This window comes from Apteryx mantelli, chromosome 8 (assembly GCF_036417845.1).
Source record: "Apteryx mantelli isolate bAptMan1 chromosome 8, bAptMan1.hap1, whole genome shotgun sequence".
NCBI lineage: Eukaryota > Metazoa > Chordata > Aves > Apterygiformes > Apterygidae > Apteryx > Apteryx mantelli.
The window spans coordinates 24,656,696-25,233,411 of record NC_089985.1 but is presented as its reverse complement, the minus strand read 5'-3'; the positions used below and the strand labels follow the sequence as shown (position 1 = coordinate 25,233,411).

Below are 576,716 nucleotides of genomic sequence, written 5' to 3'. Positions count from 1 at the left end.
CACCTCCGCGCCCCTGAGCAGCGAGGAACCGCAGGACGAGGCGCCGCAGTCACTCACACCAAGTCACGGGGCCGTGCCAGACCAGCCCACGGGCACCGCCTGCCGCAGGCGTCCACGCAACCCCCCAGCTCCAAGGGCTGCTGGAACAGGTGAGGCTGGAAGCACGCTGTGAAAGTCAGCTTCCCCCAGCTCTGCGCCCAGGGCTATAAGCATTAATCCTGTATGCAAACAGTCAAGCAATAGGATTTCCTATTGCAGAACATTACATATATATATATAAAAAAGGTGGTTAAACTTTTCTGTTTATTGGATTGTACTAATTGCCTCAGGCTTGCTGAAGAGCAGGAGAACCCACCATCAACTGCCTCCAAGTTTTACCATTAATTTGGGGAAGCAGAGAAAACATAGCATCTCCGAGTGGCATAGGTGCAAAGGGGGACCCAAGAGATTTAGATCACCAAGAAAGCCAACAAGGTCTCGTAAGCGAAGGGACAGAAGGCATCAGCACTCAGATGTGCTTCATCAAGTCGGTGTACGCACAGTGACAAAACTGCAGTGCTTCGCTTCACTCTAGGTTTTGATTCAACTAACTGTGGTCAGATTAAGGAAGAACACGAAACAAAAATATGAAATCTGCCTGCCAAACAGTTTATATTCCACCAGGAAGTACTGTTAATTCAGTAATTTCCAAATACCAAATGGTCAATCCCCACAGCTCTCCCCTAGATATCCAGCATGGCACCTCTTTCAATGCAATTTAAATGAAACTAGTACATTGCTGGTAATGCACATGACTCAGAAGAGGTTTTTTTTCCCTCCACCCATTTCTGTAATGATAATCTGTCCTTGTCTTGACTCTTGTGCAGTTCAAGTCAAAATCATTCCTTTCTCCTTGCAGAAATCTATATTTTAGAAAATAATTTTGCCCCAAGCATGCTATCCAGGAGATTGTTCTGCTTATACAGACCAACTGCCAGGCTTCTGGGTTAACTGGACTGAATTCACAAGCTTGCAAGAAAAAGAAACAATACCTAGTACATGTACAAATCAACACTTGATGTTAATATTACAGTATCTTTTAAAATAGTTCAGCGATTGTTCCTCTAGTTAAAAAGTCAAGAACAAAATCATCTGAAAGACCAAGGAAATCTTTTTGGAAGAGCTTGTTTCTTAGATTCCCCTAAGTAAAAAAAATAAAACTCCCATACACAAGCAGAAACACAGTTAAGCTGTAGAGTTTCATCTTGAGTATGCAAATATCACAGCCCAGTCTCATGTCAGCTTGAAAAGATAATGTCATGCAGAAAATTAAGACCATCTGATGAAATAATGTTATGAAAAGTGGTTTGAGAAAGCAGCTTCTTGAATGTAACAGTTTGATATATTTCCACAACAAAACACAAGTGTCCAGGCAAAAGAGCTCAAGATCTTGAGTATTTCAATCAAATTTTCTTTTTCTTTCATAGAGCAACAATTAGGGAATGGGGGGAATAAAAGTATACTTTAATTGAATCTTTAGAGATTGGTATATAGAAAGGAAATAAATGTTTCAGCCTATTCATTTAGTGGTAAGGAATTAACTTGATGGTAATTTGGATAACTAATGCTGCCTTTAATGTTAATTTTCTTAAAGCTAATGTCTTATACACATACACAGAGTACATTTACAAGCTACCCAGCTTTCAAAGTGATATGCAAGGGCCTCTAATAAGTTTTAACCCATTTCTGGCAGCCTGAAAGCTTTGTCTGAGCTGGAAAAATCTTTAGCCCCTTTAAAGCTAGTATAACTCTGTTTCTTCTTTTGGCCTAACAGAAGAGAGAGTGTGAAGAGATTGTACTTAAATGAACAGTGTTGTGTATTTTAAGCCTATTGTTCATTCCTTTCCCTGCCCCCCCAAATTAAGAGACCTTATCAACCTTCCCTCCTGCCTCTAGTTTCCATTCTGGAAAACTCATTCTCAAAATTACAGTAGATTTAGGATAGTAGAATTACTGAGCTTCAGAAACCTCCCATGCGCAGTGTCTCTGATCTGAGAAGTGAAGCGTTTTCATGGTGAGCAAATATGACAAACAATCTATTTTATTTTATCCTTTTTCTTTCCTCTTCAGAATTCCAGACACAAGCTGTAAGCCAGGATGTGGGAAATGGAGAAGGGATGAGAAAGGGAGGGCCACAATTCAGCAAATCCTTGTTTATAGAGAATTGTTCCAAAGGGCTTCTTGTCCCTTGGAAAGCCAGAATTGCAACTGGATAAGGGAAGGCACCTCCTAACAAAGGGGCTGCGGAAGAGCAGGCTGAAGCTCCTAATCTCTTAAACAGCAAAGAGTCAATTCCCCCTGCCTTGCAGGAGGTGAGGGCAGTGAAGTCTCAGCAATGGTGCTGTGCCTGGCTAATGCGGTAGAGAGCTGACGGGGCCCTTTGCAAAGTGGATTACAATAGGACAGATGACCTGTGCTGGATGAATTATTGTCAGATAGTTCCTTGAAACATTACATAAAGTTACAGCCTTGTTAAACTGCATTCTTGGAGTCTTGTCTTTCTTCCGTCGGGGTCTGGGACAAAGCAAATGTGAAAGACAGGAGAAACTACAGGCAAATTCCCCTAGTTGCTACAACAGTTGTTTTCTAAGTGTTGCCTCTTCTCCAGCAAAGGAGAGAAAGCTTGACAAGCTTTTTTTGGAACAGAAGTTATTGTAGTGGATTTATATAATGAATTCATTTTAGGAACTTAGTTTTGGAGAAAAAAGCTAAACAACATACAATTAGTTTACAGAAACAAACCAGTTCTACTCTCTTACTACCTTTAGATGGCTTAACCTCTCCTTTCATTCTTCCTTCCCCCTGAAAGCCAGGAGCATTTGCAATAGACTAATAAATATACCAATAAATCATTGAATTAAAAATGTTATAACATAGATTTCCATGTTTCAGCATATTCTTCTCTTCCTAGTTTTTAGTATACTTTGGAATTACATTCTGACAAGGTCAGGTGACAGTGATAAAGGCTCACAGAATTAGCTTAACACTGAAAAAGGAAATCTAATTAATCAAGGAAACAAAATTATTTAGCTGAAATTACTTGATTCTCCTATTCTTCTTCACTCTCTACCTTTCCACCTTTTCCAGTTTGGCTTCAAACACTTTTAAAGATGCATCACTACTTTCAGCTCCTTTCTGCTTGTCCAAGGCAAGGGACAGAATAAAAGGATGAACCTGCCCTATGAGGTCACTCAGCAATTACTTTTTTGAAAACACAGCAGTTTCTCTGATATCACCAACATAAAACTGAAGGCTAAATGGGTTGGGTCAGAAAGTTTTAGTAATCTTGGCAAATAATGACTTGCATTGAGAGAGAGTCCACAGCTACTTCTAATGCATCATGGCACCTGCCCACCTGGTTCAATAGTCCTGCAGATACAGTCTCTGTCTGCACCTATGGATTTGTGAGAAAGGTGGTGGAGACAACACTTACCTCTACTGATTACACAGCCTTATTCAGTTGTATGCTCAACATTTGTGACTGCTGCTGACTGGGCAGCTAGTATTGAAACAGGAGAAATCCAGCTTGTAGGTACTAAGCATACTCCAAAATAATTTCTTAATTTTAACCCTGGAACTCACAGTTTCTTCCCTTATTTGAGGCAACAGCCTGGCCAGACTCAGGTGGGGAAAGCATACGAGACAGTGCCATCCCCCCCAGTAACTCTACTGGCCTGGAGAGCAGCATGCCAGTAGCAACAGTGTGCCAATGGCTACAAGCTGATACTAGCCAGCCAGAAGATTCAGTCCCACAAAGCCGTGTATCCTGGACCCAGAGCTCTGCACCATTTGCACAACAGAGACCCAGAGAGACCCTCACCTATTGCTTTACTGCAGCCAGTCACTACCAAGAGGAACCAGGCACCACAACGCTTCCATAAATGCAGACTTGGCCAGTTCACTAAAACCAACAAATTAAACCAAGAAGGCTTTTCACTGGGTGGTATGAAGCGTTTTGAAGAAAGCGTTAAAAGAAACAGACTCTTTCCTAAAGTCTTTTCCTTTCCTACCAGACAGCACAGTTTCTTTCTGAGAATCCATGTCATTATTCAGCTGTTTCTTCTGGCAAAGCCAGAATCCAGAACAGAATTTTCATGAAAAAGAAACCAATAAATTAGAGCTCTTTGTGAGCAATTTGCCGTTAGTTCTATTCTCCCTGCCTATTAAGATTCTTTATTTGCTTCACCAAGAGATTTCTGCTGACAAGTCTATTCATTTACTACTAGCCTAGATAAAATGCTAATAAACAAAATGTCAAAAAATGTATTCATATGACTTTCCCCTTTTCACTGGGCTTATTAAAGGGACCATGGAACCAAACATTAACATCTGGTGAAATCAGGATGCTTGTTTTCCCCCTCAAAACTAGGCCCTATTTTAGACTTGAAAATAACTTGGGAAAGAATTATTTGAAGCCTCCACATTTCTCTGTTCTGCCAGACATGCACTTAGAAAAGTGCCCTCTCTCCAGTTGCAGTGACTCTACCACTTCCCTGCCTCCAGATCAAACAGAAGTACTTTTATGGAAAGATACTGCACAACACTACACTTTATATAGGTTTTTTAAAGCATCCCACAAATGTTTTATACTGGGACTAAAATGCTTTGTTAAACCCTGCAGAAAGGTTGTCATTATCCTGACTTCTATTGAATCAAACAGAAAAATCCTGGGATGTTCTTTTGGTCCTTTATTGGTTTGTGCTCTATTAATTCTCTAACTTCCCCCCATTAGACTGGTGTGGAGGTATTGCAGAGAAGGGGGCTCTTTGCTCAGGTAGTCCCAAGGGAGTCCCCTTCCTAGCACTCTCTGTGAGTGGAGTTAAGGTGTACGGATGGGGCAGAGCCCAGAAGCAGCCACTCCTAAGGAAAGATACAGTCAAAAATGCCATCATGAATTAAGGAGTCAGAGAGCAAAGGCAGCAGACAGCTGGCCACTGGGAACTAAGTGAGACAAGCTCTTGTTAGCTGGACATAAAACATCTAGGTAGTGTGCCAAACAAAGGACTCCACATGACACGCTGGCATGTTTTTTCATAAATCTTGACCCTCCAGAAGTTCTGCAGACTGTCATTTTCTTTATGTAAGATGACCTGTCCAGCCTCTTTGAACAAACACGCAGTCAAGATGCAAGACAGGAAGCTGTGGCAAGGCGCAGGTAAGATACTCCTTCCTTCCTCACGCCCCATCTCCTCTTAACTTGGAACACATGATCCCCTAGTGATAGCAATGTGTTTCGTGAAGTTGGCAGGAAGACGTCTTTCCAGCCAAAGCTGTCAGTTGTCCTAATCTGTTTTGCTAGACATATCCCAAATGAGAGGGATGGGAAATGCAGCCTTGCATGCTGTCACATGTGGAGGTACAGTTCTGCAGTGCAAATGGCCAATTATTTTATTTTTTGAGTGCGTCTTGTGAACATTTCAGGTGAAAAGAAGAAGAAACAGACCTGAACATTTCCATCCTGCTTGAACTCTAAATGAGACACCTACAATACAAAACAAAAAGGTGCCCTCAGGGCACTTTTATACATTTATTACAAAACAAAGATTAAAACAATTATATGGAAATTAAGGATAATATGGAACATTTGTCTTCCTCTCAGTCAAACAGTAACACGGCCTAGTTCAACAAATAGCTTCACAGCTTGAGGCATGCTGCATGCAAAATGATAAAATGGCTTGGGCTGAGAGGCCAGTCTGAACGGCTCAGCGCTGCTAGGTGCGTCCCAGTCAGATCCGTGGAAGGGGTCATATTTCACTGCACTATTGTTCTTTGGCACAAAAAACAGTAAGTTTTCCTCACAAGTTTTCACAGCTACACAGAGGAAGAGAATGCAGACACTACCCTTATTCACTAGCTGAAAAAGCTGAAGAACCAGCATGGTGAAAATAACAGAGCTTTTTCTCACTGCTTTTCACTCTTTTCCTCCTCATTGTAGCCACAAAGTGCAATTCATAAGTTTGAGTTTTTGCTCTTTACAAAGCTTCAAAATCTGTTGCAATTTTCTCCTAGCTACCAGTGTCGTACCTAACCAAGTCACAGCTCTGAGAGCTTACTTTTAAAGGAATGTGTTTTTAAATATAAAACTAACAGATGCTACAATTGCAGTTTAGCTCCTTTGATTAAGGAGGAAGCTCCCTTTTCCAAGAGGTAAACCCTTTTACAGTAACAGGGTTGGAAACATCCTCTTTTGGAAAGATGGCTTCTCTGTCCTGGTGGCACCAAACTACACCACCTTCCTGTTGTTATAATCCAGAGCACTTCTCACTTTAAAAATTCTTAGACACTTCCAAGTTTAACTTTTGAAAATGGGTAGTGAGGTAAATCATGAAACTTTCAAAATGTATTCTTTTCTTGGGAGAGGTATCTTCAGCTAGATGAGGTTGCAGGGAAGACGGGAGAGAGCAGTAATGTAAAAATGAAGAATTAAGTGCAGCCCTGATGTTATATGCACAACAATATATAAGGAAAAAAAAAGTCAACAAGAGTAACTGGAAAAAAAGTCACCAAAACTCATGTCATCCTGGGATTAGAGCAATATTCACCTAACTCATTACTATCACTAGCCTTTCTTTTGGGAATTGGTTTTCCACAGCAGCTGAAGAGAAAAATATTCATATAATTTTCATAAAGTTTTAGGAACGTAAATAAAAACCCTTTCTGTTTTTAGTCACAAAAACTCAGAGAACCTGTGAATTACTGAGTAACACTACCCTTTGAGGTACATTAAAACACAAGGTTTTCATTATTGCTTAATACTGCTCATCGGAAAGAAACTTATTGCTTAATTACAATTTTTTAGTGTTGAAGCAATAATCATTGTTATGATTATAAACCACATTCTAAAGTTGATCCAAACAATACAGCAGTTTACCTTCACAAAGGCAACATACTGTTCTAACTTTCTTTCTTTTACATCGAATAATACTGTCACAAACAGTCTCCTTGGTGTTAATGGGTACAACTGGAGTAAGGCAATAATACCCAAGTAAAACTGTACCATAGTTTGTCCCATAATGAGTTTAAGTGAGACCTGCCCTATTAAAGCAACAAAAAGTCCTTTTCTCTCCTCTTTTACAAATGTTTTGAATATAAGAATTCATCAGGATTTAGGGAATTAAGAAACCACTGTCCACGAAAAAAAATCTGCAGAAATTTTCATTAGTTCTTTTATGAGTTGGCAGCAAATACTCTAGCTGTGAACTTTTATGAAGCTATAAATATAAAGGACCTTCTGATACTCGTATGATGATAATTCTAAATTTCCTCTTTGCAGCTGCAGTTGATCCCCTGTATTTGGTAAAAAATCTCTCTTTTTGTGATTTAACAGAGAAAGTTGGCTCAACTACCGTATTGCCTTTGAGCACTTTGTGTGGATTTCATGAATTAAACCCACATGGCAACACAACCCCCCTCCCCACCTTTCCCTTAAGGTGGCTATAAAATGTCAGTAGAAAGCAAAGCTGTTTATTTTACTTAACATTTGATTCTGTAAGTAAATGAGTTTCTAGTGGGGCTTATGTGGAAAGCACATCTTTGCAACCAGCTCTGTTACATCACTAAACTTTAATAAAAGTATGCCATAAATATTAAATCAATGCTTAGAAATTTAAACTTAATACTAATGGCAAAAGTAATTATGCAGGTAACTAACAGACTTGCTGACAACATATTCCCTGAAAGACTAAGATGTTTGATCTGGGGTGGGTTGCAGATAAATAAATAATAATATAAAAAAAAATCTTCACTACTGACAACTTTTTTTACCTTTTGGGAGCAAAATTTAAGATGGGATTTTGCCTACTTTTTGCTACATATTTCAGAATCTCTGTGGTGAACAGTATTCCTAAATTACTCTCATAGATCTGTGTCACTCTGGATTTGTCTGAACACTAACTGTCAATACGTTCCACTTAATTGTCTGATAAACACAAGGAAGACTCATTTTTCCTCAGGATGTCTTGGGAAAAGGGCACAGTCTGAGACACAGAAGGGATCTCATTCCTTTGGCTTCTCAGTCCTTAAACAAATACTGGAGCAGCAAAAAAGAAGCCCCGAATAAAAGCCATGCAGAAAATACGCAAGAGAAATGGCTATGCTGGGGCAGCAATTCGGTTTCTTGGGAGTTTAACCAGAAAGCACACAAAATACCCAGGCTGCCCAGATGCACGCCAAAACGCAGTGCGAGATCAGTTGCATTCGTTTGTATGTGTCCCAAGGCAAACCCAAGATCAGCTTAACCACTGGAAAGTTTTCAATCATGCAAGAGAAGAAAGTCACAATTAGACACCCACTCTCTGTATCTGTAAATCTAAGAAACTGGATGCAGCATCATTATTTACTGACTCTACCTGAGATTATGAAATAAGGTCAGGGAGCAAACTCCACAGGGTATATACTGGCCTAGGCTAGCAGTGGCCCCTGCTCTAAGTCTGAAGAGCCTGGCTGGAGTCCTGCACTTGACATAAAATGTCTTTCAGATTTGAAATAGTCATAGACAGCCTATGCTTTCAATGTCCACTGATGGGAGACTTTGGAGTGAGGGACATACAGGACTCTGTCTATATGGTGCGTTTTCCTATGATACCTATGATTTCCTACAGGTGGTGCAAAATAATTGATGAGGTAACTAAAGCAGTAAACAGCTATTAGCTCTATTTCTTCCAGCATTATTCTATAGTGATCCGAAAACTTCTGTCTTACAATTTACAACAGAAGATATTTTTTTAAACAAGCTAAAGGTAACTTAAGTGAAGAGTCCTTCTTTCCATGCATCTCTCTTACAAGCAGCCCACAAACTAAAATGCCAGACAAGTCTTATTTGCCACCATTTTAATAACTGAGAAATGCAGCTCAGCCCAATACACTGTTTTCCAATTTTTCCTTAGAAAAAATAGTTGCAGGATGCCTAAAAGCATATTAGTAGTGAACAGTGGTTTATTAGGTGCCCCCAGCAGGTCTACTGTAATTAAAAATAGAATCACACATATGGAAAGTAATCCAGGTGCACAGGTGCTTCTATTTGCCTCCTTTCCAGTGTTAGCCATGTAATGTTCAAGAAGTGCATGGATATAACTTATAAACCTAATTAGGCCATTAGAAGTAAAGTCCATTAAAAAAAACCCTTCAGCTTTAACAATAAACTGTAGCCATTTCAAATTTAATACTGCACTAGCAAGTAATACTACCATTGAATAATTCAACGTACTGTAACATAAGGTGAGATGAGAGGAATGAGAAAGTGCGATTGCTATTTTCATTATGATGTGCCTATTTGGGAGGTATAGTAAAAACCTCATATCACCGACGCTAATTATTTTTGGCATCATATTGGCAGTCACAACTGGACAAAAAGTAGAAATCTGTAAGAGCAAAACAACTTTCTGGCTAGATTTCTTCAGCCCTATGTACTTCAGAGTTTTATTTATGGCTAAACTGAAGCTGCATGTCAAATCTGAGTCCCTTAGAACAAAATCTTAATAATTAACTGGCAAAACTGAACATGATCGTTTCTGACACACCTACACTGGTAATTATTGCTTTGAGGCCATTTACTAATGAAATTAATGTATTCATTGCCCTAACAAATTAGCATAACTCATACATAATGCCCCACATTTCAAGACCTTCCTAGAAAAACAACACTTAATACTGCAGAATGAAATGGCAAGGGCATTACATGGAGACAATATTCACTGAATTACTACACGTTAAAAAGCACAATGGCTAAGTGTTAGTTATAAAGCAAAATGTAAACACAATGTGAGTACTGAAACCATTAATAGTGTAGTCAAGAGTGTACAATTGATGATTATCTTTGCACTTCAAATAAGCACATATTACAATAGCAGTAACTACGGAACGCAATTAACTGGCTACTTTTAATGATATCAAGTATGAAAAGGAGGCTTTGCAGAAGCAGTTTCTTCTTCCTTGTCAGATTCATAATAAATACAGTATGGCTAGTATGTACCCGCCCCCCTTACTGCCATCTAGATGAATTCAATGCCTAGAGATGGTTACAGCCAACTGGGTTAAGTAGCAGTAAGGGACTGGATTAAATGTATCACCTTTGGAAATGACAAAAACATCAGCAGGACTCTACTGCCATTTTTAATTTTAAGATTCAGTCTGTGAAAATGATTCCCAAAGTTTTATATCACTTCAGAAGAGAGGTCAGAGGTGCAGATCACCAGGTGGCTAGATGTCATCCCAAACTGAGGGGGGGCGGGGGGGAACTGCATGTGAAAGCCACATCCAACATGCTGTGTCACCTGCAGCCCGGGCTGCTGCATTTAGAGCCCCAGGCAGCAAACGTAACATGCACTGCCACTACAGACCACTTGTAACTTGTGACCTTGCAGAGCGCCAGCATGAGGCAGATTACCTATTAAGAACCTTTGGCTTTGAATAATGTATTTACGTACTTCAAATGATAAACTTACTTTGAGGGAGAACATGGGGGCAAAAATACAGTGGGATGGCAGAAAGTCACCTAGGTCTCTGAGATGCACAAAATTCACTGTTGGCTCAGTTGTGGGCATCTGGGAACTAAGGATGACTTTACCAGGCCTTTCTTCCACACATCTAAGGAGTCAAGCTCTGATGCTACAGCCAGGTTACTTTACTTTTGCTGTCTAGAATAGTCTAACTTTCCTCCTTTCCTCCTAAATTTCTTCCTGAGAAGCACTGAATAGCACCCTATTCTGTGGCATCTCCTTCTCTTCTCCTACACAAGGATAGATGCATGGAAACAGAGTTCCCCAACAGATCCTGAACTGCATCAGTAACTATTGCTCCAAAGGAAAGCACAAAGAAACTCCAAGGAGAAAAATTTTTGAGCAGTCAGCTCAGACAGAGTTTTCTTAGAACCCCATCCACAAGCATTTGGCTCCTGCCCACAGGCATAAAGTTTTACATCTTAATTTATTAATGTTTTTATTCTACCCAATGTAATTTGGATTCTCTCATTACTCATACAAATGTCTGATCTTTCTCAATCCTCTTAAGCTCTCAGTTCCCATGATAACTTGTGGCAATGAGTTCTATATGCTAATTATGAGATGCATAAAATTTCATTTGCCCAGTTTTATATTTCTTGGTTATCAAGTCACTTCACTTTCTTTCCCAAACATTCCTCTTCTCTTTAGAGTTCCTTATTTTTCACCTTTCTTCAATTTGAATTAAAAAAAAAAAATCAAAGTTTTTTCAATCTTTCTTACAGGTCTTTCTTTGATCATCTCTGGGCTTCTTTTGTTTCTATTTTTGCATTTATTAATTTCTTATTTTAAAATAGAAAATGACCAGAATGCAAGATAGTGTGAGAGATTTTCTAGCCCATTAAATATGCTTTAGACACTGCCAATGTCCCAAAGCAGAGTGGTTTAAACAGTCCAGTGGTGGATTCTTGAAGTGCTGAGCTGCATAGGTGATTGTGCTCTCTCTCCTGAAGACATGAAACCTAATTATATTGTGGCTGCTACTGCTAAGTATAGATACCTTGAGGCAATTCATGTATGACTGAGAATACTCTCCTCTCGTATCTTCTAGAACTAGCTGATCTTTGAAGCAATCATCTGAAGTGTCATGAAATTGCTTCTCTGAACCTTGCCCTGTTGTGACATATTTATAGATGGGTAGATGAAACCTATTACTATTTTATTAGACTCAGTTACCTCTTTAATGTTGCTCACAATTGCACACTCAGGGCCCAGCTTTCATTTACACTAATCCTCCTTTACACTCAGGCAGTAAGTTTCTATGTATTTCTATCTACATTCAGTAATGCCAGAGTAATGGCAGCGACCCTAGTGAGAACAAGAATAGGTCTTCAACAGCCTTTCCTCAAGCAGGCAATAAGTAGTATAAACCTGCTGCATAATTTTATGAATTTTCTTCGATTTATAAAACAATCCCACATCAAAGAAAATCCACACAAAGCTCAGGATGCCCCCCAAAACATTTAAGACCACAGTACTACAAGAACAACAGTTTACATTCCTGTCAAGCTACTGTATGTCTTTTCACTCAGAAATACTATTTCACTGGACTGCAGGAAAACTTTGGGGGTACTTCTACAGCTCATCCTTATGACTGGCCTGTTTCGCATAGTTCATAGCCAGGTACCGATCTGCTCCAGGGACTGATCTATGCTGTCCAACTATGTACTGCAATATCCCATTCATCCCACCATGTTTCAGGTGCACTTACTTCAAAGATCAGTCCTCTTCCATCCTCAAGCACCAAGTTCACCTATTTTGCCTTTAAGTCTCTCCATGGTAGAGAGATTGTATTTTTGGTGGCATGCCTACTTCTATTTAATTCCTTTGTCTGACACATTGTTACTTCCCTCAAATATGCCTCCGTGACCTTTCTTCCTCCAGGTCAGCTGTAATTTCTGTCCTATCATTTACTACTGGATACAGAGTTACTTTTGCATTGCTGACATTCCTAGCAGATGTCTTTGTCTGAATGCTCCTCACCACCTGTCACCTCACTTCCAGGTCCAGCTATAAATAATCCTCCTCCTTGCTGGTTTGACTATAAATAATCCCCTCCCCACCTTGCTGGCTTTCAGCATCAGCTGGTTCCAATTTGGGTAAGGTGGAGCTTCCCTCTCCTTGCAGAGTTACAGTTTCCCCTCCTAGTTGCGTTACCCATGCAGAAACTCTCCTAGTGCTTGGAAACAGAAGTATTTAATAGCAAGATATCAGTAGGTCTCTAAATCAAATCTTTGGCCTGTTTGCCCACGTTTCCATTCCAGCACTGCTCCCACTTGCCTCCCAGGACTGGTACGCGCGGAGGCACTGAGGCTGTGCTCGCTACCAAACGCACCTCTGCCCACCCTGCTTCCCATGGAGCGGCCACCACTGCTGCCTGCTGAGCAAGCCAGCTGGCCAGCCTGAGGGGTGACTTGGCTATCCTGCACCTCTCCGGGCTCACTTGGGATCAGCACAGGTTGAAGGGCTGTGGTTTGCACAGCCTTCGCCTGTTCTGGCCCCATGGCAACAGCCTGTGACCAACAGTCGCGGTGGCGGCTTTGGGCAACCAGGGCAGATGCAGTCTTTCTTACAGGGCTCTCTCCTCCCGAGAGCCAAGGACACTTACAGACTGCCTGAAGAGGGCTATGTTGAGGGTGTCTGCAGGATGATATGGATAAGAAGTCATGGCCTTGTGTGCTCTGTGGACCTCAGGCCTGTCCCAGGATCAGCCAGCACGGGTGCTCCATGGGTTTGTTCTGAGCTGCAGCTGGACGCTGACAAACAACCATCAAACAACCACCTGAGATGTCCATAAGTCATTCCCTGCACCTCGTGTACCCTTGTGTTCAGTGATCACTGGTTTCCTCTTCAGCACTCATCATGTAAGACCTGACACTTCTAACACACACTTTGCATGTTTCATAAGTAAACAAATATGCCAAACTCACCACCTTAGTTCCTACACAGAGGATACGAACTGCAGAGAGGGACAGGGTACACTGGTGAACATTATTTTTTTAAAGTGAAGACAGAAGAATACCTCAGGTCAGCCCAGGGTGGTGTAATATAATAGTAAGAGGTAAGCGTTGAGACAGCCCGCATAGCAGCAGCCAGTACTGAAAACCAATTTGAAAGAGTCACATCAGTGGAACTATTAGTGGACAGTTTTCCAAAGTTTAGGCACACTTTTTCTTCTTTGAGGTGTCTATTTCACATTCCTCTTTACAGAAGACAGCAGGTAGCTATACCAGGTAACTAATGGTGCTTTTCAAGTTGGTGGCCCAAGACTTTCCTACAGAGGATGCAGCAGAGAACAAATAGTACCAGAACTGGACTTAAAATATTCTGGATTTATGGCATCCTTCTCAGGAAAAGGAGTGATTGCAGCAGTAGCAATAGGCCATCTGCAGCAAGATAAGCAATAAGAAGTGAGAAACAAAAGGGAGAGGAAAGAAAGGGTGGCTTGATTTTCTCAAAGCCGTTAAAGATTTGACTTGAGTCAAAGAACTGATGGATTTGCTGGGTTGAGTGTTTTTCTCACATCCTCAGTAAAAATTTAGGGGAAAAAACAGTGATTAAGGAGTGACCAAGTCTGTAGAAAGGGGCTGGTGAGAGAAAGTACGGTAAAATCCTGAGAAGGCATGGATGGCTGTATTCATCCACTGGCATGATGCCCATTTACACCCACTGAAGACCTGTATTTCATGACATTCATTATCGGGCCTAAACAGAGGCATTTCTGCAAGAAGGGTTAACTCAGAGAGCCCAAGTAGGCAGTGATGTCCCTCCGTGCAACTGGAGGTGCTAACTCAGCGTAGCTGGAGGAACTCTGGGTGACCTTAAAGGCTGTACATACAAGTCTTGCCTGCAAAACCCGTGAGAACTTTTTCAGCTATGATTATAAACTTTACTAAGTTAGACTCTCACAGAATTATATAACCCTATGTGGTAGTTAATGAAGTGCTGGATGTAAGAAAAATAACTGCAATGTTATTTTGCCCCTGGTATGCTTTGCCTTATAAGGATTAAACCTAGAGCTAATTCACTTGTGTTTTGTGATCTCTATCATGCTGCAATAATAATACTTACCACTTTATAGCACTTTTCACTTATAAAAAGTGCTTTACAAACATTATCTAATTATTAATCTTCACAACAGTCCTGTGACATAGGTATACAGGTCAATTTAATGTTCTGCTTTAATATACTACTAGCACTTTAGTAAATTGAAAAGTATAAAACACATTAAATTCACTTAAGAGAAACAAAAGTTAGTGAACAAATTGCAGTTCTCTCTACAACATTCTAGGTGGGCAATACACATAGCAAACTGTCCCGATCACCCCCTCTGAGGTCCACACGGCACAATCTACATAACAAATATTTCAGCTAAGTAGTTGAGAAACTCATCTTTTAAGAAGATAGAGTTACTTTTTGGTTTGCATTATTCATACCATCAGAGCAGCTGAGGCTGCTTGATTAAGACTACACTATATTAAGCTCTGAACAAACAAAACATACAGTAGTCTCTACTCTACAATGGGTGAAATCTAGGTATAAAACAAGGGACAAGATATGGGGAACTGGGAGAAATTAGTATAGCAAGCAGTAATCATTACCATTCAAGTTATATCTGCCTACACACACACATGCAGAGCCATTTTATGCTAGTATGCTTGCCATCTTCTCATTAGTACTCTGCAGTTCTCTCCCTTGATATACCTCACAGGCTTCAGTTGTTTGTGATTAAAGTCAGTACAAGAGTTTGACATTTGGTAAATGCATCATCATACAGACTCAGTTACATAATCACAAACTATTTTTTCCAGAAGGTCACCGTTTCATTCGGTGCATCGCATGGACTTGTCTTCAGGATGAATCAATGCAGGGCAAGAGGCTGTTGCCTAACGAACAGAACTGCTGCTCCTTGAGTTGCAGAGGTTCAGAGTTATGTAGTGGCTGAGGAATGCAGGAAGAAAAAAAAAAAAGGAGAGGAAAAAAAAAAGAAAAAACAGAAGTCTCCTACTTAAGGTAGTTTAAAAGCTGCGCTGAAGAGTTCAGAGTCTCTACCTATGCCTGTCACGAGAGCGTATGTGATACTGGACAAGTTTCTTAAAACCAAGCTTTTTACACAAGGTCATCCATCAATTGTATGTTCCTCATGCGCTCATTGGCTGACCTGAAATGTGGGATCTACCTTGCTGAAAGTGCTGATCACACACAAATGCAGCTGAAGTTAAAGGGAGCTGTGCTTTGAGCATAAAACATATTGCTAAATATTCTGAAAAACAGAGTGGGGTGTCTCAGACTGGGTTCCCAAATCAGTAGGCACTTTCAGCCTTGAACTGCTGTGCACCAGTCTCTGTCTGTCAAATGAGGACACTAATTCCTCTTCATTTCACAGGGGTGTTGTGAAAATAACTTCATTAATGGTTTGTGAAGCACTGTAGTGTTGAGTGCTATATAGAAACCTATGAGAAAAATAATAATTCTGTCTCTGGAGCAAATTTTGAAATGCATGCAATAAAAAGGGCCTGAAGGCACACACTGAGCAGAGGACAAAAAAATATATATATTAAATTCAAAATATTTGAACAAAATATTTGAACTGCTCATTAAGTAAGTGCCACCCATTCTCTGTCTAACAGACTTCACCCTTACTTTTACTCTCAACTTTGCAATCCCGGCAAGGTTTATTTTTAATTTCTTGTGTTTCTAAAAATTCAAAGCTATCCAGCTCTCCACAAATGCCATGACATGAAATTATACTGACAAGCCCATGGCCCACTAGCACCACTGGCATCATTTAGATTCACTGTGCAGATCTTTACTACTTGAGCTCATGGAATAAAGCAGCAAGAGCATCTTTCTCAGCACGAACCAGCACTTGAAGGACAGAAGATCATACTTTGATAGTAGATTTTGAAGGTATTTCTGAACAGCAAAGGTTTGGCTTTTTCTGAAAAAAGGGAATATGTATTGCTCTGTATACAGTTTTGGGTACTTTATTTTTTTCCTCTGAATCTCAAAACTATATACAGAGCAATACATACTCCCTTCTTTCAGAAAAAGCCAAACCATTTTGATCAAAGTTTTTGCAAATGCTTTACCCCAGGAGACAGCCTGGCATGGGAAATATCAGTCCAAACAGTTGAAGTTTGTGAAGATTATAAACAACTGTAACAAGATTTTTTTTAAATGAGAATTGTCAAGTAACCTTAATGGCAGGCAACATTCTCTGCCCTACCTAGACTATTCATGCACACTGTTCTACACTGAATGTTTTTTTGAGTGTTTTGCTTGCTGTGCAGCTCATTTCGATTCTCTGCTAACAAATTTTCTTCAGTGCTGAGTTTACCAGGCTACCTTTTTTTTTTTTTTTTAATTTATTATTATACACCCCCTAGCTGTTTCTTATATGGAGAGAATAGTATTTCTCAGCTTCCCTTAAATAATATACAGATGACTAATCACTGTGGCACCCAGGAAAGATATGTCAGGTAAAGTAAACATTCAGAAAAGAATGAACCCTTGAGCTATCCCTGCCAAATACTCTTACCTGGAACTGTCATAACGATTGTGGTGCGACCAAAGAAGGAGCCTTTGATGACTGAGGAGTTATCTAAATTAGTAAACTGCCTGGTGAGTAGCAGAAAGCCTACTGCCAGTTAGTTTAAAGCAGTGGCATTTAATAGAGATGATAGAACCAGAGGGCTGCCTTTCATGACTGTGACATTGAGGCTATCAAATATGTTTTTAAAATGTGATCAAGAGAAAACTGCTGCTGGCTATTTTACTGCCATTTGTCCAAGGGGCTTAAATGGTACAAATGCAATGGCCGCTTTTTGGCTGAATAACATCATACTGTAAGGGCTTATAAGGGGTTGACACTAAAACTAGAACTGCATCCCCCCCCAAAACATACATAGAAAAGAGGACATCCAGTGCCCCCCATGTCTCTCCTAAATCTAGATTTTATAAAAACCAAGTTTGCAAAGCACTATTCTATATAAAGATTTTCTGCCTAAAAATAAATAAATAAAAATAAAAAAAACACAGAATATCATGGTATTACTCTCCACAGGAAAAAGGACACTATCTGTTTTAGGTGTGCTGACACAATCTGTTTTAGTTGTGCTATGGCAGAAATGACTTTGTTCTTTTAAGTTTTTAAGAACTGCTCTTGCGCACAGATCAAACACTGGTTGTGAACTTTTCAAATCTGCTTCTTAACATAATGTTGGCTGCCCAATCTGGAAGTCAATTTTATCCTCATTCTAAGGTATCTCTTGGGATGTCCTCTTCACGCTTCCACTTTTTGTTCTTAGCTGCCAGTGTTTCTATTTTATTTTACAAGCCTCATCTGTATTTTGATGCCATGTTCTGTCACATGAGTAGTGATTTGGACACCCTCAACTAATGGCAGCTGAAGCTGTAGATGAAGATGTAGGTGGCACGTGATCTGTAACGACGTTTGAGAGGCAAACACGCCATCCTCCCCAGGAGCCCGTGGACTGGGGAAGCTCATGCTACGTATGAGGCCAGAGGAAAAGCAGACAGCACACAGGCAGGCTGCGGGAGAGCAGAGTCATGCAAATCTTTTCTACCAGAGTGAGACAGACTGCTGTCCTGAACCCAAGTCTGCCAAAACTGAATTCAGTCCTATCACCAACAAATCACTGTAAAGGAACAAATGATCCCTAGGCCAAACATGTGGGAAGGCAGAGAGTCCATGCACATGGTTACAAAACTGAATCCACAGTGCTGAGCCCCTTCATTGCCTGTCTGCAACACCATACCAAGCACAGTTCCTCAGACAAGAAGTAATTAATGGCTCAAAGGCACCGGCCTGCTTAAAACTCCTAGTTTGTCAGGGCAAAGTAAGAAAACAATCTAAAATAGACAATTTACTTCTCCTCTTGCCACAATTCCTTATAATAGTTCTTCATCCAGAGCAGCCTCCTTGTTATCAGGCAGCTGATATTGCCCACTTCCAGATGTATTCCCATGTACTTTGTGCTACAGACAGTAATGCTTTGTTTGGTCCTCGCAGGCATCTGGAATATAGGCCTGGGGAACACAGCTGGGAGCTAAATATGCAGAGATGCATGTGCTGGAGCTGAAAAGAGTAAACCCACTTCAAAGGAACAGTGGAAAGAGTCAGAAATTGGTTGGACAAGAAGGATGATGTGAGGAAAGGGAAAAGATTATGGGAGCTGCGGTTTGCATGTGACACTCATGAGAGGATTAATATATGTAATTATAAGCAGCTAATAACAGTGTCCTCTCAGGTGGGTTGCATCTGACTGATGTTGGTGGAAGCCCCTTGGAGCACAAAGTCCAGTACAAACTTTCAGGAAGAGTTTATTCTGATGACAAAAATATTCTAATCTGATTATACACTGCTGGCAAACTTCACTGAGCGTTAGAGAAAAATCTTGAGTCATGTCTGTCTATCACCCCACTCATGTTGTTTCACATGAACTCAGACTTTTAATAGGATCAGATATTTATTTCTTCACAGACACACCTCTGAAGTATACAATTAAGTAATTTACTTCAGAAAATAGCATCTGTTATACAACAAAGAGAGAAATGCAAGCTACATCCTTTACTTTTCAAGTAATTCACCTCATTATTCCCAAATTAGAGGAACATTCCCTTTAAAATAACTTCTATGCTTGTTGCTGGCAAGAAATAGCTGACTGGGGAAGGCAAGAGCATACACATCTACTGAAGAGAGAAGGGAACTCATACACAAAACTAGCTGAGGAAACAACAGACTGAAATGTATCCAGTTTGTGAGGATGAGACTTACAGATCTGGAGGCTTGTGTTTTGATAAAGTGAGTCAAGAGAGAAGCGATAGAGAAAATTACTTATTTTTCTAATATAGTTCTGTGCATTCGAAGTGCCACCATTAGAATGACTTATAGATCCATGCTGTATTCTCCAGCTCTGTACCTGCCACTTTGCTGATACCTACAGAGGACTTGCATAGGTATCTACCCGGACTTTGTTTTCTTGAACTGCAAATTGTTAATTTCACATTAAATCCAATACTTTTTGTCAAAGTTTGTAAATATCATGAGTTGTATGACTTACCTGTGTTGTACATTCTCTGCATGCTGGATTATCTTCTAAATAAAAATCCTAGAAAAAGAACAGACATTTGGTACAAAAACTTATTTAAAGATTATCTCTACCAGCCAAATATACACAAAACCTTCTAGTATCACCCTCCTGGCAGAATTAAGGAATAACAAAGCCAAATCTGTAATGAAAAATAAATGTCCTACCACTCTGAAGATCTGGTTCACATTTGATAATTGGCACCTTTCTTCCATTTACAGTTTTTATATTATGCAAAAACATATATACCACAAGTCAATGAGGTACAATAAGATAAGTTTCAAATAGATTACTGACAATCAGCGTAAACTAGAGCTCAGGACCCTTGGGCCTATCCGAGCCTTTGGAAAGAATCAAGGTTTATGGTGTTCAGCCATCATCAAGGGAAACACGCAGCTTTGGTGAGATAATGCAAAAAGGGAAATCCAGTTAGATACTGTTGGGAGGAAAAAACAAAAACAAAAACAAAACCACACCACCAGGATAGTAAAACAGTGTAACAAGTTGCCCAGAGAGATCATGGAATCCCTTTTCTTGGGGATATGCAAAACCGGACAGGACACAGTCCTGAGCAAGCTGATCCAAGCCAGCCCCGCTTTGAGTGGAGAACTGGCACTCATGAGAGTACCTCAGCTCTCGAGCTGACTTGCATGAGAGCTCATAACCTTCTCACAACCCCGACCCGGGGTGCAGCAAGCCAATGCTGACTGTCGGAAGAGACTGAAATCTCCCTTCTCATTAAACAACTGCAAACTTTAACCTGGAAAGTATCAATATAACCCGGATCTTTTCTTTTGTGAATAAGAGTTAATGGCAGCTCAAAGTACATCAATGAATAAATGAAATAACTGAATAAGCTTTCTAGAAAGAAAGAAAGACTACACCTCGAACAGGTAAATGTTCCCATCACCACTGCACCTTTCACCTGAGAAAGGCTGTGAAATAAGGATGTCACGTGCCATCTCATGGATATATTAAACTACTTGCTGTGGTGGCCTCCTTAAAATCCTGTAAAAGATCAAAAGTGGCACAGAATAGGGACAAATATGCTCTGCTGTACTTATTAGATTGGTTTCCAAATGCAAGCCCACAGAGTACGAGGAGAAGGTAGGAACAGAGGGAGGGAGGTAAAACTGCAGCAACAGTGTGGCTGCATTGCAGAATGCTGGAAATATCATCTCAGATTTACTAAATGAATGGGTAATTCCTGAACATTCATGACTGATTGCCATACAGGTGTTTAACAGAAAATTGCTCACAATTAATCGAAGAAAGGGAAAAATTATCTAACATTTCTTCAGAAAATTTGAGGACAGCCTTTTTGAAACACTTGCTGCTACCCAGGAAGATGTCAGTAGAAAAATAACAGAACATTTTTCGAAAGACTGTGACACAGAAGCATGGGCTGTTCTCAGAAAGTGACTGACCTGTGGTCTCAAATGCTGAAATGCAAGAGCTAGTTAAGATTCACCTCTGATACCAGATGACTAAGTCTGAATAGTGAGAACCTAGTCAACGTAAGAACTCTGAAGAGAGCATATTCTCTTACACGGGTTTCATATTTGTTTCTAGAAGCAGCTCCAGAGAGTTTTAAACACAGAAATCAAACTAAGATGACCAGAATAGAGAGAACTTAATAACAGACTGAAATTTGCAAGAAAAAGTTTTGAATACAAGACTACATTAAATAAAATACTAGGATGGATGACACAAGAGAGAATGTAGGAGTGAACTGAAATCACTGCAGGTTTATGATGTAGCTCTCTCTCACTGTGCCTTTCTTCTGTTACTCGACCTTCATGTTGTGGAGTATTCAGACACCAGCATTTCAAACTACCCATATTTAAAAATAATACCTCCAGCATATCCTTAGTTTATATGAATATTTCACCTTTTTTTTTTTAGTCGATAAAATGATGCAAGAGTTGTGCCTTGTGATGTGCACCACCATTGTACTCCAGATGAACCGTGTCAGGCTGAACAATCCTCAGTACCTCTCCTTCCTTCCTCTCTCCTGAGCCTTATATAATCTTCCTAGTTGGAACTGTAGGTAGCCAGTGTCACGGGGAATATTTTTCCCTTACATTTTAGAATACTGTAATTTATAACATGAAATTAAAACCAACATAAATTAGTAATTCAATCCCTATATTCCAATTTAATGAACTAGAGGCTTCATTGCATTATTGTTTTGTGCCACTGGACCAATCATTTCGTTTACAGATGGAATGCACTTCTTTGTTAATAAATAAATGCATAAAAAATAAAAGGTATCCTCAATGCAATTATGTTGATGTCCCTCAGGAACCAGAATGCAATTATTTAAAATATTATTTTCTTAGATTACTCTCAAGAAAATAAGGAAAGAAATATGAAATTTGTGTCCTTTTAGCTTAAGCTCATTTTAAGAGCAGTAACAGTGATGCAGTTGGTCCCCAGTGGCAACTGAGAAGCACTTAGCCAGAAAATTGTTATTGGATTACAGTTCTGGCTTCATAAAGTGTGGCTAAAGATCATTTTAGACAACTATGGAATGACCCATTGCCAAAACTCATATGACAAACAAGTGACAAAGTTATTGTACTTGGCCACTTTGGAGGATTTTTCGTATCACAAAGGTAATTTGGGGCAGTATCAGCCTACATAGTTTTTTTGATTCAATTATAAAAATAACTCACAATAAGAAGAATTCTAGTGTAAATAATTAAATCTCTCTGGAGGGGAAAAAAAAAAACAACAATCCCACAAACATGCATATGCTTTCAAGGGTTCTCTATGTATAAAGAATTGTGAAGTGATATGGTGACCATCAGTCAATTCTCATATTGAGAACTACTTTTCAAAGTAACTGGTCTTCCTTATTAAAATAAACAAGATGAAAAGGGCACCAAAGGACACTGCATGATTTTTAACAATATGCAAACTGAATCTACTTGGATACCTCTAAAGTTCATATAGTCTTTTTCATTTCACTTTATAGACTTTTTTAAAAAGATGATTTCCTGGATGAGGCTCTTACCTCCTATATTTTAATCTGCTGGTTAAAAAAAAAAAAAAAAAAAAAAAGTCCTAATGTGAACATACATCAGATGCACATGTGCACACTCGGGTAAATGCAAAAAAGAAACAAAATCTGAATATATATATAAATTCTTTGGCATTTTTCTTCACTGTCCATTACATGGTAGCTCTTTGCTCTTGTAATTACATAATTAACATCCTCAGACCTATTTCACCCCTTGTTAATTTTGCTAAATATAAATACAGATATGCTCAAGGAAACAAACTCGGCAAGTGTAGAAGCGTAGCCGATTTTAGGGAGAAAAAAAAAGTCTATTCGATGCATCACTGAGCATTACTAGATGCCTGTAATCCACCCGCTGGTTCTGTGACTAGCAGCTTTCCATCAGCCCCTACAAGAGCAGCATCTACTAGGATGAGTCCATCTTTCCACAGGGATGGCACAAGCGTTGGGACAAGGAGGTCTTGGTTTTCTCGGTCAGTAACAACTCGTGTAGCGTGGAGCACCAAAGGGCAGTAGTGGCAGTTGGTAAAGCACAGTGGTCTCACAGCACTGTTGATTCCCGAATTTACTTTCTAAAAATCAAAAGGATTTGAAAGGGGGTAGCAGGGACTTGGCACCTAAAGGCTCAAAGGTCTGCTGAATCAAAAAGATTTTTGCAGTTCATCCAAGAGGCCAAAGCCACGTTGTTTAGCTGACAGCACTCTATGACCATGATCACCATTCAATTGAGATATGGGCTTGAGGATTACTGGAGTGGCAGAGGGTTCCTCCCTCACACCTCTGCAGTGAAAGAAAAGAGAAAAGTAGAAAAAAAAGTTTACTGTAAACAAACAAGACTCTAGTTCCAATGGGGGAAGTTTTAATCAATCCACCCTTGGCTAGAAAACTGGCAGCCTTATTTCCTCCACAGCAATGTCCAAAAAGTAATTCTGTTCAGCCTTGCGAGAAAGGAAAATATCAGATGGGTTCCATTTAGCAGGGTCACAAAGACCAGATCTGTACTCAGCTGAACATATGGATCCTCACACTTAGGGTCAGATTCGAAAACTCTTACTCACAACAAAAATTATTTAGCTCCTAGAGTGATACCAGTAGGTCATGGAGGCTGGTGTTATTATACCAAAAGAAGGGTATCACTGACGGCTGCTGGCATCACAAACATACTTTCAAACTTAGCGCTTCCATACAGAAGGATACTGTTTCTCTATACAGATGCATAATGTCATTTGACGCAGCAGCTAAGGAGAGGAGAACTATTTTGTTTTCAAGACTCTTTTCCTTAAGAATCACTGTCAAGCTTGTTTCATTGCACAGAAGTGTAATTCTGAGCTATACTGAAGTCCATATATACTGTGCTGACCTGCTTATTTCCAGAGTTCTGTTTAATTATCCAAAAACGTACAAGAAAGTAGAACAGCCCTATTTGAACGCCCTGATGCTGTCTCAGCAATTTCTGCTCCTGGCACATGCTATTTCAACAGCCAGTGATCACTGGAGTTAAAGTGCATGCAACCAGCTGAATAGGATGCAATTCTTATTCTTATGATGAATATCAGGGTCAGGGGTGAGTACCAGATAACACATAACAGATGTGGAGGGAGTAGAAGGAATTCTGTTTACTTTGGGTGACCACCTACATTTCAAGGAGGAAAAAAAAAAAGTCTAAAACTGCAAGATGAAGATTGCTTAAGGGACTGCATTGTACAATATTGTGCAGGACAGAGTTACATATTTGTATATTAGCATGAAATATTGTCCAGCCCAAATTAACCTCTCATGCAATGTAACTCTTCAGGAAACAAATAAGAGAAATCTTTTCAAAACATACCCTGTGGTCACTTCAGCTGGTATGGAAAGGCTGTATTTCTTTTTATGTTGCCTGTACTTCCTTCCATTTCAGGATTTTTTTCAGGGACCAGCAGCAAAGTAGCCTTGTCAAGATGAAATGGAGAAAAAACAACTTGAACCTGAGGGAAGCTCTGGACAGCCCCTGAGAAGGCTCTGCAAGATGCTCGTGACAGCGCATTTACAGGCATTCAGTGCAGGACCACAAAGAGTTGCAAGTACACACTAGCTGCTTGGGCTAGATCCTCAGCCCTGTAGCCCAGGTCATGCCAAAGGGACCTGAAACTGCTCCAAACAGGTAGTGGACAATCCTTCCAAAGAAGATAACGGGGTAGGGGATTCACAGGAACTCCCAAAGCCAGCAAAACTCTTAGCAGCCATTTAGCTGCTCGGCCCTTCACAGCAATGGTTAGGGAAGAGGAACCTTCCACTTCAACTCCACCAGCTCCTAACCACCAAGCAGCAAGGAGGGAGCCTTATAACTACATTTAGCTACTGTGAGGGGCAGGTGGGAAGACTGATGACTTCAAGTACAGCAGTGAACTCACTTCAAATATAGCAGTGAACTTACTGTACAGTCATGAACTAAAACACCTTTTTGTTTCCCTGTTCCCTTTTCCCCTCTCTCCCCTCCCCCAAGATATCATGAAAGTCATTAAATGTCTTGATGTTTTCCATACAGATGTTTCTAGAATTTGCAAGGTCAAAGTGGACCAGATAGGAGAACTTCAGAATATCAGAAAGGGTTTCAATAGAAAAGGGGAAAGGAGGGGAGGAAATAAAGCTCATTCATAAGAACAAATAAATGGAGCTATCCTAGGACAAGCTGCATTGCTCAATATGCTACAGACATTCACCTCCCAAACAGCTGAAAACAAATGCCATTGTGAAGACTGCCATAGCAAGGGTTTTCAACAAACGGATGGGTTTTGTTGAAAAGTTTTCTAAAACATTTCCATATATATATATATATATATATATATATATATATGGAAATGTAATGTTTTGGAAAAGTTTTCACCAAGACCCATCCATTTGTTGAAATATATATATTATATATATATATGAAATATATATTTTATATATAAAACTTTAAACCAGGTAACTAGTAATTACATCCACATAAAATGACCAAGCCAGAGCTCAAAACAGAATTAATGGGAGTATCATTACAACTTTTTTAAACTAAGCTTTCTAGAAAATCTAGCAGATGCTGTATGAAAGACCAGATATTAGAAAATAACTGTGAGCAGGCAAGCTTACTCTAACTAGGAATCAGCAGCAAAAAAATCACCATGTAGATGTCACCAGTTAGTCTGCTACCTTCATTAATGAGTTTTTCCGTTTATTCCTTTGGAAGCCTTGCTCTGGATGTTGAGGATTCAATCCAATTTTTATGGGTGAAGTACACAGTGGGCAAGTAAATATGGCAAATGATCTCAGAACTATTCTGGACTCTTTGAAGATACAGTTGTCTTACATTTTTAAAGATATACACTTCCTCATTTAGATGATGGATTGAAATGGAGAAAGGAAGACAATTTAAGTAGAAAACCCAATAGATTTCAGTTCTAAACCTTCTATGCAATGTAAATCTCATCTCAGGTAACATTAAAGATAATTAAAAATAAAATCCTGATTCTTTAAAACAGAAAATATATTTGCAGCATAAAGCAGTCATTCTTTTTCAAAATCAAAACAATCTGCAGGAACAACTCCTGGGCTATTCCTAGAGTTTGGCTGAAACAAACCAGCCAAAACATCCGATCATTTCTCAGAAAGTGGAAGGGAATGTATCCCCACTACATTAACTTTTGGGTTGCTGCCACACTTCCATTTTGGCAACCAAAGGAATGCTGTGGGCACCATATAAAGGCATCTGTGGCAGCCTCAGGGTTAAAGTAGACATTTCTCATCTTTGACAGATGGTTAATTCATGGTCATTATTACTAAATTCAATTGCTCAATAATTTATATATGACAAACGTGTGTAGGAATATATGCCAGGACACCCTTCTAGGAATCCCAATATTGCATATCCCCTCCATGCTTTCACCACGCATCCTCACGCTGAGTGCGACAGATTGAAACAAATGGGGGCTTTCTGAGCACTTCAGCTCCCTGGTGCCACTCCTGCTACATTAGAGAGTGGTTCTAGAGAGTTACTGTGTTCAGACCTAGGGGTGGATGAATTGGCTGGGCTAGAACAACCATTTTGTCAATAAAGGTAATGCAAGTCCAATTTCTCTTTTGTTGTTGGTTTTGAGGGTTTTTTTGAGGCCCAACTTTTTCAGTTCTGTTGCTGCAGATATTAGCACTTAAGCAATCTTAAAGAATGAATCTGCAGACAGAAAGTCACCATTTGAATGGCACTGAGTGCTAGTAAGTTCTACTGAAACGTTGTTCGGGTGGCTTTAAAGCAGATCCTAGCTGGGTAAACGCTTGTGCCAAAGATTAGCCGCAAGTCCACTTTTACTTTTTACAAATAAAAAGTCACAAAGTGAAGTCACTCAACAAACTGTCCTTTTCTCTCCATTACCATCCCATATCCCAAACCCATTCTTTTTTTTTTTTTCTTTTTTTTTTTTTTTTTTAAATGTGGGGACAGGCATAAAGCTCTTTTGGCAAAGATTTCCTTAAAATTCCCTTTTCCTTATTTCAGCTGATACAGGAAACTGAACTTTTCTTCCCTGTTCCCACTGATATTTCCAAATGAGCTGGCACAAGAGAGCACCTCAGAAGACCTCTGCATCTCACTTGATGAATTTGAAAGTCTTCCATTGACCTCAGAGACCTTTGGATCAGGCCCAAAGTCAGCATACAGATGGGCTAGCACAGACTACTCAGCCACAGCACTGCCTGGAGCCCAGCTTTTCCATACACGACTGCTAAAGCAGTGGATGGAGCTCACCTAAGTTCACATCTCTGAAAGTTTGTTTGCGCTTTTGTTTCCTTGCTAATCTGTGGAACATTTTGCAAAGTTTCACTAATTCTTGTGTTGACTTTGGCTAATTTATAGATTATAGAAAATATGTAGTGCAGGCATTTGAACCACAAAACCTAGGTATCTCACGCTGGCTTTTTGGGGGAGGGGGTGGGGAGCCTTTTTTTTTTTTTTTTAACTTTTGAGATCTTAAGTTTTTATGTTTTCTATGCTCTCCTCCTCCCCAGGAATTTCATTGCCTTCATGCATCTGTATAAAGCCCTGAGATGTCATATTTTTAGTTATAACATGAACCTTTTAGAGGAGAGATGTTGCTCTTACTTGTTAGTAACTCACCTGATACACTATTGGCACTAGATAACATGAAAGAATGCATCACAACAATAGTAAGTGGGAAAAGCCTCTGCACTGTTTTTCCACCATGGCCATTAATCCTCCTTAGAGTGCTGGCAAAACAAGAAACTCCAGGCAAACATGTGAAAGCTAAGCCCTACCTGTAAGCTTGCAAAGCATCTCAGCCACAGCAAGAACTGAACCTAACTTTCTGTATGCTCAAGGCAAGTGAATCCATTAACCAGTTCTGATGAAGCATCCACAATATCTGTTTCAGACTACTAAGAGCTGCATTAGCTTCCAAATCAACATCTTTCTGTTTGTGTACCTTTCACACCACCCCAAATCACAACTGCTTCGAACCATCACCACTGCAGACCCAGGACACGCTGCAGGGAGATGCAGCATTCCCGTGGCTCCTCAAGCTACCGAGAGTTAAAGAACGGGACATCCCACAGGCCCTTCTCAACATCTTGTACAACTGACTCTTTGGCCAGTAACTGCTCCGACATCTGGTGGTTTTAAACTGTCTCTCCTTTCCTTGCCCTCTGATTGAGGTTATAAACATGTGTTTGTAAGAAGCTTACAAAGCTAAAATAAAACTAACAGAAGAGCATCATAACCTTAGCAGTGCAGTGACATACAGGGCACCACACAGAGTTAAAGATAATCAAAGTTGGAAGAGGAAACTCTACAGAAGTTTCTCCCACCTCTTGTGGCCAGGTAAACACACACTTCTGGTGAGCAATCAAGTTTTGCAGTCACAGAAGTGCAGCAGAGCATCACAACCCATCTTGTCTCCTGCTCAACAGATAAAGCATTCTTTTGCTTCTAATTAAAAAGATTAATAAAGTAAGAGAACACATCAGGTTTGAATCAATCATTGCCCATGTGGTTCTTATTATTGTAATTAAAAGTTATCTCCTCAAAACTGTTGGATGAAAGTGCCATGATCTGCAATTGAAAACACATTGAAGGGAGTTATCCAACTTATTTGACTGTTTTAAGACAGTCAAATTTAAGAACGCTGTGGAGATAATGCATTCAAAAGAGTCCTTAAAGGCAATCTGTCAGTAAAAGCGCACTTCTGTCCTACAAAACCCCCCTTTATAAAGAATGTGAACCTTGCTAAGGGGTTTTTTTTGGAAAAAAAAAAAAGAATATTAATAGTAAGAATGGATGTCTTTTTTTAAAAAAAGAAGCTATTTCAATTCAGCCTCGAAAATTCAGGGCTTGATCTTGAGAGTTGTTTAGGTCCTGAATATATTAGGAATGTTCAGCTCCCTTGGGACTGAATCTTTTTATGTGTTTAGCTTTTCACATTGAATGGGCCAAATTTCAAATAAACCTAAACAAACCTGGTTCTTTTGCTGACATATGACTCCTTTATTGCACAGAATTTAATGCTGAGTTTTGACATGCAAGCTTTCACAATACACTGGATTTTGGAAACTGGTGGTCTAACTAAAGAATTTTTGCACGTGCAGGAATGCAGACTTACAAATCTGTGAAATGAGGATGCACAGCAAACTGAATTTATAATATAATTACTATTCCTTTCTTTCAAACATTAACGTACAATAGTTTTAACAACAAGCTAATTATATCAAATTTAGGAGCACACTAAAAACCCAACTCTTTTGAATGCTTTCTTTGTATAAGGCAACTTTTAAAGTTCTCTTCCTTACTCCCTTCCTCTCCTTTCTCTGCACTGCCATATATTTTGGCATAGGATGCAGCGAGTTCACAGAGTTCTGTTCAAAATTATCCAGGATGCAAAGCCACGCACTGGTGTTTGAGAAAGGCTAGCAGGGTGCTATTAAAAAATACACTTTTAATACGGAGGAAGGTATCTCTGGTAACATAAAGGAAAAACCTCTTATTTAACACGTCACAGGAAAACACCAAAGGGTGCTAAAGGAGGACTTGTTTGAATCTTTTTGTGAAAAAGAAAAGAACATTTTCCTGACATCTTTGTTTACATTTGAACTCTGCTACCAGTTTTACTTTTGCAGTTTCTGAAACCCAGTCGTCTCTTGTTTCTTCTTTACTGGTACCAACAGACAGCTTGATCCATGGGCAGTGGATTTACATGGCAGTTGATTTACATGACAAGAGATGAAAATAGTCAGTCTCCAAAGGGTTTTTAGAAAACTACAAGAGATTGTACAATTTGTTTTACAATCTTCGGCTGTAAGAAAGAGCTTTTTTATTTTTTATTTTTTGCTCAGACGGAAATACCCAAATCTCATAGGAGTTTTACAGATACATCTGAGGGAAACCTGTCTTTTAAAGGAAAAAAAAATTAATAGGAAAAACCAAGAAAGATGAAATAAGTGCAGAATTCTGAAACGAGACCATGGGAGGAACATGGCACAACATATTCGCTGTGGCCCCCTCTACAATTTCCTATAGAAAAGTTACCCTGTATCAAAGAAAGCATAGAGAAAAGAGAAGCAGTGATGCTGAATATGACAAAAAGCTTGTTTACGTTTAATACATAGGAGAAATTGCTCAAGAACAGTTAAATGTGACCCATTTAATATTCCAAGGTCTCCAATACCTATGGTACTCTGCTGAGTAAGTGCTGATCGTGCAAATTAAGGCTGCCTGGGGATACACAGTGCTTTTCCCTTGCAGTTTGAATTTTCCAAGTTCTCAAAAAACTTTTAGAGATGTGGATACATGTTACAGGGTCACTAGGGCTACTTTCATTTCTTGAATTGTTGGCTCATTTTTGAAAATGCATCTGTCTAACATTCTTGAGCCTTTTTTGACACATATGTCCATATTTAGGAAGGCAAAGATGTAATTATCACTTCTATCTGTGTAACTTAAAGCAGAGATGGCCAAGTCAATTTGAAAAAGTGTCCTAAGACTCATACTTGAGCTTCAACAGGAAAGAGGACTGAAAATGTAGTGGTCATTGTGACTCTAATTAACTCTAAGGTTTAGGAGGGACTAGGAGGAGTCAAAGCTAACATAGATTATATCTGTAGTACACACTGTATTCAAGATTCGATACCTTCTAGAACTGCTTACATTTACTGGCCTAGCTTCTTACCCAGTTTGCAGTAAGCTTATATATTCCACCAGCTATAATTTGGGCTCATTACATCTGAGTGAATGCAAGAAAATCCAGATTACATGCATCAAACACCCAAACAAAACTTTACAAATTAGGTGAAAATTGGGGTATGAGATGAGAGGGCTAAAAAAATGTACAAGAAGTTAGGAACAGCAATGCTGGTTTAATACAGGTATAATGTGCCCACTGTCTGAATACAAAAGCATGCAATGGCAGGCCATCCATTTTTATAATTTTACTATAATTATATAGATTCTAACCTATAGGGAAATTATGCTATAAAACAAGTTGCACTAACCCCCATTCCCTAAACATTTCTCTAAAAGATTAAACTGTGCCTTTTCCTATGGCTATTTTTAGTAATGGCATCAGTAATTAAACATACTACGGTCCAGGGCCCCAAAGAAAACATCACTCCGGGTTCTGGATGCGTTCCATGTTATCTTGAAACAATCCTGAGCAATGTCTGCAGCCAGCCTTGTGATCCAGGCGGATCTGCAGGAACCCATTACACTTGCCAGGGGAAATGCTGGGGTTTGACAGTGCAAGCAATTTAGCTTTATTCCCCGGAACTGAGGCATGACACAGTACGAAGCTGCTGTTGTTCTCCTTGGTTTCTCTAAAACAGTTCAGTTCAAATCTTCTCCCTGCCTAATTCATAGCTAAAATCTGAACCACAGCCTGCAGCCTCTCAAGGGAGCATCCCAAGCACTGATAACAGCATGCTCCCAGGAGAAGGTACTCTGAGTCCCTGTTCTTGCAGATTCTCCACCAAAAGAGAACTAGCTAAGGATACAGTTCCATGTACCTGTTCTTCAGTTCAAGAGATCTCTCTCCTGGCCACATCTTCATTTCCAACAAGCTACTGCCCTCCTCCATTTTTCAGGGTTGCAGCATCAATCAGGTCACAGCAATGTTTTGGGTTAAAAGCAGCAGCACCTTCCTGCTCCCCCACCCCAACCCCAGCAAAGTGTTCTCCTTTAACTCAGGTCATTTCAATGCCTGGAGGTCCATGGCAATGCTGTCTCCTGAAGAGTGGGACCTGCAGGGGCATAAACAGGCTGCAGCCAGGTCCCGCTGAACCTGCGCCACCGCTGCAGGACCCACAGTCTCAGAGAAATGGGAGATGTGTGGCAGGATGATGCAGATTGGGACCCATCACGTCTCAGCTGGGTACTCTCAGCACAGGGCCACTGTTCGCTCTTCGGCAGCCTGCTCCTTAATTCCTTTTCTTTCATTTATCGGCACCTGCCATCAAACAGTTAATTCTCTGTAGAACAAAATGAAATGCTTTCAGTACTTTCATTTAAGTGAGGTTTTTTTAAGTGAATCCAATCTGATCCAGATTTTCTTTCTTTTCGTCAGTTTGGCTGCCACGCTGCAAAATCAATTATCTGCAGAATCCTAGTTTATATCATGGAGTTAGTGGGGTAACAACTATGGTCACTCTTGTTATATAGCTCACATTGATAAGAAGTTCTTTTGATCTTTTCTTGACTTCTTTTCTTTCCTCTCATTCTTATTAAGGACAAGTTTGAAAATTTGACACTTAATGAAGAAAAATACACACTCCGTCCACTAGCTGCATACAGTAAGCAAACAGATGTAGATGGGTTGTTTAGCTCCCTATCCAGAAAGCCATTAGGTATTCCAAAGATATTGTTGACACTTACATAATATTTTTAGAGACATGCTGTCTCACATCCGGGACCATTAGTGTATTTTATTTGACATATGTCAAATAAAAGATTAACAGGGAGAAGAGTTTTTTTTTTTTTTTTCCCAGAGATGACCATGAAATATTAAAATAAAAATTGCTAGAAGCCATTTGATCACAAATCTGTTTTTTAATTTTTGTGCAGCTGTAAAAGTGGATTCTCCTATATTATCTTTGTGACTACCAAAAAACAAGCTGGCATACATGAATGGAAAAGTACATGGATGCTTGCTTCTACACCTCATTTAGTATTATTTTCTTCCCCCCACAGAAAAAAATCTACTTATAAGGTATTTGTTGCAAAACACTTTCCAATGACTGTCTGTCAGAAAAACAACCTCACCTGTTTATGCCAAATCACAGTCCCTGAGTGCAATGGAGTTCAGGCTAGACCCTGGAACAGGTGACACTATGAGACTGACATAATACTTTCTTCCCACAGTGTAATTTCATTAGTTACTAAGTGAAGAGGGAATGTGGGTGTTTACAGACACTTAATGTATACTCTGTGTGTGTGTGTGTGTGTGTGCGCACGCATGTAAATACCTACCTAGCATTTGTGTGTAAGTATATACACGCATCAACAGAGAGGGATATTGTACTAAACAGGGCACTGAGACAGTCCCTGCTAGTGATATTCCTTGTATATTTGTGTATTAGTAAAAACCATCTAAGACAGACGCAGTTCTCAGTGACAAACTGAAATATAAAAAAAAAGATCAAACACACTAAGAGAGAGTACACTTAAACCCCTAGTTATTAGTATTAACAGTTATGGAGTGAGAATGACAGAAAGTTGACCTTCGTTAGCTGGTGTTTTTAAGCCACAGAGACAAAGGGGGGTTCCTAGAGGTACCATAAAAAGCTGCACTGCAGAAGCATTTATGGGGTACAACTTTCAAAGCGCACAGTGAGGTTTTATAGCTATCTCAGACCTAGTGGGCTAAATCCCGAGCTAGTGAAATCAATAGAGTTCCACTTACTCTAGTAGCACTACACCAATTTACATCACCCAAGGGTCTAGCCCAGACCTGTAATGGGACTCATGTGACTTCAGCTTTCACAGGACAATCTGATACTATATAAGCTAATCTGACAAAACCAAGATATTTGAAAATAAGACTTCTGCTCTCTCCATATTTCACCCAGTTGTGTTTAAGTGCATTGCTGTAAAGGCCTCTATATTACACAGCGCACTGAAACAGAGCCACAAGAGTTTTCTCCTCACTCAGAAAAATACCCTATGGACTCCAAAGGGACTCGTACTAATTTCAGTAAGATCTTATTTAAGCAAAGAGTGTTTTGGGGCTAGGTCCAGCGACCGCTGTGACACTGGAATGTAATGTCAGATTCCAGATGGCAGCTTCCTGCGTGCTGGGGTCCTGGTGCGGGTGACAAGCTGTGTTTAGTTGGTGCCCCAAATGGCAACATTTAAATCTGGATACCAATTCCCCTCACAATGTAAAAAACCCTGCGCCTGAACTGCAGAACCAGAATATTATTCCTGGCCTTCTGAGAACAAATAGAGGGATACCCTACAAACAGAAGTGATTTTGAAAGAATCTAAACATACAAGGCCATTTTCTCAGCTGGCACAAAAACAACATAGCTGCATTTACTTCAGTGGGCCTAGAAAAACTCACATGAGTTTAAGGACTGACCCTTAAAAGTCTACAGTCTCCACTACGTGACTTGGTATCAGTGATGGGAGATACTATGCTCTAGCTGAAATTCATGAAAGACAGATTAAAGGCCATCACTGGACAGAGACCATAGGGCAAAAGCATATTTCAGAAAAGGAAATTTCATGTTTCAAATTAGAGTTGTCTTCACAATGAAAGGTGACCTTTGATACCATTCTTGCTTTGCTCTTTGTATTTAAACTCCTTTTGCTTTAAGCACAACTCAAACACAGATGTCTTCATCCTTTCTTTAGCATCCTTATTTCAATATTCCAAACTCAACCATCATTTACCCCAACATTTTGCATCTGTCCCTCAAACCTTAAGTACCTGTCCTCCCAAGCTATTCTGAGGCTGAGTCCAAATGAGTTTTGTGCATGTAAATTCTATTATCTACATGCATAAATGACAGAATCTACTGCCTGTGCATGCAAATGTTAGCTATCTAGACCAACCAATGTGTATGAAGAAACAAAGCTTTTCTGTGCACAGATAAAAGCCAATTAGGGTACCTTTGAAACCGTGGCCCTAAAATTATGTGCAAGAAAAAAGAAGCATCCCTGCCTTCAAACAGTACATACTTCCTACAAGTGTAATTCTCATGTAGCTTAAACCTCTGGATAATCTTCAGAGCATGAGTTACCCTTGCTTACAGCTCTTCAGGATTCACCTGGCCTTGGTAATGCAAGAGCATATGTGCAATCTGTCCATTTAAAGTGTTCAGAGAAAGAAACATCATCCCACCAATATAGATTACCCACAGCATCTGAAAGGCTTCAGGTCATAAAAACATACAAGGAAGTTTAACCAGAAAGGCACTGCAAGGGACAAGAGGTGACTTGAAAAGCCAAACGACATTTCTTTTTGGGGAGTTGTTTTTAGTTTTGGCTAAGGCATGTTTTTCTTTTAAAACACTGCAAATGTTAACACTTTTATTTATATTCATCGCCAAACAGGTAAAACTAGATAATAGACCTTTTTTTTCCTTTACAAAGCCAGGAACATTCATTCCAGGACAGAACTAACACACTAAGTTTCAGCCTGAGGTCAACTTATCAGCTATTAAAATCCCCTCCTGAAGAGGTTTCAAAATGGAAGCACTTATGTACCCTACATTAAAGAAGCACAGCAGTGTATCCTGTATATTTTCTATATCTGTATATAAACTCAGGGGAAAAAAATTGGTTCTGTTGCTTAGCTGTAACTAAGAACAGAATTCAGTTCAGTGTATGTGTACATTATCCACACATTTATATAGACTCCCATTTTACCCATTATATAGACTCCAGTTATCACTCTGTGTATGAATCAGTCCCTTTGCAGTTTATGATTTATGCAACTTGCTAGAAGAGAAGTAGGCCATGCCAGCCTTGAAAGCACTTTCGCTTGGTTGTTTCTACTCATGAAGGACGTGTTGTCCTGTAATTATTCTGTCATTTCTTAAAAGGTGAAATCCTGAACAGGTTCATGCTTTATGTGTTGCTATGTGTATGTGTGAGTTGATGTCTGAGCACGTCTCACCAAGTTGGAATCATCATTCCAAATTACTTTACAAGAGCAACATAGAACTGGACAGCTTAAAATGTGTTAAATATCCTTAGAGTTTACGTGGACTATTTCAGGGGGAGCAGGGGTGGAGCAGGATAAGGGGGAGTCAAGGAAATCATTAATATGTTCCAATTACTGCCCTGATTCACAAAATACACAACTGCATAAAAGTGTCACTTTCTGTTTTGATCCTGTCAGTAATGTAATGTAATGTTGTGTTGTGTTTTTCTGTACCATTTAATAGGGGCAGTATCAGCAAAATGTGCAACTTTAAACAATTATGCAAATTTTAAAGTAAAGCGTTCAGAGAAACTAAAAGGAGATTCTGACATTAATCAGAGACTGCAGGCTCAGCTTGCAACAGTTCTGTAAAATATGGGCTAACCTTAGTGCTAGTGGCTGAAAGGCAAAGTTTTTCTGCTGCCTCAAATTAACTGCAGTTTTAGCTTATTTGAGAAAAAACAGGAATATTAAATTCCCTTTTCTACACAAAAATCAGCCATTCAGCTTAAAGGACTAGCACTGAGACACAGAGAAACACCATTTCTTAGATATGTCAGAATATTTGGAGAATTTTAGCAAACTTCTAGAATGATCTACAAATCACATGAATTATGGGAGCATTACAATAGATTCTCTCTAACAAGTCCTGCTGCGCCTAAGTAACGCTTATCTGATATACTGGAAATACAAAGGTAATATAGTGTGTATATACAGAATACTGAAACGGTGTGAATGAAGGGAATACCAGCCCGGAGCCCAAATGAAAACAGGAGGGAATCTGGATCCTTTATATTAAAATAAAAGGCGATTCTGGATGGTTTGGCTTTTTTTTTAACTAGAGATGGAACAGAAGACAAGCACAGTATCAGGATCCTCTAAGCTTCAGATTCAAATTTTAGATCTCTGTTGGTTAACAGCTACTTGTGTGATACTCGGTCCTTACTGTTAACCAGGGAAGGAAGCATAAACTGGAGAAAGAAAAGTCATGTTCAGCATGACCGTGAAAAGGAAATGCCATATCTCTCATGAGAAAGAATGATCTTGAAAGATACCTATCCTGTTCTCCAAACTGCTGGGGTTCAAGTAATATCTAAACTCTTTAAGATTATTATCTGAACTGCCCTCTGAACCTCTCCTGGTTTCCCCACTGTGGCTGCAATACATAAGCACAATGAGGGCAGTTTACAAGGCAGTGTTAGTTATTCACTTTGAATTTCCCAGCTTTAGTTGGTTTAAGTAAGACCCTTAATGTCACTTAAACATAGTGTTTTTGTGTTATATTTTAATTTTGAAAGGATTATCAGGAAAATCTACCCTTTCCGTTAACTTTCTTTGAAAACTGATTAAGAGTTTTAGAAAGGATCTTCAAATATCCTCACTCTGCCTGATAAATTATCCAGAACGAAACATGTAATACAGATGAAATCTTGAAAAAATGCGGGGGCAAAATATAAAGTTCTCAATCTGAAACTACAAATACCAGCGTGTTACTTGGGAATGCAGTGCAACATGGTTAAATATTATAAATTAGCCTGAATTTTTCTTTGTGTTTGTATTCAGCTCTGTATATTTTATTGATAAAAACAGCAATTTATTTTTCTTTTTATAGGGCTAACAATTACATACCACTCAAAAGAATTTGACTGCTATTAGCTGACCAAAGCACTTGCAGAGAAAAATCCCATTGTCTTGCACAAACTTTACCAGTAAGTAATATTCCATCTAAGAAGGATTTTGGAGAACTATCAATAAAATGACTCTTCCTTAGCTACTCTTTCCTAAAACACCACATTAGTAATCTCAGGCTGCAACTCATTTTCCTGATACTACATGTGGAAGTCACTGTGAAAACTAGAGAGAGATGGGATGTAACAAACGCATCGCTTATAAATATGGTTCCTCAAACATAAAAATCTGGCAAAGCTCAAAGAGCAGAGCAGGAGGTAAGACAGCTTTCATATGTTGCTGCCTTTAATGCTCTTAATGTGCACTGGATAATTATGTACCTCATTTCTTCCAAACTGAGTAAGATGTTTTCTTTTAAATCTATTTGCGGAGTATGCTGCCATATATCTCTTTTAATTTACTGTAGTATTCTCTGGTCCAAAGCAAGGGGTTCTAAGTTAAATAAGCTAACATACCTATTCCACAAAGCAACCAACTGCATTCCAGCGAAGCCCCTTTGAAAGCTATGTCAAATCTCTGCTGTCTCAGGGAGGAAAGTACCTCATTCCCTTTGCATTAGTCACTCTGCTAGAGATTAATCCTAATGAGCTTTTTTTCTACAGGCTTGGCTGGCACACCCAGGATTTGCATTACATACCTGTGATTTCTCAATATTTAGCCCAAAATGTGTGTGTTCAAACGCAGATAGATATCAGCTTTCCAGAAACCATTAACTACAGCATTACTGCAATAGCTTAAGGAGTGAGTCTAAAGAATGAGGCCAGCCACAGGGTGCTTCCTCAGCTTTGGTAGGAAGCCATCACACAACTAAGTAGTGTAAAATCAACATGGGCCAACGAGCAAACCAACACTGGTATAAATGCCACGTCTCAAAAGGTCACTGAATTAGAGAATAACAGTGCTCTCTTTTTCTCCATTTCATTATCCTCCCCCTCATTATCTGCCTATTTCACTGATTTTTGGCAAAGGGTGGGCATCTATTTGATGTGACTAGATTGTCTGCAGACTCTGCAGCAGAGTTTTGAGCTTCCTCCCAGCTGTATCCTGCCCTATCATTAGGCAAACAACCACCTTTTGGCCTCCTCCACTCAACAACATGGGAAAAAACTAACAAAATTTCAGTTCACATAGAAACCAGGAGTCCTACATCTTTGATCACTCAAAAGGTTTTTCACTCCCCAAATACAATGTGTAAGCAATTTTTATTGAGGAGCAACACAAAACTATAATAGTAGTCAGTATCTACTATACCATCAAACCATCACGGAAAAGATCCCCCATTCAAAAAATTTCTATCCAAGTTGGCTCAGTCCTTTTGAAAATAAAATAGGTACTTTTAGATGCATTGGCTAAGTCAAGAAGCTTGGCCTCTTCTGGACCAAAGGGCTGGAAAACAATTTTCAGATCTTAAGATTTTTAAAAGTAGGCAGTAACAAGCTCTTTCCCAGTTAAATAAGGGTACTGCTAGCCTACTCACTACAGTCACTGGAAATCACTGCAGACCCTGTCTGGTGAAGCTGTGTCATTAAGGTAGCCAAGGACAAAACTGCTTACAGTTTCAGAGTTAAACAAACACCGCTCAAGCTTTCCTCAGAAGCAAAATAGAAGTGCAGCTCAAAGTCTAATATGCTCCATGGAGAAATCTGGGTTTGAAATCTTCCTGAAAGTGCCTAAAACCTGCGCAAGTGTCCTAACTATCAAGATATCAGGTAGTCAGCACGGGGGGCACTCACCACCTCTCCTGCCAGTCCAACTGCATCAGCAGCTCAGTAAGATTCCTCCTTGTCATGAGTAATGCACAGGGTCTGGTGACCTCAACCAGGGCAGAAATCTGCAGACAAATGAAACTGAAAGTCCTTCAATCTTTTCAGCCTCTGGGCACCTAAGACGGGACTAGAACTGTCTGGAAATTGAAATGCGCTGTCCTCCTGATGGATACCTACGACAATCCTCTCATGGAGGAGAGCTAAACTGATTCTGCCAGCTCCATGAAGCAGGAATCCCTTTTCTCCTGCTTCCCGCGGGCAGGCTCTGACAGAGACATTGCCAGCTGTCTCTGTTCGTGCAGGCCTTACTGTGAAAAAGCCAAACAACAACACAACTTTCATGCTGCACCGTTTAGCTTTGGCTGAGACTGTAATCGTGTGTCTGTGGTTTTCCTGTTTGGGTGCTTAATTTAACTGGCTGAGCCCACTCCTTCAAGTGTGGAAGGGACTCTGAGGGTATAAGGAATTAGCATGCTTCTGCCAGAGACATTCCACCAGGATCCCATGCTTGTTTAACATGTACAAACAGCTAAAGTAAAATATTTGTTGGCCTCAGTAATAAACAGAATATAAAATAGTGTGAAATTAAGCAGGACCAGCTGGGTTCAGGAGAACTGAAAGGAACAGTTAACTTATACTACGCAGCTATCTGGAATGCAGATGCACTAAGATGGACTGCTATTGATGTGTTTTTGATGCACTTTATATACAAAGTGCTGATTAGATCTAGCTACCAAAATTATGCCCTCTCATATCCATATGTCAGTAATAAACAAAATTTAGAGAAACAAATCTTTAGGATGCTTTCTACTGTTTTAAATCAACTGCCTTGCAAGCCAAGTTTGCAGTGTTGCATCATACGCTGTAGAAGTGTGAAGAAAACTTTACAGTGGTGATAACTGATTCCACTCTCCTAGGAAAAAAAAGAGAAGAAAAGTAAGAATTCATCTGCTTTAAGGCAGAATATGTCCAGCCCTCAAAGATCTGTGAGAATTTCAGAATGTGTATCTGCATATATTTTGTGTCAGAACATTTGGCCCTCCATATATATACATAGGTACATATATATATACTGAAACCACAAAGCAAGCAACTGCTTAAACAGAGTTCTTTGTGGAACTCAGAAAAGTTGCTGCCTGCTAACACAGGACAGGAGAGACGTTCTCCGTCTGCCAGGACTTTTTCTCCTTGAATTAGGAAGCAGAGTCAAGAGGAGTTCTGTATTCGCCCTGACCCTCTTCCCCACTGATAGCTTCTTTCAAGAGCACTTGTATTACAGAGCTACCACTAAATGCGAGGGGAAGGGAAGGAGGAAAAGAGTATGTATGTTTCCAGAAACATGTAAGCTGTGAGGGAACACAGCATCAAGAAGGGATCCTATGAAATAGAGGATAATATTTTATTTCATAGCATTAATGCAATTTTGAGCAGCGAATACGAATAGGAATGCTACTTAAGTTGTAATTCCTGTGACAGATGCTCTGTTACACCACGCAGACCACCCTTGCACCTTCCTCTGGCTGTACACTGTGCTCCACGCCTTTCCCATTTACCTGCCCAGAGGGTTACACGTGTGGCATTGCAGCTGGGCATTTGGGATCTTTACCAGCTTATTACAAAGAATGTATCTATATCAGATGCATTTATGCTTTTGATATCTCTTTTAAGGAAAAGAGGCTGAATGAGGAAATAAAGTCCAGCCCTTGGAAAAGCTGCATGGGAAATAAACATTAGTCAGGGCTAAATCGCTAACAAAATAAAAAGGTTTGGGAATCATGTTTAGAAGTCTCTCACATTAATTACTACTTTTACATCATTTCATTGGCAGCTGGGCTGTTTTGTTCCTTCACTTTCTATTAAAAAGAATATACTGGGACTAGTAAACACTCTGGATCTACTTCCTCCTCCCCAACCTGAATTTATTGTTGAATTGCCTAACTGACAGAATGAATTTTCTGTCTGGCACATGGTAGGTACACACCACATGCCACATAAGGTCAAGTTTCCTCAAACTATCCCATAATCAAACCTAAACCCCAAGATGCCATGGAAGATCATGTCGGTATAGTCCAATGTCGCTGTGCCTCTGAATGCACAGGAACATCAGGTAGGTCACAACAGCTTTAATCTTAATCTGGTGATCATTTAAAAGCACAACTTTTTCCCTTTGTCTAGTGCCCCACATCTCTTCTGGCATAAAACAAAAGATCAAAATGGCCCACTTGCCAGAAGGGCTGATTTGAGAGGGAACGCTACCAGTTCAGAACCAAAAGGAGAAATAATGAATTTCATAGCATCACCTGCCAACAATGGCAGAAAAACCCACCACAGCATCACCAGGGAAAAATATCTGAACCATTAATAAAAATCTGCACGAGAAAGGACTGTCACTTGAATCTCTCTCCCCACCCTCTCCCATTTTTATGTAGGAACAGTTTGAGGAAAAAAAAAAACAAAATAAACCCTGCTTTCAGGTCTCACATAAAAATTACAAACGTTGACTCCTATCCCAGGAGTACAACTCTGGGTCTATAATATGACTAGCCTGAATCCTGCTTCTTCAGTGCGTGTAGCCCTAGCATTTTGTCTCCAGACTTCTGCTTAGTGAACACAAGGAGGCATGCTCCAGTGGCCAGTAACGTACGCCCTATCAGGTCTTATTGCTTAAAGAGCAGGTAATGCTCCAGAATATGAAGCTGCATGTACTCCCATTGTAAAGGCTTGAATATGATCTGGTAATAGAGACTGGTCACACAGTCATGGCAGAGTGAATAAATCACTGCATAAATCACTAATTTATATGGTTACAGTAACAATACTGTACATACGGTGAGGGGCCCAAGTGGGGGAAAATATTCTTCAGCACCCAGCACAGTCATTCAAGAACTCTGTTTTAAATACTTCTATCAATTATTAAAGCTGCACAGTGCATAAGAACAGCAACTTGCCACCTTCAGGAACCTGTGTCCAACACTGTTTCTTTTCACCCTTCTGCCTGGAACTTACCACATTCAACATTAGCAGGAAGTGTCCAGAAGGTGCTTTTGAAAAGTCTGCTTTTAAAGAGGCTCCAGAAATAAGGCTAAGGATTCAAATCCTTGATATCCAGAGGCTGGAAAGATGACTAACGATATTAAGTTTTCAAGGTAGTGGAGGCAAGAGCTGACTGTGAAGAAATGCCAGAAGATTTTATGAGAGGAATGGCTGGGTGACAAAATGGTCAATGAAATGTAAGGTAAATAAATGTAAAGTGACACAAACTGGAATCAACAATTCTGATTTTACATATAAAATGATGGGGTCCAAGCTCATTACTACATCAAGAACAAGATCCAGATAGTAGAGTATAGATACTGTAATAATCAGACAAATAATACAGATAGTATAACAGATAATGAAAACCTCAGCTCAAAGAACAGTATTGTCAGAAAAAAAAAAGCGCAAATCAGATGTTAGGAATCACTGTGAAAGAAGTAGAGAGCATGATTATATCAGTGCATAAATACATGGTGCCCTTGTTATCTAGTTCTGATGCCACTTCTGCAATGGACGTAATGGAAATAGAAAGGCTTGGAGAAGAGTGGCAAGGATGATAAAATCTGCAGCATGACTGCTGTCCAAGAAACAACCAAGTGGACTGGGATCCTCCAGCATGGAAGACAGATGCTGCAGGGAGGATATGACAGCGGTCTACTAACTGATGAGTGAGATGGCAAGGGTAAATAGGGATCCATCTACTGTTTCTTCCAATATGAGAGTCTGGAAGTCTCAGATAACATAAGCATTTACCAGACTCAAAACAGACACAAGGAGGTGGTTCTGCATTCAATGTGCAGTTAAGCTGTGGAGCACCTTGAAGCAGGATCTCACTGTGGATGCAAAAGTTTGCATGGGTTCAACAGGTGATTGGAGAAGAAAATCTATAAGGGAAGGTCTGCCGAACAGAAAAGCCCCTCTTCTGATTCAGTGAGGCCAGAACAGCCTGTCGGTGTTTCAAAGAGTATTCCAGAGGAGTATTCTTGACCTTTTGGTCACAGGTGGGAAAGGATGTGGGGCTAGATGTGCTTTTGGGTCTGATCTGATCTGGCTGGTCTCATGCCTTTCCTTAAGCATTTCATAGTAGTCCAACTGTGTTCACAGGTCCTCCTTCAGTCACAACTCTGTTAGCTAAAAAGGCTACTGTCCTCAGCAACTTGTCATTGTCTTGTTAGTGAAATTTATCTCTAACCTGTCACCTAAGCCACTTGTGTATGGCCTCACCTGTTTTAGTGAAAATCAACCCTATTTACAATGATTGTATTATTTCAATCATTTAAGATAATCCAGTTCATTTCTGAAGAACACGGGTTAAGGGGTACTCATTTGACTAACTCAGTCGACTTACTGGAGCAGGGAAGCAACAAGCATCTGGAAAGGGGGCGCAGACTACAGGCCTGTCTTTTTTTCCAACTCTTCTCCTTGCAGACGTGAGGAGTATCCAACAGCTTAGGCTCAGGAATTCACCATTTGTGAATAAAAGGCTGATAACTTTTCAAACTGTTCTTTTTTGTTGCTCTTAGGTTTCATTTTCACTGTTTCTTTGTCAGACAAGCACCCTTTTTCTCCATAGGAGGTTCAGCTTTGGAAAAAAAAGAAACAAGCAAAAGCCCCATATGTTTAACATGAAACCATGATAATTGGTGGATCATTTAAATACCTTATTGAAAACATTAACCAAAGGGTTATTGAGAATGATTATGGCTTAAAACAAAAAAAACCCCTTACCTCTTTCCAATAATATTTTGAATATTATAGATTTATTTCAAAGTGTACACTGGTTTTCAGAGAGGCAATTCTATATGCTTCAAAATGAACAATTTAAAGTTAAGAATTTTCACCAAAATAGACATTTATTTTCAGTCAGCTCTATGCAAGTAAGGAGCTACCCTGATCTCATGACAGCAAAATTGTTCTCTGTATTTTTTCTCTTTTTAAGACGTAAATTCTACTATGAATAAAATATTAGTAGTAGATGATGATGCTTTCCATGTTTATTATGACATCATTGATTTTTACTCATAAAAACAGGAAAGATTTTTTATGAAACCTCTCTTGATAGTTCTGTGTTTAACTGTCTGCATTGAACTGCAACAGATCTAGCCCTGACTAACCAGAAAAGCATGTCCCTCATTCCGAGTTCACTAGGGGAACCAGCATCTTAAAGACTATGTGCTGCCTCTGTGGAAGGCAGCAGGATGGCATCCAGCAAGCATCCTTGCGGAAAACTTAAAAAAAACTATGTGATTTTCTTCACACCCTACCTAATCAATCCAGCTAGGATCAATATGAAACTAAGAATGGAGCACAAGGGCTCCAAAGATAAAATGTATCCCAGTTCATTACATGTTTTCATAGTTTGTGTCTTCAGAGTTCATAATATGTTTTATAATATGTTATAATATGTTTTCATAAACAGGTGGATAATTAAAACCCAGCTTCCTGGCCAGACCTGGGACAGTATCCCTGAATCTGTTTTTGAAGAGAACTGTCCACAGCCAGCAGGTGACACCCCACAGTCTGCCTACAGCTTATGACACAAGCTAAAAAGAGGTCCTCAAGCGATTGGACAACATTACATAAAACACTAATGTGTCCATTTTAATCTTGATGAAATCACTTCACAGATAAGTAAGAACAGCATAGTATTGTGCAAAGATAGCATACCACATACATCTTTGTTGGACTGAAAGACAATGAAAAGAGAACAAGTACTGTAAAGAAATAGGAAAAAATAATAATTTAATATTTTTCTCTGCATTTGTGAGAATGTTCTTTTCTCAGGGCCAGCAGCTGAAGAATCAGAAAAAACTTCCAGCCAGAAAAGAAAAGACTCTTTGACAGATGTACTGTTTAGAGTGATTTATTTAAAAATACTGAATTAATACTCAGAGTCTGAAATCTAGGAACTACCAGCTGGGCTGGGATTCAAAATTACAAGGATGGAGCGAGTTTTTGAGTTGTGATGCATTAAGCAGTGGAGGCAATTGCTTGTCTCACCTATCCCACTGGGGAAGGAGGAAGGGAAACATTTAAGAATTAAGAAAAGATGACTTAGGACTATTGGGTTACAGCATCTTGCACTGCTAGAGGCTGAATCACTGCTTGCATTTGAAGGGAACTTCAACAAAAATTTAAGTCTTTCTTTGACAGTGAGTCATTTCCAAATGGAGCTGGAGGAAAAACAAAATAAGTAAGACAAAGTTGTGCTTGTTAAATTAGTTCAAAAAGAATCTGTGTATGTACCTGAAGTTCATTCATAATAAAAGGGGCAAAAAAAGGTCCTTGTTGTTTTCAAGTGTCAGCATTACTGCCAAGGGAAGGAGGAGGGAGTTCATGTAACAAGTATACAAGGGAATATCTACAGGCTGTATGTAACACACATGGAGGGGAAAGCCTACAACAGAGGGAAGCCAATAGCCACAAACTCCTATACACTGTTTGAGGAATGGAGGGGGTCAGGGACCTCACCTACTTTAGCCCAGGAGTGATGAAGAAAATGCCATAAGCTATCCACATCCAGCCAGGGAGATGCCCAGTGGACCATATTCTCTCTAAACCACATAGAGTGACACAACTTTATGCAAAATAAATTGATTTAATCCACAGTGTCTAATGTGCTATTTAAAGCAAGCCCAACCAGAGCAAGGGTTGGTAAAACAGGCATACTGTTTCCTAGGCATCACAGTCGTAGCTTACATACATAAGCAATCACCCATACATAGGTTACAGTCAGCAGCTGTAACTGCAGAGATACCATGCAGGAGGGCGACTAACACAGTGGGTATTTGTGGGTGTAAGTGGCAAAAGGACGTGTGTGCAGGTTAGTATCCAGAGAACAGCACTGCGGTTTTGGATCAGTCAGATTTACCAGCAAAACAGCTAACAGGAGGGTGTAAAATAAAGCAGGCCTGATCTGCTTTCACTCACCCTTCACCTCCCTCAGCACACACAGGCACAAACGGGCACTCCTCCTCCCAAGGCCAATGACAGCGGTGGGCTGCACTCATTCCAGAATAAATTACTCACTTTCTCAGTGTGATCTTATAGTCACATACGAATTATAGCAACTTGCATCTTACAGGTATTTATAACTACAAGGCACTTCAGTCAGGTCAGAGAAATTTGATGAAAAGAGGAAGAGCTACAGAAAGCTCAAACAAAAGATCAGAAGGGCTCTGCCAATGTAGGAAAGGCAACAGTAAGCACTCTAATTTCTTTACTGCATTACTAAAAGTGGCACTGGTATTGTAAACAAATTCATATTTTTAATTCAGTTTACTTAGCACTATCTATGACCTCCATTTACTTTTGCCATATCTCTTAGTTTGAACAATGAAAAGCAATAAAGCAAGTTTCACTTTTACTTCTAAACAGTTTCACTTTCAGAAAAGACTATTCATTTGTTTAAAAAAAAGCTTGTTGCATTGAAATCAAAAGCTGCACATATTTCTGCTGACCTCTGATTTAACAAAAGCTTGGATAGTACACTTAGGTTTTAGGTTAAATTAAGATGACAAAGTTTTGATAACAAATATTCAGTTGATTTACAGAGAGATTAATTTTGTGCAGAATGTTAGCACACCCTTTGGACTAAATTGCAAGACAGAGAATTTCCCAGAACCACAGAACAGTTGAGGTTGGAAAGGACCTCTGGAGATCACCTTGCACAAGCTCCCTGCTCAAGGCAGGGTCAGCTAGAGCAGATTGCCAAGCACCATGTCCAGTCAGGTTTTGAATACCTCCAAGGATGAAGACTCCACAACCACTCTCGGCAACCTGTTCCAGTGTTCAACCACCCTTACAGTAAAAAAGTTTTGTCTTACATTTAAGTGGAATTTCCTGTATTCCAGTTTGTGCCCATTCCCTCTTGTCCTGTCACTAGGCGCCACTGAGAAGAGTCTGGCTCTGCCTCATCATCAGCAGGCCCACATTTTCCCTGCTCTTCCTCTTGCTGCTGATGTACTTGCCCTTCTTGCTGCTCTTCATGTCCCTCGCCAGATCCAAGTCCAGCTGGGCTTTGGCTTTCCTAACCCTATCCCTGCATGCTTGGCCTGTGTTGCTGTACTCCTCCTGGGTCACCTCACCCTGCTTTATTTAAGAAAAGTTTAATTTAATAGAAAGTTATGTCAGTGATCTATTTTTTTTATTTTGTGTGGATATTTTCCTTATGCAATTGCTTTTCTAATCCAGTGCAAACGGGATACCAGAGTCTTATTTATAAATTTCAAACAGTTATAAATAAAAAAAAAGTCTGAACGACAATCTCTGCAAAGGTGAAGTACTGTGGCTTGTTTTTACAGCCTACCCCCTAGTACCCTGCAGGAGACTGCTACCACCAAAACAAGGAGGCTGAACTGCAGTGTTGCGCTTCCCATCAGGTCATGGTTTGTAAACTCTGAACAGAGAGTGATCAGTAAAGAACTGCACTGTGCAACCTGTACAGTGCTCATAAAATAAATTAATGAACAAATAAATATTCCCTGATGGATGAGCCAGCCAGCAAATATCCCACAAGTTCCTCCCTAGCCCTATTCCCACAGGTAGGCTGACCAGCAGGTGTCTAACCACACTCCCACAAATAAGCCTGCCAGGACACCTTGGGCCCACTTCTCCTCTGCTTTCTTTAGCCTCTTATGGCTGGGAAGAGCAAGTGAAATGTGAAGGTAAAACCTGGTTCTGAGGTATTTTAGATCCAGGGTGGTGTCCCCGTGCCCTGGGCAGTAGCGCGGCCCCTGGCCCCCACTCATCACCGCGCAGCAGCAAGCGCTGTGTCGGCCCGGGAGCGCAGGGCGCGCTGCCCGCCCGAGAGCGGCGCGGCCCCCCCCGGCCCCCCCCGACACCCACAGCAGCCACTGCATGGCCTGGGCGCCCTGAGCTCCACGAAAATATCAGGAAGAGCTTTAAGTACACTTCCCAGAGAAAGCTAGCCCTTCTTTGCTACCGGTGGCTCATGTTTTCTCTCACAGGGGCCTTGGGTTTTTGGTGGGCGCGGGTCTCTGGCTGCCAGGCTGGCTATGGGCTGCCCCGGCCGCTCTCGGGGCTGCTGCCGGCTCCCTGCGGCAGCCCCAGAGGGCCCGGCCCTCCGCGCCGCCCCGGCGTCACCACTGGAGAACGGTTGCTTGTACCTCATGGACTCAAAAGGACCCATTTATGCTCGTTTCCCGCCTCTTCCCTGCCGCGAGGCAGCTCCGGCGCCAGCTCGGGCCCCCGTGCCCCTGCGACAGCCCACGCGCACGGTGCTCCTGCGTGCCGCTCTCCCGTGCTCGCTGCACCCCGGGAATCGCCCTCAGCAAAGCAGCAGGCCTGCCTTCGCAGAGGGTATCAAGCTTCAGGTTAAGACAAGAGAAGAAGAATGGAATAAAAAGGAAGCTGAGCAAAATTTTTTCTTTGAATCAGCGTTGCCACTTTCTGCTGGCCTGAACACACAAGAACTGCGTGCTGCTGCAGCAACTCTGAACTCCTCATCATAGGACAGGATACAGTAACCACAGGTTAATTTTACAGAAGGCTGGTTAGTACCAAATTTTACAAGGTTGGTTAAAATGTGTGTATCCTGTGCTTTGGCTATTTTTTCCTAGCTACATCCTCCTCGGGTCACCAGTGCTGGTAATAGTGAGAGCAGTTGTCAGCTTTTTGACTACCAAGGGCTTTCCGACTCGCAGACAAATTCTCTGCAAGTCCTTGGTCCTTCACTTTCTGTATGGTAACTATCTAGGAGTGAAGAGACCCCGCTGACATTGTCTCTCCAACAACTCTTCTCTCTCTAGCACTGCAGGTACTACTAGTGTCCAGCAAGGAATAAACAGCTGCAGTCAAACATTAAATAACATATTATTTTCCAAAGAGGTGGTTCATCTCACTTAACTACTGTCTGCAAAGACCCTCATAACCACTGCATCAGAATGGCATAAGGTTTTCCTGTCTTAACATATGAAAAAGAGATAAAGACAAATACCACAGAAACCTACTGCAGCACATTAGATGTTCTGCGGGTATGTGTTATTGTTCATTTCAAGGCTTAGTCCTGTCAGCCTAAATCAAACCTAAATTTCCACTGGTCTCAATGGCAGCTTTGCCTGAGTGAGGACAGCAGAACCGATGAAGCGCAGACAGCAGATACCTGCATGACCAATGAACATCAGCTGTACTGCAAAAGCTTCTGTCAACAAATAACTGGATCTATCTTTCTTAAAGTATTCTAAGAACAGGGACCAGTTGATTTTGGCATCTAAAAAGCTGGAGGGGTTGGTATCGGGGACATTGTTGGGAAGGTTTTGGCAGTAGTATTTCATGTCCCTTCCAAAATATGGGTCATAGTTTTCAGCAATGAGAATTGCCCACCAAGGTATCTAAATCCAGGAGCTGTTGGCAGTTTTCTTCTTCCTTCTCATGTCCTGTCACCATCCCACTCAGATCAGCTTTAGATCACTACATGTAATTCACTTTTACCAGTGACTGAAAAAATTCAGCATGTTTATCAGAGTATCATTTTTTATTTTGATGGCAAGACTACCCTCAGTTACTGTTTTTAAGAGGTATAAAAGGGGCAACTGTTTGTCTGCTTTTTTAGTAATTCTTGTATCTTTTACCTGCCTGATTATTCCTAGTGCTCTGTCTTCTGTTTGGTGATAGAAACATTAACATTAGGTCCAAATTCTATGCTGTCCTGGTTTTGCAATAAATGCAATAGATTCAACAACAGGGTAAAAGTTGCCTGCTTTTTTCATGCAAGAGAGGGTTGAATTTTCGCATGGTTGTTAACTGTTCTTTACAAATATATCCTATGAAATAATACTTAAGGCAAATTAGTGAAAACACACAAGAGTCTCTGGTGGCGCAAGCCAACAGAGCTCACTTTTGCTATTCAGACACCATTTATACCACCTGAGAATGTGGGATAGCAACGTAGCAGCAATTTGCTTTAATTGCAAGTCCTGCTGTGTTTAGTCTCTCTGAGAAAACAAAATCCTATACAGAGCTCTTTTTTGGTTTGATTTCTTCCCTTTACACGTCTTTGGAACAATACTGATTCTGACAAGCAAGGAGTGATCTAGTCCATTAGGGCCCTGTATACTCTCATGCTTTCACAGTTCCTAATATCATGCAGTTTGACCTAATGCCTCAAAATCTCCTCAGAGAAATCCTGTATCTGGCTAGCACCAAGCACAGGCACTTCCTTTCTGTACCTCCATCTTTCAGAATACGGGCTGCAGCAAATCTGGAGTCCGTATTTCCCAGACAGAGGTTTGAGTATTGCCACTTATGGTAGGACAAACCGAAAAATCCATAAAGATCACTAAACCCATGAGGCAATAACAAATTCTCGCTCAGTGCTGAGTAACTCACCAAAAAAGTTTTCATAGCCATACCTTTCTTTCAGATCTTCTTTTTTTAATAACAGATTTATGTGAAAAAAAGAGCTCCTCCCCTTGAAAAATCAGTCACAGAAGTGACAAAGTTGGTTTCTAATTCCTCTTGCCCTGCCCACCTTAATTCCTGATATAAATACAGGCCCACAGCAACTACCCTTCAGGTAGTTTATTAGTTCATTCAGTCAGGTACTTCATTAAAAACAGATAGTTGCATGAATTAATACAGCGGTAGATCAAGTAAAGATTTTTAAGGATTCATAGCTCTTGTCCATTGCTTAGTTCTCTGACCATGTGAAAATGTCTTTTATGATTAAAGCCTTTCTTCCCCCATATATATATCCCTGCAAACTGATCTAATGTTCTTTTCCTTATTGTGTTTTCTTCTGGATTTTACCATAGCAATCCAGGCACCCATCCAAAATTTGTAAATGAAAACCTCCTCATGCAGCACAGCATCAGCATCACAGACCAGCAGCTAAAATAGTCTCTCTCTCTCTCTCTCTCTCTCTCTCTCTCTCTCTGTCCTGAACCCAAACTTGGGAATATCCCAGGTCACAGGCTGCTCCTCTCAGGCTGATGTGGCAGAGGTTGTTATGTTTGTGTAGGAAGTCCGAGCTGCTCGCACCAATGAGCGCTTGGGCTGCGGGCTGGCCCCAGGAAGGGAACGCTCTCCCTTGGAAAAGGAACTGAAAGTATGCCTGGGGAAGCCTGCTTTGCCTCCGACCGAACTAGCTGTCTAAGGAAATGCCAGACCTCGCTGCACAGGGGTCAAATGTAGAATTATGTGGCAGTTTGATAAGCTACAGTACACTAATTTATTGGCTATTTTAAAAAATGTAGAGGAAATTTTATTACGGATTACTTTGCTTTCCTGAAAACTTTTTATAATTAAAAACATCTGGAAGACATTTCAATATATCATAAACAAGAGGAAATCCAAAGCACGTGACTTCTAAGAAAATGATGCAAATACCTTTCTGTGCCAAAATTTACAGTAATCTGTTTTTCTTATTTTGTTAAAGGAAGTAGGGAGAATTGATGGAGGAACAGTCAACAATGAGAAAACTACTAGTATGAAGAAATATGCTATATTAGGAACCATCATTTAATGAAAAATAATTATTTTTATTTAACACAGCAAAATCATTAAAATAGATTTTGTTTTTTTCTCCCTCAAAATTAATCAGTTTCCTGAGAAAATATCCTTCTGGAGTGGATAAATGATGACATCAATCCAGACAATAGTAGGAGGCTATCAGTAAGAAAGAAGAAAAGGAATAAGAAAATGCTTTGGATGATGTTAGTTAAAGGAAACTACTATTTTAATCTACTGAGTACTCTGCTTCTTAATTAATATCACTAAAAACTGCAGGCTAAGATGACAGTTCTTTAAAAAAATAAAAAACAAAACAAAACACCAACACAGTTCAACACATTACTAAATGTTTTAGTCTGAGTAATTCATTATCTTATAAAATAGAGTAAGATTTATGGTCTCTTAAAACAAACACAGACAAAGAGCTTTACACAAAATCCCCCAAACAATTAAAAAATAGCCCAACAATTAATAACTAAGTTCACAGTAAATTAAATAATACATGGGAAAAACTGTGAAAAAGTTTATAATGAAACCCAAAAGTCATAAGAAACTTAAAACTGGTGTTGGGTTCACTGGAAAGACATAGAAATACAACACTGAGCTGTTCCAGAGTTCAAGGTGTTTTGTATCTAGAAGTTTGGTTCAGTGCATGGGGAACAACCATAAAGGTTATGCTGGTCTGTAGGTACAATGTCACCCAAACTCTCTGCTATTTCCATCCAGAATTTCAATTCAAGCCCACAGTTGAGTTTGTTCAGATCTATTGCTCTTGAGAATGAAGTTATTCTGATATGGAAAAAAATATTTTCCTTTCACTTTCTAGAGCAGAATGGAAGAGAAATGCTGTAGATGCCTCCACATTGCAAAATGACAGGAGAGTGGTATGACAAATCTGGGCTAAGAGCCATGGTGTTTGCTCCTGTTCTGGACCAGTCCAAAGTCAGTCATGAACTCAGACTATGAGCTGCTAGGGCTGTGGCATATGTGATTCAGCAGCTCTCTTTCCCAGAAGAGGCTGCTAGGGCACTTTAGAGCAGAATCAGTTTACCTGTACTGACTGCTTTTTACTGGTCTTGCTTCACTCTGTGACAGTTCACTGCAATTCATTCAGAGGGACACCAAAATGTCATTTGTTGTGGGAGTCTTAAAATATGCTATAGAAAGCCAAGTAACCTATATGTATGTGGAGAGGAGTTATGGCTAGACCCTTGTAATCTGGGTGGGCCAACTGCAGCACTGTAAAATCAGCTGTGTGATACCACTGATATTTTATTGACCCTTTCTTAGCAGTCTTAGTGGTAGTAAAATAGTGACAAAGGCTGTCATTTATATTTTTCAGATTATTATCATGAGATATCTGAACAAAATCTTATATGTGCTACAATGAATTTTGCAAATCCCACATTTCAGTGCTATTGTTTCAGGCTCTTCACAAACACAAGTATTACTTATTGCATTGGCTACACTCATATCACATTTTAGAGGGCTTTTTCCCAATACTACTTACTTTACTTAAAAACAAAGTAAAAGTCCTTCTTAAGAAGACAATGGCAATTTCAAAAACAACAATTCATCCAGCTCAAATAAAGCCCTAACTAGGTAATTTTAATATGCAAATTTTAGTGTTTAGAGAGAATACAGTGCTTGCTGGTGAGCTGTACCATATAATTTAGGGAGGACCTGATGAACTATGTTCTCACAATCTGAGAGGCATTTAGTTTGCTGAAACAACTTTAGGTTATGCATTTGTGGCAATTAATGTCTTCTATAGCACTAGGTGCAAAGAAGGCCCAATTCTGACTGAGTGCTCTGATATAAGATTGTAATGCTGACAATGCATCAAAACAAAAGTAAGACTTAGTTCTTTGTGTTTTCCTTGTATTTTGAAAAGAAAACACTTAGGAATGAGGAAAAAAACAAATATTTTTGTTCTATTAAACAATACATGCTTGATGTTTAATTCATTGCTGTGAAGAAATTGTGATAACATTTTGACTTTTTTCCTTTAATAAATATTTTGTGGACCAGGCCTGAATTCTGGCAATATGTTTATTAATTGCATTTGACAATCAGGCATTGATCCTTCTTGTGTTTCTGCAGATGAATAATATTTAAACTAAATTTTGCATAAAATCAAGCACGCTTGCATTTAAATGAACAATTTTCATCTTACAGGTTGCTTGCATAGTAAGACAGTGATTATTTGCAATTGTGATTGTGGCTGGTCATTTAAATCACCTGATACTGTATCTGTTTTCTGGTTTCATAACTGAATCTGGAGAATTCTGAATGATGAGAATGAATATAGAAAAGTGAATGCTCTTCCTCAAACATTATGGCTGAAGTTTGAATGAACAGATACATATTAGGGAATAAACAAACCTCTACCCAAACAAAAACTGTTCATGCAGATGTTGGCAAACAGTGAGTTCAAGGGGATATGAATTTTCTTGAACCAAACAACAATTCTGACAAATGTTCAGAAACATTGTTTGGGCAATATTCAACCAGCTCTGTTACACAGTATCTTTCGTGTAATAGAAAACACTCATTAACATTTTCCTGTGAGAAATCTGAGCTTGTAAGGATATTATATTTTCATGGCATTATCACAAATTGAATCCCTTTATCCAAAATAAATTAAACATTTGTTTCCTGGAATACAACACTGCAATGAAAGAACAACTCAAATAGCTTAATCAATAACTTTTTAATTTTAGGACTTGTCAACTTTCCCTTTCTGTTTCAAATTTCTTCCTTCTAGCATCAATGATGACAGATTGAAGGGATATGTAAATGGGTGAAACTCCCTGAATTTGTAACCCAGTTGGAAAATACAGTGTCACTTGGGAAATCTCTCCTCTGCAGAAAAGTGTAAAAAAGTTCCAATGTGTTACTGCAACAGGTGAAACAATCTTCTGGCCCACTAATACCTGTCAGGGACAGAGTTGCACTGGCTTTTTCTACATACTGGCACAGAAACCACTGTCAGGGAAAGGAGGTGCTATAGTACCAGCAAGGCCTGCCAGCTCCTACTCCTCTACCCCAAATTCCTCTGACAAGCCCAGAATGGCTACCATGTTTTTTTTACTAAAATGATTAACTATTCACGTTGACAGTCACTGTCTTTGGGCAGCACTAACATGATTCTTGCAATAGAGAGTAATATTTGGTGGAGAGTAACAGGAGAGAGCTGCAACATTTTCTACTACTTCAGCCCATTTTGGAAGAGGTCATCTGTCTATGACATCGCATTGACATACTGCTTATATTGAGATGGCAGGCATGGTGTTTTTATAGATGCTGTTACTTGTAATGTGCATTTTCATTCTGGAATGAGGTCTCAGAACAAGAGAGAACTTGAGCATGTGCTTACCTGAACTGGATCCCAGGTGTCCAGACAACACAGTGAATCCGACTGAAGTTTTGATGAGCCTAAGTAAAATAAACAAACAAATGCATAAACGAAGAGACCCTGTATAATTACTAAAATATAGCATGGTAGTTTTTAACACTCCAATGACAGATGATCTGTAGGAAAAATACTTAAGGCTGAGTGCTAAAAATAACAGTGCAATATTGCTATTCTCCCTTAATCAGATAAGAGCAACATTCCTACCCAGCGAGGTGGGATTGGAATCAGATCCCCCCCTGTATGTATAGTTTCCCTGACAGATGATCAGTTCATTTTAACTCTTCAGGAGTGCAGTCAGGTTATGGTACTTTAACATCTTGTCTTCTGTTTATTTCTTTCACCAAGCTTTCCATACTCCCACTGTGCTGTGTCTCATCTGCCCTCACCATACTGCCTCCTCATTTAATCACGCATCAGAAGTCTCCTTCTACCCTCCCATCTCACTACACTGACTCTAATTTCCTCATTCACAGAGGAGGCTGTCTTCTCCTCCCTGCTTTAATTACGACTCTGCATTAAAAATAATAATAATAAAAGCTCATTTTCCTGAGACATAAGTTATTGATGCTCTGGCCCTGGAGAAATATACACACTTTTATTTGAAGTCATTTTCAACATTTTGTTTCTACCAAAAATACGCATTTAAGTAAATGAGAGCTGGGAACGTACCTTCTTTTTTTGGCTGGCTGGCTGGCCCCCTTGGAGCTTTGCCTTGGGTGCGTAACTGAGAGACGGTCACTCATGCATGAAGAATAGAGGCTTAATTAATTGGATTGGAATTGTAAAATGGTGTACTTGATGTGGGTAAGGCACATTCCACACTTTTCCCCCATAAAGAATGTGACATTTTTGTGGAAGTGTTGAAGAGTGGGTCCAGGAGCCATCAGATGGATGAGACTTCATTAAATAGGTACAGCAGGGAACCCCTAGTCCTGTGTCTCACACAGATTTTTCTCCACGCATTCATTTAATTAACTTTCAATCTGTATCTATGGTTCCAGAACAATTCTATTTAATTTTTATGTTACATGTTACATGTAATTTATAGTACATAATAAATAGTTTGCAAGAGGTGGAGCCATGAATAGTTTGAAACAGGTTTTCCATGTCCAAATCAAGCTGCCACAGGAATCATTTCTCATTTCTGCTAAACTTAAGGTTCCTTTTTTTTCTCTTTGGTCTTGAAAAATGTTGTTAAAAAATCCCAAATTATCCAGGAAAGTTGATCAGGTTTCAATAAAATAGTGACTTCATTGTTAGCAACTGCTTATTTCAACCTTTTCATGAAATGGCTACTTTTTACATTATAAGCATTACATACAAAATAAAAATATATGGCTTCAAAATTCTGTTTAATGATATTTATTATAAAAATAAATTAAAAGGCATTTTGGGCCCTCTCTTATTTCCTCATAAAGCGCACTTTGCCTCTATTTAAAATATACTGGTGCTGTGAAGAAATCAGTCTCAGAAATGCCTCTTGCACTTTGCTACATTTTAGTATAGGAAGGAAGGAACAAGCTCTTACAGGTAACTTCATCTATTAGTAACAATAAACCACACCGTTTTGTGGTCAGCAAGTATTTTAGAAAACAATTATATATGAAATAATATAAGGTTTTTCTTCAAAAAATGTGTCCTCTGTAAGCTCACTGGTTATTTTCTTTTAAGTTTCCAAGACCCATATCTTTTAAAGATTCCTTAAGCAACCCATCATATGTGACAGCCCTTGAGTTTGTTCCATCTTACACTATTTTAAGGCTAGAATACATGTTGTTACTCCTGGAGTATGCCATCCACAGTCAATGAGAGCTTTTTAATGAATTTTCATTCAAGATTAAAGTGCAAATAGCATGTTCACTCACCTATCTCCTTAGGGACAGTGGCCCAAGCAATAATATCTTTTTTTTTTCCCTGTCATCAAAGAGATTTCAGTGTGGAGATTTTTAGTGTGGGGACCTTTTTCCTTTGAAGCTACTGAGTTTTATGAAGCTGCTCCTCATATTCAGAATCGCAGCAGAACTTTTGGTAGGACCTGTTCAGCTCTCCTTCCTTTTCCCATTCAGTCACCTAATTTATAGCCCAGTGGAACCAGAACTTTGTCACTGCTTATGACGATGAGGATCGAGTCTTTATTCCTACCTCACACCGATAGATGTCATATTACAGTTACTCAAACACTCTGGTTTGAATACTTGAACACTAAAGTTAAGTATTGCTACCTGGTTCAAAGCCTTGAATGGCTACCACCTAGAAAAGTCAGATAAAGCAGCAATATGCAGTGACACTAATTGTCTAAAATAAAGAATTGTTAAAAACATGGAAAAAGGCAATAAATTGTATTTTGACCCTTTCTCCCAGTTGTTTTTGACCAACTATTTGTCACCATCTGTAAGGGTCTGAAGGCTCAAATGCTGCATCTGATGAGCAACCCTGAAAATTTGGCTGTTAGTATAGCTAACCATCCCATGTATATATAGCCCCACCTTATATAAATTATGTAAACATCTTGGTTCTACAAGTTTGAGCTGGAAATCTGCAAGCTGTCTCATGAGACTTTCAGTTACTGGTTGGGTGGAAAAAATTTGCAAATCTAGCCTTTCTTGTGGTAGTCTGGCATTTCATATTCAGGCCTGGGCAGAACTGGGATGAGTACACATTTGCAAAAATGGGAAAAAAAGAATGAAAAAGAATGTCTCTATAAATCTTTTAAGCACCAAGAAAATGTTTAGGTCTGAGGCACTGCAAGTGGTTCATTCTTTCGTTATCTGCCAGACCATAAAGAAAAAACAACCAAAGTTTCCTTGTCTACTTCTTCAATGCCTAGTATGAAAAAAAATCCATATTGCACGTTTTATATACATTCAGGAGTGAGTCGAACAGTAATTGGTGTTGCCAATGGATACTCATTGATAGCAGTAGTAATAATCTCATCTAATTAATGATAGCCTTAAGTTATTAGTGTATTGCTTTCCAATAGAAGGAACACCATGGATAAAAATGTACAATTATTCATTTTTATTCTAAAGCCATTTTAATTCTAAATTTCATGGTAAAAGTGGCCTATCTTCTTATGAATTGGGAACAGGTTCCATTCTCATTTCTTTTTAATAGATGAATGTGAGGGTAAGAAAAAGCAACTAAAGAAACAATGTGTATAACAAATTAGAGTAAAAGTAGATTGATATGCTTTCAAGATGGTGATATAGCAGTCCGTGCTGAGTTTACAGTGCCTGTGGTTTATAGCATGTGCCATAATTACTTCAGCTTAGAGCTGAATTGACTTTGAAAATCTAGAAACAGTTACTGTGACTATAAAAAGTGAGACTTTGACTTTTGTGAATCTGTTCCAAGAGGGAGAAGTTAAATTTAAAAATGAAATTTCAACTTGCATGCTGTTTTCTGAGGCAGATCCAAAAAAAAAAGATTCTTTGATTCAGCCAACTATTTTGCTGCATTGCTAGGCTTGATGTCAAAATCTTAGACCAGCAACCATGTAGAGAGAAATTTATGTTACACAGATAGGAAAAATGTAAGATGCTTCCATAGAAGAACATGAAGGAATTTTCTGTGGAAAAGGACTATGCAATTCGTAGTTGAGTTACTGAGACTTTATATTAGAATAGTGTTCTAAAGACATACAAGTGTGCTAAGTTCATTTGAAGTATAAATACAGAGCCAGTTATGGCAGCTGCATACAAATGACAGGTCAATGTTCACTCCTGGCAAACAGATTTGCACAAGGAGTGGGGCTGCACAAGGAGCACAGCAGCATGCGAGGAAGAGGGAAGTCCATGTCCCACAACTCTCTGCACTACAACTTCTGCCTAGCTTACCAAAGGAACATTGCCATAGCTTACGGGGGAACAAGTGAAAGAGAGTACGCAAACATTTCCAACTTCAACTGCTTTGGGTCAGAAGAACAAAATAAAAAAAAATCACTAGATTCACAAAAAAACTTTTTTCCTAGAGGGAGACAATACTATTTTAAATCTTGAATGGCAAAAATATGGCCATCTCCTGCCTTGATTTCCATAGCACACCACACAGTAGCCATTTGCAGATCACATACACAAATAACAGCCATTTAGAAAACTAGTAACCCTTATTGATACTAGTCCATTAAGAACCCATTTAGGGTGAGCAAATTTACTATTAATGGTGGTGTTCCTGAGGTATATAGCACTGTAAGAAAGGCACATAAACTCTCCACTCCACTAGATACTATCAGTGTCTTCAAATATAACAGTATTTACCCTACAGTATAGGGGTGGCAGATAGAAAACGCTCCCTTGTTCTTGGTCTCCTGTCCCCTCTCTCTTTACTCCTGGAGTTCATAAACAAGTAGGGCATTTTTTATTTCTGCTATGGGAAAGTGATTCACATTTTTTCATCAGCATACAAAAAAGTTCATGATGAAACAGAGCTTGTCAAAACTGCTTTCAGCACAAAAAAGTAGTAGGACCACTCCCCTCATCCTGCTTCTAACCCTTTGCTGATGCTTGGTGAACCTTCCTGCCACTGCTGTTGCTCACAAAGTTATATATTAGGTGCAGCCTCCAAAAAAAGTCTTGTACTGTTGAGGGGTAGCTGAAAGATGTCTAAACACTAGGTTGGGTGTGATTGAGCTCTGGCCGGAAGCCACTGAGCACTGCCCAACACATTTTTCTTTTCTTGTTCTGTCCTGTATGACATCTGCAAGTACAAATTTAAGGTCCTGAGAGAGAGTTGGGTAATTGGGGAAAGAGGGTTGCCAGCATATGCTTTGAGGAAAAAGAATGAATGCACTTCAATATTGCTGAAGCACCTCCAGCACAGCCCTGGGTGTGCACACAACAGCACACAAGACCACCTAATTTCTGAGACCAGGACACCTAGGACACTTCAGTGGTTGACATGCTCCGTACATTCCTTCATAGTTCTTTCAGAGGCACATTGTAAGCTTAGGCTACTACTGCCAATAGGCCCACTATTCCAAGAGGTTCTGCAGGGTATTATGGATGCCTCTGCCTTTTTTTTTTAAGATGTGATTTGCATTTAACTGATCTTCCCTAATCTCATGAAATTTTTGCCTGCTGTGCAGGTGAAAATTTATATCATCAGCATTGCAGTTGTGCTTGGTCTGCCTGTAAAGCTGATGGCTTGGCTGACGCATGGAGATCCTATTTACCAGTTGAGCTGTGTTTCCTGGATGAATAAATAACCTTCTTGATCTGCAAATGAACATAGAAAAATATAAGCGGTGCAAAATTTTGATGTAAATAAGCATAGAGGAGAATTAGCTATGTACTAGTGTACAAAAACGCAATGCTGACTTGGTGGGCTAAAGAGCCTTTCTGTTATGTATTGGGACAAGTTCAGGGACAAGGGTGAGAAGGCTATTTCTGTGCACTGTGACTTGGAGTCCTCAGTGCATTTGAGGGTTGGAAGGCTCAGAAAGGCTTGTCTCATATATAGGGAGTCAGCCATGAAATAGTTTGGCCACGGGCCCCATCATTTGTGTATTTCCATTGCTGAAAGGTTTTTGAGCAGTCATAGCACAAGTGTAGGATGAACTTCTGGCTTCAGATAGATGGTTGCACAAGGTGCTAGCACTGCAAGAGAAGACCAAGCTATTCAGGACCACATTGTATCTAATGTGCTAACCAGTGTTATCCTTTCTCATGTCCAGTTCAGGACTACACTCTCATTATAATTTTCTTGACTGGCTTTAGTTTCAGTGATTCTCCTCATATAGCAGCTCAACTTTATGGGATCTCTTGAGACATCTTCATCTCTTGCCTCCTCCTCGGAGAAGCTGCCCAACTCATTTACTCCCTCCTCCTTTGTCTTTTCCTTCCAGGTCCTCAAATTAACAAGATAAATGGCACATATCTCCACTTCACATTTTTCAAGGCTCACTAGAGACTAAATAATATTGACCTAGCTTGGTTTTCCTCAGAAGCATTAAAGGGTTGCTAGAGTCCATTATAGGCCTATAAGAGTCCTAAGAGAAAATTTTGAGGGAACTGAAATTGTGAATAAAATTTAATTCATAACTCTGCAATGCAGTTGAACAACTACACTGAACAACTTTTATCAAAGTAAACGGCAACAATATCAAATTTATTTTTTAAAACACTCAACTTTGTTGAGTAATGCTACTTTTCTTTTCCTGTTACAGGCTACATACACAAAAAGGAACTATACATTTCACCCTCAAAGCCTGTGGAATGAATGATGGGATCACAGCATTAGCGATAACATGCCTCAATTTTAAAACCAAAAATAATTTTGCTATAAAAATAACATTTTTTAGCTTGCAAAAAGTTCTATACTTTATTAATCTATTCATTTGTATCTGCATACTCTAACAAAAAAGCTTTCACAGTGCAATGCATGCAGATTTGTGCAAATTCAGATTTATTTACAAGAAATCAGAAATATATTATTCTTACTAACTTAAACTGAAAGAAAGTCTTCATTTAAGTGACTTAATCATACTCAGAAAGCATGTAATAAAATAATGACCTCTATTACAGATTATAAATAGCAATCAAATCTCTACAAAATAATGATCAAATCAGATAATAAGTCTGATTACATTCACAGCCCTGTGCTTCTACTGTGTTTTATTTCCGGAGTGTGAAACAGAAATTGACTTATGAGAAGATGCTGGGCCAACAACAGAGGGGAGTCTAAGTAAACTGAAGAATACCAATCAAGCCTGGAGGAAGTCTACACTGGGGTAGCTTACCTCTTCTTCCAGACCTCTCAAAGTGCACATCATACCAATTCAGACCCCCTTGAGACACGCTTAGATATATGCACTGAGACTTACTTATTTACTTAGGCAAACTACATAGTAATATGTGACTTACATATTGCCTCTGAATATGACACACAGGTTCTAAGTCCAAATAAGTATAACCCATATTCCAAGAGGTCAGAAGAGAAAAGTATGTAAAGAAAAGCAACTAACTGGCATGAGAAAGAAACTGTAAGCTGAAAGACGGCTACTTCTGCAGTCATCTTTTTCTGGTTCGGCAGCATGTGAAATACATCAGCACAGCAAATGGTGCAAGTAGGCCTGCAGAGTTTAACTGATTCCAATGGCTCAAAGCTGGTTCTAACTGGACTTCATAACCCAGTGTCTCCCAAAGCTTTGGAATGTGCTAACAACTATCTTTCAACTGCAAAGACACATCTTACAAATCTGTGTGTTTGGATTTTTTTTTTAATCATGGTTTTGGTCTTTTTGCTTTTCTTTCTGACAGAAGCATGAAGTATTGATATATCAACCTCTATCAGCCTTCCGTAAGAGAAACACAAGATGAATTTCTCCAGATGCCTGCAGTTCCCAATTAACAACTGTGATTTCATTTCATAATTTGCATGTCAGAGTCTTTAAATTTTCAGGATTATACTTTTTATCTCTAATACAAGGAGTTTAGAGTCCTTCCAGGTACTAAATTCTAGATACTAGAGGGCGTATCTATATGACAAGGTAGAGAGAGATGTAAGCCTTTGTGCTCCAAGCTGGCTGACACAAGCTAGTTCTGGGACAGAAATTATAGCCTTAAATGATTAACCCCTACTTAAGCATTATATTAGGATACAGGCAGACTCCTAATTCCAACCAGAATCATCAACCATGCAGCTTCCATGAGCCAAACACCAGACATTTCCCATTAATATAGGAAGCCAGTTCTCCCCTTTTTGTTCCATTTAGCACAACTGATAGAGCCCTCTCTTACAAGTAGAAGGCCCAGGTTCATTTCCAACACTACCTCAGGAAGTACTGAATACTACCTTGTACTCACGCTTCCTGTAACCACCATACCACATGTTATACTGGACTGGAGGAAACCCCCTTGTTCACCTTGTGCTGAAATTCCTTCTGTCGGGATCCACTCTGCAAAGACTGATCAGCAAGAGAGTCTACAAGCATGACTACAGCTTAGCTGTCAGAGCTCTCAGCTGGGAGATAAGAAACTTGATTCAACTTGAGGGATTCAGCCCCTCAGCTGATGAATACATAGCACATAAACATTAATTGGAACAGAGACTGCATATATGATTCTGAGAGATCTACTTCTATGTGTATAATCTGAGAGACCTACAATACCACCTAAAAATCGCATCTAGGATTCACAACTGGAATAGTCACCCACTGAAAGTATAGTTATTGATGGCTTTTCCAAACTTTCCCTTTCACTGTCTCCATTCCATATAGAAAGAAGCCTGGGCTTGTACAGATCCTACAGTAATAACAACCATAAATGTATCTTAAATATTGCACTGGTGATTCAGGATGATGTGAACAGGTTGTACTAAATTTCCAACCTGTTAAAGGAAAATTAGCAGCTTCTTGTGCTGACAAAACGTTCTCCTTTGCCCATTGGCTTCCTTCCAGGATAGTCTCATAGAATGGCCTGAAGCCATTCAAAGAGCCCTCAACAAGCCTGAATATCTGTTTTGATCCCCACATTTGAAAATGAGAAATCTAACTGAAAGCCAAATGTTGACTAATAGTGACATGAAAATCAAGGCTTTGAGAATATATTTCATTCGTAGAATGGTGTTTGTGGGGGCTAGGTACCTAATTAAAATCCACTGTCTATAATAAATACAGCTACAGAAATGACTAAGGCTTGCAGGTTACAGACCGCAAAAAGAACATATACAGAAAAGGTGAAACAGATAAGAACAGAAGGCAGAGAGGCAGTAGAGAAAGCCGTCACAAGCTGCATAAATAGAAGAAACTTTAAGACATATTAATAGCAATGCTGAAAACAAAATAGAGGAGAATTTTCTTTATATTTATCAAAGGCTACTGCTCCACCAACAGCCCACTGTCTAGGCAGAAGGGAACAAAACCTGATGAGACTCAAAGTCAGAGAGGAAAATAGAGGAAAATAGAGGGAAAAAATGTGCCTTTTCAACCCACTTACTATCAGCTTGAATGGCCTCTTGCTTGCTAAAGATATGTGCATGCATCATGTAATGCAGCACATGTTAGAAATAACTGGGTAAGTCCTCTATCACTCTCTGAGTAGGCCAAACTAGCTCAAATTCAGTACAAATTTCTCGGCCTACCGTGCCTACATTTACATGTACACATAAAAGTATATGGAAGTGGAAGATGAAAAGTGACTTTGGTTCTGGTTTCAGCAGGGATCAGTAGCTGCCCATCTGGAGGCTCCAGACAGCCTCCCTGGGTGCAGCTGATACAGTTGGTTGCATCTTGCTTCTACCTGAAGCAGTGACTCCCATTAAACTCAGTCAGAAAGCAATCTGATGTCCAAAAAGTGGGCACAGTATTATTGTTCAAAGTAAAAATGGTGCTGTTTTACACTCTCACTCCACTATGAGCACTGTCTGCAAAAGAGCACTGCACTGTCTGGCAAAGAAGATCAGTGGCATCCTGGGCTGCATTAGGAAGAGTATTGCCAGCAGGTTGAGGGAGGTAACCCTATTCCTCTCCTTAGCACTGGTGAGACACATTTGGAGCACTATGTCCAATTCTGGGCTTCCCAGTACAAGAGAGACATGGGCCAACTGGAGTGAGGCCAGTGAAGGACCACAAAGATGTTTAAGGGACTGGAGCATCGCTCACACGAGGAGAGGCTGAGAGCGCTGGGGCTGTTTAGCCTGGAGAAGAGAAGGCTCAGGGGGATCTTATCAATGTTTATAAATAATGGGAGAGTATAAATGGGACAGGGCCAGTGATGCCAAGTGACAGGATGACAGGACAACAAGACATGTACAAGAAAACACTTCAGTGTGAGGGTGGCCGAACACTGGAACAGGTTGCCCAGAGAGCTTGTAGAGTTTTCATCCTCAGAGACATTCAAAATCTGACTGGACAGTCCTGGGCAACCTGCTCTAGCTGACCTTGCTTGAGCAGGGGGGTTGTACAAGGCGATCTCCAGAGGTCCCTTCCAAACCCAGTTATTCTGTGATTCACAACAACCAGCCACTGCACTAGTATCTGAATCTTACACACCATTTCTTTCTGCTCACAGTGCCAGCAAACTGTAAGAGTGAACTTTACAATATCATTTCTTGGAACAGCTCAAGATACAAGTAGGTCTGGAACGTCATAAAGACTTGGAAGGATGTTATTAATGCCTAGGAAGGGGCCCTGGGCAATGAGAGGCTGTGTGATAGACTCAATGAATCCACAGATATTCAGAGAATCAGTTGCTGGTGGGGAGTAGACTGAGCTAATTCTCTGAAAAGAGCTTACAGACGACTATGCAGGAACCATAAGTGCAGATTTTTCCCATCCCATATAACATTTCAGCAGTAAAGTTCCAATAGTAAATGCTAATTGAGAGGTACTTAATAATTTAATAAATACTAAGTAATAATTTAATAGCTTACTTTGTTTATAAATATCTGTATGCAATACACTATTTTAATACCACAAACATTATCCATTTTCTTGTTAGTGCTGTTCTTTAGGAGAGAACTCAACGTAGCAGCTACGCTGTACTGTAGTATCTGCTATTGAAGTAACACTAGAAGTTGCAACCTTATGGGTTCACCTTAAAAAGAAACCACACATATTGATTCTGAGTATAAATATTGTCATGTAGCATAATTCTATTGATTTACCTTTTAAAACTCTTGCCAAAATAAATTTGGCAATTTAAGTTTTTCAAAAATTGAGCAAGATGCCTTATTAGCCACATTTGTTTTTATCTGAAAAAAACCTCCAGATTCCTCACATTCTACAGTAGCTGTTTCTGTATTAGACTGCCAGTACCTCAAGGCAGAGATTGCTTTATGTTACACACATGTAACACAGTACACATACTTAGCCCTCAGATAATATTAATAGTAAAATAATAACAGGAACAGAAAACCTTAACATGAGCTCAGCAAAACAGTCTGGAAGAAGAAAAAACAGCATATTAATCAGATACAAAACAAATTCAGTTCTGTAGGGGTCTAGATTTGGGCTTAGAGTTGAGTTAAATTTTCTCCTGGTCCTATACCAACCCTATAGAATGTGGTGTTGAAGGGCATTACCCTTCCCTCTGTGAATGAGACATTAATATTAGGTATTGTAGCAAAGATCCTGCAGAAATGGGTCACAGTCCTGAATGGCTTTTTCAAATGCTCTTTCACATACTGAGTAGATCTGTTTTTCCTCATACTTTGAGGCATGGGAAAGGACGGGATATGCTTATGCTCAGTGAGTTGGCCCTATCCCCAGCTATGCAGAGCTAGCATGAAGCACTTCCCTATAGAGCCGCGAGGGTGAAAGGCTTCTGTCTGCTTTCTCTCTAGCCCCTAGAAGTCGGCACAGTAAACTGAGGATACCCTTCCAGATGGGTTTTATGCATGTAGAAGCTAGGCAATTAGGGAATTGGCCAATAAGAGTGTATACTAGAAAGCACAGATGCTTTTGGTGGAATGAAGTGCTTGATACACCTCTTAGAAATGTACTTGTGGAAAGGCCTATGTTTGGCATGGTTAGGAAATACTACTGCTGGGTGTCAGAGAGTAGAGAAGGGCTAACGATAAATTGCCACACTGTGAAAAAAAGTTGAGTCCCACAGGGACTGTGGATAAAACCTCTTTATCTGCAAGTCTCTATCCAGACGGTAGAGGGCTGCAAAATTGCTCCAGCATGAGGAAGGTTAAGTGCAAGAGAAGGCAAGACTAAACCTGTGCATGAGCCGAAGGCAGAGATTTAGAGCTGCCTGTGTGGAGAAGCTAGGCATAGAGCCAGGCTAGGAAACAGCCCGTTTCTGATAAGCAGGGCAGCATTAGTCAAGGTAGGCAGATATTTGGTGGCAATCTGCAGACAAATGGGCAATGTGGACAGGCTCCGAAGCACATCAAGCAAGGGACTGAACCTTGGCTCCTTGCAGAGGAGGTGTGGCTTGGCCGCATGCCCTCAGCACTGGCCAAATACACGGAAAAAACAGGGCCATCTTCAAACCTAGGCTGATTCTCTCTTAGGGCCTCAGGTAGGTTTGGCTGTAGTTTGTGACAGAGAGCACTCCCCACTGAAGATGGCTGCAATGCTCGCACCCGGGTCCTTGTTGCATGCAGCATCCCTCGTGACCGCGCTGGGTGCAGCAGTTTGCTGTGCCCCCGCCACCTCTGGGGCGCTCGGCTTTTGGAGTGCCGGAAACATCACACCCAGCTCCAAAGCACATGCCCACCTGTGAGAAATTTATTAGAGAAATAAATTGCCCCCGGAAGCCTGTATGATTTCAGGCCTCATACACTGAAGCATCAAGTCACAGAATAGCCTTACTAATAGCTTATTGTGAGGGAGATTCGGGGCTTTTTGGTTTATTTTCCTTAGAGACACCAAGTGTCTTGAGAGAGGTAATATACTTTATCAGGCCACACGAGAAAGCTGGAAAAAGCAGCTACATTTTCCAGACCACAGGACCTACATGAGGTCATTTAATGTTTTGATCCTTTGAACACCACCACTCTTGGCTCCGTTCGGGTACTGCATCTTTCCAAGGGCTGCTAATTGATTTGGCTCTGCACAAGATGAATAAATAGTAAGACAACTAAAAATTTATTTTTGAATAGAATGCTGTATTTGTGAGAAATGAGTAATATACCTCTTTTTCCACAAATTTCTATAGCAGGTTCTAATTAAATAGGGCACACAAACGATAGGTAGGTTGCCTTATTCAGAAACAAGTAGTTCATCCAAGCAACAAATTTGTGGTACGGCAGTTTGGCATTTACCTCTAGCCTAGAAATTTGTACCAATTATCTTACCATTAGCGGAACATGGTACATCACAGATTGCATACTTCAGGCATATAATTTCAAGGGCAGGAAAGGCATATCAAAAACATCCTTTTCTAATTCTGTAGATGAGGGTTTGTTTACACAGTCTTATACCATTTCAGATGAACAGAGGCAAGATCAGTAGAAAAAAATCGCTTTCCTATAGATAAGGTGTGCCTCAGCAGGCCTATTTCTTAAGGCTTATATTAATGCCAATACAAGTTTTAAGGGATTACCCATAGGATACTCTTAAAAATAAGATGTCACATTTCAATGAATTTAACCCAAGGCACAAATTTTTAAGTGCAGACTGTAAATATTAAACAAATTTGTCTACTCCCTTGTAGCTGCTGCTTATTGTTTGAGAAATATTTCAACTTAAAAACTAAAAACTGTGAAAATTTTGGCATGTGCCAAAAGAATTTTAGAATTTTGACATAAACTGTGATCTAATTAAACAATAAGACCTGACAAAACAGTCACCACTGTCTGATAATGACCTCCTGGGGCAGTTAAACATACCAAAGCAAAGCAGAACAGACTGAGAAGGTTAGCAGCAGCACGAAGAAACCTTTTACAAAAAGTCTAATCATTGTTATAGCTCTCACTTTCTTTTTTTATTTTTCTTCTATTTAAAAAATAAAATGAAACACGCATATAGAATTATAGAAAAGACATTGTTCTGAATTATTTGCAAGGACAAAAACCCCTAAAATATAACTGTATGGTCTGATAAATAGTCCCAGTCTGGCTGGCACATTACATTGCAAATTTCATTAAAGCATAATCATTGTTCTCATCCAGGATAATGGATACCAACATACTGGGGATAAAAAGAATGTGATGGAAAGAGACTGTAAAAGGTATTTATATTACCCCAGCATATATATCCTCCTAATATGGAGACCATAATATCTGCATCCCTGCATCCTCTGTAAGATGTAAGCAAAGGTTCAAGCTCACAGTGTGGATTGAGTTTCGCTATATGGGTTGCTCTGAGAAGAGTTATTCACATGCAATTGAAAGCACCTAATTTTTGTGAGTTAAGCTATGCCAATATAGTAATTCAAAGTGATGGGTACTTTCATAGGTTAGTCCAGAGCTCTTAAGAGGTATACTTAAAATACTTTCATGGTATAAAAAAAATACTTTCATGGGCATCTTCCTTTTTATCCAAACAAAACTAGAGCAGTTTTTGAGGTACCAAATTAATCTGGGGGGATGTTTATATTACTTCTTGTTTATAATGCTGTTAAGCAACTGGAAACAAGGCACAGCCAGCTCCTCATGACTAAGTGTCTCTCGCTATGGAGCAGCAGTGGGGCCTTTGCTCTTTGTTGGTTCTTTGAAAGACCACAAGTTGAGAAAAAATTCTACATACAACATACTCAGAGGAACCTCAACAAATTAATCTACAAACCTAGCTTCTGAAGTCAATTAAAGGATTACACATAACACCAAAAAGTACGTCCCTGCAGAAAAGTAGGGACCATATTCTAGTATAAAGTCTCTTTCCAATTTGGAGAAAAAATCCGCATAAATAAATCTATGTGCATACATTGAAACTGCATGTAACTTGCTGCTCTGTAATATCCCAGCAGCATTGCAATTATTACAGTAATCTTATTACATTTAGTCCCTCTAAGGATTGGTGTCCATGGGTACCAGAAAATGAATCCCAATATGCTATTATTTTTTTTGCTAATTAAGAATATCAGAGTACATGATACGCAAAAAATGATCCTGTTTTCTTTGTCTTTGTAAAAAGGACTCATTCACCCTTCTTGTCCTCCAAAACATTTTGGTTTTTAGTTTTTAAGCAGTTAATGCTGTCTTTACCTGCCAACTTCCACTGGGATTTCTGCATGGTTTAGTCTAATTACTCTTGATGCTGGACCTCTCATGGTATGAACTACTTCGAAGGACAGAACTAGAAAAGGGATTGCTTTTTCTAAAAAGCGCAATATCAAGGAGACAAGATAGCAATATTGCTAAAGCCTCTAGTTGAAAAGTTCGCCAATGAACAGAATCAAAGTAATCAGATTTTTACATTACAAGAACTAGTAAAATCGTGGTTCACAGCTATGATTTCCTAATGAGGCACCAGTACCTGTAAATGAATATCATTTCCTGCCTCAAGGCTCCCCTGTGTCTTAAGTACAGTGCCCATTTATCCATCAGCATTGACCAGATACTGTTGGATTATGAACTGCTTTTTGGAAGCGACATAAAGCAGGTCCATTTTTAAGGTTTTATGCAGCATGTAGTTTATTATAATTTTTCTGGTCAAAGGAATTTTTCCATAAATATTCCAATATATCCCAATCAAAACATAGTTTTGGTTCCTGAAGCAAACTTTTTTTCCTGATCAACAATTGGTGCTTTATTATTAATCCAAACAAATATATATATTAAAGCAATATTATGATGTTTTGATTATAAGAAGCAGACTGGCAGTCAGTCAGTCAGCAGTACTGACCAGAGGGTACTGGTGAGTGCATTTGTGTGACTAAAAGCCACCTAAGTAAATGTAACTTTAAGCTAAAATTCCAGAACAAATTCAGACCAAATTTATCCAGCTTCTAAGAGCATATGCCAAGGCCCAGTGCCCTGTTAAGTGGTGGCAGCAGAGGAATGAAAGAGCACCACAACCGACCAAAATGTGTGCTAGACAGCAAAGGAGTGAGTGGCCACAGCAATAGAGGAATGCACTGATTCAGCAGCCGCTAACAGCAAGGCTCATATGAAATCCAAACCACAAATTAAATTAATCTCCTTCCATCATCAGAAAACACCAAAGGAAGGCAGAGTCAATCCCCTTAAGGTGCAATGAGCCATGCTGAAACAAGAAAGTGTTATTTATATCTTCCAGACCCAGCACTGGTGAATTTGGCCCTTCATCTATAAATTACCCATTTATGCCTTTAATAGGTATTTCAGGGCCAATGATTTGTAAGACAAAAAAGAGGTTTGAGACTCATGCAATAGCTCAGTGCAGTTATGTGTTAACCAATAGCTTCAGCCTTTGCCCTAAATTTTCTGGGCCAAATTATAGCATTAATCAGATTGTAGTTAATAGAGTTGCAGGGTTCTATTTGAAGGCAGAAGTTAGTTCTCTCTTTTGTGGGTTTCAGTGCCTCCAGTAGCACAATATGTTCCCAAGCAATATTTCAATGTACTTGTCAAAATCTGTGAGCTTCTGGAAAGAAAATATATTTGGGGCCGTCTTGTAGTTTATTATATCCCAGCATTTGAGGTGTTAACTTGTATCATTGGTCTGAGTGGAGTTCTTGCAAACAACAGCATTTTTAAATGATCAAATAAAGATAATAAAAAGCTTTCTTAGGTTTTAAACCATTCTTAAGCATTCATTTTTGGGCATTTTGTAAATGTAAAAATAACTGGATTAAAAAAAATCAAGGTCTTGCAATTATATGGGTAAATACATCTTAAAGCGCAGGTTCTCTGTCCAAGTAACAACTCCTAATAAACGTGGATTTACAATAAAACTAATGACAGACGTTAACCACAGAGGTGTCAGTAGGCGCCACTGTAATTATTACTGTGATCTGCTTATTGACAGCTGTAACAAATTCTAGCAGACGGAAGCTGGGATCTTAAAGGCAGCAACTGGACTATATTTAAGTACTATTAGCTACTAATATTAGTAAGAAGTGTCAGGCTGGCCTTACTTCAAAACATAAGGAAGATGTCCCCAAAAGGAACCCTTTTTTTAGCCCATTCTTTTTCCTTTTCTCTTGAAAGAGTTTAACAGGCTCCAACTACTTGCTGTGCAGCAGTCGCGGGGGTGCTAGCAGGGCGGCAGCCTGCCCTGCAGTAGGGCACGCGCAGCGACCAGCCTGCCCACAAGGCTCCACCGCGGAAAGCAGGGTGTGAACTTACAGCGCATCAGCTGCTCTCTGGTAATTGCCTGCGTGCCGGCTTTCATCCTGTGGTTCCTGCAAGGTTGCTTATCTTCCTTTCATAGAGGGGTAAGCTACCTTGAATTATCTGATTAGCTGAGGGGGAAGCGTGCAGATGGGCCATTACTCTGGAGCAGCTGACGCGCAGTGAGTTCGCACCTCCCTTGCCCGCGGTTCGGTGCTCGCGTGCCCCCAGCTCTTCCCACCTCCAGCCGCCAGACTCCAGTGGGGCGGAGGGACTTGGGATTTACATGGTTGGAGCGGCGTGCAAACTTGAGCCGTTACTCTTCATCACATAGGGCCACACTGTATCATCAATTTTTAAGTCTAAGTCCCAACTGAAATCAGTTAAGAGATCAGCCTAAAAAATCAATGACACAATATGGCCCAGAGATAGCAGCAATCCGTCCTGTAGACCTCAGATCTTTGCTTTTAAATCTCCTCTCTTGGACAGACCTGAGCTGTTTTGTTTTGCTCCTACTATATCTGTGTTAAAATCAGAGGTGGGCCCTGAGTAAAACATGGCCTCTGAATTCCAGTCACCTGGATATGTTTGAAATTTGAACTTGGCCCCCGACTATGATTTTGTACACGGCCCTAACATTACACACGGGGCCAGACCCTGCACTTGCTGATCTTGAGAGCTGGGCAATGCAAATTCTCCACTCCTAATGATGGCAGAAAGCAACTGAAGATCAGCAAATTTCAGGAGATTTTCACTACTTTGCAAGATCAAGTACTTATCACTATGGGATAAACAGGGTGGGATGAGATATTACACCTCTTAAAACAGAGGAGGTCTCACTCTCAGCTTCTACCTCGGGCCCTCCCAGATCTCCAGATCACACCTGAATGCCAAGGGTTCGGCTCTGCATCTGTCCCTCTAACTGGAAAGGAGAACGTCTCATCAATAGCAGGCTCTGTGAGTGTATTTTCATGAAAAAAAAGACACAGTTATCTTTCAGCAGTGCAAAGGGTTTATGGGTTAATCCTGTTCAGCTCCCCGTGCGCACAGAAGAAGCCGGTATGTGAATGTGTCTCTTTTCAACACGATCAAGCCAGCTGACAGGTGGAAGCTCACAAATGCAAGGAAAAGCACCAGGGCAGTTCAAGCTTTCTTAAACTAAGTGCATTTGGTGAGTTTTCAAAATAGCAATACATTCTGAAGACAGAAATGCCACTGTCAAGGCTGGCTATAACTTCTGTGAGGTGAGTAAGATTAAAAAGATTTTTGGCATTCCTGTCGCAGGGACCCCACCCCACCAGCATACCACAGCAACCTCCACCTGTCGGAGGGGGAGGCAGGCTGGCTGTGCCTGTGCATGTATGTGTGCATGTGCCCACGTGTGGTTTCTAAGCCAAAGTGGATTTACAATCCCATGGCTAAATTCTGCCCTGCTTTACATCCGCTTTAATCCCCGCGAAGTTGGTGGGAGAGCAGGCGTATAAAGCAGCGGAGGGCTGGCCTCCGGGCCCTGTGATTCCATTCAATAAACACACTGAGGCACTTGAGCTGAATGAATGCCTTTCCCCCCTCCCTTTAAACCTGATATTTTAGATATTAAGAGAAAATAATTACATCCTCCTCTTGGGAGGTTTATTTCAAATCTGTGCTAGGGCCCCACTGTGGCCAGTGCTTACATTTTTCAAAATTGATTTTAGGCAGTATAAATAGGCTGAAGCTGCAAGTGACATTTCCTCACACTAACGGTGACACCGTACTGCGGAAGCGTGTCCTAGTGCAACACATGCTTTTGTTTGCTGGCATTGCTTGTTAGTTAACCTGTTTGTCCTCTACCAGCAACTGATATCTTCACCACGTGAACAAACACCTGGCTGCTGACAATTAGAAGAGGGCCTCAGATTAACATTGTAGTATAGAGGCTCATGATTAAAAACGATTGCGCTCCTATGACTTATCAAGTTACTACTTGTCAGCTGAACAACAGAAGCAGATCATGTGTGTGCACTTGGCTAGTCCTAAAAGTAAGAGCAAAATACATTAACTTAAATCACCTTCCTCATATTGTTGGCTCCTCTGGACTTGTATGCGCACATGCTCTCCAATGAGCAGCAAATCAAATCAATTTGCCTCCTATTTCATTAAAAAACATGTTCTTTGTTATTCTTTATTAAGGTGAGGGAAGAGCATTTTAAATCTTAAGTTTACTTAATGATTCCTCCTCCTCCTGACTCTATATGTTCCTGGACAGCTAATTTGGGGAAAAGATAACATGTCTCTCAAAAAATAGGCCTTGGAATACTAGAGCTTATGCTAATTTAAAAGTAAGAATCAATGTAAGTCTTTATTTCTAGGTTGGTAGTCTAAGCCCATAAACATAGGGTAAAAGGCATATATATGTGACTAAAAACTTATTTAGTAACCTTTAATGACTGAGGTGTGTGGATCAAAGGTATTCAGCACGTTGTAACTTCTGGAGGTAAATACTCCAAGTTATAATATTTATGCTTAATATTTGCACAGACTCTTTTCTGCAGCTAGCCACAGGGACTGCATCATCCTTCCAACTTCCACCTTTCTTCCTGTTTCTGTATATGTATTTTTAAACCCAGGATATTAGGAGGAGGTGGCAAAATGCTTATTATGATTTATTGAAATTCTTGACTTCTGAAAGCAAATAGCTGCCATCCCAGCTGAGCACCACAACCAACTAATAGTTTACCTATCAACTTCTGAAGATGAGAGGCACTGATGAAACAGTAAAGAGTGTTTCATCATTCCACAGCTTGAAGGCTAAGACCAATAAAAATTTCTTAACTAACCTGGCAAAATCTGCAGAACTCTGCAAGGAATTCCAATGTTAGTGGACTTCTTACTTTCACCACATGCAGAACTGGCTCAGTACTTCAATTAAAATATAATCTTAAAAGAAAATCCCCAAAGGCCAATTTCAGTAGAAAAACACTTCCATAGATTTTTATTGGCTCTAGACACGGCCACTGATACTCCTAGCCATGTCTTGATATGATTTTGGTCTGAACAAGTCTGAATGCTTTAAATCCCTAAGCTTAAAACTCCTTCCTATGAGCTGAATTTAAAACACATTGGTGTGACTGTTATGCACACATACACACATCAGTGAAAACAGCAGCGACCGCCCTTTGCTAAAACATTTGTCTATTGATTTTGTTACAGTATTAGTTACAACCATATCTTGAGTCTATGCTGTAAATCTGTTGCTGTTTAAATGCTTAAATGATAGTATAAAACACAGATCATATTGATGTTGTGGGTAAATGACGTTTTAGCTCAGTGAGTTGCTGGAACAACGCTTAGCCAACTCTCCAAATTACTGTACTTCCTAGAAATCTTTGTACTTCTGGAATGTAGGCAGAGTTTCAGCCTCTGATTTTCTAATGTTACAGTAGCCACTTAGCAAGAACTCCTCACTTCCACAGTAAGCCCTTTCCCTGAGTATTTCAGTTTGTTCACTATATTGCATTAACACACGTGCACGCACACACAGGCACACACATGTTTCATTGTTTATTTATAAAGCAAGGGCAAGTATATGATAATATTCTATCAAAAAGAATCCAGGCCACAGCAGCAGTAAAGCATTTAGCCTGAAAATCTTCCATCTCCAAGTGACGTTGCTTTGTTCATTACACTGACCTACATGAGCCATTATTGCCATTTGGCTCTGAATTATTAAAAATCAGTAGAAAGATTTAGCACACCTCCAACTCCAGGCTTTTCTATCCTCCAAGATAAAAACAGTTTACTCTTTCTACTAGTTAGAAAACATCTGTGAGCACGCCAGCACTCAGCTTCTAGTGATAACCTTGTTAGTGCTCCATGTAACTGCATGTAACCACTCAGCATGATAACCTTTTGCATTTCTCTTTATGAATAATTTTGTTATACCTCATCCATTTTTGTGTGCTCTTTATTACAGCACGCGACTACATTTATTAGAGTCCCCGCCAGAGAATTCTTCTTCTTGTTATCCTTAATGGTGCCATGTTCTGCCCTCTCTGGACTGTAAGCCTGGCACTTTCCAAAGCATGTTCATTAGTTTAGAACCTTTATGTTTTAAAATTCCTGCAAAGAATTTTATGCGTAGCAAAATGCTTAACTAAATATTCGACACACATACAAGAAGCATGTTAAACACAAAATGAAGAATTTCAGAGGCGTGTGGGTTGGAAATGGAGTTGCCACAGGTGAAAGGTTAACTCTCTGTTTTTCGATATAACATTTTATGTGGGCGCTCTGTGATTTTTCAAACAAAACTTTCATTTTCTTTTGAATGACAAGGGAGAGCAAATCTGGGTCCTATCCACAAAATTTTTTTGGCCTTGTTACCCTTTTATTCACCACATAAACTGGATGATTGAGAAGAGATGAGGAAAAATACTGGACATATTGCTCTGCTTTCACTATGCTGACCAAACCGACCAATTATACAGCTTTAGGGAAAAAGTAATGCAATTTGTAGGGAATTTCCATATTTGAAAATTTGGTTTCATTACAAAATATCATGACCTTCAGGGCATGCTGCAAAGTTTAATGTTCCCAGGCCTTTATAGAGATTTATAGGTGGGAAACAGGATCCAAGCTCTCTCCTTTCTGGTAATAAAGATGATATGCTTTGGGAAATTGAGGTGTCAGGAGAAGTTGTTCTTGAGCAAACTGATAATTATAAAAACAATGAGTCATCAGGCACAGGTGATGACATTACACCAAGAGTTCAGCAGGCTTTACGTATAAATTGGCTAGGCTGCTGGCAAAAGTCAAACTCTTATTAAGAACAGCTACTGTTCCAAAGGAATGGGAATAAGTGAATGTTGTACCTCCACTACAAAAAAAGAGATCTCAGAATGATCTGGGAACAAGAGTCTTGTACCATCCATTATAGGCCTGAACATCTGACTTTGATAAACTGATTCAAGTAACAGGGAAAAGGATCCATGCAAAAAGAAAGTATGTCTCACTAATCTCTAATGATTCTTCATGTGTGTGTCAGTATCACAGTACGTAAGGAGAGCTGCTTGATGCAAGAGACTCAGGTTAGAAAGGGCCTGTGACAAGATTTTCATGAAACGCTACTAAGTTGTCATGAAGCAGGAGGACAAATATTGTTGGGGTCAAAAGCTGTGTAGCAGAAAGAAGGTAAATCATAGGATTCCAGTCAATTTTCTGTATAGCGAAATGTTAACAATGATATGCCTCTTGTTCTGTACTACATCTTGATTATTTCACTGTCTACTAACGCTTTGAAAGGTACAGGAGCAGTGATCTGCAGGGGACACAAAGTTATTTACCTTAGGGCAAAGGAGGACCATGATGATCTTCAGGGACACGAAAAGAAGCTATACGAATGGACAAGAAATTCATTGTTGACAAATGTAAAGTAATGTACCTCAGAAGAAAAAATATGCATCTTTGAAGTCAAGAGCAGGAGTTAAATAGTCCAATAAAATCTGCAACTGCCAGGAAAAAGAAAAGTGTTAGGTAAGGAATGAGATAGTGAATAATTAGATTTTCACAATGGTTTGAAAAGACTAAGATTATTCACCCTAGATGGGAGATGAATAAGAGAGGGACGTGATGGAAGCACATTAATAAATGGCACAAAGAAGGTAAATCATGTTTTTTCTGTCTCATGATCAAGAATAAAAAAAAGTTCAATGAAGTTAAAAGCTGAGGAATTCAAAAAATTTCATACCATTTATTGCTACCAGAAGTAACCGAGACAAAGAACTTTTCAAGATACAAAATGGACATAACTTTTATAGAGAGAAAAAAAATAGCCATATATCAGAACTAATTTTTGAAAATACTGTTGAAAGAATAGTAAATTTCCCCCTTCCAAATTTAAACAAGCCTCAGAATATTATGTATCATCAAGACATTGAATACTGCAGGGGAGAGAAGTCATCCCACATCTTCCTAACATAGGACAAATGTAGGCACTTGTTATCTCAAGCATCTGCCATGGGTCACTGTCAGAGACAGATCTAAGGTCCTTTTCATAGTGCAGACAGCTCCATTGCTGTGTTTTGAATGTGTTTATTTCAATTTGCCAAGCAGGCAGTTCAACACAGCAGAATCAGTAACCAGCTAATTGTGGTGAAAGTTAACTATCTGCTGTCACTAAATAATGATATATTCACAATGTTCACAATGAGGAAGGCGATTATTTTGCTAGTGAACTATAATTCAGACCCTCCTTCTTTGCACAGTTTTGGCAGTGAGAAACAGCCCATTCTTCTACATATTGGAAATGCTGATATCTAGACCAATCATGAAGACTCTGCTTCTCACACACTTGAAGGCTTACCTAGCTATATCATACTCATTGCACTACCGACTTGACTTGATCTGGTATCAAAGGTGATAGTCATTTTAGGACATCAACTACAAGAATATAAAACTGAGTTCCAAAATATTTTGAAACATACTTTTCACTGTAAATTCCAAAATAGTATTTTTTGATATTCCTAACAGAAAAATAGCTGCCAAAATACCAATCTTTTCTATAAAACTACTGTAAAAATTCCACATGTTATAATGTCAAGTTTTGCAAAGGAGAATGCAAAAATCTGCTGCAGTCAAGGTGGAGAGGGCATCCGGACCTTTCATGTGCTCTTGAGTCTTGCGCCTTATTAAAAAAGAATAAGTCTACAGCTTGTATCATTTCAAATGAAAAGAATTACAATATAAAATAAATCAAACAAATGCAAAAAGATCTACTTGGGTTTGCAAAGAGCCTGAAAAAATAACTCTAAAATACTAACTGCCCTCTTCATCTCAAAATTGGCTCAAAATGGGCTAGCAGCAATAATGATGTTTTAAGTGTTAGCATTGGCAACTAGCTCACTAGAGTATACAGCAAAGGTGAGGAGGATTACTAACAAAAATCTACTGAGAATTTCCCAGACTGCAACATGCCTCCATGGGAGGGTATGTGTGAAAGGCTGGCTGTACCAGATACAGGAGGTTAAGACAGATACATCTTAATCAGCACACTGGGGCTGGGTTGCAGGGACTCAATCTTTGAATAGCTCGTGAAATGCCATTGTAAGAGCAAGTCAAAGTACATTTCCACAGCAGCTTGCAATTAGACAAGGTATGCACTATTCAACACTACAAACAAGTTTCAATAATACAAGTACATTTCATGATCCAGTGCGATAGCAGTCACAAAGTATGCAAAGCTACCATTTTTATGAACATGTAAGAAAGGATTATAATGAATTTAGGCAAAATTAATAAAGAAGATACTTAAAACACTGCTGTCCTCATAGAGCAAAGCCTAGCTTTCAAGTAAAAGTTTAAACAAAGATTAGAGTGGGTCATCTAAGAAGGAAAAACTGGTGTATCCCTATCGGTAAAAAAACATGCAAACTGGAAGAGTCTTTCAAGAACATCACACTGCTAGTAAAAGATTATCTATGGAAGGTTTAGAGATTACTTACATATGTCCCTGCTACAATGAAAATCTGATGGCTCAGCTCCTGCTTTAGTCTTTATTCGGACTGATCAAACTAATTTTTAAACAATTTTGCTGCACAAACTTTCGGCTACACTAAATCTTCTATGAGAGGGACACAGGCACCTACCTATATGTCTTGGAGTGGGAAAGCTTACCAACTCATTGTGACGTATTTTTCTAAAGCACTGAGACGTCCTTGGGCAAAAGGCTCTTTCTGTGCACTTGGTATAACTATATATTAATGGCAATAAAACACCTGTTTGGGTATAAGGATTTTTCCTGTTTGTAGCTTTAAGCGTGAGAACTGCAGGGCTGAGCAACTGCTGCCTTCAAAATTCCAAGGGGGAGGGGGGTGCACTTTTTCTCTATGGTGTCAACAGCTGGTACACATTAATACACTATAAAAACATTCATTCATAACTTTTAAATACGTAAGTTGAGGTACAAATTGAAGGTTTTTTTAAAAGTACAGGAATCTATCCCATTCAGAAATGCCCTGTTCCAAGATTGCATTGGGACTCAGAAGGCACACCAGCCACCATCTTCGCAAGGCAATCAGCCTACCCGCTATCCCCAGTGCTCTGTGAGTGGCTCAGGTACTTCTGGCAAAATATGGGAAGCATCTGAGAACACAGGGGAATAATGAACAGTGACTGGCTGCTTATGAGATGTATTAATAGCTTGGCTTGGAGGAGCGGTAGCAGATGACTTCATTTAACAACATGGTTACAGTGACTCATTGCCAGGAATGGAAGGAGGCGACCAGGCTGCTTGGTCGACTTTCCGCTCTGCCGTCCCTTACCTTTCCATTGCCTTGTTGCCTCTGCCATCCCAGGGCACGTGCAACGGTTGCACCCAAACACTTGTTTTGCTGCCCTTTCCCCAGCATATCAAGAGGAAAAGTCAGTCTTTCCTCTTGGCCAGGATTCTTGACCTGAGCCATCACAGGACAGGGGAGATGAGACGGTGGTGTGGACCAATCCCTTTTAAAGTTTTGATTTGCTTTGTCCATGATACTTTGCTTTGCTGCCACAGGCAAGAGCTGACAGATGAGAGAGGGAAGAAACCATATCCCAAAGCAAATGGATCTATCCGTTGGCCTCTCAGGAGGAGTTGGCTGTATATCCTGGAATGCCTAATGTTCAGAAAATTTATCTTGGTAAAGGCTCAGGAAAATGTATGTTTTTATTTTACCCAAAGTAAAAATATTGGTCAATGTGAAATTAAAAAGTGAAAATAATACTCCCCCTTGTAAAAAATTCCAACCTCCTACACTCACTGTATCTCATAGACTTCTAAAACAAATAACATGCATTTTATGTGTTTTTTTCTACTAACATTTTATTGGCATTTATAATGTAGTACAGAAGAGACTTTTAAGAGGGAAAAAGGCAAGTTACAATAACATACCAAAGCGTTTAGAAAAGGCTGTGATTGCAGAGGATACAGATCATGCTACTTTCCTTTCTCTTTCATGGTAAGAAACAGAAAACACCAGGTGAGTAATGCAAATCTTTTCTGTTGCCCCTGGGGCTGTTTGGTGCTAACTCCTGAAGGCACATATTGCCACAGAAGGAACACATTTCAGAATATCACCTTTTCACATCTCCTATTCTGATTCCAGCAAAAGAATTAGGTCTACAGATCTGTAGAACATGTATCTACAGATCACTATTAAAACAATGGGTAGCAAACAATCCAAAAAAATCCCCAAACATAGGAGGCTAATAAGTGCATATGCAGGAGAGAGGAGAACAGCCCCGGTAGTAGCCTCGTAACTAAATGGAGTTCTCAGCACTTCATTCTCTTAATTGCTCATTGAGCCAGGTGCTTGCTGGTAACTACACTGTTTGGAAAGGTGAAGTTTCTACTCAAGTTTTTTATATTTCTGCTCAGGTATCCAAGACATATTTGAGACCTGCAAACACAATTGCTCATGGCACTTGTTGAATATGGCAGCTTTTATACCCAGAGTGCATGACTGATTTTAGCCAGGTAATCATTATAGAATTCCTGCAAGTTAGCTGTAAAGATTCCAGGAGAGGATTGGATAGTCTGTTCTTTGGATTTTACAATTACTGACTCCAGAAAACCTTTATAGCTGCCAGTGCCATCCACTGCCGTCCTGTTCTAGAGAATTTAAGCAAGATCTCCTCCCCCCAGCCTTTAGGACAGGGGACTTGAAACAAGAGGTGTGGTGTTTTATTTCAAATCTAGTAGTTGTCCCTATGGTCAACTCATCTTTAGAGGGATACCTGGTCATCTGGAGTCAGACTAAACATGGAACTGGGCACATTGCTGCCTTTGCAACACCAGGTACAGAAAATGCCTTCATCAAGCAAGCTGAAAGACTCCACTGTCCCTCTACCACCCAGGCTGGGGTGTGACAGGACCAGGCACTCCACCAGAGGTCTGGCTGAATCCTGTTTCTGCCATGTTGCCAATAACACATGTGAATCTGGTGGTTTTTTTCACAAGTTCCACAGGGTTTGGGGAGTTTTGAAAGACACAGCACAACTCTCATCAGAGCTTCTTTTCACCACTCTCTCTTAACAGTGCAGAAGTCCTCAGTTCACTATAAACACAACAGCTCAACGCTATTTCAAAGTGGCAGAATGAAACTGCACACGTCCAACAACCTAGCACTCATCTGACACTAAAGGAGATACACAATGAACAACTGTTTTCCTTCTGAGGGTTCCAGTGTAAGAGACTATAAACATTGCTTAGTTCAAGTTGTTTCAGTAAATACAGGGTACTGAAGTAAGTTTAGCTTCAATTAGTTATATTAACACCCGCAGCTCTCAATCAAGCATGTCTCCACCATATTGCCATTAAATATATTTTATGTTTGTATATTGTTTAGCCAGAAGTTCTTTCACAGACTTGCTTTTTTAAGAACCGTGGTCAAAGGTAAAGACTTCAATGTAATAAAGGCCTGCAATCCAATAATAATAATATGTTAATTCCAATACCACAGAACGGTAAAATTCCTTCACATTTCAGCAAACAATCTATCTTTCTCATGGGCTATAACTGCGCAGATGATTAAGGCAGTCTCTGAGGGGGTGGAAAGGCATGCAGCTATGTTCTGGACGGCAGCTTGTTAACCATTGCAATGGAAGCGGAATCCACTGCCTCTAATGAGTTCACTAACTATTTTAAAACAAAGATATTGCAACAACTGTAGAAATCACTAGTGCCACCAATTCATAGGCCTGGCTATTACTCCTTCTAAGGTAAAAGATACTGTATGATTAGAGAGCATCAAAACAATTCTCATTGAAGGACATTATGCAGATATAGTTGTTTGCTCTTTCTCTGCTATTTAGCCATCTTAGGCCTGAAAGGTTGTAAATGCATTTTTATATTGGACTGTCTGTCTGCAAGGCATGATGTTTTGGATTAGTGCATTAGTTTAACACTAGATATCAGGACCTTGAAAAAGATGGAAGACTGTGATATAACGTCAGACACATTTACCTACAATACCTTTCTCATATAACAGTGAAAGTTAGTTTGATGTTAAGAAAGAGGTTGTTACTGGAACCAGTAGGAACATGATGACCATCTGCATCGCTGCATAATTTGGTGAGATATAGAGGAAATGGGGAAGCCCTCAGGGAACCAAAGCAAGGGTTTAGCGCAAAAAAGCACCTGGAGAGAGAAACCTGGACAGGGGGGAGGAAACGGAGAAGAAGCTGAAATATTAACAGGTAGAAACAAGCCCTGAAAGCAGCCCTAGAAAAGCTGCCAGGGCGCAGATGAGTGGCAGGCTGCATCACAGGCATTTCTGTCCCAGAACTAAAGAGAATGAGATGGGCTAGAAATGTAGTAGATTCTGTCAACATGACTACCTGTAATTGCCCCAAGAGAAAGACACCTGGGCTACGAAGCTTGTTTAGTTCCTAAGGGTGCAACAGAAGCAGTCCTGTCTGAGAACCTATAACAGATCATGAAGCTGTTAGCTTCTGTCCTCTAAAAAGAAGTAGAAATGACAACATCAAACAGCACTGCGTCCTCTGAGGCTGCAGCTATTTGCTTTTTTTTCCCCTCTACTGACTGACCAACCATGCAGCTCCATCTAGAAGGTGGAGAGGAGGTGAGTTCCTACAACTCTTGGCCTGCTACTGAGAACATACATAGCACTTATTTAGGAACTAGCTTTCTGTTAGTAACCCATGACCCCAAACAGATAACTATTCCCACATCATATTTTTGTACTTGGTAATTGCTGTTTGCCTACATTTTTTAAAGAATAGTTGGTCTAAACCAGCAACATCTGAACCATCTCAAACTGCTGTAAACTAGAGCTAATTGGGAATTTTCCTGTAAAACTTACTCGTTGAAAATGCTTGTTCATCAAAATCTACATATTTTCCCTACTTCTCTATTTCAGCTAACATCTGATGAAACCCTGTCTGTCAGGCAGGTCTTGGCATGTCTGGCCTCCTGCCAACCTGTCTGCTGAGCTGTTGGGAAGTCCAGTTTCCCAGACTGCTGCAAGTCCTTGTACTGGAGTTCCCAGAACTGGATTCTTATCTTTCTAGGATAATGCATTTGTCCTTGCAAACCTCTGTCAAACCAGAGCTTTTGGGATCAAGGACCTTTGCCACACGCCTGAAATTGTCATTCAGGGGCTGTAGCTTGTGGATGTCTGCAGGATGACATCTGTCACCGTGTTGAATCCTGAGTCTTTCCGATTCCCAGTTCTGATGTCTCTGCCAGCTGCCTGGCTCCTATACTACTCTGCAAGCTGGGAGCCAACTGGGTCCCTGCTCCCAGGAGAGACCATACGATGGCTGGTGGCCTCTGCAAGCCCTGACATCGACAGAATTCCTTCCAGTTTGACTTTTCCCTACAACTGGTGGCAGTCAAACTGATCAAAATCACATCAGCCCCCATTAGTCAGCCCAGTGTTCCCTGCAGCACAGTTCATTTTGGATATACCATGTTTCCTGTGGGTTTGGCTTTTGTCAAAAATGGGAGTAATTCTCCCCTCTTCCTTCCTCCCACCTCAAAGAAAACACTAAAATCTATGGTTGAATAGAAATTTGGTTTCCTGGCCAGCTCCACCTGCACTGTGAGAAGGGACTTATTTGGCTATTTCATGACAGTATCTAGAGATGTCTGTAAGGCAGACATTGGTATTTCAACTTCTGTTTTCTACAGCTCTTCTCTATTAAGGAAAGATTTATTTTCCTTTCACCAGGCAGAGGAGAACCTTGCCCTGCAGAGGCATTTTTAAGTTTCAAAATAGGCCCTTCTATTTCCAGCATTTTCTTTGAGATTGCTTCAGTCAGTGCTTGATAAAGTAACCTGCACTGTATCAAAGTGTTGGTGCAGAAGCCCCAGGAAATCATAATTTTCCAAAACTTTTATGCTAAGTCTCTCCAACTCCTGCTACAGTAGCTAATATAGTATGAACAACACTGAGTCACTCACCTTTTTAAATCTTTGGATCCCTGTATATAAAAATTAATTCCTTTAGGGTTCATTTCTAGATATCATGGGCTTGGTCCAGGATACACTTTGCCAAGACTATGAAGAAAAAATCAAAAGCATCTTCAGGAAGTATAATTGAAAACCTGGCAGAGAGCTCACAGAAGGCCAAAACGGTGTGCAACATGCCCAAGCTTGTTTTTCCTTTCCAGTTAACTGAACGTTAGGCATAATTTAGAGCCTGGTTCAGCACAAAATACACCCACGGTTTCTCTACAGTAAAAGCTTGCACAAGGCTTCTGTAATGCAAAGCCTGAACGAGCTCTTTGCTAAATCAGGCCTTTAGGATTCTCAGTATGCACACGTAACCACGGCTGGAAGTGGGGAAAGAAAAGGGGCAGACTCCTTAATGTTGCAGCGCAGGCCTGATCTGTGTAGCAGACCAGAAGGTCACAGCAGAGGGTGGGAGGAAGTAGTGTTCTGCTCCATTCGAGCAGAAGAATTTTATGTTTGTTCAGAAGCATAAGAAACTTTGAAACACCATATAAGGGCTGAGACTCAGGCCCTGCTGGAAAAACCTGCTGGAGCTGTGCTCTGTGCATAACTCATATGAACATTAATGAGAGTTAAATGCATGCATTGAAAGAAGAATAGACCCCTTAGTGATTTGTCAAGATAAAATTCAAAATAACTTTGAATGCTCAGAGGTAAATATTAGGTTTAAGAATTAAAACCAGCAGAAGTAGTGGAACAATTGCCTATAATGAGATCCAGGAACAATCTACCCACTGTACGAGGTTTTCATTAGAGTTATGGCCTGCAGCCATACCACCTTGTGCTGTGATCTTAAAAGCTAAGACGGGTTGGGCTGGTTAGTATTCGGAAGGGAGACCTCCAAGCAAGCTTACCACTGCAGGAACAGCTTAGTGATGCCATAGAGAATGTTCTTCCTTCTGATTCAGTATTGGATCCAGGTGTTAGGAGATCTGAAGGTCTTTTGTGTGAGATCTAAATCTAAGGATCTGATGATCTATGGTTATTAAAGCCCTCCTGTCATTTCTTAAAAGCGTTACAATGCCACTTTGGAATGGCTACTGCATTTCACTGTAGAGGTGGCTGCATGACAGTGACAGATAAGCACTGCCAATATAATGTAATGATCAACTTCACAGGAAGGCTGGAAAACTAAATTTGCCAGTACAGGGAATGTGGTTTAAGTCCCCAAAGCTCCAGAGAGCTGCAAAGGACTGTTTTCTGTTTGTCTGGGTTTTTTTGAGGGTGAGTGTTCAAATCTATCCTTGAAATGTAGTTCCATCTTGGAGCTCTGCAAAGGGAGGATGCTTTTACTGTGGCATAACTGAAGAGGTTATCACATGCATATGTACATGCTCTGTCCCCTGCACACACAGCTGAACTGCCTCTGCAGCAGCCATCAGAGTCCAGAAAATGGGCTCCAAGCTGTTAATAGCAGTGGTGGAGGAGCAGCTCCAGAGGAAACTCAGCTGTTCTGCTGATGGAAGCAGGGCAATCAGCTTGTCAGTTGTCCCATCCCTGCTTTTAAATCTGCCAGGATTAAACCTCATGGGCATTAGCCCTGCAAGGAATTAGGTGCATATTCAATTGTAGACACAGAACAGTTCCCTAAATCGTCAGGACAACTCACAGCACACAGTTAAAGATGTATCTGTCTCCAAAGAATGAGGGCATAAATGAGCAGCACAGCTACACAGTTCCTAATTGATGTTCTTGATTTATTAACCTCCCTGGTTGTCATCCAGGGCACTGTACTAACATTGTTTTGTTTGTCCATGTAGGACATGATCCTGAATACTGCTGAGAGCCCTTGAGTCTGTAGTGCTGAGAGGGCTGACTTCATTGGGAATTCACTGAAATTCATCAATTGGAGTTCATTGAATTCAATGGGATTTAAGAGCATTTGGCATCCCTTAGGAGGCAATTAGCACCTTCCAGAAACAGGGCCTTAGACAATCAGATCTGGGAAGTTTAGACAGGCTTTCCTCTGGGTTTTGGGGCAGTTGCTATTTGTATACAGTAAGTAGCCATTTTAATTTTTTGCTTTCATTTTAAGATGTAATTTTGAACAGAGCTTGGGTTGTCTATTAACATTTGGTATCATGCTAGGACTGGACACAGCAACAAGCCTCGCTGATACTGGTGAATAACCTACTGGCCAGTTGCCAGAACCAGGTTACTTAGTTGTTTTACATATGGAAATACACTATAATGTGACTAAAATAAAACATCTCTCCTCTTTACCATGATGCTTTTATTTGCATCATGTGGCTAAATAAAAATGATTTGTTCAAGATCCTCACCCATACAACTTCCAATAGTTGCTCATTTCTGACTTCCTGCAGTGACAAGGAGGAAGCCATGAGTCTGCTGGCTTGAAGTAGCTCCCAGGCTGTGTCATAACTTGTGTTTGTACATAGGCCATATTTGCTTAATATCTCAGTTTTGCTATTGACTTCATGGGAACAAGCAGGGTCACATAAACCAGCTGGCGATACATATTTGTGAGGAGGAGGGAAAGCATCAGCCCACACTACCCGCTGTCTTATATCAAAAACTCTTCCAACTTACTGTAGATGAGATTGGAAACTGGAGCTGTAAGAAAAGCCCTTTCTTAATTTTGATATTTTTCTTTGCACTAAATAAACTTAGCCCTGGATCCCCTCTCCTATTGCCACAGGAATTCTTGAATGTGTGTGTTCAATGTCTGTGTATGTTACCATAACGCAGAGAAAAAATTCTGGGGCTGTTCAACACAGTGAGGACTTTACTATACAAAATGCTGGATAGGCTCCTTGAGCTGACAAACCGCATGTGAAATCACAGTTATTCAGGACATCCTGGTGATCTGTTTGAGTGAAAGGACCTTGAAGGATTTTCTATAGACAAAATAGTGGTCAGAGGAAGAGAAATTACCAGTTGAAAATATAAATAATAGCTACTGATAACGTTAATGCAAGCACCTTGATCCCATTCAGAGACAACTTTCAACAGTGCCCAGTGTTTGTTACAGCTCCAACTTTGTTTCATTTGTACTAGGAAAACAAGATATCTGTCCTTCCTTGATGCCTGATCCGAAGACCACTGGTGTCCATGTTTTTTTTAATCCAATTCAAAAGCTTTTGGATTGGTCCTTTAAACAAGGACAATTTTGCAGGAAAATTAAGTATTCTAGTTAGTAGATTTTGATAACTAAGTATTTCATATTCATAAATAACAGAGCACTCTTAAGTCTGCACATTTTTCCTTCTTTGCTTTGCTGCTTACGTGTTTATAACTACATTTCCTACTAATAGTAAAATATAACACATAAAGAATCATGTAAATGCTCGGTACTCAGTACAATCAGAAGAACTGATGGGAACATCTTCCCATTTAGTTTCTGAATGCTGCTCTAATCCTTCCTAAAATCCTAATAGCATCTACAGCACTGCATAGGAATCCTTATGCTCCAGAAATATGTCTTATTTATCCATGCAGCAGGCAGCTCAAGGCAAAAGAAAAAATCCACATTAGAAATAAGAAGAGTGTAATACTTTTATAGCATCCTACATCAGCCTTCACATCAGAAAGATGTAAAACACCAAATGTCGAAAGAGCATATTATCCAGGATAAACTGAGCACTGCTACCACTGTAAACTGTTTTAATATATATGCACTTGAAGCACTGACAGCAATAAGTGAAACTCCTGTTTACATTTTTTATAAGAAACACACATCCGTTTTTTTTATCCAGATAATGCTGTAAAGTTCTAGCAAGAGGTTGCACAAAGCAACTACAAATAAAGTGCATGTACATAAATAACTTTGTCTGACTTTTTGTTTAATGTCCAAGATGATTGGAACAGATTGTATCATGAACTACTTTCCCTTTGGCTAATTAAATAGCCGTCCCCACTTACCATAAAGCATATTCTTATTAAAACAAGTATCTATATTCACTCTGTTGGATAAATTACTTCCAAGTAAGTGCCATAAAGCCCATTACATTCCTGCTTTAGAAGTGGATTAGGTCCAAACAGACAATCAAAGGATTTGACTGGGATTATTTTAGATTAGAAAAACTAAGGGAGACATGAGGCACTGACAAGATCATAAAGACATAAAGGATAAATTAGCAGTTACATACCAAACAAAGTACTCCAGCAGTATCCTAGCATATCCAGAAGGGGGAAAAAAAAAAAGAAAAAAGAAAAAAATCCTATTGTATTAACCTAAGCCAAAATGGAAATCTGTTTACGCAGAAATAAAATGTCATGAGTAAATGTTATCTCCCATACAAATCAACAAATCAAATGGCTATTTCAAAGTTTAAAACCTGGTAATATACATATATAACCAAGTTCACCAACCAGCTGAGTAGGAACTTATTCTTTCTACAGGTTCCTTTTCAAATTGAACAGAAAAGACCATGTTATGATTTACCATATTAATGAGCCATTATTGCATAACTGTATTTTTACTGTAGATATATTACCTGCTAAATGATGCTGTTTTTCCAGGAAAAGTTCACAGTACAGATTCTATGGGAATGTTTCCTGCTGACAGTTCCTAAATCTTTCAGAAGCTGTCAGCAACCTCAGAAATCAAGTTTGCAGTACCCTAGCAAGCAGAAGCACATGCATAGGCCCTCTATTTTTAAACTGCAATCCAAGCTGTTAAAGAAACACCTTAAACATAACAGATTATTGAAAATAAGATCATCCTATCTCACTTGTCAATCTAAAGGACACTGTCAATTACATGTAATCTAATACACAATCTCTATAAATATAACTCGACATCTAAAATCTAATTTTTTGGCTAACTTCTGCCAAAACTGATTATCCTCAGAACCACGTTAACAAAGCCTTGATACTAGAATAAGTAAAATTAAGTAAAATAAACATTTCCACAGAGAACATTGATTCACAGGGAACATCCTGTTTTTTGTATTTACCTGTATCCAACCTGCCTACCACAGATTTTTCACCCTTCAAGCTCATAAAAAAGGATGGCAATTCAGCCAGAAGCTTACAAGAAATTAAGCAAAAAGGTTATAATTACAATTAATTATTGAAGATGACCCATCAGGCTTCTGAAATGTCCTCATACTTTGCTTCACTGTAATGCTTTTGTTCTGCTTGTAGCACTTCTTTGAATGAGGATACAGAGGATCAAGACTCAAGAAGTGGGTATAGCTCTTTGCTAGAACTGTGACTGTACCAATAACACAATGTCCTGATTATACGCTGAACGTGATACAAACATTCCTTACCAAAGCTCACTAGAAAAACTGATTACCAATGCTTCCATCAAATCTGATTACTCCCTTTTTATTATAGTGGCCATTTTCAAAGTGGTGCTCAAGAGTTTACAGGCACAAACTCTGTTATTGGTAAATGGGATTTTTATGGCTAATTTCCCCATTTGCTGTTTGTTATGAAGATTTGTGCACATTACCCTCGTACACAATTTCATGACTATATTTTACAATGCTCTTTTGTTTTGGATATTAGCTAGAAGATAACTTTCTCAAGAGCATAATGTACTCCTCTAATATACAATATTCCATGCTGCTTTTCAGCTGGTTTGGGCAACACAGAGAAGCTAGAAAATTGCCACAGTAGAAAAGATAGAAATTTTCTTGCCACAGCCAAGAGCCTGAAGGTTTTTTTTATCTCTAAAACAACCTCTCTTTTGGTTTTCAGAATTGTGAATCAGGGTAAGGGTGGGTATTCCAGAAATCACTGACTGACAGAGTATTTTGTGTGAAGCCTGTTTTACCTCCTTAGCAAGTAGTGATTCAAATCAGATGTGGATCAACTTCAAGACAGGTGAGAAAAGGTGACTTAAAACAAGGCTTAAAACAAGTCACTTCCACCTGTCTTGTGGGTGCTGCTTTGAGACCAGGTTTAGCAGCCTGGCCCATAATCTATACGTATCTGTGTGAAAGCTACTGGCTACTCACAAATATGACTAAACTAACTCATAAGTCCTGGGTGAGATGTCTCAAAAACAAACTGACTGTTCTGAAGGCCAAGCAAAATAGGCAGATTTTTAATCTTACCAACACAGAGGCTGCAGGTTCAGCAGCACCATACTCATTGCATAGAAACTATTCCTGCTTTCACTTTTTAGTATTTAAAAAAAGTAATGAGGAACTTTTTGCTAGTCTCAATTAAGCTTTTCAAATAAACATGGCTTAACTGCAGTTGGCACTATTAGTAAGGCTATAAAAGCAAAAGCCACGGCCAGGCGGGTTGCTTTAAAACTGAAGCCTAGGAAAGAGAGAAGAGAGGGAAAATGTGGATCACGATTTGCTACAAAGAGAGAAATGAAAGGATGGATCATAAAATGTAAAGTATGTACATGCATGCATGTGCATGTGTGTGTATTTATACATATATACACACTTGCATAAATATATATACTTCTGGTCTATACATTGTTGGACAACGTGTATTTGTTCAACAAATAAAGAAAATGCAATGTAACATTTTCATTTATGAGATTTACAAGAAGTCCAGAATGTAAGAATATTTGTATTTTTAATTATTTTATTATGGCCAGTAGCATCTCCTCAGCTATGGATTAATGCAAAGATCTTCACTTGAAAAACAGAAGTAAGCCTTCTATCCCTGACTTGGGTTAGAAAACTTCAGCTGAACCTCATCAAAGTAACACCAATCCAGCTAACACTTTACAGATCTGATCTTACACAGATAGGAGTTTGCCGGGGGAACAGAGCACTTTTAACAAAGGTTTGCAGAAACCTGGGCACAAATGATTAACAGATATGGCTTGTCAGATACTGTCTAAAGCTTTTCAGAAAACCACCCTCACAAAGTGTTGAGAACTACTTTTAGGTCTTCAGCAAATCTATGAAGCCCTTATTAGTTTCAGTTTCCCTGCCTGTAAAGTTGAGAAATGATGATATTTAACTTTTTTCATAAAAGCCTTTGATATCTATTGAATAAAAACACTTTGTAAGAAACTCACATGTATATAATTGATTTTATATATTTTTATATATGAATTAAATCTATGGCTACGGATGCATGTATACAAGGGAATAGCAAGTTAATGTTCCTACAAAATAGAACTATAAAACTATCACAACATTTATGGTCAAACTTTATTTGTTTTGTAAATCGCACGGAGCCTTAAGCCAAGCTTGAGCGTTATGCTACATGCTGTGTATTCTGAATGGACAGAATTTCTAAACAACTACCTAGCAGAAACTTAATGAATTTCTGAACACAAGCTTGTCTTCAGTTTCAAATTAGTACTCTAAACAAGCAGACCTTACAAAAAACTGATCAGCAATGTTACAGCTAAGTTTCTCATATAAATTACACATCATTTACGTAACAAACTGTGCATACTTGTAACTGGAATAAGTTAAAATTTTTTGAAAAATTTTAGATCTTCATAATTGTTTTCACTGGAATATATGGAAATGGAACTATTTTTCCTCCAAAATTTTGTCATATTTTTAAATGGAGATATTAAAATACTTCTCAAAACCACTGCTCAGATAGTTTTATAAACATGACAAGATACACCAAATTTCAAAGCAGGATGACGTTTTGTTGTAAATGCATCAAGTCTTTTGAAGAGGACTGACTGCATATGGTGTATATGAGCTAATTGAGTAGAACTGTTCATTTTTCTGAGATGAACGTTCAGATACATGCTTCATGGCACAATTATTGAGCTAAATCACTTCTTGAGGTAGTACATTTTTGGTGAATGTTTGCTGGTTACATATATGCAAACACAAATTGGGGAGAGAGGAGAAGGAGGAGAAGCAAGATGAACGCTGATATTTGTGAAATTAAAGGATCTAGCAAGCTTGGAAACAGAAGCATTTTGTTTATCCAGAATCCAGCTACAATCTACAGGGTGCCAACGCAAACTTCTTACTATCATGCAAAAAATGACAAGAAACAGTCAGAGCCATCTAAGTTTAAAGTCTATCTGTGGTTACACATCAGACATTAAACCATGCTGTCTGTTACATGGCAGATTTTTTAAATGCTTTGTATCTGATTTTCTCCATATTTTTAGCTCATCAGGAATCTACTATCAGCTATGCTGACTGACTGTGTCCTCTAGCCAGCCCCTGCAGGCATCAGAGGTACAGCATGTCCTTCAAGCTTTCATCCTCCCAGAGCACCTGGTTCAGTAGCTATCAGAAAATCTCTCTTTTGGTCTCTCCACGGTCCCTCCTGACTGAGACCTGGTATTTGTAAAACCCTTGAGATTCTCCTCTCCAAGGGGCTGTAATTCCCATCTTCCTCACAGATTTGTTTCTCTCAGCTGGCAACATGCTGTGCTAGAGGCTAACATTTTTCATGGAGTTTTAACAAGCCCTGTCAAATGTGTCATCTCAAATGTTCTGATTTTTATCATAAAGTGAATGCACTACTACTAAATGCTTGGGAATTGCTAAAATGGGAAGAAAAGGGTTCCCTTCCACTGTGGGCTCTAACTCATGTTCAGTGGAAAGGCTCTTCCAGCCTTTCCCAGCAGCAAGTCCTACTCCCTTTCTTCTAGTGCCCTCTTCCTACATTTTTACAGCCCAGATTGCAGCCATTTGCTAGTTCCTGTGAGCTTATCTCATTATATCTGTCTTTCCCTGGGCCAACAAACATGAGAGGGCTCTAGAGCTGAAGGTCATGGGAAGTATCTTCTGTCTTAAATAAATGAACAGAGACCAATCTCTCCTTTGGAGTGTTCCTGCTTATAGAGAAGTGCACCTACCTGACAGAATGCTCTTTTTGCCTTTTATCACCAGTGCTGCACAACTGCAGTTAGGACTCTCTCCATGCCGTAGTGAAACAACCTTTCTTTCTTCCTCTCCCATGGATTTCAAGGAGCGTCTCCTTAGAATTTCAGCCCAACATGATGTCTGAAAGGGAATGAGATGGAGTTAAACCAGCAGTTCCTTAGATGTGAACAAGTGACAGTGTCTTTGGATGACCACACTGACTACTTTTGCCTAATTTTAACAAAAAATGTTATCAATCATATAACAATAGAGACCTAATAGCTCTCTGGCTTCTAGTTGCTATTGAAATAAAGTATTAAATCTATCCATAGCTGCAACACCTTCTTTCTTAGTGCCTGAATACAATTCACCAACTCTGAGAATAAATCACAATTCCTTTACAACAATCATCTAGATTTTCCAAGAACCCTGTAGATAGACATAGCCTAGCAGATAGCAGAGTCTATTTTTCTGTCATTAAGGTGCTGAGGACAAGAATAAAGGAGTCATTAAATATCTTAGTAAAATAAAGGTATTTCCCCAGGCTTCTTTCTTTTTGCAGTATTTAAGATTGGCTGAACCATGTCAGATAAAAGATTGATCTAGCCAAGTATCCTGTCTGTGACAACGATGTCCAGCAGAGACTGAAGAACACAGGGATCGAAGTAAGTATGCAGTGATCTCTCTCCAGAACATTCTTCCAACAGAGACATCAGAAATAGCGTCTTTGTATACAATGGCCCTTGGTGGATTTTCCTTTGTGATTTTCTCCATCCTATTTCAACCCATGTAAAATTTTAGCATTTACAATATCACGTAGCAAGGACTTCCACAGTAACCGACTGTTGTGTTATAGTGGATCTTCTCTGATTGAGGAAGTTTTGCTCAGAATTAAAGGTTCTTTTCAAACCACGTATCTTTTAAAGAATCATTACCTGTTACAACAAATATTCTTTTCTTTAACAAATGCTTCCCTTTAAAACACTATAACATTTATGTTATTATATAAAAATCAGAAAATAAGGCTTAATAAAAAAAAAAAAAAACCCAAAGCAGCTAAGCTACATCTATTACATAAACCAAAAAAGAGCCAGAAAAGACAGAGCTAATTTTTAAAATATTTTCAGTTTATCTGATAGACTGTTAGGTGCCATTAGAGTTAGGATTTCCTAATTGTTATCATGGAGTGATTATCTAGAATGCCACATTTTTATCCCACAGTTTCACTGCTGCCGTTCTATAGGAGACTGAGAAACTGAGATGCACCACACAGCTCATGAAACGGAGCTGGCAACTCATTAAGCCAATCAACTACATGCAAGTTCTTTGTACTTTGCAGGCAGTATCATCCAAAAGCTCTCAGTCTTCTTGGACTCAGATGATCTCTAAGCACAGCAGGAGTTAGGAGGATTTGGGAACTGCATCTTTCCAATCTGTTAAGCAATGCAGGGGTTTAGGCAGAAGCTACAGTCAAGCAAGGTGAAGAGGAAAGAAAAAAAACAGTTTTATGGCAAATGCACCTATTTCTATCCTAACAGAGGTTCTACTGCAATGTTAGAAAGAAATGACCTCTCCTTTGGATCTTTACTATTGCCACACCCCAGTGAAGACTGGAGTTTTCTCCTGTTCTTGGATGGCCAAAGAAAAAAGCCTGGTAATGTAAGACTGAAGTCATTCCCGCTTGCTTGCAAGACTGCAATCAATTCCTTCAGACAAAAGTAGCTGAAAGAAGCACATAACCATCACACAAGTTGTAGATACACCATAGAACGCAACACAGTTTTCTGTAAAACATAAACCCTTCCTGGTTCCCCCCTGGCTGGGGGGAAGGAAAGGTCATGGTGGCAGAACATGGACTAGAGGGGTAAAAGCTGTTCCCCGTTGGTGCCCAAGACAACGAGCTGGAGAGCCGACCCACTCTGACCTGCCACACGCCAGCCCTCGGTGCTCACTGCTTGCTGAGCCAGGGGAGCAGGTTGCAGGCCAGGCTCAAAGCTTCTCTGCTTCCCCATGGGAAGCACAGGAGCCTGAACCCCAGCTTTTCTGGCTTTCTTCCATCCCCCTGCACTTTTTGGCCCTACTTGAGTATTTTGCTCTCCCACTCATACGGTGCCCCTCAGTGACTTGAGACCTGCCCCAGGCACGCTACCCCTCGCTTTCAGAAACTCTGCCTAAAACACCTCCCTCCCTGCCCTTACCTACTCGGGAAGCGCCATGACTCTGCCGAAACCTCAGCGAATACGTTTCACCTCACAACTGTGACTTCTCGTAAGGCTGTCTCCCCCGGAGAACCATGGCCCTGTGCATCCGCATGCAGGTGTTAAGAAACCAGCCCTCAGTCCTGAGCGCGAGGAGAGGCCCAGAGCCACCAGTCTGCTCTCTGACCTGGGGCCAGGGCGTACACAGGGCATACGCAGGGACACGGCGACTAGTGCCATCATTTCCAGCACCATTGTTTAGGCTCCTCTATCATTACAGGGAGAAGTTACCATGAACCATTTGTGCCTGCTTGCTTCAGAGAGATGCTGAGCAAAAGCTAGGGGGGCTGAGGATCTGGCCCTCTCCTTAGTGGATGATGAATGGGATGACAGAAAAAAGTTACATCCAAGATTATTAGCAGATATTAGAAATGCAAAAAATAATACTTTTTATGACTTGCAAAAGAAAGCATGCGCTTTAAAACAGATCTGATTGCCTCAGGTAAACTGTTTACTGCATTTCCATACATGGACTATGCAGAACAGAATGCACTTCCTACTGTCCCACAGTAATTTCTTAGGAAATCTTTACCACACAGGCAGTGTAGTAAGGAGAGTGTTGAAGAAGAGAGCTTTCAAGAGATGACAGAAGATGTAAAGTATAGGCAGGGACAAGTGCCTTGTAAAGGTAAGTACCCCCTCTACTGACCTTAAGATGATATCTTCCCAACAGACTAGAAGTATAGCTTGTACATTTGTGTAATTATACACATGTGTATTAATATATTCGCAGAAATGCAAAAGATGAAAGTCAACTATTAATATGGCAATATATTCTCTCTAGTGATGTATCAATATTGGTTTATTCCTAAGGTATACAGCTAATTTCAACTCTGGGTCACATAAACTTCATTTAATAGCACACCTATTTATCAAATGTGTCATCAAAATGTGCTGAACTACCTTCTAAATCAGTTCCTTTTGCCAAGAGTATTTTGGACAATGCCACCTGCTCAAACCGTGCCTTAAACCCCTGTCGGCTGTGGCACTGCTTCTACTCTTCAGTAAAATCAAGGAATACCCTTGACTTCAGTGACAATGGGGTAAGGTTTCATGCTATAAAAATATAATGCCCACAATATTTGTCAAAGCAACTTCATTCCGAAATCCCCTGTCACAGCAAGGAAAACCCAGTTACTGGCTCACTTTAAAACTGAACTTACTTGGTTTAAGACCAAGTGCTAAATCAAATTCAGTCATATACAACCTAAGATCTAAATATATTTTAGAAGCAGAGTTAAAGAGCAGTTTAGGCACCACCTCCACCAGCTATTCCATGTGTAAAATAAATCTGATGCAATCTCAAGTATATGGTATGTTACACTTCAGAATGCAGTGTTGGTTGGGACATCTGAGGCAATTCAGTGTCAGAAATATATAACCCATGATAGTCCAACACTCAGCAAGTCCAATATACTCAAGGTTCTTTAAAGTTAGCTCAAGTAACTTTACATAGCACAGACCTGGGTGAAATACCCATAAATTTAAGATCTGCTAGGTAAAATACATTTGCTCTTATCTGGTGGAGTGGAGCTGAAAGTCATCCTCTGTCCGAATTCAGGCAAGGCCTCAGAAATGATGTATGAAGGACAGTTAGACTAAAATGAGAGAAAGATGTATGTTCAAGAAAGCCCAGGATGGTGAAGAGATGAAACATGACAAAGGAGAAAAGATAAGGTCTCAAAAGTTACATGAGTTTGAACTCTTTAAATTCACTTAAAATGCTCCTGGATTTGTCCCATGCTAGTAAACTGTTTCCTTAAATGCCAACTGTCTAATTCCAAATTTTAGTATCTTAATTTTTAAAATTTCTAGAATTATTAAATAGTTAGAAAATAAAGTATCTGAAGAACATAAGACCATTGAAGGCATGGAAATTAGCGTAACAACAGCACAAATAGTTTTTTTTTAACAAATACATTATTTTATACAAATTTAAATAGCGGTAATAATGAGAATTATCACCTTCGTGACTGCTAGATTGCTACAGGATATTTGAATGACAGTATTTAAAGATGGAGATTTATATCTAATTCATTCTTGAGAGACTTAAGTGGCAGGCACAACCTGAAATACTTTTTCAATATCAGCAACAGCATAATGCATTGACAAAAACAGCTGATACCTACGAAGTCAATACCTCAGCCATTCCCCTTTATCACACTTTATTTTTGTGTTGATCCCCAGGCAGGCCACTGAAAGCTTTTCTGTTGACAAGAAATCCAGATACTGTGGTCAGCCCTTCAACAGTGAAATGTACAATTAACAGATAGGATTATTCTAAAACTATCCTGTAGTTCTCTTAACTCCTAAAACAACTGATTCATTCCCACTAGCAGCACCTTTGTACACAAGTACGGCAAGCGTTAAGCCTCTCAAACAATGAAAACTTGAGATAACAGTGGCTGTACATCAAGGTCCATCAGGTGGTGAATATCAAACTGCTGTTCTCAGTGCTGCGGGCTCCATATATTAGCACTCAGAATAGTTGAATCAGCACACAAGTCCATTTCTTGAAAGGTATTAATCTTTTTAAAGGTGAAGAATTAATAACACGGAGAGAGAGAAAGGGTGAGAGAAATGCAATCTGTTACAGGACTGGGAGAGTGCAAATGAAGATTAGAGCTGTAGTTAGCTGTCATAAGAGACTGCAACCTCTGGTGAACAAACCCTCTCAACTCACTGGCATTTGTCACTCTCCAGCATTCAAGCCTAAATTACATTTAAAATAATTTTGAGACACTGGAACTGTTCATAATCTAAATATAAGAGAATATGAATATGGCGGGAGGCTGGAAGTAAAGAACAGGTGTGGGGGGGGCATAGATTCTCTACTGATTAACAGGTACTCCTTGCAGAAGAAATAGGCAGACGGGAGTGAAACAATATATGTTTTCTAGTTTGTATTAAACAACAAGATGGAAATAACTGCAAGTACAGAACCATCTGAAAAAATCTGGAGACTCAGCAGGATTTTAAAATCATTCATGTTTCTCTAATCCCAGTCTACTACTTGATGTGTTTCAGAGAAGGCAAATGACGGTCTGGAATGTGACTACAGAAGAGATGCAGGCAGGTCAGACATGTCCTAATACAGTCAGCCACTATGCTAAACCCCTTTGGATAGTAGTTACCTCCTGGGACTGGAGCTGAAGGGACAGCAGTTGGAACCACTGGTTTGAAAGTCATTTCATACTATTTCTCTTTCTGCCAAAACTAATCTGTTAAACAGGATGGAGTCATTCTCATTTTGGAATTGTGCCAGACTGTCCAGACTGAGAACTTAAAGCCTGTGCAGGCACCATCATATCATGCACAGGCACCAGCAGAGGAATGGTGATGCTCCATCCAAGGGAAGGGTTCTCGACAGCCAGTGCCGCATGTTGCAGTAACAGATTGCTTAAGGTTGCTTCAGCCAGGGGGCTGGAGAAGAAAGATATACAGAATTTTCTTTTCACAGCAAATACCCAACCACGATGAAGTGATGGACGACTTAATAGAAACAGCCTGCAGGCAGACTAGTTAATGTCAAATCCCATAAGGATCACCTTTGGGAGTGACAGTGGTGTGTTTGTTTTCCCTATGGTATGAGGACTGAAAGCAATTATATACTTTTATCTTTACTAATACAACAGATATCAACATACATATGTATAGATATCAACTTTTTGTTTGTTTGTTTTACCTAACTGGGCTTGCATCTTCAGTGATAATCTTTGGCAAGAAGGCCTTAGGTTTATTCTGTGGGAGGAAAAACATCTCTAAAGTTGTGTCCTGTCTTCTAATGTAATTTCATATCCCTTTATTCTTGTAATACATAGGAAGCTTCAATGCTTCACCTGAGTGAACTGTTTTAAACTTCACTGTTTTTGCCATTTGCTGGAGTGTCCCATAAACAAGCTTCTGTCTTTTTAATCTCTTTCAAACTCAGTGGGAGAACTCGTGTGGAGGAGTTTGCAGGCTGAGAGTCTAAATATTTTATTTTAGTCTTGCAAATCAATTTATGAGCAATGACATCACATAATACAATTGAAGAATTTTTTATGTTTCAGAGAAAACCATGCAAAAATCTGGTTAGAATACAGCACAGTGGAACTATGTTGTATGGTAGCTTTCACACAAACTGTGGCCGAAAACACTGTATAGAATTATATAAAGCAACAGTTTACATTACTGAATGCAGTTACAAAGACATTGTGTGATGAATAAATTGAAGTACTTGGTCATAAATCCAATTAGAGAGAGAGAGAAATTAACAAGCATAAGCAAGGCTGAAAGATGCATTTTAAGATGGATTTGAGAAGACATAAGGAATCAGTGAAGCAGAGACACAAGAATGTTGGTCCATATTGCTAGCAAAGCACGGGAGAAGAGTCTTGTATTGTTAGGAGCTGGACTATGGTGATGAACAGAAAAGGTCTTGAGAAAGAGGGCAGGCACACTAACAAAGGAGCTCATGGTCCACTGCCTTGTCCCTTGTGTTGTCATTTGCCCTTAGGCAACAGGACAAAGTACAACCAAATTAGAATGGTAGTATTTACAGCAGTCCATATAAAAGGGTTTAAAGACTGGAAGACAATGGAGAAAGCAGCAGAGTGGTTTGATAGGATCTGGGGAGGCCACAGAAATCAAAACTACAGGAGAGGTGGCAAAGGGAAATGAAGATGGGAGAATTCAGCTAGAGGGTATAGAGGACATAGCTGGTTTTGCACCGCTTACTTTTAAATTCAGAAGGAAAGAAAGCAGAGTTAGTTGAGCATGTGTGCTATAGTGGTGACATTCATATGTGACGTGAAAGGTGATGCAAACCAGGTCACACACTGAAGTCAATGCACTGCAAATGAGATGCTTGTCGCAAACTCAGACTACGCATGCCCCAATAACCCAAGTATGAGTCCTTTAGAGGGAACTCTGAAATGGTGTTCCAAATAACAGGGATAAAAAATTAAAGCTAACTATGACAATAAGCTTAAGCCTGCTATGTCTGTGAACCCAAACACATTTCTCCACCACTTCCCAAGTTAACATACTTCTAAGAAGCAAACCAAGCAAGGCTCTATAGAAAGTCTGATGCGTAAGCAAAGTGATCCCTAAACAGTGTGCTTTGCAAAGTCTTTCACAAGTGACCTCAGGCCTCCTTAGGCTAGCGTAAGAGCTCAGGTGACCAAAGTCCAACCAAACAGGTCATTCAGCCCTCAGGCCTGCAATGAGCTCCACTCATAGAGATACCAGAACCTTTCTCAAAGTCTGGTGTAGTCTGGATAGTACTATATGGACACAGACTCTACTGGTGGGGAGGTCACGGCAATACTGGTGCCAAAATGATTTTAAAAACTCAGATTAATTTCTCCATAATTTTGTGATGCATATCTTTGCCTGGAGGCATTGATGGCTTGGATTACTCCATCTTCACATGCCTTTTGCAACTCCAAACAGAAATCACTGCTCCAGCAACAAGCATCCCTTTTACCTGTAGAGGTCTCCTTCCCTCCCCACTTGCCCATGAAAATCATAGCCTCTCACCCTCACTCAGCTCTCCTCCATTTGAAACAGACCATAACTTGTGCCAAACTCCACTAATCTATGTGTGCCTATTTTACAATGCCTATTTCCACAGGAAGGCAAGTGAAGATTCACCATGATTTAAAACAAAAGAATGTTTGAATATAAAATCATGTTAGTAGATGCAGACTAGAAGATGACAAACAGAGAATTTGTGACAAGATACCTTCAGTTAACCTTTCATCATAAGCTGCAGTGATCATCAGCTCAGTATAACAGTGGAAGCCTACCACTAAGATGAGTATCAGTCCACTCATTGCCCCACTTTTCCCCATTCAGTATCATACTGAGAATATTCTTTACTGTGTAGGCAGTGTACCTTGCCTTTGAAGTTAGGATAAAACTAGAAAGAGAAAATGTGAGAGGGAAGATAGGACTCCAACCCAGTTAGGTCTAATTTTTAATGGAATCAGTGTTTTTCACTCTAGATGCCTGCTTACTTATTCAACTCAAGTTCATTCTTAGGGGGATCTTGTCAATAAAGTCAAATCAGGCTCTCTGTGAGCAGTGAGGTTTTTGAGGGTCTTTTTTGAGGGCTTCATTAAAAGCAGACAGTTTCTCTAACCTTTTAGCAGAACCTGTTATCTGATGACATGAATTAAAGTCTCTCAAATGACTAATAATCATATCAAGGCTGCCATGTCAGCTTGTAGATTTGAATAAGAGGGTCTGAAAACATTTGCATGCCTCGATGTGCCAGTGCTAAGAAGCTAATGTGATAGTGCTGTCATAAAGCACTGGAAAGACATGACTTAATGTAATCTGTCATGTCATATGCTAATCTTCAGCCATTACTTGAGTGCTGTAAGTAAGTAGAAAGCATTTGGGAGAAATCCTTTTCAATTTCTCTGAGTACCACTTCTGCTGCTGGTCAGCTCAAATGGGTTTTGTGCATTTAATGCAGAGCTCAAGTCAAGTTGGTTTAGGTCACACTTAATTAACCAGCACATTGATGGGTTGGGCTGGTACAGCACTATGGAAAATGGGTATTTCTGATACTGCTTAACAAGTAAATATTTCATAGACTGAAAGAAAAGAGACTTTTTCAGTCCTTGATAAGAATATGTCCTTTCAGAAAAACACTGACTCTTTAGCAAGACATTGTTTTCTTTGCCTCACTTACCTTGCTTCCATGTGTGAGCAAAATTTAAACAAAGATGATTATAAATAGTTAAAGACATTTCCATTTGTAACTGCAAACTTTTAAATCACTTGATGTACACTTGTCATTTAAACAACAATAGACAGAGGCAGCTTTAAACTCAATGTACTTTTTAATAAGAACAGAAGAAATGATCAAAGGGAAAATTTCACTTTTCTTATTTGTTTTAGGAAAATGACACCAACCTTTTTTAATATACAGCAGGTAGAAGAGGGAGAAATTCTTGCAACGCTAAGTACAGCATGTGGGACAGAAAATGAAACATATTAGTGAGAATGACAGAAATTTCAGGACAATTTTAGCAAAGTGTGAAGGGATTTTGAGTCAACACTTGAAGGTTATTTTAATAATAGCTACAGCCTATTCAAATAAAAGCTTAAGAACCCTGTGTCTTTTGCAGCTATGAGGATGTTTAGCAGGGCTGAGCAGTTTGCAACCTGTCCCAGCTAAATCTGAGTGCTTTGCACTCAAGTATTTCAGATCATTTAGATTAGGCCTGCTATGAAGAAACGTGGGAACATTACATCCACACCAAGAATAAGAAAACTTTCCTCACTCTGTTTTCTTGGTGGTCACATTGGAATCAAATCCTGCAGAAGTCAGACATTTCATAGACCTACAGGAAACAGAGAGAGACGGTCTTTACAGTATTAGGTCATTTTGTTCATTCTCTTGCCAACATTGGATTGTTCCCCATAGTAAATTGTGAAGTGCTTCATTCAGTCTAAATTTAAAATGACTCGGTTTAATAGGGTTTCCACCATTCCCAAAGGGGAAAGCGTTCTTACCCTCCAGTGTCAAGCATGGCTGTCCCCCTTCCAGAGCTCAGCTATTTTTTTCCCTTTGCTATGGCATAGGGGAAACCTATGTAATAACTTACAGCCTCACTTTCCCTTGCTAGTAAAACATCTAAGAGTTTCTGATCAAGAAATAAAGTCTTCCCCTTCAGAAGGAATAAAAAGATCCAAAATATGTTGTTAGCTGTCTATGGAATCAGTAATTCTTCACTCCTTTAACCCTGGGCTGTTCAATTGTGCTCTCAAGCTAAAGAGATTCTTCCTTTGCATATAATGGGCTGTAGTTATATTTCAAACACTAGTCTTTTAGAGACTTTTTTTCTGAAGTTCTTTATCTGTAGACAACAAAATACAGTGAGCTAAAGTTCTCAACCTCTTCCTACATTACAGAGGGAAGACATCAGGTCTTCCTCCCACTCTCACTGAAGTACCAGCTGGATGTGACCACAGGACCTCAAACCTTACCAACTCATCAGTGTAGCAAAACAAAGTCTTGGCTCTTGGTGATCTGTCTGTCCTTAAGTCACCTGCATACCTTTGCTGTGGAGTAACCCAGGACCAGAGTTAGGCCAGCCTTATGGACAATAGTTTTAAAGGGACAGTCTCCCTCACTATTGAAAGTCCAGTCTATAGCCTAATATATGTCACTACTTCAAAGCTTTTTCTGATAGTTAGCCAAAATATGCCAGTTAGCCAAGCTATTTATATTTCTTTTACTCTTTCCTCATACAGAACATTCATCATTCCAACTTCTTAATCATTTTTGTTGCTGTTCTCTGAACTCCCTCCAAATTGTTGACGACCTTTGGATATAATGGTGCCCAGAACTATTTGTTAAGTAGAGGCTCCTCAGAACTGTGAGAAGGACTGCACATCCAGAAAGTGAGGTTCACGCATTTCATTGTCCTTTACTGTACTTGAGGAAGCATGCTATTTTACTCACCAACAGACAGAGGGAGCCACAGAGGAGGTTTCATTATGTGTTCATTATCTCCTTCCTCTTGGACTTCCTTTCATTTACCCAACTGTGTTCTCTGAATATTGTTTCATTCATCAATAACAGATCAAATCCTACTTACTGCTTTTTCTTCTATATCCACCCATTGTTGTAAGCTGACGAACCTTTTCAGGCACAGACTCCTTATTCAGTCAATCTATCCCACTGCTCTTTTCTGAACTAATTCCTGCTTTGTAATATTTAGGTGCAAAGTCCTGACTTCATCTTTTGCACTCTGTTATAATTTTTTGCTCTTGTCAGCCTATTTTCACAAATAAACAAGCTGGACTTTAGCTGCACTGACTTGGGAGTCTCATACTGATCACTGCCAGATAGCATATTTTTCAGAGTATTTGCCTTATACTAGAGACAAACATTTATTCAAACTCACATTGGGTTTCATCTTCACTGCATCATTACCTTGAGCTGTAACTCCAGTTTTGCATATAATTTGAGTCCCATCTACATGCAGGTAGGCTAGTTTTGGTGGAGGACTTAATATATACTAATTCAAACTAACTGTTGCAGTGAGGTGACTTAGCAGACATTTTAAAATACAGTGCATATCCTCAGTCTATTTCCAAAGCATCACTGTCTCCTGAAAAGACATTCCCAAAGACCATGACTGCAGCTCAATCTTTGGTTCCTCTGTTGAGGATACCATGAAGGGCCCCAGTTAGCACTGTCTTTGACAGTACTTGCCAACAGTGGGCTAAAACTACCTACTGATTTCACTTGTAGCAAGATGTAGCCATTCGTCAGGAGGAAACATTTTCATCTATTGTTGTCTGAGTTGGAAGGCTATGACTCAGAATGTGTGTACGCACATGATTACAAACACAAGGTATCCAAACAAAGCAAAAAAGCTCTAAGCTAGTTCAAAATTACTATTCATTGGTCTACAGAGTGATATTTATCAAGTATCACAGAAATACGGAGCATCGAAAAGAAGAATATAAAGTTATTCATTATTATAGGAACTACTTACAGTTGGTTTCCAAAGTTTGTAAACTTTTAAAAGAAGATGAAATGCATCCTAAATTTTTCATGGTTTATGATCAATAGACTAAAGGAAATCAGTTCAAAATGACAATATTAAACTATGAATGCTTTTGTGTGTACCACTGCAGATAACTACCTGAAAGAACTAAATCAATAATATAACAGATGAGGAAAAAGAGAGATTATTTTCGTATGCAAATGGGATGACTTAAACTAGTACAAATTATAAATCAAGACCGTTCAGCAAAAGGTTTTTTGAAGGTTATCATCAAATCTATATTTATTAGTGATTTCTCCTTGTCATTTTGGGGAGAACATTAAGATTGGAAAAATACAAAAGCAGGGTCCTCCATATTGCTTTCTCTCATACTAATATGATCTTATTCTACAGAAATATGATGCAGCAGTACCAAAAGGAGATAGAGTTCATGGACAGCCTGAGTAAACTAAGATACAGAATTAATAAAAAGAACACAAACAGATTATTAACACACTCACTGTACAGAGAACCAAGTAAAAGCAGAGGGAAGAATGCAGCTGTTTAAAACATCCTCAGCCCATCTTACGTTTTGATTTCCTCAGCCTGACTTTTTCAGAGTCATTTATGGCTTGATCTGTCTCTATGAGAGGGACCACAGTGGAAAGAAGCTTATGGGCTAGCTTCCCCATAGGATCCCGACAGCTGGATGAGAAGGGCAGATTTTTGAGGATCCCATTGTATCTCTCTGCCAGTTGTAAGGTAACTCCCTGATGAGGTTTCTTGCATTGTGTTAGTATGACTGGCTGGGTAGATGAGGGGAGAGCAGTGGATGTTGTCTACCTTGACTTCAGCAAGGCTTTTGACACTGTCTCCCATAACATCCTCATAGACAAGCTCAGGAAGTGTGGGTTAGATGAGTGGACAGTGAGGTGGATTGGGAACTGGCTGAATGGCAGAGCTCAGAGAGTTGTGATCAGTGGCACAGAGTCTAGTTGGAGGCCTGTAGCTAGCGGTGTCCCTCAGGGGTCAGTACTGGGTCCAGTCTTGTTCAACTTCTTCATCAATGACCTGGATGAAGGCACAGAGTGCACCCTCAGCAAGTTTGCTGATGATACAAAACTGGGAGGAGTGGCCGATACACCAGAGGGCTGTGCTGCCATTCAGAGAGACCTGGACAGACTGGAGAGGTGGGCGGAGAGGAACCTCATGAAGTTCAACAAAGGCAAGTGCAGGGTCCTGCACCTAGGGAGGAATAACCCCATGCACCAGGACAGGTTGGGGGTTGACCTGCTGGAAAGCAGCTCTGCGGAGAAGGACCTGGGAGTGCTGGTGGACACCAAGTTAAGCATGAGGCAGCAATGTGCCCTTGTGGCCAAGAAGGCCAATGGTATCCTGGGGTGCATCAAGAAGAGTGTTGCCAGCAGGTCCAGGGAGGTGATTCTCCCCCTCTACTCAGCCCTGCTGAGGCCACATCTGGAGTACTGCGTCCAGTTCTGGGCTCCCCAGTACAAGAGGGATGTGGCACTACTGGAGCAAGTCCAGCGAAGGGCTACAACGATGATTAGGGGATTGGAGCATCTCTCTTATGAGGAAAGGCTGAGAGAGCTGGGCCTGTTTAGCCTGGAGAAGAGAAGGCTGAGAGGAGATCTTATCAATGTGTACAAGTATCTGAAGGGAGGGTGTCGAGAGGATGGGACCAGACTCTTTTCAGTGGTGCCCAGCGACAGGGCACGAGGCAACGGGCACAAACTGAAACACAGACGCTTCCATCTGAACATGAGGAAAAACTTCTTCACTGTGAGGGTGACAGAGCACTGGAACAGGTTGCCCAGAGAGGTTGTGGAGTCTCCTTCTCTGGAGATATTCAAAACCCGCCTGGATGCGATCCTGTGCAATGTGCTCTAGGTGACCTGCTTGAGCAGGGGGGTTGGACTAGATGATCTCCAGAGGTCCCTTCCAACCTCAGCGATTCTGTGATTCTGTGATTCTGTGATCAAACACCAGTGAAAGAATAGTGTTGTTTCACTAAAATACTGTCAGACTTTTGGTTTAAAATTGTTTGAATATTACACAAGAAATCCATCCTCTGTATTCTCCAGGTCTCACAACAAAAAACTTTCAGCTCACAAAAGATTACTAGGAATGAAGATAGCTGTTTCCTCACTTGGGAAACCTTACATTTACCATGTCAAAAGACTCAGAAATACTTGCATGCAAAGATAATCTGCCCATCAATATCACCATTCTCCACAATAAACTAGCCAGGTTGGATACTTGGAGGACTACATAGATATAGTTTTCTGTTATCTAGACACATCTGCTAATGTCATTAGGCACAGACACCGGGGTGGGTCCCCCATTTTCTTTGGCCCAAGTTTTGACCTCCCCTAAAAAGATGCATTAAAAGCCCGTGAGCACTGATTTAGCTCCTTGCTTTTCCATAAACAACAGGGCCAATGGCAAGCAGTCAAAATATTCACTTAGAAGCTTGAAGTGGCATTCATATAAGCTTGGGACTTTACCAGGTCTTTGAATACAGAATTTGGACTTTTCTACCATAACACTGCACATAGGAATGTTCTGAAGCTTCTATTACCTGCAGGTTTTTTTAAAATACAGAAGAATGTTTAATTTGGATGGTTGCATTAGATTAGGGGATATTAATGGATTATAACCACAGTCTTGAAAGTAATTGCCAGTTGTCTACAAATGACTACTTCTATACGAAGGCCAAAATTATCAAAGCAAACCACAAACAGTAACTCACAAGCCCTGAACATGTGCGCCCTGTTTATCTTTCTAGGTCTGTGCCCTTGGTCTAGGCAGAGAGTTCATTACTTCTTGAATACAACAGACACCAGTTAGGATTCACAAACTCAGCTTTATTTACAAAGGAACAAAATGTCCTATTTTGGGGCAATTGTTGCAGCATAGACATTCTAGACACAAATACCCACTCATATCCAGACCTAAAATGAGTATTTTGGGAAGCTAGAAAGAAAAATGGTGAACTGGAATTTCCGTAGTAGTTCTGTTGTACAGACAAATAGAGGGCTTCAGATTTTTGGTAATATAGATTCCTTCACAAGCCCATCATCCTAAAAACCAAACAAAAAAAAGCATGCATATATACGTATATAACTACGTGTGTGTGCGCACATATGCATGTGTTGGTATATTATATATTCTTACAGATGTATTGTTTTTACTATGTAGTACTGCAAAAAGACTGTAAAAGGATATAATAGAAACAAAATGTTAAATTCAATTTTTTGTTTTTAAGAAAAACATTCAGCTGAACCTCTTGTGGTCTAGTCTGAAGAATCATAATGTGAATTGCTATTCGGCAGTGCCAGCCTAATAAACAATAACATGATCTGCACAATAAGGCTGAAAAATGCGTATCAGTTGAAAAGTCTGAAGAAAATACAACTAAATAATTATAGAGAGAGTGCTCTTGTTTATGCATAGAGCTTCAAATGAGATTAATGCACTTTAAACCTTTTGCAAACAGCTAACAGGGCAGTTCTGCCCTCATCGGAACGTTGTATCTGTCTGAGCGCTGTAACTAGTAATAGAGCCCGCCTGCCTGTTCATGAAAAAATGCTGTAACTCTTATAGCCTGCAACTGGACCCACACATGCTTGGATCTGATCCCTAATGTTAGACACTGAAGTTTGTACAAGCGTGCCAGCACAGCTATACCATGCATTAGTACATAGCCTCCTAACAGCTTCCAGGTAGCTGTAATCCTGAAGTTGCCTCAGCAGAAATACAGCACACCTACCAGCCATCACTGACTGGGAGGACATCTATCCACAGTATTCATACGACAAGCAAGGGCTTTTCAGACCTTTCTTACTTCTACTGAATCCAACAGAAAACAGCATATTTTTCTTTTCTCTTTTCTTCTGCTCCCCATTTCATGTCCTGTATTTTTGTATTTTGCAATAGTTATGCATAATATAGATGAGCAAATATCTGCACCTACACAGAAAGTCATTCTGGACATGAATACTTGGATGATAATGCACAGTATATTTATTTTCAGAGTAGTTATAGCTTGAGCAGTCCAAATGCTTTTTATTTCTTTATAAGGCTGCATATAAATGTCTCTTATACTCTGGACACTTTAAAATACAAATACAGTTAGATCTCTAGGATACACTCTCACATAATACAATAAACATTGTAGTTTAAGAAACAGAATAGAATAAGTATATGAGCAGCACTTATTATTATTTGTACCACTGTGGCTTCCATAATTTAGCAAAACCATCCAATTCATCCTTTGGGAAGCTGCACTGGGGAAATATGGCAGAAATGTGGGTGATGTTATTTCCTTCAGTGTTCTGAAAAACACTGACATTGATCGCTGACGAAGAATTGCATGAGGCAAAGAGCAGGTGGAACAGTGTAAGAATGACCTGATAGATCTGAATGTAAAAGCACACCTATTGAAAAGCAACCAATCCAACCATCAGAGCAGTTCTCAAAAGACAGTGATGCCTAAGAGAGATCTGGGTATCTGGAAAGAACTACCTGAAAAGTAAAAATTCAACTGAAAGACCTCCTTGAAGTAAAGAGGGGCATAACAGTCACTCCCAGGAAGCTGACGATTTCATAAGGACTTCTATTTCAGGATCCTGTTTTTAGATAGGATGATGGAACAGAAATCGAATTTCTAAGTATGCAATAGTATCAAATTGGAAGAAATAACAAATTATGAGGAACAACATAATCAGATACGGAAGCCTTTTGATCTTTTGAAGATCCAAGTTAATAGATATTAAATGTAATTCAGTGGAAGTATTCACCCATGAAGGAAACAAAATCTCCAAAATGATAAAATACTGCAGTCTGCTGATCAGGGAAGAACTACTTTGAAAATATATTATATTGAACTGATTGCTGATAGAAAGAGAGAGATGTTTGTTGAAAGGAAGGCAGACAGGCATTCTCATGTGAATTTAGCAGTCTCTAACCACATGGCTGTGGTTAGGGTATAACAATCTAAATTCTGTCTCATTTTAGATGTGGAACTGGATCTCTGTGTTTCTGAGATGTCAGGGTCTCTACTAGCTGAGCCACAGTCAACTTCTTGGTTGGAGAAATACAGTGTTTCCAAAGGAGTTTAGACTTTGAAGTAGCAGTCACCATAAGAATAGGGTTGTTCAGATTGATGAGCCTTAGGAGTTGAATTCTAGCCATATGGAAGACTTGGAAAGGGATTAGTCCACACAGACACCTACAGATATAATGTGAGGGACATACAACCAGAACCTCCTCCATCTCTAGAAATATCACTGGAATTCACAGGTATTATCATCATTATGGCAGCCTGCCACATTATATGTTTGTCTGTTTTGAATGCAAATGCATTTGATCATTTGCAGAGCAGGCAGGGTAGGTTTATTCTAGCCAGAAGTGTATAAAGAAAGTCTGATTTTATTAAAATGGACCCAAACCAGACTTTTTTGTAAGTACCAAGACAATTAGAACACAGTACTCAAACCTTAGAAAATTCATAGGGAAAAAGCGTGGAGGGGAGAAAAAGCAAATGTTGTATAAAAATGTTAGACAGATAAAGCAAGTAACCAAAACCAATCACCAGCAGTATCTTCAGATGGGCCAAAACAGCATTTAGTCACAAAGGCAGGGTATAAGTGGCTTTCTAAAATCTTCCTATCCTTTTTCCCCCAGCCTTGGGACCGCCAGGGACAGGACTTAAAACTCTGCTCGACTAGGAGAACAAACAACATCTTCCAATACACTACTGCACCACCATTATGGGAAGCAATGGTTCAAGCAGGCAACACTCTTTTCTAAACTACCCTGAAGCATTGTGGAGGCAAGCTGAAAAGGGAAAAGAAGTGCTATGATTAATGTTTAAAGTGGTTGGGAACTGGGCCAAAAGTGGCAAAAGAATCGCTGATGGAGACAGCATGGCAAGAGAAAGGAGAAAAAGGTGACAGAAAATAAATGGAATGGAATGGAATAAATGGAACAAAAAACCAAGCCAGGTGATATGAGTCTCAGATTCTTTCCAGGTCCTATACTTTGGGGTGCTCATGTGGCAGACTGAATAACAGTCTGAATAACAATTTTTTTTTTTCTGGAGCTGAGAGTCATTTTTTTCTCTTTCCCTCTCTTTCTATGCTGTTTTGCCTTCTTTGGCACAACAGAGAAAACAAAGTTAATAACAAAGAAAGGACTAGATTTCTTTAAAATGTTTTATTGTCAATTGTAATTCAGCTTTAAATGGACTCTTGTCAGTTGGGGAATTGGTCTCAATTATACTTTTTCCTGAATGTGAGAACAGAAAATGTGAACTACAAAATATGACTTTATTTATCAGCATTGTGTGAGCTGTCCTGTGGGATCTCCCCTTTCTTTTCCATTCCACCCTCTTTGGAGTGCTTTTGTTGTTACGGTACCATAACTCAGGACTGCTGTTTATCTGCAGCCTCTTCTAGAGGCAAGACCCAGGAATAAAAGACTTAGATAAATAAATAAATAAAAAGTCTCTGGTTCATGGCTTTGTCTGTGTGCTTGTGTCCATATGCTTTTCTCCTTCTGCTACCTTTCACTAACTAAATTTTTAAAAATATATTCAACTTCTACTATTGTATTGAAATGTCTCTGTCAGTTCATCAATCTATCACAGCTACTACTAATTTTAGTCTTTAAATAAAAGTGAATACTTTTGCTCTGGCTCTTACTATATATACATTATTCCTACAAAAACACCTCGAAAAATTGACTTGCAAGTACTTCGATTCACTTGCTCTTGAACATCATCTGGACCCCTCAGTTCCTGTATAATATGTGTACATATAGGTGCTACTAATCTCTTCCTGAGAAGGAAAGGCTGTTTATGTTGAGTGCCATCCAATCACTTTCATCTTCATCCCAAAAACAGAAACTGCCAGAATCTGGCTTTCAAAAGGATCAGACCTTTGACCAACCTGCCTTTGACCACAGACAGAGGGTGGTTTGAAAGAGCAAAAGAGGAAGTCTGATCTACCCTTGTTCTGCAAAACAGACTGAAAATGCAAATTATCAAAAAGAAGTATGGCTTTACTACTCAAAATATATAAAGGACAATATTAAAGAATGTGATGAAGTGTTTCCTAGACCCTAGGCTCTAAAAAATATGATTCTTCACAATGATATAAATTCCAATATTACACCAAGCATAAATGACCATACTGAATTTGTAAAGAGAGAAAACAAAATCTTACATGGAGCAAGACACTGGCTGATTGGACTAAAAGCAGAGTTACCACCATAATGCTAAACAAGGTAATGCATGGGTTCAAAAGACAAAACATAGTCAGAAAACAATAATTACAATAGAGAATATCATGCCTAGATTTAGGGACAGATTTCTAAAGATGCAGTAATAAACATGGTTAAAAGTATTATAAATACCCCATGAGGTTTTTCAGCCCCTAAATAGCTTTGAAAATCTGATCCACCAGTAATTTTGAAAGTCTTATCCGATGGCTTTTTAGCAAAATATCTCAACACAAAGAGTGCAGAAAGTGCATCTTCAGCCTTAGCATTAGCCACTCTATAGCTAGGTAATTTTCTTTCAGTATTACCATAGTACCTGGAATGCACCAAAGAATCATGATCTACAGTTTTTTAAAACAGAAGTAACTGAGAATGATTTCCTAGTTTGGGGTGAAAATATTGATTATAAAAAGTGTGAAATTATGCAGCAGTCCAAAGAAACATGTCTGAATATCAACCAGAAGAAATCTAATGCAATCAGGATGAAGTTGGAAATGTGTGGACTGTGGATGATGCAAGTAAGGTCATTGAGACTGAGAAAGAGAACTTGATGAGTATTGTGTAAATGGGGTGTTTAATGACTTAACCACTTATTTCCTTGCTTGCTTCTGTTTGTGTTGCCATATAGGAAGCCTAGCAGTCTTAACCAGAAGGTGATTAAAATTTTGGGTGTGAGGCTAGGTAGACAAAGAAGAAGAATATAAATACAAATGTAATATATATTATCACAGAGTATAAACAGCATTGGCTAAGAAAACTAAAACAGCTTTTTTTCATATATCAAAAAGCAGAGACAGAAGTACTATACAGTACTATACTAACCACTACAAAGCTAAACAGAAACGAAGCACAGTGAATTGAAGACTTCTGTGATTTTAGCTTAACAGCAGGCAGTAGAACTTGTGGACCTGTTTAAAAGTAGTTTAAGATGCCTCATATATCTTTGCATATTAGACATTTTGTCAGAGACAAAGATGCATAGAGAAAAGTTTGAGACACAGGGACCGGCCCACCTCAGATGAAAGACTGAAAACCTGGTCCATTCTATCCAGAAGGAGAGTCAGTCGGAAGACATCCATTGTAGAAGAACAAAGGAAGATGTTTTAGGAATGACCGACACCAGGTCTCTTGAGCTTCAAAGGAACCCAAGAAAAGGTGTCATATTCAAAAGAGCAAATGAGAACATGGAAAACAGGTAAGTGGAGTATGTTACATAATACTATATTTATAATGAACCATAAGAGCACAGGGGAATAGCAACAGTGAATAGGACTTATTCAGGAAGGCTCCAAAAGCATCTACTTTTGCTTTTTTTTTTTTTTTAAGTGATAAGGTACCTAATGTTTCATGCATGACAAATTCTCTTTGCCACAACATTCTAACCCAACATAAGGTAAATACTTTGTGATCTTCATCTAAAAGTGAAAATCATATTCCAGTGATTCACATCTAGCATTCAGCATGGTTAAACTGTTGAAAAGTCCCACTATGCAATGCTTGGGAAACCAAGCTCAATGGCAGACTATCCTACAGTATTATCTCTTTTCCTTTTCTGATCAGTTCTGTTCTTGTTGCTGCTATGCTTAGAATACATATTGCTCATAATGCTCTAATTTGATACTCCTCTTTGCTAGTCTGACACGATCAACATCTCAGTGTTCTTTGTTCAATTGCCTGACCAAAAGAAAGGCCTTTTTTTTCCTACGGAATAAGTTCTTGTCCGCTAGGAAAGGCAAGCATGGCCATGGATGCCTCTTCACTGACTGGAGATATTTGCAAAAGTGGAGAGAAAAGCAGAATGGAGGGTAAATATATGGCAGATGCTTAAGGAAGGAGGACAGACAAACTCCTTATGTCATCAGGAAACAGATGGGTTCCCATTGAGGTTCATTCAGGGGAACAGAATCCTCATTTTGAACAGTTTTGAAGCGTTTCCTTTTTGTCTTTCTTGCTTTTTCTAATTGAAATTTCCCAACTAGGCCTCGCTATGGCAGAACTAATGGAAAATAACTGTCAGTTCATCTTTCTTCCAATGAATTGGACCACAAAGTTGGATTTTCTATTTGTTTAAAAGGAAGGACTTGCTCTGCAAGTCCTGGAAGATGCTGAGTGCTCTCAGCTTGATAACTTTGTTGGTCAGTCCATCACTTGGCAGCAGTAAAGGAGCAATTATTTCTGGATTACTCATAGTTTGACAGCTCTCCTTCTGTCCATCTTAAGCAGCCTTTTCCCCTCTCAGTCTGCTTTACCCACATCAGCGTCTCCACACACCTTCTCTTCTTGCTTCTCTTCTGAACTCCGCATTCATAAGTGTATCAGTCTCCAGGTTCTTTCCTTCCCAGGAGAGCTGGGGGATAACAGGGAAGTGTGTAAGGGTGGGTTTCCTTCACACAGAGTTCACAGCCTTAATAATCACTAAAGGCGAATGATTTCAAGACAGCAACATCAATGAGTATGCTAGAGACCCTTCTAGGCAGAGTAATATGGCTAATTCCTCTTCCCTGCCAGGGCATGGCCAGAAGCTGTACACTCCACTGTATCATACAGACTCTACCTTTTGTCATGGTTCTGTAATACTATGACAGACCTCCCTCATGAACAGCATTCACTTTGCAACATGCCTTTTTTTAAAGGTCGAAGTAGTATTTCTAAACAGAGAATCATATATTTTCAAACTGTATTTTGAACTATAAAAATAATACTCTCATTTTTAAATCTCATATTATATTCTAACAAGCCAGTTTACCATTAGACAAGTGAAACATCAAGAGCTTCATGAAAAAGTAACAGAGTAGGAGTTTGGTTGAAGACAGCATTTCAAAAGACACAAAAGACATGCAGTTAGAATTAAACCCATTTTTAGGCTTGTGTAGCTGAAGACTTTAAGCCTAAAAAGAAAACTATGCAGTCTGCTACTGCACTTTATTCCAGACTTTCCTGTCTCTGTGATATGGTGTGTATGAATTATATAATATTAACCAAAATTGAAAGGGATAATAGCAAATATAAGTTTAGAACTGCCTTTCCACCAGTATTCATGATGCTGTACATCAATTAATTCACTGATCAGAATAAAGAATATTATTAATGTTTTTCCTTCACCGATCTTCATTTTCTAAGCAGTTCACTTAAAAAAAAAAGTAGTGTTCTTTCTTATTCATTGCTGTGAGTTTCATATGTTAAACAAAGATAGACCAACCTTAAACCTTTTGATAAATATGATGCTGTGGTAACTGCAGCATTCACTTCGTATCCCATTTCTCCAAGTTCCTGTCAGCCAGATGTCACTTGCAATGCAAACACTAGAAAAATATGAAATAATAATTTCATACATCATCTATGCAAGCACGAGCCAGTCAAACATTCAATACAAATTCAAACTGCTACTACACATAAAGCAAATATCATCCAAATAATATTTAAAATGATTGAAAGGCTTTTGATTTGGAAGTGTATTCTCTTAAGCTAAGTGGTCCCCACGACCATCTAGAAAATTCAATTGTTTCATTTTAAAATGTTTTCTGCCCAAAATTATATCAAATCCTAATGTCTCAGTAGAAACACATGGGATTCGATTGCTGACTGGGCGCCTGATGTCAAAGAGGAATCTAATTTTCCAATGGCATTTCCTAATACTGTCTCACCAAAACACAAAATTGATAAAATTTTAATGGATAATTTTCAGATCAGGACATTAGCCATTGTGCTGGGAAACAGTGCAGGAGAACACCACCATGTAGCATCAGAAAGGCAATGTATCAGAAGACAGCTTGAATAAATATTAATATAGAGCACAGGCCTTACATTCTGCATTTTTCTGTTGTAAGTAGAAGCAAAATTCAGAAGGTAAATTTTGCAGTAACAGGAACATATCTTTCTCTCCTTTTCCAGGGCACTTTTTACAAGCTATCTCTTTTAAAAATATAGGTGCAATACACTACTTAAAAGTGTTCATCTTTTACTAGGGTGACACAGTCAGAGTAAACACAGTCCTCTTCTGATTGAAATCAATTGTGAAAGTCATATTGACTTCAATGACTACATCACTAAACACTTCATATAACAAAATGCTTTTATTATGTAACTCTATAGCAAAAGATTGCAGTGATGGAATAAATGAAATATCACCCTTTTAGACCTCCTGATGGGGCTACGTACTGCAGACACTGAACATAGCACCCACAGCCATGACATAACACAAGATGAAAAAGACCACATTTGACTCCTGCTGACAAAGTTATACTAGGGAGGAAGGCACTCATTAACTGTATTATGTTATCACTCAGTAATGATGCAAAATATGTGTATGGCAATTTGTTATCTTAAATGTGCTCTTCTCTGACTAATTTTCCTTTCTATGAAGTTAGGTCATTAATAATGTAAGACTTGAGATGTATTTAGAAAATACAAGTGGACAACTGAAAAAAAAATCAAGTGAAAATAAGATTTTACTAACCTTTGTAATTTACTTTGAATTTATAATGAAAATGTAACACAGTGGAATATGAGGTGAACAGGACTGGCCTGGCTTCCAGGCAAGCATTTAATGTCACTTGTGACTAGCTGGGTTTTGACATACACACACACACACACACACACACGACTGTTTATGCTGATACAGGGAGGTAGAGCAGCATTTATGTTAAGGAGACCTAAACCTACCTTCATTAAGATTTAAGCATTTAAAAAGCTTTAATAAACACCTTTCTAAGTCCTTCAGAACATTAAAAAAGACCACAGCAAAGGAGATCACAGTGATGAATCTAGAGATCTAATCTTGTGGAGAAAAAGACCTGTCCACTTTGCATGCCAAATCTGTCATAGGTTAGAATTTGGCTTTCATGGTGATCTGCAAAACATCGCTGAGGTCCTTAGACTGGTTACAAACTAGGGTTGATCATGTAGCCAAAGACATCTCCTCAGCTACAGCTTTCTCTCCTTTCAGAAATGCTGCTTTACTTCACTCCTCAGAGGCCTGAGCCATCCTGAAGAAAAAAGAAATGAGTATTTTTCTAAGTTATTCTTGGGTTGACTGCATGCTCTCTTGCAGTTAGCCTTGACGTAAGACTTTTCTCGATCTAGTCAGTAAGATGCTTTTGGCACAATGCAATAACCATGCACTGTGGTTGGTATGGCTATTTGGTAACCAAACATACAGCTAATAAGGCTTGGTAGGCCATAGCTTCTTGAACCCCAAGTATGAGTGGAATATGATCACCCCATAATTGTCTATCTCACAGACCATCAGTTAGTTATGCCCTTTCCCAGTCATCTCATATCTGCCCCAACAGCCTCCAAGACTGCCGCAGCCCATCCATCCTCCATTCCAGTCACCCTTGTTCCTCCTGCAATTCACAGGAGTTCCCATTACTGATGTTAACAACAGAAGAAAGGGAAGGGGGAAAAGCAGAGAGCTGAGACTGACAAATTTACTCAAAATATATGTGAGGATGCAAGACTCCCCCGCCCTGAACAGGGCTCTCTTTCTGCCCTTTCCCCCTCCTCTCTCTACGATGAGAAGGGAGTCTCCATTCTTGCTGCTCTTCAAAGGTCATAGAGGAGAGCTCTGTTTGCATACCATAAGGGTGTAACTGGGAAAGGTATCCAGTGCAGGAAAGAAAAGTATTTTCAAACAGGACTTAAATCCTTGAGAGGATTGATAAAACCTGTATTGTCTTGATTTGGCCGGACAGAGTAATGAAATCTAAACAGACTTTTATTAACAAGCCTTTTCACACCCCCTCTGCTCTCATCAGCTGAGCTCAGAACGGAGAGACAGGCTATAATGCAGTAACGCTGAAAAGCTTTCTGTGTGTCTCTTAAATGGACCATGCATTGGTTACCTAACTGTGCATGAGTCCAACACAGCACAGACTTCAGCTTCTGCCAAAATTGTATTACTGGAAAAAAATGCAAAATTGACAGATTTGCCACCCTAAAATCATAACAGCCTAAGAACGAAGAGGAGAGTGAAATGGCCAATTCCCTCAGCAAACTTTGCTGTGAATCCTGGCTGATCTAAATTGATATCCCTTGGTAGTTCAAAGGCCCAGAAGAACTCTTTAATTATCAAATTGACTTAAGATTTTACTTGCAGCTTTGAAAACACCACTGAACTTTTAAGTGAGAAACAGCACATCTGTCAACACCTTTCTAAGTCCACGAATAGTAGTTTCATCCCTCCAGAAACGGTCCGCCTCTTTTCCTCCCCAGAACAATTTTACTTGTCTCAGCACCAGCTGATTCCCTTATTTCTGGTGTTCCTCTCCTAAGACCTTGGACTTTCTAAACAAGCAGATTAGATTGGTATCTATCCAGGAGCTTAAGCCTTTGTGGGCTGTATTCAGAATGCCTGATACTGGGTGGGTAGACCCTGGAGCTAATGGAGAGAAGCAGGCACTACAGAGTTGCTACAGTGGCTGTAAACTGGCAGCTTGAATAACTGGTGCATGGGTACAGCTGTGCAACACAACTACATATTTTGCCTTTACTCAGCAACACATCTCCTCATAACTTGCCAGTTGTTTCCAACAGCAGGCATTTCACCAAGTAAAATCTGAAATTATTACAATAAATTCTTCATAATCACAGTGAAGAAGGAGCCCTGCAGAAATACACAGTGCAGAAAAACATTGTGTTGGTTTCTGCAAGCTGGACTCTGCATCAGCACAAGGATAAATGGCATCATAAATGCTTCATTTTAACATTAAACCTTGAAAATGTGAAACTGGGCATAGACTGGTTTTACATGTTCGCATTCTTTTTGCTTAAATGTTGTTTAGATACATCTGCATCTCCAAGACAAAGTACCTGTTAATTACCTCATGTTTGCATTTTGAGGAGGCAAAAAGCTATGTAAGTGCTAAGTACTATTAACATCACCCTTTTCTATTTTTCTCCTTCAGATTTTAAGTGAATATAATGCTTGTGAAAGTTGTTGGATTGACAGCCTTGGAGACTGAAGTCTAAAGTGCAGCACACCTGCTGAGTCAAACAGAACTAAAATACAGAAAAGCCTCTCACCAAATTTTAAATGCATGCTTCATTTAGTTATTGCTATATGGCTGGGTGTAATAGTAATGCTGAAAATTTTGCTGCTCCCATTTATTTGTTCTAAACATTGGTTCAAAATCTTTCTTTATTTTCTACTTTTAAAAATAATTTCTTTATGATGTGCAGCACTCCAGAGACCTCTTTCCTACCTTCAATATCCTACATTAAAATGGAAGGCTGTCGAGGCATAACTTTACGCTACTGCAGTCAGGTACAATGCTGCGTCCTGGCATTCACTTTGCACATCACAGAAAAGTACATTAGCTAATCTCATAGTTTTAGTACTGATCACACTAAGTGCTTGGCTGCAGAAATGCTGTTCTGTATTATGATCTGAATCTGAAGCCTAGGAGACTTCCAGTGGAAGTCCTATTCCTTTTGTTAGTATTATTGATGTTTCTTAGAAGACTAAGTCAATACTGAACCAACAATCAGCACTTCCTGATGAGGCTGGCATTTTATTTTGGTTATAACACTCTAGATTTCCAGGACTGCACTTTTAACTGCTGAAGTTGTTTGTTTGTTTGTTTTTTAATTCTTTTTAACACACCTAAGGACAAGTCTTACCTCCTGAGAAATGTCTTTTTGCACAAATATGTTCAGCTTGCTTACAAAGTTTCCCCATGCTTTCAGCTAGGATCTCCACTCCTTTCAGGGTACTGCTATTCCTGCTTTCTTGTAAATGAGTTTACTGAATTATATAAACATTTACTGGCTGTAGTTTTTATTCTTTCCTGTTATCCATGGTCTGCTTGCCTCCAGATGGGAGGCACCACATTTCAGATTTAGGAGAAAGACTAGATTCCCATTAAGTACAGAAAGCACATCAGATGCAGAGCACCTGTAGTGTATAGAGCTGCTGTTAACACATGCTGTTTCAGATACTTCCAGAATACTCCTTCACCTGTCTTGAAAGCTTCCAAAAAGCGACTATTGTGGTCCAGGACATTTTTAGTCCTGAGTAACTTCAAGACAAGGCCCCTAGAGAAATTCATTCCTTAATGTTCCCAGCTACTTTCCAGTTCAGGAAGTTTCTCAGGGTTTCTTGCCAGGGCAGGCTGGTAGTTTATGATTTTCAGCCTGTAGTGCTGTTCCTTTCTATTTCATCTTGACTTAATGTCATTAGTCTTCTTTCACAGAAACCTGAGCATTCATTTTCTAATTTATCTAGATGGTACCCTGACAGAAGCTCCCTTGATCAAGACGTTGCCATTTATGTCTCTCCTTCAGTTAATCATTCTCTGAAATGAGATTTATAGAGAAAAACGATTAAATCAAGTGTGACTGCCTTCAAACTTCTTGGCTTTCTAGGATTCTGGATGCTCACTCAGGCCAGGCCCTTTGGAGATGCTGTGCTTACTTTGGTTTATTAAACAGGTTGTTAGGGCTATTTTCCTATACTGGGCAGTGATAGCAGGCTTTCCCACTGGTAAAACTAAGTAAAGGTTTACATGATGCAGCTACGACACCCAGACACCTTGCTATTTGCTACTTCTCCTAACAAGTATCCATCTTTGTCCATTTCTGGTTATATATTAAAAACTTTGAATGCGCCACATGGTAATTTTCTTGTCTTCTTTGCTTCCTGAAAACAGCTATTCTCTATTATGCAAAACGTCTATACTGAACTCCAGGTTCCCAGCTCTCCTGTTTCCTTCAGATCTGGATTTTCTATCACTTCACATATGGGGAGAAGAAGGTAAAAGATTAAAGATTAATTGGAAAGACACGTAAAACAAAGCTTTTTATAAATGTGGTCTAAACCTTATGTCTATCTGCCTCATGTTTCATGGGTCTGATTCTGAATGAAAATCTCCAGCTTGTACAACGCTGCAGGATCACTTCCCAACAAGATGAGCCACCTCATGCAGGTCAAATCTGTTCTCTGCTGCCAGTAGCTATTTGCAAGCTAAATTCTTAGCCCCTGTTTCCAATATGTTTGTGGCCTGGTCCCCAGAAGTCTAAAAGACCAACCGCAGTCAACATCTCCATTTCTCTGACCAGTGGAATTTTCTGCATTAAGAGCAAAGCTCATCTGTGAAGGAGTGAAACTTTCATCAGCCTGACATGATAAAATGAACTGCCCCAAGGATATAAAAAAATACCACAATATTTATCACTTTTCATCTCAATGCAAGGGACATTTCTTTATGACTTTGCTATCAGAAACATATATATAAAATGAACCCCAAACTTACCAAAAGAAGTAGTGTTATAACCACCTTCTCCCAGCTTGGGGAAAAGTAGGAAGAACAAATGACACATGACGGATGTTTAGTCACATTACTTGGTGCAAGGTCAGAAGGTGCTGAGGCAGTACAGTGATAAATGCATTACAGGAACAATTCTCTGAGTGTATTTGTGTGTATAAAATACTTGTAAGACCACATACAGATCTACATATGCTTAGAATAGAGTAAAAAAAAAAAAAAACAAACAACCCATACTACGACTTTTGTAACATCTCGTATGACAGACCTGCATCTGCGGTTAAGTCAGAAACGATCACCCAGCTTTGTCAAATACCACTGATTTTTATGAGAAATTGGTTTACAGCCTGCTAAATTCAAGGCAAACCTTCATCCAATTTCTTGTAGTACAAATAGCTGCATTTAAAACATGTTCTTGCTATTAGGCCTAAAGCATTACAAGACCAAAATGTTCTGTATCTCATCTCAGATTTCCAAACAATCCAATATCCAGGCTATATATAGATAAATTCTTGCTGTTCAATCTCCTAAAAATCAATCAATATTAATGTGTCTGCCTTAAACTTTTAAGGTCATTGTCTCCCTTCTGACATCTTTAACTACATCAACATCACATTATATCATTATAGACTCATGAAGCAATGTACTTTTACATTTTTGCAAGATAATGTCTCTTTTGTGTTTCAGTTTTTATCATAATATAAATCTTGAGATGTCATTTGCATATCTTTTGTTTAGCAAAGGAGACCCCCATTTAAGACTTTGTCATTTTAATACATAGACTTAAAAGTGGATGACTTTTTAAAGAAAATGCACCAAAATATTCCAATTTATTCTTCAACTGAAGCGGCTGCTGCATCAGTAAATTAGTAAATTCCTTTAACAACACACTTGCTAACAATTATGGTCTGCCTGCCTTGGGCTCACTTGACAGTAGGGCTGCCATCTGTTGGGAAGTCCATTCATGGATTTTAAAGGGCTATTTATAGATTTTTATTTTAAACATTGCAAAATACCTCTTTGCTCTTCACCCTTCCATCTACTCATTTTGTCTCTCCTGCCCTTGCTTCATCTTTCTTTCCACCCTGCTGAAGAGCATCGTTATACTTCCAGCTCTCTGCACCACCAGCCACATCCACAGCAAAAGGCTTTCAGGCACGTTCATTTCTGAGGCAAGACTGGCCCACTTTCAATGGCTGAGGTGGTCAAGCAGAGAGGAGGGAGGGCACTTATGGAGAGGAACGGACAGAAGTGAACGGAATCAGTCAAGAAATTCAAAGCAGCCATGGAGGAAACAAAATCACAACAGTGAACAGGAAGGGGATGCCAGGAGCCCCAGCTCTGGATAGGTGGATATTTCATGAATTCCTTCAACAAATAGGGATCCTCTAGGGAAATTCAACACTTGGCAATCTTAGTGGATAGTGGTGCTGCAAAGAAAGCATAATGTTCACCCCTCTGGTAAATTCAAGTAATTAAACCCCTTTAAAAAAAGACCCTCTTAGGCTTTCTGCCCAGTAAACTCACAGTGAAAAGCAACTTTAATAAATGTTATAAATCTCCCCTCTGAGCCAACAGGAAATTCAAATGTTTGCATGTGCAGGAGCTAGGGAGCTGCTGAAACAAAAGTAAATGTGTATATTAGAATATGTTATGCCCATACTCTGAGTGGATTGCAGCAGAAGCATGAGGCCCACCAACACAACAGGGTTTTGAAAGGATCCTTTCTGGTGCCACCCCCGATCCACTTTGGTTGTGTTACACCAGAGTTCTCCTGGGCTTGGGAGTGGACAGATCTGTTTAGTGATGAGTTTGCTGGCTGGAAGAATTCAGGGTTACTTCTTATCATACAACATTATTGCAAAGTAGTTTTGAGTTTCAGACATAAAACTAAATTAAGACATGGCAACAAATATCTGCGGTTTATAAAATCAAAAGATCAAAGAAAGGAGACTGCAGAGAATTTCTGATCAACACCCTGACAAGGGGTGTTAGTTTTAATAAACAGTAAGAATTTTAGGCCATTATGTAGTATGAGATGCAGTCTCGACTGTGTTTCTAATTTCCTTTCTTGCCTTTACTGCTGTTATATAAAGCTCTGTAGTGACGAAAAACATTTATTGAAAAAGCCTGAGTGCACCATTTGGGATTACATTACTTCATCTGCATGGAGCATTCCCAGCCAATGAGAAATATTTCCCTCTCCTCCCTCCATGCTGCCACGAGCTCCAGGCACATTCTGCTTGTGGGACAAAGTGCTGGACATAGATGCACTTGTGTAAGTGAATAAGGATTTTGTTATTAGGTCTGAAGACTAAATGATCGTGGAATGTTGTTAGTTTGGGTTGTTCTTTTAAAGCTGTAGATAAATATACCCAGAGCTTTGCGCACATTCTTTACAATGAATTTAAGTATATAAAAACAATAGATATTTGGCTACATAACCTATGAGAAGGTTTTCTGCAAAATTTCTGGTAACGTGCTTTCTACCATGGCTATGAAAACTACACTTTTTTGTGTATTACACACTCCACAGACTTACAAAAGCACAAAAGACCATGAAAATTAAGTTGAGATGAAGAAAAAACAAAGGATGGATGGAAGGATGGACAGAAGGAAAGACCGAAATAAGTTATATTTGTTGTCTGAAGTATTCACAGGAATCAGGCGAGAGGCATGCTCATTCTTCCAGTCTTAATTTTGGAGGCCTTTCAGTTGGACATAAAGGGAAAAAATATTTAGGTGAGAGAGCTCTCTGTAGGTACCCTTGAAAAAAACTGGGAATTAATTATCTGAGTACAAAATGGAGGCAAATAACTCTTCTCTCTTCGTTATAATGACTCCATCTGTGGCTTTCAACCGACAGTATTTTTCCTTAGGGGATTGTTAAGATTATTAGCAATTATTACTAATAAATCATTACTATTAATAATGGTAATTATCATTCAAAGACCCCAGTCATAATCACTGTGGAGAACCGTATAAACATAGAGAAGACCACAGCTTTACAACAGACAGCACATCCCAAGCTCACAGCAGGTAATGAGTGACGAGCACAGAGCTACACTCCAGAGAGCACTGTATTCACCAGCCTTCATCCCCAGCCTGCCAACGGCAGGATCAGATCCACAGTGTTTGTCCAGTTTGTCCACAGGCAAATGACTGCATATGGTCAGGGAAAATTTTAGCAACTATTTTAGTTTGCTTTAAAAAACAAAACAGTATCTTTTCTAACTTTTAGGATTTGGGAGAACTGGTAGAATCATACAGTCTCACGTCTAGTCCCGAGAAGATCTGGTTGTGTGATATCTCTGATCACATTAAATACTCTCTATGAAAAACAGTGTAGATCCAGACCCCAAATAGATCACGGATGCGTGGAGAACAGTTCAGCTGTTACAGATACTCCACAAAAAGGCAAAAAGTTTTTTCCAACACAACTGGCTTGGCCTGTCTCCCTATTCAATAATGTGGTAGTTTTTCACTTGACAGACTGCTAGAATGATCAGCAAAGCTCCCTGTTACATGATAATTTCAAAGGTATGCTCAGAGTGGACAAACCCTAATTTTCCCATTTTTAACATTTGTTTTCCAGGCTTTCCATCAAGAAAAAAATCTTCCCTTCTCTCTTTGCCTCTTCACATTAGCTCTACAGTCATCTATCGACAGTCATCTGTATAGCTCATCCATCTTGCTTTCCATCTTCAGACTCATGACACAGTTGACAATTTCTGGTCTGGTTTTCCACTAAGATACGTATAACTGCATTTGTAAGCAGATTTTATAACGTTCCTTTTTTAAATGATGGTCTTTTCTCATCTTAACATGACATCTGAATCACAGATCTGTTTTTTATAAATATATGTATTTCCTTAGGTGTGTGTGTATACATATATATACACACACACATACATATAGTTATTATATATGTATATCATTACAAATGAAGAGATGATTCTGACAAAACATGAAGCAAAAACTGTTCATGCCCAAGAAACAATATTTGCAACTGCAGTCCTGAATACACAGCGAAAGGTATGAAAGCTTGGATAGTTCTATTACAAAGCAAAACATTTCCCAATGTAACATGCTGTAGCTATGTTTCTTAGGTATTCTGTTGATCAGGGGGGTCACCACAAGAAACTCAGCACTACCTTAGCAAAGGCGACCAGAAACACTCTGCACAAAAGTACCTTTCCTTCTGCATTAGACAAGGAATTGCAGGATGCACCCTTACAAGCATGTCCATCAAAATGAAGAAAATATTTTTGTAAAACTATATTTAAGAACTTTAAAGCACTCCAAAACTGAAAGAAGGTGGTTATCCAGCCTCTTTATTACCCTGGCATTATATCCACTTGATTTCTGGTACAATCCAGCTGCAGCTGAAGTTCAATAAGCAAACCCTGATTCTTGGCTATCCCAGACACCATGTATCAATTTACATGAATTTAACAACAGTGCAGGGCTAAAAAAGATAAGCATTCAGGGCTGGAAATGTCTAGTAGCCACACAGCACTGGTGTCAAAGATAATATAACAGGCAGAGAACAGCCAGTCAGGCCACCTCTGTCACCTTATGTACAGAATCTTTTCCACCACCTCATTCCCAAACACCAGGCAGGCCTGACTGGCCATGTCTGACTTTGCAAAGAAAAGTCTACTCTATAAGTCGTTCTGGTTGATTAGGTCAAGGATATTTTAAATTAATCTTACCACAGGTAAGGAAGGTACTTACTAAGAAGGGAAAAAAGTGCATCAGGGAGCGTTCTATTCATTTGAACTATGCAACTTCTGGTTTTGGTATACAGTTCATTTTTTTTAAACTAGAATTTCATGAAACAGTTTTGGTTTTTTTTCCCCTACAGTGGAACAAAAAACAAAAATTCAGTGAAGATATGCTTTGGATCTGAAATTCTGTATGATAATATTTTGGAAATTTTCAGTTTTGTCTCATGAAAATTATCTTGGTATCATATGCTCCAATTGCTGCATCAAATCTCAAGAAATTCTTCCAGATTTTCATGAAGCAAGTGAGTTTCCCAAAAGCCAAAATGAAATACAAAAATACAAGTTTTGAGATTTAAGCCACAATGTCATTTTGAAGTTTGCCCATTTCTACTAAACAAAGCATATTTAGTGCCCTTGTTCTGGATCAGTCATTAAAACAGACATAAGACCAGTTCTTTGCTCTGTTGCTGTTTGAGACCTTGTCTACCTTGAAAATTTTTGCTGGATCCTTAAACATTAAGTTAGTCAGAGAGAGTATGACAGACAAGTTGCTATTTCAGACTAGAAACAGCACCTGGAGGGCCAAGACCTTTCACAGTTTAATAGTGGACAGAGAATCACTGTAGCGATCAGGGTCATGTGGTGGGTGAGGCAATCACGGATACTGAAATATCAGATGTCACTGTGACAGCTGTAATAACCAAGGCTTGCTTACTTCAGCCAGAAAATATCCACAGAATATGGTGAATACAGTATACTGCAGTATCTACCTCTTCTCCCTTTGTTTCATGCTATAAACATTTTAACTCCTGAGGCTCACTGCGCAAGAACAGAGCAAACAACCTTCACCCTATGTTTTATATGGTAAGGGATGCGCGACAGGTAGGGAACTTTTTTTCAAATCTTGAGAATTCAGCAGAAAAGTTATTATTTGCTTGTTATTGACAATTCACTCCTCTGAGATAAAATAACTTAGTTACTAAAGGATCCCAAGGAGACAGCTGGCAGTGATGAACAGAACAACTCTCCATCCACAGCAAATGTGCATCATAAAACAGGCACCACTGGATTAAAAATAACCTTAATCTGTTTAGTATACACAAAGGCAGCCTAGTCAAAACACTTCAACAATGATTTAAAATCTCAAGTTAGAGGCCAGTTTGAACCTTCAGGGAAGCCTTCTCTATTCATAAGGAGCTTAACTAATCATAACTTTCCATGACTTATCAGAACTGGATGCAGTATGTCGCAGCATGATAACCGAGCTCTGGAAATGCAACAAAAGATGCCTTTTTTTACAAAAATAACGGTGAGACTAAACCCAAAATTTTAATCTTTGAACTTCTGGGGGGGAAACATCCTGTCACTCATGAAGTGTTTCCATTAGCATGGAGGGATGGTAGCTGGGCAGCGCCCAGGAATGCGGCCCAGCTGAGTGACGTGCAGGGAAGTGCGCGTACCACGAAAGGCTCAGATCCCCACAGTTCAGCCCCCGGACGCTGCGTTTGGCACGTCGGGAGCAAACAAACAGCTGGTATCAGACCCACGTATTTCTGTAGAGAGCTAACAACAGAAAGGAGTACCAGGCTACATGAAACATAGTATTACTTTTACTTGACTTACGTGCTCAATATTAACAATCTAGTGTTTAAGAAAGCATGCAGTATTAATCTTTTAACATGCTATGTACTATAGCTGTATGAAAGCTTCAGAACGAGGGTTAATGGGGCCCAAAAAGGACCAGATTTCTATCTGTACTTTCTTCAATGTAGTTCCAGATGTGCTGAGACCTCAGCCGAGACCTGCAAGTATTATGTATGGCTTTCTTTTATCTTCCAGGAAAAAAAAAGAAAAAAAAACACAATAAAAGAATGAATCAGTGCCAAACATTACAAGAAAGGCTTAATAAATAAAGCCCAGGGTCAAAATGCTGCTCTTATTTGCCCTGAAATATATCACTGAACTTCTGTATATTCATATTTGTTTACATTATAAATGTACTAAATTAGCTAATTATAGTGATCATAATTTACAATTAAAAACAAACAGTTAGAAATTTCAAAGGCTTTCAATATCTTTTCTTTAATCATTCACCCAGGCTCAAAATATGCATTTTTTAGATTAAAGCATTAAAGTTGCTAATTATATTCTCAGAACTAACAATTATTTCTTTACCCTTTTACTACCTTCTTCTGGCAACAAAAAAATGTCAGCACTGATTTAATTTTTTGTTATTACAGGATTAAAAGAAGTTTCTAAAATGCAATTAAATGTGCCCTATAGCTATAGTAACTTTCCTATCAGCATCCAAAACCTCTTCGCTAAAACAACAGCATAAAAAAATTATTCAGACTTTCTAGACAGACTTTTTTCTCCTTTTATAACACATTCCTTTGGTGATTATCTCCAATGACAACTCAACCATCTTAATGAGACTCTGCACACATCTAGATCTTGGTGAAAGTAGATTAATAGGAGAAAATGAAAGTTAAAGAGGCTGTTAAGAGTGCAAAACCCTGCACATGTCAAGCACTGGTTCTTCACCTTTGGGAGCTTGGTTCAAGTTCACCCTGAGGCCCTAAGTGAAAAGTTCAATAGTCTCAACTATGTCCCTGCTTGATATATCACAAAATCAATTATTTTATGGTGGTACATTTGGTAACCTATGCTCAGAGAGAATCAAGCTTTTTCCCACTGGGAATTCACCAATTATCTACTCAGTGAATTATTCTCAGATAAAATAGAAATACCTGCTGTCAGCAGGAGTTTCTCATTATACTGCCTATCAGTTTAGTAGTTGATCTGTTTGGGAACACAGTGCTGTTGCATTTAGCCCATGCACCATTAGCCACTATGTTATCACAGGAATGCATGGTGACAGGACACCAAAGCATGATTCAGTGCCCAAATTTGCACTGTTTTGGAGAAGAGAAATAGTCTTTGCAAGTAACCAAAATTATGCCAGAGAAAAATTGTAGCAGGGCATTTTATTATAAATTTAACAGTTCTTCAAGGAATTAGCTTGTTTTAGGTAGCCCAGAATGGTAAGGTCCCAAGTTTAATTTTCATAGCTGTGAACATCATTTTCTAATAGCCGTCAACAGCATACATGGTCTAGGCCACAGGGGCACATACTATTAGTAGCACTCTGAGATCTACATTTTGTGTTATTTAATATGATATGCCTGCTGTTGAAACTGATATATTTATATTAATTACTTGAAATTATCTCCAATTTAAATATATAGGGTTTTCATAAAAGTGAATACCAGTCTGAAAAATAAATTCAAGACACTGGGTGGCTCAGATATGGAATATGCACTCTGTACGCTGGTGCCTGACTGTTTAAATTCAGCCCCATTCATTGCGAAGTACCACTTCGTACCCTGCCATGGTCTGTCCAAGCTAAGCTCAACTTGCTTAGCCTAATTCTCAGTGGTCAAAATTTTGTTTCATAAAACCATCATCAACACAATTAACGTTAACTAGCATCCTCTGCCAGATTCTGCTAACGGCCTAGGTATAGGTGTTCATCACCTGTGAAAGATCTCTCAGTCCTAGGACCAAGGCGTATGAACAGGAAGCCAGTGCTGACACTGTCCATGCTGTAGTTATTCTGTGGACTGTCATTTGTTTTAGAGAGACATCTTTCAGGTCAAACTATTCCAGAAGTTTTCTGTAGCAGACAATTAAACAAAATTTCGATCTTATTATCTTTAAGACAGAAATGTCTAGATATTGGCTGTGGAAATGGTGGGGGCCCAAAGGGAAAGCTCAATGTGGAGAGATAAAAAAGACAGAGACTGCCCAAACAAAAGATGGTGTAATAGCTGTAGACCAGATAACAAATGGTAGAAAGCCAGACAGTCAAAATTCCTATCTACCCTTACACGTAATACAAGAACATAAGGACATACACTGAACGGACACAAATTTAAAAACAATGCAAGGATGAGTTTTAGTCATGCTGACATCTTACTGCTGCTCAGCTAATTCACACTTCCCCATCTATAAAATGGGGATAATATTCCTGGCTCTCCCCATGCAGATGAACTCATTGGCGCTTGCAAAGTATTCAGATAATGCTGTAGTGAAGAATGCCATTGAAAACAGTAAAAAGAACTGAATAATTCCAAATGCAACGCAGGTTTGGATTACATTAACTGGCACAGTGGACAATAAATAAGGCCTAAGACTACAGACTAAGCAATGAAGTTAAAAAGAACCATTCAAGACCTTCCTTTCTCCCTGAAAATCATCCCTCTTGAGCACAAAATGAAGCAAAAATAATAAGTGATTGTGCAAATGAGGATGTTATCATACCATACCCCTCAAGGAAGCTGACTTAGGATTCTAGGGCCATCCTGTAAATCGAGAGTGCTGGATTGTGCAACCTGAACGACTTGCAATATATTTTTTAATACAGTTACAAACAAGTTATCATTTCTACAAAAATAACCTGTTTATTAAATTTATTGTTGGCAAAATAAATGTGAAATGTTTTCATTCCTCTCTAGAGAGATGCAAAAGATTTCATTCATAGCCTTCAATTCTGTGAGCATTTAGTCGTTCCTCACAGGAAAAATGCACTGCTAGGAGCATTTCAATGCCACTGTAAATGCTACATTCCTCTAGTGAACTCTATCAACAAGCCCACTCAATGCTCATGCTTAGTTTACTGTGCCTTGCCCAGCAGACTCCTTCTTCATCAGGACCAGGAATACGCCCATTAAAACAGCAATGAAGAATGATGGGACAATTCAGAATTTCACAAGTGCAGAACCTAATGTACCTGCTCTAATTTAAGAAGGCCTCTGGACAGTCACCAGGACAAAATCTTGATGGAAGGATTTTGAAGACTGAATAAATCATCTAAAATAAAACAAAGGAGTAAGCGTACCAGAAGTTCTAATACATACTTTATTTAATGTGTAGTGCTGAATAAAGGGGATTTACAGCTGGTTCTAAAAGCTGATCTTTCTTTTAGAGTATAGCATGCTTTTTCATAACAACCCAGTGGGAATATTTATTGATATGCACATAGATTTGAAAACATAAATTTCCAAGGTAAAGTTCTGGATGAGATGGATACAGCATAAATTGCCCTGGTCATATCTGACACCAGTGTGCTAGATGAGATGTACTGGGATGTGTCGAAAGGGCCAAAGCAACACCATGAGATGCTGCATCTAACAGAAGGGAGCTCAGGCGTCTGCACTTATCCTGATATCCTCTCCCACTACGTGATCCCCAGCCATTGGCATCATTTAGAAACTTACAGAGAGAAAGTTAATTCTTTTATACTGTGAGTTATTTTGGTAAAGTGACTAGGCGAACATCATGAAAAAAGCAAGTGCTATCACTTCCCAATCTACAGGTTGCATATTCCCTCCAGTCATTCCTTCCAAACATTTCCTAACTTGGAACTGGCAATAAGCAGTCCCTACTCCTGTTGATGGTATGATCAAGCAGGTACTAGTACGACAGTGATTTGTCCTAGTAGAGCTATTCATCTCTGCTTGGAAGGGAGGACAGAATTACTTTCTAGAGTTTGTCCTGAGGTATCAGTAAAGTTTAGAAGGGAGCTGCTGAGGATAGGATACTCAACTGTCCCAAGGTAACAATCCAACTTCCAAGGACAACATGGAAAATGGGAACGTTACAGAAAAAACAACACACATCCCAAGGTTCTGTTTGGACCAAAAGTCATAAGCCTTTGGAACGAAAGTGAAGCAGGATTCATCATTACTTTTGTGTGCTTTCTTTCTTGAATAATTCTTAAAAGTCAGTTTAAAGATGGATGTCAGCCCCACACACGACTTTTTTCCAGAGTTGTAGGAATTTGGATCTGAGGCTTTAATATGACTACAATTCTGATTTAACATTTGCGACCAGATAGGTGAGAACAGAAGAGTAAGAATGAGAAGAAAAGCTCTCCAAGAGGCTGTCTGCAAAGTAAATGTTAATGCTCAGTAGAAGTACTGCCCATAGTGAATATTTTTGAAAATAAAAGTGAGAGCTTAAAATCTACAAATTCCATATGCAGCTTTAAAAAAAAATCCAGTTACATTTTTACATGTGGCTTTAGAAACACGATACCTATGTCTTGAAAACACTTCCCTGGAATCTTTGAATTATCTATTTAATACAATCAGCCTGTTCAGAATAAGGCTCAATGTGAGCTTTTCCTCCCATCCTGCTAGCATGCCTTTATCTGCCCGGGGCAGCCAGCTGTTGCAGGTGACATGCAGTTATGCAGTCTCCCGGGCCATTCAGGACTTGGTATCGCCACTGCAGGCAAGAAGGGTGCCATCTGCACTGAAGGCAGGCTGCCCAGCCATGTCCAGACTGAGAGCATCTGCAGGTCAGCAATACTATTCATAGCAGCTATCATTCTCAAAATTCACTGGTAATCCTCCATTCAGGCTGAATTTGGTCACTTAAATGACATCAAACATATTTGCTCTATGAATAAATGATTCTTAAACCAAAAGGTTTTCAAACTGTACATGCAAAAATTTTCTGCATGATACATGAAATGGACCATGTATTCAGCCGCAGTGGGGCTAAGATTTCTATTTCAGCGAACAGTAAGGAAATTCTATGAAGGAATTTCCCAGGTCTCCTGTCTACATATCAGTGACTATATCTAGAGTTAAAAAGGAGGGGAATCCATTACAGAGAAAGTCCGCGGCATAATTAGGAAACAATCAACACATTTTCTTATGCTGATTTTTTCTTCACTTTAAACTGCTTCATTGACTTTAATTAAACTTGCCCCAGGCTTATGAATCTAGCAAGCTGCTGAAACACTTAAAAATTAAATAAAATAAAATCAGCTTTCTTGGCAGAAGGGTTTTCACCAGCTTGCTCACCTGTACCAAACTTCTGATTTAGAGGATTTTTAAATGATTAGAAATGTTGTATGTGATACTGCAAGGCTCTTTGTTGTTTTTGCTTTTGAAATAAAATGACCTCCCACTGCCACAGTAAGAATCGCAGAATTAAATTGTTGGGATTCTCTCCACTTCCCTAGAGTCAGTGCAGAATTCCTTTGCTGACTTCTGAGAAAAGGTATAAAGCTGCCTTCCCCAGCTTCGACACCAGCCCTACTCCTGGTTTTGCCAAAGGCCAAAGAAAAAGAACCTGCGACATTTAGAATACTGGCAATTTCCATACCAATAGCTCAGGCCAAGGTCAGATATATACGGCAAGGACTTTGGAGGAATAAAACAGATTGCCTGTGTCCTGCTCCAGCCTGGGCCTGACTCATTAGAATATAATCAAAAGTTGTACGAATGAGACTGAATGGAGTAACTTATAGAGCATGATCATCAAGAGAAGTAATGGAAGGTGGGAACAAACTGTTTGTCTGCTTTATCTATTTGATATGGGAATATTTATTCTTAAAACTTGCTTCAATTTTTCAACCCAAAATAGATACGAGTTAATCAATTACTTATTAAGTGTATGCCAGAGTATATCTTTTTATTTACAAATACACAGTGAGGAGACAGATATATACCTAATGGACAGCTGGATGCACTTTTCATACTGCTGTGTTCAAGGAAGTTGCAATATCCCTAGATTAGTTTAGGTAGGGCAGAGATTAGCTGGGGAAAGCCAAAATAACCTTACTTACTGAAAGAATAAGAGATAATTATTTACAAATACTGTTTTTGTCTTATCTCTACAGTAGTTCCCTGTCATAGCATCTTGTGCTTCTACCTTTTTTCTTGATTTCCCCTTCCGCTTTAGTCCATGTTAGTTCTGTTCCCTAGTCACTTCTCTTCAAATGTTTACAAGGTGATTTGTAAATCGCCAGATACAGAAAATACTGGGTGTTACAGGAAAATCGAGGCGGGCAGCAAAGAGAGAAATTTTCTGACTGTACCAAGCATGTTCCAGCCTGGAGTCATCTAGTTTCATTAGACAGTAACCTTCATTTTATTACGATACTAAGTAAAATCAGTTTTAGTTAGAGATGGGCCTGAGTACCCCCAAAACATTGGAAAAGCTGAGGTCTGTCTGAATACTTTACAATTTGGCCTATCGTTGTTTTGTGTTGCTGAGACACATATTCTCTGTTTTCTCCCAGGAATTTCTTAGAGACAAGGGAGATGACTTCGAAACCCTTACTTTTATGTCCAGAAATGCTATTAAAGCAAAATACCTTCTGCAAAAATTCCAAACTTTGCTAAGAAATTATAGAGCACCAATTACTTGCATCTCTTTTCTTTCTCTGACGCAGTACCGTGGAGTGGTTTAGCCATTAATCTGAGGCTCAGGAGACTTGAATTCAATTCTTGAACAAATTATTAATTTCTGCTTTTTTCTGCACACATCCTCATAAGAGAGCATACTAAGCCCTACTGCTCTTGAAGCTTGGCTGAAACATCTTCACTAAAGTCAGAAAGATTTTCATCAAGTTTTTTGACATTGGGATCAACCCTATATATCTGTGAACAGGATACATATATAATATGGTAATTACTATTAGTTGTATCTTGAATATGCACATAATCCATTTAATGCTGATGAAATGTGAAGAGTTTTCCAAACAAACTGGTATACATATTACACAGAGCAAGCAATTTAAAATAAGATACAGCTTCTATTTGTGTCAACTCAAGCTGTTTAATACCACAGTAGTATTACACCATAGTTCATGAAGCTCTTCCTTCACCAAAAATATCTTTGGGAACTTTACATTAACTTCAATAGATGCCAGAACAGGCCCTAGAGCAGGAAATGAAGAAATATACTGTACCCAAATGAAACTGCAGTGGGAATTTAGGTAGGCAGAATGTAATTATTCACATTGGAATCTGGCTAGAGCTCTAGGTTAATATCCCTGTTCCGGCAAAAATATCGTAAGATCCATAATTACCAAGGGTAGCAGGGCTGCTGGCTCACCTCTCACTCAAAAGACAAGACAAAAAGGAGAATGATCTGCTGGGACTTTGATTTGATGTTGAGTAAAAGAAAGGAGTGACATTTACTTCACCCGCAACACTTGCCAAAAAACAAGATGCATTAAGTAAATAATCACCTTTTGGGGACCTTCATCTAGAAGATCGTCCTTTCTTGTGAAATAAAGAGGGTTTTTGAAAAATGAGAAACTCAGCTCTTTGCTGTGAAATGCAAACAAACATTTACCACTTAGACATCCATGCAAATCCAAAATGCATAGTTTTCCTTATTTTGTGGACAGTTTTAGGGGACAATCTCTGGAAATTAGTGCCTCTGCAAAATGCTAACACTGACCATTTTTATATTCATTGATGCAGATGAGGACACCAAGAAGCACTGAAAAAATAATGGTTTCTGTTGCAAATGCACTGAATGGTAAAATAACAAAAACTTTTCAAATCTCGTAATAGAACTGCATTACATTCTAGCAAAGTGGATCCATTTCTGAGGTGGAACATGACAGCTTTTTAACTTGCTACAACAATATGTGACAGGAAGAATACTATATTCAGTTGATACCGTAGGGCGATTTATGGAGGCAGAATGTAATAATATAAATTGAGTTTCAGAAAAGACACTGTGACTAATCTTACAAAAAATGCTATGGGATGTTTAATAATCCTGGTGGGTCAGAAGTTGTTCTTCAAAAAAATTCTTTTAAGACTGATTGCTATTAAAGTATGTACTGCATTTGGTTCATTTTTCATTTAACTATGTAGTCTAAAACTGCTGTCAAGTGCAAATACTTGAGTTGTAATTGAATACCCATACAAATGCAACAGAGTCACCAGCTCTCAACCAAAACTGCAGAATCACAGAAAATCCAAGGTAGCAGATGCCCTCTGAAGAGCCACAAGATGAGCATCTGTCCCCATCTCCTTAGCTATCCCTAAAACTTCTCACTGGTGTTTACAGTGCTCCATTAATCAAAAACAGGCGGGAATCAGACGGCATCCCAAACCTCCTTTCTTGAATTCACTCTCTAATCTTCCCCCTAAGCTTTGTCATAGCCGCTGCCTCCTTTCAGCATTTAAAGCTATGACACTTATTCATTAAGCTGTGAGTGATAATTTTGAGGAGACTGAAGTGAGCAGAAGGGAGGGGAGAAAACAACGCAGACCGTTAAAGGGCTTCACCCAAATCCCTTCAGACATTAGTGCAGAGACTTTGCTTTACTTCCCCTGATGTTGGATTGGAGGCCTCGTTCAAAAGCACAACGAGCCTGCTCAGTACTCACCTCGCACGTCTGGAGGAAGGCGGCCAGGCGCACGCGCGCTTCATGTCCAGAGCTGAAACTCGGCAATTTCACACACAAATGGCAAGAAGCAGAGGCCGCTGCCGGGCCCGGCCCGGCCCAGCCCGGCCCGCTCCGCCGCGCCCCGCGGCCTCCTCCACCAGCGCCCCGCGGCGGGGCAAGGCCAGAGCCAGGGCCAGGAGCAGGGCCAGGGCCAGGGGCAAGGCCAGAGCCAGGGCCAGGGCCAGGGCCAGGGCCAGGGGCAGGGGCAGGGGCAGGCCGCCGCCCCGGGGAGCGCGGTGCCCTTGCCGGGCCACGGCGTGGCGCAGCTGAGGGCCCCGGGCTGGGCTGAGATGGCGGCTGGGGCCAGGGGCAGGGCGAGGGCCGGGTTTGCCCTCAGGGCCCTGATGCTGAAGAACAAAAAACAGCAGAGAGAAATACAAATCTTCCACTAGTTTTAGGCTCGCCTTGTTTTCATGTGGTATTTTCCCTCGCGTTTTCTTTACCATGTAGCTAGCGGTGTCCCCCAGGGGTCAGTACTGGGTCCAGTCTTGTTCAGCTTCTTCATCAATGACCTGGATGAAGGCACAGAGTGCACCCTCAGCAAGTTTGCTGACGATACAAAACTGGGAGGAGTGGCCGATACACCGGAGGGCTGTGCTGCCATTCAGAGAGACCTGGACAGACTGGAGAGGTGGGCGGAGAGGAACCTCATGAAGTTCAACAAAGGCAAGTGCAGGGTCCTGCACCTGGGGAGGAATAACCCCCAGCACCAGGACAGGTTGGGGGTTGACCTGCTGGAAAGCAGCTCTGCGGAGAAGGACCTGGGAGTGCTGGTGGACACCAAGTTAAGCATGAGGCAGCAATGTGCCCTTGTGGCCAAGAAGGCCAATGGTATCCTGGGGTGCATTAGGAAGAGTGTTGCCAGCAGGTCCAGGGAGGTGATCCTCCCCCTCTACTCAGCCCTGCTGAGGCCACATCTGGAGTACTGTGTCCAGTTCTGGGCTCCCCAGTACAAGAGGGATGTGGCACTACTGGAGCAAGTCCAGCGAAGGGCTACAACGATGATTAGGGGATTGGAGCATCTCTCTTATGAGGAAAGGCTGAGAGAGCTGGGCCTGTTTAGCCTGGAGAAGAGAAGGCTGAGAGGAGATCTTATCAATGTGTACAAGTATCTGAAGGGAGGGTGTCGAGAGGATGGGACCAGACTCTTTTCAGTGGTGCCCAGCGACAGGGCGCGAGGCAACGGGCACAAACTGAAACACAGACGCTTCCATCTGAACATGAGGAAAAACTTCTTCACTGTGAGGGTGACAGAGCACTGGAACAGGTTGCCCAGAGAGGTTGTGGAGTCTCCTTCTCTGGAGATATTCAAAACCCGCCTGGATGCGATCCTGTGCAATGTGCTCTAGGTGACCTGCTTGAGCAGGGGGGTTGGACTAGATGATCTCCAGAGGTCCCTTCCAACCTCAGCAATTCTGTGATTCTGTGATTCTGTGATTCAAAATCTCCTCAGCCGTGATTTTCAGCCCTGATTTCAGATTCAAACACTTTTCAGTTCCTCGTTGTTAATGAGAACAAATGAAAGAATAATATTTGTGCTTTTTCAAAGACTATCCAGATGGGCTGCCATCCACTTATATGGTATCCATTCCTTGGCTTCACAAAAATCCAGTATTTTTGTAGCTCTGGAAAATTTGCTCCACCTAAAGGTTTGGCTAACACTACCATTTTCATCTCAGATTTTGGGCTCCCTGTAATACCATAAAATTTTGTTAAGAAATCCACAAGTTCTTTTAAAAAATTTTCTCGGAAAATGAATAGATGTTTAATGTATACAGTATGTCAGGTCTGGTCCCAACGTCTTTGCTACGGCGCTCAGCCTTTTCCACCACGTGATACAGTATGTGGCAGGGACCACCCTGGAATTAATTTTTTCACTGTATTTCACATTACCTCTTTGTTAAGTTTAGTAGTAGCCTTCAACTCCATACGGTAAAATATTCCTAGACACTTAATACCCTGTGGTTTTCAATCTATATTTAAACCCTGTCTTATGCACTGATTGTACAATATGTTCAGGGACATAAACTCCAACTTACCTCAGTTTATTTGCCATTCAGTTTTGCTTGCAAAACCCTCAGCTAGCTTCCACATATTTTTCTTTTAATGTTCTAGGAGCTGAAATAAAAGGGCATTTATCTTGTATGATACTTATTAAAGGTAAATAAACAATGCATAACAAATAACTTAGAAAACTATTCTGTTTGCTAAATATGATCATGAGTTCTTTGAATTTATTCAACATCCTGTGGTTGTTGCATTTTTACTCCTTGCTTTTGAACTTGTCTACTTCAAGTGCTCAAAAGTCATTAGCCCATCTATGTAGTACAGCTTTGATGAACGTGCCTGAGCACATTTACAGAAAGTGATTTTTAATTTTTTTTTGCCAGTGAAATTTGATCATGTAACTGTGGTGATATTAATACCTGTCATGGTTTTGACAATAAACATCTTTGCAGTGGTTCCTGAATTAGTTGTAACCACACTTGGAAGTACCACTACACCAGAAAAGTCGAAGCAGCACAACCTCATCAGTGCAGTGCTATCTCTAATTAATTACCATAGTCAGGATGGAGGACACAGTATTTTAGGTGCAGCATCATGCAGCTGTGGTTCATTTGCATTAGGAATCCAAGCTAGTAACTCCTTATGCTGCTTGCTCATTCCCAATGGATGCGTGTCCCCGCTGGAGTTAGCGTGGTGATATCTGTGTTGTGCTCCAACATGCAGCACTGTGGTAAAGTACCATGGTTTCTGGCTATCAGCAGTTCCTTCAAAGTCAGGTCTCTTAGGGCTTTTCTCTTTCACTGACCTAAATACAGAGCTAATATGAACGCATATTGTCCTGCTGTTCTGGGATAACATTTAAAGATACGTAACTCATAGGACAGTCCTGGTTTGAAATTATGGAAAAGTTACATATGTCTTTGAAAAATCTTTCTTTTCTGAGAACTACCTTTTCTTAGTTAAAGGTATGTTTCATTAAGCAATATGACCAGAAATAGGTTTGGCAATCAATAAAATCCATTTAAACAAGGAATACATTGTAGATCTTAATTCTCTATGCACAGAGCTACCAGTACTAATGCAGATGAAAAAAAGAGAACCAGAAGAAGGCCATTAGTTCTTAATGTATATAAGTGTCAACAGGTGTGATCAACTGGAATGATGCAGGTGTTATCAAAGTATTGTTGCTGTCATAGAAGAGAGATGTCCTGCAGAAGCCTTAAGAGTAAAGTCAAAACTGAAAAGTTGTTGAAATCCTGTATCAGCTAGCACCTCATAAGTATTTCATGTCTGATATAAGGCTGGAAATGTGCCAGGAAAAAATAAACTTACTACTTAAATATGTAGATACTGAAATAATTGAACTTAATTCTGACATCTGCACATTTAGATTTTTGTACTCCAAAAAGATGTCCTCTTTCAGGGAGGCATTTGATCTTATTCCCCTGTTATTCACTTGTGGCTTCAGCTAAACGCAGCACCATCAGATATCTGTCCAGCTAAGATATTTTATTCATGTCTATTTCCACGATATCATTCTTACCAATGAAGGATTAAGAGCATTTAAAAAATGAAGATTAAAATGTCTTTATTTTGAGATCATATAATTTAATGAGAAAAAACATACAATATGAAGAATGAAATAGAGGAAAACACATATAAAACTGGCAACCTAAAGAAAGAAAAAGTCTGGAAAAAAGTGCTATTTTTATACTATAAATATTTAATCCAATTAGTTTCTAATTGATGTTACATATAAAACTCAAAAATAATCTTCATTTTTTTTTATATATATTTTCCTGAACGTACTTACTTTATTGCTTATGAAAGTAAGGGATTAATAGTACTTGCAATAGGAAAACAGGGTGTAGATTGGCACAGAGCAAATTTTTCCTCAGAGCAAGGCTGTTTTACTATACTTCAGTCCTGATTTACAAAAGCCCTTCCTTGCCAGTCCTCACAGAAGTTAAAGATAGAAAAGATTTATAAGATTTCCTAATTCCAGACCCCTGGTATCAACATCAGTTTGGTCCATGTAGTTATCATACTTTTTCTAGTACATTATCCACTCTATCTGAGTCTTTCTAGTGATGAGGGTTATTTTAGTTCTCTAAAAAGTCTGTTCCACTATCTAATTAGACAGCTCATAAGAAAATAACTTTTCTTTATATTGTCTTTTAAAAAATCCACTCAATTCATTACTCCTAATTGCAGATTCTTTTAAGTCCTGGGTGGTGATGGTCAGTTCTAGTGAACTGTCCCAAAAGAAGAGGTAGTTTCATAACGCAAATCACCCAGATTTACATATCTGACCTTTTCTAAATTCAAAATACATTCTGCAAAGGAGAAGAGCTATTGCATTAACTCAATTTGCCCATTTGGTAGAGAGGCCAGAATGGTACTCTCTAGAGAAGGTAGCATGTTAAAGCCAAAGTACAATGTGTGAAATTGATTCCGGTGCAGAATACTGTGTAGATTTGTGATGGCCAGATCCCAAATAACTCCTATTTTAGGGCTAATGTCATTTGACTGGATACAAATTGCTTGGTCTTCACATACATACATTTCACCCAAAATGTCTAAAGAAAAAGAATGGCCCCTCTGGAAGTTACCCAGTGTGCCAACAAAAGAATTTCCTGAGCTGTTATCCAAGCTGAAACATGCTTCCATAAAGTGAGCAAAAACTAGGATCATCTATGTGGGGTTTGCTTTCTTTGAGCCCCGTCTCTATTCCAAAGTTGCTCACAGCTATTGTCTCCAGATTTGCTGAGTGACTAATGCTCATTGAAATCAAGTGACTACTTCTTGGAGAAAATATTCTAAAACCATGAGGGCATCAGCATTTTCTGTGTTGGACTAAATCATTCAATTTTATTAAAAAAAAATAGTATGAGTAGTTAATATAAAAGCATGCAATTAACAAAATCTACTGAACAAAACACTTCCATAAATGAGGAAATGTCACTATTTGAAGAAAGCAGTTAGAGTTGTGCAAAGAAAGGTAATCTGTTTCACAGGGAATTTCAAAATTTGGCTTTTTTTCCTATTTGGAATAAAAATCCCCAAATATCTTAGAATTCATCAAGCAGCAAATTCTGAAAACTTGCATTCTGGAAAATCAAAAAATTTCCTTTGCTAATTTCTAAACAAAGTTCTTCACAGTGGATGAAGAACTTTCATGCTCCTAACATGCTGGGAAAGCCAAGATTTCCAGGCGCCTGACAACTTGTTGTTGTATCTTTTGGACTGAAGTGCAACTAAGGGCCCATAAACCCTGGAAATGCCAAATGAAGAGCAGAGCTCGCAAGCCAGCCTGCCTGGGTTCTAGTGACTGGGCTCTCCGTTGATCTGTGACACAGGCTGCTGAAAAGCCTGAAATTATGGTGACCCAGCAAGCTCCACAGAGACTGCCCGAGAATCAGGAGGGTAAACTGAGAGGAAAACAAAGCTTTGCTGGATGATCGCTGAAATTGAATTGTCTCTGCTAAATATTTTTCATGCTTTGCATTTCAGAATTTATCTTTTCAATTACCTTTTCTTGCTTGTGTAAGGAGCAGCATCTAGGTGAAGATCATATGAAGAAAAGAAAAGAGTACCAAAGCACAGATCAGACATGCTTTAAATAAATCAATTTATTCTTAGAAATGGGAAGATACTACTGAGATTGGAGCTATTTGGGAACATGAGCCGTGGTCTCTTATTTGTCTCACATTCTAGTACAAAACAGTTAAAATAATAATGCTGATGAAAGAATGACTTTGCAGATGCTCCATTAGCTGCTACATGTGAGCCAGGCCAGGAAGAATTAAAATAACATGAACTGTGTGTTATAGTCTAATACTGTGCTGTGCACAAAATGAAAACTAGTGCCTTTGGTGAGGGTATTCTTTTGCCAGTATAGTTTCTCTAACTTCAAAAGGTCTATGTCAGAACATTATGAAGCCTATACTTGATTTTTAAAGTTTAATTCTTTACAACACGGGCACTAAAATCAGGATTATAGTACATGATTGTACTATAATGTACAGATATGTACATGAAGAAATGAATCTTAGTCTGGCTGCCATGCTGGTATCACTGTAGCAAAAAGTGCACGCTAGAATTGAAGGTTTTGTGCTAGAGAACAGATAAGTGACATGGATTGAAATTATGGTAAATTTAAATTGATGGCCTAATTAGTATTATCTCTTTTTGTATTCTCTGTAAGAAATATTATCCAGGAGGAACTCATTTTGCATTAATGTTGATATAAAGTGTAATTCTGTAGCATTTTCATTGTAATCTGGCATTAATTAATGCATCATTATTCTAAAGTGTTAATTAAATTATTACAGAAAGGGACATCTGCCCCAGTTCAGAAAGAAAAAAAATACGGTGCATGAATATTAGACTTTCAAAGGTCTGACATGGTATGTGAGTTCCCACAACACTGGTAGAAGCACAGAAACAAAAACACAAAAACAGGCATGAGGAGCTCATGCTCTGATAAACCACGGTATGAAATCTGCATTTGCTCACTTGTGATGGAGTTTTACAACAGTATCAGAACCTCAAAACTAGGCACAACATCAAAAATCTGAAATGGCAAATTTTTAATAAGGTAAAAGAAATATACTGTACACCAGCTACCAGGAATTGCTCACAAGGAATTCAGGGAACTAAATAAGGGCAGGAACACATTTGCACCTTCTGCAGTCTCTATTAAACCCTCCACTCAGCAGCTGGGCAGGAATACCAGCGACATATAAGCAATCGGTGAGAGTGGTAGGGCACTATCAGGATTCATTTCAGACAATCCTAATATGCTCATCAGTGTTGATTTTCTTCACCTTCTGCCTGCAGTCCTAACTGGCTTCACCAAAGTCATGATTTCAGTTGCTGCTCTTATTAGTGTCACCTGGGTAGTAGCTTTTTTCAAACACAGAGAGGAGAAAACTCAATCCTCTACCAAAGAATTTACAGTCCAATCTAATGCCCAGCAAAGTCTTTAGAAGTCTAACCACTGGCTTCAGAGGGAATTGGCCTTTAAGCCTGAGCCAAAGAATAGCACAAGCAGACTTCTGTGGGAATGCTGCTGAAGGCAAATGGGGCTCTCTGCAAGGGGCCACCTGGACTCTGTGGAACTGGGGTCTCTGTAAATTATTAAACATAATGAATAATTCAAGAAAACATTAGTCCAGAGCACATTCTATGTGATGTGACCCACCTGCCAGCTATATGCCAGTGCCAGAGTTGCACAAGATGCTTCCAGGATGTGGCTTCCATAAGATTCAGTGTCTTCACTATTCAACAACCCTGCCTGTTTCAACTATAATTTTCTTTTGTTACATTTGGGCTTGCATTGAAAGATCTTTAAAATGTAAAAGTTAAATGAGGCTCTTATAAAGAAGTGGTTTGGGTGCAGTATATTAAATGAAAACTTCAAAGGAGCTCAAGATACCTTTCAAGCTAAGGTACAAAAATTTAAACAAGAACAAAAGCCTTTCTTGTATTTTGAAGCATTAATTGTTCCACTTCTGTTGATGTAAAGTGAAAGGAGAAGCTTTTAGTTAAAAGCACGTAGTATCTACCAACATGGAACATTCCAAAGTCTCATGGAATAATTTTAGCTTTGATATAATGGCACAGGTGAATCCCAAATTATAATGCTTTCTGTAGCATATGCAATAATTGTTGGTAACTGAATCCATTACATAAACATCAGCGCTTGAAGAGATTTATTGGCATAAGTTAGAGTTTCACCTTTTATATTTATAACATATTTCATATTTATAAGCTATTTCATAACTTTGTCAGCATTGTTTGCAACAGAAATCTATAAATTAACTTTGAGAGGTTTTATATATAATTTTATCCTGTTTTTCAAAGGGTAAAAAGTACGTAACATTGCACTGTCTGCTTGTTTGTCAATATGTCTGTCAGCTTTAGAGAGGGGGCAAAACTGTAGAAACTGCAAAATACAAAGTTCACAATAAGTTTCATGAAAACTGGAACCTGTGTAGTAAAGAAAGAAGTTAGTGTTTCCCTGGAAAAAAAAGGTTTCAACGGTGAATTCAACAGTTATGTCGTCTGTTGGCCTATCAGCTGGCCAGCCTGCATGAGGGTAGCTCAGTGCCAACCACAATACGTTAGCTTGCCCATTTGTAATTAGTCAAGGATACTGTGGAGGGATTTATGAGACAGAGGAAGTAATTAGAAGTCCCACATGCAAGCACATCATGGAATACATTCAGAGAGGAACATTGGGTTCTTTTGGTGCAGAGGTGTAGGAAATTAAGACACAGTGTGCAAAAACTCTAAATGTATTGGTGCTGTTGTTCATGAACAACTTATTATGGTATAATTTGAGCACATCTGTAGACCTACTCATTAGACAAGGTACCAACGCCAGGCCTGCTACTTACTGCATTAGAAATACATAAACAATAATTTTAATCTATAATGCATCTAATGCTGATCCATATCAGATGACTGTGATAGGAAATGAATACCTGTTTCATGTCAGCTCTGCTTTGCGTCATGGCAAGAGTATTCCTACGTTAGAGAGTAGATAGGTAAAGTGAGACACAGAAGGATTAATTAGTTTTCATTAGCTTCAATATGATTTGTATGCACTAAGAATTTTTGAAAATGGGATCCATTGTCCTTCCCTCAAGACTTGTAATTAATGGAATAATATGTACATGCAAGTTACATGTACTGAAACCTGCATTTCAGTACTTCTTTCTCTTCCACACTGTATGTGATGTCAGTGAGTGGAAGTCATGAGAAAATGTGCTTGACAAATCCAGGAGAATCAGCCATAACTATAAAAGAGAAAGTACCATAAGCCAATAAATATAAATAAATAAATGTAAATAAACTTCCAGTCTTTCCTCTTTCCAGCCATAAGACACAAACCTTCTAGTTCCTAGAATGGAGCTGCATGATTTTCCATTTTTAGTTTGAGCTGATAATGCTACAGAATTGGTATGGCAACATCAAAAGTTTGTTGCTGAGCTCAAGACCATTAACTTACAGCATTATCATGAACCCTACTGCCCTGAATGTTGTTTACTTTTACAGTGAACAGTGGTAAAAATGCAGGCTTTACTACATATATAAATTATTTTACTATTCAGCTTTTCCTGCCAGATGTTTAAGTGGCTAGCCAAACCTCCAGAGATATATAAGCTTGATCTACATGTATGCAAAAATTAATTGAAAAAGTAACCTAATATTGTTTTATTCTTTAACAAAATGACAGGATATTTTCATTATTTGCTGAGTACTTATGTATAATAACAAATTAAGTGTTGATCAATCAATATAATGATCCGTTTGACCCAGAAATAATAACAAGAGAAGATATGCAGAATTTCTAATAAAATTACAATCCCAACAGAATTTGAATTCATTACTTTTGAAATATAAGGCAGTCAGTTCCCTTCACTAACATGGATTTGAACTTACAGACGGTAAATTATCAAAGAGGCCCTTGTTGCTCACATGCTGCAATACAATTTTATTAAGGATTACAGGGAAAAAAATAATAAGCACTCCAGAGTTCAGAGTCCTGAGGAAAGCATGGTTTAGATCTTGGCGCAAACTTGGGAACGTGCCCTGCTTGGCGTGTGTATTCTTTCAATTTAAATATTACTAATCTGGGCAAGGTTAAAAGCTCAGCTTATGTCACAACACGAACCTGCGAAAAGCCTCAGAACCTGCCAAATGGTCTGAGTTTGTGAGCAGCCAGTGTGCAGGGGGCCTATTCCTTCTGTGGGTGTTCAGGGCTAAGGAACGAGTTACTGGAAGCGCACATTTCAGTGCTCTGCTCATAGCATCTTAATACCGTGATTTACTCTAAGGAGGAGTTAGCAATTGCCATGTTTTTCCGTATGGTGAACTACCTAATGCAAAATCACCATCAGCAGAGCCCCAATAATTACCAGGATAATCTTCATCTCAAATCAAACTTGGTGCTTTGAATTCACTTACTTCCCAAGTACTCACAATTGCAGCTCAGAGATGAAGCTGTCCTTTTGATTTCTTTCCCAGTCTCTCCTCCTTCCAAGTAGAAGGCACAAATCTTCTAGTTCCTAGAGGTGGATGATTTTCCACTTTAGATTGAGCTGATAATGTTACAGAAATGCCTGATTATCAACCACATTAATCCCAGCAGGGCCTGCCAGGTTTATCATCTGTCACAGAACAGTGTAGAGTAATATATAGATCCTGGAACTAAATTTAAATGAGCTCTGTTACATTCTGGAGGAAATCCAGCCATACCAGTATAGAGTTCCACACTGCTGTAGCTATATTGCTTTCTACAGTGTAGTGCAGTTTAGATGTAACCATCCATTCTCTCTATGACCATCATGAAATTGTAGGACACAGTGTTCAGGCAAAGAACAGGAATTATCTATAGGAATACCACAGCAGAAAGAAAAGGGCTAGAAATAACCAAAGACTAAATACATGTTGTATTATCATGTTATCATAAATACATAATTATCATAAATACATGTTGCATTATTATTACTAAATACATGTGTATTATCTACGCTTAGTTTCATGAGGGTAAACAGTTAAACTTAGATTTCCTTCTTTTGGTGTCTTTTCTCTCCCTTTAATTCCTTTCAAGTTCTTCATTTGAAAGTGTCTCCCTGCAATCCCAGCCAAACTCTCATCTCATGATCAACCAGTCCCTAAACTCAAATTAGAGTAGGTAAGCTTCCAAAAACTATGAACTTCTGCCTGTTACTGGGAGTCTCAAATGTTCTTCAGATCCAAGGCCAGACAGCTGATTTAACTCTGGAATGGCCCTTTGGAAGCCATGTAGCAACACAGAAATATATGACATTCACAAACTTACTATAGTTTATAACATCCAGATTCCTCAAACACACAAAGAAGAGGAGCTGACAGAGTTAGCAAATTCAGGTAAATTTGCTAAAGAAACAAATTGAAAGACAGTTCAAGATGATCACCCTTTCAAAGGGACCTTCCTACTTTTAAGCAAAAGAACTCAAACTTGAATACTTCCACTAAGCATTACTAGAAGAGAACTGCAAATAAGCCATTACCTATACTACGATTGTTTATTCTGCTCAATTGAAAGTCAAGGACTTAGGATTTTTCTTCAGTGGCAAAACTAGTTTTACGTTCTCCCTCACCATTCAGAGTTCTTGAAAATGCTCAGGAATCTAAAACCTGTCTTTTCCCCTGCTCTTCTGTTGTGTCCTAGTTCTCTTCCAAAACATGGCAACTGTCTCTTTTGGCCTCTGTGAATTATATGCCCAAGTGAGGTGAGGTAGATACCAACAGAAGTTGATGAATATGAGTATTACTGGTCTGGATGTGGGTGCACACGATGGCAAATATACTACAGAAGAGTAGCTGCCAGAGGTAAGCCTACAAAATGTGGCTCCTACACAAAAGAATGAGATTTTCAGAGAATCTGGTGGAAAGCCCGACAAGTACATTTTGTTGCTGCTAAAAGAATTTATTTCTGCTGAAACCTATAACTCCTGGGTTAATAAAGTGAACTTTGATGGGACTAGAGGGAAATATGGGCTTCCCAGGAAAGTTAGGACAAACTTAGATGCATTTCTAGAACACAGATTTATGGAAGTGATTGAAGCTGATAACATCAAACCCAAGTTAACACTTTCCTTTGCTTTCCTATCACACGCTAAATAGACCTCTGCCACAGCTGGCCTGCTACCAATAAAACTAATGATGCCTGTAAACAATAAATTCCATAGAATCATCAAGCTCACACAATTAGTATCTATTCATGTTGTTTTGCTTTGAAGTTTGAGGGATTTTACAGGACCTATTATTATGATAAGCTTAACTGACTATGGCAATAGCCAATGGCTTGTCAGGTTTGACTGCTAAATCACAAGGCTAACGGAAAAAAGACATAGAGAATCTGAGTTAAGTTTAATCAGGTCTGTCCATTGAAGTCATTACCTTGATAAGAGTCTCCACAACCAGTAACAATGAAAGATCTTGAAAAGGCTGACTCTGCTCCTAGTCCTAAAAGAATATGCACATATCCAGTATACATTTATAATGCTCAAATGCTAAAATAGGTGCATTCTTTATTCTATTTCTTCTGGCTCATATCGCCTTCATTAGTGCACTATCTAAATATATGCAAAGCAATAAGTATTTGTCATGTTCTTGTTAGAGGGTTAGTCAACAGACTGCAGGAAACTTGAACAGAACAAAAAACAAGAGTTTAGCAGAGGTGATAGCCATGTTAGAAAAGAATAATCTATCTCTGTTGGGATGGGGAAGCTTTCAAGATGCATCAAATAACACAGCCTCTTCTAGAGGCACCGAAGGACAGCTAAATGGCCTTTCTCTTGACACGTGAACAGAGGAGACCATTCCAAAAAAAAAAAATTGCCTGTTCAGCAGGGATGTGGCAGTTATATATATCCGGTCGTATGTTAGGAGACATCTGCATTTTGGTCATGTGATTGGCATATTTCCTTTCATTCCTCAGGGAGGGAAATGACAGCTCTAAGGAAAAGAGCAGGCCATGGGCTGAATGAATTGTTCTGATGAGACAGATGCAGCCTGTGGGCTTGAGGTCAAGTTAAACAAGACAGCTCTAGGGCTAACATGTTCTCTGTTTCTCATAAATTCAGAGCACAGGTTAGTTTATGAAATTTAGGCAGCAAGCCTAAATTTCATAGTGTTAATAAATTTCACAAGTTAGTAAAATTTCACAAGTTAGTAAATTTCACAAGTGTTTTGTAATTTGAATGTTGAAATGCCCACTTTTTTTTTAACTTTTTTCCCTTTGATTCAGGCAAAAGCTCACAGCTTGCTTTATTTTTTCTCCTAAAACTCTCCTTTTACATAGGAGGCGTTCAAGTCCAGATCTAATTTAATAGCATTTCTTCTTTACAATTAGGCTAGTCCAGGCTTCTATTTCAATATCTTTTTTATTATATTTTCTCACTGAAGTCAGTGCTATCAGCAGGTAGATTATTCAGATATTGGAAAGGTAGACTATGTTACCTATGGATCTAAAGCTATAAATAGGAAAGAAAATAGCTTCACTAGTTGTTTAATATATACATACATGCGTGTGTGTGTGTGTGCGCGCGCATGTATATAAACCGGCTTATGGAACCAGATACATTAATTCTTCCAAAATATCCATTGCAAAAGATATTTTTCATCTTTCTAGTTCATTCATTCTGTTCTCAATATAAATCAAATATCAGAGGCGTGATTAGACAACAATCTTTCAAACATGTTTCAAAATTAATTGACTAGGATGCCTGAAAACAAATGCTGCATCTAAATACCATACATTGCTGTGTTTCCTAAGGACTTGCTTTCTAAGGCTCTTGTCAGAAATTGGAACAATATTGCAAAATAAAAACAGTGTTTCAGATATTATGTAATTACTGTATTTTAGATTGCATCTAGAACTAAAATCTTTGTTTTAGGATAAATTGCAAAGCATTTGGACAGAAATATCTCCAGTTGTCAATTAAATACTCATTAACAAAAGAATACCAGTGGTTTTTCATGAGTAAAAATCTTTGTCTAACCAATGAGTATTTTTAGTCTCAGAATTACCTTAGTCTATGAAAATGTCACATTTCCAAAATAAAGCACTGAAAATTTCTAGAGACAATTCAAGATTGCCTCTCTATAATTCAAAATTTACTATGAGCATTTAATAAAGAATTTAGAATTATTTTTATTTTGTAATATGTATATTATAGTCCTCCATGGATCTACTGACAAATTTGGATTCTTAGCTCTGAACTGAAACAGGCCATGTAACTTTATTACAGGGGAGGATTGGCTTTCACAAAGACCTATCTGCTTTACAAGTTTTGTTGAGACAAGCTTTAAAAAATGATAAATCAGGGAGATATAATCTCTTAAAATTAAATCATCACACCTACTAGCTTTCTAACATCCTTACTATGAGCAGTGTTGAAAAATGTGCATGCTTCTAGCCTGAAGAAAACATGCCTTGCCTAAATAACTTTACTAATTTTCAACAACACCCTAATTAAATGTTTCCTTCTCTGCTAAAAACATATTTACATAGCTGTCCAAAAGAACTATCAAATACAGAAAAGTAAATGATAATGACTTCCTATTATTAACAGGAAAACTTTAAGTATTAATACATTCAAAATTATATGCATATAATTTCTTCAAAAGACATATTTGGAAAAAATCATTACAATTTAATAAAACGTATTTATTTATTATTTGTTTAATTGATACTATTAGGGCGCATGACTGAGTACACACAAGGTAGAAAGCAAACCTCTGTCTTCCGCTATTTTTCCCAAGTTATCAATTCCACAAAAATGGAAGAGGAGAACGTTAGTTTTATAGATTAATTAGATTGTTTTCACTCAAAGCATTTTTTAAACAAACTGTACTGAAAATTTCAGTGAATCAAGCATACTGGGCCTTAAGTCAACAATACATAGAATTCATGTTGTAAACCATTCTGTATAAGTAAATGCCCATCGTAACTATCTGAATTTCAGATCTGAGTTAAATCTTATATATTTAGAACTACAATATGCTAGTGACACAGTAAGATCTTGTTTATTGAGATACACAGTAGAATCTAAGGAACTCATATTACAGTGGAAAGTAATCTAAATTGCTTTCACAGAATTTCTACTACTTTCAAGTAATAAAAATGTTACACTCTACTCTCTAAATAAAATCTTAGTTGCTATCGACAGTTAGTATGAGATTCAGTCAGAACTACCAAGCTGTGAAAATAAGGCCCAACTTCTGTTGTTTTTGTTGATACATTTGGCATCCAATCATGAAAAACAATGTCCATGTCACTAAAATGGCCTCCAGGCATTCAGTATATCTACATCGAGGTTAAACATCTATGTGAAGATGTGACAGCACACCTTATAAAAGATATTATTGAGTAATATAGACTTTCTGTAATAACCAAACAGTAAAGAATATAGCTTTTTAAAGGTCTCCCCATGGCTGATCTCATGACTCAAAGATGAGAGACTGTGCTGCAAGCTAAGTAATAAAATCTGGTGGATACTGTGGGCTAGCTTGTGACAAATCATATCAAAGTATTATTAAAGAAGGAACTTGAGACCCAAGACTATTATTGATTCTTGACAGAATTTCTTATAAATAAATGTTGCAATCTGATCCTGGACTCCCAAGGCCCTGGTAGAATTCTGACTATTATAGGGCAGGTTGCAAAACAGTAACATTATATTAGTGAAAGTTGAGGAAGCATATTCAGTGTCAAACAGGTAGCATGGTCTAAAAAGACCAATAAGAAACTGTTTTTCACAGGCCCCATACACCTACAGCTGCAGATTACTGTTTAAAATGGCAAAACAATTTTTGAGCTTATAACAGGGCTGTGAACGTGTTAGTGGATTGAATCTGTGACCCTTTAGAGCACTAAGGACACACCTCCATTAGTGTCCATATTCCTGCACTGAAGAGGCTGATACAGTCAACTGAAATGACAGGGTGATAAATATAAAACCACTATCATCAATAAGACTGGAATGTAAAAGCACTTAGTTTCAGCCTAAGTAACTCACAGAAAGTTTGGTTTCAAGAACCAATGTATCATCCATCACTACTCTACCTTCTGTTGACAAAGTAATTGTAAGATATCTAGAATGGAGGTTCAATATGAACTGACATTTTTGAAAGGAGGAATTGTGTGCTGCACTTACTCATTAAATGTATTTTCCTCCACTAAAGATGTTTCCTTTTTTAGTTTATGTATGAATAACTTTAGTTAAAGTTCCCTTGACACACTGACTTTGCTTTGAATAGCACCTATGTTCATTAACATAAAACCTGAAAGAAAATAATTTTAATGCAGCTTTTTTAACACTTCAAAAGCCTTTAACAAATTGATCGAGCACAATTATGTATTCTAAAGGGAATTATAAAGAGATCACAGAAGGTTGAAAAGTTCTGGTTAATAAAAAAAAATCCTAAGTAAAAACAGGCATTCTGTGTGGAACTTTGATGCACAGTGGAAGAAAGTAATACAATTATATAAAAAAAAACGAACCTCTCCCTCTTTTAATATAGACACACAACTATTGTATGCATTGTTTAGTGCACACAAAATACCATGTTAGCTTGATAATGGAAAAAGAAACTGTAGAAGTCAAGATAGTCAGAAATTAAATGAAACTAAATTACCAGTCACCTTACTACTCAGACTAGTGAGTCAAGGCAAACCTGAACAACTACTTGGTAAGAAGATCACATCAAATTTTAAATATGACTGCCTTTGGAAGAGAATAAATCTCATAATCATGGCACTCTTCTGTTAGCTAAAGATATAATAATACTGGTGTTATTTTAAAAGTCTGTATGATAACAGCAATCTTTCAGAAACCTTATAAACTGAAACAACAACCCTTTGCAGCTGAATGGGTCAGCTGATATTGAATGAGCAGTTACCAAATGGGAAATAGATTCAGATCTGCAGATACCAGTGTTTTTTTCCTCTGTATTTGTGGGCCTAAACTTATATCTGTGCATTTTAAAAGTGTATTTTAGATGGTGGTGTTGTCAATACAGATTACTGAAATTCAGCCACATTGGTTAAATTCAACGTAAAGGAGGAGAATAAAAGCTGTCAGCGAGTGGCAAGTACAGGCCCTGTGGCTTCACGCTGCGAAGCTCCCTTCTTTGCTCTGCTCCTGAATCACGAGCCTTCTTTGTTTGCCTTTTCAGCCAGCAGCGCTGAAGTCACACGAGCGGGAGCGGGATGGTGCAGCCGCAGGCCAGGGCAGGCAGCACGGCGGCAGCGCGCTGCCCACACCTCGGCGCCGGGGGCTGCGCTACCTGCAGAGCCGCCCCCGGCCAGCAGCATCCCCCGCACCAGGCAAAGGCGATGGCGAGGCAGTAAGGATTTGCCCTGCTGGCTGTGGAATGCCCTTAAGTTTCTGCCAGGAAAGTTACTGCTAGGAAGAGACTTTCATTGGTTGGTATGTTGTTGTTAATTGCTTTTTGGACAAATTCTCCCTTCTCCTCAAAATTTTCCATGTTGCATACGCAGAATGAGGGTTTTGAATTGGGAAAATGTTAACTTATCTTCAGACAGTATCTAGTGAAGCCAGGCTTTCAGTGCCAGCCTTGGCCTCGCTGTCTTTGTTTTAAGCTACCTTCACCTGCCTATTCTTTGTATCTGGTGACTGCACTGATCACAAGGGATACATGAGTGATGGTTTGCAATGAAAACTTGGTTTTCTTGGTTTGGGGTCACTATCATCATTTGAACAAGATCTGCATTTTGCTGCAGATAACGGGGAGTCTGGGAGCAGGCAGGTGATGGTGTCAGCAGCAGGAGTGGGGGACCACGACGAGCCAGGGAGGGCAATCTTCATAGCCATCTCCTAAAGGCTGAAGCAGTAGGAATGGGGAACTTGCAACCCCAAGCCCTTCCAAGCACTCATCCTCCCTGCCAAAAACCATCTTTAGAAGGGACAGAGGGAAGAGAAACTCCTAAAACATTTCAAACATTTCCCCCCTCTTCAGGACTACAGAATGACTTAAGAAATGTCACCAAGATTATTTTTCCAGTATTTCAGAGTTGTTGCCTCAACACGAGAAAGGTCTTTATAATAATTTGTTTAGAAAAGACATCAAGTTTCATTATACAAGGTTAATATAAAATATGTAGAATTATAAGTATTTCATACCTCAAAAATCTTAAAAGTCCATGTGTTTATATTGACTAAACAGGCAATAAAAAGTGAAAAAACACAATATTGGCAGTAACAAACCGATATCACTGTGGGTCAGTTCTTCTATACATGTGCACAGCACATAAACTCATGCACTCTCTTAGCTCTGTTAGGATATATAGGATGACTGGAGGAATAAAACAATATTCAATAAAATAAAGATGAAAAAATCTGTCAAAGGATGATGTTAGCTCTGAAGATAAGTACTAGCCAAGAGTGGACTAGGTACACATTTTGTTTATCCTTCAAATGACCCTACACGATTGAGGTTTATTCTGGTAGGTTCCAATGCATTTTTCTGGATAGGCTGGAAGGGATGTTTATTTGTTTGAAACTCGTTGATCTCTGTTGAAGCATCATTAAAACAAAAACCCAAACCAAACCCAACCCAGCTTAGTGCCAAGCTATCTTCAGAGATGATAAAATGAGTATGATTGAAGTTGAGATTTCAAACAACAAATCTGTGTGTCGATAAATATAGTGATCAGGACGAGTAAGAGGTGTCAGACGGAAAAACCTGTTGCAGTGTTTGCTGCTGCCAGCACATATAAAATAAAGCCTAGGAGAGCTTGTTGAAAAATTCTTAGGGAAATTTATAGAGTACTACAGATTGATGTAGAGGCTGTCTTCAGGGAATATCATTTGGGTGGATAATTCCTCCGAACAGCAACAACATGCATCCTGCACAGAACATACCTCTAGCAAGGTACGCTTACTGCATCTCCAGTGATGTAAAATCACAAATATGGTATCCTTCTCTACTGTATGTCATCCTCTCAGGATATCAGTTTCTTAAGGGATAAAGCCAGCTTAGGAAGGTCCTGACCTTTCCCTAGCATACACCTGCTGGCTTTTCCCACTCCTGTATCAATTTCCACACCCTCTTTTTTAGACTGCACAGTTGTTTAAAAGGGAGGGAGACAGGCTATGAAACAGATACCAAAATGGTTTGGGTTAACACCTTCTCTCCCTCACTGTCCTCTCCTCCCCAAAGCTTATGTCTTCCTTACAGACAGAGGTACTGGCAGAACCAAAACTGCAAGAAGAAGCAGGGTTACAGACAAGGAACTTCATATGCAAACCTCACTCCTGAAGAAAAAAATCTGCAGTTACATTTCCATCTTGTGAGCAAAGACCTTGGTATTGAATTAGGAAGCACCATCAGATTTTTAATCACTGTTTACTTTAATTAAGCACAAGGTACTAATGTATTCAGATACTAAATGCCAGTAACTCTTTGTCTAAACAAGGCAATGACAAGTAATGGCATTCAGGCTACCTCTGGGCAAGCTAGCATTGGTATTAAAAAAGCATAGCTGAATTTTTTCTGCTTTCCTCAGTCCGGTGGAAATGGCTGCAGAAATGTTACAGACACGGCCAAGTTCATACTGAACTCCCTCTCTAGTTAAGGTTAGTAACAAGTAAGAATAGACAACATCTGAAAAATCAAAGTACAGATGAGCAGCTGCCATACTGCCATCTGAAGGTGGGAGAAGTTATTGGATTATGAAGAGTGAGCAGATAAGATATTCATCAGGAAATGAAATGTAGGAATAGCTGCAGCAAAAAAGGGAATAGGTAAGGACCGAAAATTGGACATGCTGCCAGGAAGTGAGGAGGAAAAGCTGGATATCAAATTTATAGGTCTTTTGAGCTCTTGAATGAAGAATTTGGAGAAGGTAAAATGTCATCTTCAGCAGTCCCAGCTGACTTGCAAATTCTATTGCCAGATGGGACTGTTATTGTCTGACTGAATTATAATCATGTCAAACTTGTACTTGGATCCAGGAATGAGCCTTCAGAAAAATCCTGAGTCCAGGCAGACCTCTCCTGCCTTTGAGATCTGTAGAGCACATGATCTGGAACTGGATTTAAGTCTGTCTTTGACTCTTTGAAACACACTGTTATGAACATTTGTTACTCCTGACTTACTCCTGTGTGCCTCATCTCTATGTTTCTCTTCTCTTTGTTTCTTCCTAATAAATCTGTAAAGTAAAAGAGTTTTTCAATTCACCTGTAATTCCAGGAAAAAAGATGATGGGAGAGGATTCGTTTTGGATTGGTCTGAAAACAAATAAAAAGTAAAAGTGCTCAGCCAACCAGAAAGTCAAACGTTTGTTTTAGACCACATGCAAATTTTATATTACATTTCAGCACTAAAAGACTATTTTGTTTTTTCTCATTCAAGGATTTTTCTAAAAAGAGAAGGTTATTTCAAATAAAAAATGGAATTGTTACATTTTTAAAATGTTGAAACATTTTCTTTTGAAAATATTTGAAATGCAATTAAATATTCTGACTTTTAAAAAACTGAACAGTTCTTGACAAGCTACTCTGCAAAAAAAACAATGTAAGCCTGAAGAATTTCTTGATATCATTAAATCTGGACTTTCCAATGGTGAATTGGAGAGATTTGGGGGAAAAATGCTGAAGTATACTTTCTGGGCTGATTCATTCATTTCTTCTTTGCACTGTTTCAGGAACGGAGAAAGAGGTCACAGAAATTGCATTTATTCCAAGAAAAATATTGAAACAACAATAGTGGTGGTGGTAATTCCCAGCTGGACATAAGACATTGTATTGCTGCTGGCATATCTTTCTGTTTGCAGGTGCAGAAGTAAGAATCCTCACTCACAAAGAGATCAGATCACCCAGTAAAGAATATTTCAGCTTTGATTTTTAAATTTTACGAGAATAAAGAGATTCTAACAGAATAACTTAGAAACTGGCATAGCCTCCACAACCTTTTACATCTATTGCTGCTGGAATTTGTGCAGTTAGGTTTGTGGGATCCAGAAGCTGTGAGAGTCTGTCTGTGTGTCACATATATATTCATTACAGTTGGATAATTATTCCCTTTTTCCTTTTGTTAAGGCTTAACAAGTGTGTTTTTGCAAGCCTTGCATTAGTCTTGTATGCTGTTTCTAGGAGGGATGCCTGGAGCTGATCATGAACTACCCAGCAAAGTAGCCTACCCCTGCTTCCAGATGTATTTGGTATCCATACCACTGCAGAAGTTATATCACATTGTTGCAGAACAGCCCAGTTTTTCTTTCTGAAAGCCACCTTTTTAACATCTCACAGTTTGCAGATAATCTGAAATCTATTATGATTTATTTTGAATACAAGTAAGTATTTCTGTATTTTCAAGCTGTAATGCACTTACATCTTCACTATGCAAATAACAGGCAGTGTAGAAAAATGAGCATATTCTCATTAATGAAAAGCTCGATTACAAAGAAGCTGTCCTGGTGAAAACACTTTTATCTTCCAAGGCCATATAATCACAAAGAATAAGGAAATAATTCTCTTTGGCTGGAATTTCCAAGACGAGATTTAGAAATGGGTGCCTAACTCTCTTAGACATCACAGACTGTAACAAGAGATACAGGCTTGCAAGAGTGTGTTTCATTTACAGATAAAAGCAGAAGAGGCTGGATGTAGTTTTCATTTCCAGAAGAGCTTTGTTGTGGTTACTCTGCTGACTAGAAACTGTGATACTTTGAAACATTTAGCCCTTGAGAAAGAGAAGCAGAAGACAAATCATGTGAAGTGTGGTAGGGAATAGCAAAAGATTGAACGCTTCTTCGAGCTTGAACATGTTTTACTAAATTTTCATCTCTGTTTGGCCAGGTGGTAGTTGAAACCCATTAAATGAAAAGCTATGTGGGAGTGTAACTCTATGCTGCAGTTGCACTTTGTGCATACACTTCTTATCTTTTTAGGAACTTATTCCAGATGTTGCGGTAGAAGAAAATAAAACAATTATCTTGGTCATGTTTTAAGATAAGCTCTCAGCAGGTCTGGAAAATGTTTTAATCTGGCCTTCCAGCTCCTTCAGCAAATTCCCTATAACGTTACTTTTCTAAAACTGTTTATGCCCCATTATATTTCTCTGCTGTTTGATGTGTGTAAGAAATTCAGCAAAAGTGCTTTAAAAAATGGAACAAAACTGTATCAATATTTACTGGCAAATACTTTTTAGGATTTTACTGTAGTAAAATATGGCAGTAGACCATTGTAATGTAGTAGTACATAATTAAGGAAAAGCTCTTATAATTTTAATTTACCACTGGCTTCTGATATATAGATTACAAATTGAATTTTAAAATAAAGAATATTCACTTTAAATCCTTAAGCTGGAAAATGATAATTTCCACATCATCAATATTTATCAGCCTGTGAGTCAGCTTCTGCTCGGTAAGTTAGGAATAGAGGGAAACAAAATCTGGAGAGACCTTTTAAAAGTGAGAGGAAAACTGTATCAGCAGTTTTAATTTTCCTGTGGAGACCTACAGAATCCACAGAAGGTGGGTGAATCTGAACAGACCAGTAGAGAGTCTTTGGGACAATACATATCATTTGGTCCTGACAGGGAGCTGCTGGAAAAAAACATTTTTAGGAACCAGATTCTCTTTTTTTCAAAAGGGCAGGGCAGAACAGGGAGAAGCAGAGTGAAAATGGGGTGTGTTGCCTGTAGCATTCATTGCTCCAAGGTTTTGCCCATAATACTCAGACCTCCAGCTTCCCTCAGTGATCACTTAAGGACTTGGATGACTTCTCCTTACACAGCTTGCCACAAATCCCCTGCCCCTTTCAGCAATGGGCTGCATGCCCAGTACCAGGACTCCGTATCCAGTTCCCTTCTCTTCCCGTTTTGATTTTGTTTATTCAGTTGGAGTGATAAACACACATTTCTAGTGTTAAACAGCTGCTATGAGCTCATTATTGCCCCCATGATATATGATGCCACAAATCTTGCTGAATTGTCCTTCTTTTCTCCTGTCTAGGCCCTTTTCAGACTTTTTTTCTAACCATCCTGATTTCATTACAGAAAATGTCATATCTCCTTTAGCTTACAAATTCCCAGTCACAGAACTCAGGCAGCCACTTTAATGTAATGTAATGTTAAACTTTTAAAAATACTTTCACGTTATACATCCATTTGCTTTTTAAGAGTAATTTCAAAATACTGTTACGTTCTGACCAATTTTATTAGTACTTCTCCCCCCTTTCCTACGATCAAAATTAACATCTGTACAAAGAATACACCCTCCCTTTTAAGGGATTACTTTTCATCTTGAATCATGCATAGAATATGCCTTCTAACTCTATCCAGTGTAAATAATGTGTAAAATAATCAAAGCACCATCATGACCTGACAGCAGAAGCCTTTTGATGAATAGGGTTTTATGTAGGATTATCATATGACATTTCCAAACTACATTATATTTGAGTCATATACTATTGCATTAAATTCCTCTGTCATGCTGGATTTGTACATTTAGCAAGTTATCAGTGTTCTCCTTTGTGGTCAGGTTTATACAGCAATTGCAATTGAAAGCACCAGAAGTACAAAAAGTAAAGCAGAGCAGAGGAAGCATATTCCACTAATGAAGAATCTGCTTCTGTTCTTGTTATTTATTCCTCTGTTTAGCCCTGACAATATTCTCAGATTTGTTCAGAGCACCAGATACAAATACAGTTCCTGAATATTTTATAATTTAGAGTATTAGATATGCTGAAAAAACAAGCATCATAACTACATAACAGCTAGGTTGGAAGAAATGCCTCTCGCTCTCCCCCTGCCCCAGAATCCCATTCATGGGAGTCAAATTCTTTTTATCCTACAGCTTCTCTTCTCTTCAAGTTAGTGAGCTACAAATGTGCCATTTTCCCCCAAATTTGACAGGCACTGTGCATGATGCCTTCAGAGTATGTATATAGTAGCAAACTGATACTTAGGCGGTAGCCATGCTTTCACTCCAAATGTGACTGCATACTTCAAAAAGTGTACAGTTTAGCAGAAAGTGGCTGGTGTGACAGGGCAAACACAAGGACTCATCTGGTCTTAGGCACACAGAAAATGTTCCATTGATTGAGTTCCTCAGTCTTCAGCAAAGATAAAGCTGAACCATTACTACAGAAACTGAGGCCACATGTTCTAGGACAGGTTAGGGAGAAACAGTCACTGTTCTTACCTGCTAATTGATTGTCCCAGCTTTGCACAGGGATGTGAGATTCCATCTGTCCAGCACTGTAAGGCATGCAAAAACAAAGATCAAAAAAAGGCTTATTTGCAACGCAGAACTCTTCACAGGAGAACGAATGAATTTGCATTTTGGGAAGTGTCAGCTGTCCTCATGACATTGTCATGTAAATCTGTTATGAGTGATCAGGAAAAAGGGACATAAGCTAGAAAGGAGATAAGTGGAACCAATGCAGCTTGTCTTTCAAAGTGTAATTTGGCCTTCAGTACTAAGTTAAAATTGGGAGAAAGGAATAAGACTAAGGCAGGACTATTCAAATGTCAGGCACAAATCACGCCCAGATCATCAATCAGTTTTGTCTGGATCTTACCAAAATCTCCAAAGAAATGAGAGAGATTCTGACTTTTGTGCTGTTTGTTGGCTCCAAGGCAAGTGCTTCTGTGCCCACTCATGAAGCAGAGCTGGAACTTGTGCACTGCTTTCTGGAAAGTGTCCCTCCATAAAACTAGCCCATGGACTGTGGCACAACAGAGTGGCCCAAGAATAAGGCAACAAAATGAGAAACAAATAGGAAAAAGAAACTGAGAGAAAGAAAAGAGATCAAAAGATGGAAGAACAGTACTGGAAGGAAGAAAATGCAAAAACCGGTGGACTAATGAAGAAGGCAAGCAAGAAGAGAAAAGAGATGGCGCTGGAACACTGGGGGTAGGAGCAATCAGAAAATTAAGTCCTGCTTCAGCAAGTCCATTTCTCTTTTTGGACCAGCAGTACTATCCTGTCTTGGGCTGATTTTACCCTACATCACAAAAAATACTTTCTTCACCACTGAAATGCAACAGGTTGCACCAAATGGCAGGTTTTTAACAAATAGATTTCCCAGAGGAAGAAACCATTCCAGGACTTTATTTCATCTGCAAAAGCTAATCAGTTTAAATGCTAGAGTGGAGGAGAAGGAGGAAGAATGGACAAGGGAGGAGAAAGAGTGGTAGGCAGAGGAGTGACAGCAAAGTGCACATGGCAGTAGAGACTGATGCAATCCCCAGTAGCACTCCTAAGGCTAGTACTTGGTCCTATCCAAAAGTTAGCAAATGCCATTGCTATGACCCCATACACACATTTTATTGTGAAGCAGAAGTACAGCAATAACGCTCCCAGCCAATAAACTTCCCATGCAAATGACCCTCTCAGCAATTTAAAATCATTCAGAATCCTGTCCTCTACTGTGATTCAAAAATCCATTGCTCTTCCACCCCAAATGTCACACAGATTCCTAATTAAAGAAACAGACTTGACCTCTTCCTCACTGAAATGATTGTCTGCTCTCTGCACACAGAAAAAGGATATTTTAAAAATAAAATAAAAAAGAAATCAATAGCTTTAAAATGGAACTATATCCATTTACCCTTTCTCTATCAGACTAGGGACTAACTAGTCTCCACAGGTCCCCTCCAAACTCATCCCTTCTGTGAACAGACTGAGAGGATCGTGGCCAGAGATGAGGCTTAATTTCTTACCACAGTTTAGGATCCAATGAAAATAGTAGAGTGTTGTAAAATAATATGGTTCCACTGATATCAAAAAGAGACACATTGCTTAAGAAGTTAAAACACTGTTTAGCTGCTATAGTAACTTATATTCTAAATCATATCCATCATATTTACAGAGTGATAACTGATAATCTACCAAGTGCCAAATTCCACCTGAATTATTCCAGAATATTGAAGTTCATTTTGAAACAGTCTGTTCTAGCAATTATTTCCCATAGCCAGGTTTTGGATGGGAAAAAGTGGTACAGGATTTCTTGGTTCTGGCAGCAAATATAACCTATATAACAGTTATGCATTGAAACCGTAGCAAACAGAGTCTCCCACCTTAATAAATGTGAGTATTTCCAGTTCAAATGAGTATAATCATGTCTCAGATTGGAATACTTTAGTATCACAAGTGATAAGGAAAATATTTAGATGAATACAGTAATGAAGAGGTTAAATCTGATTGTAATTAGATTTCAGTATGCATGGTCATGTGGCTAATAGTAAATTTTCCTTGATTAACTGATCCTGTTTGTTAAGAGCTCCTATTAACATTAGCACACTCTATGTTGGCTGTAGAGACACACCATGGACCAGTGCAAGATTAATGAAGGCAGGTACGCATGCTGATTAGAATGTGGCAGTTTAATAAACTCTTCTAACATTAAATTATTTAATGCATTCATGCTCATGTAGGCTATTCGATGGTCAGCTTGACCACCTATGTGTTAATATTGGGAATTGAAATGCAGAGGATGGAAGAAATATAGTTGTGGATGAGGTAATTAGCTCTCATGTCTGATAAATGGGGCAATACCTATGTGTATACATGTTTTAGCACATCACAAATGGTGCTTTCATTAACTGGAATCTCTTGCTGAAAATTTTCTGAACGTTTAGTTTGATTTTGATACCATAAACAATTCAACTAACTACTATAGCCAGTGTCTGTTTAATATTTGAAAGAAATTTAAAGCGAGCTATAGCAATAAGATGCATTGTTAATATATAATGCAAAAATTATCTCTGAAGCTTCACAACCATCATTTGGATGGTCTTCCAGTGTATGTACTCCTTTGAAACAAAGATAATGTTTAATAAATTTTATTTGAAAAGTGATGTGCTGTAGACTAATACTTGTTTTGTCTTGTGTATTCCCTTCTGTGTCACTGGCAAGTGGTTACTAACTTTGCAAGAAGGTTGCTGAAGTTTGAGGAAGATGTCAAAAACAGTTGCTTTCAAATCAATACCAGCATCACCTAAGTATGCGCTTGAGGTGTACACCAAGTTGCATTCCACTTTGTTATGGGCCAACACAAGTCCTGTGTCATACACTGTGTCAATTCACATTAAAAGCAACATAGAACAAAGGCAATGTGCATGTGTCTCATAATTTCATCTTTAACGGTGTCCAAAACATGACAGTAGGAGAGCTGATGACTAACTTGATAGTCCTTCTGCCCAGCCCTTTTTGCTGGTATCTGAATCTCTTTTCAAATTATTCAAATTATTTAGCAAATCTAAATGATAGGAATGTAAATGATGGGAATGGCTGACGGGCTTCAATTCAACACTATGTCCAGCTTCAAAATCTTTAACAAAATATAACCTTGCTAAAGCACTTTGGTGAATGAGCACTTTACTTATTGACTGTGGTCTTTCTCCACTCATTTACAGTAAGCCACTCATTTTAAATAGCTTTTGTAACATTTTAAAGATTAAAATGATGTAAAATGAATAGCTTTAGTACTGATCAGCCATGTAAGTGCATAGTACTAGAACTGAATTAGCCAAGCTATAACGTCATTGCCTATAGTGCAACCTGACAATACTTATGAAAACATACACATCACTACAGGCCTAGGAAAAGCTAACCTAAACATAGGTCTATCAGACAGGATGAGGGTGGAAACTGTGTCTTTCCTGATAAAGTTTGGGTGCTAGCATGGCAAAAAAAAAAAAAAGTCAGGATCTGTTGGGCAACAGAAAGGGAACGTGATTCTGTAGCACTGCAGTCAGGCCCTGATCTGGAAAAAGGGTCATAGAGTCCTGTCCTTGTTAAAATATTTTATTTATTTCATAATAGCTCAGCCTAAAGTGTGTAAACTACTGAATCACTTCTTCAAGCAGGGACCACAACCTAGGAAATTCCTTCCCCAGGAGAGTATTTGATCAGTTTTCATCACATTTGCTCCCTCCCTCAAACTGTAAACTTTTCTTTCACTGAAAAGTTTAAAATACATATTTTTTTGATCAAGAATGGGGTTTTCTATTAGAATTGCCATAGATGCCAGCAAACCAGAAACCAGTTTTTAGAACATCTCTAAAAAATGGGGAAGATATGCCATGTAGAATTAGGGGACTGTAGCTCTCCAGTGTTGTGGACAGCTTGCTGCTACATCACAACTACCTCCGCCCTTGTACTATGCACTGTTTCCCTCCTACTGCCTCCATCAAGGATGCTTTGCATCATTTTAAGCCCAGGCTGTACTCAAGACCCATTTTGGTGTTACCACCTCCAGGATTTGATGTGGCTTTCAATGTGGCTTTTAATCCATCAGAGGAATCACTGCTGTACTTCCTGAGACACTCCCCCACTCCAGGGCTCATGGCAATCTAGGCTTCTGACAGGCCTGAACATCTCTGAGGAGCTTGGCCAGCCTGGATGTTGTAATTAGACTCCTTATATTGTCTTCCATTTCTGGCTAGCTTCACTGGCTACTGTGGCCATAAATTATATTCGCTTGGTTGTTGGCTTCTGTAGGCACTCTCCAGTGACATTGGTTGCTGACTGTTTCTGATGACTTTTGCAGACTTATGATATTTACTGGCACAATGCTAGATCTATATTTAGCTCTTCTTGCTTTGAAACTATCCCACTGTCTGAACCATTTTTATCCGGCCACAAGACAGAGATTTTATTTAAAATATTGCAATGTACACACTGACATATGTAAACATACACTCATTGTGTTATTATTTTGCTTCATTATGGTTTGACCATGATGCAAGAGGACTGGACAAGAAAGGCAATTAAAAGATCTGAAATAGAAAAGAGAGTCATTTTGAGCAAACATAGTTACCTACAGTTCTGCAGGTTCTGTGCAACTGAAGGTGTATGCGGGACAGAAACCATCAAATGCAAGCTGTATTTAAAAGCAGAAAAGTAGGATAAGGTCGAAAAAAAGTAGATGTCTGGTAACCTACCTAGGCGTAACTCCCACTGTTCACTTAAGACATCTGTAAGACTCAGCACTGCTCAGAGAAAAAAGGACATAGATGAAACTGATCTAAAAGAGGGGTTTTGTCAGATCTTGTTTGAAAACAAGGGATGTGGGTTAGAAAAACGGGGAGAGAAAGTAAGCAATAATAAGAAATTGAGGTTCATCTTATGCAAGCACCCACTAATGTAACCCTGAGAAAAGCCTAGAGAGTTCCCCTGGCAATGCTGCTACATGGGGTTTGGTGATGTGGACAGTGGAACTGTTTCTGGCTGGCTGATGCCTCTCATGTGCAAACACAACAAGACTTTATCACCAAACAAGATTACTTCACAGAATTGCCTATCACCAATTTCTTCCCTTATTGGAGCTATCTAAAGACCTTAAGTTTCCAGCTACCTTCTTGGATCAAGTAGAGTGAAATCATTTTTCAACTGTACTTGCTCCTAAAAATTATAATAATAAATAAAACCAGAAAAGATCTGTCCAGGCCTTCATTCTCAGGAAAACAGACTTCAGGAATTTCCTTCCCTCACTTTGCAATACAACATTTAGTTTAAAAATCTGCCTTTTCTGACTTGAATCTCAAGGGGTCATATTGGATTTAATCTGGTTTCACTGCATTTCACATGCTGTCCCTCTGGGCAGTGTCTGCTCCCCAAGACTAGAGCTCTGCTGCATGCCATATTCTGCTCACATTATGGTTAGAAAAGGGTGCTGCTCATCAGGTACAGGCAAGAAGGCTGGCAGTGTGAGAAGAGCATGGAGAACCATTCCAAATCAGAGGACGGAAATAAGTAGGCTGAAAGGAGAGGATCAAGGAGAAAAGCACCTATAGAACTAAAGGCAAGAAAAATAGAACTGGGAAGAGACAAAGATGACGTGAAAGCAAAATTAGGAAAAAGAGATGAAGGCAAAGTCAAAAAAGAGGACTTGCATGCTTGCAACTTGATTTAATTCCTAACTCTAGCTCCTGAACACTTGTTGGAATAAATGCACTACATGAGTTGGCAGAGGAACTTCCAGGCTGTGGAAGATACTGTCTGGATTAAAGGGAACCTTCCCAAAAAATCCATTCAAAGAGGCTACCTGAACATAAAGCAAGATCCGTTTTTACAGCCAGATCACAGATCCCACACCTTTAAGGCCACGTGCCACGTGATGTAAGGATGAGCATCCTGAAGTTTGGTCATTTGTCCCACATTGACAGATCTAAAGATAAGGAGGGATGATTTAATATATGGCAGGATTAACAGGAGACATTGCCAGATGAACTGCCTACATCTTCCTAAGCTGCTTCCTTTAGCTTGTAAAGGTTTTGACAGTTCATATTCTCAGATGCAGATTTCTGTAACAGAACTGAAAAGTGTGTAGTATTGTACTCTCTGACAAGCCTAAGATCCTGAATATCATAAAGACACAAGAACCGCACTGCATTAGGTAGTTTTCTGAAGTTGCTGTATTCGTTCCTGTGCTTGTCTAATCCTCTCTTCTCTCTCTTTTGTAATCTCTCCAAGTCCTCCTCCAATGCCCCTCCAATTACATTTCTGTGCTTCCCATCATGTCATCAGTTGGAAGATACCACGTTTAGATTAGCACTAAATTCGCTTAAGTCTTTCAAAGGCTCCACCTGGGTATAAAGTAAGCTCAAAACTTTAATTATATCTGCCCAGCTGATACCAGTTGTTCTTTCCAGCTAAATACTTGTGTTTCAGAAGACCAGACCAGCTAGTTTATATCTGCTGAGCATGGGCTAGCAAGTGTGAATGAAAAGCTCCCTGAACAAATGAGTGACCATATTTAAGAAATTAAAAATAAACTCGTTTCTTAGTTTTTAGAAATGAAAGTTCTTTCATAGATTACTCTTCTCACTAGAAAGAGGGACATTATTTGCCAATTGGGAAAACTGAATCAGGGCAGATTTAACTTGCTATCCTGCTTTTGAGGGTATCACTATTCTTAAAAATAATGTACTGCACAGAATTACTTACAATAAGTACAGGTAGCCCCTTAAGATAGCTTTTATCTTTTTTTATCAGTAACACCTGTTTTAGAAACACCAATATATGGGGGAGAAGGGAAGGAAGAGAGTTCTGAATCCATCTACAATGTACTTGCTTATAAGGTACAGTGTCTCACCTCCTGAAAAACACAATTGAGTCTTAACATGTAAAATTCAGTAGAATTTTAAGGGTACATTTCTGCACAATATTTTGAGGACTCAGTGGTGCAGCTGCTTTTATATGTTAATGAGGACACATGATGAAATCACCATGCATTACATTGAAAGCAGATTCCTTAGTCAATGCAGCATGGTATTTTTAGTATTGAACTGTGGTGATTTTTTTAAGCAGGTGACATGTTTTTCACAAGTAGCTGCTGCACAAACAGCTTTGTTGTAACGTGAATGATGCTGGAGTTCCACTCACTTGAAATGACTGGTGAATCCAAGTAGATCATGTCTTCAGTGAAGTTGCCAGCCTTCTCACTGCTACAGATATACTGATTAGCTAGGCCCTACAGGAAGGACTCAGGGGCAGTTTCACAATAGGCGCAGAGCTCTTAGTTCAAGCCTTGCTCCAGATGCGTACCTAAGGCCCACACTCCAGGCAGCTCAGCTGGGAGCAGGTACCCACAGGTCCAGCTAAGGAACATAAGCCAATGGATATCATGTTCCCATGCCCAGCATTTCCTTAGCTGTACTGTGCTCTACTCCCATTATTTCTACAAGCTGTTTAGATTCTGCATAGACTTTGGATAGATAAGACTCTTTTATTGTATTTCAGAAATGAAATCTCCTTGATTTTCTGTCCCAGTATCTAAGATTATGGTTTTCTTTATTATATGTCAGGAAGACTTTATAGCCTTATCTGACCTCATTATTAGTCTAAATATAATATTCTTAATAACAATACAACCATGCAAATCAATAAGGTCACATGCAAAAACCAAAAGATAACTTCACTGCAGTGCCTTACCATAACTAAACCCAAGCAGTACAGCCCAATACCTTTTTTTCCCTAATTTCCTTTAAAAACCACGCAGGGACACCAGGATATAAAAGTAATTCTGGTTTGGGTTTTTTTGGTTTTTTGTTTTTTTTAATGCTGCCTTTCATGTCTATTTAAGTGCAACTACCTGGATCAAACAGATACATAATTTGCTTCCTAACAACACATGCCCTTGCTTTATTAATCTGGTTAGCTTTAAGAGCAGGTTTTCCAGGTCAAGACCCTGAGGGGAGCCACTTTAAAAGAATGCTCTCTGTTGGCCTAGGAATGACTATGATGTGCCATTCCCCTTCTCCCATTTACCCTGTGGGAATGCAAGGCTTGGTTAGGAAACACCAGCTGTGCTGTTACCTGAAAAGTGCTCTCACCCATTCCACCCCATCAGCAAAGGATGGAGACTCATGGGGCTGTCTCTGCTCCAGGGACAGAGCACGGCTCTTCGATTCATCCTGCTTCTCCAGAGTATGCAGCCACAAGCCAGTTGAAGCAGTTTTTGATACAAAGAAAATGCATAAGTTCCTGCTACAGACTGAGAATAGTTTAGGAAAAAAGAGGGGGATCCCTGCATATCATTTTATCGTGTTCCCTTCCCTTCTTTGGAATGCTGGGTGCATAGCTGATACAGCACAGACTTACCATGGCAATATATTCCTAAAGGTAGTTTTTCTACTAGAAGATTTTGAGAAGTACTATAAATAGCCCCTAGTGAGCACTTTGTAAAGAACACCTAGTGCATTTTATATATTTAGACTTGTATAAATTTCTAGTGCAATCTGGAGGGATTAGCCAGACAACTACCATTAGCAGTAATGACTGTTCTGCCACTGAATTCCTGGGCTTGACACTGAAAATTACCTCCAAGTATTAGATTTCAGGAATAACCTGAGTTGCAAGGTGTATTTTCCTGCTCCTATTTCTCTTTTTTTCTTACTGATTTCAACTTTCTTGAAAACAAAAGGCTGCTTCAAATTTTTTTAAAGGTGTTTCGATACCCAGCAGTGCTGAAAGGACTCCTCCTGGAGTCCATTTCAATTGGTAACTTGACTTTGAGCAATACATATATTAATAATAACATTTATTATAGGACAAAAACACTAGATTAAAGGAGCACTGCTGTTGTAAAGTCAAGCAAAGTTAGGGAATGTGAGAAATAAGGCGGCTTACTGTGGCAGTAAGTAAGTTTACACTAACGCTCATATAACTTTAATTCATCCCCCTTCAATTCATGATTTATGACATAGCTTTAAATTATACGATTACATTATTAATTTTTCCCATAGGAAGTACTCCCTTCAGTCAGTGTCCCAGGTGGATGGTGCTCAACAAATGAGCAGGGCAGGCAAGCAATATTTTTGTGCTATCCTCACTGTTCAGAGGGTGGTCCCTCCAGCTTTCTCAATGCACACCCTCTTCAAACCTTACTCTACAGAACAAAGAATTTTCATTTACTTTTCAGATAGTCTATTACCCTCCTTGGTATAGCATCTGAACATTTCACAAACCTTAATGAATTATTTTCAGAACATTCCTTTGATTCATTTAATTGTAAACAATTTTACACGTGGGAAGCTGAGGCACAGAGCTAATAAGGTTAAAAATATCTGCTCATCTTGGGCTCTCTGAGATGCTAAACACTTTTTTCCTACCATTAAGCATTAGGCAACACCATTTTTGTTCAAGTGTATTTCCTATTGACCTATCACAGTTGTGAAGAACTTCACTGAATCCGAGCATCCTCTGTGGGACACCCAAATAATGAAAGCAAACTTCTTTTGGGTCAGCTGATACAAATGTAACACTGTTGCCATTGGCGGCAGCAAGGGTTGGGTTTAAATTTAATGCAATTACAACAAAAACCCAAGTCACAATAATGAAACTAGAGAAAACTGTAAGTTTTCTGGAGCTTGGAAACTTAATTTTCCCACTTGCAAAGAAGCAGTTTAACAACCCATATTTTCATTAAAGGTAGAATAGAAAACTATGTCCATGTAGATAAGCAGGGTATGAAAATGACTACTTTATAAAATTATAACTTTACACCTTATACTCTTGTTCCCTAGAAGTCAATATAAGCCCAGCAGGTTGCTTTTCCCTCCAGACTCCACTGTTACATCTCTGGGAAGACTACACAGAGCAGTGACAAATAAACACACTTTCTCGGAGTCTCTAAAGCTTTCATTTGAGCACTCCAGGGCTGAAAGCTATTGCTTTAGACGAGGGTGACCATTTTCTCCCCTCCCCTCTCCCCCAGTGTTGGCTCATGCAGACAACTAGCAGGCCCAGGCTCCTGTACACTGGTAGTAGTAGAAACTGTTCTCCTGTTAGAGAAGAGATCCTAAAGGATCTGTTTCCCTTTAAGGACACAAATCCCTTTTAGCAGAAATGCCATTCAAATATAATAAAACACCGCACGCAAACCCAGTATGTTTCAGGATGGAAAGACCTCCTGTAGACCTGTTCTCTCTTTGCTCTTGCCTCTTGGTTGCCCTGGCTCAGGAATTCTTGGGGCAGAGGAGGAATGCGGGGTTTTTGCTTTTACTTTAGGCCTCAGTTGCCCTGTTTTTTTAAAAAAAATCTCTAGTTTAACAGACATAGGATGAGAATCCAGTTCTCCCGGACAACATTCAATTGGCATTAAATAGAGGCATTTTCATTACAGACTTTGCAACCTATGCGACATATGAGGCAGATAATTCAATGGAAAACAGCATCCATCACTACACAGCTCTAAAAGCAGGCCCTTTCTTGTGCACTGAATGAGATTCTCTGGGAAAAGGCATAGGCTCCTTTAACCAAAAGCTCTGTCATAACACATATGCAGAGGGGACTTGCATTAGGTGCTTGACTTTGTAATTTAAATTTAAGTGTGTGTGTGTGTGTGTGTGTGTGTGTGTGTGTGTATAACTTTGAAGATTTTAAAAACAAGAAGTCCAGTGCAGAAGTAAAAAGATCCATTATATGGAATCATGTTGGCATCTGTAGAGGCTCTTGAGAAGACTGGACTCTGTGCTCACAGTGCAAATCTCTGCAAGCTGAACTAACATGCAAGCGATAGCAATAGACCCCATCAGCCTTCGGTAGCCTCCCTGCTCTGCTCAGCAGGGAACCGGACTCTTCACACAAGCAGATTTCCCATAAATGCTGACATCGGACAAGTGAGGAGAGTTGCATCCAACCTCAGGCTCCTTAACTGATCTGCCTTTTGCTCTTCTTGTCTAGTCTGAGTCCTTTTAATTACTATTCTTCATTCCAGTCTCATCACCCCAATTTTTCCTGTCATTTTCTCCCAGCTCCCATACACAACTCATCAGCCTACCTTTTCCATACTCTTCATATTGAAATAAAGTGGGGTCCTTCTCTGCTGCCTAGGATATGCAGAGGGGCACTGAGATAACAGGCAAGTTATTCTTGTTCTCAGTTTTAGTGCACAAGTAACCACCCTTTCGCTGCTGGCAGCATCACTGCAGGAAAAGCCTGCTCTGTGCCAGCAGCACTGGGGAAGGAAAGCATGTTAGCTGCTCTCTGCGGATGGGATCTCCACACCCGCTGATGCCACCCTGGAGGGAGACCTTAAGCCTTACTACGGAGAAAAAAAAAAAGAAGAAGAAGAATGTAGCTGCTGAACTCTAATAACTGTCTCCCAAGCATAAGCTGACTAGATTTTTTTTATAGCAGCTGATCACTTAGTGCAGTATTATATGCAACCAGCCTACATTTTTCACCGTGACAGACTCAAAGCACTATGGACCTACCTTTCCTACTTCCAACTTTTAATTGAAAAATAGTCAACTTATAGCTTTCCTGCTTGCAAAGATAAACTTTTAATTTATATGTGGATGCAGTCTTGTCTAAGTCTACAGCAACAGCTTTGAGGAGGATTGCCCTCATCCGTTTCAATTGTTAGTGATTTGTTACATTTAATGCTTCCAATTGCCCTAGTACTGGATACCAAACTTGAGATAATCTTTACTTATGTTCTCCTTAGTGTGGAATAGCTCCAGTTTTCATTGATAAGGATGTTTCAAATAAGCCCAGAAGGATTTGGTTTGGGCCCCAGAAACTAAAGTGCTAAAACCAGAACCCAGTGTTTGAAAACTCATACAAAATCATATAAAGTCCATATTCATTACTATCATTGCACCTTGAAGTTATCATCTAGTCCTAATAATAAACTAATGCTTCAGCCCGGGGCAGCAATTTAAAAACTTTTTTAGGCTGATTCTATAAAATGGGTTTGTAGGTTTCATACTCTGAAGTATGAAAGAGATTAAATTAAACTAACATTACTTTTATATTTAAAAGACTGATCTATCACACAGAAAGGTGTTAGAAATAATCATTACAACACATCATTCGGTGCTATGCTCCATCCCAAACTTGGATATCACAACCTTCATTTAGCCTGGAGACATTAGTATCTGAATGTAACATGCCCTTCTATTTCCCACCAAGGTATAGCTAGCTAGATATCAGCATAGCGAAAGCTATATTGCTTGATAGGTAAAAAACAACACCTTCAATGCCTCTTGCTCTCAGTTAGTAAAGAGCTGAATAAAAAGGGCAATTCATAAAGTGTGATCCGGTTTTGAAATGGTGAATTGTATGTGAAAAAACACCTGCTAGGTTGTATGATGTGACTCCTTGGGAACAGTCACATCATCTACATTAAAAGTCAACCCAGATCAACCCAGAGAATTTATCATGGAAAGAAACTTTCAGGCATAAAAAAAGGTAATTCATTAAATAAGAGGGTGAAATTATTAAGATAATCATCTGAATTTGTTGCTTAATCTCCTACCTGTAAAATGGAGGAGCAAGGCCAACAATGACTCAATATTGGTGTATTTTTAAAAATGTTGGAACCTACACCCAGGGGCTCCTTTGCCCTAGCACTGGACCTGTGCTATGAGCTCACTGATGGACCTCCATGGAGTTTTCTTCCTGAAACAGACATCAAGAACATACTCATCTGACCTTCTCAAGTAAACTAAAAATGATTCAAAAAATGGGAAAAAATATTCTGATTAAAAGAGCAATATGCATCTTCCCTTGCTTTTTGTGAATTTTTGATGCAAAGTGAAGACAAACACAGCAGAGAATCACCCAAAGTACTGCACAGTTAATTGCTGAAAGAATCTCCATGTGTTTAAGCAGAATTAGAGTAAATGACACAGCAATTCTTTTTGCAATAACTTTGATAGACAATAAGTGCTCCTCCAGATGTCATCCTGGAGAAAGCAGTGCACATCTATCTCACATATTTGTCTCTGGGACAGGTGGCAATAAATTTCTACTTCTCTGCTTTAATTTTGATGGTCAGACAGGCAGACAGGCATTTATTTCACAGTGGATTCCTTTTTGTCAGCATTTCAGAATATTAGCTCTTTCACAGTCTTCCTAGAATCGAGTGTTAGTTCGAATTTCATGAACACCAGCAGTTGGTTCACATAAAGGTCACTTTCCTAGGTTTCATCTTTCTCCCTTATATTGATTCACATTCGGCCACATGCAGTGAGGATGCAAGCTTACTTCTGCTTCACCACAAAATCTTTTGTACATTATACTTGGGAAAATGTAACAAATCTTAACTGATCAGCTTGTGAAACTATGTTAAGGTAAGTTATGTGGAAAATTGGACTGATGCTGAAATTACAACTAAAATCCACTATGGCACAAGAAAATGAATGGCATTCCAACTAAACATGCATTCTGAGTAATTATAATTAATTCAGGGTGGGGGAACTTCAGTTAGTACTTAATACATCACAGTACTCTTCAGGTTTTAGGCTCTTCCTGCATCAAGGCTAGTTTAACATTGAGAGTAAAGTCAGACCTTTAGTGTTTAAACAAAATAGTATTTACATAGAAAAGTTCTGTTTCTGATAATAAGTCAGTATTAACGCACAATGACAATTATTTCTTCAGTATTTGATACCGGGCTGTGATACTGCTAATGTCACTAAAAATTACATTTTTGGACTGTCCGAAATAGCCTTTGCAATGACACTGTAAATAACTTTAGGATATGCTTACAGGTTTAACTAGGATCCAGACATGAAATGTTAAACAATTTAGTTGTAGTCTGAGTGGAGAATTAAAGCCTAGTCCCACTGAAGCCAACTTGAAGGATCCAAATCTTTAACTGAGAGTTGGTTAACATGTATCATATTATGTTGCAATCTCTTATGTAGTTATCTCTTACATGTTAATTACACGAGCAGCAGCCAATGCAATCACTCATTGGTGGTGCAGTGCCAAACCTTTCTTCTATGGTTCTTCAATTTCTGCTCAAGAAGTCACAGAGAAGAATCCTTGCTACTACTTTGCTAGGTAGGGTGAATACCTTTGTCTTCCAGATACCCTGGCCATTATTCAGCTCCTACAAATCATCTGTGCAACTAGTACAGGACACTTCTGAGTGCTACTGGCATATTAAAAGTTACCTGCTGGAAGAAATCGGACACATAATCACTTTTAAGGGAGCAGAAATGACAGATAAGACCAAGGTATGCAATAGACTGCAGAGTTGTACATGTTGGGGAGAAAGGAGTAGCAGAGTTCCATAAACTGTTTTCCACCACCAGTACACCTATATGAGACCTTACCATGGCAAGGGAGTTATTTTTAAATGAGGAGATGAACTATAAAGCCACAAAACATATTTTAAAAAATCATCATATAAAATCACCATTGGAAATCCCCTTTTTTCCCTATGAATCTCCTGGTGTGAAAATTCAGTAGTGGCTTGCAGATTCAGGGAATAATTTCATATAGGAAAGAATGAAGATGCATCCCGGTCATCTGACCTTGCACAGTAGCTTTATTCAGTTTTGCACAGCACTAGAGGAAGCAAGATTAGCTGCAACTGGGGATTTTTGCTACATGAAGTCTTTTACTCCCTACCAACTTCATATTTCATTCCCTTCAAAGTTCATCAGTACAGACTTTTATTTATATTCATCCCATGAAAATCTGTTAGTTCTTCAGACATGAAGACAGCAACAGGGAAAAAGTATGCATACTGTTGCGTGACAAGGTTTAAGAAGACCAAAGCAAAGTAGGACATCTTCCAGGCTTGATCTCAAAGGAATAAATTCTTTTTTTTTGTTTTGTTTCAGCAGGATCAGAGTCAGTCCTTTGGGTATGGCCTCTGTTATCTTCTCTGCAATCACATCAGCCACCAGGAGAGCCTGGCAAACATGGGAAGAAGTGAGATCATCACACCAAAATCACCACAAAGCTTTAGGGATAGCCAGACCACTACTGAGAGATACACAACAACGACCTAGGCTCTGCAAGCCACTTTTTACCTTACTTGATAATTGCTACTATGTTATATATTCCCTCCCACACAAACTCTCATCCTGTGCCCAAACAAGCTTGGGAAGCTCTTGGGAAGTCCTGAAATTCCTACTCCCTGACTTTCAGGTTGCTTATTTTATGACCAGGATTTCCTTCTAAAGGAATTGAGAAAGAAGTTACACCTATGGAAAAATTAACCAGAAAGAAAGGGTTACAAAAATCCACACAAATGCTTTAGGGTAAAGGACAAGAAGAAAAAATAAGATAACAGGAATGAGAATGTGCAGTAATGGAGTGAATGGAATGTACAAAAAAGAGCAGGAGATGAATGTGGAGAGAAGTTAGTGAGAGAAAAGCGGATTTTGGCCGGCACTCCCCACAGCTGAGTTTAGCTACTACCAAAGCCCCAAGAGTGGCCTAGACGGTGGCTTCCGCAGTGGGGGGCGAATCAAGCCCATGCCCTAGCCTAGCCACCTGCCCAAAGGACCCGAACGCCGGGAGGCGCCCTTCTGCCCACCAGCTGCGTCTCTCTCTCACTCCTGGAAAGGTGCAAAGTTTCCTTGCACAGTAGCAGGAGCCCGAGAGGATGCCTCCTGCCGCCAGGAAGCGGAGGGAAGGCACGCGAGAGTCTCTGTGCACACGCTTCTCCAGCTCCCTTGCGTCTGGGACTGCGAGCAGGGGAACAGCCAAAGCGCATACTGTAACTACAGCACTCCAGCAATAATGTAAGTGAAAAATATTATTCCAGCTGCTACCACAAATGCTTATATTAAAGTGAAATGGTACTTTTTTCAGTTGTATACTATCTTTTATCTGAGTGACGTTTATTTGTTAATACTGAACCTAAAAGCAATCTCTTGTTATAAATTAAAAACACTCATGAAATGTCTGCTTCTTTGTCTTATTTAATACAGTACATTAGCAATCATTAAAAAGTATAGACTTAAAGCAGTATGGCTGATCAAATATAACATACTGCCTTAGAAGTAAATTCCATATTAAAATAGGGACTTTTACTACAGAATTACATTTTTAACTTCTTTTTTTTCAAATAAATTACTGAAACTTTTGCACTATGAAAGCTCTCAGGCAAAATTAATGGTTTTGTTTTGCAAATTAATTTAGATATTAAAAAATTATATTTTCAACCAAGATCTCAGTTACTCAGATTAAATATTAACCAAAAGCTGTCTTCTGCTTAAATAGAATTTAGCCTTTGAAGTGTTTTTATTAATCTCTTCTGATGTAGGTGCTTGAAATTCTGTGAAAGTGCTGCTGCTACCAGTTCTGTGCATCACTTACTGTAATTTATTTTCAGAACATAATTCTATTTATAAATGAAAATCCTATTAAAAGAAGACAAGAAAAATTAGTCCTAGACTTTGCATTGGTAGAGTAGAAACAAAATGAGCGGCCTAACCTGAAGTGACATTTACAAATTACCTGTTAATTTAAACTGGGTTGAAGGATGACAGAGTTTAGTCAGACTGACAGGAAGTACCGAAGGACTGACAGTTGGGCCTGCAGTGGCCATAAAGCTCCCCTCGCAAGCACATTTGTCTGTGTTCTCAGGCAAAAAGCTTCCCCCGTAGTAAATAATATATTTGTAAAAATATTTACTTCATGGCAGCCCAGTGAGTGAACATTTTATGGAGCTGAAAGCCCCCCATCCCTCTCTTTTTATTCTTATTTTCAGGAGGGATAAGAGCTGCTTGAAGATGGCCACCTGCCTTTGGTCACATGGTTGCTTTCTGGCCACCCCCCGAAAGCTAAACCACATGATTTTCCTAATTAAATGGAGACAAGAAGTGACAGGGCCGTATCCTTCAGTCGCTCTGGGATACCATTCGTGCCGTAAGAGCGGTGCCCTTGTTGACGAGGCATTCTGTGCATGCACACGGCTACGTGCCGAGGCCCGGCAGCGCCAGAGTTATGGAGATAATAATAGCTGCTCTCGTTCCACTTATAATTAGTACTGAGAAGACTCAAAAGCAAGTGCTAAGATTCTCACTATTTATTTATTTCGAAAGCCAAAATGCTTGAAGGAAGATACCAAAGTGTCTTATATTTTAACGTTAAAATTTTTCCATGTGCCCAAACAGTAAATCTTATTTTATAAAGTATTTAATCTATAAATGGAATATTTGGGAATCTTAATAATCTAATGACAATTACTTTAGAATCTGGCCCTCTTATGCTAATTAGGAAAGCAGTGTATTATCTTGCTATTGTAGCTCTTTCTTCTGAACGGGGGCATCACACATACGTGGAGAGAAATGCAGACTATAGTTAGATAACTCTGCCCACATACAAGATGTTCTTGTGCATACTTAATAAAAATTGCTTTAATATTTTTAAACAGTTGGCTGTATTTTACATACATCCATAAATTACTGAACATAAATTTAAAATCTTATACCTTGGTTTAGGGACCTCAGAAAGCATATGCTTATTTCATTCACCAGGCACCCACTGACCAGGTAGCCATGGGCTCCCCACTCACATCTCATCCACACTTTTTTATATAGTACACAGGTCATATTATAATAAATGAACTAGTATGTATTATGCACACTTTAATTTTTGAATAAATCGGCACTTATCCTTGGGGTAGATAACCTGTGCTGATATAATGCAGCTGGCGATAATTAAAAGTGCATCTATCAATTCTCAAAAAAAAAAAAAAAATTGTATAAATTGCTCTGCCCCCACGAACATCAGTGTATTTATAGGTACAAAACAAATGGTACTTGGAGATTGTGTTTATGTTCCAGAACAGAGGCATGAATTCCCATAATCTATTTCAACAAAATTCAGAAGTCCTTGTTTTAATGCCTTTTCCAGAAGCCTTGCTCTTGAAATTGACCTTCAAAACACAAAAACATAACCAAGTCTGTGATGCCAACTTTAAGTTTTTGCTTTCTGTAGGTTGTTGTGGAAGACTTGCCTGTGGGTACTGTCATTTTGCAGTAGGCCTTTTAAATGTAACTCATTTCTGATTTTTAATCTTAGCACAGGACACCTGATTTTTTCTTTTTTAAATAATGACTTGACAATGATGTAATTTTACACCTACTGTACAAAAGATTTTCCTTATTTAATAGCAGAGCATAAATTGTGGAAGCAGAAAAAGATCTTATTATTATGGAAGAATAGTAAAATAAGATCTACAGTACCATTATTTTTGAAATTAGATATTGTACCTTAGTCAAAAGAACCAAATATAGACCATGCTCTGGTCTGTAATATGTCATTGATGAAAAATGGTCCTAAGTTCTACTTAAAGAATCCAGGAGGCCACAATTAATACTTTGATTTCTTTCAGAAAAAGAAGAAGCTACTGCAACAGATGAAAGTGTTGAAGCTCTAGTGTCAGTGGGAGGAAAGAAAAGAGCAAAATCAAAAAAAGGAAACTGAATCACTATAGTTGACGTGTTATCCACAGACCACCTCCCCCACTAAAACTGCTAAGAATTCACCATAATCTCTGAATGGGAAATGACCAGTGGGTGTATCCAACTACATAGTTCATTTGGACTCAGAAGAGGAAGATCTTTTCTTCAGGGATGTCCAACCTAATAAGAAGAGAAACACAACCCCATCTCCAGCTTGACCATATGACAGTGCTTTCATATATCTTTGGAGAGATTCTCTTCTACTTAAACTTGAAGATAGAACTAATATACAATATTTTATTAATTCCCTCCCACACATCTTTGCCCAAAAAAACACGTATACTTCTTTGGCCAATCACAATTATTTTTAAAGGCTTGTTAAGCGTTCCTATACTGTAAGACTGACATCCTTGCCCTTATACAGTATATCAAGGACATATGATAATGATAACGATCAATGTTATTTTAACACTGCGCAAAGGCCGGGATGTCAAGGCCATTTCTTCATTAGAAAAGAGGACTATTGATTATCAACTAGAGACTGGATAGAAATGAAGAAATTAATAGGCAGATTACCCATCTACCAATTACCTGTAAAGTCTTAGTCAGGTATTTGGGACCCAAATTAATTACACATGGTGGTGGAGGTGGGCTTGTTCATCACTCAGCACCATTATTTTGATTGGATGTATTACGGAAAAGGGAATTCTGGGCTATACTTGCACCAAATGGAATGAAAGAGGTCACTTTTTATTTTAGTAATGTCATGTCTACAGAGGCACACTTTTGAATGATCACATGAAAAGTTTCATTGTCTCTAAGAACTAGTCTAATGTACTTCAGCAGACAGAGCTAATATGGTTGTGCCTTGAGGGTCATTACGTGTTACCAATGACTGAACAGTACAAAATACTCTGCTAGAAGAGGCTGGCCTCCCTTCTTTCCAAGTATCTGAATGATACTCTGGCACACCCATGGCTCCAACCATAGAGTTCATACCGTACTTGACCTCTGCCCAGAGAACCTTCTATGTGTTTCTCTAATCAAAAGATCTAACTGGGTTCTACACATTCAGAAAAAGGTAAAATCCATTGCGCTCTGTTGGGTTTTATTCTTTCAACTGCACAAATTCATACCTTTCATACCTTCATTCATACCTTTTTTGTTTTTTCATTACCTGCATTTTATTGAATTTTAGAAGAGTTAATTCTGATGCCTTGGCAGAAAAATAAAATAAGAGCTACAAGACATTTTGCAGCTGAGGCTGCTTCAGGAGGTTGTGTTACTAGATATGAAGTAATTTATGTAGGACTCTAACCAGCATGCTGAATTCCCTGCTTACTGTTACCCCAGGGAAAATGGATGCCAAGAAAGAGTCATGTATCTCAACAATGGCAGGAGACTTCATTTTTCTAACTTTGTTTGCTAAATAGCTAATCATCTTTGTAAAGATGCTCCCAAGTGTTTTTGAATTTTATTCCACATCCTAAAAATATCACCATAAACCTAATGTGGACAGCTGACTGCATTTTCTGTGAAGTCCTTTATTTTCAGATAGAATTTATTTTAACTGAATCCTTTACTTTAAAAATATCCTTTTATGCCCCTCTGTTAACTGGGCATCACAGCTCTGATCATCCAGAACAAAGGAGGAATATGGTTTGGATGTCTTCCTAAAATACTTTTTCTAGCTTTACCACAGCTATAGGACTTGGAGGAATTAATTCAGAGAAATCGTTTGGCCTACATTACATGTCTAGCCTCAGAACTTATGAAAATGGGTAGAAGAAGTAAAATTTCATTCCTTAGAATTCTGCACCTCTTAGTGTTCAGACTTCTTGAGGAGCATTTCAGTGTTTTCAGCCTGTCAGACAGACATCAGGCAGACACAGTAAACTCTTACTTTCTTATTAGCATCACACTATGAGGGTAAAAATGATTTAGATTCTTAAATCCAATACTTAGATGCCACTGGGATTCTTAAGAATCACTTTTCTGTTGCCAGACGGCAAAGGCCCCTAAGTTTCTACTGGTAGCAAGGCTGAAAATTGCTTAAACCTGACCACGTGAAGCAACTTGGTGCCTGGCCCACACTTAAACCTGACAGCCATCACAAATTAGACACCTATGCATCAACTCAAAAGACCTTCATCAGATAATTGTCCATAGAGCATTCCCAACCCCACACAGAGGTGCTCTGTTTCTGCCACTCAGCTTTGTAAATCTAGCCATTGCTGTACTTATTCAAGGCCCACTATCAATTCCCCTGTCTGATTTGGAGGAATGACCGAATTTAGGTCTCCATCCTCCCAGGAGATGTAAGATCCTCAGAGGCAAGTCTTTCTCAGTATTGTCCATTGAGTCTGTTCTACGTTGTTTAAAATGCTTAAACATCCCTTGGGGGCAAAGAAAGAGGGAGGATGTCTGCAGCCTGACAGCCAGAACAACACCTAGGAAACCCAAATATTCATTATTTCATACACAGTTTCCTCTATATCATTCTGACCATTCCTACACAGTAGCCATTTGCTGGGGCCATATGGTATAACAAAGCAGTATAGACAACAGAAAAAAATCTACCTCTCCCTAGCAAACACTTGATGAAATCACTAATAAAGCAGTGCCAGAGGTTTAGAACACACCTTTGGCATCATGAAGGCAACACAGAAGGAAAAGCAGCAACAGCAAGACATACTCTGCATAACAAAAGCTAGGCTATCAGCATATAACTAGACCAGCCACCCTATCCAAAGGTACTGACACCCCAGAGCTGCCTTGAAGGTGGAGGAAGCTGGATGAAAAAGATTTGGAACGCCCCCTTTAGAGGCTGTAAAACCTACAATTAAGGGATTAAACTTCATTTGTAGCCTTTTTGACTTAGTTGGGCATAGATAAACTGCACAAGAAATACACAAAAGGGAAGGGTGTAGAGGAAACAGGATATCAACAAGAATTTGTCCATCATTCGCCATCTTCTTTTTTTACAGAGGTGGCTTAAAAACAGTGCAAAGGGCCACATAATGCCCTTCTGGGTCTATGGCACAGGATCTTAACTTACCATTCATATAAACATAGGGTTATTTCTGTGATTGCCAAAATTAACACTGAGTTTCTTTCCTTACAAAGAATTGTGTGTTCTTTGTCTTATGCTCAGAGTCAGTGCTTGCACAAATGTAACTATTGCCCACTAAGGGCAGTCAGCAAGAATACTTCATTATAACTAGCTTACTTAGAGGAGGCTTAGACTGATGTGTTTGCTAACTTCCAGAGGAATCTTTAGGTATTTGAACCAGATCCCTGTTACTGCTCATAACACACGGCAGAAAGGCTATAAATGTTTTATTTCCACTGGAATGTGTGAAACATTTGGAGAAAGTTTCCAGCTTTGGCAATAGCCCCGCACTGTTATGACATTAGGCCATATTATCAGGGCCACTTTCATTAGGTTCTTTCTAGCCTGCTGGAACAGGGCTCTTGAAGTGGCAGTGTCTGACAGAACTGGGGCTGTGTTATGCACAACCTAGCTGAGCCCTTCTTTCCAGACTGTGAGTCATTTGCATTTACGCTCAGAAGGCCCTTTTACCAAATCTTTAGACAGACGACCAAGGCAACACTGAGGCATCTATAGCTAAGATCTTTGGAGTGTTCTTTTAAAAGAAAATGTAGTTCTAACCCTATTAAAATTTAAACTCCACCATGGCAGAGTGAACCAGGTGGTTTGTGACAAGCAAATGCTTACTTGCCAATTGCTTTCCCTTTTCTTGTGCTCATTAATCACATTTGGATGCTTTTATAATAGAAATCAGATACACAGAAAGCAAGGAGCAGTATTAGCAGAAGTCCCCAAACCCCTTCCTATGGGAAAGGGATAAAATAAACATCTAGTATTGATACTATTTGTATTCTTTTTTCAACCAGTGAAAATTTAAGATGAAAATCCTGGCATCTCCCATGAATCTCAGTAGTCTAAACTGGGAGAAGTGGTTAATATAAGAGTTTTTTTGGTACTTATTAAAAACCCTAGGGCCCTTACCAGATAGACTCTGGCCAAGATATGCAGTCTAAGGAGCTCTTCTGGCTTTGCTGTGATTAAGATACTATCTAAGTAAATAAATATTCTTACTGCCATGGGCCTTAAGGGATGAATAACTGGTCTTCCAGCCATAGCAAAGGCTCTTGGGGCTGTGCACTGGCCAAACATCATTACTACTGACAGATCCAGTGTCAGTAGTCAGTCAGTGTCCTTTCCAGGACAGCCCAAAGGATTTCCTGGAGTTTGAATGAAAATGCTGAGGAAGTAGTTGTTTATATTTCCTATAGTTTTTGAAAAATAGTCATAAAAAGGGTTTTGAACTGTAAATGAAAATGAATAGTAACTCATCCAGGAACCATACGTGGACAACCTCAGGAAAGTTTCTCTAGTGGATATATCCCTTCTAGTCTGACAGGTCTGACCTCTAATATGGTCAGTTAATTTGTTTATCTTAATTGCTGACTGGCATACAAGATAGGTATACTAGATAGAAATAAACACATCACATTTTAGCCCCCTTAATTTTAGCGGACAGATTTAATAAATGCACATAACTAATGGGTATATAATGACTTCCCTAAACTCCTACTTGTAGATCATGCATTCTATTTCCCAGTGCATTTTTTTGCCATGAAAAATTAAATTGGAAAGTCAACAAGAGAGAAATCATACTGGGGACATTTTCAATCCATTCATTTACATTTTTACTCTTTCCAGAATGTGGATAGTGTATTTTTATGGCATGTTTGGTTGCTGTTCAAAACATCTTTTTTTTTATTGAATAGCAAAATTATTAGATGAGTAGAATCCTGTATGCATAATAAGAGCACAATTTAAAGCTGTCCCTAGGCTAATTTATGAAGCACTAAATCAATTGGAAAAGTTTTCCCTTTTTCTTAAAGAGGCACAAGGTTGCTTTTTCAGCTGGTTTTGTCTGTTTTCATGGTCTGCACATTGATCATAGCCTGGTACAGTTAGCCAAATCCATATGGGAAAAGAAATATCTGAGGGATGACACTAATGATATATATACTCTTTGTCAGTTTGTTTCACTTCTCTTCCTAAATGAATTCCCTGTAACTAGTGCACAAGTCATTATTGAATAAGGTTCACAGGCACTAACCAATGTGTAGGAGAACATAATTAATGCATACGAGTTTGGCAAATAGATGTTTGTGATTGCCCTAAGTCAAGGCTTGTAAGTCAACCTAGTGAAACATTATGCGAAATACCTTTTTTACCTCCCACCATGGACATGTAAGCACATTAAATTTCAAATGAAATACTGAAATATGCGCATTCCAGGCTAGGCATTGTTGCTTCTTAATGTCAGTATGTCAAAACAATAATGATACTTAGTGCATGTACACAAATCTCAAAGCATATCACAAAAGCACACAAGTATCATTCCCATATATATCGATAGGAAATGGAATCACAGAGAAGATGCAACTTTTCTAAATCATCCAGAAATAGAGACAGAAACCAAATCCAATGCTCTTACCTAGATCAATATTGCAGCACTATGTTGCCTCCTCCCATTTTGCTTCTGTGATTTAGCCTAGGCATTTCTAATTTACTTACAGGAAAATATTCTGAAGTGGTATTTTATCCACAGATGATTGCTGCTGATAGCAGTTGCTGGACTCTTCCAGTCCCAGAGTTCTCTGAGGGGAAATGGTTTGCAGCTTGCACACCACTCTACTGATAGCCTTGTTAGATATTTTAAAGATCTTTTGTCCTAACTTCATGCATAAGAAGTTACACAGAGAAATCATTGTGTTAGTGGGACCTACATGACAGTTTTGGCTTGACTAATATGTAAACTCATCTCAGACAAGTGAGGAGCTATGGGCCTGCTGTTCTTGGGAAAGAAGAGGAAAAGACAGCCTAAATTTCAACTCTTTCAGGGCTTTTCTGAAACTATAGTCTTGACTGAGAAGGCAGGAAGACTTTTATTGCTACATCCTTGCTTGTTTTCATGTTTGATTTAACAAGTCATGTGTTGCATTATTATGTACTCACACTCTGGGATTTTTAATTAGTCACATTTTGGAAATTCAAAGTGTAAACAAATTCTTTGTTAAATTGCTAACAGTTAGATCCTAAGCTGGAAAAATGGACCTGATTTTATTGAGCAGAATTGCAGTATGGATCCATAGAGTTAGTCTTAGATTTTCTGTTACTTTTTAATGCCTCTCATTAGCTAAAGAGAACCTAAGGATTTGCACATAGGTCCATGAAACTATGAGATATACACACAACATCCATTTGGCATGGATAACATCAATCCACTATTATTTTTTATTTGAAAGCAAGCTGTAGTTATTTTGTTGACTAGTTCACCATCTCAGGCACAAACCCTTCTTCTACACAGTTATGTCATATCCATACCAAAAGCTGTTGAACCAGCTGAGTTTTGTTTAGTACTCACTGAGAGCTGAAAAACTGCTCTGAAAAATCTCTTCCAAAATGCCTTGCCCAAAACTTTCCATAATGAGAACAGGAACAGAAAAGTACAATATAAAAGTGCTTAACTGCAATATGCGCTCAAGTATCTCAGCAGCACAAATTTGTATGTGTACATTTAAATTTTTAAGGTAGATGTTGAAATCCTCAGGCAGCATGTTTGGACTGGGTGAACAGTCAGGGTCACTGGGAGATCTTCCTATAAAGTTATGCTTGGTTTCATCACAGGAGAAGGTAACTAGGACAGACAAACTTATCATAGGATTTAATGACCTCAGCACACCATTCAAGTGACATTGAGGAGGTGTGACTTCTATTCCACAGGCTGAGGTTGCAACGGGCAGCAAGAGAAACGTTCCCTGAATTTCTGCAGACATAGAGTTTATTTTACTGGTTGGAAATAACTGGGCGCTATGAAGGTGAAATAGGGCTAACATATGCGTTACTTTAAGGCTACTAAAACTCTCTTTGAAAGCACAAGCATCGCATCTGCCTCATGCTGACCTTACTTACATAAGTAAAATTCAGTCCCAAATACACCACACACACTACAGAAATTCTGTACTTGCAAGAGGAAAAAAGGACTGTTGCTAATGTTTTATTAAAGTCTCATAGTTCTGAACTAGTATGGAGCCACCTTATAAGTGTTGCCAATATCCTCATGAATACCTGTGACAAGTGCCATTAACATAAAATACAAAATGGTACTCGGCATGATGTGAGATTTAAAATTTAGACATGCACTTGCCACATTTAAAAATGTACTTCACAGAATGTATTTTTAAACCGCATATTTTTTAAAAACAAGCCAATTCAGTGTCTTATATTTTGAGTTTTAATTCCAATCAAGCTAATTTCTAGTCATCACAAACACATACCTGCCAGTAATGAAGGCTGTTTAATTAGGTCCAGATAAAATAGCTCCAATTCTGTTTCTGATCCACCTGTCAAAGCAAATCAGTCTTTTACATGACTTTTAAAAAAACAAATTAGAGTAGCTGATGATTTTTTGAATATTCAAGTAGACACACTGAAGATAAATCCAAACAGAACTTGTGACTGAACAAAAGCCTGGAACGTGACCCCAAAGATGAAGAGATCTTGTTCTGCCAGAAGCAGATTTCCAAGTTTGGTATTTTAGGATTATGAAGTCAAGGACGGGGTGCTAAAAAGCAGCTACTGGAAAGGACAGCAGTATCTTCTACAGCTTAGGGCAAGGTAACATTTCAAAGCTATGTAAAATTATACACAAATAACAGTGTTAAAGGTCCTAGTTAAAGCCCCTAAGCCAGGTGATTTCAGAACAGACATGTCCAACCAACTCATGCCATTGTAGCTCTATGGGAAAAAAAAAAGCTTTGTTGTTCATGCTACTATTACAGAAACAAGGATATAATCTAGCAGAACTGACAGAGTTGAATGTCAAAAATTCATTGGCATCAGAGGTAGACTAGTAGTCTGAACATGTTTACCGGTAGGCCGATATCCACAGAAACTGACCATCACAAGTGGAACAACCCAGCACAGCTCCCAGAGATCATCGTTAATAATTGCTTAACACAACACGAGCTCTACTACCAATCTCCAAAACTGTAGGATAAGACACTAATGCTAGGAAGTAGACTAGAGGTATAACATTGATTTAAAAACACTATTCAGACACAAACTGTTAACATCTAGAACACAAAAAAGGTAAATCAAACTTTAATAAGGGAAATAACCATTACTCTCTGGTAAGCAAATCAGTCTGTATTTTCTCGCTGTTTCTGTGCTTATTCCATTAAGTAAGAAATCACCAAAAATGCCAGGGTTTCATAAGTTTTTTCTCAATCAAGCTTACCATTTATTCTGCCGGAATGACACTTCTTTCTCATCCTTTGATTCCTTATCAAAGTGGTTCTACTGATGTTAGTTATTAAAGCACTAACTTTTCTACAGTCAATTATACATATTGTATTGGCACCTGTTGCACCTTCCAGATGATGGACTTGTTCATTTTGATTGATTTTCAATGCATGAATAAAGTGGCTTGCTCTTTTCTTCTGACTGGCATTTCAAGCACCATCCTCATTTCATCTTTCATTTATTTAGATTGGACACTTTTTGTTTTGGCTTTCCAAATTCAGTGACAATGGTCTGATTTTATCAGATGTTAGTATTATCTTCTTACCTTGTGCAAACAACTCTTGTAAAACAAAGTTATGGTAGGAGTGGGGCGCATTTGTTATAGATGTTACCAGTTTCCATAATGCTTTTCTGGAATTCTTTTGCCTGTGAATAAAATCCCCATCCAGTAAAGTCAGACTTCTTCGATTTTCCCCTATCAATTTGTATGACAGTGAGCTGTGCATATCAAAGTCTCAAAATACATCTATGTTTGTTTCATTAGAGTCCCAGCTGGGACTATTCTCTCCATTTCAGTGTAAGGAAGTCTGTGTCTTGTTAGATGATGAGGTCTGATGTGGATGTCACAACCTTATGTTTTGAGCATGGCAAGGTATGAACTTGTTCTGCCCATCTATGGCAAACAGTTTCACAAGTCCTCCTTGAAATGAGCATATGATTTGTTTTAGCCCCAGTATATTTTGCTCAAGGTACTGCAGGGCTGAATTAGGATCATGAGTCAGAGGATGAGATTTTGTCTGATATCATTAAGTCTCAGCCTGGGAAGACCTGTGTATTGACTCGGTTGCCAAATTAGGGAGCAGACTGCTCAAGTGATTCATACTCACTTGTTCTGCCTGGAATATGCGCTATTGTTTCCAGTATTGGATGCCTACAGTTCCATAAACACAGACTGATACCGCCAAGCCTATGTTTGTGAGAGGCAGAAGGAACCTTTTGGCCAGCTGGCTGTTGAAAAGGGTTGTTTTAATCTGAACATTTGCACACAATTCACTCATGATGTTGCATGTACTTACTTACATGTTTCATAGTGATTATCCACAGCTTCCAAAGCACTTTCAGATTCCTGTCTTTCATGCATCATGGTCACCTTCACCATACTTGGACAGAATTGTATCTAGCTGTTCCACTTGTTTGCCTCTAGACCAGAAATAGGTAGGCAATGATATTTATTTCAAATACAGGTGCTGCAGAGCTTCAGGATATACCATCAATATAGTACTGCTGCTTGAGCCTACAGAAATTCATGACATCTTCTAGCAGCGTAATTAATATGTAACTATGACTGGGAAAAAAGTCTTGCCTTGTTAGGTTCCTTGTTCTCAAGTGAATATTCTCCAAGATAAGTAGATGTTGTCCATCATGAACCTACAAAAACAAACACAGAATGGCCCCCTTGACCCCTGCTCATTATATTCCACAGATAAATCAGTGGCAACTTCTGGCAAAACTGCTAAAGTCCACAAACTACATAAAACTAGAAGTTTACTTTCTTTCTTTTGGAAACTAATGGATCATCCACTGCATGATTGTCACTGCTTCTTTGCAAGGCCTGAAATCCGGGTTAGAGGAGTTAAAGACACTCGCAGAAGTTGGCCAGTGGTAGATTACCGATGCTCACACTTTGCTCCATAACAGGTGCACTTAGACATCAGCTTTATGACCTACAGAGGTTCTACCATTAAGGAGCAACAAGGATCTCATTCCCATGGGATGGCACTCATACTGTTGGCATTTGACCAGTCGAAACTGGCAGACACAAGTACTATATTTGTTTATCTGAGCTCCATTTACTGCAAAATCTGTTAAGACCTCCAACATACTTCAGGATTTTGTTCATTTCTCTTTTCTCAGAAGTCTGAGGGCAGCTCTGTGCAGCACCTGCTTCTGTGCAAGTAGCAGACTGGGTACAGACAGCCTGCTGTCATTATGCATTTTGTTCTTGTCAGGATTTGTCACTGTTAGGATGAAACAGTTGCATGTTAATCCCACCAGCACTAGTCCTCCACCTCTCTGTGATTTTGTGTCTTCCAAGTAATTTTTATATCATCTCTCACCTAGCCTTAGTATTTCTGTTTCCACTGGTGCATTGCTCTCCTACGTTCCACCCTCCACCGCCACTAAATTCTCTCAGCTTGTCAGTGTTTAGCTGTGCGCTAAAGGGAAAAAGGCCAGCAGGACTGTCTTACATCACAAGCCTACCTACCTCTCCAGTGTGCTCAAAACCATGCCCTTGAAACATGCTTTTAACAAGCCAGTAAGCATTGTACCTTTTCCCCAACTACGGAGAGCAGGGAGGTGAGGCACTCATCTATGTAAAATGGCACACATTTTGTAGATCTCATGTCCTAACGCTATTAGCTCAAAAGATTGAATTAAACAGAGAAAGGTTAATGAAAGGTTTCAGTCATGATTGCAGTGACCATCACGAAGCAAAGGGGCAAGAGAGATGGCAGTTTTAACAATTAAACTCCCTCAACACATTCCTTTTAACACTACTGCCATAACACAGCGAAATGCCACAGTTAATCAGATCACATTCACTGCTAACACATGTACTAAGAAGTTGTTGTGACTCCTCTGTTCGGATGTTCTACAAGATGATCATATTCTTCATTAATCCTTAATAAAAGCAGCATATTTTAGATGCCACATAAATTAGTATCCTTAATTGTTTATGAATATAGAAGCTATATTTATATATTGAACTTTCTGATATTGAAAAATGGCATTATAAATACATAAAATACCATCAAATCCTTATTTCCCTCTAAATCTCAATTCTACTGCTAAATAGGAGGCTATGCACACCTAGTAGTTTTGTTTCATTGTACAGAATTTCCAATATATACTGGAAGTACTTTGCTTACTTCATTAAAGCCAAAAGCAGGTCTGGCACTACATCAGAGTCAGTCATGTCTTCTTGCTTCAAGTATTTATTTCTCTGACTCTATTAAGATGTAAGCAAACATCTTAGTATTTGAACTTCCCGCAGGGTCTCATCACATTTTAGGACTGGCCCCTTCCACATATTAATAAAATTCAATTGGAAAATATTTATAATGCTAGTACATGTCAGAGGAATAAATTAATCTACAAACAGTCTGCTCTTTGCTGTGGTATGCTCTGATGTCCTTATTGAGGGTAAAGGAGACAAAGAACGCTAGGCTTGTGCAGAAAGAAAGGAAAGACTGGCCAGCAGTAACACCATTAGATCTGGGTGTACGAGTGCCTAGTTCAAGACATTGTTTCCTCTGTGCCTTGGGCAAGGTAGTGAGGTTATCTCTACCCAACACGGTTAAGAGCACTTCCTACAACTCCAGGGTATTTCAGGGATATGTGATTAAAAGATTTTGGCATATTTAGATATTTTAGTAACAGAAGCACCCCAAAGCATATTGTCTAAGAAGACTGTAAGTCAGCACAAGCATCAATGAATAAGATGTAAGAAAAACACTTTTTTTTCCCCTTACATACCATCACAAAATATTCTGGTTTACTCATACTTAGAAATAATGTTCACTTGCTGTCAGGCCCCACTGGTGCAGGAACAGTTTGGGACCCCTGTCACCACAGGTGCAGCTGGATGCCACACGTTATTCACCGTAATGAGAAGCTGCTGCTGAAGAGAGGAGCCTCTGTCCACCCTGGTCCTAGTTGCACTTCCCCTCCCCTCTCTTTTAATGGCCCTGCCAGCTGTGGCGCACAGGGAGCCCACAAGGTGCTGAATTGTCAGAAAGGGTTTTTTGTTTTGTTTTGTTTTGTATTATAATAGAGCTGGCTTTCTGCTGGTTTGACCTCTCAAACCAGCCAGGCAACTGCAGGTCAGCGTAGCCCCTGGGTGAAGGCAGCAGAAGCGGCAGGAACTCCCGACCAGCAATGGCAAGTAAAGCTGTGCAAGTACAGCCAGTCTAAGTGGTACTTATATGATAGTGTGTATATATGTGTGCGTGTGTATGTAAATATATAATATATATACAGTGTATGTATAGTGTGTATATACATATATAACGTGTATATATATATAACAGTAAAACTAACAACCAGTATAAAACAGTACAACTGTGTTACAGCCAGCAATGAGATCAGCCTCCCTGCACCGTCAGACTGCGAACAATCAAAGGCTTGGTTTCACTAACGCTTAAGTGAACACAAGCCTGTACTGACCATAGAAAAAGCAGTCTGAGTCTCCCTCTTCATGCCTAGCTACTTCCTTCTGCCCACTCTCCCTTGCAGAGCTCTGAGGGGACCAGAGCAGGAAACTGCTTGAGGGTGAAATGAAGCCAGCAACAAAGACATATGAAAGAAAAAACATCTTCCCCAATTCGCTTCACCCCCTTATTAAAAATTTCTTTTAACAATATCATTTATGTATCGTAACAATATTCTGAAAACCAAGGTAACATGGCATAATGTGTCAAGGAGAAGGAAATGTGCTCCCATTAGCAATACACAGGTAATTCATGTTTTGGGTGATGTCTAGTAAACTAAAGTAGGGCTCTGGTAGATTTAGGTGTAAAGGCTTAAGATGTTACTACTACTGGTCATGTGAGGTTATCTCCCCACAGAAAAGATGGTAGAAAAGAAGTAATATGGTCTCACATACAAATACAGGCCCATATTCATCATTAGTCTACTAATACTGCAGGCTATCGACTCTGGCAGCTGAGAGGGGATATATCCCAACGTGGGAGCGGGGGCCTCCAAAAGCAGGGCAGAGTGGATATTTGGGGACTGTAATATCTTAAACCATTGCAACCTAAATCTACCAGAACGCATTTGCCAGTACCATACATGAGTAAAAGTAGAGTTAAGATACAATGCACACCACAGAAACTGTTTCCTCACTTATGGGAAGAATGTCTGGTAGTTCTGCTAGTCTGTCCTTCATATAGCAAATTTTTTGCGGCTTTTACAATTTTACAAATATCAACTTGAGGAAAGAAATATTAGAGAAAGCTTAATGAAAGGTTTAATCATGATTTTGATGACCATGACCCAACAGAAAGCCAAGGAACCTTGCAATTAAAATAAAATACCAAACTTCTATTTTTCCTATTGTCAAAACACAAAGAAATGCCACCATTAATTATACCCCACACTGATTACTTAAAAGTTGTCATGTATCCCTTTGATGATGCAAGATGGTTGTTATGGCAATGAGATGCTACTAAAAATTCTTTGTAAGACTTAATTAGGTCATTTGTTTAATCTGTTAGGCTTTTTTTCTATTCTTCTCTTTTCTTTCTACTTCTCCACTTTTTTTGTTTAGCTGTTTGCTTTTAAAAGAAGTATTTCTTTTTGAGTACTTGAAGACTTCCACTTTTTACGTAAGTTTAGATGTTTTCAAATATTGAATTCATAACCTCCTGAACAGTGCCAGTACTATCTCTCTACAGCATTCAAAGTTATTCCTGTTATACACTGTGGTCCAAAATGCTGATCAGACATTGTATGTAGACATGAAGCAGAAAAATCCCCTTGAAATCTGTGACTTGGATCCTTCTTTACCTTCCTATATCATAGAGCAGAACCCCATTCTGTTTTTTCATAAAGGCATGCACCTATAATATCATGTATGTAATATCTGCTGAATATTCGGTACTATTCATGAAGTTAAAATTAACTTCTTGTTTTAATTGCTTATCAGTTTCATAAACATAATTCCCATGATTTAACCTGCTTTCTTAGGGATCTGCTACCTTTCCATATAGAACTTCACATTTTTCACCAATTTTTACTGTTTAAAATGTATATGTATGTAAATTATTATGCATCTGAGCCATTCACATCAGAGGTACAGTATAAATACTAAATCAATGTGGAAAACATCGTGTCTGCTTTAACTTGACTTGATTATACCTAAATATAAAAAATAAATTAGCATTTTAGTCTATTTTTAGTTGTCTTCATTGTATTATACTGTACAGTTGTTCAAAGTGTATAGATTCCCCCTCCAACTATACCCTATAGATTTATGCTAATAAAGTGAAACTTATCTTAAAAAAGCTCATGAGGGACTAGGAAGAGAAAGTCAGTTGTCTACTACAGATATTCTTTAACTGCAGGACAAATATGCTGGGAACCTTTGAATACTGAGTTTTATCTTTTCTCAAAACAGAGCTACGGATGGTCAATTTAGAACAAGTTTTACTAAAAAAGGACAGAGATATTATAAAGCCTTCTTTTAATTTCTATGGCATTTTTTGCTCATGTTTTCCATCATTTATTATTGATTACTCTTAGATTTATTACTTATATTTTAGCTAACAATTTAGTATTCAAGAGGTTTTAAAAATAAAACAGCTACAAAATGCTGCAATTCGGCATTAGTGCCAAAGACCATTTTTCTTGTCCACGGACGTGATTGACATGTGAATGTGACTCAGGAAGAAAACATTATTAATATGAAGAAAAGTTATGACTTTTGAATGATGTTGCCTTGCCTTGTAAGTAATTCCCTGGTTATATCTGCATTGCATATTCTGAGAAGTATACATAGTCAGGTTTGCTTTCCACGTTTTAGTTTCTTTAATAATTTTGTTAAATGCAGAAGAGGGGAAAATAAAGACATATTATTAATAAACAAGCAATTAAACAGGTTAGGGCAACAATGCAATGCTGGTCATTCAGGAACCCTGTGCTAATTTTAATTAGCTGCTTTCCCTTGCTTTCAAATGTAATTAAAGCAGCTTAGTTGTGCTCAGTGATGCAAACCACCTTATTTAATCACTAACATTATTTCCCTGAACTATTAATGATTTTCAAAACGCTTGTTTATGCAGAATTAGAACAGTAATTATCTTACCAGTTAATTTTGTACCTTCACATTTCACACCTCGCTCAAACGTCATTCATTTACCACAGCCTTTCTGTCAAAACAAAGAAATGCTTGTTCTAAACGTGCTTCTGACTGCCAAATTGAAAGCCAAGTTTTGTAACACTAATAAAGTAGCTCCCAAGTGAAACAGGTGTAGTAATTTAGACCCTTCCTGTCTCGAGCTTGCACGTACATGCTATGTCTTTTCTTTATTAGCTTTAAAATGAGAGCTTGGTGTGCAAAATAAGCTATTTAATTCAGACTTGTGGAGCAGAATATAATCTTTAATTTAAACTAGAGCAGTAAAAAAAGGCCTTTAATTTTAACTGGCATGTGCGTGTGAATTTGAATTAATAATCCAGAAAATTGAAACTGTTTTGCTGCTGTTGCTGGATACTGACTGTTCTTCACGTGCCCTTAGTTTCACTCACTCTATTTCTCTCTCTCCCAAGCTTTGCCTAGCGCCTATTTTATGATGCTGCTGTTTTACAGAAAGAAAAGTATGCTAAGAAAGAAATTCTCTGTTGACTAACTCTTGCAAAAAAGTAGGGGGGTTAAAAGGAATACTTAGATCTGTATTAATTCAGTTTACAAAAAGAATATAATTGGTGTATTCATTATATCTACTTAAGACATAATTCAAATACACTATGAATTTACACTTGATGAATCATCAGATTTAAAGGTTTTTTCTTGTTACTCCTTTTAGTGTAAGTCAACAACTAGTTGTGTACTTACGATGGCAAAATGCAATAGCCTTGCAATCATTAAGTAATTCTTCCTCCCGACTCTTTTTTGAGAAAGGGCAGTCTTCCCTACATCAGAGCAATTAACCAATAGCCCAGCGTTATACAAAAGAAAATCTGGGGCAGCACTAGAAATCAAACAGAGCACCATCTTCCAGCTGCGAGTGCTGCGAGCAGCCTCCGAGCTCGCCCGGGCTGACCCCAAGCCGCGCAGCGCCTGCCCGCGACCAGCACAGGCTGCTGCTTTTTCAGGAGAAGGCTTGTGAGCTGGCTGAGCCGCCCATGAGGAGCCATTCCGACTCCTTCCTCTTTGGGGCCACAAACCAGGCAAATAAACACCTATCTACTTGCATTTGTGCTTACAATTCAATTCAATTCAATTCAATTCAATTCAATTCAATTCAATTCAATTCAATTCAATTCAATTCAGTTCAGAATTTCATCCCCAAAACAGGAAGACAGACTAAAAGCCCCACTGTAAATGAGGCCTACCACTTACATGCTGCATGTGTTTGGTAACACAGACACACTTACATTTGGTAAAACCTGTTCTAGAAGAACGTGACAAAAAAGAACGGATTTGATGTAGTGCTTCTACCACTGCCATAAGCTAACAATTGTTTTTGCAGCTAAGGTAATTGCAAAAAGAGTATTAGATCTTACCCTTTAAAGACTCATTATCATGATTAAATTTAAACATGAAAGCAGTGCATTTGACCTCCGCTGGACTACTTCCAAGCAGAAAGTTACCCATATAAGCAAGGGATGGCAGGATGGACATCTAAGAACACAATAATATTAGTGCATATGTTCATTACAAGCACTGAATCACTGCAGTCAAGATTTTAAATATTACATTGTATTTTGAAAATATTCTTTCTAAATACATTATAAATTATACAGAAGAAAGTACAGACCAATTTGCAACAGAAACTGTTTTAGTTAAAAAGCCACATTTTGTTTAAAAGCTTTATATGCAATCTAACAAAGTAGTTATATTTTAATATATTTAAATATATTAGATTTTTCAAAAGATTCTATAAATTTGAGACAGCTTAACTTATTTCAATATTTTTAGAATGCCCAAGATCCATGGTCTCCTGGCAACTAGCAGTCACATGGCTGTATAGGTTTTGGCCTACTGTTACAATGCCGTTATGTGTTTCGTTGATGATTTATTCAAACCCAGTTTCAAACCTGCTGTTAGCTCCCTCATTGCTTTAATGCAGCTAGTCTACCATTCATAACTGTCAAGAGCCAATTCATTGGGACTTGGACTTATTAAGCCCCCAAACCGAGTAGCGTACATACTCAGTTTTGTGCCTGGGAATGTGGATACACACTATACTTTCCATTCCTTTAAGCTGAGCTCTAAAGTTTTTAACACCATGTAATATTTCTATCTCGTTGTCACGATATCCAACCACCAACTCGGAAGCATACTTTGTGTACTGTCCGGTGTTAGTAGGTGGCAGTAATCCTGACGGTCTCTTTGCTAACAGGGGCACAGACACAGGGGGACAGGTTGGTTTAACATGCTGCTCTTACAGTAACTTACTGTACATACGCAATACAAGGTTTATGATTTTACAGAGGAACGGGAAGGACAGGCTCATCTTCTAAAAGCAACACTGTACCTGGAGAAACAGCAATGGCCTTCTTTTCTTAAACAGTGACTTACTGCTTTCTTTGAAAGGAAAAAGATGGCTCTAGCAATTAAAGAAGTAATCACAGTAGGTATTTACCCTATTGAGGACAATATATCAATTCTCTTGGTCAAGCATGGCAACTGTATAAATAACAAAAAGAGAAAATGGGTATTGAAAATAAAATATTACTTAACAAGTGTATTTATATTTTAATCTAACTCTGTTAATTCAATAGTTTCAAAAAGGCATATTTGAATTGGAGGCTTTAATAGTTTTTCATATTGAATAACATGGTAATATGATTTTCTCCATTCTGTACACATAAGGAACATTCTAAAATGTGTTGCCACAATTACACAGCAGCAGTGTGCATGCTAGAGAATATTTAATGTGAGCCTGGGAATAAAGCCGGTTCAAACCATTTGGTTTAAAATAATCACAAATAGACAATTTAACATAATGATTCTAGTATAGTATGCTTTGCTTTAATTTCAAGGATTCTAGTGGGGAAAACATAATATTCTGAGGATTAATTTGTTTTAAATTAGGACTATTGTAAAATCCAGGTTCTGACCAACTGGCAATTAAATAAAGCTTTTTTTTTTTTTTTTCCCCTGGCACAAAGGACTTAATATTTCTCAAAAAGGAAATTATTATTAAAATATCTATTTAAAGATGCTAGCAAGAATAACTGGAAGCTCAGGAGGTCTTTTCTTGAGTGTTTGCTGATGTTTTGCTCACCTTATTGGGAATTTTGATGGAGGAATAAAATGGCACAGTATCTTCTGGACAACTTGATGTTTGTCTTTGCTGTCAAGTAAAAAGGGATGTAATTCCATTCATATGAAGAAGATGAGAACAACATCACAGGCATATCACATATTAAGGGGTCTAGACTCCCTTTCGTACACAGGGACTAACACACAGGGCTCCCCTTAGCCCTAATGAATCGAAGTTGTTCATTAAGAACAAACATACTTTCTTACCAGCTCTACAAATTTTCATGAAAAAGATGTTAACATGAATAACTTCTTACAACTGTTCAAAATTATTGCAACATCAATTAACTGAACTATGCTTCAAGCCTGATGCTGGAAACACAAGAGCTCTCACTGCTTAAACTCAGGAGCGGCTGCAACAGGACTACTCTGCATTACACTCGGGAGTTCTGGTGGAAAAAATCCTTTAAGACTTCTTAAAGTAGAGTCATAAGATAGATGCATAAGCATATACCTAGGTTTTTCAAAGGGATAGTTGCCCTGGAAAATTAATCATCATTTATTTTATACTAGACTATTTCAGTTCAAACTCATGGCTTCCTTTAAAATAAACACAGTGGACTCAATTCACCAGGCTGTTACATTTGTTTTGTGGCAATGTAAGTTCATTAAATTTAACTAGCCTGGAACTAGCAAATATATCCAGTGTTGAAGCTTTATCTTAAGCTAAATACGGCTTACTGCTGCTGGAGGTATATTCCCCAGAAATTATGAATTACTTTACCTTGCTTAATAAAACAAAACAAAACCCCAAGTTAAACAAAATCTTTTGCAAACTTGGAAAAAAGGTTAGAGTACTTTCATCTCAAAGTCTTTCTGCATATTGACCTATAAAAATATCTATTCTCTGGACAGATAAGGCAATGTGCAGTATTCCTATGGTCTCTTTCAATGTATTACACTGAATGCTGTTAATTTTTTAGATGCATGAAGCAATTAAGTATTGGCTTACTTTTCCTGAATGCCTACTGATTACGCAGGGATGACATCAGACGGAAGTTCAGGCAGAATCAATACTGATTAGAATTTTCTATAGTTATCACACCTATAGGATATACAGGTTTCATGGAATAATGCCTGGGACTTTGGGTCAAACTTTTCACGCTGTTAGTCTTGTGGATAAACCCACAGAAACACCGGAGCCTAACTTGCTCTGTACCAAACTGTCCTCCTTGCATAGATTCACTAAATTAGAGACTGTACAACTGTAATAGGAAGGAAAACAAGCTGAAAGAAGGTAACATGGAACTTACTTAAACACAAAAACGGTTCTGCAAGTCAGCAGAGAAGATTAAAGAATAATGGTTAGGTCAAAAGTAGTGGATGCATGAAACTATGTTGGCAACAAGTGGTTTGGAAAAACAAGATCTGGAGACAGAGAGGAGAGAGCAAGAGAAACATGAGGGTACAGCTAGAAAATAATACTAAAATTCATATTATTTATGCACAAAAAGACATTTTAGAACTTCTTTTCTAATTCAATCACAGAGCAGCTTCAAGTTCTACTGTGGAACTGAAGAAAAGGAAATGGAAGGCATACAACATATGTTAGAGGAGAAAATTAATCTGTCATAAAAACTGATGAAAGAAGACAAGAATTAAGATGAAAGTGAGAAGGTCGTCAACAGGTAGAATCCAAGGAAATCCAAGGAAACATAAGTATTAGTATAAAAACTCCCCACAAGACTGATCAGAAATATGACCAGTGAAAATTTAACATATAAGCCAAACCTGAGAATTTAAAGAGGCAAAAGGAAAATACACAAGCCATGTAACATTAGTTTGTCTTTTATGTGTAATTTGAACTCTGAACTTCCCAGATAAAATAATGTATTTTCCGGAAAAAAATAGGTATTCATTAATTTTTCTCTTTCTTTTCCATACTGGAAAGATATTTACAACACAACTCTAATCTGAATAAGATTTTTCCTTGATCATTTAACACTTCTAATCGTATCTCAGGGCCTTGGGTTCCTACAGAAGTCGAAAGTCATGCAAGGATTGCATCTTCTCCTTTTTGAAGTTATCTTCTACAAAAGATGTCCTCTTTCCCTTGTAGTTGTCAGACCACACAGCCCTGGCTTTTAGCTCTGCCTGTTCAGATCTTACTTAAACATTTTCACCTTTCAGCTATTCACAAGAAGGTGAGCTTTTGTTTATAACCTCAAGGCCACAGACTGCAATTAGTGTTTCCACATCCTTCCCTGCAAAAGAACAGATCCATGTATATTTATGAAGTTTCTTGCCTATAGTATTGTACCTGCCCCCCAAAAGTTGTCCAGAAGCAAAGCCTCCAATTCTTAAAGCACCTCCCCAATGCTTTATATAGTATGCTTTCATGTTTTTTGAAAAATCACATTCTGACATGAAGTTAGGTTTGGGAGAATATCAAGTGAGACATTTTTAAATATGAAGAGATTAGCACACTTCTGTTTTAATAAAAAGGAGAACAACAGCAGAGAGGGAAAAGATTCTTAACTCTAGGCAAACTCAGAGGCACAAGTAACACAAAAATTTTCCAACTTGGGTATTAAAATCCCAAAGAGAGTAAACTAGTCACTGGGCATGCAGAAGTATCTATCTACTGCCTGTAACTACCAAGGTGGCCTTCTTCGTTAGCGTCATAAACAATGAAACTAGAATCATCGTGCACATTCAGACAAAACACAAATTGGATGGTCAGTCCAGTTTCCTTGCAGAAAGTGATGTTCAGCAAGTCAGTTCATGGCCTAGGTCTCATTTCAAGAGAATGGATAATGTCCCACAGCTCTTGTGCAGGTTGCTCTCGCTACCTTGCGCATTCAAACTCAATGCTCAGAAGCTCTGCCAACTCAGAGGAAACACATAATCCTTTTGTAACCTGTTTTGACAGCGTCGGAGTTGACTGATGTAATAGGCAGGAAACAGAGAGCCTAATAAATCTTATTAAAAGTTAAAAGTTTCAGTCCAATAGCCAAAGGTGCATGAGGTAATGTATCCACAGTTTTCAATCACAATCTCCTTTATTATGGCCTATTTCAACTAGCCTAATCTAAAAATGAATATATTAGGTTTTGTGTTTTTTGCAAAGTTGCTGCCAGTGTCTCTCTGCCTTTCCTTCTGATTTGCTTGGTAGTTTGGGAGCCTAAGGGAAGGGTGGATTAAATTGGAAAATATAAATAACAAATCAAAAATTAAAATTGATTGGATAAACAATTTCCCTTAGTCTGTTTCTTAATAAGTGATCGATTTTTTAATCAATATTCATTATTTCTCAGAACATACCAAACTGTTTATTGAATAAATGAATAGCTAGAACTACAATGACATGAAATCAAAAAGGTGAACCAATTTCTTTAATAACATGGGCTGAACAGGCCACCTCATCTTACCTGGCTGAAACTAAAAGTCAGAAATTCAAGACCACTGAGCAAGTGATTCAAACATAGGATGCAATTTGTGTTAGGGAATGTGTGTTTTCATGTTTTGTATGCACAAGTGTGCAGCCACATGCTGATCTGCATGACATTTCTAAGTTGCATTTGAAAGTTTCTTTCTTTTTGATACAACTTTTGTGTTCTTTCCCACAATTCTTCATTAGTCAGCATACTGTAAAGCTTCCGAAATTAAATTCAGTTCTGAAAAATGAGATCTGTAAAACTGTTCACAGCAAAGTCTTCAGGCATGGCAAATAGATTTCTCTAATAAGTTTTTATTCACCAGTATCATATTCAGTGGCACATATAAACTATATACTGCATCCTAAAATATACTTCAGACTATTTCATATTGCTTGGCATAATGTAAAAAATAATATCCTCCTTTTCAGGTACAGACTTTCTAAAGCTCTTTTTTTTAGTTGGAGAAAAACCAATTCTAAAAAGTCCTTATATGACTAACCCCACTAGTATGAAAGAAGAAGCATTTCCAGGATCAAGCTTAAGATAAAAACAAAGGTCTTTATACTCCAGACAAAGGATTTAGTGGAAATATTCACTGCTGTGCACTAGGTCACAAAATCTCCAAGATATGTTTGCACATTTATTTAAAACACAAGCAAACATATTAATCTGATTCTACTTAATACAGATCATAGCTTGTACATGATCTTCAACTCATAAAATATCTCTCAGTATGTGGAAATAATTAAACTTTATTTCTACTCACAATACACATGATTCTGCTTCTTTTGAAAAATATATATACTGTACTAATCAACTGTTAATTAAAGGGTAGGACCTTTCACTTTAACATCTATTTTAACTTGTCACAATTAATTGAATGTATGACCAAACTGTGACATAATTCTATAGGTCTCAGAGATGAAAGTATGAAATAACTTGAGCAAGGAAAAGAATCCAGAGGATAGCAGGCTCAGTTCACACACATTTTGTAGATGAATTCCATGTGTTCACTGTTGTCACAGTTAATTATAAAGGAATCAAATATCACTCTATCATGTTATGCTGTCATCTATAACAATACTAACTAATATAATAAGAAGAGCCTTCATGCAACTCTTTTGCTGTAGATCACAAAACATTTGTGGAAAAGGTAAAGGCCCATAGTGAAACAAAAATCTTATCTAAAATCTAAATCTTCAAATCTAATTTCACTTTCAGCGTCAATCCACCGTACAACATTGCTTCCCCATAATAAAGCTAAAAATTCTGTAAGCAGTAGTAAAATTATCAGTCTCCAAATACTTCATGTGTGAAAGAAATAATTAAAAGAAAGGAAATCAGCAAAAGCAAGAAAAAGTTTAGTAATGGGTCACTAGGACCCAATTCTTCATGCTGCTGCTCTGCACCTATGCAGAATTTCAGCAAAAGCAACCCACACAGGTTTGTAATCAGGGAACAGCTGACACGCTAACCTTAAGGTTAAAGAAATGTTAACTATTGAAATGAAACTGTTTCCTGCCACAATATGGAAATATTCTGCAGGAATTCTAGTCCAGTCCTCACCATGGATAACACGCGTATTTATAAAGCATTTCAGAACTATCTGACCACATAAGAGTGATAATCCCTGGGCAAAACAGCCTTTTCCCCTAGTCCCAAACACAGCATCACAGACACAGGTGCTACGGATTCATTCTCAGAGCTTTCAGCTGCCGTAATCTGGCATTTTGCACTGTCCCCTTTAACATACAATTGCATGAGTTTGTTAAGGCCCAGTTGCCCCTTGGAAGTGTTATAAAATGTGTTATTTTCCAGTATGAGATTGCTTAAAACGGCTGTGATTGTGATCCATATTTTGGTTGAGGCAACAGAGACGAAGCCTTGCAGGGCCTGAAGAACAGGCTGGTTTACTTCCCACGGACTGGCCAGAAGATGGTGGTAGAGAGCAGTGCGCCCTGCCTTCTTCCCAGCTTTGGTCCACCAGGATAATTTTAAACCTCAGAGACCGTCCAAGATCTTCTGGACATCGCATTACACTGCTATATAAGGGTCTCCTGACTTGTGCCACCAACTGCTCAAAGCACTGTTGTATGTCCCGTTCGTTCAGTTAGACCTGGGCACTTGTGCCAAGCTGCTACAGGCAGCACACGTTCACTTCTGGAGAACTGTCCTACCTCTCCTACAGAACTGAGTACCATGACATCAGTTTTGGTAGTGTAGTGATAAAAATCAAACATTTGCTGGAGCTATTATTGCCTAAAATGTTAATGCAGTTTACTTTTTTAAAATGTGATCGATAGCTGGGGGAAAAGTGCCCATAAATTACTAAAGGCAAATACCCTTCTATTAGCACTCAGGAGATTTTGCAACATTTGCCAGTCTCTGTTTTACTGGAAAAAAAAAATTAATTTGCTGAAAGCCTAGGGTTTTTTTACCTGTCTTTGTCTTTCTCCATAAAAGAGGGATATTTTTATCATGAGTCATTTAGGAGATGTAATTCTAATGTACTATAGCTATAGGTTTCAATTACTGCTCTACCTCTCTGACAGTCTTTACGTTTCATGTTTTATGAAATCATTAACTATTGTCATGTTTCTATTATGATACTATTAGGAAATAAAGAGACGTATGTAAATGGAGATGTAAAATAAATGCATGACAGTTACTAGGAGCAACATCTGTGCACTATCATACATGTTTACACTAATTTTCTAAAGATTGTTCCATTCATTACAGAGCATTGTTACTCACTGTGGCACAACCCTTATTTCCATGCATTTAGGGATTGAAGCAAAGAGAGGGTAAATGAGAGCCTAATCAATACCACTTTTCATTTTGCTTCTAATGTGCTGCCTTTCCCTTTCTTTTCTTCATGCACAAATCCAAAAAAGATCCTGACATTACAGTCATAAAATGTAATTCTTCTGCAGAAACACAGACAATAATGCTTTCTGTATTCAGGCGTATTGCATATTCTAATGGCATTTGGCTAAATTGAGTATGGATTTAACATCAAAGGCTTCATGAATTTTTCAAATGAGATATTAAAGTCAATATTTCAAGTGAAAGATATTTCAATTTAGTTGCATACACAACAATAAAAAACTTCTACAAGGCAGAGGTACTAGTGGCTATGGCAGTATTAGTTCATTCAGGAAATTATTAGTTTATAAGAAAATCAAACAGAAGGTTGGGATATGGCAATGACACTGAATAAATTAGACCAACCGATACGCACTAATGTACTTTATCTCTTGGAGTCTGAAGCAGAACTTGCCAATGGCGTGTTCAGCCCTTCAAGCAGGGCTTGGTTTAGGGATTTTTATTTATTTATTTTGGAAATTCAGATGATTAGCATCAAGATTTGCATTCACAACCTCAGAAATCTGCTTATTTTCATCTCTGAAAGGGCTGGGCCTACTGTATGCAAAAAAATCCCCAACCTTGTTTATTTTCTAATCTAAGTGCATTTTGCTTCAAATTGTCAATGCTTATGCAATGCTGCTTCTGCTTTCACAGTGAGTTATTGAATGTTCAAGCTCAGTGCCAGCAAAGAGTGTACTGAGCTCTGAAAACTTCATGTGCTGGCAGAGAGATTCACAAAGACTTGCAGACAATAAGAACACAGACTCTAGTGGTTCATTTCCTTTCCTATTTCCTATGCCCTTTAAATCAGCAAAATGTCCTATTATGATGTCTTGACATATCACTGAAGAACACATGCATTTATATCACTTAACACAGCATGCGAGAGCTTGATGCGATACACAGACATGTGGCACTTATTTAAGCATTTATAATCACAGTGACATTGTGTTGTAAGACCAAATACGTCATCTGCTCACATACAGGATAACAGCAACCACAGATATAAATTACCAAATATGCAACAGTTATTGATTTTATTAAGGATTATATTAATTAAAATTAATGATAATGAGTAATAATAATTATAATAATATAAAGAAGAAGTACTGCACCTGCAGTCATCCCCCACTGCTATCACAACAAAGACAAAAAGGCTCTCTATGTACATAACGCATTTCTGGAAACACCGGACGATTCTTGCAAGTGCCCTTGAACGCAGGTGAGAGGGCAAATCTCTTTAGATACTGGGGAAAGTTACATTATCTTAAAACTATCATTACCAGGCAGTTTGGGCCCACAACATGGACACGACTACAAAAAACCTTCATCCTAAAAACATTTTCTTGAAACTAGTGGGTGTTTGACTCTACAACACGCACCTGCAGTGTTTGCTCTTGCTGTGAGAAGAGCACTTAGTGCGAGAGCACTTTAAGGGCTCGCAACATCCAGAAAAATGAAGCTGGCGCTAACCAAAGGTTAAACTGCTAGGCCTATTTCCACTGTCCAAGGTGGCTACTGGACAGGAAGCAAATACTGAACAGCAAACCTGTTATTCGAAACTGTCATTGTGAATAGTCTATGAAGAATGTTGATTTTCTAAAGACAGTTTTTAGCCTAAACAAAGCTAGTAGGCTTGGGGGGAACACTTGCAGAGACGAAGGCACGTCACCTTTCCCCACTCAGACACTAGGCAATTTGCAGCACTGTTTAATTTAGCCGGTGGGGACCCTGTAGGTCTTAGGGTCCTAGACAGTTACCTGTTTGCTCATCCCTACAGCCTTTGCTGAAGCTCAATGTTTAAAGCATAAAATGGGAAGTACCACCGTCTCCAATGCAATCGATTGGGGATAAATACCACTCTCAGAAACAGTATGCTCAGAAGTAGCATTTCTTGTGGAAACAAAGATAAGGCAGGAGTTTTGTACGGTTAACAGTATCCACTAATAAGTAAAACTATATTTTCAAAATTATTTCTGCGGGTTGGGAGCATGGTTTCCTTTTCCTCTGTCACAAACTCCGGTCATCCTTGAGATGGTTTTGAAAAATACAGCTCATACTTAATGAGTCAGCAGCCCATCCAAAATCTTCCAGTTGAAATTTGATCTTTTTCATGACATTACTTAAAATGACACTGTTAAGGTGAAAGATGCCCCCATGATCTCTACTCACAGTGCGAATCAGTGTTTAAGGAGTCTGAATTCAATAATTTAATATTTTCCCTCTTGAATATGGGTGTGTACATAAATTTAGAAGTACCTCTCTCATGAGATCTATGTCAACAAGAGAGCTTATATGGTTCCTTGGAGCACCATTAACTGAAAGGAATATTTGGAGCTAAGATCAGAAAAGCAGACCAAGATCTAGCATTTGATCTTGGACAAGCAAATGCTATGCAAATAACAAAACAGTTCACATCTCATGCTGTACATAGCTTCTGTTGTCAACATAAGTTTTTATGAAAACATAAGTGTAGATTATCCATAGAAATAAATTCAAGAGATTGTGCTATCTGAAACATCATTTGGGGTCCCCTATTAACTAGTGATTATCCTCATGGATCCATATTACAATTCCATTGCAGATGTTTCTGACATTTAGACACATGATGAAGAAACTACAGAAAGAGCTTATTTAAGACACAAGCATATTTAGCATTAACCGAATATGGGCAGTGCAAAATGTCTTTCATGGGAGTTCAAGATTTCTCCTATATCCTTTGCAATTTTATATATGTGTTTATAAATAAAAAGAGAAATGAAAGTCCATTTGGCAGCCATTTATTTTCTCCAGTTTAACAGCCTTCTCAATTTGCTGTTTTACTGTTTAAGATTTTCTTGTTTTTCCCTTTTGTTCATCTTGGAAATGGAACTGTATTTAAGTAGCTGGGCTGAAACTCATGACATGAGAAGGGCTGGTTACTTCTTTTCGAATCTAACATCCCTACACCTGGAGGAAGCAAGGCTGCTTGTGGACTTGCAGAGAAGTTCATGGATTCAGCAGTAACCGAGAGGCTTGAAAAGGATCATACTTCCTCCACCCAGTAAGAGGATCTGGCAGTCCACCAAGGCTCCAAACATCCTATACTGCACTGTGTACAAGAACACGCAGCTTTTCCATCAGGGGAAACAATGCCTTTGGGCAGCGCACGGACCCGTCTTCATTATGGAGAAAGGAGTATTGAGGATGAAGGAGGCAGTCAAGATGCTGGGACAGAAAAGAGGGAAATGAGTGAAGGACCAGTTAAAGAAACAATCCCTGTATCTGATAACATTATAAGAGTTAGAGCACTGCCGATCAAAACCTGCATGCACCTTTTCACATTGTAGCTACCACCACAACTTTAGTTTCATTCTTGTAAGCATAGGACTTGCCATTTCATACACTAAGGAAAATCACCATTTGCTTAAAAAGTTTCTGGAGGTAGATATTGGAATGAACCTGCTCCTGAAAACCACAGTGAGTGCATACAGAGCAGAATGGACCCCTCAAAATTAGCCAGGCTCTGCACGACCACAGACAGGCACCTTGCACAATGCAAAAACTGAAATCTTATAGCATAACCCAGCATTCAGCTTAACACGCTGGCACCATTTGAGGAACAATATTGAATAATATCCATCCATAATACCCTTCTTCACTTCAATTTGATATTATGAATAATGTTGCCATTTGACCAAACATTGAGACCTACTGCATTGCTTGCCCATTTCTTAATAAAATCTCAGCAAGAAGGTCCCCTACTTCACAACTTCATCATGGTTAATATGATCATTGGAAAGAATGGGGCAATAGCACAATCCTAGACCCTGATAAATGTCAAAATGACAGCAGCAAATTTTTGACAGTGCTGTTTCTAACTGAAACAACTGTGCATCTCCCTCTTTTTTGAGGGAGATTGCAGTTTCTCTATTTTTGCTATGCATTATACTACTACTTTGCAGTGTAAAGCCCATAGAAGTACTTATGCTTCTGGATAGCTGGCCTTTGTTTTTACTTTTTTTGCCATTGGAGAAAGGTCATTTCTATATGGATATAAAGACACACATTTCTGTACATCTTGAAAGTTTTGGTTAAACCACTTTTCTTTTTATTATATCCAAATGATGTGTAGTATTGAGTACCTGTGGACATAAGACTGTGATCACATGTACTGAATGCAAAGAATAAATTTCTAGTGGACGCAATAAGGAGTGACTAAAATGAAAAAAAAGTTACCTGTATCTCAGTCCTAATCTGTTAGGAACTACATTCCAGAACAAATCAAACCAGAGAATAAACTGATGATTGCCTTGATGACAGTTGGAAGAGTTTCCATTTTGCATAATATCTCCTACAACCCTATAAAGTGTGTAGCTAGCTTCCTCCAGGACAGATTTATCCCTCTTCTCAGGCATGGTGGCATGGGAGGAGGGCGCCAGGAGTATTCTGACTGATCAAAGATGCCAGATGACCTTTCCCTGTCTTGAAACTCAATCAATAATTTTGTAAATTTTGTACCACATCAAAATTGCATAGAACAGAAACTGTCAGGTTATATGTTCAGAACAACCCCTACATGTTTAGTGAAGTGTCTCTAGTTCAGCATTTTGGGAAAATTTTTTCTTTTTCTCTTCCATTTGTTATAGGATAAGGCCACAACATTAGTGTTCCATTTAGGTAGAAATAAGATACACAGAGCCAAATGGGAATTGGCCAAATGGAACAATTCTTTACCTGGGAAATACATTTCTTATAAAGCCTTAGGTGGTTCACAGCATCTGTGATAGTTCTCTGAGCTAGGGTGAATTTCGTACGCTTTTACAGAGTGACAAAACAGGAAATAACTTAAGAAAACACCTTAGTCAGTAGAAATCAAAATAAAAAATTCCATACAGGTCCACTGAAAAGCCTAAAAGGCAATCAAAAATCAAACTGTTTACCAGGCACACCATGTCAAGAGTAGGAGCAACCTCAGTGCAAAGTATAATAAACAAATTTCTTTATTAATGTGAATTATACATATGCTTTCTCTATCAACTCCATACATAATCTGTAACCTACATAGTACCAAGAAAGACTATAGGAGAACTTATTTGAGTTCAGTACTTAAGCACTGAGCTCTGTGTGCTCACCCACCCACCTCCCTAAGGAAAAGAAATGTTACATGTCAGGAGTGAGTCCAGTAATTATCTTCTAGCATAGGAGTAATGCCAGCTACATTCTGGTAATGGCAGCATTAATGCTGAAAGTTTACATTTTCAAAAGGGAAAACATTTACAGACACAATCTGGATATTTTAACTGTCATAAGCCTCGGTGATCTGATACTGCCTAGCTTTGTGGCCAAGGCATTAATTCACTGGTGTCTATTAGCCACCATAATCTCAGCATTTCTCTAACAAGCTCAATACTTAATCCAACAAAATTTAAAGAAGAAAAGCATGGACCATGTCTTTATTAAACAAATAAGATAAAAACAAGGAAAAAACAGTGGTTTATTTTCCTAAAAATAGATTATGAAAGTATTTTCTATTCTATGATATGACCACAACATAACATAAAGCAGCAAAGGTCTACCGAAATTCAAATCCATTGTACTCATTATAAATCCCCAGATGCAGAGAATAACTTTAAAACAGCTGTTGGTCAATTATTTCTCTTACCTGTCGAAAACAAAGCAAAACAATAAAAGCCCCCAAAGCTCACTTCTACAGGGGAAGGACACAAAGAAAAGACAAAACATCTACTGTATACGGGTAATCAAAAGCAGATTTGTACCAGAAATAGGGGACATTGGAAAAAATACTTAAATAATAAAGCCCTCCATGCAATTCCAAGGAAAATTAGATGAAGTATTGAAAAGGATACAAGTGTACACAATTCATTACACAGACTATGGTAACGCTTGGCTAAAATTAGTGCCGAGTTCCTCACTTTAACAAGCACAGCCTTCACACACAAATTAAAAATAAACAAATAAAAAAGATACGAGTATGACCTCACTTGTTGGCAGTCAATCAAATTGCAATTTGTCCCAAGAATTCCGAAGCCACATCCTTATAACACATCAAGAACTCCTGCTTATTGAACTGATCCGAATAAAGCCTGAATTTTTTTCGGGCTACAGCAATTGGTTGTTCCTATCAAAACATTTGGTTTTATGTAAATGACTGCTTAATGGCTAGATGGAACCACAAGCATGATGTTCAAAGTTAAATCATGTTCATTTAACTTGGTAGTTTCAATGCATCATCACTTAATATAAGTACATTCCTTTAAACTGAGGGCTGTACAACACAGCAAGTAGTCTGATTTTAGGCTGCAATGTCACTGATGTTAATAGCAAACTTTAATAGTGACAAAGAATAGTCCTAAGTCTTTAACATACATACATTACCATAACTTTAAAAACAGCAGTTTTCATTAATCATACAATGGCATGTTGTTTCATTTACAGCCAGCTGATTAAAATATAGATATATTTTCCTGAACATCATGGAAATTGTAGGCACTCAGCAGTTCTTTCAAAAGGTTTTTTTTCTAAGCTGAAAATAAGCAAGAAGAATTCCTTGTTTCCTCACTGGACTACATATTTTAGACTACACATATAGTTGGAGATGTCAACATAGCAATGGACAAAAAAAGTCTTAAGTAAAACAATGAAGGAATTCAATTTTCTGCCAAAACAAGAATAAAGCTTCAGGTAGAGAATGGCTGAGGCAATGCCCTCCATCCTATTGCTGCAGCATTTCAAACTTAACCCAAAGAAACTCATTTGAATTTTGACAAGAGAAGCCTGAAAAGAGTATCATAAGCTGTGGATAGATACCTGCAGTTTTAAATTTTTATTTTCGTGAATCCAAACTTCCTGAAGTGTTTGAAATACAGAGAATTCTACACTGAAAACAGAATTATTTCTTAGGGAACGGGACAACAGTCTAGGGACATTTAGGAATTTATTGTCCAGATCTGAGTGAATCTCAAATGAGTTAGATACCTGAATATCTTAGGGACCATTGAAATCCTCAGTCTGAAGAGCAGAAAATAGTTAAGATCTGAAGAACAGAATAGTTAAGATCCAAAATACAATTTCATCTCAGGCCTATGCCCTCTAAACATATCATTGCCTATTTTTTACTTAGGAGTTGAACGACACATTTAGCTCAAACTAAAGATATAATTTTTGCCTATTTCCAGTAGGGATGCTATGTGCGTCTCATTAAACTCTTAGTCATACAAAGAGGTAGAAATTGGTGGTTATCAGAGCTTTGGAAGGTGGATGAGGCAAGCTGAGATTTCCAGCTTGTAGAGCAATGACTTTTTCTTTGCTTACATTTTTGAAATCTATACAAGGGTAAGAAAGGAGCTATCAGAGACTTTTGCCATCAGCTTATGAGAGGCTGAAGCAGAGGAGGATTTCAGTATGTATGTGTAACTGTTCAATATCTGCATATTCAGAAAAGATATGGTGAGTGGATACAATGAGTTTTGGGCAAAGAAAAAAGGGGAGAGAGGCTGAGATGGTTTTTTAAGCTTAAGTTGAAATATTCTGTTTTCCATTCTGTTTATAAAAGAATTTCTATTATAATAAAGTACTCCTTTTCATTAATAGAACATACCATCAAGTCTATTTCTCTTGGATTTTTTTTTTTTAATTTGTCAGGAAAGAATACTGGTACCCTTGTTATTCAGTGTTATTTTTCTGTCCAGTATTATTTACTGTCATTATTTACTGAATATATAACTGTACACATACTGAATACATATACATACATACAATGCTTTGCTACTTATTGAATCACAGTTGCCATTTCCATGGGTCAATTGTTAAAGTACTATTTTCCTACAAGACAATTTAGCTAACAATTAATAAATTAATCAATTTACCAATGTACTTCTTACACTGAGTCCTTCAAATTTCATGCTGTATACTTTATAATCCCTATAGAGATTTCACAGACTTTTAAGAACAAGCTTGGTAACTATATCTGCACTTACCCATACAAACAACTGAAAAAAATCAACATCAGCTTTTGTATTGTACAATTTACCAATACAATTTTCAGTTAGACTGAGACACACTTTATTTTAAAAGACGGGTCTGAAAATATGCTCCTTTTCAAAGTTCTCCTGCCCTGTGAGGTACTTGGATGGTCATAAAATGTTCTCAGCAAAAAAAAGTCCTCATCTCTGAAGGTAACAATCTGCAAATGTGCTCAGAATATTTTGTGCTGGGTAGCTAAAAAGCTGTCTCACTACCCAAAGCTGCTTCGAGACTTTTCTGTGTATCAGATACCAATGATACTCAGTCACATTACCCTTGGGCCTGATATATCATCCACTGAAACCTGTTCACGAACTTAGTGGACCCTGGATAAGAGACTCCCTTCACTTCTCATCCTGTACTTTCAGACACTTCGAAAACAAAGCAGCAGAGTCAGTGCGTAACATTAATGCTCTGTCTGCTAAGTGTCTATTTAAAAAACACCAAGCATTTTATACCATAGAAATAAAATTATACTATTATCTACACAGGCAATGGTGATCCATGAAAATAGAAATTTGGATTTATCATTCATCCATTTTCCACTTTTAACAAATAGAAATGTCATTTGTTCATTATAATTTGAAAAACAGAATACAGTGTCTGCCCATTATCTCCCTGATAAACTCATTCCGATGAATCAGCTGCACAATAGATAACACAAACAATACATAAAAGATCCAGTGGAAGATCAGGTACTGCATACCTAATTCTGTTCGTGGATGCAGCCCTATGTAGCAAGAGCTACACAGTATAATAATCTTTTACAAAATGGATTATTATTTATAAAGCACCATAAGGAGTTTTGCCCACCAACAGACAGGATTAGTTATTATTCCTTTAATACTCATTGTCTACCAGTGAATATATACTGGACACAATAAGCTGCACATTTATAATAATAATTTATGTACATATTTCCAAAGATTTTCTTTGACAATGGCATTTTGCTGTGAACTGAATACAGAACCAGGAACCAAAAGCTGTTCAGTTCTAACCTTGCCTCCCGTAACAGGTTCTTCTGCAGCCTTGAGCAAACCACTTCCACCATTTGCAAAAGGAAGATATAACCACCTGCTCGCTTACCTAGAGGAGGGTACTGGAAAACTATTCAGCCTTCAGAACCGAAAGCCAAGTCTGGCAAATTCACAATGTATTTGGCAAGTGAGTACAGCTTAGTGCACTTCAGTCCCAGTGCCTCTTTGGCACCCTACTGTATTTTCTCTGCATGCAGTGCAGGATAAGTCTAAGTCTCAGTTTGACCTAAAAACCTGTAGATAGTTATGGCTGCTAAGCTATAATCACAGAAATTGTCCCACTGACTTCAGCAGGATTAATTAAATGCCTAAAGGTAAGGGAGTAAGCAAATGTTTGCAGTGTGGGGGCTATGTTTGGTGAAGGGCCAATTTTCCCGTTTGAAAATGTATAAATAAAAATCATGCCTAATTTGCTTCCACTACTAATGCTTTATATACTATATAATTGGAAGCAAATTAGATGCTTTATTTTAAATTGTTTACATACAAATCTTATTTTCCTAAAGAGTAGAAATCAACAGCCATTTCTCTTCTAATTTGATGCTGTTGTCACATATTACAAAGACTGAGCATAAGGGTTTTTTTAGTTTATCTCACTACGTACTGAAGTGAAACATTTGATGTAACACTACCCAACAGAAAACAAATTAAAAAGTATTTTGATTTGGAGAGCACCAATAAATGGAAAAATAATCTCAAAGGTATTAGAATCCAGTTCAGTTTCATATTTGATGCACACACAAAAGAAGTTTTCCTATCCATTTTAAAGATGCTGTTTGTATTCTTCATACAAATTCCAAGAAACTGACTCAAACAACTCAGAATGTTATTAAATAATATATATAGGTAGCATCACTTTTGTTAAACTGTCAGAGTATCCCTCAAAATAAATTGACTCTTTATGTTTGAAAGGAATTAAAAAGATTCCACAAACACTAGTTAAAACCACATTCTATCAAAGATAACTCAGAAAAAGTAATGATGACTGATATCAGAGTGATGAGACCTTAAATTTGTAAAACAAGGCACAAGTCTTCAGCAGGTGCTCATAGAAATGGAGCTGCACTATTTTTGCATCATTGACAGAGCAAGTTTGAGAACTGCCTCATTATCTTAAGTCTCAGAGTTACATAAGCCTCAGTCAGAGCTTTCTCTTGATCCTTGATGAATTTAGGTGCTGCTACAATACAGTCATACGGTTTTACATGTCATCTCTTCAGAGTTACTTTCAGGTGAGGTGTACACATGATCGATCCGGACATGCTGGTTTTTCTCTCAGTCTCACTCTCAGCTGAACACATAGGATTATCATCCTGGGTCTATCACATATTGAAGCATAATTACATCTGTGTTAAACTAATACTGGTACTCTCCAGTCCCTCTCCATACCTGACAAAAGATTTGACTCAGAGGAGGCAGATTCACTGCCCACAATCATCTGGCTTTTGAGGCTCTCCTTTCTTGCAAGTACCATGGCATCACATCCATGGTGGAATAATACAGGAGACAAGAATACAAGAGACTTTTTATCAGTACACAATAAAAACAAACCCCAACAAAACACAGATTATTCCTTCGCTGCACAGTTTAATAGACAAACAAAACAAACGACCTGGAATGAACTTCTCCAAGTCTGTGGACAGGGGGATGTACCCTATTTAATCACTTTCCTGCCTTCCTTGATTTTTATACGCTGATACCACTTAAGTTTCCTCTCTGACCACAGTTTTGTATGACTCATGTGAATTCTTCTTTCTTACAGTCAAGCTAACCACAGCTATCATAATCAGGAAAGGAAGAGCCCCCCCAAATTGTGTCATTTGAGGTCTAGAGCATGAGGCCCTCTCTCTTCCGTTACTTCTGGAAAGTTCCCTAACCTTGACAGAGCAGTAGGTCTCTGGAGTTTGTTCCACCCTATGACGACTGAAGCTTGTCAAGGGGACACAATTCTCTATTAAATCCTCACCACTTCTCTACAGCAGACATTGGATTACATGAAATTATTTGCAAGGACACAAATTACCTCATTTGCAGCCAAATGTGAAATTACACAAAACTTAGTAACTGTGAAATAGTTGCTTCTCTCCGACCATGTCATGGCTTTCTTCCATTTGGGGGATTCATATCAGTTATGAGATTTTTGACACTGTGTTTCACTAAACTTCTTTGGAACCCATCCTTAACAATGGTGCTCATAATTTGAAAGAAAATATTAAGAATTTAATCAGTCTGACATATTCCACTCCTCAGAAGGCAGTGGTGTAAACACTAATGTCTAACATATTACAAGCAGGAGGTAACGCTGAGTACGCTGTTTGATGGAGGAAGTGAAGAAGCTGAAGTCAGTCTGCCTACGGAAAACTCTTCAAGTGAGAAGCACTTAGCTCAGTCTCTTTTACAAACCCCTTCCATGCAGTTCTGGAACCAAGTAATTCCAACATTGCTGTTTTCTAAGAACACCAGATCCTTAATGGAAAAACTGCTGCTAGCTATGCGTTCATTAGAATTGGAAATGGAGAGTCACTCTTCTAGCCTGGAGCCAGAAGGTGGGCTATCTTGGAGGCAGGGTTGATAGCTTTTGAATACCAGATGAAGTCTATAGATACAAGACTGGTGTCAAATGACAAGAGCCTTAAGCAGATGGATGACAGTGTGTGTGCACTATAGGCTGTTGTTAATTTACTAGCTCGAGATAATGCTTCTTTAAAATTAAAAATGAGTCATTGAAAAACAGCCTCAGAGGCCATAGCCTGCAGATTTTAGGCCTCCTGGCAGGCCTTCATTGTGGGGGATATGTTTTTATAGAGTTATGAAAATTAAAATTACATGTTAGAAAGAAAGGAAATGTAATTGTTTCTCTTACTAGCTATTTAGGCTATTCCTAGCCTAGATTTTTAATTTGCAAGTACAATTCTAGTAAAATGGAATAAAACAGCCATAGTAACTCATAGACAGGGTATAGATTAGCCATAGCAAAGATGTGTAATATTAAAGAATTGTAAAGTGGCAAGATGTGGGGTTTATGTTTATAATCATGCTTTTATCATCTTAGCGTGACCATGTACAAGGTCTTTCCCTTTCACAGTTGCTCTGTAGAGGTGTTTTCATCACAGTTTTGGGGTATGTTGAAAGTAGCACTTTTCCTCTGCACTGATCTGGAGATTAAACTTTTCTGCCACGTCTCTTGCAGGAGTGGCAATGTATTTTCAAATCATGACATAAACAGGGCCATCTCTTTGCTTCCTTGCTCCACATACATGGTCAGACACCAGATTCAGTGTAAAACTTTTGAGAGAGTCCAGTTGGATGAAAAAGTAGCAAAAAAAAAAAAAAAGAGAGGAGCTGTAGAGAATGAGTATGTAAGTTTATCACTTCTCGTGCTAGTCTCTGAGGGCTACCCTCTGCTGTGCTGTCTAAGAGTGACCGTGGCACTCGCTATCACCTAAGTTGAAGAGAACAATGAAGGGTTCAAACAGTCTGCTATCCAGAGAGGCTAGACTCTGGCTTCCTATATAGCCAAAAGTGATCTGGCCTACAAGGCATTCATCTCAGGCACTGCAACAACTTAACTCATTGACTTAGAACCAGAATCTGACAGGCCTGAAAAACAGGCAATAGGAAACCCAACCTTAAATGCCTAGACTATCATTTATTATCATCTATCAAATGTAGAAATAACAATGTCTAACATTTTTACAGTATTTTTTCACCCCTACAGATGGTCATGCCCATTGAATATCGTTATCCTTACAATAGTAGTTCAAAAACACTATCCCTACAAGAATAGTTTAAAGGAACAGAGAGATACATCAGTTAGTGACAAGGTCAAAAGTAGACCCCAGCTCTTGTGACACCCAGTCCTGTGCCCTTGGAACATACGGTTCATGTTAGTTTTGAAATCTATGACTTCACTGAGCTCATGTAGAGAGCCTGCTACTTTTTTCCAACACACTCTACACTGACTCACCACCATGGACCTCAGCAGTATTACTGATGATTTACATGCATGTGAATGAGGGCAGAATTAAGTATGGGATATTTAAAGAGAGATTTTTCAAAACTTAAAAAGAAATGAAAGGAAAGAATGGGGGAAGTATATGCATACAGTGAATTAGTTATTCTGCACAATATACTACAATGAAGGTCATGTATAAATATTTATGTACAGTGCACTGCCCATGCAGTATTATACTGGTTCTTCTCAGACATGACAGTGACAGAGTCCTCTGTGCACCAAACGGCATTTTTCAGCCTTAAAATACTTTAAGACAAAAGTATCTGCCATGGCAACTTTAGTCAGAAACATGTCCAGACACTTCAGTGCAGCAGCAGTTACGTGAAAGCACTTTTTGTTTCCACTTGAAGGTGAATGGCTGACTTTACAAAAAAGTTTCCCACTTATTTTTTAGTCCTATACAACACCACCTGTCTCATCAGCAGGACCACTCTAAAGGGATGGGCCTCAAGGCACCTCAGTCCCAAGATTCTCCATGCCTCATTCTTCATCCACGCTGCTAGTAATGTACCATCACTGGCACAGTTACACCTGAACACTCTGGTGCTGCCAAACACCTGGCTTGATTTTCCACTGTCCAAATGAAAAATAAGCATAATCTGCTTTTTGAGGATACAGCAAATGAGGGAGTTCATGACAAATTGTGTTGGTTTATGCAGAATAGTGATAATAAGATACAAATGAGAATTTTTTGCTTAATGAATAATACTAATCACGTTTCGACAAATGCTGTGCCCTTCTAATTAGAGAGAATGCATAAAATCAGCTTAATTTATTTGTGACTAGTTATACATAGTTTAAATATTTACTAGAGATTTACTCTAACGTTTGAAATGATTTTAAACAGTTCCTGCAGTAAAAGCAGACCTAGTAATGTAAAGCAGGTTACAATTCTAACTTGTGCCCTCCCTTTCATTATGCAGCATATGATGTACACCCTTGGTTTTCAAGATGCAAGAGAAAGGATATTATTGATTTACATGCTAATTCTCCAACTGTTACTAATTTTCTTGATTCCTGCTTCCAAAGTTGCACTTCCAACATTCATCACTGTAGTACACTAGAGGGGCTGAGCATCTTTTTCAATAAATTACAGGAACTATGACTAATTATAGTGATATTAACTATGCAAAGTAATGTGTAACTTTAAATGGATACGTTTATCATTTCAAATTATGCTTTTGACTCTTGATGGCCTAATACATGGCTGCTTTTCTTTTTTTGTACAGATTATGAACTGTGCTATATTTTCTAAAAAATTCTGTTTTACAGATTTAGGTAGACCTTGTGAATTTGATGAATAGAAATAAATCACTTACTTCCCATACAATGCATAGCAAGTAGAGGACAAGATTAATATAAGGGCAAGTAGGGCCAAATCCTGATTGTTTTCGCAAAGTAAACAGGATTCAGCTTGCACAGTGTCATTAGCATGTCTTTGGCTCACAGGATTCGGCCCATGTATTCAGTGTCTTCCTAATGTTACAGTGCTAATGGTGCAAGTTGCTTGGCTAAAGATACCAGCACTGCCTAGCAAAAATATCAAGTGTAACTGGCTTTCAACAGAACGCTGAATATGTTGCAAAGGTACTAATGGACACTGCTATTTCATGCAAACTTTCATGGGAGACATTCACTGCTGCTGGGAAAGCCAGCACAAAGTATCCACAAAAGCAATGTTCTGTGCAACAAGCTGGCACGTCCCCTTTGCCCCACTGGACTGTGACCATTACAAAACACGCTACTACAGCCAAGCCTAGATTGCACATGATACAAGACATGCAAGCTAGCCCCACCCTGAATTGGTACAATCACACTGCATGGCACATGCAGATACCACTTCAGACACAGAAGCTTTTGGATGTAGCTCACTGAGTCCCATGGACTTGTACAGGTTAAGTTTGCTCAAGTAATACCCAGCTTGATCCATACCCAGTGCTGGTAGTTCTCCTCCCTAAACTCCTCCTTTAAGCACAGAAGCCTGTGAGGTCTTGATGGTGAAGACTGAAGCAAAGAAATTATTGAGCACTTAGGCAACCCACACCCACTCTCGCTAATTCACTTGCCCCATTCAGCAACAGGCCCACATTTTCCTTGTTTAGCCTTTTGTCACTAATGCAGAAATAGGAGCTCTTCTCGTTGCCCTTGACATCCCTTTCAAATGTCAACTCCAGCTGAACTTTAGCTTTCCCAACAACATCCTTACATGCCGGGGCAATGTTTCTAAATTCCTTCTTTGTAGCCTGCCCTTGCTTCCACTTCCTGCACACTGCCTTTTCACTTTGGAGCTCTGCCACTATTTCCCTGCTTAGCTAAGCCAAGATAGATTGACAGACCCAATACATCTACTTGTTTTCCTAAGTATTGCAGTGGACCACTCTTGCACTTGGAGAATACTGTCCTTAAAGACCTGACACCTTTCCTGAGCTGCTTTGCCCTTCAGAGCTGCCTCCCATGGGACCCAATTACCAGTTTCCTGAATCAAAGTTTGCTCTCCTAAAATCCAGGGTCTGTACTCTGCCACTCTCCTTCCTCACTGCCCTCATTCCATCACTGCCCCATGAACTCCACTATTTCATGGTCACTACAGCCAAGGCTGCCAATGATTACCACAATGAGGCTGGGCCTCAACCAATTCTTTCTGGTTAGTGAATAACAGATCCAGCTGTAAATCACGTCAGTTGGCCCATCCAGTATCTGTATCAAGAAGTTATCCCTGACACCCTCCAGAAATTCTTTTGACTGCTTGTGTCCTGCCATGTTGCCTTTTCAGCAGATGTCAGTTCCTCCAAAGATAAAGGAAGTGTTATATGAAGTTGTTTTCACTAAAAAAAAACACACATGAAACAAAATTATCAGTATTTTAGTTATGCAGTTTTATAACACTGAAGTGGAGCTTTTACATATATTTATGAATGCATTTTATGGCAGCTTGGGCACATGCAGTGTTAGTCTTCTACCCGCTGGACAACAGGCAGTGAGTAACCTTATGATTCAATGAGACATCAATCAAAAACTTTAGCATTGCACAGCAGAGTAAATCAGGCCACTACATCATCCAAATGACAACAAACAACATAGGAAGTACCACCAAGGAACCTAAGGACAAGCACATACACTTACAGAAAACCTGAAAATCTAACACATTAATTTTTGGAGCAAAGTTAGAAAAGGTGTGGAGAAAATTTTGCTGAGTTATCATCGCATCTGGAAATCTTATTTCTTGTGGAAGAGAAAGAATTGTCTAGCACTTCTAACTTCTTCTTAATAATGTTTCTAGGCTTCAAGGTCTTTCTTCTTTTCATGTTTGTTGTATTGGGAAGAACCAGGCCTGCTGGCTGTCAGTTTTGTGGCACCACAGTTTTATTGTCATCTAACCAGTGCCTCTTATGATCAGTGGAAAATTAATATTTAAGCGGTGACCTGGATGTCACCAATAACATTAAAATATAAATCAACCCTTTTTAATGACTTTCTCTTATGACTGAGCTGTTTGTTGGTTGCCTGGGCTGGTTACATGCTATGACCAATTATTAAAGATAATTTTGGCTGTTAGAAGCTATATTGGCAACCAGGAGGGAAATCAGTCATCCTTCCTCCCACAGGAGGAAATGAAATGCTCTTCCCAGAGGCCTTTAAGGAAGGCCTTTCCCTCTAAACAACTCCCAGGATGGTTCTTTCCCCTCAGAACTGCTTACTGTATCCCTCTAATTATTGCATTAGCACTGCTTCCTGCTTTGCCCAACCCTGCCTCAGGTCACCATGAGAGACAGAACTGTTATTCAGGCTACTGTTGCTTCTGAGGGTATTGCTAGACCCAGTGGAATCAGTGATGTCTATTCTGGTTAGAGAGTCTTCTCTCATTCCCTGTCTCTCATTCTCCATATTCTCTAGCTTATTGTGTAGTCTCAAGACCTAGCCTTGTTTTATCCGTCTGTCTTCTAGGTAGTTTATAGAACCTCTCTCTGCATAATCTATACTTTTCAGCTAGTCCCTAAATGCTGAAACATGTCTACAAGAAGGGCAAGAGAATTTGCAAAACTGAGCCTTGAAATAGTTTGTCTGCACTAAGCTGTTCTCTTGCAACTCCATATACAGCACAGAGTAGAACCATAGAATAATTTGGGTTGGAAGTGATCACAGAAGGTCACCTGGTCCAGCACCCTGCTCAAAGCAGGGCCACCTAGGAGAAGTTCAGTCAAGTTCTGAATATGTGCAAGGATGGAGAGCTCACAAACTCTCAAGATAACCCCTTTCACAGTGTGACCATGCTTGTAAAAAAAACAAAACAAAACACTTTTATCTGATCAGAATTTCCTGCATTCCAACTTCTGTCTGTTGCCTCTCATCCTGTCACTGTACACCTCTGAGAAGAGTCTGGTTCTGTCTTTTCTAGATTCCCCCATTAGGTAGTTGAAGACAGCAGTAAGATCTCCCCTTAGACTTCTCTTCTTAAGGCTGAACAAACTCAGCTCTCAGCCTCTCTTTATATGTAATATGCTCCAGAATATTTCATATATAGTGGTTCTGCTTACCAAACAGAATGTAATGCAAGGAATCTTTGGTGGAAGACAATTTCTGAGACTCTCTTTAAAATCATAAGTGAAAATCACTTACTAGCAGCATTTACAATTTTAAAACACAGCTTACAGCTGTCCTAGTTATGTTCTTATCAATCTCTTCTGGACAAGTATTCTCAAGTCCTTTACTTCATCTACTGTTTTCTAATTCTGCTCTCAAGAAAATTTACTCTCAGGAAGTCATTGAGAGTTCATAATCTAATTAAATGAAAATGCTGTGTGATAAAATTCACCACAGATGCATCAACCGCTCTTTTTAAGCAGAGCTCAGAGATTCTCAAATTTGAAAATTTCTGATCAAAATCTAGGCTGCTTTAGAAACTCTTCATACAGTGTTTTCAAAACAAAGAATAAGGAGTTTTTGCTCTTGTAATGTTTTCTGGAACCCAATACAGTTGATTACCATTATCACTTATAACAAATGCAAATCAACATGAAAAAATGGAGAATTTGTCTACAATTCAAAACATTTCACATGGCTGAAACTATGTATGTACTTTGCTTGGGAATCTTCTTTGTTTGAGGTCTTCTTCTATTTTGCAGGAAAAAGGTAATAATTTGAAATCTATAATAACGGAACTATTACCAGATGTAAAATTCCACACCACTATAAAATTGTCTTCCTCGTTGTAAGCAGGATCTCTATGTTGTGTTTTATGCTTCTAATATATTTCCACAAAAGGAATTTCAGCCTCGGAGATCAGAATGTTTTTAATAGGAGAGAGGGAAGAGAATGGCTCCAGAAACTGTCTTTTGTAAATGCATTACTGTTTAGAATAACTGAAAAATATTTGATAGCTTTGTTATCAGAAGCCATCTACCCAGAATTGTATAGCAAAAGGAGAAAATTTTAAAACCTACATCTCTTTTTTCTTTCTTTGTAAAGTACATGAAAAGAACAAAGTCCACACCTAAAATACCAGTGTCGTTTGCAATGTTTCCAAAACATTTTGGAAAGATTACAGATTTTCCCTCCTGCTATTGTATATTATAGTGCATGCTTGCCTTTGCAAGTAACACTGAACAATTAGCCATCTTGGACTGCTGGATTCTGCATAGCACTAGGTAGAAAAAAAATCAAAAAATTTTCACCAAATAGTGATATTTTCAAATTATAATCCATGACGAAACCTATGTTTTGAGATTCTCCATGAAAAACAGTAGAAAGCAGTCTGCCAGGTCTGCCCTGAAAGCCCTATTAACCTGAGCTACAAAGAAGCCTGGAGTTTAGAGACAGAACCCACAAGTTTTTCTGGCTCTCAGCTCCCCATAAACCCACCCAAGGAACTGCTAAGGAGTTTGAAACTTGGAAACTATGGTACTAAGGAATCTCAAGAGTAAGGTAGTAGGAAACCCTTAAATTTTGATATCAAACCATCTTCACAGATCAATTTGATTTCAACAAATTGTGAAAGTCAAAAAAGAAAGGAGTCAAAAATTTTTTTGAGCAGTTGCAATTATTAACAGCGTTATCTTAATCAAATGCAGATTCTTATATGTTCTTGTCGTGACATCAACTGAAACCCCACCAACCAATACAAGTACATGGTTTCTGCACTGAACGGTGAAGGCATAAATCCTAGATGACCTAAGCTGGCACTTACAGTTGTGTTTTGACCACATTATACTTTATTGACTCATTTAGTTCATTGACTAATTAACTTGACTCCAATCAATTCCTCTTTCCTTATCTACTGCTTTTGATTCTGGCTCTAAGGTCAGCAGGCAGAAAGTCTGATTTCAACTTGCTGATTTAGTATCAAGATTATAGAGTAACAGCGCAAACATTTTTCCTGGCTTGTGGAGTTTCAGCCCCTGGAAAGTCTGCCCCTTTGCTAAGCTAGGAGGAATGAGATTCACTTTCCCCTCTTAATTCTTTCAGCTTTCTGCCTGCCACAAAAAAAACAAACCTCATGTGTAGCTGTATTATGATTAGATGAGAGCTGGTGAAACACTCTTTCATGCTGTACCTTATTGCTGGATGTCTTTTTAATTTCAATTGTACTTGATTTAGATGTAAAATGCAAAGCTTTGGAGATCTATGTATGCATCAGCCCTCATCTGCTTTAGGATTCCTAGAATTCTAAATGTTTTTCCTCCAACTTTTTTTACCAAGTTATTCCCATTTTTCTGCCATACAGAAGATACAATAAAACAGTAAACATATATACTTGAAAAACAGCTGGAAATCTACTGCCTGCTCTCCTTTCCAAAGTACATCAATTTTGTTCTAAATGAGACCATGAATCTCATAAAAAGTCAGACAGGTAACTATTGTGGAATGACTGTTTCCTCTTACATTCACCACTACTACCCCAAACTGTGATATTTTCTAATTTTTCTGAACTTTTCTAAACTTTTCTTATCACTACACTGCTGAGACTGAACCAAGTTTCAGCATTTTCAGGGATACACGAGTGCTCAGAGTCTTGCTTCTCTTTCCCCTCATTGTAAATTCCTGTAGATTGCCCATCCGGCATAACTGATTATTCCAAAAAGCACTGAATGATTTCAAGGGTAGTGATGCACAGCACTTACCAATGCTTTTATTTTAAGCCTCAGAGATACACAGATTGATATTTAAAGAGTGCTTCCTGGACAATTTGTAATGTTCAAATCTCCCACATTGAGAACAGTGAGGTTTCTTGAAAGGAATGAAGAAATGTAGCCATTTAAATTAAAATGTAATGTAGCCATAATTAAAATACTCGTAACTAGCTACTCCTAGAGAAGAAAAATACTACAGTTTCCTGGAAGAAATATAAGTTCCTCCTCAGACAGATTTTACATAAGGTTTAAATGAGACATCAATGACTGACTGAAATATGCTCATGTTTCCTTAGCTTCTCCAGAGAGGATTTCCTCTGATTCTAAATAGGAATGGCTTAATGCCTTTTACTCAACTGTGTTTCTCAGTCTAAAGAAAGTAGGCTCTCTTCCCTGATGTTTTTCTTTGATCTGATAGTACCAGAAATTCAATTGCCTGCAAATTCTTTCATTAGCCACTACAGCTTAGATTTTCAGAGGTACCGAGTACCAGAACTCCGGCTCCAGAGGCCAGGGAGTGTGCTAGAGGATTGTATCTATGTACAGTCCAGCATCTTCAGCAATGATATATTACACTGAAAGGCACCAAATACATCAGCATCATGTCCTGCACACATGAAAATCATCAGTCTCATTTTAAGAAAGTGGCTGTGCTAAAGTGCAGAAGTGCCCAGCTGCTCGAGCAAGGAAATTCCTTTGTGCCAAACAGCGGGTCACAAAGAACGGCGCTGGTGCCCAAAGGCCAGGGGCACAGCGGTGCAGAGGGCGCGCGCAGAACTACCGCGCTGCACTGGATTTCGAGGCAGGGGAAAGGATTAGTTCTGTGCAGTGCACGGAGGAACATCAGTTGCAGTATGACACTATAAGGAGAAAAAGACAGGGATACAACCATGTCCTGGGCACAGCACAGAAGTTTCTGGTGGGAAAATTCTTCAAAAGCCCATGCATGTATGCTCCTATGGCTTCTCAAGGAAAGGCTTTAGATATTTCAGTGAATAAACTGATCACATCAAATATTACTCTGACTCTTGTAGAAATTTTGCTGAAACTCAGCTTTCTATAACATCGAAAGGAAAAAAAAAGTTTTCGTTTCAATAAACTGGTCAGATTTCTGCCTCTTTGAATCTCTCTTTGCAACAAAAATTGCAAAGAAACATCAAAGAGACCAAAAGTATCCTGGGCCTGTAACAGCGGATTTCTAGGAAAGCACAGACTGAAGGCTCTCGATGAATGCTGTTCTGTCAGGCCGGAGTCCTGCGGGGACTAATTCACTAGGTGAACACACAAGTAAATCAGCCCAGACAGAGTTGCAGGCTGCCACAAGTAGACTTGTGCTTCCACTGGTCTGCTTAAAGTTTATCTATGCTCTGCTGTGTGCAGTGCTGTGGACACAGAAAGAAATCTCCCCTATAGCAATCGTCCTCTGCTTGCTGCTCACTTTTTTAAACTTATTTTCCCTTTTTCTGAAGCTAATAATTAAGATGGAAAAAAAGGTTCACATCATATCTACAGCATTCTTCAAATCACTTTTTTTCTTAACACTTTACACTCAGGAGTAAATCTGAATGAACAGAAAGCATCTTTTGCTTTCTCAGTGTGCAAATAACATCTTTTAAATTACAATAGCTGTTCCCAAATGGTTAGCACCAGGTCCTGCCCTGTTTTCAGCATTCATCCTCAGCTGGAGTGTTCCTAAAGCACCTGCCTAGGAGCTGTAAATCACCAGCGGGTCCAGGGCTGCTCACGCTCGCCCTAGCTGGTAGGATGGCCCAGACTTCTGCTCTGCGTCACTTACAATTTCAGCCTAAAACCGGTTAAAACCTTACTGAGGAATGAGTAAATGGTACATCAGAGTTGAGAGGTATCAAAATACCAATACAGCATGGATTCCAGGATACCCCAATCTAGTTGTTTACGGTTGCTGATCCTATTTAGCATGGTAATTCCACCTCTACTAAAATGGCCGGAAGACAAGAGCCTGACTTGTTACAATTCATTTCTATATTGCTGAGGCCATTTCAGCTCACTGAATATTCTTTCAGAAAAGTTTTCATTACTCTTTGGTCAATTTGGCAGTTAATGTGTTTGAGTTCTATGCTCCTGTGTCCACTTAAAAATGTGGAAAAAAAGTAGGTTTCCCTTGTCCAGGATACAAACTCTGAGCCCATCATTTGAAAAATCTTTCGCAATTGCTCAGGCAGATAGTGAAACCATCTCCTGAATAACACTGCTTGCCTTCCAGATTCCTCCTGATGTCAGGAAGGCTATGTTAATTCTGGATCAGTGTTCTTTAATAAAACAGTACAACAGTAAACACGAAAAATAAGTGTTTCATGCTTAAGGTACTAGGTATTAGAATAATGTAATATTCTATCAGTGTTTCTTGCTGTTGTACAGTTACCTGATAAATGTGGGACTTACATTCCCTTCTACATCCTGAGCATCTATTACATTTACAAATTTTACAGTTCTCTAATATTTTTGCAATACATTTTCCTGAATCAGCTGATGACATTTAATGGAATGTTTAAGACACAATATAAAACCATAAATGCTTTTGCTTATTCTGGGGAAAAAATCTGTGCACGTAGATTGGTTTTCAAATTAAAAACTATGTTGGTGTACCCAGCGTTTTTGCTTCTGCTATACATATTAAAATATAACTAAATGCCTCTTATGCAATACTGCAGCATAAGTACAAATAACAAGCGTTTGTACTTTACAAGCAAGCTATATGATTAAGGAGCTATTAATGAAGTGAAACAAAACCACAGTGCTAGAATGTAATAGTCCATGAAATTCTTATGGGGAGAAAGGGAATCTGCAGTGAATAAATATTAACCTAAATGCTATAGAAAACATAAAGCAAACAAAAAATGCATTTTTAAAGCCAAAATTTTGGTAAAAACTGCTGACTACTTAAGGAAAGTCTATTTGCATACCGCAGGGCTCCATCTGCTGTGGAAAACATAAGCTGCAAGAATGATTTAATATTTAATAGAAGTAGTGGCCGTTGTTAATTATAATTTGCACATTTACAAATCAGCACTGATAGCAATACAAATTATGAAATATAAGGGTGTTATGCTGGATACTGGAGAAAATAAGATGACAGACAAAGTTAATGGAGTATCCCTAACAACAGCTCTGTCAGAACATATCAGAGAACTAATCCAGTTACAAAGAGCCTGCAATGGAAAATCTATTTAAAATATTAAAATGCTGTTTGGTAAAAGCTTTTTCATAGTGCATTTTACTTAAACAGTTGCTTATTGCTCATGGGTCATTAGCTGTACACCCAGATGCATTCTGCAAACTGCCATTTGAAAGAACAGTAGAAATTAAATAAGAAATATATTTCTGCAGCATTTTTCTTGAAATCTAGAATCAGCTTACTGCAGACTTTTGATAGAAAAATAATATCAGCTGCTTCCAAGATATGTGCTGTTACTGCTACAACAACTTGATATTTCTTTTTCCTACCAAAGAGTAACATGTTATGAAGAACTTAACTCTTCTAAAAATTGTTCCAGCCCTGGAAGGCACTCCAAGTTGGTTAAGAGACCAATATGCACGGACAGTCATTCCAATACCATGGGTTTAGTTTTAGTTTAAGATTTTACAGTACTTAGATTCCAACACTGAAGCTATAAATTGACTCTTATTTAGTAAGAAGACAGAAATTACCATCGATTGTTTTCATTAATCTTCTGTTTCACCTCACTTTTCTCATCATCATGTAATATAGATTACAGATAGAAACCATTAATGCACAAATGCTTTAATAGCAACTTTTGCTCACTGACTCATTTGCACTGCTACTACTTTCTGTGTTTTAACATCAGTAAGGTGGTATGTAATATAAACCATTAGGCAACCCTAATCCCATTTAATTCAATAGATGGCTTAGCATTTACATGAAAATATCATCTATAAAACACAAGGCAAGAGACCACAATATTCCCACTGTACAGATCCTTTCAATATGTTTAAGTCAACTGTGCTCTTGTAGTATAGTCAAATTATACTTAGCCTTTGGAAGGAAACACACTATCTGCCACCTTAAAGTCCAACAGCTTAAAAATTACATATTATTCTGCAACTTGGTTCACGTGTTTTTGAACCTGCACAGGGTCAACCACCCTAGCCTGATCTACCAGTGATTTGCAAGCTTACATGTTCTGCTGGACCAAGTCAAAGTCCCACACTTTGGCTGCAGCTTGTTTTGTTCATGTGTGTTGGATTTTCTTTTTTATTTTGTGTCCACATTCACTTTTCATTTAAAAGCCGCTCCTCTCTATCCTCCCACCCAATTCCCAGTGCTCCAGGCCCTAGCAAAGGACTTTATGATGAGTATCATGCAGAAATGAGAGAAGTGAAACCTTTCTCAAACAACAAGATGTTAAAAGATTGGTTGCTCGGCATCTGTTCCATAGCTGGCCTGGAAAAGATTTGCATACTCCTCACGCAAAGCTTTTTACCACCGAGTCTGTATAAAACAGCTACTCTGCAAGGACTAATGCAAATTATACATACAGAGAGGATGTGAAACTAGGTTAGATACACTAACGGAAACAGTCTGGGTAAACGGAAACTATTGTTGCAGGGACACAATAATCCAGTTATGACATAACTGTGAGCCTACAATAATCTTTTGGTTCCTTCAATTTTTAGTGAATATGCTTTGTTATCTAATCAGAAGAGCTGCATTTAGTTTTCATCTTGTTACCAACCCCACTAACTGGATATGTAAATATATGAAGTTAACATCTGTATTACTGGAGCGCTATAAGATCTCTATATGTTAAACTGAGTGATATTATTTATATGAACTTCAGTGGCACAGTGTCAGGGCCCCTCCAAACTGTGTTGTTCTTGAGCATCAAATGAACAGCAGTATTTCAATGTTAAAATCATTTTCCCTCTAGTGCAGAATTAGTTTCTGCCCATTTTCACCTCATCACTTCCTTAGCTTATTACTGGCTTTCTATAAAGAAATCATTCTCACAGATCCATGCCAGCAAAAAGAGGGAAAATAGATTTTGCTATTTTTGACTCAGAGTCTTTATTTATTGTGCTGCAATCAGAAAGGTGATTATAATACTATGAAAATTAACACCCAACAATTGCATAATTTACTCCAGTTTTTTTTTAAACAACCTGTTTCCTTGTGCTTCTTGGGGGCTGTGGGGATCACCAGCTCTTTACAAGACATGTAATAATGAGGGAGACAGATGATCCAGAAGATTAGCAGCCTGTTCTGGGGCAAACACAACAGCTGCCAAGACTCCTTTTGACCACTGATGTCCTAGTCTATAGTAGTTGAGGGCAATCTCTGCTTTTTGTTAGGCAATAATTCCACTTCACAAAAAAAAAAAAAAAGGTTGCAAGACACAACACTAATTGCTGCAAGTTTCCCTCTTTTGCAAAATACAAAAATCTCTGATTAGCAGAAGAGCTAAGAGATGAAAAATAAAAATAAAATGGTTCAAGCAGAGAAAAACAATTCTGTTTTATGAAAACCAGACCAAAATATCATCACTTTCAGATATTTTTATATTCCCTTTGTGTTATGCCATCAGTGAAAAGGGGACATAAAGGCTATCTTAATACATAGTTGGAAATGTCCTGGTCATCAGAGGCTCCTCAGACCACTGCAAAATCTAGACTGTCTGATCTCAATGCACGGGTACTGTGCAGAACAGGCCAAAGAAGGAACACAGCAAGAACATGAAATATCCCTTCAGCATGGTTAGTGGAGCAGTTCTTTGGCAGCTGTTACTCTGTTTGGCACTGCTATCTCTATTTATACCAGAGACTGTTTATCCCTTCACGGTTCTCTAGGGTCAAGGCATCAGAAAAGTGAAGAAAAATCACCTATGAATCCATAGTTTTTCCATTTGTGCCAAGTGCTGATCTAGTAAGCATATGAAATTCCATCCTAAAATCACATAGGAGGTCAATTAACGGTTTATCAAACCATCAGCACTTCATACAGGCCGAGTAACAGAGCTGTGTACAAAAAATATTCTGCAGGGGATGGAGAAATAAGAAAATGAAACTTCCTACGGGTTACAAGTACTAGCACAGTCCCTCAGCGGTCATCCTGGCTTGCTGAGCCTGCACCATTTTAACACCTGCGTGCTCATTTATTATGCCGTTGGTCAAATCAAACAGCCACACAAGTTGTGATTTCCAGAGGCTAAGTAGCATCTAACTCTCATTTCCACCTCAGAAATCTCTTCTGTAGTAAATATCCTCATCTGGGTCAAATATACACTTTACAAAACACATCTGACAAATTTATGGGTGTTCCTTCAAAATCAGCAAAGCATTTTCACACAATAGACCATAAAGAACCTGTTCTTATTTACTAGACGTCGTAATTTCTTGCTTGGAAAATATGAAAATAGAAACAATGTAGTAAATCCCCTTCCCCACTTTGTCTCTTGATAGTGGCACAAAAGGAATAAATGTTTGCGGGGTTAGTGCAGATGTTTCCTTTTGCATAAGTACTGTACTTGGCCAGGATAAGGACAAGTTGTGTGATGTAAGCACCACTGCTCCCTAGTCCTGTAGTATTATATGAATTAAAAAGACCAGACTTTCTTGAAAGGTACCTAAAATCCTACTCTACTGGCTAGTACTTTTTGTTGCAAGCAGTACGAAAAGATGCCAAAATGGTACTTTCCAAAGACCAAAGGTATTTTGGTGTTGGGGGGGGGGCAGGGGACAGGGGGAGGGAGTGGGTGGACAGGGGCACTCAGAACCGTGGAAATTTAGAGCAATGTAGCATCCAAAAGATGTTTTTGTAATTTAAATAGTTCCCCTGAGACTAATTATATTAGGGATCTCTCCAGTTCCTGGAGTGTTCCATAGCTGAAAAAATAAAAGAAGTGGCCAAATGATAAGAAGCTAATGCAGAAACTGGATTTCAACAGTGACAGGACTTGACTTGCCTGTTGGACTGAATACTTCCCACCAGGCACAGCTAGGCTGCTGAGCTTCAGTCAGTGGTCACTTCGGATTAGATCTCAATGGTGTCCTAAAGGTAAAAAACTTCATGACCCTCTCTCAGTGCCAGGCCATCTGGACCTCTGATAACTATATTTTAATAGTCTGTTAGGTAGCAAATATTTGCTCTGAACTTCTTATTTTAAGGTTTACCCATTTAAATGTTTTTGATCTTCACAAAAGACACCAACAAGAAATTTAAAGCTATGGTACAATAAGGTACTAAGGAAAAATAAAGTTGCATTAACAATATTCACAGATTGTTTTGAACTTGCAGTATGTGCAGGAAAGATAGCCAGAGAGCTCTTTATTTCACTGCAGTTTACCAAGGAGGGAGACACAAAGGGGAAAATACTGTAACTCAGAGGGTCTTCCATTCAGGTAGTACACAGCAAAAACGCAGTCCTTTTAGAGTGCAGTATAGAATGCAAGATCACAAACTCAGACCTAACAACATGACATCCACTGTAGCCTATGTCCCTTGTTCTAAGAATATTTTAAAACATTCTCATTTATTTAAAAATAAAGCTCTGAATAACAGTGAAATGCTCACGAGAAGCAGGAAGATATCATGTAAGAGCTTAGTGATACCACACAACTCATCAAATAATCAGCTTTGATTGACTTCCAGGAAAGTGAAAAGAAAGCCATTATGTTTTATACAGTAAAAGTAGTAGATAGCAACAGTACTGAATAACTGTTAATTGAAAGCATATCCATAACTGCAATGAACTCTAAACACCTACCATCCTCTGGAAACAGGCCAGCTGAAAGAAACTGAATTGTTAAAACCTAGTGCCCAAAATGTAATCCAAAATCTTAATTCCCCTAAATTCTGACTGAAATCTCTGTATTTGAGCCAAACTTCATTTTCAGCATTTAAGCAAGTATGTAGGTTCCTCTTTTGCTCACTCAGTTATTTAAGGATTTACTCAAATCCTGTTAAAATAATAAAATTTGGGGTGGGCTTAAAAGCATATTCTTAAGTGTTTTGAGTAGACTGCTGAAGGCTCAAATGAGATCCCAAACCATGACAGACTTGGCTCTCGTGATCCATGTTCCCAGAGGTACTACTGACCCAAATAGTAACTACTATGCATGACATTTGGCATGGCATCAGCAGTTTACCTAGGATTCCTCACTGAGGCCAGAATTTTGAAACAAACTCATGTAGCGGCCACAGCTACTACTAGCTGCAATATCTAGCTCAGGGGCCTGAGAGTATACAGAACCTCTACAGAAAAAGCTCAGTCAAAGAATCACCTCTAAATTGAAGTCCTGTTTGATAAAGGCAAAGAACAGACACTGTAACACTGGCCTCATCTAACATGCTGATTAATAATTATGTTTTTTCTGGAAGTGTCTTTTTGTTTCTGTGGTTTATTTTTGTGACACTGGAACTGTATTTGTTCCAAAGAATAAATGAAAGTGAGGAGCTCTAGTTTATGCAGAGAAAAAGTCCACAAATACTGTTGGACATTTCACTGAACACTACAGCAATTCTCTCTTTCTGGTGTTATGCTGGCCAGCACCATATCTATTTACAGAAACTAGTGTATGACAGCGACTTTTTGTTTTTATAATATAATCCAGCAAACAAGACAGAATGGACTAGTTTGATTCAGCATCATATTGTTTCATCCTTTGAGATGTTCTCCTTTAACTTGCAAAAATTATATAAATTATCTCATAAAGTTACCTGACAGGTAATCCTTAACCAGGCACAGATGCGTGCACATGAGGAAAATACAGCAAAAAGGAAGTTATTGAACTGGAGAAAACATAGAATATACAACATCATTAAAAAAAAAGTATGGCTACTGGAAGTGTTCCTTTTCAGTACTGTCACTGAGTTTCTTCTATATGCTTATCCACTTGTAATACTTATACTACTGCCATATAACTCCAGCCATGACATTCATCCATGTTGTTTACTTGTGGCATCCTTCACTTCCTAACGGGTCTTTTCTCTTTATTTAGCTCCAACATAAAAGCATCCTTTCAAGTTTGTTTTTAAAAAGGAAAACAATTTCCCCCAACTGAATCAATTAAAAATCTAATATAGGTGCCTAGACTAGTGCTTTAGGCTTTTTATCTAGTCGGGGAACCTTCAGAGGCACAAAAGAGCTCTGAATAAGCTCCTTGAAGTTCCACTGACTAAAATGTTGCTATGCCCATAAGTCAGTCACTTAACGCTAGACACCTACAGTTAGACCTCTAAACACATTTGGAGAAGATGGGGAGAGATTTTCAACAGTATTCAGCATTGACCTAACTTTACTCCCATTTAAGTCAATAAGAATTTTACCATCAACTTAAATGGGACCATTTAAGCCAACACTAAGTGCTTTTGAAAATCCCATCTGTAATCTCCTTTGAAATTGATAGTTAGGAAAACTGGACCGAAAAAAAGCAGCTTTACAATCATTGCTTATTTTAAAATCTATACATCAGCAACATGTGAACATGATATAGTCTGTGCACATATAGGAATAAATGCACACATACATATAAATGAACTGAATTTCTGTGTTGACAGATTATTTGCCAAGTTAAAGCCAAATGTGATTTGAAATTACCACAATATTACACTGAATAAAGAGGATTTATAATGGAAAAACTAAAAGAACCTCTGTAATAGTGATACTACTAGGAACTGCTATAACAACATATATTTCACCCTTTTCAGTTAGTGCTGTTTTTCTCCTTTTTCTGAATGTTTGAGAACAGTAAGTGAAATGTTAATTTTTTTAAGTCAGAACCATCTAGCTAAACCATCCAAATCGTTTTTGTATACAGAGATTTTATTTCTAATCTTTCTCTGCAAGCTGCTTTGTTAAATCCTAATGACAACTTTTATGCATAATGCATAAAATAAACTTTACCAATATTTAACACACTTTTATAAACATGTAAAACCCCTTTATAAGTGATATGACACACTGCAGGGCATGCAGTTGCAGTACACTAGGAAACCACACTTCCTAGATGACTGAAGGCATTTGCTTTGTGCCATTAATTTCTCAACATCCAACACATGTAGCTATCTTAGAATAGCTGTGCATCATATTATCTATCTTTTTTATTAATAGACAAGAACATTTCATTGCATGTATAATATGTAAGATGTTCAAGTCTACAATCTTTTTTCTTTTATTCTAGGAATGTTTATATTTCTTAAAGGAATGAGGAGAGAGGAAGATAGCTTCTTATTTTATCAAAACACTTTATATTAGCAAATAAATACCTATAAAAATATATCCTAACACAAAATCACCCAAAAATGGATGTTATAAATCTTCCTTATGCAAGAGGCAAAGAAATCAGAATAATAACAATGTATCACTAGCCTATGTCACTGAAATGATTTGTTTTACTCCTTTAATCTTTACCATATCTAAACTGACTATAATAAATGAATAATTACTCAGAATACAGAGGAGTTAATTGAAAATCTGCTTGAAGTATAAAACCAAGAAATCATAACAACAAATACAAGGTTTAGCCAGTGTTTAGAAACTTGTCTTTGTCAATAATTTTTAAGGTTCAGTGTAAATGATTCTGTTTACCATCATACATCATCTAACATTACTCTAGAAAGTCATGAATTATTTCAGACTTCCTATGAATATTAATAGTTTTTAGAGCCATGGTGTTTCATCAGCATACACCCAAGTATTAAAGTCTTATGGGGTTTGACTTTTCAAAATGAAACCAATTTAATTTGAGTTTGTTTTATTCTCAAACCCTGATTTCTGAGTCCAGAGAGGGTGTACACTTTCATGCTTGTGAAGTTCAGTCCTTCCTTAAGTGTGAAAGGTATGTCACCTTATACAGGAACAGGCTGATTTTCAAAGCCCCCATCTGGACATTCACCTCCTATTGTGTGTCTAAAACAATCAGAATTGTGAGACAAACGTGCATTAGAATTTGGACAGGCAACATTTTCATGTTGCTTGGTGCTTAAAAAAACAAAAACAGTCTTTCCTTGGAGACTACACATTCGTGTATTAATCACAAGACTGAAAATAAATCTGAAATATTGTCTGAATGAAGGATATTGCTAAAAAGATAAACTGTTAATTATCTTGGCCAACTGAAATTTCCTTTTTGATAATCTTTTAAAAACTGTAAGTCCAGAATTTGCAGTGAATCTGGGCAGTATGGATTTTTCTCTCTTGAAAACAAACACTTAGTAATAAAGGCTTACAAGAGCATAAGTGCACTTACCCAGTTCTGTCTCCATTGAACCTGACCTGCAGATTGCTTGTTTCATCCATACAAGTGTTGTCATAAATTTGACTAGGGCTGAGGTTAAAAAGAAACATGGATGTGTACAAGTAGCTTCCATACAGAATACACAACAAGAAGGAAAGCTTCCAGTTGTCTCCCATACACATTCTTGTGCAGCACTGCTGCATTACATTATTTGTAATGCAAACCAGAAGCACCAGATTTGAAATTAGTAGAGGGCAATACTGCTCTTAGACAATCACATATGTTCTTAGCAAACTGCAGCGTATGTACAATTACTGCACGGGAAAGTCACTGTGTTGGCTGTAAAACAGGTTCTCTATAATCAATAAGTCCAGTCATGTAAAAGGAAAGATCACACTTTAAATGTTGCTATTATAGCACTGTCATCTCCTACGGCAAATTCACTATTTATGCAGTACTGTAAAACAATTTAGATATGTATTTACTGTAGAGGCTATAACCAACTCACACTAAAGGCATAAGCAACCTTCCATTATTTAACTCTGAGTTAAAATAACGAGACAAGACATGGCAGTGCCAAAAGTTCTCATTGACAGCCCTTGCATGCAGCTGCTGTTCCCTTCCTGAAGGTTTTCTCTTCTTATTGCTCACATTTTCATCATCTCACCCATGGTAGCCTCATGATTTTCAGGAATAATGATTCCTGCTACTGAGCATATTATCATCTGCACACAGTAAATATCTGTTATTAGCATGACGGGTGCCTGGCACATTGGCATAAAGCTTCTTTGGAAAATGCTCACTAATATTTGAGAAATTTTGAATAGTCAGAAAGTGCATCCTGGAATGAGAACCTGTGCAGTGTACGGGAACCAACTTGCACTCAGACGGCATTGTGAAAGAGATGCACACTCTGCCCAGTACTCGGTGATGGTAGAGGCAGGAAGAAGTTCAAGACTCTCGGGTTCAAGTCCACGTTTCTAATGTCTCTTTTGCCTCCAAACCAGATTCTGTTTGTTGTTGCTCTGATATATCTTTTCTATTCCTGCACTCCCTTTCTTAACACCTATCCTCTTCTGTTCAAATCTCTGGTTTCCTCTACAACACCTTTTCTTTCTCCTCCTATTTCTCATGCTTCCACTTCTAAGTCCAGCAGATTTTTTCGACTTTTCTCCATGTTATGCTGGATTATGCAATAGTAAGTTTCTGTGCCTACCATGTTGTATCTGGTGGTGTAGGGACAATTCAGTTCAGCACCTCTACAGGCCTGGGGTGCAGCATCTTCACTACAGAGGGAATCTTCAGGGAATGTAAATAGCAAAAAGAAGTCCTACTTAGCTTGTAGAAACAACAGTTTCTCTGATACCCGTAACAGGAACATATTCAGGATACATTTTCACACCAGGGCAAACCTGCCAAATTTCAGTACCCATGGCAGAAAAAGAGCTTTTCAATGAATTGATTGCAAGAATATTCTTCAGGCAGAAAGAGAAATTGTCTCCTCATAACTTGTTACTTGGAAATGATTAAAACGTTCAAGCTTAATCACCAAACATGTTGTGTTTGGGACAGATGCCTGTCATGGAGAATGCCAGCTTAAATTTGGTAGAGTTATAAACTATTAATTAAGCAATAGCTAGAAAAAAACGCTATCAGTGGAATTATTTCTGAACTCTGATGGCTGTGACAAGAAACATGACAAAAGAGTCACACGTATACTTTGTGCTTTTAGTTGGCAACATGGGACTTAGTGCTTATAACCAGAAAAGAATGAAGATCCTGTCTGGAAGGCCTTGCAATCTACCCCGAATACATAATACAGAGAGAAGAATATGTCTTGTGCCCTGAATCTAAAAAAGCACAAACTGTGACAGTGTGAGCTAGGGCATCCTGCAGGGCTGGAGCTATCATGACTAGCAAGTTTTGTGGAATGGGCAGAGAGGAACATGGAAAACCCATGCTTGGTCATCCATTAGAAACTGCTATTGCCATAGGAAACTTTGTCTTGTCAATATGATCCCTTGCAGTTTGAACTCTAGACAGACTGCCTCTTATCTGATGACCACCTTCTGGCTGACCAGCATTTGAAAATGGGAAGATTTTTACTTTAGGGGTTGTTTTTTAATATCTACTTTTTTAGTGAAAAATAGTAATGAGAGAGCATCTTCAAAGGAGGAACTTGAACAAAGATGTTCTTTTGACATTCAGAAAAAAAGGAAATAATATTTAAAACTAGACATTAAAAGTGCTCTAAAATTTCCTGAAAAAAAAAAAAGGATAAAAATGGAAAATTAATACCCCTATCTAGAAATGTACACCCCCTCATCTCTTAGGAGAACAAAAGCAGTGTTGCCATTCCAGTGTAAAAGGGGTGTAAGCAGGCATAAAATCTGTTCTTCTGGGTTTAGCTTTCTTGACAAGATATAGCATGCCATCACAAGACTATCTTATTCTATTACAAGAATTCCTGAGGCCTATTAGCAGTCTGTGGAAACGATCCTTAATAAAAAGTCTTCATAAAACAAGGAATTGTCTTGATAAAACTGTTATTGCATGAGTGGACATACAGCATATGTTCACCTCATTGTACATGAGAAAATCATAGATAGGACAATATATGCCTTTTACAAATGGTGCCTTAAAATAGTAAAGAAGGAAAAGATGATCTTTTCTTCTGAAATAATTTTATTTTTCCACAAGGAAGCAGAAACATATCTATCTGAAGAAGGATTATAACAAAGCAGCTGGAACACTGGAACCTCCATAATATATTGCACATTTTAATCATGTTTGATACAACACTCTTTATATGGATATCAATTACGCTAATGACTCTTACATAATACCCTTGGGTGCCTAAGGGATGTGTATTGTCACCTCCCTTTTGTCATAAAAATAGTGAGTAGTTCTATATACACACTGAAGTAGTTTCTTTCATTTTTATATAATGAATGAGTAACACTGTAAAAAAAGACATTTTATCCCATATTAGTTTAGCAAACAGAAGAGATTTCACATATGACAGTGCTAAATATACTCTTAAGCTGCTAATAAAGACAAAGCCTGAGGGGGAAAATTCTAATGATGAGCAATGCCAGAAGTTTTTATTTCTGGATCTAAAGTAAAAATGTTTCACTTAGGTATAGTTTTAGTGGCATCATAGAAGAAACCAGGATTTCCAATAATTTTTATCTCTAATAAAATCACTTGAATTAATTTGAGTGTCATTATAGCACTGAAGAAATGCTTTTAAAGGTACTGTTATTTTCGTAACTAGTCTGTGTGCATTTTATTGAGTAATGAAAACTGAAAGGTTTCATCTGTAAATGATCTAGTTTCCCAAGCAATTGTCTAGAAAACACTACAGTCTCAGTGGTAGTCTACAGAGAGTTGGCAGGACACAAGAGCATTTTTACTCATCCCATGAAACGAATCAGAGAAGCAGGCAAAAGGGGAGAACAGTTTCATCTTGGACTTGTTGAATTTTAAAAAAGCATTTCTCTCTCTCTAAGCTGGTACAACTCTAAATGCCTACAAAAATGAAGTATCCCTTTTCTAAAAGTTCTCCTTCTCCCTAAGGCTTACATTAGAGAATGCCACCAGGCAATGACAAAGCTGCTGTCAAGGTGTGGCCGTTGTCTACTCTGTTGAACAAGATGGTCTCCTTGTTTTCTTGTACTTGTGTCAGCCTGCACCCACCTGGGATGCCTTCGCTTATACACAGGATTGTAAATTCTTTTGGCCAGGGACTATCCCTTGCAGTATTTATAAAAAGGTATCTACAACTAGGGCTTGTAAGCACTAGTGTAACACAAGTAGGAATAATAAAGATCAAAAGTATACAGTATGATTAATTATGATTAATATTCCCATTTCCTTTTCCCTCAAGAACCTGTAATCCTCAAGGTCGATCTATGCAGCGATGTAGACAAAATGTGACCTCATTAACACAATGGTCTGCCCCAACTAACTTACCATGATGTGTTTTTCCTTGTGAGAACTTTGGCTTCTTTGGTAACCCAAATAATAGCATGACAAATAAATTTATCCCAACTTTTTTTTCCTTAAGTTTGGCCGTTCAGAAGCTTTTCAATAGGAGAACCTATTTTTCTCTATCCCAAAGTTCAAAGCCTTCTAACAAATTTACTGGTGCTAATTAAATCCTTATGGTACTGTGAGTTGGCAGGAATTCCTTTGCATTTGCGCAAAGGGGAGCCTGGTAACAGGACAACGCACCAGAATCCTACATAGCTACGTGGTGCGCGGGAGTTTGCTATCCTCCTGCAGCCCTACCATTTTGAAGATTTTTTTAATCAACCATAGAAAGTAAAAGAACTCACAGCTGAAGTACGGCAAAGCAATTTTTATTTGTGCATGTTTTTTTGGTCTTAGTTTTGACCTTCTAAGATAATGTATAAAAATACATGTTGGATAGCTTCAGATGATTTTTCATTTGTAATTATTTAACACTGATTTTGATTCAGCTATGAAAGCTGCTGTGCCTTTCCCACTTTGACCAAAAAAAAGTAAAACTGCCAGAATATTTAAATATTTTAAAAAGGCTATTGCATATGCATAGCAAGTAACTACCTCTCCAAGATACTTCAGAAAAATTATATTTAGTAGAGTACTTGTGATAAATTATGTATTTATTGTAACAGGGTCAGAAGCTGTTACAATTTACTGTACTTGGTCAAAAATTCACTTTTATAAAAAGTACTTCAGTGTTTCAATGTACATTTAAATGAGAACTCAGATGTGCAAACCACACTGACTTTCATGGGAGGTAAGTTAAAAATCTGAGGTCAAATTCTGCTGTGACTTACCATGGTGTAAAAAACAAAGCATTGTAACTCTACCACTTTCATGTATTTAGCCTTTCCTTACAGATAAAAATATTTAAAAATAATTTGGAAGTTGGTGTAAATCTTCCAGAAATAGGCTACACACAGTGTATGTTGTACTGCTGTCATGCTAATGAGTAATGCAGGAGAATAGCTTTTTACACAGCAAATGGATGAAAGGCGGGTGGCAATAAGTGAAATATTGGGTTTGAATCTTAATAGAAGATACAAAGCTGAGTTTAAAAAAAATCCCATTATTCATGTGCCTATGTATATATTATGTGAATATAAAATCAGTTCTCAAACTTTTAATTCTTTAACTATTACATAGTTGTTACTTTTTTAGTTTGTCCCATTATCACCAATAGTAGCTACCATAATTCTCTATATTAAGGTTTTCTGGTGGTGTCCATAACAAACTCTAATAATTCCACTGTTATAGCTTCAGAAGTGAGAGAGAGAGGAAGTTCTTAAGCCACAGAAGTATCCTTTCTTCGTCCTACTATATTCTGCCTAGGTTTTGCACAGATAGAAGCTTTTGGAAAAAGAAAGGTTTTTCCTGTGTCTCCCGAGCAGTCAGCAAATTATTCCAGAATGTCAAAAGAGCAACTGAACAGCGACATTCTAACCTAAGGCTGGGTCTATGCCCAGTCAAAGAAACTACAACGGCAGCCCATAATGTGGAACTAACTGGAAATCCCATTGGCAGCCAGGCTTTTGGGGTGGGTGGGTGGATGGATGGAGAAGAGAAAGATGCCTTGAACCATTTTGCTCTACCCATCTGCTTTAGTCCACAGTTTAAGCAAATCGTGCCAGCAAAATAAGCTTTTCCTATTGCTGATGTATGTACTTTGTCCATCATATGTTTCAAGAGCAAAAGTTTAGGTTTCAAATTCTCCTGAGGGTCCAGGGTAATTGTGTTAGAGCTGCATGTAACTGTAGAATTGTGTTTCTCTTTTCCCCTTAAGAAAATACTAAAAAGCTGCTGCTGTTTCTGAGTGCTATCTATGTTATGCATTGAATGAGACAGAGTCAGTAGAAACACATAGCGGATGATCATGTAATTAAAGGTTCTGCGATAGTGCATATGCACAAGGAGGCAAAATTGAAGTATCACAAGCAACCCACATTCTGACATTTCCTAATTTACAAATACTTGCCTGCAGCCTCAGTACTGGGGCGTGACCACACTGCTTTCACATTACAGAGGTTACGCAGTCTGTAAGAACAGTGATTGCAGTGCTGTGTAGACACTCATGAGAGCTTAAATTAGCCAGCGCTAATCTTGGTAGCTGTCTTGCTATAGCACTTTGAAATTCAGTGCCTGCTGCAAAATCTTCATGACAGGTAGGGTTAATTGGCCTACATTAAACCTCTTGCAGCTCTGGCAAGACAGCATCAGTACCTGGTTTAAAGTTAGCTTACGTCTATTGATCTTATACTGCAGTCATTGCTCTGTTGACCACTCCCTGCTGTACAACTGTAGTCCAGAAATACCCATTTTAATATAGTTCTTTTCCATGCAAAATGAATTTATACAACATTTTAAAGTCATTTACATACATAACAAGTCTGCATTTCCTCTTCATCATCATCATATTCTCTCACAGATAACACAGAGAAGTTGCGCATCAAAAACCAGCTTCTATGCACCAATAAAGTAACATTTAAAAGCAGAAAATCATTGTAATTCCTTTCCTAAGAGAGTTTACCTCACATAATTTATCTAATTTCTACATCAGAAATCTTTGTCAGAGAAAGACTGCATGGTTGAAATGGTTGCATTGCATGGTTCCAATGGTTGAAAAGAACAGTAGAGAAAAATAAATGGCCTCTGCTTAACTTTAATTTGTATAACTGACTGTTCAATACATGAGCTCAAGAAAAAGCTCATTTTATTTTTCTTTTGTTCAATATCATATTTTCCTCAGCTACATTACCCTGTATGTTAGCAGATGCTTTCTGCTGTTTCTTTGTCTAATAAAGAGGACCACCATCCTTGGTGGTAAGACATATGTGAAGTAAAACTGAACGTCTGTCACACAGAGCATGTAAGCAATAGCACACTAGAATAGGCAAAAGATACTACAGTGCAGACTTTAAACACTATTAGGTGTGCGTGTGTACACCTCTGTGCATTGAAGTATCCTTCCTGAGAACGAATGATAGACAGATTAGTTGGTACAAATCAGAAACCTTAAAAAAAACAGATGGAGTTGGAAATGAAAAACATTCTTAAAGGGAAGAAAAATACAAAATTAAAAAGCAGTGAATTTTCTCATTAGTTAACTGGCTGCTAGAAATTTTCCTTTCCTTTTAATAACTTGGAGACCATGTCTTTTCCTAGAGATATAGCTCTACCTACTCTTCCCTGAATTAGAACAAATGATGTTTAATTTCTGTTAGGACACACAATCCAGGAAAGACCTAAAGCAAGAACCGAGCTTTCATTAATTAGGATTTTCTTAATTAGAATTTATTGCATACCTGATTTTGATATGTTCTGTCTCATCCCTAGTCTTCTGTTGGTATGGGAGAATAGAGGGAACTAGCTTGTTTCTCTAAAGTGTACATATTAAACGAATTCAAGCCCCATTTTCATGTTTATCCATGTTTCACATGTACTCATGCAGCACTGGTAATACCACAGAAGCAACACTGTCTTTATAGTATTACTCTCACTTTATACTGAAAATGTAGTAGAACTTGTGCGCTACATATGTACTTTGGATTCCTTAGTTGTTTGATCACATTGATGAAGGAATATGCAATCAATCTCCCACTAAGACAGTGAGTGGTATTGGCCATAACTCATTACTCCATCAAAGGATTTGGCATTTCAATCGATGGGAAATGATGTGTGATCATTCTAATTTATTATACATCATTTCCCATCAATCGGTGTGCTGAAGCCTTGACATAATAAGTAGTTACAGACACTGTCAATCATTCTTGGTCAGATACCTCTGAATGTCGCCATTTGGTGCACATTCAGCTATTCATCCAAACTGCAGATATTCACCCAAAACATTCAGCAAGCAGGATTTCACTAGAGGTACATAAAGCGATGCACAAAAGTGCTTAGAAAGATCTCAAAAGCTTCAAGAACAGATGGAACTAAAGAAAATTGTATTATCATGAAAGTGCACTTTTAAAAAATGCATCAAAATGTAAAACCAGGTCTCTAGTAGAACAGTGAGTCCAGCTAGGAAAAGACTAAAAAAGTGCAAGCTTCAATGTTGCACTGGATTCTAGAGGGGTCATCTGCTAAGTTGGTGGCCAAATTATTGTAAGAAGGGTCTAAATTCTGCTTACTTGTACCAGCACAATTCCTTTTTGACTTCAGTGGAGGTGCATGGGTAGCTAAAGCAAGGCCACAGTTTATCTCTACCTTACTGCCAAGATTAAAAATCTTGAAATCAACCCTGAGCTTTTAACTTTCTTTCATTCTTCATAATTCCCTTTAAGGTTTCCTCTCTACTCCCTAGTGATCATTGCCAAAAGTACTCCCTCTATTAATCATGCTTTTGAAAATAAGTAGGTATTACTCAATGCTCTTCTTAATACAATAGCATCTTCTATGATTTTGCAGTGACTCTCTTAATATCAGCAATGTCCAAAAGGCTACAGACTCCTTCCAGCAGAGTGGCAACAACCACAGTCACTATCAAGTTACATAATAAGCAAAACAAAACATGCTTTTAGTTACAATTTTCTTCTGGACTTATTTCAGGAATTCACTTGATCGCTGCACTTACTTATTAAGGTTACTGCACCTACAACTTGACTTCTTTTCTACAAGATCAGTATGATGTTTAATAAGTTGGGGTCATTCTTTCACTGGGATGTATTAACCCACCTAGTAACAGGCACCCTTCCTCCTTAGAAATAAGTACTCATTTTTACATCAGTCTTAGAACTTTCTCTTTAAACTTCGATTGTAATTAATCCAGGCACTGGGTATAGGATACACTGCTAATAAAGGAAGACAAAGTACTCACGATAGCTAAGAACCAATATAATGTTATCCAAAAATAGTATCAAGAGAACCTTCAAAGTCACAAAATTAACCAAATTTGGATGCTTTAATTCCCACGGAAAGCCAGTCAACATCTTCTCTAAGATCACAAGCATTCCTGTGATACATGTCAGATGTCAGCTAGATGACCCAGCAGGTCAGTCTAGCTCCACTGTGTGTATTATCCCCTTATCCTTAGTCATTCTTCTACACTTTTCTGCTTCTCTCCTTGTAATAGAACTTGCACTGTTTCTCTTACACCCCTTGTCATTTTCTCCATGTCTTTCTTAAAGACATTTTCTTGTCTTACTGTGTGACAAATGTAAAAGCTATTGTATTGAGTTCCATAAAGCAATATCTCATTATTGGTAAGCTGGTTAGAGATAGTTTGTATGAAAATGCTACATAAAAACAATACACTGAATCATCCTTCCCTCTGCTCACCCATCCTTCCAATACTTTTCATTGGATTTGTCAGCTTAAAACAATACACAATACTGGACAGTTTAATGTGGCCCTGGAATTGACAGGTTTATTTATTCTGTCACTGTTCTGCTTTCCCTTTCTAGTCCTATTCCCTCAGCTGCTGTACGCTCTTCCAATCCTCTTACCAGCCTCCAGCCTGATCTTCCCCGACAATGGCAGCTCCCTGAGAAAGGCAATCTGAACCCTCTGCTGGATGTTAACATTCAGAAACATTAATAAAACATTAACAAAATAAGGTCAAGCTAAGTTAATACTTTTTTTTAAATCTCCACATTTTTGCATATACAAAATTTTGTGATTTTGTGGTGCTTTGTTGTAAGGAGAGAACTATTCCTGAGAGATAGGCAACAGACTTCTTAGACTTTGTCAAGTGAGTTTACACTCAGGGAGCAGTCACCAGTCAAACCACTCAGAGAATATGTAGTTGCTGGCAATTCTGAACTTGCAAACACCAGGATTTAGCTTGAAAGATCATTTTCAGAGTTCTAGTATCTTCTCCTCCAAATAGGGAATATAAATATTACTACATCTAATCAACATATACAGACTGATATCAGAAATTAGAAATTCAAATACATGCAACAATCTGCTTGCCAACAATCTCCAGACCAAAAATTATTCAGATAAAGTATTTGGTGAATAATTTTGAATAGCAAATTCATTTGAGAGAATCAAAAGCAGCTCACAGACAATTCACAAATGAAAAAAGTTACACATGTTAAATCATTTATTATGAATTACTTTTTCATCTCTATTCTGTTATTTGTTTTTCCATTCCAATCAAAGGGAGGTTCAGAAAGAGAAGGAAAAAGAGGGGTGGGGAAAGCGCTTTTCCAATTCTGCATCTTCAGGTAATTCTTGACTAATTACCTATTTATTGAGAAGGGAAGGAGTTAAATGTTGACCCTTTCAAGGAGAAAAAAGTTCATCTTAGTGAAAAGATTGCATACAAACTTCTAGCCTGATAAGACTGGAAACGAGACTTACAGCCCTCCCAAACAGTGGTCTTATAATTAACAGACTTTTAACTATAGCTGCATTGCCAGGTGCAAATTTAATAAAAGACTATAAATGATAGATGAACTGTATTTCCAGCAGCTGTTTGTAATCCCAAGCAAAAATCTTCATTAAGACAGCATTAACGTTGTAAATAGTTATCTATTAATTTAAAGCATTGTGAAACATTGAACATTATTCATTTAGAATACTGTGGTGAAAACCAGGCTACGAAACTGTGCTGCAAATAAAGTTTCAAAACATGCAGTTTTAAGTCAGGCCATGCAAAGTCACAATAAATAATGCCAGCCTTTCTGCAGTCTTGAACGGGTTGTCCTGGGAGACAGCCGAGCTCCTCATGAGCACAGCTGAGCGCTACCCAAAACTCAAAAGTGCAGTTAGTAAGTAGTCTCATGGATGCTTAGTAATGATTACTCATATGTGAAAAGGCTGCAGGATCAAGTGTAGAAATTTTTAGATAAAGCTAAAGTAAATAAGGTATTTGTCTCCAAATAGGCCTTGTTCTTCAAACCTCTTTCCCTTCCTTCCCCTCATTTTTCCTTAACAGTGTACAGAAGTTTTCAGGGACGCTCAGTCATGACCGTTGGTATTTCTAAAGACATAAGCTGTTCTACACCTCGTTACTTTCCAGCTGAAATAGAGCTCCCTACTTCTCAAGAAAGAAATCTCCCTTTTAATGAAGTTTCTCTGCCCTCCTTGCTGCTACTCAGTGGTTTAACCCTCTCTTCTTTCCTCCTTGAGCAACAGGAAGTGAAATTCCATTTGATCACTTGCGGTGATGAATACAGGGCTCAAAAGAGATACAAAAAAATAGTGTGTTGAGCAAAAAGGTCAATAGGCTTCTATAATAATCATTTAAATAAGACAACTCCACTTTATCCTTGGATCTTAGTCTCTCTTTATACTAAATACACTATACAAGCAATAGATGTTGGTTAATCTTTATATACTGTATGAACACTTTAAAACATAGCACTTCATACCTCCTTTTCACATGTACAGAAAGAAAAATGTACTGTATGGGAAAATATTTTCCTGAGTGCTTTGTGGCCCAAATGAAAATGTCATTTCTTACTAACCAGAAATATAATACAGTGCCATTTGGGGAGAAAATGCCACTAGAGTCAATGCGATGTGCAAATTATTTTTTCCCTCTTGTACGATGACTACAAAGAACCAAATTTTGACTGGAATTACACCAGTAAAAATCCAGAATAACCCCAATGACTTCATCAGATTATGTTCCCCTACATTTATATCTGTGTAAACAACAGACCAATTTAGTCCAATCAGGATAAAAACATACTCAAAGACAGAGGAAGGGGAAAATCAGTAATAAAATACAGGGAAGTATTGAGAGGCTGAGATTAATACTATACGATGCTGATAAAATCATTTTAATTCAAACAGAAGGGTAAGCTAAGGCAACCTTTCAATGAGCCATATTGTTTATGAGCTAACCACCTAAACCAGCTAGATGAGCAACCAGTATAGCTTCCATCCATATTATTAGCTACAACAAGAGCAGTCAATATAGAAACTATTTTCTCTAAAATATGGGCTAAGCTTCTGCAACCAGCCAACAATAAAGATGCTGGGTCAGTTTGAACTAAGATTCTACCATCATAGAAGAATCTGGCCTCAGCAGGGGAAGTGATTCAGCTCTGGCACCGGTTCCTCTCTTGGATAATGTCTGCTCTGCATCCAGCACTGAGCAAAGTGCAAGAGCAGTTGGTTTCTAAACCTAGAAGAGGCAGGAGCTCAGCTGCAGCAGGAGGGAGCTGTCTGGTGATTCAAATCTTGCCGGAGTTATAGCCAGCATTTCAAGCAAGTTTTGAGGAGCAGAGTTAGACTGTTACCAGTGCCTGAGCAAGCCAGTTTAACACAGATTCTGGATGTCTTGGTGCTGTGCTCAGCAGTCATCCATGTGATACAATCTGACTTATTTCTTCTTGTAGGAAGTTGTATGCACTGGAGTCTTTATTCAAACATATTGTCTGCTCCACATAGGACAGAGGCCAAATACCTGTTTGGGCTATGATGCACAACAGTACTTAGTTGCACTGAAAGCTTATGCCCTCGAGCCTGACTCACTACTCACTGAAATCGAAAGGAATCATATGTCTACCTATAGCTACTTTGGCAATGTTATCAGCCTCAAAATAAGACTAATTATGTTTAGATTATTTGAATGTTAAAAAGTGCCACAATATGACTAGAAATTAAAATATTTTGCATGCATCAACCATTTTGGATATCATACCTTTCCCAGAAATATTCCAATCACAGTCAAACAAGCAGTAGGGCTATAGACATAGGTAGAGCACATACTAAAATGACAAAGGTGAAAAGTCAAAATCAAGTCAAATCAGAAGCATGGCTGCTATGTGGAAATTTTTATTTAACTTCAGATTTTATATGCTCAAAGTTAGGGATGCTCAGCTCTGGGCTTTTATTTGAGATGTTTTGTTTTAGATGGGTCTATTTTAGAAGGCAAACTATGAATCACGCTACGATACTTTTGTAGGGTCTCTCTTGTTCTGCACTTAAATGCCTGTTACACTCACTTGATTCCTCCAGTAAACTCAGCATCATTTTAGGAAAAGGACAATGGCCTAACCAGAAGCACATGGTACTATCTTTAGAGTAGATTATTGTTTTCAATTTACCAAGCTTGACTAGGTGTTTGATAGATTTAAGGATAGAAAACTGTATCGAGGTTCAAAATTTCAAAAGATGAAGGCAAGGGACGTATCCAAAGTCACACCCATATGTGCCCAGCTTGATAGCTAGAAGTCCAGGCAGAGAGGTCTGAAAACGTATTCCTGAAGTTTACTCCCTATTGAATTCTGATCACCTTTCCAGAAAAAATATATAATTAAAATATTACTAATTTTTGACTGTTCCCCACCTCCAGGCACTTAAAAGCTGCTTAATGTACACAAGTCCCAAAAGTAAAAGTAAAGAATAAGCATAAATCAGGGCTGCATCAATGACATGTATGTATACACAACAATAAATGATGTACCAAACTGATGTGCTTTATCTAATAACTATGTCTCCATGTTCTGTAATTTTTTATTTAAATCAGGAGGACTTTAACCCTTAGTATCAGTCTGTGGGGTTCTCGTACAATATCCAATAAATAAAAGGAGTGCGTTCCTCAGGTTTCAAACATGGCTTGTTTTCTTGATATGAGGATTTTTTTTTAATATTAGTTATTCTACTTTTTAAAATAACAAACCTGCAATCTGTAAGTCTGTGAGCATTTTTACCACATGCAGAAGCTGGCATAAGTAAGCTGCAGTCATTTTGACATGACAGATTAGAATGGCACAGAAGGAGCAATTTTGGTGTTTCAAGTTAATAATAGGAAAGATTTACCCTCTATGATACATGTTAAAAATCCACTTTATAGCCACGTTCAAATAAGGTTCTTATTTAGATCAGAGAGATTAACAACTCTGAAAAAGTCATTCTAAACTATGAGATACCCATTTGCAAAATACAAGTATGTATTTGTAATACATTCATAAGATTGTTTAAGGCATTAGCATGTATTGCTTCACCTTTCATACAGTTTTTTTACCCGCAAATAAAATGCATGCATTTTAGGCCAAACAGAATCAGTTAAGGAGACAACCAAGCTTAGAAATAAAGCTACTGGTGCAGAGTTCCACCATATTAAAATATTTGGCCCATTCCACTTACAACTGAAGTCTTTCAAGACCAAGGAAATTAATATGCTATCCTTAGCCCCATATTCCGATGCTTTCCCCCTAGATGTAGCAGTTAAAAGAAAGCATTTGTCTTTACACTGATTTTTCTTTTGCTTTTACATTGTCTTTCTCTTCACTTTTACATAACCTTTATATTATTTCAACTTGGGGGAAGGGAAACGGGGTTTTGTAAATAACTTTGAAAAGTGCTGCCTGTTCTGGAGAAGACAGAATTTTTCATTATTCTTTTACCTATAGAAAGATTTATGAAATACAGCAGAAAGGAGATTCAACCACAAGACAGAGAGTTGGTTTCCAAACCCTAGAAAACTTTTGAGGTGTTCAAAGCAGAGGTTTTTGTTCAGTCAGTTATAGAAATAAGGGCCAGCCATGAAATTTAGATCTCCATTTAGATTTGGAAACACTCGCTTCCCACTAAAGTTCGGGGTGTTCTGATCTGTGTTTAGATCCATATCCACTACAAAGGCTACATTAATTTAATGTGTTATAGCAAGAAAAATTCACTCTCGCCACAGACATTAAAAAATAAAATTCAAAGACCAACTATTCTTCAAAGGAAACAAGGGCCCCATCTGCTGATGTTTAAATGTACTACATTAACACACGCACTACAGTGTTACCTCTGAAAAGAAGGGTATTGAAACGAATCGCAAAGGCACATCACTACATTAGCTGTGCTGCGTTCTTCTGGCATTTTTTCATAGGTGGCAAAAGTTCTCTAGCCCTTTGGATCTATCAATTTCCACTAATGATGAGAGCTTTGCCTGTGAAAAAAACTGGGAGACTAGCCAGGATCCTAAATTTGTGCAGCAATAAAACAAGGGAATTATAGCCAGTCCTTTACATAGCAAAACAAAAGTCTGTCGACACGCAATCAACTATTATAGAAAATACTCAATTATTGCTATTTAAATCTCACAAAAAATGCTAAGATTACGAACAATCGAAATGCTGAAAAACACAACAGAGACATTACAGTAGAGCTTCCAGATCAACTATGAGAGCAGGCATCTGGGATATGCAAAAGTCAAAATTTTCTAAAGTTTAAAACATCTTGTTAAAGAGTCTAATGGCTGTTTATTGAGAGTGCTTAAAACTAAGCACTGTTTTGTTTACAGAAATCCCATACATAGTGAAGTTTACATTGTCTTATGGCAAAAAGTGGCAGGGAGCTTAATGAAGACAAAACAAGTATCTTTATGATAGAAAAGAATATTTCAAATGCTATATTGATGAAGAGCAGACAGCTGAATTTATAATCTCACATGACTATATCCTGCAGTTAAAAAAAAAAAGAACGTAATTTTGGAAGGACTAAAACATTTGTGTTTTACACAGCTACAACATGGAAGAGGTTCGGTCTGATAGTCCTGGATGAAGCATGCCCCTAGTCTCTCTACTAGCACACAAAATGCCCCTTTGATTAATGCTGAAGAGAGCACTGAGAAAACTTACTTCCATTTGTCTCTCCTGGAGTAACCAGAACTGCAGCCAAAGCAAGCTAGGTGTTTACATGAGCTGTCCTACGCTCCAGAACTGTAATTCTACTACAGAGAATTCTGGAATTTGTTTTATCCTACCTAAAAAAGTTTTTTTTGTCATAAAACCTGTTTTCATGTCAGGTGTTTACCTGGTGCTGTGTCAGGCCATACTGTCCGTGCTACAGAATAATTGACTTCACTAGGAAGTAAGAAAAGCATAATATATTTCCAGTAAATATTCTAATGTAAAGATCAGAGCTATGCAAATATACTAGACATGCATATAATTTACAAAATTCTTAGGCTTCACTACCAAAAACTTATGAAACTTGAAATGATTTCTGGCTGGGCAGTGGTCAGATGGCAACAGGCAAAACATCTTACTATCTGGATAAAAACAATAATTAGAAACTCAGTATTAGTCAATTCTTCAGTAAGCATGGATGTCATCCACAGGATAAATAATACTGGCTTGACATTTGACTGAATAAATTAAAACTCAAAGTAGTTTGAATAAAGTTCCAACATGTGCTGCCAAAGTTCAAAGCATAAAACAAAAACAAAAATAAAAATAAAACTTTGTCTTTATAGCATAATTAGATCTGTTGTGGTTTGCTGGCATTTGCTTACCACTGTATCTTTAGAAGAGTTCTTTCCATCAGTCTTTGCATTATAAACCCTACTTTGTGATGTCCAAGGTCTTGTTACTGAAATGTGCTTTAGGCCGAAATATGTTAAATGAGTAATTTGTACAGTGAAATAGCTAGATAACCTGGCCTATCCAGAACAACATAATGTAAGACAAACCTCCAGTGCCAAGGACATAGCATTTTCTCAAAACAAGACCATTTACCTTAAGTACTGGCATACAATTTTTTTTATATAAACTGTGCCTTTTTGGGCAGGTTGTTATTTGGCTGATCATTATCACTGATAAAAGAGGATAACAATTAAAAGCTGTCAGAAATCAGCTTGTTCAAAAAGGGCCTGGGATAAATATGAGTATTCTCATTCTTGATTGCAGATAACGCAAAGTAACTTTACTCTCCCACTTCATTAAAACAGACATCAATCTCCAGGGTGATATGTCAGAAAAAGTAATTATATCTGCATCAGTTATCAGCATGCTAGAAACAAAGCCACTGCAACTGAATGTTGTCAAAGGTGGACGAAGCTACATGGTCCACGGCGAGCTGATCAAATTGGTTTCTGCTGCTGAAAGAGAAAGACCTCAACTCTGCCATCTGCTCACGGCTGTGTGCTCCCTGCCCCGCACTCCTGCCTCTGGCACCCACTTGGGCATTGCACTGAGCTGGGTCAGCTAGCCAAAATCCACACCCTCCTGTTTCTTGTTTCACGGACTTACTGGACCTGAGCTGATTCAGCTGGCCAAAATAGTGGAAAACTAACCCAGCAAACAAAGTGGAGAGGTCTCTGCCAGACCAGCCCATGGAATCAAGCTCAGCAGTGCGTTTGACAAGAGCCAGTGTCTGTGCAAGGAGCAGGCAGGACTGCATGGCAAGGAGGAGGTAAAGGCAAGAAGAAAGGAACCTCCCCATTTGGCAGTGCCAGCACAGTTGTGATTATAATTTGATCCTGAATTTCTCAGCTGTGCTTCTGCATTTCCACAGCATTCAGAAACCCATCTGTTTTAAGCAGTGCCCTGATCCACTGATTCTCTATTGTCACTCCTTCTCAGGCAAATTCCCGTGTTTTGCTTTTGGGTCTGCACACCTGCCTGGGAATTTCGCAGTGTCTCATTCCATGGTAGGACTAACTGGAAACTGGATAGGAATGATAACATTTAATAAGTACTTATTTCAACCACAATCTCACAATCTAAATAGCTTTTTAAAAAAACAAGAACTCAAGATCATGCCTCCATAAACATTTCAGTCAAACAATACTAAGTCCAAAACCAGGTATATGCTCAAGTTAACGTGTTTCAGCCTCATTGACTTCAGTGGCATGAAATATATAACAAAGACCCATTTGAAATCAGCAGTGTTAAGACCTACTTACATCCCAAGTATGACAGAAGAACCAACAACTCAAGTGACCAGCTATTTCAAAGCTTTCCTTGAACAAACGGCAGTATATATCACTGCCTCCCATTACACACGCACAGCTGCCTTGTAAATCTGAGCTACTTCCACTGGGATCATGCATTTCCAAAGGTGAATAGCTACTCACAATCTTGATTTAAAAAGATGCCTTTTTATTGCAACAAAATACATCTTTTTAAATTAATGTGATGATTTCTTATAATTCCTCAGTGTTTTAAACTGACATCAGATTCACCAAGTATTTTCCTTTTTGCTCCTATACACACATATTGTTTATATGTTTCTCAAAATTGCCACCTTTCTATTTTATTTTGCCTTTAAAAAAAGAAAAGCCAGCTAACATTCTTGGGGGAAGATGTAAAATTGAATGGAAAGGAATACATACTTGGACAAAGCGAAAATATGGAGGATGTAACTCAGCAGAGCCAGTAAAAGCAAATCCTGATTTTGAAATCATGGTGAAATGCTTTACAAACATTTGTAAACAATTTTGGATTCATATTTATATCAGTTTAACTTTATTTTTATTTTTTTTTCTCTTCCTCTGCCTTTCTCAATCCGACATGCCACATCTTAGCTTTATGAGGGCAAACACAACATTCCAGAAATCTGACTGGCAGATATAAAGGCTGACAGGCACGCAGGGTGTCTTTTTGATTTAATAAAGATGACTTATATCTTTGTTTTGAAAGACCAATGAAATAGAATGGAACTCTCCTTTCAAACCTAGTATTTCTGCACCACTGCTTTTGTTTGGAAGAAGCAGATCTATTTTGGCTGCTTTTGGTCTCTTTTGGAGGCATCTATTGATGCTTACTAACATGCTAATGAACAGCACTGGAGTGGTGAAAGTCCTGGATAGCAAGCTTTTGGGAAGCTTATTAATACTTCCCTTTTATCAGCCAAAGGAGATGCTGCAATGTGACACCTGAGAGCGTGCTGTCTCTGAAGTACTCCCAGTCACTGCTGGACCACAGAGCAACACAAGGGGCTGAAATGAACACCATCACAAACAGGACTTACACAGACTTTACAAACACACAAAAAGCAAAAAAGCTGAGACTGAAGTTACAGGATAAAAGCAGTGTTCCCATTACTTTCGTCTTTAGTTAGGATCTTGTCCAGAGTTCTCCTATTTTAAGTACAGTGCACTATTTGCCATATGTCTAGACCTCATTAAAAAATAAAGATACCCTTTATTTATCAATAGCTCTACAACTACATGTCTTGGGACAAGGATAGCTTTCTTCCAGGTGCAGGAAACATGCAGTGCATTTTGGAGCTGTTAAAGTCTAAACAAAAATAACAGCAATGCCTAACTATTAAAAAAGAAGAGATATAGACATCAAAACCACAAATAAGGAATAGTTACCTTCATTTGGATATGGGTATTGAGTTCCAGACTCCCGGTGTGGGTGGATATGTGTGATTTCAAAGTCTCACTTATAAGAACTTCAGGTACAACAAGGAGAAGTATTTTGGTCCTGTATCAACAATTTGGTCCAAATGTTTCCTTTTCCAGACAACTGTAGCTATCGTTTAGATGATGGCTTGGTGGGGGCTCCCGACCACTCAAAAGATATCTCATATTGTGCTGTGAAATGACCCTTAAAATTGTTCTTGCATTAGATTATAATTATAGTGGATTTAGCTATGGAATTGCAAGGACACTTTCATGCCTGTACTTTTCTTAGTATTCTGGCTACTTGGAGAGTCAAACAGCATTTTGTTTTCAGTGTTCGGTGACGACTATCAGTGGAGACAGAGGCATGCATGCACAGGCACGCTTTCTCTCTGCTCTTTCACATAGAATTTACATCTGTTCCTTCTAGTTTTTTGTTGTCTTTCAGACCAAGGCTCTCTGCTCTTCCCATACGGAGAGGCCTAGCAATACAAATAAGTAGGTCCAGTAACCTAACTATAATGGAAGCATGCTTGGAGGAAATTGATAGTCTTGCCAACTCTCATTATTTTCCTATGAATCTTGTGTTATTTGCTATTTTTCTTAAAGCTCTGACTGCTGAAATCATGTGAATAGATGTGAATCTCAGCTTCCATTAAAAAAGTGTCTAGTTCTCTCAGATGTGAACTAAAACTTGAAAATATGAACCAAATGCACCCAAAAGACCTAACAAAACAAAAGGTAAATTAAAAAATGTGTGTGTGGGGGGGGGTTAAATTATGTCATAATTTTAATATAATTTTTAATTTTTTACTCAATCTTGAACACTTGGATTTGACAAGAACTGCAAGTCAGCTGAAATCCTCAGATAAAAGCTGGGCACTAGGAAGTAATGAAGATAGGGAAGAGGGAGGAATTCTCCCCCTTAGGACATGAATCAGCTCCCTTGGAGAGTACCAGGAGTAACAACACCGAGCAGAGTTTCATTGACAACTCCATCTTTGCTACCCAAGCCTCACTGTTGCTCTCCCCTAAGGGTTGCGACACTCCAAGGTCTAGAGTCTTGAACTATCCAAAGGGCATTTATTCTTCTGTATGTCCAGATACTTGTTTTTGTCCATGGATCCTACAAGAACAGGATGTAGTTACTTCAGAAGGACCAAATACTTCTCTCTGTTCACGTAAGTAAAGTTCGGTTGTTATTTTTAATGGCTATAACAAACCCATTCATCATTTGTGAGCTAGTTTGTAAAGGAAGCTCCCACAGAAATGCAGAGAACTGTTCACAAGGGCTATCACGTACGCACAACGTGGCACTCACAGAGGATACTGCTTTCTTGCCATGAAGAATTCTTTTTAAAAGTAATTAATAATATTCCTAACATAAACCAAGTAAAAAAATATAGTCATCCACAAAGCTTTTAGTTTAAGCCACAGAAAGGACATCGTTGAGAGCACCCAGATCTTGGAATAATTTATATTTAAGAAAAGAAAGAAACATTTTCTTATAATTTTTTTTTAATTGATTTTAGACACTGCAGAAGAACAGAATGATGCCCTCGGACTCTGTGTACAGTGACTCTCAGACCTATGGCCACGATCCTAGCCTCTTTGCCAGTAAGCTTGAGTCCTCCCCTTTTCACTGGAGGTGCAGGAAGCCATCCTGGTCCTTAGCTCCACTTCTCAATGACATTAAGATGACAGAATTCACCCTATCTCACATACAACCTCAGATTTAGTCAGACAGGTCATGCTTTCTCCACTCTATTTCAGGGAATCTTATTAGTCATACAATACATAATTTTTCATGTAAATCCAATAACTACATAGAGGGAGAAAAACTAACAGAAAATATCTTACCAGATGGAGAAAACTGAAACATTACCCTTGTTTCTTTGCCAGCACAGATCCATTCTGACAGGCTGGAAATGATTTATGGTTGGGGCGGGGGGCATGGAAGAAGAGAGTAGGGGGAGAAGAAAACATACTTACATTAGCAGAGAGATTATTAATTGCCATACAATGTTCAAATCTTTGCATTGTTTTGTATGCAATAAGTTACAGGGCTTACATACACAGTGATGTTTGCATGCTGATCACTGCATGAGACAAATAAACCTAGAGTATATGATGCATGTTAGAAATTGCATTCAAACCACTGTAGAAGACATTGTGGTAAAGAAATGATACAACATGGCAACTCAAAAGCTGCATTCAAGGAAAACAGATTACCTTTGAATATATGAATAGGTAAACACTACAGCATGTCCAAGATTAATACTAATCATTATTATTTTAATATATAAAATGTTATGGCTATTGCTACCCAGCAGTGATCAGGCAGATATCTAGTCTTCATAAATTAAAAATAGATATTTTTCTGTACCTAATTGATTTTTACATTACATTAGGCAGCCAAGGCTGCAACCTTCCATGACATAGTATCTAAATAAACATTTATTAAAATATTTTAATTAGAATAAGAAGGAAAATATTGTTTCCAATTATGTTTTCAGAAGGAAAAAAATCAGACCTGTTAAGAATTAATGTAAACATAAGTGTAATGTAACATTTAAATGCAATAATTACGCCACATGATTTATACATTGTGAGCTATTTCTAATGGCCAAACTTTAAAAAAAGACTACTTATACTAATGCATTTATTGTCTCTTGCATCTTACGGCTTTTATCTTTAAAACTAATAAGATAAGCACTCCAAAACGTGAATAGTAATTTTACACACTGAGGCATTGAGTAGAAACTCACAGAATTTATCTTATAGATGCACAAGACTTCATGGTCATTCTTAACATTCCCCTGCCAGAGCAGCAGCGTTCCTTGCTCTGAAATGCTGAGGTGTTTAGTCTGGTCTAGCTTTAAATGTCGCAAGTCATTGGGCTTCTGATATTTCCCTCGGAATACTAACCAGGCAAAAGCTGTCTTACTGCCAGGAATTGTCAGAGTCTCCAAATGACTTCACAAGTTTTTTTCTGTTTACATACATGTATCTACATGCACAGATATTTTGGCTCCCTCTATTCTTTTTTATGGAACAGTGAATTTCAGATCCTGACACAACTTAGCCCAGAGAGCTTGAGTCAGGCACAGTATATTGGTACAATCTATAGCTTATAGTACTGATAATACAGCTTATAATACTTACAAGTTGCCAACCCTTATTGAAACCATACTTTTCTTGATAACATAGTTCCATACCACCAGATACATACACATGAAGGGGAATAACTTTACACCCCACAAACCAGACAAAACTTCAGTACAGAAGTGAGCACAGAATCTCCTTCACTCCAGCTAGGAGCTGGCAATCACACAACTGTCACTGCAGGGAAGCAAGCAGGTGCCTTCTCTACCATTAGTTTAAGACAAAAATGAGACACTGAGCTCTGACCACTGCAATACCAACTAAGTGAGAAGGACGCCAGGTGAGCCACACTAGTCCCCAGGACTTGGTGGAACTTTTCTGTATTGTCACCGAATTTGACTGCAGCTGTAGAATATGCTGCTCCCTCTTCGCATTTTGACAAAGACTTCCCTAATTTCACCAAAAAAACCCACTTAAACAAATGATTTGGAATCACAGCTAAAGCCTGACACAGTTTTGGTATACTGTCTTACTTGCTGAATAACAAACTGAAAGTCAAAAATGCTGCCAAAAGAAAGTTTGGCACCATACAATACAGACACTGTAATTTATTAGCATTGCTGAGGTAATTTAAATATGGAATGTGTTTAAACTATTTCAACTGTGATATCAGTGCCATCGTACTGAAAAAACAGTGCTGCCCAGCCATGGCTAAGGTAAAGAATGACACCTGTTACCTCAAAGGAGAATGAACTCACAGAAATGACAAGTTTTCTTAAAACTGGAGTGCTCCTGAGGGGGGCAGCTGTCACAGGAAGGCAGACTTTCTCCTCAAGCCCCAGTGCCCGTGCCCCATTGAGCAGTAACAACATTTTGAGCAAGCTGGTAAATGTTATGGCAGACAGCAGCTGGTCACAGCTGACGGAGAGATTTCCAGGGAAGGGTTTAGAGCAAGGAGGCTGCCGAGGGGGGACGGACTGCAGGTGGCCACTCGGCAGGACAGGTCTGAACCTGCCCCTTAAATAAGCAGAGGCTCAAGCAGAGCTCGGTGGTGAAAGACCTGCTTTATACCACTTCTAGCAGAGCTGGGCAAACAGGAGGAAGCCTCACCAGCGATGCCGGCTGCACTGCACCAGCGCTCGCGCTGCTCTCCTGTGCTTCGCAGCTCCACAGAGGGGGGGGTGCTTGGCTATTTAAGCAGATCCAGATGATCAGATTGAGCCTGAATATTATATTGGGATCGATAAGTGAGAGTGGGAGTATGACATTTCGGACATCTCTGGGAGTCAAACGCACGAACGCAGTATAAGACCTAACTCAGCATCTGAAGTTCATTGACTCCGGGGCACACCCTTTAAAAAAACAAGTACTTCTTCCAAGTAACCGTATATAGACACCTATATTAGACCCAATTTAAGCAGTTTTACTCAAGTGCTTATTGCCTTACTCCAAGAGGCTAGCTGGTCCCATAACATTTGAGTCATCACTGACTTTCATTCCCTTCCTCTTCCTTCAAATATTTCTGCAAGTTAGCAACTCACCAACTACATAATATCAAATGTATAGTATTTCCCATTCATATCGTCTGCAGACTGCTACACTGCCATCCTGCTGGCACCCTTACACTGCAGCTCTGGTTTCAACCGCTGCAGCATTATCACACAGAGCAGGGGCCTGACCGCACTGCCTCCATCCTCTCTGCCAGCCGTCTTCAGGGCTTGCTCAACAGTGTCCACACACTTCCTCTACGCTCACTTCTAATCCGTACCTTACTACAGTCGGCCAACACTGAAAGAAGAGCTGATATCCCCTTCATTCTCTCGTTTTAAAAAAAGAACACCGTAATCCACTATGTTTTCCCCATGGCCAACATTTCAAAACACAAGATGTCTGAAGTCAGTAAATTCATATTTAGTTTCCTAAATGAGTAAGCACGTAGATTTTAAATTCTAAACAGTCAGCTGTTAGAGAGAATGCTTAACAGCTTAATTTTTTCAACCTTAGTTGAAACATTTTTCAACCTCATTTTTTCAACCTTAGTTTTGGCTCTTTCACATATTTCACTTATAGAAAGATCACACTTTATTCAGCACAGAATGTTGCTAACATCTTCAGACCATTCTGTGTAACAGATCCCCTGTATTCCCTTTGCATCCAATATTACATATATAATCCTGTAAATATCTTTATAGGAGGAAGGGGTAGGATTCCAGCATTACCATCTAGCATAAAAAAGAAAAAAAAAACCTTGACACTTCTGAAGTGCTTTTTAATTATAATTTATTTTAATTAACATTTGCCATTTTATGAATGTTTTGCTGTAAGCACATATTCTAAATGTTCTATGCTTAATCTATGACTAAATTCTGTTTGACTTTTTTTTTTTTTTTTATGTTCTACATCAAGGCATCAGAGTCAGAGTCCTTGCAGATTTTAAAGATTAAAACTCAGCTGGGACTCTTAGATACTAATACTTATTTCCCTGAGTTAGCACTGATGGGCTTGAACATACCCTCTTGTGATGGAACTTGCAGTATGTGGCATTTTTTACATGTCTATTTTTAAGGCAGTTACAATATAGGAGATACAATGTGGCAGTCACATCTTCCTTTTTTAACACAGCAGTTACAAATACTTGGCAATTTACAGCAAAAAAAGAAAATCCTCCATGTTTTCAGGACTGTTATTTTCATATTTGCCACACTACTTCTAAGTATTGCTGTGCTAGATAAAGATTTGTGAGCCACTGTGTTTAGTAGTTCCTTTTCAAGTGAATTACACATCTCCTACCAACAACCATGCAGAAGCAAAAGAAGCTCAGAAATAATGAATACACTGTGCAGTGGCACTCTTGCCAGCCATGGGCTTCTCACAACTATACAATTTCCCCAGTGATTGCACTGTCATTATAATAGGTAATCATTAGATTTATTTTTTATATAATTTGCAACATCTTATAGTATTATATGTGCATTTATGTAGCCTCATTACTGCCAGGAGTCCTCTTTAACTGAGATGATAAGTAAATAAAGTAGAAATTATACACCAACAAGAACCTGGAATATGTTGTTTTACTGTATGTCTGAGAGCTCCCTTTAGCAAAGCTAATCTGCGCAGCAGTTACCATTATTTCTACCTCAGTGAGCACTTCCTAATTGCTGTGTTATTGCTTGTGAAGAAAATATATTATTAAAGTCCACAACTTATGACTTGTTGCACATCTATACATGGAAGGAAAAAAACTCATTTTATCAGACCTTAATAGGTTTTGAATAGGATGATCAGCTGAGGTTATTTTTCTCTTGAAGATCTGTTCATTACCGTTTCATAATGTCAGTGTCTTCTTCTAACAGTCAAGATACATTTATAATTTATTCAGAAACCTGAAGACATTACTAAACCAAATCTACTTAATTCTCTGTGAATCAGCTCAAGCCTATTTTGTAGCTATTTGTAATGAACAACAATTATAAGCCCAAAAGAATCAGTATTCCTTTTTAGCTGTTAATGTTTTATACCCAGTTATTGGTCCACTGCCAGATAATGATCCATGGAGCATTAGAAATGTGTATTATCTTTACAAATGCAGTAATACTCAGTGGAGGATAAAGTTTTGATGGACTCCTTTTTGGGTGCTAGTTAAAGCTCTACATTGTCAGGAAAAAAAAATCAGTATTAGCACTTTGTTCTGACTGAAGTGCTAAGAACAGAGTTGACCTTCAAAATTCAGCAATATAATCAAAATAACAAAAAGCAACCAATGAAATTAATATAGAAAATAACTTCAGGTTGCTGCCACTTTCAGACTTACCTAGATGCAGGAGGTGTGCAGATATCAGGACTTACTAAAAGCTTTTAGAAAACAGCAGAACATTCTGCATTCTTCCAGTTAAAGTAATAATGATGGGATTTATCTCTTCCTGAGCAATCCAGCACTCAAGAAGCCCTGAAAAGATGATCAGCTTCCATTCACTCACAGTCAGACTGCAATATTTTTATTTGTTTTGAACACTGACTACTATTGACTTTTACAGGATATCTGGGGTAAAATATACTAATTATACTACACATTCTACCAGAGAATAATACAGTGCACTTATCCTGCGAAGAAATATTTGTCATTTTTAAGTTGTCTTAATACATAATTAAGATGTCGCTGCATGCGGAAAGAAAGAAACCAGAGCCATCCATGATTCAAATCCAGATCTGGTAACCTAGAGTGGTTTCTACTCAAAATGGAGAGTTTTTGGAGAAAAGAAGAACAGAGGCTGATAAAATTTCAAACCGAACATTGACATGTTGACTGTGTTAATAATGAGAGATTATCACTGTATTGAGAATTGACGTCACTTGCTAAAGATCTCGCTTCCTGGATTTGATTCCTGACGAATACACGATTCCCAAGTGACCTGCATCACAACATTCATGCACCTGAGTGGATGGTTTTGTTTTTACTACTGAGACCTCTGAGCCCTGTGAAAACTAAAAGCCATTCAAGAATTGACCTTTCTGTTCAAGTCTTTTTTTTTTTTTTTTCCAAAAATATATGGTCTGTTTTGATTATCACCCGGAGTGAATAAACCATAGAGACAACAGGCCAATATGTTTGTCAGCACTGGACACTGGCAACAGGATGTCCACTGCCAAAAGCAGTTTGAACAAGGCTGTGGACTTTCCAAGGCACCAAAATACCTAGAGGTCCTTTAACAGGCTCTCACTAAAGCACCTAGGCATCTAAACACCACTGCCTAAAAAGACAGCTAGGATCATGGGTATTTTTAAAAATTCCACTAGGGGCATCTACATCTTCAGGAGCTTAAATACCTTTAAAAACTTGCCATAAGGCCCTCAGCAGGTAGCTTCAAGCAGCCTCCTATGTTCTCTGGAACAGACACAGAGAGAGATACATAATGCTACCATTTGATCAGAGCAGTAGCCAATAAGCAGGGCTTCATGTATTATTTTCTCTTTTACAAGGAGAGGTTGATGACAGAGTCAGGTATTTCTTTGATGCAAAGCTGTTTATTTTCAAAGATATATATGTCCTCTTCCCCTGAACACAGTGGGAAAACAGCACTTGCTCAGTGCAATATGCTTCTTTCTCTAGTCTGTGTTGAAGTGCTCCCTTTTAGCTTTCTTTCAGGGCCACGTTACAAGTGCCTTCATTTTCCTGCCACGTCCTCCCTCTGCCTCTGCCGTGCAGGCCACGTCTGGCCTTCCCTCCCTCCATAGCACTCAGATGTCCTCTTCCTCATCCTCCACAAGGATGAATTTCCTACTCTCTGCCTTTGTATCTGGCCCACAGTGAAACTCCTTCCTCCATGAAGTTCAGCTCCTTCCTGGTCTTGTCTTAGCTTAGACTTTTGAGGGTGGCTCAGCTATCTTACTCTATAGTACTTTAAAGGCATCTTATGTTTATTCTAAATGAATGGCAGTTCTTACATGTAGCAGCTTTCATCAACTCCCAACATAACAATATACTGAACAACAGGTAACCTAGACTTCACATAAAGCTTTAGATTGTGTTACTTTTTAAAGATCCCATCATCAGCTAAACAGCTTCAAACCTCAACACACTAAAGATTTTTCTCTCTGATTCACATTTCAAGGTACATTTTAACTAAAAAGCATTTCATTAAAAACTCATGCATTAGCATTTCAGAGAATTTAGGACCTGCTGGAACAAATTTTACTCTGAATTGCAAGTCTGTACATTTGAAAAAATTCCCTCTCATTTCTGTAGAATTTCTCCACATTTATATTTTTGCAGCCACAGAGAATACAATCAAGAGCATGCAGAGACATTATCAACCTGGGAGTAGAACTAAGTCTGCAATGTCAGTTCTCTTCTCCATTCATCTTCCCTAGGCTGTACCGGGAAGTTTTGAAGTGTTGGGATTCTCCCTCAGAAATTAATTCACTCATGTTACATAGAAGACACTTATAAGGGAACTATATCTACCCTCCTTCCTCCTAATCAACCCTCTTCTATGCAAGCAACAGCCAAGTTCCTTGCTACTCTAGCTCCTACTGATGACTTTGTACCCTGCCTACGGATATTCTGCAGCAGGAAAAGAGACTGCTAGGAAAAGGTATGTGAACACTGAGACTCGTCTTCCCTGTTTCTGGTTTCCCCAAGTGAGAGCACGGTGGGAAGGTGCAGTTCATTGCTCAGCTCTGCCTATAAACAGCAGGAATATGTAAATGAAAAATACAAACCCAGCCTGGAGTGCAATTTGATCTGTCTAAACATTGATAACATATATGCACATAGTTGAGTTTGTATTAAAGCTGGCAATAGTACATGCAACGTAGTTAATAACAGAGACCATAGTGATTTCTCTCAGAGTGAGTACACACCTAGTCCAATACAGATTGCCACAGTAGGAACCACTGGAAACTCCTCCTTGCATTTTGAATACTGCAATCAGTAAAAGCATCAGGACTAAAGAAATAAATAAAACTCTCTTTTTACCTGAGGCAAAAGCCAAAGTTTGCTACTATAATACCCAAATGGAAATAATTAGCCCTTGGGTTTTCAAGTGGTAAAAGCAAATAGGTTCTCTTAAGCACAATTAGAACTATATCACATACTGAATTCATAGCTATTGATAGTTGTTAGGATTTTAAGCTGTAAGCACAGGTTCCTAACGGAATATTGGTGATTATTACTCCACTCTAATATAGTATATATAACGTCAGAAGAGATCATGACCTTCCTTCATCCTTACAAACAGACAGCACCTCTCCCAAGTAGAGACTGCACTTGTCGTGCCCTTATGAGACAATATTATGAAGCACCTTAAAAATATCCAGCATCTTTTTTTTACAAGCTAAGCTTACTGCATTAAAAAAAGATTCACTTTCATTTCCAAGGCATGTGAATATGATTGTTTTAAAGAACAGAAACAACAACAACAACACCTACCATAACTCTTCCCACTTTAGAGTGTCCTTATCAAAGTAATTCAGAAAACCCTCTGGCATTAACTGTTGTTATGGTTTTTTTAAGGACTGATCTGAACATCAGAGAGAAGCCTTTAAGTATGAAGAAGTGTTTTGCTTGATGATGTTTGGGCTCAGCATGACATCTACTGTTCTTCCATGTCCTGCTTTTATTTTGAATGCGAGATAATAACCAAACTGTAGTTAGAATTGGATAAGTGAAAAATGCAGGGAGTTTAAACATCTTACTTCTCATTAATGACATTCTGCCTGGCAACATATAAGGATTCATAAGCTGTTGTTAAATATTACTTCAGTTTAACTCTCCACTAGTTATCAAGTAATTTCATTAGGATATTTTCAAGAGAGGAAGTCAATTTGACAACTTTGTATGATGAAGACACATGCAGCAGTAGGAGACAACAAAGTTTATCCTTGCAGGTAGTTATTATTTTTTCCCCTCCCCTTTGGAACCTGTTAATAATTAAAACGTTCATCGGCAATCTGGTGACAGACACTTGAGCTTGATTTAATTATGGATTGCTTTGGTTTTGTACCAAGAACAACAGTGATTATATGAAGGTTCACATTGCTTTTTCTGCTATACTTCCTGAATCTTTTCTCATGCAAGTGAGTGGGAGAAACAGGAAAAAAAAAAAAGCTGTGAGAAAAAGAACTGGCTAGCAGAGGAAATAAATAGTAGTAATAGAATAAACAGTTGTAATGCCTGAAAAAATTAAAGAGAAAAAAATGACTTGAAAATAATAATTTCATGGGCAGAACCGAGGTATGCAAAGGTCTGGGAGACTAAACATTGAGGAAAACAGGCTACTAAAACAAAGGGTGATGGAGTGGTATATCAAAATGAGTCAGGTCTGCAGCACCTTAGAAACTGAGAGGGGAGACTGAATTCTCTCATGCTGGAAATAACCAAGGAAGAGGAGCCAATCATGGTCAAAACCTTTTCGCCAGTGACCAGCTAAAACAAATTCAACAAGGCCCTGGGGAATTCCATCAATGAAAGCTCTGTGTTTGCTCTATTCACACACCATGCTGGGGACCAGGAGACTACCACCACAAAGGAAAGGCACAAAGGTATTTTTGCAAACAGTCCAGTGAAAATATCTGCTCCAAATCAGCAAAATTTTAAAATAAAACAAAAGCAGACAAAAATACAATCCTGTATTAAGGCTGTATTAATTCCTGCTTCTAATTTAGTAATCAGAGCTCAGCAAGCATGGGGCAGAAGCAAAAACAAAGACTTGCAAAAAGACAATGAGGTTGTCAGAGGCCTGGAAAGACTTCCATATAAAGAGGGATTAAAAAGATTAAAGTTTTCAGAAATGCCTAAGGACCAGGTCTGGGGAGAAATCAAATTCTCATTTCCAAACTAACTTAGGCCTTGTCTACACTTCAGGTGCAAAGACACCTGGTCTGTCTATATACAGACTCACCTCAAATGAGTACAGCATGGAGACTTCTAAGTGAGCTAGCCCCAGACCCAGAAGCAGTTACAGCACGGCAGCAGTGCTCCTGAGTTACTGCTTCCTCCCAGGTTACTATATAAACCCAAGCTAGTACATCTGCACAGCAACACAAAGCTTTGCATGAACATTGCAGCGCAGGAGTTTCAGCGTAATGTCCACTGCAGAGTCTAGATGGTCTCACAGGCCCCTAAGAACTTATGTTCCATTGCTTTGCAATTAAATTTTGGCTCCTATGTGTCTAATGACAAAGTTTTCAAAAGCATATATAAAGACATAGACAGACTCCTAGAAAGATTCTCCTAAAATGCTCAAACAAACAGGTCACTTAACTTTCACCAACTTCTACTTAGGAAAACCTCATATGCAAAACTACAGACAACAAAAAGCAAGACCCTATACACAAACTGCTGGGCAATGTCAGCTCTGCTGACGATGCACTAAGAGTATCTAGAAATGCAATATTGACAATAAAGGAAGGTGAAATGTGGGGAGGGAAACTGAACATGTTGATACAAATGTATACAAACATAGGAGGTATTGAGAAAAAGCAAGGGGAGAAAGGTTGTGTTTGCAATAGAACAGTAAGAACAGTCATGTGGGTCAAGGGACTAAACTTGGTATCTAACAGCATATGCATGCAAATCAGTTCCAAAGAGATTAGTTTAAATGAGAAGCACAGTCTGGAAGAGAGCAACCCTCTAATTCTGCCATAAATGTCTCCCTATTTCACTGAAGCGTAAACACAAAATAAAGAAGGGGGTTTCAGTGAAAAGATCAGATTAGTCAGCCCTATGGATAGTATAGTATGTATAACCCCTAAGATTCATACAAGCACCTGCCTCCAGATTGGCTGCATAAAGGACAATTTATCATAACAGAGCACATAGGAGTGGGGAAGAACTCAGTGGTCATTGCCTGCACTGGAATTTATGATGGAAAAGAAAGTTAATTAAGTTCTGTGGTCAGTGCTTAAGGGAAAAAACAGAAGAGCTCCCAAATGCAATTCCTTGCTGGAACAGATATTTTGGCAGTACTTGCTAATTACTATATTAAACTGTTAATTTGGCAAGAGAGAACTAATTTTCTTAAAGTAGGTTTTCAGGGAAAAATGCAGAGGAACAAAACAGTTTTGTCATCTGGCCTTTCATTTTCAAAAAGAAAAGTATACCTGGCATATTCTGTATCATCCTAGCACAGCATATAACTGAGTGGCAGAGTGTGTGCCATAGCAGGGAGAGGAAAGTAAGAGGCTTCTGAAATCAGTGGGAAGATAACTAGTTTAAGGAAAACAGCCAACTAATGTTGATGTTTTGAAAGCATGATTTTTTTTCCATACTATTATGAAATTGCTGATGAACTATCTATAACATGAAACAGTTCATGTCAGCTCCTCAGAGGCAAAGCCACCCAGTCTGGCTAGATCAAAGCCCTTCCTGGTTCCAGAAGTGCAGTGGAGCACAGCATAGAGACCACTAAGCTCCACACAAACTAGTAACAGAAACAGGTGTAGCTGTGGGACGACCGTGCTGATGACAGACTTCTTCCACGAAAGATAATCTCTTACATGAAATCACTACTATAATATAAACAAAAATGTTATTAACAATTTGCTTTTGGAAAACATCTAGAAGCCTGAGTACAGGACCAGGATCCTATTACACCACGTGCTCTGCAAATACATAAGTAAATAATTCTTTTTCCAAAGCTCTTACGTGGTACAACACACAAATCGTTCATACGTTTAGCCTTTTTTGCTAGTGAAAGATACAGTTTTTTGCACTGCAAAATCCAATATCAGAAAAACATAATGAGTCATTTTATGTTCTGGCAGCAGTTGTTACTGTGGGCAGCACTCAACCTCTAGTAATGTGTAAGAGAACGTGTAAGCTTAGCCATTACATGGGTGATCTCATGAAAACTGCGCTCAGTAATTTTGCCATTTTATAAACCTATTATATTTTCTAAACTCTCATAGGGCCACTAATTTTACCAATCTGCTCAAAAACACACATTTCAAAGAGCAGCATTTGAAAACAAATGCTCTATGACCTTCCTATAAACAGAAATAAAAAGGATCGCATTCTGTACAAGGCAACTATACGAATAACCACATTTGCCTATATGAATAACCTGTTTGCCACATTTCCTTTCAGGCTGCATTATTATGAATACATAGGAAGAAAAAAGGATACAATCCTCACTATGGGCAGAAATCCACATGGCAAGACAGATATCCAGTACAATAACATGGTCACTATCTGCTCCAGCCACATGACCTGGACTATCTATTAGATTTCTATCTTAGCAGCCTTACGTGCCTCCAGTTCTGAAGGCAACACTAAGGCAGTTCATGAGACATGGGCCTAAAACAAAATGTAAAGATCTCACTTACACTCTCCAGGAATAGCTGCAGACCAGAGCTTTTGCTTAGCCTACCACTTGTGATGGAATACAGGCCAACAGCAAGAAGCAGGAGTGTTTGTGGCTATTTATCACGCCTGCACTTCATTTGTGGAATTGTATTTTCTTTGAAAAAGAAGCTGATCATAATCCCAAACCTCCTACCACAATACCGAGGATAAGAATTGGTATTTAGTAGTGATTCAGTGCAAGATGGGAAACAAAACTGAGATGAAAATACAAGCAAAATTCCTCTGCACTCAAATCACTATAAGAAAAATTCATAAACCAGTTCTGACTACCTATTACATTCAAATAGAATAAACCAGTCATCAAAAAGGTGTGAGAACAGAAATGTCCTAGATACGCTATCCTGTGAAATATGTGAAATTAAGAGGAAGTTTTGAAAGTTTGTAGTAGATAGGTGAAAATGGGATCCAAAACAGAGCAAAATGTTCCTTTGCTTCACAAATATGCTCTCAAAAGAAAAAATCCACTCCCTGGCCAGCCAGAATATCTTAAAGGCTACAACATGACAGCTTAAGATAGCTCACTTAAGTAACACAAACTGTAACACAGCTTCCTAAGATAGGAATCAGAAAAGAGAGCCACTGTTTTATAAAAGGGGAGCAAATGTAGACTTTGCTTATATTTACCTAGTGTGTTCAGGCCTATACCTTTCATTGGACAAACCTGTTCTTTCAAATTCATAAAAAAAAACAATTCCGCCAAATCATTTTTGCCAACAGATTACAATAGACAACTATGAAGCATGTAAAAATACATCCCTTGAACCTGGAGCTCAAAGGAGGGGGCTGGGAAAGACACTTTTATTTAATTTCAACCCCCAAATAAATTTTAAATTTGAAGGAAAAAAAACCCACAAAGCACAAGATAACCATTTGAATTAAAACTAAAGCAAACAGTCAGTTCCTGTGGCTTTGGTGAGGGAGGGATAGTTTGTGATTGTTTGTTTGTTTTAAGCCTTTAATCCTTTTTAAATTAAGGGTTTTTCCATGAACAGAAAAATTCCATGGGCAAGAATGCTTGGTGTCCTCAAGTATGCATTTTTCCAGTGAAATGTTTCATTAAAAAGACTAACTTCTACTTACTAGGATTTTAGGATGCATAATAGTGTTATTAGTATAAAACTTCATTAAATTATATTATTTAATGTGAATGGTGAAGTAGTAAATTACATGGAAAAGCTAAATGCACATTTACTGATAGTATTTGGCCCTCCCGTTCATTTTTCTTATCTGAAGTAGAAAAACAGAATTTGTTTCTTAATTTTAATGCATGCCCATGCCTTAAACTATGCTTTCTACTTGACTTTCAACAACTACAGTATATGAAACCAAAATATATTCCTCTTTATACATATTTTATAGATTGTTTCATGTTGCATCTTAAAAGGTATTTAACTTTTTCTCCTGGATCCTGATTTTAGTTAATGGCAGTAGAAAAGTCACTGTCGTTGATCTAGAACTGTTTAGTAAGAAAGAGTCAGGGCTAGAGGCACATGAAAACATGTCAATCAGATGTAATTGCTCTCCAGAAGAAGCCCTATCAGACTGAAGAACAAGAACTCACACTAAACACATGGATTCACTGCAGCACCTAATCTACTAATGAGCTCAGCTTGTTATTTTCAGACTCACTATTCACAACGTTCAACATAAGAAACATGACAGTGAAGGACAATATTGCTTAAATAGTTTTAGATAATATATATTATAGGTGGAGCCTGTAACATCACCTGTAGTTAAGGTTGCCCAACACTTTCCATTATAATATCCTTGCTACTTGGTCCAGCTTCGACTGCTTGGGTTGAAATTATCTGTACAAAGTGCCTTCCTCAGACCTAACATTTTATTTTTTTATTTCGTCAGCTTAATGATTTTTGTTAATTTAGCATCACAGGAGAATGAAAGGCATTAAGGGAAGAAGAAATTAAAGAGAAATGTGTTTTACCATAATGTCATAGCAGGTGGAGAAGACAACTTTTACCCTGGACATGACTGGTCATGTTCTTGGCTCTAGGCCTGCTCCCCCTCTCAGTACAGCATCACCCTGTACCCCGGGCCTCTGGGCCTGCCTCAGGAGTAACCTGGCCAGTCCACTGCTTTGCCCAGGAGCCCATGCAGCAGGCACAATGCAGTCCTAGATGTACCCCTTTCTTTTCCAAGCCAACCCCTTTCATTTCCATGCCGCACCTCAGGATACTGACTTTTTTTCCCCCAAAAATTCACAAATCTCAACACTTGTCTGCTGTCTACAAATATCCTTCTTCATTAAAAAAGCACATGCCTAATTCTGTGTTGGCAGCCTACTGCTCTTAACAGTTACTGTCTCTGAGCAGCAAAAGCTTATGCGATTTATTTAAAGAAATCTTCTTGCTGCTGAAAAATAGGAGTATCAATTAGTATGCCATAATTATCATGTAGTAAAATCAATAGGAAGGGATCTGTAGAGTAAAGCAGTTGCTGCTAAGGTTCTGATGTCCACATCTGCTTCAGATTGCAGACTGAAGGCCATTACTACTGGAGAGCATTAAGTGGGCTCCTGGAGTACATCTTCTGCTTTATTTTCATTCAAAGAAATCTAGTTCATATGGTCCATGAGACAAATCAAAGCTTGGTAGGTGGGGACAGCTGACAGAGTCATTTCCAAAGCATATTCCAGACACAGACTAAAATCGTAATGCAGAAAAACTCCGTAGGAATTCTACATAATGAAATTTCTGGTCATTCCATCCACCTTATTACAAAAGGGAGTTACACACATTGCCCCATTAAGCATGCAAGACAGACCTGGTCTGGGGACAAATTAGTGCTGTGTAGTAAAAGAGGTGGATCTCAATTGAATCCCAATTCATTGTTAAAATGATAAGCAATGATAAAATTCAAAGCCAAAAAAGGATGGCCTCTTACTCAAGACAGATGAAAGACTGAGAAGAACTTAATTCTGACTCTGAGTCCACCAAAGCAACTCAGAAGTAGCATTGTGGGTCTTGGACTTAGATTCAATAAGTAAATACATGCATTTGGGGAGCAAATATTAGAAAGGGAGATGGATTATTTAAAGAGTAATATTGGTAAGACATCAAATACACATTTAGAATGGAAATTGGAAGAAGTATGGGATTTGCAGGAGAAGGGCCTTGCTCACATCATAATGTTAAACCAATCATCAGATCTGACATTCAGAAATACATTTTTACTCAGGTCATCTTGGGAAGAACATGGGTTAAAAAGGACTATTTCTCTTCCTCTGTGCCATGAGGCACAACCTATTTTTTTTTAATAAATTGGCCATTTTAACCCATTTCAATGGCCAAGGGTAGTGAAGATGCCTTTCATATTTTCTGGGGTTTTTTTGCCATGAACACAATGCAGTTTTTTGTTTAAAAGGTCTTAAGTTCAATAGAAGGTGATGGGGAATTTTTGTGACTTGCAATAAGTAGGCATGAGAATGATCCAGTAACTTATTCTGGTTTTACTATTTATTACAGTCTGTGACTGGATTAATGACCCAAGTGGCTAAAAATAGTGTGCCCTCTGTGTTCTAGATGTTCAATTTGTAATTTTCAAAAGTGGAAACAACTTCCACAGCTGACCAAAATCAGGAGGAACTCTACCAGAGAACATACACATTATTACATTATCTGCTAAACATCCTGAAAAATCAGGTCCTGGGTATCTCAGATAAAATAACGAGGTAAGTCTGACAATTTTTCTGTGCCTCAGTTGTCCCTATGTAAAATGGACATACAGTTTCCCCCGTCCAAAGGTATCATGAAAATTAATGTATTAGTATTTGAGAAGCATTTTGCAATAATAGTGATGAGCCTCTAAGAAAGTAAAAATTTCTGTAATTAGAGCAGAATATGAATATTTCCTAGTTAATATGACATAGGGCCACATATGAAACAACGAAGATAAAATTCTGAACTCAGAGAACATAATCCATCTGTGCAGTGAATGAGGCAGGGGTCCTGTAGGAAAAAAACATCATGTGATCCAGTAATTAAAGACTGTTCATGAAGCATAATCACAAAGGAGGCAAATGCTGTAAGAATAGCAACCTTAAGTCAGGCTGGCATTGCCTGACTTGAAAGTTTCATTTTGCAACCTTAACATTTTCAAGATTTTTTTTTTTACAACAGATAATATAGGCCCACTTAGAATGACTGCATGCACATATTATATAAATTCTTTCTCAAATTATTTAGCTTTTGCTGGTAAAGACTGAGGTTTTAGCAATTATGAAAGGTACCTGTGCCGTACAGCTATAAGGACTGCTTTAAAGAATTATGCTGCTCAGGGTTCTTGGTTTAAATTTTATGTTGCAAAGAACAGGCTGTTTTGTTTGCAAAAAAAAAAAAGGAAACCTGGAGTATTACCAGCAAAAATGAGAAGGCTCTTGCCCTTCCTGGACAATATACTTCTATTATGACCTGAAGACACTTCAATATCCATCTCTAATTCCCTGTCATCCTCCTGCAAATGCTAGCAAGTGCTGCAATTTGCAGCAGCTTGTGTGCTAGACTTTTTTATATGAATGCTCTCTCACTGAGAACTGGAGACTCTCAGTCTGTAATCCCAGGCAAATGCATAAAGGACAGTTCCACTGGATACTTTAAGGGCATAGAGCATAAACTAGCGTGTCTCCTTGACAAATCTAACTAGTCTATGCAGTGGTTAAACAACTCAGCATAAGTGGTCTTGGGTGGTGAATCTACACAAATGCAGACTCTTTCTTCAGTTTCTTGTAGATTGGCTATCCTGTGGCACACAGATACACACACTCTGCAGGAGGGTTTGTTTTCTCTCAAGTCCCGTTCACATGGGGCTCATTTTCCAGATGTGAAAGGCACATTTGTAAAAGCAGTCAATTTAAAGTTGAATCTATGCAAAAAACAGTTTGCCTCTCCTCATTTCCCTCACCAACCAAGTCTCTGAACTTTTCCATGTCTTCTGAGGTCTTGAGGCCTCTAATGCTTTTTCTTTTCTCTGTCTGTCCACAGAAAAAATCTACTGTTTCTCTATACCTGCTACACATCTGTCAGCAGTTTGTTTTGAGAATCATGAGTCAGGTGCAAATCCCCATTAGCTGAAGTAAAGCATGTCTGAGACCTAGATTAGCACTCATGAAAGTCAGTTGTCATGGGATTTGATTTCCATATGAACCTTTCCACAGCCCACAGACTACTAAGAAACCATCAATCAAAGTACTTGAGCGTTTCACCTTTGTTTGTATTATTTTGCAGGGCATGCAACAAGCAGAAGGCCAGAAGTCATTTCAATTTCTGACTAGTTTTGTTTCATTCCTAAGGCAAATCATCATTATTAAGGGTACCTGACAATTGACAAAAGTTAGAAAGAAACTTCCTACAGGCAGGTTACATCATACACTGGACAACTGTGTGGTCCTCTTAGGAATATGCCTCTGGCCAGATTCATAGACAGAATACTGGAAATGATACATTGTAATATTTTCAATGGCCCCTAAATGCCTTTGGAAATGGGAATCTAAGGAATTGGTTCCATAAGTTAAACCTAGGCATCCATTTCAGTGATTCATCTAAGCAATTGTCCTGAACAGGGCCAACCTGAAGTCTTTAGAAAAAGTTAATAAAATACATCTTTTGAGTGCAACATAGAATAAACTGATAATCAAGCAAGGAAGTACATGGTTAATGTCCAGGCAGAGGTTACATATTTCTTTGCTGCACTAGTGCTTTTCCATATCATTTGAGCCCAGGACCAATTTAAGAAAGCCCAAAGATCAATATAAGAACTGCAGTGGTAGATAAAATAAAGGAAGTACCCATAATAGCAGAAGAAAAGTCTCTTATTCAGATGATCTTCAACTGTTGACTATCCTGTTTTGCTTGAAGTAACTAAAAACATGACCAGAGTTAAAAGAATGTGCACTAAATTCATAGGATATGGAAGTTAACTGCATGAGCAGAGTGAGGCAGAGTTTTCTGGTTTAGTGCAGAGCTAAATCTGTACAACACTCGCACTGAAAGAGAAACATAGCATGGTAACTTGAAAGCTGATGTAAGGTAGGTTTTATTCCTCAGGTACACAGAAAGTTGAGGGAATGAATGGAAGAAAGAGTAATAACTGGGAAATGAGGATTTATTTTATGTGTAACTTACCCCTAAGATTCAGACCTGTCAAGTTTCCTGCAATATAATATGGCAGCCTATCTCCCACTTCATAACCCACACACCATTTTACAAACTTCAGCAACAGCCTAATATCTACCAAATTTCAATGAAAACATGACAGAGTCAATTTTCAGGGTAGACCTGAAACATTAAAACATTGACCACAACAAAACCTTTTTTATTGTGAGTTTTTAAGCATTGAACAAGGATTCATATAGAATGAAGTCAAAGGAACATGAATTATACATAGGACTATGAACTCAAAATACTACCAGCTGATAGCATTTGGAAGAAGTATTACTAGAAACATGGTGTGCTTATGAAGGTATCTGCTTTTAGTTACTGCCAGAGACAGGATACCAGACTAAATGAATCTTTGGTCTGATCCAGTACAGCCATACTTACATTTTTCTGCTATGTTTTCTATAAAGCCAAAGCACAGTCAGAGCAATTTGTTGGTTAATTATTAGTAACAATATAAAGAACAATATAAAGAAGTGTTTTGCAAATCATCTTACGACTCTAACCAGAGCTGCTCATGCAAAGCCTTCTGACAGGAAAGACACTATATTTCCAGGGTGTTCTCCAACAGATCTCCAACTGTTGAGAGTATCCATCAGCACAATGGGCTGAAACACACATAGTAGAATATGATCATTTTAAGACAGCAGCAGATCTTTGAAACTTCTGTGCAGAATTCATATTAAACTCCATTTTTAACAACTTGCTGCTAAAGGCACAAATCTATAGAGTTGCAGTTTCTATAGGGTCACAAAAACATAGAAGTTTATTTTACAGGTCTGATACATTTTAGGCAACAGCTTTATACAAGCAACAAATGTGATTTAATGTAAGTCAACTGCCTGCTTTTTGCATAGAAGTTGGGGGTTTGAAAATATCTTCATAGAAAAAGGAGGGGAAAAAAGTAACAAATCTTCTGTTGTCCTACTGTTGTAAAATATGATATCATTGAACTACATTTAACTAGGCATCTTCTGTTTGGGGAATTCACAATGATTGAGTTCCAGTTCATTACTTCGAGGGCTATGGTGCTATTGTCAAAGCCTCAAAATCAGTAAGATGGCCTAACCCCCAGGTTAGAAAGGCTACAATAGCAGAAAGGCAATTATACTGTAGGAAAAATGTTGTCCACTAATCAGCTAGCAATCAATTACTAAGAAGAGAAGATAACACTATCCCCACTCAAGTTCTTCAGTATTAATAGTGCCATCATGTAATTACTTTCGGCATAGGCAGGTGCATGAAAGGACAGATTCTATAGTACACTGCATCTAAGATTAATGAGTTCTGTCAATTTGCCCAGCAGACAACTGATTCTTCTGCTTTATGTAGCCACTAGTTTTACACATGCCTCAGGGCTTTTTTTCTGAAAAAATTAACTAGTAATTTAAATACATCCAAAAAGCTTATATCTTAAAACAAACAAACAAACAAATTTTACAAGTAAGATCGCACCAGAAAGATTTCTAATATGAGCATTACTAAGCCCTTCTTCCTAATGGCCATTCTTTCAGTTATTCTTTATTTTAGTCAGAGTAACTAGTGTTACACAAGGTCCTGCAACCATGTAATATCTCCTAGAAGGACCTGCAACACACAATGCCACAGTCACAACATCCTGAATTTCACTCACACAATCAATTCCAACAGGGTAAAAAGTAAGAGAAAGAAAATGTTTCAGTAAATAAGTCATTGCTCAGAAATCAAGACAAAGCAAATAAGGAAGCACTGTTGCTAAGTTAGCAAATACGCTGAATGAGCACAGCTGCCAAAAGCAGAATCATTCTCTGTGACAAGCTACAGTCTACAGAGTTAAGTCAGGGATACCTAGTCCTACGGGTCAAGAAAGATATGGCTTAAAATAGCATTTCTATCTGGAAAGTGGTTTCTTTTTTCTTAGAGCTATATCTATTGCAGTCAGCAGCAAAAGTCTGTTTTTAAAAAGAAAGGGTTCCCAAATGAAATATGACCAGTTCTTAGAAACATCTTCCCTGTTTGGGAGATGTATGAGCAATTCTCATCACCAGAAAAATATGACCCGTTCAGTACCTGAAAAGACCTTCACACTTACTAAAGCCATGTTCCAAGAAAGCACTTAAACACTTAAATCTTTCAAAAATAATCCAAGATATTTAAAGTCATTTAGCTGCTTAAACATGCAGACAATCTCTCAAAGATCCTATTAGACATTTCTCCAAATGTTTGGGCTCTTAAATACCTTTGAAAATCTGTCTCAAAGTGTTTGGCTATCTATACACACAGGCCTCATGAAATAGAATACTGATCTCCATTTGTATGCAGTGCAATTCTTTGATAATTACATTTAATTATTGAATTAAATTTTGAAATTTACAGTTATTATTTATAAGTATTAATTTAGAATTATTTAAAATTTAATATTAATTTAATTATCAAAGAGGTGCAACTCTTCAATAATTAAAAAACTAAGGGTTTGGATTTGCAGTCAAAATTCAAAATTGCAAAAATTCAAGTGCTACAGCTCTTGGACTACAAGGGTACTGCTACTACTACTACTGTAGTACTGTACTACTCAGTACTGCAAGGCTGCCTCTCATCAGCTGAACTTCTTTAACTGATCATAAGCAAGGTCCACTTTCCTCAACTGCAAAAGCTTAAACTACTATAAGCCACAGGAAGCACGACAAAGGTAGTCAAGGTTAACTTCTTTTGCTTCCACCAACTAGAGCAGAATTTAATCCTAAAACACCAAGGAAGCTTCTTCAGTATCAAAGCCTTTTGAACTCACAGATCAGGAAACAATAAAGTTTACATTTCAAAATACGGGCCCAAGCCAAAAGTTTAAGTGAAAATTTTTGTGATTGGTACAAGAAATGACCTATTTATTTCTCTGTGAAGTCAATGTCATACTGTTTGTTCTTTTTCTGTCACTTCTGTTTGATTATGGAACACAGTTAAGGGTATCTGTTCTTTTACTTTCCATTTAATGTTACAACTGACCACCCATGAAATCTTTCTCAAGATTACATTTATTGGATATTAGACTCTGCTAATTAATTCTCTGGATTAATTTCTTCTGAAGTAATGTTATCAATTGTTTCCAGTAAAGAAAAAACAGGCCAGCAGTAACTTGATTTATACATAAATGGATTAAACCTACACAAATGCAGTGGCTGCAGATATCATTGATCCGTGTTCATTGGCTGCTGTTGTTTCAATTGCTATTTGATATGGTAAGGGACAATAAAGTGGGAAATGTTTTTGATCTGGAGCAACGGTTTCTAAGAAGATACCACCAACTCTATTAAGACTTACTTATATAATGTATTCTACGCACTGAAAAGCATTAATCCCTAAAATTATAACTATATCTGAAACTCATAGTTTATGGTTTGATCCTGAAAGATGCTCAGGTTCATAGAATACACTTGAATTGAGGCCACTCGGTGTGCAATAAAAAGGTGTGAGAATTAACAGAGGGAGGAACTATTCTACAAATTGAAAAGAGGCAAAAAACACAAAGTGTCCTTGAAATCATGAACTAGATATCATCAACTAGTGATTTAATGTAGAAAGGCAAAGACTGGTGTATTAGTCAGCATTAAATATAATATCTTAGGGAGACAGCTTGAAAGACCTAATGAAGAGTTAGACGTACCTCTCTTTCAGAAAGTTAACGGGAAGTTGTCACCAACCTTTTTCCTCTACCTCTGAAAATATCATCTTTTCATTTTCTCATAATGCTATCCTTAGAAACATTGCTTTGTCATGTTGTATTCATTATGTATTGAGTGCTGTATGGCAGCATAAGACCCAGAAGTTCACTCCTGTGCATTATTCTTTCTTGACTCTGTTCTGTTCTGATCCCAAAACAATGTACAGCAGTTTAAGAGTTGCTCTAATTCATGCCAGCTGACAAGAAGTTCAAAGGATATCAGAAAGACAATTTCCTTTCAGCTCTTCCAACATGGGAAACGGACTGGACAGGGAGAAAAAATAACCTTTCTATTTAGATTCTGTTCTCTGGGCTCTCTCTATACCAGTGTGACAGGGTAGGTAGGCACTGTATGTTTTCACTGCAGAAGCTTCTTCTGGAGCTGCACAGAATTGCAACTTTAAGTATTTTTTTAAAAAAACTTGTTATAAAAATTCAGGTAAAGCCCTACTGTTCTTATTAATAATAATGTACTAAATATTTAAAACAGTTTCACACCCATAATATTTACAGCCAGAGGGTTCTTCACATACTATATCTTGGCATTCAAAGTACTTCATTAAGAAAATATGATACAAAGGGGAATCTGCCAGGACACTGTGGGCATTCACATTTCTTGTTTACTGCAAGAGTTTAAACTGTCAGTGTTCATGAAAGGGTCGTCACTGTAAGAAACTAGGAATATATGATAAAATATGTCACTGTAATAAAAAAAAGTCTGAAGTAGTTTCTAACTGTTTCAGTTCCTGTTCAGCAAAATATCACCAACTGGTTAATATACTCAGCTCATTTGATTAATTAGCTTCATAAATTAGTGCAAATTATCCTTTTATCTCTGTGGTATTAGCAGCTTTCTGTTTTGAATATGTACTCTGCCTGTAAAAATAGTGACTGCTTATTCAGTAAGTCTGTTCCTGATATAAAAATTCATATCTTCAGAATCGTATCTATTAATTTTAGTGACCAAAAATAAATACATACGCATTAAAGTGCTATTTTTATTCCTGTTAGCACTGCAGAGACAGTGTAGCTAAAGGAAAGCAAGATAGATTCAGCTCATGCATTGTTAAGAATTACAGTTCTTTAATGCAAATGCAAAACCAAATTCTACCAACCCAATAACTCAACAGGAAAAAAAAATCCCTGCATTCTACATATTAAAGATAATGTGATTGCATAGTTATAACTGAAAGCAGAGTCAGACCTACTGAAACTTTTATTAGTGGTAATTACGCTTGAGCCAGAAAGAATCTGACTCTGACACTCCGAGACCATCTGAGTTTGCTGAAGATGCAGTTCAGAAATTCATCTTTGATACATCAACTCTGCAAATGTAATAGGGAGTCACTCAGAGAAACAAACATGGAATCTGATGCTATTTTAGCACTACATTTTTCACAGTACTATTGAAGTGTACAGCAAAGGCAGAAACATTATGAGAAAAGAAACAATCTAGCCTTGCCATACCTATTTACTCAGTTATCAAGTCATCAGCCATCTTGCTCCCTGCAAGCAGAAGCAAGCTGAATCGTTGAACAAGCATGCTGATGATTTAGCTCATGCTTCTCCTCCTGTTTATATAATTTGCACTATGACCAAAATATTCACAGAGCTACTATTTTATGATGCTTCCCATTTCTTTTTAAAACATACTTATGCTGCCATCCCCACAGAGCATGACCCTTAATGGCTACTCAGGACAGCAATGGAAAATCATTTCTGACCAGCTTTCTTCTACCTATTCATGGCCACCAGAATGCCCCAACCAACCTGTATTACTTCTCAGGTGATAGAATAACACACGCTATTGTCACTTTCTTTTTATGCTTCGTTTTTACTCAATACAACAATATGAAAACTATAAATGAAACCTGAAGTGTCACAGTTTGTGGTGGAGAGTGGTGGGGTGGGGGCGAGGGGGCAGTTCTATCCCTTTTATTTAACTAGTATCTTCACTTACACAACAGGACTGAAGTAGACAGAGTTCCTGAATCCTTTCACATCAGACACAAAAGGATTTCAAGGATATCTCTTAAGACCATATGTTACAACTTGTGTTTAACATGACCTTTTTTGATGAAGTTAGCCATAGGGAGGACCAGACTTGTTTTCTGTCAACACAGAGCACTCAGTGTAGCAGATTTTGATCTACCTAATTTGGACCAAGGTTATCTATGAAATGCTTTTCTCCAGGCCTGCTTTGACAGTTAGGATCAACTGTTAACATTATATTAATACTTTCTGGGTATCAAATGCAAGAGATTGGAACCAGGACATTTTCAGTAGCATCTTTTTTCCCTGTTGTACAGGTTTGTTGAATTCCAAATTCAGTGTGCAACTCTTGTCTCACTGAACTTGAAGAAAGCAGAAATGAATGTGAAAAGTTTAATTTTACAGTGCTTGGGTTAATCATACGCTTATAAGCTTTAATGTTGTACCTGCTTTTATCAGACAGACCTATTTTATAAACAAAGACACGTGCAAAATTTGAACTCTATCATAAATTTACTATTTCATTATCACTATTCTTTTTTTTCCTATACCCTAGAAATTGAATGACCTCTATCTGGTAACCACACTGGTCCAGTGTTCCTGACTGTATTTTTTATTTTAATTAAAATTACTAACCACTCCTTCCGGAAGTGATCTTAAGAGGAACTATACACCACTGGAGGATCACGCTGACAAAAGTCTAAACAACATTCTAAGAGATAGGGGTAGGATGCGGACACTGCAGAATTATTAGATTCATATGAAAGTGTCACAAAAAAAGTGAAAAAATGCAATAAGGCTAGAGAAGGCAATACCTATAATTCAGGCTGCATGGAAGTCCTAGACAGAATATTGCTGCACCAGCACTTTAGTGTTTGCTTTGAGTTCAGCAGAGAAAGAAAAGAGTTAAAGGGAGGATGTTAAACAGAAACCCAAAACTTCTTCTACAAGCCCACTTGAATCATAGGATAATTCAGGCTGGAAGAGACCTCAAGAGGTCTCTAGTCCAATCTCCTGCTCAAAGCAGAGCCAGCTCTGAAGTCAGATCAGTTTATGCAGGGTTTCATCCAGTTTAGTGTTGAAAATCTCCAAGGATGGACACCGCACAACCTCTCTGGGTATCCTGTTCCAATGCCTGACTGTCCTTATGGTGAAACAGTTGTACTTTATATCCAGTCAGAACCTATTTCTTTTCAATTTATTCCTGTCATCTCTTGGTCCATCTTCTTAATCAATCACCTCCTCATAGGCTGCAGGCTGCCAGGCTGCTGTTAGGTGCCCCTGAAGCCATCGCTTCTCCAGGCAGAACAAGCCCCATTCCCTCAGCCTTTCCTCACAGGGCACGTGCACCAGGCTCTTACCATTTCACTGGCTCTCTGCTGAACTTGCTCCTGACTATTAATGTTCTTCTTGTATTGGGGGGCTCAAAATTTGACACAGTATTCTTGATGCGGTCCTCATGCTGTGGTGCTAACCACAGATCAATACTGGTGATTCTCTGTAGATCTCTGTGCTGAAAGGATCTCATGTGGGTGACTCCTAACTTCCACATCTACTGCTACTTCCCATTTTATCTCCTAGTCTTTATTTAAAACAGTTGAAAAGCCAATAGCTACAGCTCTCATTCATAGCTCTGCAGTAGAGGAGGGGTTAGGGACAGGTGCTCTGCCTGTAAAAATAAGCCTTTCAAAAGATGGCAGAGGGCTTTCTCACCATAAATACATTTTAAGGAGGCCTTTTTTTTGGTCTGAATTCCTTGTTAGGAAGAGGGAGCAGGTACCACAAACACCCACTGCTGCTGTGGAGGTAGAAGGGCTTGCTCCTCCATATTGCCCTTTCTGCCCCGCAGCCAGTAATGTGGGGCAGCCTTAGTGTGTAAGGTATGAGGTAGCTGCTTTCAAAAGAAAAGAGCCTGTTCCAGATACCAGGTCATCTATAGCTAACCTCAGGTTTACAGAATTTCTGCAACTCTTTAGTATATATTATACTATTACAAAACTGATTTTCCTTTGTATTTTCTTTTCTTTCCCGTCTTCCACACCACCACCCCCAACCCCCTTCAGCTTCTATATATCAGAATTTTATATTCAAAGAAAAGCCTTAATTTTAATCACTCAGGGAGAGGATTTGCACAGGCATCCAGAGGGTTCAGATTCCCAAATCCCATTGAATTTCACAGGGAATTTGGCACCAAACTCCTTCAGGTTCTTTGAAAAAAAATGTCATTCTTAAATTAATATTGTGCATCTGGAAGTATTTGCTTTGAGTATTAAAAAAAAAATCTTTCCTGTTCTGCTAGTTTAATTTTCTAAATGTTTCTTCTCACAGATTGACTCAATAGCCGCATCAGAGTAAATCTAAGTGGAGTAAGAATAAGCTTCTCATTCAGTCACACAGTACACTCCTGCTTGATTGGAATGGATATTGTACATAATATGTCCCTGCAGATGTTTTCTCCAGTGGGGCACATTGAATTTCATTTAAATGCCAAGGCTCAAAATCTAAAACAATGTGACTTTAACAAAAAATCTGATGAGGAATTTGATGAGAAAATGGCAAGAATTCCTGTGGCATTTGGGTAACAATTTCAAGCCTTCGTTTTAATAGAATAAACAGGATCATATTTCATTCAAATCTGGCAATGAGATGAGCTTTGGGTATTACATTGATATAAACCAATAAAGAATTTGCAAATTTGAAGCACTAATTAACAGACACAATATTAAATGAAAAAAGTTTGCTCGAGGGGCAAATATATTTTGAAGACTTTAAACTTTTATTAAAAGACATTTTTGAATGGCTTCTTCTGCGTTTGACTACTTTGTTAGTTTTCAAAGAGAGGGATTCTCGTGTTTTTTAAACTAGCAAGTTTAACGTTGTTAGGATATAGATGAATAAAATAACAGTTTCACTTCCTCCACCTTGAAACAATAACTCAGTGCCATGTCACTTCAAGAGAAAAGAAAAATACATCATAAGATGAACCTACATAGAAGAGAGCTGTATTACAGAATGTTAGCATTAACTGTATTCTGTTGACTACATTGAATTCTGATATTATTTCTATCAAATGAATTTTTTAAAGTCTTATAGGAGTTAATTATTTCTGAAATGAAAAGCACTCATATTTAGAACCCGAACATGCCCTTCAGTGGGTCCTGGTGAAAAACAATTCTGAAGTTTTGGTCTATCGGTCATATCTGTACCACAGTAAGAGGATTTTCTCAACCTAATTGCAATGCTGCACATTTTACCCTTCTTGATACTACAATATCTAAGACTTACGTATCTAAAGACTCATACTTCAGAAAATGGGAATGTCAGCTAGAATATTAAGGAATTAAATCTATGAGACCGACCTTCACATAAGATATTAGAGACCGTTTTTTGAAGCAAGTGGTTATTTCATCCTAAGCATATTATCATCAAAAGTCTGCTGATGATAAAGTCACCTGCACTGACAATTCAGCAGCTGTGTTGCACTTAAAAGTTGTCACATATTTAATTCATTAGCAAGCTAGCTATCTACTTGTTTCAAGAAATTAAGGATTTTTCTTTTTTTATTTTTAAGGGTAGGTAGCATTTCCTCTGCTACATTCTATGCAATTATTGTCCACCCGCATCTAATCCTACAATGGCAGGTCCAGGCTGCCTGGTACCTTAATTTTGGATGATGTTTCCATTTTTTTCTAACCACTTTCATTTTTCTTGTCTTCATATAGTTGATTATCGTACCTTTTTTTTTCTTTTTAATTTAAACAAAAATTATGAGGTAAGTGTTTAGAAAGGTAATTGATCCTTAATTTTGAGACAAAAGGCCTGATCTTTCCTTCTGATACTGAATGTGCATCAAAGTCAAGTTAAAGCACTTCATGTGTACTGCTTAATTCTGCCAAATGAAAACTTGTACAAAATGGAATATTAAAAAAGCCATTAGCCATAAAAATAAATGACAGGGACTTGGGGAACCCATTCATTGAAGATTTATATATCACCTGGATTCAAAATTCACAGAATTTACACACACACACAAAACTACAGGAGTTTTATGAATACCTGACTCCCCAAATCCCAGATGTACAGTTTGTAATCTGTTTGCCCATATCTCTGCACCTAAAGGATGCCCAAAACAATAGAGGATTAGGATTCAAAATGAGGAAGTATATATTTTTAAAGGGCAAACATAGAAAGCCTATATAAAAATAAATGTAGAGTTTGGCAGCAGAACGAAATCTATTCCTTCCTGTCTACATGAGCACCTATCTCAGGATTACAGCACATAACCCCATGCTAGACTAGTGGTGAATGTGTGGGAATTTACAAACACAGCATCCAGGCTTCCTCATGTTTCTATGCCAACTTTGTAGCCTGTTCAAAAACCAAGGGAGAACCATCTGTAGTATATAAGAGGCACAGAGGCACTAACTGTGAATGAGCATAAGCATCCTTCATGGCAGAAGTCATAGCAGAAGCCCAGTTCAATGCAGCTACGATCTGGATGGGGGGAAGTAAAAGAAGGTCTGTATACCATGTGTCATATTGGGCATGTTCACACATGTCCCACCACATGTAGAGAGCAGAAGGACTTAACCCTAGTTCTAAAACTATGCCCACATAAGCCTACCACAACAGTCAGTTTTATTTTGCTGTTAACACATATTATTTATCTTCTTAGAAAATGAATGTGATGCAAACAAGCATTTCAGAAACAGATTCAAATACTAAGACTGCTGAAGTTGTCTCCTATGCAGCTTTTCCATAATAACAATGAGCTATCAGAGAAATTGAGTAATCACAAACTGAGGGATAACGTTTTAGGTATAGAGAGCAATTACAGTATGGACAAATAAACTGGATGCAGTAAGCTAGGCTGTGATATTGCAACACTACAGCTACTCTGTGCTAATTCCCCATGCACATGTTCTTTACTATGGAGTAAGTTATCTTATACTTACTATGAATTAAGAGAAATCAAGCCTGCAGTTTCCACTGCAGTGCTGCCAGTTCATATTTTCTCTTATAGATGCAGTTACCTGTCTGCCTACCCATCTACATTACAGAATTAAATAAGAGATAATTTCTGTATCAAAAGAAACTATACCAAGGAAAAATTAAAAGGCAGAAGCTTTTAAAACACTAAACTATTTTTAAAATAAATGAATATTCTGTGGAACTTACTGCTGTGTGCTATCGGCCAGATTGAGAGTTTGGCAAGCCTAAAACAAAGAATGGAATATTTACACAAAGATAACTTCCACAGCTACAATAAGCTCTAGATACTCCAAAAAGACACAGACTGTGCAATGTCAACAGGAATATGAACCTTTTTATGTAGGTACCTAAGTGTCTGTGAGATTCAGGTCTCAGGCAAGATAAGATTTACAAATACTACCAACTCACGCACTTTCTGGATTAAGGGAGAGCTGTTTCCTAAACCAGTTCTAGGAGTTCACACTTTTCACTTTGATTGTAATACTGTTACCCTGTTTCTGACAACAGCCAAACTAGAAGAACCATCAGTGTGGCATGTAAGTCCCTGAAAAGCCTGTCTCAGCAATTCACCAGCGACTGGCCTTCGCCAAACCAAGCGCTGGACTTCGCTGAACCAAAGGCAGCAGCATTTTCCAGCCTGGCAGAAACCTACCCGGGCTGAAAATCACCAGCCAGCCGCAGGTGTGACTGTATTTGTTAGCTAGATGCACGTTTTTTTGTTTCCTGTTCAAGTTAATAAAGTAAGTAAATGCTTATATTAGAAGACTTCAAAGTCTCTGAACATGGTATCCTAACTAGGAAAAGCCACATAAAAACCCCAGAGGAAAAGGACAAACGTCACTGTGTGTTTTTACAAAATGAGGCTTGGGGCTGTTGAAACATTTATGATTCTTGAGTAGCTATCTGAATCTGGCAAAACAAGTGTGCTATGCATAACTCTCCATTAAATACACAGCTTCAGCAAAAACGCTACTCTAATTTACTTTCCCAAAGTAGCTCACTTTGAATAGGAAGTGTTTGCTATAAAAGAAAAATTTATTACATATTAACTCTTACTTTCTTAAAATTCTTCATTTCTGAGACGTTAGCAGAAGTGCGAAGATATGCACCTAAGAAAGCAATTCAGCAGCAAGGCAACCGACCCTCTCCAGTAGTAGGTAGGCTCTTTCAATAGTTATTCCAACAGGAAAAGAACACTACTGGAATCATCATATCCTAAATAGCACAAGCATAAACAGCTTCTCACCAGCAGTCAGCAGGATTTGCAGAAGGAGACAAAAGCAAAGGCAAGTTCAATTCAACAGATTTTGGAAATTAAGAAAGTTTTACTTAATTTTAAATTTTCAGGAGCAGCAGATGGGATATGCTGCTCCAACAGGTCAGGCTATTCAATCACAGTTGAGAAAACAAACTGCTTAACTTTCAAAAGCTTTCATTATTAATTTAACTCTGTTCTCACTGAAGTCAGTGGAAACTGCTAACAAGTTTGAGCAGGAGGAGAGTCAGACCAGCCTTGAGCAATATGAGATATTAGATCTTCAACCTCTGCCACTCTGGCCGTTGTTTTATATTCACATATACGTGTACATGGATGTTTCTTGCCTTCTCTTTCATTCCAAAACACATATATGAATGCACTCACAAACACAACATTTGAAATTAAAATTTTAAGTACTCATGTGACTTCTACCAGTATTCATTTCTCCCATTCAGGAAAAAAAAACCAAAAACAAGAACTGTACACCACTCTACTTCAACCACTTTGTGGATAGTCCAGAAAATGCTATAACTGTGGATTTCAGAAAGCATATCTTCTATGCTATACATATATATTTGTCCCATAACATTGCTCATACCTCCACAATTTGGAAAATAGCCCTTCAATATCTCAGAAGAATATATCTGTTCTTACAACAGGTGCAATGCCAATTAAGCTGTCAGGAAAGGTAAGCAGTTACGTGTATGAGTTCCAACAAAACTGCTGGGGTAAGACAGACCGTTCAGAACAGCACCCATCCTACCTGCCCACTGACTTGTTTTATGGAATAAAACATCTGCGCTCAGCCATGCTGGGATCCATGTTCAGATCTCTGAATTTGAAGCAACATAAACAAAACTCTACGTGAGTTTATTACAAGGGCTTCTGAGAAAAGGAAACGGTTGTGTGTAACAAGCAAGTACTTCTGTGAAAAATCCAGAATAGTCATCTCTAGGGGATGCTCTTGCTAGAGAATGAAGCCTTTGCCCTATTACGATCCCTCACAGGAAGAGTGAGGTTAAAAAAATTTGTAAGTCTCAGGCAATCAGTATCTACTGACTACTCAACAGTTTTTCAACCTCGGCTCTTTCAAAACCCGTAACAATGACATAGACATGTAGAGGTCCCCTAGGCAAACACTCCCTAGACAGTTTTGCTCAGGTCCACATATCAGAATACCAGTTTCTCAGAACAGGTCCCTTCTCTGTCCCTTTTTCTGCCCTGTTTCATACTTCTCAGGCAGTCTCTGTCTCTCTGTATCTCTCTCTCTCCCACTATTATGCTCTGAGAACAGTGTCACTCAGAATTGCTGCTCTGGTCATCAAGGTAAGTGCTAAACCACCAGATTCCCTTATGGCATAAGCATGACTTTCCATACATTCATGTGTTCTCCAGCTTTGCGGTTACTCCCTCATGTGTAATGGCAAAAGCCAGCAAACAAGTAGGTTTTGACAAGATTTCCACATACAGTTCTTTTTTAGACAGCACAAGACCCTCACATAAATATATATATACACACACACACACACGCATGAATGTGCACACACACACACCCACACACAAAGACATTAGAAATCTATACACATTTCCCTTTCCTGAACCTCTTTCTGGGCTCAGGTCTCATAGGTCAGGTCTCTTTCACATATGTACTTTCTCAGTATCCAACACTTTCTCTACCAGTTCAGTTATTTTTTGGAACGTGTTTTTCCCTTTTTCCTCCAAATCAGTTGCTCGTCCTTGAGGGGCTGCGCAATCAATTTCCTTCCTCATATCTTTCACTCCTTCTTTCGAGCTTTCTTTAAAATGGTTTCTGTAATTTATAATCCTCAGCCATCTTTGCCAGCTGGTGTCCTTATTGGAACGAGGGACTCAAAACAGTATCCAGTACAGAAACACAAAACCAACCAGGATTCATGCATTTTATATACACAGATTACCCAAGTCTTCATTTTCCAATAAATCTATGCAGTTCACAGTTTCTTACAGTTACCTTTGCTTTGCAAAGAAAACGGTTCAGTGAAGATTAGCCCTGTGAGTGTGTGCACACATTTGGGTACTGCCTGGCTCCACTGCTCAGACTATAACATTCAACATCAAAACTGAAGTAAACATAAGTCATTTCCAAGTTTCTCCAAGACGGCCATTTGTGTCACAAAACCTTTTCCATTAACTTCCAGACATTTGTAGCAAGCATTTAAAGTTGATTTTGCTTACATCGGCTATATCCTGTTAAAGGCAGCGAAAGGAAGAGAATCAAAAGCCCGTCTCTAAACAGACTAATCTTTGATTAATATTGGGCAGTTCTTTAGAGGTTAGAATCTCAGCCAAATATGTGACTTTGGAATTAGAATTGTATAACAAGATTAAAAAGGGGGTGGGCTACGATAATAAAAGAACAGAGAAGATGTTAGAAAAGATAGATTTTTTTTTAAGGTGTAAAATGTCAATTTTAGTGTTAGGATTTCAGAGGTCAATAAGTCATAGCACATTTTGTATACTCACAGTAGTTTATTGCTAAAATCAATTGGAGCTTAAAATGCTATGCAGGTATTTTTGGACTCTGGACACCTATTTGGTAGGTAGGCAAGTTACTCGTACTACAGATGAGTAAAATGAGGCACAGAAGTTGATGTTCTCGGCTAGAGTGAAACAGTATTAAGCAAATCTGCTTTAAAAAACACATGAAGTACTTCACTCAGAAATTATTGTTGATGAAAATCAAGTACCTAATTATAATCAAGTAGTAACAAGTTAAGCTATCATGTGAGAGTAAAAGTGAGATATACACCGAAAATTGCAGGCTTGTTTTCTGGATCCAATATATACGTGCTCACAGTACTTTCCAAACTATGAGTGAGTAAAGCATTGAAAGTAAAGTATTATCTTAAGTCAGGAAATACATCTTATAGTAGATTATTTACCCAGTGCAGTCATCCTATGAAATCAGAATACATCCTTAAAACTGCCATGTGGCCATGCTTTGCCATCAGCTAAAGACTTCTTATTGAAATCTAGCAGATCTTTAAAACTATTATACAATGTCTACTTCAAACATCAGCTTTCGCTATGGACCCAATCCTGTAAGGTGCTGAGTGCCCTCAGTTGCCATTTGACATTCACTGATTACAATGTCACACCTGATTGATAAAAGCCTCAGGACAAGTCATAAATTTATTTAGGATGAGTAAGAGCAAAAGGAAAAGAGCAAAACATAATTGAAAATCGGTGTAGTTTCTGACACATTGGGCAGTAGCACTTTCTTTCATTCCACTGCACTGATGGAAAGTGGCCTAACAAATAAAGAGGAAGAAAATAGGACTCTCTCAGGTGAAAGTTCCATACTATGTAGTCATTGATTTCCTTCTCAGAGCACTACACTGACAACAAAATCTCTTTAAGTTAGTAAATATTAAGGAAAAGGAAGAATGCCTTTTTTTTTTTTCTTTTGACAGTTATACAATATCTAGGCATAATGGGAATAATGGACACTGATATTATTTCATGACAAGCTGTACCAACAGCGGAGAAGTCACCATATCTGTAATGCATAGTAAAAAAAAAAGCTAGATTGTTTAGGAGTGGCACAAAGAGGGAGGGAGTTGTCTTAACTGTAAGAGGTTGTTTGCACATACTATGAACACAATTCATCTCATTATGTTACATCATAATACATAAGAAAATTTAGCAGGAGTATGTCAGTAAAGATGACATCAGCCTTTTATACCTGTTTTTTGCATATTGTGGTCCTGAAAGTATCATCTTCTCTATTGTCCAGAATAATCAACTATTACTAACAAATTGTGTTTACATTCTAATATAATCAAATGGAAAAGTCTCAGAAAGCTCATCCCCATAAAAAATAGGGCACAGTTTAACAGATTTTCAAGGCTAGAAGGCATCATTAGATCATTTAATCTGACCTCCTACACCACACAAAACTTAAAATGTCATACAGTTCTCCTTGTGCTAAGTCAAATAACTTAGACAAAATACCACTAGCTGACTGCACATCTGCTCCACCCTCTCAGAACTGTACTTCCATAGATGTACAGAAAAATATGCATGCTACCAAAAGCTGGAAATGAAAGATTTTAATCCAAAACAGTAGCAATTCTTCCTCTACAGCAAAATACAATTTGTTTCGTACAAGTAGTTATTTTGCAGCCAGCACTAATGAGACCACTCATTATTGCAGCCTGTGCAATTTCTCCCCCAAGTTGTACCCAACAGTGACTGAGAGCCCAAGGATACAAGAATTAGAGCTGTAGTGTCTCTAGCTCATGATTCTTGTTACGTAGCACCAGAATTTGCTTCATTCAGGGGAAACAGCGGAGTTGCCACAGCTTGTGGACATTCATTTAAGCTTCAAGCAGCAGATAAGTTGGCCCAACTAATGATGTATTATACCAACAGAATGATCTTTCGCTAATTGTTCATGTGTCATACTGACAGTAGGAGAGTAAAGAAGGAAAAGCAGTGGCACAAGAACAAAGTTGACAAAAGGCCTGAGAGCAAATGTTGTCCAATGTTAATCATGAGGCCATAAATATGCGAAAAATTTTGACTGGAGAACTTTTATTGGTTACTGAAAAGAATATTTTTTTCCTCTTTCTCCATCCCAAGTTTTGACACTAGTTTAACTCAGAATTTCAAGACTGGTAAATTTTTAAGTAGATGGGCATGCCTCTTAACAAACTGACTTCACAGCAATTGCCTGCAAATACCCATGGTGCTTAGTGGCTGGGAAATGGGAGGAATCAAATGTTAAAAAACAAGTCGTCACGTATTGTCTTCAGTAAGAAAATCTCTAGCCATATTCATCAGTGAATTTGAAGAGAAGGATGTAAGACATGTTTTTCTTAGGAACATACAGATGGTCAATGATGGAGTTTGCACGTTGCATTTCTTCAAGCCCCTCTTTTGTACTCAATATTTGACGCTAATAGTGAACCATTAAGTGTATCTATGTTATATGAATGGTAAATATGATTAATGAAACCGACTCAAAAATCTGTAGTTAGGATCTGGGGGGTTTAATTATTAAATTACTTTTTTTTAAATTACTGTTTTTTAAACTGTTAAAGAACTTTATCAGTGTTTTATCTATTAGCAAAGTAGATCTTCAGGAATAAAAAAGTTACGAAGGCTGACATTAAATCAATTTGAGAACAACACTACTGGTAGCGGGTAGGGGGTTTTCAGGTTTACACTTTAACTGCATTAAAGAATTCTGAAGAAACAAAAAAAAGATTTAAAATTTTTTTCAAAATAGCTTCAGAATGCAGCATAACCCAACTTTTCTAATACTTCCGCCATAAGCAGTGTTGAAAGCTAACTTTCCCTTTTAGTATGACAGGTAGAATTGTCACTTAGACCATCAAGCCATTAAAACAGTTTTTAAAAAGTATTTTGTAGATTCCATAACACTAGCATTCTAGATAATTTTCCAGTGCCTTTTCAATCAAGAACATTTGGCTAAAATTGCACTATCTGACCTTTCGATTAATGGCCCTGCCTCTTGCCTGTCATACTAATACAGAGTTTGGGGAATAGTTAGGATTCATCTGGAAGCGATATAATTTCTGCCTTTGTCTTTCTTTTCTGGACGCTAATGGCTTTTTGTCAGTCCTCTTCACTCAATGTATGACACATAGCAATTCTAGTTAAGTTGTCCATTAACTTCAAGCATTATGACAAGAACAAAGCAACTTCTTAAAGAAGCTGAGTTTAGCTATATAGATTAAATTTCTACAAATCCTTTGCTTATAAGGTGCTGCTTTCAATTGTGACTAATGTTTATCTGAGTGCAACAGTATCCATTACTAATTAAAACAGGCTGCTTAAACAAATATAAAAGGTCACAAGGGCTGTAGATTCAATGTATTAGTGTTCCTGTTTTGTTTCTCTCTGTTTTACTGTCTTATGATTTGGGGTTTTTTTCTTCAAGTTATCTATTTTTCTAAGCAAGAACTGCAGAAAACAAATCAACAAGCAGAAAGCCACAATAGGTGGTCTGAAGTCCAAGGCCTCAGTGTGGCACTAAATGCTACTTTCTTAAGATCATGCAGTATACAGTGTTCTATAGCAGACACAAGCAGAAATTAATACATTCATTTCTATGGAGACTTTCAGGTCCAAAGTTACAAACTACTAGGGGAAATAGATTCTGTCAGGAAAACTGACACATGTAGTTCTGCAAGCCTTTCAAAAATGTTTCTTCTGTTTAAATATTTATCACTGAGGTACAAATAAAATATCTGTAACATCCTATAAAAATAATGTGCATTGGATGACTTTTAGAAATATGTTTGACTGTACAATATTTTACTCAGTTCTACCAATCAGACATCTGGTCATGTCTGCAGTAAGGCTGCGATACAAAGCATTTCAGTTCCAGTTTTATGCCTTATACAGTTCTAAATAAAAAGGAATTTCTTATCCCTTATCACTAGGTCACCAATCAGAGAGGAAGTTTCTAGGAGTTGCAGAGAGGTTTGAGAAGTGGAGCTATCTTTGCTGGAGCTTCTTTTAGCCAGATAACACATCAGGGTATCATTTGAATTTAGGTTACATTTAGGCCTATGTGGCAAAGGTATTTTACTCAGTTCTAACTCAACTGTATATTTGGTCTGATTCAGTTCTGGTTGAAGTTAACAGCAGTTTGCCTCTTCCCTATCCAAATTTTCCTAGGACCAGCCATGCCTATGAAATTACACTTGTAGCCATGCTTTTCTGTGTCCCCCAGTGACGTGAGGTCTATCTTAAGCCATGGGCACAGGCACACAGCCTAAAAACAAAGCCTGACAGGGGAATGGTAATCTTCTATTTGAAATTGTATTTTGCATAGGGTTTTTTGGATACAAAGGTCTGTATTACCTGGTATTTCCAGATCTCCCTGAGCCTCCTTCTTTGGTTTCTCACCTTGGGCTAGACCAAGAGTAATGAGGCAGCTATGCTCTAGTCTCCACATCACCTTGTCTTCCATTCCCAAATGTCTAAAATCATTCAAGATCTCACTTCAGCTGAGCCAATCTGCAAAACAATGAATAAAACAAACTTTGGTCATAAATAATATGCAACCTTGACAAAAAATAATTATTTTTATGACCAGAACTATCCAGCTATAGCAGAGGACACTGCAGTGTCCAAAAAAGAGAAGGCAACTTTCATAAGTCTTTAAAACGTAATGAAACTCTAAACTAAGTCTCAAACCACGAACCTGTTGTGCTTGAACTTGAATGACTTCTCACTCTATCGTATGCCAAACAACATTCAGGAGATGCCTTATTTCAGAATAGACTAAAATTATATACAGCAACATCTGTGTGTGTGTGCACCGTGCTGCACATTCTGCCGTTTCTCTCTTGCCAGCCCTTCATCTGAACCCCTTCCCTCAGAGGGTGACAGGCAGTGCATTAGTGTACTGTTAGCTTGCTCTTCAGTGAGCAATCATCTCCCTCTGATGTGTGTGTCTTAGGGCACCTTCAATGAAAAGTACTTACCTATTCCCCAGAGTGCTGCCCTTTCTTTCTTCATCCTCTCAGATTAAAAAAAAAAAAAAGCTGAGTCATATTAAGGATTGAGAAGGAACTGGTCAGGTGAGTGAGAACCAACAGAAAGAACCTGTTTTCCCTGATCCCTGGACCTCTCTGTTAATCTGAATCCCACAGATGAAAATAACTTGCTGGGTACATTTCAGGCAAGGCCCCACGCTCAACAAGGTTCAGCTGCAGAGTGCAAGGTTGGTGGTGGAAGGGGAGAGAGAAAGGTAGTGTTGTTTGTGGCAAGGACAGCTGAGAAAAAAAAAGCAGTCACACACCTGATGTACCACCAGCACTCGAAGTGCTCAACTTTGTACAGGCTGATATCTCAGGCGCCATTAAGTCAGGGGAACAGCAGATAGAAAATTCTCCAAAAACTTCTGTGTCAGTTATTTGGCATTATGGATATCATCTTCTAGGTGAATCTAGACTCACAGGCTCAGATATCAAAATAAACACTGAAATAGCCTTGTACAACCTGCTAAAAAGCTATGTGGTTTCATCCTTTTACTGACTTCCTTCTAATGGTCAGTGCAGTCTTATCAGAACTGCTTTTGGATTAAGTTTGCCTGTCAGATGACAGAGCAATGCTGCCCTGGTGACCCAGGCTAACAAGAGGCGGTGAGCTGAAGCTCCCACAGAAAGGTATGGCAAGCAGAAAGGAATCTGCACGAGGCTCTGGGAGGCTGCAGAATCCCCGTGGATTCTTACCGCTCAGCTCTCTTCCCTCCTACGTCAGATCAATCCAGTAAGAGCTACTTGAATCACTCGCTGACACTGTATTTTCCAGGCGGGTTGCCTGCCTCTCCGTCTGTCTGGCACGCATTCAGTCCATCCACTCAGGTAGTTCACCGCCTGCTGAGGAGGTCTAGCCTGCACATGCCTGCATGTCCATTTAGCTTGTCCATGCCTTGGACACATTTACTTTAGATTGCTGAAGAAAGACTAAACATGATTGTCTCCCTAACCACATCTAACCACACCACAGATTTCCAGTTTGAACCCCATTACCAATAGCTATGTGAGGATTTGAGAATGCACAAGCTTTTGAAGTCCCCATTTCTTAATTGTGGGATAGAATCAACCCCCTGTTGTCACCTCTCTTTCATCTTCATAGTAGTGTGGCTATGTAGTGCATGACAACACTTTATTATATACACAGACAATGCAGCTGTGTAATAATGTTAGCTTTGTCCTTCAGCGCAAAATCATTTCTCTCTAATGTGTGTGTCTTAGGACTCATAACACTGAGATATCTGAAAATGCTGATTCTTTGTCATTTTGCCAAGTTCTGCAGACTTGTAGCATTCATTTAAAAAATTTCATTCAAGCATCTGCACTGAACACAGAATTCACAACAAGAACAACAAAAAGAGACATTCGTTTGATGGTACAACTTTACTGCTTTGTGCAACCGGTCACTGCAGCTCAGAGTCACTGACAAGGGATTACACTAAAGGCTACTCCTTCGTCTTCTATATGTAACTAGACAGATTATACTAAAAGGCTGCTCTTTGGTTTTCTGTACGTAACTAGACAATTTCCATTTAAGACAAAGACCTAAATTTCAAGGGAAAAGACATCTAATTCTTAAGGTTAGTTACATGCTTAAATGCCTTAAAGAATTCCAGACGTTAAAGTTAGGAAAAGGAATTGTTGTTTTTTTTTTAAAAAAAGTGTGTGTGCCTGTGGCGGGGGGGGAGATTTTAAAAATGCAATGAGCCACAGAGCATTTTTCAAAGCAAAATGCTTTCATGTCACCTCTGAGGAGTATATATTTGTGTATGCGTATGTCCATACAGACATACACACTGAAATTAAGGCTACTTGCTCTCATCTGCTCTGATGCAGCTCTTTCTGATACCATAATTGAGGGAATGTAATAGAAGGAAATCACACTAGCTGAGATAGATGACTCATGTTCAGATGATTTTGGTAAGTGAGTCAGGGAGAAATAGAAGGGTGAATTACAATGTAATGACAGAAATCAGTTTTTATGTGAAAAATCAGATGATGGATTTATATGACACAAGAGCATTATCCAAAATCACTCTGTAACATGGGAAGGTGGCTACATTATAGGCTGAAGGAGAAGTTGGCAGTGATAGACATTGATATTAAACGCACAGGAGAGTAAAAAGACATTTTCCAGGTCTAGTAGAAGCTAACAAAACATTACATACAGACACCATTCAAAGGAACCAGCATGAGCTGCATGGACAATGAAACCCCGTGTTCTACCAACATACAACATCTTATCTTAAATGTTCCTAACAATGTAGTTTATCATGAAATGTGAGGCTCATAAAAAGCTGAATGGAACTACTATAACGTTGTCTATAACCTAACTGTGACTAAACAGAGAGCTGATAACACTTCCTTCTGATTATACAGTGTCTGCATAAATTAAAGAATGATAATTATGTCAGGAGCTACACATTAGTGAAACTGATTTTAATATATTGTGAAGTATATTGGTACTATTTACTATTAATCAACGTACATAAAAACTTTGCTTACTCTTGTTTTGCTTCCAGCATGCTGTGTATATTAACCTGTCCAACTTTACATCCTAACCAATTGTGACTATTACATCCATATAATTTATCAGATTTTAAAAAAATTTAAACTCAAGCAACACCTTTCCATATGGCCAATTAGTGAAGTCATAAAATGCAGCAAATATATGATGCTGTATTGAACATCTGTGCTGGTTATCCTATGGGAATTTTTAATAAAGGACCAAACAGCATATTGATGTTAATTCTATGTTACCGGGACTTTAAATAAAAAACTAAAATAAATAGCATCCATTAAACTGATCATACTGTTGTAACTCAAATTGTGTTTATTATGCTAATGGAACATGAAATTAAGAAAAAGACCTTTATGCCAGTGGAATTAATTAATGAGCTTTATGAAGGCATTGGGATGTAATTTATTTCTAGATAAGTAAGTCTAATTTGCAGTTCCATGGGTCTCTGCAATGCTGATTGTAATAGTTATTCCTGCAGATGTGCTGCTCACAGCATGTCTTTCCATTAGAACTGAACACCTCATTATATAAACTGTACCTAATTAAACATAATACAGTGGTGACTTGTTAAACTGGCCTTTTTAAGTCAGCAGCTGCCTAAGCTAATAATACCGTACACAAGATTTATATCATCTACCATATAATACTGATATTAAAATATACTGCCCAAGGGATTGATAACTAATTTACCAGTATGTAACAGGTACACTTCAGATCCTACAATGGAGGTTAAAGACTACTAGCCTATAAAAATCAAATGAATTCAAGTGTATTTGGAGTTCTTAATAATTATGAAAGTTTTTTAAATAACTGTGTTCTTTTTAACAGGTTATTTTAAAAAACAAAATCAGAGAATAACTCCTGTCCTATGTCCTTTCTCCATATCTGACGAGCTGTTTTTCTTAAATGGTCGGTATTATTGCAGTATCTGAACACAATTAGATATGTGCAGGCTCATTTTATTTCAGGCAAACCTAACAAAGAAACCCCTAAAAACAGATCCAACTCTTCCTTGAACTTTGAAAGTTTGATTCTGGAACTACTCTAGGACATGTCCGTCCTTCCACCAAAATGTAAATGTATCGCATATTCAAAAGTATGGCAGTCTGTCCCCATGAAGTCTGCTTATTTCAGTCAAAAAATCAGACAGTCGGAAATATATTGAGAACACGTTGATTCTCTCATGAGATAAGATAGGAATATTCAAAAACTACACAAGAACAGATTTTGAACAAACAACGTTTGACCCCGAAAACTTTCACATTACATATACACTTTCTGGTTTAAGATTTGTTTTCTGCTGCTCTCTTCTCCAAACGCTGAATGCCCTGCCATTTTGAGTTGCAGCGCAGAGTGGCGTGCGCATGAACTCCCTGCCGCCGCTCTTGCCGTTTTGCTGATCTCCGTACGAGGCAGACATGCTGTGCTGCAGCTCTCCGAGGGGAACGCTGCAGCCGTCGCAGTCGCCCTCCAAAAGTCGCGATCCTGCCCCACCTGCCGCCCGCTCTTGCTCTTTCCCGATGCGGAGCCAGGGGAAGCCACGTGCTCGGCCCTGCCTCTTGCTGCCACTTCTCCTCTGAACCACAAAGAAAATGAGACTCCAGTCCTAAACATCTTTTCACATCTGTTGTTCCAAGCAATAAACTTAAGCACATGCTTAAATTTAGTCAAAGACTTAAGTCCATCAACACCAAGTACCAAGACAAATTCAAAGTTAAGAAATGTTGAAACGTTTACTCAGTCAGGACTTCAGCTTCCCCACAATATTCACTCTCTTGTACAACCTTTTCTTGCCCATAGAAGCTAGAAAACACAAAGAAAAGGAAAAGTGACGATATTACTTGAAGACCATCACTCAGACTCTTTTCAAGTTTGGGGGGAAAAGATTCAGATTTGCTCTGAACCGCTTTCCCTGTCTTACTGACCACATTACAAAAAGACGGTGCTTTTAAATCAGCCATTACTTTATCTCTGTTTTCAGTAAGCTGTGACAATCTAACCATAACCCTTTTCTATAGACAACTACTCTGATAGCAAACCCTGTCACTCTCATAAACCTTAATATCTGCAGCGTCATACTTTACTTTCAAGGATTCTTAGTAAAGACAGTTTGACAGCGTCCGCTCTCTTGCCAGAATCCCAATATCATTCTGAAGTGTAGTCTGAAATATATGAATTATCTGCAAATTAAAGTAAAATTACAGTTTATGCTAGAGTTACACATTCCCAGAAAAAGGACCTGTCTTGTCTTAAATGAAGCAAAACAAGTAACAGAACCAGGCGCAACTTTATTTCATTGGCAGAAAAAATACAGCAGGCCTCCCAACTGAAACAGCTTGTACACAACCGGCTCGTCCTACCGACAGACCAGGGTTGTCAGGGCAGAGCCGAGAGTGGCCTCTGAAGGAACGTGGATAAGGAATACAACAGGTTTTTGCATGAGATCCTGTGATTAGAAGCAAAGCCTGTAGGAGAAATAGCTACAAATGTAGAAATTGCACCATAACATTCTGTTTGACCACTGCCTTCACCAAGGCTGCATTTTAATCTCCTGGTTGTCATCATTTACTTCATGCTTTTAAGAGAGAGTCCTCCAATTACTACCCAAAGTATTTAATTCTTGCTCTGCAATGTCATAGCTTGGGATCTTTATTGTAAAATCCTTTATTATAAAATTTCTGGACTAAAACCACTCTCTTTAAAAAATGGTATTGTTTAAATTCAAAAACAGACCTGTTTTTGATAGAAGTCCTATTTAACTTTGTAATCTCTCAGTAATCAAATATGAAATATAACAGAACAGCAACATAATTTGATGTGAGAGTAGAATTTAACAGAATCAATCCTGATCATGAGCACCATGGGTCCATGATAATTATTATTTTTAATTAAAGTATTCCAGATATGAACTAATTTTCTTTGCTCACTACTTTTATTGTATCACTTGATTTGAAATGGGAACAGTGAACACTTTGAAAAAGGGTTGACAGAGTGTCTTGTTTCACAACAGATCCAGGATACTTCTGCATCCTCTGCCAAAATGCGTTTTAGTAACTTACCACAGCTGAACTCCTCCATGACTTATCACAGATAGCCTCTGCTTCTTAAAGCAACTCAAAACTACAAAAATATTTTCCCTGTACCTTCAGTACTAAAAACACGCAACAATCTCACCAAAGACTTCATCAGATCTAGAGAACTGGCTACGTGTTGGATCTTGAACTTGACAAGCATTTTCGAATATGAAGTTATTTTAAAATTAGCAATCCTTATCTGTTTCTCAAAATAGAAGACAAAAATCCTGTCATTATGCTCCCCAACTACATACCAAAATAAAAAATATTAAAGATAAACAGAAGTCCAAAAAAATATAAACTTCTTTTACAGGATCAATAGAAATTTTATGAAATTAATTCAAATTTCAATTATTTTATTCTACCGTTTTTCATTATGGAGCTGTTTTACACTTTCTTACTCTGAGTCTGGAGAAAAAAATTCAAAAAAACAAGGGTGGCTTCACAAGCTTACTACTGTGGCCAAGTTTCTCAGGTTCATTTACAGATTCAGGAAATCAATGAAATTGAGTGAAATATCAACATATTTTGATGCTCACATGAGCTGAACTTCCCAAGCCCTTCAGGGAAAGTGACTCACAACTGGTATGATCTCACAGGGGCCCGAGAATACTGGCCTGAGAGTTGTACTATCTACCTAACTTCTTTGACAATTAAGGACTATGCACACAAGCAATTATCCTGGAAGCAATAAAAAGACCTTAGACCATCACTTGTAGCTGATCTTCAACCTTCTTGGAAGAAAAAGGAGGACAAACACCTGGGACCAAATAAAGACTCTCAGCAACATTTCTGGCTCAGGGAAACAAAAAACTTGCAATAATATGATCAGCAAAAAAGAAAAAGTTCTTTATTAAAGACCTAACCAAGAAACAGTTTTTGTTTAAGCAAATTGCTGCTAGTATGAAGTCAAAAGAAGCTGCTACCATAAAGCCAAAAGAAGCTGTTGGGTGAAAGAAAACGTTCTGAAGTTACTCATGTCGTTCCTTTCAAACCAAATGCAGAAGGTTATTGTCAGCTGTTTTGCCAAAGACTTTATTCACAGATTCTCTAAAACACTAATCGTCTTCCTGGAATTATTCACTATATACAAAGAGTAATTTAAATAATTATTATGATACCATCACCTGAAATAGCAGCATCAAATGGTGATTTGGGACAATTACAGGAAATAAAAATAGCAGCTTCTTCCAAATATCTCTAGACTTATTCAAAATCTGTGTCTGGGTGAAGGGAAGCCTCCTAAATCGACCCCCAGGCAACAGAAAAATCAGAGAAAAGTTCCATCCACTGATGTCTCACACTATCACTTCTCCTCGAATAGGACAATCATTTTTTAAAACCCTGAATTTTTTTTTTCTAATGACTGGGGAGGAAAAGAGAAAATAAGGAATATGCACACATTATTTCTAGTTCATTCTCTTGCCAAAACTTGGGTTTTGTAGCACAGTGAGGTCACAACCACTCCCTGACAGAACAGAAGAGATCTGACAAGTTTGTTGATTGCTGACTAAGTTACAGCACTAAAATTTTTCCAATTATAACAATATTTTCATGATTTGCAAGGTCCATTTCCATTCCCCATGTGCATAACTGTAAAGAACACTAATGCAATGTAGTGAGTAGGATTCAGACAGTCGATTCTGCTCCCATCAGTGACAGAAATCTCCACTGACTTCAATGTAAATGGAATCAGGCCCTTCATGTACGTATTAAAAAAAGCAGACATTCCTATCTTAATATTTTCCGAATGCAGGCTTTTGATGGGACAAAGGAGATAAGACAATCTGATAAAAGTAACATGAAAGCATATTATTATCTATACTATCTCTATTATAAGACATAAAAAAACTCTATAGTGTATATATATATTACTATAAGCTGCAATGAAAGTTGACCTGGTTTCTAGAGGGCAGTTTTTTAAGTATGATGCTGCAGCAGTTTTCAATGACATACATTTCTACAACATTTCTCAAGCCACTGAAAATTAGATATGTCTGCAAACTACAATATAAATGCAGCAGAATTTTATCTTATCCCTTCTTGGCTGCTAGCTATAAAGTAAGTGTTTCAATATTATTTTCTATATAAGCATGAATCACTAAGGCTCTTCAGAATTTTTTTAGAAGACAGACATTATTATTTTTGTCATTGTCATTAACAACAAGAAATATCACTACTTTTTAATTCCAAGTTGTCTTTCTTCCCTCTCTGGAGGTTCCCACACAGAATCACCCTAGAATGCATTTTAAAAGCACAGGCATTTTGAGTTAGATTTCCCCAACTTCATTACCAAATTCTCATAGTACCAAGGTGCAGAGCAGTGAAAAATGCACAGAAGGAAACATAATCCCCACAACTAAGGGGAACTCCCGTTCAGTGAGTGACAAATCAGCAGTGGAAGATAGTAGGGTGGTTTCTGCACGTTCAGCAGGGCTTCGTGGAGAAGAGACTTAGGCTGTTCTCACTCAGATGTCCCCAGGAGATATAGGGTAGTCCTAGCACAATCAGGTGACATTTTTTTCAAGGCCCAGAACACACTGCACTGAATTAAAATCTAATACATTAGGAACTGTATTAGAGTAGTACTTAGTGACTTCAGCTATGCATATTTGATGTGCTCTGGAGAGTTTAAACTCCACAGGGAATGACTTACACAGGGTGGGAAAAAAGGAATGTTATTGACTGCATGAACAGGGAGTTGAGTCAGGAAGTTTTCACAGAAAGCTGTACTGTGCTACTGGATGACTACACTGTGCGAGGGAACCCCCAGCCAACTAGATCCCAAGATAACACTGCTTCTTGCCAAACACTTCCTAGTCTCCAGCCTGCATCAATTACTGAAACACACCTCATAAGACCCAATGTAAGTAGTGTTAGCAAAGTTATTTTTCTTGAAACAGAGACAATCACGAATTCAACATATAACTTAAGGGAAAGGCAGTTAGTGGGAGAAGGTGAAAGAAAAAAAATGCAAGAATGCCTTTGATTCATCCTTTCTGTGCATACTGAGCCAGATTCGTAGCCAATGCATAGCCTCATTTTTCCATTCATACCTATTTAGCTATGATATTCTCTACAACTGGCATGTTTAGCAGCAGGGCTAAGAACAAACTTGTAGATCCAGCCTTAGTACTTTCCAAACCCCTGCACAAGTACGTAAGATGGCAAAGGGTCATAGAGCTGCCCACATTTCTACCCTTTGCCCAACCACATCACTACACATCACCCATGAGCTGAAGATGTGCTCCAGTCACCAAGGTAGCTGTCAGGCCTAAGGCTTGCGGACTAGTGCAACAGCTCGGTTAAAACTAGAAATGCATGCACAAATTCTGACCTCCAGTGAAAAAAAGAATGCATATCTGTGCTCCTTTTTTGCTTTATTGGTTTCCCACCAAATCTGCTAATTTCACTATACTTTTTCTGACTTACTCCAAATTCACAACTTCTGAATAATCACATTTGCAGCTCTGCTAATTTTGCTGCTTTGGGAACATAGCAAAGTCTGGCTGCCACAACTGTGGTTCTTTTGTGTTCAAAACTGCATCATTTATGTATTTAAAAATACATATGATATTTATAAAGCCTACTCAAAACATTACCAAATTGTCCCATTTTCATGTTTTCATGACAATTTGTATGTTTTCCATATGGGCAAGTGCTGACAATATGATACAAGCTTAATGGAACAAACTGTGGTTTCTCTTTATTGTCTTGGCATCAAAAATCTACACTTGCAGAAAAATAACTCTCTCCAATATTTCCCAGGGATGAATTTTCATTAAGGCAATATTAAGTGCTGCCCTCTCTCTCATTTTATTCAAAAATGAGCCAGGAATTTTCACTGCTTACCTCACCATCATATCTGAGAGCATTATAAAACTATTGAGAAAAGCAGCTGATACCCAGACAGTGCAGAATTATTCAGCCGAATGTTCTGTAACCTATTGTGAGCTTCACAGAAAGACTCAGGGTTTTTTTTTGCCTCATTCTCTATCCACAGGCAGAGAGAAGCCATTCCTCCTGCACTGTCCTTCTATTTCTGTTTTCTCTCTCCAACTCTCCAGAAGCAGGAAGAGTTAATGCCTGCAAGCATTAGGAGAAGGCTGTGCTAAAAGACTAAGGCTGAAAAGGCTGACAGTAAATGATATCCTTAAAAGTTCCCAAAGACTCCAGTGTGGCACTGAAAAGAGCTATTATTCCTATCCTCCACCAGCATATGTACTTCAGCTATCCCCATCCAGTGTCTGCCTCCCTCTTCCTTCCTTATTGCAGAGCTGTCCTTTCCTTCTACCTTTCTCCTCCTCCAATTACTGCAGTCCTAATGTAGAGAAAGCTTTCCCTGACCTGAAGCTCCTGGGTAGGCAGTCAGATGAGCTAGCTTTCTCTTCATTTAATCTAGCTCCTACACACCCTTCACAACATGACAGGCATGTCAAATGAGCCATCCGCCAGGCCACTGACAGCAGTTTCTGGGGCATAAGAGAGGCAGTTGATGGAGAGGAGATTGTTGGAGGGAGTCAGGAAGACAGGAAGCCATAGGTAATATCACGAGTGCCTGCTGAAAGCTGACAACTTAATGGGTATGATACCGCTGGTTATTTTACGTACCTCAAGTTTTGGTCTTGAATAATACACTTACTACTGAGAAGTTAAAGTGGGAAATAGATTTTGCCAGTGTTAATAACACAGGCTAATAGAAGTTAGAAGTTGTGGGTAATAGGCACCACCTCAGTCAAAGTCTGAAATTTGTTTTAACTTCCTGAGAGGTGAGTGTTGATGAAAGTTGCTGTGCTGATAGAACAAAAACAAGTTAATTCATCCACAGCAAAAGTAGCTTGTTCTGGACAGCCTGTCTCTAGGACAGGGATGGTTACTGGGCAATCTGTTTAAGAACCAGGTTAAAAGATAGCTGACTCAGATATTCTCTGAAAGAGCTTCCTATTAACTAACTAGAGATATTCAACCATGAGTTAGAGCCTCTTCCCATTAGGAGAAGAAAGCAGCACTTCCACCAACTGTTCTCGTCTGAGGTGACTCACCTCAGTGACACCACTGTCCCTAGACGTGCATATGGTTCCATTTGCACCTCCCACGTCTGACGGGCAAATCTGCAGGGAGCACTAGAAAAGTGCACAGATTGTCACTCCATTTCTTAGCAAGACTTCTTTCTTGCCAAGTGCCTTTCTATACATGGGAAAGGCACTTCAGCACAGTCTTACTGCCTTCTGCACAACACACCACATCATCCTGTTCTCACAGCAAACACTAACACTTCTGTGAATGCAAACAGGAGTGCAGATGAGCTTCAGCAGAAGTTTTCATTGTTGGTATTCTGCAACTTATTGTATTCTGTTTATTCTGACTCTTGTTTTCATCAGCCACGATCTTCATTTTCTTCATTTCATTACATTTCCTTTAAAGGAGCTTGTGGCTGAGGTCTAAGAAAGTTCAAATAATAATTACTTTCATCTTCTTCCTTAGCAGGTTTTTTAGATCTCTCAGTGACATTTACAAGATGAGCATTAACAGAAACAAAATGAACTTTAGAGGAACAGAATCTAATGATGACTTCTCTCTAGTTCTACTTCTGGATTGTTTTCATATTAGGTACAGTACACATATATAGCTTAATTAGGACAAAATCTCTGCTAGCATATGATCTCATCCTTTGCAAAACTACCAAAGTTAGTAGTGTTGAATAGGCTGTAAATCAATCTGATATTTGCACATAGTGTTGAATCTCTCTCACCAATTAAGCACGGTTGTGGATAAGCTCTGGATCCAAAAGTTCACATGATGGAACTTTTGGCACAGAGCTGAATGCTCTCCATTAAGAAGTACAACACGGAGTCATAAGCTATATTCTGCACTGGTTCATTTATCATCTAAGCAGAGTCTTGATTAAACACCTGTCTGTTCCCCTTATTTGTCAATAGCTTGTATATCAAGGAACTGATTGCACAGTAACAGGGAGAAAGTTTGCAGACAAGAAACCACTGAGTCTATTCTGTAAAAAATAATGGAATTACTGAAATTAGGTAAACTTCCTGGAAGCTGCAGGATGGATTCTACTGCAATCATCACCTAATGTCTAAAAACTGAACAAAATTGCTCATTTGCTCAAACTTGCTCATGGAGCAAGTTGTCATCAGGCTAGTGATGATTCACATAGCATTGAAATCTAATAATCGACATAGTTTGATTTTGAGCTTTCGCTTTAGTTCTTCATGATCAAAGTGATATAATAGTGATCAAAATCATTAATATTAAAAAATTGTGTTGCGATAAGGTGAAATAGTACAAAATATAGACCACTGGGCAGACACTCTCCCAAGGGTTTTTTTTTAAAGAAAATTAACAAGAATTCTGTTAACAGGAAGAATGAAAATGGAGGGGAACAGGAAGATTTTTGCCTTTTCTCCAGGCCCAATTAGGAGCGGTAACTCTCCCAGGGTAACCTGACCTATGAATTACAGTGAACTGAATTCCTTGCTTTTCACAAATCATTTGTAAATCATTTTTTCAGATTATTCATCATACTATTTAATCAATTTCAGTTATGTTCAAATGTTCTTTTTCTTCTGGCACTTTTCTGCTTTTCACCCTTACAACTTGCACTACAGTTAAAATATAACCATCCCCAAAAGTACTGATACATATGGTTGCTAACTTTGTGTGCCATTTGCTAAGCATTTTATAAAACAGAACTACAGCACATGTATCAACAAAAACAGACAATAGAAGTCATTTCAGGAATGATAATAGACAGTGGTCACATCACTTGCATTCTTACCAGGAAATTCAAGTTTTATCTGCTGGACAAAAGGGCCTGACCAGCCCTGGTAATGGGAAGTGAGCCAGAAAAGAAAGGCAGGTTTTAAAAAACTTCCCACAGAAAGATTCCAAGAGTCAAAGGACGCAACAGGATTTGGAATCTAATGCATTCCCTTCTGACTTTTTTCTTTCATACAAATGTATTTGAGATGTACAAACACTCAAAGCCTAAACCCTTTTTTTTAACATAAATTTGATTTTTCTACCTTAATTATTGTTTATATTGTGCATCATTTAGGTGTGATTATGTTATATTTAAGTATTCCTAAATTAATTCACATTAATCTAGTTACCTAAATTACATTTGAAAATTTATTTTAATGTGACATCCTGTTAATTTGTTCCTTTGGTACTTCAATCCTGCATCCCTGGGGCAATGCAACTATATCCCATCTCTAATGCAAGAGTTTCAAAGCTCCAGTACAGCATACAAACTTAGGATAGTAGGAATTGCCATACATGATCAGAATCACAGACCATTTGGTCTAACATCCTGTCTCCTGCTGGGAAGATGCTCCAGGGGAAAGTGGAAGAAACCCAGCAGTAAGCAATAAGGATATATAACTGCAGTATAGTCACTTGACGCAAACAAGGAAAACAGCAAACCAGTGATTTTATGGACAGCTACCGTAAGAGCAGAGATGAAAAAAACAACAAGAAACAGTTTTGAGGAACGCTACTATGCTTCTTTTCTCTAAGTTTTCATTCTAACCACTCTTGATAAACCCTTGGTATTGCAGCATAGGCTACAATTAAAATTACTTTTCAGAACACAGCTATGGGAAAGAGAGAAAAACGTGCACTTACTCTATACAGTGCTTTTTAACAAGTGCTGTCCAAGTGGCCCACAAATTTTTATTCAGAGAAAATCTCTGCTTTTGCTTATACCTGCTTAAATCAGGAGGAAATTTAATTGTACTGCTTTTGGTTTAGAATGGGGTAGTGAAAAGTTGAATTCAGCCATTATGCAACACTAGGACATACCTATGCAGTATGTATAAAACATACAGAGGTTCATGATCTTTGCCAACAACTGAATTACAGCAATCCAAGGCCCTATATATAGGGAACATGCCCTGATAAAAATCACAGTTGCAAAAAACCCCACTCCCCTTACCCTCACACAAGCAGAGCATTCCACTAGGGCTGAAAGGGCTTAATTTTTGTCCTCTCTGTAGACTGGACTTCAATCTGCACAAAATCTGAGAAGGGAGACCTTCATTCCCCTTCACTGAAAACTTTCACAGTAAGCCTCTCCTAGCCCTTTCATGAGAAGGCCCTGCATAAAGGAAGATACTTACTGAATGAAGGTTTAAAATGAGCTTCCCAAAAAAGCATAGGTCTTCTGCAATAAAACCTGCCTCAGATTTTGCAAATCTGGGAAAATAAAGAAAAAAAAATCTGGGAAGAAGGGAAGATCTTCTTGAAGCACATGAAACCAAGTCTTTTAGCAGTGACAAGACAATAGCTCCACATAATGATTTTTTTTATATATTTTTTCTTTACCTAAAAGTAAAAGAAATCCAACTTCAAGATTTTTTCAGAAAACTATGTTAGGAATGTCACATGACTGCCCAGAAACTCAAAATCTTTTTAGTTCTACACCTTTTGCGTATACATTACAGTACAGTCTAATAATCACTTATTTGTCAATATCATTTTTTTCTCCCACAAACTCAGACAGATGTAATATCTTACAATATTTTTCACTGCCATAATGGCCCAGTATGTCTTTACTGACAGACTTTTATATGATTAAATTCTCATCTCTCTACAGTAGATATTTTATTATTTTAGTCAGCAGTCATATACTATAGACATTCTTTTCAACCAGCAGCACTGCTGCCTTAAGTTCAATTTCAAGATGAGATTTGACTTTGAAGCTAATTTAGCTGCAAACACAGGTATCCTACAAATGCCAGTCGCACCTCACCATGTTCCTGAACTTGCAAAGATATCTGACAAGTAGCCAAACTGCACAACAACAGTGACCATCAACCAAGGATCAACAAATAACAGCAGTTTTTAGATGAAAAAAATGCTGGAATGTTTTCTCAGTTCTTGGGAAACAAAAAATGCATCAAGAAAAGAGGTTCATTATGCCTTAGAAACTCCATTAAAAATAACTACCTAGATCACCAGCCAGACTTGAAACTTGAATGCTCATACCTGCAGTGCACACTTCATTCCTACTGTTTGAGCTAACACCAACTGTGCCATTGAATTATAAAACTAGTCACTAGACACTATCCAAATGCTGATGGATCAGGGAATCCGTGCTTTGAGTCTGACCATGGGAACAGAGCATAGTCCAGTCGTTGAAGACAGCATAGTTAAGAATGCAGATTTGGCTCACACGTGGAAAAGCTGAAACAGATAATTTATTTGCCACATATACAGCTAACAGACTCTCTGGCACATACAAAGTGTTTGACAGCACAAGATGCAACATTATCTGAAGTGATATGGTAATTGTACTTCAGAAATAGTAGCTGAGGATGCAGTCAAGAGATGCCTCTTAAAGGGATTGAATAAGTGTGACATTTCTTACCTTTCGAATACTTAACCTTGCACTTGCAACATGCTTTTACCATCAGGACTGTTGAAGGAGTGTACAGAAAAAAATGGAGTAGAAAGGAACAGCACTGAAAACAATACTGTCTAGTAAGGAATTAATTAAGGAAAGATGGACAAAACTGGCTGTAGGAAACATATTATTTTGCAATGTCCAGAAATAAACTGGAATATACAATAATATTACTTCTCATAAATAAATGGAGTATTATTTAGAGTGTAAATGGGTAAAGACTACCCAGCCAGAGCTTTCCCAGATTGGTATCCCCCCCAATATCTTTCTTGCATGAACAAGTAACAACAGATATCCCTTTCCATTGCCATTTCTCATCCTTTGAGAAGCAGGCAGTTAGAGCTCCCAGCCAGGCCAGAGAATTTACTAGTTACTATATTCATTAGTATGGCCAAAATTGATTCAAATTTGTTTTGTAAAAACACCTAATTTTCTGTTCAAAAATGCATATTAATATATGCACGGTATTTCTGTGGCTCACGCTGAACATACTCACTAGATGAAGTTGTTCTTAAGGTTCCTTTTCTGTCTAGGGAAGCCACTGCTTTGGCTGAACTGTGTTTATGGAGCCACCCCATTTCTGCCTTAGAGAGATTCAAAAAAACCAAACCTCCTGCGAAAATGTACTCTCAAATTAGAAGCAAAAGCAAAGGACATGCTCACTGAGATCAGTGAAATGAGGAAAGTCAGTTTAAGATGAAAAAAAAAGAAAATTCTGCTTTTGACATATGGCCTTCCTTTGAACACAAGACAAGTAACTTTGAGAAACTGTTTCACTGTACCACATATAGGGCCCTGCAGGGCTTTTTCAGCTGAAAACAAAAGCTACTAGTCTGATCTGGACAGGTGTCAACGCGAGCCGAAGCAGACAACACTGGGATTTCAGAAGGTAGGCACCTAACTGCAGAAACATAATTACAAATGATGACAAATAGATGGAAAGAGCTTTGTTTAATGGCCAAAGTTTAAAATGAGCTTGTAAGATCTATATACACTAAAAAGCCTTAATGCTTGTGTACTGAAGAGGTTGATAACAAAATCAGTGATACAAAATGGAATATGGAATACCACAGTATTAAAGTATTGGTATTTCTAACAGTAATACTACCTGTAACACTACCTTAATGACTTTTTCCTAGATGTTATATAATGTAATTAATCTGTTGGAACATCAGTGTGTGACACTTGGAGTGTCATCCCTAAAACCAGATTTAATCAGACATGTAGGCTTTAAAGACTGATGGAGGTTTGACATCTCTCACTAATTAGAGAATTTTGTGAAGACCTTTAGATGGCTTTCTGCAACCACGAGTGCCTCAATACTTTTATAAATCAGGTCTATGTCGACTTGAACCCACGATGTAATTCCTACATTAAAAAATACTGCTATATATGAACCACCAGTGCAGCTAATTGTAAAAAAATATTTATTCCATCTCTTTCTATATAACTGCAGTACTGAAACATATAACACATAGGCACTTTAGATTAACAACCCTTTTTTTTCATCATTTCTAGAAAAACCCTGATCCCTTTTCCATAAAAAGAAAAACTCTTATGGAAAAAATACATTCAGAAAATGGAGGCCACGTCTTTGGAGCCCCATATGCTTCAGAACATGAGTAGCCTTAAAGCAGTATTATTAACCTCCCAGAAATGTAAGAAAATTTTGTCTTTAATAACTATTTTGAACTGTGTGCCATGCAAAGAGTCTGTTGGCATGTTCCTGGTCCTTTATACCAAGAAAACATAACAGGAAACTTTAGGGAAACAGGAACAGATCAATGCCGGACACGCAGTGGGAGTTCAGTGCAGATTGTAAAATGTGCCTAAAGGAAATTGTTCAATTTATTACTTCTTATTTAAAAAGCAGTATACACCTTTGCTCAGTGCCTGGAAAACAAAGAGCATATGTGTAGGGAAGGCAGAAGATTGAATGTGCCTCAGCAGGCAGAACTTACCCTCTCTCTTCACAGAAATATAAAAGCTCAGAATTGGATACCCCTTGAATTTGTAATTAATCTTACTATAAATTATTTCAATTACCTGCGACACTGCTGGAAAGAATATTTGCCTAAAAACTCTAAAATGCTAGTATGATAAATGGATTTTTTATTCATTTTAAACATAAATGTAAATAAAATGTAGGGACTGCCTGAAGTATCCCTCACCTAACAATGTTCTTACGGATTCAACCATAAGCAGCAGTATGTTTGTCTTCTCCACTGAGTAGAGGGGTAAATGTTCAAAATTTCAAAAATTATCAGTGATATTGGATGATCAGCTCAAGACATCATGAAGAGGCTTGTTTTTTGGAAGTCTTAAGCATCTTTGAAAATCAATCTCTAAAATAGGCACCCAAATCACTCATCCCTTTTGAAAAATAATTTGTTCTCTGAAATGGCAAATTAAAGAATCCGATCCTGATGGCCGCATCCATAAGCATAATGGAAAACAATGAGGATAGTAAGGTGACTAAGGGCAGCAGAACAACATATAGAATGGAAAGGGCCCAGTCCCATCACTATTCATAAGCACCGACTTGTTCTGCCTATGTGTTTTAACGGGGACAGACACAAGGTATCTTGAGCTGTTTTAATGAAAGAAGGTTGCACTACCCACCATTAACCCAGAGTGGAAGAAGGGCTGTCTTTGAGCATTTGAAGGTGCACAATAAAACCTTGCTACTGCTCCTCCATACATAGCTTCTTGCAATGAAGTTAAAATACGGCTTTTTATACAAGCCATGTTACAAGATAATTTCTCCTAAAAAATAAACTCATAAAAAATACTCTTAAAAAAATTCCTGATCTATGTTTTCAACCCACATAGATATTAAACCTAGTTTCCTAGACCCTGAAAAGCTAATTATGCATTCAATTAGAGTTTCTTAATAAAGATTAAAACTCTGAAGTCTATTACAAGCCCATATTTAATTCAACTGCCATTTTATCCATGCCATGAAAGTGTGAGTGGTAACAATGAATATAAATTATAATACATGCCATAGAGTGAATGCTATTTGTCCAAGTACGTTACTATAAAGAATTAAATTTTGCTATCGGTTCCATAATCTAGTTAAAATTGGTATTCTTTATTTGGTCTTTCAATGTAGTCCAATTTCCTACTTTGAAAAACAAATTCTAGGGAATAAAGAAAAGAGATTAATTTATCATTAAGACTCTGCTTAATTGAAGTCAATTCCGAACAAACTTGAATTCAATTTCTGCTCATTAAATTGAATGTGCTCTGCGTTTCTCTCTGCATTGCTTTGAGCAAGCAGCTGAGAACAAGGGACTAACATCAAAATTATTAAATTGAGGAGATTTTATTTGGTCTTCACATGCCAGAGCTGCTTTGATGAGGAGCTGTTTTGGCACTGAAAGGAAACGAGAGCAGCTGGAGGAAAAATCAAATGAAACTAAGCCTCGGAAAATTGAAGAAAACGCAAGCTTAATAATATTTAATAATTAAATTTCCACAAACAATAGCGGCAAATGAAGTAATCTGCAAAGTCTGTGAACTCATTTGCATAATTGATGCCGGTCCCCTGTAAATGAATAATGAAGATAATAAAAGATGTTGCTAAAAATGGGCACAATAACAGCAAATTTCATCAAGCCGCGCTCTCTGATTAATCTGCTCTTGCAAATCAGCAGTGAGAGGGGGACGCGTGATTACCCGCGCCGCGGCCGGCAGCAGGCGGCAGCCCGCCCTTTCCCGCCGCCCGCCCCGGGCGCCCCGCGCCCGCCCGCCCGCCCCCCCCGGGGCCGCAGCCCCAGCCCCCTGCCGGCCCCATGCTCCGACCCCGGCTTGCAGCCGGCGGCGCCGGGGCGGCACGGACCTGCAGGCCTGCCCTTGCCGCCTGAGCCGTGGCCTCCGCTGGGCCAAGGGCCCGAGGCGAAGCGCAGGGCTGCCGCCGCCTGGGCACCGGGCCTGCGGGGAGGCACCCGCTCGTCACCCGCCAAGGGCAGGGACGGAGCTCTGCCCTCCATGCTGTCCTCTCGGGGTCGGTGACCCTCCTGGGACATGCTTTGCCTCACTGCAGAAGTACCTGGTGACGTCCCAATCTGTTACTGCCTGGTCGGGCCGTCAGCACTGGAGGAGGTCTAGCTGGGTCAGCTCTGCACCTGGAGCTCCTGCCTAGCCTGGCAGTCGTACCATCGCTCATTTAGTCGTAAGAATAAGGCTAGCCATATGCGTAACCATCTCTACTTATTTAGACTGATGCAGCGCCTCGTGGCTCTGCTCAGACTCGTGGCACAAGGCATGGCCCATCACTTAAGAACAAGTGCCACAAGTATAAATTGCTGGCCATTTTGTAATCTAGCTCAAATGTCAGTAGCCATAAAATAATATTTTTAAACTACTAATACTCAGTTTACCCTGACTTAGCTAGTTCCACAAGGGGCCAACTCTGCAGTTTTTCCCGGCATTAATTAGTGCTGTTCACAGGATTGTGATTTTTCACAGATCACAAAAAAAGATAGAAGAAATGAGTTATGCCGCTTCCTGAAGCTGATGCATACGTTGGCAGTGGATGCTACACACTGAAAATGGGAAAGCATCCTGAAAAGTAATATCTTTTCATGATGCCACCATCAAAATTTTCAGAAGCATTTAGAAATAAACATTTAGGAAATTATTTCATTGGGATTACTTATGTGAGTATTTATAGGATCAGGCCCCAAAGTGGTAATGTATAGATATAATTTAACATTTATTGTGTTGCTTTCAACCAGTGATCTCTCAGACCAGTGAAACATTGCAGTGAATGAGAACTTTTCACTGTATATAATACTTTTTGTACCCAAAACAAGATACCCTCTATTTTAATTGTGTTATTTTGCTCAGATTCTGGATCCACCTTTGCAAACAGCATTTGTTTGAAGTAAAGGGCAGGTATTTTACTGCAGAATGGAAACTTCAATACTAGACACACCAAAGAGAAGCTTTTTATATCAACCTATCTAGTGAAAAAGAAAAAAACAGATTATTTCCTCATGTTTATGCTCATTTGCAAACTACAATTCAGTCTATTTAACTTGGCCAGCTTTAACAAGTCTCATAAACCATCTCATTCCTTTAAACATAAAGAAGAAAAGTCTGCTCTTTGTGGCAAATATATTCCCTTCATCCTTCCTTTTGCACTGATACTAAACAAGTGTTTGAATCTAGCTATTAAATCTATACACAGTATTATATAGATAAGCAATACAGTTCATTTGATATATCATAATTCATACAGAAGTACCATGGGCAAATTGCATTCGGTATATATAAAAGCAGTTAAGCCATACAACATCACATGAGCAGTTTTTTCAGGAGTTTGACAAGGAGGACAATAACCAAGCTTAAGATACTGGCAAAGCCTGGAGGGCAAGAAAGAACAGGGTTTAATCGTTTTATTAGACATCTAGGGTATTGTTTTATTAGTGAAATAGGAACAGATCCCACTATACAGATTACAAATCCAAATTGTACAGCTAGGAGGAAGCCTTTTAATCATATTTGTGTTTTCATAAAACTTGCAGAATAATTCAGTTCCTAGCATAAGTCAGGACAGCCTTTGAACCACTATAAACTCAGCAACTTTGTCATTGAATGTAAGGGTCATCCTATTGGCTGTGGATTGCTGAAGCACAACATCCTCCGGCGGCAAGTCCAAAACAGCCAAGATCCCAAGGGGAGCACAGAGGTGCACACACCAGGGTTATCTCAGCCAAGATGCCACCTGCTGCACAGTACAAAGATCCTGGAGCAGGACTAAGCAGCCTTGGTCTACAAGCTACACCAAAGCTTGAGAAATTGATTTCAGGTGAAGCTTCAAGCTGGAAGAACACTAGTGTGAGCTTCTAAAGGAAAGGCAGATGGCCATGCCAATTTGTAGGAATAAAAAGTCAATTGGACTAGTAAATTAAATGCAGGATTCTCTCCTTCCTTCCCTCCTTCCTCATGCCAGCCAGAGCTTTCAATCAGCCAAGGCCCAAAGGTGGGATGCAATATATGACAGGTTCAGAATTAGTTCTATAGCCTCTATATCATGATTCATCATTTTCTGTGTAAAATACGTTCAACAATAAAAGTGAATAGGTGCCAAATGTGTGTGAAACAAATATACTAGGGGCTAAATGCAGTGGCGTTCCTTGAAATTAGGAAGTTTTGAAAAGTATGTTGACAGGCCTGAACAATAGCCTTTACAATCAAAGCAAATGAAAAAGTTTGGGGGGGGATTGTAGTCATGGATTAGAAAAAGCAAGTAGCAGATGTTTGATCATTTTAAGAAATGGTAGTTGCGATCTTCAGATAATAATATATGTTGATATAAAATTTATTTTATTTTGAAGAATAATCTTTTATTTCCTTCCCTTTTGAGTGCTATCATTGTTGCTCTTTGTTAGAAGTCATTATCAAGAAATCTCTGTCTGATAGTAGGACTCGAAATAATTAGATTTAGTCCAGTCCAGTCCAGTGATTCTGGTTCATTGACTCAAGACCTGACCTTTGTTGGCTAATTAATTAAAAGGACTCTGTATCAGATGCAAGTGTTGTGATTGTTTTTAATGCCCTACAGCAATCTTAGTTTAGAGAAACAAGATTCTAGTGCGTTAGTCTTGGCATGCATTTTATACACCTGCTATTAATACAGGTATTCTTCATCTTTAAACATGAAGATGAACAACTGTGTTTTTAATTACTTATCTTTCCATCCAAAATATTGTTTGGAAATGAATTAGGTAAGCTCTCACCTCAGTGAAACAGTAATTTAGAGATGCTGAGACTGATGCAGTATCTTGCTAAACCTGTGATCTAAGAAAGACAGGAAAAGCTTTTATTTATGTCCATTTTTTATTCCTTCCTCTCTCCCTCCTCTCTCCATTCTGATTCTGAGACTGCCTATGTAATCTCTGTCCTCCAGTGTTCCCCCAAAAAGATTGGCAGAATTTAGCAAGTCTTGCAGGAAATTGTTCTATTGTCAGCTTCACTTGATCTCAGCTGATCAGTTTTCAGGGAGAAGGAAATTGCTCTTAATACCAATGAGCTAACAGATTGCACCAATTCCCATTGCAATGGGAGGAGGAGACTAAGGCTCTTTCTTCCTTCTCCCTGGATTTTTACAGTCCCTAAATGGAGGTTGCAGGTTCTACCTGCAAAGTCACTCAGCAAATCTAACCAATGTTTTTATAGGCTAAGTCAACCTAGGAAGCTGTGTTAGACCTTTTCATACTCGCTTTTACCATTCAGCTGCCATGTTTCCCTCTATAACCATAGCCAAGTTGTCAATTTAATTGCTAGGAAACAGATTTTCTTAGACCACTCCAACTGTTTATTTTCATTGCATCTTGAAATTGCATATGATAGTCCTACATGCTAACTGGCCCTGAGGATGGTAAACTTCAGCTGAGAATTCTGTAGTGTTTCTAAAAAAGAAAAATAAAAATTTTACTGGCTGACAGCACTTCTATCATATTTTTAGACCAGATTTCTTCCTGTGAGTGATTTCCCTTCAAGCCTCATACCATTACATTGCCTGTGTTGAGTCTTGTTGGAATTTTAATATTTTAAATGTTCCTCTTCATTTTTATTTGCTTCTCTATAGCTTTTACTATGCTAGTAACAGGACTAAGCAGGTGAAAAGCTGTAATGTATACTTCTGACCATGGCTTAAAGATTGTTAAAAAAAATCACTAGAGATTTCTTATCCCAATTCTCATAATTAGGGTTTTGGCTCATTCCATTAGGTATTTAGTCATAGACAGTGAAATTTGGTTAGGCTAAAAAAAAAAGCTATCTAAAATAATGCTGTCACTACAAAACACTAGATTCAGCAACAATTTTCCCTAGTTTGTTCATCATCACTGGATCGCTAATTCTAGGTGGTACTTTCAATGACGCTCCCTCAGAGGGACAACATTACACATTCACTTGTATGATCTTCACCTTGTATGAAGAGAATGAATAAAAAATGAAGTTCTTCACTGTGAACTATGCCAGGCTACCTATTTTCATTTATAAAACTGGTTATTTTACTTTGACAGGCTGAAGGTTAAATTAAATCCGAGTTGTCTGCTCTTCTGTTGTGAAAGTAGTGGAAAGACTTAGTCGGCTCTTACATGCTGCCTCTTAAGACTGTAAGGGAAGCTATAACATAGGGCCCCAAAATATTAATACTCTAACACTAGTAAGTGTCTAAGTCACGGACTCATCTGAAAATTTCTGACCAATGACAAGAGCATACAACATTGCATTACTGATACAGAGCTGCTGGAAATAAAAATGAATTAAGATGCTGTTTGAAAACAGACAAACATTCTCAGTGATGCATTTTGAATGCCGCACAATGGTTCTTATGCATTCCACAACACGGGGCTACCTACCGCCGTAGAGCTACTGTTCCTGAGCCAGCCATTAACAGGAGTTAAGTTCCTGTACCCATTTAAGGATTTGATCCAAGTACTGGATTCATTGCCATTTCTTAACAGAAGAGAAGGTTTCGACCACTCTGACATTAAAAACGCATGTGGGTGTGGTGGACATGCATATCTTTTGCCCTTCTTAGCAGTAAACTCTGAGTAGAATTTGGGACATACTCTGCATCACAGATTTTGTAAATGCTCCCTCCACATCATTGCTGAATACTAACTGAATTCACTTGGGAGAACAAGGGTTTTCTAAACAGTGAGGATTTTTAAAAAAGCTGAAGTTACAAGGCTTTTAGCTGAGGTTACCGGAATCTTTATGGGAAGAGGCACATGTCACTGCAGTCATATCACAAAGTGCACACAGTGCACTGGGCAGCTACACTGAGAGAGCATTGCCAGCTTTTTCCAAAATAAACCTATAATGCAAACTGGAGATATTTGCTACTAGCTCATACAGAGATGAGCCCAGAGTCTTTTGAATTATTTGTTCAGTGCTTTAGCTGATAAACCACAGCCTATTTATTATACTATTTATAGCTCATTGATCAAATTTTACCTGCTCATCATGGAAGGTTGCTATATTGTAACTAAATGTAAATCTTAAATACACAAAGTCTTATCAACTATATGTAGAATATTTTTAAAAGTGTACCTTCAGTTAGAGACTGACTACTTGCCTTAATTTATGCAAATGTAGCCTATAGCTAAAAGCTTTGTATATTTGTTTCCCAATGGTATTAGTATTCAAAAAACAGGACATTCTTTCAAGGGCACTTTATAAACACAGAACTATAATTTATATAGCAAATTAAAGCTCATATAAAATGTGTGCACTGAGGTACAGATTAACATATTTAATTTCAATATTACCTGCAAACCTATTTTTTTTCCATGCACTGCTCTAATTAGCCATATAAAATCAAGTCACTGTATTGTAAGCAATTATTTTAGTGGGAGTAGAAAGAGAATCTGAATTAAATATATGGTAAGAGATAATATCTTATGGAAATTAATATACTCATTTGTATCAAGAAAAATGTGTTCTAGTTAAATTTTATAAGATAGTTTGGAGTTCAAAAATGTGACTCATGTAAAAGTTGTAGTTTTATAGTTACTAAGATGTTAGACTATGGAATTGCTTTTAAGATCCTTATTAATGTGCCAGTGCTCGTTCTTTGATATCTACAGATTGTCAGTAACTACTGTCACTTCATATTATGAAATTTCTCCTATTATGAATATTCACTCCCCCTACAGTCAAATGTGCAAACTGTTAGCAACTTTGAATGTTGCAAGAAGTTTTTCTTCCATCACTTAAATGTACACATCATATTTGACTTTTTACATTTTTACTTTTGTAACTAGAGAATTAAATGAAGGCAAAAAACAAAATTTAATTTTTGCTTTAAAAGTAATCCTATAAAAAGTAAATTTATCCTTCCCATTTTACCCTCAAAAAGCCTGAAAACTAAATGTGAAAATAATGTTTAAGGAATGAGAAAAAAAAAGATCCATGTGATAAGGAACTTTAGTTGGCTTTTAATGCAGTTTCCTATTGTGATGAGATGCAGACAGCAGAAACCATTTTCTAGCAGTAAAAGCATTTAGCTGATCAAGCTGCTGTAATTCAGGATTTTACACTCAATTTCAATCGTAGAGTCAGCAATATGTGCCATAGTTAAGTTCCCTTTCTAAGACAGATAGCAGACCCAGACATTTCCTGCTCCTCCCTCACAATCTCAGGATCTCCAGTGAAGGCCAATACTAACCACATGGAAGCCTGATGCCTGCAAAACTGTCCTGTGGCCACAAAGCAACTCTCCCCCATGCCTTGGCATGGAAGCCGCCATCTGACATCACTGCACCTACCTCAGTCTGCCCTGGGAGAAAGATAACAAGGGATTTTATTGCTTGGAAGGGTCCACAAAAACGAGTAAGCATGTAAATGCAAGTACAGATAATAAAGCCGTCTAGAAGGGAGGTACAAAAACCTGAATTACATTTTTGCCTTCCTGCCCCCAGCATCACACAAGAGTGATGCACAAGAAGCTTCCTGCATCTAGAGCTGCTAAGAAAAGAGTTTTACCATCGCATGAAATTTCAACTTTCAAATGCTTTACTGTTTCATATCTGAATAATCCAGAGACCACTATAAAAACACAGTGAGCACAAGCATGTTCTAGTTCTTCCTTTAACGTTCTCTCCCAGTCCAGCTGAACGTCCCGGCCACTGGGAATCCTGAGGTAAACTGTTCTCAAAACTTTCCACTGATGCCTTTTCACCTTGTATAAATAGACGATTTTCATACTTTGAACCTGTACCTGGACAGAGCACCAACTAGTGGCCAATTCTTAACCAGCTGTATTTTTATATATATATATATATATATATGTACACACACACACATATATATAAATACAAACAAATAGGAAAAAAATACATATACATACACATATTCCTATGAAACAGCTGAATTTGGAAAAATCGTCATCTCTAGTGAAACTTATTCTATTTTAAAAATCCCTAATAGTTTCCCCTAACTATAGGAGGAATAATCTTCAATCCTCTGCATTAAAGTGTACAAGTAAAAGAAGTGTGAATACAATATTTTTATTTAAAACTTCCTTTAACATTGTAGAACAAATTGGCAACATGGCCTTAACCCAACCTCTAGAAATATGTGGAAGGACTTCAGATGTGACAGCTAAAGCTTGCACTCAACATAAAGTGCAGTAGGAATGACAGAAAAAGTGGCAGACAAATTAAAGAGCTACCTCTGTTTTAGCAATTTTTTGTGACAGCATTTTAAAAGTTTGCTGGGCAATTGCTGTAAAATGACAGTGTGCTGCTGAGCAGGTAGTGCACTGAGTACATAAAAGAACTTGTCAATAGATATTTAAATAAGGACTTTCAAACTCACAGAAACTTTAATATACCTTGTTAAAATATTAAATTATTTCAGCTTTCACAGATGTGAAATTTTTTCTCTGCCAATTTTGCTAATTATCTATGACATTTATGTTTATGACAAGGAGAATTACATGCTTCAGAAAGGCTTCATTTCTGCATACTACTTACCAGTTCTACATACTAGTGGGTTAAGTCAACCCACTTGTAGTATCAAAATGAAAGACTAAGTGCTCAGATATAGAGAACTTTAGGCTCAGCGATGCAGTCTGGCATCTAATTTTTGTTCCTCAGTTTGTGAATCTATCTAAATCCAACTTTTGGGGGTATTCTCAAAAATTTATTTCCATGAAGCATTTTAAATACATCCCAGAGTTCATCCTATTGTAGCAGATGCAATGTCAAACACAAGTATGAGTCGTGGTTTTATTTCAAAAGAAAATGGCTTGCTTAGAAAGCAAATGCAAATATTGTCATGTAACAGAAAACAGATTCAAGTAATATTACTACATATTGGTGAAATATTTTGTATCTGTGCTATATTACTTACCTTCTGTATGCTTTTTCTTACATATTTGCTCAAATTTAATAGCTCGGCATTTTAGCATTTTGGAACAGAGCCTTGCTTGATGAGTTTAAACATCTTCTGAAGATTTCAGTAAAAATGAAATAGGTTTTATTTTACTCCCACACATCGGAGAATTTCCAATCACTTTAAAAAGTACTGCTTTAATCTTCCCAGCCAAAGTGACTAGTGACATTTTTCATTACGAGGCTTTGGCTGATGAGAATGTTTTAGAATAAGAATGATCCAAACTTAGCTTGCATCAGAATTATTTAAGTGATTTTAATGCCTTTGGTAACAAATTTTAATCCTGGATAAACTCTGCTGAGGGAGACTCAAGGCACAGATAAATACAGTTTTTCACTTCCATGTCACCAGTCTGAGCATATTCCACTTTAGTAGTGTCCAAATATTTTTCACTGCCGTAAGCTGCCCTGTGTGAAGTTAGCAATAGGAAACCAGTAGTAAAACAGAAGAGAATCTGAGAGATACGAGAATGAAGTATTTTGTGATATACTTAAAAGAATGTTTATGAGCCAAGACTCAATTCTATCCCACCTAACACATTTAATTTTAGCATGGAAATACAGGGGAAAAAATAAGTGCTATTCAAGAGGACTTCCTACCACCACTACAGCGATTTCACATTGTGCCTTTTGCCCCCTCCTTTGTATGGGTTGGTACTTCATTCGTGGTGTAATGTCATGACTCACATTTGCGTGTTTGACCTTGCACTCTGTTGCTATAGAACAGAGGCAATATGACAGCCTAGTGCCACAGATTTTCAAAATTTCTTAAATATTTCTAGCTTTTTAAAGCAACACAGTGGAGTAGCACTGGTGGACCTAAAGCTAGTTCATCATTTTCTGAAATGAAATGTTTTTTAAAGCAACATAATACATACCACCCCCTGTAATTAGAGACAGGATAGAGCTGGGGTGAACATGTGCCCCATACTGGAACATGCGCAAACCCAGATTCAGGTCACTTTCTGCATTCAGACAGGCAATACTTGGCGAAGATGCTACCAGTGAAATCATATCTGGTCCTGTAATTAAAGACCACACTGGAACTCCACCGCATCTGCTCCAAGGTATCACAAAGTCCTGCATCTATCTATCCCAATCCCTGTCCTCCACCTGCCTACAAAGACAATGCACTGCTAAACAGTAGTTCACAGGCATTCATGCACACCATTCACAAAATATATCAAATCTTCTACCTAAAGTTCAAGACAAATTCTACTGTCTCTGATGCCACAAAGTTCTCTTTCACTTCAAAAAAGTTTTATTCAAATAGAGACTGCAGTATCTAGATTCATGTCAATAAGCACAACATTATTATAAACTAACAGAACCCACTGAAGCCCAGGTCTCCATCAGATTCTGCAAACTTAGATCAATATGCAATAGGTCTGGTATTGGTTGAAAGGGTAATCCTAACTTGAAACTGGTTTTACTCAAACAATTGACTTCAGAATTTTGGGGGGTTGAGCCACATAATGTCAATAGCTTTTGACCAGTACTTCCAGTTCATGATTAGAACACAACTCTAAACATCTGGATGGTCAACAGCTTTACTGTCTTTTAGTATTCAAAGTCATCCTGGTTGACTTTGTAAGAAATAGACCAAACCTCACAACATAGCAAAGAAATACAGTGCTTTTTAAAGTGATGCAATGGTAATAAAACAATTCACACAGTGATGCATATCACTACACATAAAACACATATTTGGAATATTTGTACCATCTCTTCAGTCACACTCATAGTGAGTGAAATAATCCAAAAGCAACAGTACAGAATTAATAAAAATGACATTAGAAGGTATACATCAACTACTATGTGCATCATAAAATAAACTTAAACCTAGAACACTAAGGAAATTCAGTAGTAAGACAACAGTTTTCCTCTGATGAGGATTGCAAAAAATTGCAATAGACATCTCTGTCACTGAGTTAACTTCTAGTTACAATAGTCCAAATGGAGTGTCAAAGATGGATTTTGTAACATGTGCTCAATCTGCACACAGGCAAAACTTCCATCAAAATAAATGGGAATCTCGCCTAAGGCTCTGATTCTGAACATGTGCCTAACTTCAGGCTTTATTAGCCCTATTGAAGTCCACAGGACCACATGTTTAAAATTAATCACGTATAAATTTGTGGACTCAGGGCCTAAAGAGGGAGTGTGAAACTGAGCCTTACATGAACAATGCCTCAGAGTTTCCAAGAGAAGTTGCTCGCAAAACTTACGTTAAGACTCCAATGCCTAACTCTTCCAGTCTCCACCAAAAATCTCTATCTACGCCCCAGCCATTTCCTGAATAGCTCAAGGTTCCTATGGGCCAGGCAAAAAAGAGAACAGATATCCTCACTGCCTTAACCAGCTCCACGATTCATGCAGTACATGAATCGTTTTGTCCCAGGTCGAGCTCTACACCTTACCATTGTTCTCACATGGCACAAATATCTAACATGATAATGCTGGACCTATATTCATTAGTGCTTTGGTCTATAGAGTCTATGTTTTAAACAGTAACATACTGTCACTTAGGAGGGAAAAAAATCATTTTTTGACAGGCAAATTGTTGCTGTATCTCATTAGGAATGTTCTGTTCCTGTGCTTAGTCAAGACATACCAGTTGCAAAGCGTACTCGTGATAATATTATCAAGATATTGCTGTATTTGAATATCATGTGAACTCACCACCAGAACAGCCCATTGTCATCTACCTGCTTGGAATTCAGGGAAGATATTGCTCTATAGTGACTCATGCACAGAGAAAAAAAATACCTACTATGACTACATATTAAGAGATGTATTTAGTAATTTGTTTCTAGAAGCTTGTGATTTTACAGTTTAAGGGTGGAATACTTTGAAAGTTTCTGAGCCTACAGGGAAGGGTGTCTGATTTATCTGATAATGCAATCTGTCTACAGCATCTCATTCTCATAACAGAACGGTTGATGTCTGATAAAATTTTATGAATCCCCAAGCCCAAATCAGTTATATCGGACCATTTTGCATGAATGCGATAGTAGAAAAGGCCATTATACCCATTTTTTGACTCCTTTATACTGCTAGGCCAGTTCAGTCAGTCTTTGTTTAATGAGGAACCACACCCTCCTAATAAACAAGTCTTCCAATGCAACAGAATTGTCTTTGACAAACTGAAGTAGCACAAGGGATTCAAAATCTCCTACATTTGATGAAATTCTAATCTTAGGAGGTGTAAATATCTAATAGTTTCTTCTCAATTATCTTAATGTAAAGCCAGTTCTTCAGTTACAGGTGGCTAGAAGATGGTTCCAAATAGATTCCAAGGCAGTGTCACGTGACCAAAAGTATCTCTGTTGTTAAATCACACTCTTAGAACTGCATGTTCATTTGTGCCATTAAAGAACTGGGCTTTCCACTACCTGCCTTGTCTCCTCCCTTGGAACTCCTGCAGACATGGTGACACAGACCTGCACTACTCAGTGATCCCCACGGTCTCACAGCTCACAACAGGAGGAACAAGAACGTTCTCTTCTCACAAAGCATACTGACTTGAGCTGCTAAGAAAAAAAGATGGCCAGTTTCTCATTACTCTTTTTCTTACCCTAAAAAAATCAGTAAAAGAACACAGTAAAAGAATATAATATATAGTGCAGAATAAGCAGGTTTTCCTTCACTCAGAACAGCACAGGCACTTCAGTTACATTGGATCCGGAGACAGAGAGGTAAATAATTTCTTTCCTTTGCTACAGCCTTCTTCATTTCTGCCTAAACCAGCTGCAGTCTAGCTCCAAAAAGATTGTATCAAAGTTTAATAATTGGATTGATCTAAGCAATCGTTGTTTTAGTTTAATAATTTGCATGGCTTGCATCTGCAAGTACCTTTTCTCTCTATACTTAAATTTCACTTAGATAAGTGTTTTACATTTTTATTTATTTGTGAATTATGTTTTAATTCACCCATCCTATATGCAGCAATATCTAATGATCAAACAGAAATTTTGAGATTTTTAAGAGAAAATTTTTAAAAATTGCAAAGAGAAATGTCCATTTATTAACACACCTATGAATCATTTGGTTTCACAGCTGAATGATGGTATTCCAAACTTTCTGGATCCTTCTTATTCCTCCTCCCCTGGGCAATCTCATCTTATAACACATCCTTGCTTTTACTGTGTTAGGCTTTCTCCTCCCTCAGCTACCCCTGTGAAAAGTTAATCACAAAATAAAATGAAGAAACACATTATTAGTAACCTGGTCCTAGAGGTTTCTCTGCCACTACCAAAATTATCTGCCATGATGAGCCAGGGGAGCCTACTGCCATTAAAAAAAAAGGAACCAGCACTTCCTTTTCCTCAAATATTTCCTCAAAAGTAGAAATAAAATAGGAAGGAAAAGACGAAGGGAGGGAGGAAACCGGGTTCTATTCCTCCAAAGAGGAAAATATTTTTACAGTGTGTATAAAACTTTCATTAATGGAATCTAGAGATGATGAAATATATCTATCTCCTTCAACTGTGAGGATCAGGGAACTGAGAAACAGCACTAGAGAGAAAGGGAGTGGGACTGAGCAGGATCACAAGGCTACCTACCCACCCACTTACTACTACTTCTGTAATTCTTTTGTGAAAATGCCCTGAATTCTGGGTAAATTTTTCACAGCTTCCTACAACTACTTACTGTGTTGCTCTTCAAGAAGGATATGTTCCTATTAGGCCTGCACAGAAATTTCAGTGCTATGTTCAATATTTTCCAAAGAATCTCTGACATCCTTTCCTCTCTAAAAGGAACACTGCACACTGATGTTGAAGAAGCAGAGCTTTCTTTAGATTTGTACTTCTTCAAGATCCTTACAGACACCAACTGCTTCTCTAGTACAGAATCAGCTCTGTTAGTAGCAGCTAGGAAGCAAGAGAGTCTTAGAAATGTCTCTGCCTGATGCTAGGGAGGGCTGATAGTTCTCTCTGACCATAAGTGGTCTTGAACATCACCTGATAGTTCAGATGATCTCATAAGCAATTTTTCGTCCCCATACTCTACTGCTTGTACCACTCTTATATGGATTTTGTTGGATCTGTACTGACGTGAAGACAGAAACTTGGACCTTAGACTTCAGATTCCTGCATACTGACATCCTTCCCTCCTGCCAACACAGGAAATATAAAACATAAGTAATATCAATACTCCTAGTATCAGGCATTTTCAATACAATAAAAACTTCCTGTAATAAAGAAGCCTAATACTTTCACCCTGATTTGCCACCACTGACAAAGCAACCCCTCCTGATATACATTACTGTACATGAATGAAGAATCAGTATCATTTATGTCAAGCTGTTACCTGGTAATTTTTTTTTTTACAAATCAGAGATTACAAGATCACTACAAATATTTTTAATGAAATCTAAAAACAGATAAGTGAATTTAAGCCTCTAATTCTTTAAGAACTAAGCCTTTAAAACTGAAGGACACGTCACTTCTGAGGGATTCAAAGGGAATCTAAATCCTTCACCAGAATTTAAGCATTGTAGGAAAATGTGACAGTAGTAATAATACATGATATTATATACTGCTAGACAAGTTGGACAAATTACATCTGCTACTGAATAGATGCGGCAAGAGTCTGTATTAGAAAACTTCCTGCTGGGTCACAAACATACATCAGTAATGGTTTGTTTTCAGCACAAGAAAAATTGCCATTGTCATATTCCAAAGCGAGTGTAAATTGTTTTATTATAAACTCCCTGTTGGTCCCTGTTTAACTGAGAAATCATTCAATCTAAATTTATTTTCTCTCTGCATGGCATTGCCATGTGTTGGTATTACCAAACTCTGCCTCAGTAACAAAAGATTATTCCCCCATAAGACAGACTGTATTCTTGACCTTAAGCAATCTTGCCATATGTTAACTCTTGCTTTGCCTCCGCATATTTTGAATTTTAATATAAGGCTCTCAATTTTACAAAGTCAAAGCTTTACTGTTACTGATTCGCAAGATATTTTCTCCAAACCATTCCACCATGCTAGACAATGAGACATTTATATTTTACATGTATGTATATTAATATATGAATTTTAAAAATATAAAACATAATTTCCTATTTGTATGATTTCCTTAGTTTTAATAGAGAGATAATCCCACTCCAGATTAGCAATCACAGGTATACCTGTTCCTGCCATCCTCTATTCAAATCACTTTTCAACTTGATTTCCAAGTAAACTGACCAGCTTAGTAATACCATTTAAAGGTACACAAAACAAATATCTAGCCTTTGTGTTTCTCCTTTGCATTTTCTTCCCCTTTTGTCACATTTTTAGCATCTGATGGAAATGATAAGTGACAACAAAGACTCAAGAGACCTGTGAAACAACTAGCCAGCCGCCACCGAGACTATTCAGCGTGAGAAGGTCTTACTGTTGTCTCCCAGGGCTCCACAAAGGAACGCTTTGTTAAGGATATAATTTTTCATGCTTAGCAAATGCAAGAAGTGGCAACCAGAAGCAAAATCAAATCCAGCACATTTAGTCTCACAAGCAGCTCCATTATATCAACAGGAGCACAGCTGAGAAAAATCTGGGCTTCCAGTAAATATTTATCTGCTAAAGATTACAAGCGTTGCACTTGCATTTTTTTGTATTAGAAACATAATAGGTTTGATTTTCATATATAAACATCTGCCTATGTTCATAAGGGGGCAGAGTTGTTAAAAACAAAACAAAAGCCAAAGGCATTTCTTTCCTTTTCCTTGCTCAGAAACTACAAACAAGTAAGCGTCTGCAAGCACTTTCTACTCACTGATTTAACCTCAGGGGAACATCAACATAATCTGTATCTTACCACTCTTCACTGGAAACCTGGGGCAATTTTTATCTTTTTTCTAAAGAAAGGAGTTTTGAAGACAGGATGTTACTAGTAAACGATCTCTTCAGCATCCAACTTCTCCAGGATCTCACAGTGACTTGCAGACAACCCTGTAACTTGCCAGGCAGGCTAAACCAGGGGATGGGTGCTGTCTTAGGAGAAAGCAGTCTGTGACGAAGTAAGGCAGAATTGCTTCTCTAATTACACAGATCAAGGGCATCCTTAAAGCATATCATTAATTCTCCTTTTATCGGGTTTTACAAGAAGAGAAAAAAACAAGGAAGGGCATAGAGGAGAAGAGTGCTTTTTTCTGTCTCCCACTACTATTTTTTTTAAAGAATCTCTGATTTACTGGGTGGAAGGAACATCATTCCTTGCAAATCTCTTTTCCTAATGGATTTTGCCAGTTCCTCTTCTGTACTGGTAATTTTTTGCACATCTGGAAAAGACAGAAGCCATGAGTGGCGAAAAATTATAGTTTACTTCCAGGTGACTGTGGGGTCTCCTTCCAGCCCCTTCCAAATTAAGAAGACAGTTTACCTACTATTGTTCTGTAGTATGCAGAAATTTAGAGGGGTACCTAGAAAGTGGATGTTGCAAGATGGCTTTGACTCAGCCCAAACTGGGCAAGAGGAAAGAGAACCTGAGTTTGCCACTGCCCTCTTCCTTAGCCTGAGCGCTGTTCTTCAGTTCAGCAGCATGCAATGGAGAAGCTGTGGGTGTTCCTGAGGCTGTCTGCTGCTCTCCGCTGGCAGCCAGTAGGTCCCAACCAGTCCAGCTGTGGCTAATTTAAGAATCCACAGGTGCAGCAATAATCTAGCAGCAGGAACTGAGTCACTGTGGATATTCTTTTGAATAGAGATCTGCAGCTACAGGCTGAGATGTGTCTGCAACATGAACTTCCATTAGGTCCTGGAAGATGGTAAACTAAATCTTCAGCAGGGACCTCAGAAGTTAGAGAGAAAGAATCTAGCTGTACTCTGAATTTTAGATATGTGCAGTATACCCCATTATTTTGGAGTTCCCCTAGCTCAAAGTGAGATAAGAAATAAGAGCATTTGTCATAAAAAGCATTGACAAGTATTCCTGCTACTGGCTTGTCTTTCCTATTGGGAAAAGTAGCATGTGAAATATTATTAGATAGTTTGTTGTAGCTGCATGATATCTGTTTATTACAACCCACTGATGTAACTAGGAAGTATAAACATTACATTTCCCAATAAAACTATTACTACAGAAAGGCACACATCATCGTACTTATTGTCTTCACAAAGGTACGTTCTTGCATTGGGACAATCAATAATATGTGGATTTTCTGCTAGAAAAATCAATCAGTGTCTCATGATATTCAAACATAACTTTAATCTTCCTTTGGACAAGCATCTAAGAAAAGAAAGAAGAAATGATGTATTCCGATATAAAAGCCTTAAAGGAAAAAAGACTTCCTGTATTAATACAAGTCAAAAGCACTAACTATGCATACAAGAAATACATCCAAAATGCTGTACATTTAGTAGTAGGATCTCACTTATCCCAAAGCTACCCAAATCAGAAATCTCTTAATTAAGTATGACTGTATAATTCAGATGCAAAAATAAAGAAAATGGTCACCTTGTAAGAAAAGCAGCACAGAGACCCCAAAATAGGAGAGATGAGAAGTAGAGGATGGAAGTTAGGAAACCAATACAGATAAAATGGTAATAAAAAAGAACCAGTGCACATCTGATTTTTGAAAACTTTTGAGAAAGCACTAGTTGAGAAAACAAAAGAGTAGAAATCAAAACAAAGCTTGTTTTCTGACATTCCCTTGCCAAGACTGAAAAAATGCAGATAGAAAAGAGAGAAGCAATAGCTGGGGATGAGGTGAACACACTAACTGGCAGAGTGGAGAGTCAGTAACTAAAGAGACTTAGGAGGTGAACAGCATTCTGAGTGCCAGTAAAATTACTTGTATGTTAATCATTCACAGTCTGGGAAAAAATTAAAATACTTACCCATTACTTAGTGATCATCATTTCTAGTTTTTATTGTGGGAATATTATTTAAATGGAAAAAAATATGAAAAAGTTCAAAAAAAAATTTGTTTGGCAATGCATTTCAGGGTGTGATCTTTATTCAACTAACATGTAGTTCTAATTCAAAAAAGTTCCTTTATACCTTAATCTCTTGTTCTACTGCAAAATTCAGCTGGTCTATGTATTTTTTCTGTGCAGTTTAAGAAACACTTAAGATTCAAATAACATCCTGAAAGATCTGTTTAATGCCTTGCTTTCTAAGGCCTCTTCCCTCCCCTTTCCAATTTTGTTAATTCTAGCTGTTTGTTACTGTGTAGCTGTAGTGCACTATAAACATTGCAGAGGGGCTGAAGGGTTTTGGAAAGGCCATCTGGTTCAAGGTTATGCTGAGATAAAGCTGTAACTTGCTTTAGACTTATCTATGTCTCATCTCAACTGTGTGATACGACCCCTTCTTGCAAGCTGCATTATCTGATTTTGATAATGTGTATCAGCTGACAGACTTCTTGTTGAGTTTTATTCTTGCCACTGTGGTTTCAAAAGGTGGCTGCAATGAAGTGTAGATAAATACCTAGCAAACGTAAGGAGGTTTGGAAATAATTTTACTAGATACTTTTATACTGAACTACTTGACAATGATTAGCAGTTTTCAAACACAAGAGACCATTAAACCTGCTTTTTAAAAGAAGTATGAGTATTCTCAGTAAAATTAAAGTTTCATTCATTTCTAGTTCATTCTTAGCAGTGTCTTGCTATTTTATGCTATTACAGACTATTTTAAACAGACTCTGCTGTTTGAAGTGCCATATAAAACATTTTCAATTGCAAAAACACCAGGAGCACAAGTTCAGGTGGGAAATAACAGCAACAGAAGAAAAGGTTTTAGGGTCAAATGCTGTCTTAAGTAAAGAGCAGGAGGTGGCTAGAAGGCCTGGATCACGTTTTGAGATTTCAGCTGAATTCTGGAACTAATACATAGTGGTATTATCCAAGCCATCAAACTTCAAGAGGTTTTGATAGGTTTGAGGTTTTGGCCCACTTTAGTGCAAGAGCAGTTACATTGATTCTAGAGTATTTTTGGTTTTCTTCATTACAGAAACCGCTAACGGTGCTCTACTGTTAAAGACTGTTTAGATCTTTAGCTGGAAGAGGGCTGAGATGATTACATTTGTGTTCATACTAAGCGACCAAGATAGCAGTTTGGATTTTGATCTTGTCCTACTATGTGCCATAACTCTTCAAAGGAATCTTTGTCTTCCGTCTCCCACCAGCCATTCTAAAATGCCTTCTTCTAAGCCCTTGTGCATATTTATGAGAACAGCCTCAAGGAGTTTAAATTCAGTGTTCAGACCAAAGGACACTCTATCTACCAGCAGATTACACTTAGGGTGCTTCTGCAGCACCTATACCTGACATGTTTTGTCAAAGCTTCTGAATTAAAGCTATATTAAATGCCAGAGGACAATCCTGTGCCAAGAAATACCCTAACTGTAAAATACTTGCTTCTGTCTGATTTGGTTAGGGCTGATTTGGTTACGCTTGGGTTTAGGGCTTCATTACAAATATTATACAATATGTAAAATCTGTAGGTTTTGTTATTCCACTACCTTTTTGATGGCAAAATTATGTTCTCCTAAAACAAGACTAAAACATTATTTATAGACTATGCCCTGATCTGTTTTTCATTCAACATCTAAATATTGAAGGTAATCCAAAGCTTAACTCTACACATTATGAAAACTACCATTTAAAATGAACCTATGTTTAAAATGACCTAGAAAGCCTTTCTTCTAAACCTGAGTAGAGGTAACAATTGCTTAAATATATTCAACACATTTAGCAGAATCCTATCACCTCTCCTATTCTTATTTAATTAAGAATTACTTTTGCTAGCCACAGGAGAACCAGAAAAGCTTTCTTTTGAGTTATTCACAGAGTAGTAAAATAACACATGCAGATACGGCAGCTGACAACATAAGCAGGGTCAGTATTAGGACAAACTGGCCAAAAAGAGCAGCTTTTGGTAAAATTTTAATCAGTCCTTGGGTACATGAAATGTCATGGAGTTTCATATGAAATGAAATGATCCCTTTCTCTTAGCTTATTTCTGTTCCAACTAATCCTCTAACTCTTTATTAAACATTATCTTTACCATCTGCTCTGGGTGAATGTTCAACACCTTGCAGAACAACTCTGGGCTGATTGGTTTTTACGGGCAACATGATCTGAGTTTTATGCACATACTTAGGATTATGTCAAGGACAAAGAGGATGAATAATCCATTAACTATAATAAGCAAGTACACATTTCAGTGTAGCTAGAACATGTGTTATGTTTCAAAAGCAAAAGATGAATTATAGATATGTGGATCATAAAATACCCATAATGCCGGACCCCTCTCTATACTAGGACATCATTTCCATACATACACACTCCACTAAACAACATTTCTGGAAATGACGTTTCTGTCTTGATGAATCAGACTTTTTTGTGCTGAAATGGCATTTCCAAACCTACAACATCCAAGAAATAGCCCTGCTGAATTTGACATTTCCTCCAACATGGAACAGATGGTAGCAAAGTACCTGCCCTATGTATAGGTCTTTAAAACACATCTATTCAGTCATTAAAAGAATGTTACTCTATTTCCATAGTTTTTGTAAGCCTCTAAAATAAATCATCAAGGAACTGCTATCATTTAAAGTCACAGTCTAAAAATTTACATTTAAAAAAGTAATTGTCAAAGGTTAGTCAAATGTTGCTATCAATTAGATCCAATTATTGCTTCCATTCTTTGATAACCGCAAACATTAAAATAATATTATCACTACTATTCATAATATTTAGTGTAATGTGTATCATCCAACCAGGACCTCATTTGCCACAAAACGCATAATTGTAAGAGTTTGGTTCCTTGTTTACAACATTTCATGTAATTACCCACCTCTTTTACCTTTATGCAACTGTTGCAATAATTTTGCCTTCCTTTGGCTAACCTTTCAGACCAAAGTATTTACCCTCTCTCTTACTATAAAGGTTTATGATCCTATAATGAACAACAATTATGATGGCATCTGATCACAGTGTATATATTAATGACAGAAAATATCTGGCCAAGATGTCTTTACTGATCGCCCTGCAGAAGGCCTGCATTAGATATCCTTGCAGTATGCTCTAAGAAGTAATTACAGACTAGTCTTTTAAACATTTTTAACAATTTGCAGAGAATTATTTGACCCACAGAGAGCAGTATACTTCACTGTCATATGGGTCTGTACATGAAGGGAACGGTTACATTTTCCCTTGGTGGAAGTCATCCGGGCTCTGTTGATTTCAGTAGAGCTAAATTGATTTAAGCCAAAAGTGTGACTTACACGCTTTTAGAGTCAATGAGACATTAAGGACTCTGAGAAAGACAGAGATTTACTAACTATAGGACAAGCTACCACAAACTATCAGGGCTGTTCCACTGAGAGCTTCAACTGGCAACAGAAGGCTACATTAAATCCTGCTATTCAAACCTTAGTCCTCTACACACTCAGGCTGACCCAGAAACCTTGACTAGCTGGAAATTTCTTTACCTGATCCTCTAGTCCCCACCGGAGGTAAAACATGTAGAAAAGAATCGCCTAATGTCCAAATCTTTCCACCACATATCATACTTCAGACCACTGTCCCAGCAGCTGACTGGATTAAAGGAAGGTCAGCTAGACCCTAACTCACTTATTGTATGGGAACCTGCTCAAGTTGCATACCCTTAACAAAATATCAAGTGTGCTAGTCAGTAGGTGAAACTCTACACAGTAGTTGGTTAATTTAGGTTATTGGTTAACATAACTTCCTAAATTTCAATACTGGTTACAGCCTAGCACTTGGCAATATAACCTATTAATAAAAAAATATTAAAAAAAAAAGAGAACAGAGCTGAAAGAGGCCAAAATAGCATTCTATTAAGTGGCAAGGAATAGGCTAATAGTTTTTCTCTCCAAGTCCTCTTGCCATAGCCAGCATTCAGTGGCAATAACAGGTAGGCAAGACAAGATCCAGACCCCAGATGCAACACTCTACATTTCTTTCCTCTCTCCCTTCTCCATAGAAAAAAATAACAATAATAAAACAAAAAATAACGTTCCTACCCTACCTCAAACACAAGCACTGAAACCATCGGGGCTGAAGAAGGAAGTCAAAAGGGATGGTATAAAGAGCACTTTTATAGACATTTCTAGCTGACATCCCAACTTCCAAACATCTTCATGGTTTTGGCTCTGTCAGAGTCACACCTCACTACTTTGATTTGTTTAAACTTGCGGTCTCCCATTCTAAGATTTAAACAGCCAGTGCATTCTTTAGCTAAATCTATTATATCCATGAATCCTTTCATTTCATTAGAATACGTACCAGTGGCATAACTATGACATAATATGGCACATGATTTTTGAAAAGCGATGTGGAGTCTGTCTACATTTATGCAGTTATAGCCATCTTTATTTCACAGGGACAGCCTAAATCAGATGTTCTCATGCAAATAAGTGGTTGCTTAACACACACAGTTCTTTTTAGACCAACTACTCTTTGTGGATCCTCCAATTTGGAATACAAACACCATCACTAAATGATCTAGTCTGTATGAGTAAAACATCTTCACAACGAAGGGATATATAGTATTCACATAGGACAGGATATTTCTGGTTGTGAGCAGACAGAAAAATGCGTTCCAGACATTCAGGTCCGGTCAGAGGTCGAGGTCACTCACCAGAAGGCAGGAGTTATTTTTTTCTTGCTAATACTTCCATTAAAAGTCTTTATATGGAGTTTAAAGTTACTGCTCAAGAGTGCCTGTTGAAGAGTAAGTGTCAAGTCTCAACCCAGAAGGACCTTAGCACAAAAGATAGATTTAACATTTGTTCTTATCTAGAAAGTGACTCCCCTCTCCCCAAATCTTGTATACGTACATATATACATGAATGATTTACCTGAGGCAGAAGGACAGTGGAAGATGTGGAAGAACCCTCTCCAAAATAAGAAACTAGGAAGTATAAAAAGAGGAAAGCAAAAGAGTTATGGAAAGTGGTGGGGGGAAATAAAGATTTTATACGTACCTTAACTGTTAGCAGAAGTAATACACAAAATGGATTTCGTTTGGGTTACCAGCTTTTATCCAGATTATCCAGACACTCAGCGTCTGGTTTAAGCCCACTATGTACCCATCTGTAGTAATGTCACATGAAGGATTAGCCTTATCTGACATTTGCAATGAATATATGATGGAAGAAGAGGAAAGAGTGTGAAATGGAGTACAATTGTTACAGCTTAAAAAAGTCAAGTGAAACTACAGCTTTATTTGCTGATTCTGATAATACCTGTGGGTTTTTTTTTGACTTTTTAAGCATTAGAGTATGCATAAAAAAGCCCCAACAAATCCTCAATGATTTTTTAAGAAAAGTAGGCAAATCAAGAAAAAAAAATTTTAATGGAATTTCATATTTACCTTTTACACATAACAAGAATATTACATAAAAATAAAGCCTAATTCTCCATGTTCAGTTATGACAGATGGGTGTGATCACAGAAACATTAAAGGCAGGTTTATCCTAATCCTGTAAATTGGTAAGCACCTCCTGAAGCGTCTTGAGTGCCTTCTAATCCTACTGAGGATAGGCTGCAAGTGCATGAAGAGGTAATGGGAGTAAGTAACAAGGGTAATGGCTGGCTTTCCTGTTGACAGGAGGAATAACATGTATGAAGAAGAACTGATATGTAGGAAATATCCTGATTTATCTAAACACAGAGATCAGAAATTGAGAAGATGTATATTTATGTTCCCCCTCAGTGAGATTATATTATATGTATGATATGGCCTTGGGCACAGGGCATGAGTTATAATTCAGAAAATCTGGCTACTCTTCCAGGCTCGGTCATTTGCTTAGCATCACACAGCGCCCCAGGCTGGTATCTTTACCTCTTGGCATCAGTATCTTCTTTCCACAAACGGTGACACTGAATTGACCTCTTCTCAGTAGATCGCAAAGTTGTACAAAAGTCACAAGATATAAGAATCTAGTATCATTATTAGTATTAATGCATTAGAATGTATGATGAAAAAGCTAATTTTAGAAGCAGAAAGGGAAACTCAAACTAAATCCTCATTAATGTTTTGATTTGGGGTGTCTCCTCTTGGGTGCAATCAAATATTCAGGACAGAGAAGCTGAAAATAAAGAAACCTACAAACTTGAGGCAGGTAGCACTTCCCTTGGAAAGACAAAATTCGAGTAACTATAGATCAGGTCAAGTTCACCAAGACAAACCTTCATCATATGATGGCTAGGAGAAAAGTCTAATGAAGACTGGACTACGTGGTTTGAGCCTAGGTACTATAAGAATATAGCAGATAATACAGCAGCAGGGCATAGCAGCTGAGCAAACAAGGTACATAGACAGCGACAAAGACAACCACTCTTCTCCCCACTTTAAAATAGGCGTACTAAGTCATCACAGCAATAAAGTATCTTGTGCAAAGTCACAGACGATGTCTGGGGTAGCTTAAGAACTAAGCCTCGGCCTGTTTTATCATAACTAAACTGAGAAGATTCCTATTGCTAACATAAGACATGGCTATCTCATTTCCTTTGGTGAGATGGCCATAACTAATAGCTGATACTAGCAAATACTTCTTCTTATGTGTATTATTAGATATGTCACATGTTCATGAAGTAGCTCATCACCTTTTTTTAGATGTCCAGATACTGCTGTTACCAGGCAGAATGTCACTAATGACTACATTTTATAAATCTGTGTGAGACATTATTATAGCACATGCTGTATTGGCACCATTGCCCGATACTGGATGCAATTACTTTGTTGTTGCTGTTATTGCTGAGGGCCAAGATCTAACAAATTAAATTTAGAGAACGTAAATAGGCTTATATGCAAATGGAATTAAATGCTGACACAAGGATAAAACAGCACTGGATTTAGGCAGGGCTCTCTCCCCCCAGTTTTTAACCAGTCATTAGATTTAAATTGAGCAGACAGATTCATCTTTGATGTAGCTCCACTGTAATCTATAGAACTGCAGCAAGGATGAACCTGGACCAATATGTTTTTAACGGTTTTGATGCAATGGCTATGCAGAGCAAAGTAGATGAACCAGATTTTTTTTTGCTCATAATTTATGAAATTATTTCCCCACCCCCAAATCCCTACATCAAGGAGATGAGTTAGTGCATAAAAATGGAGAGAGTAGGCAGCTGCATGCCAAATACCAGCTGCTGACCACATGCTCTGTACCCATAAACCCAAAGCCAAAATATTTATCCCTCACCAAATCACTAATTCTACTGTGGCATTTCCCAAACTTATCTGACTTACCTGTGATCCAGAAAGGACTCCTTAATGATGTGTGGACAGCTGGATCAGCACATGGTTTCTCCTCATTATCACTTGCACTGTATAAATAGTGAAGCACATTTAGCTTTTCTATAACATTAGTGTCACATATAAATAATTTCTGAAGTTGCCAAATAATGTTCTTTGGTCATCAGTAGAAGATGCGAAAAGAATAATGATTGTTGGTCTGATCATTGTATTAGAGGAAATCCATATTTCAGTAAACTTCAAAATCCCTGGTAGCATTTTGTGCCTTTATTACATGACTCTTCCCATACACGGCAAGTCGTTTAACAAAATGCTTTGTAAAATAATGTAGGACCAAAATACTCTGGCAATATGCAGTGTATATGCAACTAATGAGGAACTAGGGACCACTGCTAGTACCAGTCTGACAGATCCTGATTTTTTTGGCACCTAATCCTCTTCATTTTTCTCTCTCTTCCTAGTTTTTCATTGCTTCTTTTCAGCTGACAGCTCATTGCTTATTGATTTATTCATGGGTCTTATTTTTTTGGTTTTGAGGATTCTTTATTCAATGGTAAGTTCAGAGGAATTACAATTTACACAGCCACATCTCTGTATTAAAGCCATCAAATGGCACAGAGAACCTTTTGTACAGGCATGAGGTTTTACCCTTATTGAGTCACAGCTTTCACTCTTATATTACTTTCCCACACAAACAAGGTTCTAGCTTCTTTTTCACTGCAGACATATAATACTGCTTTAAGTAACTGCTAATGGCTAACCCTCTATATTTCAGGGAAGCGTGAGAGACCTCCTCCTGGCTCCTATGGCATGGTAACCAACAGCCAGATTTTGCAGATGATTTCATTGAAATATTAGAGTAGAATAGTGCTTTTTACTTTGAGGCCCATGGAGCCCCTGGGTTCACAATAGAGAATTAAGAGAAGTCTATTGTCATGTGGCTTAAATTCATGGCAAAAGTCCACAAATCAAAAATGGTTATTAACTGCTACTGCTCTGTTAACAGCATAGTAGCCTTGGAACCATAGGCTGCTCTAGGCAGACAGAGTAAAGCAGACAAATTTTTACAAGCAAAACTAAGTTCAAAGAAAGACTCACTTCAGATCAGATAGCATTAGCAGTACATCTCTTTCCCATAGCTGGAAGTGACTTAAAGTTTCCTAGCTCTTGTGTAAGCTTTGGGCACCTTGGCTTACATAAACAAACACAGTCAGGAATCAAACAAGACAAATACCTAGCATTGCACTTAAATTGGTGGGATTACCGACCGATCTTTGTTTTTACATTTGCTGTTCAGTAGCAAAACACTAGGGACACCAGCAAAGCAGTGCTTATCAGCAGTATTATGAACAAAGGTGCTAGAATCAGGTCTGAAACACATCTAAACTTTTTTTGCTTTCTTCAAACATATGTATTTGCTTCTTCACCATCCCTCCAAAAATTATAAGGATATTTGCCAGCAGCACATCTTGCTTACTGGAGTTTTTAGAAAACATGATCAGAATTATTTTGACAACATGCAGTCCTATTAAAATATGAACAACCAAGAGAATTACTGCAGTATCATGTATTTTAATGAAAAGTTAGTTCCAAAAAAAAAAAAAAAATTTTAACTGAGTTATGAAGACATAAGCCAATAAAAAGTGAGGAAACCAACTGCTTTCATTGTATACATCAAAGAGAAACAAAAGAAAATACCACCTTTACAAGTACATAAATGTATAACTTATAGGAAAATTAAGACTTTATAGTAGAGCAACAAGTACTTCAAGAACAAGAAGCATGAAAGTCTGAGTATTCCCCCTTTTTCCAATGGTACAAGTTTCAAGTTTTCACCTTGTTCATAATTTATTTTACATTAAAATTTGTTACCACCTCCCCAAAATGTATATTCCACTGATTTCAAAAAAGAGAAAATGGTCCCTCAAAAGAAAACATTTTACAATCCTTCTAAATTTTCAGTTTGGAAATTACAGTCATTTTCAAGTAATACAACTTTATGCTTATTTTCTAGAGCGCTAATCCTAAATATTTTGTTCTATTTAGTGTTTCGGTATGATCTGGTAGAAGCATATTCCACAGCACACCAGTTTTTCATTCTTCTCATGTGAAGAAAGCAGAGTTAGAAATGACAACTAAAGATTAGTATCTATTCAAGGGCATAAGCAAAACTAAGATACAGGACCTCTATTACTTAGGAAGTCAAATCTGCATTAAGCTGCCTTTTGAAGATTATTAATAAGGAAGTTTTCAACTCAATCATTATAAGCATATTTTTTTTCTAGTCTTTCAACAGATGAAAAACAAACAGCATTTTAAGGAGAGAAAGCCACATCAAGTCTTTCTGCCTCATCTCCAGTAAAAGAACTTGCCAGATTACTATCAGCCTCACAGGGTAACATTAACAGTTTGTCTTGAAACTCCAAGGTAAGTGGTCCATTAATTTTTAGATCTTTCTTCTACACTAGCTCTGGAATTTCTCCTTTTTGTCTACTAAACTATCCAAATTTATCTGTAGTTGCAAGAATGTAATTCTTAAGTGTGTTCCTTACATCTGCAAGGAATCCTTTTCAAAATCAGTTAAGGCATTCAAATTGAAAAGAGGCTGTCCATACAATGGGTTAATCAATTCAGAGGCATATTACAGGATTCAAGGTTGAAGTAATAACTAAAATGAACCTACTCAGTTATTTTTTAAAGTGCCCTTCAGTGCTCTGAGGTAACTGGCTGCTGTTCAGTGAAATCTCTCTGCTGCTCTGGGGCCCCCTGCCGTAATGTGAACACATACCTTGAGGATGCCAAGGCAACAGGGGCAGCTGCCTTTGCCTGGCCCCTGCATCTGGAAGAGCCAGCTAATTGCATCAGCAGCTGTGAGTGGTGCACAGCTCTCAGGTGGACATAACATTCTGTACTCTGAATATTCCCTCTTCACTTTTCCCAAGGCTAGAACCTTCTCTCAGCCTCTCACCCAAACTATATTGTTCCTAAAGAAGGTTTTATTACTTTGGGGAGAAATGAGTAAAATGGAGAGTCATAAAACAGTCTTTTATGCAAAACAGGAAAATAAACTCATGAACAGGAAGGGTTCAACATATTCAAGTAATTAATCCTCAAAGTAATCAAATGAATATCTAAAATAGAATTCTGAAATGGGTTCATTGCGAGAAACCACCACATCAGTTGGTGACCAACCACAACATAATTAGAAAAACAAATACAGGCAAAAGGAATCACCTGAACACAGAATCTGAGAACTACTCAGAGAAAGCATTTTACCACCTCTAATATGAGGAAACATCAAGCTTGCAAATATGTAGTCCAAAGAATGAAAAAAAAATGTTAGCTCCATTTTCAACTCAAGTCAATATGAACTGCTAGATGACCTGGCACTGAACTGTAAAACAGGAAAATCTGGATTCTGTTTGCAGTGCTGTGCCTGACTTGTTATGAAATTTGAATGGATCGCTACATGTCTCCATCCCTAACTTTTCCTTCTTATTACTCTTGAATTTGGTCAGCTACAGAAAGTATTGATCATTTCTCACAGTGGACACATCTATATTAAGATCAGAAGAGTGACTGAAGTGAGTGAAAACATTGCCAGAGAGGCTTCACTCTGCCTGGCTTGCTTAACCATCCTAGTGAGACTCAAGTTGTCCCAATAAGCACTGAGGACCTCTGGCAGAATTCTGCACCCTACGCTGTTGCCCATGTTTCCTGCCACCATGCCTTGGTAAAGGTTCTTTCAGCTCTGCCTACCAACCCTACACCCCCACCTCCTGATTGCGGCACGCAACAGTCAGTTTGTATAGGTGGCACCTGGAGCTCAGCTGGATCTCCCACGTACCACTTTACAATACGTACAACTAGGTGCTGCTCAAACGCAAATAACTTTTTTTGACTCATGGTTGAACTAGCCCTGCTTTTCTTCCACTTTGATGTTTAGAAGCACTCCCTGAAATTCTGAGCAATTCATGCCCTGTCTGCCTAGACCGTAGATCCCTGCAGTTAGTGTGCTGAGCAGTCAAAGGTCCAGCCCGTGCCCTCCACACCAGCCTCTGCGGCACAGGCACAGAACCAGAACATGCCAGGCAGCAGGTGTACTGCTTCCTTTTGCAAGCACTGCAACAGCCACTGCACAGGTGGTTGGTTAATGCAAACAATATGATGCATATTTCCTGGGCTGAGGGGAATTGCATCTTTCAGGAATTGTATCAAGCTCTGGCAAAAAATAATATAGTGAGGGAAAACATATTTCAATATGAGTGAGCTAATTATAATTCTGGCTCTTAATGTTTCCTAACAGCCAAAATATAAAGTCCAGCTGGCATGTCCTTCCGCCTGCCTGAAGGAAATAATCCCCATTTATAGTATAATCAAAAATCATGTTTCCATATTTTGTTGGGTTTTATAAGTTACTGCCAATACAACAGCCTACGGAAAAGCCTCAGATTGCTTTCCAAGTAATGGAGTACCAGGAAGAAAATGCTTCAATGTATATGCATTTCACCACCTCTACATTGGTTTAAAATGCATACAGGATTGCCTAGCTGGAAGTGAGGGAAAAAGAAATATCAGTCAAGAAAGGACTTTGTGAATCACATAGCCCTGTGCAATTAAGGGGCCATTGTTAATTTTCAGATTGTCATAAATCCATTTGAGAATTTGAGACAATTCAAAAAACAATTATGGTAGAATGAAGAGGGGATTAGGCAATCAGCTGAAATGAAATCCAGCCCACAGAAACAAAATGTTGCAAGAAACCAGCCCTGAAATATGCTGGGAGAATAAAAGGCATATGGAACTGAGCAACTGAGCACACATAGTCTTTTAAAGACCAAGGTTATTTGGCAAGAAGGCAGAGGCTTTTGCATAGCTCTGAACATTGTTTTGATAAGTACAGCAGGTCTTCTTTGTTTCAGTCAATCATAAACTAAAATGTTGAAACTACCACAGATGTAGGCAAACATCTGTATGGTTTTCACTCACTATACCTGTAGTAACAAATAAACAAACCTCTCTCAGTAAATATTACAGCACCACTTGCCCTGAAATAGCATTCTGAGTATGCACCTGCAAGGGCAGATAAATTTCCATAGTTCTCATAACCAAAACAGTGCACCTCAAGTAGCAGTTTGCAATGATCAAAACAGCATTCACATGTCTATTTTTAAGTGGTTTCTTTAGAGATATAATTATGATTTTGATTACAGATGCATGGATGTAAAATAAATTAAACAAATTCCAGGGTTTATTGAAAAAAATGTAAGGGACCAATCTTAAAAACTTTATTAACATGAGCAAGTCTTAAATAATTAACAACATTGGACTTCAGCAGAGTTATTCACATATGTAAGCAGTTTATGTAGCAGCTCTAACTGACTTAAAGCCTAGATGTGCTATCTTGATTAGCAGCCTTGCAAACCAAGCACAGGAGACCACATTCACTCTTTAGCTGATAGTCATCTTGGGAGTCCATAGTACTGGAAGTGTTGTAGCTTCACTTTGGTTCAGATTCTGAGATTGGATGTCTAATATGAAATGCCTCCTGTCTTCTATGCTGCATTGTGATTCAAATGCAATTTTCTGCACTGCACTCAAACACTCTACATTTGTATGCTCAGATATTCAAATTCCTTCAGTTTAAGTCAATGCTTATCCAAGCTATCCTGTCTACTACCACAATCTAGATGGAGAGGGCTTTGCTAGCTATAAGTGCTTGAAGAGACTGCTAGATTCTAGTAATTCCTGCAGTTGCAGAAATTCTGTTATATTCTTTCAGTAGTTAAACAATGTGCAAACCTAAATCAGGTTTAGGATGGCAGAAAGACAGAACAGAAATGTGCCTCTACACACCGCTTACTACTTCAGCCTTTGGCATTTATGACACCAAACCCTTCAACTGTTCTCTACACTTCTCTTCAATTTGCATTACATAACAGCATCATAAAGAGTGCACATTGAATTTTGAAGTACCAGTATTTTTTGACCTCCTAGTTCAAGCTATTCCTACATTATCGTGACAGATCTGTCTGTTACAACATTAAAGCACCTAACAGTCTCACACTACTAATGTCTGATTATTTACTAGCAACCGCAGCCAAATCCTAGGGATTTTCAGATTTCTCTCTTATCAGTTAAATACAAAATTCCATACAGTCAAGGTATAAAGATACCTTGACTGCCTGCGCACCTTAACTACATGTCCTTTTGAAATAACATTTCCTTGCTAGGGATCAAGTTAGTCGCCAACATAAACTCAGGAATAGCTAGCATTCAGGGACAGTAATCATATAGCAAATTTACTGATATGATTATACAAGTGAGGACTACCAGCATTATGTGGCAGTAAAAATAGCCTCCTGCATCCAGAGAAAGAAAACACCAAACCACTAAGTCACATGTTTAGGACTAGCAGTGGTGGTGGTGGTGGTGGTGGTGGTGGTGGTGGCGGTGGCGAAATACAAGAGTATTCCAAAAGCCAGCACTGTCACACGGTAGGAAGGTACGGAGGTGTTTCCATATGGACAACACTGCCAACTGGAGCAACCACCCCTGGCACATCAGAGGCCTTGACAAGAGCCCCATAGGGAAGCTGCAGCTCTCCAGGTCTGCAGGGAGGGCCTGGGGCCTCTCCCTCGGGCTGGGACAGGCAGAGGCAGTGTCCTTGCCTGCAGGAGGCGTGCTCTGGTTGAGGAGTTGTGTTGCCAAATCAGTGAGCTGCAGGAAGAGGTGAGCAGACTGCGCAGCATCAGGGAAGATGAAAATGAGATTGACAGGATCTTCACAGATAGCTGCTGAGATGAGAGCCTGAACCCCTAATTACACTGAAGGAGGGGCAGCCAGAGACTGTGCTCATGCAAGTGGCAAATGGAGATTCTCAAGGGGGTGAAGACTGGAAGCTTGTGACTTTGGGTAAGAGGAGGAAAGCTCATTCTCCACTCACAGATCTGCAACTGCAGAATAGGTTCAGTTCCCTGGTAGTAGACAAGGGGTGAAAGTGCTGCCTGGGGAAGCATCAGAGCTGGCCAAGCCTGAACCATGAATCAGCACCCAGAGGAAGTGGCAAGTGATCGTTGTGGGAGAAGACTCCCCTCTGCAGGGGACAGAGGACCTCACCTGCTCACCTGTCTTGCTACTTAGGGAGGTTTGTTGCTTGCTGGGGGCTCAGATCCAGGATGTTGCAGAGAGACTGCCAAGGCTTGTTTGGCCCTTGGACTATCACCCCTTGCTGCTCATCCACGTGGGCACCAACAGCAACTAAACTTCCTGACATCTGTTGTAAGAGCAACGTGGGAGGATGCAAGCACACAGATTACATTAGCAGAAAAAGGTTAAAGAAGGAAAATGTGGGCCTGGGGCTGAATGGGGTGAGTGATTTAGTGACAGCAGTCAAAGAAAAGGTAGAGATACTCAATACCTTCTTTACTTTAGTCTTCACTAGCGAGGTCTGCCAGAAGAGGTGGCGTTGGGGCAACCTAACAGCAGCCTTCCATATTCAGAGTGGTGCTTGACAGGACGACAAGAGAGAAGAGGCATAAATTGAAATAAGAGATGTTCCAACAGGATTTAAGGAAAAACTTCTTCACCATGAGGACAGTCAAGCAATGGTCCAGAGAGATTGCGCAGTCTCCATCTTCGGCAGTTTTCAAAATCTGAGTAGATAAAGCCCTGAGCAACCTGGTCTGACCTCAGAGCTGGCCCTGCTCTGAGCAGCAGTTTGGTCTAAAGACCCCCTGAGGTCCTTTCCAACCTGAATTATCCTAAGATCCTATGAACTAGGCTAACACTCTTCATCCCAGCAAAGAGACAGCTAAAAGGGAAATATGAGAGAAGTCTAAACTCATGACTGGCATAGAGAGGAAAAAGAGAATCAATTATTCACCTTTTCCTCTAATAAAAACAAGGTGGCATTAAATGAAACCAGCAGGTCCAAAACAAACAGGAGGACCTAGTTCTTTATATCATGTATACTGAAGCTGCGGAACTCCTTGTAATGGAATATGGTAGATGCTTGAAGATACATAGGTTCAAAGGCTATTGGACAAGTTCATATATGTCATAATTCCATGGAGGGTTACTAAATGCATAGAAACCACCACAGATATTTCTTGAGTCACAAATGACTGTAGGCTAGAAAAGCATTCAGGTGGTATACTGATGTATTTGACCTATACTTTCATATTTTTCTCTAGGTTTCACTTGTTTCAGTAACGTGCTAAAGCTGGTATCTCAAAGAGCCAAACAGTGTAACTGAAAAGACTCCCACTAATTTAGAGGGGTTTTGGATTAGTTCCTGCTTTCCATGAGGAAAGTATAAGGTTCAGGAGATTGGAAGACAAGATGGGCCATAAACGAATCGGACATGGTCCACGAAAGTCTGAGAACTACCAAATTGCTAAGTACTCAAAATTGCGTGCAAAATAGGAATAAAATATTGATTTCATTAAAAATGTTAAGGACTACTTAATTCAACAACATTTTATATGTTTGCATATTTATTTCCAAATTTGCATATCTGTTTGCATATATCTTGTAAAGCTGAACGTTAATTATACTTTAAAATCATGTATAAATTGTAACCAAGAATGTTGTACGAATTTTTGAAATAAGAGACACGCTCAAGTACCATTAATTATAAACTGCCATTTAAAGCACACTGAAGCAGACCTCATATTGAAAAAATATTGAGTCCTTGACAAATAAAAAAGGCAGCAAGAGTTATTAACTGGTCTAGCTGATTAAAAGGCATCTCCTACAAGCATAGCACTGATTTTTTTCTCTCTCTCCAGAGCATGGCTTACTTCTACTCCGAAAAGACACATGATAATGTGCTGGCCAACATAAATGCTGATATATACTGCAATTATGATTCATTTGCTTATAACTTCTACCTAGGGTGATTCTCTTTTTTAAGTTTTATTCATATAAAAATGACAGTAATCTGGAATAATAAACAAATAAAACTTCATGGGCTATTTTAATGGACTAGTATCAAATGAGATGAGCTGAAGTGATTTTATCACATGCTAATTAGATTTGTAAAATGATTCTGAGTAATTCAAAAAGCATTTACACAAGGTCAAATCTCAGGCAGCTTCCAAAAACCTAGACTTGCTAAATATACAAGATATGTTGATCTGATTATCACTTAAAGTGGCAATTAAAGACAGTTAAATTTCAAATAGTTTTAGATATAAGTCCAAAGTCAGGTGTCCCAATAATTATTAAGAACCAGGAGTTTCCTAAAAAAAAAAAAAAAAAAAGAGAGAGAGAGGGAGGTTTCTTAACAAGAATATTACTTGTAAATTGGACTTAAGTCTAAGTTTTGTGAGACATCTATTCTTCCCCCACATCCTTTCTTCTTTAACCCATGCTCAAGGGTAAGCAAGTGGTTACATAAGAGGATAGCCTTACTCCAACACAAAGGACTCTGGTTAACATCTAACCTTGCATGTACCACCGCGCCATCACTGTTCACATTTGCAGAGGTTAACTTAGATTTGCGCTAGATTTTAATAGCTGTTGATTCCTGGCATACTATGTCAGTATTAAAAAAAATCAAGACCACTTTTCTTGCTCTCTCCAGGAAAGTAATGCGAAACGCAATGAGTTTTGACTTTCAATTTTTCACGTTTTTCAATTTTCCTAGTTTTCAGATTTTTCTCCCCCATCCTCCCATTCCACAAAATATTCTGCAGCAGGGAACAAATGCCCTAACTCCTGACCTTTCATAAAATTACATGCCAGCACTCCTAATAGTAACTGATTCTTGGCTTTAGTTCTTTCTCCTGTATCAGCTATGTACTTAAACAAAAAAAAAAAAACAAACAATGTGCCTTTATCAACATGGCTCAGAGCTATTAGTGGATACTAATTAACCTGTTTAGATCCTGAAGTCAGGTGTATTTTTATATATATGTGCGTACAAAGTAAAGCAAGATAATGAATGGTAGAGTTCAGAGAACTGCGAATACTATTTTTAAAATTAGCAACCAGCACAGCATTAAGAATGGTTGTACGGAGAGAAAAACTTCCACCATGGTTAAAAATGCAATGACTCTGAGTCACTAGACATGTGATGCTTCTCTTCTAATGCCACTGTGTCCTTCACCTACAGCTGTGGAACATTTATTTTGAAAATAGGAAAAATAGAAAAGGTTGTTTCTGTTTCTTCAAACCAAGAAATTCTGTAGGATAGGAGGGAAGACAGGAACCTGACAGGATGCTGTTCCATGGCTGTAATTTTCCACTCTAATGACAACCTAAAAAGAATGAATTAGTACAGTGCTGGACAGGCAATGGATAGTTCTCTCTCCTGGCATACTATATTCTGATGGCAGCAAAATTCCATGGTTAAGGCACTAACTAGTATTAGATAGTCCATCTGTTTGTAACAGAAGCATTCTGTAGTTCCTGTAACAGAAGGACATCATACTGATATTTTGTTATGGAAGGGCCTGGAACTACATTTTTGGGAGAATCAGGATCCAAATGCAGCTCACTGTTGTAAAAATGCCAATTATAGACATAAGCCAAAATCCTGACACAATGCTAAGTCTTCAAACTCTGGTATGGTACCTAAGTATAGAATCCATTTCTTTCCCTGAGTTTTCATAATGATACTTTCTATTTGGGTAAACATGGAATTAATATGGCAGAATGATTAAAAAAAGATTGCAACATGTTAAACTAATACAGTTCAAACTTTAATTTCCTCTGTTCCTTTATTACGGTTTGCTGCTTTGACACACAACAGCAATTGCACCAAAGTTGGGACAGAGTAACTAATGAGTAGATGGTAGTGGTATTAGTTAATAATGGTTCAGCAATGTTAATACAGCAATTTATGGTTTGTGTTTGTCATCTTTGTTTAATTTTAGTGTAAGTAGGTAATTCTTTAAGGTCCAGTAATAATCAACGTCAGCACAGTTTGGCATATTCAAGACTTGCAAGACTAACAGAGGTAAGCTAATGTCTAACTAAAATCTTTTTCTTGATTTTTTCAAGACTAATTATCCTCTCAAGTGTTTCAGCAGCAGATAAGTTTCTCAGCTGTAAGTAATGTATCTGCAGCCAACACTTCTCCATTTATGAAAAAGCCCCTACAAATACCAGTGTACTTGTCAGTGATTTTCATATGCAACATGTCTTAAACGGCTGCTTTACAATATGAAGCAAAAAAAGAAAGACCTGATAAAAGTGCTAACTCCTTACTAATTAGCAGTCTATTTTTCAATATTTTGAAATGGAATATACAAACAAAAATAAGGAAAAAAATACAACTTAGGACTAGCTTAAACCAAAGGAATAGGAAATGGAGAAGAAAGGAGGCAGTTACCATTCACAACATCTTTCTTATCAAAAAAATAATAAATTTTATGCCCACACCCAGTAAAAGCATCTTGAAAATACCACATGAAGACAGTAGATAAGTGTTTGATTGCTGTCTCACTGACCTGCTATCTGGCCTTGGGCACGTCATTTAATTTCTCTCATCATATCTTTTTTTCTCTCATCACTCAATTTATTTTGATTGGTGAGACTTCAGGACAGGTATCCTTCTCTTATAATGGAGATACGGGAGCCTGATGGCTCATCAGTGCTTACAGAACAACCACAAAAATTGGCCACGTCTGGATGAGTACTCAAAACATCATGGGAGAATCCCTGTCCTTAAGTTTTGGCCTCTTATGTACTAAACTTTCAGACTTTCTGCATCCTTCAGTCCAAAAAAACAAAAGCCCATAGCCACCTGAAATTTCAGTTATAGGCTTCCATGTAAAATTTCTAGCATTCTCTGCTCTGCCTGTAGGACAGAAATACCACAGCAGCACTTCTATTTCTTAGTCTGAAATCAAAAAAGGTCAGTTACTGAAAATAACAATAAACAGACATATCTATTTCCCTGCTCCCCCCAAAAGTCCAGTCTGAGTTTCACTGGAATCCAGGTATAGGTTTCTGGTCCATGTTTATTTTATTAAACTTCTAATCCTTCCCAGCTATTATTTTCATCTGTGTGATGCCAATGAGAGCCAGTTAGTTCTAGTCACAAAGTCTAAATCCCAAAGTCAGCTCACTTATTTATTTGATAGTTATCGAACATATCATATAGATATCTTCTTCCAAAAGGTATTCAAAATTTTTCATTTCATGACATTCACAAAGGTATTTTAAACAGAGGGAATTCAGAACAAATTTAGTTTCTCCAATAACATTTTCTCTTAAGTTATCAAAATTTCTAATATACCCATTTTTGTATTGGCCAAACACCAGTATTAATGGTTATTCTGCAATAACAATTATTTGGGTGAGTGAGTCCAATTTTTTAATGGCCTGGAATTCACCTCTGTGTGTACAGCCAGCTGAAAGCTTACTCAATGATTCTTTGTGCTGAGCCATTTTGACTAGAAAAAAAAACCTAATTACAGAAGGATTTGTCTGTCTTTTCTGTTAGGCTGTAGGAAAGGCACTGGCATACTGGTAGCTCACATACCCACTGCAGAATCGGTGCAGTTAGTATGGAGCTAGGTTCCAATTCCTGTACTTCCCAGCAAGGTCTACTACACCGGAACAAAGTACTTTCATCCAGAAAGTGAGGAATTCTGTTGAGCAAAAGTTTTAAGAAAATGCAAAATAATTCTTACAAAAAGACTTTTGATCTTTCAGGATTGCAAGTAGTACAGTTTACACTATATGCACCCTTTAAGAACACTCCCTTTTTGGATGCTTAACAGAAGCTTGCACTGGGACACTAATTCAATGTTAAGTTCAAAGCGTAAGTTGACTAATGATCATGTTATGTAATAATATGATTCTTTTTCTTGAGGGTCTGCAGTCCAAATGATGAATCTTACTTATTAACTTGAGAAGATACAGTTATCAGCAAATGCTTACAAATTTTTCTGCCGGTATCTGCACACAAAGCAAGAAATTCAACAAGTATACACACAGCCTGTGCAACTTAATATAGAATGTTTCCTATACGCTTGATCAAATTAATGGCCTCTCCAGCACCAAAGATGAGATCCTATTCTGCACATTCTATTCTTTACAGTGACTTCCCCAGTTTTGAGCAGACATATGTTTAGCAAGATGATTCATCTGTATATACTAATTTGCAAACTAAAATATCATTGCTATGTAAAAAATAAAAGACTGGACCATCCATTCCCGAAGGTCTCATTTCTTGTAAAAGCATGCAAATGCAGTAACTAAAGTAAAAGTATGTAAAGATCAATATTATCTTATATCATCAATTACTTTACTTGTTTAAGACAACCATTCAGTTTCTGCATCCAGTTTTCCCTCTGCTTTTGTAGCAGATGGTGTCTTTAGAATGGCGTATGCAGAACAGTTGTCTCCTCTTGGGAACAGCTACTGAGCAGGACTTGTGATTCCCATTCAGTGGAAGAAATGGTGATGGAGAAGGGGAGAATGTAATTTCCTCCTTTTCCAAATTAGAATAAAGAATAATTAACACTGAAAAAATTCCTGTGAGAAAGTGGAGTGACTCTTTTTAGGGTGATTGAAGTACCTTGCCATCGTAGTCTTATCAACAGAGTCCATTCTGATAACATTGCATGAAGAGTTGTACAAAAATAAGTTTTAAAGGCATTTTTGTCTTGTTGAGATTTTTAAGCACAAGTCTATATAAGTCTATCGTAAGTACTACTTTAAATCATTAGAATTTTAGATAGCTGTGGCTGGCAATAAGCTACTATCCCGTGCTTTCGGGTAACTCTGCAATGTGTCAACTGGTTTTGGTTCCTCTAACAAGGCAAAAAGTCAGTGGGCCCTAAAAGATAGTGCATAGACTTTTTGCACTAGCCTTCTGGCTGCACTTGTATCTGAGATAAAAACAGAGGTCTCGGTCAGAGTTTTGTGCATCATTTCCAACTTACAAGGAGTTCTTTGAACGCAACAGTGACCCACAAAGAAAAATATAGTTATTGTTCCCTTTTTGATGGTTTTATACAAACAGAATGCCAACATTATCTTGTCTTACAAGATGTTTGAAAGCTTATTCTTTGCTTTTTGAAATGCAAGGGAGACCAGGTTTTGCTAGCAATCTCAGCCCTAAAATGGAGGGGACAGAAGTGCTGAACCTCTGTTAATGTTTTTCTCACAACTGTTCTTTAGTATTCAAGTCAGCCCTTGGTCAATATAAAACAAACCAAGGCATATTGAATATACCTTAGCAATGTTTGTTATGAACTTGAAGACAACATTTTATGTAGAATATCATCAGTTACTTCTCCCCAGCTCTGCCAATTCTGCCTGGAGAAAGAAGAGGATATAATACACAGACGGTCTGTGGTGGCAATCCACCTTTTCATGCAAAAAACCTAAAACAACAAAAACTCTTTTGATAATGTCATTAAAAAAAATCTCTAATCTTCATTAGCTGGATTTTTGCATCTCCCAGGCTAATGTGAGTGTGATAATACTACTTTATTCTCAAACACATTGTCCTATGATGTGTCAGCAGTGATGTCATCATTGCAAAAGAAAGGTGTATGGCCATTTTAATGATCCTATCACCTGCTTTCTAGCTAAGTTTCACTTTTTCAGTGGTCTTAGCAACTCTCGCAGCAGCAACTCTCACAGCAGAGCCTGTCCAAAACCCAGTAGCAAACACCTGATGTTTTTAACTTGGTACAATATTTTTTATTTAACTGACCGTGTGTTTCATTTTCACATGAAATTAAAATGAGGTATATGAAGAGTGAGAACATGGGTGACAAGAACTATGCATGAGTGAACGATAGGAACTATACATTACTGAATGTATACGGGGTTGGCAGAATATGAGAAACTCCTCTTGATAGATATACTCTGATTAAGGAAGGGGCACAATCAGGACAATCGTGTATACAAAATAGAATAGTGTCTTAACTACAGAGGTTTTCCCGCTTTTCCGTCCCAATATGAAATGGCCAGTTTGATGAAAAGAAGACCTATGCTACTGGCTTGTTCGAAGATCATGCAGCTGTACTAACAGAAAAAGCAAAGTGCTTGTGGAATATCTGACACCAGAGAAAGCACAGAGCTCACTGACACTCAATCTTGTAGGATCGATTAATTTGGCTCTAAAATGTGAACATATTTATGACTTTGTAATCCAGTTTCCAGATAAGAGTTTTGCAAGCTCTCATCATTTGCAAGTTCACAGTCTAGCATTTCCAAATGTTGTACCAACCTAATTAAAAGGAACAGAAAATTAAGACTTCTTCCTTAACATAGAATACTTTTCTAAAAACAAAATATATTCATAGATACATAGATACCCAAATGTATCCTTTCTTAAAGTAATTGCTTGGCTGAGTTGAAACCTACAAATAAGGAACTTATAATGTGGGATTCACCCCAGCTATATATTGAAATCCCCTGGAAACCTTTAGCTTATTCATGTTCTGAAAATTATTTCAGCTAGGGGGCGTTCAACTAACATTTTTTTTACACAGCTGCACTTTTGATATTAACCTATAAGCGCAGATCTGAAATAAGCCTCCTGATCAGAGCTCTACTCTAAGAGAAAAACCCTTAGATAATATTGGGTGCTTATTCTAAACTTCTCCATTATTCTGTATTTAATGGCCTCAAGCTTCACTGTAAAGCTGTAGCAATACAAGTAAATAAGTATTAGCACCGCATATAGAAATGTACCTGCCATTTATTTGTGCTATGTCCATGCTATGAGCAGTCTAATATAGAGCTAACCCCAAAGTCCTCCTACAGTGAATGCAGCAATGATAGCGTTATACCAACACAATAAAGCCATAATCCACAGACCAGGTTACAGCAACAACAGTTTTGCCAGTATAACTTCTCATGTTATCCCAGCTTTCCTAGTTGTTCCAAGAGACAGCAGTAGCATAACTATAACCTTAAATATTTACCAATACAACTATTTTAACTTGAGTTATTATATTTGGAGTATTTGTGAGGGCAGAAAACTTCACATCAGTTAAATAAAGCCCTTTCTACCCTTTTTGGATTGCAAAGAACAGTTTGAAAACATGACTCAAATGCTCTTTAAAGGCCCAGAAATCAAAAGGCAGATGTGTGATCCTAAAATGATTTTTAAGCCACTCAGGATATACTAGGGACTGACTCATTCTGGGGACTTTTGATTTGAAAACACAGAAAAGTCCAGCCAACCAGCCAGCTCTACTGATTCTGAGAGATATGCAAAGTCAGAGGTAGGCAGCCACTAGTCCTTCCCTTAACAGCAAGGTGTCAAAAGATCAGACTTTTCTGCTCTGTATTCTACAGCAGACTTACTGGCAGAGGCAGCTGAGAAAAGGTTTGGAATTAGTGCACGGCTTCTCAGGACCATGTGTCGCGTGCTGTTCCCAGAGAGCAGCACCCCCATCTCGCTACTTAAACTTTTCTTGGTGGAAGAAAGTCAGAGGCAGTCCTGAGATGCAATGATGTTTCATCCCTACTAGACTGTTTTTCATCACATGTCCACCCATCAGGCCCCGCCAGAACAGAAAATTTATTCCTATGCCTTCAAGCTGAGTGCATCAGCACCTTTTAATGGGGTGAAAGAAAGGACCCGGGGTCAAAGTGTTGGACCCTTTCTAAGCATGTGTAACTAGGACAATCAGCAAACAAGACAAGTACAGATCTATTAGCATGGGTTGAGGTAAGGCTAGTTAAACACTGAAATTTTCCTACAGAAATTGTAAACTCTTCAACACTGATGTTTATCTGTCTGAAATGTCATAGGCTTAGCTGATCCTGTGTTGGGGCAGAGGCCTGGTTAAGGGAATGCTATGATATCCCCTCTAGCCCCTATCATAAGAGATTTTTTTTTTGCTGCTGCTACCACCCCCTCTGCAGGTGGAGGAGAAATAACACAAAATAGACAGTGCAGCAAGGGACTTGCTAATATTAGTAGATGTTATGTGTTAAATATTATATATGAGAATTTTCATAATTTAATGTGTGCCACTTTAAGAAACAAAATAAGCTGAGCTTTCATTGTGCTGTAGGAAGCAAAGCTGAACGGCACATCAGCAGTTATGGTATTACATATGGACTTTTGCTTCCTCCTGGGAGTTGTTTTCCATAGAAGCAAAGCTGATTCCTATTTTCCACTTTGCTGATAGCTCTGATCCTGCACAGTTAGTACTGTGCTAAGAACTATTGTGCACCCTTCCTTCTCTCTCCCACCCCCATACACTTTCTTTTTTCCAAAACAAAAGCCTTTTCCAATGAATGAGGGCATTTCACAAAATTATTTTCCATATCCTTATATAGTGATAAAAATTGAGAAACAATTAGTTCTAAAACCTACTTTCAATTGGGAAAGTATCATTGTAACCCAGGAGACACATCCCTACAAACTTTGTATTTAATCCCAAAACTTTCACGAGGGGAAAGACTTCAGGAAGATGGGCTCCTCTACCTAGTTCTGGTGGCATTGCCTTCCAAAGGGTGAAAACAATTCGATTTCCAAGGATTACTTATGTAAGGATTCTGGAATCAGAACTTATTATATATTCTGGTTACCTTCAGGTATTCCCAGCTACTTTCTTATGTAACTACCAGCTCAGATTTAGTTCACAGTTGCAAGCAACAACAATATGAAATCAAGACAGGGCAGGCTACTACTGCTTAGCTATCAAACCTCTTGAAAATACACTCTGTAACCTTCAGAAAAACAAGCTTCCAATAAACACAAGAAGCAGGTTCCAGTTTATGATCAAGAATTCTCTCATCTTTTAACCTTGGTTCACAGGCTAAGGAGAGTACTTTGAGCAAACTGCCTTGAAGTGTCTCCCCTTTATCCTTTCCAGAATTCTCCGGGCTGTATTGCTCATTACATGTTTCTCATAGTGCTGACTAGCCCTGGCTATAATCTGTCTCCCTGCAAGCTGAGTGCAGGAACTTCACATCCAATTAATGGACCAGAAGCACAAGATATTTCAAGATGGACAGGGAGGTGGCAAAGCTTGCTGACTCTACCGGGAGCACTTGTTCTACTTTCTCAAAGGGAATATTCCATCTACTGGGGAAGTCTGGGAGATATACTTCCTGGGAGAGGGTGGTTTTGTGCTGACAGGGGTGTTAACAAAAGCTATATTTGAGACTACTGTTCTAGCTTTAGAATAAGAGATGGATGGCGAATCTTTTAGTCTTTTCCCTCTCTCAAAGTAGTATGTAGGTTTTATTGTTCTCAAAGCTTTGTGTGACACAGTGCCCACCAAAGGCAAACACTGCAAAATGCAAGCAGGGTCCCAGCATATCACTTTGCACCACGAAAATGGAATGAGAAGGAAGTGCTACAATGCCATGCAAAACATTTCCAGACCTAATTAAACAAGCCGAAAAAAAAGACAATTTTAGACTGAGTGAATTCTTCTTATCCTAGAAAAAGGAATGCATTCTGATCAAAGCACTGGAAGAAAACCAGTGCCACACAATATTATGAAAAAGATGCCTTAGTTAAGCTCAACAGGGATTCATAAATGAAGACTGAATGAAGAACTGCAAACATCTGAACACTGAAAATCTTTAATTATGGTTATAATCCATAAGAAGGTAGCACCTGTAACTGGAGGCAGGTTTTTTTCAGAACATCTCATGAGCTATTGACTTGGTACACGTAGCAACACACATTACAGGAGCTGAGTACTCAAGATGAGGGAGCTATGGGGGCACAGGACTACAAAACACACACAGCCACGTACTGGTCTGTGATTAACACAAGGCAGTGGCCCTTGATAATCACAAGGCCCTTGATAATCAAATGTCAGAACAGGGCTACACTAAGAACCAAGCTCTTCTGCCAGTAGCAACCTTGCTAGGCATAGCTCCACCATTCCCCACATTTCCAAGTCAGAAAACATGTATTTTTGTTGATTAGGCCTTTCTTTTTGAAGAATGAGTTTTCAAACAGCACTGTGGAGCTTAATCACTGCACACTGTATGCCCAGTTCAACTTTCACTGAATCCAGCAAAAGGATTTTCCGTATATGCTAATAGAGCCTCACTCAGCCAAGCTTACAGAGAGCATATGCTTGTAAATGTAGTCAAGCCGAAATCAGTGGCACTGCTCACAGAAATAATGATTATTTGTTCAAGTAATGCTCACAGGAATGAAGGTGTGCAGGATACAGACCCATTGATATGAATACTGGCTTTTTTGGTACAAAAAAACTTTGAAGGGGTTATGTGTCATTCAATTAACTATGCAATAAAGAATCAGACCACACATACTGAGGTTTAAAATAGAGGAAAACATACTTTGCTATATAACAGATAAAATTAAAGAGCGTATTCAGATACTTCCTCATCACACAAACCTCAAAATATCAAAGAGAAATTCACCCAGCAGTTATAATCATCTATCCAGGACGAAAACGAGTATTACTCATTTCATAACAATTTGTGATGGTTCTGAAACAATACAGAAAACACGTAAATTACACCAATACAATAAAGACTTGATCAGGCAACTGTTTGCCTATTTCATTGCAGCAACAGGCAAGCAACTGGAGACCAAATAGAAAACAATTTCTCAATCTTACACTGTAAAAGAATATTCACTTATTTTACTGGTTCAGCTTCTTAAAATAAATAATTTTGGTAAATCATCGTCACTGGGGAGCCTTAGTTAACGAATTTTCACAACCTACAATATTCCTGAGACTACTTTCATTGTGTTTATGCTTCACTTTCAAATTTTCAGTACTTGAATGTTTTGATCTCAAAAGACAGTTTTTTGTTTTTTTTTTTACAAACTGTGTTTCAATGAATTTTTAAAAGGATCAGCATTCCATTTTTCAGAATTAATATCTTGACATAATCTTTCCTAAGTACTTTCTAAGTGAGAATACTTAAGCATATTAGAATTCACAAGTATATTTTATCCTCACCACAGCCAATGGAAGTTAAATACAGGCTTAAAAGTTTTTCTTCTAAATCAGGACATTCCACTGTATTTTAAATGAAAAACAAAACAGAAGAACACTGATAATTGTATTTTGGATAGCTTTCAGAGTGCACATACTAGATATTCTACACAAAACATGGCAATACAATATGCTAACAAACTCAGTTCTTTCTTCTTCTTCTTCTTCTTCTTTTTTTTTTTTTTTTTTTGCTGTGGCAAGAAAAGACACCAACAATCCAGCTTACTGGGGTGGTGGGAGCAAAAAGGATTGCTTCTATTCACCTATACATAATCGAAATATAAGAGGTGGTTTCTCTTCCCTGGTTCCTTCTCCTCAGAGCAATGAACCCTCCCACACCACTGTGGGTGAGAATCCACATATAAAATTTGATTCATTAATGTTGCTTGAAACACCATTAACTCATCCTTCATGCTTTATGAGCTGCGTCAGAAGGGGTCACACAGTACTGATGCTGGCCAGCAGCCAGTGACAGCATGACTAGCAGCCAGCCATTCTGCTATGGGCTGGAGGAGGTCCCTCAGAGAATTTTAGAGTTCTTCCATATTTCCACCTCTATTGCAGCCCAAGATCTCCTGCAGAGTTTGCATGCACAGCCTCTAAGGACACAAAAGGCTGTGCTCCTCTTGCTGTTCTTTTATGTTGGTGACTAAGTTACTTGTTCCCTGAATGCCTCCATAAACTAACCAAATCAGCAGCTAGATTTTTATACAATTCCATATAGCTTAAGTGAAGCTCAAAAATCATTCCTCCATGAACTTCAGGTTCTTTTAGCCAAACAATATCCACATGTGAATTTACAGAATTGTTACTTTTTCCTTGCAAGATGAGAAAAAACAAATATAGGAATTCATGATATAATACTGTCAAAGTTCCCTTTTTAAAGGTGAAAAAGATCTTCTTTGGCACAATTTCCTGCACTTCAACATTCTTACCAACAAATTACCTGATTGGGTCCTGAAGCACTCTGTAACAAGGTTTGGAAAATTTGCGCACACATTATGAAAGGAAAACAAGTTTCACATGGTTTCCCAGGAAATAAGTTAATCAGAGTTTGTATAGAATAAGAGATATAGGCAGTATGGTTTGTGGAAAAAATGCACTTCATGGTCCAATAGAAGTAGGCAATATCACCAATATATCATTCTCTCATGCACATTTATAAAGATCCATATGTGAAAGGTCCCACCCACAAACGCACAACATGCAAAAATGCACAGTTCTTTGGGCAATGGACTTGGTATACTCTGACAGAAAAACTTTACTGTGGCATGCTTGAAAATAGATTGAAAATTACTGCCCCATTTTGAACATATGCTGAAATACACTGTAATATCAGTACAAAGCTGACAGCATCAATCAGGAATCTTCAGAGATGCTTCATTGGATTGTTCAGAGAGATGAAAAAGCAACGAAGTGACTGGACCACGCAATTTCAGATACTTACAGCACATTCATCAATTTGAAATGAGCTTCTTTTGTCTGCAACTGTAATGGTTTAGAAGACACTTCCTTAACAAATAGATAATATTTTCTTTTCTATTATGACTGATCAAACTCTGAGACCTATATAAGAATTAAAAAAAATGAAAACAATAGCAGTATTTTTTATTAAAGGGCACGCTCACAAATGTGAAATCATGGTTACAAAAGTTCAAATAAAGCTTATTTTTTAAATTCTCTCTGACCTTGGATTTGACAAAACTGCTGTGGGTCAAGATTATGAAAGGGCTTCCATTAGGTGAAGTTATCTAAGTATTGTTCAGACCGGTTTTCAGGATGAAATACTAGCTGAAGTTTGTATTTACTTCATGCGCAATCACTTTAACCTTGCTATTTGCACAGCAGATGTCTTCTTCACAAGACTACAGAAGCTATTGACTATAAATCTTGATAAGATAAGCTGTTCATTCCTTGTTTGTCAGAGTACTCTAAAAAGTCGCATAAAAGAAAACAATTACTAAACTGAGGCAAATACTAAACGCTGATCCTAGAGCTCTTATGGGGGACTCAATAGGACTTCTGCCCAAGTAAAACCAGCAGAATTAGAACCATTTTAAGAAAGTTATTATACAGAATGCAATTCATTTGTGAAATTTAATTCTGAATGCCAAAACTGGGATTACCATTTATTCTAACTAGCACTATTTCTGAAGTCTTAATAGTTAAAATGAAGATGAAATGAGCACAGTAATTCAGCTACCTTCTTATCCTTGCATCTACCCACTCAGTCATCAATGATACAATGTGCAGCTAAAGCACGAGTGAGAAAGTTTTCATGGCCTGTGCTATGCAGGAACAGAGGGGCCAAGACTGCCAGCTCAATATGTTAAACTAAGAAAAGTCTCCAGTGAGTGTTTTCCACTATCTCTGGAGTTGATTTTAGAAAGCAGATTTCACCTATCTTTCTGCTTTAGTAAGCTGATTAAGAAAGTTTGTTCCAATTACTAAAACAACACCAAATTCATAAACTAAGTCAACATAAAAAAAAAGAGATTAAGAGCTCAGACCTCCTATTAAGGGCAAAAAGGTATGCAAAATACACCTGTGGCAAACAGTATTGGGGGGGGGGGGGTTTCACAATAATGGTTTAAAAGACTAGATGAGGTGGACCAGCCTACAGGGATGGGAAGATTGTTCTCTCATTTGGAGAGTCACTAATCTGCTTGGTGCAAAGAAGGTTCCAGCTGCTGGTGACAAGCAAAGTGCATAACAGCAGGGAGCTAGGAGCCTACAGCTCATGCATAGACTATGAGACTGCTGTCATCAGCCACCAAGGCCTCAGAGGTGAGGAAAAGAACTTTCCAGGAACAAGAATAGACTAGGCAGAGTTTGCCATTATTCAAAATTCACTGTATTGGTTTAAAGCAAAAACTTGCCTGCAAGGACTCGGAGAACAAAGCTATGTATAAGCTTTTTTACTCCTGTTGTCTTACCTTACTGAAGCTCTCTATTTGAAAAATACACATTTCTAGTTGATCCCCAAACAGTCTGGCATTTCTGAGTTTAAAAGCCATTGGTTGCCTTGGCATAACTCCCTGTGAGGTGACAGTCTAGGCTCATTCACCTCAAAGATAGATGACAGAAAACAGATTCTCACTGATTCAAATGGCCATGAAAGCATGCTAGGAATTTTCTCATGGCTGTTTAAAAAACTTAAAAGAAAACTGAAAAGAAGAACATACTACTATTTCAAAATAAAAGAATTCAGTAGTAAGTCTTTGCTTTACTGTGTATCTTATGACACTGTTTTTCAAACTTGGGTATACATAGGAAGAGACCAGTCTTTAAGAGACTAGAGTCTAAAAAAAGACTTTGAAAAAAGGAGTACCATTCCTGTTAGAGGGGAAAATGAGATAGAAACGGCCTTACACAAAGACAGAAGAGTTGAATTTTTTCCTCCTTAATCCCTGTCCACATAGTTAAACAGAAAACCACCACTCCCATTTTTTCAGTTGTTCTCCAGAAGGACACTTTCTAGAAATAGAAACTTGCTTCTGCTGACTTTTCACTTATGTGGCTTTCATGAACTGCTCCTGAACTTTCTGAAGTTGATGAGCATTCAGCTATTTTAATAGGACAAAGTGGACTTTCTATGGGATAGTAATTCACTAATGCTAAGCAACAAAAGATGTATTGACATAACTGAATTTCTTTTTTATAGGGTGCCATGCCACAGCATACAATATTCTATAGCTCTTAGACATCTGGGAATTTCAAGAACAAACAGAAAAGTTACCTACAACTCTACCTTAATGGAAGACTTAAGAGATAAAATAATCAATTCTGTGTGATTGCCCAATCACAGAAGAATGCCATAGGTAGTACCACCTTTAAAGCATACATACATAGGGATAGGCCTCAAAACCCAGTATTAGAATTACTATACACATGCTGTCCAGTTGATCTGTGCATACTCAGTCCAACAAACTGAACTTACTCAATGCATACAGGGGATTCTGTACTGGCGAGATCACAGTCACCATTTGTGTACTGCAATTCAGTCGTCTTTGCCTGCATTCTATGGCCAAAACCTTCGGAAAAGCTGAAATTCCCTATGACACTTTCTCAAAAGAAAAGAAAAATAAATTACAGAAGTATGTAATTACAGAAGTATGCAATATCTACCATATTCCCTTTAATACCCAGTTAGCTCCCTGATCAAAGAGTGAAGCCAAGCAAGATGATATGATTGACTGAACTGACCCACTTGGATATTATTCATCACATTGTTTTTTTCCAAGTGATCACAGAGACTTAAAACAAGTAATGAAGAGAGTTGTTCTCCCATTTCTTAGAACTGAAGTTAAACTGATCTATTGATGATTTCCCTAGCTCCCCTCCAGCTTTCCCAAATTTCTTTTGAACAACTAATTCCCATTCACTTTTGCCAAGCCTTCAGGTTTTTCTTAACTGAAAAATGCAAGATATATCTGTTTTCAAAAACCTCAGAATCCAGATTTCCATATTTTCAGATGAGAGGTAGACCCTACTAGCTGAGCAACATGACCCAAGTGTCCTTTCATAATTGCCACACACACTAACGCTATTGGCTTGAGCTCATTTCAAAGTGACCACTTGTATGGAAGAGAAGAGAATAGTCATAAGATCAGACATGTAATCTTCTGAGGACGGGAAGTTACAAAGTGATGATGATGTGGGAGAGCCATAGAATTAAGGTCATAACTGCAAAGCATACCTAATATATCTGAAAACAGCATATTGAAAACATGGTGTACTGCACATGAAATTCATGATGCAGACTTATGTGCAGGAGAATTTGCACAGAGGTAAGTTATTAGTGTCCTATGGCAAATTTAATACACCTTCAAAAGGAGACAAATTTCAAAGCAAGTTAAAACATGATCTCTCCACCCTTTCTTCATGGCAATAGCTTCATATCAGCCTTAGAAAACTCCCCCATGGCTAGAGTCACAGCTGGTTGTTTCTATCGCTCACTAAGTTAGGTGCATTTTCTTCGGCCTTGTTGGACTGCTATGCTGCTTCTTAGCACATTTTTGTAAGGTGTCACAAATCTGTTACTTGTTAACAGATACAACACCATATGATCCAACTGCTTTAGCCTTCCAGAATCCTAAATAGTTTAATAAATTCTTTCTCAACCTTTAACTTTGGTTTGCACAAGACATATTGATCTAAACATGTACAGCTGTATCTGTACATATTTCTCTGCCTCAGTTCTCACCACAAAGGTTTTTTGGGGCCTTTAATCAGAAGTTAAATCCCATTTCTTGCTTATTGTGGTCACCATATAAACCTTTTTCCAGGAAAAAATGCTATTAAATAGGACATGTGTGCTTCAGAAACACATCCTTTCTCTCTGTTGGAGTTTCCACTAACAAGGTTGATGACAAACCTTTCTTTTTTTATCCCCATCTTCTCTCAATCTCTAGCACACACTTGTTACAAGAAAATAATTCACTGTTTATCTTGTAAGTTGGTCAGTAGCTTTTCCCAGAGATGTGGATACTTCCTATAGCATATTCACTGACTTGGTTCAGACATTAATGCTTCTTGGTAATACTCCTCCAAACCAGATACACTTCCATGATCTTCACACTTAGCCACAATCACTTATTTCCTGCTACAATGAGTTTTCATGGAAAAGAAATCAATTCTGACTTCAGCTAACAAGCAGCAGAAGCATGAAAGAAAAAAAGAAATCAAACAACATAATTGGTACAATTCTTATGAAACCTCTCTTTCCCTTAACACACTGGTACTCAAACACACTTCTACTGTCAAGGAGCCATCCACAATGCCCAATCCAATGCTACACTCTAACAACCAAACCTAATGCTAAAACCAGAAAGTAGCCTGAAATACACTACTTCTAGTGGATATCTGCTTCCATTACAAACCCTCATTCTTTTCTATTCCAAATCAGCATGCATATTGCAACCCACCTCCTACTCACAGGAAAGGAGGAATAACTTAATGCCCACATTTCAAATTTGGGAGAATAACAGGACAAAAATAAGTTTGGAGAAATCAAAAAGAGAGAAGCAATTGAAACAGATAAGGCTTTTTAAACACCTAAATTTTCTCCCACTATGCCTGGTTCACAGCTCCAGCTGCCATTCTGTCAAGTCTGGCAATAACTGCTGTGATGGAAATCTGTTAAAGAAAATAGTATGCTGTGAACAGCCTGTTTAGTGAAACAGTGGGAAGCTCAGATTAGCAATAAACGCTGAGGAAATGTGAGAAGTCTTGGCAAAAAACTGAGTTTTGTAGATGATCGTTAAGTGCCACTTTTCTGCTCTGTATTTGAGCAGTCCTTTGTACTTGTTATCATTACAATGGTGCTGAGAAATTCAGAACTTCTACACGGGGATATATAGCTACGTCAATGTAATGCCATATGATTCCACCTGTTACAGAATAAGAATGCCTCATTCCGATTCAGATGTTCTGCTTCCAAAGTTTCAATTCATCCTTCCATGGAAGCATAAGGCAGCTGCAAAATGCATACATGGAGAGCTTGACGGACTGGAAATGTGCCTTTGAATTTGCACTTCTGCTTTGGTAACAGTAGATCTGGAAAGGAGCACCAAGACAGTCCATGGTCTGTTCTGCAGTTACAGGAAAGACATAGCTGGAAATCATCTTGGACTAGCTAGGACATTGGGACTGAAGTGATTCCTAAAGACCACATGATATTGGGGTAAAAAAACAGCTTGAGTGGAACAGTGAAGTAGAACGCTTCTCTATCAATGCAGAAATGTGTAGAAGACAAGTCATATACTGCTTTTCTTTGCTCACAGTACACACCAGAGAAAATGACATAGTTTATTTCTGGTTATAGGTAGCTCTGATACAGTTGTTCGATTATTTTCAGTTAGCTTAGAGAAGGCTAACTATAGAAACACCACAGCAGTTGGAATGTTGTACTTGATAAGAGACAAATGAAAGCAGTTTGGGGTAGTTTTCAACCTGACTGAACAAGATAAATGCATCTATGGTAAGAATGCACTGGAAAAAAAATTCCACAAAATGTTTGCATTTTTTCTTTTGGGAGAGAGCATCTGTGTGATGAATAAGGACTGAATGATCAGTAAGATTTGATTTGATTAGAATCCAAAATGAAAACCCTTAGAGGTTTGCCGTGCTGGGAGATCTAGAATCACCTCTTGATGAAGTAGTTATTTGCCGAATTAAGTGGCATAATCCAGCATTAAGCTTATGAAAGAAGCAACCTGCCATGGTAAACATAATTAAAAATCAAAAATACTACAGGATGGATTGACAGCACCACATCTTCATGGCCTTGGTCTCATAAAGAAGGTGCAAGAGACCAAAACCTTTAGCAATTTGAAAGAAGAACAAGCTCTTCAAGTACAGAATAAAGCTAAATAAAACAATCACTCTGCAAGTGTCCTACAACAGATGTTCAGAGAAAAGGACATCCATGAATCAGCACATAGGTACACTCACTAAATTGCATAAAGATATAAAACCAGTCACTTCTGGAGAGACCCGTAACTTTTATATAATATTATTTATGATCTGTATATTTTTTATATAATTATATTTATATGTTATGCATTATTTATACAATATTTAAAAAAAGACATTTTGTGCTAGATGCAAAGGAAGTCATACAGGAGCAAGGAGGAAGAGTAAAGGAAAAGTGGCTAATAGTGAACACAAATAACAGCAAGGTTCTGACAAGTATGTTTGGGGGGGGGGGAAAGGCATACATTAAATATCCTCCCCTTCAACGCACACTCTGAGAGACTGTTTCCCCAGACTGCTGCTGTTTGGCTCATGCTTGGCACCAAAAATATTTCACCAGAAAATTAGACTTTCTGGATCAGATGAGGACTACTATGGTTTCGACTTCTTCAAGATCAAAATCAGTAGAAAAACACAGTAAAGAAACTCCAGAGAAAAGCAATATTGCACCAGTGCAAGTCATTGTAAAGTCTACGACTCTAACAATATGCCTGCCTCAGAATACAAGAAAGAATATAAAGATTCCATATATGCATTTTTCCCTTCATTCAAAGTAAGTTTCTGCTGTTTTGAGATAAAGCAATTTTGAAGCTCTGGAGTGTTCAGTTCTATAGGATACTATTAAAAAGTTTGAAATCTAAATGATTTTTAAAAAATGTCCCTCACAGCTGAGGACCTTAACATTAAAAAAAAAGTTATGTTGCCCTTGAACACCTCCAAGAATATAGCTTACCATGCAATAAATATGACCAAAAATAGAAGATCAACACTTTTTCCTATCAAGAAATGTGTGCCAGTTTAATTGAGAAAACCTCAGCATTGGTACATTTATGAAATGCTGATGTTAGCCAAACCATGAGCCATTTATTACCATTGTCTAACATGGCCTAGCAATTTCCTCATGAGAATACAGATCTAAGTTTGTAACATACAGAGACAAAAACTTGCAAATTGAATCTTGATGACAGATTCAAGACGGGTACTACAGACCCTTTTTAAAATGTGATGTTGACACAATGGAGCAATCTATGGCTAGATAATATTACAAAAAACCTTGTTTCAAAATAAATGCAGACTGATTGCCAAAGCAATCAGGGCAAGAACCAACCTTCCCTCTCAAGAGTACAATAGGCATTAATTTGTTTCCAATTACTTTGAAGAGAAGATGAGTCCTTCTAAATTAGTCTCACTTACCTAAGAAAATTTTGCTAGAAGATGCTAAAAACATGCAATTGTATACAACAAATCCTTTTCAGTAGGCAGAATATATACCTACATTAGCAATATTTGTCAAATTGCTATAGCTTACTGTAAAGGGTTCAAACAATACCAAGTGACAAACTGGATGAAAGCCACTATGCCAGACTAAACCGTCTTTGATCTGTGGATTCCAAAGTATTTCAAACAATTTAAGTATTCAGATAAAAGGTTTTCTTTCCTCACTTTTGCACATCTTTTAGTAGCCCCCCCCCCCACAGAACCTTGAGAGCCACCAGTTCAAAAAAAGTCCCTGTTACCTCTCAGTTTTCCCAGTCCAATGGAAGGAGGTAAAAAGGCCAAAGCTTTTTGTTCAGTTTTCTGTCAGTACTGCTGTAGATGACCAGCACCAGGGAAAGAACCAGACTATAGCCAACTCTAACATAGATTATCTTCAGGAACTCTTCAGAGCTGCCCAGAATCCATCAGCCATTAGAAAAAGAGAGATAATGGAGTACACCAGAAACTGGATTCACAATTTTAAGTGACCAAACTAACTGGGGAGAAGAAGTCTGGAAAAGTATAAGGCAAAGTTTATGTTTCATTATTCAGCTGAATAATGGAACCATCTTGGAATAAAGTGCAACTCTTTCTAGCATTGTAGAGCAATTTCTTAATATTAAAAGGAGTATTCAAACTTGCATTGAGAAATGAGAATTAATCTACCCGGAAATTAAAGGTGTATAAACAATTTATGTGGCAGATTAAACAAAACCGAAGAATGTGCAAGAAAAATAAGTGAAGGTGGGGAGCCAGCAAGTCCACTGTATCTGTGACATTCTCCAAGAAAGTCATCTTTCTTTTTAAATCTAAGACTTAAAATTTGGTTTTCAACTATTTTAGTACTTTTTCTTGCTTTTGTTTTTAAAATATTCTTGCTTCTCTGCAGGACTTCAGTTGTGGGCTGCACAGTTTGGGGCTCCTTTTTGAATCAAGCCCAAAAAAAACAATAGCACATAACTACCATGAAACTGATTCATTGTTCTGTGATCTTGCATTCTTAGGCACACAGTTCCCCTTAAAAGCCAGCTGCACAAGACCACAGCAGTAGGCAGAGGAAAATGCTCAAGTCTCCTAAAGAGCTCCCTTATGTTTTGTCAGAATGTGTCCTTTCAAGGTCCGCAAAGAAAGAAGGCATCAGAGATGTATGGATTAAATCTTTCCTTGGACACTTTCCTTTTGAACTTCCTCCTCGTTTTCTGTAGCTGGGAAACACAGGCTTTTTTCTTTGATTGGCATAAGCATTTCAGTTGCTTACAAAGTATCTTGACATTAAGAGATCATTCAGTTAGTCTGCTATTATTATGAACAATGCACTAGCAATGCCAGTTCAGGTTTGGATGAAACAGTCTGCAACAGAAACTGATCTGGTGTTATAAGGTAAGACATATCTCCGCACACCACACTAAGTACATGATTTACACTGAATTTTGATCCTCTGCCAAAGAATCAGAGACTTCATCTTTATTGCACTGGTGCTAATTATTTCCAAAATACAGCATTACCCCTGGCCCAGCCCCAAGGAGAACTCAAACCAAAGGCACTAAGACCAAGTTCTTAAAAGCAGTTCAGAAACTTGGAAATTACATAAGGCTTGCTTCCATTGAAGTAAACAGTAAAATTTCTAGGAACTAATTTGAAGAAAAATCAAGGTCTGTAGCTTGTCACATGTGGAGTTCCCTTGGTACACCATTTCCCAGGGAAAAGAGAGATCTTAGTCTTAAATTCTTAAAAGGAATAATCTCTCAAGAAAAATTATCAGGTATAGCAGTTTGCCACTAGATGGAGTAGTTTAATATCAAAATTTCTATTTATAAAGAAAATCCTCTTGAACTTTCAGATCTTTCATTAATACCACTTTGCCATTACCAAATTCACTTTTCATCTTTTTGTAATGCTTGAAACTTAGACATACTGTCTCTTTCTATATTTTACCTTTATTACAGCAAAGACTAGTAACACTGTGAGGTAAATCACAATTCTAAAGCATTTTAGTTAAACTATTAGTTTAATTTAACTGCCAATCTACATCACATAATTTTAAGAAACTTCAAGCATTTAGAATTATTAAGCATCTGTAATTTTCTCAAAGTACTGTCCTCTATAATTGCCAAAGATGCCAGAAGAACTTTTTGCCAGCAAAGATGATTCAAAATTTATTTAACTAGAAGTTTTGCCCTAACCCTAACTATTAAATATTTAGGGTCCTTCTACATTCTAATATCAAAATTGAGAATCAAGATTTTGTACCAGCACATGTGAAACAAAGACTCTTGTCCTCATTAGCCAGAGTCTCAATTTACATCAGTCATATAACTGTATACTTTAGATCCCTGCAGAACTATTCGTGCCTTCTCTCAGCACAAAGACCAAAAGTTGAACTTACATCTATGTTAATTTCAAATGAGAAAAACAATCTGCAGTTCCTGTTATCCAAAACACTTCCTGGTAACATTTATCTGTACCTTGTAAAGGTGAGTTGTATGCATGTTTAAAAACAAATGGAACAGCAGCATTGTTGCTGAATGCAGCTCTGAGGCATGAAAGGAAGCAAATCCTCAATGATTACACAGGTCTTACAATCCTTCTTAAATGCAGGATTTACTGGGAAAAGAGGAAGCAATAAACAGAATTGAGGGCAGCCCAGGAATGGCAGCCCCCAGCTGACCTCAGCTTCACCTTCTTCTGTTAAATGACTTATTTCTGTTGTATTATACTTACAAAATATTCATATTTTTGAAGTATGTTTTGATAATTTGAATGTTATGAAAACAAACTGTCTGCTGTATCTAGAGTCTGCATGCCTCATTATACAGCATATAACTTTATAATGCTGCCTATTATTGCACTTCTTCTAACGTTAAATCAACTTCTACCTGCACCACAGGTGTAAATAACCACTGGATTTCCTGTTGTGTTTGCTGTATGTGCGCATAGTGAAAATACATGCTTTCAATGTCTAGACGTGTTGCTTTCCTGTAATAATTGTTACTATTATCTTTCATGATTAATAAAAGAACAAACATTAGGCTGCTTATGCAACTCTTAAGGTAATTACATACTTTTGTCACACAGTATTTGGTTATGGTTCTAAAGATACTGAGGACATATAATTGATATGTCCCTGTCATCTCCATCATTATTATGAACACATTAAGCTCCAATTAAGCTAAGCTCTCCTACCTCAATGAAATAGTCTTTAAGGACACTGCAGTTCAAGATTGGCCTACGAGATGGATCTCAGGATGGAGAGAAAGAATATAGGACAGAAGGAGGGGAAGCTTTATTATTTTATTTTTAGAATATTACACTGCATTTTCATGCTTTGCTTCATCACTGCACTACTTCCAGTAAGGTGGGGGGAGGGAACAGACAGAAAAAAGTGAGGAACAAGTCAAGAAAGAAAGAATGAGGGCACACTGAGTAAAGTATTCCACTACAGACATTTCTAACACTTGTGTAAAAGCTGCCTTCATTAAAGCTAACATGTCAACATTGCAACAAGTGAAGAGCTAAATGAATGTAAAGAAAATCCAGGTCATCACTTTTCAAGTACAAATCCAGTATACTTCAGCCTTCTCCTCTGTTAACACCACCTCAGTGTTTGCCTCTGGCTGTCTGCTCCTGGACAGTGTAGACAGAGAGAACAGATCAAGAGTCCAAAACATTTTTCCACATGTTCTTCAGTAGCTTCTAGTCCCATTTTTCTCTCAAAGAAGAAACAAGTTCCCTAATTACAAGCTACCTCCTAGGCAGCAAAGTAACTTGAAAATGTTTTATATTTCTATTGGTATGTTTCATTAAGTGATTACAATAAAAAGTTCAAATCCAAGGTCATCTTGACTGCTTGAGATTTCAAAGTATGTACCTCAAGATACCTTGAAGTTACTTAATCCAAAATAATTTAGTTTAGTCCTTTAGACATCCAATGTTTGCTCTACAACATAAAAACAGGTTAAACTGTGACATTAAGTGTTTACAAGAAAATTACAGTATTAAAAAAAATCACTGGCATATATGTATCTAAGCAAATTTAGAGAAGCACAAGAATTTAATTGTTGTTGCTCTATCAGATAGCTAATCATTTCACTTTTCAGTTAGAGGAGCCACTCCATAATTAACTTGCAACCAGTCTCCCCTACAGAAACTCATCTAAGCCTTTCTATATTGTGTGTATTTTCAGGCAAACATGAGAACACCAGCAGATTTAATCACACAAGAGAAAATGTCTTTGAACATAGTGAAGATGTGTCAAAGTTTCAGTTATAGCTAGTTAAAAAGAATGTGTTTGAATGATATCCCTGCCTGCCCCTATTAAGGCCATCCACTCAAAAAGGAAAAAAAAAAGAAAAGAAGATACTACTCTTAACTTCCTTCCTTACCTTTAGACAACAGCATATGAGGAGTGCATGTCAATACACTGTAACAAGCTCTCTCTGAACCACAGGGTTCAAAAGCAGCAAAACATGAATCAAAGCACCTCTGAAGCTGCACTAAACTAAACAAAAGCAAGTTTGTTTGCCATAGCATGAGAATAAAAGAATCTGGGAGAAAGATGAGCAAAAGAAGGGGGAACAGTAACATATTTGGTATCAGTACTACAGTTTTTTCAGATGTGTCTTTGTCTTGATATTATTTGGTGCAACTGTCAGTTTCTCTGAAAATTCTTATTAGCTCTCTTCTTTCTTGGGGTGAAGCCCTCAACTACTGGTGTCAGTCCCAGTAGAGCAAGGACTGCGGGCATACAAGAATGTAAGGCACCTTTTGTTTGCTGAGAAGGGAGAATGCAATTAGAGCTAGCTATAAACCTGCCTGGTAACTCTCTTGTTTTAAGTGTTCATTAGTTGAAGATAGATCTGCCCTTTTAATTCAGACACATTGCATACTAAGTACAAGTTAATAACTACTTAGGACTTCAATACCTGACAGAGTTACATATGCAGGCTACTGTCTCTGAAAGGAGATAAAGACATGGAAAGAAAAAAACAGCCATTAAGCTAATCATGACCAAATGCATTACCATCTAAGACAGAGTGTCTGATGAAGTCTGTTTCAGGATCATTTGGCAAAGTTGTTTAAAATGTCCACAAATATATGAAAGGTAAAGAAAGCTTTGATATGTGGACACTACATCACCAAACCTGGCACCGCAGCTGTATCTGGTTTTAGGCAAAGGACTTAGTTCCCGTTTCTGTCAGTCTTTGCTGTAGATTTCAGAAGAGCAAATTAAACTTGGATGAGGTCAATGAAAAGTTCACAAGTCACACAGTCATCAACTTCCACAATACAGGGTGAGACCAAACTGTCAGTACCATGATGCAGCGGAGAAGGGACGCAACTTTCTGCCGTTTGTATGCCCTGCTGGGAGCTGCCTGCAAATCTGCAGAGTCTGCTACAGCACTGCTGGCAGCAACAGGCTTTCCAAAGGTGGGTCAAATCCCACCTCAGAAGCATGGAGCAGAGACATCCCTGCAGAAGCCTTTAGAGCAGAACTCAGAGATTTCTCTGGGGATTCTCATGCTTGACTCACCCTTCACAACACACTTCCCTTTCCTCCAAATGCAGACTGAGACTTCAGCAATATTGTGATTCTCAAACTCTTTGTTTTTATATTTGCAAAGCCTTTTGCAGGAATTTGATTTTCCTAGAATCGTGGAAAGTTCCACACCCTACAGCTGTATGTGCAAATGCTTCAATTATCTCCAGAGCCCCAATTTTCTAATGTCTATTCATAGCAACCCCAGGTCACAGTCACATAAATTTCTTCAGAAAGTCAGTCTTCTTCATAACAGGACAACATATTTTGAATCACTCTTGAATGCATCTTGCCATATTTTTGTAATAAGCTAGGGTATTTTAGATCAGCCAGCATTTGTATTAATGTGCTTGCAATTGACAGAAATAAAACAAATGAGACCAGGAACTATATAAAGTTATATCTTGGTTGTACTGATCTCTTATCTGGATTCTTAGCAAACAAGGCCTTGATGTTATTACAAGTGCTGCATCAGGCCATATTCACTTCAGTGGATTCAATAAAAGCACAAGAGCCCATCTGTGCAGAGCTCATTGCAGAAACAACACTGAATATGTTAAGCTTGATCCTATAATCAAGTTTAATTAGCATCACTGGGACTTAGCATAGGTGTAAAGATCCATCATGTCGATCCAATTGTAGGATCATAGCCTTAATGTAAAGACATATAGCATTTTGTTACTACTTCAAATAATCCAAGTTGATCTCCTTTAAAGAAATGAAGTCTGATCTTACAGTTTGTTCTGCTATAGGTAAGACACTGGCTCTCCACAGAGTTACAGTGAAGTTAACTGGAGCAACTTAAAGTTTCCCTCATAAGAAAATGAGGGAAAAGAGAACTAGGAGGCAAGAACCAGGAGGCAAGAACAGAAATAAGCCTCCTTCCCCTCCAGCACTCTTTTCTCACTACTGCAAGTCTTCCCAGGGCCTGCAATTAAGAATATGGATAGTGATATCAGATCTGTTGCACTCTGCTCCTTATGGCATCTGCCTACTTTGCTGGGTGATAATACGCCTACACCTAGCCCTAGGTTATAGTATGTAAATACAGAAGACAATTTTTAACTAGAAAGTGTGTAGCAATTGGTAGCAGGACTATGATTACATCACAGTAATTCACAGAAAAGTTGTAAGATTAGTCACATAATTAAGAGAGTAATAAAGGAATAGTGTAAAACTAGGCCAAATTTGCAGGCACCACACAAACTAAACAAACTTACTTAGTCACTTCAGTTTTCTGTTTTATGATGTCATCATCTTGTTCTCTGCATTGTCAGCGGCACATCAGTAACAGCCTCAGAGCTCCCACGCTCTCTCTCAGGGACTCTTTTTACATGGAATACCCTTTAAGAAATTACCTTTCATTCAGATTAACTTTTATGAGATATTATGGAAGAAACAAGTTTTCAATAAAAGAAACAACATTCTCAAGCTAAACACGTTAAAATCATCCACACATTTCATTTTTTCCTGTTTGGCATTTTCTTTAATAAACACCAACAAGCTGCTGGTCTAAAAAAGATTATTATATGAGCGTCTTTTTTTAATCTCAAATTATAACCTGACCTAGACATCGTCCTTCTAAATTTATTGCAGGAATTAGAATTGCAAGCTCTTTAGAGCAGAGCATTCTCCTGTCCCCACAAAGGAAGGCAAAAACTGTTATTCTTCATTAATATACTATTTTTCAACATCTGCAGACTGAAATAAAGAAATAAAAAGGCAAAGATGCATATATTCTGCCATCTCTTTTTCCTGTGCCTGAATGCTCCATGATTTCATAGGCTCTTCAGAGGATCCAACCTAGAAGGACAACTATGGGAATAGAAGAGGAATACTACTGTATCCAGAAATCAGGGAGAGCAAATGCTTACATCATTGAAAAGTTGATTTTTTTTTTAAATAATGTTGGGACTATGTTTCCTTTATATGCTTATCTTTATTCCTGAGCAAAAGGACTTAAAGAAAACGCTATCATAAAGTAGGCTTTAACAGTGAATTTTAGCATTCCTCCTTTACAAGTCTTAAAAAAAAAAAAAAAAAAAACACACACAAGAGAAAAAAGTATTTCCTTCAACAGGTATCAACATTACTTGAAAAATTAACTTATCTTTTTCCCCATCTCATCAAAAAACCCACTAATTTGTAGAGCTTGTTCTGTACCTAAAAAAGGAGTGGGCTGGCCTACTAGTGCTCTGCCTCTACTCACCATAGTGCAAGTAAAATCTTTTTCCTTCCTAAGAGTTTCATTTAGCTCCCACTCAAGCATGTCTATACACTCTTGTCCCTCTAGAAAACATTACAAATTCAAGCAAGCAAGATTAACCAGCAGCTTAAATAAAATCTTACTTTTTGCCCAGTAGTCTTGCTAGCATTAAGGAAAATAATATAACACTTGTCCAATGTTCTTCACATGTCTTTAATCCTTATTTCTATATGCATCACCTAATCAAGTCATGTTCTTCCTCAGACAATACATACAACTAGTTAGACCTATTCTAAAAAATATCCTAGATTTTGCTAAGATATTTCCTGGGTATTTTTCAAAAGAGTTCAGTAACATGCCTAAGGATTCCTGAGGTTGTTTTGCACTACCTAGAACAATGGAAACCACAGCTATTTATTCTTCTAGCTCTTTGAGACAAAGACTTTGATAACACAATCTGAAGAAAAGAAATAATCAAAGGCATCTTAGTAATACTGACATCCCTTTTATTCATTTTACTTTTCTAGAACATTAATTGAGGGTAGGAATGAGTTAACAGAATAAGGGCTGAAGAAAATAGCATTCAGATATTTTAAGGCAAGGGCTGAACTCAAGATTCCATATAATGCTAAATTCACGGACTTACTTACTTAACTGCCTTCTATTTTGAGACTCACTCGGAATGTTCTCTCTTGCACAGTAATTCACTGTCACAATACTTAAACGTAGAGCTACAGTTGTCCAGCACTGCCTTCTGTTTTCCAGAATCTGAAGGAGGAATGATCTTAGTATCAGAGATTTAGCTAAGATAATGTTTTTTAAAAATCAGCTTCTCTTTTGATTCCTGTACCAATACACTCCTATCAAAGAACCCAGGACTTTGTCCTTCCAAGGTGTGTAAAGAACATTAGGAATACAGAGAAGCAGAAAAGCTTATAGGCACTGTCTTGAGAGGGATAACAGTGTGCTTAGGTTACACTTAATGGATAGACTAGGTAAGCATGAACTAAAGTCAACTGCCTGTTTTAGAAAGAATCCCAAAGCTTCACTAACTGTTGACACCCACTCATACATCTATGGTTTTTCTTTGGTGCACTATCTTTGTTTCCTTCTTAGCACATCTTGTGAGGCATGCATACCAGCGCACTGACTGCTCCTCCTTTGCAATGGGAGCAGACTAGTAGATGAGCTGCACTAATGGTGCACACCATTATCACATGCATGCCAAGAAGCAGGAAGTCTTTAAGTCACAGTAATTCAGTCATTTCTGATTTCTTGTCCATACCCTTAAACATCTGTTCTCAAAACTAGCTCAAATGAATTTTAATAGTTTGGCATCACTCTATCCATGCTTGAAATGAAAAATTATTGTTTATATATCTTTCCTTACCCCCCCACCTTCTTCCACAATCTGCCCAAAACTGCACCGTGCTCCAAAAGTAAAGCCAGCTACTGCCCCTTGACTTGTGGCTGCCAAACTAAGACTACTACTTCATATAACTGACAGCAAAGCTGTGCTGGCACAGATTTCACTGGATAATCTGAAATTCTGGCATGCGAAAAATTGAGCAAGAATTTGGTGAAGCCAGAATAACTAGGACTTCCACACCCAGCCTTTTCCACAATTGAGTGGGGTCTTCTGGGAGTCACTGTCATCTGAACTAGTCCTGACATTCTCCCTCTTTATAGCTTCTAAGGTAAGAGTTATGTACTTTGGAGCTCTTGATCACATAAAGACGTTTATCTGACTTTCACAGACTCAGAAAAGTGACCTACGTAACCTTCTAAGTTAGCATTCTTCAAGTAGTCTAAAATTGTATGGTAGGTGAAACCGCTTAAAAACTTGAACTGTACTTGGGGAATTTACAGTCACCGCAGGAGGAGGATGCCTCAACAGTTTTATCCAAGTGGTAAGCCAGTTCCTGATTCAATTTAGCATTGCCTAGGACGGTATATCTTTATTTGTGATGTCTAACACATTTTCTCAATGGCTGTGTCAAATATCTGTCATTTACCAGTACAGTAGTGAACAGTAATTAAATTCTTGCATTAAAGCTATGTTACCCCAAACTTATGAACTTTGGATACTCTTTGTAAAATAGTGACTTGTAGTCAACTGGTAGGCAGTTTGCCTCCTCTCTGCTTCCCACCCTCCTCTCCCTGCCCCCAACCTGCACTTACCTGGCCATCTGGAACAGAAATGAAAGCCATTGGCCTCAAGTGGACTACGCCTATATGTAAATTTGCTTATGTGCAAGTTTCTGAATTATATCAATGTAGTTATTTAGGCCTAAGACTATGAAAAAGTTTCATTCCTCTGAAGAGGCACATTGCTACTGTAGAACAACCTTAACATTTATTTTATACAAAATTAACTCTGTGAATATGTCCATAAGCTTGTTTTGCAGTATATGATAGAACTTCAGACTGTTTGGTGCTCAACAATGGAAGTATGAGTACACTTAAACTTTTCTGAATCTGCTAGCAGAGGCTGTGCAATCTAGCAATAGCAGTGGTAATACAGTGTTTACTTCTTTCATTACCCTTCCCCTCAGAAAAAAAAAAAACCTCCAAAATTTAACTTGAAGTTCTAGAGCAAGCAGACTACAATTGGCCTACAGCAACACAGAGATGCAGTGGCATAAATGGAAAAAATGCTGCACAATGATGAATCTATCAAAAATCTCTGCTTGTGCAAGTCTGACATGAACTGCACAGATAAAAAACAGTTTTAATTGCCTCCACATAGGGTTTTGCATGAGTTCAATTAGGTAGCCCAAAGTAACATGTGAAGTTAAGGTGGAACGAGAATGCACGTGTGCATATAGACTAGGCCACAGCAAGTACGTGCTTGCGGACAGCTGAAAAACATCCTAACGTTAGTCCTGCATGCCACCAAGGGGGAAGAGACACCCTTCCCTCCCAAACACTCACACGGACTTCGAAGCCCTTGAAGCCTTACTCTGCAGACCAGGGCCAATCCCCCAAACTCATCAAGCACCCCACAGACTTGTATTTAGCCCTTTAATTTAAACTCGTACAAATGGCAGGCAGAGCCCCCACTCACCACAACCTCCTGGGCCACTGCTCCCGGTCCCCAGGGCGGCAGGTGGCTGCCCTCTCGCCGGGCGCATGGGGCAAGCAGGGCCTCTCCTCCCTCAGCAAGCCGCTTTGGCTCAAAACAGCCACAACGTTTTACGCCTCCCGGGATCGGCGCAGCCGAGCTCCAGCAAGGCTGGAAACGCCGGGCTCCCCCCGCCAGCGCCCCTGCCGCCGCGGGGGGAAACGACGGGACTCCCAGGGCCGGGGCTTCACGGGAGGGCAGAGCTGGGGGCGATACGAGGGGAGGGCGGCGAGGCGCCCGAGGGCGGCGGGCCGGGGCGGGCTGCAGCGACCCCCTCCCCCCGCCAACTGTCGGCCGCGCGCCCGCTCCGCGCCGCTCTGCCCCGCGGGCGGGGGCGGGGCGGCGAGGGGCGGGGCCGGCGCGGGCGCGCCCGGGCGGGCTGCCGGCCGCCTCCGAGGAACCTGCTCCCCCGCCCGCTCTCCTGCCCCGTCACGTGCTCCGGGCGCCGCAAAGCAGCGGCGCTTTTGCGACAGGGTGACAGCCAAATGGTGCGACATCGGCGGCGGCCGCAGGAGCAGCAGCCGCGGCGGCCGAGCGCGGCCAGGGCCGAGCGCCGAGGCGGGGCGGGGACGCGGGGCGCGGGCGGCCGCGGGGAGGCATCGCGCCGCGGTCCATGAGAGGCGAGGGGGCGGCGGCCCCTTCCGCGCCCCCCGGCCTGCCCGAGCACGGAGCGCTCCCCCCGCCCCCGATGCGCCCTTAGTCCCGGGCCCGCCTCCCGCGCTCCCCTCCCCGGCGGCGGCGGCGGCGGCAGCGTCCAGGTGCGGACTTCAAACCCGAGCGCAATGGCGTCCAACGCGGCCGAGCGGGAGATCCTCTTCACCGAGCTCCAGGTAAGCGGCGGCCGCGCGCCGCTCCCGCCGCCGCCTCCCCTCGCGGGGAGGATGCAGCCGCCGCCGCCTTCCTCCGCCGGCTCGGCCCCGCCGCGCCGCGCCCCGCCGCCCCCTGCCCGCCGCGCTGCAGGGCCCCCCCGCCGGGCCAGGCCAGGGTGCGGCGGGGCGGGGACGCCGCTTCCCCCCCCCCCCCGGGGCTCTTCCCGGGGCTCTTCCCGCCGCTCTCCCCCGGGAGCCGAGGCGCCGCCGCCCGCCCGGTCACGGCCCCACCCCGCCGCCGGCCGCGACCCGCTTTTGTCTGCGCTCGGCTCGCCGCCTCCCGCCCTCCTTCCCCCCGCGGAGATGCCGCCGCGGCTGCGTCCCTCCGGCGGGGCCTGCCCGCCCCGGGCCGGGCTACCGCCGCGCCCCCACCCCGGCCCGCAGCCGGCTCCGTTCTGCTCGCCCTCCGCGGCGCCGGGGCAGCGGCGCCGGGGGCGCCCCCCCCTCCCCCCCTCCGCTGGGCCCCGGCGGCTGCACGGCGGCGCGCGGGGCTCCCGGCAGCGGCCCGGGCGGGCACCCCCCCCCCCCGCCCTTCCCCGCACGGGAGTCGGAGCGGTGCTGGCCCCCTTCGTGCAGGCCTCGGCGGCGAAGCCCGGGAAGAGAGGAAAAGGGTCTCGCAAACGCTTTTTGCCACACGGCGAGGGGTCCTGCGGCTGCAGGGAACTTGTAAAACGTCCTGAAAGCTCCACTGCTTGTTTGTTTCAAGCTCCGTAGTTAGTTCCTGTGGCCTGTGCAACTGTTACTGCTGTGCTTGTCAGCTGCAGTGTCAGATACAATTCAGGAGATTCAGTTTTGCGCTCTTATCTTTAAATGTCAGGTTAATCTGTTAGCTCTTCTGCTTCTTTGCCTAAAAGAAAGCTTGTTTTCTTGTTTTTGTTCGTTGTGTGTTTTTTTTTTTTAAATATACACCACTAAATCCATGCAAGTTGTTATGGTTAACCAGGCAGAGAACACATCTCTGAAGTCATTAGTAGGACAATTAGCTAAAGTAAGAAGTCCATAAATGGAAAGTATTGAATTTAATGTTTGAATGGAAATTAAAGACATGTTTAAAAAAGGAGAAATTTTACTTCATAAATACTGCAAGATTCTTCTTTAATTTTAAATATGTTAGTGATGTGCTCACTTGATTAACAAAGGGAAAGGAGGCACAATACAGATGAAGCACTTAATATTGTAGTGCATGAGATGGCTGAAGGCTAAGAATCCATCTAAAATGCTAAACTTTAATCAGTGGCTCATAAGTGTCTAGGAAGAATCACTATGTTAATACAAACTTGATACGATGATATATAAGCTGGTAAACCTGTTTGAAGTGGTGAGCTGTGTGAATAAGTAACTATGGTAGTGTTACAGGTAAGCTAAATGGAGGCAGAATTTATGTAGAAATACTGAAAGGAGTTTTAGGATTAATTTAACAGAATTTGTTTGCAATGGCATATAGTAGCTGTGGGATAAAAAGACCTCAGTATCATTTTCCTTGAATTCTTCAAAACTAATTACTCTTTGTACACCTGTATATAAATGCTAGTTTAGTGTTAGTGTTCCCAAAATAAAGGCAACCACAATGAAGGTGAGATATGCTGTTTCACTCGCATTGCTTCAGGAGAAACCTTCCTCGGACTAAAGGAGACTAAAACTGTTTATTTCAAATGGGCTTTTACTTGCATATTGCAATCTTGCGCAGAGAAGAAAGGAAGCTGTAAAATGCATGGATCCATCTAACACTACAGTAAAAACTGAAAGCCTCACACAGTTGGGTTGGTCTAGATCATGAACTATGTGTGATTTAGCTGTTTTGATAAGCCAGGACAACCTACTGAAAACAAGCTAAACTCAGTTTTAATCCTAAGCTTGATCCTGACATTGATTCTAATATGGGTATCATTCAGTTACAAATATAACATGTTGCTTATTGTTACCATGTGTTCTGCAGGCATTTGGCTATGATAACCCTACATGTGCTGGTGTGTTGCAAGTAGTTGACTGTTAGGCTTCTTGCACAGTTAAGATGTGGCTTAGGTCTTGGATCAAATTAAAAGTGGCTCAGTGTTCAAGAATCAATCGAACTCTCCTGATCTAAAGGTTGGTGAACTTTCACAACTATCAACTAACAGGATGAGAAGTCAGTTTTGGGAAAATATGAAAAACAAGAGGGTAAAATAACTGCTGAGAAGAAAGTCGTAAAACAGATGTGACAGATTTACTTGTTTCAAAGTGAACTGTTTTTTATCAAACAGTCCTTAAATAAACAGTTCTCACTTCTCCTCACAATGTCTTATATTTAAAAAAAAAGTGACTGTGTCTGAAAGAGCAGTTTCTTTAAAAAAAAAAAAAAACCTCAACTGGAAAATAATCTATTAAAGCTTTTCTTTCATGCTTTCCTATAGGACACTTTCTTCATTCTTCTACTTAAACAGTTTGCAGACAGTTATTAGGATGTGGGAAGTATCTCTTGCTTCTGAACAAGTTTGGGTACAAGTTTGTTCAAGGCTAGAAATGCAACACTTACTCCTCAGTAGTTATCAAATGGATAATACAAAATAAACTTGCCAGTAAACAAAACCCTCTTTTTAGTTTGTTCTGTTTAGTAGCTTCACCAGCAAAATGCCTGATTACCAATAATTGAAAGCTTATAGAAAATCAGCTTACCTTTTTACCTTCAGGAACTTTTTCCCTCTGTTGTACAGTACAGGTTCTTTTGTAAGAGCCTGGGTACAAACCTGCACTGCTGATGTTACCTTCCCTTCCAAATTTCTGCTATCCTTCTCTTAGCTTGGTTGCATCCTCTAGAGCTCTGTCCAGCAGGTAAACTAGTCTCTCAGGTGCTTGCTTTCAGCTTAATTGGATAACCTTTAACTCTTTGCTTCCTGGTGGAAGTGGCAACTGTGTTTCCTCAAAGAATTAAAGTTTAACTTATGATGCTGTAAATGGCTATATTTCATGGATGCCTTATTTAACATTCTTCAGATTTACATTAAATAAGCTGTCATTTTTTAAAAACCTTTTTTTAAAAAAAAATTGTGCTTTCTTAGGAGTGATGAATCTTCATAGGCATCAGTAAATGATAAGGCCTGGATTACAGAAATTATTTCTTAGGCTATTTAAATGAAACTAGTGTGTATGCAAAATGATGGTGGTTCTAGAGGTCCTCTACTACTTTCTTCGACAGCAGTGTAAACATTTTAATCTTGAGACCTCTTCATGTTAATATGACAGGATTTACTTTAAAATATATTAACTCAAAACTGAACTCCCCAAACAATTTTTGTTTAATTTTTAAAAAAAGCACTCTATTTGTCTTTATTTGTTAAAATGAAATTCCTCCTTCAAGATGAAGGATTTACCTATAGTTACTACAGGGCTTAACCTAATAAGTAACAGAGCCTCATTTGCTTCAAATTGAAATATGAAAGTCTCCAGCTTAAATATGTTTTTCAATTTGGGTCACAATTATATTTTTCTAACATTGCAAAATATTTGCAAGTATGTCTTTTACTTCTGTTTGGTCAGAATAAAGGGTTTTTAAACTTATTTTAATAGAAGTCACAGTCATCTAATTTGCTAAGATAAGTTGGGGGTCTTTGAAACATAAACTTCATAATAGAATCATGTTTAAAGGCCATTACTAACTTATTTTACTGTTTCAAGTAGTAGTGAACAGTACCATGACTGAAATATATGTAAAGTTCAATTTATGCTTTCTTGCTGGCACATTCTGTAGAGCTGCCTATTGGCTTTACCATCTTTGTCTTATTCTTCCATTTCATATCTGGCACAAGAATAGTCATAAAATGGATATGACTGAAAAATGCTCGAATTTTTACTAGTCTGCATGATATACATCATAACTTTTGAGCTTCAGACTCTTTATATATGAGACTTCTCTTTATATATGTATACAAAATTTGGCACTTGCACCTTGATATATTGGGTTAGGCTGCTAGCTGGGACTTTGAAGACCTGCATTTCATTCCTGGCTGTTCCGTTCTTTGCTAGGTGACATTAGAGAGATGACTTTTCTTACTCATGTCTAGTAGAGTAGAGATAATGATGCTTGCTTTTTTAGAGATAAGAAGTACTGTGTATTTATTATTAGCTGTGGTCAAGTGCCTAAGGACACCTTAAAAAGGTACAAGTAACCTAATTAATCTGTTTTGAACAGCCACTGTAATTAGGCTGAATATTCAGCAGTAAGACTACCTTCAAATACTGTTCAGCTAGGACAGATTACTCTCAACTTTGAATTACTCCTGTTACTTCAGAACAAGGAAGTACCACATTCAAGTGAAATGTCCTAAACCATTCTTTTGTAGTTTGGAAAGGAAAGTGTGTGTACAGCTGCCTGAGATGCTTCAGATCCCTACAAATACTTTCAGAACCAGTGGATTTAGAGAAGTGCCTCTTTATTTCCATCTTTGGATTATATATTACTCTTTAAACAGTCTTCTAGTAAAAATTTGAATACATCCTGTTCTCAGTGGAACATAATCTTTAAAATACCTTTAGGTAGGTGGATTTGGGGGGAGGGGGCATCTTTTGAATACTGTCAGTCTGCCTATTAACATTGTATGGACTTGCCTATGCTGTAGATGTGTAATACATTTGATCTGAATTTTCTTTTTCAGAGTAGGGGTCATGTCCTGTGACCCAGATCTGTTATTTTGGCTCAAGATAAGTTGTTAGTGATGGGGAGTAGAAAAGTACATTTAGTTACAGTATGTTTAATAGGTCTGCTGAAACAGTTTTATATGCTGTGAATGGTCATTCATTATAATGTAGTTTATCCAGTAGTTCGACTACAGTTTTTAAACATGTCCTTTACATTGGGGAAGGGTGGTTTAAGGGATTAATGATGGGATTAGGAATCTTTCTTCAGTGTCTCAGAGCTTTGCTGAGTTAGAGACTAAGACATTACTTGACCTCTACTTAGGTTCAGAGTCATAAAGCCTTATGGTGAATTGTGTGCAGAGCCATGGTCTCGCTCTCCTTTTTCTTGCTGCTTTTTTCCAGAAATTACTGGTACAATTGGTACAGATTGGTGGCTTGGTGTGTGCGTGTTTGTTTTTTGTTTTGTTTTTCTCTCTCTCTCTCTCTCTCTCTACACAGATACATTAAGTGAATGGGCTTGAACAGACTGAACTGAAGCTCCTCTCATGAGATAGTTGCTCTTTAACATGGGCAAGGCATTTGTGTAGTACTTTAAAGCTTTAATTATTAATGCTTGTTTTTCTGTTTCTGAAAACTAGGCCTGCAATTCTTAGCACAAGCAAAGTAGCTTTTTTTCCCTCCTCAAAGTGTTGCAATAACTTTTTTCAAAAAGAAAGACACTTATTGTACGGTCCATAACTTCTGTTACTTTGAGATATGATTCAGAAATACTGCATTGAAACAAACTAGTAGTGCTGATGGTTAACAATGCTCTGGGCATGTCCTTACAGTAAAGTTATAGCTGATCAGTTTATTTGAAATGCAGCAATATAATTATGTCACAGTGACATAAGCTCACCATTCTTGTTGCTGCCATTTTACAGTTGATAACTTGCTGTTTATTGTATCTGACAGCTTGGTGGTTGCTTGAATTATTTACATGACAGTGTGGATGTCCAACCTACGGGGAAAACTCTGCTCTGGATTCTCGTCGTGGGGCTTTGCGGGATGCCTTCCAGGAGCTTCAGAAAACTTGTGACTGTCAAACACATGTTTTCACGGGACCCTTTGACTTTGTTAGTGCTACTTTTGCACTTCTGCAGTTGGTGTGGAGGACATGGCTGAGTTCTGTGGTGAACAGACATTAATATGAACAGTGTAATGTGCAGTTGCAAATATAAGTTTAGCTAAATGGATCGGCTCTGCTGGGAATTCTTTTGCTGCTGTAACATGGGTAAGGCTGAAGAGGCTGAAAATCAAGCTAATGCATTTAGCCTCACAAATAGTGAATTGAGAGTTCGTGTGATCGGTTACTGAGGCACTGTTGCTGGGCAAATAGGTAGTGATAATTTGATTGCTTTTAACAGTATGGCCATACCTTTTATTTATCTTGATATAAGATATAGATGAAAGTTTCTGTAATGTATAGTAAAATTATGCCCATTTGGTTGTGGTTTCTGTTTGCTGCTACAGTGCTGTGCAGAGCACTTCTGGAGTGGATGCATGCAGCGTGATGGCAAAACTGTGCTTGTGCCAGTGAAGTTTTTCCTGTCATTTCTGCTGGGCTACCCAGGGGAAAAACAAGGGATATTAGCATAGGTGTAGTTTTGCTAGGACAACTGCATCTGTACTAAAGGCCTCTATTACTATAAACAATTGTTTCTGCTAATGTAGTACCTGGGAATCCTCATCCTGGGTCAGGATCCTGTTGCACCAGGCTTTCTTTTACAAAGAAGAGTCTCTGTCCTCAAAGAGTTTACGCAAGAAACCATGTAACAAAATAAGGGACATGAATGTGAGAAGAGGAGGCACTGGGGGAGGAAGTAGGACTAGAAGGTCAGCAGCTTGGCTGCTTGCTTGGGTCATGTAGGGGGCATTTTGGCAAGGGATAGCTCAAAGGAGAGTTTGAGAGGTGGTTTTGTAGGTGTTCTTAAACTCCTTCCACGGATTGAGGGATACTCTAGGAAGAAGCACAGAGGTGTTCATTTTATTATGTATTGTGGGCCATGGTGGCTGGTGTTACAGACTGCTGAGAAATGGGAATTAAGTCACTGATGCTGAATAGAAAATGATTAACTGAGAAGGAATGGGCTATGAGATGAAAGATATGCAGACTTTTCCCTCTTGGGGGGGCTAGAGGGGTGCAGGGGAAAAGGCCATAAAAAACTGCAAGTGTGTGGCAGGACCCTGAGAGAGCTGGCTCTGGCCAGTTAAGTAAATATGAAAACTGGGCTATGTTGGTAGAAACCTTAATGTGGGCATGACCAAATTAGCTTTTTCTGCCTCCAAGTCTTGAGGACAACTTAAAGCATTATTTCCTTCCACTGGAGATGTGTTGATTTTTAAAGGATAGAGAATTCCTGACTTGTTCTCTAAATAAGTACAGATCTGAGAGCTTGAATTGGAAACATAACTGTTTCAGGGCTGCCATGTTAAGCATCAATAAGGTGCTGGAGCAAACTGATGTTTCTGATGAGGCTTTTCAAAAGTTTGCTCTCCCACAACATCATAGCAGGGGTTATGAATTTTAAATTACTATTAAACTTGAAAATATGTTAACCTGAAAATGAGATTAACAGAACCAATGGCTTTCTTATTTATGTTGGAAAGAACAAGGAGGACAGTCTTCCACCAGCTTTCCACAATTGTTATTAGCATCACAAAAAAAAGGTGGTAGATCTATAGCCATGAGAAGGAATAACCAAGTCTGCAGTACCAAGGGTGCTGATGTATTGTGTTGAAGTTCTCGGATAAAACACAACAATGGTGTGGGACTCTGTTAGTATTACAGAAATGCTTGCAAGCAGATCAGGTCAGAAAGGAGAACTCTTTATGCAAATTATAAATCAACTAAGCAGCAGCAGTAGTAGTCTTCTGAATTAGTGTTGGGCGTTAAACCCAGCGAATGTTGTTCAGTGCTCAAAATGTAAGGGTTGATATACTTTTCCTGATATCTCATAAAGGTTAATACTCAAAGGATTAAATAAAGTTATTGTACATTAGTGATTTTTTGAAATTTAAAAAATAATACATGTATACAAACATAGTAAGTTCATATGCAATATCCCTTCTGCATACTCAAATTTATTAGACTATTGAAATAGATTATTAAAAGGAGAAAGAAGTAAAAGCAAGTGCAACTGTTATTTAACAGATTTAGAAATAGTGTTTGGTCAAATATTTTCAGTAATGCTCTGAGTATGTAAATGTGCATAGGTAGGAAAAGTAAACACACTTTATAGTCAGCTATCCACTTTATAGTCAGGTTTTCATTTTGAGGTATAGTTGTTTTTCTTTTCCTCCAGAGGAGAAAAGAAAATACTTAACAGATACAGCTGTGTAAACTGTGTTTGGGAATCATTTGAAAAGATGCACTTTACATGCAAAGTGCTACAGTGGAGAAAACGTAATTCAGATTCTCCAGAAATTTAATGAAGAAACACTTATTGATATAAAGTATAATTAGAGTTATTTTGATATGCTACAAGTGAAGTTCAAAATGAATCTTTTAAAAATAACTCAGTATAGACTTGTAAATAAATGGTGTATAGCTATTGTGTAATGAGATATATATATATGTATCTTCATGAAAGCTTTGAGCATAAATTGAGAGTTGATGACTGAAAGCAGAAAAATATACAATATGAAGCTCTTCAGGGCTGTTTTTAAGCCCCAAATGCGAACTTTCTAGTTAAATGGGAAATAACTTTTACAATATGGTTTAGTATATTCCCAGCACTACAGTTTGCTTTTGAAATCAGGGACTTTAAGAAATGTATTTTGAAAACTGTCTGAGGGTACCTTCAGATTGTTTTGTTGTTGTAGATCACCAAGATGCGAGGTGGATCTGTGATGTAAATTTAGGATGAAAAGTACTTGTTAGTTTGTCTACACTGTACACCCTAACTGGCAGTACTGACTTGAGGCTGCTGTTCAAAGAACATGTTAGACTTTGTCAGCTGCTTCTGCTGCAGAGAAAGTTTCTGTTCCTACGCTTCATTCCCCCTTGTGTTGCTTTACATCTGCGCATTTGTGCAGCTACACAGTGAACAGACTGTTAGCTTTGCTTGGGGGTGTCCCCCCCCGTCCCCCCCCGAATTAGTTTTCAGCCAGATCTGTTTCCCAATCCAGTTCTTGGTGTGGCCATGTAAAGGTTTGTGCTGGCATACATCAGGGAATAGTCTGGGGGCAGGAACAAGCTCCTTCCCCCCACCCTGTAGTGCTGGTTTACAGCCTGAGATTTACTCTCAGGGTATGTTAGCTTGAGTTAGGGACCATGCAAGTCAAATTTTGCTGCAGATGAATATATGGATCACAAAAAGTCTGTGCACTCTCTATGGCAATTCTTTTCTAGCTTTGCATCCTTCAAGCAGGTCTCCCAATATGTAGTGTGTGATATAATAACCTGCATGTCTGAAAAAGCATTGACAATACAGGATTGTTATGGACATCCTGCATGGAAAATGTAGTTTGATGTTAAAGGTTGAAAACAGTGTTAAGTAAGGTTTTGTGGCAGTACACTATGTGTATGCGGGGATATTACCATAATTTTATTTGCTAAGCTTTCAGAGGTTTATGTTAAACCTTTTTACATGCTTGGGACAAGAGTTAGTTTTGAAAAATCTTGAGTCTTTGTTATTTCTGTAACTAAGTGGAAGAAAAAGTGAGTATACAATAGAAGTAGATGAGACCAAATTTGGGACTGAAAGAAAACTTTGCTCAAGTTTGGGGACCAAATTTGGGACTGAATCACCCTATAAACAAATTAAGACTTATTTTTCCTCTGAGCTAACTGTTCAAATAATATCATTGCTGTCCATAAAGAAAATGAAGATGAAGAGTATGAGCTAGTATGAGGTGTTACAGTTCAGTATATTTATCAGTTACTGAATAGTACAAGAACTGTGAATCACTTCAATATTTGAGTTTAATATCTGCAATAACAGAATATCTCTTAATGGCCACGTGAGTTCAAATAAAAGTATTCAAAGTCCTCCGAGAAATATATTTACAAGATTGATATCATGCCTCGGAGGACTAGGCTAACTTTGGGGGAAAAGATGGCAGTAACTATGGTGCAGAAATAACAAATTTTGAGGTAACAGTGATTATATGTTTTCAACGTTCTCATGGTGTTGAAGTCGTTTTCCCAATTATTGGTTCTCTCTTCCTTCCTGTACCCAATGACAAATTATGGCTTTGTTTATCTTCATAACTCAGCTGTTAGAATTTGGGAGATTTCTTTTTTCTTGTGCTGTTGGGATGCAACGTTCCCTTTAGAATAACCAAGGAGAACTTTTGGTGATTCCAAGTGTTTAAAGCTCCCTATTCTACAGTAAAGTGTGAAGATGAAACTTTACCCCAGTCCATAGATAAATGGAAAAAAATTGCCTACTTCTGTTCTTCTGCTACCTTTCTTATTTCTTCCCCACAGTAAGAGGAATGTAGCCTCTGTTATGATCAATTCATGATCTAAACTGTTCACGTCACTTGGATTGTTAGGTGTGAGGTTTAAATTGCTGTAGCATTATTGTGATGTATATTATCACCTGGATTTTTAAGTGACATAAATCAAAACCTTTCCAGAGCTTGCCTTGAGAACGTAGGAGAAATGCAAATTGACCGTATGACCTTTTATAAGCATGATGTATAAAACCATCTATTACTTTACTTGATGTGTTTATTTTTATGTGGGAAGACTTTGCAAAACAATGAAGGTGAGAGTGTGCTAAGAGGAGGATTCATCTATAGATAGATCTATGCATGACATGACAGGATTATTATCTCCCTATTTTTCAAATCATGTAGGCTAAAATTACAGGGAAAAGATGAGAAATAAGTGTCATCTTTTCTTAACAACATACTTTTGTCTTTTGTTTTTATCCTCTGAATTCGTAAAGATATATGCTGCTGACAACTTGTCTGGAGTTCGTGAGGAACTAATTGGGCATAATGGGCTGGGGGAGAAAGAATACAGCAAAGTAGATTCTGGCAAAAGATTATTGAAGACACTCAGGTTGAAGGCAGGGTTTCAAAGACTGATATTGAATGTACCAAAATAAGCACACTACCCATCTACAGAACAGTTTAAAATCAGCAATGACTTTTTGTAGAATATGTTCTAAAGTTAGTGGCAGCAGCAGCAAAGTAGTCAGGCATGTACGATTTACAGTACTTCCACTAGCGTAGCATTCTTGAACTGCTGCCCATTTAGGACTCTGCAATCTCCTTTAATGGAAGCATGTTTTCCTCAATATTGGAGTTTATTTATTGCTTATAAATAAGCTCATATGGAGCTGGTGTTTTAGGCTGAGAATGATTGGATGTTAAAAGTTATTATTCTCAGATGATGATAGTTATATAATCGGAGTTAAGAGATCCTTGGGAAGACAGTTTATTTAAATTTTGTTATTGAAACTTAACCCATTATTTAATGATATTCTTCAAGCTTCTGGGGTTTGTTTCCTGAGCCTCTTCTCTCATGAAGAGGTGAAAATGTGAAACTTCAAAATTTTAAACAGATACAGTCCTTTGTAACATAAGAATGAAATAGCTTATTGCAGGGTTTGTTACTGTCTTTCTCTAGTTCTTTTCTCATGCCAATTAGTCTGAGTCAAATCAAGTATTTTTCAGTCTTTGGGGTAGAAAAAAGTAATCGCTTCTGGCTATCTTTTTCAAGTTATATGATAAGGGATCATATCTGAACTGAGCCACTTTAATATCTAAGGTTTGCCCTTTTTTCTTCTCATTTTTTTATGTGTACTTTTCATATAAAATGAATATCTGTTGCAAAGTACATGGTGCTTGTCAGTCTTAACTTTGTTGGGGTGGGGGGGGGGGTAAACTCCTTTTTTTTGAAATCTCTCTCCTGGTGGAACGTGCCAAGATACAGAAACGATTGCTAGTCATTAGTTCTTTAAAGCTGGCATTTTCTCTAGAAGTTGGTATTCACCTGTACTAGAACTTTGTACAAGAGTGAGTGAATGTATTTTCATGCTTTAATTAAACTAATTCTAATAGATTTAAAAATTGTTCTTACAATTTCTTACATGTAGGAAGAAAAAATGAGTCTGAGTAGTATTCACTATCATTTTTCTATTTTTCAGGTTAGCAGCCAGCACTAATATTAAACTGTGTTTTTTGATATGTTGCTTCTTGATGGGAAGTACCTCAATAGCGTAGTCAGGGCAGCAGCTGCCATGCATGTGGGAATTGGTTTCTTTAACTCCAGTTTGATTCTTGAGCCATATGACCTTGGGTATGAAAGAAAGGTGAGGGAGGTATAAGCCCTACAGATGGTCTTCCATTTTTGTAACTCTTTCTGTAGAAAATGCTACTATTTATGGACTTGTAACATTTTGATTTCTTTAGCATTTGTCTGACTTCATCCAAGCTCCTGTTGAATTTGCTTTAATTTACTGTCAATTTAAGGTATATAAAATTGTCCAAGTAAAGACACTTTAAAAACTGAACTACTTACATCTGTATCCTGCATGTATTCACAGGCATATTCCAGCTATACAGTTCAATTGTTTTCCTCTTAATTTCCACGTAGTATGTAGTATTTTCTACATGTTTCCTTCACTTATTTTTGTCTTACACTTTGTTCACCCTATATATTGAAATGTCAGATGTTTCTAATTCCTTTTATGAATTCTCCTACTGTTATATAAATTTAAGTTCTCTACTGTCCCAAAGTATTTAAGTGTTTCTTTATTGCAATGAATATGCTTGAAGCTTAGTACATAGTCAAGTATATCTGCTAGGAATTCCTGCAAATCTGGGTTGCAACAGTAATAAGTATTATGGTGGCATATGCAGGGAACGAGCAGAGATTGCATCTGCTCCCTGCCAGCTAGCAAAAGGGGAAGGGAGGATGGCCGTGGTTCTGATGCCCCCAGAAAATGGGGAGAACCTGTGTCTGGAGGGAAGCATTGATGTACCCCAAATGCTTGTAATAATGCCTGCTTGTTGCACCCTCTCTAGGGACAAGGCTGGAGAAGGTGTGAAAAGCCAGTAATGCTTAAACAAATCAGGGAAGTGTACAGTGCGGGGGATGTTAGCCTGAGCTAAAAGCAGTATCTTATTTTGGAAGACAGTGTAGACCCAGATTGGGACCATACCCCTCTTTCTTCTGTGACTCACAGCCCCTTGACATCTTTTTTCGAATGCCTGAGAAGCCTCAACTTGCAGGTGCGTATACTTAATATATGCCTGGCTAACCAGTAGCTGTTTGGTTCCTCTCCCTTCCCTCCTCCTTGGCCTGCACTTCTTTCAAATACAGCTAGGAAATATGTACAGACAACTTCCTAAAAGCACATTTTTAAGTTTGTGTGTCAGAATATGCTGCTCTGGTTAACAGAACAGAAGTTGATCCTGTCTTCATGCTGGTATTTTTTTCAGTCAAAAGTTGATTTGTATATTTTTATCTCCTAAAGATGACATGCTTTAGATTAGGTAGCTCATTACAGAGGAATACACTGGAGATATTCTTAGGAATGCAACAGGTTAAACTTCAACCATAAATAGCTTCTGATTGTAGTAATTTCTTCCATTAACTTATAGGACTTCCTCATGAAGGTTTTACTGAATGTCGTATCTAGAGTATTTTTATGCAGCTCTTGGTTATTAATAAGCAGAATATTCTACTTCTGTTTAACATTTTTCACATTGCAGTTTGGATGACTAACTGGAGTTTTTTTCAGATCTTTTACTAAAATACTTCTGAACTGGAATGAAGTAGAAAACTTCTAGCCTTGAAGAATGGCTTTGAAAATTATGAGCATATCAAAATCAGTTAAACTGGAATTTGGCAAAACTTCTATAACACTTTTAAAAGGCATGTGAAAACTGATGCGTATATATGCCCTATAAAATAGGATAAGGCTTTTGATGTAACAAATGGATCAATTTAAGGGCAGAAAGAGGTTGTCTGTTGTTCAATATTCCATTCACATGACTGATGCTGGAAAATGAATAAAATATATGTATAATATTATCCGCTCTGGAAAAGGAAGTACACTGAGATCACTAACAAGCATGCTTCATCATGGCTTTCTGAATATTCAGTAGTATAAGGAGCAACATATAACTGCATTAGATAGTAAGAATTATAAAGTCAAAGCTTTTTGCCATTGTTGTTTAAACTTAATTTTATTGCATATTCAGTAATATTTAATTTAATAGGCACATGTATACATGATGGAAGTAAAAGCTGTTGCTTTGTTTTGTGCTGTTGTAGGGCTGTTATGTTACAGGTCTCATTGGTGCATTGGTTACTTGGAAACTGATGCTTCCCATTTTTAATTTAGCTGATATTGAGGCAGAGATGGTAACAGGAGCTAGATGGAAGAGAATCCTACAAAAGCCTAAAAGCAAAATGGGAAACAGCTTAGCTGAGAGATGCTATGGGGACTGAATGCACAGAATAAAATCTCTTAAATGATCATTAAGATGTCCTTAGGTTAAATATCCTGAACTTCTTTCCAATGCTTCTGTCTGTCAACATTCATATAAATGTTAGGCCTTCATTCTGGAGAATAAGCAGGTAGATTTGGATTATTGTACTATAGGTGAGAATGAGATCAAGGCTCCTAAAAATTAAAGAAAACAAAGTTTAAAAACAAAATCCCTAAGCAGCTTTGTATTTTGAAGTGTAAGTGTATTATTAAGAATTCTTTGTAGTCCACTTAATCTGTAAGTGAAATCTTCCAACTCCTCTTCATTGCTGTTACATGTAAAGCTGTTGAGTCAGAGCGTGGGGGAGGCAGGGGGGTTAATGTTGTGGGTTAAGACAGGTGCCTGTTTCTTCATGACTATTCTAATGCGTAGGGGCTTCTTGCATAGAAAAAGGAGATTAGGAGTTAGTGAGAAAGAAATTTCCTACCATATCTTAAGGGTCAAAGAAAGAAGGATTACAAAAATACTATCCAAATGTATCACCACATATATTAGTGATGCTCTGTAAAAGTCTTGGACAAGTGGGGATGTGAAGTAATGGTTCTATAAATAACTCTGTGTTCATCCATAAACCCTTACTGGAAAGGCATGGAATGAGATGTCTGCATCTTGGCAAATGGCATTTGGGGTGTGGCAATACTGTCCACGATACCAGAAAGTGCTGCTGACCACCTGTACAGATGACAAAAGGATTTAAGAAGGTTTTTTCCATCTTTTTTTGCTACTGGAGATGATAACAGCTGGAGCTTTTCCAGCTGGTTGGAGTGTAGGGTGTGAGCTTTCTCTAAGTAACATCAGGTCTAATCAAAACTACAGATGCTGAATTTAAGTAGTTTTCAGTAGTTCTGAAAACTACAGAAAGAGTCCTCAAACTCGGTGTGTATCAGCACAATGCCTCTACATAAATGTAAGCATATATTCTTTTTCTGTAACTAGTGTGTGCAAGAACACCATTTCAACTACCAAACTGAGGAACCCAGAGGCTGTGGTGAAAATACTGTTACACAGTCCTAGAAAGCAAAAAAAAAAAAAAAAAAAAAAAAAATCTGGTTCCTTCACCAAGATTTAGTGTTTAGCCACTTGGCCTGTTGCCTTATAAAACAGATGGTAGTATTATCTCTGATATGTATTGCTGCATTTATAATGCACAAAATAGTTGGCTGCTAAACATGATGGCTTAATTAGAGTGGAATGTAGGCTTTCAGCTCTTCCTTTAGTTTTGCAGTGGCTAAAAATAGCTCCTCCAAAGTATAGTAAAGTTAAATGTACTAACGACTCGGTTGTCTGTGCTGAAAGTTGGAATGGCCTGAAACAAGTTTCTCTACACCCCCCCCCACCCCCTGCCCAAATAATAATTATCCATCCAAGAAACAACTTCACATGCAGGGATTTTTTTATGCTTTCTAGATTAAGGAACTTAGTATATTGTTCTTTACCAGCATCCTGACACACACACACGTTACTGAGAAATTTCTGTTTACTAGCTGAGGATTTCTTATGTCATTTCACTGACTAAAACTTGAACTAAAACTCTGCACTGAAATTGCAGAGAAAAGCACTAGATTGTACTGACATTTTTGTAATAAGGCATTCTTGCCCACCTGTAGCTTAGTGAGAATGTGTGACATCTTATGATTGCATCTTATGGAGGTGGTAATTGCTGATACGGTAATGTGCGGATGGGCAGAATGCTCACTTTGTTAATACTGAATTAGATAATACCTATTAATTAGATTATAGTGCCTATTATCCAATTCATTTTTACAGAATACAAGATAACCCCTTTACAAATGGCAATGGACCAGTTTATCAGTCAGTATTAATTGGGGTTTGAGTTCTTTGGGCTTTATGGTGTGCTAATTTGATGTTTCTGCTCAATGATTAAGACTTCTTTACAAGCAGAAATTAAGTATGCATACTTAATTAATGTTAACGTTGCAGCTATTGAAAATTTATAGTTGTGATGTTAACTTTGCATTAAGGTAAGTATATTTTATAGGCATACCCAACAAACTAACCTTTGTACCATGTGCGTTATATTTGCAAAGTTATCAAAGTCATAAGGCGTGATTGTGTGATGCATGTCTATTGACTGACCTTTTTACCTTTGAAAATCTCATCTGCCAAATAAAATATCATATCCTATATCTTGGATAATGCAGTATCATTAACTCTTCCCAATATCTTGAGCTATATTCATATTATTAGTCTGCTCTGGATGTTAGACAAAATTAGATAAATATTTCATATAAAAAAGCCGTTTATATTGGGATGAAATAAAACAAAGTTATATTAACTTTAACAGCAGGAATGCTTTAACTTAGGTGTTTACTTTAACAGTGACATTACTAGTTACCTTCATTTGGGGAAGGAGGAAGAGTGGTTGTCTTTGGACAGATTACTAGCTTCTGTATTAGTTTTATGAAGCATTTGCCTCTAAGCATTGCTAAGTTCATTAAAATATTACATCTTATAGTCCTGTTTCTTCAGTAAATTATACTTGAACTTTAGGTGTTTCAGAGCAGTAAAACAACTGCTTACACCAAACTTAAGCTTAGTGTAACTACAGGGAAGTCAGTGAAGGAAGACTGAGATGAATTTGCTGGTAAGTTTCTCAGATAACTTGATTTCATCCTGAAGTAATTCAAACTGAATGTATCCATTTCTAAAGGAAATGGATACCATGTTTCAATATATAATATTTGTTCAGGAAGAATATTAAATATATTCTTTATTTTAAATGTAGATACTGTATGTATCTAATAAAATTCTAAGACGTTAGGATGAAGTTGTTTATATCTTTACAGGGTATAGAAAATGGCATATGTTGTCATGAAGAAAGCGATCACTCCATGTTCACTTGAAAGTATGCATGAGAAAAACAAACCCTTTCAATGCTTATTTTTACTATCAGTTGAAAATGAAAAATTAAGGTTTTTCTCTAAGTGAAAAGAGATATTATTTATCAAAGATATTAATTTTTCTGCCATTTACCACTCCTCAATTATTGTAAGACCTCTGAAACAGGATCTTCAGATTTTTTTCACAATGTCTCAGGAGACTAAATTTTCCATATTAAACTTTGAAAATTCAAAATTCTGTCTGTGCGTGGAATGCATTTGTTGGCTGTAGGAGATGCAATGCATATGCATGCCCAGTTTTGCTGTCCAGTCAATATACTAAGTATTCAGCTCTATTTCAGAATCTGTGACTAAGGAACTTCTCTTCCTGAAATACATTGTGCTTCTTTGAACTTGCTTCTCTTTCATTTATCAAACTGTCATTTAATCCATCTATTTTTCTCCACCCTTTAAATGGGAGTATGGGATGTTATCAAATGATGAATATGTGCTATTATGTTAAACAGATTAGATGAGAAATTATTTAATTTTAGTTTTTCTGCTGTATGCATCTAGGTGGGGCTGCATTCTAGGGGGAATTACTTTTGTCTTCTGGGCACAACTTCTATGATGCATCATTATTGGGGATACTTCCAGCAAACGGTATGGTATTAACAGTTCATAAAATCTTGTTCCGTGTATGTTGAAAGAACTAGTTTATAGTTTGGCATTTAATAGAACTTCTACTGTTGTGCGTGTGGTCTGCTTGAAAATTATATAAAATGCAGTTTTCTTCAGAAATCTATTTTACTTTATCTTGTTATACTTTCTCAGTTACTGTAGTGCTATTGATATTGGTATTTCACATGCACTTACTTTTAATTTAGCTTCTTATTTTTAAGACAGCAAGGTCTGGTAACAGAATGGAGGAGTGACATTACTATCGGCTTAATTTTATATGTTGCTCTTGTTCCTGGGCACATGTAATAAAAGCTGTGACATCAAGCCACATTCCTTGTAACAAAAGTTTGTGCTGTTTCTTTGGAACATGTGAAACTAGACAGGGTAAGATTTGTTTCCACTTTGCTGGCCTTAGCTGGAACTTTTTTGATTGGGAGTAGGAACTTTTAAGTTACATATAAAACTTCAGAAGCTGCAGAAGTGTCTGTAACGTATCAGTTGTCAGAGTATCCAGTGAAGCTTCTTGAATACTGCAGCCATCTGCTGATTTCAGATTCAGGTGCTTGTTGTCTGGGCTGTGCCATGGCCTCCTTTGGGTCCTCACCATCATGAGAAAGGGATGATGGAGATTCTTTTAATGGTGTCTGTCTTTGCAAGTCTCTCTGGCAGATCCTTCTCCTAGTCTAAAGCCATCAGGAGCTGCTATAATTATATAATCTTATAGATGCAGCCAGGCACTCACTGTAAACATACAAGAATTGCATTTTAATCAGAGTCCTAGCTGAATTTATCCACGTATAATGCATTATGGTTATTTGTACCTTAAACAGCCTCTTGTTACAAAGAAGAGAGCTGTGACTTGGATTAAATTTAAATCCTGATTTGCAACATGTTACTACAGCAAACTAATGCCAAAATCTATTAAGCCTTCAAGTTTTTTTTGTTCTTGACATTGGGTGAGTGCTGAGATCTTGACCACAGTCACATTTGCTTCTGGGCAAGAGGAAATAGTCCATGTAGTTCCAGTAATCCAGACAAGCAGTCACATCTGGTTTTATGAATGACTTCGGGGGGAGGGAAGTTTGCAATTGATTAACATCGTTCTTAAAATCAAAGACTACTGTAGTTTCAGGAATTACTACAGAGAACTTCAGGGACCTTGGCAGTTACCTCAGAAAAACAGCTTTTTCCTAACTGAAAAGTTTATTCAGGAAATTATACTGAGAGACCTAAGTGCTCCAAATCTCATTTTCTAGCTTTTCAAAATGAAATGAAATAATGAATGAACTTTTTGTCTTTCTGGATAATGGTACTTGTTTAAATTGTATATGAAATGAAAATCATTTTTTTTCTATTTAAAATAAATAGGCTTTTATTAAATAGCCAGGCATTTTATTTGACTATTAAAGATAAATACTTGTTAAACAGGTTTTCTTATTGTTTCAATAGACAATAAAATGGCTTCTGAAATTCAAGAGAATGTGAAAATGAATGGTAATACTTTTAGGAAAAATATATACAGTTTTACTCTGAGGTTTTGATATGGCCTTCTTTTTCTAAAGGCAGGTTGAATGCATGCTAGCTGCACTTCAATATGAAGCCTAAATAATACTGTAAAAACTAAGTTCTCATTAGCTGTGAAGCATGTTGTAGTTTAAGGCTCCACTTGTATTTCTGTAAGAACTTCTACCAAAATTTAGCAATCTGAATTCTTATCCTAGCCCATATTCTTTAGGGTGAGTACACTGGATAACACAGCATGCTATACTGTGCTGTGAGGAGTGGGTCTTTGGCATTTACTAATGCCGCAGGATTTTAGGGTTAACTTTCTTCTAGGAGATGGCAATTTGAGAATCTCACTTTAAATTGAAAGTGGTTCAGTACACACAATTGAAGCAGATTCCCTGATATATTCAGCTTCACAGCAATCACCTCTATTCAGCAGCATCAAGTTTCTATCTTTTAGTAATTCAGATGTTTTATTTCTAAATGGGAGTTTTGCTGGTAAATTGAGTCTGGTGCCTTGCCAAACTGATTCTCTCTTTGGTTCAGAATTGATTTGAGAAAAAGCTCAAGGTCTTGATGGGTTTTCATAAACAACATCACTGGTCTCTTCCACCACATCAGCCAGAGTAGACTCTATTAAAAAGACATATGCAGACCACTACCCATTACTTTCCGCAACTATACTTAAAACACTTCCTTGGAGTGCAGAAATTGAAGGCTGGCATCTTGAATTCATCTGTATAAATAGATAGTCTTTGAGCCAGCAATCAAAATGAGGTTGAGTCATTAGGCCATTGCAGTAGGATAGCTATATATGTGGTTTCCTACATATAATTTTTTTTTAAAGCCATAGTATCTAATTTGTGGTCCTTGAGAGTTTATAGTATTAAATACAACTTCTGTTTCACTACATGCTAAAAAGTTTCAGAAATCCCCAGTCTGGCTCATAAACATGTATTTTCCTATTGCGGAGAAGTATGCATCACTGCCTCTAATTGCTTTCCTCCATGCCCAGGAGCAGATTGTTAGAAGCAACACCGAGGGCTGCTGCCCTTTGCTGGTGCTAAGGACGAGGTTGCCCACAGTCTGGTGCGTCGCAAGAGAGAGAAGGGCACCAAGGCACCATGCCAGTGCTCCACTCCTGAGATGCACAGCAAAGGATGGCTCCTCTCTTCTAACCAGCAATCAAGACACTCTACCAGAATTTAAAAAGGAAAACCAGAATTTAAAAAGGAAAATCGATAATTGGCTGTGCCACCTTTCATCTTAATTAGATTTTAAAGCAGTGGGACCTGTTCTCTCTTCTGCCAGCAAGAGTGGTTTAGTCATGATTTAATTCAGAGCATTTCCACTCTTAACATGTTTTATGTTAAATGATTCTGGAAGGGAGAGTGAAGGAAGTGGCTGTGTAAAATCTATTGATGACTTCTTGGCATGGATAATGTGGATGATTTCTGCTGTCTTTGCGCTGTCTACTTGAACAGTGCAAAGGAAAGGAAGTGGTTCAAGAAACTGCCCCCTGCCTCCACCTGTTCTCCTTGGGAATGTTTAGTCTTCAGGCTGAGGGAATGAACACCTTTGCCCTAACAGATGGGAGGCTCAGCCTAGTAGGGAGTTCATCCAAAAGGAGAAGAGAATTTTTTGAAACCAAATTCTGCTCCGAGACTTATTATAAGTTAAGGCAAGTACCATCAAATAAAGCTGGAATATCCTGTGTTTTAAGTCATTACTCAGCTTAGAAATAAACAGTGTTTGAGCTTGGGGTTTTGGAGATGCTTTTCTTAAAAACAGAGAAATCCCTAGCACCTGTCTCTTGATCAGCTATTAGGAGTTGTGGCCATCTTGATAGCCTCAGCAACCTCCCATTTGAAAATGGAGATATCAGCACCAGCATCCCTCCAGCACAAGGTTGTCTTGCCCTCGTTGCACCCTGGCAGCAAGGCACATCGCAGCAGAAGAGCCCCTGTGCTCGCAGAATGCTCTGCTGCTCAGCCATCGCAGGCAGCTTCGTGTCCCCGGCTGCATGGCCACCCCCTTTGGAGGCTGGCTGTGCCTGTGACCTTCCTGCCAGGTGAGGTGTCTAGGTCACCAGGTGACAGGATGCTTGTAGTTCAAAAGTGTTGTTAACTCTGGTTGACAAGAAGCAGGAGTGTCCTCTGTGGTGGTTCTTAGGGTTTTCTTGTAGTATTGCCCTTAAGTTTAGAGTCAGTTCTAGTATAGCAGGCTTCTTGAACTGGGTCTCAGTGTTCTTGTGTGTGTGCAGGTGTGTCTAAATACTTAGTTTCTCAGAAAATAGCTGTTTTGTAATGTCAGAATAAATTGCCTTGGTTCAAGAAGCTTGTTAAATGTTGGTGTTACAGAGTCAGCACTTGTTATGAATGTCTTTTTTTACTTTAATTTTTGTGGACAGAAATCTCAGTAAGATCTGCATTTCTTTAATTAAAAAAAAAAAACTTGTTAGATGATACCACCATATTATTTTTTAGCAACACAAAAGATGGATTTCTGTAATGAATAAGACTGATTAGTTAGTGTTTAGTTGCAGGGTTGTTACTGATTCAGATCAGTTCAGTGATTCATTTTGGCTAGTTCTGGATACTTGCGTACATACGGTTTAGAGCACAGATGGGAACAAGTGGTCGAGGGAAGGCTTGGGGAGTTGGACCTGCTTACACGAGAGTTCTCATGGAAGTTATTTGTGCACTACAGCCTTCTTACCTTGTTTGTTCTTGTCCTGTGTGACAGCATATACGCTGCCGAAAAGCTGAATCCTTGACAGCATCGGCAGCGTGAGCAGGCAGCAGTGGTAGCGGGCAGGCACACTCTGGAGCTCTTGGCTGCCTTGGGAGGAGGCTGTGAAAGGAGACTGTACCCTGAAACTCCTCAGTCTAGAGAAGTTCTGCTGAGATGGCTCAAACTGAGGAGAGGTTAAACTTAATTACTGGAAATTTGGAATGCAAACTGCTAATGATTATGAAGATTAATGTATTTTAATTGGAGACTTGTTAGAGACACTATGTCTGGAACAGAGGCACCAAAGACCTGTTTATGGAAGGACATAACATCACTGTAACAGGTGGGATGTTGGGCTAGGAAAGAGATAAAAACCTCACCTGTAACAAAATACTTTATTGATAGATAAACAATTAACTAAAGTCTCTTTGGGAAACCCTAGTCTAGAATATTTCTAAATTATTTATGTTTTAATTATATTGTTCTAGTTTAGGAAGCATACATTCTTTTAGCATGCTTTAGGTGCTATTATAGAATAAAGGGTGTCGTGGGGTCTTTTTTAACATTTGTCTTTCACCTGTGAATTTTGAAAGATAGGATATCATGCTTTGAAAGAAGTGGAGGACAAATTCTAGAATGCTTGCAGAGCAAGTACAAATTACTATGGTTTAAAAAATGTGCTTTTTATTTACAAACACTGTTTTGATCTCTTTTTTTAAAAAAAGAAATATTTGTATGCCAATCTTTAAGCTGTTTTTTTTAACTTCCTTAAACTTCTATGCATCAGAGCAAACAGGGAAGTCAAAGATCAGAATCTAATTTGGATATACTCATTACCTAAACACCAGCAAGTAGTTTGTTATGCAATTACTATATAAACTTATTTTCAGTTGTTTCCTCAACATGGATCACTTGACAGGCAGTGGTTGGATTCCTTCATTATTGACATGAGCCTTTTTACTAGTCATTGGTCACTACTGATTATTCTTTAAAAAAAAAAAAAAGCTAAATAAAAATCAAATGTTGATTCCTTATGTGCCTATATATGGAAGCAGTATGATGTATTTACCAGTAGAACTATTAATAGCCTTTGTACATATTCATAATTTTTATTTTAATCTTCACTAATAGAAATGTACTTACGGAATCACAAGTGCGCTTTAAGTATAAATTTGCATGACTTTTCCCTTTGTATTCCGTACTCAATTTGTCATTTCTAAATTGCTTGCTTATTGTCTGTCTCTTTCCCTAACAGACAAACTTTGTGGCAAGGTGGTGATTTTAACTACTTTTAAGGGTTTTTTTTTTTTACACTGAAATTATTTTACTAAAAGTGGCAGCTATGGGTAGAAATAATTTAGTAACAGGCTTTAAAAATAATTTAGTGAACTTGTAAAAATTATACTTGAGGATTAGTAGATTGAATCGTGCTTATAGAAGGCAGTATCAGTGGAATGTACACAGAGGAACATATTTTGACCAGCATTATCTGTAGGGCATGCATGGTACAGGCACAACCTTCATGACCCTCAGTTCCCACCATTCTTAAAAAAACAAACCAAAGAGCACATAGCTCAGAACAGTAGGGAATTCCTTATTACAGCTAATCAGAATTAGAATTGCAAAGCTTTCACACTTTTTTGAAATTGAATAAACCATAACTTGAAGTTACTGAATACATTTGTATGTTGATCCAAATTCAGATTGGTGACCTTTATTTCATAATTCTTTCTTCTGCAGAAAGAGAGGGGTTTCTCTGGTCTGAGTCAATAAAAACCAACTTATTGTAGACTATGTCTACAGGTCCCCTTTTCTGGGACCTTAATACAGTGTTTTTTAGCATGATGCTTTGCACCCTGAACTCTTTCCCAAGTGTTTTTGTCATCTTTGTGTTTCCAGAAGCAAATAGCCATGACAACTAATCTTGCACCCAAAACTTTCATATTTTTAATCATCCCTTCAAATACCTCGCTATCTTCCCAAATAACTACAAAGTCTAGCCAATCTCTTAATTACATTTAAGAAAACTTACTGTATCTTTGCTCTTTCAGGTAGCTACTTACAGCTCAGACCATCCATTCACTAAGTGTGTCCTGAATTAAGATGAGATCAGATTCTGAGTTCAGGAGAACCATTCTTTGATCTTTATTCACTTAGCTCTAGCTAAGTATCCTTAACTGGGAGCTACTGTCTATTTATTGTATAGGGTCCCTATATAAGAAGACATGAACAAAGAATTATTGCATATTCAATTGTTATAGAACCTACATTGGTAAAATGCAAGTACATTCCCTTCGTGCTCTTACTTGTGTGATACGTAAGGTCACACAAGTGTGACCTCGTCAGTACTGGTGGTTCGAAGACTCTCACCCCCTGCTCCCTTACTACAGCAACTCCTACTCATCATCACAAAAAAAGGTGTGTTTTTCACTTCAGCCAAGCTTCCCTGCACAAAGCAAATAAGACAGATTCACTTTTTAAATCCTTCAAGTAAAGCCTTCTCAAAAAGTATTCTCCAGTAACATCTTGAAGAATATACCCATCTATAAAGATGCCAGTATTGCTTTAAACATTTGAAAGCATCACTAAGTTTTGTGGGTTTTTTTAAACTTTTTTTACGCTCTTCAGAAGGAGTAATTACTGAACTTCTAGCGAATGTATAAAAAAAAAAATTGTAGTTAATAATTGTAAGAATTAAGTCATATTTCCTATACCCATTTGTTCTATTAAAACCCACAAATGTGGGTCACTAGACCTGAGGTGTATAACTGCCTGGCAGGCAGGCATGACAAATTCAGAAGTATTTAAATCTCTTGCTGCTAGAAATAGGCATAATAAAGATGTCACTAAATTTAAAATAAATCTGTTGTGAAACCTAACTTCAGTTAGCATGTAATGTCCTGTGAGCTTGCAGCTTTAGAACAGCATGAGTGTAGACCTGTGGTTAGTAAATGGTCTTACCAAGTGAGCTTTTAATATACTGAGGTTTAAAGCCCAGTGGTTTTAGTCATGTAGCATGCATCATCAGGAAATCATGTTTCTGGTAGTCATATTATTGTTTTTCTTTCTAGGGGGATGCCAGAAGTCTTCTAGTCTCTGAGAATGTGAGCACTGGCCAAAAGTTGGACTTTTCAGATACAATGGTACAGCAGAAGCTGGATGAAATAAAGGACCAAATCAAACGAGAAATAAGGAAGGAACTTAAAATCAAGGAAGGAGCTGAAAACCTCAGGAAGGTCACAACGGATAAAAAAAACTTGGCATATGTGGACAACATTTTGAAAAAATCAAATAAGAAGTTAGAAGATTTGCATCATAAGTTACAGGAGTTAAATGCACACATTGTTGTAACAGATCCCGAAGATGTTACAGGTACTGTATGCTACTGTAAAATCAGTTTTTCCCTCTTAACTTAGATAAGCTGTAGCCCATTTCACTTCACAAAAAAAAATTGCTCTTTGAATGAGCAAATCAGTAGTGGGTGAGTTTATTACCTGTGTATGCTTATTTGTTTTGACTCGCACATAAATGTCCATTCCCTTTGGAGTTTTAAATTGCCTTCTGGAGAGCACTGTATTTCAAAGAGTACTTGATGCTGTAAAGACTGACTAAATGTCAATTCTTTACTTTTAATTATTACAATATTAAAATGTTCTTTTTTCTTAAACATTTTAACATTCCTAAAAGCTCTTTCACTTAATAAAAGCAGATTTCAGTAGTTGTTGCAGTGACTTTCCCTGACTGAATTCATAGGCATCAATGTTAACATAACATAACTTTTTATTCTATAAGTAATATATTTTCATGAAACTCTTTTTAATAGTTTTTTGGTGTTTTAACTTAAAGGTAACTTTTAAAAACTATTTTCCAGTTCTACGATATATTTGGTAGCTTATCATGCAGTTTTTACGGTGGCAACAATTTCTTAACTCTTTGGCTTTTCCACATTGAGGTTGCCATTTTTAAGATATTTTGAAAATATTTTAACTGTTATTTTCTGTGGTGAGGCAGTGAGTTGATATCAATTTTTGAATGTATTTCTTAAAAATATCACCCTTGGTATTTTAAGATGGAATGTTGTGAAAATAAACAGTCCAGCAAATGACTTTTTCACTTTTATGAAATGACTAATGAGTTATTGCCAGCCTGGTGATTTCGCATTACACAGGTCTGTCTTGGCAAAAAGTTCCTGAGTGTACACATGCCATCAAGGGTGTCTGTGAAGTGAATGTCAAGCCTTAAGCAGCTTGGGTATTAGAATAAAATGAACATCCCTATTTTTGAAGAAAGGTTACAGTAAGAACTTAAGAGTGTGTTGTCAGGTGATGTGAATAATTCACAATATCTGGCTCTCTGACATAAGGTGGTGAGGTATCCATGGCAGGCTTGCAGTATTCCGTGCATTTTTTGCTTTGAGTCTTCTCAAGAGATAAAAGGCCAGAGTGGCAGTGTCAGCAGTGAGGCGAAGTAGTTCCTGCAGCATGAAATGGGTATGAATACAACGATGTATTCTTTGTAGATAGTCGGTGGGTTTTTCTTGTAGGTGTGAATCATTCTGTTTCCTATGGGCTAAGGCTTATGAAAGTCCACCTAAGTGTTGACACTAGTGTGGGTTTTAAAGGCTGAGTAGAGCAGAAAGAAAATCACATGCAAAATCTGTATGGACCCCAAATATAAAAATCGGCACTGATTTGTGAAGTTCATCTAGTAGTAGAATTTCAAGTGTCTGAGCATTGCCTGCTGTCACTGGAGTGCCCCCCTCCAGGGTAGCATTGTAAAGCTCTGTCACAATGACTTAATGAGTAATGTCTTCCTTCTCCATGACTCAGGAAATACAACAGACCCGAAGAAAGCGTTTACTGATTGTAAAATAGATGGTCTGTGTATAAAGAACTAAATAACATCGTTCAGATCCTTAGTATGTGTCTGAAAAGGCCAGCAGTGCCTATTGCTTTTGTGAATAACTTGGCAGCCAGACTTTTCTCGTCTTGCATTTAATGCCAGAGACTTCATGAAAGACATAGGGAATAAAACCTCAAGGTTGATGATTTCTGTGCTTCTACATGCTAAACTTATTGCTATGTCTTTAATTTCCTCTCTGTTCAAAAACTTATAGGCAGATAGCTTTTACAGTCTGACTATTGAAATATGCTGAGGGCACTACCTTATTGCTTTACTATTTTGATTATTGCATGTTAAACATTTCTTATGTCTTAAGTGGTGTTCTTATGTTTAAGAAGGAACTTGCAAATTTTAAGGTCTTTATATTCTCTACTTAGCATCACATCAAGTATTCCTATATAAGACCTATTCATAATAAAATATATTTTATGAAGCTTCTTCAAGAATGCTGTAAAGTCTTTAATTCTATGAAGTATATAGGTATAGATATTTTAGATCAAAGATCTACAAGCACTCACCCCTCCAGAACAGAAATGGTTGAATTTTCATATACTGTTTGCCTTTTAATTTAATTGCCTGTCTCCTTCCTTATTCATGGTCACTAACTTGGCAGGGGGGGAGAAATACTGTCTTATCAGGAAACATTCTGTCTTGAGATTAGCAGATGCATGTCATCTAAGTGATATTTTGATTATAATACTGAAGTCCTGGGTTTGACTTCATATTTAAGGTATTTGTGAGCTTGGTCCTTGAAAAACCAGGTTGGTAATGTAAAATTTAGGACACTTAAGAATATATGTATATATTCAACAAATATATAAAGACTTGTAGCCCTAAAGGTCACTGTCATCTAACAGTACACTTCAGTGGAGATATCGCAGCTTTCTCAGTCTGAGAATTCTTGCTTTTGCTTGAGATCACTGTAGTGAATTTCATAACTGTTTGCTGATGATTGTAGGAACATCCCAGGTAAGTGCACTGTTGCCAATAGTGACCTATATTATAAGTTGCAATTTTACACTTAAACTCATGTTTGACCTTTTTTGGTCAGTTGGTGACAAGTGCTTTAGAGAGAAATATCTGGGAGATGTTTAGACCACACAGTGTGTGTGCTGAAAATAAGATAAAGAGGGTTCAAGAACTGTGGGAGGAAAAAATTAGGAGCAGTGAAAATAGCATCAGTTAAGGTCTATATAGTCTTTACATACTTTTTTTTTTTGTTAAAATACCAAATGTTCCCTGTCTTCTAGAGTGCCCTGTGTGAATTATTGAGGGCCCTAAGGAGCGAGAGTATTGCAGGTCAAGATTGAGATCCACTGAGAAGTAACACTAATAACACTAGAAAATCTTTGCCTATAAAATAATGATCCTTTTGATCTGGTAAGGCCTGAACTCTGAAGATTTGGCACAATTTCTGTTGATTGGCTGATAATTCACTGTGGTGACTTTGAAAAGTCGTTTAACCTCTTTGTTCCTGTATCTGAAAAGTGGGTGTGAACATATATTTGTAAACTACTCCAGATTTGCAGCTGACAAGAGCTGTGCAAGCTGTTGACTCATTGTTGCTTACAGGATCAAGCAGCAATTGCTGCCCCCCCCCCTTTTTTTTTAAACAGACCGCTAACTTGTAGTGTAACTACCTCATCAGCGTAGTGTAATCAATGCTTGTTGAAACCGTTATAGTGTGGTCTTAATAAAGTTACTGTAGAAAAATGTACACCAATAACATTCTCTTTCAAGTTACTGAAGACATTTTGATAATGGTTTGCCTACAGCTGAGAGCTTTCCATGTCCTAATACTATAGGAAACTATTTTCACAGCTACTTGAAGAATTGGTATTAAACTTTAACCAAAAAGTAGTTTCCTGAAAAGCTGTATTGCTGAATGCAAGGATAGATTTGGCAACTTTTGTATCACTCAGAAACAACTTGTGGCGTAGCATATGTTTACTTTGCATTATGGAGTTGCTGGTAAGTCTGGATTTGTTCTAGAAAGGAGACTTTGTACCCAACTCTGCCCTTATCATGCAGAGTGTTAGTCAGACTAGGAGGCAGAGTTTTAAAATTAGTAGGTGAGCACTTAAGTGTAGCAATGTAGCAATATAAAATGACTAGGACAAGCCTAGTGACCATTACTGCTAAAAATCTGAGTTTTATTTTAATGTCTCATATGATAATTGATAATGATATGAATGATGATTTCCATATTTCCATATGATGAATGATAATTTCCATATTAGAAATGAAGACATTTCATGTCTTGAACATGCTTCTACACAGTAGTATAGATTAAATTGATATTCTTTTCATGTATCTAAAATTGAACATTTGAAGAAGTAGTAGAAATTATACCTTGCTGAGTCATTAAAAAGCATGATGATGAACTAAATTATTTGTGGCAAGTCACTTGTTTAATTAAGTGCATATATATGTGTATGTATAAGGTGATATGTGTATAGGAAATATATTCAGTTGGTTGCTTGAAAGTGATATTCTTGATGCTATTCTTTGTGACTTGCGTCCAAGAACCTCTTTCCTTTCTGCTGTTCTTTAGAAAATGAGTAGCTGACAGAGGAGAGAGACTTTATTACTCTCCTTACAAATGAAGGGGCTAATCCCCTCAGGTACCAAAAAGTCCATATCAAGTTGCACATGAGACCAATTAGAGGAAGAATATCAGAGGTAGCAACTTCTTAAACAACTGACTCCACCTGTGAGGCTCATCCATAGGAATGTCATAGTAACTTCAGGGAACCTTAATATGGAATAACAATATTGAAGCAATTTGAAACAATCCACTGTCACTTGTTTAGTGGTTAAAATTTGCTGTTGACCAATTGGAATTCAATTCAACTTAAGCAGTTTCCGGTAGGTCAGCGTTGGATGTCCTCCATTAGTGTAGGATGTCCACTATTCTTTTGGACTACTATTTGCTCTCAGCTCAAGTATGAGACCACATGACTCCATGAGAAAAGCCTCCTTGCCCCAGCAATGCCTGAATGTGCATCACAGGTATTTCTGTTGGGCATGACACTGACAGGGCTAGCTACCATTAAAAAGCTTCAAAAGAGATTAACTATTAACCAAAGGGTGCTTGCTGCTAATTGGATAGCTTAGCGTTATGCTGCAGTGCCATCTGGGAACCCAAATTCACAAAGTTACACAGGATCCTAGATTTCACACTGAGCTTGTTGAAGAGATGATGTACCCAGCATCTGGGGAAGAATTCCCACAGGAGTGAGCAGCAGTCTCGGAAAGCGTAGGGTTGTGTCACTACTCTAAGGATACAGTTTAGATGGGAGTGTTGATAAAAGGCAATTTATAAGCAAGTAACTTTGCTTGTGAGCACTGTGCAAAGATTCGGCCAAACTGAAGAGGTTTTCAGAAGAACAAAGATCAGTGTTAGGCTAAATGCTTTAAATTGAAAACTGTTATTATCCAGATGCAGTCCAGACACTTAAACTAATTCAAGTATCACCTTACTTATTGACTTGCTTTATTAAATCTTATATTTTCATGAAAACAAGATACTTTTAAGTTATGTAACGTAAGCAACTCAAAAATATATTGATAGGGTTAAGGAAGGGAGGTTGGCTAGCCTGGGAGGCTACAGCTTTCAGTTTAACCTGGATGCAATGCCAAGTGCTGGGGACTTGCATCAACCTGAATATGCATTAACAACAAGATGTGCAAAAATTAGCATTGAACAAGAAGATTCATATTGTATAACTGTAGAGCAAAAATATCATGCTAGTTACATCATGTCAAGTTTACTTGAAATACGTCTGTTTACTCACTCCATATTGACCATACCAAGGAGAAAATGACTAGGGGCACTAATCCACTGCCCAGCAAAGCTCTTGCTATCTGTTGCAAAGTTAGACTTGAATGCACCCAAAATTACAAGTCTTATACTGTCATTATTGGTCAATAACTGGCAAACTAGAGACCTTCTTGTTTTCCCCAGGCCCTGTCTCCTTACTCTGAAAATTACCTACTTCACCAAACTATCAATTTACTAAAGTACTTCAATTCTTGTTTAAGCATACACCTAAATCCCGTTGATTGAAATTATTGGGATGAATTTATTACTTATTTGTATTATGATGATGACTAAATGTCTCCAGATGAGACCTGAGCCCCACTGTATAGTGCTTTACTCTAATAAATAAGAGAGAGCTAGCCATACCAAAGTGATTACAACCTAAGTAGACATTACAAAGAGGGAAACAGATAATGCAGACATAGCTTGTAGTGCTGCTGCAAAGATTGTCAACACTTTCCGTAATAGGACTGCTTTGTCTAAGTGACTTAAAACTTTTATCTGAGTTCTTCTATAGGAAGTTGCTTCAGGCTGCTTACTGTATTATAACAGGGTGGAGGAAGAAGGAGTCACTTTGAAGCCATTTCTAGAAAGGTTTGGGGGAACAATTTTTCTTAAAAAAAAAAAAAAAAATTTCTCTTTAAGAAACCATATTGCTTCATGCTTGGGAGTTTAGTGAGTAGCTGTTATGAATGAAAGCAGAAGATTTCTTTCTCATTATTGATCCATATGGAAGAACATGGTTTCAGATTGCTGCTGGTTACTAACTAAGCGTTATCAGTAGAACCATTTGAACTGAACGGTAGAAGGGAGTTCAGATGCACAAGTGCAGACCAACTCTGTAGAAGGCCCAGGTAGGTGATGTGGTTAGACCGTCTCAGTGCAGACGTGCAAAGGGAGAAAGTAAGAGCTGCATGGGCAACCTGAATTGTGGCATCTCTAATGAGGGCTTGACTTGCAATTTGAGTGTTTTAAACAAGCAAAGGAAGAGTGCTTATGTGCATCTTAAAGTTGTGAAAACACTTCAGGAGAATCACAGTGGTCCCATGAATCATCAGAGGACGGGGATCTTTAGGTGGTAGAAGTCTGCATCATAAAGTTGGTAAATATTCATTTATACAACTAATCTGCTTTACAAGGAAACCTGACACTGTGGCTTGCATTGTTGCTTTTTCCTGATTGTTTTAATTTTGAATAGATCGTTAGGCGAGGATTTAGTTGAATGTGAAGACGAGTCAGAGGAAAGAATGTTGTTAATCTTTGTTTTATTAAGAACAGATTTAAGCTAAAGCTCTGCAAGTGCATTGTTTCACAGAGAAATCAGACCAAAATGTAGAGAAGATGAACTAGAAAACAGATGAGAAATAGCACACTTTTCCTTCTGAAGCCTCAAGTATTTTCTGTTAATGTACAACCTCCAAGTAGTGAAGCTGCAGAGAGTTTTAAAGAGGCTTGAGGTGAAGAGTGTGAAATAGAGAGCAACAGAGGAAATTAAGTTCTACTTGCAAGAAATCTGTCTGTAGCCTTTACAAAGACTGCAGTTTAAAAGAAGGAAATTACACTGCAAACTTGAAGTAAAATGTATTAAATCTCCAAAACTGGTTATCAGAAGCTCTACAGAAGAAATATGAAATGGCAGATAAAAACCCCCTCCTGCCAGCACCCCATAATTAATAATTTGGGAGTTGCTAGCATAATGCCGATGTGTTTTAATAAACAAGGGAAGATTTCAGGAACTTGATCTATCAGCATAGTTTTAATTCTAGGAAAATTAATTAAAATTGAAATAAGACTATACTGTTATGATATTGGATAAGTATAATCTTCCAGGAGACCAACCAGAGGCATGTGCCTGTAGGGAAAGTAATCTCTCAGTTTTTAGTGTAAAAGGAATCAACAACCAAAAAAAGGATTATGGCAGTGGGCATAATTTAATCTCTTCTTCAGAAAGTTTGAAGAGAGGCCATTGGGACTGTTAGGGAAGATGATTAGCCACAGATAAAAGGACAGGTTTTTTTAAACTATTCTATTACAGAATAGTTAAGCACTAGGAAATAGTTCAGTTCACTTATTTTCGGGGTAGAGATTAACAATTCATGGTGCATAACCTGGAAGTTGAACCAGTGATTAATATGCTTTTCTGGAGGGGACAGCAAGTTAAGGAGTTTGACTCCATAGTCTTACGTCTGCATTCTTTAAGGAAAAGACTTTCGTATTGTCTATTCTTAATTTTGACATAAACTGTCTGCAGTGTTCATACCAGAAATGGTACATTAAAATCAATGAGGAATACAGCTGATTAAAAATCTATCTTTAGACTATGCTCATTGGTATTGAATATTGTTATCTAAGTTTGTTTTTTAAAGCACTTAAAATTTAAATTGGAATGTAAGAAGGCTTAATGGCAAACTAAATTTTTAACTGACTGAAGATATTCCAGAAAAAAACAAATCTCCTTTGAAACAAAAGTAGACCTAGCTGCAAGCCTACCTATTTTACCACCCCCGGAAGTGATTCATGTGAATTAGGACGTGTAGGAGTCTCTAGGCTTTCTTGAGGCTTTTCATATTAAGGCGCATTTGCAGTACTATTGCAAAGTAGCTCTGGACAGGACAGTCGGTCTTAATACTTAAATATAACTTTCCAGCTTTGTTTCAGCTATACCTTAATAGAATAGAAAAACTTGTTGTTGTGTACATTACATCTTGTATTAAACTCGCAGATTGTCCTAGGACTCCTGATACTCCAAACAGCGATCCTCGTTTTTCTACTAACAACAGATTGATGGCCTTAAAAAAGCAACTGGATATAGAACTGAAGGTAAAACAAGGAGCAGAGAACATGATACAGATGTATTCAAATGGTTCTTCAAAGGTAAGGCTTTGGAATGCCTAAAGAACATGGGAATGATCATGGATTTTCATGTTGCTGTGGTGTGTGTGAATTTACAATGTATAAACAGTATGCTATTTTGTATTTTTTAATTAAATATTAATGTAGAATCTGCTACGAATTACTGTATCTCTTTTGTTGTGGTTTAATACCCACTAAAGATGCTCATTAAAAGTGGTTATTTTATCAGTTTGTCCACAGGCAGCCCAACCTACATAACAAATCCAGTTTACTAAATTTAGTAAGTCTAGTAATCTTTGATCATGTGTGATTCACCAAGCAGCAAAGCTTGGTATGACACTGAGTGGTGTCTGATGCCTTTTCTAGCTGCACTAAAAAAAAAATCCATTAAAGTTGTAATGTTTATGACAATTGCACAGAAGGTGGCATTGCCAAATCTACTTCTGAAATGGTCATCTGGTTTTAGTTGGCAGTAAAAAAGTACAGTCTTTGTCTTAAGAGAGCATAATATTCTGACAGCGTTGTTGTAATCTGCACTAACAAACTGTTGTAGTTCTCCTTTAGCCTAAATTACTCTAATGTGGAGGAAAAGATGAAAGAAAACATCACTAAAATTAGTTCTTTTTTTCTAGAAGTGTGTTATTCTAGAGATAGCATCTGATAGCATCAAACTGAAACTAAAAGTAAAGCCATGTTGATTTCTAGATCTGAATTTTAAGTGCACACACGCTTGCTTGTGCTTGCTCACTCTCTCTCCTGATAGCACCAGCAGTTGCCTGGGGAGGCAGGGGACAGTAACCCTAAGTGGGTTTGCTTTAGTTAGGGTGCGTAATAAAATTCATCATACGTGGCATTCTAGATGCACCCTTAACTCAACTGAAAGACTAGCCAAACCTTTTAATTAAAAAATATATTTATTTATTTTATGAATATTAGGAAGTCATAGTTCTCAAGTGAGTAAAAGAGTCTGGGGGGGGGGGTTCTTCTACTTACTAGCCCCCTCCTTCATTAGTTGCTCATTAGCTCTTCTTTCCATTTACTCTTACTGAATCATTAAGGAGAAGAACTGAATCTAACAAGTACAGGTTTAACAAATGGCACATAGCAGCTTGGTTAGATGTTTCGATCTCCAGAAGATAGTAAATAAAATTGAAATGTGGTAAAGTCTTAACTGACTGACCTGACGTATAGCTGAGCCAGTGAACTTATTTAAAAAGAAGTGTTTGACTTGAAGAAAGATTAGGCATCTGTGGATTGTTTTGCTACTGGTTATAACTGATACTGACTGAAAAGTATTGGAAAGGGAATTTGTTTCTAAATTGATTTCTCTTCGGGACTCATGCAAAGAAAGATTACTTCGTATCTGCCTCCTGTACGACTTTCTTTTGCAAAATCGGAGTGAGTGGTGCTCCCTCTCCAGGAAAGGATTTTAGACTAGATGCTCATTTTGCCCCAGTGGCACCGCTCTGGGGAGCAGCCAGGGCCCCAGCAGCCTTCTCTAAACTGGCCGGTAGCCCGCTAGCTCCAGGGGGATGGGCGAAATGCCTGCCCTGCACCTCGTGACTGAAGGCTTTGGAACGCTGCTCCTGGGCCTCGGCTCGCGGGAGCCCTGGAGCCTCCCTCCTCTGGGGCCATGTACTTAACTTTAGGTACACCTGCAATAATAATCAGGTGATCCAAATGGATCAACAGACATACATGTATCATGTCCCTAATAATCCCTCAGCGAATAACCTTATAATAGCCTGAGAAAAGTTAACAATGCTCAGGCTCTGTTAGATGCTGTTAGCAAGCTTTGATCAGATGAGGTAGAAGGGATAAATTCTGGCTTGCTTTGATTGAGGCATGTAATTAAAATTGAGGATTGAATGTTTTACTTGCAATTGGTAAATGTTTTGATCAGCCCACCAAATTGGGTGGATATGGTAACTGGGCTGGGGAGAACAAACTGGAAAATACAAAAGCATCACAAGCTACTTCAACAAACAGAATGGAGGTAATGTGAATTACTTCACCACTGAGTAGTAAGAATAAGAGAACGAATCTGGCAGGTTTAAACTGTAGGCTTGCACATGGTGATTAGGTTTTAAAAAGCAGTGCTTAAAACAACTCAAGTATCTAGATGAGGTGGGCAAGAGGGACAGAAAACACTCTGTTTGAATCCAACCCAGGTGATGCAGTGGTTCTTTTAAAAAGTAGTCTCTGGACCCCCTTTCAAACATATTCAGTTATTCTGTGATCTTAATTCAAACATACTATGATCTAACTGCAAGCTTATTGTATTGCTTCCAGACCTTCATTTACTAGAGGGAGATCATCCTGTGTTTTTAAACATAACAAAAAAAGCAGTTCGTTATAGTAACAAACACATCACCTCATGGGAAGGCATCTTATTGCATGTATTCTACCTGCTTCAGTAGCATTCAGCCCAGCCTATTCTGAGTTAAGTGTTTCTGAGATATTGATCATCTTTCCTTGGACTTCTGTGAATTCCCTGAGATCCCCTGACAGCCTTACAGATCGGTTTTACAGGCTCTGTCAGTTCTTCTGTACCTGGGAGATGCTTTGAAGTCTTTTGTATTCAGCCTCCAACATTAAAAGAGCTGTTAAGTATAACACATCCATTCTGATTCCAAAGATGGGATTTTCTTTCTGCTGGAAAAAATAGAGATATCTCTGTAATCCTGAATTACCTCCATCTTGTTGCTCATTGAAGGGCTGATTTTGCCCATAAGCAAACAAATCCATTGCGGTAGGAGGATGTGGGAGACGATCGAGAGCAGCAAGCTCAAAAACGAGATAGAAATGAAGGCATAGACGAAACACTTGAAGCATATTCGTGCATCAGAATGATGCAGGATAAACTTTAAACAGGATTCTAGAGTTGCACCTAATCTGCTAGTTAGGTCCTGTATTCAGGTGTAGATTGTGTTTATTTCAAAAGCTGATGCTTGTATGCAAGTAGGCATTCATTTAAGAAATGCAGCATAGCATTTAATTAAATAATTGGATAGCTAATGTAGAATACACCATGAGGACTATAAAGGTTTAAAATATGAAAACTAGTGATATTATAAAGCATTGATTAATATTAAAACTTACAAACAAGGGTACTGAGACTATGGTACATAGAATGGTGCACAAATTTTCCCCATGCAACCAAAACCTTTCCCAAAGGTTTCTCTGGGAGTGTCTGCCTTGCAGAATATAGAGTAGCATAAAAATATCTGAGTGAGTAAGTGCATTAGGCACAGGGTCATAGCGGAGCTCTGAAGGTAAATTTCTCACTTTTCGGTATATTGTTGTTGGCAGGGAGGGATTTGTGTGGGTGATTTTGTTTTTTGCCCTTCACATTATATTTCATGGTGTCAACACTTTTAGCTTTGGTATCTGTACAGCGCTGCAGTCCTTTGTCTTGGTTGTGGTATAAGGGGAAGAATTTCTTCTAGTTGTTAAATAATTGATAACTTCATTATAAAGTTAAAAATATAAGTATAAACCATGTCCATGGCAAAGTAACTTATTAATGAAGCTATATAGTGGTTACAAAATGAGTTGACCAAAATGCCCTTTGGGCTATAACCGAAGTGTGATAGTTATCTATACTGACTACTATTAATTATTCTGATTGGTACCGCACAGACAGGACAAATACAACTGCCTTAGATTTTGACCCCATCAGTGCCAATCTTTCTTATCTCTTAACCTCTGAGACTGGTAGCCCTTTTCCATTGTTGCTACAAGTTAGACTATCTTAAAGTTATCTTGCATGTCATTTCTAGAGTGTTTTGAGAGCTCTGCAGCAGCTGTGTACACACGTGTAGCGTTCCACCTGCAACAGCCAATTAATTATCTGTTGGAAGTCATATCTCCTTTAACTGGAGAACAAAAAATTGTATACCTGAGAAATACACTTACCTTTATGGATGGCTGTCCACGCTTCTGATGTTGAAATGGCATTATCAGTTAATTTGAAATTACACCTTCAGAAACTTTCACTTCCAAACTGCTTTTTATGTTACTGCTTTTGAAAACAAAAGTGTTTAGCTCAGTTTTAGATTAGAAGCACAATAATTTAAGTTGCTGATGAAATAGCTAATAAAGTAACCCTCACATATTAAAGCAAAACAATCTTCAGCTTTGCTTTCCTCAGGAAAACATCACAGAATTACTTATAGCTGAATATATATGCACTATGTACACTAACTTCATGTTTTAATTTCAAGATTGAAATTCACCTCAAATGAATCGGTACAATGACTTTTATATATATTTAGTCTACTAAATTTGTCTATTAAAGTAGCAGAGTTCTCCTCATATACACTGAACACGCATCATTCTGCATAAGATGCAGTTCTTTTGCACTTAATATCTTGTTTTTTCTTCAGTATCAGCTTACAGAATATTCATCTACGCATGTAGTGTTTCTAGATCATGTCTCCTTTATCAGCTTTAAAGAGATACTGTTTCCATGGAGTGGCTTATAGTCTTTAATCAACCAGAATATGCCTCTGTCCTAACTTAATTTCCACTAATATCTTAATGCAGTTAGTTGAAGTGGTTAGTTGAAGTGGTCTGCTACACTAAAAGATGTACATTGAAAACTTTAAAAACTGCCTGCTTTAGGAACAGAGCTAACTAATTGTATTTTTTTTTCAGTGAAGAGTTTACATTTTTAACTTTTTGTTTTAATAGGATCGAAAACTTCTTGCCACAGCCCAACAGATGCTCCAGGACAGCAAGACAAAAATAGAAGTTATAAGGATGCAGATTCTTCAGGCAGTCCAGACCAATGAATTGGCTTTTGATAATGGTGATGGAGTAGAAAAGAAATACAAATCTTATTAATGTCAGAATCCCATGTAGAGATGTACCCATATGCGCACAGAGCTATAATAAATTCCTAGCAAGAAGAGAGGTTAGACAAAAATTGTATGAACTGAAAATGGTCAAAGACTAGATGTATCACTTCATGTATTCAGATGCCAAATAAATCTGACTCTAAGCCAAAAAAACTAGGTTTAATGAAGAGAAATACAACATCTCTTCATCCTGTTTATCCCTTATGCAGTCTGTTTTGGCTTCATGCTTGTCTTTCTCCTTTCATGCATGTTCTTTTGCCTTGACAATAAATATCATTTTTCTTTAAAGCATAAAATCTTTTTGCCACTGGAAAAAAATTCAGATGTAGGTTCAAAGCCTACTTGTCATGCCTACAGACTGACCTTATTACTAGTGGGAACAGAGATGCACACAGAGGCTAGCTTCTGGTAGCCTTATGGGTATTTAGACTAGACTGAGCAATCAACTATTTTACAAACCAAAAATTGGTTTTTAGATCAGTTTTGAAACATGCATATATACTGCATTTCATAAGTAGTTTTAAACTCATTTCTTGGGGATTCTTAAAAGTAAAGACCTTGAGATATAATAACATGGGTGTGCTATAAAATTCTGAGCATATTGGTGCATCTCTTATTCTTGAACTTCATTCATATGCATCTCTTTGGGTCTTGAAGCTGTATGATGATGCTCATAATCAGGGCCTGAAGATCTCCTAGCTAATGAAAAACTTGATGGTTTGGGGTTTTGGTTTTTTAACACTTAAAATAATAATAATAATAACACTCCCCCTTAGCACAGGGGTTGTGCATGTTGTTTGTTCAAAGGAGAGAGGAGCCTTCCAGTCTACAACTTTTAAGAGAGTTGGCAGCAGATGCAGGTTTAAATGTGCATATCTATGGAGGTATATATTGTTGTATCTGTACATGGGTATTAAAGCTAGAAGGGGCTTGCAAATGCTTTTTTCTGCTTATTCTACTTTTAGAACTTTAAACAGCAAGTAATATATCCAGGAACCTTTCTAGTTCTGGTTAGGAAATGTAAACATTATCAGAAGGGGGCATTAGAAATTGTTAACCAAACAATTTGGGGAGGGCATTGTATGAGGCCTCTTGCATTCTCCATCCTTACAGAAGCAAGATACCCTTGGATTTTAGTGTGAAGCAGAAAAAGGATCAGACATTGATCAGGGAGCTGCATAGGTACAGATCAGTTTGAAGGATAAATCCTCAGAGCATGGTCCCGAAGGGTGGAATTCTTGAAACTCCCCTCCTTGGCACCCAAAAGATGTTGGGGAGTTTTGGCTTTCTGCAAAGGCATTTGTCCCTTAAAAGGCATTTGTCCTCTGGAGGCATGTTCTACTCCCAGCCTCTAGCAATTATAGCTCTTCAAGGAGTAGGACCTGTTTATTGAATTGAGACACTGATCACTTATTTCTTTTTACAAATGTAGAAGCTTAAATTTCACTGTTGCCTTTATGATGTACTACAAGACTTTCTTTTAAGGCCTACCGAATTTGTTTGTTTCCCCCTTCCCCCCAACCCCTCTGTGTGTATGTGGGAGGAAGGCTTAGAAATTAAAGAAACTTAAACAAGGGCATGGTCTTCAATGAAGATTGTTTCTTTTTTCTTTGTAGCAAAACCTGTGATAAGCCCTCTTGAACTCCGAATGGAAGAATTACGGCATCATTTTAGGATAGAGTATGCAGTAGCAGAAGGTGCAAAAAATGTGATGAAATTACTTGGATCTGGGAAGGTCACTGACAGAAAAGCACTTTCAGAAGTAATATTTTATGTAATTACAATTTGAGATTTTACTTTAAATGTTTGTTCAGGGAGAGGAAAAAACAAATATTTTAATTTTTCTATTTAAAAAGGCTCAAGCAAGATTTAATGAATCAAGCCAGAAGTTGGACCTATTAAAGTATTCACTGGAACAAAGATTGAATGAACTTCCTAAAAACCATCCAAAGAGCAGTATTATTATAGAGGAGCTTTCATTGGTCTCTTCACCCACATTAAGTCCACGTCAAAGTGTAATATCTACTCAAAACCAATATAGTACACTGTCCAAACCAGCAGCTTTAACAGGTATGTTTTATGGGATTTTTTTATTGTTTAAAACAAGTCTTTAATGCCAATGTTGTTTCTTATTTGAGAATCTATACATATTTTATTGTTTTTTCTTAGACAAAGGCATTTTGAATTTTCAAGTGCCTGTGAACAAAAAATGCAGATAAATCTGTTAAATTTATTTGCTGACCTCTTTTCAATCCCGTTGGAGGAGAAAAGTGCAGTTCTGGCCTAAAGTTAAGCTGTTCTGGAATGATGTTTCTAGTATTTACATAGGGCTTTTCATCTTTACATTGTCAAGCACTTAAAGTGGGCAAGTATCATTATCCCCATTTTAGAGATGGGGAGACTGAGGTACAGAAGGGTTAAGTGACTTGCCCTGGTCATGCAACAAGGCAGTGGCAGAGCTGGAGACAGGCACCCACGTTTTCTCTCCAGTTTTATCCACTGGACAACACTGGCTTCCCAGAAGGTGAGATTTACGCTAGAAAAACATATGTTAGGATCTTTCTCTCTCATCTAGAAATATAACAGAAGTGTACAGAACTATTAAGCCACTATTTCTGTAAATTTTGTTCCTTGCAAATAAACATGAAGATTACTTTTTTAATACTAAAAAACAAATGTCCTAACAGTAGGTTATAAGGCTTGAGCAATTTCTTGTAGTTGGAGTTTGCTTGGAAGTGTTGTCCTTCATTAAAGGAAAAATGCTTCAAGAGACAAAGTATACTTAAAACTTTTAAACATTTGCCTCCAAATGTTCTTAAAGAAAAGCAAATACCTATGATTATTTGGGGGTATGCTGGATTACTAAATTTATTTAGTAAGTTGTCAGATAAGAATTACCAGTACAGATGTTTTTTGTTTCCTAAAGAGTTTTATATGCAGTTATTAAACCAACTGTAACAGAGAAATCTTGTTACAAAAACAATCTGTGATTCAAATGTTATTCCCTTTACATATGTCTGAGTCAGTAACTGCAGTATTTTAAACCAAAAAGAGGAACCCTTCTTTTCTGCCAAACTGCAATCATAATAAAATGGAGCAAGTCTGTCTTGCATTTTGGTCCAGTTAGATAAGTAGTGAAGGGCAAAAAAACTTCAAAACCTCAGACCCTTGTAAAATTGCAGAGTAATGAGATTCCATGATAAATGTGCAGAAGCTCCCCTCATGATCAGTGTCCATGGATACAAAATATCATGCCTTTGTGTTTTTAAAACAACTTTTTTAGTCTTTCCCTGTAACACATAATCATGTGTCAGATGCATCAGTGACAAATGCTTCCTCTTCAGATAAGACTTACTGATACATATGAGCACTTTTATAATAGAAATCAAAACAAAGGCTATGTGCTTGTGAAGTTCTTAATAGTTTCACTTTCATATTAGCTACACAAAGAGCTTTTGTACTGAAGTGGATTTAAATGAACAGTGTCTTTGTATTTTGCCTCTAACATTTTGTGGAAAAATGGATCAATACTACTAGCACAGTTTTTAAAATGTTTTTTTCTAGGTATTCAAGCCCTTATAGAAGCTTGCAACCTTTTTGTCTTTTTTTCTGAACAGAGTTTAGAAATGAAGTATTCCCTTACCTTTTAACCAGTTTTGGGATCCAGTACCATCTCTTAGTCTCTATAGCATAATATTTAATTGTCACGACCATTAGTTCCTACAAGATGAGATTCCTTCTCAGACTAGTTTGTTGGTGTCTTCTGGTTATACTGTTGCCAGACCATTTTTAAGTACTTAAGAACTTGAATAGTACAACAGTTATGCTTTAGGTTTGGGGGTTTTTTCAACCTATTCTTGCAGGTAGCATGATGTGAGTCAAGTGTTCTCTGATTCACAGTATTGAGGCTTTTTTTAAGGTTGACAGAAGTTTTCATTGACCTTTGATCTTGTAAAGGAAAAAAGGTGTCAGAGTAGAGATGATTGTTCTTTACTAAACTGCTAGTTGCGTGAACGCTTTCCCTGATGTATTTTCATGCTTACCTCTCAAACTTCCTTGAGGTGTTTAAGAGCAGTGTGCTTGTATGAATGTGGACCTTTGCTCAAAATGCATTAACTTTTCATCTCTTTACATTTTGTTGAAGAGTGCTTGATAGAACATATGAACATAATAGCTCATATGTATCTTTGCCCTTATGTATTGGGTGCTAACACCAATCATGAATTATTCCTCCTTTTTGCTTTACATTTGACAAGCATTGTTGCACATTACTGATTTGTCCTATGTTAGGTTAATTCTAAAGCAAAGAAAAGAAAGATATTTCTGAGACTAACATTATCGAACAAAATTTTATTCTGTGGTATTTCGGTAAAATGTTGCTCCTTCTGGAAAGCAGGCTCCCACGTATTTGACTTGATGTTTATTTTCAGTAGGTTTGTCTTAGCGTTTAATCGATGCAGATTTCATCTGATAATTCTGTTATATCCTGCAGGGGTCAGAATGTGAGATATTGCCATAAAATGAATTTGTAGTCATTCACTTTGCACACTTAAGAATAGAGATTTTTTTGATAAATAACTTCTTATCTTGTTCTAGGTACCCTGGAAGTTAGGCTAATGGGTTGCCAAGATATTCTGGAAAATGTCCCTGGTCGATCAAAAGCCACATCGATTACGCTACCTGGTTGGAGTCCAAACGAAGCCAGATCATCTTTCATGAGCAGAACCAGTAAAAGTAAAAGTGGGAGTAGTCGAAACCTTCTGAAAACTGATGACTTGTCCAGTTCAGTATACTTTTTTGCAAACCTTTTATTCACATTTTAATGTGCGTGCTGTATTTCTGCAGTTAAAAACACTAAATTGATTTGAAGCTTTAATTTATATATTTTTTTCATCTGTTGATGTGTTTTTTAAAAAAAAAAAAACAACACACCATTGTGCCCATAAGAACCAATTAAATATGGGATTACTTTTGGCAGGGGGAAGGAGAGTGAAGGGGGAGAGACTTACTGAAGATTTTTTGTTTGTGGAAAATCCTCTTAAATCTTTAAGCTGAGTTTGTGTACTTTACTTACAGATGAAGTCTGTGCTGTGCTGAAGCTGGATAACACTGTGGTTGGTCAAACTAGCTGGAAACCTATTTCTAATCAGTCATGGGATCAGAAATTTACACTGGAACTAGACAGGGTAAAGATGTGGTCTTACTTCATTGACAGTTATTGTGCATTCTGTAGATTAATTTCATGTTGCTTTATATCAGTGGTTTTTTGTTCCTCTTTCATGATTATGTTCAAATGACCCATGTGCAGGTATTCCCATCCTTAACAGAATGAGTTCCCCATGGCTAGGCTGTTATGCTGGTCTGGCATTCTAAAACTTCTCATGTAGTATACAACCTAGTATTTTTAGCCAAGACCTAATACTTGGCATCTTGTTAAAGCCTGTAATAGTAGTTGCTTTAATGTCTTCAATTCTTATTAGGACTGTCAACTTGTCTTCTGTTATCAGGAAATTCTAATACCAGATACAGTGTAGATATTTTGACAAAGCTGTGCTGTAGAATTTGTATAGTTTCTATCCATAGTATACCTGACTGTATACAAAGCTGATCACTTCTCTTCAGGAATAATAAATGAATTTACTCAAACACTTTTTTTTTCTAGAACTTTAAGTGTTACCTGGAGGACACAAGTGGAGGACAATTGATATTTCTTTCCTTACTCCTCTTAGAGAATTTCTGTTATATGAGTTTAATCAAGCTTTTGGTGTTAGAAACCTGATGCTTATGGTATTACGGATTTTTTCATCACTGCATGCGCAGAGAGAAGGTCCTAAAATTTAGTTTAACTTTCAGTCTATTTTGAGCAATCTGAGGTATATATTTAGAACAAACCAAAAAAAACCCATCTTAAGTTGGTGCCAACCAGTATTCCTTCCCTCCACCCCGCCCCTTCCTTTCTGATCCCAAAACCAAATTCCTTCCCTCCAGAGAAATTCCAATTCCTTTTAGGAACAGTGCAGAACAAAACTAGCAGCTGGAAGTCTGAAGTCCTGGTTGTTCTCATATTAAGGCTAGAACTAGTCAAAGTCTAGTAGCTCCTCTTATTAGTCTAGTTTCATGTCCTCTGTTTAAGAACTCCATATTAAATGGCTTTTTGGATCTGGAAAAGGACCTTGTTCCTGCTGGGCATGATCATACATCTTCCCGTATTTCTGGGTCCCACAGTCCCTACTCCATCATGTCTGTTTTTCTCTTAACCTTGATGCTTTTAATACCTGCAGCCATCATATAACGACAGTAACCTGACGCACTGTGATGAAATAAAATTATGCTAATTCAAATTAGTCCCATGCAATGCTGCTGTTTATATCAATCATATTGCAGAATTCTTCACCTTTTAATAGCAGCTTTTGTAACAAGCATGTAAGACACTCAAAAAATACATAATCATAGCAGCAGTTCTAGTTTGCTGAAAAACGCAAGAGTTTATACCTCCTCTTCATGACCATGTTACAAACACAGTATCTATTTCTAGAGATACTGTATGAAGTCTTGCATCATGACATGTGTCCAGATACTTAAAATATCATACACTATATAGCATGAAATGCAATTGATATGTATAAATAACATGGAAAACTATCAAAGTCTGGGTTTCTAAGCAAACTTAAAAATATATTCCCAGAGTTTAAGCTAAAATATATCAAACTATCACATTTGTTAAACAGAAGCAAAAAGTCAGGTGAGTATTTGTGACTATCTCCCTCTATTCTTGGGTTTGTTTGGTTTTGGGGTTTTTTTAATACTTTTATTTGAATACTGGAGATCACACTTGAAATGAGGTGAAATGCTGCTATCATCCTAGTGAAAGCATGTTCATTATGGCCAGTTAGCGCTGGCACCTTTTTAAAAGAACAGCTCTGCATCTTCTAGCTTGAAGTACTAGATCTTAAGACTGTATAGAGATAACTGTTGAAGAACAGTTATTAATAAGTAATTTCCTGTGTATATGTTTACTGTCTTAGTCACGTGAATTAGAAATTTCAGTTTATTGGCGTGACTGGAGATCTCTGTGTGCAGTAAAGTTTCTGAGGTTGGAAGACTTCCTGGATAACCAACGGCATGGCATGTGCCTCTATCTTGAACCCCAGGGCACTCTGTTTGCAGAGGTAAGAATATTTCCTTAGAGAAACACTTAAGCATATTGGTATGTATGATATTGCAGAATAGTTTAAAAAGTTTTTCTTGAACTTTTAAGAATGCATTTTGTTCTGAAACTTCAATTATAACACACACGTTATTTGAACTGCAGGTTACATTTTTTAATCCAGTTATTGAAAGAAGACCAAAACTCCAGAGACAGAAGAAAATTTTTTCAAAGCAGCAAGGTGATTGTTTAATATAAATATGTAACATATAGTTTAAAGACTTGCAGCATTTTTATACTGAGCCCTAATGTTTGTCCGTGTATAAAGCTGTTGATAATTAAATTTTTGGCACTGCATTTAGAAGTGTTTTGTTTTAGAATTCTTTATTATGCATTAGCATTTAACGGTGAATAATTAGGGAATACTAAGAAATATGACAAATTCAGTTTGTTCTTCATAAACTATGAACTGATGAATATGAATTTTTTTTTTAATTATAGCTTTTGGTAATAAGTAAGGAAATTATTTGTACTCTATTTTCTTTATTCACAATATCCACAGGCAAAACATTTCTCAGAGCTCCTCAAATGAATATTAATATTGCCACTTGGGGAAGGCTGGTGAGAAGAGCTATTCCTACAGTAAATCACTCTGGCACCTTCAGCCCTCAAGCACCAGTACCTGCTACAGTGCCAGTGGTTGATGCGCATGTTTCTGAACTAGCACTGCCAGCCAGGTTGGTGACATCTACAATTTTTAAGTACTTTTAAGAGCACAAGTAATGGTAAAATGTTTACATGCTAACATACACATAAAATCTAAGACCTCTTAATGTTTTAATCTTGGATATCCATTTTATATATATAATATATATAGATATATGTGTGCATGCACACAAAACTTGCTTTAGGAAAAAATCCATTTAGCATGCAGTTTGAGTTGACTATCAAAACTGTTTCTGCTGTGCACTGAAGATTTATTTATTTTCTTGCCAGTGACTCTCCTGTAGCCAAATTGGACTTTGAACTTGAGCCTGAGCCTCCACCTGCTCCACCCCGTGCATCTTCCCTTGGGGAAATATGTGAACCTTTCTCTGAGATAAAGGCTTCTGATACATCAGCTCAGGCAAGATACTTTAAGAATTTCAGGTTATATATTTTAATAAGGATGTAATGTTGGTATATTTATGATGGATTTCTTCCTTTATGTTTTAGAGTATGCTTTCATAATTTACACATACAGAATTGTCTCAAAAGAATACCCTAATTATGTTCAGTAGCAAACCTTTTCTGTGCTTGATGTGTTTAACTCTTCCTGTCACTGCTTGGTTCCATCCTAGAAAATACAAAAGCCTAAAATCATCACAGTAGTCAGGGAAAAATTCTTTTATTAATAAAGAGCTGAATGACTGGGGGAATAGATGTCATCAGAGGCTGTTAAAAGCTTGCTTATCTGCCTAGACTTAGTGTATACCATTTTAGTTTAGTCAGTGCTTGTGTTAAGAATTTCACATGCTTAAAGCAAAAATGTCTGCACTCAATTGCTTTAGCAATCTTTGTTTTAAATCTTTAGACTTCTGTTTCTTCACAGGATGAAGTAACAACTCTTGATTTTGAGAATGACAGAAATAGTATTGTCCCAAAACTCCAGCCTGAAATAATCTGTGAGCCTGATGTTCCACATTCAGACATAAAATACACCAATATCAGAGAGCCTGAAGATAGAAGGTAAAAATGTAGTGGTTTTGTTGCTTCTAATAATGTTTCTTAAAGTTAAAAAAAAAAAAAAAAAAAAAAAAAAAAAACTTGGATTTGAAATTCGTTTTTATTTACACAGAACACAACAAAGATTTCAATTTAGTCTGAAGGATTTCAGATGTTGTGCTGTACTAGGCAGAGGACACTTTGGAAAGGTAACTTTCTAACTACGGATCTGTTTTAAAAAATGCACATAATTCTTAAATAAATCATTTATTCTCTGTTTTAGGTGCTGCTGGCAGAGTACAAAAACACAAATGAGATGTTTGCTATTAAAGCCTTAAAGAAAGGAGATATTGTTGCTCGTGATGAAGTAGACAGGTCAGTTTTTTAATACATTAAGTATGTACTATTCCTCCATAGGATGCAGTGGATAAGAAATGAAAAACAAGTGTTCATAGACTTTTTTTTATTATTAAGCAGGTAACTAATATACAAATTATGGAAGCTTTTCATTTATTATTAAAGAAAGAACACTTTGCAGTATATTTTTAGTGCAAGCTTAAATAACTTAGAAATTTGTCCTGAATACAGTATGAAACATTACTAGTGCTCTACACTATATTCCCATTCTACCTGTATGCTTGAATTGAGTATTTTTGTATCCATGTAAATCTCTTCATTGACAGGTTCAGGAAATTCAGCACATACATGAATTGGTTATTCTGAACACTGGGAAATAATTAATGTCCTTTTTTCTTTAAAAGAACAATGAGGACTGTTTTGCTTTGGATCACTCTGCTACACCTGTTGTTGGTCAGGCTTCAGGATGATAGCATTACAGAAACGATAACCTCAATTCCATGACGCTGTTCCTATGTAAGAGCTCCTCCCTTTGGAGCTTGGGAATCTGACTTAACTAAAATGCAATACAGGGAGAAGTACAGCTAATGCCCTGATTCCTCCATCACATTTAGTAAAGGAGATCTAATTAAGAAACAGAGCTTAAGAAAGAAATGACAGTTTACAAGCAGCTCAAAAAAGCCATAACTTGCTTGGATTTGCAACTTTAGACTTATTTGAAGAAATGTGAAGGTTTTTTGTTTTTACTTTCCCCCCAATGAAAAGCATAAACTGAAGACTTCTGACTAATTTTAGTAAGTGGTGTTGAATTCCCAACCTACAGTGACCTAGTTAAGTGCTAGAGTGAGTTGATTGGAAAAAATAACACACAAAAAATAGTGTCTAACAATAGCTAAATATGATTATTAAGCAGTGTTGTAACATATTTAAAACATCATTCTTGTCATTTTTTTATCAAATATTAAGCCTATTTATCGCTTCATAAGTCAACTAGTTTTCTTTCTGCATGTAACACAACTATAAGCGCTACTAAATGGTAATTAAATTCAGTGAAAGCAAAACAAGACTCCTTTCCTTTGGCTCAGTTGGCTGTTACAGACCTTTGAGGCCTTTATTCTTGGGCAAGGAGGGAGCAGGACAGCCCAGGAACACTGGTTCCTTTAGTGCCCCTCTTGCCATGCCTGTACTATAGCTCTGGTTTAAAGCTGACCCTGTTCATCATTGAGGTTCTGGTACAATCACTTCTATTTACTTGTGTTTTATAAACTTCCATCACATTCCTGCAGGACAGTGACTAGTTTCTTTACTGGCAGAAATGGTTGGCATTTCCCAACCCATTATGTACTGTCATACTTTGTCCATTATATTTTCCCTTTTCGTTTTGTGTGTATTCTGATGTTTTGTTTGACCTTTTTGCCAAAGAACTAAGACTGCTTGTTGGGAAGTAAAATTGCGGTTACCAAATTGGACAATTCTAGTGCAAAAAGGTGTTTTTACAACTGCTTAATAGCGACTAATTCATATAACATGCAGAAAGAAAGGTAACTGAATTAAAAATAAACTACAAATTAACCAAGTGGCAAGGAGAAATAATCAGGAATGATTATAAACAAGTGTCTATAGAATTACTACTGTTTTCCCACTTTTTGTGTATTGTACATGGTTAAAACTTTAAAAAAAAAAAAAATGGATTGACACTGATGTCACATAATATTGATGTATACCTGGTGTAAATGAGTATTTGAATGTAGTAAGAGACAGGCTTCAATTTTCATGGACTGCCAGATTTCCTTTTTCAGTTGGGAAAGCCAGAGCCACCTTCTCAGAAATACTGGCATCAACTTAGTGTGTGCAGATATTTAAAAGCACTGTCTTAAAGACCAAGTTTTGTTCTCATTTTTTTTATCTTCAGGAACAGAGGGAAAAGCATAAGGTCTTAACTACCAAACATTTTTTACAAATTGAAAATCTGTGGTTCAGGATTCACCATTAAACTTTACTAATTCTCTGTTTGCAGCTTGATGTGTGAAAAGCGAATTTTTGAAACTGTGAATAGTGTAAGGCATCCCTTCTTGGTGAACCTTTTTGCTTGTTTCCAAACTAAAGATCACGTTTGCTTTGTAATGGAGTATGCTGCTGGTGGGGACCTGATGATGCACATTCATACTGATGTCTTCTCTGAACCAAGAGCAGTGTAAGTATCCATTCCTTTTGTGGCTTTAAGTGAAAGTACTTTGTGTTTTGATGGACAAGAACTAAAATCTTCAGTACTACATGCCTCTATATTAGATCATTTCAGAAAGTACTACCTTAGTGCTAAAAAGGACCAGCAATTAAAACTGATTTTGTTAGGAAAACGTATGTGCAAGCTTAATGTGCCTGAATCTAAGTTCAATGCAAATATGGGATATACAAATATTTAATGTTTTGTAATACTTTGGGGGGAAAAGATTGCATGAAAAAGCTAAATTAAAAATCAAAATAGCCAAGTCAAATTCTTCAGTACCATGGCAGTGGGCACTACAGAAGATGTCTCCTTCAGGCCAAGAGAACATACTACAGCTTGAAAACTGCAGGTTTTGTGTGAACATTTTGCCAAATAGTTTTAAAATTCTTGAGTTGTATAAAATTATTCTGTATCTAAAAAGGCAAATAATGATGAACCTCACATTTTGAAAAGGAGGACTGAAATCACTGGAATTTTAACTTTTTTTGAACAGGTTCTATGCTGCATGTGTGGTTCTTGGACTTCAGTATTTACATGAACACAAAATAGTGTACAGGTAAGTAAAGGCGTATTAGTTAAGTATTAAAAAGTACATAAGTAGTAAGTAAAGACACTTCCAACAGCTGAATTGCAAATGTTCTGAATAGTAGTGAAGGAATATCAGTGATGCAATTTTATTCTCAAATCTTCACTTAGAGATTTGAAGTTGGATAACTTATTGCTGGACACAGACGGCTTTGTGAAAATTGCTGACTTTGGTCTTTGCAAAGAAGGTAACAGCTTTTTTTTTAAATGACTTTTTTTTCAGTGGAATTAGATTGTCTTACCTGCTTTTGACTGTTTTCTCTTAAGATTCTTGAACTGACAAATGTATGTATAGTGTATATTTACCCTGTATCATCTGAAGGAAAAATTACATCTCTGGGTTGTATACATGTACAGATTGTCAGAAGTTCCTTGGTAGGCAAATACCAGGAGCATCTGGGCATAGCCCCCTTTTTTAGTTGTGAGGAACACCTACTCTGACTGTTATTTCATGTCATCTCTGCTTATTTATGAGGCACCCTGCTGCTTTTACAAATTAAAAGAAAATGCATTAAGTGTTTCTTCTTGTTCTAAACATGTTGACACTGCATAGTGGAAATCAAACACCATTCCATACCTCTTACATTTTTACAGATTCATTATCTATTTTCTAATTCTCAAATTGTTGTAACTCTAAGCATATGGAAGGGACACACTAAATACTAATAATCAATACTTAATAATATTTTATAGCTAAAGTAGAGAAACTTCTCCCCAAATACTTTCTAGCATCTAGCTGCTGGCAACTATCTTTCAAATGAGATGTAAAATAGATGTAACAGCAGTAACTGCAGATCTTTTGTCTGGGTTGGGGAAGTGCCTTTTGGAAACCCCACTAGGAGGGAAGATCTTACAAGGTCTGTTTTCTTCTTCTCCAATTTGTATAACCTGTCTTCCAAATCTATCACTTTTAGCCTAACAGAGAAGAATTTAGTAAATTTGGGTCAAGCATTACTGCTATTCTTATATCCTAGGGCAAGTCATGTGAGACTACCTACAAAAAAGTTCCATACATGACAAAAGGAAACAAGGACAACGAAAGTTTGTTCTTTGATTTACTGATTACTACAATAGTTTTGTTTTCCACAGCACTGCAGCTCTGTGGGGTCTCAGTGTTACATCTGTCCTTGTGGTGCTATGTTTGTTGTTGTGCCTCCCTTCCAAGCCTGTACAGGGCTTGCTTTGTTCAAGCAAAGTTGTTCTTCTACACCATTGTTAAATGTAGCTTTGCTGATACAGAAGCATCTATAATAGGCATGTTTGACCAAACTAGAGTTCCAGGTTTTCCTCTACTAGCTTGAAGAAACATAATATAAGATTCAGCTTGTATCTTTCTAAAGACAGCAAAGATGACATGGTGACAAAGCTGTAACTGGAGGCTTAATTTGGCTCATTGCACATAGCTAGGGATAGAAAAGCTTAGATTGGAACACATTGCCTGGGATGGGAGGAGTGAAGAGCAGAGGGATGTTTTACTTATTAGACTGAGTCTTCAAGACTGACCTTGGAACTGCAGCATCATGCTGAAGTTGCTTTAGAGAGAAGCTTCACTTGCTGAAGAAATAAGCTGTGGAGTGGCAGAGGATACTGCTTGCTTCTCATTAACTGTAACTTTTCAGGAATGGGATATGGAGACAGAACAAGCACGTTTTGTGGCACACCAGAATTTCTTGCTCCAGAGGTGCTGACGGAAACTTCCTATACAAGAGCAGTAGACTGGTGGGGTCTTGGTGTACTTATCTATGAGATGCTAGTGGGTGAGGTAAGTTCTAGTAAGACTCAATGCAAACACAATACAGATGTATGTAAAAACAGTTGCAAGACTTAAAATACCAATTTGTCAACATTTCATATGATTTCTACATGTCAAGGTTATATTGTAATAGTATATATGGTAATATATAGTATGTGTAGGCATACCAGTCTTACAGTGAACATCTTGAAGTTTCATTGAGGAAAAGAAAGGCATAAAACCACTAAGCAGCTACTTATGTTACTAGCTACTGTAATGCTATAGATATCAATGGCGTTGAATGGTCAGCTGCTGTGGAAGTAAATGAGTTATAGCTGGTGCAAACCTTAACCTCTGGACTTTTGTTTTGCTTTTAAGTACATGATTATGCTTTAAATAGAATTATGGTAATGGAGCACTAATATCGGAGTCTTCAAGCAATAAAACAGCGCACACCGGCACACAGGGCACAACAACCTAACAACTCATTTCAATTACCTAATCAGTTATGTTCATGTTTGAATGCCTCCTTAAGTCTCTTTGGACTGAACACAACTATAGAAGTCTTCTGCTTTCAAATGCTTTTGGGGAGAAAATCAAACCTCCATCTAGTTTGAATATAACTGAACCTTAATACATAGGACTGGATAGTTGTGTCAGGTTATGCCAAATGCAATGTTATTTACTGTTTTAGTGCATGCATAACTCAAGCAATGTCCTAATTCCATGTAAAGAGCTAATGTAAATAAATTATTATTGAATAGTTATTTACCATTGCATATATTGCCTTGCCTTCTGGTCCGTTTTGTTACATTATCTCCCAGGTAGCACAGCAATGGCTTGCATGCTTAAAAGCCTGGGGAAAAAAACTATTAGCTATTCAGTCCTTCCCTCTTTTGGGGGAGGAGGGGGGAATCATTCAACCTCCTTTCATTCCTTTTCAACTTAAGAAAGGAAAAAAAAAAAGTGTGTGGGGGGGGGGCTTGTAATATGTGGACTACAACTCAGGCCACTTGAAAGCTCATTTGAGTTGTAACATATACTAAACATATTTATTATAAAAACAATGGTTTTTGCTCGCTTGATCAGGCACCCAAAATCAGTCTGTCAGTAAAAATTAAGGGATGATATCAACTTGTCTTACATGTCTCTCCTTTGCTATAGGAAAACTAAAATGTTCCTTTCTGGGAAAAGTAAAACTAGATTTTAGGGTGTCTTAATTCCAAACTGGCAGCTGAATGTAAGTTGTTTTCAGTTGAAAGTGATTTTTAAGCCTGTTTAATGATATTTTTGATTACCATCATTACAGTCTCCCTTCCCTGGAGATGATGAAGAAGAGGTGTTTGACAGTATTGTAAATGATGAAGTAAGATATCCACGATTTCTGTCTACAGAAGCTATCTCTATAATGAGAAGGGTAAGAACATAATAAAACTATTAGAATATTCCTCTTATTCTGCTTTTCTTCTGCATTGGAGAGATTAATCACTTTTGTGAGGAGTAAGATGCTTAAGAACCTACACTTGATTTCTTTTTTTACATTAAATTTCAGACTTGCTTCATTTATGGCCTTAAATGAAAAATTCTCAGTGCCTTTTTACTTGGTTATCCAGGGGCAAGTTTTTCTTTCTGAAACATAAAACATTAAAACTCTTGTTTTCTCCCTGAACTTATCTTTCCCTATATTCTTTCCTAGCTCTATCTAACTAGAGAAGTTCAGGTTTCTTTTTTGGCAGAACACTGGTGTATTGACCTATCTGTTAGATTAACATTGTCACATAGAAGTCTTTGAATTCAAAGACTTCTAAATCTTTTTGATTTCATTCCAACTGGGGCAGGGAACACCACAGACATGGCATCTCCATTCCCACTCTTGGCAAAGAACAGCTGACTTTGTTTAGGATCGAGTGTTGTTAGTGCTGTTCCTGAGTAATGCCTCTAACTTCAGACATCATCTTTAGGTGACCTCAGTTGATGGAAAGGCATTTATTTGAGGTGATTCAAAGCCTGGGAAAGCAGCCTCTCCACTCAAGTGTCTGACACTAACTATTAGTCTAGCATCTAATTCAGCAAAGTGCAGCAGCATGCATGTAAGTTAAAGCATGTCACGGAAGCTACTGACAAAGCAAGTATTTAGGTGGCAATGTATTCTACAGCTTGAGCTGAGTGCTTCCCCCAGAAAGAGCGTCTGTCCAGAGGAGGAAGGAAAAAAGTTGTAATGCAATATCTGGGAAAGATGATATTGTGAAAACTGCAATGACCAGATCCCCAGGGGACAGAACTGCTACACAGCACCCAGAATGTGCACAGTGAGCTTTGTACTTGCATGGCTTATGGAGCTGTAGCTTGTGTGCACTGTTCCCATCTAAATTGGAGATTCTTATGCAGTCTCAAAGATTGTACATTTACACTAGCTGCTTATTCTAGAACTTCTGAGTCTATTCTGAGCAAAGAAAACAGACCACTGACAGTATGGCCTGAACTCTGATGTGACCAGGCATCTCAAACATTGCCCCTAGGCTCATTCTAGGAAAAAAGATATGATTGAATCTTGATTTGATCTTGGCCTCCTTAAGGACAAAATATTTTACTATCACATATACGAGCAAAAAGGAAGGATGCTATATCCATCAGGTGTAGTACCCCTATTAGATGTTGCAGTGTTCTTATAGGACTTTGTATATTTGATTTTTACATGACACAACATACACTATAGTGACCCACAAGGGAAACTATTTAAATCTACCCTGAAAGTTTTTTATTACTGCATTTATCTACTTGATATTTATCCTATTTAGATAACCTGGTATTAAACAAGAATCCTTATCTAATATAGTAGACACTTACTTACATTGATAATGCAGCAATCTTAATATCACCTCAGCCTGATGTTAGGCACACTGCCTAGAATGGTGCTCTGGTCAGAACAGCATGATCCACAAGTGGAATTATCTGACCTCCTACAGCAGTCAGAAAACCCTCTATTTAACCAAGTGTAAAGCACTCTCCAGCCTTCTCTGACAACTCAACTGCTGTGAAAGAGCTGGGCACAGGAGCAATGCTAGTTTATGCAAATTCTGTATCCTCTCCACCAAAAAAAAATTTGTGCTGAACACCTAGTGCCACAACTTGCCTTAGATACTGAGAGGCCTGGCAGAGCAGATCTGCATGGTGCTTATAGCTGGCCTGCTTGTAGCATCTTGCTAAGTGCTTCAGGCATCTCCAAAGAGCACCATTATCTCTATGCCTACATACCTTTAGGTTTGCCTTTCCCTTCCTTTCTCTGCAGACCAAGAATTTTCCATGGGTCATGCAGTATAAATGCTACTTCCATTGTCCATCAATCTTGATGTTGGCTCTTTTATACAGTAGCACTCATCCCCTCCTAACTCCTCCCCACACCCTTGAATTTTTGTGCTAAAATCTCACATGTTTTGTTAGCTCCTACGAAGAAATCCAGAGCGGCGTCTTGGAGCTGGAGAGAAAGATGCTGAGGATGTGAAAAAGCATCACTTCTTCCGGGTGAGTACAAGCTAATATTGTTTCTAAGGTCCTTAAAGAGTAGAGACAGGAAACTAAACCTGAACTAAACTAAACTTATTTTACAGCTAATAGATTGGAATGCTTTACTGGCCAAGAAAGTGAAACCTCCTTTTGTACCCACCATTAGAGGAAGAGAAGATGTTAGTAATTTTGATGATGAATTTACCTCTGAAGCACCTATCCTCACTCCACCCCGGGAACCAAGGATACTTTCAGAAGAAGAGCAGGAAATGTTCAGAGATTTTGATTACATTGCTGATTGGTGTTAACTTCTAGACACTGTGAAATCCTAGCTGACTGGCTCACAAGAATGCCTCTCAGAAGAATACCAACCCTTCAGTTGCTCTCTGTGCCACCTGTAGCTTCTGTTTTTAAATCACATGAAGATCATTTTAAATACTGTTTTAACACTCTTGTGAAGAGTGGCCTCCTTGTATTTTTTTTTTTTTTTTAATCTGAGCACTGGAAAGCAGTTCTATGGAGTTCTTAAGCTGAGTTGGTGAATCCAGGCCATATAAAGCTCCTGCACATGGGCACACTTGGATCTGTACTGTTTCTCTTACTCTTCTACAGCAGATAATTTTTTTTAATACCTGCCTTAAGTGGGAAAAGCAGACTTTAAGCTAGGTAATCATTTAATTCTACTCAGCCACATTAAAATAGAAGTTTGGGATACTGGTGACACTCACACACAACATGGTTCTATCTGGAGAAGGCAAATGATGTTCAATAAATATTATCTTGTGCAGTCTATAAGAACTACACATTTTATGTATACCTTCATCTTGTGTTCTTAAAATAATGGTAAATAAGAACAGATGCCTTGTTTTGTAAATTTTCTTTGGTATTTATTAGGAAAAATGTTAAATGCCTTGCTTTTGAGATAACATTGTAAGTGCTTCCATTTAAAAAAAAAAAAACAAAAAAACAAAAAAACCCAGAAAACTCCAGGAAGTCTACCAAAGCCAGTTGCCAAACAGTTTTGCCTTCAAGCATTTTAAGCATGGCTTAAGAAACCCTGGCTGAGATGAAGAATGTAACAAAGATGTCTGCTCAGTCTTAACCACAAGGAACAAAGAATATGCATTCCCCAAGCCCATCCACCTCTATACTCTTGAACTTCATGCCTTTTCCACTCAGCATGGACAGATAAGTTAACCATTCTATATTTAACCACCTTGATCATCCTGTATCTGCTGTACAATATCATATCATTTTTAGAAAACATAAGGATTTTCAATGTATACATGCTGTGAACATGTATATTTGGAAGTTGTAATGTATTCTTATGTCCAGGCAAGTAATTTAATTATACCACTTCATTAATTTTGCACAGTGGTCATGTGAACAACACCAAACTCTGAGAGAAACAATATCTGTACACATTTTGGGCCACTGAATTCCAGAACTTAGATTGGCAGTTACTGAGGATGTAAAGGCAATATGTTGTAACAGAATGTATAAATATTTTTGATAAAACAGTGTATATTTTATAAACCTCTTAACACTAAAGAGCTGTACCTCAAAAGCTGAAAAACAACTTAGACCAGACACTGTGTGTACTTGTAAGCCAAGACCTATTTTTGGTACCTGGTGTTCTGTGGGCAAGCACTAATTCTTGGAAAATAAGCTTCCAGTGTTTTCCTTAGCTCTAGCAACATTCAGAACACAGGTTCATCCTAGCCAGGAGTTTCTGTGCTAAGACAGTGAGAATCAGCACTCAAAAATGAATTCAAAACTTATCATTCAAAGAAGAAACAAATCATTTCTTTAAGCTGAGCATGAAACACTAAGGTGTTCATTTAAAATCATGATGTTGGACAGACCTGCAGGGTCAGGCAGGGAGGATGCCTAGGGAGAAAATGGGTTAATAGTTTTAAATAAGGCTTCCCCTGTCCATGACCAGGCAAGGCATCTCTACCAAAACGCTATCAATCATGTTTGGCTGAGTGAGGGAATGCTTCAGCACTACTTGTTTCCAGATACTAATTAATAAGAAATTATGTTCCTGTTTCTAGCTGAAACTAAACACTAAATACTTTTGAGGTACAGTCAGCTTACCCATTTTGGTTCCCAAATATATATATGAGCATCTAACAGGGTGCTTCTTAGCATTTATGAAAACACCCTGGGAAATATCTTTTTGTAACTACATCTTGTACAGAATTTTTTTTTTTTAATCTAAGTAAATCACTAAAAAAAATTAGAGGGCAGGGTATGTTCACCCAGTTAAGCTGAAATAAAGCACTAATTTTATCTCTGTAGTTTTTAAAATATTTTTAGGCAGATTAAGATTTTAAACTTTAGATTGTAAATATATTTTGCTATACTTTATCTGTATGTGGCTGCTCAAGCACTTTGTAAGGAAATTAGGATATTTTAGAATGGTACACTATGCATTAAAATGAAATGTGCCTTTAACAATGTCATTCTAAGTGTTTTGCAGTCATTAATATCACAAATTAAAGTTTTAAATAGAGTAATTTGTAAATTGTGTCCCAAACATGATTTTTGCTGTGTTTAAGTGATTTGTCATGTGTTCTCCACAGGTAACTTCAGAAAAGAACTTGCAATCACAAGGGGACTTACAAAAAAAACCCAGTCTTTTAGTGCTAGTTCAGTGTATTTCCTTTTCCTTTTTTTTTTTTTTTTTAGTCTGAATAAATAATTAACTCTGAACATACCTTCTTTTGAGGGTTGAAAGAAAGTGGTCTTTTCTTGTTCAGGTGAGCAGTCCTTCTGAGATGAGCAGAACAAGCCTGTGAATACATGCGGCCAGCTTGAATCGGGATTCTCCTTCCCGGGCCGCCTGTCGGGGCAGGGGGCAACAGCAGCCACCCCCTCCCTGGGGTATTTCTCCAGTATCATCTTTTTCACCCCTTACACAGGAGGGATCTGTAAACAAACCAAAACCCCCACAGAAGCCACAACTAGCTTGTTCTTTAAGCAGAGAATGAAGCTTTCTTTTCTGAGTGCCTTTAAGAAAATAAATCTTTACCCACAAGTCTTAAAACAAACTAATACTTCACAGGAGGCCATTGCCTAGAGAGCCCTAGCTTTAACACTTAACAAAAAAATCATTCAGGAAATGGCTAGATCCAAATGAAGATCCAGGCATGTTTTAAATACCTAGTCTAAACTGCAATTAAACTAACACAGAAAGCACCTCAGCACACAGCACCCTTTCCTTCGTTGCCTGTGTTGAATGCAGGCCTTCCACGCTCCCACCTTCTGGCCCACTTTCCCTCCAGACATGAACAACTGCCCCCAGGTAACAACTTCTGTGCACACAGGAACAGGGCAAGCAGAGACCCCAGAGCTGTGAACACTGTAGCTGCAGCCAGTCTCCTTGCTGAGGCTCTGGACCCTGCTAGCTCTGCAGTCTTTGCTACAGCTGAGCTCCCGTAACACAGCAAGCAGCTGCACAGCTGCCAGGCTGTAAGCTAGCAGTCAGAGCCCGCTCCTCATCCGTGAAAGATGCTCCCACACCAGGCTGTTGAGGGATCATGACTCCTCCCGTTAGCAGTACAACACCCAGCTCAGAAGAGCAGATCATCTTTTGGAAACTGCCAGAAAAACCCTCATTGCTCTACCTATATCATGCTATAGTGGCTCTTCCTTCCATCCTGCCCCACCCCTCCCAACTATCCTTTTTACTTGATACTTTTATTTCAAATACCAAGAAAGTACCTTCAGTAGTCAAGTCACTTGCATTAGCTGATTATGGTTCTAGCACATACAAAGCTGTTCTACATTACTAACCAAACATTCAAATGACACTGTTTAAACCAACTTGAGGGTTTTCCGTTTCGTTCGTTGGTTTGTATTTAAATCAGTACTCAGAACACAAGAACTGACTGCATTTGCTGTGCTGAAAAGGCAATGTTACTTTGACTTCTTTAACTATGTTACTACTCCTAACTACTTAACTACTTTTAATTTAGTGGAAGATTATCTGGTCTGGCCCTGCCCTGAATAGCAAAAGGGTAGAGACAACACAGCACCTGATGCCTGTTCTCCCTCTGTCAAGTCACCACTTAGAGCCAACTGGCTCCTTGCTGCACCTCAGCTGGAGATAACCACTGAGGTACCAGGAGAGGCTATCCTCCAAATTGCACTGCGACAAGGCCCAAGTCTCTGCAAGCAGAGACATTTGCACAGAGCAACACCTGCAAGTACCAGAGAGTTAAACCTTTGCATCTATCTATCACCCCTCCAGCTTGCAGCACCACAGTCAGAATCCCTCTCAAAGGCAAGAAACACTTCTGATCTAAACAGGAAAAAAAAGGGCAGGCACCTAGGACATACGGTAGCTTACTGCAGGTATGTGTGTAAAGTTCAAGCTCAACAGATGCACTTATCCCTAATGGCTTTTGAGGGGATTTAGGATCTCAAACATCATTTTCAGAGGAAACCCTCTGCTTTTACCAGGAGATATGACTAATTGCCAGACCAAAACTGCCTTTAACTGGTTGAAGGTGTCAGATTTGTAACTATTAATAATGGTCACTGCTGGACCAAAATTGTTCCTAACTTCCGTTGGTATAGCATACAGCCTTCATCGTTTCTCTTTGCTTTCTGCAACCTTCAACTGCTGCCGAAGAGAAGCATTCCCTCCCTTTCACCAGCAGCTACAACAGTAGCACGCTCACCTCTTCACAGAGCACGGGGGCACTTCCCATGCGGCTGCGCAGAGGGTCCCTTCTCAACTGCAACAGCTACAGGAGTGCACCTCTGCGAAGCCACGGGCTCCTCTGCAGTGCAAGAACCTTCTTCTCCCCCGCTGCCCTCACTGAGGACCGCTGCCATACCACAAACATGGCTACACACACGTGCGCACACCCACACACTGCTGAGCAGTGTTCCAGCCAGGTAGAAGTAGGGCTCATTCGTGAATGAGAAACTTCTACGGGAGAAGACACATTTCTTGGCTTCAATAAAACAACTTACTAAAAATGTTCATAACATACCACAACATAATTCAAAGTTGTATCATTTTTTTCCTAGAATGCTTTACATTACCTGGTCTACTTGGGCCAGCAGTACACAGCCCCTCTGAGCATATTCCTAGGTCTGCCTCGCTGGGCTGTGCAGTTAATGCTTCTCCGCTCCGAGGGAGGGACAGGAACTGCTTGCAGAATTGCAGGAAGAGGCAAGGTCAAGCAAAGCTCTGCGCAGCGGGATGGTGCGTCCCTGCCTCTGTCTGCTGCTCTACAGAACTTTGTACAACTCTTTTCAAGTTTCAACCCTGACAGCTTTTGCTGCATGTAACAATTTCAAACTGCAAACGCTCACCACTCAGACGTCAAGTGCTGATCCATAAGGCCTGAAAACATTTAAAACAAGATTATCATCATAAATGTAAGTTTTCAGCCATTTCTAACCTGCACATAGTTTTAATGTGATCCATGCTGAAAAGTACACCTACTGTACGAGGACTTTCACCTTTGTATTTCCCAACTGTGACAGCACATTAGAGGTAGGACACTCCCTTTCTATTCAAAGCATCATTCCTACTCCCACAGGGGAGCTGCTCAAAGCAAGACAGGAAAAGCCCAGTTAGCAGAAACTGTTGTAGTATATTAAAATACAGGAAAATGCATGACATTAGAATATAATCCCTCTAAACTACCAGGAATGTAACCTTTAACTTCTATGCCAGAATTATTTTTCAGGACTGCGACCAACAGCTTCAGTTGTATAACAGAACTGTACAGCCTTTGTCTTTTGTTTAAAGAAAAAGGAACAACATTGCACTGCCACATTTCAATAGTCTTCATTGGCAGAAAAGGATTAAAACTAAAGCCGCCAGAACCTGGTCAGGGCTATTGACAACTAGTACTGTTAGCCCTGGATACAAAGCCTTCTCTCGGGATGGCTTAGGACCAGATGCACAGCAAGCTGACCCCTCAGCTGTTCATTCTGGTAACTAAAATGAATCTTGCACCTGTGATGCAAAATTAGCTCAGGAACCAGAAGACTCCTGGTTAAGTACATTTGTTGCTCTGCACACAAAGGGACACTATCAGAAGGCATCTAGTTTTCAAAGCTATCAGTTTGGGGAGGGCTGAACAACTTCTGGCTTTCACTCCTCAGCACCTGGTGCACCATTTCAAAACACATAAGTGCTCATTTACAACACAGCAGCATCAAGAGCTCAGCCGCTGGCCAACCAGGCTGCAGGGTGCAATGACAAGTCTGAACATTTCACAGCAATATTTGGAATATTTTTATCTTCCTTTGTACAGTACCAAGCATCACAAAGCTGTCAGGAATTCAATTAAAGTAACCGTCCTTGTGTTTATCTTTAGCTGCTTTGTCATTGCATCAAATTCACAGAAGCAAAGCACAGAGACATCAATGAAAACCAAGGAGACTGTGCCAAAGATGTGACTAATCTTTTCGTAAGAAGTTCAGAGATCTTCAGGAGCAGTTGTGCAAATATTCAAACTGCTTTTCATCAACTGTTTGCATTCTGGGTTAAGTCTTTCATACTGTAAATTGCAGCTAACTACAAATATTAAAGGCACACTAGAGATTAAAAGTTGCCAAGAAAGTGCACATTTAAGTATCCTTGTGACTAAGTCCATAAGTATGAAGCTAACTCTACCATTCCATCAGACTGCATTCCAGTTCTCAGCATGCAGAACAGTATGTGCGTGTCAGGCTGTAGTGATATTCACAAGATGGTAAGTGTTTTTGGAAAACAGTTTATTCAGGAATTACATAATAATTTCAATTTTCCAAAATACATTTTACTAGATCCCTACAAAAGAAATCTAAATAAGTACAACAATATGAAATTAAGCTTGTTGCAACAGTCATTAAATATTTACTTCCACTAATATATACATACAAAATGCCACACAATGAGTTTGTTTACCCCTGGAATGTGTGCTGCGTTCCAGCAGTTATGTTTGGTCTCCATATCCTCCAGTTCCACAACATGAAGACTCAATATTAACACTTTGTACATCCTTTATTATAGGCAAAAATCAAGTTGTTTTTTTTTTAATAGAAATTAAAAGTAACCCTCTGAAATTTCACAGCTGTGGTAGTTTGTCTACTGGGGTATCAAATTTGAAGTCTGCTGGGAAGAGATCTGGAGCTCGAGGATAGATCAGCCTGTAAGACTGTCTGATCGTAACATCAGCCACACCAGCAATATCGCCAATTTCTAAGACAAAAAGCAGACAAATATGATTATTGTTTTTTCTATTGCCATTTGTATTGAAGAAACCAGCAGGCATAATTTAATCAAGAAGTGCTACACATTGAGCTACTTTCATAAATCACCCAAAAGCCTGGAAAAAATTGTTTAAAAATAGTGACTAATATTTTGTACAGAATTCACAAAGTTGGTCTTTTCACATGCCATAATTCAACATGTGCTATCCATCCTGGATTAAAATCAGTTTCAAATTGACAGAGGGCCAAGAGTGAGAAAGTCATTAAAAAACCATCTACTGCAAAGTCTTCATATATCCAACAATATTCTAATAAATCATTGTCAGCATCAAGCTCTTGATTTTTGCACAAAATTAATTAATTTGTAATTAAACACAAGCAAAAACAGCAGAAAGCCAAGGCAAAAAGTAACACCTTCAGCTAGACATGAAATGCAGCTGACTTAAAACACGAAGAGAAATACTCCAGTGGAGAGGTATAGAGCCAGCTAGTGTTTAATAAGCAAAGGAAATGCTTGTTTGAGATACGCAGGAACTTAGTTTATTCGAGATTTAACCAAAGTTGGAATTTCAAATCTTGAAATGCACAAAAGCCTTCAGCATTGTCTGTGGACACTGAAGGAGTACACAGGCATGTACGTATCAGTGACAGGCAGCTGACTTTTTTTGTTTTAATGAAGACTCTTAGGAGATATAATCAAATAGCTCAAGGTGAGCAAGGATGAAGGCACAGCACTACTTAGATCACTCACAATCCCAGGAAACTGCCAACATGATGAAAGCACCATAGACAGAATAAGCAATGCTTAGTGCAGAACAATGCATCGTATGTAACCTGACGGAGAGAAAAGACTCTATTCTTTACCTAAAAGCAGCTCTCCACTAAAAAGCTGCTAGATTTTATAGGTTTTTTTTTTTTTTTTTTAATAAACATATGTCTGATCTGAACTGGACCAGAGAAATATCAACTGAGCTTCCATAATCAGCTGCTAGTATTTTGATCCATTCATCACACCAAATTCTAATAAAAAAATGCTCAACCTTACTTCCCCTTCTCTTGACCCCCTAAAAAGCTGCTCGAGGCTATTCTGATGCTCTAAAACAGCCTCGACACTCTCACTGGCTTTCTAATAGCTACCCTAACAGGGGGAATAACATCAAAGGTGATCCACAGCCAAGCCTAATGTCCCGCCAACCTTTGGTCTTCATCGCAGGCTTGAGAGAAGGCAAGGAATAGATACTAATTTAGATAATCTTAAATCATTCTGGCAGCCAGGAATTAAGTTAGCGTATAAACTAAAGCCACTAATACTAGCTGCAACTGCCACCACGTTTGTACGCTGAATATTTCAGAGCAGGAGAAAATCCGCACACAAATACTAGCATAGGTAAAGTTAGAGCTATGCATGCAAACAAGCACATTTCATTTAAACATCCAAGTACTAGTGCCAGAAGAAAATGAACTCAGTTTACATGGATATAGCTAATTATTCAGTCTGTAATGGGGGGTGTCCATCCTGATTTGATCCATGCTGCATCCCACTAAAATGGTAGTGTATCACTACTTCTACAGACTTCATCCAAGTTTTACAGTAAATTTGAATTCTCTTTCAAGAAAGAAGGTATTAAAAAAAAAAAAGTGAAGTTTTACCTTTTTGTGTCCTTTTCTCCGCAGAGGCTTGTGATGCCATGTAAATAGCTGCAGCTGCTACAGAGATAGGGCTCCTCCCAGGAACCAAATCTAATTCCACAGCTTTACGGGCAATGTGTGTTGCTGCCATTTGTACTTGTTTAGGAAGACCCAGATTTGAACAGAATCTTGACATGAAGTCTCCAGTTGTAATCAGATCAACACTGGTTTCAAGAGCTTTCAAAATAAGTTTAAAACACCGGCCTATTTCCTTCTTTGAAATCCTGGACACTGCACATATTTCTAAACAAAGAGAAAAAATTAAACTGCAGGCTTGATGGCATTTGTTCTCCCAACATAAGCAATTTCAATTCACCATATATTTTAACACCACAAATCAGGTCAATGTCATGAAAGCCACCACCACCAAATAAGAAGTTTTGCACACTTGTGAAATTTCATAATCAGTTAAGTCACTGCAAACTGTTCCATAAGCAGCTAATACATACAGCTTGCTTAATAGGGAAAATTTGCTACTCAATGCCAAAGTTGCATCCCCATCAGGAAACATGCACATACTTATCAGAGCTGTTGGTTCAAATTTAACTAGAACAGTCCTCATCATCTTCAGATCTGGCAATACCTTTTAAATTCCACCAATACTGAGAATGAATCTTGAATGGTAATCTTCTTAGTGTATTATCACCAAAAAATTCATGCCTGAGAGCCTACCCACTTGCCGAATTTAACAAGTTTTGTAGACTTATTTTCAAAGGTGGGCTATAGCTGAGAACAACCAATTCAGGAAAAAGTCCAGGAATAAGAGACAACCAACATCCTATGGTACCAGTAACTAGATATTTATTTTACTTTAGAGTAAAATTGACTCTGTATCACTGAAAGCTTACCTTTAAATGTTCTTGGAACACCCTCTTGCCTACAGGCTATGTAGAGACAAGCAGAAGCAATAGCATCATTACTCCTTCCCTTCAGGCTCTTTTGCTCATACACTTGCTTGAATAAATTATTTGTTCGATCCTTCAAAGCAAGAAGACTAAATTTAATTAACTCTGGGCCATTTAATTAGCAGCAATATCAAAAATTCATGTGCTCATTATATTATGCTAACTAAGTCAATGCCAGAACAATTTAAGGAATGGAGACATGAACTTACAACTATATTTCTAGGGAGGTTGATTCTGTCTGCCATGTTCGTAATTTCTTTAAAAGCGTTCATCATTGCACGATCAGAGCTACTCATAGTTCTGCGATTCTGGTACTTTGAATTTCCAAATTCATCAAAACTTGCTGCACCTGTGCCCTGAAAAGAAAGATTTTATTGTCAGTGAAACACAAGTGACTTCCTCCTCATTACAAACACCTTTCAGCTTTATAAACCCTAATTCAAAGCTTTAGGCTAGAACAGTTATGCAAATATACATGACTGAAGTAAATCACACAATCAAGCATTGTTCCAGATGTCATGTTCTATACTTTGCAAAAGTCTGTCCAAAAAAAAAAAAGCTGACTGAAATTGAGAATTGATTTCCAAGGAGCACAGAGATTATGCATGGATTTTTCTTTCCTAAAGTAAGAGTAGTTTAAAGAATAAAATATGAATAATATGTAGGCAATGTGTCTCAATACTCCGGTTACCACTGCTGAGGTCCAAGATTAAGTTTTATGTAACCTCTATGTCATTTGGGCTGCATCTGCACTCTCTCTGGCAGACCACTGATTCAGAAGAATAAAGTTTTATGGCCAACTAGAGACCAGTTGTTATAATGATAACTTAAATATGGAAATGAATGCATGGACAAATAAGTACCCAATTCAGTGACCTATTCAAATCTGATTTGATGTTCTGCCTTCTAGAAGTAGCAAGTCTTGGTTGTTGCAACATGCAAAAAGCTGTGTATTCTGCCTGTAAAAGGAAACCAAGTACCTCTTAAAAGAAAAGCTTGAGGTCTTAGGAAAAACAGGATCCAACAGTTCAGCCTGGAAACTTCAACACAAACTGCCAACGTACATTTCTGGTACCTTACAATTGGTAGTGCAAATGCATTCTTTTGTTAAATATGCCAATCTTGCCTAACTAAGGGGAGTTAAAATGTTTACGGCCTTCAATTAGCTATCACACTGAAACATGCCTTTGACAAACAATGTTGGATCAGATTAGTGATAGCTCATAATCAGAAGAACATCGCCTGTAAGTTCAACATCAATTGTGGGCATTGCTCTTCTGAAGTCATCATGCATTTGCTGTCACGGTGTACGCGGTTGTGAGAGCTCTCTCAAGCAAAGAGGAGCTTCTTCACAGCAACTCCAAATTGAATAGAAACACAGATTACCCTGAATCAGCATGCATTTATTCCTTGCTGACACCTTCAAACAATTCAGCTAGGCAGGGGCATCCAACTTGCATTACTGATTGACAGATTTGGTCATTTAAACAAACTGACATGGTCACTGTAAAAACATACTACACAACTGTTCTGTTTTGCTAAGACCAGTAAGCACAAAGCAGATGTTGATCCATGACCAACTGCTAACATGGCTATTCACACTGAGCATACACACACAATGTTCTTAAGTTATACTCAGCAATGTATCAGGATGCCCATGTGTGGTACAAAGAGGGGCCTGGATACAGTGAACATAAAGGACAGATCATACCCTGGCACCACTGCATTCCTCTCAGCCACCTAGATGGAGTCAGAGTTCTACTTCATTCTTTCCCAAACCACATTCCTTGTGAATTGTCCTTCTATTTTAAAACAGCCTCTAATTCTATAATCTTTCCTTAGCACACATCTACATTTAATATATGTTCTTTGGCTGTCCAACACTAATATGCTCACTCCTTACTTAGACTTACTCCTTGCTCACAGAGGAGCTGCTCTTCTTCATTATAGCCAAGGAAAGACTCCACTTATACCCAATTCGGATGAGCTCAATCAATACCTCTACTGTTGAGGGCCACATCTGTGGCACACCCACTTTCTTGTGGCTGTGCAAGTCTAGGATGCAGGCACAGAACCATCTCTCACACATTTCCCTCTAGGTAAGCCCCTTGAAGTGGCCTTCTATGACAGACGCTAGATCCCAAGACTGTTCTTGGCTTTTTCTACTCTGTCATCTGCAAGGAAGTTTGAAGGAATCACCCAGAAATAATCCTGGCACCAGCACAGCAGAGGGCTGCACTAGAGGCAACCCTACTTCCTCAACCAAATGAGCACCTCCAGCTATCCAAAGCTTTCCAGTAAGGTTTAGAAGTAAGCAACGAACAAGAATCAAGCACAACAAACTTCAGGCCACAAAACGCATTACAAACAAATGCCTGCAACACAAGACTCAACTTTCAGAAATTATGCCAGAACGACATTCCTTGGCTCAAGAAATACACAAGTTATGCACAGGTCTCAGGCCAGACTCCCTCCTGGACAGCACTACCCCCCTGTTTTCTGCAATGCATTCTCTCATGTGCACCACAGCCTCCTGGATTAATGCCATGGACAAACGCCTACAGGAACTGCATTTATTCAAAACATTGCAGATGTCAGGGGAGTGACCACAAACAAAGGCCTACCACTTCTGACAGCAAGTCCCCTGCCCCACTGTTTATGCAGGCGCCAGGACCTTTCCGGTCCTCTACCAGAAATCACTGCTCTCCTTCCAGGGCCATCAGGCATTCCCCTTCATCACAGAGGTTTTCTCTGGTCCACCGTGCAGCACCTGAAGGATATTTTGTAGTGGTCCTCTGTAAAACCTTCCCCCCCCCCCTTAACTTTCTTCCCAGTACTTACGGTTACCTTTTCCTCTGAATGTTTGCTTATGTATATTCAAGTTAGAGGTATAGCTATAAGCAAGTACCATTAGTCAGAGGATTTTACCTTAGCATTATCTATACAAGCACTCTGCAAGAGCCATCCCAATATACAGCTCACAACTACAAAAGGGCTGGAAAATACTCCTCCATCTCAACTGTTTAAATAAACCACAGCAATCCTCCCTGCATTTGCTATTTAAACGTGTCATCTACTCTTTCCTTCTACTGGGGCCTTCAACTGATTGAGGGACAATGCTTGCTAGCTTCAGCCCTTGACAGCCATGTTAGGAGTCCCTTTCCCTATATGGAGAAACAGAAGCCATAGAGTTTTAACTGAGATCCAACAGACTTTAGTAATGGTATGTCTTATGGCTGTGGTCTCTATGAGAATCTCCATTTAACTCATGTCTCGACTACCTCAGCAAGAAAGGCATCAAAAGCACGAGTTCCACCTGTTCGGCTTTCAAACAGAGCAAAAAACTCTCAGCCAGCATGAAACATTTAGGAAATCCACAACTATGAACTGGGATCTTGCAGTACAAAATATAACAAAGTACATCAATGAATGTTTATCTGGGTCACATTACTTCATTAAAGTGAATACATTTGTGTGATTAGTTTTGCTATTTCTCTCAAGGGCAGCAGGACGATATTGTACAACTGTACTTCAATCAAAATATACATCTAATACTTTCTTCTGGAGCACTCTGGAATTGTGAAAGAATTCTAGATTAAGTGCTGAAAGAACAGTTAGTACATGTATGTAGTTCTCTTCAGATTCTCCAATTTTAACCTTATACAGAATTTCTCACAAAAAAATGTTAGTTGGACAACGCTAGCTATTGAGACCTCAAAACTAGGTATCCACTATTTCAGAATTCTTAAATACATCAAATATTAGAATGCTAAGTCAACAAGTTGGTTTTTTTTTTTTTTTGAAAAAGTCTGCAGCATCAACTTTTCTATTTATAGCAGTACATCAAGAGTGGCAGGTAGCCCCACAGCACTACAAACCTTTCTCTTATGAAAGATTCAGCCCTTTCCTGCCACCCCCAGAGGCAGTCACATTTAGCTAAGTTTTATTGGAATTTAAGAGTTCAGTTTAGACAAAACTTCTACGTAAATACGTTCTTTGCATAGCTTACCTACAGACACACAAATACGTACTTGACAAAAATGCTCAAACTTAGTAGAATTTAGTATTTTAAATGGTACCTTGCCAATCATTGTACTCAAGTCGCCATCGCTCAACAAAGGATTCTGGGTATCCCCAACTCGAGATGGGTCTTTTGTTGCTTTGTCATTGCTGAAAGTTCTCCACTCTGACCCTACGTCTATGACCCGGTCACCTGAGTTCACAGAAAGCAATAGTCTGCATGAATGCAACATTCTGAAGTATTTCACAAACATTAAACTACACATCTGAGCTCTCCATTAAAAGTAGGCAATGTGTTGGCATCTGCAAACAGAATAGTTATTTGCACGGTAATGCACTAAAGTTTTTACCAGATAAAATAGAACGCAGTGGAAAACATATGAAACGAGCTGCTAGGAAAATATAAATAATTGAGGAAATGTATGCAGAACACAAAGAGTTACTGTTCTTAAACAGTATCATGGGATCTTCAATACACAAAAGGAATCAAAATCTTGATTTCAAGCTGGAGGTCACTGCTGCCTATGAAGGTTCTCAGAGCTTAGGAAAATGAGTAAGTTATTGTAACTTAACGAGTTACCTCACATTTGCCATGGGTTAAAAGCGCACATGTGAATTATCTATCACGCACAAGCTCATTAAGCTGTAGTATATCACTCATGTGCATGAGCTCCAAGTCCTTAGTACTCCAGAAGGAATGTGTCACCTTCTAACCTACCTTACTGCACTTTGCAGCTCTATTTCTGTTCCTGAAGGGAGTTCTGATCCTGCCCAACTCCACTTCATTTATGATGCTTGACAGTATTAACACATATGTATTTACAACTCTTTCTTCTTAAACTCAGTCTGCTCCACTATACCCAGAAGAGTTTAAATACAATTTCAGAGAGTAAGCAAGAAGAGGGAAGAGGAGAGAAAAGGGAAAAAAAAAAAAGGGGGGGGGGTGGGACAGGAAACCCACATTCTCTGAATGAACTAACTTCCCTGGCAGAATCCCCCTCTCATACTCACCTAAGCCTTTGTCACAGCAACTTTCAGATTGAGAAACAACCCTACCATAGAGGCAGGCAAAAACCTAAAGTAATTACAATGATACCAGCTTGAGGGGGGAAACGCACCAAAAAAAAAAAAAAAAAACAAAACACCACACAACCACACACTGTTGCCCATATAGTTCATTCTATTCACAGATCTGGTAGAGCTGCATCTCATAGGTGTGCTGCCTCCAGAGAAATACTACAAAATTAAAAAAATACACATAGAGAAAAAGCACAAAAAGAAGAGAACACATTGTTTTAATTTTTAGCAGTCAGGCAATTTACATCTGCATAGGATACCAGAAGAAACATCAATATAATTGCCACCTTTGCTTTGCTAAACCTGAGAAAAGATTCACTACCTTCATCAATGTTTAAGTGAGTTGTGAAGGGAATGTCTGCAAAAAATAAGTAGTACTGACTGCATGAAAAATTTCTGGTATGGAAGCCTGCTTCATATAAAACCACAGAGGCCAATTTAACCTGATGAAAACATGAGCAACAGAGTAAAAAACAATGATATTAATATCACAAGATATAAAGCTGGAGAAAATACAGGAGCAGAGTGGTACAACTGCACAATTACTCTCAGAATAAACTCTAATCTGAATGAGAAACTTTGTTCTTCACATAAGATTATGCAGGAAATATGCTTGAATTTGAAAGCGTACATGAATATAAGAAATCTCCACAATCTAAAGAGTATAAACCTAGGTTAGAGGTGCTCTCACCAATACTTGTCAGCCATACATGTTTACAGCTATGCTTCACCTTAGGATTTTACTGATTTGAAAAAACCAAGAGGAAAAAAAACCAATCAAAAACTAGAAGCTTAAGAATACAGCAGAGTTAAAAAAAAAAAACACAAAAAAACAACAAAAAAACCACCAAACACCCCAAAAACAGAGATCTACTGTTTCCACTACACAGGTCTCCCCCTTGCAAGCCTGAATTAGCAGACAGCACACTCCTCTGCCTCTGGACTCTCTGTAAATACTTGATTAAGTAATACTCCTTCTATGGCCTAGCAGTAACTTTACTTTAAGACAACCCCCCAATACTGTTTACTGCATCTAAAAAAAGCAAAATGTACTTAAAATTCTGGCATGGTATAAATAGAACACTGAGTACAGGGCAATGATGTAATATTTTTTCCACACAAGTGGGAATGACCTAAATGACTCACGCAGGGATCTGCCTCTTGTGAGTTATGAACCTTTCCTGCTCTAACAAAAAAAGTGTTATATCACTGCCTACTCTGGCAAACATATTACAAACAAGGATTGAGACTACTTTTTCAACAGAGTGAGAAAAGATTAAGTAGAACAAATCACTGATTATAAAACATTTGTATAATTAAGATGCAATATGCAAATACCTTTACTTCACCAAGAAATCTGCTATTGCAGAAATACAGTTTTGCTGTATACTCCCAGTGTTTTACTTAAACATACCAGTCCTAAGTGCATTCCATCCTTCAAAAGGCTGCTATAAGAGAAGCGTGACACAAGCTAGAAATGTTAATGAAAATGGAACAAATAGGTCAATAAGGGTTTCTACTGATGGAAAACATGTATTCAACTACAAGAAGCTAATTATCCCACTCCATACACAAATAAATATGGCCTTTATTTTAAACTTTTCAAAATACAAAAGAACTTCAGAACTGTGACGTTAGTTTAGAGGCAAGCAATTAAGATCCACCCTTGAATAAATGATAAAAACACAAGCCTTAGAATACTAAAGTCAGTCTTATAAGTAGTAGTGGAAAATATCACCACATATCAGCTTTGAAGACTGGTGGCTGAGCCATCATTTCAAGCCCTGAACATGACTTCTTGGGTCATATCATACTGACTAGGCTTCCTCATGTACCTGGAAAATGGGGTCTGACTGTTAAACATCAGAGTTACAAAAGCTCCCAATCAGTACTTCTCTGAAAGCTACTGTTTTCTCACATTATTATTAGACAGGTTTTGGCAACCCTATCCAGCTGTTTTAAGTATGAGTGACTGCATATTTACCCCTTACTATTTCCAATTTTCTTTCTGATAGTCTTTTCAAGCAGAAATAAATTTCACTAGATGCTGTGCCTTTATACTCCTTTATCTAATTTTCATCAAGCAGATAAGTTCATCCTTCTTTCCTCCTCCAAAGTACAGGAAAAAACCCTGAATTTACAGGGCCCTAATCTTTGAAAAAATCCATCGCCAGACTGATATCATGAAGCATGTTCCTGAACACATGAGCTTTTTCTTCACTGTCACATTTCATTTCATTTTGTAAACAGTTCTTCCAATATATAGTTATTTTTAAAACAGTCTAGTTGATTTTAACACTGGGAGTCTAAGGGAGATACAGTGAATTTCACTGGACTCCTGTTACCCACCAACTAAAAAGCTCATTTAGTAAAATGCAGACCTGTTATTCAGAGCAGAAAACCTCAGACAAAGATTGCTTTTCTTTACAACTGCCAAATGGAGAAGAGCAAGAACTACAGAAATGCAACATTAAACTTAGGTACATATCAAAAATTAAAATATCATTTTGAACAACTTTTAAAAATCAGCTAAAAATGTCTACACACATCACAAATCACGTATTTCTATTTTCCTCAGCAAAATGGAAAGTAATTTCTCAAAGGAAAATATTTTCACTGGAAGATAACTCTGAAATTGCAATTACATTTTTAGAGAAATAACATCAGCTATTTTAGTGTTGCACTCCACTTGCAATGACTCGCATATATTTTGTTTTCCATTTGCTTTTTATATTGTCTGTAATATGAAGGTAACATAGCTGTAAACTGAAGATGTTTAATCAAAACAAAAATAGGATGAAATTCAAGCCTCAGTGTCATTTACTTGCCATGTTCAATCTTGAAACAGTTCCACGAGAAAGTATTGTTAAATGTCTTAAGTAATTTTCAGAGGAGCTATAATGTCAGCTGTACTTTGCATCCAGCTCCACAATCTCATTGACTAATATTTTAATCCTAAAATATATATGGCATTAAAGTTTATTTGCACTTCAAAGTACCAAATACCTATTGTTTCTACAGAACGTTTTTGTTTCATTCCTACAGTTAAGGAATCTGCTGCCATCTAGTGAGCACAGACATGTTTTAATTAAAAATTTTACAATGCCAAATTAAAAAAAATACAGAATTAAAATTCATTTCAGTCATTTTGTTATTATCCAGAGTAATGAGGTGCTGAGACAAATCACAGTAATGAAATATCTAAATAGCAGAATACAAGCTGAACAGAATGGGGAAGAAATGCAACAGCGAAGCGCCAGGCTGAACTACCCAGCTGTCTGTTTCACATGTCCCAATGCACAGGAAAGACTCGTTCACTTGGGCACAGCTCCAAACACTCCAAAAGCTACCACCACGCTAGCAAGTTTTCCTTGAATGATGGGAAACAACGAAGTGGCAGCAGCTATCACCTTCTTCCAGATCCATGGGTATTGCTCTCCCTCTTCTTCTCTAAAGTTGCTACTCTGCTCACATCTGGAAGAGCCCAGGGTTGAATCCAAGCTAGAAAGCATAGACAGAGCCAGGCGAGCTCCATCCAGTGACACGCCTGTGCCTACACCAGCCTCCCCAGGGCTCCTTGATTCAAAAATACATGACCTGGAGAGTCAAACTGCCTTCCGGGACCAGCTGAGTCTGACAAATATTATTGCCTCATGCTCTGTCCAAGTCAGGCTGTTAAATGGAAGAAGAAAGACTAAACACTACCTACTGCAGACTGATCTAACTTTATGGTTATAGTCATATATGGACATTCAAAGATTATGTTAGAAAACCACTTCAACACATTCACATTCTATTATGTACTGCCCCATGTAGTTGTAGTCAACGTTTTATTTTATCCAAGTTTTCAACAAGCAAAAGAACCTGTTCCTACTGTAGCTTTTGAATTTCTAGCTAAGAAAGTGTTTTAAAATGTTAGCAGAGAATAAACCATTGGGAAAAAAACACAGTTTTATGGTCACAGCTTTTTCTACAAAACTTCCAGTCTTTTGCAAGATATCACTATTTGCAAAAAGTGGTCTTGCTTTCAGTAAATTGAAAACACCACAAATACAGCATCATCACCAATAGCAACACCAGTCTATTCATACGTTCCAGCTGAAACAGTAAATAGAACTAGACCAGGCTTTGAGATGTTCAAAAACACAGCATTCTTCGTAATGGCTCTCAACCATCTTGGTTCCCAACCTAGAAGCCACCAACTGGAAAATGTCCCCGATCTGGGGACAGGAAACATCATGCCAAAAACAATGCTTATTACAAGGCCTGGTAAAAGAGGGCAGCTACTGGAGATTCTGCTCCTAATGTACTACCAGAGACTGACTAAATGATGACAGATAGCCAAATATATGCTTCAGCACTTGCAGCCCCACTCAAGTTAGTGGATAAGATGTGCTCACCAATCTTAGTTCACTTCAGAAGTCAGGAGTCCTCAGCAATCTAGATCCATGAGACATAAAACGCAGACGTTTGTGGAAACTTACTCTGTCTCTGGCAGAAGCCTTTAATTCAGTCTTTGATACAGAACCAACAGATAATTCATCACTCCCAAAGAAGAACAATCTGGTCTTGCAGTTCAAAGAAGTCATAAAATTCAGAAGAGAAACTTAAAAAACATCTTTTATTTTAACATATTTTAACAGATGCCTTGACTCAGCATACAGGCAGGGCTGCACTATTTTTCTATAAATTTTTAAGAAAGTGCGCATTATTTGTAAAACAAAATTTGAATATCATCTCTTAATTATCTTTTCCTAGGTGCCACAGAGGAAGAAATGATTCTGTGATGAAGAGAAAAAGGGACTCACGTAAAACTAAATACACTACAGCTATTGTCAATAAGAATGACTATTTGAAACAGGAATAACCCATCAAAGAAAAGTAACTTAGTCACTGCATTACCACTGAAACTGGCAACCTTCGAGCAGATAACTGAGAACTGCACTACCCCAGCTTTGCTTCATCAGATCAGAACCCCAGTCGGAACAGCAAATACTACTCTGCACATCAGAGGGTTCAAAATTAAATACAACTAGAAACATCCATTTCTTGACCTCTTAGTAGATGGCCTAAGTTTTACAAACGCAGAACTGTCAAATTTTAATCTTATTGTTTTATTCAAACTAGAACAGCAAATTTTAACATTAAGTATAATCAAGTCACTAACCCACATAAGAAACGGTAAGAGGCACTCAAAGAAACAGAGAAGCTCACTGATATCAAATAAGCTTCCTGACTCATAAAAGCTTGCCAAAGATATCAAATGCTTCATTTCCAAAGTAAAAGGTGTTTGAAATATGCAAGCTTTACACTTTGTTTTCACATTAAGTTTTCATAACATTAAGAACTGTATATCCCTATCTTTGACACTTCAAAACTTGCAGACATCTAAAGCCTAAGCTTCCACTGATACAAATGTCATTTCTGAAACAGCTAAAACAATCATCCTTTTTTTAAGAAACTGAAATAAGTTAGACTTGAAAGAGATTATTTGAAATGCTGACTGAGAAGGGCTAGCAAATAGCTCTCTTCATATTTCAAGTTCTGTTTGTAAAGTATCCATGAATGTTCAAGCAAAAATCAACTCTATTCAATATTTCTGTAAGTATCAGCATACTTCATAATTAATTATCCTATGGATGCAAAAAGTTTTAGTTTCAAGGACAAACTTTTATCAGACACTTTAGTGGTCTTAGACTTTAAGCAGGAAAGTACTAACTATTTAAGGTTCTAATATATATTCATATCTAAAGCTTATTTGCCTTTTCATTTTTGTAATTTTTTTTTAATTGAAATTTAAAATTTTAAGTTGTGGGTGTTAAGAACACTCACAGAAACAGGTAACTATGAACATACTTTTCACCATTTGGAGGAAGAAAAGTATTACAAGTACAATAGCTACAACTGCTCTCTACTGGACAGAATTTAAAAGTGCTTAAACAGCTCTTCACTTACATGATACTATCAACAACTAAAGTAAATTTATTTGGTTTATTTCAGAAAACAAGCATATATATATATATACACACACATATATATATATATATATAGAGAGAGAGAGAGAGAGAGAGAGAGAGAGACACACACACACAATCAATCAATCTTATCCCTGATGACGATGAGAGCTTCAGTGATGAACTGGCCAGCAGAGTAGCAATTATGAAATATCCCTTCCTACTCCAGTTTTCTATTTTACAGAAAAAGTATTTATGGAAAAGTTAATAAATCTTATCTACACTACATAGACCATACCTGAATTTAAGACAAGCCCTTTAGATCTCAACTTTTAGAAACATTAGCCAACAATACTCTCACAGAATTTTATGACAGTCATTTTATGACTCTGACCACAAGATAGGCTAGCTATTGAACAGTTTTTCCAAAATTCTTCAACTGAACACTCATGTATACACAGGACATGGAGCAAACATCTGAATATAGGTCATAATCTAACTCAAAGCTTTGGCAAGTTGATTTGTACATAAGGATTCACACTACCTGAAGAAAGACTTTGCTTTTTATTAAATCTATCCAAGAAGTATGGTTCTTCTCTAAGCCAGACTTGTGTACTGAAGCAGACAGAGCTAACCAATTAGCACTTAACGCTTAATGAACAATGAGAATAAAATGCTCACTGCTGCAACTCCTGCACATTAACACTAGGACAACATCTAGTGAAACTACACAGAAGTTTAAAGAAAGTCTTAAATCAGAAAGGTATTCTTTCCTACCGATTTAAGATGCTTTGGATAAAAAGTATTCAAATATTTTTCAAATATTTTTCCCTCCTGTATCCTGAAAAAATCTGCAAGACTTGGTTTCAGGCATATGGTTTGCTGACTTAAACTTTTATAAGTGACGGGCGAGTCACTTCATAGCCTTCATAGCGTGACAGTAAATCTCAGCAGTATAACTTGTTTACTGTGTAAGAGGTATCCATCAATTCAGACTCAGGGCTTAACTTCAGCACTTCCAGTATTTACCTTGCATCACCTAAATTTCATTCCAAAGGTAGGAAGAGAATTTACAACTTCTCATTTTGATTAATAAGAGAAGGAACATTTAAATGAGGAAGGAAGCAGTCCAAAACTAAACAAATGCTCTTGCATCCGGGGGTGGGGGGGATCTTTAAACGGATATTAAACTCTGAATATCATTAAGCAGGTGTCAACTTTATCTGAAAGACTAATTGTTATTTTGGTAAGAGCTCCTGAATAGTATTTTGCAACAAGAGATAGAAAAAACAGACCCATTCTCTCCAAATCACCACATGCTTCTGATGAGAACATTAACAACCAGAGCAGATTCACAGCCACACTTCTCCTGTCCAGTTCCCCCCTTGCGCACAGCTGCATATGCCACTAGGCTTGTTCTTACACCCTCCGACTGAAATTCAGCTCACCTCTTTTTTGTTATATTAAGAAAAGTCAGTGCTTTGTATTCCACTTTTATTCTGCCTTTCTAAGTCCCTTCTGGTAAATCAGGAGTATTTCATCCTTTTTTACCGTCTTTTCTGAAAGGCATTAAGCAAAATACCTGCCAAGAGAGAAGATTTACTAGCCATGTGTTTTTGAAAGAAAGACTTCTCCCCGTGCCAAGTCTGTCTGAACAATGAGATATGGTCAATGTTTTAAGTGAGCACAGAACTAACTACCCCTCCAAACTACGAACTTTCTGCACAAACTCTTAGGCCAGCACATTAACAGGTATACTTTACCATATAATCTAGAATGATTTTTCCTGAGAACAGTACATATAATAAAACACAAGACTGTTGCAAATTTTGCAACAGATTTATGACAGCAGATATACTTGGGACATATTCTTGTAGCATTTCAGATGCATGTCAATTTAGATTAATACATAAATTCCAAGGATAATTGCAGTTTTGGTCTTTGACTGCTTTTCATACAAAAAGAAATTAAGTAGCAGGATGGACAGTTAGCAAGTAGGAAACAGTAACCAGGAAAAGATAGAACAGAAGCTAACCTAGGAAAAAAAAGGATAATAATGAGAAGGCAGATGAGTTTTTAAGTTGACTGAAGCACAAATTAGCTTCAGTCATACTGATATCAGAAGATTTAATGCTGTCTTAACACTATACAGCAAAACAGCAGAGTTGATTTAGAACACATGAAAAATATTGTGCAAAGAAAAAACATCATAGTAGATGTAACTTAAAATTTTAATTTTATCAAGACATTAAGAACACCACCTAGCAGTGTAAACCAACTTAGATGTTACAAATCTCTCTTAAAACATCATTTAAAAACAACATTTCCAACATACAGGTCTACCTAAGTCACCGGATTCAACCGTTACAAAAGAGAGGATCAGCTCCTCCCGTCACCCCCCAGTCCTTTTCGTATTGCTTCGCCCCTCTCTTTCAGCTACATACCCAATCAATGCAATCGCAGTCCTAATACTAATGTATCGATTCACCTCACACCCCAAAAAGAAAGAAAAGTTAATTTTCAAGTTTTGGAAGCAATGCACCAGCTATTTTATCCTATGACAAGCTCTATTTTACATTTAACAAACAAAAATCCACTTTCTCCACAAATACTTGAAAACTTCAGTACTTGACCACATAGGAACATCACCTGGAAATTCACTTAGTTTAGTCAAGGACTGTTAACTCTGATTTCAGCCAAATCATACGAAAAAGGTTAAGTGAAATTATCACTGTGTGCTTTATGACAGTAAGTTCTGCACACATTCACTATTTACCATTCTGTCCAGTTACACCAGCAGTGCTCTGAAGACACTGAAATGACAACATTTTAAAGTGAATCTAACATTTGTTTGGCTGCAGATTATATTAGGTTAGTTTTTGAAGTGTTTTCTTTTTTTAAACACTTTTCTGACCGATCCTCTTCAGTGACAAAAATCTCACTAACTTGCAACCCAAAACATGTTAGACAAGGTCCTATTCACATCAGCCACATGTCATGATCTATGCAAGCTCAAAGAAAGGAAACACAAATGCATGACTTTCCTGTCTAGAAACAGGAAATGAAATCACTAGCTCTCTTAAGGTGAACATGTGTCATATGGAGTCTGCAACAAATACATAAAAGTTTTCTCATTTGGGAATAAGATTTTGTCTTCATTCCTTTAGAACACCCCTACTCCAAAAAACAGGCATCAAGAATTGCATTGTTTTTCTCCTCCTCTAAGTTTCCTAAAAGACCAAGAGAGGAAACTATGTTAAATATTCACATTCCTGTTTGGTGATGCACTCTTCAATTATTTATCTTCATCTGATTTAATTAGTTTTCCAAACAAGCTGCTATCTACCCAAAGTAATGAACTGGACATATGCAGGAAAACTAAAATGCTGAAGGAAGACAAAATAAGAACGATCAGCACAATGAAAGTAAGTGTTAAAAATGCCTAGTGTTAAATCCAGAGTCCTATTTAAAAAACATTCCAAGCTTAAGAAAAAACACTTTTTCCCTACTAGTAATGTTGCCTGAAAGAGACCAAAGTCCATTTTAAACAGAAGTCCTTAAAAAATTCAACTCAGCCAAGGTTGTATTAATATTCTAATGATTTTGCTCATCAAAAATTATGATTACTTGAACTAAAGAAATCTCCAAAGCTACTGATTCAAAACACAGCAAAAAGTAAATCTCTAAAACAAGAATATCTTGTGACTGCAAAACAGAATGTACATGAAGTGAGCTTTGTGATAGACTCCAAAGGCTCTAAAATAAAACGCACCATCAAGAGGCAAGCCAAACCTTTCCCTCTTCTTCTACAGACATCATCATCTTGAAAGTTATGAACTGATCAAGGCGGACTTTTCTAAAATTTGGTTCAACTTCTAGAGCAGCCATGCCAAAAACTGAACACTGATCAAAATATTTTTAAGCAAGAGCCTAGAAGCCTATTACCACATTTCAACAGGAAATATCACTGCGGACATTTGCATTTTCAACAAGCCAATCTGCCATGATTCATGTATCTTTAGCCATCAGAATTCATGCAACTTAAACTGGCCCTTCTTTAACAAAGCAATTAATGCTCACTGGTCTGGACAGTCATTTTACTTACAGCCTTTCAAATGGATTCAACATTTTAAACAAAATAACTAGTACCAGCATTTTAATATTTTGATATTTATTTTAATAAACTATATGGACGCTTGTTTGTTTTTTGCATAAAGAACAAATGCATATTTTAGTCACCTGGCTTAAGGAATTGGTACTAAATTTTCTGCAACTCAGGAAAGTCTTCAGCTTTATGTTAACAGCTGAATGAAAACCTTTAATTCAGTGCAAGACAAAAGCGAAAAGCATATCATTACACTGTAGGAGCGAGGGGTACAAAACCATTTGAATATTTAATATCATTGAATAAATCATCTGAACACCCACTATCAAAACACAGAATTTTATTTTGGTCAACATGTGTCTAAAAAAAATTTAATAGAAATAAATGAGGTTTAAAGAATGGTTCTACCAGAAGCATAAAAAGTTTCCTACGTATGAGGACCAAAAAAAAAATTCATCTTAAAAAGAGATGCATAAAAATAGACATGGTATGTTACACAACAAAGTGGTTTTTCCTCTCTCACTCAAACAGAAAGACAACACCTAAAAGGCTTTTTGGTTTTAAATATTCCATTTTATTTACAAATATAATTCAGTCTGTAGAAGTTTCTGCCACATGATGAACTGAATAAAAGGGATCAGCAAAATTCCAAAGGAAAAAATGGATATTTACTTCGGATAGTATTAAAAGCCTTAGGAGATGTAATTAACAAAAACAAGTGTTGGCAAGAATATAAAGAGTCATCCTTCACGGCAGAAGATAACCTCTAACCAATGGGAAAATAAATTTTTTTGTAAGCAAGTTACTTGACTAAGAGCTTTTATTACATTTCTTACATCTTCCTGACTGAAACATTCATGATTAAAGACAGAACACTGACTAGGACAACATAATATTCTTATCCAAAATGACAATGTATCTACAGTTGTTCAGTCTTTTTAAGGAGAGACTGATCACTTTGTTTAATAACATTAAGTCATTACCATAAGAAGAACTACTCAAAATGGCAAGTTTATAGCCAAGGGAATACATATGCAACAAAAGGAAATATTCAGGCATCAAGAAAAACCTTTTAACACTCAAATTATCACAGACAAGTTTTGTGAAAAAACAAACATATATGCACAATTGAAATTCTATGGTAACCCACAAAAATATGAATAGCTACTTACCTACTACTAGCCCACACTCAGAACAGATCATATCACCAGCTCTGTAATCCTCTACTAAAATAGAATCTGGATGGTTTGGGCAAGTCACTCTTGGAAGTACATCCAAACTAAGAAAAAAATTAGAAGTATTAATCTTTGCTATCTTTAATCAAACAGGCTACATATCCAAAACTGATTTCAAGTTCCAAAGAGCAAAACTGCAGTAATAGGCATATAAAGATATATTCCTTTAATGATATTCATTATTCACAGTACAAATGAACCAGTTAGTTTAAAAACAAAACTTTTAGAGGACAATAAACACTACTGAAAGTACTAGTGCTAAGAAAAAAAATTAATAATACAGGATTTATAGAGATTTAAATTACAGAATATAACATGAACCTAAAAACTTGAAATCCACCTTTTATTTAAATGCTGTAGCACTACATTTGACAGATGTGACTTAAGTTCATCTTAAATTCTGATTTTTTTTCTGAATTATCTTGCATCAGAAACACAAAACTTCAAAATGAAAGCATTAAAGTTTTAAGTAATAGATGTGATTGTGGTCTAGCTCATAGTCTACCACCAGGTAAGACTCCACAAAAAGTCAGTGGTGATTGCTAAATCAGTGTTCTCTCATTCTTATCAGACCAAAATAATCAGGTCCTCAATTCAGTAAATAGTGCACTAAACATCATTTTTAGGAAATAGTTGATATAACTATTGCTTTTTTATTTTTGAATATTTGAAGAAAAAGCCCACTTCACACTAGGCTTACTAGGCTTTATAAATTAAACACAGCTCATCAATTGTAAGATCTTAATGAAAAACAGTATTAGTAAAGTGAGATAAAAGAATGAATCAGTTCATGAAAGGGATTATATGACAACTGCTTTTGATAACAAGCAACTCTTCCACACCTATGCATCTTCAAGAGCTAGAGAAGACGTAAAATAAAAATTTCTATATCCAGCATTAACACTGTTTAGCACACACATAAACACACAAAGAAACAAAAAATTCTAAAATTAAATACCTCATTCAAACTAGGAATGAATGTAAAGTAACTCTGTAAAACAATTATCATTTCAAAATCAGAATAATCTGTGTTTAGAACTGGAATTTTTAGATATTGAACAAAGCCATTTTCCTTTAGTTAAGAAGCAGAGAATATGGAGGTTGATCACAAAACAGTTTTGCCCGAGTACTCGCCAACCTAAAACTGGTAGTGCCTAAAAATAATTACTAATCCTTATAAATGTAGAAAACATCCTATTAAAGAGTTAAATGCATCTGACCTCTCCCTTTCCCACTGGTCCATTACTTCAACCAAGTCAATATAGCAGATCTTGATTTTCATTTTTTTAGATATTTCTGATGTGTCAAAAGCAAAAGAATTAAACATTTTAATCCAATAGCTATTTGGAAAAACACCTTTCAAAGAGTCAAAACTGAAATTAAAAACCAACTTTGGTAATATTAATAAAGCCTTTAGAAAGAACATGTTTGTACAAGATCTTTAGATGTAAACTCTGTTCAAAATATTACATAAAGGCTCTCAGAACTACTTTCTCCTTCTCACTACTCCCAGCTAGTAGTTCATATGACAAGACAAAACTGTTGACAAAGCATGATGTGCAACCATCTGACATTTGGCATTACGCAAAGGGCTAGTGAAATACTAAATGAAAGGAAAAAAAAAACAAAAAACAGAAGCCTCACAGAAATCTATCAGTATTTTTGTTTCTGACTTTACATTGACTGCAAGAATTAATCTGTTAATTCCAGAACTTGCATACACAGGCACATACACTGTTCTCCTTGTAGCATACATGCTCGACATACTAGGACAATTTTACTGAAGCAAAATGCACGACATGTATAAAGGTCAATCTCAGTAAACAGCTCTAGAGTTGCAACAGGAGTACTAGAAAAAGCTCACTGGATCGTAGGACAGGTTTAGCAGAATAATACAGTCGCTTCACTCTGTGGGCCTTCATTCCTGACTTGAAAGAAAACCTTGACACGCTCCAGGGAAAAGGCATAATTCAGACACTGGGACCCGTCTGGCCGCCGGCCTAGCGCCGATTCAGATTTAGCACGGGAACCTCAAAACGAAACGCAGTTTCAGGACCCGATAACCCGGCCCAGTCGCGCAGAGCCGCCCGCTCCGGGGCCAAGGCAGCGCCCCGGGCGCGCAGCAGCAGCCGCGGGGCCCGGCGCGGCCCTCGGGAGCCGCGGACACCCTGCTGCCGGCGCCGCGGCGCGCCGCGCCCGCGGCCCAGAGCCACCCCCTCTGCCGAAGGTGGCTCTCGGCAGCGGGCAGCCCGGCGCCGAGGCACGGGCTTGGCCTTACAGCAAGACGCGGCTCCACCTAAAATGCCAGCAACAATTTTAAAAATAGTAACACGAAGTTTGTAACAACAAGGAGCCCCCGGAACCAAGCCAGAAACCGTCCGACGTCCCCCAAACGCTCGCTTCCTCTCCGCGCGCCACCGTGCAGCCGCCACATAAAGCCGCGAGCCGGGGAGCAGCGGCCACCGCGGCCCCGGCACTCGGCCCAGTCGGGGAATCCCGACCCCGCGGCCCTCCCAGGCCGCCGGCCAGGCCGCGAGCCGCGCGCGGGGCGGCGCCGGGACACGGGAAAGCCGAGCGGAGCCCGGGCCCCGCGAGCCGGCAGCGGAGCCGGGCACCGGCGATGGCCGTCGGCGCCCCCTCGGGCGGCGGCAGGGGCAACGCGGCCATTTTCTCTGCTGCGCCGCGGCGGCGGAGAGATGGCGGGGCCTCCCGCGCGCCGGCCCCGGCGGAGCGGCCGCGCCGCGCCGCGCCGCCCGCCTCCCTCCCTCCCTCTCTTACCGGCTGGTGGATGCCATCTCGCCTCCCTGCCGCGGCCCCTACGAGGAGTCGCGCGGCTTCCCAACGCTCCCCCTTATATACCCTCTGCGGCTGGGCGGGGCCGCGCCGGGCGCTCGCTACGGGCCGCGCGAAGGGACAGGCGGGCGGGACGCGGCCGCGGCCTGCGCGCAGCGCGGGCTATTTTTAAAATCCTGGTGTTTTCACAGCGGCAGGGGGGTCCCATACCTGAGCCCTCCCCGGGCTGGTTGAGCTACCCCGGGAGCGCTGAGGCTGAGGGGGCAGGGGCTGCCGGGTGCGAGCCGGGCCCGCTGCGCCAGGGCTGCTCTCGCCTCTGCAGGTCTCCTGCGTCTCTGGCCCCCAGGCCTAACCGCTCAGGTGCCCCAGGCCCCATCTGATGCCTCAAACTGCGGCCCTCGCCCTCGGAGCACGCAGCACTTCTGCTGACTTGCTCCCATGACTCAGGGCTGTGGTAGGTGGCAGCTATGTTGGGTTGTGCACCCCCAAACCCACAGTCATTTAAGAAGTGTTTATTTCTGCCGTTTGTCTAGGTGACGGAGCTGCAACCCAGCCCCGGTCCTTGGGGTGATGAAGCTTCCCGCTTCTACAAGCAGCGACCTAACACCGAGGGCAGGAGCAGGACAAGCTTAAGCCCCAGCTGCGGACAGACCTTCCCAGTGAAGCTCCTGCTCCCAGGCTGCTCCTTACCATGCTGCTCACTGCTCCAAGCAGAGCTGCCCACGGGACGTGCCCATGGCTCAGCCATTTCTGGGCAAACTCCAGCAGCTTGCTTAAATACCAGAGAAAATAAGTTTAAACAAAGCTGCTGGCGTTTGCACAGCAGCAGTGTCACACACATTTTCCTCACTCCATGGCAGAGATCAAGCACAGATTGATTCTTATAAAGGGGAAGACAATAAGGGTTTAGACCCCCTTATTGGGACCATCTCCTTTAGCTGTTCTGGTTTACCTCTTGGAAGATTTGCCCAGGATAAAAACACAGCCATTTTCCACAGGACTTGCAGGTGTTGGGCAGTTGCTGTGACTCCTGGGAGCCCTGGGCAAGTGGGCCGTGCTCAGGCTGATGCACATACACACCTGCTGCTTTGCTGGGTTTCCCATGTTAGACCCTGCATGCTCTTGCACTATGCAATCGGCTGTCCTTCTCTCTCTCTCCCCCTCACATCCACCTTAGTAGCAAATGTCAGGCCAAGGAGAAGGAAGAATCCAAAAAACATGTTGCAAAACTAAAACTGTATGGCACAGAGTGGCCTCTAGATGAACTCTAATTCCCCAAGAGATTATCTGTACACAAAATCAGTCTGCATATTAAGCAGCATCTACACCACCTTTTGAAGCTCAAACTATAAAACAGTGGAAAACCCCTACTCCTTTGGTATGAGCCTTTCCCCACTAAAAAATAAAAAGAGGGCTGAGACAGGAGGGTCTACAGATTCGGTCAAGTGCCACTACTTCAGTGCTTTAAAGTGATCAGTATTGAAAATGTTCAAACAATTGTAAATCACCTACAGGCTTGAAAATGAGATTAATGAAATATAAAGGACTGTTCACACTACTTAGGGCCTTTTTTCCACTATGAAACATTAATCTTTTTCAATCTGTTAGCAGAAGAAATTTAGCAAGTTGAAAAGTTCTCTTAATACTAACAGTCAAATTCATGATCACACAACTTCCAAGCACTTTTCTGCATAGGGCTCTTTATCTACTCCTTTGCCATAAAATCCCGAGACAAAAGAGTCACAGTAAGATCCTTTTCTTTAGTACCAAAAAGAGGTTTTTTAATTAACAAAATATATTTTATTGATAATAATCAAATCCTTATAAATTATAAATTCATAATAACATAAAAGTTGCAGTCACCAGATTTTTAGTATACTCTGATGACTTAGAGAACATGAGCAGCAAATATCTCCTGAAGTCTGTTTTCAAAATTAACTTAAATGATTTTCCAAATTAAAGACTTGATACACCACTAAATATTAGTATTTTGAAAATCAGCTTTTTCAATACAGAAAAAAATACAGATTCCAAACCGCAGCTGCAAGCAAACAAGCCCTTTCATTTCTCATTTTAAATGGACTGCATGTTTTTCTTTCAAAAATGTTCCTGTTCAGGCCTACAACAGACTGAAACGCTGTGTGCTGAATTTAAACATTGTGGGTGCACAAGCTGAAAACAGACTAGTTTAAACTTGCAAACAGATTCCTTTTATTTCAAAAAAACTTGCTTTTGGAATAAAAGAAAGCTGAACTATTGGAACATACAGACACTAAAACACAAATTTAGTTTCTCTTTTTCCATTTGCAATGACTTTTTTCACAATGTTCAATAAAACCAAAAGATAAAATGGTAATGAAAAAAATAATTGTAACTGTCAATGTGAATACAGCTTGCTATATTAAGAAGTTTCCCCACAACCTCTGAAATGTGTGCATAGCAGTATCTGCAACAGATGCGCCACATCAGCACTGTCAGTCCCATGAAGCTTTCCACATTTGTCCTGGCTTCTCACATAATCTATTCTACAAAAAAGATCATCTGCTGACAATCACTGTCGGCAGTGGGTCCCTCCTGACCCTGTTCTCATTAACTAGAACTGAAAGAGTTTAATTTCCAGCACAGAAAGACAATCATTTTCAGCACTGCTGCAAAAAGTATGATAGATCATATCTCACCATTTCTTTATTCTCTGTCTGCAGCAATTTTTCAAGTTCTTTGTCCACAAGCAGCCAAAAAAGTGGTTGATGTAGCAGATGAGAATGCCACTATTAACAGTCTCTGTCAACAACAGATCATTTTAATAACTTACAGAAAGTTCACCTTGCTGTCCTTAGCTGTACTTGTTCTTTCCCATCACTATAGTTACAACAATAATCCCACTTTAAAACTTATCTTTTAATTGCTTATTCTGGAGTTTTTTACAATTTCATCCAAAATATCATGCTGGCTACTGTCAGTGATGAAAATAGTTCAATTGCAAATTCTCACATTATGAATATTACCAGCATCATTCCAACAATATAATGCAATGGGGTACACAGATGCCTTCATGAACACAATGCACGGTACATTAATGAAAACAAGTGATCAGTCTTACTCGTATGTCTAAAGATCCTTTGTAAGTATTTGTTGATTTACCCAACATTCATTTTGTTAAAATAGCAGATGTCAGTCAAATGCCTCAAAGGAGCAAATGAAGGAAACAATAAACAGCCAAGGCAGCTGAATTATGCTTGGTAAGTTAATTCATCTCCATGCTGCATCTTATGTGTTCAGATATTTGATGAAACAAAAAGATTAGCGCACTACAGCAGCTGGAAAAAATAGGCAAAAAGAAATTAAAACTAAGTGAAGTGGGTCCTATAACATCAGTAGGGCTCTGGACCTATACGCTATGCAGAGCTATCTTTAAACATGGGCCACCTGTGTGTCCCCTGTCAGATTCAATGCTTTAGCATGCGAGTTAGTAGCATGCTAGAATGAGGTATTTAAAATGCAGTAGAAAGTAACAATGGAAAAACAGGTATTTTGCTACACTTTTTATAATTTCACTTTCAACCCTGTATATAGCTTTTCTTTCCTGCATATTCATGCATAGACTGACTTTATACAGGGTGCCCCATTTGTCAATGACAGTAACATAAGCAATAGTATTAACAATAGTCATAGCGTTAAAACAAGTCTTTACAAAGCACTGAGACTTCTTTACGAGGCAATGAAGATATTGAGGTGAACAGAGAGGTGAATGGAGAAATTTTTATCACTTTACTGCTGTTGTGAGGACACATCACCCAATTATACGTATGCTCACATGCTAACTGCTATCTCAGGGAAATCTTAAATCATAGAAATAATAGGATTTTTAAAAATATTAAGTGGATTGTGCTCTGTAGCTGTTATCTTCAAGGCAAGCATGGTGCAATGATATTTAAAACTGCCTTTTGACATGTAATGATGAAAATTATATTTACTTGTATAAGGTTTAATTGCATGGAGAGGCACTTGTTTCAAGGACAGGAAGCTAAATACCAAATATTTTATTATTTTATATCATTTAAGAGGCTAAGACATTAGGAAGCTTTGATTCAGATTATCATATCTAAAAACATTTTACAGAAGCCTATGTTTTAAACATGTATTGATGTTAGCAAAGATTTTTTTAATTCTATGAGAATTCACTTTGCAATGAAAGTGGCAGGTGCCTTAGAGTACTTTTTCTACTCCAACTGGCTTTTGGAATGGAACATTTGTGGAATCATTTCAAAATAAACCAACTGTTATACATGTTACGAACAGAAGCATTTCCCTTGCCCAAATTATCACTCAGCTCAACGGACTGTCGCAATGCCCTCTAGTTCCTGCAACAGCACAACTCCCAGGTGCAATTCACACAAAGCCATTTTAAAGATCATGCAAAATACAGTGTAGATTTCACAGAATTTTCCTGTTTTATAACGATAGTTCCTCCTGGAATTTCTGGGGATTTATTTAGGAATTTCCCCATGAAATCCCTGCTGGAATTTCAGTTGAGTCATTTTAATTACCAAATTGATTTTTCTATACAAAGACTACACCCACCCTGAAAAATACCAAGCAATCTTTTTCTGGTGAGGTTTGGGGGGTGGCAGTGCAAGACAGCTAAACAGACAACAGAAGTCCCAGCTACTGGATTCCCAAAAGACCAAGACCAAGAAGAGGTACTGATATCTTTAGTCAGTAGAAGCTTAACAGCTGCTATCACAGTCCAGTTTCCATACAATTTTTTTTAGGCACTGGCCATAATCACAGACTGATAGAACTCAATTAGACTCCAGCTATATGACTACAGAATGAGCAAGACATTTGCAAAATTAGGTATTGAATTTGTTCCAACTTTTCCCTAGAAGGCCTGTGGGAAGAATGAAAAAACACGGAGATTACAACATACACCCTTAAAAGGCAACCTACCTTGATTGCTTCTGCTGGAGGGAAACCCATCCAGAGATGAAAAGATCATAGAGACAGCTCAAAGAGGAGGCAACTAAAAAGGATTTCTCCACATTGATCTCTTCTGAAACAGCCCCTTATCCATTGAGCTTGAAATACTCATAGTTAGTTGAGCTCCATAGCACAGTATTAGGCCCATCTCCATGCCTCCCCAAGCATGAAAATAAGTTTTGAAGTAAATTTGGTGTGAAGTTACTAATGGCTGTGGCTACAGTGAACACACTAACAATGAAAAAAGAATTATAGGATTATTTATGTCACTGTACATTTGATTGCAAAGGAGTCTCTAGGGCAAGGTCTTTTATTTTGCTTTGTAGATTCACCCATTTAATAAATATATAGGTATTTTAGATGCCACACTGATAAAATTTTATTGAGGACTGAATGCCTTCAGAACAGTAAACTTGACTACTGTGGGAAAATGAAATATTAATTATGCAGCTCAGCACATTTAGAACTTGCCTATATATAAACACTGCATTGATTTAACTCAATCACTTTATTTAACTGATACAATTTGTGCATGGACAGAGTAGGTAGGTAGGTAGAAAGTCAATGCAATTATCTGATCTGAGGCATGTCTTAATTTTCCTCCACTGGCAGCTATTAGGTCTTACAAACCACAACGTTTAAGTCTTACCCCTAGTTTCTATACTACCTCACACCAAAAACACCTCCCATTTTATTCCTGTAAGCCTTAAAATACCTATATGATGTATTTATTTTACCCAGAGTCCTAGAAATCTTTGTATTTCAGTGAGAGATGTGGAGCCTGTAGATTATTTTGGAAAAAGCTCAATGATTTTGAAAAGACTGAAAATTACACACATTGAGTAAATCATTGTTTTAACTCCTCAGTAGGTGGCAGCACAAAGTTATTTACAATGTCAAATTAATTCTGTACTAAGTAATTTGTTCTTATATTTGCAATAAAAAGCCCTAGTGTAAGATAATTATACCAGACTGAAGAGTTGATAAAAAAAAAAAAAAAAATCAAGCTATCTGTTTATTCCAGTTCTTCAGGATCACTTCAGCTGCATCTAGTGTGCTGTCCTTCTGCAAAACAAGGAATATCACTATTACTGTAAGTAGAGAATTCTTGAAAACAGAGTAGCAGTCATGATTATAACATCTGAAATCAATATTTGGCAGATTCATTTGCATCATGTGAATATCCCAAACAGTCAGTTTTACATTACAGTTATAGCTGCAGATCTGGACAACACAAAGAATTCAATGTTAATACCTTGCAAATATTTTTCAGGTGTATTTGTTAAAAAGATAGTGTATTTTTCTCAGCATGCGCATTATCAAATTTAATGAAAGTGGACACTTTTTACATAAATGCCTGGCATTTATGCAGTAATAACCTTGGCTGCTCTATATTGGAAACATGCTATGCATAGTTTGCTAATCTGTACAGTTAGGATTTTTACATCTCCATACAACCAGTCAAGCTATGCTGTGAACTACTTAAACATAATCCCTCTAAATATGGGTAATCTATCCACTGGCCAGTTCTGTGGCTTGGCTACAACTGCTTAGTCATACAAGTAGCCTTTAACTTGGCCTGATTGGATCTCTTCATACCGGGCAAGCCACGTTTACAACTAGCAAGTTTCATCCTGGTTGTTACTGGCTCAGTTTATATTATAGCCTTTATACCTCATCATAATAACTTAATAACACAAGCAGAAACTCCCCTTCATTAGTGGTCCAAGCTAAGGCTCTGATCTGTACATGGAATAGTTAAGGGGTTGGCACATGTGCCATTATGCTGATTCTGTGACAGAACAGTAAGAATAAGATCTTAGGGAAATAGGTTTGCCAAAGTTTATGTAGCTGCCCCCAAAGTTTTTCAGTATTTTCAAAAACAGACTCAGCAAGTGGGTGAAATGGGAGGAAGAAGAATATGGGAAAAGGAGGTGCTCGCAAAATGACAAGAGTCAGCTAGTTCACAACTTCTCAATTCTGTCTCCTTTAAAAAACACATAAGATTCCTTTTTATGTCTTTATTTTCTTTTGTGATTTGGAGCTTATTTAAAACCCTATGTATTTTCAGGTAAGTGAGCTAAACTTGAAGCTCACCTATTTAATGATTTGTTTTGTTGTTTGAAACTGACTGGACATGGGGTATACCTCTCTACTATACAAAGGAATTAATCCTTACTGTGGATTATAGAAGTCATCTTGATAGATAGTAATGAGATATCTGTGTCATCCACTCTCATTGTCACCACTGGCCAAGAATGTTTTTAAATCAACAGAATAAGCTAAAAAAGGCTTACCCACCCAGTTGTTTTCTTCCTGTTGCCCTTCTTAACCATGTCACCCACATTTAGGACTTAAAGTCCCTCAGCAAAAAGATATTTGAAGCTACTTTATGTTGAATTTTACACCAAGCTAACTTTCTGCTACTAAAATCATAAAACTCAGGAGATCCTGGGAAAAAATGTTACAAGCAGCCTATTGCAGATTTTTACATTCATTGATTTCTATTTTTTGATTCTTCCTGGGACACAAGTTTACCTTAATGAAGCAAAAACGTATATATTTTTCAAACTGCACTTTTGTCTCAGGACCACAGAATGCTGAAAGAGGAATTGCTGAAAGTTTCTGAAGTATAAAACAGAAATATTTGTTATACACAAATAAAAAAATCAGTGTCAAATGATGATTTTACTATTCCATTTTCTAGAACTCTCCCTCCCTACATTCAAGTGAAAGACTAGGTTTGATTTTGCATGCAAAGCTATGCTTAACTAAATTCAAATCACTTTTCTTAGGCAAAACGGTTCAAAGGTACTTGTCTGCAACTAGCATTTAAGTGTGCAGAAGGAACAAAAGTTGGGATTTAAAATGTACTCTGCAGGTTTGTGTTCAGCATACTCAGCAATATTTTAGCCACATCACTTCCAGCAGTTAGCATGAACACCAAACAATATTTTGAATGTAGTATCTCTACTACATTATTTAATAAGTACAGTTACACTTCTCTTGCTTCCAGTAGACAAGCATTTCTAAAACTTTAGAGTATGACTAAGACACCTTACCTTAGATGTTATCATCCATTTGACAAATTTATAATCATAAGGTTGATTCTCCTCCACATCGGAGAGATCCACATCTAAAAAAATTAAATAGAAAACAAACATAACGTTGTAAGACTTCCTAGACTCCAGTAGGAAGGCATTCATTAACAGCACTTTATTATAGTTAATACTTAAGAACAAAGACATATGCTTTTATTAAAAAATGTAATTTAAAAATATGTTTTAAAGATTAAACCAGGCCAACAGATATGCATCTTTCCACTCTGACCTGAGCATTTGCTTTCCATGAAGAGCAAAATCAGGGATGTAGCTTGGAAGAGAACGATGCAATACTCCAAGAAGTCATCAAGTCTGGATGACTAAGGGACCTGGAGTTTGGAGAGCACTGAAGAATGTCCTTTTTGCACAACATGGACAGCAATAATCACTGCTACTGCTGCAGTTCTCTCATCTGTAAAACTGGGGTATCTATAATTTTCTGACATTGTGGTAGCATTGTGAGGCTCAGCTTTGTTTAAACATTTCTATGTGAATGACAAGTGCCATTAAAACCAGTCAGTGAAAGATATCCAATAAGAAACCATTCCCCTGATGGAATTCTTCCTCCAGAGTTACCATAGTCTGAATTTCCAAAAAGATTTGTAAATTTTGGTGGGCTTTAACAATGTTTAAAAATCAGAATGCCTCAAAGACAGTTCAGCACATGACTTCAGATTAAGGGGGAAAAAGCGAAAGTACAAATGAGTACAAACCCAGGATATTAAAACAGGTACTTGGCTCCCAAATGTTTTCATAATCAAAGAACTTTCAAAAATAGAAATATTTTTACCATCTCCTTTACCCTTCCTATTTGCACATCTCTGAAACCTTTCAAAAGCTTTGCAAAGCAAGGACAGTAGTTAGAATCACAAAGGTTTTGCTGAAGCTTGTAAAATCTACCTCCAGGCTAAGGCCAAACAGAAAATTTCAGTTCCAATTAGTACTTCTGACAATGTTATGAGAAAATGAAATGAGAACATAGTTTAAAATGAAAGTTGCATTCCCATCTTAATATTTGCTTTCCATCCCGTCTGATAAACTTTTTACTAACTTAATGTAGAAACATCAACAATCATAAAGTATCCTCCATCTGGAATGACAGGTTTCAGTCCAACTTCTCGAAGTAGCTGAGCCATCCGATCACGCTTGCCTTCCAGCTCTCGAGACAGCGAGTAAAAATAGCAGTCTGGGTCATCCATGCGTTTATAGTCTATCCAAAAAGCTTGTGCCAAAGCCTCCTGCAAATACAATGTTCAAAATACTCACGTACACTCAGTATACCCATGGACACTCAGGCACTTCCTACTGAAATCATGTGGATTTTGCCTTGATCTGGCTCTCATTAAGAAAATCAGCATATTCAAATGAGACAAGCTACATCCAAATGTCTGTTTGTTTATTTTGTGCTGTGGTAACACCCAAAGCACCCTATCATTTGCTAGGCCCTAATCACACACAGAAGTCACAGTTCTTGCCACAAGAGTTTACAATCTAAATTGAGCTAAGTTTAGCTTTAATTATTGATAATAATAGATCATAGGGTACTAGTAAATAAACTGTGATCTAGTTGATAGAGATAATTCTCAGCAACCCAAAACCTTATTGCAATAACCTTTATTTATATTTGCTAGGAAACCACTAATACTGTCATGTTTCATGCAAGAAGGAGCAGTTCATAGATAAATGAAGATGCAGGACTGTGGTCTTTTTTCTAAATGTTTGGTCAGATGATCAAATTTGTCTCCTCTTCCAGTACCCCAGAATATATATTTTGACAACTCAAAATTCATTGTTATGGTCAGTATTTTATCATGGTAATGCCTACAGGTTTATGCCAGGCGCTATATGAAAATTACCTCCTCTGCTCTATCTGTACCTACCTGCAATGGAGTTGGGCAAGTATACAGTGTATTTTGCTGAACAACTTGCAAATGTTTTATCAGATGCTGGGGCCCAATAGACCAACCAAGCTAAGGGAGAAAACATGTATATGTTATACTTACAGCAATGGTGTTATTAGGAATTAACAAAGAATTAAAATTAGCAAATGTCTTAATGTTTTCTGTTTTAAGAATTGGTAGTCAATTTGTTTCAATAAAGAATTCAGTAAAGAGTTGGTTTACACAAAGGTTGCCGAGTGATACCATTAAGAAATTCCAGATGCGAGACAACAGTTAAAATTTGACTCATCCCCATCTCTCAAAGGGTACTAAGCAAACTTGTAACTCTTTATAACAAGGGCTAGAAATCAAACCAAGCACTTATTAGGAATATTGTCCCTAATTATTTTAGAATCTTTCCATCTCATAGGCTCATGGGCCAAAGCTAGTCTGAGCACAAACCAACAGCTCATCACTGAATCAAACAGAATCTAAACCAAATGCAACTCAGATACAGTGTGTCATGGTTCAGTCTGAACACAGATGATGAAGAATTTAGCAGCCAAACGGTTAAACAGTTATGCTTGCTTTCTAATATGTATTTTAAAGTCAAGCAAACTATTATTAAAGATTTTGCAAAGATTTAGACCATTCCAAAATGTAGCATTATAATTTATCATACGTTCAGTTTTTGTGGGATAAAATACTTAAGTGTACAATAATGGTCTGTTACACAGTTTACTAACTGATTTATGGAAATAATCAGATAGTTATTTTAATAACATAATTAAAATAACCATTATCACAATCTGGAAATATCACCACAAAACTGCATATGATAATATCCATGTCTTCTCCAAGAATCTTGACTGGTTTTGAACAAATCATACGGTGTTGATACTTTTTCATATTTTTTCTCACAAGAGCTTATTTATAAAGCAATAAGAACAGGGTTAAAATATGGATGTTCAAGATAGACTTGTTCCATCTGAATATTATCTTCAGATTTTGGAGAGACATCGATTTGACAGAAGCTTTCAAAAGACAGGCCACAAAAATAGTGATTTTTTAAGTGTGATAAATGCATTCTGTTATTTATATAACAGAACTCTTACATTCATTCTTCTTACCTTCCAGCCAGTTACACTATATGTTTTTCCAGCACTTCCTATAGTTATTGTTCTTTCCCACATACCTGGCAAAGTAGCTGTACATAAAGTAAAATTAATTGGTTACAAGCATACTCACTATTCCATATTATTAGAAAAACTGTACTGCCCCTAACTAAGAGCTGCAATATCCTCGTATATCATTGCAGCATATTAAGCAAGCAATAAGAATATTCTAAAATTGTAACTGTAACAAATTAGAAGGAATATATGAGCCAATGAATTTTGGCATGAAAATAAGGTGAAAATTAATGAAAGGAAAAAGAAGAGGTAGAAAATAAGAAAAGGCACAGTCAGTGAAAACTACATGGTAGTTATCGTCAGCTAAGACACATAATTTTTCATAAGGAAGATATGATCTGAGAAGTGGCTACCTTTCATCTCAATACAGTGTTATTTCTGATGCCTGATAATAAGCACCATACACAACATTAACTCAGTCACTGCCAGCCATTTTAACAGAATTGTCCGGCAAACAATTCAGTGTCACTGGATGTTTCAGAAATCAGAAAGAGAAAAGAATTACTAAGATCTCTAACTCAGAACCCAATGCCATGACAAACAAAACACCAGCAGGTAGAACAAAGATTTTAAGTTTTGTTATATAATTTGAACAGGCATGGCATTTTCAAGCAATAAAAGCAAATGTCTGCAAGGACTGAAGGATGCTCAGAGGCCTGTCTCTGTCTCTGTGTTTGTATCTGCTAGCAAACCAAAAACCTTCGTTTCCTTTCAAGGGAGATGACAGAGTAAAGGTCTCTTCATGCAGTTGCAGGGGGTTTTTTTGTATGCTGCCTCAGGGAAGCTCTAGTTGGACTCTTTAACATAACTAATTTTCGACAGAAACAGATTAATCTAGACACACTGAAGTCTGAGACACAAAGTTAGGTAAGGTCATAAAGTTACAGCAATAGCAGTGGTCAACAGCACGTGGCTCTACCACATTTGTACACCAGAACCATTAACACTGAATCTTGATTGTTAAATCCTCTCTCTAGGGAGACCAGGGGACAAAGGTATTCCAGATGAAAACACTGAATTTCATGAGGAAGTTTTTGTAGCAGTTATCTGCATTAGACCTAAATCATTGCACTTATTTGAAAACATGTATTGTATTTTGCTGAGCACACTTGCCAAGAAGAGAAACAAAACATTTAGCAGAAAAGACTCACATTCCTCTTAGCCCACCCATATTCACTCAACTACCTGGTGACCTTGAAAACAAAAAGGCACTTTGAACAGATGCATCTTCTAGTTAGCTAAGTCAAGAGTATTTATACACGACTTCCTAAAGTCAACCAAACTAGCTCTCACAGACTGTAAAAAGAATTGAATTTCAAAGCGAATGCCCTCTAGCGAGACTGTTTTGCCACACAGTCACAGGAATTCAACCTTGGAGACAGAATGCAAGAGCATTTCAAACAATAGCAGCAGCAGAATGGTGCAGGGGAAGAAGCAGCTCCATTCCTTTTACAAGCATCAAGTTTTAAATAGGGAAATTCTTCCACACCATATGGCAGCATCACTATATGACAACATAATCAAGTTCGACCAGAATTTAAAAACTAACAAACTAACAAAACCTGTTAAGATATAAGCCTGTTAGCTGGGCTGGCACTCAGCTTGTTGGGATGTTTGTTCCGAATCCTCAGATATAATATGGGATCTCTAAATATGCCAGTGCAACTCTAATCATTACTTAGAGGAGGTTTACAGTTTAAAAGAAGTTAAATAATGATGAGACGTGATGAAGCATTTTACACTAGAGAAAACTACCTCAGTGACAGCACAAAGATTATGCTCATTTTATGATCTGCAACCCCTGCTAAATTATATTAAAGAACTACCATCGCACCCTGCGAATTGATGCAATATCCATTTTGCATCTCTCACAAAAGAGGTGTCACTGCATTTGATGGAACATATAAAGGTTAATATGGAAACACTGGCGCTTCTAAACCATGAAATATCTTCATTTTTTCTTGGGTTATCTTCATGCAAACTTATAAAATCTAAGAAATTGAAGTTAACAAGAGTAGATATTATTTCTTTTACTGAAATAACATTATTGTTTACAGTTTTACCCTGAAAGTTTTATGGTCATTTTAACAATGAATTTAAAGATGATTTCATTGGATCTATTAGAGCGTTTGTTCCTAAACTCAGCTGCCTAACTGTCCAAGCTTTAACTTGCATTGCAAAAAACACTTTTGATGATATTTTAAACAACAGAATGCCTTTTGCTCAACTGGAAATGATTTGAAGTATTACAATGATAATACTGATATTAACGAACAACAGAGTTACTATATCTTAAGAACTCACCACCTGTCCACTGAGACAAAGTATAACTGACAATGCGAGTGTTCAGACCTCTTCCCATTGCAAAGGGAAACGGATTACCTTAAACCACCCACAGAGATTTTGGTTCTGAGGACAGCTATTTGCATGAACTACCTGTTAAGCCCATGAAGAAAGCTTTATGCTAACTCACTTTACTTTGTAATTGGAACAGGATAAGGCATGCATAATCAGTTACTGTGGTAACTTGTTAGGATAAACTGACTCAGATCACTTCCTATCACATGAATGTACCCAAAATGTCCCCGTTCCTCCTTGTTTGAAAGTCTTCTGGAAGGCGTTACTATCAAGCCACCACAACATCTGTGAAATTAGGGCACTTCTAAATAGACTCATAGCCTACGCATGGCCAATACAATCAATGTACTTGCAGCTGTATGATCAGCAACTATGTAGCTGAGTGAATAAGTATTGCAAGGTCATTTAGATACAATTTGCTTGTTATTATTTATAAGAAAGAGTTTTTACAGGGCCACTTCCACTGTAGCCCTCACTAATGAAGAGTTTATTTTACTGTCATTTTAGAGATAGGGAGCTGAAGCAAAGAAACAAAGTTATTCAGCATTAGATCAGTGGCCCAGCCAGGAAAAAAGCTAAGCTTTTATGTCTAAGTTATATTTATGCCTTCTGATTTCATTGTTTAATCTCAACAAGACGGCTTTGTTGTACCCTGCTGAAATCTGCCTTCATTATGACCATAAGCACTTCTTAAAAGATAGTTCATGCAAGATGATACCTTCAGAAATGAAATGTCTGTACATACAAGAAAGAAATCTTTTACTTTAGTCAGCTCAAATACATCAACAGATCCCAGCTAAGATCCCAACCCTAGAAACTTTTACACATACGCTTAACTGTAGCACATGTAGCTACAGTCCTACATATGTAGTATATGTATGACGTATATTTCACTAACACTGCTCATGTTCGCAGGACTGGGGAAGGAAATTAGGTAACCTGCACTGGATCCACCGTTCTGGGTCAACGGGAGTAATTCCATTAACTGCAGTGGAACCTGGATAAGGCATTAAGAGGCAAAACAACACTAGGGTCACTGACGTGACAGCATGATTGGTTTTCTGGTTTGTCCTTGCAATGGTGCTTTAGCCCTATAGCAATACTGCCTGAAGACTAGAATACTTTCACACCGCCCACACAGGGACTTCATCAAATGCAATGTCCATTATTTTAACACTGTCTCTACACTTTGGACAGTGTTAGCACACTAGCTCTCCACAATCTTTCACTTTATACCTCTTTTGATTTTTTAAACAGTGGAGCAAAAATGATGGAGTTCCTCATTATACACTTCCCTCATTGATAATCTCTAGGTTTAATTCCTCTTCCTTTTATTAGCTCTGCAGCAAAGCACAGTCCAGTATATATACATGAACAGCAGTTACACTTGTCATGGCAACAAAGTAACTGAATAAGGATGCAATATTCAAATGATCATAACTGATTTATGAGTATCAGTCCCCCTGGTTTCTACAGATGTCTGCTCCTAAGTCACTTTAGAGCTTTCGGAAATTCTATCCTTACTCTTCAAAATATTGTTGAGAAAAGGGAGGGGCTCTTCTCATTAGAGTCGAATCATTTTAAAACAGACAAAGCTTGAAGTATGAACTTCTTGCACCAACCATTATCTCCGAGAGGCATGTTTACGACACCATTCCACATCCACCTCTAAGATGCCACAAAAAATCAGTACCTATTTTAATGTGTTTATTTCCTTTGTAGACCAGCCATTCATACACCTCGTCACTGATGCACAGCGTATCATGCTTAATACAGAGATCAGCTATCATCTGGAGCTCTTCTCTGGTAAATACCTGGGATGCAAGAAAGTAAGGGCCAATGTATTAATCACAGTATTCAAGGCATACTCTGAAATTATAGCAATGTTAAAGCAGGACTCTTACCTTGCCTATAGGGTTGTGCGGGGTATTCAGAATAATTGCTTTTGTTTTGGAATTAAATTTATTTGCAAGTTCAGTGGGATCTAAGACCCAATCAGCACTAGACGCAGAGTTTCCATCATTTTTCTAAAATAAGAATAAATACCACACATGTTACAGTCTAAACAGAGATACCCAGCTTATGGCCCCTCAGATCCTGTCCCCTAACCATATGTGCTAACTTCTCCAACCTGCCCTGCTATCCCAGGAGGAGCTTACAGCTAAGAACAAGATAAATTAGGATGACAGCAGCAGTCCTCTCTTGGCTACTGTCTGTCTTAGGGTCTCCCCAGGAATAGATAAGGTTATCCTCACACTATTTAGCACATACACAGTGAGTAGACTGGTTTCCAGGATCTGGTTACACACATGCTGACCATATAGCATGTAATGCAGGAAGTCCAGTCACATTACAATAAAGTATATGGCCTTCCCAGGCACTAGAAAGTATGTGCTTGCTTGGCTGGAAGGACTGATCATCACTGGACCAGAACTTCAGGTCTTCCCCTCCTCCTTATCCGCAAGGAAATAGCCAAAGAGTTAAAAATCTGTGCCATTCAGGCTCTGGAGTTTCTGCAGTATCACAGGAGGATGACAGAAGTTTGGGTCAGTGTCTGCAGAAAGCAAAGACCACGGCCACACTAACTCTCTGACACCCGCATGTTACTGGGAGGGAGCAAGACCAAAAACAAGGGTGTGAAACAAAAAATACATGAAGGAATCCCATCACATTCAAAGCCACCCTAGCAGGAGGGCACCCAGAATAGCCTCACCTACTCCCACTGCATTCCTGGAGGCTTTCTGATTGCGTGTTCTTCTGATTTCACAGTGTTCAAACAACAGTCCAACCCAAAGAGCCCCTCAGCCAGGAAGCAAGGCTGCCAGTCACCCAAGCCAACAGTAATAGTATCAGCACTCTGTGTCCAGAACAATCCCTGCAAGCTTCCAGCATGTTGTCAGCGGTACCAAGCAACCAGATGGTGTCAGCTCTGTCTCCTCTCTTTGCCAGTGTGCCAGCACAGCAGCTTCCCCAGCACGGCAGGGCGACACATGCTTGCTCTGATCCCACCACCCTGGACTGTTCCAAAGAACTGAAGCCTTCTGATCCTTTCACAACAGCCAGCTAACAGATTTATCAGGGAAGTCACTCTTTGAAAATTAACCCATACCAAAATTATTCCTTTTTACCAATAAACAAACAGTAATTCTAGTACATATGGCAAATATGTCTATTGCATGATCGCTCCTAATTTAGGAAGCAGATTTTGGAAAAGGAATGACATTCTGTCATTACAGGAGTTGCTGAGCGGATCAGAAACCAAATCTTTTAAAGAACAGCAGGTACACAAACTGCAGTGATATGTGATCACCCTTCCTTTATTTGCAATGAAAACGTTTTTCCGATGGCATCCCAAAAAGGAATCTTGATCAGCTTTCAGAATGCACAAACTAAAGTAGATGAGAAAGAATGCCCTACCTTTTCCTACACTAATAAAATATTCTATCTGTAATGTTTTGGGTTATTATCACCTCAGACTTACACTATAGCAATTTATCTCATTTTAATATAATTGGGTATTATGAAAAACTATACAAAAGAGTATCTCCTACAAGGTGTTCATAAAACTTTATTGGGTATAGAAGAGATGTTTTATAGGATAAATAATTTTTAAAAAGCTACTCACATTTCTCAAAGGGATAAAAACAGGCTTTGCACCCGCCATCTTTACCATTGGCTCATAACAGTCAAAAAATGGCTCTATTATTAATACCTGAAACAACAATCACCAGTATCAGAAACAAAGAAATTGCAGTGCATGATACCATCATATTTTCAGATTTATTTTGGTGACATAACTTGATAGCATTTCTCACACTCCATCCTGATCTAACATTGCAAATGTTCCTTCTGTTAGGACATCATATAGCAATACCCTCAGTCTAAGTGTGATTAGTACTACTCATTTTAGACAACAGATAGAGTTCTTCTAGAGTTACACAGTACAGCTTGTAGCATACGACATTAGGAGTGGTTGGTCGTACAGGCAGATGTGAAGGGGCAAGGCAAAGATGAACAATAACAATGGCAAATGGCTGAGTCATAGCAGGCCACCCTAATTCCATGCACGAAATCCCAGGTGAAATTAAGTATGCACATGCTATGTAGGATGCGAGGTTTTGTTCTGAACACATTGGTTCTACTATGCAGCATCCAGTATTATTCTTATGCAGTTAAGACATATTTAGGGCGCACTGGCCTATCATGTCCAATGATAGCTGGACACACTTGATCTGAGAATGTGCAGTAGCCACTAGTTTGATATTTCCAAGTATCTACAAGTCCCAGAAGAATGGCTAAAGACCTCAAAGTTTATCAGAAGAAAACGTTCAGGTAGGAAGAGAGGACAAATTCAAAGAAAATTTTATAGAGGCTAGCCCTATGTAAGAGGAAAATTAAAAAAAACAAAACCAAAGGCCAATAGTAGACAACCATAAAAAAAAGAAGTGAATATCAGAGCAACAGAGAAGAAAGAGAAGATACAGATAAGAACACATTACAAAAGTAAAACCAATAAAATACTGAAAGGAAAAGGCATGACAAAAGAAAAAGCTCTTGTCCACTGCAGACATAAGTAAACATTCCCCCAAAATAACTTTTCATATCATTAGCAAAGAGGCAGAGATCAGCAGTGAAGGGATGAATCATCACAGTTAATACAGTAAATAAATGATCCTTTCTTTAAAAATGTGTACTTTTTCCCCTGCTATGCTGTAACCATGCAATAGTCCAAAAGAGCACTTGATACATAATGGTTATTCAAACACCACAAATACTTTGTGCCAGACTTAGTTTTCTGTTGCAAACAACAGCCCACAAGTTTTTTCAAACAAGAACTTAATGAGTGTTGTGTCACCAAACAGTAAGTGATATAGAAACTGCTACAGTTATCGTAAGTATGAAAGGGGTTTGTAAGCAGGTGACTGGTAGGAAAGACATCCAGCATCTCCTAACCACAGCTTCTGAAACTGAAAGACAGATGTTCAGAGGTCTGAATTACTTCCTGCAACAAGTCGAACTAATGGAGTTCAAAAAGCAACCCCAACATAACTGCAAATGAAAAAATAGGCAAATTCTCATTTCAGTGAGTGTAAGTAAATATTTCTAATAAAAACTTACTTCATCTCCCTCTTCAATCAATGCCTGTACTGTACTAAAGAGAGATCCATATCCTCCCACTGTCACCAAGATATCTGTGAGAGGGTCAATCTTCCTTCCACAAACTCTCTCGTACACCTGAGACAAGGCTTTCACCAGCAATGGATGTCCCTGTTAAAAGCAAAGAAATGCAACTGATCAGTGTGTTCCTTCTTAGGTAAAAAGCCAAGTGTTACTGACAACGTATAAGGGCCATGTTTGATTTTTTTCACATGTATCAAAATAATACATTTTAAAATAGAAAAATACAAGATGGGCCTTCAGTGTTAGTGGGTTTTAACAGGTAGCGTGCTTTAAAGAAGTTTTTGCATGTTGGGGAAGAAAAGTGGGTTCAATTCCGTCATTTCTACTAGGAAATTCTTTGTAAATCTGATGCTTTTGAATTTCTATCTTATCATCACATTTCAGGAAAGCTCCCAGCAGCCTAAAGAAGAGCTGGAACAAGAGACAGAGGAGAGGAGAAAATGCTTTCACATCACTTCATCCTCACCCTCTTTAGAGTCTCTTTCCTATCTGCCCATGTCTCTCTCTGAAGCTGTTTCTGTTTATTTCCCCATCTCAACTAAAAATTCTTTGGCACAAGGGAAATGTTTGAATTCTGTTTATGTACTGCTGATACACAGCACTTATGAGCAGAATGATAATTCAAATAATGATATCCCAAATCTCAGAGCACCATTTGCCATTTGTGTCCCCTACAGGATCACAAAGGTTAGCTTATTCTTTCCAAAGTATGCAAAGAACAAGAAAACAAACAGGAAATAAAGCTCATATACAATACGGAAATAAGAAGGCACAGCTCTGTTACTCAGGAAAACTACAGGTTTCCTGTTGTGAAATTTTTTTCTTTTTTTGGATACTTGGTAGAAAGAGAGAAAGGAGCTCAATGAAAAAAATGCAGCTATAAAAAAAATCCTTCTCTAAAATATGAACACTGAAGGTACAAAATTATGAACCCTTTTGTAAACAAAAACATTACCATAAATTAAAGCTTGCCAATCATTGTTGATTCAAATGACTGCCACTTCTTGCCATGAGTGTGTCAACTACACAGGAATGCTGCACCACCCAAGTCATGTGAGGTCACTCTACAGGCCATAGCCCTGCAGTCAGTGAAAGGTCTAAGCGCTGCAGAAGTTGAGACAATGTCTCAATTATCAAATGGATGTGCATCACTCATATTCATCCCTCCCATATTTGCTATCCATAAATATTGTGGATAGCTCAAAAACCTTCCTAGTGCAGAAGGTTTAGAAGAAGTTCAAAAGCTGAAGATGTGAATAGTGGTAAAAATTCCTCTTTAATTTCTATCAATAGTATAATATTTCTGAAAATGCTCATAATTATCATAGGAATTACCAAGTTGTTTGGGACTAAGGAACAAAGTGACAGAGAAATTGAATAATTGCATGCATTGGCAAAATTGTACTTATCCCTGATTTGGAAAATTTGGGGGGGGAATCAGTCAGCAGATATTTGTTGGAAGAGACTGTAGCCGATGCTCTCTGTAACCTCTCCCCTGCGTCAAAGTTCCTCCATAACATTGCCCAGACTTCTGAGGAAATTGCTAAATTGTGAGAAAGAGCTTTGAGAAACTCTCCAAGAAGATAAGAAAGGTAAAATTACAGACAGACATATGACTATTGAGATGAGGATTGTTAGTAGATCAAGGATCCAAGAGGAAAAACCCGACATGGAAAGGTATAATACCCTAAAGGAAAAACCACTCAGTGTCATTAGTGCTGACAGTTTCTGGGGATGATGGCAAATCAGTAACACAGGATCCCTTCCAGGGCTGGGAGCTGTGGAGACTCACTCTTCTCCTCAGTGATGCCTGCATGGCCAGCAAAGACTTTTCAGGTGTCTTATTGGGGGTGGTGAACATGCTAATGTTTACTCCAGAAGTTCAATAAACCCCAACTATCTTTTGTGTGTGTGTGTCAGCCATTAAACAATTGCTTTATACTTTCAAGTTATACATATATACCCCAGTTATACATATACCCCCAGGGTAAAACAGAGTGCCCAAACAAAGTGACCCAAAGTGGGATGGTATTAAGACTGCATTCAGTGGGGATTTTTTTCTCCATTCTTGTCAGGGCCCTCAGTGCACTAACAGGCCTTACTGGTCCTGACCAGCCTCACCTGGGGCCTCCACCCATCGCTGCCCACGGGCCCAAGGGCTCCATTTCAGCTCAGCCTGGGGCCGCCAGTCCCTGCCCAAGCTATGCTGTAGAGTGCTGGTCTCCAGCTTGCCTGTGCTGATGCAGTCCTTGACCTGTGGACTGACTCCCTGGCTTGACCTTGGACCTGCCTTGTCACCATGGATTTGCCTGGTGATCACTGGGGTGTGTTTGACCTCGGTTGCTGTCACCAGGCCTCATCCTGACCTGCAGATTGACTTCCTGGCTTGACCTCAGACCCACCCACCATAAACTTGCCGAGGCTGATCTCAGCTGCCTTCTCTGAGCCTGCCCTGCTTGTCTTGCTCAGGTGCTGCGGGACTGGGCCTTGGCTGGTGAGGCCCCTGCCCTGCCAGCTGTGTTAGCGTGCTCAGCTCCCTGTCCCTTCAGGTGCTGCTGGCCCTCGCTGCTCTCTGCCAGTTCTCACACATGCAAATTCACAGAGAACAGGCAAAAAGCTATGGTGAAATACACAAACAACAACTCCACAACTACCTACACAGTCACTGGCTCACCAGCTCTATGCAACAATGCTTTCCTACCTGTGGCTGCATAACACAGTCCTCTAGAAACATATTAGACCGTATATAAACAGACTTCCTAGGTTCTTGTAGCAATCCTGACACATTATTCTCAACTGGGCAACATGGTTTATCTTTACCACAAAATTTGAGAAAGACAAACCAAATAGGACAAGGAAGTAGTCATACTAAACCAGAGCAATAGTCCACTTTAATATCCTGCCTTGGAGAATGACAAACGCCACGTGCTCATACTCAGCTCAAGAGGTAAATTCTACATGTCAACTTGTACAATGGATAGCGACTATCATTCAGGGCATAAACTTACTGTTTTAATTACTTCCTAATCCCCACTGAAACCTACTGAATGTTATGGGTGAATCTCTTCCTGATTCTAGAGGTGCTGTCTCAGCTGATATCAAGTATGTCTTTCTCATTCTACGATGCTCCTATGGATTCAGGTTTATACTGAGCAAAATCAGAGGCAAATGTATAATTTATATTCTTTGTGCTATGAATAGACTTGGTATGAATCTTCAGTGACAATCGATCCCACATGCACACTACCATATTGATCTTGCTGAAGGATTCTGCCTTTAAGAACCCTACATGGAGGATGTTGGTTAGTAGCTGACAAATCTACTAGAAAAACTACATTTCAGATGTAAGAGTATGAACTACGGATATAACCAATCTAAAGCAAAGTCTTGTATTTTTCTACATGGTAAGATTTCCACCCAACTTGGGCCCCCAAGTTCCACGGTACTTACAAAACCCCGTGTGTACTGGTTCAGTCTGTCTGCTGCTGCTGCCTTTGCCAGCTCTTCTTTAACATAGCTGGGAGGGGATATATCAGGAAGGCCTTGACCAAGATTAACAATTGAGGGATCTGCTGCCACCTTTGTAAATTCAACCCTAAAGGGAAAAAAAAGTTCTAAATTTGACATACAAGATAAAATTGTCCTTTACATCATCAGCATTAAAAGGCAAAAAGAAGTGTTTCAGATCGCCAAATTCAGAGCAGGGGAAACAGCTTCAAGTAAAAGTGCTTACACTGAGAAGCTGGGGCTGGGACAATGTTAAGTAACCACAGCAGTCAGAGGGAACTTAATAAAGGTTTATTTTCTGCATCCACACAATAATTTTCTTTCCAGCAAAGCTGCGTTCAGATGGGCACACACACAAACATATAGTAACCCTGGATATGAGCAGAAATGAAACACTATCCTCTTTGCAAAATGAGGTAGACCTAACTAGAACAGGAGCATTAAATGATTTAAAGGCTAGATTTTGTCAAATGAAGGTGTTATTTAAACTATCCAGTCATCTCAGAGCATTGTAATTTTTTTTTTTTGAGTGATTTTAGGCAACAGACTGTTTCAGGTTGTTCATTAACTGTTCCTAGTACCCTGTCAAAAACTAACTTTAGAATTCTTGATCAATTTTTTTTCCTTGTTTCATGGGTAAGCTTTGCATTCTACCCTTTCCTCACTGCCCAAATGTTAACAAGATTTCAAAAAAAAATACAGCTTCACAATTCTGTAAAATAAATAGAAATTGCTAACAATGAGTCCCAGGCAGGATGACCAAAGCACCTTGTGTGTGTGTTACACGTACACACACATACATACAACTAGCATGTGTATATATACACACATGTACAACTAGTGCAAGCCCAATATGGTGCTGTTATCAACTAACAAAATCCCATTTTTGTCAGTGATGGATTTAATATTGATTTGAGACTAATTTAATACCTAGGAAAAGGTATATTGAAAATAAGGGGCCATATTCTAAAGACAAGTATAGTGGTTAAAAAAAAGTCCTATTCATGTTTTCAAAAAAGCAAGAATAATTGAAATACATTGTTTAACAAAATTAATATTTAAATTTGAAAGTCTGCTATACCACCATGCCCAAGAGTTATACTTGTCTTATGTGGTTTACTAGATATCCAGAAACCTAAGCCTAATGGTTAAAGCTCAAGAAAAAGAAATAATTCACAGCTTTAACAGAACTTGTTTCATTGCTTCTATCCTTTAGGCAGGTGCCAAATATATTTCAGGAGAGACAGGGAGTGCTATATACCTTTGTGGTGCTTATTGGCAATAATTATTAATTCAGAAAGAAAATATATCAGCCATTTTCTGAAATTTGCAGATATTTTTCTTTTACTTACCACACATTGCTATCAAGGCCTTCAATTCGTCTTGTGTTTTTGTGTTTGAAGGGCATTGTCTGCAAGATCAAAATATACAGACAGAAGAGTTTTGTTAAGAAAGACAAAGTGCTATATTGTTGGATTCTGCATGACACACTCCTTCATGCTTTTTCAAATATACCATTGCCAGCTGAATTCAGTAGTTACACAAAATTATAGACATGGTCTTTCATCAAAGCTTCTATAATAGCTTGAATTCAGACTAACATGAAAATACACAAAAATGGCCTAAATTCTCATTCATCATTATCTAAACCCACTGAACTTAGAACAAGGTTGGAGCAGTGGCATGATTTAGCTCAAAAGCTTTAAAAGATGACCTAGAAAGAAAAAAATATGGTTTGAACATTCTTTTTCTTTTTTTAGGATACACTAAAGACTTAAAGACAGAGATATTTCTGGCCCAATTCCTGCCTAATCCAGTTTGGAAAGCATGTTTTCTATGTAATTATATTTGTAAAACTGATGAGTAACTGGAAAATAGGAAAGGCATTTCATCTTTTCATTCAGACTATTAAAACTTTTAAATATTTATTTGCAACACAGCAAAACCACATTAGAACCTAAGTTTTGCTATATATTCAGCTCTTCCATTAAAGTCTTAGAAAACTACTTTAGAACAGACCTTCATTGAATCCTCCCTATAAAGGCAGATAAAAATGGATTGACATGTCTAGTATTTTTAAGCTAAAAAAAGAAAAGAAAGTTAGGAAAAACTTTCTTGGATTTATTTGTACGTATGGACAAAAAAATAAGGCAGCACAAGCCCATTTCTATCTTTGTAAACTATCCTGATACTGGAAAGAAATTAATGAGGCAAATCAGTCCCTGATACTCAATACTCCAGACACTCAGACTACTGATTTTAGTGACTTTTACCACTGCTAGCTACTGTTGTCTGAAAGATTCAAAAAGCATACTCTAGCCTCTATTATCTGAGAAAGAAAAACATTGAGTTACCATTACAGCCAAAGTCTCAGCTTTGAATCAATGGGAATGACTCGTATTAGAAGTGTTTCACAGGCACACGTTTGCCTGTTTATGACAATGAAGTTACCATATACATAATGATTTGAAGAACGGGAAGCTATAAAATTAACATACTTCTCTGTTCACATGTCTTCTCTGAGGATCTGATTCTGACCTCATCTGTGAGACACAAACACCAGAGGAATCAAGCACAGAACACCTTTCATTTATCCTCAGAAAGAAAATAATCCATTTAGGACAACTGGACAGCTGAATTTGTAATTCTTGACACAGGACATACACCATGGTTAAGAGGGAGCTCTTACTAGGTAATATGAACTGCATCTACTCAGAAATGCACATATGGTTTAGAAGACGAATCCAGTGTTGGTATCCTGGTAAATATGATTAATGTCTGGCTGTACTATACGAAATCAGTAACCCAGGCATAACTCAGTGAGCCCTCCCCTTTTTCACATGCTAGACTACTCATACTACAAGGAATGAGAAGTCTTACCCTGAATCTTTCCAGTTAGCAGTGAGAATTCTGTGTGTTCGTATGGGCAACTCTTCTTGAAATTGTTTTAATTTGATAAAAGCTAAAGGCTTGTCAACTGCAGGACTTTTATCACTAAACATAAGGTAAATCTTAACTGTATTAAATAACTTTCCCTAGCTAAAATGTATTGACAAATAAAATAAGCCTTTACCTAATGAAGCTCTCATACCATTTTAAGTTAGTTTTTAACGATTCAAGCCTTCTTGTTTACTTTTTCTCGTGTCTTGAAACTAGTTATGGAACACAATAGGTAGAGCTGTGTTAATTTTCAGGCTTTCACAGATTCAGTTTAATGTGAGGTTCAGGGTCAGGTCCAGTGCATTCCTTTACTTTGAGAAAGTCAACCAATTAGCTGACATTTTAAAATCATTCATTAAGTAGAATTCTTTCTTCTAGAAGGTCATGAGAATTCTTTGGATTCTTTTTTTGTTTTGGTCCAGTTATGTCATCACTTGATAATCTTCAAGCCATTTTTAGGTACGGGTTAGCATCTCAATTAGTTTAAGCACATGAGGCATTTCCCCATCAAGCTCTAGCTCTGTGACCTTCTGCTTTCCCTAACACTGATCATTTTAGACAGAAAGTCAGGTGCTGCTCCTATTTATCTTTCTTCATAATACAAAGAAACTTGTGGTCAAAGTGAATGGCAGTTTAATACTGACAGAAGCAAATACTTTTACATTGTGCATAATTAAACTGTGAAATTCAATGTCAAAAGCTACAACTGAAGCCAAGAGCTTGAGAGAATTAAGAAAAAAAAAAGAAAAGAAAAAAGGGATAAGATATCAGCATGGTCAGTGAGAACATCCAACTACATTAAATAGATCACAAATACTTACAGCATATGAAAAACTGACTCAGGCAAAAGTGGCTCGAAAGTGGCTTGCATGTTAAAAGAAAACTTCTCATATGGGCAACCTATGCTCTAACTGCCCTATGTAAAGGTTGAACACCTGTTTCGGAAGATCTGACAGGTGCCTTGGTTGACACAAGTTGTTGACTAGGTGAACTCTTGCTCTGACCTGGGAATGCAATTTATATTCCAATGCTCTACATGCAGTGAAGCGTGTGACCTCCAACCACTTATCATGTTGCAAAGCTCCGTTTTCTTTCAGCAAAACCAGAAGACTTAAAATGAAGTTACACAATCTCATAAGCAATTAAGCTGGGAAATTAAGATGAGTCTGTATAAAATAAAGTTTAAGCTCCATCTTTAAAATTGAAAGGTATACACACAGCAATAATTGCCAAATTCCATTGCGCTTGTATGGTTAAATATTTGACTGATTTGAGTAACTTATTTTGGTCTAGATATTAAATGTTGGAGCAATAAAACAAGAAGTAAAGAAAATACAGCTATAGAAAACAATGTTTTGTAGACTTCCTCAAATAGCATCAACGAATTCTTAACTGCCTGACAAAAATTAATTCAAAACCAAAGTTGGACCCAATCTAATGTGTATTTACTGGCAACTTTACAAAATTAGTGCATCTCTAAGATACTACATGAAATAATTTAATCTATGAAGTTCAAGGAATACTTACTGCGAAGGCTGAAAACCTGATGGATTTGGAAGGCAAATCTCTCTGTAGTAGGTGTGTTCTAATGCCAAGGCAACAGAAGCTTCGTGAAGCAAAAAGCATGCCTGCACAATAATTAAATAAGTAAACTGAAAAATACTTACAGCCCCCGGGAATGAGTTTCCTACACATCACTAAGCAATTTTAAAAGCTCAGATCTTCCTCTCTCTTCCCTTCAATGATTTTCTTTCACTGAAATCAGTTCTAGAAAATTATTACCTTATCATATATCTAAACATAGAGGACAAAACTTTTTAACTGACCGGGCTGCAGAATGTTTCTGAGGAAGGTTTCCTCTATTTGCTAGCACTGATCTTTTCCTTGAATGAAAATAAAGACTAAATGCAATTAAAGGTTGAAGTCTCTGTTAGAATTGGTGTGAAAATGTGTTCATGTAATAAAAATTGCCATCAAAGTGGCCATCTTAGAAACAATATAAAAAGAGCACAGTAAAAAAAAAGATTTTTAAATCAGTTTCCATTTTCGAGTGTTTCAAATCAGGCACTCCAAAACTGAGAACTAAAATCACCAGTCGCACTGGGGATGTAGGCCTACACACTTTATATAACTACACCAAGTTTTGCTGCAATGATTTGGCAAACATCAAATATCTATCAAGGCAGAAAATCCACAGCTAGAAAGGACATTGTGTGGAGTAACAGACCATTCTCTGACTAGAGAAAATGAGCCATGTTAATCCATGACCATAAAATAGAAGAAAATGCTGGTACTTTAGGTGGCTACTTTTAGAATGTATTTTTAAACGCAAGTATTGGATGACATTGTCAAAATGACTGAAATTCATATGAGAAAAATAATATAACCCAGAGACCTACGTCAGAAACACAGTATGTCACAGCAATATCTGCATGGCTTACTCTTTAGAGAATAAATAACCCCATTTCAGGTCACCCCAGACTATACACCTGAAAACATGAAGAAAACAACAACAACCAAAACAACAACCAAAACAACAAAAATGCAGTGTTTGTATTAGAAACAGAGGAATGTAGTAGCCTATAAAAACAATGCAATGCAAGCCTTGCAGACAGAAGTAGAGAGGACAATTCAGCATCAAAGAAAAAAAATGAATTTTTCATTAAGAAGGGTTTTACTCCAACAAAAAAGCATTCTTTACATTTTAAATGCGAGTTAATAAAAAGGCTCCTTATTTAGAAGCTTTTAATGATGCCTTATCAAATGAGTTAAGTTTTAAAACTAATTTGATTTTGCCTTTCTCTTATTCCAATACTACAAACTCAGTCTCAACTGTGAGACTAGGATCTTTCTCACACAGTACTATCCACCCATAAGGGTTCTAGCTAACTCACTTAGACCCTCAGTAATACCCATGCAAACCCACTGTATTGCCAGCTGCAAGTAATTCATTGATACTTCCTTCACAAGGAGAAATACTCTAGTAATTTCCGCAACTCTGCTGGCCCGGATGGCTAACAAAATAAACAGCAATTAAATCTTTGACACCAGTCAGCAGATATTGTGAAAGACAGAAAATACATCTGTTTAGTAAGATCTGTATATACATTTTAAGTTATTTTTCATAATAGCCTTTAGCATGTCTAACAAAATCTTTGATAATAACCATTTGAAATCAACAAGATTGTAAGGGCCTCTATTTCTCTCCCTATGTTGACAAAAATTAGAAGCTAGTAGCAGTATGTTACCTGAGTAATATGACTACAATAGTAGTGCTGTTCTTCCATGGTTTGACCAAAGACAGGCTTACCCTTGCAGCATGCTGCAAACATTTGCAGTAGTTATTTCAGTGTGACAAACATGCACAAATTGTACTCAGAAGGAGAAAATGAAACCAGTAATTTGCAAACCTTACATGCAGAACTAGCCCTTAACTTTTTCAAGAAAAAGCATTAACATTTGTAAATATTTCTAGCATTAGTGTCATGCTGCACCAAAAAAGAGCGTGGCAATCATACAAAACCACAGCCCCGCATGAGGAACAGCAGACCTGTATCACTGTAGAGTTGTCAATCTCTAAAGGTACCTGAAATACCTGAAGTAAAAATTGATATTCATCTTTAACATCATGGAAGTGCAGAAATTGGAAAAATTTTATGAGGAATATAATGGAAAAAATATTTTGTTGAATACTTTCAATAAGGAAAGCCAAGGCCTCTTGATGTAACGTCAGTCCCACCATACTTAAACCTCTTAGTGCCGCTTTTCCACTTACTAGTTCAGACTCAAGAGCGCTCACTGCCAAGACTAGTGTCCCCTAGACTGAAGAGCCTCCTATAAATTACTTCTACGACTTTTTTTCTTTCTAAGAATACTTCTTCTCTCTTCTGTAACACCGAATACTTCCATTTAAACTACTCTAGTAAGCAAAGGCATCCAGAAGTGATAAATCCAGAATCTATCACAGGCTCAAGAGGATGATTTATTGTTACTTTTAGGATCACCACGCGTTTAGTTATTGCCTCTGGACATGTTTTGTCAATGACTTTGCTCTGCATGAGACAGCTTATAATGTTTGTCATATTGTAAGTTTTTCTCATCAAGATGGAGAATTTCTTACAGCACAGTAAAGTTACACAGCACTAGAAGCTATAGAGGTGTTTCAAACCCTGCTTAAATTATTTTAAAAACTTGTAAGGTTCTTCACACACAGAAAATGCACTGGTCTTTTTGTGGGGGAATGAAAGAGCATTACATTCTTCTTTCTTAGCCTTATTAATGTCTTTTTTTCCAGTAGACTTGGAACCAGGCAATGGCTTTTTGGCCAAGAGCAGTGTCTGTTAAGCTCAGAAATTTACAGTTAGGAATATTTTTCATCTTTCTAATTTTCAAAGTTCTGAAATCATTCACTTTTACTCATAGTCAGTCCTTCTGGAATTCATGCTTGAACTTCCATACAGAAAAAAAGAAAGTCAACATGCGAGAGAAAAAAAGAGGAAAAACGACTACTCTTGCAGCCAGCCTCCTTTTTTGTAGGAGAGTGAGAAGGAAGGCAGACTGTCAGAAAGGTCAACATGGTAAAAAGTTTTTAGTGGGGCTGGGTGGAAGATGCATGTGTTTTTCATTCTGCCTGGTAATCCAGTCTAAGGGTCTGTGTTCAGGAGCTCAGGAGATTAGGTAAATTAAACTAGACTGGAAGATATAGGAAGACTTTGTGATGGGAACTCTCTGGATACATCTGCGTACTAACAATCATTTAGCTCATATAGTGCTTTATAACTGCTGCAACACAGATAATAAACCTCTCAGTAGCAGTTCCTAGAAACAAGGTAAGTCACTCAGGCTCCACAATAATGCACATTTAATCACTGCTATACCTGTGTTATATTTAATATTTGCTGGATATGTAAACTTAGAAGCATGTCATGTCTCAGCTGAACTTCATGAAGTCTTTGAAAGCCTGTACCTTCATGCATGCGTGCCTGGAGGATGAAAACTTTGCAGAAAGGGTGCCATCTTGCTGAGTCCTCTCCAAAACTTTTTTCTACCATGTAAAGGTGATAACTCACTGATCAAGCCAAGAAACCTGTTGCTAACACCTGACTCATACTCAAAGCATCCTTAAAATATCCCACTGTTAACTTAAAAGCTTGTGTATGTGAAGGACTTGTCATCCTAGACAACATTTTATTATTTCCTCTTCCAAAGTCTGCATGGAAAGGAAAAAACTGAGCTTGAAGAAATAAGCGTTTTACAATATGGACTGAGGAGAGGAACCAGGTTGTGGGTGTTTTGCCTTTTTTCCCCCCCTCCTATAGCACCTTTTGGCATTTGCATTTAATACTGCACTTTTTCTGCGTTCACTGCCCCCTGCCTGCTAACGCGCACTTTCACCTGGAGGCGGCCAACCTCTGCGGCGCGGGGCCCGGGCACGGCCGGCCGCAGCAGGGCGCAGCCGGCCACAGCGGCACCCGGCAGCACCGAGCTCGCGAGACCGGCGCCTGCCAGGCGCTGCCGGGCAAACACGCACCGCGCTCGCGGCACGGCGCGGCGCGGCCCCCACGCACACCTCCGCGGCCAGGCAGAGGCCGCGGCCCCGGCCCGCCGCCGCCTCGGCCTCGCCCGGGCCGCGGGGCCGCTCCTAAGGGCTCCCCGCCGCGGCCGAGGGCAGCAGCCGCCGCCACCCCCGCTCAGGCCCGGCCCGCTCCGCTCCGCCGCCCCTTGCCCGCCGCCGCCGCAACTCACCGCCGGGCGCCGCCTGCGCGCTGCCGGCCTGCGCCCGCCGGGGAGGAGCCGCGCGCCGCCTCGGCCCGGCCCCGCGCCCGCCCCCGGCCCGGCGCCTCTAGGGCCGAGGCAGGGTCCGTCCGGCCCGGCCCCGGCCCCGGCCCGGCCCCGCGCCTCTAGGGCCGAGGCAGGGTCCGTCCGGCCCCGGCCCCGGCCCGGCCCCGCGCCTCTAGGGCCGAGGCAGGGTCCGTCCGGCCCGGCCCCGGCCCGGCCCCGCGCCTCTAGGGCCGAGGCAGGGTCCGTCCGGCCCCGGCCCCGCGGAGCGGCGCGGCGGGAAGCGGCAGCGCGGCCGCGGCGCGGAGCCTCGCTGATGGGCCGCGCAGGGTGCGGGGCAGGTGCCGCACGAGGGGTCCGCTCACAAAATCAGGTACAGTGGTTTGGCTCAGCATTTCAGACTCTGACTTCCCGCGCACGTATTCCTGCACAGATACACGTGTAATCGGGATAACATCGAAATGAGTCCTGGCTTAGTGCAGGCTGTGCTACGTAGTGACCCCGCCGTTCCGTCCTTCCGGAAAGGAAGAATGTCACAGCTGCGAACAACCATCTCGCACCTAAGTTAACCCCTTATCCAGAAAAGAACGGGCTTTTCCGAATTTATTAAGGTATTCCGCAAATTCATGCCTGCCTTGGTTATGCTGGATTTGCATTGCTGAGATTCCTTTCTCGGCCAGGAAGAAGAGACTTGCTGCGCTCTCAAACGCGGGCTGCCATGGCGGGAGAAGGGAGGGAGCGCGGACAGGGGCTGCGAGCAGCGCGCCCGCACCCTGCTTGTGCCAAGTCCTGCTGCTGCAAGGCTGCACCGTTCTGCGCGTAGGCACAAAAAGCTTCCTTTCATCAACACCTCGTGACTACCAAATTTTGTCATTCAATTATAGAAAAAATAAGGACATTTTAAAATGTCCTTTTGCAACCTTCTTTTTTTGCTGCTTTTATAATTTTTTACAAAAAACACTTTGCCTTAATATCAACATCAGTCTACTGCATTTGGAGAAAGACTCTACAACTCAGTTATTTAAAGTACTCTAAGCTTTCCTTAAAATAGATTTTGTATGCTCTGTAACATATTGTTATTTTAACATCCAATATCTTATAACACTATAGAGCTGAAAGAAAACCCAAATCAGACTTTTACAGGGGCCTGTAGAAGTGGCATGACATTACATGTCAAATTCAACTCTTGTTCTAAAACATCCAGTAATATAGATAAATATTTAAATAAACTGCACATGACATAAGAAAATACTTTTTATAGCAAGTCTAATTTTTAAATATTTTCTTTGATGCTAGAAAGAGATCTAGTATATCGATAATCATGAAGAGAAAGATTAGCAGACAGAATGCAGATAATATTAGATGCACTAGATACTTCTGCTACTTAGATATTATTCCTGTTTATATTGTGTTATATCTATAATCTGTACCCATGTGAAAAGAGAATGTGAAGAGAATGTTTCAGAGAACAAACTAGAACTTAGATATAGAAACACTCTAACGAGAACAAAAAAATAGCAAAATTAAGAAAAGGCACACAGCTATGATTTTTGATCCTAAATATGACATGCAGAGAACTTAACGCTTTCTTACTTTTTCAGTAATGCATTTTGAAAATTCTCATGTTCTCAAAACATGGTACTTCTACTGTGTCTTTCGGGAGTAATGCACTTTTAAAGATAACCTCTCCAAGCACCCACCGGAGGGCAGCAGATCACAAACCTTGCCTTGCCACGAGGAGATTCAAAAAGGGGACTTCAGCTTTCTGTTGGCCATTAGTAACACTGATGTCCAGATTTTTCACAGAATTTCCTGTACAAAGCGAACATAACTGGAAAATTCAGGCAACATTCTCCACACTGACTTCTGCACAACACCGCTACTCTAGGTTCATGATATGTAAATCTGAAGGGATGTTATTAAGATGCTGCTGATTCATCCTCAGCTGATGAAACAAAGAGTATTTGATTCCAGCCCCCTTTAAGTGTTGCTCAGTGTTCACCAGATCAGCTGATATAAGGAAGAATAAAGAGGGCTTAAAAGTCATGTCTGCCCAACTCCTTTCTGGCTCTGACACATCATCTCTCGCAAGATTAAGTGACCTTACCAAAGTTTTCATAAAACAGGATCTTATGAGCACATGGATTAATGGAATCCACTGCAGTTTAATTAGTGTGACAAAGGCAATATTGTCTGCTCTTTCAGTTATGCTTTTATAGCATCTGGTGCCATGACTTTGGTTTAAATTTCAGCTGAGATAATATGAAAAACATGTAACAGGTCCAACTTAGGCAGCAATCTAAGTCCAATGTAATGACTGACCACTATGAAAATTCTAGTTGCTACTTATACTGAGTAGTGTATCTTTCAAGTTCTCCCCAAAACTGACAATATAGTTTTTTTTACTTAATATTAATGGTATTTTATTCTTTAAGCGGGAAAGGCTCAGTCAGAAGGCTTGAAGAAAGCTTGTCTCAATACTATTAGAGAAAAGTAATAAAACAGTTCAGCCTTGCCACACTGGCAGTGTGAGGGCCAAAGCTTCTTTTTCAAAGACTGCTAACTTTAAAAGCTGTCCAAAGTTCTGGCACAGCAGGGAAAACAGGAACATTGACATCTGAGCCTAATGGTTAAATAGATTAAGTAAACTCTTCCGAAAGCAGCATTCAACAGTATTCATAAAATGAAAATGGTCCTGAATCACAGGACTCAGTTAAAGTAATAAATTTACGTATGGTGACGTACTGGCATTTTCAAATATGTCCTTCATACATAGAAGTAATATTCACTGCAATACTTTGAATCAGACCTAATGTTCCCAGCACCCACACTGAAGTGATGTGTCTTTTTTTTAAACACCCCAAGTATCTCATACTGACTTTAAGTTTTCACTTATTCACTTATTTCACTCATTTTATCAGTGCACAGTAATGCATCCTGTATTGTTGATAAAAGTCTTGTATGGCTATCTAACTGCTTAACACATACCCATTCATTAGAAGTAAGAATTAATGCATTTTTAGGTGAATTTCTTTTAATATAACCCAGCTACATCCTATTTGTAACAGAAGAAATGTAGTCAGGAATCTCTATACTTCAAAACAGATCAGTGAGAGCTAGTTCAATTAGAGAGGAGAAAATTACTTTGCAGGACTTGGATGCAGTTCAGATCACACTATTAACAGTACATAGAAAGTCAGCTGACTCCAACTAAGTTTTGCCTGTTAGAGTTTTCTACCCTAGCTGCAGTAGACAAGACCCTAATGAACCTGCATCTTGGTCAAATCAAGGTAGGGATGAAAACCATAAAATTTAGGTCATCTTTCCCTTGGGGTATAGTCAGTGCTTTCCAAACTGGTATTACGCAAATCATAAAAATAAAACCTTATACATGAGAGAGTTTGAAAAGGCGCATAAGCATTGTAATTTCCTTTTCACATTAATTTAGGGCTGAAGGAATCTTTTTGTCAAGAGGAGAAAAATATTACAGATGAAACGTAAGTCTTTGACAGTTTTGTCTGCTAACAAGAAATGGATGAAAACCTGTTTTTCTGATCACAAAAGCAAGTGGACAACAGATGAGATAATTTCTTTGCTCACAATTCCTCTTCTGGCTATCTTTTTCTACTCATTTTCTTCCTCAGAACTACACGACTACTGTGCTAACAGTCCAGCTTTTCAAGCAAAAGCACAGGACAACACGCTGATGTCTGGAACAGTTTCATGCCTAGCCTTAAACTCACGCCTCTGTGCAGGACACTCACGCATTTCTAAGCCAGGGATAATTTGGAGTCTCTCAAGAGGGAGGTAGCTACCTTACTGCCAGCCCACTGCTGTGCTCACACTTCACAATCTGCCTTCTTGTGGCTGTAAGCCCTGTTCAGGAAAAACAGTATGACTCTTGTCTTTCTAAAAGTTTTTTAAAGAAATGTTCTAAGAAATTAATGTGCTACCTTAAAAAAAAGTGCCATAATGGAGATGAAGGAACACAGCCCAGATATCTCACAGGCTCAGCTTTATTCCTTAAAGGCTGAATCCAGCCAGTCTGGTTTGGGAAAGAGGATGTAGCTGTCTGGCTGCTCCTACACTGTGATTAACACTGGATTGTTTGGGGGGGGGGGGTCTACTGAACTGGAAAGTCTACAGGGAGAATTTCCTATATTACTCACACTGTGCTGTATTAAACAAATGCATAAGACTTTTCAGTCATTTGGGATGAGTTGAATGACTCGTTTCTAACTACATTTTTTAAAGATAAAACATCCCAGATATGTGCCAAGGAGTTCCTTGTATCAGACTGTGCAGTGTGCATTTATTATTTACTTTGATTCTCATTCAAAAATATGATTTTTTTGCCTGGTAAGCTGTACTGTAACAATTTACTTATCAGATAGTAGCTACTGTATATGCTTGGCACTATTTTGAAAAAGGCATCATAGCCAGTTAGTTTGATCCCTGAGTTTAGATTATACTGGCTTTATTGCCTCTAAAGATCTAATCCTAGCAGGTGCTGAGAACACTCCAGTTCTAAATGACCTCATACAGTTTGTAAATCTCAAAGAAAATTGAACACAACTGCAGAGAAAAGCAGTGGTGAATAGCTCTGACATTTCTCAGCATTATCAGTAAAAGAGTTAATATTCGTCTATTTGGACATTGTTCATACTGTCAAGTTGATTTTAAAATATGTCTATGTATCTTTGACTTTATAAATTATTTAGAGATTTTTACGTAATGAAGGTTAGTGGATCTGGCTGGCTTTTTTCCCCCTATGGAATCAAGCCATTAATAATGAAAATGGCTATGACAAAGGAAATATTTTCTGACAGATTCCAGAGGTGCTTTCTCTGTACATAAATTTGGGAAGAAATACTTCCGTATAACAGACCTTTTCATCTTATCATTTCCATGTCCTCCAAAGAGCGAAAGGCAAGTTTCTGCTTGAGATGTAGGATCTCATCATCAAAAGAGCAATCTATCAAAAGGGATGTGCTGTTAGAGATTCCTCAAGCTACCAGAAAGTGATTCTGTGACATTTTTACTGGCAAGGACTACAAATAGCACAGGAACGGGTGTTTTCACCTTCTGGAGGGGTATTGGGAATAAATTTGTGAGATAAATCACCAAACAACCTCAAACTACGTATTAGGAAAGAAGACTAAAGTGAATAAGAAATAAAGGTCCAGAATGAAAGTGCACTGAAAGACAAAGAAATGTGCTTTGGTCTTTTGATTTAACAGCTTCCCTGAGGATCTGAGTCTGCAAGGTGCCAAGCAAATCCTGCTTTATTGGAAGGGTGACTTAAATGGGAAAGATCTTATATTGTTTGCTCCTAAGCTGGTTCCTTCAAAATATGCAGATTAAAGAAACACTGTAACTATAAGTGTTTAAACTGATCTGATTAATTTTGGTAGGATCAGATTGGGGGTGTGACAACACACATAAACCAGACTGCAGTTCTGAGGGAACATTAATTTCTGGTGGAAAAAAGTTGGGGACTATAATCAGCAACTAGAAGTTAGTTGGAGGGGGTAAGCTCTTGACTGGGCTCAGCTGAAGTCAGAGCAGCATGTCTACCACCTAAATGAATAAAGCTTCAGTGATTACATAAAACACCATAACAAGTAGTTTCTTACTGAATGACTTCCGATTTCCAGTGTGTTAACCTAGCCTCCACAGTAAGCATAAAGATGTCTCCAGACAAGTTCTGGATTGACTAGAAATACAAGACTTTGCAGCAGTGCTGAGCAACCAGAAACTGACATTAATGAAATAATTAGTATGTGTAAAACTTTTTCACCTCTGTACAGAGTAAGTGAAATGTAAAAATAAGGTAGCATAAGTAAAAGAGCTAGACAAATGTGAGAAGCCTGGATCTGCATACAATTACATTATAGCGTATTTTCTCTCTTTTATGCAGAAAATTATGCAATGTAAAGTTCCAAGTGCTAGATCCTTAACTGCATTTTTATTGACTTGTAGTTGCAATTTTAGAGCTGTACAGTGGAGTCAAAGCATTTGTAAACAAATGTCATTGAATTCAGAGGGCACTAGAAGTATTTTAAATCTGCCAGTAGCATTCTAGCAGGCATACATCAATCATTAGTAATACTGTATTTAGTGTCATGTGTGAGCTCTTCGTGCCTACAGAGCTACTAAAGCAAACAAACATTTATTTTGTGTTGAAAATTGTTAAGGGGACAAATACCCTCAGTTGCTCTGTTTACTTGGAGGCCATCATAGAAATCCTCTTGATAAGACTCAGAGAAAGACTTCACTGTTAGTCAATAAGAATTAGATGCTAGGATCACCAGGAGACAAGAATGCAATACCATCTACGAGAATGAGTGTTATCTTCATTCTTCAGTATTTAAAAGCAGGTGACAAGCAGAAAACTTCCTATTTAGAAAGGCATTGCTTATGCTACCATACATACTGTATCTTTTTATTTCCTTTCCCTCTTGCAGTTACTCAGGATGTGTCCTTGATTCTGACATTCCAGTTTCTCCTTTATTCAAGCCTTTTCTTTTTCTGCAAACTCTTTAAAAATATTTTTTTCATGAGAGGTATTTCTTATATAATCTTTTCTAACTAGATCTTCAGCGTGTTTAGTACGGGCTTTGTTCTGAACACAAATCACCTACTGTGTAAACACCTGTTTCCTGTTTTCTAATGAAGGTTTATTCTGTTTAACCTCAATATAGTTTTCAGCACTGTTACCTGTTCTACTTTTGAGTACCATTTTGTTCCAATCTTTTGACAGCTTTTTGTGAAACTTCTCTGTCTCCCTTTTCAAAGAAAACTTCTCTCACTGGGAGTATTGTTTTAGAAGTATGTCTGTATTTTCTGCTCCTCTCCCCCCATCTTTAGCTTATTAGTCATCTTCCTGTGTAAAGGTGTTTTGAAGTCCACCAAAAGCCTTATTTCGGCAGAGTATGTGAACAGTACCCTTGTTCAGCAAAACGCTTCAGCTTGTTTTTACATCATGTTTGTACAAGTGAGTTAGAAGCATGTGTAGCCCTGCCCTGGGACCAATTCCTGTATCTGGTGGAAAACATGAATTAAGTACAATCTTACTCATTTATCTCTCCAATTCTAGTCTCTCCCCTCCTTCTAACTCTCCCTCCTCCCTCAGTTGTGGACACAGTTCCAACAACAGTATGATTTGAACTCAGACAGCTGTATACGAATATGGTAGTTTCAATCAAAAAGTCATGTAATATGTCATACTTTGGTTATTAGTAGCAGTGCGGAACAGATGGCCAGCTAGGAAGTGCAAGACAATTAAAATTCACTGTACCACTGTTTTTGGCTTATATTTGACTCACGGTGTGGACAGTATTTTTCTCTTTTAAAGGATTTCACCTTTTTCTGTGCTGCCCTATATACACATCCTACAAAGAGAAGCCTGTATGTCTCCATCAAAGGTATTTTTAAATATTGAATTAATTTTATCTGCCACGAGGCCCAGTTGTCACTTAAGAGTGACAACTCTTGTCAGTTAAAATCAGCCATTGTCTATGAAGAGGGGTTCATGCTAAGAACCATATCTTCTATACATTTTTGTTTTAGGAGGCCTGCACTGTGATGGGCCAGAAAATGATCTTAACATGCTGCTGTAGCTTTGCCTGTGCTCACCTCATCACAAGTAGACACAAAGAATAGGTAACAGCACAGAATAGAAATAAATTAGAACATGTTGCCTTCTCACATGGCCTGTATTTTGCAGGCTATCCTATATATGGTGTCTTTCTTGGCCTACTCTACAAACCTGATTCTTCTTCACTGAAACCCAGCCAGCCAAGGATGCATCTCCTGCTCTAGTCCTCTTATGCTGGAATTCTTTCATATTATCAGAGCTTCTCTGGTCTCTTTATTTTCAAAATTACTTTATTGCAGCTCAAGAGCTATGTCTGGGTTTTGAAGTGAATATGAAACAACATTTCAGCTGACAGATCCTAGGTCTGCTGATTTTAGTAGATATCTATAGCTTTGAGATACTTCTCTCTTGAGCAGAAACTAAATTGATATTCCTGGCCAGTTGATGCTGGATTAAACTTTTACGATTATCCTATTCATTTGATGAATTAAGACCACTTTTGCTAGCTTCTTGCTGTCCAAAGCCACCTGGAAGGAGTGAGGGGCTTGCCTGAGCTCGTGGCACCAGATCCAGGCTGGTCCCTCCTGTGCAGGCAAGGCTGTGACTGCCCACAGATCCAGCAGAGGGAACTGTTGTTCTAAAATGTACCCACCCCAACTGCAAGTCACATTATTACACCAGGAGATCAATGATCTGGAGCCTATGTAATCAGTTTTTTATAAATTCCCCGAAGGAAAGAAGAAGCTTTAGCAAATGCCAGAAACAGCAAGTACGATCATAATAGTGATGTGCCGGGAGCTGAAATTAAATTATCCATAAATCTATAAAGGTTAAATGCTTTTCTTTTTCTCCTTAGGAGAATAAATGGCAGTATGGCATTTTAGATGTTAAAGGATTATAATCTGTAGGTTCATGCTTCAGCCTGACTATGAAGCTCTAGCCTTTCATATCAAGAGATGGTATCTTGAGAAACAGATGGTCAGAAATGCACTTGATCTCAAGACAAGTTGTCACAGGGTACTTTATTAAAAAGGACTGTCTCAGTTTCAAATAACTGCTGCTAAAGCAATAGCCAGTCAAGCCGCTGTTGCTCCTGCAACTCCTAGCACTATTGGAGTGATAAGAGTCAAGTATTGACCTCTGTGATATTAGAAAGAATGTTCAATTGGAAGTATTTTAGAGTGAAACTTTGACTATAAGTATTGCTCTCTTAAATATACAGGACTCTGCTATATAACTTTCCCATTCTTCTTGCATACCCATTCCCAGAATTGTGCAAGTGAAGGAATTGAAGTAGATGCTCAGGACACCCATTAGTCACACTGAGCGTAGCATTTGAAACTGTTACTTCTTATGAGATTCATAACTGGTTTCATAACATCTAAATATCAAGTTAAAAAAGAAGATCAGGGGATGGCATGATGCGTGAAATGAAACTCAATTTTCCTTGGATTGTCAAGCTGTTGTTTTTCAGCATATGATAAATGGCTGGGGCAAATGATTATCTCAGAAAGGGTGCTAAAGCCTGAAAAATATTTTCCAGATAGTGCTGGTTGAGAAAGACTGGAAGAAATTCATCCTAGAATAGCTGCTCTAAGATAACCCCAGGGATGAACGCGATCTGTTGGGTATAGTCAGGAGCTGCACAGCTAAAAACATCAGTGTTGTTTTTCAGTAGGTGGTTAACAAAATATTCCCTTTGCTCACTCATCATCCCTCAGAGATTTGTGGGGTGTGATGAGCTGAGTGATCCCCCTGTGGATCTCCAGGAGTTACTCAGTATCAGAGTAAATAAGAACCAAAACTAGAAGGTTAGGTTACAATCTGTTACTCATACAGTTTGAACCTTATTAACTATTAGTGACCAGTGTTGTGACTTAATCCAATACTTTCCATTTATTTTTAGCACAACAGCACAACCAGTTCCTGGTTTTGTAATTTAATGAAATATTAATTTGTCTTCCTAGACTGTAGCTGACAAAGAGAAAGTGTGGCAGGTTCTGGAGACAGAGTTTTCACTTTTGAATTAGTAGAAATAAAGATGGTAGAATAAGATGTCCTTTATTTTGCTCACAGAAAGGGGAAATAGTTCCATTATGGTAAAACAGATGGAATCATTCAGCAGGGAAACACTGATAGAGGAGAAGATTTACCTCGATGATGGAAATCAAGACACAGCTAAGGAAGTGGCAGGTTGTGAGACAAAAGTGAATTGGTCTCCTAAAATGATTGCTGGCCTACCATCTAATGTTTACCAAAATTTAAGAACAACTCTTAAATCAGTAATTGCAGACAATTCCACACATTTATCATCTTTGTGATGACATTAGATGCTTATCTGAAGTTAAATTACTACTAATCAAAGTATATCACAGTAAGTAGAAACTATCAGCCTAACAGGACAAAACATTCTCCACTGTACTAGCAATATAACTGCAAACTGTTAAAATGAACATGCAGCTTTTTACAACATACATATCTGCATTTGTATTTCAGTTTGGATAACAAAGTCAGTTTCACTTTTATTTATAATTAGTTTCACTTTTGACTTGACTGCAATCTTTGGCTTTCAAAACTATACTGCACAAGAGTATGTTATATTTCAATAGCTCTTTTAAGTTGGAACTAATAACTAAATCTCTACTGAATATGGAACTTGCAAATTATTATTTTCGCAAGATCTAGTATCTGTGCTGTTTAAATGGAGGTCTTTTTGTACAGCTGTGAACAGAAAAGGATTTGGGTGTTTTATGGAAGAAAAGCAATATTTTGAAAATATATCTTTTTCCCAGGAAGCTGGTGACTAGACAAACAAACATTATTACAGCAGAATGAGTGTAAGGAGTATAATTATATTGTAAATAGAATTTTGAATAGATTCTTGCTATGAAGTTGCTAAGAATGAAAATATGGCAGGAAAATTACTTGAGTAGACTGAGCTGTTCATAAGTGTGACTAAGAGGAGGCAGAAACAACTTATTTGTCCCACTTATTTGCAGAAATCTAGGTGGGAATCAACTTTTTTTCAGGCTTTCATGTATATACCCAAGCAGAATCAGTCTTTGCAGGAGGGGGGAGGGGAGAATTACAGCTGGAGAAAGAGGAAGTGAAGAAGGAAAGCCAAATCAATGTTATTTTTTTTAACAGATTGTGTATATTACTGACTTTTTTATATTATTCTTGGATTTTCACTGGAATTGAAGTGTCACAGAAGGGTCTTGCCATAGAATAACATGGGGTTTTTATCTGTCTCTTTCAAAAAGGGGGGATATTGGATGTACCTGGCCACGACAATGGGACTACCATTGCTGCAGAATATAGAGAGATACTGAACCTGGTGGGATCTAGTAAGAGTTTAAACTTACTTTGAATATAACTATGCTGTAATATTCAAGGTGTTCCAGTCTTTCTTTTCTAGACTGGACAAGCCCTTTTCCTTCAACCTACCCTCACAGGATTTGTTTTCATAACCTTCTTGCCATTACTCAGCTCTCCTCTGGAGTCACTCCAGGACACGCACAGATTTCTCCCGGTTTGGCACCCAGAACTGGAGGCAGCATCCCAGCAGAGGCCTCCTAGTAGTGAGAAAATACGTCCGAGTTACAAACACACCCATAATTAAGTTTCCTTTTTGCAAGTGTCTTTTTTTTTTTTTAATTGCTGGTGATAATTGTTTTCTCACTTATTTCACCTCTCACTTTTGAGCAGCTTGACTTGTTCCAATGCCAAAGCCCGAGGAGGCTGCTGCTGCCGCCGTTTCCACAACCACACGTGGGCAGAAGAAGGGGTATTTCACGGTTGGGGCTAGGCCACAAATCGCGGGCCAAATTTAAGCAGCGCGTGAGCCTCATCGCCCTTTGGGCCGTTCTCCCCCCCCCCCGCAGCGCCTCGGCCCGCAGGGTCTGCCCGTCGCCCAGCCCCGGGAGGCTCCTCGCCACCTGCGCGACAGCGGTAAAAGCAGCGACGCAGCAGCGGTACGACGCGGGGTGATGGCGACCCCCCCGCCCACGGCACAGCGGCCGCTCACGGAGGGACGGCTGCCAGGTGCCTCCCCCGCAGCACCTCAGCCGAGCGCAGGTGAGCGCCGAGCGCCCTGCCTACGGGGCGGGGAACCGCGAGCGGGGCCGGCGCCGGTGCCCGGCGGCGCCTCAGGGAGGGAGGGAGGGAGCGGGCGGGCGCGCGCGCGCGCGGCGGGCGCTTTTGTCTCCCGAAGCCCCCCGCCCCGCGCCCTGTCAGCGGTTCCGCCAGCCGCGCCCCCATTGGCTGGCACCGCCGGTAACGTGACGGCGGTGGAGGGGGCGGGGCCTGATCCGAGAAGTGCCGGTTGGAGCCGGTGCCTCGCGCCGCGTTGCGGTTTGCCTCGCGGACGGGGCGCGCGCGCGGGGCGGGCGGGGCGGCTCTGCGTTGTGTTGCGGGGCGCTGCACAGCGCGGCGCGCGGGTCACGCCACGCCGCGCGACGCCACGCGGAAAGCGGCGCGGCCAGGTAAGCGAGGGGCGGCCGCCGCGGGCAGGTGCCCGCTGTCTCCGCGGGGGAAGGTGGGGCCGGAGCGGGGCTTTCCCGCGGCAGCGCGGGGCCGGGCCGCCGCCTCCCTCCCAACCCGCGGCATGGGGCGGCCCCCGCCCCGGCGGCGCCCTGCCCCGCGGCGCTGCCCGCCGGCCGCCGCGGGGTGCGGAGTGCGGAGGGGCTCGGCGCCGGGCGCGGGAGCCGGAGCGTGGCGGTGCCGGTGGCGGCGCGGGGCTCGGGAGCCGCCCCGCCGCCGCGCGGGCGGGGCTGGGAGAGAAAACCCCTTTCTGCTTCGCGTAACTGATGTTTGCGCGCGTCCTCGAGCGACCCGGGCCGCGACAGGTCGCCTCGGGCTTCCTTCCTCCCGCCCGGCGGCGGGCGGCGCCGCGCCCGAGCCCTTGGCCCGCGGCCCGGCGGCGCCAGGTGCGGCGGCACCTGCCCGCGGCGAGCGCCGGGGCCGAGCCGGGGCCGCCGCGGCGCGGAGGAGGGAGCGGCTGCGCCCTGCCCGCTGCGTGGCCCTCTCCTCCGCTGTCCCCCTGCCGCCGCTCTCCTGGGCGCGCCAGGGCCTCACTGAGCTGTCGCGGAGCGAGGCTTAGTTGGTGCCTGCCCGTTCCGTGGTGAAACTGGGCCCCTTCCCTGGCTTCAGTTAAGCGTTTGTCTGTGGTGACTACTTCAATTAGTTCCATGGAAGCGGTTAAACCATTGAGACTGACTTCCCTAAAGCTTAATTCAATATAAAAGTTGACATTAATTATGCTGATCAGGTAGGCTGTGTTTGAAGTGGCAGCTAATGTGGCCATTAAAAAAAAAAAAACTTCTGGGTAGCAAGAGAACAACAAGGCCAACGTGGTCATTTGTGATTTGAAGTGTTTAAGCATATACATTGTGCTGAGTCTCAGCTTTCCTTGCCTGCTTACAGAAATGATAAGGTAAGGCGTGTGTTTTAATTTCCCAGGGATGTCTCAGAACCCTGCCTCGCGCAGGCTCTCAGCAGAGAAGGCAGCTGACCTGAGGCTTATTGATCTACCTTGTTTAGCTCTTAAACTTTCAAGAGGGGAAAAAGAACCCCAAGATATAAGTACTGAAATCTTATAGGATATCATTAATAAAACTTATTATGTATTGTGTAAGTATATCTTATATGTTTTCTTTACTCTGTGTAACTCAGCTCACTGTGCAGGAAAAGACGACTTCTCCAAACTAAGCAGTGCTTTCCTTCAGTCCTCTAGTGCTGACCCCTGCAAGAGACATGAAGTGAGTGCAAAAAGGAGGCTGTTTCCAGTATAGGACCAATGGTTAGGATAGGTTACAAGTTTTCTTGAGGGTTTTCCTGAGTGTTTAAAACATTGTTATAGCTAGATAACAAAATGTTTGTCAGCATTTTACATTAGCAAATATTTTACATTTTACCAAATTTTACATTAGTGTAATGTAACTGAGTTTTGCCTTCATGAATATGGCTTCCTTTGAAAAGGAAGACCTGAGTTTTAAGTATGTTTAGGAAAGTCCCACTGAAATGACAAGACACCTAAAACCTTTTGAAAAGCTGGCTGAAAGCTAGTAAGACGTCTCTGATGAGATGCTTTCTTATAGGTACAAAAGCTGTATAGATCGACAACACCTAAATCTTATCTTGAAAATGCTTTCATTAATGAAATAAGCGCCATCTAGAAGGTTGCTGTAAACAGTAGCTCTTCATAGCAAGTAAAACTGCACCCTTAACCAAGGGGGTCTCCAAAGTGATTAATCAAGTATCTTTGTATTACATTAAAAAAAAAAAAACAGTAAAATTATACTACTACAGAACTCTACTTATGACTCTTTAATCTCCTTTTTATTTTAGTGGAGCTATTCACCTTTCTAAGTTTATTTCCTTCTCAAATTTTTATGGAGAGGAGGAGAGAGGATTCGGCACTTGTAGAAATTATAGGAATACATTAACGTGTTTGTTCCCTTGCACTCCTGGGAGAAAAGCTGCTGGTCTGGCTCTGTACTTCTTTTCTTTCTCAGGAAAATGGGAGTCTCATGGGGAAAAAGAAAATTGCCTTTCTTTTCTTGCAAGTTACCAATACAACTGCTCTTTGAAGCTGATGAAAACATGTTGAGTAGATTTTAGGCAGTGTTCAGCAGTGCTAATGAAACATCCATCAGTAATTCAGCTTTGTAGAACAATATTATAGTGGGTTTCTGAACGTGAAAGGGAGAAAAAATATCTTGCATTCCTTTAGCGCTACTGCTGTGCCTGCAGTGCTAGAGGTAGAGAAAGATAAGATGACTCTTCCCATAATCATATGTTGCGAAAAGATTCATTGCCTTGGGAGCTGAGACCCTTGGTTCTAAGCCTACCTATTCTACATGGCTCTAGGTGCACTCTGGTGTGCACCTAGGTATACTTCTGCAGTTCACGATGCCTACTAGTAGGACTAAGGGGATAGGGTGTGGGTTATACTGCTCTCTACAATGCCTGTTTGAATGTTTCACACTGCTGTCTGTAGTGCCTGCTCTAACCTGTAGGCTGTATTTATCCTTTTTGTAGGCATCCTTATAACTGCTATTCAAATGGTGTCTTGCAAATGGTGCTATTTTTGCAAGTTACTCTTGCAGTTACTTTGCTGTGGTTATGAAGGTAATTGGTTCAGATACAGTGGGTAGCCACGTGAGGGAGCAGCGCAGGGGAACACAAAGGAGTGGAATTAATATTCTAGTTTTTAAGTATGCTGTAATTTAAATGCTTAATAGTATTGATTATATATTTTTAGCTACAGATATATATGTATTCTTAATTTGCTGATAACTATAACTTCTGAATAACTGGCTTGATTCTTCTCAGCTGGAGATAAGCTGTGTATGCCCTGTCTAATAAATGTTTATATCCTGTATGGAGTTAAGAATCACACATCACAAACTTACAACTGTGCTTTGTGGTAGTTGGTAAACACGGCTGAGAGACTGTGGCCTGCATTTTATTTACCCTAGTATTACGTTGTGGATGAACAGACGTATTAATGTCGAGAAACTTGTTCTGAATCATGCAGTCCTGAGTTGTTAATAACTAACCTGCGTATTTGTATAAACTATCTTGTATATACGTTCAAATCAGTTCTACCAGACTTGGAATGTAGACTTCTTTTTATTTGTAGTTATGCTTGGGTTGTGTTCAGAACAAATTAGTTTTGAATTCAAATCCTAACTAGTCAAAATCAAATTGTAATTCAATACTGAGCTGAAGTTTCATAATATGGGTGAGCTCCTTTTCCAATTATTTGATTTAAAATTACTGATACAAGATGACTATAATTTCTAGGAATGTAGTGTATTGGAAAGAAGGCAGACCATACCGCTCTCATGAGAAAATGATTGAGAATAGTTTGGAGTGTAGTGCTGGCACGCTGCTGCCTTGTATACAGCAGGGAATTCCATAGTCTTTCATTAATCAGAATGGAATTGTGGAGAAAAGGACTTCTAATAGAGTATTTTCAATTTAATTCTTATTGATGTCATTGCATTCCAAAATACTGTGTTCACACACCCTGATTTAGTCTTATGGGAGTAAGACTTCCATGGAAAGTGCTCAAATTCTGTGTAAATTCTGATATTCTAAACTGAAATTAAGTTTCTTGTGCTTAAGTTGAGAATGTTGTTGACTGTAAGAAACTGAAGAGATTAAAAATGTCAATAAGGAATCCAGTCATATGGATAAAGAATATGATAATAAAACAATTTATTTTTGCTGCTAATTGTTGTTAGGCTTAAGACTGTCTCAGACTGTTGTGTTATAAACATGGTTTGCTTGTTTAGGAGATATTAACTTGAGTTGTGGTTTTAGTTTTCTTTATTATGGAAACAAAGTTTCAGTTTTATAGTAAAGAATACTGTAGTTCACTCCAGCATAATTAAAGTGAAAATAATTTTTTTTTTTTTAAGCTCTCGCTTAAACCCAGCAAACCCATCCACCTGACCCCCAGACCTTAGAGACTTAGTTTTGTGAGAAAGCTATTACTATTCTAGGAGTAGTTCAGGTTACCAGACATTTATTTTGATATTTTCTGGTAGCCAAAGAACCTCTGCATGCAAATACAAATGTCTTCTGAGCTGGAATTCAACAACTGCACATTCAGACTTTAAAGATAACACAAATATTTACTCTTAAAAATAATTTTCCTCTGAATGAAACCAAAATGTTGGTATTTTTGGTGTGTAATCCGAAATGTTTGAAGAGGGGTGCATTTGAAAATTTTCAGTTGAAATTGTCTATTTCTAGACTGTGATTAAATCATTAACAAGTGTGATAAATTCACACTTCCAGCCCATGAAAAATGGAAGTGTGAAAATGATTTTTATTGCTTTGCCAGTGTATTTGCACTGCAGGAAAACTGTTTTCTAAGTAAACATCTTAATTTAAATATTAACATTGTTTAAATATTAACTTTGCAATGACACTGACTCAAAGTCAGGGAAGCACCGAAACATCTCTTAATTGAAGTGAGATGGGATATTTCAAATTTACTTTATTGGACTGGAGTTATTAAAAAGAGGAATTGGCTTTGCTTCAAACTAGTATTCAGTTTCTCACAAACACTGAGCTCGAGTGATTTTTTTACTTCAAAGTTCTTAATCGTCTTTGGTGACAGTAAAATCGTGACTCTCACTTTTGAAGTTACTGAACTTGGTTTCATACTGAAAAATGTTTTTGTTCATGTGATACTGCAGCTATCTAAAGAAGCTTGCCAACTGTTAGATCTCCTTGGTCAGCCTGCTGTTAAAGTTTTGGGCAGTGGAAGAGTATATATGTTGCATAACATAACTTGGACTTGATGGAAGTATAAAGAGTGAAAACGGTACTAAGCTAATTTTGTGTTTGTTCAGGTAACAAAGCAGGATTAATGCAGCATTCAACTCTGATCACTTGCACTTGGTTCTAAAATTTACCATAGTTCTAGGAGATGCTTTTGATGGGTATGCATAATGCTGCTTTTAGCTCTCTGATAGCATGTGATCGTGCAACTGTAAAAAGTTATGTTTAGGCATTAGTATATAATTTGTACAATAATGTGAAATTTGTCCTTCAATCTTTTTATCTTATTCAAAGAAAAAGAAAAATGTAACTAGGCCCTTTGTCCATTTAATAAATGCATAGTATAGAAGGAACAGAAAGACATTTTAGAGGTTGAGATGACTGTGCAGACAGCACACTCCCTACTGGAGGTCTAGTAAAACCGATCGCATTTCTATTTCAGATGAGCTTATATCTGACTGCAGAGCTTCAGAAATTTTTCTTTTTTTGAGTTTGGTGGGGGAAATCATCAAAATAATAAGATGGGTTTCAGGAGAGTTTGCATATATAAAGAGTAGCTGAGTTTGAAACAGATGCACACTGCAGATTATACTTATTTTCATCACTTTCTTAGCTATTTAGCCTGAACATCTAAAATCAAATGTTTCATCTTGTCAAGGTGGCTTTCAAGCACGACTGTCTTTCCTATTAAACAAGATGAAATGCTTTTTCTTCTAAGAAGAGATACTAGCCACTGCTGAAAACCTGAATCAGCTTTCCAGTGTCTGAACTAATAGAGTGAAATCAGATGTGTTTCTGTATGTCTGCCCTGATAATTATATTTTCCTAGATGCAGTTAAATTCTTCTCTGTGGTCTGTGGAAATCTTCTGGAAAGACTTCATAAAACTTGTGCAGCATCAGGAAAACTTAAAACCCAAACACTTTTTCTTTGACTGTTCTTAAATCCTGTAGCTATGCTAGAGTGTGGTAGTAATTATCTTTGCATATGCAGAGAATATATTTGGTATATATTTGACTTCTGATCTCACTTCATGTTTTCTGTTTGTTCTTAACATCTGTTATCCTGATAGGACACTGGTCTTGGCAGTCTATTAATACTGAAAAAAAATCATCTTCCTTTTTGGTACAGATGTAGGAATTTTTAACTTAGAATAATCTTGATGTTCCTAAAATATGAACAATTATCTAGTATTCCAACTAGAAAAAAAGAGTGTAAATATGAGTTTGTTTGAGTTTAGGCAAAGATGATAACTGTCTGAAAGAGACGGACCTCTGTTAGGATTAATAGCCTGTGTGCTTCCAGCAGAATTTAACAGTACCTTTTGTATAAACCATAAGAACCTTTTTTATTACCTAGTAAGTTAAGTGCTATTGCTATATAGAATTTGTCATTTAAATACTTTATGAAGCTGAGAAACATTACTCTAGTTTTACAACTGGGGAAACTGAGGTAGAAAGAAATGAAATTTCTTGTCGAAAGCTGTTCAGCAAATTGGGGGTAAACAACCCTATTAACTGGGTTGCTCATGGTTATTGTATTAGAAAGCAGTTCTTTGACCTAAGAAACTTAAGTGGAATGGAGACTCTGAATATCCAAAACATCAGATTTGGTACTCTGAAATGTTTTCCCCTTATCCCTTGGAGCATTTAGGAGCAAAGCTAGCAGAACTTCCTGAGGTATGAAAAATGTTGGCTGCTTCCATCTTTATCTCAGTTTGATGTTGTAATCCTCACAGGCTCTTCATCTAGAAATGTCCAATCAGAGCACGTACATGCTGTAGTTAATACATCGTTACCTGTGGTGTTATGTTACCATATAATGCATATTATGTTGATAGTCTACTTATAGCAGCATAGGATCTTCACGAATTGCAGAACTGACCCAAATGCTTACCTGACATCCTGCGTGGGCTTTGCAGTCCGCAAAGAATTCTGCTGGGACAGCAGTATGGCTGAGAGTACTTCAGAAATTAATTCAGAGCTAGTGTAGGTGTGTGGACATACTTCAAGGCTCCTGCTTCCAAGAATATATCATTATTTCAGATTTGAATCCTGTAACCTCACGAAGCATGTCTTGATATTCCTAGGGTCTCTGGGCAACTTATAATTTTCCCAAGAATCAGTCTATTGAAAAGAGACAAAGCATTTTTAAGCAACTCCCTGCATTTTCCCCAGGAAAGATGTTTTTTTATTAAGTATTAACTGTTTTATGCAGCTGGTCTCTGTACTTTTACTGCCCTTGAAAAATGAAGATGATAAACTATGTTATGATAAAAGAATGCTGGTAGAGAAGCCTTGTAACATTAAGTAGTCAATATTCTCTAGCGTTATTTTCCTCTGCTTTGCTTTCTGATGTCCTGAGCATGACAGACAATGAACGAACATAGTGAGCATCTGAATTCTGGAAACTAAGGGAATAAAAAAATTAAATTCCTATTGTAGTACTTATCTTGGTATGCAGAGCTAAATAGATACTGTTGAGGCTTCCTTTAGAATGCTAGAGGGATACTGCTGATACCTTTGTTTCCTTGTTCTGTGTTCATATTTCTCAGCATGAGGAAGACCCAAGAATGTGGTTACAAGAATAACAAAGCAGAAAAAATGAGTTTGAAAATCTGAACCTAACTTCATGCAGTCGAAAGGTTTCTCTGTACCTCGGAAAGGTGGCTATTTTAGTCCCAGGATGAAGGACTTGCAGCATACTGTTGTGTGGGATGGAGAGAGCCATAAAAAGTACAGCATGCTACAGATTATCAGTCCCAGTCTGGATCTGCTGAGATTGCTTTTGGTATATCTTTCTCTGTTAGGGAAAAATGGGTGAAGAGCTAAGGTGAGTTTTTGGACTTACCACTCAAATTTGCTCAAAAATTTCTTTGGAACTTGGAGGTAAGGACTGTTTGTAGTATTGGTGTGCAATTTCTGTCTTCAGCACTGCAGTAGTGATTTTAAAACCTAATTGAGGGTAGGTGAAGCAACAAAGGAGGCCTGTTCTTACCAATTTTTAGGTATCATTTGAGAGTATAATCTGTGCCACTACCCTGGTATCTTGCACAGCACATTTGGGCTAGAGTGTTTGACTGCATGGCATGCCCGCAGTCATCTCTGCAGAGAGTTGTCTCCTCCCACGCTGTTTTGAATAAGCACTAGCTGAGCACAGATAGACTATGCATTTCTGTCCTGAGGAGGCAGATGTGTTTTCCATGCTGTTCTATTCCCTCCCCCACCCTCCAGTATATTCTCACTCATCCTTTTCCTATGCTAGAAAGCCTGCTTTCTTTTAGTCTAATTTCTTAAGAGTCACCATTCCTCTCAGCATTTAGTCTTGCGGTTCAGATTTTTTTTGTTGTTGACTTTTTCTAAGCTGGGATGATGATGCTCTTTGGCCATCCAAATGGACTTTGTACAGGGATGTTATCCTTTAGTGTAGAAGTACTTTCTTCGGTATTAATGTAGGACAGCCTTTGTTCTTAGGGCTGCATCATTGCTAGTGGTTCATATTCTTCTTACAAAAGAATAGTACAGGGTAGATTTCCTCCTCCCTCCCCCCCAGTTGCTTCCAAGAAATGAGTCATGATTTACAGCAAAAAAAATTAGTCATTTGCATGTTTTTGCATCTTTTGCTATTCCTATTGCTCAGTCCTTATAGGTGCAAAATCTTTGTTCCCTAATCCGGTCATTCCTTGTTCAGCATGGCCTGTGACCTGTCTCCCTTTCTGTGAATTCTGTAAAATTACCGCTTTGTCTTAGTTGACTTAGTATGGAATCACTCTGAGTGTGGGGGTTTTGTTTTGCTTCCTCTGAAATCCAGATTAAATCTCTCTCACTTACCTTGTCTAGAAAACCAGTTACTTTATCAAAGAAACACATCTAGTTGGTCTGGCAAGCTCTGCTTAACTTTTACCTCTGTATGTTTAATTTAGTGCTGGGATTTTAGAGCCGTTTTTGAAGGAAAAAATTAATGGATTTGTAACTGGACTTTTTCTCCTTTTTTAATATAGACGATGCTTCCTATTCTGTATGGTTTCTGGGCTTGTGATAGCATGAGCCATTTTAGGTTGGTGTTGATAATTTGAGTACATTACTCTGGTTAAATGTTGCTTCCATTTCTTTTTTGCCCTTGCCTTTGTGCAGAGATGGAGGCAAAATGTCCACACTAAAACTGAGAGTTTTCCCCCTTTAGCCAAGTTCTAATTTGCTGACTTTTGAAAAAGTCCTATTTTAATTCCTTTCAGTTTGTTTTCTGTGACATAGATTTGTTTGCTTGCACCTTCTTTCTGTTCGCTGTAGAACCTCTGCTCGTACCAGATACTGTTAGTTTGGACGGCTGTTAGTGTTTGTAGAAAGGGAGCCCCCTTCGAGCTAAACAAAACTTTTCTCCTTAGATGAGTTAGAAATGTAAAACAAGCTTTTACTCAGGATACCAAAACCAATAATTTTTCTGTTTATCTCTGATTGTTAATTAGCTCTCATAGCTTGCCCTTGTGAAACAGATGGGCAGGTGTTAGCTTGTTCCTCTGCAAAATCATGAGGCAAGTTTTCGTCACTTACCGGAACATAGTAGTTTGCTACTTGAAATAATATGATTGTTGTTTTGTCCAAGTGACAAACTATACAATGAGGATGGAAGCAGTTCACACTCATATTGACTCTAAATGCACAATAAATATTTTATTTGTAGGTGCAGAGAATATTGCACCTTTTTTGCGGAAGAGGGGATGAAGCGTGTGGGAGGATGATCTGTCTCACTTTTCTTGGAGCCAGTTGCATAAAAGGGAATCAAAAAGCTGTGACAAATAACATAGTTATAGTTTCTTTTCTGTAGATTGAACACTGCCTAAATACCGGTGATGGCTGGGACTCTGCTGGGACAGTATCTCTCTGGGTGGCACTTATGGTAGGCATAAGATTGTATACTTCAGTCTCTTAAAACTTCTTTCAGTGTATCTGTCCATCCTAATTAGCCACTTCAGCTGGTGGTAATGGTTGTGCAGGTGGTGGGCCAGTTTAGCATTTAGACTAATGTGTGTCCTGAAAGGGTAATTTGATATTCATATTCTAGTACAGCTCCTGACCACAGCTGAGGGGGTATGTCTGCTTTCCCTGTTCAGGATGTGGACAGACACTACATGCAGCTGTCCTACAGGCTGATCCAGAGGAGAACTATTTGCTTTTTGCATGGGATGACATCAGTTTGCAGAACAAATTCACCTTGGTGTTTGCATGATTGTTGGCCTTAATACAAGGAAGGGGTGGTGAATATGAATCTAGAGGTAATGCTGGCACAAGACTGTCCCATCAGACAGTGATGCACAAATACAGCAGACTTGCTGAAAATCCTGTAGTTCTACTGCGACTCTTCACAGTTGAAAAATTAGCTGAAAGTGCGAGGCTTCTTTTATTTCTTTCTTCATTGTCATGTCGTTTACATCTTTTCTGTTGAACTTGGTATGATAATCTCTGTAACTTGGTCCAGGGTCTGATCAAAAGGCAATATATATAGAACTGAAGCTGTTTTGGACAGCTGTCAGAAAATAATTTGACTTATTGTATTGGCCAACTAAATATGACTTATGAGGTTCTTTGAAATACAATGACGTGGCAGGTAGGAGATGTGGCTCCTTAATCAGGGGAAAAAAACAAACCTGCATATCCAGGCTGCTGTTTGAACCTGGTATCTCAATGCTCTTTCATTCCTGTTTCACATAAATCCACTAACATTTCAAAAAGAAGGTAGGCTTGTCTACAAGGAGATCCTTGATGCATTTTTTGAACATGCTTGGCTTTAAATTGGTCTTTTTTTACAGCTTGGGAGCTGATCCTCCTTCTGTAAGAGTGTCCCCTTTTTAAAGCCAGCGTGAACTGACTTTCTGTTGCATTAATTTGCTTCGTTATGGGAAGTCTTAGTTCTAATGACAAAACTTAAAAATACAATTCTTTGTGCTCTTAGAAGCCTAGAGTTGCTTTAGCAGATCTCTTGATAGCAGAAATGCATGCCCTTCTTTTATTTTTACTTTTTTTAATTCAGTGCTGGCATTTTGGTTTACATGAAAATGCTGTTGGGCCAAAAAGGGGAAAAGCAACCTAATAGAAGGTTGTGCTTCATTTTAAATACTAGCCTCTGTGTTGAAAATAAATGAGATGTGACTAGATTGAATGGTGTCACATGAAAGAGATCTAGGTAGTGTTTTGTGGTGCATTTGGGGTTTTCTGCTGTTGGTTGGTTGGGTTTTTTTGCACTCCTATTTTCATGTTTTTAGGAAATTCCAAAGCGACTTTCTGGAAGAGAATCAATTTCTGTGGTTTGTTATACTCTGTATAGTGGGTGTGTTCTCTCTGTCTCTCTTCCTCTCTCTCATTATAGTTACATCTTGCAGTGCTTTTTCATATAATAATGGATTTGGGGTGCTTCTTTAGGAACTGCTGGGAAGATTCCTGATAACAGAGCTTCCAGGTGTCTGGTTTTTGGTAGGTAATAACAATGTGGTGTTTTGACTGTCCTTTTCCTATTTATAATTCTCTCTTAAAGGGCAATATGTGGAATGTAAATGAAAGAAGCAAATTTAAAGAAGCTTTTTTCCAAAAGAGCACAAGTTTTCTGTGAGAATACAAAATAAATTAGTCAATTATTAGTTAAACACTAGGGTGAAATAAAACATGTTTCTAAGTGAATTTTCCATTTGGTTTCTTTGTATAAGCAGTACAAAGCACTCTTCTATGTTTTTATTGTGATCAGTATTTTAGATGAACAAAAGTTGAAAATAAATCCATGGAGTCCAGCAAAGCCACTGCAGCTTGACTGAAGATTTGTGTTAGTGCCTCCTCAAGGGAAGAGGAGGCCGCAACACTATCATGTTTGTCTGTGTAGTGAAAAGCCTTCTTCTCTCATGGCCTAAGGATATGTAACTTTACCTACCTGGGCAACCGGAAAGTCTGGAGATGTTCCGTCTCCCTGGTGAGCGTTTGCCCAGTGGCATGTCTTACCACCAAAAACTAATTCTATACTGGTTGTCTTGAATAGGGAGAAGATTTACTACTTGCATATTGATGGTATTTAATCAAAAGTTAACTGGCTTATGACTCAAGGAAGACAGTCTTTTGTAGAGTGCTACAGATGGAGGCTGGAAATACATAATGTGGTACACCTAATCCTGGCCAGTCAAATTTCAAGAGAGTCTTGTGCTTGTAAAACAAATTAAATTGGAATAAAACTTATTTTCAGTTTAGATTAGACTGCAAGATAAAGTGTTTCTCTTGCATTAAGTATATCAGAGAAAGGAAGTAATACAAGTCAAGACTGATATTGTGTTTCGGTGAAGCTCCTTTAAGAATTTTTTTCACCTACTCAAAGAAGGGCCTTTTGTGTTGAATGTAGGAATGTTCAAGTTTTTAAATAGTTTCCCAAATATCCAAAATATCTTTGCCTTTTTGCACTCTAATCTGTGTTTCCAGCTTGCTGCAGGTATGGTAGTGGTAGTGCTGGATAGTAGTTGCTTAGTTTTGCAAAACTTTATCAGCCTTTTATGTGCTATGCAGTTCACTCTGAAGCAATAGTTGGAAAGAAGAGTAACCCATGTAACGTGAAAATGTAAGTGTAGCCTAATTTACTAAATTTTATACTAAAATCATGATTACCATTTTTTTCTTAAAAAAAAAAAAAAAAAAAAAGTCCTGTTTAAGCAGCCTTCTCTAGACAGCAAGGACTGCTTCTTAAACAGCAGCAGACTGGTATTCCACATACCACATTCAGCGATACTGTCCTGATGGCCAGAGTGTCTGGGAAAGGCAAGGCCTCCAGTTAATCCATGCACAGATGGTTGAGATCGTCTATAGATGTAATTAGTCTTGGATTAATTGAAAGGTTGATATGGAAAACTTATAATGTTGTTGCTATAGTCTTGAAATCCTGTGCTTGACGAATATACTGATTACTGCAGAGTTTGGGAATGTCTTCAGGTTTCTTTTGAATACAGAAGGATAATCAATTATACGTATGTAATTATCATTTGTAACCTTATTCAGAACAAACTGAAAAGAAGCTTTTGCTAATCTTGTCTGAATGCCAGTCTGCATTCAGTGGAGTACTGGTGCAAAAATAAATCCCGATCCAAAAGATCCTAAAACTGCATCTGCATGTGAGCACAAGTGGTCAAAGTATAGATTCTGAAAGACCCTATATCAGATGTAGTGCTTGAATTAAGTATTCTATCACTTGTTGATAAACGGCTGAAAAAATTAAGGAGACTGTTGTGAATGCTTTGCTAAGAGTACGTATAGCAGTCTCCTGCCCCAGAACTTTTGCAGTATCTGTTCTTTTTCTTGTTTAAGGACATTTGAAAAACAAGATGGTGGCAGAGAGTTTTAGTCAAGAAAGCTCAAGAGTGCTTGTCAGAAGAGTGCTTTAGTCAAGAAGTGTTTCAGATGATGAGTGGGGGGTACGGTTTCTTGTTATATATTTATTTTTCTCCTTTGGGAATGTTTGTAAGGCTCTATTTGCAAATGGAGACTTGTGCTGTGCGTATGAGAGTAAGTGGGTACTAGGGATCCCATAGGAGAGTCTCAGAACAGCTCATTAAACAAAATTGATTGCAAAATCAGTTTATTACTGAATTTATTATTTAATTTTGTCTCAAAGCTTTGGAAGAAAAGTGATATAGTTAAATTGGCTGGAAGTTAAGTTGGTGTTGTAGTTCAGAAACCGCTTGTGATAGTTTATTGGTAAAACAGTAAACTTGGACAAATTTACTTAAGTATATTATTGTTCCCTAATTAGAGGAAGGACATCCCATATTGTCAGAATAACAAAATGAGGCTAAAGAGCCTGGCTGAGAACTTCAAGGATGTATTTCTCTGGGGGGAAAAATGCAAGATAGGAGAGTCACTGAGATACTTGTCAAGGTATGCTTTAGCTGTGTAAATCTGTTTTAATTAACATAGTGTGTCAGAAACACCAGTTGCCTACTTAATCAACAAAAGCAGTGTCATCTGAAAGCCTCCTGTCAGGTATTGCTTTTTGTAGTTCGTTGTCCTTTGGGGAGGAGAAGTGTCTTGCTTCAGAGTCATCCCCAACTGAATGTGCCTAAAATTATGTAATCAGTGATCAAATTTGAGACCAATTGATAAAGTAGTGCAACAATAAATAATATCTTTTGATTTCTGGTGCTTATAGATAATATTTTTTTAAATTATATCCTTTTATTTGTATTTGAGATTTGTTTCTGTTGACCAGAGTTCTAAGACTTGAAGTAATTAAAATTGCCTAGAAAATGGTGATCTTTATTTTTCTGGTCCGAGGGCCAGTTCTAGTCAGGGGTAACTCTCCTGAACTCATCACTTAGCCTGGAGATAAACTTCTGTGTCTCATCTCTGAAGAGAAATTGCCAATTGAATTAGGCCATTTTGAAAAGCTTTTCTGTCTTTGATATGGGTTGAAAGCTGCTGGAGATGAAATTTAGCAAGCTCCTTGCACTTCAGCGTTATTCCATTTGGTTAGTCTCTCTTGGCATACAGATAGGATTTGAATTGAGGAACTTAAATTTTAAGAAAACTGGCTTGAGCAAAATAATCTTTAATAATTCATGTTTGTATTATACTTATTTCATCTACTTTTTACTTCTTTAATAGTAAGCTTTATTTCATATGCATAGAATTGTGATGAACATTCTTGCTTTAGCAGGGTTTTCAAAAAGTAGTCATCAGCAAGACAAGAGTTTAAGTACTTAAACATTTAATATTGTGGTGCTTAATACTTTTTGCTAGAAAGTGTTCTAAAACCACAGAAGGAACATTGCCTGTTCTGTGGGATATGTAGTAGAGACTAACAGCTATCCGGTTCAGAGTAGGGAGGTGACAAAGAAAGCATTTGATATAAACAGACCTTACAAAATTACATGGGTCAGTCTCATTTTGTGAGAATTAAATCTATATAAAAACAAACCACTCTTTCAGCTCTATGGTGTTGCTCAAGAAAGCTGTGCTTGGTTATGCATGTACTCAAATACATGCAATATATTTTTATTAAAATTGGTTTAAGCTCGGTTTTCTCATGTTTGTAGTATTTCACTGAGATAGTTTTAGTATGTTCTAATTTCTATGTACATATTATTTTCTAGGAGTAAATGCAATACTGATGCTCCTGTACTTCTACCTCCCTATATCTCTGTACTGGTTTTTACAGCTGGTTCCTGTTGCTCTATCGAAAGGAATTTTAGAGTAAGCAAGAAGCCTGGCAATTCATGTTTTGTAGGCACTGACAGCAGTGTTGAACTTCTCATTGAAACTTGTTTCTTTATATCACAGTCCACTCTTGATCCCTTATCTGATGATACCACTGAAATATGATAGGAAATAATTTGAGAATGAAGAGCAAACTATGATTGTATAATTTTTTTCAAAGCTTGCATTAAAGAAAGGAAAGGCAAAATAGGAAAGTGCAGTTCAGCTCACAGGCGGCAGGCTTATGTAAGAATGCACAGGAGACTGTATTGCCAGTTGGTACGCCTTTGGCTTCTTGCATACTCAAAATAGCATATTGCTTGGTTGGGAATGCTTTTTGCAGAATTGTGGATTTTTACCAAAAGCTTTTTATCTGGAAGTCTGCCATGATATATGTGAGTAAAAGAAAAAAATAACACAAGATATTACTTTTTTAAACTCATGGGTTAGATTTGGATTTTTGTGAGCCTGTTATGAATAGTTAAAAAAACCTTCCACTTCTATACTAAGGAAGGAAATATAAAAACAATATTCATATAACGTGTTTGTTTCCAATTTTGGACTTTCTTACATGATAAATCTCTTGAAGTGTCTGCCTTCTATTTGAATTTAGAGATGTCTCTTTTTAGGATGACTCTCCTTTAAGGCCAGAGACTCTGTATAGTCAATAGTCCTCTGAATCAGGCTTTGGCAACGGAAAGCAAGCAGAAGGGGAACTCAATACAAACAGGGCTAGGTACAGGCACTGCTAGAATTATTTAGCATAATTCTAACTTCATAGAGTCCATTCCTGGAAAAATACACATGTGTGTGCACACATATGCGCACCCTTTCTGGATAGGAATATTTTTATGAATCAGAGCTGCAGCTCTATAGGCTGTCATCTTAAGTAGGTGTTAGATAAGAAGCAAAGCAGCTATGGCATATAAAATTAATCTTAAGTGTTAAAGCAGCCTTTATATTTAAGAACTCTGTAGATTCTCTTTCTGGAAAAAAGAAAAAATATATATATATCTTCAGATGAGATAGGAGTCAGTGAACTACACTTCTATTGTGCCCTTTTAAGATAAAATATTACAATGTATCACAGTACATATATACATTATTCAATTTATATTATTTTAAACTTTCTCTAATAAATGGTAATAAAAGTAATGTCTTAAAATATTGGAATCTGCTCAAGTCCCTACTGAGGCCCATATGTTTGTCAGGAAGAAAAATTCTATCCTCATGCTAATTAGACCTTTTATACTGTTTTAAGCTCTCAGCCAATTCAGTGATCATCTTGACTTTTAAATGTTTTCTTTGTTAAATCCATGCTATTTATACCTTTTGCTCCTATTTTTCTGTTTCCATCATTCTGCATGTTCATCTCTTAAGTGTGTGTGTTCTTAACTGCTTGGTTAATAGGGATCCCAAATCTTTCCTTCAGTTCATTTGTTTTAATTCTAGGTTGAAATTGAAAAGTTTTTTCTTCCATTTACCTTCAAATCAAGCATTTCTGGCGTGAGTTGAGACAGTATCCAGGTGACAGTCACTGCGGAATGGGTGTCTAAGTACTGATGTTTTCAGTATCTTTTCTTGTTCTTACACCTATGAATTCATACTCAAACTCCAGAGAATTATACAAAAATAACTAATTTTAAATGTATTTGCAGATGTGCTTTTGCAGGTTAAGTTGGAGTGGTTAAAGTTGCTATTTCTTGAGTAAGGTTAGAGCATTTCAGCTGCAGGACTAGTAACTTTACGTAAACACAAACCCACTTGAGCTTGTTTGGCTTTTAGTACTTGCGGACAATGACAAGGGCTGTTACTTCATCTTTGCTTTGGGAAAAGTAACTTCCAGATGACCAGTGATATATTTGGGAGGGGTGGCATCTCAAATAAGTCTAGCTAGATGTGCCAAAGCCTTCTGTGTAAGGCTCAGGCTTGAAATGGACCTTTGGAGCTAGCTGTGCCCGCTTTCCCTGCTCGCGCCTGCCCATGCCCGCTTTCCCTGCTCGCGCCCACCCACACGCTCTTTCCCTTCTCTCTTGTCAAATGTTGGGTCTTTAAAATACTTTGCTATGGAAGGAATAATGAGCTATTGGAATAGCTGCTGGAATCCAAGTGTTTCATGATGTGATACTTTCTTTCCCTCCAGGAGTGCGCTGTAACCCCCGGCCTCCTCCCCTTGCTTTGGCTTGAGCGGCCTGGTAAGTTTCCACCTTCGACTCCAAATGCTGTTGTCAAAGGAAGGAAAATTAACTTAATTGGGGCCATTCTTGCCATTCAAATGTGAGCATAGGATAAGGATAAGAATACAGCGCTGCCTCACTGCTGCAGTTTGTCTTTTTGTAGCAGCTTGTCAGTTTTCTGTTCGTTGGATCCGAAATTTCCAGTAAGAGTATATTGACAAAAATAGAAGGGATAGCCCTTCTTTGGTGTCTGTGCTGTTCAGCAGAACTTATAGTAAGTGTCCTCTAAGCTGGTAGTGTCTGTGGTATTGCCGTTGACACTGGACAAATCTATATCAGCTTGCTCAAAGTAAAATATGGGCCTCTGTTTTTGGAAAACTGTTACTTCTCTGCCAGATGTTGATATATCAAAATTATGACTTAACTCTACTGCTTGAAGCCTTGCATATTGCTTGTATTATTTTCACTTTACTCATTTGGCTAAATAAACATTACTTTCCAGTTGAAATAGGGCTAGGTCGTGGAAGACTTTGACTTTTCGTTCTAGATGATCATGTCTGAGGATGTTCTTGTCTGCTTTGTGTAGCTGTAGCAATGCAGATCTTAACAGGTCCTGATGTCTGCAATAAGACAACAGTTCTGATGAAAGCTGGAATGTCTGCTCTTTATTCCTAATAGTTTCACCTATTGAAGTTTACTCAATGTTTTTCCAACCAGAATGAAGACAAATGCAAAGATGGCATGTCCAAGGAATTTTAAAAGGTGTAGACCTCCTGATTGAAGAGTGCTGTGTATTTTATTCTCTTTAATTAGTAAAGTAAGTATGAATCCCTTAGGTATAACACTTATATTTAAGCTCGTAAATATTTATTACAGTTTGTCAATTGCAGTAAATAGCTTATTCAATCAGCTATTCAACTAGCATGAATTAGCCACAAACACAAATGCTAAGCTACTGCATCATAGCCCTCTTTTTTCATTTCTTAATTAATACCTGCTGTAACAGTTAAATGTACGAGTGCTTTCAAACCTATGTTTCTGAGCGGGTAAAAAACTTTGTGTGTGTGTGTATATATATGTATACATACACATTGTCATTCATATGTGAATGAAAATATTAGACAATATTAAGTTGTGTTACAAAGTTACATTTTCATTCCATCAGTATATGTAATCCTCTTGGGGCAAAATGCGGAATTGCACATAATATGTGATGTAAAACTGCTGTTTTAGAATTTATATGCACTATTCTTGGCTGATTGATCTTGTAATTTAGAATATTCTATGGATTAAATCATTCCATCCAATCATGTTAATACATTGCTCTGATTCTAGGTCTTCTCAGAAGAGAAATATAACTTGTACTACATTATAATACTTAATACTACTATTATAATACTTGATACTAGTTCAGTTTAAGGACAGAGGTGAAGAACTATTAGTAATATCTCTAATAAACACTTCTTTAACTTCAACCTGCTTGTTGCTTTTACTTTAACAGTACCCAAATGTTTGGTCAAAATATGTTTCTCTTAACTTCTGGTGCTAGTTTCACTCTTGGTTTAAATTCTTGCATTCTAAGTAATTTTCCTTAAAATAAAAATGAGATAATGGCTAGGGTTAGGTATCAGGAGTTCTTGGATCCTTTTGCTATGCTTTGGATGCTAGGCCAGTGTTACATATATTTAAAAATGAGAAAACAGTGATAAGCTGCAAGTGTTTAATAGAAAATTGCTAAAAGCAGTTTATCTTACTATGTGTGTCTTTTCTTTTCCCCTCACACCAGCTGCTGTTCTCTCACAGGTGAAAGTCATGATCACTCTAACAGAACTCAAATACTTAGCAGATGCCCAGTCATCCTACCACATACTGAAACCATGGTGGGACGTCTTCTGGTATTACCTCACCATGATAATGCTGCTAGTTGCTGTGCTCGCTGGGGCTCTCCAGCTTACTCAAACCAGAGTGTTGTGTTGTCTTCCTTGCAAGCTAGAACCTGACAATCACTGTGCCGTGCATTGGGATTTAGTTAAAACAAACCTTAACATGTCCTCTAGCTCCACAGCACAAATAATTATCCCACTTAAAATCCAGAATGATCTTCATCGGCAGCAGTATTCCTATATTGATGCAGTATGTTATGAGAGACAGCTTCACTGGTTTGCCAAATTTTTTCCATACCTAGTGCTTCTGCATACCTTTATTTTTGCAGCTTGCAGTAATTTCTGGCTTTACTATCCTAGTACAAGTTCCAGGCTTGAGCACTTTGTAGCCATTCTTCAGAAGTGTTTTGATTCTCCATGGACAACACGTGCCCTCTCAGAAACAGTTGCCGAGCAGTCTGTGAGGAGCTTGCCAATAGCCAAATCAAAAGCAGTGATTTCATCACCTGGGAATTCAGTAGATATAGGTGCAAGCAGACAGTCCCTGCCATATCCACAAGCTGGCTTGGAAACAACTGGAAGAGAAAATTCCTCAAGTGTTCTTGACAAAAAAGAAGGGGAACAAGCTAAAGCTATATTTGAAAAAGTGAAGAAATTCAGAGTACATGTTGAAGAGAAGGATGTCATATATACAGTGTATATGAAACAGATTATAGTCAAAGTTATTGTATTTGTAATAATAATAATTTATGTCCCCTATTATTTATCCTTTATTACACTTGAAATTGATTGTGTAGTTGATGTTCAAGCCTTTACAGGCTACAAAAGGTACCAGTGTGTTTATTCACTAGCAGAGATTTTTAAAGTTTTGGCTTCATTTTATGTTGTTTTAGTGATCTTCTATGGCTTAACTTGTACTTACAGTTTGTGGTGGATGTTAAGAAGTTCACTTAAGCAATATTCTTTTGAGAAGTTGAGAGAGAAAAGTAATTATAGTGATATACCTGATGTAAGGAATGACTTTGCATTTATCCTCCACTTGGCTGATCAGTATGATCCTCTTTATTCACAACGATTCTCGATATTCCTGTCTGATTTGAGTGAGAACAAACTGAAACAGATAAATCTTAACAACCAATGGTCAGTGGAAAAACTGAAAAACAAACTAATAAGAAATTCCCAGGACAAGATCGAACTTCACCTTTTCATGTTAAACGGTCTCCCGGACAGTGTCTTTGAACTGACAGAAATAGAAGTCCTAAGCTTGGAACTTATTCCTGAAGCCAAACTTCCTTCAGCTGTGTCCCAGCTAGTCAATCTCAAAGAACTCAATGTTTATCATTCATCATTAACTGTGGATTATCCAGCAATGAGCTTTTTAGAAGAAAATCTGAAAACATTGCGTCTAAAATCTAGTGAGATGGGGAGGATTCCACCTTGGATCTTTCATCTAAAAAACCTAAAGGAATTATGCTTAACAGGGTATTTCATGCTAGATCATCACAACTCCATATACAATGAAAGCTTTCAGGGGCTGAAAAATCTGAGATCAATTCACTTAAAAAACAACCTTTCCCGTATACCTCAGGTGGTTACAGACCTTCTGCCTTCTTTACAACACTTGTCTATCAACAATGAGGGAAATAAACTGATAGTGCTAAATAACTTGAAGAAGTTGGTAAACTTGAGAACCTTGGAATTAATCTGCTGTGACTTAGAGCGCATCCCCCACTCTATTTTTACCCTCAACAATTTGCATGAAATTGACTTAAAAGAGAATAATCTCCGAACAGTGGAAGAAATAATTAGCTTTCAACATCTTAAGAACCTTTCTTGCTTAAAACTGTGGCACAACAGCATTTCATATGTCCCAGTGCAAATTGGTGCACTATCAAACCTGGAACAACTGTATCTAAACTATAATAATATTAAAAATGTTCCATTGCAGCTATTTCTTTGTAAAAAGTTGCACTATTTGGATCTTAGCTATAATAAGCTAACTTCCATCCCCGAAGAAATCGGTTATCTGACCAATCTGCAGTACCTGGCTTTGACAAAAAACCATGTAAGTACAACTTTTAATTACTTTTGGGGAAAAAAAATCATCTTGACTTAGTCTACCCTTTTTTCCAGAACAGTCTCTGGTTCAAAATGCTTTTGTAGCGCTAATGATGAGCATAAACCTAGTAAAGTTGAAAGGTGGTGGTGGGGTTTGTTTTGATTACTAAGACTTCAGTATCATCAAAGCTCGTGTAATACCGAATAAGTACTGCCCCAGTCTGTAGCAACTTAAAGGCTCTGATTCATAAATAGAGATAGTATAGGTTGGATGACTGCTGAAATATATCTTCCCTTTCCCTGCATCTGTCTACCCAATTAGTATGTTAATGGAAACATGCAGTTTTAATTTTTACCTTAAAATGTCAAACTAAGCTGTAGTGAATCAACAGCTGGTTTGTGAGCAGCTCATCTGTCTATGTGGTTGGCAGGAGGAAAATAATTATAGCTGGTAACTCATCAGCAGTGCTAAATGGTCTGACTCTATAGCATGGGGTCTGGACTCATGGCCTAGGGCTCTGTTCACGTTTAGAAAGGCTGTTTGGGGTGTTAGTATTGGTAGTGTAGACCAGGACTGAGTTACAACTGCACTGCATGGGTAACTGCTTGTACAGGTTTCACAACACTGGGAGATGCTAATGTCTCTCCGCAGAATCTGTGTTTGGTCTTCATTAAGTGATTCTTTAGGAGACTGTCTGTTTTTCTCCCCTGCCACCTACACACACACGTACTTCTTACAATGCTTCTGACTTGGTTTCTTCCCATAGCAAAGCATCTTCATAATAAAACAGGTATATAAAAACATTATAGTGTTCTCAGGCAGTTCAAGCTGCACTTTCCCCCACACAATTATAGAAGCATTAAAATTTTCCCCTTTCCTTATCCTTCTATAAACTGAGAGCTTTTTTAACCTAAAATAAAGTTAGTAAGTGGAGAAACATGCAGCTGCATTTATGTTAACAAATTTTAATGTACATTATTTTCATTCTTTTCTTTCCTTTTTCTAGATTGAAATGCTGCCTGATGGATTATTTCAGTGCAGAAAGCTGCAATTTCTGCTTCTGGGAAATAACAGTCTGATGAATTTGTCCCCTTGTGTGGGTCAGCTACTGAATCTTGTTCAATTAGAGCTCACTGGAAACTATCTTGAATCACTTCCTGCTGAACTGGAAGAATGTCAGTTTCTAAAACGGAATAGCCTAGTTGTAGAAGAAAGGTTGTTAAAAACACTTCCACCTCGTGTAAGAGAACGTTTACAAGCATGCTCGGATAAGTGCTAAGCTTGAAATGAAACTGTCAGTTCATCCTTTAAGCCTTTTACTTAATATCTCTCTAAAGATCTGTACTGGTGGAGAGAACGAAAGGAGAGAACACAGTTTACAGATCAGTCCTAAACTTAAATGCATTCAGCTGAGTTGATTATATTGGACAAGAAAAAAAATATTTAGTCTTAAAAAAAAAAAAAGAAGCCTTTGACAGGTAATCATATGTTTGAATATGCAAATATGAATTATTGGTTGGGTTCTCCTGGTTGAAATAATGTAGTCAATAAATGTTTACGATAGTATTGGAATGAAAGAGTTGATTGTCTGGCTACAGTGAATGTGTATATACTTTTTTTTTTGCCTATGGTAACTTTTTTTCTGTTGATGGTGATCATTTTAAATGGTTTCATTTCCTGCGATATGAGGACCAAGAACTGTCTGGGATTAGTTTCTAAATATGAACTCTCCACTAACTTAGAATATGTTAAATTAAAAGTTTAAACTGTTTGAGCAGTTCAGTTGCATGGGGTATACTGAAAATCATTTTTCAACATAATTTAATTTTTTAAAGCTTTTTGACAAGTGTTGAGCATTAACTCTGTAACTGTGGAAGAGGCCCTCTGAATCTTGCTATTAAAACCACCTAGATAATACCTGAAACCAACTTTGTTTTCACTATTTTGAAGACAAAATACTGAAGTGAATTGTTTGCTTAGAAATTGGGTTGCAAGTCTGAAGAATCTGGAATAAGTGTTGTGCACATGTACTGGACAACAAATTTCTAGTATTGATCCTCATAGAGAATGATGGCAAATAGAACATGGCATAGTAACAAAGTTGTCTTCTGCGTATTGTGGGGATATCGGGTGTTAGTGTAGTGTATGTTGCTATTTAACATTTTTATAACTTCTCGTTTACTGACTGCCTCAATGCTTTTTCTCCACCCCCAGTTGCTGTAATTTAGTGGCTGAGGAGAGAGGATGAAGGAGATTTTTATTAGGTACATGAATAGGGACTGAAAAGCGCAGTTAAACCAAACCAAATATTCACACAACTCACAAGTACATCAGTGGGAAAAAATGGAAAAAACACTATAAGCGTTGTTTCTTCTAGAGATAGCATATTTCCATAAGTGGTGAACTGAGCTCTAATAATGCCATACCATAATACCAATACCATAATACCATCCTTAATATTTGCAAAACTGGATGGAAATAAAATGGTTCCTGATTTTACTCATTCTTTTGCTGTGCACTCAGTTATTATATTTGAAGTCTTAAATCTCCTGGAATTCATCATATCCACGTAAGCTCTGCCTCGGGGCAGGGGGAGGGAAAGCATTCTTTCCAGAAATACATACTCGAAAACTTTTTGTAGTATATTAAAGTTTTCAAGACTGTAGACTCAGTTGTGGGTTAAATAGATCTGGTAATGCTCTTAATGACTTCGTATTCATCAAGCATGCTGACTATATGTTCCAGTTTGTAATAATAAAGTCTTCACAGAAATGAGTTTTAGTATTAGACTATTGTCATCTTTTGCTCCCATTTCAGTGCCACTTTTCTGGAGAGTAAGGATTAATGTGAATTAAAATGTCTAAGCACATCTGATCAACATGGAAGTCAGAGATGTTTGTGCTGTAGCAATCAAGAGGTTTGTGTTTATTCACTGTACTGACTGCATTTCAAAGACCTTCGTAGTTCAAACTCTTTCTTCTCAGGGAACTCCAGTGTGGTATAACTATTACTTTTTTTTGTAATTCTAGAAATGTTTAGTTTAAACTAATTAGGTGCATCTATGTGCAAACTGGTATTTATGGAACAGTGTATTTCATAAAATCCATATGTAGCTCTTCCAAACTCTAGTTTAGTTAATTTTCAGTTCTATAATAGGTTTATAGGCATTGACATGGTCCACAAACAGAGTTGGCCTTGGTATATGTGATTAAACTGGAGTAGATTGATTTGTGCCCCTGTGGCTGGAGTTCTGTTAATAATTACAGTAAGTCTGTATCAGGGCTCTAACTTAAGACTGAAGAACACTTTGTGCTAGGATTTGACACACATGACTTGCAGTCTAGTAACTTTTTAAAAGATTAAGCAAGATTTTTCTTTAAAGCTTTTTCATGAATTGGAAAGCTGTTTGAAAAAGTTAAATAAGCAAGTAACTGCATATAGTTTTGGCTGATGACTTCACAACTTTTTAGCAGTGTTATCTGCACTTTTCCGTCATTAACACAATGACAGAGGTGAACAATGATCTTAAATTAAGCATTCATTTTATGCTAATTCTTTCAAAGTGAAATATAGAAATAATGTAGAGAAAGATACTTCATTTCTAAAATTCGTAACCTTAAAGTATTTGAGGAAACACCAAGAAATGCATAAGCATATAAACAATATAGGTTATAAAGGTTACATTTTTATTGTGTAAACTTCTAATTTTTTTTTCATTCTGCACCCCATCAAAGAGGGATGCATTTTTCACTGTATATGTATAAGTATGAATGCCTATAAAACACCTAGACAAAAGCCAGAAAGTTTGAGGGCTGGAGTCTCTGCCCTTGTGTTTAAACAATGGTGTGCCTTTGCCACCCATTTCATACCCTGAAACTCACTCCCAGTGCTTAGAACTGAGGATGGAGACAAATATGACTCTCTGAATTTAGATTTATTTCAGGCAAGACCTTAACATTAAACACTTCTTCAGAATGAGATTTTTCAGGGAATGAAAATACAAATCCACTGTCATAAGCTTTGTACTATAAGCAGTCGTGGCACCTAGTCTTTGTATTAACCAATCACTTCTAATCAAAAAAGACTTTTAAATTTTGATGTTGAGTTGTTTAAGAACTTTGTATTGTGACCTTCTGTATCTTGAATGTTTCTTTGAAAAATTAAATTTTTTGCTTTACAACTCTCTGAACCATTCTTTATTTCCCTGTGAGAAATGAGAGATGTTGCATTTAAGGCAAAGCACAAAAGTCTTTTTCCAGCTATCTACACTTGTGTGCTAGCAAGCGTATATTCTGCAGGAAAGTGTGAAGAAAATGAACAGCAGTGGGAAATGAACACTATGTGCCTTATCAAAGCAGCTCTCATGTTTTGAGGTAAGAGAGAAGCTCTTGTGTTGATCAGAATTAAGTTTCTGTCTTCATCATTGTCTTGTTACAGAAACTCCTCCAAGTTTCCCACTAATTTCTGGGAGCTGGGTTAGTATGGAATGCTGTCTGGAACTGTACTGGGAGAAGTGGAAAGGCAACGATGCTTTTTGCAGCTTGGTCCATACAGCTATCATGCAGCTAAACTGCTAGAAATAGTGCTGCTGGTAGTAAATCATGCACGTGTTTAAAGTATTGCATGTCATCTGAGCTCCTGGATCTTATTTCTCTTGAAATGTGAGTTGATATTTGATGGAATTTTGTGAGAACCGTTGGCTTGGCTCTTCATTTTGAAGAGGAGGAAAAAACAAACATGCAAGTGATGTTACATCTTCAAATACTTGCTTCTTATCTTTGAAAATAAGAACCTACTTGGCAACTTTTACAGAACTCTGGCCCTCTTTTTTTTCTTGGAGATGGAGTGGAATAACTAATAAAAATGACTTGGAGTTCCCCTGCTTGGAGATGGTAGTATCAGTGAAATAAGGCAGTTAATTCCTCTTACAGATGTTGCTCCAGGCTTCTGCAGTTCCATACACTTTGTTTACTTGGCAGTTTATTATTGTAGTTTTAGTGATTTTAACCAGTAGATTTACATCATGTTAGAAAACTTCCTCAGTATATAGTCTCTCCATCTTCAAAGTGTGAGCTGAAGTTTTCTCCATAATCACTCCTAATAAGTGACTCCTACCTTCTTCTATTCCCAGAGTCTGGCAAGTGCCAAAGTCAGTAGGTGGCGATAAGGAGCAATTGCTCCTACTATGATAGCTGCTTAATGTACAACTTTGCATTCACTTGCATGCAAAGTAATTCTCCTTTGCTTCTTCTATCTTTATAGTACTTTCTTACAATCAAGTGGTAACAACTTCTGTGCATGAGCTGTGAGATAGATATGCATATATATGTATATAGCTATATATATATATTGATATTGAATCGAGATTTAGTACTAAGCATGTCCAGGGCACAGTAAGATGCTAAACGTGTTGTTCTCCTGTATCTAAAATAAGATATTAAGACAGCGGAAAGTATAAGAATGAAAAGATACATAAACTTCTCAAGAATTTATGAATAGTGTGCCTTGAAGTAATCTTATCAGATGACAGACGTGCTGAGAAACCTTGGCCACAATGGTTACCTGAAGATTTAGGAGTAGCAGAGAAACTAAGCAGACCTTGAAGAGGTGTAGGCCATGTTACTCAGTGAATATGCACTGTCTGTTAGTGGGCTGCTACATCCCTAGTGCTATGCCAGCTTTCCCCAGGCTGCCCTGTTTTGTCTAGATTAAGGCTCTGATTATGGAGCAGGGATAGTGGTTCCTGTGCTCCTTTGAGAGTTATCACAGAATGGTTGAGGTTGGAAGGGACCTCTGGAGATCATCTAGTCCAACCCCCCTGCTCAAGCAGGGTCACCTAGAGCACGTTGCACAGGATCGCATCCGGGCAGCTTTTTGAGTATCTCCAGAGAAGGAGACTCCACAACCTCTCTGCAGTTCAGGGATGATTCAGGTTCCCCTGCAGTAGCTGTTGTAGTTTAATCTGGGATACTAAGGTAACCCAAAGGGATGTCACATTTTGTGAGGTAGATAGCAGCAGTTTAGTAGCTATGGCAAAGCCTTAGAGGCATTCCTGTAGCGGAGATGGAAAACCAGAGAGGGCAGGGAGAAGGGCAGACAGCGCCAGAACTAGCCCAGCTGCCATATGGGAAGGCATTGCTGGTCCTGAATCAGTTCTTTAATCTGCCTGAGGAGAGACATTGCCTGTTTTTCCTCTGAGGCAGTCTGTCTTGTTGCAGAAAACTCTTCAAGTGTCTCGAGGACTGTGCTGGGATCAATTCTGCAAGGTGCTGAGTTTGAGTAACTGCTTATGTGAATGTGCTTGACTCCCACCCAAAGCCAGTGGGAGTTCAGGGTATTCATTACCATTCCAAATAACCCTTTTTATTCCTAAAGATGCCTTGATAAAAGGAGCTTGTAAAACAATGATTTGTTTTCTTTCTGTTCTGCGGATATAAATTATAACATATGCATGAAAAGGAAACGGATAACAGTTTTCTGTTTTAAAAAAGTTGGCCAGAAACAAGCAACAATGTCAAAATCAAGGACATATGAATCTTATTTGATTTAAATCTATTTTTATGCTAAGTGTATGTGGTTTTGTTAGCTTGAGAAATAAATCAACTGAATGGTCTTACTGATATAATACTTTCTTGCATTGGTTCAGAGCGTACTTGATAAAATTCTTGAGGCACAAAATTCTAAATTTATTGAGTTTTGGTTTTAGCTATAGCTGCCTGGGTTTTTTTTTCCTAGATTTAATAATTCCAGCAGCTTATAAAGAGGGATTGGCTTTCATTGCAGTTGACTTACCATTAAGAGTGTAAAGAGTATATCCATTAAGAGTATAAATAAAGTCCTATATTCTGTTAGCAAAGAGATCTGAAATTCTTCAAGTTTCTAAGTTGCATTAGGCTACAATAAACAGTTACATTATTTATTCTTATATGTTAAAATAGTGGCTTTCAATAAATTTAGCTCATAAATAAAGATTAATAGTCAGTATAGTACTTTAGATATTTTGATTAAAAAGCTCTGCATGTTTTACGCTGCTCTGCACTTACGGTTCTTAATATATCAAAGATATAAGCACAGGGGTTGAATATTCTTGAGTCAGCAGTGAAAAACAAAATGAGCAGGTGAGAAGTCAAGGTTTGGGGATTGTTCTCCCCAACTTCTTTATTTAAAAAAAAAAAAAAAAAAAAATTTCCATGGTTCATGAGTCCTTGAGCTCCTTCAAACAGCAACATCCCTTTTGCATTTTTCAGAAGTCTCTCTCCTTTGTGCAAGTTGATTTCAACCCTGCCTTTTCTCATTAGCAGCCTGCCCTAACTGAGTTTTGATCGTAGTGATAATTGCATAGGACAAAGGAATCTACTAGTGTAGATGACAGTGTAAGCTGGCATCTAGCTAAATGTTCCTTTGGTTTTTGCATTGAGGGCACAGAGATGCTAATCACTGCAGCTGCCTCCTCCTCCTCAGAGTCCAGCTGTTCATAAAATTACAGCTTGGTATGTAGGAGGATTCCTGCTTGTGCTGGCACAAGGGGAAGGGCTGGGAGGGGCACAATAGGGCTGATTATTTTGGCAGCTGTGCCAGCTTATGTGAATTTTGATTGTTCATAGAAGTGTGACCTAAATGGTGGCCATATCCAAGTGCAGAATACAGAGAAGAAACAAAAAACGGAGGCAAGCACAATAATTCTCTAGAGGTTATCCCTGCTACGGAGTAAAGAAACTGAGCTGAAGAGTGGAAAAAAAAAAAAACAACAACCACTATTCTATGGGGAAGCTTTGGTGGTAGGTTTAAGTCCCTCCCCACATAAGATTTTCTATTTGCATCCTTAGCATTAATTTAGCTAACTGTGGCTTAAACCAGTGACGACTTTGACAGCTACCTAAGTCTGTAGGTCAGTGGGGAGACAGCGTTTACACTGATTTTTTTTCTTTCTTTCCTAGATAGAATGATATGCTAGAAATCAAAGAAGTTTTTTAGTCTGAGCTGTGCATACTGATATTGTATCAGATTGCCAGTGAAGCATGGGCAGTTAGTGCAGTTAGTGACCTGACAACTAAGGCCTTTGCCTTTTCTGCCCAAATGATAGATGCTGCTCAAAACATGTCCAGGGAAGAGAAAGGATGCATGCTGAGGAACATGAAAAAAGATTACAGTCGCTTACAAATGGTTGTCCAAACATATAAAGTATGTTATATGGTTATTTACCAGAGACTGAAAAATTAAGCTACTAGGTGAAAAGGAGTTCAGAAGTAATCAGCTGTACCCAAAAAGTTACAACAAGTGTTTGTAGAGAAGACTTATCTCATGCTCTTTTGTATTTTGTTTTCCAATTCACTTCTTTTATTTTGAAATTTTAAATGTTAGTCTATTTCTATGCTTTTAAATAACTAGAGCCCCGCAAAGGGTATTTTACTTTTTTTTTTCCTCCTGAGAGTACCAAAATGTTTTTCCTTACTCCTATCCGTGCTTTATGCAGACTAAAGCATGTTTTACTCTTCAGCTCCCTCTGCTGCCGCTATTGCATAATTCTAAATGGGAACTGTAAGATGGTTTCAAGCACAGTCAGTCTCTTTAAAAAAGAGAGTTTTAAAGAATATTTTCTTTAATTAAATATAAATCCTAATTAAAACTCTATTTCATTTGAATGTAAACGCTCTTCTGACTTCCAGTCACAGCAGTGTGGAGCAAAGCCACGACAACCAAGGATGGAACAAGAAAGGAGGGCTGCAGTATGTCTTATTCATCCTTCTGCTGCCTGCTAACTGCCGTGTGCAGAGCAAATGGTCTGCCGAAATGGCAGAAAGTACATGAACTCCTTATCTCAGGTTACATATTTGGGGGTCCAAATGTACATTTTCAGGGTGTCTTTGTCCAGTCTTGCTGAGAATATATGATGAGATATAGGTGAGACTACCCCAAGGTGAGAAGTAAACAGTAATAATAAGGTAGATGTTAAGCCCTATTAGAAAAGTTGTATTAAATGGAAAAAGTCCTCAAAGCTGTTGAGAAACAGCTACCTTTGCATAGTTGAGAGAGTAGAAATTACATTAAATTTTCCCCCACTTCAAAACCATGTCAGAATTGTGCCCTGGGAGCATGCTCCTGGCACCTATGCTCTTTCCCTGCTGCTGGTGTCTCTGCATGGGGCGCTACAGTCAGTATGTCATTTGTGCTGTCTCACCAGCTTGGAACTTCCTCTATTCCCCAATGTTTGAGTCATTTTATTTCTTTAATCTTTTCCTGAAAATCTGTTATTTGCTTGGTATGTCTCGAATGGCTCTCCTGGGAAGTTGTGGGGTTTTTTGTTTGTTTTTCCTCATTTCTTTTGAAGAAGTGAGAAAGTAAAACACTTGTTATTCTGAAGCTGGATAAGATTTTAATAACTTCCTAAAGCATCATATATCCTCTTCTGTTTTGTAATCTATGAATGTATAGCACAATAGCATACTCTACATGGTTTTCAAAGGTAATTAAAAAAGTAGTTTCAATATGTAGAATGGATGAATTTTAAAAGTCAAATATGTAACTTGCTGATGGCTAGCATTTAAATGTCTAACAGTATTTTCCGTTAGTCATAGTGTGGCAAAATGTTGCTTCTAATGGGTTATGTCAACTAATGAATAGCGAGTGGGTTGGGGTGTTCCTTTGATGCAGTTTCGCTATTTACAATGAATCACAATTGTCTCCTCCTGCCTCATTTCTGTGTTTTGGAAAATGGATGTAATTCATTGCTTTCAGCTCAGGTCTCTTCCTACCTGGCTCCTCACCCTTCTGGTTTTCTTCTGGGATTACACCTCAGTGCCAACCTCTGGGGGCTGCTTTAGCCAGTCTTTTTACTCAATCTGGGGGCATTTCCACTCTCCTGCAGTTGCAGCCACTGCACAGCCCAAGGCATCCCTGCACAATCATCCTATATTTAAATTTCTGTGTGCATAATTCAGACTCAGAGTAGCAGCCTTTCTGGGGTCTTTTTCAGCTGGAGGTTTCTGTTCCACCAAAGGGATGTGCAATTACTCATTGGCATGAACAGAGGGGTGACTGTTTTCACGTGCCAGCTTCAGTGAGATTTTTGGCTAGCTGTTCACAGTAACACTTCACTGTACTCATGCCACCAGGTATCCCCAGACTAGTCACTAGAGGTCAACATCATCATCTACTAGAACACTAACTCGCAAATGATTAAAGGACAGTTTCTTGCTTGTAACAGTTCATTTCTCTAAACGCTCTAAATCTTTATGATGGGATATTATTGATCTTACCACTGTCCAAGGTTAGGACAGAAGGAGACAGAAGAGGAGTTAGTACTTTCTCACGGTATATGGCCTTTTCAAAGGTACCAGGAGCAAGGAAAAATAATGCTGAAGGCTTTTGCATTTTTGTGCCTGGGGCTGCTTTTGGTGAGTGCCTTGGGGAACAGTAGTGAAGCCACCAGGACAGAGCAGTAATGAAACCTTTTTCTGGGGCCATTGCCACTTGTCGGAGTTGTGGGTCATCCAGCTGGTCTGTCTGTAGCCAGGGGCTCCCGTCAGTATGGTGTGTGCTTTATCAGCCTTGTAAGACCGCATGGGGAGCCCTAGGATTTCGCACAGGCAGGAATGTTATCTTTTCATTCTGACTTTGATTTTTAAGGGATACTTTTTACTGTTTCTAGTTTGGGCCAGCATACAATCTCTTTCTGAAATCTCTGACAAACTGCTCCATAAATGATGAAAGTTTAGAAAAAGGTGGGGAACCAAAATATGAGAGAGGAAGGGCCTAACACTGCATCATTTAACAAGCTGCTGAAGGAAGGAAGCCCAGCCTGCAGAGCAGTGCCCCTGAAGATTTCCTCATAGCTGGGGTATTTATAAGTGACCTCCCTCCTGTGGGTTTTCTGATGTGTAACTGTGTTTGCATCTTGCAGTCTTTCTCTTGCCTGGAGAACTTACAGGATCTTCTTCTCCTAGGTAGCTAACTGCCTATTTTCTTGGAACTTGCAGCAACTCAATTTATCTCTGGAGCACCTTTTCTTATGTTAAATTTGTTTGTAATCAACCAGCATGTTAAACATTTATTAGGGGGGGTGACACAGATAACATTATTTTAATGCTTATTCCCACATGAAATAAGGTAAGGAATATGATGTAAACAGTCTTTCTTCTAAGAAAATATTACATATTTCTGCAAAGAACATCTGTTACTGCAAATGTAATATCCTCTGGGTGAAATTATCCACTCCACATTATATGAATTTTGAAGGAGGTGAAAAAAGCAACGTTTTTAGGAAGAGCATGGATCTTGGATTTCAAGTATGCACCCATGTATGTACAAAACCTCCTTTCAGTTTGTAACTTTACGTGGTAGATCTAAGAGGAGCATTGAAGTGGGGGAAAGGGAAGGAAGATGGACCTACTTAAAGGCATAGAATAAGATTGCTTGGGTGACCTTGGGTGTAATTGTCAAGGCTTTAAGTAGTTAGGGTTGTTGCTGTTGGTTTTGTTGGAATGTGAATTCATGATTTCCTGTCTTTCTGTTTTATTTACAAAAGCATAGTGCTCTTGTCAAATTTACAGAACTTGAGCCAGTGATATATTTTTATTTATTAGACTGGAAGAAAAAGAAACAGTACCTTACAAATTTTTTGTCGGAGCTGTCTTCTCAACCGCTGTTGAGAGCTGGCCAGGAGAGGGCATGCAGACTGCCCTCCATTCTGGCCGGGCTGCTGGGCAGTTCTGCCTCCTCTTCAGCTAATGCTGCTTAGCTGCTCCTGGGCCGCAAGCTGGGACCACGGCGCTGTGCCCGACAGTGCCAGCCCTCCCCGCTCGCCTGGAGGGAGCTCAGGATCTCTGCATGGTGGTGCCCTGGCCTGTGAGGAGAATAAAGGCCACGCCACAGCGATGATGTGGAGAAAATGGCAAATATAGGTGCAGGGGAAAGAGTTCTGGTCCTGTTTTCTATGATGAGCTGGTGTATCACCTCTGACAGTCTCTCACCTCCATGTTTTCCCCTGTGGAGGTCTGGGGAAGGGTATCTCCCTGGCAGGCAATGCTGTTCCCAGGGCTAAGCTGCAGTCCTGTGCACAGTTCAAGCTGGCCCAAGCTGTTGGTGCTGCCGGGGAAGGTGGCCCTGCCTGCCTCTCGCCATTGCCTGCCCTGTGTGCAGACCTTCCTGCAGCTCTGCAGACGCATGCTGCAGGGGCAAGCTCGGCAGGCCCAGGCACGGGCCCAGTCGCTAGCATAGCCCCCGGCACAGGTCTGGCCTGGTCACTTGGCACCCTCGCAGCAGCGTGCCGGCATGGCACGGGGTGGCATGGGCTGGGGACTGCTCCAGCTGGCAGTGTGGACACATCCCTGCTGGTGGGGATAAGGGAGTTCAGCTGTGTGGACACAGGCTGTTCTTTGCAGTAAGTAGATACTGAAAGCAACTATAGTATCATGTTGCTGTTTGCTCTTCAAACCTTGATGAGCTGACTGTATCTAGTAGCATATCCTTGGACTCGCATAAATGGCTTTTTCATATCCCTGCCTCTCTCTGCGCTGGACCAAAAAGCAAATGAGTAACAGAAATATGAGAGCATTTGAAAGCCCGTTTCATGAAAATGCTATACCTAGTTCTCCTGTTGCATCCAAACATCTTTGGGTATGGTGGAAAGATGATCTGAAATTGGAGGTATGAAAACACTGAACAGAAACTCTGATGACACCTGGGTTTGATATTTGATGTCCTTAATAGAAGTTGCAATCCCTACTCACTAACAGCCAGTGTCAGGACCTGGACTGTGCTTGAGAAAGTTGTGAAGCAACCACTTCCAGGGTTGTAGCCATACTAGATTTTGCACCTCTAAGATTCACTTCAGTTAAAAGTAAGATTTCTTCCAGCATGTTGGAGCAGAGGTCCCTCTGGCGAGCAGAAGGCTCTACTAGGAAGTTTGGCCTCTGGATTTAATGAATTCAAACTTTTGTACATGCAGCTTGGTACTTTGCTTTGAAAATGCTCTGCTTGACCGCTACTTCAGAGTAGGCACTAATCAGCATGAATCAAGACAGCAGAACTGATTTGCTAATGAACCTGCAGGGACTGGTTTCCTATTGCTTTTGAAGCCCAAAAGACTCTGGTCTCCTTTCCCTGCAGCACTGCAGAGTTTGCCTGTTTATATAGAATTACTGTGTCTCTGTCCTTTTATCTAATGACCACCGGAGTCATTCCTTTATTATTACTAGATGGAAATATGTACCTCCATTAGCACTGAGTTCAAGTTAAAAGTGTATTTGGTTTCATAAGATAAACAAAATCATGGGACAGATTACATCTTGCCCTGAGATGATTTTGTACTGTTTTGTTTCAGGATTTGCTCTTGACATATAGGCTTCCTGCTAGCCTAGTAAAGGTCTTCTGAGAGGTCTGTTTTCTTCAGTCCTCCTTTCACAAACTAAAATAGCCTTGTGGTGCAGAAACCATCAGCATTACCTTTGTTCCCTCTCTACACTTGTATTTTACATAATAATCTCCAGGAAACAATCCTATGCCTGGAAATTCATTGCATTCCTTGCAGTTGTGTGGGCTAGCTGATGGCGTTCTTCAATTGCTTAAAATGATTCAGTGGAACTTCCACTTGCGTTTGGGATTCCTGGAGGGTTTGTCATGCATAGTCCTCTAAAAATTAAATAATGCAGATGAAGCCAGGCATAGAAAATGCACAATTGAGTCTCTTAAATTGTTAGTAGTCAGTCTAAAGGGGAAGTTGTTTACTGTATTGTCTGCTGAGTCTAATAAAGGTCTCCAAATGTAAATATATAATCCTTAGCCTCCTGTTGAACAAAGAGTCATTATACCATATATGTACAGCCCAACAAACAGCTAGACAAAATAGCCAGCTTGAATGTTTCCTCCCCTTAATTTTGTATATATAATAATTCTAACTCTCACCTCAGCAGCATGCAGGCCTGTTTTAGTATGTCAGTATATATGCGTGTGTATATATGCAAATACATACAGCTCTAAATCTAAATACTCCAGCGTGATAGTTCATAGATATGTGAACCTCTGGCACTGCTGCCTGGGCTGCTTGGACAACTCTGCAACTCACATCCACCGGAAACACCGACCAGCTGGGAGAGGGGAGGAGGGAAGCCCTCAGACTGCCATCGTTCCCCCAGACGGGATGAGACCAGCTCACAGCCAGAGCACTTCCAGAAGTAACGACAAATACTTCGAGACACGGAGTCACTGACCTGGCTGAATAAGGTTAGTCTGGAGAGCCAAGTCGTGACAGCCTGGGAGAGCAGAAGGTAAAAATGGAAAGGGCAGGTGCATACATTGTGTGTGATGCCCGAGTAGCTGGGCCAATAATTAGTGTAGTCCACAGGTTGCTGTGATTTATGCCCTTGCACCCCAAAAGACTGCTACAAGTTCTCTAACTCTGCTCACTTTTCTGTGAGTTAACCCTCTTCAAGGACTCTGCGCCCTTTGGGGTTTTTGCACCAAAGCAGTCTTGCAGCAGGGAAGTATGCTGACTTTTAGGTTGTTTCCCTGCTGAAGTAGTATGAAGTAGCTAGAGCTGAAATTGTAAACTTAGCCCTAAGCTCTTTCAATAGTTGGATGCACATTGATTTCTAGTGAAGTGCAAGGCTCCGATATATGATTGAAAAACAACAGAGGAAAAAAAACCTTTTTCGCTGTATGGTGCGCATTGAAATGGAGCAAGTCTGAGCACAGCAGAAGTCAGTGCAGCGGGGTCGGACGCGTTCCACAGTGAGGTGGTGAATGAGCCAGGAGCGCAGCACCAGGTGCGTGCGGGCTTCCTCCGCAGGAAGGGCTGGTGGCCCAGGCCTGTGTCATGTATAAGAAGCAAAAGGTGTATCCATTCATCCTGTGCGTGGGACTAGTCTAACAATGCTGGAGAATGCTGGGACCTGCTTTCTGCCATTATGCTAGTGACTTAAAGAATCATATCAGCCTGAAACTGGAATGATGACGCAGAGCATTTCATTCTGTTTTATCTCCTTTGATGGCAGCATTATGAACTGTGCTTCCACGCTGGGCGTGAAGGCTTAACGCCACAACATGCTTTTACTGGCTACTATCTCAGTGATGCTTAGCCTTACAAATCCAAAAAGTGTGATTACTTTTATCTGCCCTGACAATTCTGCATCAGAAATCCAGTGGCTCTCAGAGCTACTGAGATCACACAGAAGCCACCAAACAATACTCCAAACTTTGGCTCCTTGCCAGCAACGTCTGTATCAGATCATCATCTCTGCAGACGAGTCATTGACTAGCTTGCTCCCAGTCTGCCGAGCCTGCCTCTCTCCTGCTAGGCACCATGTTTCAGAGAATCATTTAGGTGTGTGTGTTTTACCAGGGTTGCTCTGTTCCAGTGATTAACACAAAATGTTGTTTAAGTTTAGACAGCCAAGACTGCAGCTATATTTTAGAACTTTCTAATTTTGAGAATCTAAACTAATCCTGACCCTTTCCTGGTTAATGACCATACCATATGTCTGATTACTCAAGTTCTCATGCAAAACAGGAAATTAAAAATTCCAGATGATTAACAATTTTTTCTTCTTACTTATATGTAGAGATAACTGTTTTAAAATTCCATAAAAAAATTGGGACTGTTTTCTCAAAATTTACTTTACCATAGTTGAATGCATAAGAGGATATTTCATTAAGAGCATGCTGTTTGTGTTTTTAACTTATGATTTGTTGACACAAGTTTGCTGGCAGTAAAAGAACTGAAAATAATTGTTTAAAGACAGTGGATGAAAAGCTGGGTGATTTAATGGTGGAATTTCATGGAGGGAGCTAGAAATAAAATCTCAGGCTGAGGTCTAATGACAATAAAAAGACTGAGATCTACTTTGAAACATCCAATCCCAAAGCATGATGCTAAGCGGACCACCAACTGCAGTCTCTTATCTCTTATCAGAGTTATAACAGCGGGAGCAGGCCACATAACGAGTGATTTGGTCTAATATAGCCACGTAACCAGGATACCAGTCAGGATATGTCACTGCTCTGGCAAGCAGAGATGCCCCTAGAAGTGGAGCTGCTTTGTATTATTTATAGATTTGGTGCATTAATTTGGCTATGAGTAGGCTGCTGCGTGAGTGTCATGGTCTGGGTTATGCGGGGGCAGGGGGTTGTTGAGCAAACCAAGCACAAGAGCAAAGCAACCACTTCAACCCCACTGTCTCGCTGCGAGTGCTTGAACAAGGTTGGGAGATGGTGCTCCCGTAGGAAAAGGCCAGCAGGTGTGAGAGCAAGGACAGCTCTCGCAGTTCGGTAGCGAGCGCCAGGGGGGCAGGAGGGCGGCGCGGAGGCAGGACCTTGAGTGGCCTCAGCCACCACCCAAGGACAGCAAGCCTGCAGCAGAGATGAGTGCGTTCATTGACTCCTCTCCTAAAATCCTCCCCCAGGAGTGTGTTTTTCCACCAGGCAGTGCACAGGCCCAAAGCAGGCTCTGGGGCTCTGCAGTTCATGGTTAAACCCTGCCGAAGGACAGCAGGGCTCTCTGGGGAAACGTGACTGGGACAAGGTTCTCCGCCCTGGGGTTTGGTTTCCATCAGGCGAGTTGTGGAGCCCCTGATGGGAGATGCTCAAAAATCAGAGAGGGGGCTGAGGTGTAATCAGCCCTGCAAGAGAATAATGATTATTTGTCATGACCTGAACTCGCTGACGTGATTTAAATCCATTGGCAATGTGTTAGTTGTGCAGCCGAGTTATGATGACAACAGCCACAGGATAAGTACATTAAATAACCTCAGAGAAATCGGGGGGGGGGGGGTGTAAGAGAATCATGCTGCTAAAATAAACAAGGACCAAGTCTCGCAAACTTGCCCATAGGAAGAGTGCTTGTCTCACTGAGTCCTCGCCCCAGAGCTTGGTCTCTTCTCCATTAACACTTGTTACTGCTTGTTTCTTCCATCACACCATAAAGGTGCATCAGTAGCAATAAAAGCAACTGCTATTTTGAAAGCAGCATTTAATAAACAGTTAATAAGCCACTTATTCTGTGGTCTGGCTGTCCCTCCCTCCTCGTGTGAGCTACCCACGCTCATCTAGCTCGCATCTAAAATTACATCAGGAGCTTGTGTCTTCTGTGGAGCGCACAGCATGCTTGGTGGCAAAAAGCAACCATAGCTCTAACAAACCTGACTGCTTAGCTCCTCCGTTAAGGAGTTTTCAGACAGATCCCTAAAGAAAACTAATGATGATCAGAAGTGCAACGGAGGTAAAGCATGATTCAAATGCAAGAGGTCCAGTTCAGCCAAGGGTCAGAAAATGGGAGTTAGTCCTATTTTTTTTCAGCATGTCCTTAGCTCTCTTGTTTTCTTACAATACAAGGTATGCGACGACTGCTGTCAATAGCTTCTCTACAGACAAGTATTTTTGCCAGATTCTTCCCTGATGTAATTGCGTTGCTCTCATTGTAATCATACCAATGATGAATGTGGCTCATTTTTACTCAGGAACAACGGAAGAGCTCATGATATTAAACATCTCTTTGTTTTTTTGCTTCCAGTTAAAGGAGTTTTTTGTACATCTAGAATGTTGCAGGCTTACGAAATAGTAAGGTATTCTTCACACTTGATTCTGTAGTCTAGATTCAGCCCATAGCATTCATGCAATTTATTTTAGAAGTCTGTATTTCCAGTATGATGTTATTTAAACATCTGGTTTACTTAAACTCATATGTCAAAAACATTACTCTCGCAGAAGAGGGGTTAAAATGTAAATCCGGAGAAAAGCAAATTGGGGAAAAACATAAACTTTGATAGAAACTTAAAGCAACTAAGAAGCAGTAAAACTGCAACATCCTGCATTTTGTATTTGAACAGAATCAAATCACAGAAGTAATTTTTCAGTACTTCGTCTGAAAGCAATTTGGCTTTTCTGTGTTAGCAGCATACACTGTTTTCAACAGTTGTTGGGGAGAGATGATGGATGGAAAGCATTTTCAGCGTGGGTCCGTTTCCAAGGGCAGACAAAGCTCTTGCGCTCAAACCCCGGGTGTCTCGCCCCGATCTCTGCTGCAGTTCAACGGGGACATGGTTGGCTGGGCACAGCGCCATCCCCGCGGCCCCACCTGTGCAGTTGCTTTATGGACTCCAGACTCTTGCATATGGGACAGCCATATTTTTTTGAGGCTGTGTTCCTAGAATTATCCCCAGATTGAGAGGGGAAAAAAAAGGAAAGAAATACCAAAAAAGGAGCAGGAATCGGTAGGGGTTTGGGGCTGTATCCTAAAAGTCTGTGTGGCTGAGCAAGGACTTCAGGACTGGGCATCTGGAACCTGAATTACCCTGAGGAAACAGCCCTTTGGTAAATGACTGGGGCAAAAACTGTCGCTTAAGCACTGGCAGCATCATTTGTCCTTGCATCCAACTAGTTTTGGAGGCGGCTCAGTCATAGTTTAACTCTGATGCAAACTGGCACGGCACTTTTTGTTGTGTTGTAGTGTAAGTATTGCAAGGCAGCAGTCAGTAAGAGCAATAGCGCTCTTGGGATTTGTAAATTATGAATGACAGACAAGGGCAATCTACAGCAAATGCAAATGCTCTAGGTTTAGCAGCAATGGTATTTCTTCTGTGGCTTGCCTTGCGTTCCACTGAAGTCCAAGAAAAACGGAGGCAAACCTGAAATCAAAGCATATCAAAAACTTGCACTCACATAAAAGGTTGAATCCTCTCTACCTGTCATTTGGTAGAAGCAATACTTTTAATAACGTAAAGTAAAGGAGCAAATGTGGGGATTCACAAGTATTTTGTAGTGTTTTCTGCAGACAGCAAAACGGAGCCAAGGTAACTGGAGCCCGAATTCTCTAAATACAAAATGTGATTCTGTGTTTGATGTCAGATGTGAGTAGTTTTGCAGCCCTCTTTCACAAGAGCTCACGTACCAGAATTGTCTTAAGCCTCAGTCCCCCAAATGTGTGACATACAAATACCCGTGGACCATTTTTTCTATTGCAGTATCGGTGACCTTCCCTGTAATTATTCTCCGCCAGGGAAGTTCAGCCCAATACGCGGAGAACTGCAGCAGCCCTGAACAAAAATAACGCCCGAGCCCGCAACAGGAAGCGTTAACAATGGCAGGATTACTGGCCACCAGGTCACCCTGAAACAAACGCACAGCCACTTCAGGGAAAAGCAGCAACGCTGTTAGGCAACGGGAAGGACTGACTTATGAGAAAAGATTAAATGAGCTAAGTGATGACGAGAGGGAGAATATAACTGTCTGCAAACACTTGAAAGAAGAAAACATCCAGGACAGGGAGGGATTCTCTAAGCTGCTGCCAGGAGTTAAAAGTAATGGAAAGAAAGCAATAAAAAGAAAATGAATGCAGCAATGGTCATAACAGATATATTCAATCTAGTTTCTTTAGTTCAAAAAAGAAAGAAATCTGGAGCTTTCTTCCATATGGATAATCTTGCTCATTTGCTCTGTTTTATATTTCAGTCTTATCCCTCAAAGCATGGGGCTAGCCCTTAAAATTACATAATGGTGAAATACTGCTGAAATATTTTAGGCTGGCAGCTCCAAAGGAACTTGGCGGAGCTACAAAAACAGCCCTTTTCGGCTCCTGTCCAGTTCAGACCCTTGTTTCTCCGAGGTTCCTCTGAAAATGCAGCCTTGCTCTGAGGCTGCAGTTGCGGCAAGCAGCTCCACACAGCGAGCACTAGAGCAAATGCTTTAGTTGAAGGATGAGCTGAACGTCCACTGTTACAAATCAGTCGTGGTTCCCACATGGGGAACCTGCAGCTGCCCTCAGCAGTCCCTGAAACGGACAGGTCAGAGAACACGCAAAGCCAGGGCCGCACACAGCTATCCAGCACAGCGCTTTGGCCCAGATCTCCATCCCTGTTTTCGGATTAAAACAACTCTCACGCCTCATGTCTATTCACTTCCATACCCCCTCCCCAAGTGTTTCTATACTTGTATTTCTTTCTTACATACTGCCCCTAAGGTGAGGGACCAGTACTTAGAGAAAGTACCTTCCTCCGAGGCAGAATTTGCCCTGGCCTGTGCCTGAGTCCTGCCAGGGATGTCAATCTTCCTTGGAAATGCTGGACTAACGTCCCTTCAAACCCGCTGCTCATTTCAGCAGCAGGTTCCAGCCTGTTTTTTCTGAATCGCTAGGCTGGATTTTGCGTTTCCAGCTGTGGCTCCCCGAGACGCTCCTCTGTTGTCAGCGCCGTCCCAGGCTCCTCACAGCCTGCTCCCTTTACAGCCTTTCCATAGCCCTGCGCTCGGAGGCCCAGCACTTTCCGTAGCAGCTTCTGCCGCCGTCCTGGGGACGAGAATCAGGGCAGTGCCCGGAAGCCGAGGCGGCGGCTCGCGGCTCCGCGCTGCCTCCCCGCCGGCCGCCTGCAGTTAACGCCCGTGGCGCAAGCGGCGCCGGGGGCGGAGGGGCAGGTTGCGCCGCGTTTATCCTCCCCCCAGCACCCATCCTACAGCGGGCCGCGGGCGCCCATTGCCCGGCGCGGCCCGGCCGCCTCCTCCCATTTGCACCCGGGAGCGGCGCCGGGGCCGGGGCGCGGCCGGGGGCTCCGCGCCGCCCCCCGCCGCCGCCGGGACCCCCCGGTGCGGCGCCCCCGCTTGCCCGGGCCGCGCCGCGCGCCTCGGCCGGGGACGTGGCCCCGCGGCGGCGGGAGGCGGGGCCGGGGCGGAGGGCGGCGCGGCGGGGCCCGGCCCGGCCCGGCCCGGCTGCCCGCGGCCGCCCCGCCCCGCCCGGCCCCGCCCGGCCTCGCTGCGCGCCGCGCCGCGCCGTCCCGCGCTGCCGCGCCGCGGCATGAGCGCGCCGCCGCCCGCCGCCGCCCCGCACCAGGTAGGAGCCGCCGCCGCCGCCGCCGCCGGCCGCCTCCCCCCGTATCGCCGCGGGGAGGGCGCGGGGCCTGGCGCTGCGCCGCCGCGGGGAGACCCGGCCCCGGCCCCGCGAGGGGGCTGCGCGGCGGCCCCGCGGCCCGGCCGGGCCCTGGGCAGCGCCGCTGGAGCGGAGCGGAGCTGCTGCGGGAGCGCGGCGGCTTCCTCCGCGCCGCCGGGTCGCCCCGGCCCCGGGTGCCGGGGGATGCCGGGGGTAGCGGGGGGTGCCGGCGGTACCGGGGTAGCGGGGTGCCGCGGGTAGCGGGACCTGCTCCTCCCTCCCCCTCGGTGGGGGCGACCGTTGCCGGAGCCGGTGGGAAGCGGCGGCTCCGTCCGCGCTGCCGGGGCCGGGGCAGGTCCCGGTACCGCTCGCGGCCCTGCGGCAGCGGCTCGGGCTGGGGCCGGGACCGGGACCGGGGCCGGGGCCGGGGCCGGGGCCGGTACAGCCCGTGCCTCCGCCTCCCGAGAGACCCCAGCCAAAAACTGGCCTGATCTTAAGTCGCTTTAAAATCGACTTGTCGCAGCGCGGTAGCCGTTTCCGTTGCTTATTCACAACGTGCAGTTCGCCCAGCTGCGGGGAGGGCTGCGAGCGGAGGCAGAGCGGTGAGCGACCACCGGGTGCCTTCTGCCACCCCGCGTCACGGGGACGAAAATGTTTAAGAGCGAGGAATTCTATTGCACAAATAAGTGTATGAGTTATGGTTTGTTTGTTTTCACTTTTGGAATAAGCACTTTCTGTGGAAAAATGACGTAGTATTATGAAGTGCACTGCTTGAACACACGTGCATTTTTGCGCCTTTAGAGCGCTTAGGCTTGGATGATGCTGTAAAAAAAAACGGGGGGCAGGCAGAAACGGACTCTGCAAAATAGGGAAAGAAGATGGCAATGTTGGAAATAAGAGGGGGGAAAAAAAAGTCTCTTTCAAATTCAACAGAGTAGACATTTCCTCTCTCCCATGATATTTTAGAGCTGCTTTTACTTTTCTTTTTGGCATGGCCAAAGCAGGCAGAAGGGTAGCACTCCCTCTCCATGCTCCCGTTTCAGCATCCGCTCTCTCTCCGCTGGCAGCCTCTGCTTGCGCGGGTGCGATCGGCGCCCGGGAGTCCTGGCCAGGGCCGAGGCTGGGCAGGGTGGCCCCAGCAGGTGCCTGGCCGGGGATCCTGGCGCGACGCTGCCTGCAGGTGCCGGTGCTCAGCCTTGCTGTTCTGAGTCACTTTGCTTCGCCGGCTGCATTCTGAGTTTGCTACAACACGTAGCAGCTCTTACGCCGTTTTCTTCCAGTTTGAGTGCTGACAGGCCCCCAACTAGACTTTATGGTAATAGAACATTTTGTGGGTTTTTTGCTATTCCTTATTCTTGTAAGCAGTTTTAAAAAGAAACTTTTTGATCAAAACCCTAAAAATCTAGTTGCTTTATAGGGCTGGTCCCGTTCTCAGGGAAAAACCAAATCAGGCGACTCTTGAATTCCTCAGAAAGTCCCTCACTTCGGTGCTTGATGCCGTCTTGAAATCGGTTTCTGTAGCGGTTTGAGTTGACTTCCTGAGGTGGAGGCATCCCAGATCATCACTCGTTTTTCAGGCCCTCGATAAGGGGGCTCCAGCAGGGGTAGGGCGGCATGGTGCCTGGGCCGTTGAGAGGGTTAAACAACGCTGAGGTAGCCTTCAGACCAAAGCGCTGACACAGCAAAACCCCAAGTACTGAAAGGCGACAGAAGTTGTTGGGAGAAGCAGTTCCTCCGATTGTCCATTGACCTAAGGGAGCCGCTGGCTCCAGCGAACCCTGCTCGCTACCAGAAAGGCATTTCCCAGCCCAGCCCTTCTGAATGCTGCAGGAAACACAAAAGCTTAGATGACACTCCAAACAATTCGCAATGACAGGAGCTAGCATGTAGTTTTACAGGATTTTTACTCTAAGAAAAAACTTAGTTAAAAGATACTGTCTTCGTTGACACTAAGTTGTGAGGGGCGGGGGAGAGGGCTGTGTAGTAAAGAAAAACCTGAAAAAGAAACATTTTACATCAGAAAAAATAAAAATAACCCAAAAATGCTTTCTTAAGAGCCTCGCGTAGTAGAGCAAAGGAGTCATTTTCCTTCCAAAATGATTTGACAGAAGAATGTCAACAAGCGTTAGATTTCACACATTCAACAGAATGGAAACTTTTCTGTTTCATCCCTTAGCTGTTTGTCCAGAGATTTTGTGCAACACAGCTTTGATGTCAACTCAAGCTATAGTACAATGACTTTGTGTTTTTAAGATCTTTTTCCCTCTAAAAAGGTACTAGGTTTGATTCATCTTTTTGGGCATGCATGAATGTGCTGTTTACTCCATTGCTTATGTTGATAATACAGGGCAGGCATCATCATCTTCTCATCCCTAGGCAAAGTGTCTTAAAACTGCCTTTAAACCTGACAGACCCTGAGTCAGCTTCTCTGCACTGTATTCATTTTACATTTTAGTGCCTGACACAAGAAGCTAATCAGATGAAGAATGGATTTTACAACTGTGTCATTCAGGGAGACATAAGCTTGTACCAATATGCTCCTTTTCTGCAATTTTTCCAGTATGGAAATTCTGTCAACTCTGTTTCTGTCTCCCTTGAAGGGTTTGATTTGCAATCTAGTGTTTGGTCAGGTCAGATTTTTAAAAGGTAGGATAGTGCCGTATAAATGCCTTGCACATTTTCTGAGAGTTTGGGAGAATTCTGCTTTAAGCTGAAGTGTACGTTTTTTCCTCTCTTGCTGAGGTAGCTCAGATAACCATAGCAATAGTATGTAAGAGTTTTTTATTGCATTTGAATTATTTTGTTTTTAAAGTAAAACAAATCCCCTTTGTTGCCCTGCTAACAAAATATGATGTGCAGAATGCCAGTGTTCTCCTTAGAAGTCAGGATGAGCTTGCAAAATTCCTCCAAGTTTTGACCAACACACATGACAAAGTTTGCTCCTGTACAGTAGCATTACAGGTCTATTTCTCTCTGTCAGAGTAAGCTTTAACTTTCGCACTGACTTTCAGGTGAGCAGCATTCAGCCTCTTATACTTACTTCAAATCTGGACTAAGCAATGGTCTGCTGAAGAGAGTGAGATGCTAGCTCACCTCTCCCTTTAGTGGCAACAGCAGATAGTGATGTTGTATTGACAGGAATCCAAAATTTGACAAACCAGCCTTAAGACTGTTGAAATGCTGTGAATGTCTCCAGTTTTCTGTGCTCATAATTGAAAATAAGGTGGGAGCTTGGATTAATTGTGAGCTCTTGAGCATACGGTGAAGCTGAGCCTGCATCGGTGTAATACCCCAACACACGTGCGATCTACGTCCGAGTGCAGCAGCTCAGGAGTGAACAGTGTTGTAAGCAAGCGATTTCAGTATTGTAAGAGAGACCACTGTAAGATAAGTCTTCTCACTTCCAGTCAGTGTGAATGCTTGGCTGATGAGCTGTCCCTGCAGTGCATTGTTTCCGCAAGCTGACGGAGCGGGAGGGGCCTTCACAGACAATATATTCAGAAAAGCCCTTTGTTAAGTGTAATGTGATAAAAAGAATATTTGCTCTTCGCCATGATTTATCCATGACAACATAATTTCAAGGTGCTGCACACCTGCCATGGTGTGGTCCGCACCCCACCAGCGAACACTTTAATGTTGGGCAGTTTGGGCCTGATGGATGCGGCCTTTTGTTCTGGCTGTTGATGCAACAAGAGACTTTTGGGGGAACCTAGTTCAGAGCTAATCCCTCGTCAGCAGGCAGACTGTGGCTGGGCAGTGGTCTGAAAAAGTCCCATAAAGAATTTAGACAGATAGCTCTCTTTTTCCAGATCCCTGAAGTTTATTTAAAAGTCTTGTGGGAGTAGTGATTCAGATTCTGTAGTTGTTTGTGCTTAACTTTGGATGCATGTAGGTCATCTCCACGGTGTGTTTCATGTGCTTCAATTCATCTACAGTAGTTTTTCCTAGTCTATCAGGAGAGAGGATAAGACTGAGCTATATTTTTATTGTTGGGGATTTGTATCCCAAAGGATGGGTTTAGGGGAGGAAAATGCCTCAGATATGTTTCAGGCTGAGAATACCTGTATGTTTGTCCAGGTGTGTTGGGATTCGTGTTTTATGAGACTATTGCAGGCTTTAGAAAGCTCTCTTGTGCAACATGCAAGCAGGAGCAGAAAAGATCCTTTATATGAAGACGTCTCACAAATCATGAAAGCAGGCATTTCTTTAATGTTTTTGGCTCAGTCACTGCATAAAATGTTTTTAACTAACTTTTCAGATGGTTGAGCTATTTAAGACTCAGAATGGACCCTTTGTGTTTCCTGCCCCAATTAGGAATTATTTTTTAATTATATCAGCTGAAAATATTTTATTATGAGCACTTGTATCAGGCTAAGGTCCCTGAATATTTCTTTGTCAAAGAGTGGCATTATTTTATGCAATATTTTCTCTTCTATGAAATTGAGAACTGTTTCTGTCTTCATTATCTGAATATATTAAATAAGTGTTTGTGGAAAACCTGGTGTAGTATTGACTAAAACCTGATATGAGTTTACTTTTCTCAGTCATTTAGACATGTTTCAGGAGTACTAAAATAACACTTTCTGAATAGTTTCTTACTGAGTACTTTGGTTTGCTTTTAAGAGTTTTCATTCACATTAAGAACATCTTGCAGCTCTGGGAAGAGGGCCCTCAGCTTGAAAGATAGCCCTGATAAACTAAGAATGTTATTCCCAAAGCTGCAAAATGGTCAGTATTGCCTTTGAAGTAGTCTTTTTGACATGGAAATGTGTACAGTTCACTTTTCTTTAAAATCAGGCAAAGAGTTAAGCAAAGCCAAATCTGCATACAGTCCTATGTGCTTGGTACAAAAAGAACTGCTATTGATTTCACTGAGATTTTATCTGGCAGAGTCCGGCCCTGAACATTTTTTTTGTCTTTGGTCCAACCAAGTAGAAGTCAAAGAGCTGCTGACAATAGGGAGTATTTTTGGTGTGTAATACATGAAAATGTACTGTGGCTCAATTAAAACAAACAGCAAGGTTTTTGTCTGGGTTCCTATTGCCAAAGCAGCATTTACTAGTTTGTGTGTAGCTGGAAGTTGCAACGTATATTTTGAAATGCAGTTTATTAAAGCTGCTTCCTCTGTATGTCTCCTGCGAGTTCTGAACTCGGGACTTGGAGCTCGTGTGGCAGTGGCTGAGGTATCACCAACGCTTAAAACGGAGCGGGGGGTTCTGCCTCCCGGGCTGCTCCGTGATGCTCCCGTGCCGGGTGCCTGCTCCCAGGGCAGCCGCAGAGGCCAGGTTTCAGCAGTATGTTTGTGCCTCCAGGCTGGATTGTGGCTGGCAGGATGGAGCCTTCTCGGATCAGGATGCCTGGAAATGAAATGTTGTTGCTACCCTGAACAGCTGTGACGCAGGGGCTGGTTCACAGGCCTCGTCCGCCAGCCCTGCCGCGGGGATGTGCGGAGTGTTGCCCATAGGCAAACTGCACAGGTTGGACAAGTTTTGTAGGACCACCAAAGTCTGGGGGGTTGGAATGATTTATTCTTTAGACTGATTATATTTGTGTCTGCTCCACAGAATGCAAACTACTATAAACTGACCCGGATAACTTCTGTTATGTGTGGTATCAAATCAAATTAATTCCAATGGCTTTGCAGGGTGAGTATTAACTTGCTATCAATTTAGACTCAGTCATTTTCAGAGAACTGGCAAAAATATTATATTGCCATTTTGTAGTACTATTTATTCATATTTCCCACCAAAGATCTTGAAGAAAGCAGATACGTCTGTGTTTTGCAGCCAGGCATGGCAAGGCGATGTGGTTTGCCCCACGCAGCAGTGGCCGGATGGGCAGTCCGCGCTCACGCTCTGCTGCTCCTTCGGGCCATGTTTCCTTGCCATCCGCAGCCCCAAGATGATGAATTTCCAGTAGTTTGTTTGAAAATGCAGTAAACACATGAACTTTTAAAAATAACTGTTTGGATGTGAATGGATTGGTTTTTAGATGACTTTTAGAGGCTTTCCAGCTCCTTTAATGTGGGATTTATATTTGCGCAACAGCATCATTTGTTTGTATTTCTTGCTTCCAAATACTGGTATTTTTTTGCTATGAAAACCTCTGTTATAATCAACAGAACTAAAAGTAGCCCGTTGCATTTGAAAAACTGGCAACAAGTGATACTTTTTTGTCATATTATCAAATAGTCAGTTTTCAAAGTAGCTTTCAGCAGAATTTTTCAGAGGAAACACCAATGTAAAGACTAACTGGGGGAACTGTTATCCTTAAATACCTCAAATATAGAGACAAGTTAGTCATAGAGGTATTTACTGTATGTTACATGGGAACTGACCAAGCCAACACTGACCAAAATGCTGGACATTGCAAACATATATATATATATGTACATATATATATATACACACACATATATAAGCAAACATGTATATGCAAAACTATAGCAAGATGATTACCAAAACTGAACTTTGGGATAGTTCAGACATTATTTCACTGTAAACACAGTGTATGTAAGAACTCGAATAAGGGTGTAACTTTGAGCTCTTGGGAATTAGGATTGCTAATTACAGCCCTTATCATAGTGTTTCCTCTTTAGTCTAATCTGTTTTCCAAACTTTGTGCCTTGTCCATGAGTCTGCTTTTTGTCCTGTTCTGGTAAAGTGATTAAAGGAAGCCGGGCCTTTCCCATGGCTCGTGGTGCCGTTGGGCAGCATCAGGAACTGCGACGGCTCCGGGGCACGGGCTGCAGACCAAGTGTTCGGCCCTTCTAGCGGCTCACATCAAAGGACACAGGCGAAACCACAGTTTCCGGAGGTTTATAAACTAGCCAGCTGTGGGCAGCTTTTCCCAGTACAGAAAAGTGCATCTCTGATACACAGGCCAAATTTTGGGCCATGCTCCAGAGCATGGGCATCTGGAAAACTTAAAATAGAAAGACTGCAAGTTTTGTACTATGTATAATCCAATGTGTGTTCCCCTAAGCTTGTTCTTAGAAATGCTTTGAGCAATTTTTGGCTAAATTCTAGTTTTTGAGGGGAGACAGGCTTTTTCTTACGGACTTTCCAGGGGTCGCCCTCAGTAAAAGTTTGGCAAAGTTACACTCAGCAGAGCATATGGCCAATGACGGTAGCACCAAGCCATTTTCATGCTGCTCTGTGCCTGCCAGCCCTGCCAGCCAGGCTGGAAGAGCTTATGGCCCGAAGCCCTTGGGCTCTGCAGAGACCAGTGAGTTTGTCTAAATCAAGTATTTAAGAATACCTTACCATAACCTTAATTGCAGAGCTCCCTTATCCTTGTGTATTTAACTGTCTCAATGTGTAGTTCCCAATCAGGCAAAGGAAAGCGTGAAATTCTGCTTTCCAGAGCAGCCCCAGGCCCAGTGTCGAAAAGCGCTTTGGCTTAACCTCGGCTCCTGGCCCACGGCAGCTGAGGGCAGACATTGCGGTGCCCCCGAAAAGCAACCCTGAGATACCCAGGCAGAGTGGGAAACGTTTGCAGCCCCTTGCAGAGTGCGGTGGTGTTTGGGGGGTGCAGCGCCCTGCACAGGGCGAAGCGAAGCCCTCGGGGGCACGAGCGGCGCACGGGACCCTGCGCTGCTGTGCCCAGCTGCCAGGCACGGCTCCTTGTTCCCGTAACTGCAGCCGCCTCTGTGTTAACTATGTGCCACGCTCTGCTCCTCTATTGAAGATGAATACGCTATAAATCATGTATGGGAACTAGCCCAGAGACCTACTCGCGGCAGTATTCCCAAAAGGCGTTTCATAATTTATCCTAACACGTGCAACGTGTTTGAAACAGCAAGGGCAGCGGGTTTTGCCTAGCCCAGCACTTTCTCCTTTCTTGCATCTCCGAGTTGAAAGATGGAGCAGCCCCCAAGCCAGTTTTCTCGTGGGACTTACCAGCGTGGACCCTCTCCAGCTCGCAGCAAACGCAGCCCTGGTAAACCCCATCCGCTGCGCACAGCGCGCACCCGGCAGAGCCGCCGCCACCTCGGTGGTGCCGATGGGCCGGATCGTCGCCCCGCGAGGTGTGGGGACACGTCTTCGGGCTTCGCTCGGCGGGATGCGATCGATAGCCGGGGCGCGGACCGGCAGGGCCCACGAGCAGCGCCGAGCGTCCCTGGCGGGAGGGGGCCGGCGCGCCGGCAGCTTTCGGGGCGGTTTGGGGTGGCCGGTCCCTCGCTGGAGGGGTCGTCCCTGGGAGGTGGCCTGACGCCAGCGGGGCGCTCAGCGAGCAGCGTGCGCTGGGGACCAGCCGCAAAGAGTTTGCGGCAGCTGAAGCAAAGGCAGGGCTGTCTCCGTGACTGTTTTAATCCGAGCGCCTATGGAAACTACAGCTTGGGAGCCGAGATGGGTCAGGCTGAAGCACGCGCAGGGGTTATATGTGCCGCTCTGGTACCCGCCGGCAGTGTGCCCGCGAACTCGGCTGCAGGCTGGTGCGAATTCATTCACAGCTCTGCTGCAGGAAGTGAATTAAGTTACTCTGAAAGAATCTACTTAAAACCAGCAACAGTTACCTAGCAATAGCTGGAGTGTAGGGCTTGGGAGCTGCTAGACGCCAACAGCACTTCCATTCAGGGCTGTATTGGAGGTGCACGTCTGTGAATGTTAATGTATTATTTCTTTTTAACTGTAAAGCATCTTTCAAGTGCTAGCCAGATGCAGTGGGAAGAGGGGGTGTATCGCACAGATTTTGGACAAGTTGAGTGCATGAACTTTTATGTCCCCTAAAGTTTGCCCCTCTGGCACAGTGGGGCCCTGTCTCCCACCAGGGTCCTTCGTGTGCTGCCGCAGCACGGGTCACCCAAATTCACACCCGAAGCCCTAACGCAAAGCCCCCAGAGAAAGTCGCAGAGCCGGTTTGTGAAGCCTTAAGCCGAGGCCAAGGGTGGTTCCCGGGGGGGGTTTTCGGCCCTGCCGTGCCAGCTCGTGGTGCAGAAACCCCCTGGCCACGAGCAAGGCCAGCGTGGCCGCAGCCGTGTTGTGACGGGGCGAGTTTTGGTCCGCTTGCTTTATGTCACTTGTGGAGGCAGGGTGGCTGCAGAGCCGAAAACCGTACTTGTCAGCGTTTTTTTGCCTGCAGACGAAGCGGCTTTGCTGACCCAGCGCGGATGCCGGAGGTCCTGGAGCACGGGGGAGCCCGGCGGGAGCGGAGGCGCCGGGAGACCCGCTGACGCCCCGGCCCGCCGAGGAGCTGCTGGCTGTCAGGAATTCGTGTCCTTCATATTCTGCAGCGCGTGCTGTGTGCGTTGCCCGATCTGCAAAATATATGTTTTTCTCTTTAGCAACACTGGCAAGAGGCTTCACTGCTTCCTAGCTGTGCGCCCTGCTTTCCTCATCCCTTCTGGTGGGGGCCAGCTGCAGAGGAGCTGGTTTGCGCCGTGGCACGGCCGTTTCAGAGTCATCCTTGGATTTAATCGCTTTCATTTATTAATAAGTCAAATTTGTTCCCAGGACTTTTCTTTCTCCCTCAGATCTATTTATTCCCCTTAGCTCTTTTAGGTCACGTTAAGTCACTGTGCCCTGCTCCTAATTGCCTATGCATTAGCTGATTTCTGTGGTCAGTATTCCTGACGGAGTAAATATCTGAAATTTAGCTGGAAACTGTGCCTGTTTACATCAGGAAAGAGTTTGGACCTGAATGTTTTGTTTGGTTCTTTTCCACATCTCTATTTCCAGCAGAAGCCATATCTGTTTGTTTATTATCTTCAAGTCTTTGCACGTTCTGTCAGGATGTTATATTTGACTCTCCTTTTCCTTCGTGGGGGGAGCTGGGTACTCTGCACATCCTCCTTGTTCCTGGATCCCAGTATTCCCTCTTGGTATTGCATACTGATTTTTACTCGTCAACTCTTCTTTATTTCCTAGAAACTTTAAAATAATAGTAAAAAATCTCTGCTAATTTCTCTCCCCCCTCTCTCTCTCTTTTTTTTTTAATCTGGCAAACCCTCAGCTCTTTTCTGCAGCACTGTTTAACAAGCCAGTACAACTTTTCTTAACCTGAGCTCCTTTTGGGATTCCTTCTGGTAGCAGAGAACCAGATGATTTATCTCATGTACAATTTTCTTTTCTCTAGAGATTATTAGAAATGCAAGAGAGAAAAAATGAAAGCGTTCTGATTTTAATTGAACAAATTAGTTCAGTATTTAGAATTCAAGAATTCCTTAAAGTGGGTTAGAATAATATTTAACATCAGTCAGATTCCACATCTCAGCGACCATATCTTGTGCCAGTAAATAGCATTTTGAGTGCAGGTGAACTGAAATTAGTAATGTTGTCTTAGTTTTTACCAGCTGAAATTCCGAACTCCTTTTTTTCCTCTCTAATACCTCCTTGTTATAAGATCAGGAAGCTACAGCAGGTGGTGTGCTCTTCTGACGGTCACTCTTTGGGCTGCAGTATGACTTTTTAGCATCTCTGTTTTGATCTGTTTGAATGAATGAACAGATTACAGATTGGCTGAATCACTTTATTTTGCACAGCCCTAGTTTGTGTGTGATGATCAATGCCTCTATCGGTAGTGCAGCTCGGGGTGTAGCCATTCGGGAGAGCTGGGCTCCTGCCATGGCCCCGAGGGATTTTTTGGGCATGCTTTTAGCTGTGTGGACCTGCTGTGCCTTCCCTGGGGCCTCAGAAGCCACTGCTAATAATGTCCTTTTGGTCACTGCACAAACAAGAACATGAAAGAAGTTATAGGGAAGAGGGAGATGAATACGATACAGTTTTGTATGATTCTGCTTTTCATGCAATCCGTTGCCAACGTCACACTAAGGCCAGGCTTCCCTGCACTGCTCTCCAGCATCTTCTCTTTACTGCTAGTGCAACAAAGGAAGAAGCAATATGTTTTTGCCAGAGAATGTTAGGAAACAGTTGGCCCATTTCTTCATGTCCAGTCTCCATTTAAAGCTTCTTGTGAATGTCTTTTTCTCGTAAGCCCTTCTTTTACAATTTATTTTTTAACTTAAGATGGACGTTTCCCACTCTTTGAGCAGAAGACAGTTCATGCTTCTTGAACTCTCTGTACAATGGTCTGTCATTAGACAGGCATCGCTGGTTTATTTACCATTATGATATGCAATAACATTACCATCATTCAGTAACATATTTTAGCAATAAAAGAAAAACATAATTGGCAAACATCTTTTGATTTCTGATGCTGGACTGCAAACCCTCCATCCCCACCACTGGGCTTTTGCACGTGGCTTGGAGAGGCTTCCTGCGTGCAGGTGTCCCCCGCTCGGACCATTGACTGGGGTGACAGTATGTGCAGCCTGCTAGTGGGGAGCCATGCGGTGCAAACCGCAACCGCTGCAGGCAGCAAGGGATCAGGGCAGCATGTATTTGCGGTGCCAGAAACTTTCTGTCTTCCTCTAAATTCCCCACGCATCACTTACAAGAAACTGAGCAAATCTATGATACGCAAAGGCCCCTGAAAACCAGACTGAAGCCTGTCAGATGCAGCCGCCAGATTACTCTGCGGCTGTGGAAGCGGTCCCTGCTCGGTCATTCACAGTACAGCTCCAGTCTCGGCTGCCGTCCTGCCGCCCTTCGCAGCACCCGGGCTCAGATCCACAGAGCTGCTTAGACACCCAGCCAGTCGAAACGGGGTGTCCACATGCTTTCTGTGCACGGGAGCGCTGGTGTTTTCTCCTAAGTCTCCACTGTAGGCAGCACGATTGTGGCTTATTGGACATTCAAATTGGCTATACTTCCTGAAAAAAGCTGGAAAATGGGACTTGTTAGAGGCCTTGACCCCAGAAGATGAAAAAGAACCCAAAAGCTATTATTGAGGAGAGAGGCCCTCATGATTTTTAAAACAGTCAGTCGTTACGTATTTGTTCATGTACCAATAGTATTCCATGCAGCTAACTGGCCTCAAAACCTGAGCCTGCAGCTGTATATATGTTGCAAAGCTTTGAACAGGACTGTTGCATGGCAACTGAGAAGTTAACATTTTTATTAGTGTATTCCTTTAAGAGTTTTCTACATTTTTGAATGTTTGGTAGAAAAATGATTTTTTTAAAGCTTGCCAGCAGCTATTACCAACCACCTAGATTTTGTCTGGGAATAAAGAAGAGGAGGGTAATTCCGTACCAGTGACCATGACATATATGGGGGGATCGAAGAGAGCCCAGTTCAGGCTGTTCCTCTGCTCTGGCGCGTGTTATTTCCCCGGGAGCCGCAGGTAGCTGGCAGCCTGCCAGCCCAGCGTCGCCTCTCTGAGCGGTCTGCTGAGCCTTGCTGGGGGTGTACGTAAAGCTGCATGGGGCACCTCAAATTTCCGAGATCCCTTTTTTTCCACTGGTGTTTCAAAAAGAAAAGTGAGGCGAGAAGGATTTGTCCCAGCAGCTACGGAGCAGTAGAGGCATATCTCCCCTGGTGTGTCTGCTGAGCATTTGGAAGATAAGGATGCAAAAATCAGAAGAGTGGCTCCTGACCGCGTGTAATTTGATAAAGAGTGCTGCATACCATCACCCCCACTGCAACAACTTAGGCCTGTTGGCATGGAGACGGCAGAGTAATCCGCTGATTTTTAACCTGGCTGGGTGAAGCCAGGCTTGCATTTTCACTGATTAATTTGCGAGGGCTGAAGAAGACGGCTTGCCTTCCTCCTGGGGATCTCCAGCCACGTCAGAGATGGGCACGATTACATCTAGCATGGCAGCATGCATCCTGGGAACACCTTTAGAGAGAAAAGAGGCTGCAAGAGAGTCTCTCCGGCCTGGCCAAGCAACACTGAGAGCACCGCAGAAGGGCTGAAAGGGGCGAGAGGAACAGGAGCAAGAGTTAAGGTGCTTTTATGCTGCCCACCAGCAAGCTGCCAGGCACCAGTCCCGCTGTGAAGCCCAGTCCCTCTCCAGACCCCCCGCTACCCCGCGGCCACCTTGGGGGCGGTAGTGCCTCCCGAGGGTCACACCTGCAGCGAACTGCGGTCGTCCCCAGCCCGCAGCCCACTCTGAGTGGGCTCGAGCCTTTCAGCCCGCAGTAGCGTGTCAGCAAGCGTACGCTTATCCCTAAGCCTGCGCGCAGCTCGGTGGCACCAAACCCACGCTAACGCGTTCCCGTGCTCAGCTGAATCAGGATTATAAACGCTTTAAGTATTACCGTGATGAGAAGCCGTTATGGTGAGCATTTATGATATCAGTCAAAGGACAGTTTTTGTAAACTGCCTTTGGGACTGTTTTTGTTACATTTCCACGTGAATTTATCTTTCCATCGTAACCTGCTGGGGAGTTTCTGTGCTGTTTTGATCTCGGGATTTAGTTGCACAATATGCTGTAGGCTTTGAGATTGGTTTCTTTGCCTGTACACGCGTTAGCTGATTTTTCAGAGGAAGCGATGATGTAAGCCTAGACATCTGAGGTGAAGATAAGCCCTTGATCTGCCTGGACTGCCTGTAGTTTCGGTTAGCTAAGGCGCTTCAGCGGCTCGTGCTCCAAGCTTAATAGATTTAAAGCTGCGGTGAGTATGCACAGAAATACTCTAAAGCATCCCTGAAACCACTGTGAATAAAATGTAAGTGAATGAAGCACGGCAGCTAAAAGGGACTGGGAGATCTGAGCCTGGGGACGCGCGCGGTGTTCCCCGGCGGGCGCACGGAGACAGGACAGGATGGGGCGGGACGGGACAGGAGGGAGCGGGCCGGCGGCGGCTCAGCGCTCCGGTGCCTCTCTTGCAGGAAGATGATTCCCGTGACGGAGTTTCGGCAGTTCTCGGAGCAGCAGCCGGCCTTCAGGGTGCTAAAGCCCTGGTGGGACGTGTTCACCGACTACCTCTCCGTCGCCATGCTGATGATCGGCGTGTTCGGGTGCACCTTGCAGGTGAGTTGAACGAGGCCGGGCTAAACGGGTGCCATCAGGGCACAGGAAGAGCAACGCAGGTGAGAAAGGTCCGTGGAAGGATGGCGTCACGCGCCGTGATTCCCTTGTGTTCTCTGTGAACAAAGCGAAAATTGGCTGGTCCCAGAATTGCAAGTCGTTTAGGCAGAAACATAAAATAACACAGGCCAGACTTTTAGTGGCTGTAAATCAGGGTATCTGCACTGGAGTCAGTGGAGTGGTGCCAGAGCTGTTGGTTTGGCAATTGCCTTTGGTTATCGTGACAAGAGCTTGTGTCTGGATGCCTGTTTTCACCACAATCTGACATAACAAAACAGATGCTCAACTGAAATTCCTATTTCTTACTTTTTTTTTTTGTTTAGGAGTTTGAAAACATACTTTTGTGATTTCTATTTTTCTTTTTTTTGTTTGTCTTTTTTATTTGTTAATAGTCTTTTTTTCTTTATGCTTCAAATAGATTTGAAATGAATATGCTGATTTTATCAACACCACCCACAACCAATATTATGCCTCCTCTATTCCAAAGCATCTCTGAGGATGCTTACACATAAACGGTTGACATTATTGTCACTCCCTGTTAGTCAAATTGTGCTAAAGAGCCAAAACCTATAAAGAAATGGAAATTGCTGTTTGGAATGGACTCTACAAAAATAGGAAGTTGTAGTGCTAGTTCAAACGTGGATGTCCATTTTTTGGCATGACTCAGAAATGGAGCAAAGGGGACATGATGACAGCGCTCTGATTTCAGCAGAATTTGCTCCCTTACATGACCCAAGGTTTTCACATACCATGTTCCAAATTTTATGTGAAATCAACTGTAGTTTTGCCTGTATTGTCTTTTCAAATGTCTTTTGGAAAGTATGATGCCCATGTTTAAAAATCTCTCTATACAAGGACTTATTCTTCATTAGTAGCCAAGTGTTTGCTTAAACACATAAAGTAGAGTATCTGTCACTTTTAAATTTATCTGCTTGATTAGATGAAGCACACTGGAAAATAATGTTTGGAAACACTACAAATAACACAGGAAACTTTTTTATTCCAGTTTACTACCAAAGGCATGATCCAGTGTATAAATAATGGCGTATAACAGAATAGCTCTGTTACCCGCCCCGGGCAATGACAGCATTTGCAGACAAGAAATTTTTGAAGTGGCAACAGTTGAGGCACTGATACTGTTAAAAACACATGTGGTCTCAGCTCAGCATCTCCCTGCACCAGGGTGGATTACCAGGGGAAAATCTGTGCTTGGTAGCTCTTGTTGCCTACCTATAGTTAGTGCTTTCAGCAACCATGATGCCAAAGGATACATTCACACTACAATAAAAGGCACATTCTTAGTTTCAGCTAATCCCAGTTAGTCATTCGGGGCAAATAACAGAGCTCCTTGGTTTATCACATGGATTAGCTTTTTAAATTTTAAATTCCATCTTACAGGGAGCCTGGCACTGAGTTCAAACTGTTACCCCGAGTTAAGCCAAAGACGACTGGCACCCAAAGGCGTTCTGACCTGAGTTTGCCAACATGGGAGGCCAGCCCAAATTAAGAAAGTTGCTCTGCTTTGCATTATAGATGGACTGAGGACAGAGCTACATTAATTCACAGGTGTATGGAATGAGGATTGTCTATTCCTATTTTATATATATGAAAAACTGAATAAAAATTAAGTCCATGCACACACACAGGTGAACATCTTCATCTCTCCATTATCCCTATCTATCCTTATTAAGGCCAAAGATTAACAATGTCACAGGCACAAATATGCCCATCCTGGCTCTTTGTCAGCTGTTTTGGGTCTGCCAGACCTCACAGTTTGGGCATAAAGCCACATGAATGCAGCAATGCTGCTTTCAAGCCTAAGCTGTCTCTGAACATGGGGTAGCATTTTGTCGGGGTGAATACACCCAGCCAGAACAAACTGTCCCTGGGGAGAGCAATGCAGAAGCTTCTCCCTTGTCCTGTCTGGATGTATTACCCATACTTTTCCTTTTTCTGGATTATTTCAATGCCTTCTTATTCAAATTATGGAAAGCTAACCATAGAAGAAGGGGGGTGAACTGGTTCTTGGCATACAGAACAAGTGTGTCTTTGGGACTAATGATAATAATAATAGCACAAAGCAGGGGCCAGGCGCTGAGCTATGAGGAGGAATGCCTGACAACGGGAGGAGCTCCAAGGACAGCTGCTTACTGGCACTGCCACCGTTGTTTGTACATCATTTGACAAGATATCTTTTTGTGTGTTTCAGGTCATGCAAGACAAGATAATATGCCTTCCAAAGCGAATACAGCCTTGCCAGAACCAATCTAATAGTTCAAATGTGTTTCACACAATCCCAGATACAACCCCTCTCCCTCCCCCCAAGCCATCCACTACTCCAGCTACTGTTGAAATGAAAGGACTGAAGACTGATTTGGACCTTCAGCAGTACAGCTTTATAAATCAGGTGTGCTATGAACGTGCCCTGCACTGGTATGCCAAGTACTTCCCTTACCTTGTCCTTATACACACACTGGTCTTCATGCTGTGTAGTAACTTCTGGTTCAAGTTCCCTGGATCGAGCTCCAAAATTGAGCACTTCATTTCAATACTTGGGAAGTGTTTTGACTCTCCCTGGACAACAAGAGCCTTATCAGAAGTATCAGGGGAGGACTCTGAAGAGAAAAATAACAGAAAGAACAATGTAAGCAAGTCTAACACTCTCCAGCCAAGCACTGAAGGCACTTTGGTCAAGACCCAGTCTTTAAAATCAATCCCTGAGAAGTTGGTTGTGGATAAGGGAACAACACCTGGGGCGCTAGATAAGAAAGAAGGTGAACAGGCCAAAGCACTGTTTGAAAAGGTGAAGAAATTCAGACTGCATGTCGAGGAAGGTGATATACTCTATGTCATGTATGTTCGCCAGACTGTACTTAAGGTAATTAAATTCCTTATCATTATTGCTTACAACACAGCACTTGTCTCAGAAGTTAATTTTACAGTAGTCTGTAATGTTGATATTGAAGACATGACAGGATATAAGAATTTTTGCTGTAATCACACAATGGCACATCTGTTCTCTAAACTTTCTTACTGCTACCTGTGCTTTGTAAGCATCTATGGCCTCACATGCCTTTATACTTTATACTGGTTGTTCTATCGCTCACTAAAAGAATATTCCTTCGAATATGTTCGTCAAGAGACAGGAATTGATGATATCCCAGATGTCAAGAATGACTTTGCTTTTATGCTTCATATGATAGATCAATATGATCCTCTCTATTCCAAGAGATTTGCTGTCTTCCTGTCTGAAGTCAGTGAAAATAAGCTGAAACAGCTGAACTTAAACAATGAGTGGACTGCAGATAAACTGAGACAGAAGCTACAGATGAACTCCCACAGCCATCTGGAGCTACAGCTTTTCATGCTCTCTGGACTTCCAGACACAGTTTTTGAAATTACCGAGCTGCAATCTTTAAAACTTGAAATAATTAATAATGTAATGATACCAGCAACCATTGCACAGTTGGACAATCTCCAAGAGCTGTCATTGCACCAGTGCTCTGTGAAGATCCACAGTGCCGCCTTGGCCTTTCTGAAAGAGAATCTCAAGATCTTAAGCGTCAAGTTTGATGACATCAGAGAACTGCCGCATTGGATGTATGGCCTCAGAAATTTGGAAGAGCTCTATTTAATTGGCTCACTAAGTCATGATATCTCCAAAAACATTACCCTGGAGTCTTTTCGGGAACTTAAAAGCCTTAAAATTCTTTACATTAAAAGTAATTTGTCCAAAATCCCACAATCTGCAGTCGATGTTTCAAGTCACCTGCAAAAACTGTGCATCCATAATGATGGCACTAAGTTAGTGATGCTCAACAACCTGAAGAAGATGGTTAACTTGACCGAGTTGGAATTGGTTCACTGCGATTTAGAACGCATACCTCACGCAGTCTTCAGCCTTCTGAGTCTTCAAGAATTGGATTTAAAGGAAAACAACCTCAAATCAATTGAAGAAATAGTAAGTTTCCAACATCTGAGAAAACTGACAATCCTAAAGCTGTGGTACAACAGTATAACATACATCCCCGAGCATATAAAGAAACTCACTAGCCTAGAACGGCTTTCCTTCAGCCATAACAAAATAGAGGTTCTTCCATCCCACCTATTCCTATGCAACAAAATCAGATATTTGGATTTGTCTTACAATGACATTCGCTTTATCCCACCAGAAATAGGAGTTCTGCAAAGTTTACAGTATTTTTCCATCAGTTGTAACAAAGTGGAGAGTGTGCCAGATGAACTATACTTTTGCAAAAAGCTTAAGACTCTGAAAATTGGGAAAAATAGCTTGTCAGTCCTTTCTCCCAAAATTGGTAATTTGGTATTCCTCTCCTACTTGGATATTAAAGGCAACCACTTTGAAATTCTCCCACCTGAACTTGGTGATTGTAGAGCTCTGAAGCGAACTGGTTTCATTGTAGAGGACACCTTGTTTGAAACATTGCCTTCCGATGTCAGGGAACAAATGAAAGCTGAATAACTAACTTCCTCTCGCTCGGTTTTACAGAAATACACTTCTACCAAATAGGCTATAGGAAGTGCATACTCTGAATATGCATTTAGTGTTACATTTATTTCTCTCTCTTTTTCAAACAAATCCTATCTGTACAAACAAATTTGGAGTAAGGAGTACATATATTTTTAAATAAAATTTTCTTGTATTTTTTCACTGTTTTAAGATATTTTAAGTTTATTTTGCCCTGAGAACAAGGGTGTCTGTAACTTAATTTTTACTGACAAAAGCAAATGGTTTTATCTGCTGAATTTTTTTCCTTTGACTGATCCCCACAGGGGAACCATGTTTAAGCTGTGTGCTTTGGGTTGCATAATTTGTAGTAGGTGAATATATGGTCTTCCTGGTTCTTGTTAATACCTTAGGATGTGGTCTTTGAAGGGTGGTCCTGCAGGTGCTGAATGCCCCCATCTCTTCTTGTCGTCAGCGGGAGCTCCAGGTGTTCAGCATCTAACAGGATCAAGTCTGGGTTGAGCACCCTTTTATTTCTGGTGCAGGGTGCTCAGATAGTCAGAGCGAGTAGGTTGTTTACGTACCAGGGCTGGAGGTGTTTTAACAGGCCGAGGGAGGGTGCAGAACCCGCCAGGACCCTTTGGAGAGCTCAGCCTGTTCCGCAGCGTGCCCAGCGCAGAGCAGGCGGCCCCGACCACCGTTTCTGCAGGGCTGCCGGCAGTGCGAGGCCACGGTGCACGAAGGAGGCAGCACCAAAACGGTCCACATTGGAGGTTTGCAAAATGATGCAAAGGGATTCGGCTGCCTGTTTCCTTCCCAACTTGAACAGAAGGGGTGTAAAGAAGTCACTGTCTTGGAAACGGCAATCCGGGGGGATGAAACGCTATTCTCAAAAATCCTCTGCCCATCCTCTGTTAAATGTTCGGCCCTACAGGGGAGCAAGTGCCCTCTGTCCCCTCGGTTCACTGCCCCACAAGGATGCTTGGCACCTTTCAGGAATGGGATTCAAAAAAAGTGCAATCATGTTTAGTTTGTAAAGCTTCTGACATGGAAATGATACAATTTTTAGCAGCTGATATGCTCCTTAATTGAGCTTTGTTATCATATTACCAAGCTCAGCACAGGAACATTTGCAGATTTACAGAAATGAGATTAAATTAATACATTAACTTCTCAAAAGTCTCAGCCTACCAGAGGACAGTGATGAAGGCTATGTTTTCATCTCCCAGCTAATAATTAAATCGGAAATCATACAGCGGGAAGCCTGCTTTTTAAAATAATGTAATCATCTGTAATACTCTTTAATGATTATGTATCAGGTTAGTGATTTTATCCTCTGAAGCCAAGTTCAGGTTTTTATTTATCCAGCCATTTGCTTTCTTTTGTAAAGGTTTAGCAGGTATAGTCCATGGTAATTTGTGTGCTGCTCGCAAGCTGATTTAAGCTATTCAGAAATAACCATGTAATAGTAAATTATTTTGCTGGGAGAAGATCTCTTCATTCTATCCAACATATAGCACATATTTGAGTCAGATGCAGGCACTGGATAAATGCTTTGCAAGGATAGCTAGAAATAAATACTTCTTTCTGTAGGAGGTGGTGCTTTTTATAAATAGCAGAGGTTGGGTTGCTGATTGTTTGAAGTTATGTAAAATAATTGTTTGATGATTGTCAGGTTGGTTGCTTTTAAATGTTCTCTAATTAGTGTTGCGTGTCTTGAACTACAGTTAATCTGAGTTCCTGAGCTTGGTACAAAAGCATCTTGTTGCTTTAAGTCTGACTTACGAAGGTGGGGAGGCAAAGTAAAGTGAGTATTTCCTCATTAGCCCAGGTTGTGCTATGCAATTTTATATGCAGGCTTGCCAGAGTACCAAAGTCAGACTTATTTTGGGGGCTTGGCTATGTTCTGGAGAAGATCCATATGATTAATCAAAAATGGGTCAGGCATGAAAGAATCAAAGCAAGCTTTTTTGAAGTGGTTTGATTTAGTTCTATAAAAGACATACAACCGATGTAGCTATTGCAAGAGCTACTCTTTATTTATATATGGAATGCACTTATTGGAACAGCTTGGCAGTATATATATTCTAAATGTACTTCACTTTGATGTAATGTGAGGGAGAAAAATGTTTCATTGCTCATATTAACCTAATTATGTAAACCAAAGTGCTGTTGTTCCTGATGAATGTAAACTGTTTAAAATGTCCAAGTAATTGGTGGAGCTGTATAGTTATGTTATTTAGATTTGAAATATGAGATTACCTTTAAAGTTTAAAAAGAACTCTTTATATTCCTAGATGTAGTATTTTAAATCCATAATTTATTTTGCATCTAATGTTTCATGTATAGTTTGTGGTCTGTCTTCTGAATGGAAAGGATGCGCACCGTGTGACTGCAGGCTGGAGATTTGTACTGCGCCGCTTTTATAAGTACATCAGTTAGGGGTGGAGGGGTTGCTACAGACCATACTGATGCCAGTGCAACCCCTCACGTGGGCACAGTTACATGAGTACAAGGTGCCTTGTGCTGGTATATCTTTATTCACCCACTAGATGGGAATAACTTATACCACTCTAAGCACTTTCCCACTAATAACTGTATCTTCTCCAAGGGTTTGGGCTGCTGAGTCAGTCTCGCCGCGGGCTGCCACCGAAGAGGGACAGCTTCCTTCCTCCTCCTCCTCCTCCTCCTCCTCCCTGGCCACCCACGCCAGCTGCCTCGCCTCTGCCTTTACTGGGCTGGCGCTTGTCCGATCCCTCCACAAGGCAAATCAACCTCTTAAGCCGCGAGAACGCTAAGCCAGTAAAGAAAAAGGGCCTGGTTTTCTGCTGGGCGAGCGGCAAGGGGCAGGGCTCCGCCGCGGCCCCGAGGCGCCGAGCCGCAGGGCCGCCGCTCAGCCCCCTCGCCCAGCCGCTCGCTGGGACGGCCCTGTCCTTTTAGCCAGAGCAGGGCTAAGCGGCACGGCTTTTGGGGGTAGGCAACCCTCAGGCTCACAGTGAATGATAAAATATCAAATTACTGTTAACTGCTCAAACTTATGAAACAAACTCAGGTAGCTGCACTGTTGACTTTTCTAAATTTCTTACTGTCTAGTCTGTGGGGTGTATTTTCAAAACCATATTACAGTATTTTAGAAATGCGTCAGCTAAGAAAAGAATGTTTCCTAATTCTGTATGGGATCCAGGAAAATATGTTAAAGTGCCATATTTACTCAGTGATTCATTTACTGCTCATATGTGTATTCAAATGCAACACATACTAGAAGACTTTTCTGTGAACTGTAATATTTGACTTAGAAAGGATGGACTTTTTGCGGATAACACTTTAGGCATGGTTTGTATGAGTTTATATAACTAGTTACATTAATCAGGTGCCTAACAACTAATGTAATACCCAAATAAAAGCAAGGCTTATTACTCAGAAATAATACAGATCTTCCTTGGTAATGGGAGCAAAGATGACAAGGAGTGCATCAAAAATAAGAAGACGACCTTAATAGTGCACTAAGCTCGAAAAGCGAATCTACTTTGTGATCAAAACCTGGAGACGTGCCTCTCCCCCTTTTTTCAAAATTAGGATGGATATTTGTGTTGACCTCTTGCATCTAGCCAACCCAACAACTCTCAAAAATCCTGATTGGAAAGCGCCTGCTCCAAGTCTCGTATCACATTTCTGGCACATCCACTAATGCCTGTGTTTAAGTGGTGACGAGTCCTGTACGAATGCCAAGGAAAAGCTTTGAAATTTGACCAAACGGACAAACATCTTAATTCTGTAGCAAGACTCTTAATATGATAAATAGACCTGCCTAGTGTTACATTGCAATATAGTACACACAGAAGAAAGTTAAATAAAATGCTCTTTTGTGATAATGAACACTGTCAGACTGCAATGTGATTATTTGTTTGGGAAACGTTTTGTTCCTGTTTAACCTAAAGATCAGACGCAACCCTCTTTTTGGTTTGATCCCTTGGGAGGGAAATCAGGAAAATATGCTTGAAAAAACGTGGTCAGACTTGACAGGATTTATAGTGGCGGAGCCTGGCTTCCTGTGCGCCGCCTCCTCTGCTCCAGTCGCTCCTGCAGATGGGCAGGGCCGGGACGCTGGCACCCGCCGGGCTCCCCTGCGCGGAGGTGGCAGCCGAGCCCCTTGCCGCGGGCACGGCGCGGCCCCCACGGCGATACCACCTCCGCACCCGGCGGGGCGGGAACAACGGCGGGAGCGAAACCCCTGTGAGCATCCCGGGGGCAATGAGCTCATGCTGTCGAGGCAGATGTCACCCCGTTTGTTAAATGCTCTGGCTGCAGTAAGAGTTCACGGCCTGAGTTAGCTGAACTCTGACAAACCTCCTCTTTCTTTTGGTTTCCTTAAAATATGTTGTGGGAAGTAGGATTTAATCAGAGCAGATATGCATGGCATGAGAAACACCAGCGTGCTGCAGTCCAGGGGGCTCGCGGGACCTCAGCCAAGCGAGCAAGCAGTTACATCATTCGTCAGAGAGTAAATCACTGCATGCTAAAGCCAGTTTATCCTTTACTTCAAGCTAAATAGCTACTGGAAATTTTCAATAACTGTGATCATTTGTCTGTTTCTGTGTATTGCACTCAGTAGTGCAGGAAATGATAAGAAAATTGCCTATGTCCTTTTTTTTCTTTTGGAATGTACAAAAAACCCTGAAGATTCACATGAAAAAGAAAAGCAAGGTTTCATTTTCTTTTTCTTTTTTTTTTCTTTTCTGATAACATTAGAAGTATCTATCATGGCAGAGGTGCAGGTCTTCCCTATCCCTGTTTTCTTCCCCTTGAACAGAGGGCGCTTGGGGGATGATAGCTCATAGGAAAAACCGGGGGACACCCAGAGGGGGATGGCAGAGCCAGGTCCGGGTGCCTGCAGGGAGGGGGAGCTCAAGCTGGCTCCGTGTCCTCCCCATGAGGACGGGGCCAGCGGGCGTCCCTGGGGCTGGTGGGCATCCCAGGGCAGAGCTGGGACCATGCTCCAGTCCTCTGGTGCCAGACGTGCTTTTGGAGGAGCCTGTGCTGGCAGAGCAGTTGAGTTTTTATCGCTGCCTGGGTAGGGACCGGGCTGTGCTGTGACCGGGCTGCGCTTGGTGCTGTGGCTTGGCCAGGGAGCCGGGAGGCCTCTGGTGGTGGTGCTCAGGGCCGTGGTGAGTCCTCGCCCCAGGCTGTCAGCAGGTGGACTGGCCTGAAACTAGAGCTGGCTTTCAGAGCGTGGCCTCCTCCCTATGTCCCAGGGCCAGCGAGGGCCCCGATGTGCCTGGAGGCTGTACCTCCAGATGGGAAAACAAATACGGTAGCTTCAAGGAGTGCTGCCGTCGGGGCCAGTGAGGGGTGGTGGCTCCTGGCCAGAGCCAAATTTGCAGGCAGTGTCCCGAGCAGCGCTGACAAAGTGCGGGATCCCAGGGTGTGGAGGTGAAACACTGACATTGCAGGCAAGCTTGAACCTTTCTGCTGTCAAATGTGATTTTTATCGACCCGTTGTCTCCTCTGCTGACGAGGCTTATGAAGCAGCCCCAGGCTGGGGTCCTTGCAGCAGATCCAGCAGCGTCCTTGCCTGTGGCAAGGTGGCAGGGGAGTGTGCATTTGGAAAGGCAACGGCAGGACAGTGCTTCCTTCAAAACCATCCAGATGTCAACAGGCCAAGTGCCATACGTGCATTTGTGCCCCTTCACGGTGTCTGCAGCACCAGAGGGAGGTGGTGTCCTATAGAGAGGCATATGGGTGAAGATGGACCCTTAGCTACTCCAGGAAGGTCCCCTGGGAACAGTGCATAGCGAAAAGGGCAAGGGAATTTAGGAACGCTGGGTGCACCGACAGCCACGCAGCACACACTGATTCCAATGAGGAGTCGCTTGCCAGTGCGGGCGTTGTTGTTGCCAGCGTTGTGAGATACTGTGCAACATGTACTGACTTGATTTGTTGTGCTTTTACATTTCTGGAGAAAGCAGGCTACTAATCTGTTGGAGGTATTTTGTCACATGAATTTTATGGACTGTGGTAATCAAGTGTTGATGTTTTGCTGAATTAAAACTCAATTAAAATGAAACCCTTTTCTCTTGCCAGTTGGGCTCATGTGGCACTGCTTGACTGACTTGTGGCAACTGCCTGCAGTTGCATTTATTTAGTAAAATGTCTTGGCAAAAATGTGGCATCCTGTTAACTTACTGTGAGTAGAGAGAAGGAAGTGGTTAAACAAGCGCAGAACTTAAACACAGTCACAAGGATACCCTTAAGAATGAGATGCTGGCTGCAGCTAGCAGGTAAATGAGATTTTTACAACTCTTGAAAAAGTTGCAGACGAAACCAAAGAGCAGAGCAACCCTCTCTGAAAGAGTACCTGCTGCAAGCTAGCGTGGCAGGAGGGAACGCAGCATAATAAGGTGGTGAATAGCATTACAGCTGCATTCCCAGCTGGTGCCTACGATGCTCCTTTAAAAGGAAATTTCCCGGCCTTTGGGGTCAGGATTTTGCCCCAGCTGTTTCGATGAAAAGTTCCTGAGACAAGGATGGGGGCATCTGTTTTGAAATGGGCAGCTTATCAGGGACACAGATTTGTTGAACAGGAAAGAAATGTAACTTGTTGAGCTGGTGGAGATGTCTCTGAAAAGCCTGGCAAAGCCTGGCAAAGCCTGGTGCCCGCCCCGGGGAAGAGCAGGCACGTGGTGCTGCCGGAGCAGGGATGAGGCTGCTCGACCAGCCCGGCAGAGCCGGATCCGGCCCCCCTGCACGGGGAAGGGGGGAGCTGCAGCCCCGGCTGCGCACGGCCCCCTGCGTGAACGGCTGCTGCAGGCGCTGCCAAGCGCAGGCGCTGCGCGCGCCGGGGCGGCTGGCGACGATTTCTGCAGAGCCGTGGCGGTCGAGGGGAAGTGCTGCCTGCGGCGGGCAGGGAGCGGCTTCCGCCGCCGGGCTGGCCCCGGCTGCCGCGGGCTGCCGGGTGACTTCTGGCGTCAGCAGCGCCTCTGCTAAAGGGGCCGTGGGGTTCACCGGCCGTGCCAGCCCCGCGTGGCCGCACAGCCCCCTTCTGAGCGCCGCGACCCGCGCTCTGCAGAGCGCGCTCACGTGCCGCTGTGCGCTTCCCCGGGGGGGTAAGGCTGGGGCTGGCGGGCGAGCCGCTGCTGGGGGCACCAGCGGGAGCTCGGCCTCGCGCCTGCTCCCCGCTGGACCTGTACCACGGACCTCCCAAAGGAAAAGTCTTCACTAGGAAACCTGTAAAACAGACCCGAAGGGAGGAAAACTCATCACGCCGCTGAGGAGGGGCCCAGTGTAAGCTTGCAGGCCTGGGGAAAAGTGGGACAAGGCGGCCAGGGTGGTGGCTGCTTCCCCCAGGCGAGAAGATGCCGGCCAGGTGGGGAAAGCGCGTCCGTCCGTCTCTGCCGCTGCCAAGAGCGCAGGAGATGGAGGAAGCAGATGTGTCACTGTGAGATGCGGTGCCGCCGCCAGGAGACACAAGCGGCGCTTTCCTTGGCTTTGCCGGCCGCGCTGGAGGTCAGCGCGAAGGGCTGCGGCACCGAGGCCCCCTCCAAGGAGGGCTGCGGCGCCTCCGCCTCGGAAGAAGGGCCACCTTCACATGGACGTGGGCTGGCTCCGAGTGCTGGCGTGTCCGGGTGCCACCGCACCAGCGGCACGGAGCAGCGCTTCCCCACACCACTGCTCCATCGCTGCCTTTTCCGCTAGCACGCTTGGGGCTTTCTTTGAGAAAATGCAGAGCTGTGTTTACTTGAGTTTTTTTCAGCCCAGCTGCTCCGATGCCCATGAGGTGGGCTTGAAGAGCGCTCCTTCGTACAGGCATGGGTCACGTCATGCTCACGGAGGAGAGCTGCGCCTTGGCCAGACGGACGTGGCTGCCCAAAACGTGTGGATTTCATACCCAATTGCTCTTATGTTCCAGGTCTTGTTAAATATTTATTGATCTCTCCCACGGCAGCCCCCGGACAAGGGAGAGGGTGCCGGTCCCCGTCCCCTCCGCCCGGGCCCCTCAGCGGCGCAGGCCGGTTCCTCCCCGAAAGAGGCTCTCCCGCTCCTTCGGCCGCAGGCGGACACCAGCGGCAGCTGCCGTGAGATGCTGCATGCGAGACAGCCGAGAGGCGGCGAGACGACCCAGACTACGCGCCCGCGGAGCCTGAGAGCGGGTCCCTCAGCGCTGGTGGCGGTGTGACTCCCGTGGCGGGGTGTAACCCTTCGTAAAGCACAGCGCGGCTGAGAAAGCCTAGCCAGGATGTTGGTATGGGCTCCGAAGAAAAGTAAGCAACGCCCCGAGTCAGTCATTAATAATGTCTGTGTGGATGTTTTCCCTTGACAACGGCACAGTCAAGCCTTAACTTCATCTAAACCTTACTTAATCAGCCCTCCAAGAAAGTTTTAAAGAGTGACTGGAAACTGTATCAAAATCCAGCCATTTGAGCTGTAATTTCATACAGTACTTGTTTAGAAGAAGCTATGCCTGAGAGATCTGTCTAATGTACGAGCATGTTTTTCTTACACGTTGACTGCCTTAATATTATTCTATTGGAGATCACTCAGCTGTTGGGGATCTGTGATAATGATGAGTTAGAAACAAGGCCAGCAAAGAATTCAGACAGAATACAAACAAATGGCCCAAAGTTGCCTCCACCCCAAGTATATTTCCATTTTTCACCCTCTTTTTCTCTAGCATATACTAGGCTCATAACACTCTGTAAGTACATGTTTATAGTTGCTTCAGACCACCACATCCATCCCACATTGAACCATGTCTCATTATATAAGAAACCTCCATTTCAAGAGCCCTTACGCTGAATTCCAGTAATGCCATGTTTCTACTAGTTTTGCAGCTCTCTTATTGAGTTTTGAACCCATCTTTATCTGTGCCTTGGATGCTTTGGTAGCCTTCCAAGATAGCAAGACTGATTCGTTGTTTTTTAATAACACAGTGTCCCTGAGCACTTTATTTTCAGGTCTTTAATGTGTTATTTGCCGTGGGTGCACAGATAATGCAAGAGATGCCAGATTTATTACGCCTTACGGAGCATTCTGTGAATTTTTTCCCCGTTGCAGTCCACACAAAGAAGTTTGTTTGTTCTGCAAAACTTCAAAGCATTCAAATTTAAACATTTTGCTTTTCCTTTTATGGCTGTGCAGAAGAGAGGTGAGACCTCAGGGTGTGGGCCTCTTCCGCAGTGTCGCTGATGGGCAGCAGATATTATGGAGGCCTGGGAAAAGTGGGGGCACACGAAGCAACCTCTTACATGGTAAAGTGCAGGGTGTGAGACAAGGGGCACGCTGAGGGTGTAACGTTGCCGTTGGGATCGCGGGGGCCGAGGGGCCTCAGCCCTCTCCCCACAGGCCAGGCGCTGCACAGAGATGGCTGTGTGCAGTAGCAGAGGGGCCATGGTCGCTCCCCATGTTATGACCCTTTCTGGGGTGAAAAGAGCAGAGTTCCCTGAAGAGGATTGCAGAGAGGAGGGGGGTGCATGGCTCCCTGCAAGCGCCCCCGCTGCCAGCGCTCGACCCGCCTGTGCGAGCAGGGCAGCCTCTCGCCCCCCAGGCAGTCGCCTCCTCTGGGGCCACGGTGCAGTCCCGGGACTCTGGCACCCGGCACCTCCTGCCCTGCCAACAGCCGCTGCTGCCTGCTTACCTCCATCTCCCGCCACAGCCAGGCAAGCCGGGGTCTCCTCTAAAGCTGGTAAGAGGTGCTGCAAAGTGCTTTGCGATCCCCAGGTGAAATCCACCAAGAAAATAACCTGTTACAGTTCTACATCCCAGCAGATTTCTCTGAAAACCTTTCTCACAAACGGGTGCAGCAGTGTAGGTGAGCACGCAGTCAGCAGGGCTGGAAGGGGGCCTCTGCACTTCCAATGTGCAACAGATCCTGGTTTGATCCAGGTGATCCAGCTGCGTATACACAAGATATTCATGTATTTGAGAATAAAGTCTCTTCCCCCCCTTTTTCTTTGACTGGCCAAGGTTGGACATATGACTCCATCTGTGGCCTAAGGGTAATCTCCGCTCCTTTTCCACCTCTCTAAACATCCCCACCAACATGTCTTCCCCAGCCGTGTCCCCCTGCAGAGGTGTATTTTTCTGAGACCCCGGTTCTCTAGGGTCAGTATGATCCTGTCCGTCCAGCTAAGCCCGTGCTGGATGCCCCCACCACATCCCGGCCAGAGGGTTTGCAGCTCCCAGCCCTGGGCCATCGCTGCTGGCCCGGGACCCGCTGCGACTCGGGCCTTGTGGGAACGCACCGGGTGGGACAGGGAGGGCTGTGGGCACCGCCGGCAGCCGCAGAGCTGAAGGCGTGTGCGGAAGGGGAAGGAGGTTTCCTGCTGCTCTCAGTTTCTCTGCTTTCTTTATAACTTAAGTCTGATAGGTGTCTTGGGGAACCTCTTATTCTTGGCATTGTTGCTCGTAAAATCATTCTCTTTTCCCCTCCGTTTGCTTTAAAGAGTTTTTTTATTCCCTCACCTCTTTCCCAAAACCTCTCCCTTTCCTGGTTCCCCTATCATTGAGGGAAAAAAGTCCCTAAAACAGAAACAACAACAAAATAACTAACTCGGACGTACAGGAAAAGCGTGGCTATTTTTGAACTTCCTCTCCCTAACTTTGCTTCTGGCTCTTTCAGTGCCTGGTGTCTTCTGCCACCCACCTCTGTGCCTGGCGCGTTGGCACCGCTGGGGTCGCGGGGCCTCGTGTGGTGCTGGGTGCCCACATTCGGCAAACACACCCGGGAGACCTCTGCAAGCCGGGACCCCCGCCTGGAGCAGCCTTCATATCTTCTTGACTAATCAAGGAATTTCCCTAGGGGATGGGGAAAGGAGATTTTTGCTGCTATTAAAAGCAGAGGAAGTACCTTATCCAGGAAAGTTTAGTACAAGTGGAGACAGAAACAGCAGCTCAAACACCTCACCAAGTCAGAGTACCCAAAAAACTATGCCTTATCTGAAATCACCTTAATGTGTGTGCCAAGCTTCCTCGATTCACAGGCTGATACCATAAAAGTGATTTATCAATTCTAGTGAGGAAATACTACATTTCTCTGAGTATTTCTCAGCGCTCATCCACATGGGTCCCTCTCCTGCTCTTGGCTCCTTTTTTCTATGAAAACAGTCTTTAGGCAGGATCATCATGGCTAACTGTCAATGCCTCAGCCTGACTTTCTGCATCTCCTCTGCATTTGGATCCTCCACTAATAAACAGTCGCTTCCTTTCACCTCCCCGTGGGACGAGCAGAGAGCTTGTGGGCAAAGGGGATTAAACGCATCATCTTTCCTCTGCCGCTGGGCTGGAAAGGAAGGCAGTCTGCAAAGCCCACAGGAGGCAACGTGCATGGGAAACTCGGCTGGGCTGGGCTGGGGCAGAGCCGCCCCAGGC

General features: G+C 39.0%; 5 protein-coding genes and 2 long non-coding RNA genes across 18 annotated transcripts; 3 read left to right on the top strand and 4 right to left on the bottom strand.

The window, feature by feature from the left end:
• Positions 1 to 144,543: 144,543 nt before the first annotated feature.
• Positions 144,544 to 376,883, bottom strand: LOC106499679 (uncharacterized). Of its 5 annotated transcripts, none has more exons than XR_010884894.1 (9): positions 376,518 to 376,883; positions 374,097 to 374,218; positions 372,465 to 372,588; positions 337,042 to 337,118; positions 293,204 to 293,359; positions 160,644 to 160,699; positions 146,903 to 146,988; positions 145,402 to 145,444; positions 144,544 to 144,851 (listed from the first exon to the last, which is right to left on the bottom strand). It is a non-coding gene; the product is annotated as an uncharacterized lncRNA (long non-coding RNA). The 5 variants fall into 5 exon arrangements; XR_010884891.1 differs by having other exon boundaries at positions 374,101 to 374,218; XR_010884893.1 differs by lacking the exon at positions 337,042 to 337,118 and having other exon boundaries at positions 374,101 to 374,218.
• A 276-nt stretch (positions 376,884 to 377,159) lies between these two features.
• On the top strand, positions 377,160 to 435,538 carry PKN2 (protein kinase N2). Of its 5 annotated transcripts, none has more exons than XM_067300962.1 (22): positions 377,160 to 377,404; positions 402,384 to 402,684; positions 410,760 to 410,911; positions 415,586 to 415,703; positions 417,369 to 417,514; positions 417,609 to 417,822; positions 420,349 to 420,534; positions 420,829 to 420,938; positions 422,778 to 422,921; positions 423,065 to 423,140; positions 423,462 to 423,636; positions 423,896 to 424,025; positions 424,491 to 424,627; positions 424,737 to 424,812; positions 424,887 to 424,978; positions 426,978 to 427,154; positions 427,681 to 427,743; positions 427,884 to 427,960; positions 429,392 to 429,534; positions 430,814 to 430,921; positions 432,946 to 433,026; positions 433,113 to 435,538. In XM_067300962.1, the coding sequence occupies exons 1-22, from the start codon at positions 377,357 to 377,359 to the stop codon at positions 433,314 to 433,316; spliced, it is 2,958 nt and encodes a 985-aa protein (XP_067157063.1). In that variant the 5' UTR covers positions 377,160 to 377,356; the 3' UTR covers positions 433,317 to 435,538. The 5 variants fall into 5 exon arrangements, with proteins under 5 accessions (XP_067157063.1, XP_067157064.1, XP_067157066.1 ...); XM_067300965.1 differs by lacking the exon at positions 377,160 to 377,404 and adding an exon at positions 379,470 to 379,528; XM_067300966.1 differs by lacking the exon at positions 377,160 to 377,404 and adding an exon at positions 395,035 to 395,055.
• On the bottom strand, positions 424,034 to 438,134 carry LOC136992554 (uncharacterized). Its single transcript, XR_010884889.1, has 3 exons — positions 438,070 to 438,134; positions 435,732 to 435,806; positions 424,034 to 424,235 (listed from the first exon to the last, which is right to left on the bottom strand). It is a non-coding gene; the product is annotated as an uncharacterized lncRNA (long non-coding RNA).
• Positions 438,135 to 439,741: 1,607 nt separating this feature from the next.
• On the bottom strand, positions 439,742 to 462,076 carry GTF2B (general transcription factor IIB). Its single transcript, XM_067300961.1, has 7 exons — positions 461,999 to 462,076; positions 459,158 to 459,264; positions 446,909 to 447,042; positions 443,039 to 443,185; positions 442,773 to 442,902; positions 441,886 to 442,167; positions 439,742 to 440,224 (listed from the first exon to the last, which is right to left on the bottom strand). Exons 1-7 carry the CDS (start codon positions 462,013 to 462,015, stop codon positions 440,091 to 440,093), a joined length of 951 nt encoding a protein of 316 aa, XP_067157062.1. The 5' UTR covers positions 462,016 to 462,076; the 3' UTR covers positions 439,742 to 440,090.
• Positions 462,077 to 464,791: 2,715 nt separating this feature from the next.
• On the bottom strand, positions 464,792 to 492,955 carry KYAT3 (kynurenine aminotransferase 3). Of its 4 annotated transcripts, XM_067300957.1 has the most exons (15): positions 492,896 to 492,955; positions 488,678 to 488,778; positions 486,709 to 486,753; positions 485,563 to 485,621; positions 484,154 to 484,298; positions 480,641 to 480,790; positions 479,148 to 479,234; positions 477,427 to 477,549; positions 477,216 to 477,336; positions 473,105 to 473,181; positions 471,975 to 472,064; positions 471,146 to 471,332; positions 470,056 to 470,129; positions 469,532 to 469,618; positions 464,792 to 468,058 (listed from the first exon to the last, which is right to left on the bottom strand). In XM_067300957.1, the coding sequence occupies exons 2-15, from the start codon at positions 488,774 to 488,776 to the stop codon at positions 467,996 to 467,998; spliced, it is 1,407 nt and encodes a 468-aa protein (XP_067157058.1). In that variant the 5' UTR covers positions 488,777 to 488,778; positions 492,896 to 492,955; the 3' UTR covers positions 464,792 to 467,995. The 4 variants fall into 4 exon arrangements, with proteins under 4 accessions (XP_067157058.1, XP_067157059.1, XP_067157060.1 ...); XM_067300958.1 differs by lacking the exon at positions 486,709 to 486,753; XM_067300959.1 differs by lacking the exon at positions 488,678 to 488,778 and having other exon boundaries at positions 492,896 to 492,918.
• Positions 492,956 to 524,030: 31,075 nt separating this feature from the next.
• Positions 524,031 to 530,285, top strand: LRRC8B (leucine rich repeat containing 8 VRAC subunit B). The gene is made up of 2 exons (XM_013961212.2): positions 524,031 to 526,166; positions 527,167 to 530,285. Exons 1-2 carry the CDS (start codon positions 524,031 to 524,033, stop codon positions 527,437 to 527,439), a joined length of 2,409 nt encoding a protein of 802 aa, XP_013816666.1. The 3' UTR covers positions 527,440 to 530,285.
• A 30,355-nt stretch (positions 530,286 to 560,640) lies between these two features.
• Positions 560,641 to 565,553, top strand: LRRC8C (leucine rich repeat containing 8 VRAC subunit C). The gene is made up of 2 exons (XM_013961388.1): positions 560,641 to 560,827; positions 563,094 to 565,553. Exons 1-2 carry the CDS (start codon positions 560,690 to 560,692, stop codon positions 565,365 to 565,367), a joined length of 2,412 nt encoding a protein of 803 aa, XP_013816842.1. The 5' UTR covers positions 560,641 to 560,689; the 3' UTR covers positions 565,368 to 565,553.
• Positions 565,554 to 576,716: the final 11,163 nt, after the last annotated feature.

What these genes read in the sequence shown, in the direction of transcription:
- PKN2 (XM_067300962.1), top strand. Translation starts at nt 377,357, where the DNA reads ATGGCGTCCAACGCGGCCGAGCGGGAGATCCTCTTCACCGAGCTCCAG. An exon ending in TGAATTGGCTTTTGATAATG is followed by an intron (nt 415,704 to 417,368) that starts GTGATGGAGTAG and finishes TTTTCTTTGTAG; the next exon opens with CAAAACCTGTGATAAGCCCT. An exon ending in AAAAGCATCACTTCTTCCGG is followed by an intron (nt 433,027 to 433,112) that starts GTGAGTACAAGC and finishes CTTATTTTACAG; the next exon opens with CTAATAGATTGGAATGCTTT.
- GTF2B (XM_067300961.1), bottom strand. An exon ending in TGAGTACAATGATTGGCAAG is followed by an intron (nt 443,186 to 446,908) that starts GTACCATTTAAA and finishes CTTTCTTTTCAG; the next exon opens with GGCACAGGTGCAGCAAGTTT. An exon ending in GGAGAAAAGGACACAAAAAG is followed by an intron (nt 440,225 to 441,885) that starts GTAAAACTTCAC and finishes TTTTTGTCTTAG; the next exon opens with AAATTGGCGATATTGCTGGT.
- KYAT3 (XM_067300957.1), bottom strand. Translation starts at nt 488,776, where the DNA reads ATGCTTTTTGCTTCACGAAGCTTCTGTTGCCTTGGCATTAGAACACAC. An exon ending in CTTGCCCAACTCCATTGCAG is followed by an intron (nt 471,333 to 471,974) that starts GTAGGTACAGAT and finishes TTGTATTTGCAG; the next exon opens with GAGGCTTTGGCACAAGCTTT. An exon ending in TACGTTTTTGCTTCATTAAG is followed by an intron (nt 468,059 to 469,531) that starts GTAAACTTGTGT and finishes CTTGTTTTGCAG; the next exon opens with AAGGACAGCACACTAGATGC.
- LRRC8B (XM_013961212.2), top strand. Translation starts at nt 524,031, where the DNA reads ATGATCACTCTAACAGAACTCAAATACTTAGCAGATGCCCAGTCATCC. An exon ending in TGGCTTTGACAAAAAACCAT is followed by an intron (nt 526,167 to 527,166) that starts GTAAGTACAACT and finishes TCCTTTTTCTAG; the next exon opens with ATTGAAATGCTGCCTGATGG.
- LRRC8C (XM_013961388.1), top strand. Translation starts at nt 560,690, where the DNA reads ATGATTCCCGTGACGGAGTTTCGGCAGTTCTCGGAGCAGCAGCCGGCC. An exon ending in TGTTCGGGTGCACCTTGCAG is followed by an intron (nt 560,828 to 563,093) that starts GTGAGTTGAACG and finishes TGTGTGTTTCAG; the next exon opens with GTCATGCAAGACAAGATAAT.